General features: G+C 40.3%; 5 protein-coding genes, 3 long non-coding RNA genes, 3 other non-coding genes and 2 pseudogenes across 27 annotated transcripts; 10 read left to right on the forward strand and 3 right to left on the reverse strand.

Annotated features, from left to right (window-relative positions):
* The first annotated feature begins 14,748 nt into the window (after window positions 1-14,748).
* On the forward strand, window positions 14,749-80,080 carry GPRIN3 (GPRIN family member 3). 2 transcript variants are annotated; one of them, XM_036411489.2, is made up of 3 exons: window positions 14,749-15,199; window positions 32,021-32,260; window positions 77,264-80,080. In XM_036411489.2, the coding sequence occupies exon 3, from the start codon at window positions 77,378-77,380 to the stop codon at window positions 79,655-79,657; it is 2,280 nt and encodes a 759-aa protein (XP_036267382.1). In that variant the 5' UTR covers window positions 14,749-15,199; window positions 32,021-32,260; window positions 77,264-77,377; the 3' UTR covers window positions 79,658-80,080. The 2 variants fall into 2 exon arrangements, with proteins under 2 accessions (XP_036267382.1, XP_045426741.1); XM_045570785.1 differs by lacking the exon at window positions 32,021-32,260.
* LOC118710633 lies at window positions 21,108-21,239 on the reverse strand. Its single transcript, XR_004985466.1, has one exon. It is a non-coding gene; the product is annotated as a small nucleolar RNA SNORA51 (small nucleolar RNA).
* Window positions 80,081-80,215: 135 nt separating the features above from the next.
* On the forward strand, window positions 80,216-87,875 carry LOC118704143. The gene is made up of 2 exons (XR_004983308.2): window positions 80,216-82,343; window positions 82,570-87,875. It is a non-coding gene; the product is annotated as an uncharacterized LOC118704143 (long non-coding RNA).
* Window positions 87,876-156,102: 68,227 nt separating this feature from the next.
* Window positions 156,103-156,751, forward strand: LOC118708346 (annotated as a pseudogene).
* Window positions 156,752-174,702: 17,951 nt separating this feature from the next.
* TIGD2 (tigger transposable element derived 2) lies at window positions 174,703-177,909 on the reverse strand. 2 transcript variants are annotated; one of them, XM_045570790.1, is made up of 3 exons: window positions 177,598-177,909; window positions 176,616-177,433; window positions 174,703-176,585 (listed from the first exon to the last, which is right to left on the reverse strand). In XM_045570790.1, exon 3 carries the CDS (start codon window positions 176,511-176,513, stop codon window positions 174,933-174,935), a length of 1,581 nt encoding a protein of 526 aa, XP_045426746.1. In that variant the 5' UTR covers window positions 176,514-176,585; window positions 176,616-177,433; window positions 177,598-177,909; the 3' UTR covers window positions 174,703-174,932. The 2 variants fall into 2 exon arrangements, with proteins under 2 accessions (XP_045426746.1, XP_036267433.1); XM_036411540.2 differs by having other exon boundaries at window positions 174,703-177,433.
* Window positions 177,910-178,386: 477 nt separating this feature from the next.
* LOC123651108 lies at window positions 178,387-188,043 on the forward strand. Of its 2 annotated transcripts, XR_006739591.1 has the most exons (3): window positions 178,387-178,729; window positions 183,625-183,783; window positions 187,134-188,043. It is a non-coding gene; the product is annotated as an uncharacterized LOC123651108 (long non-coding RNA). The 2 variants fall into 2 exon arrangements; XR_006739593.1 differs by lacking the exon at window positions 178,387-178,729 and having other exon boundaries at window positions 183,295-183,783.
* Window positions 188,044-203,768: 15,725 nt separating this feature from the next.
* On the forward strand, window positions 203,769-436,904 carry FAM13A (family with sequence similarity 13 member A). Of its 7 annotated transcripts, XM_036453731.2 has the most exons (25): window positions 203,769-203,982; window positions 214,376-214,565; window positions 228,383-228,592; window positions 237,388-237,565; window positions 268,681-268,834; window positions 292,936-293,019; window positions 313,652-313,804; window positions 336,120-336,128; window positions 363,351-363,394; window positions 374,497-374,538; window positions 378,384-378,563; window positions 383,619-383,805; window positions 396,673-396,749; window positions 397,138-397,180; window positions 407,344-407,491; window positions 415,364-415,577; window positions 416,045-416,183; window positions 417,276-417,357; window positions 418,680-418,900; window positions 419,642-419,725; window positions 426,547-426,642; window positions 428,378-428,461; window positions 433,111-433,307; window positions 433,918-434,019; window positions 436,766-436,904. In XM_036453731.2, exons 1-25 carry the CDS (start codon window positions 203,956-203,958, stop codon window positions 436,890-436,892), a joined length of 3,072 nt encoding a protein of 1,023 aa, XP_036309624.1. In that variant the 5' UTR covers window positions 203,769-203,955; the 3' UTR covers window positions 436,893-436,904. The 7 variants fall into 7 exon arrangements, with proteins under 7 accessions (XP_036309624.1, XP_045426770.1, XP_045426772.1 ...); XM_045570814.1 differs by lacking the exon at window positions 336,120-336,128 and having other exon boundaries at window positions 313,652-313,812; window positions 363,353-363,394; XM_045570816.1 differs by lacking the exons at window positions 336,120-336,128; window positions 363,351-363,394 and having other exon boundaries at window positions 203,770-203,982; window positions 313,652-313,812.
* On the forward strand, window positions 232,071-232,177 carry LOC118709883. The gene has a single exon (XR_004985180.1). It is a non-coding gene; the product is annotated as a U6 spliceosomal RNA (small nuclear RNA).
* LOC118710248 lies at window positions 361,493-361,596 on the forward strand. The gene has a single exon (XR_004985348.1). It is a non-coding gene; the product is annotated as a U6 spliceosomal RNA (small nuclear RNA).
* On the forward strand, window positions 420,926-424,436 carry LOC123651110. The gene is made up of 2 exons (XR_006739599.1): window positions 420,926-422,293; window positions 422,546-424,436. It is a non-coding gene; the product is annotated as an uncharacterized LOC123651110 (long non-coding RNA).
* An 11,983-nt stretch (window positions 436,905-448,887) lies between the features above and the next one.
* Window positions 448,888-540,885, reverse strand: HERC3 (HECT and RLD domain containing E3 ubiquitin protein ligase 3). Of its 8 annotated transcripts, XM_036452893.2 has the most exons (26): window positions 540,740-540,883; window positions 538,296-538,356; window positions 533,440-533,694; window positions 511,852-512,011; window positions 507,650-507,726; window positions 506,557-506,778; window positions 505,523-505,614; window positions 503,755-503,885; window positions 502,780-502,940; window positions 500,574-500,650; window positions 494,189-494,313; window positions 492,565-492,624; window positions 489,609-489,720; window positions 488,821-489,010; window positions 486,642-486,805; window positions 486,403-486,516; window positions 478,475-478,498; window positions 478,297-478,386; window positions 476,920-477,090; window positions 475,093-475,236; window positions 473,302-473,468; window positions 470,307-470,373; window positions 469,821-469,903; window positions 451,827-452,010; window positions 451,534-451,636; window positions 448,888-450,561 (listed from the first exon to the last, which is right to left on the reverse strand). In XM_036452893.2, the coding sequence occupies exons 3-26, from the start codon at window positions 533,663-533,665 to the stop codon at window positions 450,353-450,355; spliced, it is 3,153 nt and encodes a 1,050-aa protein (XP_036308786.1). In that variant the 5' UTR covers window positions 533,666-533,694; window positions 538,296-538,356; window positions 540,740-540,883; the 3' UTR covers window positions 448,888-450,352. The 8 variants fall into 8 exon arrangements, 7 of the variants coding, with proteins under 7 accessions (XP_036308786.1, XP_036308888.1, XP_036309047.1 ...); XM_036452995.2 differs by lacking the exons at window positions 533,440-533,694; window positions 538,296-538,356; window positions 540,740-540,883 and adding an exon at window positions 525,652-525,673; XM_036453087.2 differs by lacking the exons at window positions 448,888-450,561; window positions 451,534-451,636; window positions 451,827-452,010 and adding an exon at window positions 469,139-469,554 and having other exon boundaries at window positions 469,787-469,903; window positions 540,740-540,884.
* Window positions 460,392-461,219, forward strand: NAP1L5 (nucleosome assembly protein 1 like 5). Its single transcript, XM_036457460.2, has 2 exons — window positions 460,392-460,480; window positions 460,652-461,219. Exons 1-2 carry the CDS (start codon window positions 460,392-460,394, stop codon window positions 461,217-461,219), a joined length of 657 nt encoding a protein of 218 aa, XP_036313353.2.
* A 24,203-nt stretch (window positions 540,886-565,088) lies between the features above and the next one.
* LOC118729751 lies at window positions 565,089-566,247 on the forward strand (annotated as a pseudogene).
* The last annotated feature ends 10,469 nt before the right edge of the window (window positions 566,248-576,716 follow it).

Below are 576,716 nucleotides of genomic sequence, written 5' to 3' on the forward strand. Positions count from 1 at the left end.
AAGATGCAGCATGGGCCTCTGGGCCACCCAGCAGCACTCCATGGAAGCTGGTGAGCAGCGTGCGTTCTCCCGGCCCGCCTCACAGACTGGCTCCTGCACAAACCTATGGGGAGCCCACACAGCCCTGTGTCCTGGCAGCTGTAGCCTGGTGCTCAGCACCTGAGCGGGGAGGGGGGGGGGGGCTTCCCCAGCACATGAGCCCTGGTATCCTGGGGGAGGGTAGCAAGGGAAGTGAGACCCTAACCAGTTTGATTTGGTGCTCACAGAATAATAGAGGTCTTTTTTTTTTTTCCTTGCTCCATTAGTGGAGATTTTCTAGGAGCTGCAGGGTATCTTCCCTTTAATTTTTCCTTGACAATGTGACTTTACTTATGTCTCTTACCTTTGCTTTTCCTCCATCCCCCACATGCAACAGTAACCTGCTCCAGGCTCACTTTGCTCTAGTGTCTAGGTCCTAGGAGATCCCACAATATGTCTGCCACCAGAACTACGATTCCCAGCATTCCTTGTGCTCCCTGCATTCTTGGTTTCCACTTCCAGTCCAGGGACTGCACAAACCAAAAGGACAGCGAAGTCCAGCCGCCCCCAGGCTGGGCTGACAGGACCAGACACTCCAGTGGCATCCCCAGGACCCTGGTTACTTGATGCTGGCCACAGGCTCAAAGCAGACAGGGTCCTGGGGACACCCACCCTACTCTGCATCAGCCCCTGGAAGCCTGCATGCGTAGGCCCAGAGTGGCTGGGGGATGGGAACACCCACGGCATCACCACTGTGACAAGACATCCCCTGGGCACTTGGCTCCTGTGCACGTGGGCACTGCCTACATACCTGCCACTTTTGTTGCGTTAATTTGCGTACTCACTCCTGATTGGCTGTGGGCATCATGGAGATGTGGTCAAGTTACATATTTGTCTATTATTAGTATAGATAATTCTGCTATAAACATTTGTGTACATGTTTTTGTGTAAATATATGTTTTAATTTCTCTTGGGTATACTTTTAGGGTGAAATTGCTTAGGGTTACATGGTTACTCTATACTTAACCTTTTGGAGACCTTCCAAACTTTTTTTCCAAAAGAGCTGTACCATATTTTATTCCCATCCACAATTATGAATTTTCTAATTTCTCCATATTCTTACCATCACTTATTATTTTCTGGTTTTTTTTTGTTTGTTTGTTTTGTTTGTTTTTGTTTTATAGCAGATATCCTAATGGATGTGAGGTGACATTGCATTGTGGTTTTCACTTGAATCTCTCTATAGCTAATTAGTTGAACATATTTTCATGTGCTTATTGGCCATTTGGATAACTCTTTTGGAGAAATATCTATTTAAATTTTCTTTACCCATTATTTAAAAAATTGGAGCATGTATCAGTATCTTCTTTTTATTACTAAATAATATTATGTTGTATGGACATACCAATTTTATTTATCTCTTAATTGGTTGATGGGCAATGTGAGATATTTCTTTTGTATTTTTATGGAGAATGTTGGTGATATAAGCAGGATGGAAAAGGGGGGACATTTGCACTAAGGAAACTACATAGTTCATGGGCCTGAATTAGGGGAAAATAATAGTGTCTGAAAGAATGGGGCAAATTTTATTTCATAAATTATCATCTTATTTAAGGTAATGGGGGGAGGTGGAACAGTCTTAGAAGTAAATGAAGCAGGACAGTCAATCTCTAGGTAGTGTTTATACTTGAAGCCATGTGCTAGTTGCATTCTCTTTCCAAGAGGTCCATCCAATTTAGAGTTGGACTTCACCCAATCACTGGAGAAAGTTGCATCTAGACATCATCAGTCCACTGCCCCTGGAAAAAAGGGTTGGCAAAAGCTAAGAAGGGTCGGATTTCTCAAACAAACTGGCTGGAGTACCAGCAGAAAATATTATTGGGAAACAAGAAAAAAGTGGGAACAGATGGACCAAGAAAACTTGGGTGAGAACAGAGAGGTTGATTATCACTGCAGATGTGTTGGTTCAGGGCCCACCTCAGTCATTCCATGTTCAGTTGGGAAATTCAGTGAGATTAGTTCCATATCCCACCAATAGGAGGGCATGAGTCGATTGCCTGGCCAGACCTGGTTTGTGTACTGACAAGTTTGAAGTAAAAAGCCTGAGATCTATAATGACAGAGCTAGAAGAAGGCAGGGACTTTCAAACCTCTCTAGTCAAAAGATACATTCCATACTAGGATATCTGTCTATCTCTCATTTGTCTATTTTTCTCATTAGAAGCAAGTACCAACTCCTCCACTGGACCCTTTCTTCCAGAATTGTAACAAGTCCCTGAACCTTTTGTCAAATACCAAGGGAGGTGGGTTGATTTGTGTCTAGGGGCCATATTCTATGGGAGGGGAAAGTACCTTTAAACACCAGAACTATCCCCTGTTGTCAAGAGGTTCCTGCTATAAAAGTTTTAGTTTTTATCCCAAGTTAACCCTGGATGAAACACTAAATCATGGAATGTCATGCTAAAATCCCCTATGTAGCAATTGTCATTTCTCTATTTCTCTCACTTACCCCTCCCCAGTTCTGTGTATTTATATGGACACTAGAGGCCCGATGCATGAAATTCATACAAGAGTAGGCCTTCTTGTCCCTGGCTGCCAGCATGGGCTTCCCTCTGGTACCAGAGACCTGGGCTTCCCTCACAGCCCTGGTTTCATCTAGAATGCATCCAGTAGGACATCCAGTCTAATTAGCATATTATGCTTTTAACATATAAGTTAAATGTACATACCAGCTTCCACCACTCTACACAGTTTTCTTTCCATTACAGTGGTGCCTCGCATAAAGAACGCCTCGCACAGCGAACGCTGCATACAACGAACTTCATTTCATGATTCATACAACGAACTTCGTTTCACACAACGAAGTCGCCCGAGCTTCCACGACTGCTTCGCCCGAGCTTCCACGATCGCTGCCGATGTATTGCATCCTTCCGTGCAGGCACTGCAGGCAGTCGTTAGTCACTGCGCTTAACTTAAGCACGTATCGCGGCAATCGTTCTTCATTACGAATTAAATCACGTATCATGGCAGTCGTCCTTTTAAGTTAAACTCAATATTTTTTTTATATCATGGCTTCTAAAAAAAAGCAGGAAGGTGATTTCTGTTGAAATGAAACAGGAAATAATTAGAAGGAGTGAATGTGGGGTAAAACAGTGTGACCTCGTCAAAGAGTTTGGCCTCAGCAAGACCACCATTTTCACCATTTTGACAAATAAGGATGCAATCAAATCAGCCAAAGTAGCCAAAGGAGTATCAAAACTATTTCATGAAAAACATAGGTCTTCAATCCACGAGGAAATGGAGAGGCTATTAGCGATTTGGATTAAGGACAGGCAGGTGAAAGGTGACGTAACAACCCAAGATATTATCTGTCACAAAGCCAAGAGAATTTATGACGATCTAAAGAAAAACGTCCCTGGAAGTAGCAGCAATCAAGATAATGAAGAAGAATTCAAAGCCAGCAGGGGGTGGTTTTTTAGATTTAAGAAAAGGTGTGGAATCCACAGCATTACTATGCATGGTGAGGCTGGCAGTGCTGACAAGAAAGAAGCAGAAAAGTTCTCTATTAACTTTCAAAAATGTATTAAGGATGAAGGATACTGGCCACAACAAGTGTTCAATGCCGATGAAACGGGTCTTTTCTGGAAAAGAATGCCGAGCAGAACCTTCATTACAAAAGAGGAGAAGAAATTGCCAGGACACAAAGCCATGAAGGACAGACTTACCCTTATGTTTTCGTCTAATGCCAGCGGAGACCTCAAGATCAAACCTCTATTGGTTTATCACTCTGAAAATCCAAGAATTTTCAAGAAAAATAACGTTATTAAGTCCAAACTGCCCGTCCATTGGAAGTCCAATCAAAAAGTCTGGGTGACCCAAGTTATCTTCAACGAATGGATTCTGGAAACCTTTGCTCCTGCCGTGAAGAAATTCTTGCTGGAAAAAGAACTGCCGCTCAAAGCCCTTCTGATACTTGACAATGCCCCTTCTCACCCAAAAGACCTAGAGGAAATATTGCAGGAAAATTATCCTTTTATCAAGGTGCAGTATTTGCCACCAAACACCACATCCATTCTTCAGCCAATGGATCAGCAAGTTATTGCGAACTTTAAAAAACTCTACACTAGAGCCCTCTTTAATAAGGTGTTTGAAGAATGCGAGTTTGGTGGAGACAATATGACTGTCCGAAAGTTTTGGAAGGAGAAATTTGATGTCCTTATGGCAATACGACTTATACAGAAGGCCTGGAAAGAAGTGTCACAAAGGACCCTCATTTCTGCTTGGAAGATGCTTGTGCCTTCGTGGACCCAGGAAGAAGCAGTAGTTGATGACGCAGAAGTGGTGAAGGACATCATCACAGTGGCCCAAAGGTTGGAATTAGAGGTAGAGGAAGAGGATGTAGAGGAGCTTATTGAGGAACACGAAGAAGAGCTGACAACTGAAGAGCTCCAAGCACTTTTGGTCCAGCAACAGGACAATGCTCAAAGGGAAGCGTCATCTGATAACGAGGAGCAACAATCAAACAATCAACCAATCCCAACTGCTGACATCAAGAACATCCTGGTCAAATGGAAAGCAGTTCAGGAGTTTACCAATGCCCACTATCCGGATTCAGCTGAAGCAAACAGGATCAACGATCTTTACTCCGATACTCTTGTCTGTTATTTCCGGCAGATGTTGGAGAAAAGAGAAAAACAAACGACTTTGGACAGGTTTTTCATGAAACCATCGGCCAAAAAGCAGAAAATGGATGAAGATGTGCAAGATTCGGTAGACTCTACTTAGTCTGTCTTAAAATTAAAAAAATGTGTGTTTTTTTTTTTTAAATTATGTTTTTAGATGTATCTAAATAAAAATAATAACAAAAAATTTATCTTTTTTTATGTCATCTTAGCATATTTTATGCTACAGAACGAATTATTTTTTTAACATGTATTGTTATGGGAAAACGCATTTCACATAACGAACTTTTCGCATAACAAACTTGCTCCTGGAACGAATTAAGTTCGTTGTGTGAGGCACCACTGTAGTTATATTCTCGTCCTTTTTCCCTGAGTACATACCCTGAATATGTGGAGTGAACAAATTCTGGAAAAACCCTTCTTGTTTTGGTCAATGGCATTTTTGATAGAAACAAAGAGTATACCCTAATCTCAGTGGGAACTATGGTACTATTATATTCAATAATTAACAAATATCAGGGGGTTGTTTTTTTTTGGTTTTTTTTTTTTTTTTTTTTTTTTTTTTTTTTTTTTTTTTTTTTTTTTTTTTTTTTTTAGTATTCACTGTATGCTAGGTACTATGCCATATGCTAAAAATAAACCAAGAAAAAAAAAAAATCCTGTCCTCAAAGAAATTACACTCTAGGAGTGGTGGGGAAGCAGCAGACAAGTAGGTAGGTAATGAAATACCAAGTGATGAACAGGTAGGTGCTTTAGGAACGCAAATGGAGAAAGTACTTAACCCAATCCCAGAGTCTCGAATAGCATTTCCAGAGGAAATGGCTTTACCCAAGGCTAAAAAATCATGCAGGCATTAGCCAAATGAAGGCGTCACTAGCGGGGGAGGAAATTATGCCTGAGGGGACAACTTGAAAGAAAGTACTTGATACAGTTAAGGGAATATACTCAGCAGTCGAGGAAGTATATCAAACAGCCAGTCAGATGGTCTTTCTTGGGAAGTTTAAATTCAAGTTATTCAGAAAAGAAGATTCAAGTAGTAGTGTTATAAGCAGAGAAATGAAAAGAAGCACCGTTAAAAGGTCCTTCAGAGGCTTCAGAAAAAGAAGCAACAGCAGATGGCTGCTTCTAAAGGGGCAGTGTGACCACGTCATCATAGAGCTTCTCATTGAATCCTAAGCATCACTTCTGGTTGCTGGATCCTAAGAGATATCTGAAGTCTTCCTATGCAGCTGTTATAAGAGCCTATAAGAAATCTTCAGTCGCAGGAGACTAACCCAACTTGAAAAAATGATTAAACAATGTAAAGTTCCATGGCAGAGCTTGAGTTCAGCGAAGACTGACTGTACTTGTTTAAATTATATCTCTAGGAAAAGAGCTCCATTTCTTCTCCACCACCTGCCAGCTCTGCCTTTGTTTCCTTTGTCTTTGTGTCTTCCTCCAAGTGGTCCCCACGAGCAGTTCCAGTTTTACTTTTACTAAGTGGAGGACCCCATCTTCCTCAAGAGTTCCAGCAATAGTGAGGGTGTTACTTCCATCAGGAACCACTCACTGTGGCCATGGACTGGTGGTTCTCCTATTGCTTTGTCTTAGATCACACATTCAGCCCTGAGCCGGGGTCAACCCCACTTAATCACATGGTCTGAGGTGTGGTTCCTCAATGGAAAATTGAGATGCAGTCATCAAATAGGGAAGATGGAAGCTGAGAAGGCAGAAACTCTAGCTGCCTTCCTTACATGGCTACTGTGTGTCTTTACTTTCCTGTATCCTTTATACATATCCTAAATAGCTGAGTACATGTTGTGCTCCTCATAGCCTAAAAGTCTCTAGCAAAAAGGATCATTTTAAAAGGTCTTGTATGAAATAGATTTTCTACATTCATGATATCCAACTTTTGAATAGTAGGCAATGGTTATCTACAAGTGTAGGCAGCTAAAGTGGCCAAATGTAACTTTAATGTGAGTCTTCACTCTTTCTATACTGATTCTCCATGAAAAGAGATGATCCGAGAACCCACCTTTCTTCTCTTCTTCACTTCACTAACATTGCATTCCTATGAAGACATCATAGATACAACCACCATTTTCAGAGCTTAACACAAATTAGGACTCCATTCTCTTAAAGTTAGCTGAATGTCTTTTGTTATAAAATAATCACTCCATCTTCTCTCATTTTAATTAAATCTAGTTATATATTTTTAAATGCTTTCACAACAACTGGAGCTGAGTAAGTCCTTTAAAAATTGAGTTTGCCTACATTTTAAAAATGTTAACAAGGAAGGGACCATGTGCCAAGTTTAAAAATAATATAATACAAAGATTTGGTTCTCATGGAACTCAAAGTTTATTAAAGGAGACAAATAAATAAAAACACAAATTATGGCACAGTGTTTTAACTATAACAGAAATCACTACCAAATATAGATGTATCACAGAGGGAGAAGTAATCAAGTATGGGGATGGATTGTGTGGGCAAGGATTACTGGAGGAAGTGATAGCTAAACTGGATTTTGACAGATGAATAAAAATTTTATAAGTATCTATAAGGAAAGGGCATTTTAGGCAAAAGATAGAGGAGGTCTCAAATGAAAGCAAAGTCATGGTGTTGTGGGACAATATATTAATGTGTCATAGAAATTATTATTGTAAGAATGGGAAGTGCAAATTTAGGGAGTAATAAAAGATGGCATGAGTAGGAGAAGCAGCAAATTGAAGGTCTCTTATCTAATCAATTGAACAAGCCAACTTCAAAAGTATTTCAGAAGGGAAGAATGTAAGTATTTGACATTAGGGCATTGATTAAGTACCTACAGAATATTAAATATGACAAAATAATGATGATACAGAAGATTATGTAGTGTGAGGAAAGAGGGAAGGGGAAAGGAGGAGGAAGGAAAGGAAGAAAGAAAGAAAAGAGGCAGGGAAGGAGAGAGGAAGAGAGAAGAGGAGGGTGGAAAGTACATAGAAACCTAATATGTACTTGCTATGGTCTTCCAGAAATCCAGATGCAGTGGGGGAAAAAAAAGTCAAAATGGAATCTTAATGTGAGTCTTCACTCTTTCTATACTGATTCTCCATGAAAAGAGATGAGTGTAGAGCCTACCTTTCTTCTCTCTTATTAATAGAATCTCCGTCTTGATTGGGGCATCAAGATGTCTAGCCTAGAAAAACCATGGTGAGTCCATTTTTCCTTGGTAGGTGCTTACGTTCACAGCCTCCCTGGGTGATTTGGTGACCAAATTCTGGCCAATTACTTAGAAATAGAAGAGTGAATTCTGGGAAATGTTTTGTTTTTGTTTTTTTCTTTCATGAACAGCAACAACAACAAAAATAGAGATTCCCTTTTACACTGGAATTATCTTGTTCCTATTGTAGAGCATAAACAAACAAACAAAAACCTTTTCCCTCTCCCTTCCTAGGTTACTGATCAGGGCATAACAAATTAGACAAAAGACAGGATAACAAGAGAAAAGGCAACAGTTTATTAACTTGTGCAGCCTGCCTAGATGCAGCAGAAACTAATGAGTAATTCAAAAGGGTGGTCAGAACTTGGGCTTACATAGCATCTTAACAAAGAACAGTAAACTTGTAGAGAAGTGATAAGATGAAGGAGAGGAGGTATAGACTTTGAGGGTTGGCAAATTGTGGGAGCAAGATTTCCTTCTAGACCCCTCTTCATGATGACTTTCCATCTTCCCTGGAAGAAAGGATTGTGGCTGGCCTGTTTTTCTCAGAAGTTCCTGCAGATAAGGGAAGCTCTAAGAAGGCATCCTTCTGCATCTGTTAAATCTCATTTGCCTCCATCTCAAAATAATCATTATGCCAAGGTGACATATTTTGTGATAGCATATTTGGATTTCCTATACTGTCTTGATTGTGGTTTGTGCTTGTAAAGGCGTGATTTTTAGAGAGATGACCACCATCTTGTAACTATGCCCAGATTGTCTCTTTAGAGTCCAGTATTAGGCAGAATGCAGGGATATAAAAGAAATTGAAGTTATGGTTGCTGAGTCCAAAAGTCCTATAATACAGAGTGTCACACAACAAAATAACTGGAGAACAATTACAAAAAAACAACAACACTTACTCAGTGCCAACTAACGTAGAACTGATGGCGGCCCTCCAGAATCTCCTATTGGTAACTCCATGCTGCCAATGATTCTCGCCAATGTAGCTAAACTGATGAAGCTTTCAGAAAAGAAATGACATTTAGAGCAGATTCTAGTCTCAAATTCTTACCTTTATAAAACACACCTCTGCCCTTGCTTAAACAAGATTTCACTCAGAAAGGAAACAGTATCAAAAAGGCATTGGGTTTTAGTCTTGGGAAAAGCCCTTAACAGCTGTAGGACATAGCGGTGGTCATTTAAACATCTGGCATTTTGGTTCCTGATTTGTAAAATGGAGATAATGGTTCATTCAACAAATATTTACTGAGCACTTAACAAGTGTTGGGCACTGCTTTAGACAATGGTATATAAAAGTGAACCAAATCTGTCCTTATAGACAATAGACATACAATAAACATATATTCTATCAAGAGATAGTAGTAAATCCAGTGGGAAAAATGGAAAGTGGGATAAGAAAGATAGAAGGAATAGCAGGTAAGTGGGGAGGAGATTTGCTATTTTACAGGTAGTGGTCAAGACAATCCCTTTGTGAAGTGCCTTGCACGTCATTCCCCATGTATTTGTACTTGCCTGCTTGTCTGTCGGCAGAAGAGAGGAAATCAAATGACTGAAATACTATGTAGAAAGTATTTGTTTGTTTGTTTTTAATCTTTATTGTTAGATTATTACTGATGCCCCTCTTCCCCCCCCCCCCCCACATAGCTCCCCTCCACCCAGTTCCCACCCCACTCCAGGCCCTCACCACCCCACTTTCCACATCCATAGGTACTGCCTACATGCATATAAGATCTTTGTCCAATCTCTTTGCACACCCCCACACCTCCTTCCCCCTGAGAACTGTCAGTCTGCTCCATTTCCATGCCTCTGATTTTATTATATTTACCAGTTTATTCTGTTCATCAGATACTTTATTCATTTGATTTTTATATTTTTTATTGATTTTATACAGAGAGGAAGGGGGAGAGATAGAGAGCCAGAAACATCAATGAGAGAGAGCCATCGATCAGCTGCCTCTTGCACACCCCCTACTGGGGATATGCCTGCAATCAAGGTATATACCCTTGACCAGAATCGAACCCAGGACCTTTCAGTCCCCAAGCTGACGCTCTATCCATTGAGCCAAACTGGTCCCGGCATCATTTGATTTTTAGTTTCATTTGTTGATAGATATGTATCTGTTGTCACTCTGTTGTTCATAATTTTTTATCTTTATCTTTTTCTTCTTCTCCTTCCTCTTCTTAAAGAATACCCTTCAGCGTTTCATATAATACTGGTTTGGTTGTGATGATCTCCTTTGGCTTTTTCTTGTGTATGAAGCTCTTTATCTGACCTTCAATTCTGAATGATAGCTTTGCTGGGTAGAGTAATCTTGGTTGTGGGTTCTTGCTATTCACCACTTTGAATATTTCTTGCCACTTCCTTTTGGCCTGCATAGTTTCTATTGAGTATTCAGCTGACAGTAGTATGGGTACTCCCTTGTAGTAACTAACTGTTTTTCTTTTGCTGCTTTTAATATTCTCTCTTTGTCTTTTGTCCTTGGCATTTTAATTATGATGTGTCTTGGTCTGGTCATATTTGGATTTCTCTTGTTTGGGGTTCTCTGTACTTCCTGGACACTTGTAAGTCTATTTCTTTCATCAGGTAGGGGAAGTTTTCTACCATTATTTCTTTAACTAGATTTTCAGTGTCTTGTTCTCTCTCTTCTTCTGGCATCTCCATAATTTGGATGTCGGTATGCTTGAAGTTGTCCCGGAGGCTCCTTACACTATCTTCATATTTTTGGATTACTTTTTTCTTTTTGTTTTTCCAGCTGGATGTTTTTTTGCTTCCTCATATTTCAAATCTTTGACTTGATTCTTGGGATCCTCTATCTACTGTTGAATCTCTGTATATTATTCTTTATTTCAGTCAGTGTATATTTAATTTCTGACTGGTCCTTTCTCATGTTTGGGAAATTCTCACTAAGATCTTGGAGGTCTCACTAAGTTCCTCAGAGGTTTCTAGAAGATTCTTGGGTAACCTTATAACTGTGGTTTTGAGCTCTATATCCAGTAGTTTGCTTTCTTCCATTTCTTTTATTTGCAACATGTTTCTTTGTCTCCACATTTTGGCTGCTTCCTTGTGTTTGTTTCTATGTATTGGGTAGCTGCTAAGTTTTCTTGAGTGATAGAGAGGCCTTGTGTAGTAGGTGTCCTATAGGGCCTAGTGGCTCAGCTTCCCAAATCACATGAGGTGGACATTCTTGGTGCACCCCTTTGTGGGTTTTTTGCACAGTCTTGTTGCACAGTTTAGCCTTGATTGTTGTTGGTATTACTGGGAGGATTTGACCTCCAGGCCATTTGGCTGTGAGGACCAGCTGTGTTTACAATGGAAGAACTCCTTGCGCAGGAGACACCCTTATGGGGCAGGACTTGCTTCATTGGGGCTTTGGTGCTCACTGAGTCTGCCCCTTAAATGTGTCACTTATGAATGTGAAGAGTTGTAATCTGGTATGGTCTCACACTGACCACTGGGTACACTGGCTCTTGGATCTCCAAGGAGGTGCAAAGTCAGCACTGCCTGTGGCCACCCAGCAGGAGCTACAGAGAGATCTTCAGATTCCTCCTCTTTGTATCAGGTTTGGAAATGCCCAGTCGAGGCCCAGCTGTGCAGCAAAGCAGGCTGCCGATGGTGCATGTCTTGGGCCTTCTTCAGGTTTGGAAATGCCCAGTCGAGGCCCAGCTGTGCAGCAAAGCAGGCTGCCGATGGTGCATGTCTTGGCCTTCTTTTGATAGCTTTGGGGCTCCCTGACCCAGCTGCAGCTTGTTTGACAGCTTTTAGGCTGAGAAAGCACAGACCATTCATATACAAAAGCCACTTCACACAGCTTGGGTGGGGTTGTAAATTGGGTAGGGTGGGGTCTCAGGGAATCTCTAGGATGGAGTAACTGCCAGTCAGCCCTGCACTGGGGGTGTCACAGCACAGGAACAATGACCGTTGTGAGCACCTCCATCTGGAAGAAAGCTGCCCCCACATTCCTGCCCCAATGCCAGACAGTCCAGTTTCTCCCTCTGTGTCTGGGTCCCCCAGAGTCTTGCCCGGAACTGGAGCTCAAAGCAAGTGGCAGCGTGTATATCTCCCCCAATTAAAAAAAATGGCACACCTGGGTGCCAGCCCATTCCGTGCCTCAGCACCTCCTACCAGTCTCAATGTATTTTCTAATTTACCTCTCTAGTTGTAGTACTTCCTCTCAGCCAGCTTTCCCACAGTTCTGGATGATCATTGTTATGTATTTTAGTTGTAATTTTGATATATTGTGGGAGGCAGCAAAGACAGGTTTTTACCTATGCTGCCATCTTGATTCTAGAAAGCGCTTGTCAAATTATTCACCACTATGTAAACCTAAGGTATCATCATCATTATTATTGAGAATTAAGTCTAAATTTCTTAGCTTGACATTTAAGATGCTTCATAACATGATCTTTCAACCTATATTTTCAATTTTATCCCCATTCCCTCATATAAATTTAACTTGCAAATAACATTTTCACTTTATATAATTCACTTGGCAATAAATCCTGTACCATCCCATGTTGCTTCTCCTATTGTTTCTTCTCTTTCAATCCTGCATGATTTCATTTTTCACAAATCTGTGTCCCCAGTGAACAGATAAACTTCTGAATGACAGAGTTCATAAGTACCTTGAGCATCAAGGCTGTTTAATAATGTTGATTGGTTTTGTTTGACACACTGGCTTAGGTTCATCTTCACTTTGGAAACTCTCACTCTGGAATTTGGTGTCATAGTCAATTTTGCATGAATTTTGAATTGCTTTGCATAATTATCATGAAGCTATGTAATCTTTGAGAAGCAAAATTTTGAAAAATTATGTATTGCTAACAAACACCTTTAACTGTGGTTGGGACTCAGTGTCAAACAGACCAACAAGCAGCTCCTAATCCTATGTGCCCTTTTCAGAACTATGATCCCATGCATCCTGATGGCCTTTTTATGACCTTGGGAGTATTTTTTATCAGTGTACATTTGTTGTTATCGCTTGAATGATATTCAAGTAAATTTTTTCCATTGAAATAAATTCCCAGAAGTCTGAGAAATCAAGCAGAAGAGAAGAATATGTAAGGCACAGTAGAAACTATAGGGTAAATCTAAGAGAGGTTTTGGAAAGCATAATAATTACCTTGCAAAAATAGCTACATTCTAGTCACTGGGACTTATGGAGATGAGATGATAAAAATAGAGGTTAGAGTGATGAAGTGATGGAGTCACAAGCCAAGGAGTGCAGGCTACCTCTAGAAGCTGGGAAGAAACACACACACACACACACACACACACACACACACATATACACATAAAGAAGAAACAGATTCTTCCCTCAAAGCCTCCAGAAGGAGTGCATGGCCTTGCTGACTCTGATTTTAGTCCTGTAAGACCTATTTTCAGGGTTTGAAACTCCAGAATAGTAAGATAATAAGTTTATGTTATATTAAGTCACTAGATGGGTGGTAATTTGTTGCAGCATCAGTAGGAAATGAATACAGTGGTAAAATAAAAACAACCCTGAACTAGAGATCTGTCACAATCTGGCTTCTGCTGCATGCATAGTAATTGTGTTATCTCAGCAAAACCACTCTACTTCAATTTCCTTTCCTGTAAAGTGAAATTAGACCTGCCTTACAGTGTTGTTATGAAGTTATCATTACTCATGTGAGCACTTTGTAAAGTGTCTTGTGTTATACAACTGTTAGGTGTACTTTGACTAAGTCAAAGTACAGTTAAGTCAAAGGGGAAGAACAGGAATGAAGACGTTTGTCTTTAGTGTATTAATACCTTAAATTTACACTCTAACCTATTCTGTAACAACCATGCTGTGTTCCAAGTGGCCTCCTGCAGGGATGGACATCCAGCACACTTGTCTGAGCCTTCCCCCCATCAACCAAAGTGAACATGGCTAATTGGTTGCAGAATCCTTTGCCCAAGAGTCAAGACTCAGCCTTAGAGACCTTCTTAACCCACCTGCAGGAGGTTGCTATCAACGAACTAGAGCTGGCAGGCAAGAAGAAACTTAGCAAGTTTGGTCCCTTGGCCAGCAGCATGGACATCACCTGAGAGCTCCATGGAAATGCAGATCCTCAGGCCCGTCCTGGAGCTACTGACTCAGAATCTGTATCTTGACACGATCTCTGGGTGTGTCCCTTGTACTTGTTGAGAGGATATATTCTGGGGTGGTTTGAACTCCAGCTGTATAAGTTATTATTGTGTGGCCTCAAGCAGTGTCTAGAGCATCAAAACCTGTTTTCCCATCAATACAGTGGAGAATAATACCCACCACGTTGGTTTGTTATGAGAATTAGAGAGGCTGCACATGTAAGGCATTCTGCACAGTGCCTGCCAACAAATGCTCAGTTAATAATAGTTCTTTTCATTGTACGGTTTTGCACCCTCTACAGCTGCTAACCAGACTACACATTCATTCAGCATTGCTTGAGCCTCACCACAGGGTGGATTTCCAAAGCCCACAGAGGCAGGAGGGGTGTGTGTGTGTGTGTGTGTGTGTCAGAAACATGGTCAGAAATGCCTGTCCCAGATAACCAGGACACTGTACTTTTTGCAACACGTATCCAATGCCAGGTGGTCTCTTCGCTGCACTTGGCTTTAGCAGAAACCTACTAGAGTCTAGACAGCCATGGAGACTGATGACCCGTGGGAGAGACAGAGCAAGGGCCAGCATTCATGCTGAGTGGCTCTGGGCCCATGCCTCTACCTTCATTTCCTTCTGAACTTTGGTTTCCATGCAGCAGAGCCTTCATCAGGGAGCCCCTGCTCAGCTGCCCCCTGGCGCGCAGCTGCAGCAGCGGCGGTGGCAATCCCTTCCCCGGGTCTGGGGGGCCGAGGGGCTGGGCGGAGGTGCGGGGGGCGGAGCTCGGCGTCCTGCTGCTGCTGCCTCCGCTGCCGCCGGCGAAGCTGCCGCCCCTGGCTCGGATGCTCAGGCCCCGCTGCACTGCCCTGCGTGGACAGACGGGTGCACGCCGGGCCTGACGGATGAGCAGCCTGGCCCCCGAACTGCCACCTCCCCATCTGGCTCCGTGCCCGGCGGTCCGGCGGTGGGGGCGGCCCCGCCGTCTCTCTGCAGGCTCCTGCGCGGTCTCCCCGCCGGCTTCTGCGCGCCGCCTCTGCTCTTTACATAGTAATTTCAGTTCCTGCAAGCGCCCTGCTCGCTCCGGCTCCCGGAACAGGTCTCAGAAGAGCCGCCGCTCCGAGCACACCGGGGCCATCCGTGCGGCGCGGAGAGCCGCTGCTTGGGCGATGCGACGGGAGCCCCCACCGCAGCCCCGGCAGTGGCCCCGCCGCGCCGAGAAGAGCGGGGCGACAGGCAGGTAAGGCGACCGACCCGGGCCCTCAGGGGAAGGCGACGCCCCAGCCTGTACCCCCGCCGCCCAGTGTCCAACCCCGGGGACCGGAGCAGAGTTGTGCCTGGTACTGATGGGGGATTGATTCGGCCCCACGTTACCTGGTGATCTGTTGCCTGTTGCTCTTGTCTCCATCCCATTCTGCGCTCCTGGAGGGGCTGTCTTGCTCCCAGGTGATGAATTTCTCTGCAAGGTCATTGCTCCCTTAGGCTCTGACTCTGAAGGTAAATGGGAAAAGACGCTGCAGTTCTTGTTCTTGGGCAGGAGGGATTTATAATCAATGGATCTGCACACTGTGAATATCCCAATAGGCAGATGTGGTGTGTGTGTGTGTGTGTGTGTGTGTGTGTGTGTGTGTATGAATGCTACACTGGCATGTTTCTTATTTCCCTGTGCTTATTCTTATTCTCTTTAAGGTCAAGACACTATTGTTGTACATAAAATATATGCGTTTGTGTGTGAGTGTATGCAGACACCTTTACATGTATACAGTCTCTCTTAGATAGGCGGAGTGGGAAGGAGAAGGGCGGGCAGAGGTTGATCAAGGGAAATCACTGTAGAGACCTGTTCGGTGTCTAGAGGTGAACTTTGGAACCAGATTAAATCAGGGCTGAGGTTACAGGCTATAAATGGTTCTTGGGGAGATGGACATTAGAAAAAACAGCTAAAGAACAACTGTCAGCAGTCCACACCGCAGATCTTCGTGTTATCCAGGCAGATCTGAAAGACACTGCCAACAATGGACAGGGAAAGGGGAAGGGGGGGAGGAAGGGGGTCCTTAGACACTGGAAAGTGAATTTCGTTTGGGGGGGTGGGAAGGCAGCAAGTCCCTGGCAGGTTTAAAGGGCCTTCTGGAGGGAAACTAGGAGAAATCTCTGCTCGGAACGTAGGCACTTCAAGGTTAGGATGATGAGAATGTCCAGCAAGCGGCAGAGGCAGTGGGGAAGAGACGAGGGTTTGGAGGAGGAGGAGGAGGAGGGGAAGCAAAGCTCTGAGAGTCACCTAGAAGCAACCACCATTTATGAAGGCATCTCTCTCTTTTCAGATTAAATCAATACCTTGGCTATGCTCCATCTAAAGATGTTTCACAAGACATGGAAGATCCCTAGGTCCATGCTTGCATTTTGTTTTTGCAAGGAATCTGGGTCATGGTGGGACTGGAAGTCACTGAAGTGTTTACAGCACCAGCAAGATTTGGAGAGAGAGTTGATTAAGGCTTAGCTTCATGAAATATTTACACATCTCTTACGTGGGCTTTTGTTTGCTCTTGTTGGTGCTGCTGCATATTTTGCTTAATGATTGGAGCGGACTTCTCCCAATGTGCTTGTTTTCCAGTTATAAACTATTGTTTCTTTTCCATTGTGTTCACCATTGGCCTGCCCTGAGTAACAACTGTGGGAATAGAGATACATGAGTCACAGCAGACAGGCAGAAAATATTTTCTGCTGCTATCTGCGAATGGCAATCGTTTGTATGATAGGATGTTCTTTTGAAGGAGAATCATGAAGAACATTGTTTTAAGGCTTTGTGGGTTCTTAGGAGGGGGGGAATAGGTTGTTGATTCATAAGCAGAAAAATAAGTAGCAAGTGCCATTGCACATCTAGATGTTATTTCATTGGAATTTATTTTGGAAACAGCACAGAGGAAGTCGTAGAGACTCAGGTAGAGTGTGTTGTGGTGTGGTGAGGCTTTACCTAATCACTAACTAGCCTTTCATAAAAATGACAAGGACAGGCATCTGAGGTGCACAGCTTCATAGGGGAAGTGTAGGGTTGAAGAAAGATATGAGTCAGGTCAATTGGTGATGGAGGTCAGCAGTTTCCAACAAACTGCTTTGAAAACTTGGGTATTTTTTTAATTGCCTCAATATACTTACCCATTGCACTTAATTATTTGTCCCTGCAACATTTCTTTGATTGTGCCTCAAAAATACATATAAAAGGATATATCAGACACACCTATCCTTTACTGTATGGATTTTTGGTCATGAAAATCCCCTGCAGCTTATGGGGAATATTGTTCATGGAATCACAAAATCACAAAAAGAATGGCCTCAGAGAGGCCAGACATGCAATTCCAGTCCCAGCTCACACTCGAGCTCCTTCAGTGGCAGCTGTCTCTACCTTTTATATGCTCATTCACTGATTCATTCATGCATTCAACAAATATTTCTCCTGAACGAAACATGGTCCTAAATTGTGGGATTGAAGAGGGAAAAAGACACAGTGTCAGGCAGGAAGCCTTTGGAGAGAGGGAGTGAAGCTGGTTCAGTGCTGTGTCAGGGCGAGCACAGGGTGCTTGGGAGCAGGTGGTGGAGGTGGAGAGGACAAGGACAGTTCCCAAAGACCTGAAGAATCAGAGGAGCTAGTCTGGTCAAGAGGAGAGAGAAGGGCAGTCCTGGTGCAGTGACCAAATATGCAGAACCCCAGAAGAACAGGTAGCTCTAAGTAGTTGAAAAGCTGTGAGTAGATAAACATGGGAAGATGCAGACAGAGAAGGGAGCAGATCCATCTTCAGGGTGAAGTCCAGAAGAGCCGCTAACTCATCTGTTCAGCCAATCATTTGACCTGGAGAAGTTAGGTAAATGCATTCATATCAAGGCTCTATGTTGTTCACATTACCCAAGTTCATATGCTTCAAATGTCTTGGAACTATATTTACCTTAATTTATAAAAGTCTGATTAAAAGGGGGAATGTGTCCTTAAGAAAATCGCATTTTTTTCGTCTTATAAAATGTGAAAATGAAAAAATGAGAGAATGGAGCTTTGATTTTTAAAAAAGTGAGTTTTATAGAAATGCAGGGGATTTTATTTTTATAACAGCAGTGCTCAGGGCAAACGGATAAAAAAAAAATCTGTATATCCCAACCATTTCATTGTCCCAGATGATTCCAAAAGAGAAACTGAATGAAGAAAAATGTAACTTAGAATCAGAGGCAAAAGAAAGCCCAAAGGCCACATGCAATTTAAAGTTATTTTTTTAAGTGAGGGAAACATGTACAGTACTCCCATAGTAATCAATAAGTGCCCTTCTAGACATAGTCACAACCCATTGTGAAGTCAGTTTACTGTGTATAATAGCATTTTATTTTCAAAAAATAAAGTAAAACAGAATAGAAGGATAAAATTCACTGGATATTTCAATTAAATATTTATATGTATGAGCACACTAGACCATGATGCAAAAAAAGTATATTTTATTATGCATCATGTTGCCAAAAATCTAAAAGCTACTGCTTTCAGTGAATTAGAAAACAAATGCTTCCAGTTTTCAAGACTCCAAGAGTCAACTAGAAGATTAAATACATAAGCATTTATACAAAATTCTGAATAGAATTATCGGGAGAAAGGCAAGACATTATGATTTACCAATAAATTCATGGCAGTAAGGTTAAAGGAGACTGCGAACCTCGGGGACTGAATTAGCCTACAGAGCTTCAAAGAGAAGGTATAACTTGAGCTAGTTTATGGAAGATGGACAGATCTGAGTGGATAGTGAGGAAGAGTTGATGATATAGAAGGAAGTAAAGAATGAGGTGGCATAATGTGAAGCTTGTTTAAGACTCATCTAGGGCCATGGCCAGGTAGCTCAGTTGGGTAGAGAGTTGTCTGGATACACCAATATCGCAGGTTCGATTTCTGGTCAGGGTGATAGAAGAATCAAGCAATGAATGCATAAGTAAGTGGAACAACAAATCAATGTCTCTCTCTAAATTTTTTTTAAAAAATCATTTAGAAAATAAATTTAGAAAATATTTTTAAAAATCATTTAGAAAATAAAAAAATGAATATCAAATTATGGGGAGAGAATTGCAGCAGAATTTTTGTTCAGATGAAAATATTACTCAAGAGCTGCTATTTATTTTATATCTAAGATTTCTTTTCCTAATACATCTACTCTAAGAAAATCTGGACAGAGTGGCCAAAGCATCATAAATTTGTCATTTCCTGCCATCTTTTTATTTCTTTCACAATAATTTCCAGGCTTGGCCTGTTTCAACTGAATTTAACGGTTGAGCTACTGAAATTACGTGATGCGCATATTGTAGCATGATTAGTTCATTTCTTAGAACACAAGCACAATCTTTAGCACAGGAGGTAAGGGTGATCAAGTTTTAAACTGAGTGAATCCTTCAACAAGTCTCCATTTTTTTGTGAAAGTCATTTTTTTTTTCAAACCTTAAAGGTATTTCTTTTTTTCAATTCAATTGGGCATGCTTTTCTTTTTTTTAATTTAAATTTAAATTCTTTGTTGTTTAAAGTATTACATATGTTTCCTTTTCTTCCCATTGACCTCTCCCTGGCTATTCCCATGCCCCAGCACATGCCTCACCCTGCTACTGTCTGTGTCCATGGGTTATGCTTATATGCATCTATACAAGTCCTTTGGTTGATCTCTTACCCCCACTTCCCCTGCTTCCCTCTGAAGTTGGATGATTTGTTAGGATGCTTCTCTGTCTCTGGATCTGTTTTTGTTCATCAGTTTATGTTGTTTATTATATTCCACAAAAGAGCGAGATCATGTGATATTTATCTTTCTCTGACTGGCTTATTTCACTTAGCATAATGCTCTCCAGGTCCATCCATGCTGTTGCAAATGGTAGGAGTTCCTTTTTACAGCAGTGTAGTATTCCATTGTATAGATGTACCACAAATTTTTTTAATCCAATTATCTGCTGATGGGCACCTAAGCTGTTTCCAAATCTTAGCTATGGGAAATTGTGCTGCTATGAACATAGGGGTGCATATATCCTTTTTGATGGTGTTTTTAGTTTTTTGGAATATATTCCTAGAAGTGGGATCACTGGGTCAAATGGGAGTTCCATTTTTAGGTTTTTGAGGAAATGCCGTACTGTTCTCCACAGAGGTGCACCAAACCGCATTCCCACCAGCAGTGCACGAGGGTTCCCTTTTCTCCACATCCTCACCAGCACTTGTCATTTGTCGATTTGTTGATGGAATCTCCTTTTTTTGAGTGCCTCTCCAGTGCAAAGCCCAGTGCTAGGCACTCAGTGCCTTCTTAAGATGAACCAGACCACTTCGGACCCATAATAACAAGAGGAACACCAGATGGTGTTGAATTTTCTCTTTCGGGTTGTTTGTGCTGCTAGTCCATCATTTTAGTTAAGGACAAATGGTCCCGTCTTTCAATGATTTGACTTATGATTTTTCTACTTTAGGATGGTGCAAACACCAGATGCATTCAGTAGAAACTATACTTGGAATTTTGGTCATTTCTTAGACTCTTATTGCACAGTGTGCTACTCTCTCATGACGCTGGGAGGTGACAGTGAGCTCAGCTCCCAGATCACAAAGGTAAACTCCGGGTACTCTACAATGGATTCATTGTGTTAGAGGATTTTGCCCAACTGTAAGCTGATGTGAGTGTCCTGAGCATGTTGAAGGTAGGCTGGGCTAAGCTATGATGTTTCATGGGTAAGGTATATTAAATGCATTTTCAACTTACTATGGGTTTATCTGGATGTAACCCCATCTTAAATCGAGCAACATGTGTATTTAAATTAGTGTGTATGCATTTTTAGAGAATAGCATCAGTGTTTTGCAGTAGCCTAACAGATATTTTGAAGAGACCAAATCAGAGAAGAATGGCTTTACCTGTGTTTTTTAAAACCTTTGCTGAGCCTCTTTCAGTGCTTCTGTCTCTCCTATGAAATAAAATGTTATGATATTTATATACTTTTAAATAAAGCTATACCTTTACTGAAAAACAGTGCCAGTTAAAATAGAAACTCACATGCTTAAATTAGTTGATTTGGAGTGCAGTCAAATATGGTATTTTTTTTTTTTTTTTTTTTTTTAATTTTTTTTTTTTTTTTTTTTTTTTTTTTTTTTTTTTTTTTTTTTTTTTTTTACTCAATGTCTCCCCATTCACAATTCAGACCAGACAAAGAGCCTGAGCTGAGGTGTATATGGGGTAGGTTTACTCTTCCTCCTATTTCTGTACAGTCAGTGTAAGCACACAGCCTGTGGTAAGCACCAGGAGGCCGAAATTCACTTTTTAATGAAGATGTTCCGGATTTACCTTTCATCTTCCTTCTCCACATCTGAATGTTTGGATTAGTGATAATCTAAGTTTTCTGCATAAGAATTCTTACTGAAATAATAAAAACATCTCCAGACTGCATTTGAATTTAAAAGACATTCCTTAATTTCATGGGGAAAATGTAAATGCTTTACATTTTAGATTACTTACTGTCTTGAATGCCAGTGAGGAAATTTTTCTCAGAGTTTTGTAGCCAGGTATATTGAAGTTGGCAACATAGTAACAGCTTTCTAACTTTTCTAGGTCTGTAGTTAGATTGTTGGTTTTATTTTGAAGCTAGCCACACAATTGGGGCCTGAATTATTGTTGACAAGCAATAATAACTGACCTTCGCTGGAAGGTTAAGTGTTATGACCTATTAAATACAAGACCAAATCTGGAAAGTGGGGCTTAAACATACCATGTATATATATATATATATTTCTAAATATATTTTATTGATTTTTTACAGAGAGGAAGGTAGAGGGATAGCTAGAAAAATCGATGAGAGAGAAACATCAATCAGCTGCCTTCTGCACACACACCCCCCCCATCAGCTGTCTCCTGCACAGCCCCCTCTGGGGACGTGCCCACAACCAAGGTACATGTCCTTGACCGGAATCAAACCTGGGAACTTTCAGTCTGCAGGCCGACGCTCTATCCACTGAGCCAAACCGGTTTCGGCTAAAACATCTATATTTTGCAATGATCCCAAAAGCATCGCGATAATCAGATATGGATATCACTATTTAGTCCTGCCTTTATTTACAAAGGAATAAAAAGGTAAGAGATGCATCCCAGGCACATTAATTAACTTGTCCTAAATAACCGTTAGAGCTGGGGCTAAAATCCAGACCTCTTAGCTGATCATCAGCTCAGGGAAAGAGGAGCGGGACCTGCAGAGAGGTGGACATCTCGTGCCTGATAGGGGAAGGAAATCAAAAGGTTCCTGCAGCCCTTCTTCCAAAACTGAGGGTAAATGCAGTGAGTCTTTCTAAATGACAATGCAGTGATCTCTGTCCCTGAGGTCTGATGTGGCAGAAAAATTGTGGGGATCAGCTGTGTGATCTGAGGCAAAGAGCTTTCTCGGCTTTACACGCCGATTCCATTTTAAAATGGTAATTCTTGGGTCCTAAACCCAGTGACTACCCAAGTCTGCCCTAGGAAGATGGATTTAGTAAGCAGTCATGGCCTGTGACACTTGCAGAACTAAGCAAACCCGGGGGAGAGAACGGACAAACTCAAGGTGAGACACAGTGAAAATCTAGTCACAGGCACCTCCAGGGACCTCAATGTCATTGCTAATTCAGTGGACAGCTGGACAGAGAGCTCTAGAGCTCCTTAAAAGAAATCACATTTGCATCTACTGATTTCTGGGGAGAAAGGAGTTGCAGAGAATCTTTTTTTTTTTTTTTTTTTTTTTAAATCCTGAGTTACAAATGGTTTAGCAAAGTGGGAAATCTAGTTGAGGGGGGAATCATCAAGATGTTTTCTGTGGGTAGATTCTTGATTGCTTTTTCAGGATGTTGATTTTTAAATGGCCTAAAATTAAAACAACCATTACTATATCTATGGGACACTCTTCTCAGTCTTTATAATGTAAAACTTAGGGTAAATAAAATTCTTGAGGGAGTTCAATGTCTGTGTTCACTATATTTTCCAAGTAATCAGAGCATCTTTTTTTGTTTCAATTCGTGTCATCAATTTTCCTAAAATGTAATAGCCTGTGCCTATGTGTCTGCCTTAATAAGTATAACATGGCAGATATCATTAGGGTTTAGAATTTTGCATTGCCTCCGGGTTTTTATTCTGAATTATTTCTGTGTAGGACAGGGCTGCTGAATGTAATATAGGATTTTTAAATTGTTTTTCTTCTATTTTACACTGATCTGAATATGCCTTCTTATGATACACTTCGCAAAAAGTGTGCTGGTGTTAAAAAAAAAAATGCAAAGGACATTTGATCCATTGAGGGTTCCACTCTGTTGACTTTGGTCTTTGCCTTTGCCATTGTGTCATTTCAGAATGCTCATTTCTTTACTCTACTTTCTCAAACCTCTCCAAACATGGTTTAAAGCTCAATTATTTCAGTAAACCTTCTGAGACTCTTACAAGCTGTTTCCAACTACTGTTTTATATATAGTATGAATTTTTAATGCATACTTAATTATATTGTTCTCTAAGCATGCTTTCTTTAAATCCTATAAATTATTTCTCCTGGAAACGATGCAGGTAAAAATGTAGCAGCTAGAATTTCTATGCTAACAAGAGTTTTAATCAGAGTGGGGGTTAATAAATGGATGTACACTTTCCCTGCATTCTTGAATGAGTGAAAATGGCTTGTGACAAATGAGTGTGGAGGATTGGTCTTGTTTTCATGTTGACATATTCTGAAAGCAGCCAGAGAACAGAAATCTGTCAATGTCAGGTCAGGGGCTAAACTCTGATTAAGGGAGTGAAAAATGCCTGTGCAATGTCCTTTCACATTGGGGATGATTTCTTGAATATATATATATATATATATATATATATATATATATATATATATTGTATATATATTCTCAGAGCAGAAGAGTAGAAGAGGCTTTGCTATGAGCATCTCAGAGGCCTGGTGCACTTTACTTAACCTGCCAAGATCTCAAGTTTGAGGATGTAGGTATGAGATCAGAAATTGCAAACTGGCAGTCTATAAGCCCAGCAGGAAGATTGTGTTTTATTTGGCCTGCAGATATTTATTTTTAATCAAGACAATAGTTAAAAATCAGAGTATCTGTTATTAAAAGAAATGAAACACCAGCCCATGTTCTTTAGGCCAGAGATGAATAACAGTGTGTGCTACCTCTTTACTCCATGACAGTCTCCACTACTCCCTGCTGTCCCTCTGACCCTGAGGCTTCATGTAAGTCACTGGTACCCAACAGCTTCACTTGCTGGTGTCAGCTACCTGGGACCCATGGGTATTGAATGCCTGAATCAGAACTAATGCTTTCTCAGTTCCATTGAGCTCTACAGTGCTCTGACTGTGTTCATGAAATTGACCTTACTGTACAAAGTAGAGAGTTCGTTGTACTGAATGTCGCTAACTCCCATAAACTATGGTGAGAGTCTAAAACTTTCCATCATCCAAATGATATAGATTCTATGAAAGGTTAAATGAATACAAACTGAGTTGACCTGGCCTATTAGAAGGAGAATGGTGGGATGTTCTGTGTGTTTGCATGCTTGCTTACATGTGGCCAAATAAATAAGTAAATAAATAAATAAAGGCAGAACAGTTTTAACAATAATTATTCTTTAATTTGACCAATGACTATGATTTTACATTGGACTACTTTATGAATCTGTTGCTGTTTATTGTTGTTTTGTGAATTTTTAAGTGCACCGTGTCTTTATTTTATGTACAACTCTTCAGGTATACATCAAGCTTACAATTGCCTCCTGAGAACCCAAAGCATACCTCAGTCTTCCCAGTAATGGTGCGTTCTATTTGACAGGCCTGGCCGTTGAGACAAACCTGTCAGACGTAGTGTTGATTCCCGTCCCAGACTGTAGCTGTGTCCATACAGCTGAGAAATGCACATCTAAGGATGGGTCTGTGCTTTCAACCCATCACTGAAGCTTATCACATCACTGTGCCCCACCATCCAGCCTATTGTGTAGAACCGTTCGAAGGGTCAAAAGCGAGGTGACTGGGTCAGGGCCGAGTTACCCATGTTGTAAATCAAGGCAGATGCCCTTCGGAGAGAACAAGTTGGGAAACTCAGGCAGGTCTCCAAAGTAAAGTCTTCGTAGCTCTCTGAAATCTCTCCTTCTTTCTCAACTTCTGCTGCCACTTACTTTCCTCTTCATGCGCCCTTCGCTGCACACCACCCCCACATTGTACCGCCTACTTTACTTCTAAAAACATCTTCACATCTAATTATTAATCCCAAGGTGTCGCTGCGTCAGCAGCTTCACTCCAAAAAAGACAGTCCTGAGAGCAGCGTCAGGGAGGCCAACAGAGGACACAGTGCCCCCTCCTTCAGACAGAGCGCGTTCCCCCAGGATGCCCAGGTCTTTAAGTCAAGTCAGGTCCCCTGAGATGGATTGATAATATATATAAAACACTATAGTTGTTAAAAAAAAATCCTTTAGGGATAAAGCAAATGTTTTCTTAGTGATTTTAAACGACACGCCTCTAGTTAGTTACACTGCAACTTTCATGCTTTCTTCTGAAGGCACTGTTCTCCTATTCCCCTGGGCGTTACTCTGATGGTTAGAATCACAGTGGTGGGTTTCTAAAAGACCGTCCCTCTGGGGTTTGTGGCTTTTGTGAGCAGTGAGTCTAAGTCTCGTGAAGGGACGATTAAAGTTAATAACCCAAGCTGGATTGAGAGTCCATCAGTATTTCTGCTTTGCAGATCAAAGAAGAGCATTCCTCACCGAAACCAGGTTCGATCCCAGTCAAGGGCATGTACCTTGGTTGCGGGCACATCCCCAGTGGGGGGTCTGCAGGAGGCAGCTAATCAATGTATCTCTCCCATTGATGTTTCTAACTCTCTATCCCCCTCTCTTCCTCTCTGTAAAAGAAATCAATAAAATACCAAAAAATAAAAAGCATTCCTCAAAATGGAAGTAGACATTTACTTAGGAGAGGAAGTAAGGGGTGTGAAAGGTAGTTGGCAGAAGGCCCTGATGTAGGGAAGATGGGTGCCTGGATCATGGACTAAATTTGTGGGTGCTTTGAGTACTTGATATACAGGGGTGGGCAAAAGGAGTTCACCGTTGTGAATACACAAAACACAGAGTTTACTCTTACATTGTTATTTGTTAATTATTGTGTCATTTGTCAGATGAACAACTGAAAACCTACTTTTGCCCCACCTTGTATATGTTTAGACCCTGCACTATGCCAGGGATTTCAGGTTGAAAAAAGTTATTTGAGAGTCTGACCTCTCCAGTAATTCCCAGACACAGTACTAGGTGTGGTTATGAGTAAATATAGTGCAGCCATGGAGTGGGCTCCTTTACCGGCCGGATCCTCAGGAATTCCCCTGGCGGCCTAAGCACCAGACTCCTCTCTGGCCCCAACCAGGCACCCCTGCGCCTTTCCCTTCCTTCCTGGAGGCTCGAGCAGTTCAGCGTAATTTCAGTTTCTCTTCACAGCTTCGCCACCTGCTCGCCACACCTGGGTTCCTTCCTCCCGGCCAGGCCACCTGGAAAAGGAGAGAAGCCTTTCTCACACTACGTTTCCTTCCTGGCATTGAAATGAAAATGTGGACACATGTATTTTCTACTTCATTATGCTAAAAACAACTAAGAAGCAGAGGGTAGTAAAAATTACCCAAGATGGGGCAGATTTCAGATTAAAAAGTCTTCTAAGTTTCTGCTGATGGGTTCGTTATTTACTATAGGAAATTTTCACCCCAGGCATATACCAGATTGTCAGTGTAACTTCATCCCTCCTCCTTTTTCTTTCTTTCTTTCTTTTTTTTCTTTTTTTTTTTTTTTTAATTTTTTTTTGGGTTTTTTTTTTTTTTTGTTTTTTTTTTTTTTTTTTTACAGAGAGGAAGAGAGAGGGATAGAGAATTAAAAACATCAATGAGAGAGAAACATCAATCAGCTGCCTCGTGCACACCCCCTACTGGGGATGTGCCCACAACCAAGGTACATGCCCTTGACCGGAATGGAACCTGGGACCTTTAAGCAGTGCGCAGGCCGACGCTCTAGCCACTGAGCCAAACCGGTTTTGGCCCTCCTCCTTTTTCTATTCAAGGAAAACATCTACCAGTATAAGTGCAGTGAATGAGGGCAACATTATTATAGAAATCACTTTCTGATCAAGATTAGCATAATCGATAGAGAAACTGCTCTACATTACTATCTTAATAAATCACTTGTCATTGGTACTTTATCATTGCTCATATTTGCTTTGTGACACACTAGTGTATTTGAAGATGGTTTAAAAGCTACTTTTAGATTATTGCTTAGATTCTCAGGGATCACCTCCAACCTTGAGAGATAATCATTATTGAGTAATGTACCCATTTCAAAGTACTGAAAATACTCAGCTGTTTTCATAGATACTCAGTAAAATATTCCAAGCCCTCATGCTATCTTTTCTAAGGTGGTTCTCAACACTTTTTCCTAGACTTCCTCTCCAGGATTAGGGCCCTCAAAGTTCAAGTGGTAATCCGGGTCTATGGAATGACTGGTGAATGATTGCATCTCTATGTATTTATTCCAACTCAGAGGTGAACTTCCTTGCCTTGCTGCCCAGAATGTAGCAGCACATGGGAAATGTGAGAACATAAGGATATTTAGATTACAGAACTAATGATGATGAGTAGAAATGAACAAATGACAACCGAACACGTGGAGAACGAGGAAGTAAAGTGGAGTAAAGGGTGACATGAAATAAAGGAGCCAATCATGGTACTTTGCCATCCGGGTTCTAAGGCACGAGAGAACCAGAATACATTTATCTTTATACATCTGCCTTCCATTGTAAGGAAATGGGTTATGGAGAGACAGTAGGTCTATAGAGTTAACAATCTCCACTTTTAAAAACTTCATTCTTTAGACTTCTCTTCCAATGGCTTCATACTAAAACAAGTCGTGTCCCTGTTAACAAATCTATGTGGTTTGTGCTATTATTTTCCCAATATTAGAGATTAGGAAGCATATTAAATAACTTGGCCCAGGCCCCAAACATAGTAATTGTCAAAGCTGGGCAAATTCAGAGTTGGCCAACTTGAAAGGCCACATGCTTCACCATTGTACTATAGTACACTATTATTAAAATTAGTTCTATGGCCCTGGCTGAGTAGCTCAGTTGGTTAGAGCATAGACCTGATACACCGTGGTTGTAGGTTTGATCCCCAGCCAGTGCATGTACAAGAATCAACCAATGAATGCATAAATAAGTGGAACAACAAATCTCTCTCTCTCTCTCTCTCTCTCTCTCTCTCTCTCTCTCTCTCTCTCTTTCTCATTCTCTCACTCTCACTCAAAATCAATCAATAAATAAAAATTTTAAATTCTATGAACACTGGATCAAAATATGAGAAATAGGCAGGATTTTATAGACTGATTTACCCTATCTTGGATTTCATATTGTGTTGCTTAAAAACCAAATGTGAAAGCTTCTGATTCAGTGACAAGTCATTTTTTAAACAAACAGGGTAAGTTCAAGGACAATTTAGGTTAAAACTTTATAAATAATTGTATAGGCAGTGCAATTGAAAACAAAACAGTTTATCAAACTATCCAGATGAGCCAAAACCGGTTTGGCTCAGTGGTAGAGTGTCGGTCTGCGGACTGAAAGGTCCCAGGTTCGATTCCGGTCAAGGGCATGTACGTTGGTTGCAGACACATCCCTGGTAGGGGGTGTGCAAGAGGCAGCTGGTCGATGTTTCTCTCTCATCGACGTTTCTAGCTCTCTATCTCTCTCCCTTCCTCTCTGTAAAAAGTCAATAAAATATATTTTTAAAAAATATCCAGATGACACATATGTTCAGCCAAAAATATTTCTTTCTCAAAAGAGAAACCAACTACATATCACAAAGTCACGTGCACTTACACATATGCACATACACATATAACAAGAAAAACCAGGCATGACTCTGTGTTTAACCTGTGGACTTTGGACTTAGAAACTATTTATAGAGCCAGTGTTTCCGGATTGATGTTTTAATCATAGACTTTCATTTACTTATGAAAGTTGAGCAATTCCTTATTATAGCTCACAGCTAAGTGTCCTAGTTACAAATAGAAGGCAAGGTAAAAGGTAATCTATGTAGAGGAGGCCCGTTTGGATCACATTCCTTCTTAAAACTAGTTTCTAATAAACTAATGGTACTTGGAAGGATGATGAATATACATAGCTCTGTCCATTTTGAAAATGAAAATCCACTAATTGTTTTTTAAAGCATGACTTCTGCCTTGATTTTTTTTTTAGTTCCTTGATAAGCAATTGCTTTTATTCTAGAAAAAAAAAGACAAAAGAAGCACTAATCTTATTTTTTTTAATACATTTTTTTAATTGATTTCAGAGAGGAAGGGACAAGGAGTGAGAGATAGAAACATCAATGATGAGAAAGAATCATTGACCGGCTGCCTCCTGCCTGCCTCCCGCTGGGGATCAAACCCACAACCTGGGCTTGACCAGAATCAAATCCAGGACCTTTCATTCCCCAGGTCAACGCTTTATCCACTGAGCCAAACTGGCTAGGGCACGAGTCTCATTACTGGACTCCTGTCATCAATCTGGAATGTTTTTACCTCTTCGTCTTGTTCCACAATCTGAACTCTTTGTTCCAGGGGGTGGCACAGTAGAATTCACTGCTTTTCAAAAATGTAGGGGATTCTCATCAGTGATCTGTGAGATGATTTTAGTATATAGATTTATTTTTTATTTTAATAGTTATGATTTTATTTTAATATAACGTAAGAATAAATTTGAAAGTCTATTTAAAAATATTCTTTATAAAAAATATATTACTGGCACATCAAACCTAATTTTACAGATAACATTTCTTAAGACGAGGCTAGCATTTTTAACTAGCGTACCAGTTACAGTCAATTGAATGAAAAACATTAAGTAAAAGATGGTTTAGATAAGAAGCACATTAGGCAAAAATCATGAAAGAGGTACACAATGTCACAATCTGGATGTGGCACAGGAAATTATGTCATTGCCCTAGGCACCTCAGCTTCTCTAGAAATGAACGGGTTAGTCCAAAAATCCCTCAGATCAATTCTAGCTCTAATGTTCAAAAATTTTTTAACAGTTCTGCATTTTATTCCTTCTATCATAGGCCTTTTTTCTGAATTAGGTCTCTTCAGCCTTTTCCTAACTTAGAGAGAACCTTCTTATCTCCTCTTTATCTTCATCACTGCCAAGCATTTATGCATTAATTCATTCACACATGTACTCATGACACAAGCATCCTATGTTGAACTTATATACCAAGAAAGATGGGCATGCAGGAAAGATTACAGAGTTTTTTAACTCTGATTTCTGTGTTAAATGAGTTTAAATGTCTGTGATTCTCATTGAAGCTAAAGCCTTTGAAAGCCCTGGACTTCTGCCATAATCTTTTCTTTGTACTTCCTGAATGACTAAGAGATCTCCAATGGAAAGTCCCTCCATTGATAAAAACACATTCAAGGCTTATATTACAAATTTAAAACATATGTGGTACAAATCCTGAATGGGATTATACATGAGAATGGACAAAGGGGTTTCTATGTTTCCTAACTAGAAAGGTCTAATTCTTGGGCCATTTTGAATACAAAGGGGGACAAATTAGCACTGTCATTATTTTTTAATAGAGGGTAATACCTTTGTGGGTTAATTAGAAGCTTTAATAGGTCTGAGTCAAATGGGGAATTTTAACACTTAACCAGGGTTTTAAAAATCAGTTACATTGAAGGAGGAATTAAATTTCAATGGCCTTTGTTGTTTTTTATGTAATTTACTGCCCACAGGTAATTAAGGTATAACTATTATTATGAATATTTTTCCTTGGGAATTTGTCCTTTAGAAACAGCAAAAATTTTGTAAAGCGACTGAGTGTGGTAAGTATGAACTGTCACAATCATCTATGTAATGTTAATAGAGCTGTCTTATGCTTGCCAGTAATTCATAATAATTCTCTATAGCAGTAAAAAGGATATAGCTGTGGTTTCCTGCTGGAGTTTCCATACAACAGTGAGAAAAGCATCAGAGGATGCAGTTGGTTGTGGTTGTTTGCTCACACACTGCTGTTCTTTTCTCTTTTGTAAAAAACAGGAAGCTGAAATTTGTTCTTTACTTAGCTCAATTGATGTTTAATAAGGACATATCTGTGTGTCACTATGGGAGGATATAAAGATGAAAAGATGTATCCTTGATTTTTAAAGACCATAAAATCTTTATATTAAGAAGCATTAAAGAGGTGTAAGCACTCATGGCAGAATTTATCTATTTTCAATGTACATACATTATGATAAAAATTTATTAACTGAAATTGTTTTCAAAATTTTAATGTCTGTGTTTTTCCATGAGTAGATAGAACTTTCTAAGCGTCACATTCAAACATTTTGAAAAAAAAACAGCTAGTTAGCTCTGGGGGTTTTGAGCTCTAGTAATTGCACCAAAGTTCAAATTAGTTTGTTAGTTTTTCTCTAATTATGGACCAAACTCCTAATTTCCCAGCCCACTAGTTATGAGAATTGGGCAAAAGAGCATATTCCAAATCCCTTTCTCAAAAAAAAAAAAAAAAAAAAAAGGTAAAGTAAAATGACACACTTGGGCTTAATAAATCAGTACTATTACATTTGAGACTATCGTTTTTTGTTTTTTTTTTCAAAAAGAAAGCCATGCACACAAAAAATATTTATAACCAAGTACATATTCTGATCATAGACTTATGCAAAAGACTTAATGTAAGCTGTATCAGTTTGGAAACAGAACCACTATGATTTACAGAGTTGCAGTCTGAGACCCTTTGGGGGATTCCGACTGAGGGTTTCTGGCTGAGCAGTACTCACCCTGTGGAAGCACACTGACCACCAGGGGGCAGCTCCTGCATTGAATGTCTTCCCCCTGGTGGTCAGTGCCCGTCATAGCAACTGGCCATTCCACCATTAGGGTCAATTTGCATATTACCCTTTTATTATATAGGATAAGTTTCAAACTTCTCACAATTGTGGGGGCTTGTAAAGAAGTCTATGGAAAGCAGTTGCTTTTGTATCTAATGTTGGGCCTGACATTATCGTAGGTTAGCAGAGCTGGCAATGGGAAGAAAAGCTGAATGTGCAGGGACTAACGGAACCTGCAAGACAAACCAGAGCCTGTGCTGGATTCCTACCTCCTCCAACCCTAGTAGTGACCTGGGAGAACCATAGAAGGAGCTGGCACTATTCACGGGAACACTATTCATGCACCAGGCCAGTAGCTGGAGATGGGGATCTGGTGAGAGGCAAAGGCCATAGCCTGACTGTCATCTGACATCACCAAGGTGAGCTGATAGCACACAGCACCTGCTGCACCACACTACCCCTCTGAGCCTAGTAACACAGCTTCTTCCTCTGCCTTCTACATCTCACACAAATTGCCCTGGTAGCAAACTATAATGAAGAACCATCTAAGGATGGTTTTGGGAATGGGTTTCCACCCGAGATAAATTGACACCCAGTACAAAATCACCACAAAAACTAGCCAATAGAAAGAGAAATGTCTAAGGCCAGAAAGTCCCTTGTTTTGGAATTCTGCAAGATTCCTTTCTGCCACAGGACTCGGAATCCAGTCTGCCTATCGGTTATGTTTAAGACATTTTCTTCTATAGATTTACACAGGTTTCCTGTACACAACTTTCAGTTGTCTGTTCACTTACATTTCATAACTAAAAACTCAGAAGAAATATCTATTTTGGAAAGTTCCAAGATTCATGGAATTTAAGCCACTTAACTCATCTCTTCAAAATATATATATCTCATCTTGAGATATAAAAATTAATCAGATTAACTCAGCTCAGGGCTGGGTGTTGTAGCGATGAACATATTTTCTACCACAATGGATTCCAAACTCCATTTTTAGATTTCTGTAGGTGCTACAGAAGGTTCATATGATGTTAGAGAAAAGCAAAGGCTCAGTTAGAAAGCAGCTACCTTCCCAGTGTTTCTTTTGTTTATTTTGTTTTGAGACTCTTGCCTACAAGGATGTATGCAGTGGTCCTGTATGTACTGGTGAGCTTCCAGGGCTGAGCAACCAGCTGTTGTAGCCAGAAGTCCTGCAGTGCTGGGAGGCTGGCTGACAGAGCCTCGAGAACTCCTTTCATTTATTCTCTGAGTCTTTATCAGTGACGCTCAGCCTCTTTTTTGCCCCAGCTCACTTGATAAATGGTGTTTACAGGAGGATCCCCCTGTAATTCCAACTTCCTGTCTCTTACCTAAATAGCATATTGAAATGCAAGTAAGTGGCAAAAAAACACACAAACAATTCCATTTTAAAACTAGTCAGAAGAATTGAATAGACATTTTCCCAAAGAAGACATACAGGTAGCCAGAAGGTACACGAAAATGTGTTCAATTGCACTAGTCATAAGGGAAATGAAAATCAAAACCATAAAGAGATACCATTTCATACCTATTGGAATGGCTATTATCAAAAGAGAGAGAGAGACAGAGAGGGAAAGAGAGAGAGAGAGAGAGAGAGAGAGAGAGAGAGAGAGAGAGAGAGAGAGAGCGCGCGCTAACAAGTGTTGACAAGCATGTGAAGGGTACCCTGGTTGTTATAAATATAAATTGGTGCATCTACTATGGAAATAGCATGGAGGTTCTTCAAGAAATTTTTAATAGAACTATATGATTCAGTAAGTCTATTTCTGGGCATTAATCTGAAGGACACAAAAACACTAACTCAAAAAGATACCTACATTCCCAAATGCACTACAGCATGATTTACTGTAGCATCCTAAGTGTCTATCAATGTATGAATTAATAAATAAAATGTATGAATTAATAAATAAATTAATAAATATATTGGAATATTATTCAGCCACAAAAAAAGAAGGAAGTCTTGCCATTTGTGACAACAGTGATAGGCCTTGAGCGCATTATGCTGAAAAAAATAAATCAGGTAAAGAAAGACAAACACTGCATGATCTCATTTACATGTGGAATCTAAAAATAAAATAAAAAATAAAATAAATAAAAAGCTCATAGATAAAGAGAACCAGATTGGTGATTTACCAGAATGTTTGGGGTGCAAAATGGGTGAAGAGGGTTGAAAGGTACAAACTTCCAAATATAAAATAAGTCCTGGAAGTGTAATGTACAGCATGGTTAATATAGTTCATAATATTCTATTGCATATTTGAAAGTTGCTAAGAAAGTAGATCTTAAAAGTTCTCATGATCCTATCTAATAAAGAGGGAATGTGTTAATTGACTGCCACGTCATCAAAGATGGCAGTGCCCACAGCCACAAGTTGGTGGCGCCCAGTTCCTTCAGCCCCGCTGGGATGGCAGGCACACGGTCATTCCTTGTGCCTGCCTCCAGAGTCCCCCAGTCCGCTTTGCCTCCCAACCGCCCAGGGCTGGCCCAAGGCGACTGCCCAGCCAATGCCCGAGGTGCAGGCAAGCCTCAGATGGCAGCTGCCTAGCCACCGAGGGCCGCTGAAGGCCCAGGTAACCAGGGCTGGCCGAGGCTTGCGATGCCAGCAGTGGCAGCAACAGGTGTGATGGGGCATCACCTTGCCCTGATCGCTTGGTCGCCTCCCACCCCTGAGGGGTCCCGAACCGTGAGAGGGGGCAGGCTGGGCTGAAGGAACCTCCTCCAGAATTTTCATGCACTGTGCCTCTAGTATAAAAATAATGTGTAACTCTGTGTGGTTACAAATGTTAATTGTACTTACTGTTGAGATCATTTTGGAGTATAACTATCAAATAAATCACTGTTGTTTACCTGAAACTAATAAACATTATATGTTATTTATAGCTCAATAAAAAATACAAGTTAGTATTCTAATTTTTAAAATAAATAAGTTATAGTCTCTTACTCAAGTACTAATAAGAAAAAAATATTATCTTTCATATAAGCACAAAAAAATCTGGAACTCAAATTTTTCAACATCCAAACTATTTTTATAATTTACTTCTTAGTAAAGGAAGAACCGACAAATCTACAATTTAAATAGCCACAAAAGCAAATAAAAATGGAAATATCCCTGAAAATGAGGAAAGTACATAGTTTTATTAAAATTCATTTGATACACAACAATTGATACAACTAGGCAATGCTCTATTACGTTTTGGATGCATTAGTGTCAAGTGCAGAAGCATTGATTCCAGTTAAGTGTATTATTTGCCTGTTACAAATTTCTGCACTTGGGGTGGGATGGCAATGTATCTATACATACAAAGATGGCAAAGATTTCTTTCCTTGTCACGAATGACTCTGTAATCTAGTAGGAAAGATAATACAAAGACCCAAGTGGTTGAAAAAAAAAAAAAAACAACAGGAGGAGGAAGTGTGGAGTGGGCTTAATGTGGGAATGAAAATGGTTCTGAAAAATAAAGTTTCAAAATTCTATCCTACACTGCATATCTAGAATGTCAAAAACAAAAACAAAACAAAACAAAAATAGTAGTTTTTTTTTTTTTTTAAACTGACAATATCAAGTGTTGGCAAGGATATGAAGCAACTGGAGTTCTCATGTATTAGTAGTAGGGATACAAAATGGAATAGCCATCATGGAAAATATTTTGGTAGTTTCTTATAAAGTTAAAAATTCACTTACCAGGTATCCTGGCAATTCCACTTCTGTTTGCCTGAATAAAATAGAAACCTATGGTAACACAAAAACCTATGTATGGCAGCTTTAATCATAATGGCCAAAAACAGGAAATACTCCCGATGTTCCTCAAATAGGAGATGAATAAACAATGACACATTTATGCATGGAATACTACCCATCTAGAAAAAGGAATATACTATTGACACATACAAAAACACTCTCATATGACTCTCATATACATTATACATTATACTAACTAAAGAAGCCAGGCTGAACAACTATGCACTTCCATATTTATAGGACATTCCAGAAAAAGTAAAACTACAGGTGAAAAGCAAATGACTGATTAAGAATGGGGGAGAATATGACTGCAAAAGAATAGTCAAAGGGAATTGCTTTGGGGGGTGATTGGATTGTTCTATTATCGTGGTTGTGATTCTACAACCATGCATTTGTCAAACTCATACAACTGTATACCAAAAAGAGTAAATATAACTGTTCATAAATTTTCTTAATTCTTAAAAAAAAAAAAATCAACCTAGCCTAGATTCATGGTCCAGAGTTTAGCATCCTCCTGGTTCTGGGGTCAGAAAAGCAGGCCATATGGAGAATATGCTAATTCTATTCCCTGTTTATTGACACATGAAAAATGTGCAAATTGAACAGATTTGTACTCTGATGTCCAGAGATCTTGGGCTAGTTTTGACCTTGAAACTCTTCAAATGGACGAAGGCAAATATCAGGGGACCCTGAATATAAGCTGAGAGTTCCGTTGCCTAAAATAATGCTATGTTAACCATTTGGTGTGTGTGTGTGAGTGTGTGTAGTATGTGCTCCCTTTGTCCTCCACTCTCTGTGGGTGAAAGGGGGTGGGGGGAGAGAAACATGCTTCTCTCTCTCACCTCAATCTCATATTCACAGACTCTGAGAGAAATTGTTTATTTCAATATTATTTATTGAGGTCTTATTATATGAGAGGTATGGTACATAGAACTGTGAGGGCTAAATATTGAAATATTTAGACTCTCTACCAAAAATAGATATTACAACCTAGGGTGCGAGATAAGACATGTGACTCAGTAACTATAATTCAATCACGTTCTGATGACTTCTGCAACAGAGGTTTCTCACTGTGCTGTGGCTGTTGAGAGAAGGGAGTTTCTCTTTCTACAGGGAAGGCTTATTGTGCAGAGTGTGGCCTTTTTTCCTGGCCGTTAAGAATCCAGTAGGTCCTAAGCTTTGAGAGATGGATCCTTTCTGTCTTTATTCACTGATTTTCCCCAGATCTAGCCCAGTTCCCAACACACTTTTTGCTATATTAATGTTTTGAAATTAATTAATGAAAGGAAGAAAGCACAGATGGCACTTTCAAAGGCAGAGCAGAGGAATGCAGGCAAATGTTTGAGACACAACTGAGTGAGGACAGTGCACTTTGGCTGGAGTTTCGGAGTGTTGTGGGGAGCAATGTTCCAAAACTGTAGAAACCAAACTGGAGGAGGTCTTCAGAGCCAGGCTAAGTAATTGGAAAATTTTCATTGTGGAAAGGAAGCCACTGAAGGATCTGGAGTTGACAGTGATGTGATCAGATCTGTGTTTTAAAACAAAGTCAGTTTGACAGTGATTATGAAACAGTGCCTATCAGGGATTTTATGAGCGGTATTGGAGCAAAGTAGACTGTGCCCAGAGCACCGTGCCAGCTCCAGCATGACTTGGAAATGACAGTTGGTGGAATATTGCACGTGGAAGACAGGAGTCAGAAACCCTGGGATCACGTCCTAATTCTGCTTCTAAACTGGGATGAATCACTTAAGTTTCTAAAGCCTCAGTCTTTTGTCAATGAGGTTAATGTGGAAATTATAAGAAACTAGAGACCCGATGCACAAAATTCATGCACAGGGGAGTTGTGGGGGTGGGGCCCTGAGCCTGGCCTGCACCCTCTCATAATCCAGGACCCCTTGTGGGATGTCTGACTGCCAGTTTAGGCCCAACCAGGCATAAACTGACAGTCTGACATCCCTCTCACAATCCAAGACCTCTCACTCCTAACTGCCTGTCTGCTCACTCCTTACTGCTTGGCTCACTGCTCCTTAGTGCTGCCACAGAGGCGTGAGAGGCTCCTGCCACTGCCGCTGTGCTCACCAGCCGTGAGCCTGGCTTCTGGCTGAGCTGCGCTCCTGCTGAGGGAGCGCACTGATCACCAGGGGGCAGCTCCTGCACTGAGCACCTGCCCCCTGGTGGCCAGTGTGCATCATAGCTCCTGGTTATTCTGGTGGTTCCGCCTAAGGGTCGCTGGGCTTTTATATATATATATAGATAGATAGACTAGGGGCCCAGTGCATGAACTCGTGCACCTTGAAACAAGCTATGGTCCGAGAGGCTGCAGTGGGCACAGGGGTGGGTCTCAGCCCATCCTCTGTGACCCTTTCCAGACCCTCCCGCCACAGCCTCCCCCTTCTCTTCCCTCCCCCCGGTTCTCATCTGCTGGCAGCCCCGCTCCCACACGCTAATGGTGCCATCCCAATCATACCCACTGATGGCGCAGGCACCAACACGAGGTGTGAACGGGCCAGTGGCATCAGTGGGTGCAAGTGGCAGCTGCTGCCCCGATTGCCCCTCAGGAGTAAGGAGAGGTGGAGAAGCCCTCAGGGGCGATTAGGGCCAGCAGCCACTGCTCACACCCGCTGATGGCACCAGGTCATCAGGATCAGCTCTGGGCACCTGCGGCAGGTGCGAGTGGCAGCAGCTTCAGCACCGGCTGCAGATGTGAGCAAGGCTGTCACCCGCAGTGAATGCAAAAGGCAGCTGCCTGCCCTGATCACTCCTCAGAAGCAGGGGGAGGTAGAGAAGCCCTGAGGGGTGATCAGGGCCAGCATTGGGCACTAGCAGTGGGTGCAAGTGGTGGACGGGACCACAGTGCCTGGGAGCAAAGAATTTTCAGTAACCACTAGAGGTTCGCTCTGATTACAGTGACCAGTGCCCCACCTTGGTCTGGTGCCCCCACTCACCTGCTCCACCATCTCACTGCAGCTAACAGCTGCCACGTTCTGTGCTCTGCCGCCTTCTACCAAAGCCCACTATGTACTGCACACACACCCTGGTGGTCAGCGCACATCATAGCGACCAGTTGTTTGCTTGTTCGGTTTTTCTGCAATTCGGTCTATTTGCATATTAGGGTTTTATATAGAGAGATGGTATTTGCAGGAGCTTTTTATGTTTTAAAGAGCTACATAAATGTAAGAGGTATTGTCATTTGAGTCCTGGTTATTGAAAAGGAAATTGCAAATATTTCTGGCATAGGTGTGACAGGAATTGGTGACTGCATGATTATAGGGGCAAGGGAGCCAAAGCTGTCAAATCAATCCCAGGATATTAAGTCAGACCCGACTGGCAGAGTGTTGGTGCCATGAGCAGAAGTGGGGATGTCAGGAGGGAAAGTTTGTTTTGGCAGAATGAGGTTGAATCTTGGACTGGACACTGAGTTTGGGATCCTGGCATGATACCCAGGTCAGACATGGGGCCTGCAGTTACAACATGGAGCAGGACGGGAATATGGGGACAAGAGATCTCCAAGAACAGGAAAGGAGAAAACCAAGAGGAGAATGCCTGGTAAAACCCGTATGTAGGGATCAGAAAATAAAGAAATTTGATCTAAGGCTACACAGGGACCAACCAAAAGCAGAAATTTCTCTGTATCTTTTCCTCTCAGCAGAAGAGGAGAAGGGATCAACGGTGAAAACAGTGCCAGGCATTCAAGGTGGATAAGGAATGAAATTCAGTTTCCTCATTTTAAAATTGAGATCATTACAGTATGCCTCCTTTCTGGCTTGCTGTGGAGAGTAACGAAGAGACAGCACTTAGTGCAATATTTTATACATAGCCAGTTAAAAATAGGAGCCATTGCCCAGCAGGTGTGGCTTAGTAGTTGAGGGTCTTCCTATGAACCATGAGGTCTCTGTTCAGTTCCCTGTCAGGGCACATGCCCAGGGTTACAGGCTCAATCCCCAGGAGGGTGCGTGCAAGAGGCAGCCGATGGATGATTCTCTCTCATCATTGATGTTACTACTGTATCTCTCTCTTCCCCTCTGAAATCCATAAAAATAATTTTTAAATAGGAGTTATTATTCATATTGTTGAAAATTCTCATTTTAAATTGTAACCCAGACCTTGTAAGTTTTGGATGCGTGTGATGTTGCCTTTTTAAAAGATAAATAATGGGCTCGATTTGCTGCATAATAACATCTCCTGACCTTTAAAGGGTAAAATGCATTTCCACCCCGGTTTTAGATCTCCATACTGTTCTGACAGAACCTTATTATTATTATTTTTTTGTAACTCCCATGAGGCTTCCCTGTGTGGAAAAACAAATTTTTCCCATCTAGTCCACAGCTGAATGATAGCAAGGTATACGGGATAGGAACTTGCTCATCTGCTTCCCTCTGCTCTCCTGTGGAATGTATCAGTTAATGGGATTAGTGCTCAAGCTCAGTCCCGAAGGTGGCAGGGAAAGCTTGGCGGACCCAGAAAATCATTCGTTAAGGGAAAAGGAACTTAAAAGAACATGGGTTTGTATGCCCCCCCTTTTCACTCTCTGATGACTAAGTGACCAAGACACCATAGAACAATCACCAAATCTACTTGTGTCACGCTGGTTATTTTTAAGTATTTTATCTAAGAGGCTGAGCATCTCTGCTTGGACCCAGGTAACAGCCAGTTTGCTTTTCAAAGAGGAAAAGGAAAAACAACCTCCCTTCCAGGATCACATCTTGTGTTTCATCTCAAGCTGGCCACCTTGAAAATGTTTGCAGTGAAGGACACAGTGGAAAGGCGAAAGGCTAGGGGTACCTGCAGTTACTCTGGGGGAAACTACCCAAAGCAAGGGGCAGGTTCATGGTCTTGTGGCTCTAAAATTTGATGACACATTATTCCAAGTGTTTAAATGATTTACCAAATCATGTGGGCCCCAGCTGGTTTTGCTCAGTGGATAGAGCATTGGCCTGCAGACCAAAGAGTCCCAGGTTTGATTCCGGTCAAGGGCATGTACCTTGATCACAGGCTCCTCCCAGGGTTTGACCCTGGTCAGGGCTCCTGCAGGAGGCAGCCAATCAATGTGTTTCTCTCAGGTTGAAGTTTCTCTGTATCTTTTCCTCTCTCTTCTTCTCTCTAAAAATCAATGCAAAAATATCCTTGGGTGAGTATTAACAAAACAAACAAACAAAAAATGTGTGGGAACGTCCAAAGAAAGTTATAAACTTTTTTGTCATCATGTGATATAAGCTTGCCGGCTCAACACGGAAACCAGAACAGATTTTCTTCTGTATTTGCAGCAATTGGTAAAAATCAAAATTATCATGGGAGCAGCCAAGTAATCCCTCTTAACTTTAGAATTTAGTATAGTTTTCTTAGTATTAAAAAAAAAATGCTTCTAAACATACATTTGTACTCTTTCATTCTATGTTTCAGTTAATAAAGTCCTTCATCACTTTTATGCAATAAAATTCAATTTCTGAACCTGACATTGAAGTCTATTCATAATAGACTTGGGTCTAGAAACAGGTTTCCCAATGAGTATCCCACCCCACACCCCACTCACACCCCACTCCCAGCTCTCTCCCTTTAAGTAATCTCCTGTCTTTGAACCTTTGATTGGGCTCTTCCCTCTGCCACAAAGGCTCAGCTTTTTTTGTTTTGTTTAAAGGATTACACATAGTAGTACATATGTCTCCTTTTTCCCCCATTGACCTTCCCCCTACCTCCTGGCACATGCCCTCACTCGCCTCAGTGTCTCTGTCCATTGGTTATGCTTATATGCATGCATACAAGTCCTTCAGTTGATCTTTTACTGCTCCCACCCCCATGTCTTCCCTCTGCAGTCTGTTCGATGCTTCTTTGTCTCTGTATCTATATTTGTTCATCAGTTTATAATGTTCTTTATATTCCACAATGAGTGAGATCGTATGGTATTTAGCTTTCACGGACTGACTTATTTCACTTAGCATAATGCTCTCCATTGTGATACATCTATGCAATGGAACATTACGCTGCTGTAAAAAAGAAGGCATTCTTACCATTTGCAAAGGCTCAGCTTTTAAAACACAACTCAAATTTTGACCCTGCACTAGGAAATAGCACCCAGCCTAATTTAGTTACTTTAGATGTATTAGCCACAGCAAACTAACCTCTAATAACCTGTAGTCCTAAAATTTCAATAGCTGAAATAAATAAAATTATATGTTTATATTTTTAAAAACCTTTATCTCTGAAAAGCCACTTAAGGTCCCTCTAGTGTTCACTGCATATTTACCCTCTTGGACTCTCAGAGCACTTTCCTGTATGTGTCTAGTATGAGAACTGTTTTCAGGGGTGAAACTTCCCTAAATATTCAATTTTGGCCCAGCTACTGTGGCTCAGTAGTTGAGCCTTGAACTATGAACTAGGAGTTACCGTTCAATTCCTGATCAGGGTACATGCCCAGGTTTTGGGCTCCATCCCCAGTAGGGGGCATGCAGGAGGCATCTTATCAATGATTCTCTCTCACCATTGATGTTTCACTCTTTCCCTCTCCCATTCTCTCTGAAATCAATAAAAATACTATATATTTTTAAATTTTTTCTAAATGACCAATTTTGGAGTATATCAACCAGCTTTTATTTATCTTCATATTATATAGTCCCCCTTCCCAAAATAACTTAGCACAATGCACAATACATAGGAATTCTAAATAAGTGTTTACTGCACGTAGTTCAATTTCCCATTGAATTCAATACTTAATTCTTTAAGAAACTGAGACTAGAGAAAAAAATTTTTTAAATTTATTTTATAAGTATTTTTGTGGTTCTATCTTCCAAATCTTTGTGAGATTAACAGTTAGGATTATGTGTGTGTGTGTGTGTGTGTGTGTGTGTGTGTGTATGCGCGTGCGCGTCTGTATTGTATCTAAGGTGCTTATTGTATTTAACATAAGAGAAAGCACTTATCTTCCATCTCAGTCCTTGGTGATATTTTTGTTTCCTAATCATTTCAAAAGTCAAAAAGTTCCTGGAACAAATAACAAGGAATAAAAGAAAAATGGGAAATTGATGTTTAAAAAGGAGATGTACAGACAAAATGGAAGATATTGAAAATGGAGTCTCATTTTGAGACTAAAGACAGAAGAATAAAGACAGAAGAACTATAGCTTTTGAATACGGGGTGGATACACAGATAAAAAGAAAGTATTTCTGATGTAATAATGACAGGATACAGGAAAGTACCCATAAAAGGTGAGTTTGGCTGAAAGGAAAATATCAAAGCTGTTCTGATGCAAACCCCAGACAGAGAAAAAGAAAATCAAACAGCTGAGTACAGATTTGGCGGACATCATTGCAGTGGCTATAATGAGCATCACTCACCTGACACTATCATCTGCACAGCCTTAACAAGATGATCAGCAAAAACCACAGTTTCGTTGAAGCAAGGTGGGCTTTTGAAATGAACATTTTCATATTTTGTATATGGGTGCTCCCTCTGACTTCTCTTCCCTTTCACAGCGCTTGTTAAAAGATACAGAGAATGTAACTACTTGAGCATCCTGTCCTCTTTAATTTTTATGTAAAGATAAGGTGTCCCAAAAAATGTGTGCACACTTTGAAAAATTGTTCATTCCAGTGGGTTAAATCTGAAAAGAAAGAAACATCAATTGAACTGTTGGGGGAAAAAGTGTGTATATATTTTTTGGCACACCTGTATACATGAGGAAAACATACTCCTTCTATTAAAAAAAATTAGTGTGAATGAGAAGAAAAGAAAATGTCGCCAAAACCGGTTTGGCTCAGTGGTAAAGTGTCAGTCTACGGACTGAAAGGTCCTGGGTTCAATTCCGGCCAAGAACATGTACATTGGTTGTGGGCACATCCCTGGTAGGGGGTGTGCAAGAGGCAGCTGGTCAATGTTTCTCTCTCATTGACGTTTCTAGCTCTCTTTCTCTCTCCCTTCCTCTCTGTAAAATATCAATAAAATATATTTTAAAAAAAGAAAAGCAAATGTCAAAAAGTTAAGGAAAGATATGTGTTCTGCCTAAGAAAAAGGGATAGAGTTGAGGCTATAAGCAGCTAATGAAGTCAAACTAAAAAGTGATTAATGTAAGTGAAAAACTCATATATGCCTTCTTTCTCTACTGAAGATAAATGAAGCAGCTGTAGCAGTGGATTGTAGATTTAGACAAAGACTGGACATTCTAACAAGCTCTTTGTCCCTGGCGATTCTGTCCTAAACACCAGTTCATCCACCATTCTTCTTGGATAGACAGATTTATTTTATTTTTAAAATTTATTTTTATTATTTTTTCTGTAATTTAATTATAGTTGATATTCAATATTATATTAGTTTTGGGTGTACAAAGGATAATGTTTAGATATTTATGTAATTTATGAAGTAATTCCCCCTGTAACTCTAATACCCACCTGGCACCATGCATAATTATTACAATATTATTGACTACCGGTATATTCCCTATGCTTTACTTTACATCTCCTGACTATACTGTAACTACCAATTTGTAATTAATCTCTTCATCTTTGTCACCTAATGCCCCCACCCCGTCCCCTCTGGCAACCATCAGTTTGTTCTCTGAATCTGAGCTTGTTTCTGTTTTTTTCCACATATATGTGGAATCATATGGCATTTGTATTTCTCTGACTTATTTCACTTAGCATAATTACACTGATTTACTTTATATACTTTCCCCATCAGTGTCAGTTTTGGTTTATGTACAGGTGGGCCATTAGTAATTTCTTTTAGGAATACTTATAGAAAAAGGACATAGTAAGAAACATAAGGACATTTGTGAAAATAAAAAGTGATGGATAACATTAGAGAATTGAGTGGTTTTTGTTTGTTTGTTTTTTGTGTGTGTTTGTTGTTTGTTTGTTTTTGTGTTGTGTTGTTTTTTTTGCAGTGAGTTCTGAGATTTCCAACACATTTCCAGAATTAAAATGTCAAATTATGGACCAGGATCCCGTTTATTCTGTGATTACGGAGTGGGTGGGTGAGGAAAAGACACTAGGGAATGGGCAGTGTTCTTGAGTAGAGAATACATCTAGTGGTAAGTTTGTATTAGTGAGAAAGCCCAAGTAATTCGGCTATCACTATCACTAATATACTGCTGTGGCTAACTCTATGTGCCAAGCTATTTTCCAAGAATCCACTGCAATCCTATGAGGTTGATGCTATGTTCATCCCTGTATTACAAGTGTTGTAAGTCCCAGGAAGTAAGGAATTAAGTAATTTACCTGAGGCTGCACAGCTCTAAGTGACCAGTTGGGTTTGAGTCCAAATCTGACCTCAGAAGCACACTCTTACCACCATGCTCATACAGCCTCTCCTGCAAACAAGTGTTTTCGGAAGGTAAGGGACATGGTCATCCTGAATGGCTAGTGTGTACTCGAATGCGTTGTTTTCACCCTCCTTCCTCTGCCATTCTGTTCCCCTTGTCTTCATGGTCTCATTCCACATGGCTAACTCTTCATCCTTCAGGCCTCAGCCCCGACGGGGTCATCCTGCTCTGCACAGCTTTCCAGAACCTTCCTCAAGGGGTGGGGTCCTTCTTGTCACAGCTTTGCTTCACTTCCACTCAGAGGCCCTGGGTGACCCCTCTCTTGGATGCATCAACAGTGTGCTCTCATAAAGCCTGCACCTCACTCTCCAAGGGGCTCACCACCTTGTCTTCTAATCATTCTTTTATGACTCTGCCTCACCCCCTAGATCAGTGGTTCTCAACCTTTCTAATGCCATGATACTTTAATACAGTTCCTCATGTTGTGGTGACCCCCAACCATAAAATTATTTTCCTTGCTACTTCATAACTATAATTTTGCTACTGTTATGAATTATAATGTAAATATCTGTATTTTCTGGTGGTCTTAGGCGACCCTCAGGTTGAGAACCATTGTCCTAAATAGAAACTTCCTGATGGTGAGGACTAGTATATTCACCATGATATTCTCAGTGTCTCAGACATGGCAACTACTCAAATGTTTGATGAATGAATTAATGAGTAAATATCCATGTTAAAATGTCATGTATATAAGAATGTTATTTCCACTTCTCAGGCCTGATGCTTTACAGTCTCTCCTTCCCCCTGACCCCTCATTAAGCTTGGAGCTGTTCCTGAAGCCCACCTTGCATGTACCAATATCTGTGAAATTACTTACACACCGTTCCTGATGCTTTTTCTTTCCCAGTATTGTACCAGATCTCTACTATCTCCAGGAAGGCTTCCCAGATTGCACAAGTGGAATGAGTCTTTCTCCTGCGTCACTGTTAAAATCTCTGGCACTGAAATTGTCTTTCTCCCCCAAAGATGCCAGATGCTGAAGGCAAGGACTGAGCCATGCTCATTTTTGTGGTTCTCTGGAAACTACCATAGGCCTGACTTTAGTATAAGCTTAACAATTTGGGATAGCCAAAAAATAATATGTTGCATGTATAGTACTTCAGGTCCTTTATTTAATAGTTGCAAAAGAGTTGAGTGACTAAGAAAAATAATTACTGTGGTGGACCTGCTTTAATCTCATCTCATAGCCTTCATTTAAGCACGAGGTTTTATAATCAAAACACCAAAGTCCTTAGCTAGTCTGAACATATGTAGATGATGTTCTTATCACTATTAGAGAAAAAATCCCCCATTACCATCTGAGGGTAATATAGTTGCATGTGTGGCAAAGAATCAGATTAATGAATTCTTAAAAGTAAACAAGTCCAGCTTGTTATATCTTTATTGGGTGAATTTCCAAGGACTTGGGAGGACTTTAACATAAACTCTGAGACCGATTCATAATTCCCATGATAACAACATGGAACCAGCCCCCTAAGCCACTTCAGGCCGCAAGGAGATCATTTCTAGTGAGTAAAGTGCTGATACTTCTGTCAAGTGACTTCTCAGGCTAACATTCTACACACTTAGGATTGATCCTTTTTTAATGAGCTCTTGTAAACCTGTGGGTGTGGTGTATAAAGGATTCAGACCACTAAAGCAAGTGAGAAATCACAGCTGCTCCATGGTCAGGTTAACAAGCCATGATGTAAGCTTTCCTGACTTCCAGTTATTTTATATGGTATATTTTATTACTAATAGATTCATATAATGTTTACTTCTGTTATAAACTGCTAGTCAAAGCAGTAAAAAAAACAAAACAAAGCAAACAGTTCAAGATTTGAAATAACATGAACACAATTCTCTTCATTGCTAGTGAATAAAATGAACTTCAGTAATGGAAACATCTTTTATGTTAAAGTAATTTTGTTGGCAATGCCTTGCGCATTATTGGTCTAATGTGAGATCTTATTTTCCCATTAACTTATATTCACTCTACTTGATGATTTTCAGTACTGCATTCGAAGGAAATAAAAATCACACTCCTTTTGAGGCATGTTAACATTCACCAAATGTTAACTGCACATCTTTTTTTTTCTTGCCATTTTTGTGCAGGATACGGGGTTGTCAGGTAGGCACTCATTCTACTCTCTTGAAGCTTACCATCTAAGAAAGAAAAAACAATGATGACAGCATTGCGATGCATTATAATAGAGATATGCAGTCAGAATGCAAGAGGCATCTGAATTAGAGGTTAGGAAAGGCAAGGCATGGGAGTGGAAAAGCATAAGGAAGGTTTCCCAGAGGAGATGCTGAGGAGCTGAATTGAGGTTAGCAAGGGAATAAAGAGAGGCGGGGTAGCCGAAACCCATTTGGCTCAGTGGATAGAGCATCAGTCTGCGGACTGAAAGGTCCCAGGTTTGATTCTGGTCAAGGGCATGTACCTTGGTTGTGGGCACAACCCAGTAGGGGGTGTGCAAGAGGCAGCTGATCGATGATTTTCTCTCATCGATGTTTCTAACTCTCTATCTCTCTCTCTTCCTCTCTGTAAAAAATCAATAAAATATATTAAAGAGAGAGAGAGAGAGAGAGAGAGAGAGAGAGAGAGAGAAGGGGGGAAGGGTACATTAGTTTCCTAGATCTGCCTTAATAAAATACACAAACTGGGTGGCTTACCACAACAATAATTTACTTTCTCATTGTTCTATAGGCTGGAAGTTTAAGATCAAGGTGTTGGCAGGGTTGGTTTCTCCCAGTGGTTCTGAGGGAGAATCTGGTCCATGTCCTTCTGCTAGCTTTGAAAGGCTGCCAGCAACCCTTGGTGTTAATTGGTTTGTAGATGTCATTCCAGTCTCTGCTTCTGTCTTCACGGGACCTTTCCCCCTATCTGTGTCTATGTCTAAATTTTTCTCTTCTTATACCAGTCATATTGAATGTAGGACCCACCTTAACTCAATCTGCACTTGATTATACCTACAAAGACCCTATTGGCAGGTAAGCTCAGACAGACAGGTAAGCTCATAGGTTCCGGATGGGCCTGAATTTTAGGGAACAGTATATAACCAGTACAGAGGGCATTCAAGGAACAGGAAGCATCCTGGATGAAGGTGGAGCAACCACAGGTCCTTCTCAGTGGTTAGATTGAGAGGCAATGGGGATCCAAAAATGTTTGGAGGCTTAAGAGCTAACAGGAGCCTTATCACAAAAAGCTTGTGTGCCAAGCTCAGGAATTTGAGCTTCCTCAGGAAATCTGTGGGTGTTACTGAAGGATTTTGATTCTGAGCGTTCCATGATCATATTTGCATTTTAGAAAAGCCTCCAACAGCAGTGTGGAGAATTGAAGAAGGTACAGATTGGAGGCAGAGAGATTATATAGAAAGTTCTTGAAATAATTACGGCAAGAAATGGTAAGTACCCATATTATATCAGCAATAGGAAGACTAGAGAGGAGGTGGTAGATGAATATATTAAAAAAGAAAGATGTAGCCCTAGCCGGATTGACTCAGTGGATAGAGCCTTGGCCTGTGGACCAAAGGGTCCCAGATTTGGTTCTGATCAAAGACACGTACCTTGGTTGCAGGCTTCTCCCTGGCCCTGGCCCTGGTTGAGGCACATACAGAAGGCAACCAATCAATGTGTTTCTCTCACATCAATGTTTCTCTCTGCCTTTCCCTCTCTCTTCCACTCTCTAAAAGATCAATGGAAAAATATCCTCAGGTGAGGATTAACAAAAATAAAAGATAAAAAAGTAAAAAGGAAAGATATTTAAGACTTGGTAGTTAGTTAGGTATTAGGAATTGGAAGAGAGGAAAAAGTGGCTTTGAGGTTTCTGGCTTATGTGAGTGTATGGAGGTGACAGGCTCTGAGATTACGAAGAAAGGACACGTTTAGAGGAAAGTGGGTGAGTTTTTGGACACATTTAATGTGAGGTATCACTAACACATAAGCGGGAAGCTGCTATTTTGAAGACTGATAGACAGTTCTGGCTGGAGATGGATTTCAAATTCACGACGTACAGTTGTATTCCCCAGGATGAGTATAAAGTGAGAGGAACAAGTCTGAAAAATGTCAATGTTTAGGAAGTGATCTGAGGAAAAAGAACCAAAGTAAGGCAATAAGGGGGAGACTTTTGTTGAGAAAAGGGGAAAACCAAGTGAGAGCACATCAGAGATAAGAGAACTTCCCCAAAGAGAGTGTTCAAAATGTCAAATGCTGGAGAAAAAGTCAACATATATGAGAAGAGGAAAGTGTTTATAATCATGTACTAGTACCACTTCACAATGGGGATATGGTCTGAGAAATAGGATGATTTTATTGTTATAGAACAGTGGTCAGCAAACTGTGGCTTGTGAGCCACATGGGGCTCTTTGGCCCCTTAAGTGTGGCTCTTCCACAAAATGCCACATGCGGGCGTGCACGTACAGTGTGATTAAAACTTCGTGGCCCATGTACAGAAGTTGGTTTTCTACTCTCCATTTCACTGTCAAAGCCATTGAGGAGGGCATCTTGGAAGAGGAGCTGAGTCACCCATGACTACTTATTGCTTCTGTAAAATACTGGCTTAATGGGGTTCTCCCGGTGTCAGATCACAAGGTTTTCCATTTGTAGCCTGCAACATTGCCCCCACTTAAGACTTAATCTGTTTTTAAATGCCTTGAAACCTAGCACTGACTTGGTCTTGTTATGGGTGGAAGCCCTTCCAGGCATCCATTTCCAGAATAGAGAGGTTTCATCCATATAGAATATTTGCTCTGGCAAGTAATTTTCCTCCATAATCAACTTACCTAGAGTTTTCTAAAATTCTTCAGCTGCCTTCACATCAGCACTTGGGTACTCAACACTCACTTTCACTTTATGTAATGAATAGCAATTCTGGGAATAATTTAAATCACGCAGAGCTAGCAGTAAATTTAACATCATAATTGAGTGCAGTCTTTTAACATTGCAAACAAACTTTTGCTTTGACGATGATCATCATGGTGCTAAAAGAGAGAAACTTTTGTGTCTGGTCTTCAGTCCAGAAGTTTCTTCACATCTCATATAGGCCCTTCTTAAATTTCTATTATTCTTGTTACCTTCAATGAAGTAGATCCTTTAACAGCCTTTATCACTTTGTTCTCTTTCTATAAGATCAAAGCTATGGTGAAAAGGGACATGTTTGATAGACAAGCAATAACCATCACTGATTTTCCATCTCTGTAGTCCTAATCACTGTTAATTTCATTTCCAGGTTAAATACTCAATTTATCCACTTACGGGCAACATTAGCAGTGAATTTTGTACATTTAGGAGTCATGATGAACAATACAACACAAGTATAAATCAACCGTGAAAGAAAATGATGCAAGCAAGAGATGCAATAAACACAAGATGTATAAGGCTCCTGCCAGCATAAAATCGCATACCATTTTACAGTAACCTTTTTTAATAAGTAAAAGAGTACACTCTAATGTAACTATTTAAAGTATAGCATAGTAAACACATAAAACATTAACATAGTCATTTATCATTATATGTAGTGTACAGAATTAATGGACTATCCTTTTATACAACTGATAGCACAGTAGGTTTGTTTACACTATTACCACAAACATGCGAGTCATGCATTGTACTATGACATTTTGATGGCTTTGACTAGGCAGTAGGAACTTTTCAGCTCCATTATAATCTTACGAACTTAGTGTTGTATATGTGGTTCATTGTTGACTAAAACGCCGTTATGTAATGCATGACTTTATTTGTTTTGGCAAAATCCAATCATCAATGACTATAGCAAAGTCAGTTAGTAGAATGGCAGGAAGGACAGAGGAAGAAGCAAGGTAATAATAGATTTGGGAATGACTGTACAGGAAAGAAGGGGTATAAGGAATGTAGATTATCTTTCTAGGAAGATGGATTGTGAGGCAAATCAGAGATAGGTAGGAATCAATAGCTACATGATGAGAGATTTGAGCATGCTGTGAGCCAACACAAGTGGGAAACATGGGCTCTTCATAGTGGCCTTGGGGTAGGGTATAGGAAGGAGGAAAGAAGTAGGGACACGTCTTCCAAATAAAGGAGTCCACTGAGAACATATTCTTAAGGCAGTTAAGGGATTTTTCACAGTTGCCATTGTGAATTTTTTGAAATATGAATAAAAATAAGGACACATATGTAATACCTTAATCAATACAGAAAAAAACATATTTTCTTCATGCTTTATGCAATGGGCATTGTTTTTGTTGCCCACCCTTTCCATTTTCATTCCCTTCCTTTTACAACAGCACTTTTATCTCCTCTTGGAAAACTGATTCTTCCCCTCAGTGTGCAGCCTTAGTAGAATTCTCAGTCAAGGTGTCCTGTCCAACTAGGCCTCTCTCCCAAGATACTAAATCTGAAGACTTTAACTGTTACTGTGGTTTCAGAATAGTGTGGGGTTATTAGAGTTAATTTATCCCAGTGGCAGTTCTCTTCTATGCCCTGCTTCTATAACCTACCCCTCAATTCTACGGCAACCCATACTCTTGGCTGGGGTATCTTGTTGTTTTTTGTGTGTTTTTTTAAAATGTAATTTATTGATTTTTTACAGAGAGGTATCTTACAGTAGATTCTAGGACCACAAAACTTGGGTTCAAATTTAAGTTTGGACACATACTAACTGTGTAATCTGGAGCAAGTTAATTAACTTTCGTGTTCTTGGTTTCCATATTTGTAAAATGTGACTTGTAACAGTGCCTACATATAGTCATTTGACACATGACAACATTTGAGTCAATTACAGACTACATAAAAAAAACTAAATAAATGAGAGATACTCCATATTCATGGATAGGAAGACTCAACATTGTCAATATTCTCAAGACTCAAAGTTCATCCCAATTTTATCTATAGACACAGTACAATACCAATCAAAACCCCAGCAAGTTATTCTGTGGGTATCAACAGATTCCAACCAACATGATATTAAAGGGCAACAAAGTTGGACAATTGATGTTACTCAAGTTCAAGAGTTCAAGAATTATTATAAAACTACAATACTCAAGAGTCTTATATTGGTGAAAGAATAGACAAATAGATCAATGGGAATTTTATATGTCATCAGAGTCTGGAAATAAGCCCACATAAATACAATCAACTGTACTTGACAAAAGAGCAGAGGCAATGCAAGGAAGCAAAGATAGTCTTTTCAAAAAATAGTGCTGGAACAACTGGACATCCACATGCCAAAAAAAAAAAAAAAAAAAATTTAGACACTGACCTTACACATTTCACAAAATGTAGTTAAGAATGCAATAAAGCTGAAACCGGTTTGGCTCAGTGGATAGAGCATCGGTCTGTGGACTGGAAGGTCCCGGGTTCAATTCCAGTCAAGGGCATATACCTTGGTTGTGGGCACATCCCAGGTAGGGGGTGTGCAAGAGGCAGCTGGTCGATGTTACTCTCTCATCGACGTTTCTAGCTCTCTATCTCTCTCCCTTCCTCTCTGTAAAAAATCAATAAAATATATATTTTTAAAAAGAATGCAATAAAGACCTAAATATAAAATGCAAAACTATTAAACTCCAAGAAGATAAGGTAGAAGAAAGCCTAGATGACCTGTAGTATGACAAGGATCTTTTAGATACAACACCAAAGACATAATCCATCAAGTAAAGAATCAATAAGCTTGACTTCATTAAAATTTAAAACTTCGGCTGTCAAAAGAATTTGAAGACAAGCCACAGACTAGGAGAAAAATATTTTCAAAAGACATATCTACTAAAAGGCTATACTATACTATACATATCTACTAAAAGGCTATATATACTATTCATAGTATACAAAAAAACCCCACAAACTCTCAACGCTATGAAAACAAGCAAACCAAGGGAAATAAAAATTCTAGGCAATAATGGAAGTGTCTACTGCTATAATAAATAATGAAAGGAATCTATAATTAAGAATAGGTTGCATTAAAATATGAATTACACTATCAATAGCAAAACCTATAATAATCTAATCAAAATAAATATTCTAAAAGGAATCTAAAGATCAATATAGAGAACATCAGTAGAATAAACAAAAACAGAAGCTGTATAAAATACAATTATTCATGATCATACCTGGTACATAGAAAGTGATCAATGAATTTTGTGAAAGATGAATGGTATATTCAAAAGGTTTTTTTAGTATTAAAAAAAATACCTGATACTTATTTGCTGTGAGGCAGAAAGACAAAATAGCTCTGAGCTCCAAGACAAGTCAGGCTGTTTATCTCTTTTCTACTAATTTAAGCAAGAATTTCCTGGAATGCAATTCTCCTCAGACAGGTTCAGCTCTCAGAATCGTCTCTGAAAACAGTCTGCCTGGCCTGGCTCAACTGTGGACATTATTCATTATGAACCAGAGAGCTCCACCTAAGAGTGAGCCACTGCTAAGATCAGAAAGGCAGATTGAGGTCTTGTTTTTCTTTATGAAATGTGTCAGCAAATATTAACCAGTCTGATTAGGATCCCAGATTGCATTACAGTGACGATATCACAGTTCGTCATTACTGGTGACGTGAACAGGAGGCACACCAAGGTCTGTCTCACTAAGGAAGGAATAAAGAACAACCGAGAAAAGGGTTGCCCAGTCATTTTTCCTGCCACTCCGTGCTAGGCTGATAGGAAATGAGTGAGGAGGCAGGAGATTGGCATTCTGCTCCTCCTCCAAGAATGGATGCAATTTATTATTGTGTTGCCAGGGCACAGACTTGCCAGAGCAAATCTTATCCAACTGTCAGGGAGGAAAACTATCTTTTTGTCTTTTGCCTCTGTTTTTATTCCTATCTTTCTACAGATTCTAAAACACTCAACTACAACCGAAGGTCAAAGAATGAGTTAATTTTGTCTAGCATTTAGTGACTGCTGGCTCTAGGCAGGATGCTATTATTTTATGATTGACTAGAGGCCCTGCACATGAAACTCATGCATGTGCTATCAGGGCCATCTTCCCCAGCTGCTCACAGCCAGCCCTGCCCCCGCCACCACCCAGCCCTGTCGGGTGATTGGTGCCTGACAGCCAGGGGAAAGGACCGAGGGGTTGACTGTTCTTGCCCGCTCTCCAGCCCCACCCCCACCATGGGTGGCCATCAGGCAATCAGAGCCTGCCAACTGGGGAAAGGGACCAAGAGGGGGTCAGTGTGCCTCATAGTGACTGGTCCAGCGGTCGTTCTGCCTTTAGGATAAATTTGCATATTACCCTTTTATTATATAGGATAGAGGCCTGGTGCAACTGGCCTGCCCAGAAGGAGGCCCCAGATCAGGATGGAGGGTCCCAACTGGAGGGCAGGGCCATCTGGGGTGAGGGGCTGCGGGCAGCTTTGTCAGGAAGGACGTCCTGAATGATGTGCGGTGTACATGGTCTAATTAGCATATTACCCTTTTATCCTACCTAATAAAAGAATAATATGCAAAATAATCATCACTCCACTATACCCACAAGCCACGCCCACCAGCCAATCAGAGTGACTATGCAAATAAACCCAACCAAGATGGCTACCAGGGGGGAGGCTTGGGTTTCCCTGGTAATGGAGGAAGCCAAGCATTCCACACACCCTGGCTGGCCCAGGCCTCCACTCAAGGCTACAAAGTTTCAATTGTAGAAGATAAATAAACCCCAGATACCAGAGCCTCTGCTTGGGTCACCAGGGGACGTGGCTGGCCTGAAAGACACGTGGCTGGCCTGAAAGACACCACAGGCCCCTCACTCAGGCTGCCCCACACCCCAAGGGAACTCCACCCTGATTCGGGACACCCTTGAGGACAAACCAGCCGGCCCCTACCCATGAACCAGGCCTCTATCCTATCTAATAAAAGACTAATATGCAGATTGACCATCACTCCAACACACAATATGGCTGCCCCCATGTGGTCAAAGTTCCTGCCCCCATGTGGACACAAGATGATCACCACAAGATGGCCAGCAGGGGAGGGCAGTTGGGAGGGACCAGGCCTGCAAGGGAGGGCAGTTGGAGGTGATCAACCATGCAGGGGAGGGCATATAGGGGTGACCAGGCTGGCAGAGGAGCAATTAGACATCAGTCAGGCTGGCATGGGAGTGGTTAGGGAGTGATTAGGCTGGCAGGCAGAAGCAGATAGGGGCAATCAGGAAGGCAGGCAGGTGAGCAGATGGGAGCCAGCAGTCCTCGATTGTGGGAAGGCAGTCAACACCCCCCCAACATAGTATCCTTGAAGAACTTCGAACTAGACAATCACCTTCCTAGCTGTTATCCCACACCTTAGTAAGAAGAGTAGCATCTCTTTCTCTGGGTCTGTTTTTGTTCATCAGTTTATGTTGTTCATTATTTCCTCTAGGTGTGTGGGATCATGAGATCCAAGAAATACCCTTGAAAGAACCTAAACTGCAACAGGCAATAATGGTTATGCCGAGAGGCAAATGAATCAGTCTGTAGAAAGAGAAGCAGGGATCAGACTCTCAAACCTCAGAGGGAAAGTAGGGGAGGGTGGGGGTAAGGGGAAGAGATCAACCAAAGGACTTGTGTGCATGCATATGGGCCTGGCCAGTGGCCATGGACAACAGGGGGGTGGGGGCATATGTAGGGAGGGGGTTGGGATGGAAATGGGGGCATAAGGACAATTATGTGAGACCATAATCAATAAAATAAATTATTAAAATAAAAAAATAAAATAAAATAAAAAAAGAAGAGCATCATCAATAAGCAAAAGTAAACATGCATTGTCCTAGCCGGTGTGCTCAGTTGGTTAAGCATCACAATCAATATATCTCACATAGATGTTTCTCTCTTCCTCTACTTTCCTCTCACTCTAAAAATAAAAAAAAAAATTAAAAAACATTTTTTTAAAAATAAGTGAAATTAAAATAAAACATGCTTCATTTTAATATTCAAAAAGAATGGAGAGTTTGTTTTAAAAAATGCTTCTATAATCACTAGGCTCATTTTTTAAATTAATATATATTCTGACCATTATAGCTCTGTTGTTATAAGTCTATTTTACTCTCAATTAACTTTTCTCGTAACTCGCTAAAATTCTCTAAATCACTGTAATATTCTGGTTAGATATGAATATGACGTTCTGGAGATTTAAGTCCTAATTTATAGTAATTATTGGATTAATGCTACAATGGGAATTATCCATTAACTTGAATTTGGAACTTGGGAACAAATTTACTAAATTGATAGATTGCCGCATAATAACTTTACTGAATCATTTTTAAATTAAGAAAAATAAGTGATTTATCAAAAGATGTGATTTTTCTCCCATTTTCTTGTTTTCAGCATTTCCAAAGCTCCATGTGCTAGAGTCTATATTGGGTACCAGAGGACCCAAGGTGAATACATGGTTACCTTATATCTGGAGCTCCGAGGCAAGCTCCCTCTATTTCAATCTGTGAGACACTATGGTTATTAATTTGGTAGACTTCAGTCACCATTTTTAAATGGAATGAATGGAACAGAAAATATAGGGGATAAGAATTGTTTTAGTAACATTTTATTTTAGTGGACTAAACAGTTGGATATGAGTGGTGTGTACTAGGTTACAATTTTTGCACATTGAATTGTGTCCAAAGTTCTTGAAATTCACTGGTTTCGATATGATATTGACAGAGAAAATTTGTGATATATTAAATATTTCATAGAAGCAAAAATCCCATGAATCGTAATTGTTTAAAACCGATTAAAAACATAACATCAGAAAAGTACCAACAAAATGGGGGGAAATGGAAGTTTGAGTTGAATACCCAAAGAGCAGATGAGAATGTGAAAAGAAAATTTTATTTTCATAAACTTTAATATGATAAAAATACTGTGATAATCATGATTGCCATAATGGTATGAGTAACCTTGAAATTCCCAATGGAAATCCTTATGGGATTAGCTGAGGTGTGTGTGGTATGATACATTGTGACCCATCTCAATAACTGAGACCAGCAATTGCCATCTATGACTATGCCTCCTCCTTTCTACCCACCTCCCTTAGTCTTTCGTTAAAAACCAAATTTTTACAGCCTTCTCACCAAAATAGACTTTGTTTTCTCCATCTTCTTCCCTAACCAGTTAAAATCCAAGTCTTAGTAATTCTTTTATCAAAAACTATATTGCAACCTTGTCTTTCTACTGCCCTTCTCACTGCTTGTCTAGACTATTACTTTAAACACCTGTCCATCTCTGTTACTTTGCTCTCCCTACATAACCATGTATCTCATGTACTGCCAGCTGGTCTTTGATGCTGCCATTCCTATCCTGTGCATTTCATTTCTATCCTAGTTCTTTCCAAACAGAAAGATTTTGAAGTCAACTTTATTATTAGTTATTGACTTTGGGCAAATGAAATATTCTGAGCTCCTGTTTTATCAACTATGAAATGTGAATTAAATGAGGATTACCCCATAGAGTTATCGTGGGTTTTAAATAAGATAATATATAAGAAATCCTAGGACATAAGAATACGTAGAGCTTAGTAAATGCTCAATAAAATGTTTCTACATCATAACACATCATTAACCTCTTCAAGACACTATTTAATTTTCCTTAGTCTAAACTACTATATTTGTAATATTAGTCAAAGACTTCTGATTCACAGCCTGAGCCATCCCTAAGCATTGTAGCCTCTGAAATGTGTGTCCTCTCCCTCAGTTGCTACTTCTATAATGCATACTCATCCTTTTTGGCCGTCTCAAATTCCAACTTCTACATTGCACTTCTTATCTTCTTTCATTCACTCAGCCCTTCACAATATATGTGATGATTGTTCCTCCTATGTGTATTTTTGTTGCATGAAATTTATAGGAGAGATACCATAGCAAACATAAAAGTATAAGTGCCAAATACAGCACAATACATATAGGAAAATATATTTGAAATAATAAGAAAGAAGTGACCCATTGCTGTTTCCAGATTCAGTGAGGAACTGTGTTTGGCAATTTTTATAAGTTAATTTGATTCTAGGTAACTGACCTTTGTTTTCTTAGCATAAAAGTAAAAAGCAGGAAGACTCTTAATAACTGGATTTTATGTGGACTTGAGAGTTATCAGTGTTAATCCTTCTTCATCCCTGAGAGGCTGTGCGACCACCGCCAGATAAATGGGAGCCCTTCGTCTCTGTTTTTCTCACACTTTTTATCTTTTTTTATGGTAAATAAAATTACCACATTTCTCCCCTTACTTCCTTTATACTTATTTTTTTGTCACTTTGTATTCTGTTTCGGTGACCTTAAAATGGTAATTAAATCAACACATGTGAAATATTTTCTACCTAAATGAGAATTGAAGTTACTCAAACTAAGTGAATGAGTATGCAAGATTTACATGCTATTTAGTAAATTAATCCAACATTTCTAAAATAAATTTTAAATGAAAGGGACATTTATTCCCTTACTTGCTCAAATATTTGACTTAAGGCTGGGTACAATGGCACTCTGTTACTACAGAAAAATACTCCTGTCTTTCTGCAAACATTTTTGAGCACCAATTATATGTTGAGAGACTGGATTCTCCTGTAATGCCTATAATTTTCTTGAGGATAAAAAGGGAATCCCCATTAAATAATCTACAGTATTTTGTTTTGCCCAACACTGGAATAGGCTTGAAGAACTGTGTTTTGTCCTCTATGGGAGAGTATGGTCCTAAATAATGGGTATCTTAATCATCTTAATCTGACCAAAATGTTATTTAGGCATAATTATCTCTTGTATCCTGCCTGCTCTGGTTAACAACTTTTGAAATATATTTCACCATTTGGGTATTAAACCTTAGAGATGATTCATTATGAAAAGAATGAATACAAACCACACTAGCTTTTTGGAGAAAAAGGAGAAAGACCGGGCAGATGGAGTTGTTGCGGGGCAGGAGGGGGTGGGAGGGACGACACGCGGGGTTAGACATTTTAACACAGACCTAGGTCTAGACAGGTGCCCTGGAAGAGAAGGTTAGTGATGTACTATTGAGGTGCTTTCTAGCTCTTTAATAGCTGCTCCACACATTCAGCACACTAGCCTGAAAAAAAAAAAAAAGTCATAGTTGAAGTGCTAATCTAATTTGTAGAGGAAATCCAACAGAACTATTATAACAGGAGAAATGAGAAGCAAGAACCACTTACGACTGTCATCTTTGAAAAATGTAATTTGTACCCGAGTATGCAATATTGTTTTGAAAATCAGAAGAAATGTTTCCCTTGAGGAACCAGTGACTAACCTAGAAATTTTTAGAGATCCCTTCAGGGTGGGAATAAATCCTGCCATTACATTTTTTGTGAACCTTGATGGCCATGTATATATACATATTAAGCAGACCTCAAAATCATATGTGCTTTTCCTTTTTCTCCTTCTAACTGAGAGTCTTAAACTTTACCTTATGATCATTTAAGGGTTTAAACAACATCACTATTTTTCTTACATTAATAGCCAATTTTTCAAAAGAGGTATAAATATTTAAAAACTGACTTTCTGGGAGAACAACATCTGACTTTGCCAATTTCTGTGGTGTAAATATTCCCACCAAGGCCAATTGCAAGTTACTTATATGATGTTACTGATTACAGACTTGGAAGATCACAATCAGCTGTGTGAGCCAGCTCCAGCACACTACTGGTTGTAGGCATGCTATTCCCTATCTTTCGCCATGTATGATCCTTAGAAGTGGCTCCAGAATGTCGATATAAAAGGGAGTTAGCAGTGATAGAAGTAGCTGCAGCTCCCAGGCCCATGCCATTCAGCCACCCATTAGAATCCTCTAGTTCAGCCTTGTTCACTGATTTTGAGTCATTTTGGAAATGTCCCCAGCATTCTCTGAATCACTGTGATTTGAAACATTGGAATCATCCTCGACTCCTTCCCTAACCTTGCTTTTTATGTGCCACCAGTCATTAAATGCTGCCAATGCCACCACTGCCATGGTTTTTATATCCCTTTCCTTTTTATATTCTTAATCTAACAGCACTGAAGGATTCTTCCCTACCTATGGATTTTCCCTGCTAGTCAGTGATCTTTGAGATCTACTTCTTTTATAAACTTCCTGATTGTTTCATTGGCCTGTGACTTCTTACTGCCTAACAAAAAGGCCCAACTTTTACACAAAGCCATTAAGGCTTTTCTGTTTCACCCAATCTAACATCTCAGCTTTTAACTTCTGTAACTACATGCCAATATCAGTTATTGTATCGTACAAATAGCATTGAGTCTGAAAAGTTAGGCACATACGGAATGTACTACATGTTAAGTATTTCTAATGACTTAATTTTAAAATGTTTTCATGCTCATGAGTACACTATGTTTAAATTTTCAGGACACCCCTCCCTTCCCTGAATAAGTGTTATGTTCCACTCCCACTGCACCATTCTCTCTGTGGATTCCAGAGAACTCTCATCCTGTGCTCTTGAAATCATTCCTATTATTCAGGGTTGGCTTCAAATGCATGTAGCACTTATAGACATTAAACACCAGCAAGAAGAGATAATACTTCTTAAAACCAGAAGTAAAAAGAGAAGCGACCAGCATCTAAATGGTTCAAACCAGAAGCCAGAGATGGACTGGGGCCCCAGGAGGAAAGTATGTCAGGGACCAAAGAGGAGCAATGATACACAACTCCTAGGAAAGGCATGTGAATGCATTGAACCAGTGCCGTCTCCCAGCTCAAAGTCGGGTTTGTTGTTGTTATAAAGTATAAACCTTCTAAAGTGGGTTAAGTACTCTAGAGCAGCAACACAAAAGACTACCTCAGCTGGGCAGGATTAACCCCAGATATCTTCCCAGACATCTAGAGAGGTCTAACTGTATGCTGGGGACTCACATGCAGAACTGGTTTAGACAATGTAAAGAGCTAATATAATATCTGAAAACTCAGAGGGTGCATTAAGATAAAACAAGATCTGAAAGTGCAGCTTCAGAGAGGAACACCATTCCCATTTTTACAATCTGTATATTCTTAGCAATGGGAAGTGCAAGGTTTTAACATCTTCCTATCTAATAAAAGAGTATTATGCAAATTAACCATCACTCCAGGACAAAAATGGCAGTGTCAATAGACACAAGATGGTGGCACCCAGTTTCTTAGGCCCAGGAAGGGCTGCCGCTGAGAGCAGGCAGTTTGAGGCCCCAGCGGGAGGCCTGGGAGGCGCTTTAGCACCCCCTGCTTGATCAGTTCCCAGTTGCCACCTGGAAAGTAGCCTGGGAGGTGGCCTCACACCCCAGGTGCGATCAGCTCCCAGCTGCAACCTGGGCCATAACCTGAGAGGCACCGGGCCCCTAGTGGATTATAAAATGGAAAATCTCGGGTCTCTAAGGTTCAATTTGGTAGGAACCTTGTTTCTCCATTCTTACTTTTCTTTATGTGTTAGGTGTTTTGTTTTGGTTTTGCCCTATTTTGCACAGTTGAAATAAAACTGTTTACTGAGTTTTTAAAAATTCAAAGAAATAAAGTTTTAAAAATCATCCATAATCCCACCATATATTAACTCACCAATATTTTAGTATATTTCCTTCTAATATGTTTCTACACACATATTTTTCCTACATATTATTTCAGATGAATATTTCTCGCAGCCCATGGCATCACAACTCATTGATACAATTTATAAAAAATTAGAGAAAAATAAGGAATTATAAAAATTATACATATATTCCTAAGATTCTTCTTTCAACTTAAAATATTTGTATTTGCATTATTCGCTAGCCTTTCTTGAGACTAGAACCACTGGTTGACATTTAACATTCCCTTTCTTTCATAAACTCATAATGGACTCTCAATATTTTTCTGCTTGTGTTTTTTTGTTTTTTTTTTTAACAGTGAAACAAAGCATTCCTAATTAAGAATTAAACTGTCAAGTGTTTATAATTATTTTCCCCTTCTACAGCTGTCTGACTTACTCCTAATACAATAGCTACATTTTTTTTTAGCGACCCATTTTTGTCAAGTCTTAACAAAACATTCAAAGTAGTTTAAAGCAATAAAATCATGTTTCCCTTGTTTCATCCTTTGTAGGTAATGGAGTTGTAGTCAAATTGTGTGGTCATAAGAACAAGGACAACTGGCATGAACAAGTTCAGCAAGAGCCACTGACTCTTGGTCTCCATACAACATAAGTGGTAGGAGCAGAACCTGGCAGGCCTATCTGAGAGGGAGCTGCCTGACACCAAGTCCTGGGACTCAGCAATAGATCTTCCATTGGGAATGGAAAGCTCAGTAGTCATGTGGAAGTTACTTAGAGAGTGTCTGCTGTATAACCTTAGGATGAACTTTATTGTTCACAAACCTACCAGTTATTTTGTTTACTTCCTTAGGCTCAATTCCCAGAAGTAGAATTATTGGTTCAAAGGCTATAGGTATTTGTAATGTTCTGGAATTTTTATCGATTTGTGCTCCCATAAACAAGCCTGAGGATGCCATTTTCACTCCAACCTTGCAACTGTTGAACATTATTTTTAATCTTTGCCAATTAAGTAAGCAAAAATCTGGTGTTTTGTGTTAATACACCTGAATATGGTATTATATAATAGGGTGGTTTTCAACTCTGCAGGCTTGTCAGTTTCACCTGGGGAGATTCTTAAAAATTGTTGTATCTTATAATTTTAGCTAAAAAGTATATTACAAAAACATGGCATTGATTTGTATTCTTGCTTTATACTCTTATTACAAAATATTGATAAATGATATTAGGCCTATACCAACAAAAATATGTGGGAGGAGGAAGGGGAAAAGAGAAAGAGGGAGAAAAGGGAAGGAAGAAAGCAAGGTAAGTCCAACAATATCATAGAAAATAAGCATTAGCTGAAATGCTATTGGGAACATTTTAAGGTTTTGCCTTATACGAAATTATAGCAAACTGAAATTTTAGTCTCAGCATAATTTCCTAGTCACTATTATTATTTATACATATAATAATGGATATATGTTATTTTTATATATTAGTTATATATTTACTTATATAGTTATATATATATTAATATAACCAAATATTTAATTAAATAGAGGAAAATATAAGAATATTATTGTGGGAATATAACTCAGTATTTGAAGGGGCTTTTTATTGGTTTCTGTTGTTTTCTTTTCATTTATCTTTATTGTTGAAAGTATTCCTACTGACCCCCATGACCCTGAGCCTTCCCCTCCCAGGCCTTCACCACACTATCTGTGTCCATGGACTATGGCTATCCTATATAATAAAAGTCTAATATGCAAATTGTCCCTATGGGCCGGAGTTCAACCTACAGGGATTTAGATTGTGCTGACCACCAGGGGGCGGTGCTGAACACGGCAGGCATCAGTGATGTGGTGCTGGAAGTGGGTGGCAGCGGAGGTGCTGCCAGCCTGGATGGGCCCCAACGACAGTGGGACCACAGTGGGATGGTGGAGCAGATGAGTGGATGGCACCAAGCCAAGGCAGGTTTGAGCAGGGGCCTCAATTGCCCTGATGGTCTCCCCACAGATTGACCTTGATCACCTGTCATACCTAGGGACCCTACTCATGCATGAATTTCATGCAACAGGCCTCTAGTATGCATAAGTTCCCCAGTTAATCTCTCCCCACCCACCCACCCACCTACCCACCTTCTCATGCCTTCCCTCTCAAATTCATCAGTCTGTTCCATGCTTCTATGTTTCTGGATCTACTTTGTTCATCAGTTTATTTTATTCATTAGATTCCACATATGAGGGAGATCATGATACTGATCTTTCTCAGACTGGCTTATTTATATATAACTCAATATTTTGAACTACACTTATCCATAAAACTTCCAGAATATACAGTTTACCTTGCCTGTACAAGTCCTCAAAGAAAAACCTATCCTTAAATGCAATCAGTAAAAGCTAAATGAAATCATAGAAACCATGGCATACTGTGAAAGCAGGCTAAAATAAATAAGGCAATATTCAGCACAGGTTCCTGAGAGCTTACTTAGTATGAGCCATTCAGTCGCTAGGTACTTCCTGTACATCAATGAGCACAAGTAGACAAATGCTGCCCTCTCGTAGCCTGCCTGCCAGCAGGGGATGACGTCAATGTACAATACTCACAGTAAGTAGGTAAATGTTTTGGTATTTTAGAAGCTGATTAGTGTTATGAAAAAGAAGTGACAGAGAGTGAAGTCAGAGGACGTCCAATGTAATAGCAGCTTGATCTGGAAGGTCCTCATTGAGGAGGTGACACGAGAGCGAAGGCCTACAGAAGCCCTGTGAGATGCCGGCACTGTATTTCTCTACCCTCCCCCGCTGCTCAGCTCCTGCTGCCATGCTGAACTCTTCACTCTGCCCACGTTCCTGCCTTTGCTCTCTTCCTGGAGAACAAAGCATAGGGCAAAATGTGAGAGCACCCTGATGTTGGTAAAACAATTAAAAACAAAAACACTGCTATTGGAGATGAGAGATAGGACAATTGCTTGTTGTTAATGTAAACAGAAAAGCTGAGGGAGGAATTCTCTTTCAAAATGTTTTTCAGAGTAACCCCACTTGTTGGCTTGTCTTTTATCTGCCTACATCATGAATTCCTTTTAACCTCCCATTCTGTCCTCTTGGAAGCAGTAGAGTTTGGGAATCAGGCTCCCCTGGTTTTGAATTTCAACTCCGTCACTTTGCATGTGCTACTTTGGCAAACTGGATTTCTTTGAGCCTCGGTTTTCTCATCTATAAAACAAGACAGTAGTTCTTCTTTGAAGCCTGTTGTAAGAAAAAACAGTAACATACAAGATCAGGCAAATGACAATGAGAGAGGATACCAGTCTTGAAAAATAAATGGATCAGATAGTGCAAAACATTTTTAGACCATGCTAAGGAGAATGTAATGGAGAACTGTAACAATAATTTTGCACAGATAAGGGACATATTTATGTGTTTTAAAAAGATGACATCAGCAACAACTCTTCAGAATTGACCTTGCGAGACCAACTGGTATGATATTGCCGTGTTATGATCAATTCAGTTAAGCTTGGTAGTGACAGAAAGGATATATTTGATAACTAGCAATTAAAATATTTTTCTAAACTTTACATCTAGACATTCAGTCAATTCTCAAAATATATACAAAATAAATCAATTATTCTTATCATTTTTATTGATGTCTTACCCCAATTTCATAGAGCTTGACTTTTCCTTAGATGTACTAGTTGAGGGGTGTATGATTTGAGGACCAACTGCTAGAATTGCCAAGAATAGAGAAGGGGGGAGAGAAATCAACTGATAAACAAGAGTCAGAGAGACAAGGAAAAAGAAACTTAAGTAAACTATTTTGTGGCCCAACAGATATCACTTTAAAAAGAATTTCTTAGCTGTTGACTATGAAAAATAATTGCAGTGCCTAGCTTTTATCTTGTAGATCACCTAGGCAGATAAGAAAATCGTGGTTCCCTTTTACTAGTCGAATGGCTAGGCTGACCTCTTCGCATAGCAAAGAGCAGATGAGACGGGTGTGGAAGGAGAAACCAGCATAAATCCATCATCACTGACAGAAGAGTTCAAAGATGTACACATGTTCAGTTTTGTCAGAGTGAGGACCACCAGCTTTTAAATTTTTATTATTTTTGAATTGGCAATATATTCATATAGTTTAACATTCCAAAAGCACAAAAAGATGTAGAGATTAGAGATAAAAGTCTTCCATGTGTCCTATCCCCCACACTGCCAGTTCCCCTCCTCTGATAGCAATTTCTTATTTATCCTTCAGAGATATTTTATGTGTATACAAGCAAAAGATATTCACTTTTCCCTCTTTAATATAAATGGTAACCTATTAAACAAACTGCTTTGTATCTTAGGATTTTTTTTTTTAATCATTATCATTGGTTTTTGTGGTGTGTGTGTGTGTGTGTGTGTGTGTGTGTGTGTGTGTTGTTATTTTTTTAGTTGTTGTTTTTACTTAGTATATTTTAGAGATTGTTACATATCAATACATAAAGAGTTTCCTCATTATTAAAAACAGCTGCTTAGTATATTACTAGTATTTTTGGCAGTAACAAACCCCTCCATATTAATAGGCTTTGCACTTTTGTAGCGAACCCTCTCCCTATTAATATACATTTAGAATGCTTCTAACATCTTGTTATTTTATACAATGAATAGTCTTAAATAGAATTGCTGAGCCAAGCTGTGTGTGGCCATGTATCTGACAAATACTGCCAAATTGTTCTCTATAAAAGCTGTATTAATTTGCATTCTCACATATAGAGTATGAAGAGCACTATCTTTGAATTGAAAGCTGAAAACTGTATCATCAGTTGCTATCTAGGTGGAGTAAGTTCAAACTCTCTTACATCAACTCACAAGTTGTCATTCTAAGGGTTTTTCTTTCTAGCAAAGGTGCATATACTCATCTCCTCCATCAATTGTCGCCTGGGGACAGTTTTGTCTCCCAGGAGATATGTGGCAATGTTAGGAGACATTTTACTTTCTTTTTTTCAAGTCTTTATTATTGAAAGTATTACATATGTTTCCTTCCCCCCACCCTTGACCTCTCCCAGCCTACCCTCACCGCCCACCCCAGGCCTTCACCACTCTATTGTCTGTGTCCATGGGTTATGCATATATGCATAGAAGTTCATTGGTTGATCTCTTCCCTCCCACCCCCCCCCCCCCCCCCCCCCACCCCCGTCCCTGCCAGCCCTCTGAGTTTTGACAGTCTGTTCGGAGACATCTTCTGTTGTCACACCTGGGGTGGACATCTAGTGGGCAGGGGCCATGGGTGCTGTGACATGTCCTGCAGTGTACAGGACAGTACGCCCCTCTTTCTCTCCACAAAGCATTATCTGGTCCAAATGTCAGTAGTGTGGAGGTGAGAAATCTGCCCTAGAAAACCTCTGCTTCCTCTTGATCCCATTCAACAACATCTTACAAAGCTTAAGATTCTCAAGTAAAATAACAAGTCCTCTCTCTGTGTTTTATAGCACATTTGAGTTTTGTTTCTTTTACCACATTTATATTGTACTGAAATTAAATATTTGCAGGAACTCCAAAACATGAATGCATCTTAATTTATATTTGTATCCTGAATATCTAGCACAAAGAATGCACTTAATTATTAAATTAATGAATAGAGGTTAACATTGCTTTGTAAGTGTCTCAGTGTGACGACTTAGGGTATTTATTTATTTTTTAATCAAAGATTATTCTTTTGGAAATGTCAAGTGAATAAGAAATATTTACACTTCTAAATTAAACTGTGATTTATTACACAGTATCCGTCACTTAATTGTATGCTATCTTGCTCATGGGGAGCTTTAGATTGAATTTGTCTTGCCTCAGCCAATGGCTTGCAATCTCCTTACAGGCAAAAATCAAAACTTTTAAGTATTTCCTGATGACTTAGTGTTTTACTGACTATAAAGCAAGGAGTGATAGGCTGTTTCATTCTCTGTCTTTTCGTTTCTTTTTTAAATCACAGTTCATAGGCCAAACCTAAATAAAGATCTGGACCGCACAAAGGAACTATTCATTCTTAAGAGGAGAGAGCCCTCCCTAATTTTCTCTCATACACACAGGTCCTCCTTACAAGGAGCAAAATAGTAACCCCGCAGGGGGTCCAGACCAAGCCCGATAAATCTATCTGCTTCATAACCTGGCCTTCTCTAGGTTTCCCCCAAATTCTCTCGAAGTAAAAGAACCCCAACTGACAAGCTCCGTGCCCAGCTCCCTGTGTATTTATATCCATGACATCCATCACTGCAAGTACTGCCACCAGACACCTTCCCAGCATTCAACACGATTAAGGACCCAAGTGTGGGACCCGGGGCCAGGCAGCAGGTGTCTCAGCTTAGGCGCTCACCTCTCCTCTTCGGAGCCACCTTTGCCGGAAGGAAGGCAGGTGGAGCGGAGACCTAATTTTGCCGAGAGCCCCATGGTTGGGGGTGGGATGGAGGGAGGGAGGAGTGTGGCAGCCAGGGAAAAGAGCAGCAGATCAGCAAGGTCAGGGAGGAATGAAGCAAGGTCCAGAATACTTTTTCTAAGGCTGAGTGGCACTAACTATATTCTGCAGAAAATTGGGATGCAGGGCAGCTTTGATCATATTGAACACAGGGCTGTAAAATGCAAATGCAAAAAAAATTTGCCAGTGTAGAACTGCTTAGTCCATTTCTAATGGCTTTTTAAATCACTGGTTAGCTCTAAGGTCCTTGTGCATTTCTTTGCAATTAGGATAAGCTTACAGTTGTCCTCCAAGCCTCAGTTGCAAAAGAAGGAAAACATTCTAATATCTGTCAGGCAGACCAGGTAATTGATAAGAGCCAGCTTGATTAGAGAAGGTTAAAAATAACAAAACTATATTAATCATTTCTTCTCTAGAAGAGTTCAAATTTTTTAAGAAAAATAACTTACTTAGGCACTTTTAAATGGCAACTTTGATACTTAGCCATGAATTATCTACACAAGTAGGCAAATGGAGCTATTGAGGGGTTATTTTGTTACTAAAACCTGAGTCTTTATTTTGCTGAGAGAAAAAAAAAATCCACCTGAGGGCTAAATGCTGCTGTCAGATGGCTGGAGACGCCTAGGTGCCTGTAACTCTTGCACATCACTAAACACTTCCCACCTGATCCAAAATAAACAGAGCTCATTATTGTGTTAATCTTCAAGTTAGCTAAAAGTTTCTTCTGTCTTCTAAAAGATAGTCTTTAGGTGTCTTTAGGTCTGCGTTTCTAGAAAGAAGGTTCATAGTTTCCATCAGCTTCTCAGGAGCATCTGGGACGCTTAAAACATCCACACAGGATTCATCATTATGAAGAGCAGCCACTTCTGTTTGGATTGCCTCTATTAGCTTGAATTCCTAAAGGCAAGGCTATGTGTTTTTTTTAGTTTTTTGTTGTTTTCCTTATTATCTGATTATGCTTCTTGCCCAGGTCATGAAGCTTCTCTCTCTCTCTCATTCTCTCTCTCTCTCATTCTCTCTCTCTCTCATTCTCTCTCTTATTCTCTCTCTCTTATTCTCTCTCTCTTATTCTCTCTTATTCTCTCTTATTCTCTCTCTCTCTCTCACTCTCTCTCTCATTCTCTCTCTTATTCTCTCTCTCTTATTCTCTTATTCTCTCTTATTCTCTCTCTCTCTCATTTTCTCATTCTCTCTCTCTCTTATTCTCTCTTATTCTCTCTCTCTCTCTCTCTCTCTCTCTCTCTCTCTCTCTCTCTCTCTCACACACACACACACACACACACACACACACACACACAAATGCTCCTGCCTCTCCCTTGTGTTAAATTGGTTAATAATATAGATCTGGAGCCAGAGTATCTGGTCTCTACCACTTCCTGCTTGTGTGACCCACCTCGGTTTTCAGGTCTGCCAAGTGGAACTCAGGGAGGTACATCCGCATCGAGTTATTCTGAGGATTAAATAAGTTTACATGGACAACAGCGTCTGGAAGTTAGAAAGCAATAAATAAGTGCTTGCTGTACCATATGATTCCAATCTGCTGTGAATGTAGAAGCCGTCTGCTCAGTTTGACAAAAGAGGGAGGATATATTTGAGGTCTTCGTGCTTCTCACAGCCTTTTTTTTTTATTTCTTGGTTTTTGTCCAGTCCTGCTTACAATGGAATTCAATGAGATAACAGGCCATGCATTCATTTCTCTAGAACAGTGCTGAACAAAAGGACAGCAAAGGGAGGGGGATGCCGATCCTGTCTCATGAGCCCTCATTAAAGTAGCCATTATAACGGAATGTCCACAGGACACTGTTCCTGGACTCAGCAAAGCAGCCTTCTTTTCTCTCCGGCCATTCTGATTTGCGTTAGACTCCGTTTGAAAGGAGGAACCAATTTTCCTGCTAATATCTTTGAAAAGTGCATTTGAGGCCACTATCGGTGTGAGGGTATGATTTTTTTTAAGAAAGTAGGAACTGCTTTTTGAAGCCTGTGGGTGCTTCCTAGGATTGGATCGCCTCTCCTTAAAACTACACTGCCAGGACCTGCCGGGTGCAGAGTGCAAATGATCTAGGCCAGTTCCCAGTTAAAGGGAGCAAATAAAATAGAATGGAACGGGATGGCAGACAACATTTTTTAATAGTCTCTTCTCTCACCTCACTGTTCTCTCAGGGTCTTTGCACCATCCATCTGAGGGCTAAACACTGCTATCAGATGGCTGGAGACGCCTAGGTGCCTGTAACTCTTGCACATCACTAAAGAATACGGTGACATCTGGGAGCCCTTGTCCCAGCAAGGTGGCAGTCCGGAAGTGGGCACAGGACCACTGCCATGACCTGCAGGGACCAGCATCCTGCCAGTCCCGGACTGCCACGCCTCTCTCCAGCCCTTTGGCCACTGCTCTCCTCACCAGAGCAGCTTTGGTGCAAGTCCAAAGGGATGAAATTCCCCGCTGCCTGTCTTATGAAGCGAGGGTGTCTTTATGAAAACAGGCAGCACGGCATAGTCGTGGATCCCACTGTTTTCAGAATGAGCCCTCGGGGTGTCAGCCATGTACAAGCCGGGCCTCATAAGAGACCAGTTGTGAATGTCATCATAGTCTGTGTTAATGCCATCCAGGCTGCCCTGCATGCACACACACACACACACACACACACACACACACAGGCAAAAGTAGGTTTACAGGTGTTCATATGGAAAATATTTTAATAATAAATAATATTACAAGAATAACATTAGTAATTAATAATAAAAAAGTTTGCATACTTGGAACTGAAAGCCTACTTTTACCCACCATGTATTTTTTGTTTTGTTAGTCCTCACCCAAGGATATTTCTTCCAATGATTTTTAAAAGAGTGAAAAGGAGGGAGGGTGGGAGAGGAAGAGAGAGAGAGAGAGAGAGAGAGAGAGAGAGAGAGAGAGAGAGAAGCATTGATGTGAGAGAGACACGTCAATTGGTTGCCTCCCACACATACCCTGACCAGGGCCAGGGAATGAACCTGCAACTCAGATATGTGCCCTTGACTGGGAATCAAACCCGCCATCCTTTGGTGTGTGTGGGGGGGGGGGGGGGGGGGGGGGGGGGGGGGGGGGGGGGGGGGGGAGGAGTAGGTTAGGGTTATACTGTGCATTAGATATGTGGGATTATTTACTACTCATTGCAAGTTTGTACCCATAAACATCATCTCTCTTATCCCCCCAAGTCCTCCCATCCCATATAACTACCATTTTACTGTTTTCATGAGCTTGGCATTTTAGATTCCACATGTAAGTGATGTTATACAGTATTTGTCCTTGTTTGACTTATCTCACCTAGCATAATGCTTTCAAGATTGATCCATGTTGTAAAAAATAGCAGATTTTCCTTCCTTTTCATGGCTGAATAATATCCCATTGTGTGGATATGTCATCTATCCATTCATCTGTTGATGGGCACAGAGATTGTTTCTATAGCTTGGCTATTGTATATAAGACTGTAATGAACATTTTCGTTTCTTTATCTATTTGATATACTATTCAAAACAGTTTAAATATCTGATAAATTTAAAATAAATACATATGCCTTAGTACAACAGTTCCATTATGAGGATATAAAGTCGTGAAATTGTAGTCCGCCATAAAATGAAATACTTAACATATTCACCTCCCGAGACCATCTTGGCACCTATCGCATTAGTCCTAACTAAAGTCTTCCTTACCATTTTAACAAGTGTCGGAATCAATCTTTAACACAATCTTAAATATTGAGACTTTTAAGGAGACTAACACTTATCAGGTGCTTAATATGCCAACACGCTATTTGTTCTAAATGCTAAACCTGTCCCCTACAACAGCTCAGTGAGGCAATTCTATGACTGTTATCCCCAATTTATAGATTGAACTGAGGCTCTGAGAGGTTAGTTGCCAAAATACATAGAGATGGAGTTAGGGACTGGAACCGATACTCTAACCCAGGGATTCTCACCCCTGCTTCCATGTTCTTAAATGCAATGCCAAACTGCCTTCAGAGGACTAGAGGTTAGGTTGGGAATTCTACTCTGTCAGTGCTTTTGGAGCAAAGCTCTCAAACTCAGCTGTCCACAGAAGCCCAGGTAAGTCATGTGAAGGAGTGAATGGGCCTTCCAGGTGAACAGCCCTTATCAACGCCATCTAGTGTTACTTTCTGGAAATACATACGTTCTAGGTTTTTAAAGAGAGAATTCTGGATTTTTATGAAAGCTCTCTTCAATTCAAAAAGTCAAAGAAATAAAAAAAAAAGGGGGGGGGGGAATGGAAGTTAAAACCATGGAGGACACTCCCCTACACACACACACAGACACACACACACACACACACACACACTCAGACACCTGCAGGAGGAATTCAGTCAGTATGTGAGCCACCTGTTTACAACATCTAAATTTTTATGTTAAATCTTAAATTAGAATCTGGTTGATATTTTTTACTCTGAGTAATTTTAAGACAGATTCTCATTCTAAACTTCTGAGTAATTACACCTTTTAAATGTCTTATATGTCTAATCTATTGGAAACTAAAGATTTCTGCTATCAATATTTGGTGGGTGAGAGGTTGGGGCAAGGAGGGGGAGAGTTGTAGAGGGAAGATTGTCTCAAAATGTGGGCAGTCTCTCCCAAGCACATGGAGATGCTGTGAAAATTACACCACCGTCTGTGTAATCCAGTGGTGTTGACTTCTTATCTGCTCATAAATCAGATTCTTAATTACAGGTGTTAATGGGCTTTCCATCTTTATTCCTTAAATGATAAATTAACCTCAACTAACAAAGCAACCAAAGAAAAACAACCTTTTCAAGTTAAATGAGTACTATTAGCTATCTGTAGGATAATGGTAGTAAGTTCAAGGACTGAGTTTTATGAAATCCCTCATCTTTTTCTAAATCTTTCACCTTTCGGTTGCTGAACTTTGAGCATTTCAAAATTTATAGTCCTCTTGGCAAACCAGGTTTCTTGGCTCTGGGTCAAGGTCTGATATAGGAGGCATTCTGTACTCCTGGTTTTATGATACCTTCCAGCTTTTTTAGCAAGTGCCCAATGCACTTATCTTTAATTGTCTAAAACTGAATTGCAGATACATAAAATTTAATAAATAAGATACAACTATTTTCTTACTTCCAAACACAGCACTCTTTTTTATTGTGTTTTCATTTCTATTTCATGCCATAGATTTAAATTTCTTATTATTTTGAAGTTTGGTAGGACATTAATAGTAGCTATTTTGGAAAGAAATGGGATCAATTAATACCCCTTTAAAATATATTTCTATTTATTTCAAAGAGAGGAAGGGAGAGGGAGAGAGAGAGAAACATCAGTGATGAGAGAGAATAATTGTTTGGCTACCTCCTGCATACCCCCTACTGGGGATCAAGTCTATAACCCTGCAACCCGGGCATGTGCCCTGACCCGGAACTGAAATGCAACCTCCTGGTTCATGAGTTGACACTCAACCACTGAGCCACACCAGCTGGATCAATTAATACCTTTTTATGCACAAGATCCTGCAGTGTCCTGTGAATGAAAAATAATCAATAAGCTTGTCCCGTTCCCTTCTGAGGCTTAAAGTACTTTGGGATAAATAAGGCATTTATACAAGGAACAACAGTACAAAAACTGCATTAAAAGCTTAATACAAAGGACACAGATTAACCTAGCTATGGGCTTTTTAAAAGAGAGAGATACTTGACCTGGCTGGCATGCCTCAATATCCTGTTTCCCCAAAAATAAGACAGTGTCTTATATTAATTTTTTCACCCGAAGTTGTGGTGCTAGGTCTTATTTTCAGGTGATGTCTTATCTTTCCATGTGCTAGGTCTTATTTTTGGAGGATGTCTTATTTTCAGGGAAACACGGTAGTTAGAGTGTCAGCCTATGCACCTATGAGTTCAATTCCTGATCAAGGGCATGTACCTACCTTGCAAGTTGATCCCCACTCTGATCCCCCCCACCCACCTCCCTGTTGAGTTGGATGCAGTAGGCAACCAATCTGTGTGTCTCTGTCACATCAATGTTTCTTTCTCTCTCTCTCTCTCTCTCTCTCTCTCTCTCTCTCTCTCTCTCTCTCTCTCTCTCTCCTCTCTTCCTCCCATCCACTCTCTCTGAAAAATCAATGGGAAAAAAAATCCTCTGGTGAGGATTAACAACAAAAAATAGAGAGACTTGATGATTTGAAGGTTTTAGAGGCCTTCAAAAAGTAAACTAAGTGGGATTTAAATGGGACCATAAAGAATAAATAAGCTTTTTCAGGAGAGGGAGAGCAGAGAGTGGAAGGAAGAGTATAATAAAGACAGATACAAAAGAAGGAGAGGGCACAGCAAGTGAACAGAGAATTGCAGTAAGGAAGAAATGGAATATAAACCTCAGGTGGGGGGGGTGGGGAGGGGACTGGCATACTTTCAACAAAAGATACATTTAAAATATAAATAAAACAAATAAATGAACAAAAACTGAAGACATGGTCTGAATGAGCAGGAAGTAGTAAAAACCAAAGATGGGGAAATATTCAACCCATTATCTTTAATAATGTTAGCAGGAAGAGCTGATTTAGAGGAGAAGATAAGTTGGATTCACTGCTAGATTTCATATGATTATTTTTTAAAAATATATTTTATTGATTTTACACAGAGAGGAATTGAGAGGGATAGAGAGTTAGAAACGTCGATGAGAGAGAAACATCGACCAGCTGCCTCCTGCACACCCCCCACTGGGGATGTGCCCACAACCAATGTACATGCCCTTGACCGGAATTGAACCCAGGACCCTTCAGTCCCCAGGCTGACGCTCTTCCACTGAGCCAAACCGGCTTCGGCTTCATATGATTATTGATCAAACAAATAACATTAAACTAAGAGATAAAATTATGTATTTTCAAAATCTGGGCCCAAGCAAATTTGCCTTTGCCTTATTTTGACCCCTATAGCAGTGGTTCTCAACCTTTCTAATGCCGCAACCCTTTAATACAGTTTCTCATGTTGTGGTGATGCCCAACCATAACATTATTTTCATTGCTACTTCAATGATCCACAGGTTGAGAACCGCTAACAGGGTCACCTAAGACCATTGGAAAACACAGATATCTACATTATGAATCATAACAGTAGCGAAATTACAGTTATGAAGCAGCAATGAAAATAATTTTATGGTTGGAGGTCACCACAACATCAGGAACTGTATTAAAGGGTCATGGCATTAGAAAGGTTGAGAACCACTGCTTTATAGTATGAGTCAAGAGTGTGCTATTTGATTTATAATCCATCACATACAAATATGTAAGGTTCTTGAATTTCGATACAACAGAGGTCCTCTGAAATAATATAATTTATTTTTCCAATGAGTTAATTGGGAGTCCAGAAAGATTAAGTGATTAGCATGAGGTCATAGACTCTATGAGAAATAGAGGTAATAGCAAAACATAGTCATCCACTAGTTTCTGAAACATTGCTTTATTCACATTACCTGGTTATCTTTTCCTTAAATAAAAAAAGCGTTCATGCATAAAGGCACACAAATAAATTTTTAGATACACTTTTTAAAATTTTTTTAAATTTCCTACCTTTGGGTATCTCCAACTCTCTCTGTCTCCAACTCATCACACTCCTTCTATTTAATACCTAATATGTCTTCTTCTGAATATCTTTAAAATTAATATAATCACATACAAACATATCTGTACACACACACACACAAATAGCACATACCTAGGTAGTGTTTTATGCCACTGCTTTACAAAAATAAAAACTTAAATAGTCTTCTCTGTACCTTGTTTTTCTCATTCAACCATACTTGGGGAAATCTCAAGTGAAAAGTTATAGCCTAATTAATATTTTTGTGGGTGGAGGAGTGGAGAGGCGGTTACCTTTATTTTTATTTTTTTAAATCTCCATTCGAGGGTGTGTTTTTATTGATTTTAGGGAGAGGAAAATAGAGGAGAAAGAGAGAAACATTGATGTGAGAGTGAAACATTGATCGGTTGCCTGCTGTACACACCCTGACTGGAGATTGAACCCACAATCTGGGTATCTGCCCTGACCAAACCCAAACTTTTTGGTATAAAGGACAAGGCTCCGACCCATTGAACTACACCAGCCAGGGCAATCATTTCTTTTAATGGTTGCATAATGTTCTACAGTAGATATATGCCTTGATTATTTTTGCTATTCCCCCAATTCATGGAGATCAACTTGTTTCTAGTTTTGCCTCCACAAATAGTACTTTAGTAAACATACTTGTACCTAAACATACATATATACATATATATATATATATATATATATATATATATATATATATAGTGTGTGTGTGTGTGTGTATATATATATATATATATATATATATATATATATATATGTATGTATATATATATATGTCTCCTGGTATTTTGTTTCAATTGGAATCACTGGGTCAATGACATGTTTATTTTTAGTCATAAACATTAAACTGTTTTCCTAAGAAAGCTGTAACAATACACATTCATATCTATGGTTAATAAAAATACTTTCTTTAGCAAGATGTCTCCCCAGGCTATAGTGTTATAACTGTCTTTTAAAGTTTTTTTTTAAGAGCAGTTGCTACAAAGTAAAATCTAATTGTCACTTTTTTGCATTTCTTTGACTACACATGAATATGATCATCTTTTCATAAGCTTGTTGGTTGTTGGACTTTCGATTTTGCAGATTGTATTTTCATATTCTTTACCCATTTTTTCAATGAGCTATTTTGTCTCCTTGAGCTACAAGCATTTCCCCCCAAAATCTACTGTATTTATTAATGGTATCTTTGCCACGCAAAATTTTTTTACTTTATTTAGATAACTATGCTTATATTTTTCTTATAGCTGATGTATTTTCTGCCTTCCAAAGGAAGTTTATCATCCCTGACCCTAAATTATTTTATGGTTCCTATTTTCTCTTACAGGACAGTTCTTGATTGATTAATCTATCTTTTTGGTTTTTGTTTATTTTATATTTTAACCTTTAATCCATTTAGGATTTCTTTTTGGAATTGGTGTAAGATAAAGACCTAGTTTTCTTTTCTTTCAGATGAATAAATAGTTTGATAGTCCCTTATCTTAAGTAATGCATCCTTTTACCACTAAATTGGAATGCCTCTCCAGTTCTACATCGAATCCTCATTTATATGTGGATCAATTTCTGGATATTCTATTTAACAAGTTTGTTTGGGTCCTATATTCAATACTTATTGGTTTGATCAAAGTAGCTTACAGGATTTTCAGAATTTCTGATATCTGGTAAATCAGATTACACAAATGATTTTAAGGTAGTTATCAAATGCTTAGGCAAATACATTAAAAACCTATTTGCTAGACTGAAGTGGAATGCAAAATCAAACTAATATGTCAAAATAACACGTGTATAGTTTTAAAAAATTCCAAAATCTACTTTCCATGATCTGTGTATTTTTATACAAACAGATTTGGAGAGGAAAGATTTTTTAATGCACGTATGAGCCGTTATACAAGGAATAGGTGTGTCTTCAATCCTTAAATGCTCCGTCATATTAATAGCTCTGTTTCCTTGATTCACAGATCGGTCCTTCAGAGGAGTCATCCCTGATCATGTCTTCGCTCTGACCTACAACAGCTTCCCAGTGGGACTACTGCTCGGGGGAGAGCTCTGAGGTTTCCCTGAAGAGAAACTCCATGGGGACTGTACCTGATCCTCTAATAATCACTAAGACTTCCCTGATCACAGCTTCTGAAAAAGACGACGACCTAGGAGAGGTACTGGCTGCCTCCCTTCCGCCTCAACCAGCCCTCCAGAGTAAGAACACAGATGGCCTTTCCAGCAAGCCTCCGGGAGCAGCCCTCAGCCCCAGGGCAGCTTCTGAGGCCCTGATGCAGGCCTGTGAGCATGAGGCCACACGGCCAGACATGTCTTCTCCTGGCATCTTCAATGAGGTGGAGAAAGCACCTCCCGCACTCAACTCCCCTGGCAATACCCGGCGGCCAGGAGACAGCGAGCCCACAGCCCCAACCCCGTGTTCTGCAGCAGCGAGGGATCTCGTACACACAGCCTGTACCATGCCAGCCACCCAGCACACCCACCAGGCCATCCCAGGGGACCAGCCTAATGCCAGCGCCGCCTCAGGATCTGAAGACACCCTGGGGAAATCACAGGGAACCTCGGATGGAGAGCAATCCGAGACGCCGGGTTGTCCTGTGGGAGGCACTTGTCTCAGCAGCCAAGATCAAGTGCCCTGTGATTTTCCTTCTCAAGACACAATCCCGGGAATGGTGCAGACGGCAAACACAGCGCCTGGGGTGCCCAGTCACGCCTCCCCTCCTGCAGGGGAAGGGCAGGGAGCCATTTCCGACTCCAAGACGAGGGCCTGTGACTCTCCAGCTCGAGAAGACGGATGTTCAGGGAATACACAGCCCTCTGCCGCCACCTCAGACACCCAGGCCGCAAGCTCTGTGACACCTCAACCACCCCACCTCCCTGGCAAAGGTTCGGCGTTTCCTCCGGAGCCAGAGGAGACGCTGCTGGCACCACGGTTCAGAGAAGCAAGCACGATGACCCATCAGGCTGAAAACGAGACCAAGGACGTCCCCAGCAGGGCTCAGCAAGATGCGGGGGTGCAGGCCGTGACGAGTGTGGAGAGCAGGTCGGTCTCCACCAGCCCCAGCATCCTCACTGCGTTCCTAAAGGGAAGCCCTGCTCCCGAGCATTCGGAACAAGAGCAGCTGCGTGTCCTGTGCCATGGCAGCGGGAGCCACGCGCTGGAGCTGTCCGTCCACAAGCTGCCCCCCCAGGGGTCAGGGCAGTGCCCCGGCCTCATGCCAGAGGTACGCATCCAGGCAGCTGCAGCTGTTTCCACCGAGGTCCAAGGGGGTAGCAGATTGGTGAGCTTGCCAGGGGAGGTCCTCCAGACCTCATCCATCAGCGAGGCATCCAGTAATGCCCAGGACACCTGTACTGAGGATGGGAGGTCAGCGGGGATGACCCCAGGGATGACCTCCAAACAGCTTCCTGCTCATTCTAGTTCCCTGAAAGCTAGCCTCACAGACCAGGTTTCCACCAGCACAGGAAGTCAAAGTGAAACTAGTCACGCCTTGGGGACATTGGACACAAGGCCATCGGAGCTGGCAGCGAAAACCACAAGTGACCACAACTCAGACCCTGATTGCAAACTCAATGCCTCCTGTGGCCCTGCCGGCCACACTGGCCCGTCGGGGGGCTTGGACCCCACGGATCAAGGAGATGCAAGAGGGAAGAAGCCTGAACCTCTCCCGACAGGAACAGAACAAGGACCTAAAGGCACGGATCTCCTGGAGGGGAAAGCCAGGGCAGAGGCCACCACCCTCCTGCTCCATCCTAAATCTCAAGGAAGCGGAGGCTCGGGGTCAGCTGCCAGTCCCATACCCTCCCCGGTAAGGAATCCCCTGGAGGGCGCCAAGCCGGCCACCAGCCTGAGCCTGCCGTCCGAGTCCATGGGTGGGGACTCCAGCCCCAGTTCGGGCAAGAAGACTCCTTCGCGCTCGGTCAAGGCCAGCCCGCGCCGGGCCAGCCGGGTGAGCGAGTTCCTCAAGGAGCTCAACGTGACCGCGCAGGCGGGGCTCACCCCGGGGGAGAAGAAGAAGCAGCTGGGCGCCGAGGCCAAGCTGCAGCTGAAGCAGTCCAAGCGGGTCCGGGACGTGGTGTGGGACGAGCAGGGCATGACGTGGGAGGTGTATGGCGCCTCCCTGGACCCGGAGTCGCTGGGCGTCGCCATCCAGAACCATTTGCAGAGGCAGATCCGGGAGCACGAGAAGTCCATCAAAGCGCAGAGCGGCCAGGCCCGGAGGTCCATCTCCTCGGACACTTCTTCTTCCCATAAGAAGCTCAAGGGCAGGCAGCACGGCGTGTTCCAGGCCATGCTGCAGAACTTCCGGCGCCCCAACTGCTGCGTGCGCCCCGCCCCATCCTCTGTGCTAGACTGACAGCGTGTGGGAGCCCCTGTGCCCCTGCAGGGCCTTCCCAAGGGTCCCTCCAGGTCAGAGCGCACCTGGTCCCCCCCATCTCCCCAACCCTCATCCCCCCCAAACCAAGCAGAGAAAGGGAGTATCAACTACAGGAAATTGCTACCAAGAATTGTTGGGTCCTCTGATTGGAGCTCTGCGAAATAAAATACTTTTTTCAGCTGGGGATCACACAAGGGAAATGAAGGCATTTCCCTCTGCAAGAAAGAACAAAGCAAGCTCCGCTGAAAGTGCTCCACCTCCATCAGGAGGAAATAAAATTCGCTGGGTTTTGCATATGTTGCTGCTTAGAGAACCAGCACTGTCATTACACGTGTGTCATTTTGTGTCCCTGTCTCAATGGAGCACACTCCGGTATTTCCATTAGAACCCGGCGTTGTGTTAGAAATACCAGAAACGCTATGAGCAAAGCCCCCGTTACACTTTCTAGTCCTATTGCAACAAGGATGCTGTTACCGTGCAAAATTGAAGTAGCTGATAAGAAACCATCACGGGAAAAAAAAAAAAAAAAAAAAAAAAAAAAAAAAAAAAAAAAAAAAAAAAAAAAGTGAAACAAAATTTGACTCATTCCTAGGCCAGAGGACATGAAGTAAAAGCATTTAAATGCATAAGCTACCAAATATGAATTGATATTTGTAAACATCTCCAGAGTCATTTTTGTGAACCTTGTTATACATCTTCATAAATGTAAGGAAGTTAAGATAGGGAAATTAGTTATGCTTTTGAATATGAATACTGCCCACATAACACATGAATTAATAGATACAGATTTTTCCAGCACCAAAGGCAAGACGCATCTCTGTGATTCAGACTAGATTAAATTCCCATTTCCTTACCCCAGAGGAAGTACATGGGCTGAATTCTTGAAAAAAAGTCATCAAGTTATTGGTAATACTAAATTTTATGTTGTGCAGATGTCCTCCAAAAACATTCTACTGAAATGTTAAAGTTCTGGTAAGGAATAATAAATAACCAGTGAACACTCTTCTCTCCATGTTGAAAAAAAAAAAAAACAGGAAAATTTCCTGAGTAACAAAAACAGTGGGTTTCATTTAGACTGCAGTAAACAGGACGCAGTTTGTGTGTTTCTTTTGATCTGGTTCAGTAACTTCCAATAGAAAATGTAGTCCACAGCAAATAGAACACAAGCTCCCTTACCGCTTTGGGGTGTAGACTAATATCATGTCATTGCTTATGTTTCTAACCTATAGCAATAAGGTGACCTCTGCAAATGTTGATTTTAAGAGCAATGCCATCATATCTCATCCTTTAAACCCAATAAAAGAGAGGCTCTTCCTAAAACACAGTTTGAGCTTTGGTCCTGGAGAACATGGGCACCTGTTTGAGCTCAGCCCCCTCCTGCTTCCAGAAATGGCCCTGTCCATGGGATCCGTGAGTGTCTTGCAGGCACTGGACTAGGTTGACCAGCCGTGGCTTGAGAAGTGGGTAGTGAGGAAGAGGGGAAGGAGCTAGAGCTCCTGGACTCGTTGTAGGGAGATCTCTGTTCACCACCTTGCATTGAGAAAATCAGATTGTTAGATGTTGAAGAAGCACTGCTTGCCTTCACTAAACTCACTCTCCTAGAGGAGACAGATGGCCATGAATTCCCTCTCCGGATACTCGTAAAGGCCATTTTTGCACGGACTCAAAGTCCTGTTTTGGCATTTTTTAAAAATTCTTTTTGGCATATGCTGAACATATTGGAGGAAATCATACTTGAACTTTAACACAAGCTACGCTGGACACAACCTGAATTAATAATAGCCATGGATTTCTTTCAAAAACGATTGGACTGTATACAGGGCCTGCATAGTAGACCACAATCACAGCATTCTCAGAGCCTGAGAATGGTACTTAAAGGAGGTTGTATTTGGAATTTATAATGAATTTTTTCATGATATAATTTTTAGTTTCCTTAACAGTTGGCCTCTATTAAGAATGCTGTCTAAAGTAGAAATCACCATCAAATTAGCAATCACATTATTATTTAATGATTAGAGATTTTGTCTAAAATCTCTTTTGGCCTTAAATATCAATTTGTAATTATGTTCATGTCACTGCTGTCAGAGATGCCTTTTCCAGGATGTAATCTCACTCCTATCTCTCGCTCCCCTTGTCGTCTCCCTCACACGTTGTCACACGTGCTGTGTACACACAGAGAACACCCTGTGTACACAGTGGCAGCTGTCAGCAGCACCCACTGCAGCTGGGTGGGCCCCAGGTAATCCTCTGTGCAAAGTGGCTAGAACAGGCTGTTCCTGCATTAACATAGGAGAAAAGGAAGAATTTAGTATCTGGTAATAATATTTATTTTCATGTGTTTGAAGTAACCACATGACTTATACATAGTTAAATGAGGCAGAGGCCTCAAAGAGTTGTCGGCATTTGTTTCACATTAAATCAATTTAAAATTAAATTAATTAGAACTAAACTTGGAGGTGTAGTTGTGCCTCTCGGTAAAACTTAATGTTTGAGAGAGTAACTTTTACTGGTTTTCCTTGGTGCTGGTACTAACCCTGACTTCTTTATTACTTATCTTTACTTCTGCCACACTGTAGAAATTGTCAGAAAATATATTTCAAAAGCTTTCTTGTTTTGTTGTTTATTGAATCTTATAGAAGGAAAAGCTTTTAAAAACAGTAACAGAGTTTGACCGGTGTGGCTTAGCAGTTGAGCATCAATGTATGAACCAGGAGGCCACAGTTTCATTCCTGGACAGGGCATATGCCCAGGTTTCAGGCTTAATTCCCAGTGGGGGGCGTGCAGGAGGCAGCCAATCAATGATTCTCTCTCATTACTGATGTTTCTATGTCTCTCTTCCTTTCCCTCTTCTCTGCAATCACTAAATATATATATTTAAAAAAAAATAACAGAAATAGATCATCAAATGGATAAATAAGATAGGAGCCTATTCAAAACAACCATGTTTTTACATTATGATACCCTGTGTACTCTCACAGTGAAACCTTGATTTGAAATGTTGCCTTCACTTTGTGACACAGCATAAACATTCACTATGTCATTCATGACTCCTTAGGTTCACTCAATAAATGGGGTTGCAAAACAACTTGAATGGCAGACTCTGAGAACTTGTTTGGCTATTCCTTACCTGCAAAACACACATTGGGTTGAAAGTTGTTTGTTTTTGTCCTTAATTTCTTTGGTTATGGTTTGATTCTTCTTAATGCATTTTAGTTGTTGAAATAAATTAAGCAAGTGTTTTATTAAGTAAATAAATATGAAATGTTTCTTGAACCAGCAGTAAAAGAAAGATGAGCTATAACAGAGAATCTGGAAGGAAATGAAACATTTGAAATGTTAAGAGGCCAAGCAGCTTTCTCAGTACACAATAGATGTTTTCATTTAAATCATGATTTTCCTATTTTTATGATGACAAGAAAACGCAGATCCTTTCAACTGTCATATAATTATCTTTAATGCTTTTCTAATTTTGTCTTTCTTGGTTAATGGTTTTAATGCACAGACCAATTACTTCACATATAGTAAGCTCCTAATCAGCCTCTGTGTGTTTTGGATCTGTGGCATGAGTTGAATATTTTATTAGGTTAAAGCTAACCAGAAACCTTTTTGTTTGCATCCAAAATAATATATTTATACCCTATCTGAGAATTATTTTCTACCTTAGTATGTATAGACACATTGAATATTATTTGATTTTTTTATGTCTTTTTAATCTTTAGAATTATCTGATACTCATTATTTCAGATATCAGTGTTCTCCATGCTATAGATTAAATATCAAAATTTAAATGAGTTTGACTGAATATGCATGTATAACACATAACCTGGAGCTTGAATTTTGAAACTGAATCTTAATAGGATTGAGCTGTGGTCTTAAAATAGAAAGCCAGAAAGAAGTTCCTATCATTCTGGAATACCTGTATATACCACATGAAAAATATATTATGACATGACTTTAAAATGTGTTTACAGGGGATCTATATAAGTATGCTATTAATGTAAATTGTTTGGCCTTGGCTGTATCTGCTCTGTTTTACTACCTAAATGTGAAAATGTTCCTCCTACATATTGTACATGTGTTAAAAGATTTGTCCACTTCTAGTACCATCTAACTCACCACATCCCTTGTCTACTTTTTAAAAATCAATATAAAGAAAAACAGTACATTAGCATAAGCTTTGCATATATGTACATGTGTTTTTACTGAAAATTAGGAGCTTGTAGCCTTTCGTAGACCTCTACCTGTCTGATTGATCAATTGTCTACAATGCTGCCATGGAGACGATGCTGTTTATTCTCTCCTGCTTTGTCCTAACTGGTGTTTGAGAAATGAGGCCTGTGAATTTCCCTTTGTGATAACTATACAGTGAACTCAGCAGTCTCTTGACGAATGAGCTGACCATCTTGTCCCCTCCCTTGTTTTTTCTATACAGTAAATCAGAAATCTTGTCCACGTTTGCTTCAGTATTTACTATTTTATATTCATATCTGAGCATTTGTTTCCTGTTAGCAATGCTTCGTGTGTGAAGCCCTTTTGGTTGAATTGCTCCAAATGCTGGTCAGCTGCTGCCACTTGGCAAATGACAGGTGACTGCAGAATCTCCTGCCCATCCTTCCTAATGAAATTCTGCAACTGGCTGAGTAATTATAAATGTCATCTGTGCAGACACATGGACTCAGGATGGCTACATAATTTTAGACATTTTTTCAAAAAAGGAAAAAATGGTCTTGTAAATATTGAAACAGATGCTTATGAACTTTATCCTACTCTTGGGGGGGGGCAAACTCTCCTTGGCAACAGAAATCAAATAAACTTGATTTGCAATGACCAAGGACCTAGACGGAGTGGATGAAGGTGAGAAAATTCTGTCTCACAAATAACCAGAGGTCATGACAACTACTTTTAACTGTGAACACTCACCAGCTAACCTACTCACTTGCCACAACCAAAAAACCTCTCTAAGTAAATCCAATACATCTGTATATATGTGTAGGTAGAAATAACAAAATAGCCTAAAAAATTACTCTTAGGTAATCAAAGTGGTGATCATTTTAAAGGACATTTAAATAACCATGGGCCTTGCTGAAATGACTGTGGAGGCCAGAATGGTGCAACAAGGTGTTATTTACAAGTTTGGTATGTGTGTGTGTTTTTTAAGTCCCAGATATCTCAGAAACTAATCATGAGAATAAAGACTGTTGAATATGAAATCAAAGCCAAGCAATAATGTGCCAAAAAGAGGCAGTTATACCAGCAAGTGCAAGTACTATGGGCACACCACTCTATAGTCATGGTCTGCTCCGAGAAGACTTTAACCCACAGGATAAAAGATGTAACGGCTCATTTCTCCTTTCTTACTGGAGAAGCTTGATTATGAGATTATTAAAGAGATACAACACCCGTGAGCATTACTAGGGATATGGTTAGCAGCCCATACAGAAAAGGAGTCAGAAAGCCTTGCTAGCTTAAAACTCAAGACAGCTCCACCTGGAAACTTGGAGAAATGGGGAAATTAAACATATGGTAATTACTCTTCCAGGACACTTGACATGTAAAGCAATTGGATTAATTCCGCCTGGAGGACTGCCCACCTTTGCTACGAAAACATAGTTTTCCAAATGTAAAGTAACTAAAACATGAGTACTTATATCAAAAAGGGCCTCAAATAATGCCTTACAGAAAGAAAAGGATGTTCCCGATGGGCATTCCTAAGTACTACTTCTTCATCAAGTATCTTGTTGAGTTCAAGCTCAACTCCACTGGCTGCAAAACAGTCGGAATGAAAGTCACATAATTTGCACTTCAGTAAAAGGTACTGATGATCAGCCAGGGTGCTGATAATTATGATGATACACCAGTGGTTTAAGTGTGTTAAGGAGAATTACATGGGAGAGAAACGCAGACTTCTCTTTTGATTTCTTAAGATGTGGGTATGTCATTCGCTTATTTCTGGGGTGAAAATTATAGCTTGCTTTTTGACATTGCTGCTAGCATTACTCTTTATTACTTTCAAAATTAAATTGTCTATTCTTTAGAAAAACTTTTAAGCAGTTACAGAATTTTTTTCTGGTTCTTATCAATGCTTTTAATACCAAGTAAAGACTATGTATAGAGTAAATATATTAAATGAGTAAAAAAGCTTATCCAGGTTTATCAGTAAATTTTAATGATTTTTTTATTAGATTCCTTAATGTTCATTTTAACTGCATTTTTTGAGTAAAATTATTTTTCATAATGTTTTCCATCATATCTTAAAGTGATATTGATAAATCAGGAGATTGCAGTATTATAGTCATACTCCTGAATCCCTACAGGAGAGGAGAGACTAATTCTTGTTTTAAGGGTATCTTGAGATACCTTAACTGAGGTTGAGAAAGGTCAATGGGGCCTGAAAACTCAAGAATACTTACTAACAATTACTAAATGTCTAAATGTATTTATCTCTGCTGTATTAATATGTTGTGAACAATATGTTGTGCATAATACTGTAGCTGGTCGTGGAATGTCAATACATTCTGTAGATGTGTATGGTCTGCCAGTGGTTGGTTTTCTATTTTTATGTGTAGAAAAAATTACATGCCATATCCCATTTTAAGGCCAAGTTCGGTCATAAGGTAGGCACATATACAAAAATGAATAAAGCCAACAAAAGTGTGCATGTGTATTCAGTAACAGTCCTTTCCTTTTTGGAGGTCAGAAAGGGCTGTTGGTTTTTTTAATCATCTTCAAAAGTAGATTACATAATTATCACAAAGACTGAATATAGTAATCAGTACATTGGCATGTTACTAAACATGCCAGGGCTAATTAACCATGCCATTAGTCACAGGTAAGGTCAGTTCTTTGACCACTGGGATGATTTACATTCCTCACACATCCTCTCCATGTTAAGTGTGTGACTAGGATATACATACTATGGGTGTGATTGTGTACATACCTCGTATGAATTATCTAAATCCTCAAAGCAGCTATGGGAAAGCAGGAAGAAGAAACCGCTGTTCAAAAGCCTCAAAAGGGCTAACCAATGTGTATTTTTATTTTCTACACATAAAAATGTGTACACCACATACTGTAAATAGCTTGCAGACATAAATGCATTTTATTCATACTAGTATATTTAAGTAAATCACAAAACAACTCATTGAAAACTGCATCTTTCTATGGCTGTTCTGTTTTACACATACTAGTATTAGTATCAGGTCAGATTCTCCATTAAATGGTATTACTCTCTGGTAGCAGATTTGGAAAATTAGGAAAGCTCCACTGGGCCACAGAAATCTACTTAGCATCTTACTGAGGCACACCCTGTTCCAGAGCAGCTACAAAGGTTTAATACTGTTTCTTTAAGCACCTAATTTTATATCTGAAAATGACAAATACTGGGGAAAACCAATTATGTTTTGTAGACTCTGTTTGTACATTTATTAGTGTATTTATTTGCATAGGCTGATAAAAGCCCTACATTTTTTTTAAAGGATATATCCCTAGATTTCAAGAGTGTAATAATCATATGAAGTGAAAAATTATTGTACACATTCTTTTTTTTTTCTTTAAGATTAGTCAAACAATGTTTAGCAACACCAAAGAGAAGTTTAGAGAAAAAAATTTGTTTTAATTATAGATGATGTTGGTAGGACAATTGAATATGAACAATTGTGAGTTCTTTAAGATGGATTCAAATAAATTACTATTATTAATAATAGGTGATACTGTGTGGACTTGATAACAAGATTATAGTCATTAACTAGCAAATGTCAACACTGGACAATATTTTTCAATTTGTCACAATTCCAATCTGTGAACTGATGTTGTTTGAGTTTCTCTCATTTCTTCTGAAAGGAAATACACTATTAAAATAAAAAAGTCTGATCTGGTCCCTAAAACCTAATATGATTTGACCCCAATTCCTTGACATTAAAACTTATGTTGACTAAGTATTTGGTTTAAGATATGAGGGGGAAATATCAGAATTTTCCATTAACAGAGAATTCTGCATGGTAAAGTACAAATATAACCACTTCTCACTAGAAAGTAAATGATGCCATTTAATATGTATTTGTATTTTAGAGAATGAATGTGCCATCATTATATGTAAGATAAAAATAAAAGGTTAACCAACCACAAGAACACTATAGTTACAACTACAGCTGGCTCTGTTTTTTAACTAATAAAAACATACTTGTTTATAAGAACAGCATACCCGAATTCTTGATTTTTTTGTCAATATTTACTGTTGCTTAGAAGATAAATTTATGTAATTATTTTGGAAGATGTGTTTTCATTCAAGTGCCACCCCAAAAAAAAAAATAGCTATCAATGTGAGAATCATTCATGTTTGTAAATACTCAGCTGAGAAAAACCAAAAGTGTAGTGTAGGTTAAATCACTGAAGATATAGGAATACCAAAAGAAAATTCCATTTATGAATGTGCCAATATTAATATCTAAAGTTGCCTCCTCATCCTAGCTGGTTTGGCTCAGTGCATAGAGCATCAGCCTTTGGACTGAAAAGTCCCAGGTTTGATTCCAGTCAAGGGCATATGCCCAGGTTGCAGGCTCAACACCCAGGGGCCTCTCTCTCTCTCTCTCTCTCTCTCTCTCTCTCTCTCTCTCTCTCTCTCTCTCTCTCTCTCCTCTCTCTTTCTCTCTCTCTCTCTCTCTATCCCTTCCTCTCTGAAATCAACAAATATATTTAATTACTTCCTCATGATGTCTATATACAAGATCATAAAATGGTTTATTCGAGAAAGTCCCCATCCTCCAGAAATTGACCTACCAATTAAATTTTATTTCCTAGAAAAAAGATGAAATATTAGATTTATAGATCAAGATTTTGAAATTATATACTCTTCTTCCTTCATTTTGAATTTGATTTTTGAATGGATGAATGAATGAAATTCAACTGATGACTTAGTTTTACCTTTAAAATTTTCAAATATTTTTTGCATTTCATTTTCCATAATAAATGTAACAGATGAAAATTTACTGTGCTTTTTGTCATTATTGTTACTGATTTTGCCACTGCTGTTGAAATTGCCCTTTGAGCCCTTAGGTGTTTATAACCAATTAATTTTCAATGTGACACATTTCTCCTAGGAACCTACATTTCTACTAGGAACCTACAGTGGAGTTGAATTTCCATCGAATCAACAATACATACCTGCAGTCATCAGAAGCAGTGGATTTTCCTGCTCCTGATGGCACAGTCGTGTGTGTCTGTGTGTGTGTGTGTGTGTGTGTGTGTGTTTGTGTGCGAGCGCACGTACATTTGCTCTTGTTTGGTGAGAATAGTGAGAGGTTGACATGCATGAAAATACTGGAAGGGGTTTAAATGACAAGGCCCATCCACTCTTACAGTGGCATGGACCATCTGTATTCAAGCTTATATTGTCTCATGTCTGGGCTTAGCTGCCTCTTTTCCAGGACCATTCAGATATGTGCTGTGGATATACAGCCTCTCTGACTACTCCTCGGCAAAGTCAGGGTCCTGCTATCTAGATTCTAGGAGATGGAAAGCCAAGCCATGCCTTCCAATCTAGCGTACCTATTAATAAAACTAAGACTTTAATTGGACCCCTTTTTCCTGCATGAGTCTGATTTCAATTCATCAAAGAACTGTAGAGCAGGGTGGTTACAAGATTTATGAACCCCAAATCCCAAAAAATGATTTAGTGAATTTTCTGTTAACTTTCAACAGTAGTTGTTTTAAAACTTCCAAGGGCCATACACTCCCTCAATTACTCCCTCAATTAGTATAAGTACACACTGTTTAGACTAAAAGAGTGTCTTAGGGCTGCCATTATCCAAATCATATACTTAGACGTCGATTCTTGGCAAAATTCAACCTCAAATGTTTCCAAAGATATGAATGCTATTCATGGAGAAGTTAGATCAAGCAGGAGTCTTCATGGGGGCTGAGATTATTTGTCTTAGGCTGGTGGCTGATTGTGTCCCACCAGCAGATGTGTTTTCCCATTAGGTGCTATTTCCAGCCAACTGTTCTTACTCATCCACATCTTTCCTGTTGAGTAGTAAACATGAGAAGTGCCTATTTAGCATAACTGGGTTTCACCGGACTTACTGTGCACTCAAAATACTTCTTGTTTCTTGTGAAGTTTCTGCCTCTTGTGACCCACACAAGATCTCTTTCAATCTACCACACATCCTTAATGAACCCAAGAGTACAACATTCTTTAATCTTTCTCAAGACCATCCACGACTGTCAGTGAGCTAAATTACAGAATTTTAAAATCTTTAGACCCTTGGAATGATCCAAATGTTCTGCAGCCAGTTTTTCTAAATATATTACCGAGGAGTCACATAGTCAAAATTCAATTTGTCAGAATAGAAGCTGAAAGTGCTCAGAGAGATTTATGATGGGAGTATAGACATTTCAGAGATATTTCCTACATTTATTTTTTATTCCTCTTGACACCTCTCAATCAAACTGCATAAGAACATTGGCCTGCTATTCAGAACAGAAAGAAAAAAAAACTAAGCAGAATGTTATTGTTAAAGATATTATAGGTGTTTAAAAGCAGGATACATTTCTTAAAAATCTGGAAAGTATTTGCTTGTTATCTATGCTCTTTTTGTTCAAAGTCAATACAAAGAATAATGGCTATATGCCAGATGTTCTGCTGGGCACTTCCACATATGTCTCAACCTTGGCAGGTATTGTATATAAATCCAATCCATATGAATTAGATGTTCAAAGAAATATATTAGTAAATACTCAGGCTTAGAACAAAACAAACAAACACTGAATTCAAATTTCAACTTTAAATATATTTTTATTGATTTCAGAGAGGAAGGGAGAGTGAGTGAGAGATAGAAACATCAATGATGGAAGAGAATCATAGATTGGGTGCCTCCTGCATGCCCCACACTGGGGATTAAGCCACAACCCAGCCATGTGCCCTATCTAGGAATCAAACCATGACCTCCTGATTGATGTCAAACCACTGAGTCATGCCAGCCACACTCAAATTTCAACTTTAAAGTTAAATACATTGGCAAAATTATTTAATGTTTTTGACCCTCAGTGCAGTCATCTGTAAATCTCAGATAACAATACATACATTGCAAAATTGAGTGGTTTAATGACAGGTCCTCCCCCTTCTGCTTTGAGTTTTGCTTTTTGCTTGATCTACTAGAGGCCTGGTGCACACATTCGTACACAGGTGGGATCTGGCCACTCACCCCATTGTGGGCTGATTTGGGCTGGGCAGGCAGGAGCAAGGGGCCACAGGCAGTTGGCCAGCCATCCCTGCCCCTAGTCAGGATGGGAGAGTCAATCAGGGGTAGGCCGGTAGGGGAGAGGGGTGAAGAGAGGTTGGGGGGCCAACTAAGGCCAGTCATAGAGACTGATCATTCCAGGCATTTGGCTTTCATATATATAGATTGTAAATACACTGGCATTCTGCCATTTCCTTCCATTTTGTAACCTTTTTTTATAAATCTAAGTAAATACTAAGAAAGGTTTTAAATATGACTATGAGATACCTAAACTGTGACTTTAAATGCATTTCCCTTTTTGATAAAGCATGAAGATAATATATTCAAGCATTTGAAGTTGTCAGATCATCAAGAAGTAAAGACTTTTATGAAGTTTAATTTGTCACACCAAATATGATTTTTAAAACATATAGTTAAATGCTAATAAATTATTACTAATTCAAAAAAAAAAGAAAACAATTGGTAACTTTACACTAACATTTAAAATGTACATATGATAAAAGGTTCCATATGCAAATAGAAGTCATATAACTGTCAAAATAATAGAATCTAGAAAACTAGTAAGAACACTTACAAATCAGTGACAGAAAGATGAGCAATACAACAGAGATTTGACAAACTGTATAAGCAAGTATCATGAATGTATGAAAACATGCTCCACTTCAGTCACAAACGTTTATCCCTCATAGTTGAATCCTGTGGGAGGAGAGAACTTCTGGATTCATGAGGCTGCGTTAGCAGCTTTATGTCCAAGAGCTGGGAGAGAGAACCTCACCTACATTAAGAGATCTGCAAGTAGAAGATACTGGTGGTGGTGGTGGTGGTGGTGAGTGTGTGTGTATGTGTGTGTGTGTGTGTGTGTGTGTGTGAGAGAGAGAGAGAGAGAGAGAGAGAGAGAGAGAGAGAGAGAGAGAGAGAGAGAACCTCCACACATGTCCATGAGCAGCACACATGCACATCTAAGGGAGAAGGAAGAGCTGTGGGAAGAGGGTTCTGTAAAGAATCTACAGAAAGCCCGGGAGAGCAGGTTAGATGTGAACACCTGCCACCGGTTCCCTGTTCCTCCCCATTATCTTCAGCCAGTTAGTTGGCAGAAACAGAACCTCTAAGAAGTGGAAAGAAACAAAAATGCAAACCTGACATTTTATCATTTTCTTCCATTTACTAAAGTTTTTATGGATCTAGGTAAATACTAAACCTGCTCCCACTATGTATGTTTGTGGGGCTGATCAGGAAAGCACTTTTATTTATGAGTAATTGACTTATGATTATTACAGGACATTAGGCATTTTCATTTTAAATAGTGAGACTGCGTTTGCAATTTTGAAGGACTTGTGCCTGTTGAATCCAGGGGGGAGGCTCCCCAAACTGAAATAGATGATGTCACTAATGATGACTTTGCCACCTGACATAAAGCTTTGTGTGGACAGAAAGTAATGGAAGTTCTTAAGACTGAGCCATGCTTCCTGCTTTGCCCCTGAAGGCTTCTGCATTTGCAGTTCCTGCTAGAGACTCCGAAGTTACCTTGGGGCTTAGAAGTCAGCAACATCAGACGTTCCCGAGGTTGTGAAGGGCGAGCCCCAGGTGATTTCACCGTGGTAGGCAGAATTCCTAGGTGGCCCTCAAGATTCCAAGTCCCTGCTGCACACACACCTTCCACCGGTTATTCAATCAGCCACTGCTGTGAGGTGATTTTGCAGGTGTAGTCATTCAGATCTCGAATCAGTTAACCTCAAGACAGAGAGATTATCTGTATGGCCCAGACCTAATCACGTGAGCCCTTCAAAAGCTAGTTTTCTCCAGCTGGCCCCAGAAGAAGTCTGAGAGATGCCCTCCAGCCAGGCGGGAAATAAGCAAGCATCCATTCTGTGAACTTCAAGTGGAGGCTGCCCAGCAAGGAATTGCTCACACCCTCTAGAATCTGAGAGAAATCTCCATCTGATAACTAGAAGAACAAAAGCAACTCAGCTCTCTGACCTCAAAGAAATGAATTTGGCCAACAACCAGTGAGCTTGGAAGAGGAGCCCCAAACTCAGGTAAGAACTGTAGCCCTTGATAGACACATTGATTTTAGCAACTCAGATCCCAGAGCAAAGAATCCAGATACACTGAAACCATACTTCTGACTGACAGAAATTGTATTGCGTTAAGTTGCTAAGTTTCTGTAATTTGTTGCCTAGTAGCAATGGAAAACTACTACAGCATTCAATTATGGGTCTGAAATGGCCAAGGATCAATTTTGCAGGCAAGGACTTGTTTATTTTTATGCTACCCAAACCAGGACACAGGAACCCTCAGCAAACCCATTTTCCTGAAACATCTGATGGTAGTTTTCATGGGCAGGCACTTAAATCACTTTAATCTGAAAGCAAATACAAATTTATAGTTGCTCTTGTCTGTCCACTCTTCCTCATTCTGCCCGGTGCCCATGGAGGCTGACTGGTACAGGCAAACTCCACAGGCTCCCTGCCAGGCTGCTGCCCATGGCTTTCAGTCTCTCTGAGATGCAGTGAGGAGAGTGACTTTGGAGCATTTATTTCAGGACCCCCCACCCCCGCACCGGAGTACCATGTGTTGGCTGTGTCACACTCAGCAAAGCCGAAGCCGCTACCAGGCAGACCATTAGAATGGGTCCTGGTCACCCCTTTCCTACAATCCTCAGGCCTCTACGTTATACCCTTCACCCCAACTTGTCACTAGACACATGGTACTGTACTGATACTTTGTGATTGCCCTAAAGCTGTGGTCAGCAAACGGCGGCTCGCGAGCCATATGCAGCTCTTTGGCCTCTTGTGTGTGGCTCTTCCACAAAATACCACCACCTGGGTGAGTCTATTTTGAAGAAGTGGCATTAGAAGAAGTTTAAGTTTAAAAAATTGGGCTCTCAAAAGAAATTTCAATCGTTGTCTGTTGATATCAATATTTGGCTCTGTTGACTAATGAGTTTGCTGACCACTGCCCTAAAGCCCACCTACACCCTTATAAATCATCTCTTTATAACATTCTCAACTACCAAGTTTGAAAATACCAACAGTTTCCTACAAGAATCTGACTGATAGAGAAGTCAACAGACAGATTTACCATCTTTAAATGATACAGCATGAGACTTCAGGTAGACTTCTCTCATTTGGCTGGCTTCTTCCAACTCTGCTCCTTTACCTTCCAGTATTATTAGTGTATCATTCTCACCTACCTTTGGAAATAATGCTGTATAAAATTTGAAAAGTATTGTATGGTGTAAATTATGTAAATAATATGCACATAAAATTTTCTTTAATACATGATAGTGTCATTTTTAGTAAAGGAGAAACCTTCTGGTGTGAAATAGTCACTAGGTTGTTAAAGATATCTTCAGGTATAGCCAAAACCGGTTTGACTCAGTAGTAGAGAGTCAGTCTGCGGACTGAAAGGTCCTGGGTTCGATTCCGGTTAAGGGCATGTATGTTGGTTGCGGGCACATCCCCGGTGGGGGGTGTGCAGGAGGTGGCTGGTTGATGTTTCTCTCTCATCGACGTTTCTGGCTCTCTATCTCTCTCCCTTCCTCTCTGTAAAAAAGCAATAAAATATATATTTTTTAAAAAGATATCTTCAGGTATAGTGCTTATATTAGATTTCTTAGGATAAACATTTAATAAAAGTATATGCCTCAATTTCCCCATTTACAAAATGGGACAATTGGTATTACTTGTCCCTTGCTCATAATTAAACTTATATATGAATGATTATACTTAGATAATTTTTTCTAGACATTGTTACTATTAATAATAGTGAAGGTATAGTGAATATTTAGTATAAACTAGACATTATTCTAAGTTTCTTATATACATTACTAGAGGCTCAATGCACGAAATTCATGCAAGGGCCTTGGCCCTCACAGCCCCAGCTTCGTCCAGAAGGTCATCCAGAAGGACGTCCAGAAGGATGTACGGGAGGTCATTCAGTTTTCTGGTCTAATTAGCATATTAAACTTTTATTATTATAGATTTTACTACTCTTCACAATAACCCTATCATATATTATCATTATCCTGCCCATTTTACAGATGAAAACTGAAATGCAGAGAGAATAAGTGCATGTAGCTAGTTAGTGATGGTACCAAGACTCAATAAAACTCACTCAAGTCTGGGGTCATCATCTTACCTAACTACAATAGTTCACTATGGCGGCCTTACTTGACGAGAAATGCCAATGACAAAAAAAGGGGGATTATCAGGATGGCAGATACTACTTCAGTAAAACCTAATGGTTTTCTCATTATGACCAAACTTATTCTCCTATTAACCCTTACAAAGTTTTATTAACTCAGGCTACTAGAGTATTATTTTGATGCATCACTAATAAAGTCACAATTCTTCCCAAATCAAGGGTGGAATATAAAAAAAGGGGGGATTAATTCTAGAAAAAAAATGACACTCTAATATATTTTCTCTAGTGTGTATAATGGAAGGAAAAAATAAACAGGTGAAGATATCAAAATGTCCATTCATACTCTATGCAAATCTCCTACTTATAATAATAATTAATTTTATGCAAAAAGATAGAGTAATTCTTACTGAAACTATATGGAATTACTTGCCCTTTTCTAGGAAAAGGAGGGGAAAAAGATATGAGTGTCTGAAGGCATTATTTTATGTGCAATCAGAAGTAGAGTTGCATAAATCGACTCGAAGCAATTTTTTGTCTCATAGCAAATGAGATTGTTTTTTACCCCCACAGAATTTTAATAATTAAATTAAACTTTTATGAACTTTATGAATGTAACTCATAAAATATATGAACAAGCATTGAAAATATTTTTAAATAATTAATAAAATTATTGGAAGGTATGAATTTTTCATTGTAGTCTCCTTTATGAAATAATCAAGACCTGGTATAACTTCTCTTTTCCTTGGATGGTAAAATGCTTATCTAAAGATACTAACTCTAGTAACATTGGCCAAATTATGAATCAACACCTTTGAAGTAATTAAGAATTTATAAGTGATGTAATCATTTCATTTTGAGAAGGTTTTTTTTTAAATTTATTTCCAAAGAGATATATTGCAACAGAGCAGGAATCATCAACATGCTTGATGTAGATAAAGAATGAAAGAAAGCTACAAACACTTTGTATTAATATTTCCTGTCTGAAAAAAAAATAGAAAATACTTAAGAAATAAGCATAGATTCATGATTTGGCAGATAACTTCTCAGTTTTAAAAAAAAAAAGCACAAGAAGATCATATCTCATTCTAAGAACTTTCCAGCTTCACCTATAATTGGGAGAAATTTTTCTACACTAGGTCAAATGTCAACCAGAACCTTATTCTAAGGACTTAAAATAGTTTTCAGCAAAATGACACCAAAAGAACCATTCTTTCATTCTGTAGATGAAAATTAAACACCTGTACTAAGCATATGTGTGACAAACAAGTATTCAAAATATGAATGACCCACAACTCTTCCACTTCAGAAGTTTCAGGATATGTAAACCACAAAACAGCAATATCAGAAGGGCCACAACAGAATGATTATCAGTTACTATAGGAGCCCAAAAGATGAAGCGCTGATCCCTGCCTATAGCATTCAATCAAGAAGATAAAAAAATGGAACTAGGGAAGCAAATTGCAGAGAATTTCAGGTTATAAATTTGCACTCCTGTGTGCATTTATATTCTGAACTATATTGGTAAATTTTAATGTATTTTTAGCCACATATTAATTGTGAGATTGATCGTTTTAGCTGCTGCTAGTAGCATGAAAAATCATTCTGTGAATGTATACTGAAAAGGAAAATAGTATAATATATTATACTAGGGGCCCAGTGCATGAAATCATGCACCTTGAAAGGGACTGTGGGCAGCGAGGCTGCAGTAGGCACAGGGGCGGGTCTCAGCCCATCTTCCTTGCCCCTGCCTGGCCCCTTCCACCATGGCCCCCAACCCCCTGACTGCCAGCAACCCCACTCCCACAGCCGCTGCTCCCACACACTGATGGCACTGGCCTCGCTCGCACCTACTGCTTGCTGCCCCAATCGCCCCTCAGGAGCAGGGGGGAGGTGGAGAAGCCCTCAGGGGCAATCAGGCCTGCAGCCATCACTCACACCCACTGATTGCCAAGCAATTGGGACTGGCACCGGGCACCAGCAGTGGGTGCAAGCAGCAGCTCCAGTGCCAGCTTCAGGTGCAAGTGGGGCCAGGCTGGCAGTGGGTGTTAGCACTAGGCAGGACCATGGCACGAGGGAGCAAAGAATTTTCAGTAACCACCAGAGGCTCGCCCCAATGACACTGACCAGCCTTGGTCTTGCATTCCCACTCACCTGCTCCACCATCCTGCCATGCCCAATGCCCACCATGTTCTGTGCACGCCCCATTGTGGTCAGTGCACGTCATAGCGAACAGTTGTTCGGTTGTCCCAGTTGTTCCCCATTCAGTCTATTTGCATATTAGCCTTTTATTATATAGGATTATAAAGGATAAAATATTTATATATAAAATATGAGGAAATGATATATGGTGAGATATTGAAAGAGAGATAAACCTTCTTTATCTTAAACCTCTAAATCATGTTTAAAACCTGTAGTTGAAGAAGGTATATCTGATCCAAAATAATTTTAAGTACTTTTTTTTCTATAAAACATATGGGATCCATTGTTTCCTTTCACTTTTATGTATTGTGTTTTGTGATCTATGAAACATCAGAATAGCAAAGAATGCCAGATATCACTGCACGGTTTAAAAAAAATGGCCTACCACTTCTAGTATGTTTATTAATACAAAAACAATAAATTGCATGATATTCTTGAGTGGAGAAGTCATGTGGGCCAGCACCAACTGTGTGAAACAGGAGTGTTTACTACTTATTATGCTCAGGATGGGCTTCTCTACTGTAATTCAGCTCAGACCTGGAGGTGAAACCACAGGTTACCTGAGAAAAAAACAAGCTGTGACTGCCCTCTGTTGGAAAGGCCTGGATGACCAGCCTCTCTGAGATTCTTGGGTAGGACCCAGATGCCAGTTCCTCTCCAACTCTCCCTCTAGCCAACTAAGGCCATAAATATTCTCTCTCGACTAGACTAGTTGCTATAACCTCTACTCTACCAGCCCCAACTTGCCACTACGATGGTTCTTTCTTCTGCGTTCTGTATTGTGGCTTCTTAAGTAGCGTTAAGTAAGTAAGCCTTGAATTTTTTACTTTCCCTATGTATTAGCCAAGGTGACATCCTACTACAAGCTTGCAACATCTCTCTCTCAATTCTACCCAAAACATCAAAGAACTTCATCTTTGGAGTGTAGATGAGTGAACTGGGCTATAGTTCCCTAATTGCTGTTTACATATGCAGAATTACCTTCTTGTAATACACAGCTATGGACAATTGGTATTAAAAATGGCCAGAAGGATGAGTACAAAAAAAGAAAAACTCTGGATTAAAAAAAAATGTTTAGTTCTAACACTAGCTTTATCATGCTGCGACTCATTTATCTATATCTGAATGAAAAGAGATGCACTATATTATTATTGCCACTTTAAGGTCCTTAGACCTCCAGAAATTCTAACATGTGCTAAAAAGAATCTATAAACTACAAGGGATCTATGCACAGATGGCAATGCATCTGCTAACGATAGCATCATTATTTCTAAAGACTTTAATTCTAATGAATTATTGTAAAAAATATATATAATTATTATTGGCCTAAATTAATATTTGTTTTATTAAATTTTAGATTATTACTTACATACCATACTTCAAAAATCTTGGAACCTCATTTTTTTGTTGATTTAATGACTTTACATTATCACTTAAGCCAAAATTCATCTGACTCATCATCTTCATCACTACAACTATCAGGTACTTCCTTAATCCTCTCTCCCACAGTTACTTCTGAGAATACCTGGGGAATTATACAAGTGCCCACAAACCAGTGAAATTCTATTCTTGTCCTCCTGTCAACTATATAATGTCTTCGGTCTGTAAATCCATCTAAGGCTGTAAATATCACTAAACAAGTGGTTGTAGAGACCTTCTAGGGATGTCTGCCAAGCCTATGAGTTGTCTCCTTGATAATCCAGAGCTGCAAAACCCTTGAGTTGCTGCTGACAAGCTCATGTGCCCTGTAGTATTTACTGCTCTTAGGCTAAGCCAGATTCAGCACAGATGGAGGGAGAATGGCTTCTCCATATTAAGTTCAGATACAGCCATTGACACTTGCCAAGTGGAGAGTCCACATGCTCTCAATCTGTCTTATAATCGTGGAACCCTCACCCCATCTCCTCTTCATTCTTTGAAGAGGGAAAGGGGAAAACTATTCTCCTCTCCAAACTCTGTCCTCTAAATGAATTTGTTCATTCACTGGCACATCAGATCTCTTGGAGAACAGATTGGCTCAGTGGATCAATGGTGGAAAAGGTAACAAAAGAAAATCTTCATTGGTGATAAAATTTGAGGAGTGGTGCTTAAGACCCCTTTCAAGACTTTCTTGATTGCACAGCCCTCTGGCACCAACTTGTCCCTACCAGGAATGTTCTAGTTTTTCTTATCTGGTTTTCCTAAAAAATTTCTTCCTTATCACCATTCCTACTACCACCTCCCACCAAGCCAATACTTATTTCCAATCCTTTCCTCTCTTGTCCTAACAAGCATCACATATGTTATCTATGAAGTATGATCTTTATTGTCTATATTTTCCTACTATCAGATGTCACCAAAGAGCAGTTTAGAGATTAATATTGATCTCTTTATCTAGATTAGGGGTGTCGAACTCAATCAGAGAAGGGGCCAAAATCTAAAATCCAGCCTAAATCGCGGGCCGAATGGTTTACTGACAGTCATAAACTGTCATTGTGATGGAAATGCAGTGGAGTGCAGTGATGACAGCGCGGTGCGGGCCACATTGCAAGGCCTGGCGGGACGGATTTGGCCCGCGGGCCTTGTGTTTCACACATGTGATCTAGATATATAAAAGCCTAAGCAACCTTTATGACCAGTCAACCCAATGGCCAGTCAACTGGCACTATGATGCACACTGACCACCAGAGGGCAGACGTTCAACACAGGAACTGCCCCCTGGTTGTCAGTGCACTCCCACAGCCAACCTCCCGCAGTCCCTTTCCCCCTCTACCGGCCAGCCAGCTTTCCATGGTTCCTCCCCTGTCCCCTGCCACCTGGCCCCTAACAGCCCCTCTCCCCCTACCAACCAGCAGCCCCGATCATCCCAATAGGGACTGGGCAAGATGGTCCCCATCAGCCCCAATTGCTGATCAGGCTGAGGGACCCTATCCTTGCACGAATTCATGCACCAGGCCTCTAGTATATTATAAAACAATACTATCCACAAATTTATTGAGTACCTATAATACATGCTTTAGAGATATCTTTTTTTATGTCATACTGTGATAAACACAGTCCTGTTCCTACTTAGAGAATAAGGAAACTAGAGTCATTTATTCATAGCCAATAAAATGGCAGAGTACAGATTCAAAACCAAATCTGTCTGTCTGCAAACCGAAACTCTAAATCTGCTCAGAAACAAACTAAGAAAAGGAAAAACAAAAAGAGGCCTCTGCAACCGAAATAAATTTTATATCATTCATGCACTGAAGCTTATTAACTCATCTCCACAGGAATCCCTCAGGCTCTTAATCAGAGCCTAAATATTCTTTCTAAAATAATAATAATTCTAGATGATCTGTTTTCTAAGTCTGTTAGATAGGAAATAGCACATTGAAAGCAGTGAGAAGAATAAAAGATGTCATCGACAGATTCAGGAAAAAAAAACATAACAGACTATAAAATTCTCACAAAAATTTCCAGCAGGATGGGATAATTTAGAAGCAAATAACTCTACATTCCTATATCAGATTAGTACAAAGTTGATGTTTATAAATTCAGGGGAATCTTTTTGTCACCCTTATATCCCACTTATAATAACTCCATTAAACCTCCCAAAAGATAAGAATCAGAAGCTAAATGCTCTTATATACTTTTTAAACTTAAATACAACTTTCTGCATTAACTATTCTAATACACAGTTGAAAAATAGTTGGTTTTACCCAACATAAGAACTGAATTTATGAAGCCATTAGAGATTCATTGGTAAAAACTGTACACAATATAAATTTATTTTTGCAAGGCTCAAGAAGCAACACAAAAAGTGCATTGTTTAGGAATACATAAGATTATTTTTTAAATGCAATCTATAATAATAAAAACATAATATACTAATTAGACCAGACAACCTTCCAGATGAAGCCGGGGCTGCAAGGAAAGCCCAGGTTCTAGATACCAGAGGAAAGTCGGTGCTGGCAGCCGAGGGAAGGAAGGCCTACTCTTGCACAAATTTCATGCATTGGGCCTTTGGTACATTATAAAAAACTATTTTTAAATGCAATGGAATAATGGTTCTAAAATTTAAGATAGTGCTCTCCAGGAGGAGACAGAGATGAATAAGCAAATAATTTTAAAATGGACAAAGGGTTTGAAGAGACATTTAACCAAAGAAGCTATACCAATAAACTGTACCAATTAGCCATTAGGAGTGTGAAAAGATGCTCAACATCATTACTCATTAGGGAAATGCATCTCAAAACCACATTTTTCACTCACTAAGATGGGTAAGTAAAAAAGATAATGATAAATGTTCAAGGATATAGAAACTGGAGCCCTCATACCCTGCTGGTGAGAATGTACTAGTAAAATGATGTAGTTACTTTAGAAAACAGCTTGGCAGTTTTGTTTTGTTTTTAAAAAAAAGTTAAACAGACTTCTAATATGACCTTGTATTCCACTATTGGATGTCTACCCAAGAGAAATAAAACCACATGTCCACACAAAAATATGTACACAAATATTCATAGCAACATTATGCACAAAAGCCAAAAAGTTGAACTAACTCAAATGCCTGTAATTAGGTAAACCAAGCATGGTATATCCAGAGGGTAGATAACTATTCAGCAATGAAAAGGAATGAAGTAATGATACATGCTACACCATGAAGGAACCTCTAACCCATGCTCAGTATATGAAATGTCCTAGAAAGGCAAATATATAGAGAAAGAAAGTAAGTTAGTGATTGACGGAGGCTGGAAGTGAGAATAGAGCATGACCAAATGGACACAAAAATTTTTTAGAGTGATGGAAATGCTCTAAAATTAGATTCTGGTAGATAATTGTACAACTCTGAAAACATACTAAAATTCATTGAATTGTACATTTAAAATGGGTGACTTTTATAATACATAAATTATATCTCAGTAAAACTCTTCTTTGAAACACAACAGATTTCAACTTTTTCCTCTGTAACATTTTAATAGACTACCCACATTATTCAAAGTCATGAATTTTTTCTTAATTGAAGCAACACCTAACTATGCTGCTCATATTCTTGTTCCTATAACTGTCAGGTGGAAAAAGAGAGGCTTAATTACCCACAAATTACTCTCATTATCGTTCCTTCCAATTTGAACAACCATCGTGTGGTTATGAGTCATGTCACTAAAAATGTGCCAGTTTGCAGTCCCACCAACAACAGGAAGTATTGACAACTGGTGACCTTTGAATCATTGTCTGTGATAACAGTGCCGTTCTAGCTTGCAGCCTCACCTCTGCATTGGGTCATGCCAGGATTTGTCATGTTTTATGTTAGTTGCAGAAAGGAAGTTGACAGTGGCTCTTTGATTTAAAAAAATATCAAATGTTCTTGATTCAACATTAAATTATGTATATTATATATATATATATAATCTCTATCCACAGAGCAAGATGGCTAAGTAGATGAATATGGCTGAAAAGCATCAAATCTGATAAGAAAAAAGAAAATGAAGTTAGGGACCTATTTGCTCTTCCGCTGAGAAAGGACTCTTGGTTCCTCCCACAGAACTTGGCAAGGTTCAAGATTTCCTGTCATTTGTATTTCTCCAGAGACTCGGGTAAATGTTTCTGTCATCGTTGTTTTTAATGGAGATCTACTCTTTACATTTATGTCGAGTGTATTATTGCTCTGGAGGGTTTGTGGGGGTTGTTTTTTGATTTTGATTTTTTAATATGGCTGTTCTGAAAGCCTTTTAGAAGACCTACGATGAACTTTAATGGCTTTGTTTATCCTTCTTTGCAGAGTAGGTTCTCTCCATCCTGCAAAATGAAAAGTTATTTGAGGAAACACAGCACAGACTGGCATATTTTTCTCAGCTCTATGTGGTATGTTGCGATGAGGCCAGAACTGTCAGACCAAGACAGAAAAGCCATTGAGAGTGCATTAGCACTGCAGTGCGCACAGCCTAATTTTCTATTACTGGTGATGCCGAAGGGAAATAACAGCAGTGCAGCAAGGGAACAACCCGCATTACCTCCCTCTTTAGTTATCACTTTCTGTTCAACCAGACAGAGCTGACTAGCAGGAAGGGAAACAGCAATGGAGAATTTCCCATTTGTTAATAATTTAGGCTTAATAAAGGCTAATGATCATCTTAGAAGTGCCCTGGGATGTATTAGTTTTCATTGTTAGGGGACTTTCCTTTTCCTGGAATGTCTTCCTCTTCTGTCTTCTGATAAAATTCTATTCCTTGGAGTCTGGAACAGAAAAAGAACATTAATGAGAAAAGTGGGAAAATCTGAATAGACTCTGTAGTTTACTGAAGAGTATCGTAACAATGTTGATATCCTACTTTTGATCATTGTACCAAGGGTATGTAAGAGGTTGACACGAGGGGAAATGGAGTGAAGGATAAAGGAACATCTTCTGTACCGTCTTGGAAACGCATCCGTAAATTCAAATATATTTTACAATAAAACTACTAAAGAAAAAAAATCTCTTGGAAAGGTTGCAAAACTTTGAACAATATAACTCCCAATATCTTCCCCATGATGTTTGCACTTATCCCCCACAGTGAGAAGTGAAACGTTATAATATATATTCTTGTGGCCTTTTGTTTACTTACAGCACATATAACGTTCTAACTTTTATCATTGATGCACATGTTTAACTTATTCTTTTGTGAAAACAGAATGTGTTATAACCAAATATATATATATATATATATATATATATATATATATATATATATATATGTGTGTGTGTGTGTGTGTGTGTGTGTGTGTGTGTGTGTGTGTGTGTTTAAATCCTAGTTCAACCAACCGTGGACAGATGACTTAAAATCCCTGAACCTTAGTTTCTTCATCTAAAAAGGCTCAGTGGTTGAGGGTCAACCTGTAAACCAGGAGGTCACAGTTCGATTCTTGGTCAGGGCATATGCCGGTAGTAGGCTCTATCTACAGCGTGGGGCATGCAGGAGGCAGCTGACCAATGATTCCTTCTGATCATTGATGCTTCTATCTCTCTCTCCCTCTCCTTTCCCCTCTGAAACCAATAAAACTATTTTTAAAGAAAAATACATAAGTAAAATAATAGAAATTAAAAGGTGAGAATAATAAGTTAACCATTGATGAGTTTCTACTAGATGCATAAAAATCTGTGGACAAAACTTAGCACATAGCAGATACCCATTACCATTGCTGTTAGACTAAATATCCTGGCATCAATGACCTTCTTATTCACAGAAGCCTGAAATGTGGATGCTCAACAATGGATCAGTGACTTTAAGAGGTATCAGAATATAATTTTTCAGGTTGATATGTTTGTCTAACATTCTCATTTTACTCCATATTCTGCTTTAAATTATAATTGTCCTCTTTATAATGCTTTTAATTCTCAGACATACACATTCTATTACTGGAGACCAGGTGCACAGATTTGTGCACCGATGGGGTCCCTCTGCCTGGCTTGTGGAGATTGGGCCAAAACTAGCTCTCCAACATCCCTTGAGGTATCCCAAATTGCAAGAGGGTGGGTCTCAGGTGACACACCCCAGAATCAGGCTCCCTCCTCTCTGGTTCCAAGTGCATTACCCAAGAACCACAGCTGCCAAGTCACTGCAGCCCGGCAGCTCCTGCATTGAGTGTCTGCCCCCTGGTGGTCAGTGTACATCATAGCTACCAATCAGCCAGTCACTTAGGCATATATATACTAGAGGCCTGGTGCACAAAATTCTTGCATGGGGGTAATGTCCCTCAGGCTGGCCTGCACCCTCTCCAATCTGGGACCTCTCAGAATCCCTCTCACAATCTGGGACTGCTGGCTCCTAAACACTCACCTGCCTGCCTGCATAATCACCCTTAACCCCTCTGCTTGCCTGTCTAATGCCCCTAACTGCTCCCCTGCCTACCTGATCGCCCCTAACCACTCTGACTGCCTGCCTGATTGCCTCTAACCTGTCTGCCTGCCTGATTGTCTCTAACTATTCTGCCTTCCTGTCTGATTGCCCCTAACCACTGGTCTGCCTGCCTGATCACCCCTAACTGCTTTCTGGGGGGTGGGGCCAGCCCAGCAAGGGGCCATGGTGGTTCTGGTCTAATGGTCATTATGGTTGTGATGCTGTGATGGTCTCTGGCCTTTTATTATATAGGATAGATATCTAGCCCAACCCTTTGAAGTTTCTTATCAAATTACATGAAATAGAAGAAAATATGGTTTTTTTTCCCCCCAACAAAGTGATTGAGTAAACCCTAATGTTTCCCTTTTCTATTTTTCTTTTTGAAGCCAGACTATACCTCTCACAACCAACTCAATAGCCAATGTCACATTCTTGGGCCTCTCAGTACCCTTTGAGGGACCCTGCTCAAAATCTTCAGTGCATTTACTGTTTTTTAATGTCTTCATTACAAAGCACAAAGCAGACTTTATGTACTCTAACTTTACTCACACCTATGTGCTCTGGGACTTTAAAAAAATAAATAGTGTTAAAGTAAATATAGATGCCATTTTTACTTACTTTTCTTATGAATATTTGAAAATGTTAATTGACATAAGTTTAGTTATTGTCTCATTTCTCCTTTCTTTCATAAAGGGTGATTGATTGTTTAATACCTTCTGGGCACTATGCTAAATACTGAAAATACAAATTTAGAAGAAGAAAAAAGAAAGAAAACACAGTTCCTACCCTAAAGGAGCTCATGTTCTCTGGAAAGTAAACTTATAAACAACTCATTTTACAATAATGCATTCTGTAATGTGCAATAATAGAGATGTGACAGAACATTATGGCATTGTAAAAGAGCATTCCATCTGGGGAGAAAAGGAGCATTCATGACTCTAAACAGTATTCAGAACCTTAGCTGTCACGGAAATCCCCCAGGGAGCTTTGAAAGGACTGATTCCTGGGAGCCACTCACATAAATCCTGTTGCAATTGGCCTGAGGTGTTTTCCAGGCATCAGGCCTCCTGTCCTAAAGAAAGAATAAGAAACTAGCAGGCTGAGGACAGGGAGGGCGGGGCGGGGCGTGGAGAGAATGCATGTGAAGCAAAGAACAGCACGAGCAAAGGCACTGAGGCCGGAAAGAGCTTGGTGTGTGATGGTTCAGACAGGTTTTTGAGAGGGCCCTGTTGTCAGAATGCTTCCCTGGTTGTGGGAGCAGTGGTGGGGAAGGAAGTAAGAGAAGTGAGCAAGGGGGCCATGTGCTGCTTCCAGGATAATAGATTTGGGGCAAAGAAATGACATGATCAGATTTACATTGTAGATCGCTTTCTCTGCTAGCTGAGTAGACAAGACTGGAGGCAGGGAGGTGATTCAGGAGATCTAAAAGAGACATGACTGAGGCCAGAAACTTGAAACTGCATTAGGAAAAGATTACTAAAAGCTGTTTAGGAAGTTGCATTAGCTGGTCTCAGATATTGTTTGGACGTGGTGGGAGAGGCAGAAGGAAAAATATGGTGAACAGGTGGATGGAGATTAATACCTACTGAGACAAAGAGGAGAGTAATGGTAGTAGGTTTCGGAGGAACTATAATATGCTCAGTTGGAGCACAGTACATTTGAGATGCCTGTGGAGTGTTCAGGAGGAGATATTGTGCTAAGCCACCTGGTCCAGGTTTAAGGATGGGTGAGAATATTGAGTTGGACTCATTCAAGATTGCTGCTCTTGAGAATATGCTTGTCCCAGCCGCATCTGTAGCTTATTTTTTAGTAAATGTACAATATATATCCAATGAATGCTATTAAACTAATAATAAAAATCATATCTAATAAAGAGGGAATATGTTAATTGACCCTCATGCAATCGCAAAGATGGCAGCACCCACAGCCAATAAGGAGGGAATGTGCTAATTGACTGCCATGCCCTCAAAGATGGCAGCACCCACAGCCACAAGATGGTGGTGCCCAGTTCCCTCAGACCCTCTGCGTGGTAGGCATGAAGCAAGGCCAGGCATGCCTCCCTCCAGGTGGGCTTGGTCACTCCACATGCCTGCCTCCAGAGTCCCTCAGTCCCCTCAGGCCCCAGCCACCCAGGGTCGCCAGAGGCTCAGGTAACCAGCAGTGGCAGCAGCAGAGGTGTGATGGGAGCATTAACTTCCCCTGATCATTGGGTCACCTCCTACATCTGAGGGCTCCTGGACTATGAGAGGGGGCAGGCCAGGCTGAGAAGCCTCCCTCCAATGCATGAATTTTCATGTACCAGGCCTCTAGTAGTATATATAATATTAGATTGTTGCCTGTCTGTGTCATTCATTTAAGTTACAAAATTGGCACTCCTTTGCATGACTTTGATTAGCTCAGTCCCCCAATTCCTTTGGGAGGGAAATTAAATTAGCAGCAAGCATGATTTTCCACCATTGTGAAGATGAAACAAAATGACCAACAACAAAGCAACTTCCAAGGACAATAGTGACAGGAACTACTGCAGTGCTCAGAGTCTGAAATTTATAACATCCTTAGCTAATGATCACAGTGTGTGCTTGGCAGACTTTTCCTCTTCTCCTTGACCAGAGGGCAGAAAAAACAATTGACCTTAATTCTTTCTAAAGAAAAGCTCTGTGTGCTAAATATGCTACCAAAAAAAAATGTAATTTAAAAAAATTTATAATATGGCCCTAGCCAGTTTGGCTCAATGGATAGAACATTAGCCTGTGGACTGAAGGGTCCCAGGTTTGATTCCAGTCAAGGGCACATGCCCGGGTTGCAGGCTTGATCCCCAGTGGGGGATGTGCAGGAGGCAGCTGATCAATGATTTCCTCTCATCATGGATGTTTCTATCTTCCTCTCCCTCTACCTTTTTCTCTGAAATCAATAAAAACATATTTTTTAAAAATTTATAATATGGACATCATTGGTGAGCTTTATACACAGCAGTATATGAGTGCCTACAAGTTATATTCTTGCTCAGCACCTAGTCAGAATATTATTCCCAAATTGGGTTTATTATAATCAAAGTTTGTGTGAAGAAGCATCAAAAATACTCAAGAACCAAGAGAGAATATATAAACAAAGAAATAATGCCACGGACTGCCATTTACCAGTTATCTTGCTGTTTTGCCTGGTAAGTTTGTTGCATATTGAGGCTATTGTTTGTCAAGTGTGAGCAAAACCTAAATAGAAGGATCCATTACTTAAAGTGTGCTTAAAACAAATATGCATAAGTACTTTCATTTCATTATTAGCAAATATGCATCAAGAACTCATATTTTAGCTTATGAGAGGGCAGGGCAGGGTGAGGATAAACTCCTGACTCCACTGTGGGGCAGGGCGGAGTTATCCTCCATTTTGTGTAACTGGACCCTAGTCCAATCAGGGGCAGCCAAAGCAGTGACATCACCATGCTGTCGGCATGAGTGGGATAGAGCCCATGCTAGCATGGAAGAGGCTCTTTTGTATATTGCATTGGACTCGGCTCCCTGATGGTCCTTGGGGATCATGAAGTCTGGGCGTAACACTTGGCCTGAGTGGCTCAGTTGGTTGAGCATCTGTCTTACTGAACACCAAAAGATCCCTGGTTTGATTCCTGGTCAGGACACATACCTGGGTTGTGGGTTCAATTCCCAGTCAGGGTATCTATGGAAGGCAATAGACTGAAGTCTTTTTCTCCTTCCTTTCTTCTCTCTCCCTTCCTCTCTCTAAGTATGTCCTTGGGTGAGGAGTTAAAAAAAATAATTTATATTTTAATAACAACATTGTAAACCATAGTAACCCAGATTTCTGCATCTAAAAATGCATAAAAGGGTAGATGGCACAGAGTGCTTGATAAAATAGTTGCCTTGTCAAAGACTCCTTTTATTCTCTTTTCATATGCACAGACATCCATTTTATATTTACTTTTCAGCAGGAGCAGATACTGTGGTAACTGTTTGCCTTCGGGCCAAGTAACTTGTCTAATGAGACAAACATCTTCTTGGAAGATCATCAAAGGTCACATCAGCTTAGCCATATTGCAAGAATCCTTTTTCTTACAAACAGAATTTCCTCTTGCTAGGAAAAGATGTAAGCAAATACATAGCAGGGTCAGAAGAAAACACTTTTTTCCCCCCTACAGATAACACTCTTAGTAGCCTAAGGCAGTGGTCAGCAAACCTTGGCTCTTGAGCCACATGCGGCTCTTTGGCCCCTTGAGTGTGGCTTTTCCACAAAATACCACATCCTGGGCAAGTCTATTGTTGAAGAAGTGGCATTAGAAGAAGTTAAAGTTTTAAAAATGTGGTTCTCAAAAGAAATGTCAATCGTGGTACTGTTGATATTTGGCTCTGTTGACTAATGTAATGTGTTTGCCGACCACTGGCCTAAGGCAATGCAAAAAAACACACCCTCTTTACCTCAATCTATTTGCCATCCAATCCATGGTTTCTTTGGAAAGAGGGGAGAAAGCAGGTGCCCTACTTCTCATTTGTGTGCAGGAGTGTTTTTCCATGAGGGGAGGAAATGAGGAAGCTGTTTCTCTTTGAGTTTTAAGTTTAAAAACTACTTCTATATAAAAGGTATCAAGATAAAAGAGGAGAAAATGTTTTCATCAACCCTCTTCAGGTCTCGGGCTGGGTCTGAAAATTAAACTAACCAAGACAGATGGGCAGGAGTTAAGCACACAAACTGATTTTATAGAGTTTTACATGGCACTGTTACAGAGCTCCCAAACAATCAAACAACGCAAGAGGAGAGTTTGGAGAGACTCACTTTATTCATCACGCAATGGGCCTAGAGAAAATGAATTCAAATTCTAAGCAAAGGTACAAGCAGAGCTTCCCTTTTTATTAAGGAGCCAGCTCTCTTTGCAATTAGTGGTTATCTCGCTGTTGTCCTTGAAAACAAACACAGCTAAATTTATGGGCATACCTAGTCTTGACCTACAAGGTCAGACAGCTAATTTTGTTATCCTCAATTTACAAGCAGGCTAACGGAGCCTAGAAAGCAAAGATTTGTTTAGAATAAGACGCCATCTAATAAAAACAGCAGAAAATTCCAAACAGCAGGTTTTTTGTTTTGTTTTTTTACAAAATAGAGGTTTTCCTTCTCAGTACAGGAGGCTTTATGAGGAAAGTGTAGCCAATTGGAGGAAACTTTTGTTTGCATTCTCCTTGGAGTCCCTTTTTCTCCTTTTCTCGGGGTACAGGGAGGGGACCTCTCTCTGGAGAATTTCATGACTTATTTCAGGAAGGAGGGTGAGAAGGAAGGTCAGAGTGGCCTTCCTGCTGCTGGAGTTTCTCAAACTCCAGCTGAAAATATGTCAATAGGCCACGGTGCCATATTTTGGGGTAGCATGTCCTGAACCCCAGCATCATAAAAGGAAATTGTCTTCATACCAATTTCACCAATGGGGAATTTCTTATTCAGGTTACCTTGGAGAGGGAGAAGAAGAGGAAAGGAGAAAGGGAAGGGAGGTGAGAGAAGGAAAGAGGGGAAGGAAGGATGGAAATGAAACAGTAATAGGGCCATTTTTTTTATTTCTTTATTGATTAAGGTATTACATATGTGTTCTTATTCTCCCCTTACCTCCTCCCCCCCCACACCCCACTCATGCCCTCACGCCCCTGTTGTCTGTGTCCATTGGCTAGGCTTATATGCATGCATACAAATCCTTTGGTTGATCTCTCGCCCTTACCCCCACCCTCGCCTACCTTCCCTCTGAGGTTTTATGGTCTGATTCAGTCATTGGCAAACAGCATCTCGAGAGCCACATGCAGCTCTTTGACCCCTTGAGTGTGGCTTGGCGTTAGAACCTCTTCTTCAAAATAGACTCGCCCAGGCCGAAAGCCAACTTTTGCGCATGGGCCACGAAGCTTCAATCACACTGTACATGCGCACCTGCACATGGTATTTTGTGGAAGAGCCACACTCAAGGGGCTAAAGAACCGCATGTGGCTCATGAGCCACAGTTTGTTGACCACTGGTCTGATCAATGTTTCTCTGTCTTTGTTCATCAGTTTATATTGTTTATTATATTCCATAAATGAGTAAGATCATGTGATCTTATCTTTCTCTGACAGACTTATTTCACTTATCATAATAACAGGACCATCCTTGCTTATTTCTATTAAATGAGGAAAATAAAATATTTGTATGCCCATATATCATCTCACTTAAGCCTCACAATAACCCTATGAGAGAGGTATGATTTTATTCTCACTTAACAAATGAGGAAACATGCTTAAACAGTTTACTTGTCCTGCTCAAGGACATATGACTGGTAAGTGAAGCCTGAGTGACTCTAGAACCCATATTATTAACTATCACAAATACAGTCTCTTTAACAGAAACATCACATCATTCTTTAAGGTCATGGTGTATCTAACAACATATCCAGCTCATGAAAGGAACTGAAAACAAAGATTTACCAATTCAGTGACAAGTAAGCAATCGTTTCTTAACACAATCATATTTTTCCTAAAAATATCTGTCCTCAATATGACTCCCAAATAGGTATACCCAAAATAATACTTTGTCAAAGACAACCTGACAACCTTTCCAATGGATATGGAGTTCTTGCAGTGTCGTGAGGAAAAGCATTTCCAGGGACCCATTTCTAGGGATGATTTATTCGGGAAGCAAAATTAAAGGAGTTCCCCAATGTCTTACCAAGAAAATCAGGGAAAGGAATAGCCTCAATGTCCTAAGAGTCTGTGCCATATTAAAGCTTAGTTCAGTCCGACATCTGGCTAGCTTAGCTTGTGTTCCCGGTTGCAATCAGCTGCTCTTCTGCTACTGTACTCATGCTCTAATCTGTAAAGACTACATACTATGTGATTGCAGCTGTAAGATATTCTGAAAAAGACAGAACTAAGGGAATAGTATAAATATCAATGGTAGTCAGAAGGCAAGAAGGATAAATAGGTGCAACACAGGATTTTTTAGGGCAGCAAAGCTACTCTGTATGATATACGATAATGATATATGAATCAAGTTTCATTGATTGTAACAATTGTACCACTCTAGTAGGAAAAACATTGATAGTGGGGGACCCTGTGCATGTGTGGGTACAGAGATCTATTTATGTCCATATTTGATCCAGCTATAGACAGGGAAGCAGATCCAGATGCAGATACTGATATATAAACATGGTGTGTGTGTGTGTGTGTGTGAAACTGTTCTTCAGGGGATGATTATTTTCTTGCATTTCTCTGATGGCATTTTCTTAAAGTTTAATTTATCGACCCTACTTCTAAAGGTGTTTGATTTCCTTTTCTGAAATAGTCATGTTTTGACTATTCCCTGGAAATTCTCATTCTTTAGCTTTCTCTCCTTCAGCTGTGATGAAATTATAAGGGGCCTAATTTGGGAGAGTAAGAATTGTCCAAACACCCAAGAATTATGCCTGTTACCCAAAATCATGGAGTCTAAACTATGTTATTAAGAAGTTAGATGGCTTGGTTTTTCTTAACTATTGTACATTCACTTCTGTAGGCTGCATATGTGAACATATAGTTAATAGTTATTACTGAAGAAAAAAAGTAGGATTTATTTCATTTCCCTTTCTGCATATTGTGACTCTGCTGACAATTTTTCTCCCAATTCTGAGATAATGGTAAAATTGGGGGATTCACTAAATGTGGTTTATATAAAGTGTTAAAGAAACAAGTATAAGAAAAGTGGCAGTGGTTGATTTTCACTCCAATAGTTAAAATCCCATTGCCAAAGTTCTTGTGAGGTATTTCATTTTCTAAACACAACTTATTAAACAATTCTGTTCACATTCTCCATACATGGTGCCAAGCACCGTCCTTGGGGCTTGGAAAAGAAAGACAACTAAGACTTGGTTCATTTCCTCAAGGAGATGAGAATCTAACTAAAGAGAAAACACATAATTAACTCATCTTAGAAAAATTAATGTGTGAGAGAGTATTCAATACAAGTAGGGGTTGTATTTTATTAAGCATGATCATATTTATAAAATTAAAATAACTTGTGGTTCGGAGGATCCAAGATGGCTGCTCAGGTAAACACCTAACCGCAGCTGCACACAACAATTTCAATAAAATATCGAATACAACTAAAATATAAAATGGATATTACCCAGAACTACAGGAAAGTCGACTGACTGGAAATTCTACAACGAGAAGCAAGGAGAAAACCAGAAGGAAGAGCAGAGGAGCTGTAAAAGCCTAAGGTACAGAGACATGAGGCGTGTGCGGAGAGGACGGAGTGGGAGAGGAGGGGCGGCTGAGTGCCCGGCTGGCGTTCCCTAGCGGGAAGGAGATAAAAGCTCCTACTGTGCTGAACCCTAGACCCGACAGTGCTGAACCCCAGTTCTAGGCCAGACCCTGGGGACCCAGGCTCAAACAGAGGGAGCCTGAGCTGTGAGGTGGAATCCCAGGGGAGCAATGAAAGGCAGAGCCCCCGGAGGTGCGCACATTGCGTGCAGAGAAGGGACGGTTGGCTCTGTCACAGGATTGCCCTGGCCAGAAGGAGACAAAAGCTCCAGATTGCTCTGAACCCACTTCCAATCCCACTTCCAACTGAACTGAACCCCAGTTCTGGGCTCATTGGGGAAGAAACTAGACTGTTTGGTAGCAGGCAAAACTTGAGAGCACCTCACTCTCAGAGGTGCTTGCAGTGAGTACTGAAGGACCCTGAGGAATACTGAGACTCAGGAGCCTCATAGGGCGTGGCTGACAGAAGCCAAGGCTGTAGGCTCCACCCTGAAACTCCGCCCCATCAGGGAAGCTGTGAAAATGCTGAGACAGCCGAAACTGGTTTGGCTCAGTGGTAGAGTGTTGGTCTGAGGAACCCCAGGTTCAATTCTGGTCAAGGGCATGTACATTGGTTGTGGGCATATGCCCAGTAGGGGATGTGCAAGAGGCGGCTAGTCGATGTTTCTCTCTCATCGACGTTTCTAGCTCTCTAGCTCTCTCCCTTCCTCTCTATAAAAAATCAATATAGAGTTCAAAACCACACTTATAAGGTTGTTCAAGAATCTCCTAGAAAAGGCTGATAAAATAAATGAGACCTATGAGGATATGAAAAGGGATCAACTAGAAATAATAAGGGAGCAACAAGAAATAATAAGGGATCAACAAGAAATAATAAGGGATCAACAAGAAATAAAGAATACATTCTCTGAAATAAAAAAATATTATACAGAGTCCTAAAAACAAAATGGAAGATAGCAAGAATCAAGTCAAAGATTTGGAACATAAAGAGCCAGAACACTCCTCCACAGAAGCAAGAAGGCAAGAGAATCCAGAAAGTTGAAGATAATGTAAGAAACCTCTGGGACAACTTCAAGCGAACCAACATCAGAATTATGGGGGTCCCAGAAGATGAGAGAGAGCAAGATATCGAAAACATACTGAAAGAAATAGTCACAGAAAACTTCACCCACCTGGTGAAAGAATTAGACTTACAAGTCCAGGAAGTGCACAGAACTCCAAACAAAAGGAATCCAAAGAAGACCACACCAAGACAAATCATAATTAAAATTCCAAGAGCAAAAGACAAAGAGAGAATATTAAAAGCAGCAAGAGCAAAGCGGGTAGTTACCTATAAAGGAGCACCTACGATTGTCAGCTGATTTCTCAACAGAAACCATGCAGGCCAGACGGGAATAGCAAGAAATATTCAAGGTGATGAATAGTAAGAATCTATAGCCAAAAATAATCTACCCAGCAAAGCTATCACTCAGAATCGAAGGCCAGATAAAGAGCTTCACCAATAAAAAAAAAAAGCTAAAGGAGTTCATCACCACCAAACCAGAATTATATGAATTGCTGAAAGGGGTTCTTTTGGAAAAGAAAATAAATAAAGATAAAAACTATGAACAACAAATACGTAACTATCAACAAGTGAATCTAAAAACCAAAAATTTTTTTTTAAATCTGATGAACAATATTAACTGTTGAATATTATAGAATCAGAGGTATGGAAGGGGAGTGAACTGACAATTCTCAGGGAAAAGGGAAGATGGGGATGTGGGAAGAGACTGAACATAAACTGTGCACCTATGGATGAGGACAATGATGGGTGGGGAAAGGGCAGAGGGTTGGGTGGGAACCTGGTGGAGGGGAGCAACAGAAGGGGGAGGGGGGATAGGAACATCTGTAATAATATGAACAATAAAGATTAAAAAAAAAGTAAATATGTTCAAGACAAAAAAAAAATAACTTGTTTTCAGTTTCTTCAAGGTTTTGTCAAATGAGGCCTATACTGACCACTCTATTCAAAAACTGCAATCCGCATGACCCCTTATTCTGTCCACTTTTCCTTTTATTTAATAATATTTGTTGCCTTCTAACATATTACATGACTTAGTTCTTGATTATGCTTGTTGTTCACTGTCTCCATCTGCTGGAATGCAAGCTCCACTAGGCAAGGATTTTAAATTGTTCACTGACACATCCCAAGAGCCTACAACATTCCCCACAGATTATAGGTGTTCAACAAAGGTTTGTTGAATGATTGACTGAGTGAATACTTTGTAATTTAGATCTATTAGACTGTGTTATTTGTATACTAGAGGCCCAATGCACAAAATTCATGCACTCGGGAGTCCCTCAGCATGGCCTACACCCTCTCGCAGTCTGGGAACCCTCAGGGGATGTCTGAGTAATGGCTTAGGCCCACTCCCTGTGGGAGAGGTTCCCACCTCTGCCATCACTGCACTCGCCAGCCAAGAGTCTGGCTCAGAATTTCTGGCCGAGTGGCACTCCCCCATGAGAACTCACTGCACACCCAGGCCAGCCCCATCCCCCTCGGGGACCCCCACCATGATTGGGAGCAGAGCCAGCCTGAAAACCCTATGGACCCTCGCCCCGGTCAGCCCCACCCTCCAGCAAAGACCCCCTCCCCCACCCCCACTCCAATCCGGGGCCCCCTTCATTGCAGGCCAGCCAGCCCCCACTCATGCACCAGGCCTCTAGCCTATATATAAAAAAAGGGAAATATGCAAATTGACCCTAACAGCAGAACAACCAGAACAACCATTGGACCAGTTACTATGAGGTGCACTCACCACATCTTGGTCCCTTTCCCCAGCCAGCAGGCCCTGATCACCTGATGGCCACCCATGGCAGGGGCAGGGCCTATGAACAGGTGGGAACAGCTGACCTCTCAGTCCCTTCCCCCGGCCATCAGGCACTGATCACCTGATGGCAAATGAAGAACCGGGGGTGGGTAGCAGCTGGGGAAGATGGTCCTGATCGCAAGTCAGGCCTAGGGACCATATCCATGCACAAATTTTGTGCGCTAGGCCTCTAGTTTGGTATAAAAACTAACATTGGGTAAAGCACTAACATTATGTGATGTGGGTGTTCAATAAGACAGAGGCAGAATGATACAGATGAAGTACCATTGAGATCAAAGTAACTGACTATGATTGAGTTCTTCCCTCCCGAAAACACACTGAGAACATACATTAGCAAAGTGAGTCTTCACACATTTATTACCATCAGAGTGACATCTTCTTCTTGGCCATAAGTCAGGAATTTCCCAGGTACTCCTGTAATTTAAGAAATGATGCCTTATTTCATCGTCCATTAATGAAAACGATTTCGCAGCAGTCTGACATCACTTTCTACAACTTTCTATGATTAAGTCACAAAATCCATTTTTAATCAGTATTATGAATTTCCATCTCTGAAATCCCAGCTGTTAAAAAAAAAATTCTATTTTGTTTCACTAATCAGTGACACATAAATGTAACGTTCTTCCCCAGAAGTCTTATTTTGTACCAAATAGAACTAACTCATTGTTCTAACTCAGCCATGAGATGGGATAAGCTAATGAGGTAAAGAGCGCTGTTGGCTTGTGTGAGTCATGGGCACTTTCAAGTAAAGGGAAAACCAAGAGCCTCTCTGAAGACATGCTGGAGGAAAGGGGAAGAAGTTCGTGTTAAAGGCCCTGAGCCCAAAGACTGTATGTAAAACGTTACAAAATTCATTCAATTTAATATTCTACTTAGTATTTTTGTAACACAAAGGCAGCTAAATTTCATCTCTTGGCTTCTAATGTCATGCCCACAAGAGTACATACACATCAAAGATAAAATGCGCCAGCCAGGAGTTTAGAGCCAGTTACCTCTGCCTGGCACAGAGGCACAGATCCTTGTCCTGCCCCGCAATCCTAGTGCCATCTTATTGCTATGTAAAAGACAATTTCTTATCAGAAAGGTTTTAAGCAGAAGGTAACTAAAGTAAATATATTTTATGCTGCTAATGTTCTTTAAAATTTTTGTTTGTTTGTTTACATATATTCTAGGCTTCAACCTCTAATTAAAAGATGATCTGGGACCAGCTAGTGTTACTCAGTGGTTGAACGTCAACCTATGAACCAGAAGGTCATGGTTCAATTCCTGGCCAGGCCACATGCTCAGGTTGTGGGCTCAGTCCCCAGTGTGGGGCATGCAGGAGGCAGCTGATCAATGATTCCCTCTGATCACTGATGTGTCTCTCCCTCTTTGAAATCAATAAAAATACGTTTAAAAAACAAATAAATAAAAGATGATCTGAGTATTTTATTTAATAACATTTCCTCTGAGCCTGACACTGTTCTGTTTTAATATTAACTTTACACCTTACAAACAACTCAATTTGGTAAATATTGCTATCCTAATTCCCAATTTACAATGAATAAATCAACCACTGAGAATTTAAGTTATCTGCCGAGGCCACATAGCTAAGAAATAACACGGGATAATTTGAACCCAAGAAGTCTGGCTCCAGAACACAGAGCCATGCACTGAGTTATGCTCTGCTGACTCTCTCAGACATACAATTTGTGTATTATAGATGCAGCATATAGTTTATATCATTCACTGTGTGCTCCCTGGGTGTCAGGTGCTGTGCTAAACTCTTTATGTCATTTTCTTCCTATCAACCCTATGAGATAAGTACTACATTGAACTGATGAGGAAACAGGCTCGGGAAGGCACAGCCCTTTGTTCATTCTCACACTACTGGTGGGTGGCAGGGGTGAGACCTAGCCCAGGTCCAGCTAGGTCCATAGCCCATAATATAACCACTCCTCTGGAGAGTTTGGCTACTAATCGTTAAGAACAGGGTCAATGAATACCTTGATGAAATATGAAGGGACAGGCCTAACGTCCAAACGTTAGACTAATTGTGCTTTTATGATGCTTTTTCTAAAAATCTTGACAGTGAAGTAATTCTAGAGTGCCTTTACTGGATCAATGCCCAGCCCCTCCTTTTATTAATGAGGATGTGAGACCCAGAGAAATTCAGGAACTCTCTCAAAATCATGGATAGGCAAAGCCTGAACCATTCCTGCTCAAGCTTTTTTCCAGAATTCCAATGTACTTTAGGGCACAGTGCATCCTGACTCACACAGCAATTTGTATTATGAGTGGATATAATTATATCTGTTTCTAAAATTTGTTTGTTATCTGTGTGGAGCTCAGCAAGTCTCTCTCCTTGGCTGAGATGATCTTTTGGGCTGTATGATGATAGCTTAGAGGTCACTTTATTGAGCTTGCTGAAACATATTTAATGAGTACACAAAAATACTTATGTTTACGCGGTTTCCTGCTTTGTAATGTATCCTGCAGTCCTATTCATCTTTAAAGAGACTATTACACAAAACAAAAACAAAAAGACACACTCCTCAAACAAAAGCCTATAAATCCTCCCTACTTTTAGTTGTGATTCAATAAGTCACAAAAAGAGCTTTTATTTTGCCCTAGCCGGTTTGGCTCCGTGGATGGAGAGAGCATCAGCCCATGGACTGAAGGGACTGGCTTCGATTTCAGTCAAGGGCACTCACTACCTTGGTTGCAGGCTTATCCCTAACCCTGGTCAGGGCATGTGTGAGAGGCAACCAATCTATGTTTCTCTAACATAGATGTTTCTCTCTGTGTGTCTTTCACCTTCCACTCACTCTAAAAATCAATGGAAAAATAGATGAGGGTAAGGATTAACAAAACAAAACAAGAGCTTTTATTTTGAGACAATTATCCCTTTTCCCCCCATTCGTGTGACCCAAGTTCATTTCTATGCCAATTTCCCACAGCCTCTCAAGTCTCTATTTCCTCCATGTATACTTTGTGATTCTGAGGTTGTTGCCTTCCTGTTCTCAATCATCTCTGGGCCATCTGCCATGTTCTGCTGTACCTTGACCCAGTGTTCTGGCCTAGGTGGGGAGAGTGGATGCAGGAGCGTCCATGCTCAGCATGGAGATTTCTGTAATCCTTCAGCAGTCAACAAAGATGGGAGACAAAACAAAGGCAAATCTACAGAGAGAGACAGAATTCTCCCAGGTCAGCTACTTAATTTTCTTTCTTTAGGTTTAAGAACATGGCAGTTTGGTTTGTTGTGACTGGGACAATGGAGTTCATATTTATAGCTTTGGGGAATCACAGTTTGAGCCTTGGTGGTGTTTTACCATTTGAATTTCCAGGTGTCAAAATGACAGAGAGATTATTGATTTATGATTCAGATTGTAGCAGGAGGTGAGGCTGGGGGGAAAAGGGTAGACAGGTAAGCAGGAGGAATTTCTCAAAGCAAAGGACTGACTTATTAAGACCTCCAAACATTTTGTGGAGAGATGGTGGTAGATGGAAAAGAAAAAAAATGAAGTTGATGGCCGGGCTAGTGTGGCTCAGTGGTTGAGCATCGACCTATGAACCAGGAGTCACAGTTCAATTCCCAGTCAGGGCACATGCTTGGGTTCGGGCTCGATCCCCGACATGGGGCATGAAGGAGACAGCTGGTCAATGATTCTCTCTCATCATTAATGTTTGTATCCTTCTCTTCCTTTCCCTTGCTCTCTGAAATCATGTTTGTTGTTTTTCAATGAAGTGGTTGCTCAAGAAGAAGAAGGCAGGGCAAGGATAGAAGGCATCAGCATCTCTCCTTGAGGCTAATGAAGATTCCATTAGCCTCTGTGTCTGGAAACTATTGGGGTTCTTGCTGTTCCCCCTTTCGGTCCCCTAGCACCGGGCCAGTGTCAGTGTGGAGACATTTCTCCCCTGAGCCTCTTACAGTATGGCGGGGGGGGGGGGGGGGGGGGGGGGGGGGGGGGGGGAGTTGGAGGACAAGAGAGATTCTCTTCCTTTTCGTATTTTATAAGTGAACTTGTATTGGGGTGATTCTGTCTTCAGTATATCTCTGACTGCCTAAAGTGGGATGGGCGGCTCCATCAATCAGATGGCATTTGTCAGAGTCACAAATTACCAGCACAGTGCTTCACCAGGGGCGTGCCTCGTGTTCCCTCTGCAGAGGTGTCCCTGTTTAGGAAATGTGAACTGAAGTAACCTTGAAAGATGAAGCTCTCACATATAACAGATATTTGCTCCTTTGCTGCTTTAAAAAAAAAAAAAAAAAACTTCAGAGAATTTTTCCCCTTTCACACGTTCTTACTTATTACTAAGGAATCAAGACTCTTAAAATGTCATTGTCAGCATTTTCAGGCTATGATTTTCCTGTCTGATTAACAAAGGCCTCTTCTTGTACTTTCCGCTTTTAGAAAGGTGCATGCACTTGATTTCTTCTTGTTGTTCCCATGTAGCTTCCAACCTTAACTTCCCACGACTGACTTTCTGAACTTGACTTTGGGATGGTCTAGAAATTGAATGCGTCTAGATAAGCTGGTGGTAAGGGCCCTTTTGTTGTGTATGCAGAGTATACTCATACAAGAAGAATCATTTTTTCTCCACCTCTAATTTCTTATTTTAAACGAATCTCTCCCTCACCTTTCAGAACTAGCACATAGGATTCACCGAATGGTCTTCTTGCTTTAGTTTGGAGCTAATGCACTGGCCAAGATGAGCCAAGTGGAAATTTTGACTCAAACTAAAATCCTGAATACTTTAGGGTAATAATATTATAGCTCCCTTTCTTGAGTATGTGGACAAAAGGGGCCACATGCTGACCTGACAAGCTCAGGGGAGGCCTGCATAGTGGTCTTGCAAACTCAGAGACCTAAAGTCACCACAAAGGATGGTCTGAAATTAAACTTTAACTAAAAGCAGTTATGGTGGGCAGTTACGTCCTAGGCCAGTATCTTCACTGACAAGGTCAACCTTTGCCTTAACTGAGCCTATCTGTTTTTTTGCATCTATAATAGCTCACCCTTGAAATGTCTTGGTAACTTGTAACTTCCCTTTTTCTGGAGTCCCTGGGGCACAGCCAAATGTGCTGGGCGCCAGGACAGATACCACAAATTCCTTCATTATCATGTTACTTGTTCCTGCACCCACCTAAGTATGTGCCCATCATTTTACTTTTTATCCAATCCCAGGGGTTCCCCCCGCATTGCTTTATCCTTAATCTATGGATGTAACTCTCCATTCTCTGGAGCAGTATCTCAATTCGTTAAGGTTCTGCTTCCCAGTACATGTCGACAGTTTGGCTCAAATAAACTCACAAAAATTCTTTACAGGATTCAATGTTGTTGATTTTACATTAACAAGTACTTACTGTGTCAAGTCAATGAGATGAACGTTTTACATATTTTATCTCCTTTAATCCTTACAGCACCATGAGGTAGATAGCCAATTTTTCAGATAATAAAAAACAAGGCTCAGAGATTGTCTTCTGTTCACAGTGGTCACACAGGTAATATGTGAAGGAACAGGATTTAAATACACAACTGTTTGATTCTGAAGCATTTCACTCCAGAAAGTGTGATTCTGCCTAACATATAATGCGGTTAGGTAACATGTTAGGACAATCAAAAGGGATTTCAGAAGTAAAATGCATTTTTTTCCTCACACAGCAATACCCTATTTTAGAGGAGAGAATGAATTGGCAAGATTTCACAATTTGCTAAGACTATCAGATTAAAGAACTAGATAAAATAGTGTTGAAAGCTCGGTCTCTTGGTATTATATGGGTATTCTAGAGAAACTTCAAAAGCCCTGGGTGCTAAAGGCTTTTCTGTTTCATTAAAAGCTTTCTCTTTCTACCCTGTTTGACTGAGCCTGTTTAGAAAATGCCAGAGCTTAAGTGACATCATTGGCACCACATTGGCACCCTTTTTTTTTTGCCAAGTCCCCTGGCTTCTGATAACACTTGTGTGTGTGTGTGTTGAGTATGAGTGTGTCTGTTGATTGTGAGTGTGTCTGTTGAATATGAGGGTGTCTGTTGAGTGAGTGTGTCAGTTGAGTGTGAATGTGTCTGTTGAGTGTGAGTGTGTCTATTGAGTATGAATGTGTCAGTTGAGTGTGTGTCAGCTGAGTGTATGTCTGTTGAGTGTGAGTGTGTCTGTTGAGTGTGAGTGTCTATTGAGTGTGAGTGTGTCTGTTGAGTGTGAATGTGTCTGTTGAGTGTGGATGTGTCTGTTGAGTGTGAGTGTGTCTGTTGAGTGTGAATGTGTCTGTTGAGTGTGAGTGTCTATTGAGTGTGAGTGTGTCTGTTGCGTGTGGATGTGTCTATTGAGTGTGAGTGTGTCTATTGAGTGTGAGTGTGTCTGTTGAGTGTGAGTGTCTATTGAGTGTGAGTGTGTCTGTTGCGTGTGGATGTGTCTATTGAGTGTGAATGCGTCAGTTGAGTGTGAGTGTGTCTGTTGAGTGTGGATGTGTCTGTTGAGTGTGAGTGTGTCTGTTGAGTGTGGATGTGTCTGTTGAGTGTGAGTGTGTCTGTTGAGTGTGAATGTGTCAGTTGAGTGTGAGTGTCTATTGAGTGTGAGTGTGTCTATTGAGTGTGAGTGTGTCTGTTGAGTGTGAGTGTGTCTGTTGTGTGTGGATGTGTCTATTGAGTGTGAGTGTGTCTATTGAGTGTGAGTGTGTCTATTGAGTGTGAGTGTGTCTGTTGCGTGTGGATGGGTCTATTGTGAGTGTGCTGCTGAGGTGGGAGGAGAAAGGACAAGTTGGGTTCATTAGCATCTACCAGGTACTGGGCACTGTGTTTTTTCATGTTCTCTCACTTAAATGCCACATCACTTAAGTGACACACAAATGGATTGAGTGATGTTATCCTATTTTATAGTTGAGGCTAGGAGAAGTCAGGTAGCCCCTAAGTGGCAGAAATGGAACTCAAACCTAGGATTATCTGTACTTGATAAATCAGTGTGAGATGTCGTTCATAAAATAAGATTTTAGGTTAGTATTTTCACACTTTTTTCAAAATGCAAAATTCATATCAGGCAAGATTTTATTATTTGGTATGAGGAGGCATACTTAACGGATTTTTAAAAATTCATTACAGTACTCCCCCTTATCCACAGTTTCACTTTCCTTGGTTTCCATTATCTTCAGTCAACCACAGAATGAAAATATTAAATGGGGAATTCCAGAAACAAATAATTCATATTTTAAAATGCATACCCTTCTGAGTAGCATGATGGAATCTTGAGCCATCACACTCCCTCCAGCCTGGGAAGCAAATCATCTGTTTGTATCCACACTGTACTCACTCCTTACCCGTGAGACACTTAGTAGCCCTCTCCATTATCAGATGACTGTTGTGCTATCGCAGTGCTTGGGTTCAAGTAACCCTTCTACTACTTACTAATGGGTCCAAAGTGCAAGGTGCTAGCAATTATCCCAATTTTCAAGTGATGCTGGCCATTTGGATGTGCCAAAGAGGAGTCATAAAGTGCTTCCTTTGAGTGAAAAGATGAGCACAGTACAAGGAATTTGAGAGAGAGACAGTACATTCATATGACTTTTATGACAGTGTATTGTTATAATCTTTCTTTCTTTCTTTTTTTGAGAATAGTTTACTGATTTTTTTAGAGAGAAAGGAAAGGAGAGGAAGTGAGAGAAACATCGGTGTGAGGGTGCAACATCGATCAGCCTCCTCTTGCACATTCCCTAGAGGGGTTCAAGCCTGTAGCCCGGGCATGTGCCCTGACTGGGAATCCAACCAGCCACCTCCTGCTGCGTGGATGACACTCAACCAACTGAGCCACACCAGCGAGGGCCCATTTTATTTTTAGTAAGTGTTGTTAATCTCTTACTGTGCCTACTTTCTAAATCAATGTTTGTCATAAGTATGTTTGTAGAGGAAAAACAGTATGTGTAGGGTTTGGTGCCATCTGTGATTTCAGGCATCCGCTGGGGGTCATGGAACTTGTCCCCTCACATGAGGGAGGACCACTGTACCTTGTTTTCGAACATAATGCTTTGCTTTTAAAGCTCTAGGACTCTTGTTTAGGCTTTAATTCAACAGTTTACTTGAAGCATGAGCATAATACTTGGAGCTTGGCACTGACTATTACAAATTTAAACACTAACAAATGTGTTATTATAAACCTGGCTGATTAGGGGAGCTGTGGACATTTATAAACCACTTGCTCATAAAAAGAAACACCACTTTATGTGACAACACTGAAATATGTGCCGCAGAGAGTTCCACTCTTGCTGCCTATTTCCAATAAACGAAGGCCTCTGCTCATTCATGTTGCTCTTGATAGTTGTAAAAAAATCATTCCCCTCCAAGCCTCGAGCGCACAGGGACAAAATAATTGGCAGTTTCGAGAACAAAAGAACAGTTTGAAACCATGTGTCTGAGAGTGGACTTGCAATGTCAAAGAGTTCCTCCTGGACAAATTTGAGATGGGACAAAGGCACTGGAAGGAGAAAGAACATGTGTATTTATGCTACCACGTCATTCCAGAATTTGTCATTAAACCTCCGAAGGAAACAAAAACTGATTTTTCTGTCCCAATTTTACATTATCTGTGCTCTCTCATAAAAGGAAGCAATTTTGCCGTTTCGAGGGCTATTTCTTTTGAAAGCTCCTCAACTATATTGTACACAAATTTCAGAGTAAATGTGGCAAGAGAAGGAGGCTCAGGCCTGAAGGCATAAGGACAGAGTTATAATCCTAATTCCCTGTGAAAGGTCAAATGTAAGCTATGGTTGTGGCCCTTGGGTGTCACAGACCTGACCATCACACACACCTCCTTCCCTAGCATCTTCTAGCTTCCTTCTCCATCCAGGGGAGTAAGCCTCTACGGCAAAACGTGTCAAACTCGCAGCCCGCAGGCAGCTTGTGGCCCACAATGAATATTTTTGCGGCCCAGACAATATAACAGTATGTAAGAAACATTTGAATAAAAATTTGATAACTTGATTTTTACAGTATCCTGTTATACATAATTATTAATAACGAACTACAATGTTCACTAATGACTGATTACTATAATCGTGTTGCATTCATTTCCCTTATGTGCCTTATGCGCAGGCTCACCATTTCTCTCACTAATGCTAGCAGCAGATATTTTAGCAGCCGATTGGCAAGTCATTAGTCTTGGACTGACTTGTTTGGGATGCACAACAGGAAATATTTCACATTTGGACAAGAAAAATAGGTTTATTTGCATTGTGCTTATTAATCTATACAGTTATTCAGTGCCTTTGTAGTCAGCATGTCTCTATTGAAACAAACCTACGTTTCTATGAAAATTGAAGCTTCTGTTTTTTTGTGGCCCACATAAACTTAATCCTTGCTTATTTGGCCCTGTTTAGCCTTTGGGTTTGACATGCTTGCTCTAGGGATCTAGCTCCATGTGTTAAGCCTGTGGATGTTTACATCAGAAGCCCTGCCTTAACCCAAGGAGTGATTCCGAGAAGCAGAGTTACTAACTAGTAGTCTTTTTCATGAGAGTTTCTTGCTGAATGGATATCTATACTATTACTCCTGTCCCATTAATTCCACGGAGTCTATAAGATCCAACTAAAGGTTACATCTTGGAAGAACATTAAGAAATCAGTTCTTGGTCTGTCAAAATGCTTTCTATTTTGGACGCAGCGTTGGGGCCATTGGACTCGAGGCAGCCCATTCCTCCCCATATCAAAAGCGTCAAAGTTCTCAATGGGAGAGGAATAGAAGCACCCGTTGGCCAAATCATAGCTTGTTTTTGAGGCGGGTGTTAGCAGAGATGATGTATGTGAACATCTGTACGCCACATTGATCTGCTATTACCATTTTAGAGGAGATCTCTCAACCTAATGGCAAAGAGTCCGTTTGGCCAATATCTCATAGCGGACAGATATGAATTTTTTACAATGCCACCGGACTTATACTTACAACTTCTCCATCAGAAGCCACCTTGCCTGCATCATCTGTCACCAAATGAGAGAGCAACCTCAGAAGTACATACATGCATTGATGTTTCAGTCAACAACAGACCACATATATGCCAGTGATACACAAATAGACTAGGTGTGTAGTAGGCTATAGCACTGGTCGGCAAACCGCAGCTTACAAGCCACATGCAGCTCTTTGGCCCCTTGAGTGTTGCTCTTTCACAAAATGCCATGGCCTGGGTGAGTCTATTTTGAAGAAGTAGCATTAGAAGAAGTTTAAAAAATTGGGCTCTCAAAAGAAATTTCAATCATTGTACTGTTGATATTTGGCTCTGTTAACTAATGAGTTTGCCGACCACTGAGCTATACCATCTCTGTGCTGTTTGCAAAACTATCAGATCACCTCACAGACACATTTCTCAGAACGCATTCCTATCGTTAAGTGGCACATGACTGTCTATCTTCCAGCTCAAGGCAGGCCTGCAGTGATTCCAGCCCTTCATCCTTTGAGTCCTCCAGCTGAGGTCTGGACATGGCAGGACAGAGAGCAGCCATGCCAACTGTGTCTCCTCTAAATTCCTGCCCCATAGCAACCATGTGATAATAAAAGCAGGTTTTCCCTGCTACCCAAAATTAGAGTGCTCCTATGAAATGATGTAAAGACATCATTACCACCAACTTATATGGGGAAAAGGAGCATTCACAGACCCCACAAAACAACCTATCAAATTTTACCAAATAACACATAAAACCTAAAATAACACTGGCGTGCAGTAAAATCAGGAATGACATTATAACTACATACTATGTTCTATACACCCATCAATCCACTCAAGTAGACTTACCATTTTATCCATTGCAGGATGCTGACTAAAAAGACCACTCTGCTACTAGTTAAACCAATGGTAACTTTGGCAGATCTCAAAATTCTTTCGCAATGCATGCAAATACTAATACAACTGGTGGGTGCAGGCAAGCTCAATGCACTCACCACGTCTTTATTTCATTTGCCATGATAGAAACAATGACATCCTGTTTTACTCTAAGAATAACATAACAGCCTCAGGAGCTCTCTTAGGCTTCTTTGATACGTTCATTCGTACATATCTTGCTAACAACTGCACAACATAAATTGAGTTGACGCGAAGATACTCACAGACGCAGTTCAGATCTGTGGGGCTGGATGCTGAGATGCTGAGCGTAGCTCCTGAGGAAAGAGCTCGCAGGACCACTCTCCCTGAGGGGTGCCCCTGCCGCTTAAAAGCTCCCTGAAAAACAAAAACAGAATGCCATTTTATTGTCTTGTTGTAAAGGTAGAAATTCCTTTCAGAGTTCTGTCTGTTAGGAAAAACAGGTACTAATGAAGTTCTTTCACAAAGCAAAGTGGAGTAAAACCAACTTCTGAAAAGCAGGTGGGGAATACCTATATTGTTGTCTTAAACAACTTAGTTTTGAGTGATTTATTGAGTAATAATAGGTAACTAGACAAATGTATGGACTATTTAGTGTCTTCTAATTGCATTTTTTTTTAAATGCTTTTTCATGTCCATGTAAGTATATTAGTACCTTTTGAAAAATGTTGACTTAGATGTGCAAACAGCTATTTCCACGCTCCATTTCCTCTGACCAGACTCTGTTGATACCGTGTAGGGTGGATATCAGAGAGAATCTGTAACAACAGCGACGTGTTGCAGCATAAGCGGGTAATTGTGATGTGCAGCCGCCTGAGTGCTTGGTAGAAAGGAGCTTACATAATGTCTTGAAATGGGGGTGAGGACATCCCTTTAATCTGTGCATCCGCCTCTCATCCTTCCTCTCCTGCTTCCTGTCCTAGCTGCCTCAGCTGTGGAGGCATCGGAGACTAGTGTAACTAGAGGAAACTGTTCTCTTACACAGCCAGTTCCCAGTCTCCCCACTTAAGGCATCACCTCCACCTCAGTCTGGCTGAGGTGGAGGTGATGCCTAAAGTGGGGAGCCAGGACAGGAAGCAGGATAGGAACGATGAGAGGCGGATACACAGATTAAAGGGATGTCCTCACCCCCATTTCAAGTGGGGGGCCTGTGCTGGTGCTGCTGACCTGTTGAATCTTTGCCATATTATCAGGTCACTCTGCAGCCTCATGACAGCATCCACTCTCTCCCTAAAAATAGGGACCCTCTCTCAGGCACAGCGGCTCTCAGTCCTCAGCCCTTCCTCCCACATCTCAGTGGGATGGACATTGTCTGGCTTCTCTTCTGCATGCTCTGGGGCTGGGGGGCTCTTGTGGGGTGGGGGCCAATGGGCTCTGTGAGTCTTCTCCAGCTAGTCAGAGTGCTGCACAATTTTATAAAACCTACTTGTTTATCCAAAGACAGTAGCAACTCATTCTCTATCCAGGAAGAAGCCTGGGGAAAACTCTTTTTTCAGATTTCAGATGTCCTTTGTAGCTAATAATGGGAGGCTTAGTCATCATCAAGTTAATCTTCCACCTTGTAGCTACACGTAATAATGTGAGCAATTTGTAAATTTATCCTGTGTGTATTCAATATGCAGCAATGCTTTCCAATGCCTTTAAATACCTTCTTATCCATGCAGGCCTACAAGCATACATAGAATTCTGTTTTATTATAGTAAAGCATGCCTATTTATATCTTCAACAGAACAGCATGCCATACATGGCAGTTGTACCATGGACCAGACCACACAGCATGTAGTATGAAGTCATAATCATGTTTCTACCCAAAGCCAGCCCTCATGGAAGGGCAAAGGGAAGAATCCCAGACGTCCTGAAAAAGCTTAGCAATTTAATTTATGAAAACAATAAAAGAAAGAATGAAGAAAATAGTTAAGAGTCCTTGCAGATCTTCATAGCCAGGGTCTCACACTGAATTGGGCCTCCAGGGACTCTCCGGCTTGGAGGATATCCCTCAGGAATAAACTCTCAGTCCGGGAAAGCTGCTCTGAGACACAGCGGCAGTCCTGATCACTAGCACTGAGCTCCCCACATAAGTCATCTCCTCCCTCTATTCTCCCCCTGTCTGCGTCTGCCACTGCTCATCCTTCTTGGCAGAATAAAGTACGGTGAAGAGCACAGTTTCCAGACGTCTTTGATTCAGATGCCCCGGCTCAGCCACTTACTAGCCATGAGATCTTGGTCACGCACTCTGCCTTTCTTGGTCTTAGTTTCCTCATCGGTAAATAAAATGAATTTGCTATTAATAGGATCTATCTCCCTGGGTTGATATAGGGTTATAAATAAAATTAAATTTGTTAAATCTTTAGAATGCTGGGACAGGATAATTGTTAGATATTATTTTTTCATTATTCTGCCTCTCCATTCTGCACTTGTCAATTTGGGCCGCCATAGCAAAATACTACAGACTGTGATTACACAATAAGGATTTCTTTCTCACCGTTCTGGGAAGTACAAGGTCAAGGTGCCAAGAAGGTGGGTTTTATCTGAGGCCTCTGCTGCTTCTAGGGGTCTATGGCCTTGCTGCGAGCTCACATGACCTCTTTGTAGGCAGGGGGGAAGTGTCGAGAGCAAGTACAAATACTCACACTGGTGTCTATTCTTATGGAGACATTATTCCTGTCAGGGGCCACCCTTATGGCCTTATTTAACCTTAATTACCTTAGAGGCCCCATCTCTAAGTATAGCCTACACTGGGGATTGGGGCTTCACCATGTAGATTTTTGGGGAAAAGACAAACATTTATCTATAACATATTCCTCCCCATACCCATACTTAATTTCTCTTTTAACCTCACTTCCTATATCCAAAGTCAAAACTAGATTGACTAGAAACATTCAGTACATGTCACATGAGCCAACGTATCTTAGGCAATGGATGATGTCAATGGGGACAGGTACCTCACAGTTCCTACCTTTTGTTAAAAGATTGGCCAAGCGTTTGTGTGTAGTAAAAAATATTAGTTAGTAACAAAGATTAGTTTGTAACAGTTACTTAGTCTGTAATCAGTGCTGCATAAAGCACTTCCCCAAAACTCAGTGGCTGAAAATAGCAAGCGTTCGTTGCTCACACAACTGGAGTCGGGCAGAGGTCCGAGGCTTAGGCGCATGATTCTTCTGGCCTCCATGGCCCCTCTCCTTTGGCAGGGATAGACTGGCTGTTGGTGAGGCCTCATGCTTTCTGGGGTTTATCTGGCCGGGGCAATTCAGCTATCCTCCCCAGGTCTATACTATATGACTCTCCCTTCCTTCCAGCAGACTGGCAGGGTGTGCTCTCTGAGACAGAGCAGATGTGAAAGAGCCAGTTCCTAGTGCTGGAAGCAGACAGGGAAAGAAGCCCTCAAGGTGTCCTACAGCTGAGGGTCAGAAGCTTCTGCCATTGTCCTGGCCAAAGCAAGTCACGAGCACAGGTCCTGCTCAAGAGATGGAGAACCGGACGGTGTCTTCATGGGAGGAATGAGAGATTAGAGACGTTTTACATTCTACTCTACCATCTTGTCACTTCCACCTCCCCTTCCTTCTTTTTTCACTCAAAAAAAATTTTTTAACAAATTTAAATTAGAGCAACCATGCGTTTATAAATGGAGCAAGTTTTATGTAATTCATCATCAATTCCCCTTTGGGCACATAGACCATACTTGCATAAATGAGACCACTATGCCTACAGCAGGAAAAGCCTTTTTTTTCTTCATACGGGTGGTTTGTTTGGGGAGAGTTTTTTGGATTTTGTTTGTGTGTGTGTTTGTTTTATTTTTATTGTTGACATTGTTACAGATGTACTTTGTTTTCCTCCCTCTTTACCCTCTCCTCCTATCTCCCCCAAGTAATTTAATTTCTTATATTTCTCCAACTGAGAAACATTTTTATCTGTGCTATATATCTCAAAAAAAAAAAAAAGAGCATACCCTATGAACCAGACGCTGAGAAGTGTCCACAGCAATTTTTGAAAATGCATTACATTCTTAATTATATTATAATTTACACTTAGCATCTAGATATGGCCAGGAATGATGGAGTTTGATTTGGGGAAATTGAACTATGATGTGCTGCCACCTTGTGTACTATGCCTGTAAGTACCATTATTTCCCATTAGCATCTCTGGAATACTAATCAGAAAAAAATACTCTAATGAAGGGAGACATTTTGTAGAAGGCAGGGTTTCTTAATCCTCTTGGTGTCCATGGCACTCTCTGGCAACCTATGGACTTCTTTTCATAATGATGGTCTTTAATGCATAAAATAAAATAATAAGCCTAGAAAGGAAAGTATACTGAAATACAATTACCAAAACACCATTTAAAATGGCAAATGTGTTTCCTAATGAAAAAAATCTATTGGAAAGTCTAATAATTACTACAATCTTAAATTAGTAAATACTAGAAAGATATTTTGCAATATTGGCAACACTACTAATTTGATATGAAAATGTGTGTTACAGGCTAATGCCATTGTGTTTTATGGCCTATAGTCTTAATTGAAGAAAATGCTAGAAATTAGTAGAAAATGTTGTTATTTCTTCAGTTTATAGACCACTGATTTCTAGCCATGAGCTCCTGGGTAAACAAAGGCTATAAATTAATCATTTATGCCCCCCAATGTAGTTTATATTTTGATCACTAAACAAAGAAATAATAGACATCAAAATTTCAAAAATATATCTTCAAGAACTTACAAATACATGAAAATGTTCACTGAATAAGGTATTTTTTAAGAACAAAATACTCGTTTTTCCCTCACAAGTACTGCTTTTCTATATCATGCTGTAATGAACATTTTCTGATATAAAAATATTTCTAATAATTTTATAATCATGAATTACCAAGGATAGGCCTACAAAATACATGTATGGTTTTATTTTATTTCTAAAGGAACCAATGAGATAACCTGGATTCTAGTCCAAGATTTGTTTTGCCTCGATTCAGTGACCTTGTACATTTCTCTTCTTCATCTCTCTCTCTGTCTCTTCCTTCTTTCCTCCCTTTCTTTCTTTCCTTTGATCTTCCTTCCTTCCTCTTTCTTCCCTATCTCCATTTCTTCCCCTCCTTCTTCTTCACTCTCTCTCCTCCCTCATTTATTTTATTCATCCTTCAGCAAACATTTACTAAGAGGTGAGTATGTGCTAATAACTGGGCTGAGGAGTGTGGGTAGTGATCTCAGGGACCACTTAGTTGGTCATAATAAAGCATGATCTGGAGAAAGATTTACCCTGTATCTAAAAAAAATCCCAAGCTTCTGTATACTTTCTTTTTGTGGTCTCTAGGAGACTTAACAATGGTTTCACATGTTTAAATGGTTTTGTAAAATGTACAAACTGAGAAAATTAAACCACAACCAGTTAAGACCACTGTCTCTTTCAATTCCTGCTTCCCCTCATGTTCATCACGTTCAGGGTACTTAGGCATGTTGAGATCCTGCCAAACAGAAGTTGAATAAGGAATACACTTAGTTTGGGTTTCATAAGATCTATTTATGTGCATATTTATTTCCATGCATAGAGGAGTTTCTCAATCTTGTGGGTACACATCAATACATATTTAAGAATTTTATTTAGTCATTTTTAAATATGCTTTTAAATTAATTTTTGTTTGTTTAGAGAGAGAGGAAGGAAGAGGGATAGAAAGATGGAAGCATCGATGAGAGAGAGACATGGATCAGCTGCCTCCTGCATGCCCCTTACAAGGGATTGAGCCTGAAACCCAAGGCATGTGCCCTGACTGGGAATCAAACCCGGGACCTCTTGGTTCAACACTCAACCACTGAGCCACACCAGCTGGGCTATTTAATCATATTTTGTTTTGCATATTTATTAAGAAATCCACATCAGATTTGTGATTTTAACTTCCAAGAAGGTGGTAGTCAGGGCTATGTGGCTATGAAAGTTCATTACATAGGCCTTTCCTCACCCAGATAAAATTCTTTTTTTTTAATGTATTTTTTATTGATTTTTTACAGAGAGAAAGGGAGAGGGCTAGAGAGTTAGAAACATTGATCAGCTGCCTTCTACACAACCCCCACTGGGGATGTGCCCGCAACCAAGGTACATGCCCTTGATCAGAATCGAACCTGGGACCTTTCAGTTCGCAGGCCAACACTCCATCCAGTTTCGGCCAGACAGAATTCTTTTAAGTGATGCTTGTCTGGTTTTGCCCTCTTGGGACACCAGACTCTTATCTAGACTGGTCAGAATCCACTCCATTGAGGTATCTCTTTATGTAAATACCTAACACTGTCTTTGGTCGTTTTATCATGTGGCTATATGAAGTTAACAAAATTTGTTGCATATGACAGAAACATCATTCTGCAAGGAGACTGTTTTGGCTTTGCCATGTGTCCCTTGGCTAGGCTGACCTCCATTCCTAAGAACTTTCTTTCCTGTATGTTTCAGGTTGGGTGAGCCCCCAGAGAGATTCTCGTGTGAGATTTAAGAGCCAAGATGCAGCAGCAGCCATTCCATTACTCACACACATTGTCTTTCATTTCTTTCTCTCCTCTTGGGTGAGAAGCAGCTGCCAAACCTGCTCCTGCTTTACCTTCTTCAGGACCCTCCTTCAGCTCCTCCAAATCCTGGGATTGCTTGTGTGCTTGGCTCCATGCTAACAGGTCCCAGTTTCTGCAAGACACCCATACCCTCAAGGTCAGAGACAGACCTGACACGGGTTTCAGTCTCTGTTTGTGGGCTCCTGCTCATGCTTACGATTCCTTCCATCTTCTCTTCCCTCCTACCCTATGGACTTAAAAAAAATTATTTTATTTTATTTTATTTTATTTTATTGATTTGAGAGAGAGACAGTTCTAGAAAAACATCAACTTGTTTCACTTATTTATGCATTCATTGGTTTCTTCTCATATGTACCCTGACCAGAGCTCGAACTCACAACCTTGGCGTATCAGCATGATGCTCTAACTAACTGAGCTACATGGTCAGGGGTACCCTGTGGACTTTAAACTCTAGTATCAAACATGAGGATGGCAATTTTACAGATACTGTTTTCCAGCTCCCACAAATGTAGCAAATCTCTGATTGTTATAGATACATACCCTCATGGATTTGCTTCTCTAATTGAATCCTAATGAGCTTATACATATTTATATACACGAGACTACAGTGTCCGTATAATTAATTTCCAATCTTTCTCACTTGAGGAAGGAATGATTGGGCTTAACCAGTATAGTTAAAGGATAGTCTCTGTTTGGATCCTGTCTGCAACCCCCAGCCACAGTCCAGGACTCCATGTACCCTGTCTCTTCTGTCCCATAACATCCATGCTGGAAGGTCTTCAGAGACAGAAGCCCTCAGTGTCCTCCACTTGAGCCTTTCACTCTCTTATTCTCCTAGTTCCGCATGCTCTTGGGCATTCGGCATCTTCCTCAAGCTGTGGGTATCAGGAGGGTCATTAAAAACCTTAGTCTTGCCAAAACCAGTTTGGCTCAGTGGATAGAGTGTCGGCCTGCAGACTGAAAGGTCCCAGGTTCGATTCTGGTCAAGGTCTTGTACCTTGGTTGTGGGCACATCCCCAGTGGGGGGTGTGCAAGAGGCAGCTAATGTTTCTCTCTCATCGATGTTTCTAGCTCTCTATCCCTCTCTCTTCTTCTCTGTAAAAAAAAATCAATAAAAATGTATTTTAAAAAATAAAAATAAAAACTTCAGTCATCCTGAGGATGAAGGTGCCCACTCTGCAGCTCTGAGACATTCTCCATGTTACACCATCAATCATGGTCTGGCAGCAGAAGCTCAGGAGTGCCCATGCTCCTCACTGTTTCATCACTTCCTGCTTGTTATACTGTGGGTTACAGCAGCTCCCATTGTTAGTCCAGTATTTCCAAAAAAATAGATACACTAGGCCAAGTTATACCCATAAAATACGGTATATATCTTTAGAATAATATTAAGTAGACATATATTTCCAGGGCATGCTATACAATGTTACTGGGTTGTACTGACTCAGTACACCAAACTTACTTATACAGATATCAGCAAAGACAGAGCCTTTTATTTCCTATTTCAATTGCATGACCTTAAAAAAAATAGCTTTGTTAATGTAATAACTCAACTATCATCTCCTATTGAGGTCTTCCTCAATTTCTCCAGAGCTAATTTCTTTTTTTTTAATATATATTTTATTGATTTTTCACAGAGAGGAAGAGAGAGGGATAGAGAGTTAGAAACATCGATGAGAGAGAATCATCGATCAGCTGCCTCTTGCACACCCCCTACTGGGGATGTGCCCGCAACCAAGGAACATGCCCTTGACCGGAATCTAACCCGGGACCTTTCAGTCCGCAGGCTGATGCTCTATCCACTGAGCCAAACCAGTCCCAGCCTAATGTCTTTTTTATTTAGTACATAATCCTATCTAATAAAAGAGTAATATGCAAATTAACCATTCTACTACACCCACTAGCCATGCCTACCAGCCAATCAGAGGAAGAATGCAGATTAACCCCAACCAAGATGGCTGGAGTCACAGAGCTCACAAGAGGGAGGCTTGGGTTTCCCCGGCAATGAAGGCCTCCACTCAAGGGTACAAAGTTTTAATTATAGAATATAAATAAATTCCAACAGAAATGGCGGCAGCCATGGAGCTGCAGAGAGCAGGAGGCTTGAGTTGCCTCCGGCAATGGAGGAAGCCAGGCTTTCCACACACCCTGGCTGGCCCAGGCCTCTGCTTAAGGCTACAAAGTTTCAATTGTAGAAGATAAATAAATTTCAGATACCAGGGCTTCCACTTGGGTCACTGGGGGGTGTAGCTGGCTTGCAAACCATAATAGGCCCCTTGCCCAGGCCACCCCATGCCCCAAGAAAACCCCCACCCTCATCTGGGACACCCTTCAGGGCAAACCAGCTGGCCCCCACCCATGCCCCAGGCCTCTATCCTATCTATTGTAATAAATGAGTAATATGCAAATTGACCAGCACTCCAACACACAAGATGGCTGCCCCCATGTGGTAAAAGATTCTGCCCCCATGTGGACACAAAATGGCCACCACTAGATAGCCAGCAGGGGAGGGCAGTTGGGAGGAACCAGGCTTGCAAGGGAGGGAAGTTGGGGGCAATCAAACCTGCAGGGGAGGGTAGTTAGGGATGACCAGGCTACTGGGGAGGGAAGTTAGGGGTGACCAGGCCTGCAGGGAAGGGCAGTGAGGGGCAAACAGGCTGGCAGGGGAGCAATTAGGCATCAATGAGGCTGGCAGGGAAGTGGTTAGGGGGTGATCAGGCTGGCAAGCAGAAGCAGTTAGGGGCAATCAGGAAGGCAGGCAGGCGAGCAGTTGGGACCAGCAGTCCTGGATTGTGAGAGGGATGTCCAACTGCCAATTTGGGTATCCCAGATTGGACAAGATGCAGGCTGGGCTGAGGGTCCCCCCCCCCCCCCAATACACTAATTTTGTGCACCGGGCTTCTAGTATCATTATAACAAAACAATAGTGTATGGTGATTGGATATTTATCCAACCCATCTACAAGACTATCATCGCCTCAAGGTCAAAAAATCATACTTTATTCATCTTTACCTAGCTGATGCCTAGCATGGTGATGAACTTCAATCAACATTTGTTGAATTAATTTTTAAGTTATTTTTATCTTCTCTAAATTTGCCATGCTTGGGAAAAATGACTCGTAGTTACTTTTATATGTTACCAAATATCTGGTTGGATATTGAAATCTATCTAACAATTAAAATATTTACTGTCATTTCTGACCCTCTGGATCAGTGCTATCAGAATTTATTGCAGTGGTGGTTATTATGAACTTGAAATGTGGTCAGCACAACTCTGGATGTTGGCAAATATGTAAACATTCCACAGAGGTAACCTGTATTATGACTTTGAGTCTTAAAAATGCCACACGCTCTAGCCAATTTTCTCAGTAGTTAGAGCACCAGGCCTCTGACTGAAGAGTCTCAGGTTCGATTCTAGTCAAGGGAACATACCTCAGTTACAGGCTTGATCCCCACCTTGGTCAAGACGCATGTGGGAGGCAATCAATCAAAGTGTCTTTCTCACACCAATGTTTCTCTTTCATTGTCTCTCCACCTCCTTCTCTCTCCCTTCAACCCTGTCTAAAAATCAATTGAAAAAATATTATAAACTTTACCAGGTGAAACTTTCTTTTCACAGTTAAATTTTTGTGTGGGTTTTTTGTTGTTTTTCAAGCGAGGATTAGCAAGACAAATCATGCTACAGACAAAGCTTTATCAGTTCATCTCTCTGAAAGTCAGCTTTTTGAATCTGAACTGACTAAAGACATAGAAGAAAAATACATCAAGAACGGATATTGATAAGATCATCTTTTTGCAAAATAAAAAAGAAGGTTCAGTAGCATCATTGCTCTTTGGTTGTTTTTAACAACCTTTACAATGTTCCCAATTACTTATTTTATGTTCTGTTCTATTTTAAAACATTTTCCAAAAAATTCCTTTAGAAGATCTAATAAAATGGGATAAAAGATAAGGCTATTAGACCAATGTCACCTTTTTAACAAGTTCATAAAAGTTTTTCAGGGAAGTTTATAAATATGAGTGGGCAGATATTTTATGCAGTATGATGTATCTTTATTATAAAATGAACGTGCTATTGTTGATAAATAATCTTCATTTTAACTTCTCATTAGAAAGAATTTTTCTGAGAGCCAGTCTGTTAAAATAACTAGAGACAGTTTAGAAAACACATTTATACACAACTATTAGATGTAAAATCAATACCTGTTTTTTTCTCTTGGGGAAGGGAGGTTATGGGGGAGGGACATTTTGTTCTTTTCCACCAAAAGAGAAAACAAATCTCTATAGAAATAATTAGTTTATTCAGGATGCTTGATGTCTTTTAAGGATTTAATTCTTGCAAAAAAACAAACAAACAAACAAACAAACAAAAAAATAAAAACATTTAACTATGGAAAGGAGGTTTCACCTGGTAAAGTTTATAAGAGGAGGATTGGAAAGTTGATGGTATAACTTCAGTTTTATCATACTTTATGTTATTGAGGGATCCAGATGACTGTTGGCAAATTTTTTAAAGAATTTAAATTTAAAGATGCTAATTTTAACATCAAAAGAATTAGCTAGTGGAGAAACCAAGATGGCAGCACAGATAAACACCTGAACTTGCTGCCTGGCACAACAACTGCAAAACTACAACTAAAAGACAAAACGGACACCATCCAGAACCACAAAAAGGCTGGCTAAGTGGAAATTCTACAACTGGAATGGAAGAGAAAAGCACACTGAGATCTAGAGGAGCTGCAGAAATAAAGTGCAGAGGTACAGTGGTATGCATGCGGAGAGGGCTGACAACTGAGTATGCAGCTGGCTTTTCCAAGCTGGAGGGAGACACAAGCTCCTGACTGCTCTAAACTCCAATTCCAAATGAGACTCCGGGGACCTAGAATCATATGGGGAGAAACTGAACTATCTGGCAGTGAGCGGAACTCAAGGGCAACTTTCTCTCAGAGGTACTTGCAGTGATTACCAAAGGACACTGAGACACAGGGGCCTCTTAGGGCAGGACTGATGGGAAGCCATTACTGTTTGCTCCGCCCTGAGACTCTGCCCCATCCAAGCTGTGCACAGAGGCTTTTGCATAGGAATGGCCTGATCCTTTAAAATCTAAAATTACCTAACAAACTACAGCTGAGTCAGAGACCCAGACATCCAAAAGAACATCCACAGCAGCTTGCATTGCTTCACAGCTGGGCCTCATCTGGGCACTTCCAAACCCCAAACAAAAAAGAAGAATCTGCAGATCTATCCATAGCTCCTGTTGGGTGGCCTCAGGCAGAGGCTAAATTAACACCTCCTTAAAGATCCAAGAGCCAGTGTACCCAGGGGTCAGAGTAGGACCATCCAGATTACAGCTCCTCAGATCCATAAGGGACACACTCAGGGGGCAAACTCAGTGAGCACCAAAGCCCCACCGAAGCAAGTCTTGCCTCATAAGTGTGTCTCCAGCGCAGAACTTCTCCCATTGTAGACACAGCTGATCCTCACAGCCAATTGGTCTGGAGGTCAATTCTTCCCAGCGATACCAACAATAATCAAGGCTTAACTACAATAAGACTGTGCACACAGCCCACAAAGGGGTGCACCAAGAGTGTCCACCTCAGGTAACTGGGGAGGCTGAGCCACTGGGCCCTACAGGACACCTAGCACACAAAGTCACTCTGTCAACTCAGGGAAGCAGCCAAAATGCGGAGACAAAGAAACAGGTCACAAATGAAAGAAATGGAGGAAAGCAAACTACAGGATATAGAGTTCAAAACCACGGTTATAAGGTTTTTCAAGAATTTTATAGAAAAGGCCTAAAAATTTAGTGAGACCCTCAAGGATATGAAAAAGGACCAACTAAAATTAAGCATACACTGACTGAAATAAAAAATAATGTACAGAGATCAAACAGCAGACTAGAGGATCGCAAGAATCAAGTCAAAGATTTGAAATACAAAGAAGCAAAAAACACCCAACTGGAAAAGCAAAAGGAAAAAAGAATCCAAAAATATGAAGATAGTGTAAAGAGCCTCTGGGACAATTTCAAGTGTACCAACATCAGAATTATGAGGGTGCCAGAAGAAGAGAGAGCAAGATACTGGAAACCTATCTGAAGAAATAATGATAGAAAACTTCCCCCACCTGGTGAAAGAAATAGACTTACAAGTCCAGGAAGCACACATAAACCCAAACAAAAGGAATCCAAAGAGGACTACACCAAGACACATCATAATTAAAATGCCAAGAACAAAAGACAGAGAATCTTATAAGCAGCAAGAGAAAAACAGTTAGTTACCTACAAGGGAGTACCTATGTGACTGTCAGCTGATTTTTCAAAGAAACTATGCAGGCCAGAAGGGAGTGGCAAGAAATATTCAAAGTGATGAGCAGCAAGAACCTACAACCAAGATTACCCAGCAAAGCTATCATTCAGAATTGAAGGGCAGATAAAGAGCTTCATAGATAAGAAAATGCTAAAGGAGTTCATCACCACCAAACCAGTATTATATGAAATGCTGAAAGATGTTCTTTAAGAAGAGGAAGAAGAAGAAAAAGGGAAAGATAAAATTATAAACAACAAAGTGACAACAAATACAAAGCTATTAACAAGTGAATCTAAAAATCAAGTGAATAAAAAAATCTGATGAACATAATAAGTTGGTAAATATAATAGAATCAGGGGCATAGAAAAGGAGTAGTTTGACAATTCTTGGGGGGAAAGGGAAGTAGGGGGTGCGGGAAGAGACTGGACAAAAATCATACACCTATGGAGGAGGATGGGGGGGTGCGGGTAAGGGCAGAGGGTGGGGTGGGAACCAGCTGGAGGGGAACTATGGGGGGGTGGAGGAACAATCTGAACAATAAAGATTTATTTATTTTTTTTTAAAGAATTAGCTAGCCAACTAGCCTCACAGTGAGTACATTTTAAAATTCACATTTACAGAGCATTTTCTTGATTATTTAACTGTAGACTTTTTGAGTAAATTGAGATCCATTTTTCAAAGGCATAAAGCAATATTACAAATGTGAAGACACATTAAAATTCAAGGGAAGTGAAGGATAAAAATATAGAAAATGGGCCAAAACCAGTATGGCTCAGTGGATAGTGTCGGCCTGCAGTCTGAAAGGTCCCAGGTTTGATTCCCATCAAGGGCACGTACCTTGGTTGCGGGCACATTCCCAATGGGGGGTGTGCAGGAGGCAGCTGGTTGATCTTTCTCTCTCATTAACGTTTCTAACTCTCTATCCCTCTCAATTTCTCTATATAAAAAATCAATAAAATATATATATATTTTAAATATATATATATAGAAAATGGAATTTGTTCTTTACTTGCGAGTCATGATTTGGACCTATATATTACATTTGCTAGAAGTCGATTAATGCATCTGTTCTTACAAACCTGGGTTTGGTTTTGCTTTGTTGTTTGTTTGTTTGTTTTAAATATATTTTTTATTGATTTCAGAGAGGAAGGGAGAGGGAGAGATAGAAACATCAATGATGAGAGATAATCATTTATTGGCTACCTTCTGCACTCCCCCTACTGGAGATCAAGAGGCTCCTTACACAGCCTGTGCCCTTGACCGGAATCAAACCTGGGACCTTTTGGTCCACAAGCTGATGCTCTATCCACTGAGCCAAACCAACTAGTGCCAGTCCTTGGTTTGAACCTTGGTCCAACACTTACTAGATAGTATTCATGGACACATTCTGTGCTTTAATTTCTCTATCAGTAAAATGTATTCATCATTACTTTTTATATAGAAAGTATTTAGAACATTACAAACTCAATAAATTTACTAATATTCAGGTCTTTCTCTTTTAGTTTATTTCCTAAAATGTAAATCTTGATATATGTGATCTTCAATAGTATATTTTATTGTTTTGCACATATAAGTTATAGCAAGATAAATCAGGACAGTTGCAAGCCTGCAGAAAGGACAATTTTAAGAAATTTCTATTATGAGTCAAACTAAAATTTTATTCATTGCCATAAAAGTGTCTAAGAACATACTCAAAAATAATTAGGAACAATAAATTTAACAATAATAGCAAAGTAACCATTTACTAGTAGAGCATAATAACAATTGTTAATATTATATTATAACTTAAAGTTGCTAGTGAAATTTACATTAAAAATTGGAAGTTTTTTGTTTTGTTTTTTTTCATTACAAATAACAGGGAGAGGAGAAGAGAGAATCTGTATTCTACTCCAGAATTCTTATAGAAGATGAATCACAGGATGGAGAATCGGTAGTGACAGCTGGAAAAAAGAAAAGCAAGCAGACCAAATCTGTAGGGCTGCAGGAAGAAGGGAATATATGAAAAGCTGACCCCAGATAAAGAGAATGACCCAAATGCTTAATCAGCAGGAGGGCCCATATGTGACCTGCCAGGGAGATAAAGAAGATGCCCAATCAGAAATCCTAGCAATGCTAGGATTAGACAATAAATGGAAATGCCCATTGAAGTTAAATAAATCTAAGTTTGTCTTGGCCCTACTATCTGCTCACAATTCAACATTAGGCAAGTTTATAAACTCTCTAAACTTCATTTTCATTACTGCAAAATAATAACAATAATTATAGTTTCTTACAGGTATTTTTGTTTTTGCATTAAAAAGGACAACATCTGTAAAGTGCTTAGCACAATTTCTGGCTGAAAGTAAATCATCCTATATAATAAAAGCCTAATATGCTAAGTGGCCAACTGTTTGACCAGTTGCTATGATGCTCACTGACCACCAGGGGGCAGAGGTTCCAACCAGCAGGTTAGCTTGCTGCTGGGGTCTGGACAATCTGGACAGGGCAAGACAAGCCAGACATGCCCTAGAGCCTTCCCATGGTCCTTCCTCGACTCCAATCACTCACTACTGGGATCTTTTGGCTTGGTCTGCACCCTCTCACAAATCCCAGACCCCTCAGGGGATGTCGGAAAGCTGGTTTGGGCCTGATCTCCACAGACCAGGCTGAGGGACCCCACCAGTGCACCAATCTGTGCATTGAGCCTCTAGTACACATGTGTCAAACACAAGGCCCGCGGGCCAAATCCATCCCGCCAGGCCTTGCAATGTGGCCCACACCGCGCTGTCATCACTGCACTCCGCTGCGTTTCCATCACAATGACAGTTTATGACTGTTCAGTAAACCATTCGGCCCGCGATTTAGGCTGGATTTTAGATTTTGGCCCCTTCTCTGATTGAGTTCGACACCCCTACTAGTATATAATAAAAGTGTAATATGCAATTCGACCAAGCGGCAGAACGACAGTTGCTATGATGCACACTGATCACCAAGGAGGCAGAAGCTCAACACAGGAGCTGCCCCTGGTGGTCAGTGCGCTCCCACAGGGGGAGCTCTGCTCAGCCAGAAGCCAGACTCACAGCTGGCAAGTGCAGCGGTGATGGCGGGAGCATCTCCTGCCTCCGTTGCAGGCGGGCATTAAGGAGGGGTCCTGAACTGTGAGACCCCAGACTAAGAGGGATGTCTGAAGGGATCGGGCCTAAGCCAGCAGACAGATGTCTCCTGAGTGGTCCCAGACTATGAGAGGGCACAGGCTGGGCTGAGGGACCCCGCCTCCCCCACATGCACTGGGCCTCTAGTTTGATAATATTTATTTGAAGAAACATCTTTAATTACTGTAGATAAATAAATATTAATTAAACTATTAATTACCAGGGAGAATCTGCAAGCTAATTGCTCTAGACAAAGTCATTTATTAAAGATGTTATGCCTTCTCTCTGTTTTTAAATCTTGGTGGTTTTTCTTAGATTCTCTTTTTATTTTGGTTTGTTGATCTTTCTCATGACCTCCTCACCCCAAACTTCCAAAGTCAACTATGGTAGGAAATGAGGTTGTACTAAAAATGTCAATGTGCCTCTAAAACTCAGGGGCAGTCTCCACTTAATGTCTCATTTAAAAATATCCCGTCTGCCTTAGCCACCCTAATGAAAGCTTCTGCTTTGGAAAACAGTATAGACTTCACGTGCCCTGGATGGAAGATGACATGCTGATAGCAAGAAGGGTAAGTCCTATATACAACCACAGTCAAGGTCACTGGAAAGTAAGCATCTTTCCCAATGAAGTCATCACTTTCGTGGGCCACTACTAGGATGCTGCTTGTTATGAAAAGGACATTAAAAAGATCCCGAAAAGCTGATATTTTAAGTGTGAGTTAAATTGTGTTTAAATCCCTGATGATGTGATGCAGAAAGGAAGGCTGTAATAAATACAACCGTGAGACTGTGCCTTGGAAGTCTAAGTCCCTTAACCTCTCCTGACCTCTCAGTTTCCTCCTCTGAGAAAATATCGTAGTTGAATGACCTGACCTGTTAACTCCATGCTAAAACCACCACTGTGTGCTTCTATGACTGTGGGGGGCACTTACGCAGCTAAAGACAGCTTAATTTAGAAGTGCATTCATTTATCAGAATATAAAAATAGATGATTTTAGAAAACAGCAGTGGTGGTTTAAAAAAAAAAGATATTAACATATACTTGAAAAGTATATTAAAAAGAAGATATAGAATGGGGGGGGGCGGTAATTAAGCCCTAACACCTTGTTGTGACCTTGGTAAGTCTCCCATCAGCTACTTTTTCATTCACTGATTAAAAATAATTTTATCCACTCATTTACACCTAGAAATGAAGCATTCATTTCTTCAAGTCCATAGTGTATGATCTTCCAGAAAAAATAAGGAGGGAGAAATGATTCACCTGTTGCCTCCTCAGTTTTTAGTTTGACGCCAGGAACAGTAATCAGAAAGTGGATAAATCTATATGATACTGTATGCATTTCCGAGGGGTTCTCTAACAAAGCACCAAGAGCTCAGTCATCTTAAACCAATGGAAGTTTATTGTCTCACTGTCCTGGAAGCTAGACGGTGGAAATCAGCTATGGATTTCCAGGGCCAGAATCTTTCCTTACCTCTTCTGGCTTCTCGTGTTTCCCAGCTATCCTTGGCATCTCTTGGCTTACAGATGCATCAATCCAGTCAAATGGCCTTCTTCACAACTTCTTCCTTCTGTGTTTCTGTGGCCCAGATTTCTCCTTTTCATAAGTCATATTGGATCAGGGTCCACTGTCATGAACTCTTCTTAACCTCATTAAACCTCAAAGACCCTACTTCCAATTAAGGTAAATCTCTGAGATACGGAGGGGGAGGGGGCAGTTAGAATTTTAATGCATCTTTTTGGGGGAACAGAATGCAGCTCCTGATAATATATCTCCCCCTGCAAAGTTTTGTCAGGGACCAGGAAGTGAAAGAAATGTCAGACAGGGCTGTCATCACTTGTATAAACAAGATACAGCTAATCAGAACATCAGGAAATTTAGAAATACTGATTAAGATGGATTTTTCCTAAGCAGGCTGAGTTAGTATCTTGGCAATAAAATGTTGTAGTAATAAATATTCATATTCATGATAGCTTGAATTTATTTTAGATTTTACTAGTTTCTGGACACTGTTCTAAATGTCTGACCTGTACTGATACAAGTAATCCCTTCCATAACTATGCAAAGTAAAAATTATCATCCCCATTTTTTAGTTGAGAGAACTGAGGCACAAAGAGATTAAGGAACTTGATCAAAACCATACAACTATTAAGTGACAAAACTAGGATTTGAACGCAGGGAGTCTGGCTGCAAAAGCTGTGCTGCTTGTTGATCACTATGAATGGTCACTGTTTTTATACCTTAGTAGTGAAGGAAGACGTATCTCCATGAAGTGACTGAAAAACAAATATATAGTCTTGCTGGGCCAGTTGCTCAATGGTTAGAGCATCCTTCTGTACACTGAAGGGTCACAGGTTCAATTATTGGTCAAGGGCTCATACCTGGGTTGCAGGTTCAATCCCTGGCTCCAGTCAGGGCTTGTGTTGGAGGCAACCAATTGACATGTTTCTCTCACATCTCTCTCTCTTCCTCTCTCTCTGTCTCTCCCTCCACTTCCTCCCTCCCTTTCTCCCTTCCACTTTCTCTTTCTCCCTTCCACTCTTTCTAAAAAATCAATGGAAGAAATATCCTTGGGTGAGGATTAACAACAACAAAAAACAAACAAAAAAAATAGTCTTTTGTGCACATTAGAGATAAAAAATGTGAAATAAAAAAAGTTGAAGGACTGAATAAAAAGTTATTTTTAAGGCTATATTGGCACATTTAGTAATAGATTTTATTCCTTATGGCTCTTTGAGCAAATCTTATTAAGAAAATGTCTGACCAGCTATTTTATATTAAAGATATTAAAAGATAATTCTTATAAAGGATGTCAAATAGAAATATGCATGTCCAACACCTAAGAATTAGATCATCAAGTTACTGGTATGTTAATATAGGTTATTTGATAGATAATTTTCATAGAATCTCTAATCATAAATATACACTATATTTTTCAATTAGAAAACAACAAGATGTATATGTTACAACGATGAAGAAATGTGTTTCCTAAAAATACTAAGTGGGTTTTGTTTCTACAGGATTTTTATTATCCTAGAGAACGCAGTCCGTTTGGCCAAAAGTTTCTATCTAGTACTCTTGGTAAAATAAAATTATCTTTTAAATCATTATATATTTTTAACATACAAGCATTACTGTTTATTGATTTAAATATTCCTTTTAAGTGGTCTTAAAAATGGGTGTATCAGTATAGCCTCAATACTTTAAAAAATGTATCCTATCTTAAAATTGCAATTACAGCTCTGTTGAGCTTTTAGCTTGTTTAAGAGTTTTGATTGGGCCATTGTTTTAAAACTAAACAAAAATACATTAGGTTATAAAAAGCCTTCATGCTGATCATGTTAAAGTCAGTTTTTAGCCAGTGTGCCCAAAGGTTGTAACCGCGACTGGAACTGAGAGTCCCCGATGTGCTGAGTTGCATGTCTTCTTGTAATCAGCAGTTTGTGTCTGGTTCCTGTGTTTTGTACACGGATGCACTGCCAAACTGCTGTGTTGTCATTTAAGACAAGCTCGGGTTAAATTTAACTTTACTAATCTTTTAACTTCATTGTTGTTCCTGTGGTCAATGGTATATCACTTTCCACTGTAATACTATGATTATTCGTTCAGACATGCTTTATAAGCCACTGTAATTAATTCATGTTTGAAAAAAAACGACCCTTGCTTCTTGGCCTGTTGACTAAGATCGAGTGTAGAAAGTAATGCCAGGCGGAAGGCAGTGAAGTTTTGCATGCAGGGTCCGTGCCACAGGCACAGAGGGAGACCTCTCCATGAGCATTGCTGTGAAGGCTGGACATTGATGACAGAGATCAGTTTTAGAAACTGGAACATGTCAACCTCATGAAGATGGTCACAATATTTTTCTAGTTTAATGCACATAATAAGAGATATTTTTAGATAAGCCATATTTTAAACCCACAGGTGCTTTCTAAATTATATTCTACACTGATCATAGCCAAAAGGCCTAGAAGCAATGAATTATATTTTAAAGGAAATACTTAATGTTGTGCTCTGTTTATTTTTATAGCTCATTATAAGTATTTTATTATTTTATTGCTGACTGTTTTAAACATGTAGACCTATTAAGAAAGTATTATAAAATGTATTGTAACATGAATACATTTCTAGGTAAGTCAGTTAGTGATTTCCTGAGTGAAATAGCTTTATTATTTAATCCCAAAGAAATACCATTTTGTTCTATATCAGGAAAAAACTTTCTATTTCATTAATGTTGAGGCATGAAGTAAACACATTAAAGGCTTATTATGTAAGTCTTTATGTAGATAAAATATTTTTTTTGATAAATGATGCCTTTGTTCATAAAAGAGTTTTCTGACAATTAGAAATAAAGGCCAGCATATAAAAATGTGTTCATAAGATAGAATAAGTGGTCCAGAAATCATTTAAGGTTTTGAGTCTTACTTTTCTCTGACTGGTAGCAGACATAGTCTAAAAATATAAACTGAAGTATATCTTAAAGTAATGTTGGATCAGAAGGTGTAACAGGGAGGAGGAATGTTTTTTTAAATGGGAAATACAATTATGATTAAACTAGAGGCCTGGTGCATAAATTTGTGCATCAGCCTGGCCTGTGGGATCAGACCAAAATTGACTCTCTGACATTCCCCAAGAGATCCCAGATTGCCAGAGGGCACATGCCAGGCCAAGGGACCTCACTGGTGCACAATCAGTGCCAGGGAGGGACCCGGGAACTTGGCCAGCTGGGAAGGACTGTGGGAGGACTCCAGGGCATGTCCAGTCTATCTCATTCAGTTCCAATCAGCCTGATCCCAGCAGCAAGCTAACCCACTGGTCAGAGTGTCTGCCCCTGGTGATCAGTGCATGTCATAGCAACTGGTTGACTGGTCAATTGTCTGCTCCTTGGTGGTCAGTGTCCATCATAGTGAGTGGTTGAGCAGCTTTAGCATTTCATTAACATATTACACTTTGATTGGTTGAACAGACAACTGGACTACTGGACACTTAGCATATTAGGTTTTTATTATTTAGGACTAGGGGCTCAGTGCACGAATTCATGCACCTTAAAAGGAACTGTGGGCCACAAGGCCATGGTAGGCACAGGGGCAGGTCTCAACCCATCCTCCGCTCCTCCACTTGGCCCCTCCTGCTGCAGCCCCCAGTCCCCTGTCTGCTAGCAGCCCTGCTCCTGCCACCACCATTCCCACGTGCTGAAGGCACCAGCTCCATTTGTACTCCCTGAAGGCGCTAGCCATGGGTGCAAGTGGGGCTGGTGCCATCAGCAGGTGCAAGCAGCAGCTGCTGCTCTGATCGCCCCTCAGGAGCAGGGGGAGGTGGAAAAGCCCTCAGGGGCAAATGGGGTTGGCACCAGGCACTGGCAGTGGGTGCAAGTGGGGTTGTGCTGGCAGCAGGTGCAAACACCATGTGAGACTGTGGAGCATGGGAGAAAGAATTTTCAGTAACCACCAGAGGCTTGCCCCAATGACAGCAATTGGTGCCCTGCCTTGGTCTGGTGCCCCCACTCACCTGCTCACCACAGCCAAGACCTGCCAAGTTCCATGCACACCCCTTGGTGGTCAACGCATGTCATAGCAACAGGTTGTTTGGTTGTTTGGTTGTTCTGGTTGTTCCGCCATTCGGTCTATTTGCATAGTAGTCTTTTATATAAAGGATTACTATCATTGGTAGATTTAGCATTTTTAGATAAGTAGGCTTATAATAGATTGCCAGTACTATACAGAAAGATTTTCATTAGCATGGATAAATCTGTGGCATTATAAAGTTGAAATAAAACTGAGCACTGTTGCCTGGCTGTTGTGGCTCAGTGGCTGAGTGTTGACCTATGAACCAGGAGGTCATGGTTCTATACCCTGTCAGGGCACATGTCTGTTTGTAGGCTTGTTCCCCAGTTGGGGGCTTGCAGAAGGCAACCAGTGGATGATTCTCTCTTATCACTGATGTTTCTATCCCTCTCTTTTCTTCTCTGAAATCAATAAAGATATTTAAAAACAACAACAACAACAAAAACTAGGCACTATTTTTAAAAATTCTAAGAACTATTTCTCTAAGTCTCTATCAAGTAAACAGCAATGTTAGACCAGTGTGATTCTTGAGTCCATATATTTTTGTAATTAAGTTTATTAGGTGACATTGGTTAATAGGATCATCTAGGTTTCAGGTATGGATTTCTATGTTACAACATCTGTGCATTGCACCGTGTGCCCACCACCCAAAGTCCAATCATCTTCCATCACCAAATATTAGGCCAGACATGCTTTGACAAACATTTTTACCTACATGTCCAGAAAACGTTGTGAGTTGACTGTCGGCATAATCATCTATTTTGGATGACTCAGTAGCAAGTTCAAAATATTATTTCCAATTCCTCACCTGATGGCCCCTAACATTTTGTCTGTTCTAAAAGTTATGAACTTTATTTTAGAAGCAATGCAGAGCTATTTAATGGTTGGCCATTGTGATCATATTCTGTTAAGCATTTGAGTTAAATAAGCAGTGATCCCCTCCACCCCCCTGCCTCAGAGTTCAGAGGTGAAAAAAAATCACCAAGTCCTGTCCCTCCGCTATAAAACCTGAAGAAGTTATTCAGCCCCTATAAGCCCTAATTTACTCATCAGTAAAATTAGGATAATAACAATGCCTATGTTATTGAATTATTGTAATGATAAATGAGGCCAAAAAAAACCTGAATTAATCAAAGCATTATGCAATACATTACCTCATTTTAAGTGTTATTTTTTGAATGATGTGAATCAAAATACCTTGTGTACCTGTAGGCTCGGCAGTAGAGGCTCCAACTACTTCAGAAGGGCAGGGTCTGAAAATGGGGGGCTGGCTGAAAGATTGTATCCAAAATGTTTGGTTGTTGCCCTGCTGGTGTGGCTCAGTGGTTGAGCATCAACCTATGAACCAGGAGGTCAGAGCTCGATTCATGATCAGTGCACATGCCCAGGTTGCAGGCTTAATCCCCAGTGAGGTGCGTGCAGGAGGCAGCCAGTCAGTAATTCTCATCCTTTTTTTTTCTTAATATATTTTATTGATTTTATAACAGAGAGGAAGGGAGAAGGATAGAGAGCTAGAAACATCGATGAGAGAACCATCGACCAGCTGTCTCCTGCACACCCCCTACTGGGGATGTGCCCGCAACCTATGTACATGCCCTTGACCGGAATCGAACCTGGGACCTTCCAGTCTGCAGACCGACGCTCTAGCCACTGAGCCAAAGCAGTTTTGGCTCTCTCTCATCTTTGATGTTTCTTTCTCTTTCCTTTCCCTTTCTCTCTGAAATTAATAAGATATATTAACAACATGTTTGGATGGCCAGGGCTCCTCTCCTACCCAGTCAAGGAAGCAGAGGAGAAGAGGAATGCAGGAGCTCAGGCTTAAGGGCACCATGGAGAGCTGCCGTGAAAGAGGGACTTCAAGCAGGGGCATTAAATGACAATGTACGTGGTCTTCAACACAGGTGACAGTATGGCGGAAGGGAGCTGAGGGATGGTGAAGGGGGCTGAGTGGAGGTGAAGGGGGCTGGGGGTGGTGAAGGAGGCTGAGGGGAGGTCAAGGGGGCTGAGGGGAAGTGGAAGGGGCTGAGGGGTGATGAAGGGGGCTGGGGGTGGTGAAGGGAGCTGAGGGATGGTGAAGAGTAGAGGAAGCGGGTATAGGGTGAAGGAAGGAGATTTGACTTTGGATGGTGAGCACACAATGCAATATACAGAGGATAGATCCTAGAATTAAAACCTATATAATTTTATTAACCAATGACACCCCAATGTTTTAATAAAAATACATAAATAATAAAACAGAAGAAGAAAATGTGCATGCTAAACTGTGGTAGCTTCAGCAACTTGATTTTTTTTCATAGTTTCCCATATTTCTTTGCTAGCAATACAAATTAATTTTCTAAAAAGAATTTATCTCAGTGCAAGATGCAAAATGGCTTTATATAATACCACTGAGATGAAAATCACATCAACTCATCTTTCCTAATGGTTAGAACTACATTTTATTGAGTGATAACACCATCAGGCACAGTAGTGAGCACTTTCTTGCATTTAATTCTTCTAAGCAGGTATTACTATTTCTGTGTTCACAGATAAATAAACTGAGGGATAATGTGGCTTGCCAGACTCCATACAGTGATCAGGCAGATTTATTCCAATGCAGAATATTCTTAAATATAATGCTTTGCTTCTTCCTGGTCCTGATGTTGACTGCCAGTTATAGCAAGGATTATTTTTCCCCATGTTTAAAACCCAAATATTTTTTTTTCTAAGTCTGTGAACAGTAGTCCTATATTATCCTATTCACAAATGTTTTCTTAATAACTTTGTAAAAATTGATAATCCCTCTGGGATTATAATGTAGTCTTTTAACTCTGCAGGGCAGCTAGACTCTCATGAATCATATAAAAGGGGAGGTAGACGGAAACAGACAGGAAATAGCTTTTAGGATGGGCTTCTGTGTTGGCAAGAATTAAACTCAGCTACTTTTAGCTGCAAAGAGGGAGCAGAATATTTCTGATTCAACACAAAATATAATACCCAGAGGATCAAGAAATGAAATAGGTTCAGTTGAAGCACTTCAGAAGTAGTCTAGCATATTCATTTGCAATCTTTTTACCCCAGAGGGAGTTTTGAAATGATTTTCAAGTCTCAGGGAACCCCCACATAAATATTCTTATATCTACAAGTGGCAAAATGTTAATGTGATGGGTAAACTACAGATATAACAATGCAACAGCTGTCAGTAATTGTCACAGAAGTAGGAATGATCTTTTTCCGTGACTTTTATGAATAACTTGTTTACCTATAAGTAAAAGGCCAAAGTGAGAGGCAACAAGCACTTATTTTAGTTAAGAAGAAGAAGAAAAAGAAGAAGGAGGAGGAGGAGGAGGAAGAGGAGGAGGAGGAGGAGGAGGAGGAGGAGGAGGAGGAGGAGGAGGAGGAGGAAAACAGCTATTCAGGAAGCCCTGACACAGGCAGAAACGCAAATAGTGTTCCAAGCAGAAGAAAGGGAAGGACAACAATGACATCAACAGAAGGAAGGCATTGCTATTGGTGCAGATAAGCTAGCAGAGTGATACTAATTGTAATCGATGTTTTTATTTTGTAGTCTGTAATCAGCAGTCCCGCAGTCATAATATCTGCTTCCTTGTTCTCCGTGCACACAGTGCTTTGGGACACAGTGTTGCTTTAGGCTCAGTCCAAAGGTTATCTCGCCCTGCTTAATCATTCCAGAGGTTTGCGGCATTAAATGTGCATTAAAGGTGGTTTCTCTGGGATGGCAGCTCCAACCCTGTTGTAGAGTATTTCCATTTATTATTAAAATTATTTTTTTTACAAATGTATTGGCCTAGTTTTTGGATATGGCCCTCTCTGCCCACAAAAGACACTAACAGTCACTAAGTTGGTAGTGTAGGCAGAGGAAACTTAGCCTTTTTAAATTTTTTATTTCCTATTTGATTTTTAAACCATATCTAAATGTGTGAGTCCAAGTCCTTCCAAGACACCAACACGGGTTTAAACAAGCAAGGATTTTATTACAGAATCATCTTTGAAAGATATGGGCAAGGAGGCTGAGAAGACTTGGAAAGCCATCAGACCAGGAAGCACCAATAACCCATGTCAAGAAGAGAAGAAGGGAGGTTGGGTGGAAGTGGTTTAGATTCCCTTATGTCCAAGGAGGGGTCAGCAAGGCTATCAGAGCCTTTGAACACAAAATTGGCCCACAGACGGGTTTGCTGACACCAGGTGTGGGTTTGCCTCAGTCTACCTGCTGCACTCAGTCACCAGCAGGGAACACATTGTGGGAAGAGCGGCCTTAGCACCAACACGGTGATCGGTTCAGAGCACAACAGCTGGGGCGTTTGCTCAGTTAAGTTCCCTGTGGTTGGAGGTCTGCAAGGCACATTCTCAGAGCCACCACATCCAAGACCAAAGCGTCCATAATAAACATGGACTTCACAAGTAGTTAATAATATAAATATGGTTTTCCCCCCCTTATTTAAAACTAAAATGACTTCTTATTCCAACTTTCTTGAAAAAAAGAAGTTAGGTTTAGCTTACTTTTCTTAAAAACAGTATCTTACTTCCTCTTTCAAACATTATAACTATGTAACATGTATAATTTCATAGATTATGAATATATGTGGCAAACCTTAAATTTTTCTGTTAAACTTATGTGATTTAATTTTTCTTAAGCTAGGTTTTGTTGATTTAATTTAAATAAAATTTCTAGGTTGATTTAAAGGCTCATTACATACATAGGAACAGAATATAGATGGCATATTTAAACATGAAAATTATTGACAATTCAATTAGTAAATCTACTAACCATATGCCAAAAGCAGATGAATAAAAAAATATCTTAAGATAAATTTTAATAGAGAACCCAGAAATTGACCCAAACCACTATGCCCAATTAATGTTTGACAAAGGAGGCATGAACAAACAATGGAATCAAGACAGTCTCTTCAATAAATGGTGTTAGGAAAATTGGACAGGTACATGCAAAAAAATGAAACTAGACCACCAACTTACACCATACACAAAAATGGACTCAACATGGATAAAGGACTTAAACATAAGATGGGAAATCATAAAAAAATACTAGAGGAATCCACAGGCAGCAAAATCTCAGACATATGCCAAGAAAGACCACCACATGAAAGAACATATTTGCCAATGTTATCACTGATAAGGGTTTAATCTCCAACATTTACAGGGAACTCAACAAAAAGAAGATAAACAATCCAATCAAGAAATGGGCAGGGGACCTAAATAGAAACTTTTCAAAAGAAAACAGAAGAAAAGCCAAGAGACACATGAAAATATGCTCAAAGTCACTAATCATTTGAGAGATGCAAATCAAAATGACAATGAGGTACCATCTCACACCTGTCAGATTGGCTATCATCAACAAATCAATAAAGGACAAATGTTGGTGAGGATGCAGAGAAAAAGGAAACCTGGTGCACTGCTGGTGGGAATGCAGACTGGTGCAGCCACTGTAGAGGACAGTATGGAGTTTCCTCAAAAAACTGAAAATGGAACTCTCATTTGTCCCAGTAATACCACTTCTAGGAATATATCCCAAGAAGCTAGAAACACCAATCAGGACATATGCACCCCTATGTTCATAGCACACCATTTACCATAGCTAAAATTTGGAAACAGCCTAATTGCCCATCAGCAGATGAGTGGATTGAAAAACTGTGGTACATCTACACAATGGAATACTAAGCTGCACTAAAAAAGAAGGAATTCCTACCATTTGCAACAACATGGATGGAACTGGAGAGCATTATGCTAAGTCAGTGGTTGGCAAACTGTGACTGGTGAGCCACATGGGACTTGTGAGCCGCGGTTTGCCTCTCTGTTGACTAATGAGTTTGCTGACTATTGACTTAGACACTCGATTCCAATAATTATAGGCTGTTGTTGTTCCTTGTGATTAAGCTCCTATCCCAGTGGTCGGCAAACTCACTAGTCAACAAAGTGGCAAACCTTGGCTCAGGAGCCGCATATGGCTCGACCACTGTGCTAAATGAAATAAGCCAATCAAAGAAAGATAAATATCACATGATCTCACTCATCTATAGAAAATAATGAACTACATAAACTAATGAACAAAAACAGATCCAGAGACAGGGAAGCATCAATTAGAGTTAGACTGTCAAACCTCAGAGTGAAGGTGGGGGGAGGGTGGGTAGGAGGGAGAGATCAACCAAAGGACTTGTATGCATGCATGTAAGCCTAACCAGTGGACACAAACAACAGGGGGGTGAGGGCATGAGTGGGAGGAAGGGGGATGAGGACAAATATGTAATACCTTAACCAATGAAGAAATTAAAATGAAAAGAAGATAGATTTTAATACAAAACCTTGAAAAAGTAAATTTTTTCCTGAGTAACATGCTCAGACCCAAGTATAGTCCTATAGGGATAGCAATTATAAAGTTATGGACAAATACTGAATTTTGCACAGGTGATGTGGCTTAGTGGTTGAGTGTCAACTATGGAATAGGAGATCACAGTTTGATTTCTGGTCAGGGCACATGCCCAGGATGCAGGCTCCATCCCAAGTGTGGGGCATGCAGGAGGCAGCCAATCAATGATTCTCTCTTGTCATTGATGTTTCTACCTCTCTCTCCCTCTCTCTTCCTCTCTGAAGTCAATATATATATATATATATATATATATATATATATATATATATATATATATAATTTTTTTCCAAAAAAAAAGAATGACAAGACATTCCTGTTATTTAAAAAAAAAAAAAAAAACCTGACTTTTAAAATTCTCTTTTATATACGTACTAGAGGCCCGGTGCATGAAAATTCATGCACTGGATGGGGTGGGGAGGCTTCAACCCGACCTGCACCCTCTCTCAGTCCAGGACCCCTCAGGGGAAGTCCATCTGTGCCCTCTGGAAGCCCAGAAGCCCTTGGGGGACCACCAGTTGGACATCCTTCACGATGCGAAGAAGGTGAGAGAGGCTCCTGTCACCAGCGCTGCACTCACAGCCATCAGCCTGGCTTGTGACTACGCGGAGCTCCCCCTGTGGGAGCACACTCACCATCAGGGACAGCTCCTGTGTTAGCATCTGCCCCTCGTGGTCAGTGTGCGTCATAGCAACCGGTTGTTCCTGGTCCTTCTGCCATTAGAGTCAATTTGCATACAGGCAGTCCTTGGGTTACGTCGTTCTCACCGTACATTGTTTCCTGGTTAGTCCGCATCTCCCATTTATTTATTAAAAAAAAAAAGTTCTGTCATTTCAACATATGTACATATGTACTTTGTGTTTTTTATTATTTATTTACCACAAGTAAAGGTCAGGAATTGTTACCTTTCTTTAAAATTTTATCTACTGTTTTACTTCATTACTGCTGTGTATGCGCTCCATGTGAGTGACGGAGGTGCTTTCTGACTAATGGCAAAAATCACATTACATCAAGCTGTAGGAACAGATCTCCAATGTAACCAGAGGACCCACTGTATTGCTCTTTCATTATATAATATTTATGTGTACATTTTTTTTTTTTTTTGAAACTAGAAATAAAGGATAAAATAGCTTGATTTTTCACTTCCTTCATTGGTTTCCCACCAACAGCCAATCTCCATCTGCAATTATGGTGGAAGTGATGGAGTTGCCCAAATCATGCATCAACACCAGCATGCTAGCTCAGGCCACCGACTGGCCTGTCTGCCTCATAGGGAGGCTGGGAAGAATTCATCCCATGGGGGGAAATGTTCATTCTTTCAGATGGAGAAGGAAAAGTGCAACCACTGAGTTGAGAGAGCTCCCTGATGAAGAAATCTCTAGGATCATGGAAGTAGTTGAAAGAGTAACAGCTCATCTCATGTCCAGTTTAAAGAAGATAACCATCCTTTTGATCCTGGACTTTACAATGAAGCTGTGAAAATTATCCATGAGTTCCATCTGTTTTTTACTTTGAGGGTTGTGCAATATGATTGATCTTGATTGCAAATAAGCTACATTGAAGGAGGTCCCTGATATTTGAGGGATAGATTCTTCCTATTTTAATATTTAATTTGTTCTCTTTTTTATTTCATTTACCAATATTTATTAGATATTCCAGTATTCCATTTTCAATGGAACTGATATATTGACAGCTCTCTCCTACCTCCTCCTAAAGAATCATTTCACTGGCATGTAGTCAGATCAGATGCAAAAACAATGCAGTTGTCTGACTTTAGTTTTCCGTTTCATTAATAAAAGTTTAAATAAAATAGCTTGAAACTCATGCTTGTTTTTCTCCTGCACAGTTACCTAATTCTGGATCAAACTTGAGATAAACACAAATGTATTTCATTTTCAACCAAAATGAGATAATTTTCACCCTTTTTCTCATGATGATTGTTAAACAAGTCAAAGCTTGCTCAGATTTGTAATGAGTGGAAAACTGCAGTGCAATGTTTGCTGCTCTCCTATGAAAGGCAACATACTCTTCCCTCACAGAAACCCACAAGATAACACAGTTTTAAAACAAAAGTCTGGAGTAAACTTGTAGTTATTTAATAAAGTTAATCATTTTGAAGCACCATTTATTTTAGAACTTTTTTAATTTTATCTATAAGAGTTTTTGACACCAGCACCTCTCTCTGAAGAAAACAGTATGTTTTAATAACTTTAAATACAAGGAGCTCAACAAAACCCAAGCACAAGAAGCATGAACAAAATTATATCAAGGCACATTATAACCAAACTTCTCCAAACCTGTGATAAAGAGAGGATCCGACCAACCGGAAGAAAAGGCTCATTACATACAGAGGAACAAATGTATAGATGATCATCAGAAACAATGAAAGTGAGAAGAGAGTACAGCAAAATCTTAAGGTAGTAAAAGAAAAAAAAAATGTCAACTTAAAATATCATAGCTCCCAAAATATCTTTCAAAAATGAAGGCAACACAGTTTTCAGACATACAAAAGCCAAACTATTTCATTAGTCACAGGCCCCATATCACAAGTAATGATAAAGGGTGTTCTTTGGGCCCAGCCAGTGTGGCTCCATGGTTGAGCATCAACCCATGCACCCAGAGGTCACAGGTTTGAATCCCAGTCAGGGCACATGCCCAGGTGCGGCTCAGTCCCCAGTAGGGAGCATGCAGGACGCAGCTGATCAGTGATTCTCTCTCATCATGGATGTTTCTATCCCTTTCTCTCTACTTTTCTCTGAAATCAATAAAAAATTACTTTAAAAAAAAAAAAGATGAACTTTTGTCAGAGAGAAAATGATACCAGATAAAAATATAAATCTATACAAAGGAATAAAGAGTACTAGAAATGGTAAATTCATAGTTAAACATGTAATGTTTTTCTTTAAAAATTGTACTATAAAATCTGTAATTAAACAAAACTAATGACAATGTAGCATGTGGTTTAGAACATATGCGAAAGTAAAATATGTTACAACAATAAGTGCAAAGGTAGAAAAGGAGGAAATGGAAGTAAACTCTTGAAATGTTCTTAGATTATACGTACATGAAGTGTTATAGCATCATTTGAAGATAGACTGTGGTAAGTTAAAAATGTCTAATTAATAAAAGCCTATGTGGCCCTTGCACATGATGTCATCACAAGATGGCCACCACAAGATGGCCACACACACAGTGGAGGTGGGTCCCGGTGGAGCAGGTGGGTCACGATGGGGGAGGGCAGTTGGGGGCAATCAGGCTGGTAGGGGAGGGCAGATGGGGCAATCTGGCCAGTAGGGGAGGGCAGTTGGGAAAAATTGGGCCAGCAGGGCAGGGCAGTTGGGGGTGATCAGGCTGGCAGGGAAATAGGCATCAATCAGGCCAGCAGGTGAACAGTTAGGGGCAATCAGGCTGGCCGGCAGAAGCTGTTAGGGGTAATCAGGCAGGCAGGCAGGCAGGTGAGTGATTAGGAGCCAGTGGTCCCAGATTTTGAGAGGGATGTCCGGCAATTAGACATCCCCTGAGGAGTCCCAGATTGGAGAGGGTGCAAGCCAGGCTGAGAGACACCTCCATGCACGAATTTCATGCACAAGGCCACTAGTATACCATATAAACAACTAAAACTAAAAACTAAAGAACTATAGATAATTAACAATCAATGATATGAAACAGATTCAGAAATTATATAATCTCCAAAAAGTCAGCAAAAGCAAAAATAGCAAAACTTTATATATATATATATATATATATATATATATATATATACAAATACTTAGATAATGGAAATTATCTAAGTAACCCAATTAAAAGACAGAGATGGTCAGATTGAATTAAAAATGAGATCCAATTATGATATAAATAAGAAACCCACTTCAGATATAAATACATAATTAAATAAAAAGTAAAAGTATGGGAAAAGAAATTCTATAACAACACTAATCAAAAGAAAGTTGGAGTATATTAATATCAGAGAAAGCAAATTCAGAAGCAGAAAATAATATCAGAGACAAATGTCATTTCCTGTGGACAATGGGGTTAATTCGTCAAGATCACATAACAATCCTAAACACTTATGTACCTAATAACGGAACTTCAATACACATGAAGCAAACAGATAGAACTGGAAAGATACACTTAAAAAATCCAGAATTATTGTTGTGGATTTTAGTATGCCTCTCAATTATTGCTTGAACAGTAGACAGAAAACCAGTAAAGGTATAGAAAATATGAACAATACTGTCATACGATTTAATTAAGATTTTAAAGCATTCCACCCAACAGCAGGATATACATTATTTTCAAGTACACACAGAATGTTTACCAAGATAGTGCCAGCACCGGCACCCGGGACCCAGGCTTCCCTCGCAGCCCAGCTTTGTCCTGAAGGTCATCCAGAAGGACATCTGGTTTAATTAGCATATTACACTTTTATTATTATAGATACCAAAACATTAGCTAAGATATAAAGAGGCTATAATAGATACTTTTCTTAATTTTTACCTTTATTATTAGCCGAAGTTTTATAACAGAGAAACAGTTTAAAATTGAAAAATTAATTGCTTTTTAAAACTATAATTATGTTTTCAACATGAATTCAGTTTATAATATAAATGAACAGCCACATGTTCATATCTGTCATATAAAAATACTTTAAAAGCTGAGGTACCAGCATACTACTAGATTGTGTTTTTGTTTCCTGAGGGAAAATTTTAAAAATAAAACAATTTCATTTTTCAAGATAAAGATGACTGATAGTATATTATCAATAACTATTGCTATGACAAATACAATTATTTAGAATTTAGAATTCTTCAAGATTTATGAAGAAGTGACATTTTATTTCAAATAAAAATAATTCATTTTCCTACAAGATAAACACAACAAATGAAAAGCCCTCCCATGTATCCTTTTATCTTTTATGGTAAGTGTATATTTAAAACATAACATGAATAAAAAGAGCCACTGGAGGTTGAAGAAATGATTTTACTTATTTTAATTCATTTGCCACAAAAGTTGACCTCGTCGTTGTGATCAGGAGCTCAATAATTTAAAGAGGTTTTTTTTTTTTTTTCTAGAAATCTATTTTAGATCTGAAGTTTGCCAATTTTTATTCAGTAATGGCTTTTATGCAATTTATTCTGGGTCACAAAATGAACTGCAAAGTAGGGCAGAGGATTGAATCTGTCAGAACGGATTGGACGCCCGTGTGCAGAACACTTACAGTACCTCTCTGGACTCAGATGAATAAAACATTTTTGCAAGGAACCTGGTCTCAGAAGCATACATGAACTCGTTTTTCACATAGGAACTTTCATGATACTGACAACAGACTGCTTTTATTAAGAGAAAAAAATATTATATAGGAAATTGTTCATCACTGAATAGGTTATACTGGATTTCTTTCTTATTACTTTTACATCAATATTTAATAAATACTTATATAGAATAAGAGTCTAATTATACAATAAAAAATTAGTAGTTTTATAATAAAAAAAAAGAACTAAGGTTTAGGTTCTCACAATGTAAGTGTACAAGTTATGCTATACATCAGTTAACCCTTTATGAGAAGTTACAAATTTTACATAACAATTCCAGGCAAGTTACAGTTATTAGTATGTTCGGGACACAAGTAGTAAAATAGATCAACTCTAAATATAGTCAATATTTGCTGATAAATTTTTATATAAAAGTGTACTTTCACTTTTAAAAATATATATTTTTTTATTGATTTCAAAAGGAAGGCAGAGAGAGATAGAAACATCAATGATGACAGAAAATAATTGATCAGCTGCCTCCTGCACGGTCCACACTGGGATAGAGCTCACAAGCGGGGCATGTGCCCTGACTGGGAATCAAACCAGATCTCCTGATTCTTAGATCAATGCTCAACCACTGAGCCACACCAGCCAAGCTACTTGCACTTTTTTATATAATATATAAATTATATTTTATATAATATAAGTAGCTTGTTTGGCTCAGTGGATAGAATGTCAGCCCACAGACTGAAGGGTCCTGGGTTCAATTCCAGTCAAGGGCACAGTTGCAGGTTTGTACAGGAGGCAACCAACCCACATTTCTCCCTCACATTGATATTTTCTCTCGCTTACTGTCCCTCTCCCTTCCACTCTCTCTAAAAATCAATGGGAAATTATTCTCAGGTGAGGATTAAAAAAAGGACACAAAAAACTAAACATTGGAATATTACAGGACAATATTTGCACAGATGTGGCTTCAAATGGATTGACATCATGTCATCCTGTCAACTGGAAATATTGCTGAAAAGTTAAGTTACTGTTAAACAAGAAACCAAAGCAATTAACTTTAGACTTTTAAGTCAAAGAAATCGTGGTGAAAGGGACTTCTAACATTATATTTACCAGAGGAAACATACCCAGAATGGTTCCGGGACTCCCACAAGGTCATGCAGACAATGGAGAGTTAAACCTGGGCCACAACATAGGGTCTCCTTTGTCCCAGGCCAGAGTTGTTTCTCTTAGAGAATTCTTTGTGATCATCCATGCAGGAAGACCAGGTGCTATTTTGAGCGTTTCCATTTTTTTTTTTTTTTTATTATTATTCTGCAGGAATCTCCCACTGTTTGCAAGACATTTAGCATTTCTATTCCAAGCCTATTATATGCCAGTAGCGCCTGCACATTCTTTCCCCCCGCCCAGCTTTATTGAAATGTAACTAGCAAATAACTGTGTAAGTTTAAATTATCTGCACATTCTTAAATGTAATCTAGAATGACAGCATTGCCCTGGTTAAGAAATGCCACATGCTTCCGAAGTTTGTGTTTCTGGCCATGAAGGACAGAGTCCCAAGTGTCTCATGACATTCTTCTGCTTCCGTTCAGCAATTTCCTAAGTATGCTGGATCATCCCTTGGAGCTACGTGGAAGCACTTCTTTGTGTTCTCTGTGTTCCTATTGCCAAGGTGTGTTTAGAAGTAAAAAATGAACACTACTGGAGAGTGGTCACCAGAAATAAGACCTTTTATTCCCTTTTATTTTTATGCTACTTGTGGATTCTTATACCCTTTGTAGATTTATTGAGGAATACACACAAATATGACATTCTAAAATATATACTATTAAATACAAGTACACCGAATGATTCTGACAGGCATTTTACATGGAAAAGTTAGGAAGTTCACTTGTATGTTAGCTATCCAGTCGTATCCTTTAAATTTTAATAGTCCTCAGTAAAAAAGCTAAGTCAAATAATAAAATATTATTTTATAGTTATATAACCCCAGTTTGACTGTATACTGTGAAAAATTACTGTGTGTGTGTGTGTGTGTGTGTGTGTGTGTGTGTGTGTATTTAACCAAACACACACTATATACTATGACCCAGACATTGTTCTAAGCACTTATATTTATCCAGTTAATGCTCATACCAATCCTTGAGGTAGGTCATATTTTATCCTCATTTCATAGATGAGGAAACAGACATGGAGAGTAAGATCATACAGCTAGCATATGGCAGAGCAGAAATTCAAAACCAGGCAGGCAGAATCCTTTGTCCATATTCTTCAAAATCTTGTTCTGCCTCTCTGCAGCACAAGGATTATGTGAAGCCAGAATAATGTGAAATGTTTAGGATTCTGGCCAATCATAAGAAAACCCAAAGTGGCCACTTGCCAATCAATGTTGTCTTGCTATATCTGACGCAAACTCTTCTAGACATCTTCTCATAGGAATTTCATTGATATCTAGTTTTCTCAGGACCTGATTCTATAGCCTCAAATATCCAAAGGGGTGAAAAATAAATTAACCAAAAGAACTATATATCCGTCTTCTCATTTGTATTAAATATAAGATGGTTTCACATATGTGAATTTTTATTTTTAGCAGTTGAGCTTGAACAATATATAATAGCAGGGTTAGAATTCTCTTTCCCTTAAATTACAAACCTGTTCAGCATTTTAGGAAACTCTTTGGATGCTCCACAACCTCTTTATACCAACTAGTGGTTTGAGCAATCTCCACTAAGGGAAAAGGTTGATGATGAAGAAAACCTTGAGCACAATTCTAGGTCCAAACAGAGAAACTGTCCTTTCAGATTGAGATTTAATGCGTCTAAATAAAATTAGTTCTTTCTCATGGAAGCCTGAATATTATCCTTGCTACATAAAAATAATTTTATATTCATTTACATACATATGGTTCCTCTTTAATTATAATCCATCCAAACAACATTATTTCTATTGTGATATATAATTGAAATTCCATTATGAGTGACATAATAAAGCATTGATCTTATATTCACATGTCCTAAAAATGTGTCTGGAATATAAGAGGTACTCAATAATTCCTGAGTAAATAACAGGAAAATAGCAAACAAAAGGGAGAAATTGCCCATGTGTCTTGATCAAAATACACAAGTAAACAGTAAATTATGCTTCCATACTTTTAGTATATTTGTCACCTTTTAAACTTGTTTATGTAAAAATAAAATTCTGGTTAATGACATTAGATTTCAAATATCTATTTTCTATTTTAAGGGACAAGAATGAGCATGAAAAGATCATATAAATCTGTAATTGATGAGTAATGAAAATTTTCTTGTTTTCTAACACTTTCTATTGAGTAATATTTTTTACTTCAATTTTTGTTACTCTACCTACACCTTTACATTAAAGAAATGCTATTTTCTTCTAAAATTTAAGGGTCAATATAAACTGACATAATGTGAAAACCCAATTCTTAGTGCTTATTGATTTTTCACTGACTGGCAATATGTTAGCCATTGTAGATGGAAGCCAAATATACATTAGCAATGACCCTTGCTTTATAAACTGTAGGTTATGCATAAGTAAAATATAAACTGAAAATGAGAAGAAAGGGTGTGAAAATGGAGGATCTAAAAATGAAGAAAAATGCCAAATTTTACCCTTCAATATTTTTTCCTAGAGCTAACATTGACCAATTCTTGCCCAAACCATCTTTTTTTTTTTGCCAATAAGCAGCCTTCTTCCTCCTAAAATACGAGGGAATGGTAGCTAAGTTTTATTTGAAAGCCACCCCTCTCCCATTCTCAACATGTGGTTTAGAAAGAACAATCCTGTTCAAGTCTTGGGAGCTGTGGGCCCTGACTGAGTTCAGCCAGGCAGTGGGACCCAGCCCACTGGCCACATTCTGGCCTCTAGACAAACAGAAGTTATCAGAACCAATAAGGGATGAGAAGACAGTTACTGGGGGTGGATTTGATGGTCTGAGTGCATGGGACTTAGAGCTCCACAATAAGTTTCTGTGATGAGAGGAGCCAGCCTGGGCCTAAAGCTGACTACAGGGAATGCTGATTCCAAAGACAGATCCTAGGAACATGGTTAGTCTTTGACACAAGCTACACCTAAAGCCAGGCTTCCCCGTCTAAACTCTTGATTCTAGTAAACTCTTGATTCTAGTACTCAATAAACTACCACACACCTGCATTTATTTATTTATTTAATGTTTTTATTGATTTTTATAGAGAGAGAAAGGGAGAGGGGGGAGAGAGAGAGAGAGAGAGAGAGAATCAATGTTTGAGAAAAACATCTATTGGTTGCTTGGTTGCCTCCTGCACCCACCCCAACCTGGGATCAAACTCCCAACCTGTGTATGTGCCCTGATTTGGAATAGAACTGGCCACGCTTTGGTCCAAGGGATGACACTTAACCAACTGAGTTACACCAGCCACTACTGGCTGGAATACGACACCTGTATTATAAAGACTCAATGAATATAACATCGCAAGTGAGGCCAATTTTCAAGCAGAAGCATGATGTACAGAAAATGTGATAGTCATTCTAAAGTACTCTATAAAATAAGATGAGAGAACAATCAGTAGAAGTGAGAAACATAATTAGACTGTTTATTTGAAAATGTTCTGACTTCCTAATTTGAAGAGCTAAAATGGACATACCTACCTGTTTTGTCTAAAAATTGCACTGTGCTTTTTCAACATTACCTGACTGTGAACTACTTCAAAGTAGTGGATAGAGAATAGATGGTTAACTCTTTGCACTACAAACTAAAAAGATGAATTAAGTTTCTACAGATCTATGAACTCCAACAGTGGGCTTCATCCCCTTCCCCTGGCTCTCTGAGGGGCCTACACTATGTGTTGTTGTTTTTTGAGGAAAAATAATTCAAGCTGAAAACTGAATGTCCTACTTTACACTTTTTTATTTTTAAGACGAAGTGACGTTTGAAGTTTGCAAAATGAAGCTTGACACGTTTGGTTCGATTCAAATCCAGTTCCCCTAGTTGAATATGAAGTTAGGATTAGGTTATTGTTAAAATTTTTGTAAGTAAAATGCTCAGTAAAAAAAATTGTCTTAGTATAGTGTTACTTTTCAAGGTGATTGGTTAGAATGTGCTGCACATGCTCTCCATTTCTCCTTTTTTCTCCATTTCTCCATTACACCTTTTTTCTCCATTGCCATGACATGCTGCTCAGGGACAAGGGGATCATGAGGTGGAACCATTTGGGTTTTCCTTCCCTCCTTACCTCCCTTCAGTTCTGCTTTGTTCTTATTCCTATTCTTTTCCCCTCATCTTCCAACTCTGCCTCCCTTTCTGCCATCTCCCCTTTTCCTTTAGTCCAAGAGAAAGAAATGGAAATGTATCTGGGAATAATGAAATGCACTGATGGGAAAAGGGATTCCCGCTTTTTCTTTATCAGCATCACTGTAGTTACTACTGAAAGCTTTCAGAAATAGTCTGCTCTTACCATTCTTATTTTTTCACTTCACATTATCTTCTATTAAATATTTTAAAATGGTAAACTATCACCTGAATACAGAAAAGCACATAAAAATACATACTGTCACTCCTGTCCCACAATTTATTTATTGCCATTAATTCTTCAATTGTTTGGATTCTGACCCCATCCTTCCAATCACACTGCTCTGAAAAGGGTCACAGTGACTTAATTGCAATGACTATATTGATCACTCTATTTTATTTTTCCAAGTTCTACCTCGCTCCTTTTCTAATCTGTTTGATTTTTTTTGTTATTGTTGTTGTTTCCTGTCCCTTGTTCCTCTTTTAAAGCCTTTCTTTATGTAAACCAAATCTCGCTAGGTTTGCAATCTATACCAATAATTTCAGTAAGTAGAGTCTGAGTACATCTAATACTGCTTCAGTTGTTTCTGCTGGCTGCCACTCATGGTGCCTTGTGAGCTCGCTCTTTGCACCTTCATCCATGGACATTTGTTGAGTCCTGTGTTGAAGTTGCAGTCCTTCAGGGAGGATTTGGGTATACCCCTACTAATCTCTTGCAAGCCCAACCACCTTAAATTAAATTCTCAGTTTGATGGTCTGGGGACCACACAGAGTAAATTCATACTGCAAACCTATGTGAAGTCAGTTCATGCTACAAATTCTCAGGAAAAATATTTCTATTCCGCCCACCCAATGCCATGGTCAAGGCAGGAAAGTTTTCTCACTGTCCCTCTGGTCCTACACGTTTATTTCTAATTCCCTGTCAATGATGATACAGTCTTTTGTGGTTCTAACGGTATGGAAATTTTCTCCTAGCTCTCTGATTTTATTCAACAATATTTACTGCAATTACTATAAATGATGCTCTCCCACTCCTTTATTGTAAAATTCCTGAAAATAACATTTTTTATCTTAATTAACTATATACTGCTCAGTATGGTATTGATTCATTCCGTCAGCCAATATTTATTGAGCTCATTTGAGTCTGGGCTATTCAGAATCTGGATATATAAAAATTGCCACAGCATTTAAGGTCCCTGCTGACCTGGAGTTCACTTGTTAGGGTACAGTTATAAGTATTCAAAAAAAGTATTTGTGAAACAACGAACCATTCAAGTAGCAAGAGGAAAGAAGAAAAGGAAACTGTCAGCCACAAAAGAAGGTGTGGTCACATTTACTGAAATAGCAGCAAAAAAGGACAGAGATAGTTAAAATGAGCCTCCAACAAGAGCCTTCTAGAACCAAATCTCAGTTCAGAGTGTCCGGTAGTGCCCAAGATAAGAATAAACTGGTTTAACTGGAGAACAGAAGCCAAAAAACAGGAAGCCAAACAATCTCCCAACAACCCCGGCAGTGTTTTTGAACAACTTGCTTTTATCACACACAGCTCTGCTAGGTGGGCCAACATCACTTAAGAGTGTTAACAGCCGAAGCCTGTTTGGCTCAGTGGTAGAGTGTCAGTCTGCAGACTGAAAGGTCCCAGGTTCGATACCGGTCAGGGACATGTATGTTGGTTGTGGGTACATCCCGGTAGGGGGTGTGCAAGAGGCAGCTGGTCGATGTTTCTCTCTCATCGACGTTTCTAGCTCTCTATCTCTCTCCCTTCCTCTCTGTAAAATATCAATAAAATATATTAAAAAAAAAAAAAAAAAAAAAGACTGTTAACAAATAAGGTAAAGATGATGACAATCACTCTAAGGGGTACATCCTCCTTCAAGATGCTCCCTCACAGGACAGGGACCTGCTCATCTCTTTCTTCATTTCCATTCCCCGCTTCCTCTTCTATTCTTACTTCTTTAAACATTTACACTTTTACTTCTCCCTTTCGATGTCTTCTTACTCTCCATTTGTTTTCCTCTAGGTCAGTGCGGCAAACTCATTAGTCAACAGAGCCAAATATCAGCAGTACAACGATTGAAATTTCTTTTGAGAGACAAATTTTTTAAACTTATACTTCTTCTAACGCCACTTCTTCAAAATAGACTTGCCCAGGCCATGGTATTTTGTGGAAGAGCCACACTCAAGGGGCCAAAGAGCCTCAGGTGGCTCCAGGGCCGCAGTTGATTGACCACTGCTCTAGGCTACACTGGAATTTGCTGAGTGATAAGGGTGATAATTGTTCTAATGAGATAACTCTTGTTGGGCTCCTTCAGGCAAGAGCTGACTGCTTTGATCAGAAGCTTGGAACTTAGAGAGGGTAGAGGGGTTGGAGATTAATCATCAAGGACAAAATGATTCCAATAATTGTACCTACAGGATGAAACTTCCCTTATAAAAGCCTAAACCCTGGGGTTCAGGGAGCTTCCAAGTTGGCAAACACATCCATGTGCCAGGAAGGTGGCACACCCAACTCCATGAGGATAGTGTTCTTGTGCTCAGGGCCCTTCTGGGACCTGGGTGAGGGGCACGCTGTCTTTATCCAAAAACTGCCTACCATCATGGAAAGATGAAGAACCTTGTTGCTGAGACAAGAGAGTCTGGAAGTGCTACCCTTTGCATTGCCTGTAATCTGTAACCATTATACCCATTCTTATTACTTTTGGCTATTTCCCCATGCCTGTAACACCCATTTTTATTCCATAGAGCAGGTTTTTGTGGATGATCTGCTGCTCTCCCATACTGCCAGCAATATTGGAAAAGAAAAAACTCATATATCGAATACAATTCAAACCTGTTTCTGCTTAATTGGCTCAAGTAGCAACAGGCACCCTGGACCTATTCGTAGTCTGGTTTCAAATTCAACTTTTAAGTTTATTTTTGAAGCCAAACTGAATTTTTAAAAATCTGGGTTCTCTGTCATTTTAAGTTAACACATCAAGCTTATGTGCATAACCACAGATACTTCTTATTAAGAAACAAAGAAGTATCTTTATATAAAACTTTGTTCTATTATATAACTTTCAAAAAATTAATTGCTTCAGTAGATGAGAAAAACTGCCTTCAGTTCACTTGGTCTTGTTTTAGGTTCAAAAGTAATTGTGTTTTCTTTGTAAATAAGTTCCAGAAGATCAACATATCCTGAAATATAGGAAAGAATTAGGTATCATTTCTATTCGTCTCGGAAGAAATTAGATGTGATTTTATTACAAATATAGCTGTGAAGATTTCCCTTGAAAAAAAAAAAAAAGTACTTTTGTCAGAGGTTACTTTATAGGTTAATGAGACTGAGTCTTGCAGTCAATATTTCTTTTTGACTTAAAAAACACACAGGTTGAATGTTACAAAAATCTCACTGATGTCTTTAATTATATAGTAACTCTAATTCATCATATCCCCCTGAGATTTTATTAGTCACAATTAAAATCCCCAAAGATCAATGTTCAGAGTTCTAGGGATATTCATAAATCACAACCTTATACATTTCATTATGCATTAATAACACTTTTTGTTTCTGTTTTTTCAAATTATACTACACAAATATGTTCCTGGCATGGGGCTGTAAGCCAGGCAGGCTTGGAGCTTGGGGCAATCTGGATGAGGAGAAACAGGGAAAAGCTGGGACGCTGGCACTATGCCCAACACCCCTGCCCCCACTACACACACACACACACACACACACACACACACACACACAAACACACACACACAGATTTCTCTTTTCACCTGAGGATATTTTCCCATTGATTTAAGAGAGAGCGGCAGAGGAAGAGGTGGAGAGAAACATTGATATGAGAGATATCAATTGATAGCCTCCCAACACATTCCCAGCCAGGGCTAGAAGCCTGCAACTGAGGCATGTGCCTGTGACTAGAATCCAACCCGGGACCCTTCAGTCCACAGGCCAACGCTCTATCAACTGAGCCAAACCGGCTAGGACAAGCAGAGAGATTTATATGAGGAAAAGATATTGGCTGCTCTCATGATCTGTGGAGACACAGCTAGATCCACCCTTCTGCCCCAGGCCTTCATGACTGTGCCTGTCAGTTGCACGGAGCTTCATTCAAGGATTTTCGGAGCCTGATTTATGGTGATAATTAGCTGCCTGGGGAATAACACTAGTAGATGCAATCTCTGGAATTATAGCCAGCACATTTCTGGATGCTAAAAGTGATTTTAAGGAAGGCCTTGGCTAAGTGCCTCATGGACTCCTGCAGCCAGGCCCACAGCTCCCTGCAAGGGTTGAGATCTCTGTCCTTGTCTCAGACAGGAATGTTCGGTTGAGTCTCTGCCGGCTCCGTTGGGGGGCTCCCGCTGAAATGGGTGAAGTACTGTAGGTCACAGGATTGGTGTTGGGGATCACCAACAGACATTGATTTGTGGAACACCCACGATGATGCCTGGCATGCAGCCAATAGTCAGCACATGAACTGGGAGCAATCCTTGTCCTCTTAGAGACAGGATTTCAATAAGGGACTCCCCACCTGGTTTGAGGGGGCAGGTGCCAGGCTCTAGGATGAAGATGGATCAAGACTGCATTCTTGCCGAAACCGGTTTGGCTCAGTGGATAGAGCATTGGCCTGTTGACTGAAAGGTCCCAGGTTCGATTCTGGTCAAGGGCATGTACCTTGGTTATGGGCACATTCCCTGTAGTGGGTGGCAAGAGGCAGCTGATCGATGATTCTCTCATTGATGTTTCTAACTCTATCCTCTCTGTAAAAAAAAAAACAATAAAATACATTAAAAAAAAAAAAAAAAAAAGATTGCATTCTAGCCCTGGGAGGCTCAGTGTCTGAAGGGAGCCATGCCCTCGGTCAGTGGCCCCAGTGTCTGGAGCTGGGAGAAGCAAATTTGACTCCCTTCTTGGCCCCTGATGACTGTATGACCTTGAGCAGATCCAACCCCTGCTCTGGGTCACGGGTAGCAAAACCATCTAATTGCTTGTCCACGTGTCCCAGTTTGGACAAGCAATTAGATTCCCAGTTTGGAGTCTGTGCCTCCATTTACCCACTGCATTTGCACAGGCGGTCTGCATTTCTGCTTCAGGGATATGAACACAAGTGGGCCTTCAGCTGCTTGGAAGAACCCCCTTCTCTTGGAGCCCAAAGAGAAACTGCAGCTAGAGGAGGCCCCATCTGTTTTTTGTTTTGTTTTGTTTTTATGGAGGGACCAGTGTTGATTGACAACATACACTGTAGCCCTAGGAACCTGGGGGACTCGAAACTGCCCTCCCATGTATACAGACACTCCAGCCAACATTTCCAGTGATGAAGCAATGCCCCAGACCTCAGCAAGGGTGCCCGAGGCCCCTGGAGGTCTGCTCAGAGTCACTGGTAGAGAGGGCTGTGACACATTTTCCAGGCCAAGCCTGGAGACCAAGGGTTCTCGTTGAATGGGGTTGCTTAATAGTTGGTGTTTATAAGTGCTTGGAGTGTGTCTATTTAATCTGCAACCCTTTTATATTTAAAGGACCTGAGATTCAGAGCAGTCCAGAAACCTGCCGAGGTTATCTAGGGAGAAAGCAGAGAAGCTGGTGTTCGCATGCCAGTGTTTTAGCCTTCAACAACCTTACTCCTGCTTGTGTTTCTCAAAGCATGCCAATGAGGTGGGCAAGGTGATTTTAGTTTACAGATAGTCAAGTTGAACAAGAACAAAACCACAATTGGCACAAAGAGCTGTGATGTTGAAGATATCATAGCTTAGAATGTAAAGTGTACTGTATATTTAAATGAGAGAAGGCCAACTTTGTGAAAATACTAAGGTGATAGGTGGACACAGCCCATCTTGAGGAGGGCTAAATTTGGAGAGCAGGTCCTAGCTTTGACTTGTAATACTTTGGATTGGGTTCAGAGTGCCTCTGAGCCCGTGACCGAAGTAGCAGTGTCCTGTTTCATGTCATCTGTGCCTTTTAGCCCACCATGGTCCTCCCAGAACAAGGGCACCAGTGTTATAATCTGCTTGGATTGACTGAGATTACTGATCTGGATCCTGCCAACTCTATTATATTTATTGAGCACTCAAAGTTTCCAAGCCAACTCCTGTATTACTCTGAGATTTTAACATGAAATAGTAAATATCATGCTATGTTTGTTTGTTTGTTTTTTTCAAGTGTATTCAGTTGCCAAACACTTTCCATTTGGTCTGAGATCTGCTCATCTTTCAAATACTAAAAAATAAAAATAAAAAAATACGCACTTAGAGTAATGGTTCCCCCAGGACATGAGGACCTGTCCTTGGAGAATTCTGGATTATTTCTCACCCCCTTGGCTGCTCAGGAGGCATTCCTGCAGGTGGGGGCTCATAGATCATGATTCTAATCCTGTTTGACCCTCTAGACACCTCAGGGTCCCGGAGGCAGGACCTGGATCCTGGGATCTTAGAGAAGCAGTCATACTAGTGATGGGGTTGGGAACAGAGACGGGGCCATAATCATCTGACAAGCCAGCAAGCGGCTGCAACGCAAGCGACAGGAAATCCGCTGAAGTCAGCCCCTTTCTGGGGGTCAAAGCAGGATGCCTAGCAGCACCTGGCCCCTTCCCCTCTCTGGGCGGAGTGCTTGCTCCCCAGAGCCAGAGTCTGCCCAGCAACAGCCCCATCCCACTTGCCTTAACACTGGAGAGAGGAATCTCATATTTCCACTTAGCAAAGGATTTTAAAGTTTAAAAAGAAAAGGTGCATGGCCTGTCACTTTGTATAAAAATAGCAAAAATGATTACTAAATGTTTTTTGTACTTTCTGGAAGTAAAAAAACACATAAAACAATCCTGTTTTAACTACTGTGTAAAAAGCCTCTATCATATATACCTTGGATTTTTGTAAATAAAAGTTTGTGCGCGCTGAAAAAAAAAATGCATTTTTATAAATGGTAACCAATTACCAGAATCTGTGGTAATCATCTTTAAGGTGCACAAAGTTAAATGAGAGCACATTATTTCTGTGCTTCTCAAACTAAGATACATATAAGGAGCATGAGGTAACCTAAGATAGCATGATTCACTTTCCTAGAGGATATGAGTTGTATACTTGTATAATACAATACCTGGAAGAGGAAAAATTCTTGCATTACAATTATTTATGGAACTAGAACACAACGCTTGTGATAAAACACAGCATCCAATCCCTTCAATGACATGATTGAAGTGAGTTTTTTAAAAAAGCAGGAAGTTCTGTGAAAAGCACAGCTGTATTTATACAGACATACCTCATTTTACTGCGCTTCATAGATGTTGCTTGTGTTTTTTTGTTTTTTACAAACTAAAGGAAGAACCCTCCACTAGCAAAAACATTATAACTTACTTTATTGGGGTGGTCTGGAACTAAACCCCCAGTATCTCCAAGTTGTGCCTATATGGCTGGGCCTAATTACTATGACATTTCTTTTTATCTCATTTTCTACTGATTGTGTTACTTTAGTTTGATGAAATATTTCAAGTGTCCTGCTTACTGCTATCTTATCTAAAGGTATTTTATTACTTAAGTGAATTATGCCAATATTAGTAACATAGACTTTAAGAACAAAATTGATATATATTTTATTAGCAGGAGCAAAGAAATTACAATTCTATTCTTATTTTCTTTTAAAATTCAACTGAAGATTTATTATATGTACCTGCATACCTTATTGTGTCTAGCAGCATATGGTCAGAAAGTGATTTCTAAATTGGACTAACATTTCATTTTTCACTGAAATAAATATTATTGTATTTCAACAGTTACTTGAATCTCTTTGATCTCACTTCCCCATCTGAAGACTTTTCCCAAGGCAACAACATCACGGTTGAGACACACACTAGATCTGTTCAGCATATTTCTGAAACTCCTAATTTCTGCAACTCAATAACAGTAGCCAACACTCAGCGTCGACTTATTCTGAGTCATGACCTGATCTAAGCCCAGATATTAACTCATTTACTCCTCCCAAAAACTCTCCAGGGAAGGTATTTCCCCTGTTTTACAGAGATTAAGTAACTTGCCATGATCACCCAGCAGCAGATGCTGTTCTACAGTGCCTTTCACATGTTCCATCTAATGTCAGTCCATTGTTCATGGGGTGGGTCCACAAATTATGAGGCTTATATTCTCAGTATTTCTCACAAATAAAACAGGCTCTATGAAAGAAAATGGCATACTTTGTAAGCTTAAAAGTGTTACATAAATATCCAATAGCTTATTAAAAACTATTGAGATATCTATACTAAGGAAAGATAAAAATGACAGATGGTAAAATGTAACCCTTACCTCTTCTCATCATATGGTTTGGAAATTGAAATCTATTTTTTTCTACTATGAAGAAATTCTCCCTACTGTCAGTGGAATAAAAGTGCAGTGCAAACTGTGGGGACATCTTAACCTACTTCTTCTTCCTTCGTTATTCTCAGAAACGGCCAATCTGGATTGTTAGGTGCCCACGTACTGTTGGTTTAGAATGTCATACTAAAGGCTTTAGACTATTTTTCCTTTAGTTTTCTGCTTTCACTGTGAAACACTGCAAGCATAATCTTTGATGAGTTTTAAAATTCTTAGCAGGTTGGAAAATCATAGAAATGGAAAGTTACCCCTAACGTATTTCTTTTAGTATTTTTAAAAGTATTTTTTCATTGATTTCAGAAAGGAAAGGAAATGGAGAGAGAGACTGAAACATCAGTGATGAGAGACTCATTGATCGGCTGCCTCCTGCATGACCCCAATGGAGATCGAGCCTGCAACCTGGGCTTGTGCCCTGACGGGAATCAAGCCCTGACCTCCTGTTTTGTAGATCAAACAATATTCAACCACCGAGACACATCAGCTGGGTACATATTTCAATTTGGAAACTGAAGTTCATAGAAAGTCATAAAAATTGATTTTAAGTCAGATTTATTGCCTATAATGTGCATGGTCCTCATTAGACACAACGAAATTCAGGCACAAAAGTCACAAGATCCCTGGCCTCAGGAACCTTATGATCTAATTTAGTGGTCGGCAAACTCATTGGTCAACAGAGCCAAATACCAACAGCACAACGATTGAAATTTCTTTTGAGAGCCAAATTTTTCACACTTAAACTTCTTCTAACGCCACTTCTTCAAAACAGACTCGCCCAGGTTCCTGGTATTTTGTGGAAGAGCCACACTCAAGGGGCCAAAGAGCCGCATGTGGCTCACGAGCCGCAGTTTGCCGACCACCTATCTAATTAGAACACAGATTAGAAATAAAAGACAGACAAGTTACGTGTCAATGCTCACTTGCTAGAATGGACGTTAAAGAGCAGTAATTTAAGTAAATCCAAAATGGCATCTAATCCTAAAATCATTTATAAAATGTATTTGGCCTTCAAGTCCACAGCACTTCAAGCATGATAATTAAGTCCCACTGCAGATAAAGTCACAAAGATGCAAATACTCCAAAACCCTTCAGAGCATTTATTGACGACTCTTGTGATGGTGGATCTTCTGCTTTCTCCTTATTATCGTTCGCAGCCTCCGTAACACCAGCTTGTCAGACAGAAGCATGTCATCTTGTTGTTCTAGATAATCCAGTAAATTTTCAGTCCATTCAAGTGCAGCTTTATGGCTAATGTGCTTTTCTGGATGCACGTCTGTCTTCCTGGTCTTGCTGGGAGGCTTTTGCTCAGCAGGCTTGGACTGGTCCTCCACACCTTCACTGTCACTTAGCACCCGGCAGCTGGAGTCACTACTCTGAGAGTCAAACCACTGGTCAATATTCTCAATGTCAACGTGTTCACAGTCTTCTGTGTTCTGTAAAACCGTTGCTAAATTAGCTGCGAAAATGGCTCCTTCATCCATGCTCAGGCCCGAATTCTCTTCATTGCCAGGTAAAAGCTTTTTCCAAGCCCTGGCTATGGTGCTTGACTTCACCATGTTCCAAGCTCTGGATACTTCATAAATTGCATCCAACACTGTCAAGTTCTTCCAAAACATTTTTGGATCAGTTCCTTCATCCATGTATTTCTGGAGAAGCCCTGCTCGGTAGTATCTTTTTACCATGGCTAGAACTCCCTGGTTCATCGGTTGAATTAGACTGGTGACGTTCGGTGGCAGATACTTCACAGTTATTCTGCCATCATCGGAGCTCAGCGATTCTTCCTGTGGATGTGCTGGAGGAAAATCCAAAAGCAGCACTGCTTTTTCCAGAAGCCCTTTGGATTTCAAATGCTTCTGCACCTGCGGCACAAAGTATTTTTCAAACCACTGCCTGAACACTGAATGTTCTATCCACGCGCTTTTCTGACTGAAGTAAGTGACAGGAAAGTTGGAAAGGTCAGCTCCTTTGAATGCACGGGGTCTTTTTGCTTTCCCCACAACACAAAGATTCAGTTTGTGTAAACCTGTGGCATTTGCACAACACATAATAATGATCCTCTCTCTGCTTGACCTATAACCAGAAGTATTTTGTTTAGTTTCAAGAACTAATGTCCTGGATGGTAAACATTTCCAGAATAGCCCCGTTTGGTCAGCACCATAAATCTGCTCTGGTTGTAGATTCTCTCTTTCAATAAATTCCTGAAAGTTGCCGCAAAATTCGCTGGCAGCCGTTTCATCTCCTTTCAGTTTTGTTCCTTGACTAGCAGCCTTGGGAATACCATGGCGCTGCTTAAACCGAGTTAGCCAGCCAGACGATGCACTGAAATCACCTTCCATCCCTAACGCATCAAAAAAGAACTTGGCTTGTTTTGCACAAATTGCTCCAGACACTGGAATCCCATCTGTTTTCTGTTGGTTAAACCACTCTATCATAACTCTATCAAGTTCCTCGTATGTGGATGACTTCATAGATTTACGTCTGGATACCCCGCTTGTAGGATCTGAGTTGCTTGCATAGCTTATTATTCTATCCTTATTCTTTTTAATATCGCGAACAGTGGATTCACCAATTCCATACACCACAGAGAGTTTTTTGAAAGAGATGCCTTCCTCAAGTTTCTTAATAATGTCAAGCTTGTCCTTAATTGTCAACACCACACGCTTACGTTTCCCCAACATTTTAATGTCTAATGTATTAGGCAATTACTAGAACAAGATATTTACCGACCTTGACTTGAACAAAATGAGACTAGAAAATTGGGCTTTAAAAATCCCTGTCCGGTCTCCCTCAGACCTAGACGGATAAGTGTGCTGGCCAATTTCTAGGCAAGGCCTATATGACTCCCTTTGCTCTTTTAAAACTTAGAAAATCCCTCAACAAGGACTAGCTCCAATGAACCCTAGCTTCTTTCTTTCCCCTCATCTAGTTTAAGGTTTTTGTTTTTTTGTTTTTCATAGACTACAGTCTCGAAGGAGATTACAACCAATGCTGTATCAGCAAGTTCTCTCACAGTCCTATTGCGTAGTCAGTTCTTCTTGCCATCATTACAGCTGAGGTTATTACAAAAGACTAAGGCTCAGGTGGGTTATTTTGGGAAATGTGCTGGCGAAGAAATAGTTTCAGAGAGGACTTGCATACTTGACCCATGGGAAAATGTAATGGGAACACTCATGCCCTGACTGTTCTTTCTCAAGCAGCACGCTGTATGGAATGCTGCCTCTTCCAGGCAAGGACTGTTACAGGTTATGCAAGTGAGAGGTTATGGAAATCATAAGCAAGCATGGTAAGGCAGGCTGGGCAGAAGTGAGCAGCGCAAATAAGGCAAAGGTAGATAGGCAGAAAACTGTACATTATGAGGACACAAACTTATACCTAATGTATTGAACAACCAGAAAGGGAAAAGGGTAAGACAATAGGTGGCGTCACATGATTACAGAAATAATCAAAAAACTTCGCCGGTGGAAACCAGGACTCATGGTAGAGGGTATGGGGCGGAAGGCTCGGTGATGATGTTATACAATGATCCTGGTGTAGAATTTTCTTCGGTGGGCCAACAGAAGTACTGCCGTTCTGTAGAGGTATTCGGAGCCTCAGAAACCTAAAGGAAAATACCAAAAAAAACATTTTGTTTCCAACATCAGGGTCTGTAGAATTATCCTGAAACTATGTTGAAAAAATTAGCGTCTCTCACTAATGTGATGGCTAATAATGCTTTAAAAGGCGTTATCTAAAGTGACGGAGAGCCGGACCTGAATTGCCTACCTCCTGAAATTAAGAGGTCAGCGTGCAGCGGTGCAGGCGCGGGCGTCCGTCCGCAGGGCGAGCTGGTGCGCGGGACGTCTCTGCTCGGCGGAGGGAGCCGGGGTCCGCGCGTGGCCGCCGGCGAGCGGGTGTCACCGCCGCAGCCCGCGGGCGAGCGGGCGGCTGCTCGGCCCGGGGGACGCCCGTCCTCGCGCAGGGGGCATCGCTCCCCGCCGCCTGCGCAGCGCCGAGAGCAAATGGAGTCTCTGAAGGGAGATGGACACGGGTGGCGCGGCGGCGGCGGCGGCGGCGGCGGCGGCGGCGGCGGTGGCGGCGGCAACGGCGGCGGCGGCGGCAGCCCGGAGCGAGTGTCGCCGGAGCCGGAAGGCGGGGGATTAGGGTGCACGCGCGCGCCCCCCGCAGGAACGTTGTGTCGCCGAGCGGGCGGGGCCTGGGCGGGCAAGCGCGCCGGTCGCTAGCAGTGGGCGGGGCAGGGGCGGGGCCGGGGCGGGGACAGGGGGTGCGGTCGCTGACAGCGGGCGGGGGCGGGGCGGGGCCAGGGGCGGGGCCGGGGCTGGGGCGGAGTCTCTATCCGCGGGCGGGGGCGGGAGAGGGGAGTGGCCTGGGGGGCGGGGCCGGGCCAGGGGCGGAGTCTCTGGCAGCGGGCGGGGGCAGAAAGGGGCGGGGCTTGGGCCGAGGGCGTGGCCTGGGTGGTGTCGCCGACAGCGGGGGGGTGAGGCGGGGGCGGGGCGGGGGCGGGGGCGGGGGTGGGGCTTGGGGTAAGGTCGCTGACGAGCGCGCTGGGCCGGGGGCCCGGCCGGCGGCTGCAGCGACTCTGGGTGCTGCCTGGGTTCCGATGGTGGCCCGGCTCCTCCAGCCTGCCAAGTGCCTTGCGGACCAGCAGGCGGCGGTAGAGGCTCACCGTACTTCGGCCCTCCTCCCAGGGGGCCGGCTCGAAAAGCCAGGCTTCCTCCACGTTCAGGTGGAAGCCGGTTTGCACCCTCGGCGGGCTCGCGAGAAAGCCGAGCATCCTCCTCAGGCGCCCGGAGCCGGATGCGGACGGGGCAGGGCGAGCGCACGTGGAGCGTGTTTACAAACAGAGGCCGAGGCGCCGGGGCCGCAGAACGAGCTGGAGCGAAGGTCGTGAGGCCAGGTAGGAACGCGGGGCGGGGGTGCAGGGAGGCTGGCTCCCGGTGGGGAGCGGGGGGACTGGTTCGGAAGAGGAGCTGGAGCTTACACTCTGCACCACCCACCCGACCAGTCCTGGGTGGCTGGGGCGCTGCGAGGGTGTGGGGGACGGTCGAGCTGGCCGTGAGCCTCTACGCTGGCGGGATGCTCCAGGGTTGAAGCCGTGGAAGAGGACCTTGTGCATAACGCACTGCACCTGGGAGGCTTGTCAGCTACTCCCTGGTGACTTTCCTGCCTCCCAGTTCACTCCACTTGCTTCTCAGTAGTAATTAGGGGGTTCGGTTTGACAAAGAGTCCCTGGGTTTGTTTGGAACATGTGAAGCTGCCACACGTTTTCATTTTGGCATTTTAAATGGAGCGAATGCCAAGCAGGCACCTGTGCACTAGTCATCCCAACAGCGAGCGCCTCCTTCTCCGTTCTCAGGGACGCAGTTGCCTGCGGGGCCCTCTGAGCCTTCCCGGGAGAAGGGAGCGGCTGCCCCCTCGTCCCGTGGCACCGTTTACCCAAGAACCACGGTGAGCCTCTCCTTTTCCTCTTTTTTTTTTTTTTTTTTTTTTTTTTTGAAGAGGTGGAAAAGTTTCACCCAAGTTTCTCTAGCATCGGAACATAAAGGACTAACCGTTGTAGTTAACACAGCACAGTAATTTCGTCATTTATCTGCGAAGACCAAATTGAATGTTTCAAAGGGAAACTGACAGGAGCATTCTATACTGCAGAAAAGAGATGTTGATTCTAAGCCTGGTAACTAACTCTCCCGCCCAAATTGCTCAATTGCCTTCCTCAAAATCACAACTTTCTCTGATTAGGCATTTTGGAAAATTCTCTGATCGCCTAGCTATGCTGTGAAGTGGGTTTTGACAAATGCCTGTTTTATGGTTGTTTTTTTTTTGGGGGGGGGGTGTTTGTTTGTTTGTTTCTGGTTAAATTTCCTCTCCCGCCTCCCCATATACTCCAGTTTCTGCAGCCTTAGTTGACTATTTTGGGTAAAATACAACTTCATGCTATCTTTATATCACTTTTTGAAGTGTGCCTCTGCCTTGATATTTGTAAGAAACCTGAAAACAGTGGTATCTAATGCAATCAATGTATCTCCTCCATAAGGGAAGGGAGCTGTTGACTGACTACCCACCAAAGGCCAGTAACCAGATGTTAGCAGCCTGTCTTTCTGCCCTCCCCTTCCAGCCTACTGAGGTCACTCTGGCCCATGATATATAAATAAAATAACCCTGCTTCTTATCTCTGTTTCCCAATATCTTTGAGGTTTCATTTTCTTCCAGATATCACTTGCGTTGTTTCTCTGTTTTTGCTGGATTTCCCAGCCTGCTGGTGTCTTGTCTCTTATCGCCCTTCCCTTACCTCACCCTGCAAAAGTTCCAGTTTGGAGCACAGCCCACCTTTCTTGATTCCTCAAAATACCATTTCATGCGAGGCAGTTGTGTTACCAAACATTTAACAAGACTTTACCCAAGACAGCTGTGTCTTCACACAAGGTAGTTTTAGCCAACAAACTTCCCTTTCTGTTGGAGAGCAGGGCTGGGGTCGCAATGTGGCAAATTTCTATTAGGGTACAAGATTGGGGGGGGGGTGTTGAACTAGAATTTGGGGGCATCTTTGTTTTAAGAAGAGGCTGGCTAGCCACAGAGAGCTTCTTTCTCTTTAGGTGATGGTCTTTCCTTTCTCCCAGCATTCTATTGTATATCAGGTCTCCTTCCTCCTTCCTTCTCTCAGCTGCTTGTGCATCTTAAGATTCTTTTTCTTGTGCAGAGCAATTTGTATTCTTTATGTTTCTTCTAACTGCCCCCTTATCATTTGCTTTGGTCTATTCTCTAATCAAAAGACATTTCACTCCTTGGGCAATTCAGCCACCAGTATTTCTTTCTTTTTAATCCTTGCAACAGTGCTATGAGGTAGATGATACCTCTATTTATGTACAAGAAGACAAAGCCTTTAAAAAAAAAAAAAGTATATGAATTGATCAAATGGAGGTGGGAGAATGAGATTGAACCAAGTCCATGAGGCTTTAAAGCACCATGCTCTGCCTACATGATCATAATCAAAGTATTTTTGGCATTAACCTACCAAAGAGGCTTTCCAGTAGTGAGAGCACGTTAAGTCTGAAACAGCATTTATCAGGCTGAGCGTTTAGTTAATTGAAATGTGGGTTTCCTGAAAACTACTCCCAATCAACTGAAAATAACTTATGTTTCTCATGATTACAATATCCAAATTCCCCTTTCTGCTAAGAAAATGTCAATATAAATACATTATGTAGCCTCACTTTTAGTATCATTCTTTATTCACAATAGTTTTGTAATAGAATAGGACATCTCTAAATTCTTAATTTTAAATTCTTAATTGTTTTTTGTTTTGTTTTGGGGGTTCCATTTACTTGAAAAATGAATGATTTTCACACACACACAAAAAAAAATACAAAAAAAAACAACACACAACAACCTGACACCAACATACAATACATTTGTTTTCACCTGCATTTAAAGAACATAAAAAATGTAAGGGGCATTTTCCACTAAAATACTTAGATTTGGGGGGGGATGTAGGTGGGTATATTTTAGGGAAAACAGGATGTGTTTTTTAGGGCAAGCAGCTGACATCAACATAATGAAAGCTTGTTCTTAAAAATCTCCTTTAATGAAAAGGAGACAGTTACTTTGTGCATTGCAGACAAGAGTACCAACTATTCATTTTTTAATATTAAAAAAATACCTTTTAAATTGGTTAAAGTTAGAAACTGTTATCCACTTAAAAATTCCTACAGACAATTGAAAGATAAGATCATTGGAAAATCCCTTAATTTTCTAAAATGTTAACAGGATATTGGAAGATAGTGATTGAAGTCTTATACACTTGAGTCATGTAGGTGCCCAAAAGGGGACTTTTAAACTTGTTTTCTGTGTTTCTTTGGTGGCTGGCAGTAGGTTTTCAATTGACTGGCAGCATAAACAAAGATAAAAGGAGTTCTTTAGAGAATAGAAAAGACTTAAAAGGGTTGAAAAAATAAAAATCGCTGTTGGAAATGTTTAAGAAAAAGTTAAACTTAGTTCCTAAAAAACGGTGTGGAAGAATCCACTTTGTTCCTGATAGATGTCAGCAGTGCAGGTGGGAAACTTGAATGAAATGTAGACACCTGCCTTACCTTTCCGAACCTGCCAAGTTCCCAGCTGTTCTCTAAAGCAGCCCTCAGCCCATCAGTTTGGTCAACTCCGGCTTCCTGGGAGCCCGCTGTGCGTCAGAACCACTTGCTGTCCCAGTGCCCAGCACCTGCGGCATCATGCTTGTAGGCTCTTCGTGCTTTCCTGTTAGCCTGGAAAGTCCTCTCCTTCCTCTCTTAGCCTGTACATTCTTCAAGTTCCAGTTTGTCCAAGAAGCTGCATTTCTCAAGGTTGCTCCTCAAACTTTATGGGTCAGAGTTATCTGGAGTCCAACATAGAAATTCCGGAGTGCACTCAAGGGATGAAACCCAGGAATCTTTTTAGTGAGTGTCCCAATGGATTCTAACATGCTAAAGTTTGAAAACCTTATTATTTGACTACTATTTTGAATAAGATTCTTTACGCATAATATATTCTTTGGGGAGGGAGTTTTTCTTCTCCCTCCTCTCCCCTTCTTAAATTATATACAATATTTGAAGAAAAATATAAAGTGCAGAAAAGGAAAATAATACCAACATTCAGAGACAACTACTGTTTTGGTGTGTATCCACTGTCTTTTTTGTAGCAGAGTAATTATAATTTGTGTGTATGTGTGCAAATATACACCAAGTGGCCAGGTTATTATGACCTCTGAACACATAATAATCTGGCCACTCAGTGTATTTGTATCTCAAAGTGGTACCAAAAGTATTCTAGGCTTTTGCTGGAGATCAACCACCTACTTGCCCTGAGCCTTCTATCAGCCAGTGCAAAGGGGAAAACTGATCAGGTGCACAATTTATAGTATCTTTGATATAAAATAAATGAGTTACTTAAGAGAAGTACACTGAGTGGCCAGATTATTAAGCATTCAGAGATCATAATAATTTGGCCACTCTGTGTATATATATTGAGAATGTGAAGTCAAAATATACATAATTTTATACATGCTCTTATTAAAAACAGTATAAATATTTTGTGATATCGTTTATTCCCATGAGTCAAATACCACCAGGAACACACATGTTGCCAAAATTGGGATTATTATTGCAGCAGGGGATAGCTTTCCCTTGGAAAATCATGGAGTGTCTCAAAAAAAGAGGGCATCAGGTGGAGCTTATTAAAGATTTGGGTAAAGTGATTTTAGAGAGGTTTAAAGAAAATGAGGAATCTATTCTGTGTGCATTCCTAAAGGTGCTGTCAGAAAGCAGGGACAATTTGGCTTTTGGGCAACTTAATTTTTAACCTGTTTTTTATTGACTTTTGGAGAGTAAGGAAGAGAGAGGGATGATAGAAACATCACCCATCAGCTACCTCCTGCATGACCCCTACTGGGGATTGAGCCCACAACCCCTGCTGGAAGCTAAAACTAATAGTAACTAGCATATTATGCAAAATGACCCATTGGAAGGCCAATGGACTTTGATATTCAGCAGGGCTGAAAATCAGCATAATATTGCCCTGCTGTGGGCTCCATGGCTGGAGGCAATCCCCTAACCTGATAATCCTTTTACTGTTTACCAAACTTTACCTTTGATACACCTGTGTGCATTCCTAAAGGGCAAATATGTATTCAAGTGAATAAAAGCTGACAGGTCCAGGGTTTGAGTGAGCTTCTCCTCTAGAGAGAGGTTTCCACCTAGCTCCCCATGCCTTCTAAATTAATTTTTCTTGTCTAGAGTTTTTATTTGTGCGCAGCCGCTTCTTCAGATCCTGAACCTTAGCTGTGCTGGATGCGGCATTCTGGTGCCCGAATAGGACTCTGGAGAACAAGATTTGCCTGAGTGAAAAAGGAAAAGTAGGAATTCATCAGAAAGGTGGAAAAGTTCACTGTGCACAAAACCTGTACCAGCTTTGGAGTTGCGAACTGTAAGTGGACGGGGACCATCTTTCATTTCAGCCAGGTTATAATGGGGAAGAGTAAAAGGCAAAAACATCATTGTAAATTTTTAGCTCAAGGATAAAGGAATTAAAGTTTCAAAAGGTACTCTCTTAAATCAGACTCAAGGAAAGCAAGTGCCTTTGTCATCTTTAACTATGTGGTCTCTTGTTAGAAGTGCATTATGCCCACTTAATATTGGGGATCAAAAGTCTGTAACATCTGCCAAAGCCGGTTTGGCTCAGTGGTAGAGTATCGGCCTACAGACTGAAAGGTCCCAGGTTCGATTCCGGTCAAGGGCATGTACATTGGTTGCAGGCACATCCCCGTAGGGGGTGTGCAGGAGGCAGCTGGTGGATGTTTCTCTCTCATTGACGTTTCTAGCTCTCTATCTCTCTCCTTTCCTCTCTGTAAAAAATCAATAAAATATATATATTTTTTAAAAGTCTGTAACATCTAAGACCCCAGATCCTCTGCCTCTAGTGTGGGAAGGTTCAACAGCTAGAGAAAATGGGGCTAAAAGTTCTTTTACAAAAGGACTTATTAATACTTCCTCTGGAAATTACCATATGATGCCTTGTGACAGGCAGATTTTAACTAAAATGACTTTAGTTGCCAGTCAATGGTATGGAGAGCAGAATATGATAAGATCTGTGAACAACAGGCTTAGAACTAGGCTGCATTCTGGCTATAAGTCCCAGGAAATATAAAACATTTGAAAGATCCATGAAAAGAACTCTGACTAATTAAGTTTTGTCTATGTGTTATGGGTGCTCGTCTGTTGATTGTTGTTTTATCTGTCTTTGTTGTTTGGTTTAATCTATTTATTGTTAGTCTATTAAGCATGCCTTTAATTTAATTAAGTAGAAAAAAACAGTAGATGGCCAGGCTATTACTAAATTTCCCCAGAGCAAACAGAATGTGTGGGTGGGGAGAGAGAGAATATGAGCAATACACATGGCTGATAACACAGTTTCTAGGAAAATTCCCTAGACAAATGGAAGTAACCATAAAAGGCCCCAGCCCATGAATTACTAGATCTTTTGGTGATCCTGTAAAATGGACACCCACTCCCAGGAGTGTTATTAAAATCCTCATTTTCGCCATGATTTTATTTCTCAGTCTGTCATTTGAAATTTGGATAGATGAGATACTTCTCACAATTTAGGGATGCGTCTGGGATTTCTATATCCATGAAGAGAAAAAGGCTAGCTTAAGAGAAAGTGTTCCCTGCCAGATTTTGGGTGGCCTCTCGGCCTAAGCCCCATCTGTTCTTGAATGTTATAGAATAAACCCCAAACTATTTTTCTTTAAAAGATGCCAAAAATGACATAAAGAAAACATACAGGCTGTGTTTGAGCAACAAGATTAGTGTTCCCATAATAATGGGTAGTTCTTGAATAATAATGGACCACAATCCAAGGTTAATAAGGATGCCACTGAAAGTCAGTAACTTATCTCTGTTACAGAATTTGCCAAATAAAATGCCTTGCATAATAATAATTGGCTTTAAAGTCTCAAAGTTGTTAAGGCAAAATATACATAATTAAAATGAAAGGTATATGGTAAATCTTTTTCAGTAGTAATTATATATGACTACACAAGTTTCCAAAGTCTTTGGTAACTTAAAATTTTTGAATTTACTAAATTAAATAATAAAACTATTAAATATCTAGATATTTTAAAATGACAAAATAGTGAAATATTAATCTGTTTGCCTCATATGAAAAATCTAGAGAATAGATTTGAATCTATTAATTGAATATGTCTTGTGTTTTATTTGAAATATATTCTTAAAAATGTAAGTATATTACTAATCTGAGAAATGCTAAGTATTTAACATACCACCTAAAATTTGAGGCTTCTAAGAGTTTAAAGTTCAAATTAAGTTGGGAGAAATTATGTGGTTGTGATAACAAAATGCATAAAGTATAGAAATTCATTTTGAGAAAATAATTCTCGTATTTTCCCTGGAGAAATTAGAAGTTCAAAATCTATTGTAGTCCTTATGTGTACTATGTGTGGTAAAATTTCAACCTAGGATATAATATTTTATTGGCCTGATTAAAAAGGAGGATTAATTCTTTGTTCTGAACCAAATTTGTAATATAAAAACCAGTTTAAATTTAATTGATGTCTTTTAGAATAATTACAAAAAGTGTGTCAATAAATGTCAATCTAAAAAATGCTGCCTGTTTACTTTTAATTATCACTAGGAAGTTAAGGTTTAAATATTGTATGGTTTTAATAATAGAAGGCAGGACATACATTTTAAGGAAAAGGAGGATAAAGGTCTATACAAGTTGCTGAAGTTATATGCAAGTTAATGACAAAAAAGAATATTAGAGTAGAAGTACTTAATAGAAGTTCTAAGGCAGGGTTATGTATTTTTGAAGCACATAGAAGGTTTGAAGGCTAATTTTGAAGTATGAAATTTGTGAAGGTTATGTATGTGATGAGAAGGAAAAAAGTTTGCCTCCATAAACAAAGCTTATGTCTATATACTCAAAAAGACTGATAGCAGAAATCCAATTAGTGTCATTTACTGTCAACACCCAAGGACAAACCAAGTTAGAAAATAAACGTTATTTCAGACTGATTTAAACTGGCAAATTGAAATAAGTGACTATGACAACTAAGTCACCCAGGGAATTTAGTCGTCACCTACTGAAAAACAAATTACTACAAGTTTTTATATTACACCCCTATTATTATACCAAAGAATACTAAGCAGAAACTTATTCCGAGAGCATTAACTGTTTTTACTTATGGTAAAGCTGCTTATCATGCAATAAATTTCCACTGAGTTATCCAGACCAGTCACATTTCTGTGCAAATAATTGAATTAGAAGCTATCAAGGCTGCATTGCAGGATTTCCAAAAGCCTCTTAATATTACTGATTTTGCCTATGCTGCTGGCCTGGTAACTAGAAGTGAGACTACTTTATTAAAATGACTCAGTGACCAGAGTGTATTTATACTATTTAAGCAGGTGTTATTTCCAAAAATTTTGTAAAAAGTGGAAAATTCAGCACATTACAGGAATACCATACAATTCCCAAGGACAGGCAATTATAGAACACAACATCAGTGGCTCAATTTCCAACTGCAAAACAAAAAGGGGGAATAGTGTAGAAATATCCTGTAAGTAAACTACACCAAGCTTTAATTACTTTAAAATTTTTTAATTACTTTAAATGCTGATGGCAAGACACCCATGAAATTACACTGGTGTCAGAATAAGCCAAAGGAAAATGGTCTGGTTAAATGGAAAGATCTCGAGTCTGGCTTATGGAAGGGCCCCAACCATTTTGTCAAGGATATGCTTGTGTATTTCCAGAAAACTCCTCCAAGCCTGTGTGGATTCCTGCAACATGAATCTGAGAGAGGACCTTGCACATGGAGCCTAAAACTGTACCTGCAACTGCAGACAATCGACTACTTCAGCCATAGATAGCAGTAGCCACAAGCAATGTGCTGAAGATAACAGTCCAGGATGGTAAAGAAGCCTTGCCATGCTAGCAGTGATCAGTTGTGCAATGGTGCAGGTTGCCCTGGAAAAGCCAAAGAAGGTCAGACCTGCATTGTCATTGCCTACCATTTGTCCACCATCCAGAACTCAAATATCATTGCTGTAATGTCACAGGGAACATGATTGGGATGAGAACCCATAAAGAACTGATGGCCCAGAAAGAAGCCTACTACAAATTAGTTCCTTAAATGCCTGGCAGTGATTTAAAAAGGACATAAGAGAACTCAATTCTTTTCACTGAATCTCCCTACAGTTGCTTTTTAGCATAACCACTATTGTCTTTCTCATTCTTGTTCTTGCATTTTTAATTCTAGTTTGCAGATGTAGAATGAAAAGTCTTAAAAGAACTCAAGACCTGCAAACAGCATTCACCTTTCTAGATTTATTAAGAAAATAAACAGGGGGAAATGCTGGAGGCTAAAACCAACAGTAATTAGCATATCATGCAAAAAGACCCATTGGAAGGCCAATGGACTTTGATATTCAGCAGGGCTGAAAATCAGCATAATATTGCCCTGCTGTGGGCTCCATGGCTGGAGGCAATCCCCTAACCTGATAATCCTTTTACTGTTTACCAAACTTTACCTTTGATACACCTGTGTGCATTCCTAAAGGGCAAATGTGTATTCAAGTGAATAAAAGCTGACAGGTCCAGGGTTTGAGTGAGCTTCTCCTCTAGAGAGAGGTTTCCACCTGGCTCCCATGCCTTCTAAATTCATATTTTTTGTCTAGTGTTTTCATTTGTGCATGGCCCCTTCTTCAGTTCCTGAACCCTAGCCATGCTGGTTACAGCAACCCATGCATGTAGTACGAACAGGAATTGAACCCGTGACCTCTTGGTTCATGGGTGGAAACTCAGCACACCGACTAAACTAGAGTGACCTCATTTTTATCTTCACGGAAAACCTCCTCTAATGCCTATGAAATTATTTAAATTCCTCAAGATATCTTGACTATCTTGTTCTGAGCTTTCAACACTTTCTCAAAGGACTAAGGATTCAAAAAAGTTTAAATAATCGTTGATAGATTAGCTCATTCAGCCTTGAAGTGATTGATTGATCCCTAAGTTATCTGGGTAGATAAATCATGATGCAATTCTGCCTTAGTGAGACTCATTTATGCTTAAAGAAGAGTTATTAACACCTGGCTTCAATCCTTCTAGGTTAAAAAGTCCACACAGTATTTCTCAAGCTCAGCTTTGATCAATTTTAGAACTTTTCACCTTCAAAAAAAAAAAAAAAAATCCCATATTATCCCACTCCCCATTCCCTATTCCCAATTCCCCACTTCCCACAAACCTCTTTCCTGTTTTCCACCTCTTGGCAACTGACTCTATAGATTTGCCTATTCTAGTTATTTCATATAAATGAAATCATAGAGTATGTGACTTTATGACCAGCTTCTTTTACTTAATATAATGTTTTCATGGTTCATCAATTTGTAGCATGTATCAGTATATCATTTCCTGTCATTGCTGAGTAATATTATTATACTAGAAGCCCAGTGCATGAATTTGTGCATGGGTGGGGTACAGTTGGCCGATTGGGCCAGGCCACCAGGCCAAGGAGGCACAGGAAATTGACTGTCTGGCCCCGCCCCTGATTGGGGTGGGGGGCCAATCAGGAGTGGAGCCAGCCAAGAGGAGGTGCCATGGGCCAGTCCCGCCCCCTGGTTGAACTCCTGGTTGAGGGGACAATTTGCATATTAGTCTTTTATTATATAGGATGGATACCTCACATTTTATATATTCAGCAGTTGATGTTGAATCAGCATTTAGGGTTTATTTATTGATTGCCTATCCTATCTAATAAAAGAGTAATATGCAAATTGACTTTAACTCCAACACACAAGATGGCTGCCCCCATGTGGTCAAAGATCCTACCTCCATGTGGACACAAGATGGCCGGCAGGGGAGGGTAGTTGTGGATGATCAGGCCAGCAGAGGAGGGCAGTTAGGGGTAACCAGACCTGCAGGGGAGAGCAGTTGGACACAACCAGGCCTGCAGGGGAGGGCAGTTGGGGGGGACCAGGCCTGCAGGGGAGGACAGTTAGGAGTGATCAGGCCTGCAGGGGAAGACAGTTAGAGGCGACCAGGCTGGCAAGGGAGGGCAGTTAGGGATTACTGGGCCAGCAGGGGAGGGCAGTTGGGGATGACCAGGCTTGCAGGGGAGGACAGTTAGGGGTGACCAGTCCAGCAAGGGAGGGCAGTTAAAGGCAATTGGGCCGGTTGCAGAGCAGTTAGGCATCAATCAAGCTGGCAGGGGAGTGGTTAGGGGGTGATCAGGCTGGCAAGCAGAAGCAGTTAAGGGCAATCAGGCAGGCAGCAGCCCTACGTCATAAGAGGGATGTCCTACTACCCCATCTTAGATGGGGCCTAAATGGTTAGTTAGACATCCCTCAAGGGGTCCCAGATTGGACAGGGTGCAACATACCTCAGTTGCAGGTGTGTGGGAGGCTGCCATTCAGTGTGTCTTCCTACATTGATGTTTCTTTTTGTCTCTCCCTCTCCCTTCCACTTTCTCTAGAAATCAGTGGGGAAAAATATCCCCAGGTGAAAGTTAAAAATAACAACAAAAAGAAATAACCATCTAAGAAGTATCTGTGTTTATTCCAACTGATGTTGAAAATGCTGCTTAGGATATATTATCACTTAAGGATTCATGTGATAAATTCTGGCTATCTTTAATGATAAAGAAAAATTATGATCAGGTGCAAATTTAGCTTCCTTTTATCTGACAGAAGAACTGAATATGGCCATTTTATTATTGACTTTGTGCTTCATTGCTATATACCTAATTCATTTTGAATTTCAGTACTTTTTTTATCCAATGATGGTATTCTTTTAAAAATTTTAATGTTTTAATAACTCTCTTTCTTATATAGTAGTTATTGTTTTGAAACCATGTAAAAAGAAAACAGCATAGTTATTGCTTTGGTAGCATGTAAACAATAAGACTTAGGTACATCTTAGAGATAAACCTTATGGGTTCTGGAGACACAATCTCAGGTTTGCACTTATGACTCCACCTACCAACCATAGAATTTCTGGCTAGTTATATAAATCTTTCACATATGGAAAGTGGGAATAAAAATTATACTGATTTTGATGTTGTTGTAAGGATGAACCAAATAGTATATATAAATTGCTTTGCAGGGTACCAGATAACTCTGCACTAAGCACTAAGTAAAAACTAGCTTATGACTTTCTTATTTCCTACTATTTTTATTAGATGGAAACAACTTGTATTCTCTTAGCCTCCTAAAATTGGAGGCTTTGAAAGGAGACATAGATAGCTAAAAGACAACTGTGGTGGGAAAGGCTGGATCAATTCATACACATTTAATGATGTATAGTTTTTGAAAGAGTGTATGATAAACCTGTTTTTTGTAATTATAAGGAGATTCACCTTAGGATTGTCTATTCAGAATTCTCAATCAACCCAGAACAGATGCACACAGTCTTTCTTTCCTTTAATCCTAACCACAACATATCCCATATACTATTTCTGGCAGCCTTTTAGCCCCATCATAAGTATCTGAAGGGGAAGGTAGAGGTATAAATGGGAATTTAATGCAAAAGATAGTCTTCAAATAATCATCCTTTTGGAAATATGTCTAAAATATGTTTTAGTTTCTCCTTGTTCTCTTTTATTAAATGTAAAAAACACAAAGGTTGGAGAGGGTGGTTTGCCCTTCTGTTATTTCTATTTATTGTATCTCTCAACCTAAACCCTGACATCTTAATTTTGAAAGATGGTAGTAGTTAAGTATCTCCTTTTCCTTGGATTTTCATATTTTTCTCTTTTGCTTTGAGATAGGTAGGTACCCATGCCCCCTCCCCCACATACACACACACAATGCTTGCAGTATTAACAGTTTTGTTTTTCCCCTCTCCCTTGTCTTCTACCCCATTCTTTTCCTTTGGGGCTGTACTGGTGGAACTAGCCAACAATTGGCAAGTCCCTGTCAACTGTGTACTGAAATTGATGTGCAATTGTATGGGTGTTTGGTAAGGGTGAATTGATAGGATTATTAAATCCATCATTTTGAAGCTGACTGGACTTTTAAAACTTTCTTACTTCAATTGGTAGCTTGTTTCCAATAATGTTAGAAAAAAAGAAAAATCTGGTTTATTTAACAATAGTATCTCTTACTATAACATGGGAGTTAATTATACACTGACCTTTTTTATTTATATTCTTCTTTTTTTAACCAGTTGGTTATTTTAGTTCATTTATTACTGTTATAGTCACAGAAAAGAGTTTTCTGATATATCTTTCACATGAAGTATTAGGACTCTAACCTTCCATTTTTAAATTTTTAAACTTTTTTTGAGATGAAGGATTCTCTCCTCCTTGCATAGTTTGAGACTCTGATGTAAATGACTAGGAACTTGATTTACCTCAGCTTGCAGTAGTTAATTGCTTGGCCAGGAAATTTCATACCCCAGTGAAAGGCAACAAACATTGTTACATATAAAATAGACATTTAACAGCAATTTATGCCTAAATATTAAACTATTTAGGTTTACTATTACTATGCAGCTATAGTAATGTTATTACAATGCACAGCAATCCTATAGCAATGCCCCCTCCATCTTTCCTAACAGTCCATGGTAGCCTAGTATATTGCAACTCATGAGTTTTAAGGCTTTTAGGATTATAAATCATATCCATTTTTAAAAGTCTACTGGAGAGGAACATGGTGTTGTGTATAAATGGTAATGTATTCTCTTAGTAAATGTTTGATTGCTAATCAGTGAAGTTTTGAGTTTCTATTCTGTTTGTTCATCTATCCAGCTGTGTGTAATTTAGCAAGTAATTTGATTTCTCTGAGTTTTACATGTTTTCTCATAAAATGGGAATGATGACATATCCTAGCTTTTTTAATGTTGATTGAATGAGTTAATAAAGATAAAAGTGCTTCATAATTAATATTTTTTAAATATGCTCTTGTGTTACCTCTTTTGCTCTAGTAATATTTTTTTTTAACTGGAATGTTGATTTACTATTTACACCTTGTAATTGACAGTGATGTTCATAACATGTCCTTACAGTTAGCCTAGTCACAATTGGAAATCAGGTGTGTTTCAAACTGATCTTAATTTAATGCATTTGTGAAAACACAGGTCTCAGAGAAGCAGGGGTGTGAAACCTAGCTTTGTCCGTTATTGGCTGTGTAAGTCTGAATATCTCTTGGGCCTCACTCAGGGGTGATGTGTACATGGGGGAGTTGTTGTGATAACTAAATGAAAACCTGTGCGAAAGCCTGGATAATAAACAGATGTTAGTGACTGCTCCTGTACACCTTCACAATGTGGGTTTGGAAGGTTAGGTTTACAAACATCTCTTAATGCTAGTTCTCAGAATTATTATTCAGTTAATAAAAATATTTCCTTATTTGCTGATGACCTTTTTTTTTTTAAGGTTGTTTCACTTTTCCTTTCTGAATTTTTTAAAGAGTGTAAACCATATTATTTATCACAGTCAAGTACTGTGCCAGGGGGAAAAAAATTGTTTGTAGATGCTAAAAAGTAAAAAAAAAATTTAATGGGCGAAATTCTTATTTTAAAATATCAAACATAATTGCTTTACCAATTTTAACTTAACCTTTATTCAGCAATAATATTAGAAGAAATTTGGTGGAACCTTCCTGATAAAGAGTTTGAAAATAAAAGATTCAGGTATTAAGGACCATAAATCTCCAATGAGCACTGTTTACAATAATCTTTTTTACTAATTTCTCTTTATATTTGTTTTTTTTCCTTCCCGTTTTATTGAAATATATTTGATGTACAATGTTGTACAAGTTTAAGGTATATACATAATGATACGTTATATGTCATACTGTGAAATGATTACCACAGTAAATCTAGTTATAACATCCATCACCTCCCATAGTTACAGATTGTTTATATATATATATTTCAGTATTGTTGACTAAGATCACCATTCTGTACATTACATCCCAGGACTTATTAATCTTAAAACTGGAAATTAGCACCTTGCAACCATGTTTCCCAGTTTTTATTTTATGTTTACCCCACATTTATCATTCTGATTCTTTTTTCTTTTCCAAGTCTCTGGACTTTTTTTCTCTGAAATCCCTTAGAAAGCATATCCATGCTTATCCTTTTCAACTTTTTCTGATGCCACTCATATAACCCTTATTTCTTGTCCTAACTTTTAAGTGAGTCTCAAAGTGCTTCCAGGAGCAACCCAAGGCTTATCACCACACATTTAATGCATTAGTTGTACAGAGACTGTGTAATGAAGCTTGCAAGGATGTAGAATAAGATATTGCCCTGTCCCTCAAGGAGTTCCCAATCTGGAAATACAGATTTGCAAATAACAATGCCATGAGTAAATGTTATGCTGGTGGTTTAAATGAGGCATTTGTACACACAGCAGAGTGATGTTAGTTAGGAATGCTAGTGGCATTGGTGCTCAGCATTCAAGTATATTTGTGAATTCCCCAAGTAGAAAAAGGAGATGATATTTCTGCTCAAGATCATAAGCAAAGGTTCTGAAATGGGAAAATGCATACCTTATTTAATTTGTGGAACAAAAATGTATTAGTCTTTCATTGCTGTTGTAATGAATTACCAGAAACTGATTTAAAACAATATAATGTTATTAACTTACTGTTCTGGAGTTCAGAAGTCTGAAATCCATTTTACTGGGCTAAAATCAAGGCTTTTCTTAATGCTTTGGGGGAGTACTGCTTTTTCCAGCCTCTAGAGGGCACCTTTATTCTTTGGTTTATCCCCTCTTCCTCTGTCTTCATCTCTCACAGGCCTCTGAACTCTGACCTCTGATCTCCTGCCTTCTTATCAGGAGCCATGTGATGATATTGGGTCCAGATAATCCAAGATGATCTCCGCATCTGATATTTGTTTAATTTAATCACATATGTAAATTCCTTTTTGTCATTGCAAGGTAAAATATTTACAAGTTCTGGGGATTAGGACGTGGACATTTTTGAGGGAGCATTATCCAGGCTGCCATGAGAATGGTGGCTATAATTTAAGGTATATATGTAGGGAAAGCTAATACAGAATTAGGTTTTGAAAAATCTTGAAACATGCTAGGGAGTTTGGAATTTAGTCTACAGGCCAGCAGTGTTTATTTAAAGAAAAGATTTATAAAGCCCTAGCTGGTTTGGCCCATGGACTGAAGGGATATGGGTTCAAATCCAGTCAAGGGCTCATACCTAGATTGCAGGCTCAATTCCCTGCCCTAGTCCGAGTGTGCCAATTGATGTGTCTCTCTCCCCCTGCCTTCCTCTCTCTCTAAAAAGCAATGGGGAAAATATTCTTGGGTGAGGATTAGCAGCAACAACAGGAAAGGTAGATGCTCACTTCAGTGTGCATATACTCAGAATTCAAATACAAGTACATGAATGACCATTGATCTCTCAAAACCCATCTATGTAGCCTATAGACCTACTGAGAAAGAGAATAATCAGGAAAGTAACATCATCATATCTGTTTCAGAAATGTGGTGGTATAGATGTACCTAAGGACTGCTGATGAGGTCCAGCATTTAAAGTGTGTGTGTGTGTGTTTAATTTTAAAAATGGCTATGGGAACAGGGAGGAAATTGATTTGAAAAGCTCTTTAGAGGTAGAATAAATAGGCTGTGGTAATTAAAGAAGCCCAGGGAAACTGAAGCCACCTTTGAGGTGTACATGAAATGATCCGTATGTACACGCACTACTGAAATGTTCTCCCATTGTGACTGATTTCTAGTGTGTGCCTAAAACCAAGTGCAACTTTCTGCTCAAATATGTTCTATTGACCAACTAATTAATTTCTATTAACCAAGTAACCATATAATACATAGTCCAACCTGGGATAATGCTTTCTTTTTAATCCTCAATCAAGGATATGTTCTTATTAATTTTTACAGAGAGAGGGGAGAGAAAAGGGCGTGTGAGAGAGAAACATTCATCAGTTGCCTCCTACCAGGAATTGAGCCTGCAACCTTTTGGTGCACTTATAATGACACTCCAATCAACTGAGCCAACTGGCTAAGATTGGGACAATTATTTTTACAATCATTTAAAAAATACTTAAATCAAATTTACTAAGAAAATACAAATCTAAAAATTATAGTTCTTGAAAGCTTCCTTTGACAAAGGCAAAATCATTTAAGTAATACAATTTTATGAATGAAAAATGAAAAGAGAAAAAGCCTCGTATTTCTAATGGTTCTGGATTTATGCAGCATTTTTCCCCCCCTTCATGACTGAATCACTAATGAAGGCATCTCAATGTTGTTGTCCAAATGTTGGGATCATGGAAGAAAGTTCAGCACATAACAGAGATAGACAAAAACTCCCTTGGTAGATAGACATTTCCTGGTACAACTTAAGGATGTGATTGGTGCTCCAGAAAAGTCGCTGGGGGAGGGAGTGCTTTGGGATGGTTTCTCAAGTCCTCCTCTCATGACCCCACAGAACCCTGCATGGAGGTAGAGGTGGAGGAATAAAGCCTGGGTTCTGGCAAGGAGCAGAGGGGAATAAAAAGATCTTTCCAATGAATATGTACTTTCTGCTGATCTTGGGTGTTTAGGATCCTGATGAAGAGAGTCCTTCTGATACTCTGACAGTAGTCTTTGCTGGTGTACCTTCTTTAGACTCAGCTTTCCAGAACACTTAAGAGTGAAAGCGGACACTGTTAATAATTACATTAAGTTGGCAAGCATAAATCAGAAGTTTCCCAGGCAGACTGTAGTTTAAAGTTTCCTGTTTACTAGGTACCACATCAGTGACCTGGAAAATAAACTTTAGAATCATCCTTGACACTTCTCTTACCTTGACTAGGATGGCACCTCATTTGCCTCTTATTTAAAGTCAGTTATCAGCCGAAACTGGTTTGGCTCAGTGGATAGAGCGTCAGCCTGGGGACTGAAAGGTCCCAGGTTCGGTTCTGGTCAAGGACATGTACCTTGGTTGCGGGCACATCCCCAGGGGGGAATGTGTAGGATGCAGCCAATCAATGTTTCTCTCTCATCTATATTTCTAACTCTATCTCTTTCTCTCTGTTAAAAAAAAAAATCAATAAAATATATATTAAAAAAATAAAATAAAGTCAGTTATCAGTCTTGAGTTCTTTTCTATAAAATTTATGTGATGTGTCTTTCGCTCTCTAAATTCAAAGACATCTTCATCTCAGCTGGCTTATTGTAAACAGGGTCCACTCATCTGTAATAAGGCTCCTTCCCATTCTAGTCAGACTTCCAGGTTAATTTGTCACTAGTTTTATTAAGCTGTTCATTCCACTTAGGAACCTGCAGTCCTTCCTGACTTCTTTATTTTGCCGTTGAGAGCCCCTTGCTATTAGTGCAGATGTCTGTCTCTGTGCTCATCATGCAGACCTGCACTAGAATGCCCTCTCTTTCCTCTCCATCCTAACCCATGACTCCTAAGTCAGCTCAACACTTGCCCTCTTGCAGCTCTAGCTCCAGCCACTTCCACTCATCACGTTTGTTCCTGCCTTTGAATTTTCAAGTGCTAATGACACACATTTCAAACTTGATTATTCAGTTTAGTGTATTATATTTGCTAATGGAAAGATTAAGGCTCTAGTGCTTTCAGGGCCCAGGAGGTAATCATAAACTGTGAATAGGTATTACAGTGTTTGTGTTGATTGCTGAGCAATAGTCATTCCAACCTAGTTAAGTGGCCTTTCAAATCACTATGCAAACGAGACAAAATGGCCAAACAATACCTTCACAAAATTTTCAAATTGTGTCTGAGTTTTTTTTGTTTTACATGTACTTCATAGCTCAAGTAAAACATCCTTCTCCCAACACCCTCCTAAGCCATAAGTCTTAGAACTTTAACATTGTGCATTGTATGAGTGCTTGTGAAATTAAAAAATTAAATGATGGCCTTAGCAAACTTATTGGGAAAATAGCTAAAGTTGTTTTCAAAAGAAAAGGCAGCTGTTCTCTGTTTCCCAGGCCTGAGCTTAGGGTGATCATCACATCACAGATAGAGTACTTCCTATCCAAAATCATCCCTCTTCCCCAGTTCTTAGGATCCTGGGATTCTCTCCTTCTGCTAAGACTGGCATAGTGGATATCCCCGGCTTTGGCTTCCAAGGGAAGATAGGCATTGGAATTGAGCAGTCCAGTCTCAGCCAAGGCCATGCTGAGACTTAAGATGGGGCCAGAAATAGCCAGTTAGTGAGGAAGTAATAGTAATATAGGTCAAACAAGGGGCTTAAATACCCATAGAATTGGGGTGTGTAACTATAGGTTATGTCAAAGAATAATGAGACCATTAGTACCTGGAGTAAAGAAGACAAAGCGGAATTTACTGACCATTATAGTAAGGAAAGCTCTGCTAGTCAGGCACGGTCTTTCCGAGCAGAGCAGACTGCTGTGTTCATAGGTCTTTGGGAAGTGGGACGCTTGAGTTGACAGGCTTTCAGAAGTATTGACATCTGAAGGAGAGAGATGGCTATTGATAGATTGGCACTCAGATACAAGTTCATTGCAGTGAGCACATTCTTCTTTTAAAATCTATTTTTATTGATTTCAGAGAGAATGAGATAGAAACATCAACGATGAGAATCATTGATTGGCTGCCTCCTTACCCCCCCCTCCCCCCACTGGGGATCAAGCTCTGACCGTAATTGAACCATGACCTCCTGGTTCATAGGTGAAGGTTCGACCACTGAGCTATGCTAGCCAGGCGCAGTAAGCACATTCTTGATTGGCCAGATTTGATGTATTGTTACAATGGACTGACTTACAAAACCAATTGGCTTATTAAGGCAAGTTGCTGACTGACCAGGTTTCAAAATGAGTTATGCTGGCTATTTGTTTCCATGGCTACAGAACAATCGATCTTCTCCTAAGAGTGAGGTAATTTTTCCTGCTTAAGTGGGATGGGAATGCATCTATCAATAGAATTCAGAACAGAGATGGGCTCATGAGATTTAAACTGGTCCTTTTAGGGAACTCTTTCAGAAAATAATTAGGAGAAAGTAAAAATAGCCCCAATCCCAGGCAATGGGGCAATTCTAACAAAACAGATTAACCAACCCAAGAATGACCTATTTTTTTCTATTTTTCCAAGGAACCAAAACACATAGACTAGTCTTCAACTCTCATGCCCAGTAATGTTACTGAGTAGCCTAGATCCATGGTCTGAAAACGTTCTCCATAAAGGCTCAGATGGTGAGTATTTCTCAGGCTTTGCAGGCCATATGTTCCATCTTTGCAGCTACTGAACTCAGCTACTGTAGTGCCAAAGCAGCCATACACATTATGTAAACAAATGGTGCGACCAACAGTAGCAGGTTACGGCCTGTGATGATCAGATTTGGCATATAGCTGTAGTTTGCTGACCAATGGCCTAGAGCAGTGGTCGGCAAACGGCGGCTCACGAGCCACATGCAGCTCTTTGGCCCCTTGAGTGTGGCTCTTCCATAAAATACCATGGCCTGGGCGAGTCTATTTTGAAGAAGTGGCATTAGAAGAAGTTTAAGTTTAAAAAATTTGGCTCTCAAAAAGAAATTTAAGTCATTGTACTGTTGATATTTGGCTCTGTTGACTAGTGAGTTTGCTGACCACTGGCCTAGAGCAAGTAATCTCTCAATTGCATTTACTATCAGTGATTCAAAACCCAAAATATCTGGACTCCCTGACAGGTCAAGAAAGCGTATTTATACACACTAAGTAGTTGCTGACTAACTGACTTCTGATATCCTCTCTGGTTGGATGTTATTTATTCTGGGACAGGCTGGGGTTCTCATTGAAAAATAGTTCAACCAAAGGACTTGTATGCATGCATGTAAGCCTGGCCAATGGACACAAACACCAGGGGGGTGAGGAGACAAAGGGGGATAAGGGCACATATGTAATACCTTAATCAATAAAGAAAAAAAAATTTCTGGGATAGGTAAGGCTAGAGCTGGAGTAGAGACTGAGTTTGGAAGAAAAAGCCTCCAGGGTCCCATTCCCAGTAGCAGGCTATGATAGTAGTGGATCTCACTCAGGTGGTTCATGTTGTTGCCTCTCCACCCCCATGATACTTTCTGGTCCCTGCTATTATACATGGCTAACTGAAATATATCTGTAGGCTCTTGCTCTTTTTTTCTTCTAATTTTCATAGTAGCTACTCCAGCTAAGGAGAATTTGTCTTTTGCAAACTTGTAGCTCTGCCAACTAATATCAGAGGAATTGACTTTGAAGTATTTTTTTTTTTTGGAGGCTAGAGGATAACCTGGCTCTTTCTCCTCCTCCATAAGGCTTCCCAGGTCAGAGGGTGATTTAAATGACAGCATCTCAGGGGCCTGACCATCAGTTGGGAAGTCACCTTGACACCTTCTTCCAGGGTGCCCAGGGGTTTTCTTGAAAATAGGACATCCCTTGTCCTACCATGGTATTGAAGCATTTCTGGGAGTAGTCATGGAATTAGCCCCCCATAGTGGGCTTTCAGAAAAGTACTTTTAAAATTTTCCTTTTTTCCTTCTGAGGGAAAAGCAATAGCTAATAGTACATTTCTTGACTGTGGCTTTCACATGTTAAGATTCTTTGTAAGTCATTATTCAGGAATATCTATACTAATAAAAGGGTAATATGCTAATTAGACCACATTGACTGGACATCCAACTTCCTTCTGGACAAAACCACATGGTGGGAGCCGAGGCAGAGGTGCTTAGGAGCGATCAGGCCAGCAGGGGAGCAAGCAGTTAAGGGGCAATCAGGCCAGCAGTGGAGGGCAGTTGGGGGTGATCAGGCCGGCAGGCAAAGGCAGTTAGGGGTGATCAGGCAGGTAGGCAGGTGAGTAGTTAAGAGCAAGCAGTCCTGGTTTGTGAGAAGGATGTCCGACTGCCAGTTTAGGCCCAAATCCTGTGGGATCACTCTATTCCTTTATGATTGTTCCTAAGCCAGCAGCCATACATCCCCTGAGGGGTCCCAGATTGGAGAGGGTGCAGGCTAGGCTGAGGGCCACAGTCCTCCCATGCACGAATTTCATGCACTGGACCTCTAGTATACATGTAATAGCTCAGAGACCTTTCTGGGATTAATTGGACTCCAATATCCCTTGCATTTATTCTGGGGTCAGGAAAAGATTTGATAACTCTAATTTCAGGTGTATTCCATGGAGAAATAAACATTGTTTGAAGTAAACAGTATCTTTTAGTAATCTTTATGAAATAGTCTACTCAAGGTTTTTTTTGCAAGTGAAATCTAGCCATCACAGAGAAGAATAACTAAGGATAAACATTGGTTAGGCACAGTATTAATTTTATTTTCTAATAGTATATAATAAATTATGAAAATTAGAACTAGATTTTTCCTCCTTATGTCATACTTGTGTAGTAATAATATACAAAACAAAAATAAGATGTACATATACCTTTTGGAACAATAGCAAGAGGTATAATTTTTGGTGTTCTAACTTGTTCTAACATTACTGAATGTTTTTGAAATTTATCATGAAGAATTGATTGGAAAGAATAGCAGTAACATTGAAAAGATGGGTAATGAGAGGTTATCTTTATCAGATATTTAAGTTAATTGTAAACATATAGTTATTCAAATATTATGGTAGTGATATAAAACTGGGGGTGGGGGAAAGCAAAATAGGATATATTAGCCTGAAAAATACCCTGGTGTGTACATATATAATATGTATGTATGTATGTAAGTGTGTGTATATTAATTTATTAGATGGTATAGATAGTATAACAAATGAGTAGGAAATGAAAAATTTGCTTTACAAATAGGATAAAGACAAACTTGGTTTATACAGGTGCACACTCAAATAAAGTAGCAAATCGAGCTTTATTTCCTTTCCATGGAAACGTTCAGCTGGTCTAGGCTTGTAAGGCAGCTGTATTCTACAAGGTCATTCAGAGATTTAACTCCCTTCCACATGGTTACTTCATCATTCCCTGGGACACTGCCCTTCTTCTCTAAGGTGGAAGCTAGGCTTTTACTTTTCATCGTGAACTGGCAAACTATATAAAACCCTAAGCAACTGTTCAATTGGTCGCTATGACATGCACTGACCACCAGGGAGCAGATGCTCAATGCAGGAGCTGCCCCCTGGTGGTCAGTGTGCTCCCAGAGCAGAAGCGCTTCTCAGCTGACTGACAGGCCCAGAGGCTGGGCTCATGGCTGGCCAGCGCAGCTGGGGCGGTGGCGCCAGGGTGAGTGGGAACAGCGCCTGGCCTGGGCTTGGGCTCTCCCCAGCCACCTGCCACTTTGCTCTCTACTACATCCCTCAGGGGATGTTGGACTGCTGGTTTTGAACTGATCCCAGCAGGGGTGTGTGTGTGCGTGGGGGGGGAGGGGTGTCCCAGATTGTAAGAGGGTGCAGACCAAGCTGAGTGACCTTCCTGTGCACAAAATCCCTGCACCAGGCTGCTAGTATTTATATAATCAGAAAAGGAAGACAAAATTTTAAAGTATTAGAAAAAGTTTGTTTTATGATCATTTTCTTTAGTAATCAGCCTGATTTTTTAATGGGTGAATAGGAAACAGAAGTGATAAAATTCGTATTAAGGATGAAGTAGAAAAAATTTTTACATTTTTTCTTTTTAATTTTATTTTGTTCACCACCATTTATCCCCCTACTACTACTACTTCCACCTCCACCCACCCCATACTTTTTTAAAGAAAATATGTTTTGCCGAAACCGGTTTGGCTCAGTGGATAGAGTGTCGCCTGCGGACTGAAAGGTCCCAGGTTCGATTCCGGTCAAGGGCAGTACGTTGGTTGTGGGCACATTCCCAGTAGGGGGTGTGCAAGAGGCAGCTGATTGATGATTCTCTCTCATTGATGTTTTTAACTCTCTATCCCTCTCTCTTCCTCTCTGTAAAAAATCAATAAAATATATATATTTTTTAAAAATATGTTTTTACTAATCTTGAGAGAGAGAGGAAGGGAGAGGGAGAGACATGGAGAAATATCGATGAAAGAGAGAAACATCCATGGATTGCCTTCTACTCCCACTACCATCACCACCATTGGGGATTGAGCCTGCAACCTGGGCATGAGCCCTGACCAGGAATCGAACCGGCAACCTTTCAGTGCACTGGGGACATTCAACCAACTGAGCCACATTGGCCGGAGCCACCCCCTACTTGTTTTGCTGTTGTTACTTTTCACCTGAGAATATTTTTCCATTGATTTAATTTTTTAAAATTTTTTTTAGAGAAGTGGAAGGGAGAGGGAGAGACAGAGAGACACATATTTATCAATAGATAGGTTGCCATCTGCCACAGCCTGGGCCTGCAGTCGAGGTACATGCCCCTGACCGGAATTGAACCTGAGATCCTTCAGGGTTCAGGCCAGCACTCTATCCACTGAGCCAAACTGGCTAGGGCACTCCCCTACTTTTTTTTAATGGAGAAGAAGACGTCCATTCGTATGGCCTTGGGATTGTGTCTTTCGACCTTGTGGAAGCAGAGCCTGAGAATATTTTGTGTGTACGTAGAGAAATAAAATGGACTTGTGTTCCCTGGCTTGCTCAACACAATTTGCTCTCTTGGCTCTGCTGTAGGCTGTGTTGGTTGGCTAGAGAAACGTGAGGAATATTAGATTTGAAGAGAAGTATTTAAGTGGGAGCCAACTTTGGTTTTCCCTTTTCCTTCCACTGCCTGCCCTTAAAAAACAAATTTATTACGTCTTTGTTATTGTGGCAATTTAAGTCTTTTAAAGTTGGGTCAAGTGAAAATTCACATGTGCTATTGGTTAGCACAAATAGTCTTAAGTGTGCCAGCAAAAAAAAAGGCTTAGACAGGAAAGTAGCAAAAAAGTATATAAAAATAGAACAGTTTCTTTCTGGCTTATATGAAATGGATATTTTAGCTACTAGTTCAAATATTTAGAACTTAAAAATCTGTCGTATTTTCTATGACACAGCTTGTGGAGGAGGAAGTTCCTGAAAGAAGCCAGTTTTCCAGCCAAAATCACATATGTGGAATTATGGGTGTCTGGAAGCATGTTGTTTTATGCTTATCACCAGTGATTGTATGTGAATAAGACAATTTGAAACTAATTAGAAGCAGTCAAGTAAGAGCTACACAAAATAGAACATTTTCACGTAGGACACGTCTTACAGAATAGAGTGGAGGGAAGTGAAATCTGCCTCCAAAAAGGAAGGAATATGCCTGCAGATGGAAACCTGAGTGTAAATGTGTGGATTTTTCTTAGAAACGAGTCTCGACAAGGAAGCAAGTTGGTGCTTTCCGCTGTCTGCAATTGTTAGTTCTATTAATGAATACCACTAGCTAATCAGCATTTTACAAAGGGAAGAAGCCTGCCTGGGTGGCATCTAGCAAGTCAGGTTTAAGAAAAGATGTCAGGACTTAAGACCCAGTCACATGACTCTCTCTCCTTGCCAATGCTAGAGGCTGTGGATCAAATTTCAACTTGCAGGCGGTCCTCCCTCCCAGCCATGTGGGTTTAACTGAAAGAGAAGCAAAACCACACTTCCGAAAATGTCAGGAGCTGCTCTGCGCTCACGGCGGGGCCTCCGGATTGGGAGCCGGTTTTCAAATCAAAGCATGCCCACTGGATGGAATTTCAGTATTTTTTTGCTCTCATTTTGATGTTCGCATCTGGGCTTCGTCTGTCCTACAAGAGACACTTCTGCAAGGATGGGGGCCGGAGCTCTCGCCATCTGTGTGAGTACTGGCCGCCCCTGTCTCCGCTGGACCCGCTGGGCTCCAGGAGCTGGAGAGGCCCTGCCCTCCTGGTTCTGTTGAGGTGTTTGTGTGACTCTGTTCTCCTTCCTCGGAGGTGGGGGCAGAGTGGTTGCTTCAGTTCCTATCTGTTAAGCAGTATTTGGGGCATTCAGCATTCTCGTCCTTTTTCCCTTTCCTAAAAAGGTGAAGGAAATCGCACGCTGAGTTTTATTCGGTTAAGTCAGCTTGATGGCAAGGCAGAGAACTCTCAAGCGTCTTAGGCTGTTTTGTTCTGAAAGAGTTCAATCTGAATTTTTCTCAGTTGTAGTTACGGGGAACGTCTTGTGTCTAGATTGAGAAAGAATTAAAATAAACACTAACTTATTCCCTCTGAGGATGTGTGCGACATCTTAGAATTCCCTTTCTTGTTTTCATTTAGTAATTCTGGGATTTCTGTTTCAGCATGGTTGCTGAAAGTGGTGGTGAGAAAACTTAGTTGAGTAAATGTGACTCTGTAGTCAACTGGGAAACTTCTAGTTGCTATAATACAGTAGCATCAACAAGTATCCCTGATTAAAAAAAAATCCATGGGGGGCGGGAAATGGTATATTTCTATGGCTGAAATGCATGAATCCCCAATGCATTTCTCTTGGTGTATACACACAATTTTTTGCAGTAACCACGTAGTGTTAATTATGATTTACAGAGTTCTATTGTTAAATTTTTTATTTGGATAGGTGAAAAGTGCATAAATAGTTGTATTTATATTTTAAGTTTGTGGTGTTTGGGAGAGGGGCATTTTATTCCTTAGAGATACTCACTATGTGAGAAATACTCTTTATTGTCACTTTAACTGCTACCTGTGTATCGTCACAATTAGGTCAAATCTTTTTTTTTTTTTTAATTTTCAGAAAGACCTGCAAATTGTTGTAGGTTGTGATGGCATCCTAAAATATCCAGAAATATCCTGGCAAATTTTGACACCTAGTCCCTGAATAGTCACCAGATGGTGCACCAGCCCCACAGATTGAATTTTCTCAGTAAACTGCTGGGTGACTCCTTCATGCTTAGAACTTTTCAGACTTCCCTTTTGCTCTGAGGCTTTTAGTACCCAGATGGTCATCTCTATATCACTTCAAAGAGTTCCCTTCAAAATCTGTTGTTTGAGTATATGGGTAAAGTAACTGAGCTTTAACTACGGACACTGGTCTGCGTTTTTCCAGCTTTGTAAAAGAAACACTAAGGGCCAGAAAAGTGCAGAATGAGGCAGCAGATTGGCGTCTTGTCACGAGGTCATCAGTCGTTTCTGATTGTCTCATTGGATCCTTCCTTCTTGCCCTGCTGCATACGTTGATCTTTCCTGGACTGTAATCACACTGACCCATGCATGAAACTCCATATATCCCTTCATTTCTATCCAACGCATGTGCAAGATTTCACTTAAGGTTGACATAAAAATCATATTGTTCAAAAGATTATCCACTCTGATGTGATTTATATGAGTGTTTTACTGTAGGAGGAATTGTAACAGTATTTCCACAATAAAGATAGATGATAAAAAAATCTTTTCAGAAAGTCTGTGGCAGAAAAGTGAGAAGTCGCATGTATAAATGCATGCATATGGGCTCATACATTTGTCGTAGTTTGTGACTTTTTACTTGGTAAACATATCTTATGTGTAGCAGCTTCTCTGGTATCCTGCTGCTGAAGATAGTCTCAGACAAAAGAGTAGAGCACCAACTATGTGTGGAGTGTGTACGTGTATGTACATGTATGTGTGTGTATACATATTTAAAGTGGGACACAGACAGGTTTAAAGATACTCATTTCCTGTATCCATCCACTAACCAACTTTCTCTTCCTCGTTTGTTTCCCTCAATATACATTGGTAGTGCTGTTAGTGAAACTAGAGTGTGTCACCAACTTTACTTACTTTGCTACTCAGATGTATAATACAAAGAAAGAGGTAGGTTCTTTACCAGGAAACATCTTTTGTCTCTAGGAACTTGACCACATTCTGAGGAAATCGACAGTCATATCTCATTCTATTGCGCTTCGCTTCAATGTGCTTCACAGATGTGGCTTTTTTTTTTTTTTTTTTTTTTTTTTTTTTTTTTTTTTTTAATGGAAGGCAAGACCCTCCACCCTCAAAGAGACGACGACTTGCTTTATTGTGGTGGTTGCTGCGAACAGTACCCGCAGCATCCCTGAGGCCTGCCTGTATTTCATCTTTGGAAGTGACTGTTACTTCTTTGTTATCTGTCTTAAAATCCGTCTCCAGATAACCACCATTCTCTTTCTGGTCATGTCCTCTGATCCATGTGGCAGCTCTTCTAAAATCTAGAAGCATTTCATTGCTTTCTGTGGTGGGTTGGCTTTCGATTCCACACATTCCTGGTTAGACTTAGGAGTTCTAGCCCAGTTCCAACGCATTTTAAAGCACGCACTGAATTTACCCAGCCGTGTAATCTGATTGTCCTTCGAAGTACGTTAAATTCGTGGTACTTACAGTGAGTTCTTGGAGGATTGCCTTCAGGAAACACAGACCATTGGTGTCAGTCGTGTAAAATGGATCTTGTGTCGGGCTGTGCAGACAGAGCTGCACGTCGCGCTGTGCCCCGGGGGCCCTCCCAGAACCACCAATGCTGAAGGCGCGGGAAATGCTAGGGTATGTCATGGCTGAGAGGCACTGGAGCCAGAGCGCCAAGGGCTACATTCTAGCTCTAGAAATTTCTAGTCCTGTCAACGTAGGCAAGTTTTCTTTTCTTGGCTCCTTTGCTTTCCTGTCCAACTGAGAATAGTAAGTGTGTCTACTGATAAGGTTGTTTGAAGATTTAGATATGATAAATTTAAAGCTCTTGATACAGTCTGGCACAAAGTCAGCATTCAGTGAATGTTAGCTGTTATAAAACTTCCAGGCTTCTGCAATCCACTCTGTTTATTGGATGGATAGAAGTGTCCTCTTTTCGGGATCGAGTATCAGAAATCTTGAAATATAATGCATTTTAAATTAATTTTTTAATATATTTTATTGATTTTTATACAGAGAGGAAGGGAGAGAGATAGAGAGTTAGAAACATCCATGAGAGAGAGTCATTGATCAGCTGCCTCTTGCACAACCCCTACTGGGGATATGCCCGCAACCAAGGTACATGCCCTTGACTGGAATCGAACCCGGGACCCTTCAGTCCCCAAGCCGACGCTCTATCCATTGAGCCAAACCAGTCCCGGCGATATATAATGCATTTTAAAGGAGACCAAGAAACATGTAAATAACCTTCCTTCTCTACAAGAGGAGGAAGTTTCTCAGTTCTAGCAAGCACACTGGACTCTCCAGCACGTGCTTTTGAATTCTGCACACTCACACACCCTCCCACCCACCAAGCCCCTTCCTGCTTGGAGCAAGGGCCTCTGCCCTCAGATTGCCTGCCAGTGACTCCTGGCTATACCACATCCTTGCTGCAACCTGGAGCACATTTCCTGGCTCCTCTGTGCCTTTGTAAAATGGGCATCACAAAAGTACCTTCCCTTGCAGTGTTTCTTTATTAGGATCTAATGAGTGAAAGCATCTGAAGCTGTGAATGACATAGTCAGTAAACACTCCATAAAAGTCAGCCATTGCTGCCATTCTGATTTTCTTTTTTCTAAAGCTCTGGATTTTTATCTGCTTGATTATTCTTTATTAAAAAACAAACAAATAACTACTTTAGATCCAAAACTGATGAGCAGGAATATTTCCCGGCGTCTTGTCTCATGGAATCCAAGAATGAAGCCTGGAACCAGAGGCATTCAAACAAGCAGGAGTTTATTGCAAACAAACATGGGCTCCCACTCAGGGGGCAGAGTCCGATGGGTTGCCCCCAAGAGCATTCTGCTCCCCTTATACCAGCTAACGGCCCGTTCTTGGTCTGTCTGCTGGGCCGTTCTCTGATTGGTTCCTGGCCTTTTTGCAACATTTTGTTTTGCACTTACAAGAAAAACATCCTTATTTCAAAACACCCTGTTTTTCTGCTATCCATCCTGTTTTTCCTGCCTCTCCTCTTTGATGCAAAGCACATTTTTTGTTTGTTTCAGCTAGCTCCAGCATTCTTCCTTCTTCCACCCCTTTCCCTACCTACCTAATTCAATTGCCTTTTAACTCCTTTCACTTTTATCAATTGGTGGTGGTTAGGTGGTGGTGGTGGTAGTGCTAGTGCTAGTGATGGTGTATGTGTGTGTGGTGTGTGTTATTGAACAGAAATAGAGTGGATTGCCACTGGAAGCACAGCTGGAGAACCAGGGTCAGAAAGGGCAGCTAAAAGACTAAATAGCATCACCAGGGATTTAAGTGGCAAGAGTTAATCTAATGCTTAATGTACCCATCCTGTGGGCACTGTAGTTGGAGTTAGTTAGCTCCAACCAGTTTTCTGGCCTTGTGATAGTCCACTCAAGATTCAGTGGCCTTGCCCGGCTGGTGTGGTTCAGTGGTTGAGCTTCCACCCATGAACCAAGAGGTTCCTGGTTCGATTCCCAGCCAGGGCACATGTCCTGGTTGCAGTCTTGATCCCCAGCTGAGGGCTTGCAGGAGGCAGCCGATCAATGTGTCTCTGTCATTGATGTTTCTATCTCATTCTATAAAATCAATAAAGATATTTAAAAAAAAAAAAAAGATTCAGTGGCCTGCAGGAGAAAGGGGTCTGTGTGATTAGCCTGATGGAAACCCCGAGCCCAACCGTTGCTAAAGGCAGGATGGTCGTTTTGAGTGGCAATCTCATCAAAGCTGCTCACGACCATGGTGCAGTCAATCCCAAAAAAGCAGTCAGGATTTATTACTGGAAAAAGAGTGGCATGGAGCGTGGGTGGTCCCAAATCATCAAATACTTGTACAGTCATAGTACATGCATTATCTTAGCTTTCTAAATGATTTTGATTAAAATAAATAAATAAATAAAGGCATGAGTGAGATCGTCTGATATTTATCTTTCTCCTGGCTTTTTTCACTTAGCATAATGCTCTCCAAGTCCATCCATGCTGTTGCAAATGGTAGGAGTTCCTTCCTTTTTATAGCAACAATAGAGGCCCAGTGCACAAAATTCGTGCATGGAGGGGGGGAGGGTATGCCCTTCAGCCCAGCCTGCACCCTCTCTAATCTAGGAATCGTCCAGGGATGTCCAACTGCCCGTTTAGGCCTGATCCTGGTATGATCAGGCCTAAACGGGCAGATCAGGCTTCTCACAATCCAAGACTGCAGGCTCCCAACTGCTTACCTGCCTGCCTTCCTGATTGCCCCTAACCTCTTCTGCCTGCCAGCCTGATCACCCCCTAACCACTCTCCTGCCAGCCTGATTAATGCCTAACTGCTCCCCTGCCAGCCTATTTGCCCCTAATTGCCCTCCCCTTCAGGCCTGATCACCCCTAACTGCCCTCCCCTGCAGGCTTGGTTCCTCCCAACTGCCTTCCCCTGCTGGCCATCTTGTGGTGGCCATCTTGTGTCCACATGGGGGCAGCCATCTTGTGTGTTGGAGTGATGGTCAATCTGCATATTACTCTTTTATTACAATAGATAGGATAGAAGCCTGGTGTACGGGTGGAGGCCAGCTGGTTTGCCCTGAAGGGTGTCCCGGATCAGAGTGAGGGTTCCCTTGGGGCGTAGAGCGCGCCCTGAGCGAGAAATCTGTGGTGGTTTGCAGGCCAGCCACGCTCCCTGGCAACCCAAGCAGAGACCCTGGTATCTAGAATTATTTACCTTCTACAATTGAAACTTTGTAGTCTGGAGCAAAGCCAAGCCTTCTGCTTGCTCCATGGCAGCAGCTGCTTCTGTTTGGATATGTTTACCTTCTATAATTGAAATTTTGCAACCTTGATTGGAGGCTTAGGCTGGCTAGGGCAGGCGGAAAGCTTTGCTTCCTCCATTGCCTGGGAAACCCAAGCCTCCCTCCTGCTCTCTGTGGCTATAGCCATCTTGGATGGGTTTATTTGCATACTTGCTCTAATTGGCTGGTGGACATGGTTGGTGGGCGTGGCTTGTGAGTATAACGGAGTGATGGTTAATTTGCATATTATTCTTTTCTTAGGTAGGATAATATTCCATTGTGTATATGTACCACAGATTTTTAATCCACTCATCTGCTGATGGGCACTTAGGGTCTTTCCAAATCTTAGCTACTGTAAATTGTGCTGCTATGAACATAGGGGTGCATATATCCTTTCTGATTGGTATTTCTAGTTTCTTGGGATATATTTCTATAAGTGGAATCACTGGATCAAATGGGAGTTCCATTTTTAGTTTTTTAAGGAAACTCCACACTGTTCTCCACAGTGGCTGCACCAGTCTGCATTCCCACCAGCAGGGCACCAGGGTTCCTTTTTCTCCACATCCTCACCAGCACTTGTTGTTTGTTGATTTGTTGATGTTGGCCATTCTGACAGGTGTGAGATGATACCTCATTGTTGTTTTATTTTGCATCTCTTGGATGATTAGTGACTTTGAGCATGTTTTCATATGTCTGTTGCCTTCCTTATGTTCTCTTTCAAAAAGTATCTATTTAGATCTGTTGCCCATTTTTTGATTGGGTTGTTTATCTTCCTTTTATTAAGTTGTATGAGTTCCCTGTAAATGTTGGAGATTAAACCCTTATGGGAGATAACATTGGCATATGTTCTCCCATACAATGTACTTTCTTGTTGGTTTTTTGATGGTTTCTTTGCTGTGCAGAAGCTTTTTATTTTGATGTAGTCCCATTTATTTATTTTCTCTTTAGTTTCCATTGCCCTAGGAGTTGTATAGGTAAAGATATTTATTTAACATATGTCTGATATTTTGCTGTCTGTGGATTCCTCTAGTATTTTCATGGTTTCCCATCATATGTTTAAGTCCTTTATCCAGTTTGAGATTGTTTTTGTGTATGGTGTAAGTTGGTGGTCTAGTTTCATTTTTTTGCATTTATCTGTCCAATTTTATTGAAGAGACTGTCTTGACTGCATTGTATGCTCTTGCATCTTTTGTCAAATATTAATTGAGCATAGTGGTTTGGGTTGAGTTCTGGGTTCTCTATTCTATTCCATTGGTCTATATATCTGTTCTTGTGCCAGTACCAGCCAGTTTTGAGAACAGTGGCTTTGTATCTGGTATTGAGATCCCACCTACTTTGTTCTTGTTTCTCAGGATTGCTGCAGCTACTCGGGCTCTGGCTCTTTTTTTATTCTAGAAGAATTTTTGGAGAGTTCATTCTAGATCTGTGAAATAAGCATTGAATTTTAATGGGGAGTGCATTGAATCTATAGATTGCTTTGGGTAGTATGAACATTTTAATGATGTTGATTTTACCAATTCATGAACACAGTATGTTCTTACATCTGTTTCTGTTTTCCTCTATTTCTTTTTTCAGTGTCCTGGAATTTTCCAAGTTCAAGTATTTTACCTCCTTAGTTAAGTTTATTCCTAGTATCTTAATTTTTAGGTGCAATGGTAAATGGGATTGTATGTGTTTTTTAACCTCTCTTTCTGTAAGTTCACTATTGGTGTATAAAAGTGCCATAGATTTCTTGGCGTTAACTTTGTACCCTGCTACATTGCCAAATTCATTTATTAAGTCTAATAATTTTTTGATGGAGTCTTTAGGGTTTTCTGTGTACAGTATCATGTCATCTATGAATAATGACAGTTTTATGTCTTCTTTTCTAATTTGGATACCTTTTATTTCCCTTTTTTGTCTAATTGCAATGGCTAATACTTCCAGTACTATGTCGAACAAGAGTGATGAAAGTGGGCATCCCAGTCTTGTTCCTGTTCTTAGGTGAAGTGGTTTTAGTTTTGCCTATTGAGTATGATGTTGGCTGTAGGTTTGTCCTATAAGGCTTTTATTATATTGAGATATGCTCCCTCTATTCCCACTTTGCTGAGGGTTTTTATCAAGAAAGAGTGATGGATTTTTTTCAAATGCTTTTTCTGCATCAATTGATATGACTGTGATTTTTATCTCTCAATTAGTTTATGTGATGTATCACATTTATTAATTTGCAGATATTGTACCATCCTTGCATCCCCAGGATAAATGCTACTTGGTCATGGTCTATGATCTTTCTGATGTACTGCTGGATCCGATTTGCTAGAATTTTGTTGAGGATTTTGGCATCTATGTTCATGAGGGAACTTGACCTGTAATTCTCTTTCTTTTTTGAGCGAGTAGAAGAAGTGGAGAGACACATTTATGTGTGACATTGATTGGTTGCCTCTGCATGTAATTCCCAAGCAGGGCCGGGATCATGCCTGCAATGGAGGTGAATTCCCTTGACTAGAATCAAATCCTGGATCCTCAGTCCTTGGGCCCATACTCTATCCACTGAACCATAACAGCTACGGCTGTTAGCTGTTTTTAATTCTACATTTGAGACTAATATTCAAAGTTTCAGTAATACTGATTACTTTTTGGCTGCTTACTCACCAGATATACCTGATCGACTGAAAATTTTTGTGTGGTCAGTTGAGGGAGATTAACATATTTTTAAACCCACAAGAAAAAATATTGCTAGCTGTTACAAATTTGGCTTGATTAATAAATGCGTAATTTCCTTGATAACTGAGAAAATAGTTCTCACTCTACTACTGCTCTATTGTAGCTAACACTATCCCATATTTATAATATTAATATATACTAAGTGAATATTATAACTTTATATTTGTTTAATTTTCACAAGGGAAATCTGGCTTTCAAATATGACCTCTTAAAAGATTTAGATATTTCAAGGAAAGTTGGTCTGGTCCTTCAGAGTATAAGATTCAAAATCAAATTGAGATTACAGTGAGCCAACTCAAAATCAGGGTTGTAGAATTAACTTTGTGTAATGGTCTTGGGTCATATACAGCATTTATTGTATTATCTATACTAATAATAGAGAAATATGAAAATTGTCCAGGATGCCATCACAGTAACAGTAATAACCACCAGGCTGTGTGGGGCGACCAGGCCAGCAGGGGAGGGGTGACTGGGCTGGTAGGGGAGGGCATTTGGGGGTGACCAGGCCAAAAGGGGGCAGTGGTGGCGATCAGGTCACAGGCGGAGGCAGTTAGGGGCAATCAGGCTGGCAGGCAGAGGTGGTTAGGAGTGATCAGGCTGGCAGGCAGGTGAGCAGTTATGAAGCAGTGGTCCTGGATTGTTAGAGTGATGTCCAACTGCCAGATATCCGACTGGCAGTCAGATATCTCCCAAGGGGTCCCATATCGAAGAGGGTGCAGGCTGGCCTGAAGGGACCCTCCTTCCCAATGCACAAATTTCATGCACCAGGCCTCTAGAGTTATTATAATTATACACCAACTGCCCTATAACATTAATGTAACTCTAAATTAGGGAGAGGAACATGGACTTAGAATAGGATGAAACTCTTACTATTTCTGTGACTTTTACCAAATTACTTAACACTCTGATCTTTGCTTCTTCAACTCTAAAATGGAAGTAATATTTCTACTTTTAGAATCTCATAGCTACAGAATCTTGCCCTTATAATACTTTCATTAGTTTCTACCATTCATTCTTAAAAAGTGAGTTTCCTCCAATTTGCTATCTGTCCCCAAATAAAATTGTTTGCATTTTGCCATCTTTTTTTTTTTCAATGTGTAGAGTTATGGTTGCACATGCTTTTAAAGATCACTTAATTATATTAAGTCATGTTAAAATTTATCTCTACTAAAAGGAAAAAAATACATTTGTATGAATTTTTTTTTGTTGTGTTGGTAACTTGAATTAAATGTAACTTGCATTTTATATCTATAATATGAACAATTTTGCTGGAATTTTAAAAATTGTGACTACCTAAAATGATACTGTTTCGGAGACATGGCATTTTGAACCTCAAAGAGAATTGAGTTGATTTTATATGACAAAATATTGCTGAGAACTTCACAGATATAATCAAGTCAGAGAAATAAACGTTTACTCCATATTTTTATATACATATATATCCTAACATTGCAAATTAAAGCTACCTTAAATGACATCTAGATAAATTTTTATCTTTAGAAACCTTTTATTGTTTCAGGATCTGCATAAAGTTTCAGTCTTCGTGCATGTTTTATTTGCCTTTTAACCAGTCACAACCCTGGGTTACTGTAGTATTATACATATCTTAGCTACTGCCCTGTATTGCTCCCTCCCTTAACTACAGTTACGTTGTGGCTTTAGGTTTCTCATTATTTGTCACTCCTTTTAACCGTGATGTCGGTGGTAACACTGAGCCATTTGTAACACTGAGCGACACATGAGAGATGTTAGAGATTTTGAGTTGGAGTAAAAATAAATGAAGACTACTGCTATCTGTTTGCAAACGCTTACAATTTAATTCAGGTGTTTGTGTTGTAACCATGCAACCTCCTGTGGTAAAAATGACTGACTGCTCTTTTTTCTTACGCTCTTTTAAGCAAAGTAAAGCCACAGTTCGGCTGAAAGAAGACATGAAAAAGATAGTGGCAGTGCCACTAAGTGAGCAGAAGAATTCTACCTATAAAAAGTTATTTGGTGTCAGCCTCCAAGACCTTCAACAGCAGGGACTCACTGAGAATGGCATTCCAGCGATAGTGGGGAATATCGTGGAGTACTTGACAAAGAATGGTAAGTCAAGTCTTATTTTCACGATGGTTTCCACAGTTTTCATATACAGCATTAAGTAATTACTATGAGCAATCACTTTAATTATTGAGGTTTCTAGTGTGGAATGATATCTAGTTTTAAGTGCTGAAACACACTCTTTTGATAATAATAGTTCAATTGATAGTCAATACATTTTAAAAGAAGAGAGAACTCGCTTTGGTTCTGTCAACTGAGGTCAATCATGAATTCATTGGATACCTTGATTGCCTTCCTAAGCTCAGTGGAAATAGCAAAGATAAATAAATAATAGAAGTAGTATGTGTAGCCTATTATGGGGTGTTAACTACTTTTGAAGTGATAAAATTAAGCATGTAAAACCATTGAAGAGTAACATATTAGATTGCATGATAAAAAGATAAATTATAGCTCTTCATTTTTGAGAGCTATCATATATTGCCTTATAGTTATAATTTTATGCAAAGCCTGGATAATTTGAAAAAAAAATTACTTTATATTCCCTACATTCATGCTTTCAAACTACAGCAGTATGATAAGAGAATGGCAAACTATATAATAAATATCAATACACTCTAAAAGATTTGGGAGGGAAATATTCCAAGGGAGAACTTGGGATTTTCATCATTTTCTATACTGAAAAAGCCTTTCTGTACCTAAAACAAGATGAGTTACAAAATAGAGTGTAAAGTTTGTGAGGAGTTTTAAAAGTTAAACTTGAAAGTTCAAAGAAATTCTGTACTTTTGCAGTTTGCTTCGGCCCCCATATCTTCCCATGATTACAAGGCCACTCCCCCTGCAAAGAAGAGTCCTTCATTGCAAATGCTTGAGAAGCACCTTGCATTTGTTCCTCTATAGCAGTGGTTCTTAACCACTAATGCTGCGACCCTTTAATACAGTTCCTCATGTTGTGGTGACCCCCAACCATAAAATTATTTTTGTTGCTACTTCATAACTGTAATTTTGCTACTGTGAATGAATCGTAACGTAAATATCTGTGTTTTCTGATGGTCTTAGGCTCTACAACAGTGGCTCTCAATCTGTGGGTCGCGACTCTTGCTTTCTAATTTTTTTCTCCAATTGCTGTTCATATTGGGTGTGATTTTATTTTGTCCTTTCTTCTAATTCACTAATTTAGTCCTTCACTTCTTCTAGTCTACAGTTGAAATCTTCCATTTTGTTTTTATTATTGTAGCTGTATTGCTTTTCCCCCCCTCTTTATTCTTACATAAGTTGTTGGTTTTCTCATCGTCTGCTTTATGAACTGTATGGCCCTTATTTTGAATTCTTTTTTTGACGTATTGCATTACTCTATTTCATTTAGTTCCTTTTTAAAAAAGCGATGCCTCCTTTTCTTTCCTTTGGGGGTTGTTTCTTTGTCTCCCCATTTTGCTGCTCTTTCTGGCCCCGGGCTCCCTGCTTGGGATCTGAAGGGTTGAAGCCCCTAACAGTCCAATGGTCGTGGACTTTCTATTATAATACCAGGGGCTGGGTCTGCCTTGAGTTTCACACCTTTATTGCCTCACCTCTGAATTGTTCCCCCTTCTCACACGGTTCTGGTCCCTCCATTATCTGTTTCTCAGGGTTGGCAAAGACGGTGTACAGTTTCTCTGGTGTATGACTCTATGAGGCCCCAGAGCCCCCTGGCATGCATTTTGTTGTGCAGATCCAGCTGCTAAGGCTGGATGTACCCTAGGTCCCCCTGGCAGTGCTCTTGCAGTGTGGTCCTGTGACCTCTGGCAAAGCACACCAAGTTGCACCAGCAGTTCTGACCCCAGCTGGGGGTTAGGGTATTGCCAGGTGACAGCTCTGCTTGTGATGGGTGCAGAATACACACAGACCACACATAGACCAAAGGTCCTGTCTGGGCTGGGGCATAGCACACACTGGGCTGTGGCTGTGGCTGTGGGGGGTGCAGGGTGAGTACCAGCCAGAGGGTCTGTCTGTGCCGAGGGCAGGATGCTTGCCGGGCAAGGGCTCTGTCTGGGCAGGGGTGTAATATGCACCCGGCTGTGGTTCTGTATTGGGATCAGGCATGCAGTGGGGAGTAGGGAGTGGGGTTCCTGTGGCTTGCACTCACAGCATGGGGACCTGAGGCACAGGATCCTGGAACACTGGGTCTGGGCTCTGGCTAGGAGGCACAGCTCGGCGATCTCTCTAGTGTGCTCTCACTGCAGACAACTAAGACCCATGTCTTGGTACTATGCTGCTCACTGCTAGGGCACCATGGTGATTCCACGTGGGTTATGGCTGGCAAGAAGCTCCTTGCTCAGGTCCATAGGTGCTGTCCTCGGTCGGTCTGGGTGTTGGTGTTGCAGTACTCCTGGCCTCCGTTGCTCCCCTCTTCAAGATGGTGTGGGTTCTCTGCCAAAGCCAAGCTCTAGGGGTGCTCACGGCATAGCTGGGATTCCCCTTCTTTGACAGCTGATCTGCCTGTCCCTGCGACTCCTGAGATATCTGTCCCTCACTCACCCACACACAAACTACACACATCCACTGACACCTCTTTCACTGCTTTACTGTGTCACACTCTCTTCCTCCCTGCAGCCCTGTGGGCCGCCATGTTTGGGCACTGATTCTTGCCAGTCTTTTGCTGTCTACAAAGATTCAGTGACTTAAAAAAATTGTTTTTGCATATATGGAAATTTCTTTACACTTACATTTCATTATTTTCTTTAGCTATGTGCTTTATTCTTTTTTAAGTGTGTCATTTCAAGCACTGTGAGTATACTCATAGACTAACTTTCTAGAAGTGGACTTCTGAGTCAAAGGATATGTGCATTTATAATTAATACTAGAAGATTTGATCCAGTTTATATTCCCATCATCAAAATAAGAAAATTTGGGTAAAATTTGAATTAGAGATTTGTTTTCTTCTTTCCCTTAGCATGTCCTTAGTTACTCTCTAATAGGGTATATTCAGGTAATTCAAACTAAATGTTTTAGTGGGCAAAATCAGTCATTCTTAACTAGGGATATGAAGTAGAATCACTACTGGTATCTCTTGCAAGTTTGGTACCTCTGGTCTACTGAATCAGAATCTTGACTGGGCCAGCTAGGAGAGGTTATCTACCCAATCATTTCGAAAGGTTGTATAGTTCACTAATATTTAGACAACCAGGAATCTTTATTGCATTTAAATTATCATGTTAATAAACCAAAAAGCCTATGTAAGTTTGAAGGGTGGTATATGTTTAAGGGCATGGTACTTTTTATTTATTTTGTAGCCTTTTTTAAGTCAACAAATATTCATTTTACAGCGGTGAGTAGATACTCTATATCAGGTATGAGATATAAGGAGATTAGTCATGATAATTTAACCAATGGTATATACTGTGGTCATAGTTTGTTGTTTAATTAGATGCAGACATTTAACAACTTGACATGAGGGGAACTCTTACTATAAAGGAATTTGGGACAGAAGAGGTTTATTAAGGCCTATATCAAACACACTTTTTTACTTTAAAAAACACATTTTTCTTTTCTTTTTTTTTTATAATAGATTCAAAGGAAAATCTTATAAGTAATAAGGTATATCATCTTTAAACTATTTTAAAATAACTTGTTTTGCTTACAGTGTTACTAGATGCCTTCCCTTTAGCATGAAGATACTGTGTGATGTCATTTTAAGTAGTGTATGATTCTGCACTCACCACCAGATGTCAGAATATGCTTACATATTGTTATATTGCTTCCTGGGCCAAAGTGTTCCAATTAGGCAAATTCTGACTTCTGGCATATTTAGTTTCTAATGATGATATGTTCACACTATTTTATAATAAATATTGCAGTTGTACAAAAAAGTAGTTGTCAATGGTGTATATAGATGTTAATTAGGTTGTATGATCATTATTAAATTGATGTTCCATGATGCTTAATCCATATCTCCTGAAATAAAATTTAATAAAATTTCAGAAATGTATGAGAATAACTCCACTAAGTCTTCCAGTTATCTCCTTCTTCTGAACATTTAAGTTGTAATTATCATTTCCTAAAAATTTAGAGTAGGAAAATTTAGAGATTATTTAGTCTGGTAAGCCTCATATGGGCATTAGATATAAGTTCAAAAATATAAGTTTTGTCTGTTCCCTTCTCTCCCCTTCCAGAGTGGATATAGACATGACCAGAGATAAACTTCTCCTGCTTGAAAATTATTAAGTATTCTAAAAAAAGTTGTTTGGGTGAGAGATGTTCCTGAGGGACAAGTTGTGCAGATAAATAGAGACAGAAACGAATGGTTGAGAATCATTTTAACTTAGATTCCTTCCATTTATAACTTGTCTTCATTAGTAATATCTAGTGGGATCAGAAACCTTGAAAACCAAAGCCAGGTCTTAGAACTGATGGTTATTTTGGACTAACTGGAAGTATATTTATCTGAGGGAAGGGTCACAAAACCTTGTTGGAAGTGAAATCTGTGAAATCTGACCCAGGGGGCATTCGCTAGACCAAAAATAAGCCCAGGAGCTGAGGAAATACAGGAATATGATGCAGAATTCTAAATTTTCAGGATTTGGGCCTTGAATAGGAATAGTATTCTCCTTTATTAGAGTGCTCTGCTTGGTGCCAGTATACATTTTTGTGTTACAGATGAAGCTTTGTGGAGTAGAGGAAACAGACCTGGAATGCTTTCAAAATGACATGCTAAAGTCTTCCAATAGTAACTGATATTTTGCAGCATTAACTAATATGATATGCCATTCCTTTTGTCTGATACTGAATAATAGATTATCCCCAAATGTAGCAGAGTAAAATAATAATGTTTATTGACTCACAGGATTCCAGCACAACTGTTTCTTTTGTCTTAGGGTTTCTTCTAAGAGTTGTGATGTTGGCTGCAGCTACAGGCCTATCAGGACTTGACTGGGGAAATGTTCACTTCCAAGCTTATTCACATGGCTGTTGGCAGGATTTAGTTCCTTGTGGGCTATAGACCTGAGGTTTTCAGGTCCTCCTCGCAGGCTGTTGTCCAGAAAATGCCCTCAGTTCTTTGCCACGTGGACCTCTCCATAAGGCAGCTATCAGAATAAATAGCAGCAATTTATCAGAGTGAGCAAGTAAGAGAAGCCAGAGAGAGAGAGAAAGAGAGAGAGAGAGAGGAGAAACACAAGCAAGTCTTTTATAACCTAAATTTAGAAATGAGATTAGAACCCAATTACATTGCTTTGCTACATTGTTTTGGTTAAAAGCAAATTACTAGGTTCAGCCCACACTCAAGAGGTGGAGATTACATATGGATGTGGATACCAAGTGGTGGCGATCATTGGGGCCCTTTGAGAAGCTGCCTACCACACAGAGTGACTGGTATCTCCTCTGATTATGCCCTAGCCTTACTAGTTGTTAAGTATTTTTAACATCCTCTCTGGTTTCACAAATTTTTGTCAAATTTGGAGCTAAACTTTATGTCATCTTTTGATATTTACGTTCTTCAGAGCAAAATAATATGTATGTAAATACAAAAATATAAACATCTCACTAGACTTCAAATTCCATAAAGATAATGGTAGTGTTTTCTCTTTCTCAGAGTGGATTTCTTTAGTACCTAACCTAGTGCAAAGTATTCATTAATATTTGTTGACATAAAGGGTTCAGAAAATGTGTTATCAAATTACAAAGAAATTAGCATCCTTTTTCTCCCTCCTCCTTTTCTCCCCTCCATTGTGTTTTGTTTTTTATTTTTGTAACACAAAGGGAGAACGGCAAAGGAAAAAGACCTAACCACATCCCACAGCAGCTTCTGAGGTTCATATGGAATTGTTTTAAAAAGACAATTTCAGGTCTATTTCAGGAAAACTAAGTACAACGACCTTAAAATGAAAACTTCCCATCTGTTTGTCACAAAGGGATCCAACCAGAGATACAAAATAATCCAGTTTAGAAAATTCCCCGTTAACACAAGGGTTCGAGCTCTAAAGATCCTTTTTCTTTAGAAAGGGTAAGACAGAAAAAAAATTTATTAGAGGCAGGGAAGATGGCAGCTGGCAGGACAGCAGTGAGGAAGAGAGTATTAGTGAGTGAGGGAGCAAAAGAGGAGTGTGTGGATGTGGTGTGTGTGTGTGTGTGTGTGTGTAAGAGAGAGAGAGAGAGAGAGAGAGAGAGAGAGAGAGACAGACAGACAGACAGACAGACAGCTAGATCCTGCAGGACTTTGGGGGGCTGGCTGAGATAACACCCTGGGGAGCCAGCTCTGGCAGAAATGATGCCATCTTGAAGAGGCCCAGCCTCACTACCACCCAGACTCTTCTTAGACACCACCCTGGACCCTACAGGCACTCTGTCTAAAGACCTGCTACCTCAGCTGCAGATCCACAGACACCAGGACTCCATCCTCCCTGGACATGGGCTCCTATGTGTCTCAGAACGTGTCCTCCCCCCGCCAGACCACTGTGTAGTTCCTGGGCACTGTGTGTCCCACTGGCCAGCCTCACTACCTGCCAAGCCTGCAACATCGGCCCCAGCCACTGCATGCTTTGGTGCTTGGACCTTCTGTGAGAGCAAAAATGAGGAGATAAAGAAAGAGCCCCCAAATGAAAGGAGTTTGTGAGAAAAATGAACGAAATGAAACAGAGGCATGTAACATGTCAGAAAAAGAATTCATAGTAAGGGTCACAGTTTCTGAACAGGCTGGATGAGAAAACCAATAACATGTAAGAATCAAGAGGAAATAAAAAGCAATACAGCTACAACAAAACCATGATGGAAGGTTTAAACAGTAGACTATAAGAAGCAGAGTTAGTGAATTAGAAGATAGGGCAAAAAAACACACCCAATTTAAGCAGCAGTTGGGGGGGGGGGGGAGGGAAATAGAAACAGGAGAAGAGCCTAAGGGAGCTTTGGGACAATATGAAGCAAAGTAACATATGGATAATGTGGGTGCCAGAATGACAAGAAGAGGAGCAAGGACTAGAAAACCTATTTGAAGAAATAATGACAGAAAACATCCCTGATCTGGAGAAGAAAAAAGTCACACAAGCAGAGTCTCAAACAAGATGAATCCACAAAGACACACACTAAGACACATCTTAATTACAATGGCAAACATTAACAACGGAGAATCTTAAAGGCTGCAAGAGAGAAACAGAAAGTTATTACAAAGGACCTCCCATTAGATTATCAAATGATTTCTCAACAGAAACACAACAGGCCAGAAGGGAATGGAATGAAGTATTCAAAGTGATGCAAGGCAAGGGACTGAATTCAAGAATACTCTATTCAGCAAGGCTATCATTCAAAATTGAAGGGGAAATCAGGAGTTTCTCTGACAAAAAACAAAACAAAACAAAAATCTAAGGCAGTTTATGACTACCAATTCAGCAATGCAATAAATGTTAAATTGTCTACTATAAAAAGAAGAAATAGGAAGTGAAGAAGGAACACAGGCATAATGAATAAAAATAGCTACAAACAAGTAGCTATCAATAATAACCTCAAATGTAAATGGACTAAATGCTCCAATCAAAAGACAGAGTGGCTGAATGGCCCATATATATGCTATCTACAAGAGACCCACCTCAGAACAAGGGACTCACAGAGACAAAAATGAAGGGATTGAAAAATATTTTCTAGGCAAATGGAAATGATAAAAAGCTGGGTAGCAACATTCATATCTGACAAAATAGACCTCAAAGTGAAGGCCGTAACAAAAAATAAGGAAGGCCACTTCATAATACTAAAGAATTGATACAACAAGAGGATATAACTCTGGTAAACATATAGGCACCCAAATCAGAAGCAACCAAATATATGAAAAACTTCTGGACTATATCAAGGGAGAGATCAACAACAATACAATCATGGTAGGGGACTTTGTAGACAAAAAAATCAGCAAAGAAACAGCAATCCTAACTGGATCAGATGGACTTAATGGACATCTGCAAAACATTTCACCCCCAAATATATAGAATATATATTCTTCTCAAGTGCACATGGGACATTCTCAAAGTTAGATCACATATTAAAACACAGACAAAGTCTCTCCAAATTCAGGAATATTGAAATCATATTAAGCAATTCTCAGATCATAATGACATAATATTAGAAATCAACTACAATGAAAACAAATAAATTCATGCAGTTGGAGACTAAAGAGCATGCTGATAAACAATGATTGGGTTACTGAAAGAGATCAAAGAATAAATTTTAAACATCCTGGAAACAAATGACAATAAAAACACAATAATTCAAAATCTATGAGACACAGTGAAAGCAATCCTGAGAGAGAAGTTCATATCATTACAGCCCATCCTTAAAAAACAAACAAAACAACAATAGCAACAAAAACACAAGACAAACTTGTAATAAATTATGTAACTTTACAACTCAAAGAATTAGAAAGCAGCAAGAAAAGCCCAGAGTGAGCAGAAGGAAGAAAATAATAAAGATCAGAGCAGAAATAAATGGCATAGAGACAAAATAAAAAAATCAAACCAAGAGCTGGTTCTTTGAAAGGATAAATAAGATTGATGAACCTCCTCTAACCAGGCTCACCAAGAAGCAAAGAGAGGGGTTCCAAATATTGATAAAATCAGAAATGAAAGTCGAAATAACAACAGACCCCACAGAAATACAAAGGATGGTAAAAAAAAAAAAAAATACTATTAACAACTTTATTCAAAAAAACTGGTTAACCTAAAAGAAAGGGACATATTCCTAGAAAAATATGACCTTCCAAAACTCAATCTGTAAAAATAAAAATAAAAAATCTGAATAGGTTGATAACTATGGAGGAAAGTGAATCAGTAATCAAAAATCTTCTAGCAAACAAAAGCCCTAGGCCAGACTGCTTCACAGGGGAGTTTTTCCAAACATTCAAAGAAGAAATAAAACCTATTCTCCTCAGACTATTCCAAAGTATTCAAGAGGAAGGAACATTTCCAAGCTCTTTGTGAAGCCAGCATTACCTTAATCCCAAAACCAGATAAAGACACACCACAAAGAAAGGAAATTATAGGCCAATATCTCTGATAAATATAGAAGCTAAAATCCTCAACAAAATTCTAGCAAGTTGGATCGAGCATTACATTAGAGAGACCATACACCATGACCAAGTGGGATTTATTCCGGGAATGCAAGTAAGCTTTAATATCTGCAAATTAATAAATGTAATATACCACATAAATAAACTCAGAGATAAAAATTACATAGTCATCAATTAATGCAGAAAAAACATTTGACAAAATCCAACACCCTTTCTTGTTAAAAACTCTGCAAAGTGGGATTAGAGGGATCATATCTCAACATAATAAAAGCTTTATATTACAAACCTACAGCCAACATCTTATTCAATGGGCAAAGATTGGGTTGCCCTTTCTCACCACTACTATTCGACATAGTACTGGAAGTGCTAGCTATAGCAATTAGAAAAAAAGAAGAAATAAAAGGCATCCAAATTGGAAAAGAAGAAGTAAAATTGTCATTATTTGCACATTACATGATACAAAGAAAACCCTAAAGACTCCATCAAAAACACTATTAGAGTTAATAAATGAATTGGCAATGTAGCAGGATATACAATTAATACCCAGAAATCTATGGCTTTTTTACACACCAATAATGAATTCACAGAAAGAGAAACAAAAACAATCCCATTTACCATTGCACCAAAAAGAAGAAGAAGAAAAAAAAGTTACCTAGGAATAAACTTAACTAAGAAGGTAAAAGATCTGTCCTCAGAAAACTATAAGACATTGAAAAAAGAGATAGAGGAAGACATAAAGAAATGGAAAAATATGCCATGTTCATGGATTGGTATTGTAGAATCAACATCATTAAAATGATCATACTACTCAAAGCAATCTATAGATTTATTGTAATCCCGATTAAGTTACCAATGGCCTAGAACAAATTCTCCAAAAATTCATATAAAATTAAAAAGACTCCAAATAGCTGCAACAATCTTGAGAAAAAAGAAAAAAGTAGGAGGGATCATAATTCCAGATGTCAAGCCATATTACAAAGCCACTGTCCTCGAAACTGCCTGGTACTGGAACAAGAACAGACATATAGACCAATGGAACAGATCAGAGAACCCAGAAATTGATCCAAGTCGTTATGCTCAATTAATATTTGACAAAGAAGGCAAGAGCATACAATGGAGTCAAGACAGTCTCTTTAATAAATGGTGTTTGAAAAATTGGACCATTACATGCAAAAGAAATGAAGCTAGACCACCAGCTTACATCATACAAAAAAATAAACTCAAAATGGATAAAGGACTTAAACATAAGGAAAAACCATAAAAATCTTAGAGGAAGCCACAGACAGCAAAGTATCAGACATATGTCTTAGCAATATCTTCGCCGATACAGTTCCTAGGACAAAGGAGACTAAGGAGAAAATGAACAAATGGCACAGTATCAAAATAAAAAGCTTCTGAACAGCAAAGAAACCATCAACAAAACAATAAGAAAGCCTACTGCATGGGAGAACATATATGCCAGTATTATTTCTGACAAGGGTTTAATCTCCACAATTTATTGGGAAGTCATACAACTTACAAAAGGAAGTTAAACAACCCAATCAAAAAATGGGCGAAGGATTTAAATAGACCCTTCCCCAAAGTGGACATACAGAAGGCCAAGGGACATATGAAAACATGCTCAAAGTCACTAATCATCTGAGATATGCAAATAAAAATAATAATGAGGTACCATCTCACACCTGTCAGAATGCCTATCATCAATAAATCAACAAATGACAAGTGCTGTCAAAGATGCGAAGGAAAAGGAATCCTCCTGCACTGCTGGTGGGAATGAAGACTCGTGCAGCCACTGTGGGAAACAGAATGGAGTTTCCTCAAAAAACTAAAAATGGAACTCCCATTTGACCCAGTGATCCCACTTCTAGGAATCTATTCCAAGAAATAAGAAACACCAATCAGAAAGGAAAAATGCACCCTATGTTCATAGCAGCACAATTTGCAATAGCTACGATTTGGAAACAGCCTAAGTGCCCATCAACAGATGAGTGGATTAGAAGGCTATGGTACATCTACACAATGGAATACTACGCTGCTGTAAAAAAGAAGGAACTCTTACCATTTGCAACAGCATGGATTGACCTGGAGATCATTATGCTAAGCGAAATAAGCCAGTCAGAGAAAGATAAATATCACATGATCTCACTCATTTGTGGAATATTGTGAACAACATAAACTGATAAACAAAAATGGATCCAGAGACAGAGAAGCATAAAACTAACTGTCAAGCCTCAGGGGGGCGGGTAAGAGATCAATCAAATCACTTGTATGCATCCATATAAGCACTGCCAGTGGACACAGACACTAGGGGGGTAAGGTCATGTGCTGGGAAATGGAGATAGGGAGAGGTCAATGGAAAAAAGGAGACATGTAATAATTTAATCAAAAAAGAATTTATTAAAATATATAAGTAAATAATATTATAATAGCTATGTAAGGGCCAGTGGAGTATTTGAAATATCAGGGGAACTGCTCTGTAAAGTATATGATTGTATAACCACTATGTTGTACACCTGAAACTAATACAGAATAATATTGAATGTGAAGAATAATTGGGAAAAAAGATGGGAAAATTGTATGTTATATGTTTTTCATCACAATAAAAAAAATTTTTTTAATTAATAAGCCCAGCTGCTCTGATTTAGTGATTGAGTGTCAGCCTTTGAACCAGGAGGTCACAGTTCAATTCCAGATCAGGGCTCATGCTGAAGTTATAGACTTGACCCCCACTGTGGGGACGTGCAGGAGGCTGCTGGTGGATGATTCTCTCTCATGTCTCATGTTTCTATCTCTCCCTCTCTCTTTCTCTGAAATCAATAAAATATATTTTAACAACAATAAAAAAGAAAGAGCAAGACAATTTAGCAGGTAAGAGAAAGAAGTAAGGGCTGATATAAACAAGCCCTTCGATCTTAATAATTCCAATAGGAGTCAATGCTATGTCATTGCTAAAGTTCACGATTGGGTTCTCAAAGAAGAGTAGCAAGTCCTTGGGTTACTCTTTCTTAGAATGATTGTTTCTGACATTTCTCACATTCCTTCATGGTCTGGCTCACTTGCTTATGTGCTGAGTCATCTCCTCAAACGCAGTACACTGAGCTGAAAGTCATTCTGCCTAAACTAGCCATCACCCTTTACCCCACTTCACCTTATTCTTGACAGTGTTTTTTCCCCCTGGATTTCTTGTTTTCAAACCTTACCTTTCAACTCTTACTCTTCCCTTACTTCCCTTTTGTACTAAGTTACTAATCACCTTTATACTCTCCTTTTCACTTCCTTCCCACCATAAGTTCTGTCTGATTGCCTGACAGTTGAATATAGTTTCCAGAAGGCAAGTTCTCTGCCCTCTGCATTCCCTACTTGTTAGCTAGTATATTGTGTTCCCCTCTGTGCTCCCCCCCCCCACCCCACCCCCACTTCAAAATGTGCTCCAGTGATAAAAGTCTGCAGTCTTGAACTTGGCATTCATGGCCCTATCCCGTTTTTTCCATTTATTACCCCATCACTGTTTGACCTAAACATTCCACATTTTTATCTGCCTACCTTTCTTTATTCTGTCTTGTCTCTGCTTCCTAATTCATATAGTTGTTCTTTTTGTCAGGGATAAATCAAGGTTTTGTGTGTTGTGGCTTAATTCTTTTGGGACCCCCTTAAGAAAAATAATACAAAATTAGGACCCAAACAAAGGAGGGGCCATAAAACTTAAACTGCATTAGTTTCACATATATCAGCCCCAGAGCTTTCACCTCCTTTGTATGCAAAGGAGCCAAAGGTTTCCTCCATGAAACATTCGCTTAACCCTAGCCAAGACTAATATTGCCAGTTAGCTAAAGGCAAGATCTTGTCTTATACTACTTTATAGTCTCATAGAGTCTTATACCTTAAATTTAGTGATTACTAAAGAAATACTACTTCTTAATCTGTTAACCTTTTTAATTGAAAGAGTATAAATATATATTTATACTCTTAAAAATAAATATATATTTTTTGAAACAAAACTTTCACTTTTTAAGTGAAAGAGTATGTGCCCATTACAGGTTGCGTAATTAAAAAGGGAGTTCCCTTTTTAATTACACAACCTGTAATGGGCACATACTCTTTCACTAGGACATGTCAGTACGTCACGCCTGGAGGACGTAATTTCATATTATTATTATTTTTATTTATACTTAATTAAAATAAATGATATATATATTTTTCGTTTATTTATATATAAAGCACAAAGGAAAATATAAAATTACAAAAAAATAGAAAAGAATACCAACAAAAAAATGGAAACATCGAATTAAAAAATTATAAATTTTACAAACAATTATAAAGATTACAAAAAATATATACCGTCCCTCTCAGGGCCCAACATATATTTCCAGGACGTATTCATACGTCCTACCCGTTCCTGATATTGTTTATATTTGATGTATTTATAGGTCCCGCTCGGTTAATAGGTTAATGAAATTATTACAAAATAATCAGAGTTGCAAAGTTTCTTACATACATGTTTTGTTTTGTTTTAAATAATTCTCAAAATGCTAAGCCATTATTGGGGCCCAGGGTTAGTTTCTGTTATGTACTCTATAAGATTTCTTTGTAGAACCGTTTGTGTTCTGTGGTTATATATGTCCTAGCATCATTTTTAGAGGTCAGCTTTTATAACAGTTACGTATGCTCTTTTTGTTGATATGTTGTAAACAGAGAATGTATTATTTTAGGAAAACATTTTTTTACAAAATATGGAACTTGGTTATTATATAGTATTCAAAGGATCCTGTCCTGAGAGTTATTTGTTTTTGTTGTTATGGACCTATAGAGCTTGTTTATTTCCTGTGTGTCCGCCTCACCGCTGCAGGGCTCACCCAGGAAGGCCTTTTCAGGGTGAACGGCAACATGAAGGTGGTGGAGCAGCTGCGCCTCAAGTTCGAGAGCGGCGCCCCGGTGGAGCTGCGGGAGGACGGCGACGTGTGCGCGGCGGCCAGTCTGCTGAAGCTCTTCCTGCGGGAGCTGCCCGAGAGCGTGATCCCCGCCGCCTTGCGGCCTCGGTTCCTTCAGCTCTTCCAGGGTCAGTGCAGTAAATCCTTCCATGAATTAAACAACTCCACTTTCCACTTAAAACTAAACTTTTAGCACTGGCCGATTTGGCTCAGAGGGTAAGATCTTTGGCCTGCGGACTGAAGGGCCCCGAGTTCGATTCTGGTCAAGGACACATGCTTGGGTTGCTGGCTTAATCCCCAGGGGGGGGAGAGGGGACAGGAGGGAGGTGTGTGTGCAGAAGGCAGCCTATCAATGATTCTCTCTTATTGATGTTTCTCTCTCTCTCTCTCTCTCTCTCTCTCTCTCTCTCTCTCTCTCTCTCTCTCCTTCTCCCTTCCTTTCTGGAATCAATAAAAATATATATTTTTGGAAACAAAACTTTTAAATATTAAATATTTTAATTTTAAATAGTTAAACTGGAAATATTAAAATGAGCTTTTACATACTTGTCATCTCTCTATAATCACCATCTTGCTATTTTACTCTAGGCCCCCATCTTCTACCCTAAAATAATACTAAACTGACCATGAATACCACTACTAAGTGGAATTCCTAACACTGTTGGTATAGGAATAATAAGTAATTATTATTCCTATACCAATAATAATAATATAATAATAAGAAGCCCTTATGCTTTGGGGCCAAAGAATTCTTTTCTGACTAACGATTGCTATAGGAGTGAGAATGCGGCATCTACCTCCCATACTTGCTCCAACCCACAGCCAGGCATGTGCCCTGACTGGGTTCGAACTGGCACTAATGACGCCCAGCCAACTGAGCCACACCGGCCAGGGCATAATTTTTTATTTTACTAGTATTCTCTCATTCCTTGAAAACCTCTGGGGCTAAACCTGAGATGCTTCATAAAGAAAGATCATACACCATGACCAAGTAGGATTTATCCCAGGAATGCAAGGATGGCACAATATCCACAAATCAGTAAACATAACACATCACTTAAATAAGTGAAAGATAAAAACCACAGATCAATTGATGCAGAAAAAGCATTTCACAAAATCCAAACCCTTCCTTGATAAAAAACACAACAAAACAACTCTCAACAAGGTGGGAATAGAAAGACCATACCTCAATATAATAAAAGCCATGTATGATTAACCCACAGCTAATATTATACTCAATGGGCAAAAACTAAAACCATTTCCCCTAAGAACAGGAACAAGACAGGGATGCCCACTCTTACCACTTCTGTTGGACATAGTACTGGAAGTATTAGCCATTATAATTAGACAAGAAGAAGAAATAAAAGGCATCCAAATTGGAAAAGAAGTAAAGCATGACATGATATTGTACATTAAAAAAAAAGACTCCATAAAAAAAACTAATAGACTTAATAAATGAATTCAGCAATGTAATAGGATACAAAATTAATGCCAAGAAATCAATGACATTTCTATTCACCAATAATTAACTTGCAGGAAGAGAAACTAAAAAAAGCCACTGTGAACAAAAACTAAAAATGGAATTCCCATTTGTCCCAGTGATCCCACCTCTAGGAATATATTCCAAGAAAACAGAAACACCAATCAGAAAGGATATATGCACCCCTATGTTCATAGCAGCACAATTCACAATAGCTAAGATTTGGAAACTGCCTAAATGTGCATCAGCAGATGACTGGATCAGAAAACTATGGTACATCTACACAATGGAATACTACACTGCTATAAAAAAGAAGGAATTCTTACCATTTGCAGCAGCATGATGGACCTAGAGACCATTATGTTAAGTGAAATAAGCCAGGCAATGAAAGAAAAATAACACATGATCTCACTCATTTATGGAAAATAAAGAACACTATAACCTGATGAATAAAAAGATAGATACAGAGGCACTAAAGCACTGAACAGACTGTCAAATTACAGCAGGAAGGCTGGGGAGTGTTGTGGGGGGAGGGAGGGAGGGAGGGAAATAGATCAACCAAAGGACTTGTATGCATGCATATAAGCACACCAAGGGTCACAAGACACTGTGGGGGTCGGATGAGGACATGCGACAGGGGGTAGGGGAGGATGGGGGAAGGTCAATGGGGAGACACGTGTCCTTTCCACGTGACAGGAAAAACCTTATTTGTGTTTATGATACTCTGTGATCTCTAAGATTGTAAATCCTGGTAACTAGATGATCTTTTCTGTACAGAGCACATACATAAATCTTTTTTTTTTTCCTTTGATGCTGTGAGGTAGTTATAAGTAATGAGTGGGCTTATGCAAATCCTGAAAGAGAAGCATGGCTAAGCAAAGTTCTGCATTAGAGCTGGTCTTAAAGTGTGTGTGTGTGTGCATGTGTGCATGTAAATTTGTTGAAGTCTTTCATTTACTGTCCTCTTTTTAGTTCTCTTTATTCTTGACAGATTATATCTTTTAAAATATTTTATTGTCATTTCAGTGATTTATTAGGAGAAAAGTAGATAAACTTATCTTTAGCTGTAACTTCTCTGACTTTTTTCCCCTATACCTGATTTTAAAGCAAACAGAATTTCCTTTTAAGAGGTTTATTGAGATGTAATTCACACATCATAAAGTTGCCCCTTTTAAAAGTGTATGATTTAGTGATTCTTAGCATATTCACAGAGTGCAACTATCTCCATATCTGGTTTTAGAATATTTTTATCACTTCATAAACAAACTGGAAGTGTATTAGCAGACACTCCCCATTCCTTCCTCCTTCTCCCCTCCACCCCTCCACTTTCCCCAGCCCTGCGCAATCTGTCTATCTAGGTTGCCTATTATGGACGTTTCCTATAAATGGAATCACATGCCATGTGGTTTTCTTGTGACTGGATTCTTTCACTTAGTATAAGTTACAAGGTCCATTCTTGTTGGAACAATATCAGCACTTCCTTCCTTTTTATGGCTGGTTAATATTCCCTTGCATGACTGTACCACACTTTAGTTATCCATTCATTCATTGATAGACTTTGGGCCTCTTTCATCTTTTGGCTATTATGAATAATGCTGTCATAAACATGTATTTACATGGTCTTATATGGACATAACCTTTTGACTAGCTGTGCTGTTCTGAACACTGACCTACAAATTCTTATGTGGATATGTGCTTTCATTTCTCTTGAGTAACTGCCTAAGGGTGGATTTGCTAGGTCAAATGGTAACTTTATGTTTAACATTTAAGGAACAATTTTCCAAAGTAATTGAACTATTTTACATTGCCATTAATAATGAATGAGAGTTTTAATTTCTCTACATCCAGCCAACACCTGTTCTTATCTGTGTTTTGTATTTTAGGCAATAGAACTTTGTAATAGCAAGAAGATTATGGGCCTGCAGAGGAAAAGAGAGGAGAACAAACCCCTTCAAGGCCAAGAGATAGGTCTATTAGGGAAGTTAGCAATTAATTATTATGAACTGAGTGAAATCCTCAGTAAAGTTTGCACTTTTCATTCATGCTTTTATGTGAGGAGTATCTTCTTTGGATTGAGCTGGAAGAGAGTACAGGCAACAAATGGATTATTTAAAAATATGCAACTTGTGCTCGCTTTGGCAGCACATACACTAAAATTGGAAGGATATAGAGAAGATTAGCATGGACCCTGTGCAAGGATGACATGCAAATTTGTGAAGCATTCTATATTTAAAAAAAAAAAAAAAGGGTGTATCCAAGTTGTATTAATAGATCAACTCACTTAAAAGAAATATTGAAAATTTGCTTTAAAAATATCAAATTGAACGTATGTCAAATAATTAGTTTGCTAACCTCCCATAAATCTGTCCTAATTCCATTCAGCTGTATTGTAAACACCTACTTTTCTGAACCCATGGACATAACCAATTTTTGCATTGAGTCCCTAAACAAATTTGAAGACTTAATGGAGAAAGAAGAGACCTTCAAAATAGACTTAAATAACTCTGGGCTTCATGGTTTAACAGTTAAACTTTAACTCAAAGGACACCAAATCAGTCCACTTACAGCTTGAGCAATGTCAGCTGAATCTTGGGGAAGGATAAGTGGTAACATGTTTTCCCTGTTAACTACTCAGTAAGATGTGTGTTATTTCCCCCCCATTTAATATAGCGCTAGATTCCTAGGGAAAGCCAAGCAGCTAAATTTTATTTAGCTGGGATGGTGCCTTATTGTTCAAGATTAGCGTGTTATATATTCAGAGGCTCCCCTTTCTGTGTGCTGTGATTGTGTTTCCTGTTCTCCTGTGTACTAGCATCCCACATAAGCACGTTCTTCAGCTGTTAAATGCTTGTTTAACAGCTAACCTAGATTTGATCTTCCAGTTTGGAGATTTAGATAGACCATTTAATCTGTTTCTTATATTTTTATCTGTACCAACTGTTTCCTCTGACAAGCATTCAGCACTAAGGAAATGCCCTCAGAACAGATTTAGCTGACCTACTATCTATGTATCATCAGGAGTTAGTTTTTGTTACTGGACTGAAATGTAAAGCCTCACTGATTCTCTGTTCGGCCTGCAGGCCTTTGCCTACAAGTTACTTTGAGCAAATACTAATTGTGTGGGTCAGCATGTAGATTCATTCTGGGAGCAGGAGTTGAGTGTGGGTACCGGCTAATTTAGCAATACACATACTTCTGCATCTTACAGAATCTAATCGGAATGATAAGATTGGTAGTTTCATTAATAGTGTCTAAGAAAAGACTGTAATTAATTTTTATTAGTCACTTTATCATCTCGCCCTTTGAGAAATTTGTGTGAGGCCTCTGAGAAAGAACTTTGTCATGGGCAAGGGTTGCGAGAGAGCTATAAAAACCTGAAAAAGTACAAATTCCATTAGTTTTACACGGAAAAGTACAATTAGTTGTAAGACCTGATTATTAAGCTTCTCGTTACTCTAAAGCACATGTGTCAAACACAAGGCCCGCGGGCCAAATCCGTCCCGCCAGGCCTTGCAATGTGGCCCACACTGCGCTGTCATCACTGCACTCCGCTGCGTTTCCACCACAATGACAGTTTATGACTGTTCAGTAAACCATTCGGCCCGCGATTTAGGCTGGATTTTAGATTTTGGCCCCTTCTCTGATTGAGTTCGACACCCCTACGTCTAAAGAAGTGATTTTACTTCTGGAGAATGAAATGCAGAAGCAGTTTGTGATTGTTTTTCCCCATTCTCCTGCGAATGCATATTTAGAAAGAAATGTAATTCACATTTTTATTCTCACACTGGAGGCCCAGCGCGCAATTGAAATCTCGTGAGGAGACTCCCACGTGAGGGGGCAGCCTGCTGGGGGCCGGGACCCGCGCCTGACCAGGGCAGCGCTGGCCGCCGTGTTGTGTCCACTGGGGTGGGGACAGGCGCTCCTGTGTGTTGTGTCTCCACTCTGGCCTGCCTCCAGCTCCAGCCTCCCCACTGCCCCTGGGGCTGCAGGCAGCATGCAGTCCCCTCCCGCCCATCGCCCATCTGCACTTGCAGCTCCTCCTGAGCAGTTATGATGCCCAGCTAATTAGCATATTCTCTGTTCATATACATATATATGTATATATTGTAGAAAACATTTTTTGCCCAACATTCTTGTAGGCGTTTATTAAAATGTTGTTCCCCACAACCTAAGAAGCTATAATGAATTAGGATTCCTACCCATTATTCATCAATTTTGCTTATTTATTTGTCAATTCAGAAAACATCTTAAAAATATTGACATGTATAAAACAGTGAATTCTGTCAGAGTACATTGATTAACTCGTGTGCTCTGCGGTCAGATTGCCCGGATTTGAACTGCAGTTGAGCTCTGTGGTGGTTGTGTGGACATGGACAAGTTTTCATCTCTGTTTCAGTCTCGTCTCTAAGTGGGGTGTATTAAATTCCTGTCACCACTTTACCACATTCTTAGTGACTTAAAACAGCAAGCAGACATTTATTATCCCACTAGTGTGAAGGCTCAGCTAGTTTCTCTGTTCCAGGTCTCACACGACTAAAACTAAGATGTATGTCAGCCTGAGTTCTTACCGGACAGGCTCATTAAGGCCTTAGCAGTCTTCAGTGCCATGTGGTTGTAGGACTGAGATCCCTGTGTCCTTGCTGGCGTCTCCTTAGTTTCTTGGGGCTATCCACATCCTTGGGCTTATGCACTCTCTTTATCTCTCAAGTCAACAACAGCTCATTGTTCTGTCTAATCGATTAGCAAGTTTTCATAAGTCCTTTGGTGAGGCTTAATGAGGAAATAAAAGGCTACTTCAATAAATCTGGCGCCATGAGGCTAAGTATTTTGCTGCTTTTCATGACTGACCTTCTCATGGCTTTGAGATATATAATGGTAGAGATTAACATTCAGTTTTGTTTTGTTTTTCTCCTTCAAGCTAAAATTGTAAGTACAGTGTGACTTCGTGGCCAGTGAAAAGTCAAAGCACGTGACAAGCTCTAGGATAAATGTCCAGATTAGAGTTAGGTGTCGTCATGTGATGTGGGTCCAGCATTACTGATTATGCTTATAATCTCTCTTAACGAGAGCAAATACTTGTCACAGGGTTGACTGGTTGCTGCTTATTCTGGAACAGAAGTTCTTATGATACAGTCCTCTTTACATGCTGACTAATTTTCTCTGTGTACTGTGTATGTGCTGCTAGTTGGATGTTTGTGTCTTTGCTTGAGAAATGGGTCAAATTTAGCCAAGAATGAATGAAATCTTTCAAGAAAACTTGAATAGTTTGAAGTGGCACTTTTCCCTAAAAGTGGTAGTTAGTGCTTGTCCTAGGTAAAGGTTGATGTTAAGGAAAATGATGGCTATTTTGATTATTAACAATTATTCCGTCTGCAAAGTTTTCTTAAACTTTCCAGATCCATGAATTAAAACATTGTAATTTTTATTCCAATTCCAAATATACAATCACAGTGGAAGCAGGAAAATGATGAGCAAGGAAGTCAGGATGGTGTAAACCACAGTTTTAAACAGAGAAAACACACCCATGAAAACATTGAGACTCACTTTGGACTCATCACTGTAAAAAAAAGGGGGGGGGGGCAAAATAGAACTACATTTTCTCTTCATAGTTATTTATCGCTCTAATATACAGGTATGAGAAATGGTTAGTCCTTAATTAGTTTTTAATCACCTCCAAACTTAATTATTTCCCTTTCTTGCTGCTAGTCAAGTAAATCTTGACTACAAGTCAAGATCTTTGTGCAGTGGGAAAGAATGTGATGAAAGCAATGGATTATCAAAGTATTTAAATATGATTTCATTTTTAAAATTAAATTAAGCTAATATGAAAAGCCTCTAATATCAATAAATGTATTTCACCCTAAAAATTAGTTTATTGGACTATATTGTTTGTGGTCAGTAAGAAATAATAATAATAATTCTGGTTGTAAATAGAATGTTCTCCAAAACGGTTCTAACAAAGATGGAAATCTACACATTCCTGGCATTGCTCTTCAGTAGCATCACTTATTCTCACATTCATAAAGATGAAATGGGCTCCTATTAAAGGCATTTCATTTCAACCTCAGTGCAGTCATAAAAACCACACCTCAAGAGAGGTTAAATAAAAGGAGTTATTAATACTTATAGCATTTAGATGCATCAGTCACTTTTAAGTACTTTACAAGTATCATTTCATTTAATCCCCATCACAACCCTATAAGATGGTTAATATTACCATTTGCAAATAAGAAAACAGAATCTAGTAAACTCTAAAGTCACATAGGTACAGCAGTTTAGTCTCCCCATTTTCGAGGAGGATACATTCAACCCTCCCTCCTCCCCAGTGGATTCCTGAAACCTGCAGATAGTACCAAACCCTATACAACTATGCTTTTCCTTATACATGCATACCTATGGTAAATTTATAAATAAGGCACAGTAAGATACTAACAACAGTAATAAATAATAAAATAGGCCAATCATAATGCTATACTGTAATGAAAGTTCTGTGAATTTGGCCTCTCTCTCTCTTTCTCCAGTAATTTTTGTATTTTTCAGTCCAGACTCATTTCTGTGTAATGTTTCCTTTCTTTCAGAAATGGCTTAGTGCTACTCATTACAGGGATGGCCCCCCCCGCTAAAGTCTGTAGGCTCAATGCTTTCTGGTGCAGCACTGTTGTTGTTGTCCACTGGGACATGTTTTCTGTTCATGTCTTCTACCCTGAAGACATTTAATGCTTTCCCATCTTAGCTAAGCACTTAATGTACTATGGCCATCACGTTTGGGGTCTGAGGTGCAAGGTAATACTAGCATGAATTCCTTTTCACTTCTTCACAATTTCAGGAATACAAGATTTGTTCTTACTCTACCAGTAGATCTTAGCAACCTCAGCATACGATTTTTCTTCTTATGTCAAGAGCTTGCATCTTTTCACTTAAAGGAGCCCATTTTATGCATTGACTAAAACTCTTGGTTTTCAGCATGTCTTGAATAAGTTAGGAATTTTTTAACATTACAAAAAGTTAAACGCTTAAGGAGTATAGGAAAAGCAAACGTGAGTGCCCTATTTTTAAATTTTGTTTTGCTAGTCCTCACCCAAGGATTCCATTGATTGTAGGGAAAAGTAGAAGAGAGGGGAAGACAGAGAGAAACACATGTGAGAGAAACACATGGTGATTGGTTGCTTCCTGCAAGAGCCCCTACCAGGGCCCTGGCTGGGGAGGAACCTGCAGCCAAGGTACATGCCCTTGGTCAGAATCGAATCCGGGACTTTGGTCCACAGGCCGACGCTCTATCCACTGAGCCAAACCGGCTAAGGCCAACAGTGCCCTTTTTGAGGGCCTATCTCAGTCTTTAGGATTTTTTTTTTTTTAATAAAGTGTTAGAATTTAAAAACATGTGTGTTTTTGTTATTGTCACTGTGAAATATGCCTGAGTACACTTTTTGTTTTTATTTTCAGATGGCAGAGATGATGCTCAGGAGAATAGCTTAAGAGCCTTAATAAAAGAGCTGCCAGACACGCACTACTGCCTCCTCAAGTACCTCTGCCAGTTCTTGACAAAGGTCGCCCAGCACCATGTGCAGAATCGCATGAACGTCCACAATCTCGCCACTGTGTTTGGGCCCAATTGCTTTCAGTAAGTTAGTGGAGTTTTGCTTTAAATATTATCACATATCCCTTTTCTTTTAGCCTTGCCTAAAATGACTGGAATGTACACGCATACGATTTCAAACCAGAAAGTCAACCAACTTCTGTTGGAGAAGTTCGATCTTGCTATTGGGCATTTCAGCCTCATTGTTTGCACCAATTTTTAAGGAAGCAGATAATACCCTCTATGAAATGATCATTTGTAATACTTCAACCAGCCTTCTTTAAAATTCTGTAAATAAGCTTTACTTTCACTAAAAAAGGGCATTTAAAAAAAAATCTAATCTGAAACACTGATTAGCAGAAAGGGAAGGAAAACGATGTAGTGCATAATTTCTTGAATAGTGATAAAGTTCAAAATGTTGCTAATGGATGGAAAATTACAAGCAGAATATGTCCGAGAAAGAAAAATGTAACCTCAGCTACATGTATTTATTTTCTCGGAATAAGCTAGCCTAGAAATAAACTAGTTTCTGTGGTGGGTGCTACATCACTAGCCATGAGACGTTTTGTAAAGCTTTATATTTTATTTTCCCTCTTATTCCTTAAATCTCTTTAAAGTATGAAACATGATTTTACAATCCAGGGACTTGATTTTCACTCGCCTATTAATCCCTGCTGATATAAAACACATTCCTTCTAGTTATAAGGAGAGAGAAAGAAAGGTCACTTCTCACATTTTAAAAGCTCTCAGAAATTCTCAGGAAGTTTTTGTTTTTTTCTTAATAGTGTATCTGCTTATCCACTCCATTAGTCTGTAGAACCATTCAGCTGCCCAGAACTAGTAATTTTACATCTGGAGAACCACTGTCTAAATATAAACTCTGGCTCAGGTCCTAGTGGCTGCAGGCTTCAGGACCTATGCAGCCTACCAGAGGGGAGAGTTCTGCCTTAATAATGATCCCCTTTGTAACCTTAGATATTTAAATTTTAAATAACAGCATTTCATAGGATATGTTAGAGTCTCGCACATAAATGTCTCAAACACAGGCTCCACTAATTCTTATCTTACTCAGGAGCTCTATGGTAGTAAAAAAGAAAGTATATTTCTTTTTACGTTTATCTGCAGAGTAAAATTTGGTGACTTGCATCTAAGAAATAAAGGTAAGTAGAAAATAATACTCAGCAATTTTTGAAACCCTAGGTTCTAGAAGAGGTGAAAGCAAATTGTAAATAAAATAGAATGCTTATTTAATAACACACAGATGCACATATCATTACTGGCTTACTGAATTGGGCTTGATCTGGAATTTCTGATAATCTGCTTCAGTTAGTCAAAATATCAAATAAGTGATGAGTTTTTATTGGAGAGTCTACTAATGATTATAGCTTAATTTTTTTTTATTTTTTTTTTATTTTTATTTTTTTTCCTCTAGCCAGTTTGGCTCAGTGGATAGCCTGTGGACTTAAGGGTCCCAGGTTCAATTCCAGCCAAGGGCACATGCCTGGGTTGTGGGCTCGATCCCCAGTAGAGGGCATGCAGGAGGCAGCCAATCAATGATTCTCTCTCATCATTGATGTTTCTCTCTCTCTATCCTTCTCCCTTCCTATGTGAAATCAATAAAATGTATTTTTTTAAAAACTTTTTTTTCCTTGTGATAAAATGTACACAACAGGTTAGAATATCAGCTCATGCACCGAAGCATCGTTGTATAGATTCCCAGTCAAAGGCACATCTCTGGGTTTCAGGTTTGATCCCCATTCCTTGTAGGATGCAACTAGGAGGCAACCAATCGATGTGCCTCTTTCACATCATAGTTTCTCTCTCTTCCATCCCTTCCACTCTCTCTAAAATTCAGTGGGAAGAATATCCTAGGATGAGGATTAAAGCACACACACATACATATACTGTATAACAAAATTTACCATTTTAACCATTTTTAAATATACATTAAGTATATTCTTATTGCTCTGATCTATTAATTGGTATGTATTTCTAAACTTACAGGTGTAGATGTCACTACCAGGTCCTTTTCTCATTGAAATAGGCTATAATAATTATAACAGATAGTGTTTATTGAGCACTTAGAAAGTACTCTACTGTCTCATTTATCTAATTGATCCTAAAGAGGTAGAAGTGGTTTTTTTTTTTCTTTCTTGAAGTTCCTCTAACTACATTAAGGAAAAGTAGCCACTTCAACTCTAGTGACCACAGTTAGTCCGTATACAGTATGTTATAAAGATGGTCAGTAGAAAGCTGCTGTTCAAGGACAAGTCTCACCGTGAATCACTAACAGACAAATGATTCTTTTCTTAATAACTAATGTGAATACATTGTCTAGTCAATAGATGAGGAAGATTTATTTCTAATAGATATGGGAACATCCTCATAAAATAATTTGTAAAAGAATATAGCATTTTAGATACAAAATAATGTCTATGAAATATATGACCATATAAATGAAAGGAAATACACAAACAATATATGATTGTTTGGTATTCTGGATTCCAGGCTTCTAGATGACTCTTCTTCTTTTAAAAATATTTATTAAATTTAATTTTTAAATTTTTATTGATTTATGAGAGAGAGTGAGTGATAGAAATATCTATGATGAGAGAGAATCATTGATTGGCTACCTTCTGCACCACCTCCCCCATTGGGGACCGAGCCAGCAACCTGGGCATGTGCCCTGACTGGGAATTGAACCATGACTTCCTGGATCATAGATTGATGCTCAACCACTGAAACACACTGGCTGGGCTCTAGGTGGCTCTTAATTATGAGGGTTTCAACATGTATATCCAGTTAAAGGTTTATTAAATTTATATGATTGGGTAATATCATTTTAAAATATTCAAACAATAGAAAGTTATGTAGAATAAAAATAAAATATCCTCCATCAGTCCCTCCCATTCCAACCTCCTCCCTAGAAATAAAATCAGTAACCATTATAGATATATATCCTTCCATCCTTCTTTCTGAACACAGCGATAATCTATTTTTAAATATAAATTAGATCCTGGTGCATAGGTTGTGAAACTTGATTGTTTTTATGGTAGAACTTGAACTTTTAATATCAATATAATTTATACTTCATTCTTTTAAAAATATTAAATAGTGTGAAATTTGCTCTAGTTTATTTAACTATTGATGAGCACTGAGGTTACTGTCATTAAAAAAAAAAAATAGGTACTCTATATAGTGCCAGGTGGGTATTGGAAATACAGGGAGAACACTTTATAAAGTATATGATTGTCTAACCACTATGCTGTATGCCTGAAACCAATACAAAATAATATAAAAAGTAAACTATAATTGAAAAACAAAACAATTTAACCATCAATTAAAAAATGGAGAAAAACAAACCAGTTGCAGTGAACCTCTTGAGTGTGACTCTACGTATACATGCAGCTATTTCTTTAGAATAGTGGTTTTCAATCTATTGCTGCAACCCTTTAATATAGTTCCTCATGTTGTGGTGACCCCTGACCATAAAATTATTTTTGTTTCTACTTCATAGCTCTAATTTTGCTGCTGATAATGAATCATAATGTAAATATCTTTGTTTTCCTATTGTCTTAGGCTCTACAGCAGCGGTTCTTGACCTGTGGGTTGCGACATGGTAAGACTATAAAAGACAGCAACCTGCTGCTGTAGAGCCTAAGGCCATTGGCATTAGAAAGGTTGAGAACCACTGATTTAGAATGATGTCCTAGAGGTGGACCTGCACCACGGAGGAATTTACACTTTTTATAATATATTATGGCAACAGTATAATGATGTTTTTATAGTATAAAATAATAATATAATGATGTTTTATAGTGTAAAATAATAATATAATGATGTTTTTGTAGTATCTGCTGTGGCATAGTAATAAGTATTTTTCTACAAAAAATTCATCAAACTTTAGACTGTAAACTATATATTTTCTATATCATTTTATTCTAAAGAATTTTGTAATATCTCAGTTTCTGTTTTTGTATGTATGTGTGTGTTTTTGTTTTGTTTTGTTTTTGTTGTTGTTGTTAATCCTCGAGGATATTTTCCTCATTGATTTTTAGGGACAGTGGAAGAGAGAGGAAAACACAGAGAGAAACATCAGTGTGAGAGAAACACATTGATTGGTTGCCTCCTTCACTAGATCTAACCAGGGTCAGGGCCAGGGCCAGGGAGGAGCCTGTAACCAACTTCCTCAACTTAGTACTTGTAACAGAAGCATATGTATGACTTCCTAAAATTTCCCTGGAATCACCTACCTCTCAGACTCATGTGCTACCAGGAACTGAACTTCCACCTGCCTTGGGAATGCTGGCTCCTTCTCCTTGGCTGCTGCCTTGCAGCTGAGTCAACCAGCCACCTGACCAGAGTTTCTGGCTTCCCCAGTGACTTTGGACACCATACTAGGATCTCAATTCCTGACAGGCTTCCAGAGGGGCTAGATATGCAACCTAGATGGGAGAGCAGTTAAATCCCTCTGGTGAAGGGAAACAGGAGTCAAGGGAACGTAGGGAACGTAGGCGTATCTCTTCTCTCTCCGCCTGTGGCGTCCATCTGCTCAGTTCCAGGCTGCCAAACCAGACAGCTGTCAAGCAGACTGATGTGTGTCATTGGGTTCTTTTGTGAAATCGCTATTCTGCATCCTACCTGCCTCCTTTCCTCACCCATGCTGCCCAATATTCCTCCTCCCACAATAATACCGAGCACTCCCGCCTCTGGAGTTCCTCAGTCCCTTCAGCTCCCCAGTTGCCCAGGGCCAGCCCAAGGTGCAGGCAAGCCTTGGAAGGCAGCTGCCCAGCCACCCAGGGCCACCTGAGGCTCAGGTAACCAGGGCTGGCCGAGGCTTGTGCTGCTGGCAGTGGCAACAGCAGAGGTATGATGGGGTGTTGCCTTCCCCTGATCACCAGGTCACCTTTCACCCCTGAGGGCTCCCAGACTGTGAGAGAGGGCAGGCCGGGCTGAGAGACCCCTCCCTCCAATGCATGAATTTTCATTCACTGGGCCTCTAGTATATTTATAATCTGTTAACAAATCTATTCATAAAATACAGGTTGTTCATTTAATTTTTAACACAATTGTTTTTATACTGTCATCCTCCATAACATATTTCTGGCATATTAAAGAACTAGAGACCCTGTGCACAAATTCATGCATCAGTGGGTTCCCTTGGTCTGGCCTGCGGGATCAGGCTGAAACCAGCTCTCCACCATCCCCTGACAGCTCTTGGATTGCAACAGGGCAAAGACCAAGCTGAGGGACCCCACTAGTGCATGATCAGGGCTGGGGAAGGATACAGGAGGTTGCCCAGCCAGGGAGAGACCACAGTAGGGCTCCAGGGCATGTCTGGCCCATCTCACTCAGTCCCGATTGGCTGGACCCCATCAGCAAGCTCACCTACTGGTTGGAGCGTCATTCCCCTGGTGGTCAGTGTATGTCATAGCAAGTTGTTGAGCAGCCTTAGCATATCATTAGCATATTACACCTTGATTGGTTGAATGGATGATCAGGCATTTAGCATATAAGGCTTTTATTATATAGGATGAGTGATCTGAAAGTTTGGCCTTTTCTCTGTTGAAACCTATGCCAGCCCTTTCCAGTGGTTACTTAATCTCCTGTGCTCTGTGTTATCAATTCCCCTGTCACTGGTAACTATGATAATTGATTTTTCAATTGCCCTTTAAAAAAATTCCATATTAAGTTTATTACAAAAGTAACATGTTCATTGTAAAAAAAAAAAAAAAAAAAAAAAAAAAAAAAATTCAAAGCAAAAAGCACAAGAATAAAGATGAAAATGAAAATCATTACCCTAGCTGGTTTGGCTCAGTGGATAGAGCATCAGCTTGCAGACTGTAGGGTTCCGGGTTCGATTCCAGTCTAGGTCACATTGCCAGGGTTGCAGGCTCAATCCCCAGTAGGAGGCCTGCAGGAGGCAGCTGATCAATGATTCTTCCACATTATTGATGTTTCCATCTCTCTCCTTTCCTCTCTGAAATCAATAAAAATATATTAGAATAAAAAAAATCATCCATAATTTTATTACCTAGATTCAGTTACTATTCACACTTTAAGTTTATGTGCTTCCATATTCTTTTCACTGTGTGGCCACATATATATTTATATTTGATTAAAGATGGGGCTATAAAGTAATACTGCATCATTACCTTGATTTTAAAACTTAATGTCATCTATTATGGCATTTTTCCATAGTATAATTCTATGTCATTATTTCTAGTGACAGCATAGCATTGTGATCTTTTGATCAATATTCTTTATTTAAGCTATCCCCCATAAATGGCATTTCTTTTGTGTGTATTTTTTTCTCAGCAGTAATAATAGGTAATATTTATTGAGGGCTTATTAGATTCTGGGCAATGTTCTAAGTGCTTTTCATTTCTTTTCTCTGCACAAGAAGAAGCTGAAGCACAGAAAGTTTAACTTGCTCACAGTCATGTGGCAAGGAAAAGGTTAGGGCCAGCATTCTGAATCCAGACAGCCTGGCTCCTCCGCTTCAAGCTCTTAATCACCACTCTTATCCCTATAAACAGCTTTGCAGTAACTGTTTTTGGACATACATTTTTCACCCTTCACTAATTCTTTTCTTTGGATGTACTTTTAGAAGTAGACTTGCTTAGTCAAAGAATATTCATACCGTCAGATTTTTCCTTCATGGAAAAGTGACACCAGTTTGTAAGCAGCAATCTGAGTATGTGTCCCCTTTCCCACACCTCCTCCAGTGCTGGCAATACTATTTTTCCTATTTGTCAATATAATAAGCAAATTTAATTCTTTCCCCTTATTTGATTACTGTGAGGTTTATCATATTTTAAAGCCTATTTTCCCATATAGTTTTTCTTTTGTAAATTGCCTTTTCTATTCTCAGTTTTTCTAAGATGGTGCTGTTTTTTTGTTGTTGCTTTTTTTTGTAATGAATTATTGAGAGTTCTTTTTATTATACATTGAAAATATTTCTCACAGCTTATCATTTAAATTTAAACTTGTAATTCATACTTTTTGTCACAAAAGTTTAAAGATTTTATTAATTCTGTGTATAATTTATGTTGTTTGGGTTTAATATTACCCTTAAAAAGCCTTCTTCCACAAGGGTTTGAGAATAATATTTATTTATATTATCTACTTATTTTTGCAGTTTCATATTTTCATATTTAAATATTGAAAATATATGAAAATTATTTAGTAAAGGTAGATATGGGATCTAAAAGTTATTACATAGTCTCTTATATTTCATCTCATATTTAAATTTTTGAATATCGATAGTTAGGTAATGAATTCTAGTGAAATTTACTTTGGAATAAGATATGAAAGATATTATTTAAAGATGTAATTTTTTACTGAAATAATTAGCTTGATAACCAAACAAAGTAATTCATACTTTGCCAAGTGGCTCAAAATGTCACTTTATCATCACATCAAATTCTTAAATATATTTTAGTCTTCTCTGAGCTCTATTCTACCATACTGATCTATTTGCTTGTCTGGTGCTAGTATCATACTCTTTTCTTTCTTTCTTTTTTTAAATATGTTTTTATTATTGATTTAAGAGAGAGACGAAAGAAGAGGAAGAGAGAAACATCAGTAGGAGAGGATAATATCAATCGGCTGCCTCCTGATGCCCCCTACTGGGGATAGAGTGCACATCTGGCATGTGCACTGCCCGGGCGTTGAACCAGTGACCTCATGGTGTATGGGATGATGCCACACCAAGCAGGGCAATACCCTTTTTATTTTAATGTCATGAGCTATATTCTTCCATTTAACTCTTCTTTTTCAGGATTTTCCTGGATAATTATGTGCATATATTATCTCAGAACTTCAGATATTTTTCTAAATATAAAAATTCCCATTAGATTTTAGGTTTGTCAGGTATAGTTAAAACACTTAATATTGAGCCATTTGTTTAGTAAAATGACAAAGCATCCCATTTTTCCAGTTTTTGCTTATGTATTTTTGTTTCTTAAAATTGTCGGAGCTTGAAAAAACATGAAAGATTGTGTAGAGTGAAAAATCATCCATTAATTCTATAACTTAGAAATAATTATTTTAAATTTTTATTTCCTTCATCTTTTCCCATGTATATATTCTCTTTTTTTTAAATATATTTTATTGATTTTTTTACAGAGATGAAGAGAGAGGAACAGAGAGTTAGAAACATCGACGAGAGAGAAACATCGATCAGCTGCCTCCTGCACATCCCCTATTGGGGATGTGTCCTCAACCAAGGTACATGCCCTTGACCGGAATTGAACCTGGGACCTTTCAGTCCGCAGGCCGACGCTCTATCCACTGAGTCAAAGTGGATTCGGCTATATTCTTTATTAAAATGTTATCAATATCATGTTTTATGTAACTTTTTAATCCTACATTCTTATAAAACACTAGAGGCCCAGCATGTGAGGAGGCTACCTGTGGGCAGCCACAGGAGTCAGGCTGGATCACCACCCTGGGCGGCCGGGACCTGCGCCTGATTTCCACCCTAAGGCCCCCTGCCCCCCTGCCTGTGTCTGCTCTGCACCTGACTTCTGCCCGAGGCTCCGCTTGGCCCCATGCCTGTGTCTGGCATGGCGGCTCTGCCAGCCCCAGGCACCCCTCTCCCCCACCTCAGCTCCCCTGCCTGTGTCCACTCTGGGCCGCCTGAACTGCCATGCCAGTTCAGGCAGGACCCCTATCTCTGTCTCTGTCACCACTCTGGGCCTCACCTGCGCGAGCAACCGCGCAACCTCCTCCTGTACGGTCGTCCCATTACGACATCCCAGCCTAGTTTACGTATTACCTCTTTATATATTAAGATTCTAGAAATGTTTTTTGTTAGTTTACATCATGTTTTATTTGTACCTTTACATCCTTTAGTTTATATCATTTTTTATTTCCTCCCTAGAGGCCCAGTGCACAAAATTCATGCACGAGAGTGTGTGTCCCTCAGCCCAGCCTGCACCCTCTCCAATTTGGGACTCCTCAAGGGATGTCCGACTGCCCGTTTAGGCCGGATCTCAGTAGGATCAGGCAGTCGAACATCCCTCTCACAATCCCATTTAGGCCTGATCCCAATAGGATCGTGCAGTCAAACATCCTTCTCACAATCCAGGACTGCTGGCTCCCAACTGCTCATCTGCGTGCCTTCCTGATTGCCTCTAACCGCTTCTGCCTGCCAGCCTGATCACCCCCTAACCACTCCCCTGACAGCCTGATTGATGCCTAACTGCTCCCTTGCCAGCCTATTTGCCCCTAACTACTCTCCTCTGCAGGTCTGGTTATCCTTAACTGCCATCCCCTACAGGCCTAAGTCCCCCCCAACTTCCCTTCCCTGTAGGCCCCGTTGCCCCCAACTTCCTTCCTCTACCAGCCTGGTCATGCCTAACAGCCCTCCCCTTCAGGATTGATTGCCCCAACTGCCCTCCCTTGCAGGCCTGGTCCCTCCGAACAGCCCTCCTCTGCTTGCCTGATTGCCCACAACTGCCCTCCCTTGCAAGCTTGGTCCCTCCCAACTGCCTTCCCCTGCTGGCCATCTTGTGGTGTCCATCTTGTGTCCACATGGGGCAGCCATCGTGTGTGTTGAAGTGATGGTCAATTTGAATATTATTTTTTTACTAGATAGGATAGCCAGGACTTTTTACTGTGGATATTAAATTCTGTGTGTATATAAAAAATGTATTATTCAATCATCTATTTCTCATGGTGAATACATAAGAATAGTTGGTTCTTTCATACTTTTATAGGTAAAAAAAACAAAAACTAAAGTGTGTAAAGCATGAGTTTTTAGGATTACAGAGCTAGAATAGAACTGATAACATTTATTTTGGTCTGTTTCAATTGAAACTTTGAACCAAGCAAGAGAACAAACCATTGCTTTTAGAGAATAAAAAAGATTAGTGCAAGAAAATTTCTGCATTGTCATTGACCCTTGGTCAGATGGATAAAAATATTAGCTGAAACCATATAAAACTGCCATTCTTTTTAGTTCAAAGTGGCCAAATATTGTGATTTTATATAGTTCAATATTATAGTAAACTCAAGTACATCATCAGCTAAGAACATAAGTTTGAAATTGAATGTACAAGATGATACAACAAATTCTTCATTGGATATCTATTTTTTCCCCCTGTAATTATGATGATTTATAATTTTATATGAATAATACATAGAGTTCCTCTCAATATTTTGTGGGCAGAGTAAATCTATTATTCTGACTAATGGTAACAATGATGGCTCAAGCATTGGTTTTTTCAAACAAAAATAATCAGAATGTTTTTTGATCTTGGTTTCACTTAAGAGGTGGCAATAGATCTTCAAATGGTTCCTCAGCAAAGCAATTGATTATTTGTAATATATGAAATTAGTAACTAATAGTATTTAAAATGTACAGTGTAATTTATATATATTTCTTATGTGAATACTTTATTTTATTGCATGGAGCAGTGGTTTTTTTCCCTAGTAACCTTAGGTCAGTACGTTTTAGGTCAGGGTTCGTGTGAGTAAGGACCAAGTGTGGATATTTTGCAGGTCTCTTACCCTATCAGTGTGAGGCAATGTTATTAAAGTGTGTGAACTCTTCTCTAGAATATACCTCTCGAGAGAATAACCAGGCTTAGTAGTTGAGCATTTCTGATGGAGGCCAGAGTCAAAGATTTCTTATACTTTGAAAAATAATCCCTGTACTCCTTCAGTCTCTGCGGGAATGCAATAATTAAGCAATAGCATCTTCCTGGCAACTAATGGTCATCTGGAGAAATATACAGTGCAGCATAAATTCAGGGTTCTTTAAGTCAGTCTAATATTTATTAAAGAGAAACGCCTAAACAGAGGACATCAACACTTGTCTATTAAGTAATGCTTTAACAATGAAATTGCATGTTTCCCTTCAAACATACATTCATGATCTTGTTTATTCTATACTAGAGGCCCAGTGCACAAAATTCATGCATGGGGGAGAAGGTGTCCCTCAGCACAGCCTGCACCCTCTCCAATCTGGGACACCTAGAGGGATGTCTGATTAACAGTTTAGGCCCGATCTCACAATCCAGGACTACTAGCTTCCAACTGCTCACCTGCCTGCCTGCCTTCCTGATTGCCCCTAACCGCTTCTGCCTGCCATTCTGATCACCACCAATCCACTCCCCTGCCAGCCTGATTAATGCCTAACTGCTCTCATGCCAACCTGATTGCCCCTAACTGTCTTCCCCTGCAGGCCTGGTCACCCCCAACTGCCCTCCCTTGCCAGCCTGATCACCCCTAACTGCCCTCCCCTGGTAGCCTGGTTGCCCCCATCTGCCCTCCCTGCAGGCCTAGTCACCCCTAAGTGCCCTCCCCCGTAGGCCTGGTGTCCCCCCCCCCCAGCTGCCCTTCCCTGTAGGCCTGGTCCCCCCAACTGTGCTCCTCCGCGGGCCTGATTTCCCCCAACTGCCCTCCCTTGCAGACTTGGTCCCTCCCAATTGCCCTTTCCTGCTGTCCTGATCGCCCACAACTGCCCTCCCCTGCCAGCCCCCATGTCCACATGGAGGCAGCTATCTTTGACCACATGAGGCAGCCATCTTGTATGTTGGAGTGATGGTCAATTTGCATATTACTCTTTTATTAAATAGGAAGAGAGAAATCTCCTGAGGTGACTGGTGGGTGGGTGGGTGTCAGTGATTGGCCATGAGGTACATCACCAGTAAGCAGGAAGACTAAGACTAAAACTAGGGTGTCTTTTTTTTATTTTTTATTTCAGAGAGGAAGGGAGAAGGATAGAGATAGAAACATCGATAATGAGAGAATCATTGATCAGTTTCCTCCTGCATGCCCCACACTGGGGACTGAGCCTGCAGCTTGGGCAATGCCTTGACCAGGAATCAAACCGTGGCCTCTGGTTCATAGGTCGATGCTCAACCAATGAGCCATGCCAGCCAGGCAGGATGTCTTCTGACTCTTGTTCTGCTGTGTTTCCACAGGATCACAATTTTCTAAGATGTTGTTATATACTGCATTTACTCTATCTCTTCAGTCAAGGGTTAGTTGTGGGATTAATCTATGCATGCATAGTTCATTTTAATTATAAATTTTAAAAATTTAAGAAAACATTTAAAATGAATACTACTTCTCTTTAGGGGTGAAAGAAAAAGCACATGCAAATTCTGATGATTCTGCTTTTCTCATTTTCCATGCCTCTGAAAGAAAATTCAAGTGAAAGCAAAATCAGTTTACTAATGCAAAATGATTGCTATCTATAAAATTTCAACATAAGAAGTAGTGCCTCATTTAAGCATAAACTTGAAAATAGCTATTGGCCTTTTAAACTCTCTGCATCATCATCCAGTAATGACAATAGAAAACTTAGACATATCTACAAAATATATATATATATATATATATATATATATATATATATATATATATAAATATATACATTGAGGCATGTGGCTTAGCTGTTGACAAAATCCAGTGGCAAATTTATATTTTTAACATTGTGGGAGTGTATATATATACTTATATAATCTCCAGAATTATCTTACACCCCTATATCTGCCTTCTCTATTTTCTCCCAGGAGGTTACTATAGAGACTGAGTCTTGCAGAAGCATAATTCCACTCCCTCCTCTGTTATTTACCAACTTTGTGTACTTTAAGCAAGTCCCTTAATTTTTCTAATCATCTATTTGCTATTAGATAATATATGAATTTCTTTTCAGCATTAATATTTTTATGTGACTTTAGTTTTCTATCATTTGTATTTATTCCTTTATTGGGTACATCCTATATTCCAGCAGGCAGTGTGCCAGATGTTGACCAAACAACATGGTTCATACCTTTAGGGAGCGCATACTCTTTGAGATAAGAGGAAAATTCCTTAAAAATTACTGAATTACAATTGTGATAACTTGCAATGGGGTTTATCGTAGAGATCCTAATCACGTGACTATTTGAGGGTGTATGCCTGTGAGGTGGCTTGTGCTTCATTCACACTTAGCTAACATGGAGCACTCTTTTTCCTTTTTTTTTTTTAATGTATTTTATTTTATTTATTTTATTTTATTTTATTTTTTTACAGAGAGGAAGAGAGAGGGGTAGAGAGTTAGAAACATTGATGAGAGAGAAACATCGATCAGCTATCTCCTGCACAACCCCTACTGGGGATGTGCCTGCAGTCACTTTACATGCCGAACCTGGGACCTTTCAGTCTGCAGGCCAATGGTCTATCCACTGAGCCAAACCGGTTTCAGCTCTTTTTCCATTTTAATGCACTCTATTACCACCTGCCCATGTTCTCTGTATCTCTTCTTTGGCTGATTTTGATAACTTCTTAACTAGTTTTCTCTTTTATTCACTTCAATCTAAATTCTCATTATTACTAGAATTACCTGTTTAAAACAGATCATGTCTGTCTTTGCTTCCGACATCTATATCCAAGGATACTGCTTTCAGTGATTTGGCGTATAATTTCTCCTGTAGCCTCAGCTAGTCTTCCCCAGAACTATTCCTCAGGGCTGTGGAAATAGACAACCATAATAAGATTAGAGGAAAACCTGGGGGCTGAGCTAGAGTTTAAAAGTCATTCATTCTGATTTACTTTTTAAAAAATATTTTTTTTATGGATAGTATTACAGGTATCTCCCATTTTCTCCCCCTTCTCCTCTCCCTCCTAATCCCTACCCATTCCACCCAAGGTCTGATTTCCTTTTTGAAGACAAAATAGGCAAACTCTCCAAGGACAGTGACATCCTGGGGAGCATCTGTAGCTAAGTGATGGGAATAGACAGCTGGAAAGATCAGAGGAGTGAAACTAATGTAGCATCACCAAAGCCAAAGAAAATGGAATTTCAGGAAGGGGTGGACTGTGGAGAGGGATCAAGGAGAAAAAGGTCTGAGAAAAGTATCCTGGATTTGGGGAAGTAGAGATCATTTGAATAATAACTACAGACACATAATGACACTTTACTCTGCTTCCAGAAGAACAGTCTTCTGAATAATACCCATTAAGAAAATATTATGAAAAGCATATTATATGGGAAAAATAACTACCTCTGGGATTAGAAAAGAAACATCTGTTTCTAGAATTAGTACTCATTCTTCGATATATTAATATAAATTATGGCTGACTTCACTTGTTAAAGTTTCTCATCTTTTTACCATCACATACAGCCATTGTTACATTTGTCATACCTCCAAGTTTTCCATTAGAGAACAGAAGGGAGGAAATGCAGGTATGTTAGTTTGTAAACTTACAGTCCTGGGGCTTCACGTTAGTGACAGTATTGCAACAGCAAATTGTCCTTAAAATAGGAAACAAGCATATGCCTTGGAAGACAGACGTTCAGGGACATTTATTAGGTTAGGTGTTACTTCCTAGATATAATATACTAGAGGCCTGGTGATTGAAATTCGTGCATGGGGGAGGGGCGGGGCGGGGCGGGGTGTCTTTCAGCTCAGTCTGCACCCTCCCTAATCTGGGACCCCTCTCACAATCCAGCCTTCCTGACTGCCCCTAACTGCTTCTGCTTGTCAGCCTGATCACCCCCTAACCACTCCTATGCCAGCCTGATTGATGCCTAACTGCTCCCATGCCAAACTGTTTGCCCCCAACTTCCCTCCTCTGCCAGCCTAGTCACCCCTAACTGTCCTCCCCTTCAGGATTGATCGCCTCCAACTGCCCTCCCTTGCAGGCCTGGTGCCTTCCAACTGCCCTCCCCTGCTGGCCATCTTGTGGTGGCCAACTTGTATCCACATAGGGGCAGGATCTTTGACCACATGGGGGCAGCTATCTTGATCTTGTGTGTTGGAGTGATGGTCAATCTACATATTACTCTTTTATTAGATAGGCTAGAGGCCTGGTGCATGGGTGGGGGCTAGCTGGTTTGCCCTAAAGGGTGTCCCAGATCAGGTTGGGGGTTCTCTTGGGGTGTGGGGCAGCCTGACCAAGGGTCCTGTGGTAGTTTGCAGGCTGGCCATGCCTCCCAGCGACCCAATTGGAGGCCCTGGTATCTGGAATTTATTTACCTTCTATAATTGAAACTTTGTAGCCTGGAATGGAGGCCTGGGCCAGCCAGGGTGTGTGAAAAGCTTGGCTCCTCCATTGCCGGAGACAACCCTAGCCTCCCGCTCTTTCCAGCATAATGACTAACCCATTTCTGTTTGGATTTGTTTACATTCTATCATTGAAACTTTGTAGCCTTGAGTGGAGGCCTAGGCCAGCAAGGGCAGGCAGAAAGCTTTGCTTCCTCCATTGCTTGGGAAACCCAAGCCTCCCTCCTGGTCTCTGTGGCTGTAGCCATCTTAGTTGGGTTTGTTTGCATACTCACTCTGATTGGCTAGTGGGCATGGCTGGTGGGTGTAGCAGAGTGATGGTTAATTTGCATATTACTCTTTTATTAGATAGGATGATATTCATTCCTAATATAAAACAATGTAATTTCCATGAGCCATGAATTAATTTTGTTGATAGATGTATTTTTAAATAGAAACAACAGCCGAGACCGGTTTGGCTCAATGGATAGAGCGTCGGCTTGGGGACTGAAGGGTCCCGGGTTCGATTCCGGTCAAGGGCATGTACCTTGGTTGCGGGCACATCCCCAGTGGGGGGTGTGCAAGAGGCAGCTGATCGATGACTCTCTCTCGTCGATGTTTCTAACTCTCTATCTCTCTCCCTTCCTCTCTGTACAAAATCAATAATATATATATATATTTAAAAAAAATAATAAAAAAAATAAATAAATAGAAACAAAAAATATACTTTGGATTTATTTAAGTGTATTGCTTTTTCTAGATCATTTTTTTTTATCTTCCCAAAGACTTTCCTCTTAAATTCTCTTGCTTTTGACTGTCTCATACCATATCACATCAAATGTTAAAATACAACCACACACCATACTAATTACAATTTATTTTAAAAACTGATTTCTGTTCAGTTATAATTGGATAATTGACATAAACATGTATTTACCAATTTTTAATTTTGCAGTGTTTGGGTTGTTTTTGTGTTTTGGAGTTTTGAGATCTTAAGCAATTTCATTGTCTCATGAAAAGTCATCGGCCCTAGGCTATCCTTCATCTGTTTAACGGATAAAATGGCTCTATTGCAAATAAAATTATCTTAGAGAAGCCAAGGTGGCGCAGTTAGATGGTAGTTCATCTTTAGCTCTGTGATGACTTCGCCCCTTAATGCTGTAGGTTCAGTCAGGTGCATATCCTAGTTCTCTCCAGATAAGCACAGCTTTGCCCAAAGAAATGAAAGGCGGCCATGCTTTCCTTCTTAGGAGAGTTCCTGTGCACCCTAAGGCATGGTGGGGTCATATTCAGGTAGATGAATGTACTGATAACCTTGGATGTACAAAGCCTGGTAGATAATGTGTAGCTTGAGCTTTGCTTAGTTATACCATACAGTCTAGAATCAGGGGTCCTCAAACTTTTTAAAGTGGGGGCCAGATCATGGTCCCTCAGAGAGCTGGAGGGCCGGACTATATGAACTACTAATTCCTACTGTGACACCTCGGCTGCACTCACTGCCCAAAAAACCTGGCGGGCCGGATCAGACTCCTCTGCGGGCCGCATGTGGCCCGCGGGCCGTAGTTTGAAGATGCCTGGTAGATGATGGGAAAATTGGGTAAGCTATGAATTTAAAGATTGTTATTTATTTTAAGTTAGATTAATATTATAGTAGAGAAACAAAAATTATAATTTGTTTGCAACTTAGCAACCTTTCCTTTTTGAAAATGACCTTAAAGAGGAATAAAATACTAGTAAACTCCTTATCCCTTTTAGCCATTCAGTCATTTACTATGTTATCCATCCACTCAAATGCATAACCCTATACCGAAAATGAGCAGTTTTTCTGTATTCATAAGTTTTAGTTTCATATTTTTTCCCTTAATTATGCATAAAATGTGGTTCCTGTCATCAAAATTTGATTAAAAACACACTGTTGAAAGTTCCTCAAAGTCGGGGGCAAAATATATGAACAGATAGACAGCTGGCTGTCAGGAGCACTGGCCCCAAGTCCTCGCTTTCCCACTGCCTGTCTGGTTCCTTCAGGGACCTCACTGTCTCCCCACTAGGCCTCGTCAGGTATAAAAATGTTTGAAATAAAGTATTTTGAGGGTACCTTACAGTTCCAAAATTATAGTAATCATGACAAACTTTTTTAAATCCTCATGCATTCCACAAATACTTATTATTAAGTGCCCGCCCAGTGAAAGGCACCGTTTCTCGGCTGGGGACAGAGTGCCCGAATGATGACTTTGCCTTAAGCCTTTCTGTAGAGGTGACATTGACATTGAGATCTCAAGTACAGGAAGTCAGCCCAGTCAAGAGCAGCAGAAGCATAAGTTAGGTAAGAAGATGCTTCAGACCAGACTGGCGCTGGATGGCCGTGGTTCAGATTCCAGCTCTGCCACTTGCTGGCTGTGATGCCATGGAGATGGTTCTCTTAGCCTTTCTGAGTCTCTTCTTCTGTAAATCGGGCTTAGTAGTAGTATTTACCTCACAGAGATGGGAGTCTTAGGTACGTTAAGACATGTAAAACACTTGTACAGGATAAGTACTCAGTAAGTGTTACTTTTTACTTAATTTTTTCCCCCAGGTAGAGGAAAAACCTCCTGCAAAGCCTCAAAGATGACGTATGTCCCAGAAACAAGAGAATAGGTCTGTGTTTCTGGAAAATGGGAAGGAATGATGATGTAAAGGGAGGCTGGGCCAAATTATATAGAACGTTGTCAACTGGAGTGAAAAGCTTAGACATAGTTCTCAGCAAAATGGAAGGTAGCTGGGAGGTTTTAAGCAAGAGAATGGCATTGTCCAAAAGCTCATTTCTTTTTATTGTTTGAAGGATTACAAATAGTAGTACATATGTCTCCTTTTTTCCCCCTTGGCCTCCCCTCAGCCTCCCCTTCCCCCCCCCCCCCCCCCCCCCCCCCCCCCCCCGCGCATATGCCTTTACACACACACACACACACACACACACACACACACACACACCATTTCTTGTATCCATTGGTCAATTCACATTTCTTGACATTTCAAAACTATGCCACCTGGGGAAATCATGTAAGGCTTCTGATTCACAATTTCCCATATTTAACATGCAAATTATGAAAAGTACCAGAGATTTGCTGTAAGGATAAAAATCTAATGAGCTAATGTGGAATGATGTGTCTTTGAATGTTAGTTATTACTGTCACTAGTAATTAACAGCAAACAGTTATGTGACCTCCTTGGCACCCCTTTTGTATTGATGACATTATTATTTTATTTCCTCACAAATATTTCATGTCCCCATAGTTAAAATGTTTGCTCCTTTGATGGAAGAGTATAGTCCTAGTTTTTTATGTGAACCCAAAGTCCGTAATAGTATCATAGGGGTTTCTATTAAATAAATAAATAATAGATAGATGATGCAGAGGTAACATAAACACCACTTGATTCTTTGGGGGGGGGGGGTGAGGGAATTAAGGCAATTATTTAGCTCTTATATTCTGGAGTGTAAATACCCATTATGCTCAGTAAGGTGAAAAGGACAGGAATGTGAAGTAAGAGATGTGATGAAAAGAAGTGGAAGAAAGGTTAGAAATCTCAAAAATAGTCTTGGAGATTGAGTCAGTGATTCCCTTGCTATTAAAAAAAGAACAGTGTATACCCCCATGCTGATAGGACAGAAAAAAAGGTTGAGGACAACTGCCAAGTGTCCTAAACTCAAAACATGTTTTGTTTTGGAGTGACTGTTGAATCCTTACTGTATCAAAACTTGGTTCTTGGCCGGGGCCAAGAGAAAATTGGGAGAGCTTTTTTTTTTTTTTTTTTTTTTTTTTTTTAAGATCCGAGTTTACCTTGCTACCGATGCTAGTAGTTTTATACTTGTTATGTTGGGAAACAGTGGTTGTCCGCCCCCAACCCCTAATTGCTCAGAACATAAGTGGTGCAAAGTTGAAACTGTAGAAAGGTATGTTCTGTATGTGCATTGTGTCAGAGATAATGCAAATACTCAGTTTACATTATCCACCCTTCTTGGCCATTGTGCCCAGACAGCCTCCCACTTTGAGTCAGCAAACCCTTCATAAGCACGGGCATGATGGCAGGTCCTCTGTGAGAAGGAATAAACAGGGAGAGTAAGTATGCAGTGGACTGTCATTGTGAAAAGTAAACACCACAGTGACCTTGGTCACTCACTTTGGTCCGTGTGGCAGCACTAGGCACTGTTTAGGGTCAGGATTCCAGAAAAAACAAACAAAAAACAACAACGTATAAACTCCTGCTAACAACCAACTATCAACCGATGTACAGTCTCCAAACGAATTTTTCTTCCCTTTCTCCCCAATGACTCACCTCTTTCCGTGGGAATAACTGGACTTTAATTGGATTTTCTTTGTTGTTTTTTTTCTAAAATTATAATGGTGCAGTGCTTTTCCCACTAATTTTTCTTCCCACTGTTCTTTGCCATGTTTCAAGGCGGATGTAAATGTCTCTCATTTCTTTGATGAGCCAAAGTAAGACAGACCACTTAGACATCATCCCACAAAGATGATCGCGTATGATATGTGTTGGAGAAAGCTCCCATAAAGGTAATTGCTGAAGAGTACGATTTTGGAAGGGAATGAGAGTGCTCCTTATTGAGTACATCCTGTGTCCCTGTACTGTGCACACTGGGTGAACCAGAGGGACAGGGCGCCTGCCCTCACTGTTACAGAGGAGGAACGTTCAGGGGTTAGAAGCAAACCCAGACTCCATCAGGATCACCTTGTTGTTCGTGAATAACTCACAGAGGTCTTTCCTTTTTATGTGTGTCTCTCACTGAAAATCACTTTTCTTACTGTTACCAGCCTTGGGGTTCTTGGGTTCCCCAAGAAGGAAATCAATAGGAAACCTCAGAGAAGTTTCCAGGCAGATTTTATTAAACTTATGCTCGAGCACAAAGGAGCCAGCACAGAGGACAGGAAAGTCCTCTGAACCTGCTTGGGGGCTGGCTCGGCTTGGCTGCTTTCGTAAGTTGGGGGAAGTGGTCGGCAAACTCATTAGTCAACAGAGCCAAATATCAACAGTACTACGATGGGAATTCCTTTTGAGAGCCAAATTTTTTAAACTTAAACTTCTTCTAACACCACTTCAAAATAGACTCACCCAGGCCGTGGTATTTTGTGGAAGAGCCACACTCAAGGGGCCAAAGAGCTGCATGTGGCTTGCAAGCCGCAGTTTGCCAACCATGGAACTGCGGGAAGTGGGCTCGCACGAAAAGGTTGGCTTTTTGAAAAAAGCAGGCTTGTCGAATTGTCCATATCAGGGTAGGAAAAACAGGTGGTTAGTAGAGAGATAAAATTCTGCTTTTTTTTTTTTTTTTTTTTTTTTTTTTTTCCTCTGAGCACAGAGTAGAGCACATGTGTCAAACACAAGGTCCGCGGGCCAAATCCGTCCCGCCAGACCTTGCAATGTGGCCCGCACCGCGCTGTCATCACTGCACTCCGCTGCGTTTCCATCACAATGACAGTTTATGACTGTTCAGTAAACCATTCGGCCCGCGATTTAGGCTGGATTTTAGATTTTGGCCCCTTTTCTGATTGAGTTCGACACCCCTAGAGTAGAGGCATGGTGACATTTCTTGTGGTCAGCTTATCCAACATTCTACCTGGTGGTATTTTTCCATTTTCAGGTCCAAGTCCCTATACTGTCTCATTCCACTGAAGGCTCATCACATGGGAGACCTGGAATGTGACAGCTGCTTACATTGTAGCATTTGCTATGTAAGGCAAAAGTCTAAAATATCCTAAGTAGTGCCTGTTCAATTATAAAAGAAAAAGATGTGAAGGATGTAGAGTTGAGCTGTATGTTTTCCCATTATATGTCAGAAGAGGGTGTAAGAACGCAAATACACTGAGTGGCCAGTGTATGATGATGTCTGAACCCACAGAGGGTTCAGCCATCATCATAATAGAGGCCGGGTGCACGAATTTTGTGCACGGGGCGTGTGTCTCAAAGCCCAGCCTGCACCCTCTCCAATCTGGGACCCCTCCAGGTAGGATCAGACCTAAACGGGCAGTCAGTCCCTCTCACAATCCAGGACTGCTGGCTCCAAAACTGCTCACCTGCCTGACTTCCTGATTGCCCCTAACTGCTTCTGCCTGCCCACCTGATCACCCCCTAACCACTCCCCGGCCAGCCTGATTGATACCTAACTGCTCCCCTGCCAACCTGTTTGTCCCCAACTTCCCTCCTCTGCCAGCCTGGTCACCCCTAACTGCCCTCCCCTGCAGGCTTGATTGCCCCCAACTGCCCTGCCTTGCAGGCCTGGTCCCCCCCAACTGCCCTCCCTTGCAGGTCTGGTGTCTCCCAACTGCCCTCCCCTGCTGACCATCTTGTGGTGGCCATCTTGTGCTCACATGGGGGCAGGATCTTTGACCACATGAGGGCAGCTATTGTGTGTTGGAGTGATGGTCAACCTGCATATTACTCTTTTATTAGATAGGATAGAGGCCTGGTGCACAGGTGGGGGCAGGCTGGTTTGCCCTAAAGGGTGTCCTGGAACAGGTTGGGGATTCTCTTGGGGTGTGGGGTGCCCTGAGCTAGGGGCCTGTGGTGCTTTGCAGGCCGGCCATGCCCCCTGGAGACCCAAGCGGAGGCCCTGGTATCTGGAATTTATTTACCTTCTACAATTGAAACTTTGTAGCCTGGAGTGAAGTCAAGCCTTCTGCTCACTTGGTGGCAGCAGCTATTTCGGTTGGGGTTTATTCACCTTCTATAATTGAAACTTTGTAGCCTGAAGTGGAGGCCTAGGCCTGCCTGAGCAGGTGGAAAGCTTGGCTTCCTCTGTCAACAGGGGCAACCCTAGCCTGTTCTCTCCAGCTCCATGGCTGCTGCCATTTTTCTTGGGGTTTATCTTCTATAATTGAAACTTTGTACCCTTGAGTGGAGGCCTGGGCCCACCAGGGTGTGTGGAAAGCTTGGCTTCCTCCATTGCCGGGGAAACCCAAGCCTCTCTCTTGCTCTCTGTGGTGGCAGCCATCTTGTTTGGGGTTAATTTGCATACTCGCTCTGATTGGTTGGTGGGCATGGCATATTAGTTTTTTGTTAGGTAGGACATATATAGGCCCAGTGCATGAATTCATCCATGGGTGGGGTCTGGCCAGCCTGGTCAGGGGGAGGGGACATGGGCAGTTGGCTAGCCTACCTGCGGGTTGAACTCCTGGTGGAGGGGACAATTTGCATATTAGCCTTTTTATTATATAGGATATACACTGAGTGGCTATTCTGTGAAATATTTTGTTGAAAGAGCAGAATGCATGTTCATTTCATGATTCACAACCAGTAGGTTGGTCTGCTCTGTGAAGAGATTGTATTACCGAGTCTTTAAGTCTTGTATCAAATACCTTCTGTAAGAAACCTTTCCTAATAATAATAATAATAATAATATATTTTAAGCATCCAAACAGAAGGCTAACTCCCCTTCCCCCCAAAAAACATACATAATTCTTACCTCTTTTGACCTATCTTAAACTAGTCTGTACCTTTATTATGGTATATTCTATTAGTTATGATATTATATAATTTTCTTTTTCTTCACCCCATTACATAAATTCCTTTAGGGCAGGGACTCTCCTGCCCTTAGTCTTGGTATTTTCAGAAGCACTTCCCACCAGCAAAGAAAAGAAGTGCTTAGTAAATATTTGTTGGATCAGTAACAGTTTACATATTCATTAAATTAGCTATTCTGGTTGTTTTCAGTCATATGAAAGATATGCAAATTCACTCTCTCACTCTATCCTGTTGCCCAACCTCGGTAGGCAGATTGCAACTACTTTAATTCCTTCTTGACTGTTCAAGGAAGTTTTTATTTGTGTTGAATGGAAGTCAAACCTCTTGAGTTTTCTGGCACACTGAGTGTTGTTTACAGCTGCTTTTTCATTGGTGTTATTGTTCAATGGTACCTGCCTGAGGAGTGTACTGCACACCAAACAGTTTATACTAAGCATTCATTTATTCATTAGCTCACCCATCAGATGACTCATTTACCACTTGTACCTATTAAATAAATGTGGATGTTTGCAAGCTTGAAATACCCTTGATGTTTGTATGGTATGTTTCAAATGATGTAAGTATCTTACCATATTTATAACTTTTAGGACCAACTAAGAGACTCTGTAGTTCCTTAAACATATAAACAAGAAGCTATAAAATATGTATTTTTCAAAAACATTGGATATGAGACCCTGGGCTCATTATTATTCTAGGAAAATTGAAACCAATTTATAGAGGTAGAAAGAATGCACTCACACATCAGCATTACATAATAGAGACATATTTGATTAAGATTAGCCATATATGTAACAAAATTTTAGCATAAAATTAATTTTCAGTGCTATCAGGGAACTGGTTTTAATTTAGTTGACCTAAGAGTATACAGAGCAAATATTTTCCAAAATAGTCACACGTATGAGGGTCATTTATTACTCACAAGTAGAAGGAGCTTTCTTACCTTTCACATAGTATCGTTTTGTTTACTTCTCATACAAATTACTTATGTGATGCATACAGTTTGATGTTTAGTGATGTCTTTTTACTAATGAAAATTGTTTTGCTAGAGGTAACACTGAGGTGAAATTATCTCATCTTTACTAAGAAGGTTTCAAATGAAACTGCTCATGTACTAGTAATCTCCCTGCGGGTGGCCAACGTGTTGCTAGAACAAGTGAGCATCTTATTAAAAGTTGTTTGTTTGGTCTGGGTGAGGTAATGTTCTATTATCAGATTAAGCTTCTTAGAAGCATATACTTTCATCACTTCAAGAAATTTCCAAGTAACATTATTTGTTTCATTAATAATAAGCCCTTGCTCCTTGTAAGTAAAATAATACCAAACGGGCAGAAATACAAAATAAAATTTACCCAGTGACCCTTGCCATTCATATTTTTCTGAATATTGCTTTAGAAATGTACACAAAAGAAATATTTTTACTTGCTATTCTGTTACTAACTTTATCATTTAAATTACATATTATGAATATCTTTCTATGTTAGCAAATATTAATCTGTGTACCAGTGTAATTAATATTCCTTTATCTATCATAATAAAAGCGTAATATGCTAATTAGACCAGACAGCCGAATGACCTTCCAGAGGATGTCATTCTGGACATCCTTACGGACAAAGCCAGGATGGTGGGGGCTGAGGCAGAGGTGGTTAGGGGCAATCAGGCAGGCAGGCAAGTGAGCAGTTAGGGGCGATCAGACAGGTAGAGTGGTTAGGGGCCATGAAGCAGGCAGGAGAGTGGTTAGAGGCTATGAGGCAGGCAGGCAGAGTGATTAGGGGCAATGAGGCAGGCAGGCAGGCAAGCAGTTAGGAGCCAGCAGTCCTGAATTGCGAGTGGGATGTCCGACTGCTGGTGGGATCGGGCCTAAACCGGCAATCGGATATCCCCCGAGGGGTTCCAGATTGCAAGAGGATGCAGGCTGGGTTGAGGGACTCTTCCTCTCTTCCCCTCCCCGCCATCACAAATGTCGTGCACCAGGCCTCTAGTGGTTTATAATTTCTCTTGATGAACATTTAGGTTCTTTTTAGTTTGGGAATATTATCCATTCACATTTCAATGAACAGAAAGATTGGTGTCTACTCTGAGTGAATGGTGCATACCTGATAAATATTTCACTGACTTCTGATTATGTCATAAAATAAAAATTTGCACAATTAGCTGACTTTTATAATTGATATATCTCTACACATATATATGAATGCATACACACTCAAATAGCAGCAACTCCTTGGTGATACACCCAGGAAACCCTTGCTTCCACCACTCTGGAGCCTCCCTACAGCAGCCCACTATTTACTTAGATTGCAGTTAAATCCCTGATGTTGGGGGCTCTCTGATTCCAGGTTTTTCCCCACATCTTCTGTTTTCCCTCCAGACAATGGTACAAATGCTGAATTCTTCCTCTTATCCTTCCATTTTTCATAGCCCATCTTTTTGTTCTCCTTTAGAAAATTCTTTATCATAAAAATTCTTTTTCAGAAAATTACAATAAAGATATCCTAATCTTCATGTTCTTAAGTATATCAATTTCTATCTGATTTTTATCGTTGCAGGTTTAATTACTACTGTTAAGAATAATAATCCATTATTTTTCACAATTTTGGTTGAAACCATGTATCTAAAATACATTGGAACATATCCAATTATTCAATGTGAATTTTTTTAAAAATATGTATTTTATTGACTTTTTTACAGAGAGGAAAGGAAAGGGATAGAGAGTTAGAAACATCTATGAGAGAGAAACAACGACCACCTGCCTCCTACCGGGGATGTGCCTGCAACCAACTTACATGCCCCTGACCGAAATCAAACCTGGGACCTTTCAGTCCATAGACTGACGCTCTACCACTGAGCCAAACCGGTTTTGGCCCAATGTGAATTTTTTGTAATCACTTATTCATCCAATTGACAACTTGATGTCAAATATTTGGATATTTTAAAAAATATCAAAATTATGTAAAAATTTTCTGTGTGTCCAGAATATTGATTATTATATAGAAATGGTTGGGTAATTGTTGGGTAATCTGGAAGCTTCATTTAAGAAGTTTTATCTTCTACTGGTACTTTTGAGGGGAACATACCAACTCATCACTTGGATTAATTAGTGGCAATATTTATAAAAGCCACAATGTGAGGGGGGGAGGAGTGAAACCTAACATACATAATATAAATTGAATACTTGGAAACACCACCGTTGGTAGTTCTTAAGAAGGAAAACATTGCCTACGGTGCAGCCAGATACATAAACAATTCTGGAAATTTTTGTTTCTACCGCCCCACATTAATTCCAAGAAACATTAGGAGCTTTTAAAAATAAATCTTCCAGCTTTTCATCTATACTAAATTTTTATTTATAACATATAAATGAATATAGGTCGATCACTGTAGACTCAGAGGTAGGCAGTATATATTTGGCAACATTTACCTTTTAAAATGGTTATTCAGTCTGAACTCCAGTGATTGGTTTCAATAATAGATTTTAATTTTGCAAAAAACAACCTAAGGGAGTTTGTTTCAACATGTCTGCATTTTTTAATTGCAAAATAATAAGAAGTTAAGGACATAATATTTGCATGGAATGAATGTGGACAAGATTGGGCAATGTGATCTTATGCAAAGTGATAATGCAATTAGGTACATTCAATCCTACAATCATATTCTGATTATATTGAACCAAATGATGACAGTACAAAGAGAGGTCACAAGTGAAGAACCTCATCATTTTTTACCTATGTAAGCCTTTTGTTAATGACTTAGATTAAGACATAGAAGACTTTGTGTATATAAAATAGTAAAAAAAAAAAAAAAAAAGCTGAGAAGATTATGTTGACTAGCAAAGTTAGAAATAAAAGATTGAAGAAGACTACAGAGATGTTATTTCTTTTTAACATATCATAGGTATAAAAAATGGCAGAAAATTTAGCTAATTGATATTTACAGTAAATTAATGCTTAGTCTTAAACTGATTCTCAAGAGAGATAAGGACTAGAAAGACATAGCAACTATCAATAGAAAGATTAGCAGCTTTTGTGAAAATAACTAGAGCATTTTAGCCAATTGAAAATTCTAGATAGACCAGCATTGTTACCTTTAAATGCTTACTCTATAAAAAACTTGGTATGCATATTTACTAGTATAGTTTGAAAGCACTTCTTTTTTTTTTTTTTAAGTTGTGTTTCTTTTTAAAAAATATATTTTCATTGATTTCAGAGAGGAAGGAGAGTAAGAGAGAGGTAGAAACATCTGTGATGAGAGAGAATCATCGATTGGCTGCTTTCTGCATGCCTCCTACTGGGGATCGAGCACATAACCTGGGCATGTGCTCTGACCGGGAATTAAACCAGTAACCTCTTGGTTCATGGGTCAGTGAGCCACACTTGTTAGGCCAGATTTCATTCTTTTTTTTTATAGCAAAGTAATATTCTGTTCTGTATATGTACCACAACATTTTTAAAATATATATATTTTATTGATTTTTTTTACAGAGAGGAAGGGAGAGATATAGAGAGCTAGAAATGTCGATGAGAGAGAAACATTGACCAGCTGCCTCTTGCACACCCCCTACTGGGGATGTGCCCACAACTCAGGTACATGCCCTTGACTGGAATCGAACCCAGGACCCTTCAGTCTGCAGACCGACGCTCTACCACTGAGCCAAACCGGTTTCAGCATGTACCACAACATTTTTAACACTCATCTACTGATGGGCACTTGAGTCAATTCCATATGTTGGTTATTTTACAATAAATAACGCTGCAATAAATATAAGGGTACTTATATTCTTTCAAATTAGTGGTTTGGGTTTCTTTGGATATATATATACCCAGAAGTGGAATCACTGGGTCATAAGGCAATTCCATATTTAATTTTTTGAGGAGCCTCCATGTTGTTTTTTATTTTAAATATTTTTTAACAACAGCACCCCACTTCCAGGAACCAAACTCTGTATTAGTTTTCAATTATTGTGAAGAAATCAATACAAATTTAATGGCTTAAAATAATAAACATTTGCTATGTCACATACCATTTAGCTGCGTCATCTGCTCTTGGTCTCACAGTGCTGAAAGTAAAGTATTAGCTGGACTGAGTTTTCAATGGAGGCTTGATTTGGGGGAAGAATCTGCCTTCAGGCTCATTCACTTGTTAACGTAAAAAATATCCAAGCCTGTAATGAGTTGTTGGTGAGTTTATTTGAGCCAAACTATTGACAATTGGCAGGAAGCAATATCTCACTGGATTGGGATAGTGCTCCAGGGAATGGCAGTTTCTCATCTAGTTTTACACATTGCAATCAAAGGAAGGGATGTAGGGGTTACATGAAATCCACTGGTGATAAAATAGAGAGGTAGGAGAAAACAAAGTGGGAAACCCCTAAGATTGGATAAAAAGTAAAATGATAGACAAATACTTAGGTGGATGCAGGAAAAATTAACATGATAACAATGAAGGAATTTGTGGTAACTGTCCTAGTGCCCAGGCACATTAGGTTGTGCCCCAAGGGGTCCGGAAAAAGGAAAGTTATAAGTTACCCAGACATTCCAAGGCTATGTTATTACTAGAGGCCCAGTGCATGAAATTTGCGCACAGGGAGTGAAGAGGTGGGGGGTTCTCTCAGCCCAGCCTGTACCCTCTCCAATCCAGGACCCCTCAGGGGATGCCCAATCCCCTAAACCAGCAGTCAGACATACCTCTCACAATCTGGGACCATTGGTTCCTAACTGCTTACTTGCCTGCCTGCCTGACTGATGGCCCCCTAACTTCTCTCCTCCCCCCCCTCCCCCTGTTTGCCCCTCACTGCCCACCCCTGCTGGCCTGGTCACCCCTAATTGCCCCCCACACTAGCCTGATCGCCCCCTGTTGCCCCCTCCTGCTGGCCTGGTCACCCCTCACTGCCCACCTGCTGGCCTGGTCACTCCCAACTGCCCTCCCCTCCCCTCCCACCGCTGGTTGCCCCACACAGCCTGCTGTTCAGTCGTTTGGTCATCCCATACTAACACCCTGTCAGCTTGGCCGCCCCATGCAGCTTGCTGTTCTGTCATCCATCCAGTTGTTTTGGTGGTGACAGCCCCTGGCTTTTTATATACTAGGATAGCTGCAAAAGGAGAGATAGGCTCAGTTGAGATAAAAGTTGACCTTGTCAGGGAAGATACTGGCTTGGAATGTAACTACCCACCATAGCTGCTTTTAATTTAAGACCATCCATTGTGGTTACTTTAGGTCTCTGAGTTTGCAAGACTGCTATGCAGGCCTTCCCTGAGCTTATCAGGTTAGTGTGTGGCCTCTTTTGTCCACACAGGTTGTTAGTAAAACTCATTTTCTTGCAGCTGCATTAATTAAGGATCCAATCTTCTACCTGGCTGTGAGGTAGAGACCTCAGGTCTACATTAGTTCCTTGCCATATGGATCTCTCACAGTCTTTTTCTGAACATAGTTTATTTCTTTAAGGCTAGTAGCAGAATCCCATCAAGTTTGCTAAGACTGAGTCTTGTATGAGATAACGTAATCATGGGAGTGACATCCTGTCACCTTTGCCATATTCTGTTGATCAGAATCAAGTCACATCGGCCAGCGTGACTCAGTGATTGAGTGCTGACCAGGAGGTCATAGTTGGATTTTGGGTCAGGACACATGCCTGGGCTGTGGGCTCTGTCCCCAGTAAGGGGCTGGCAGAAGGCAGCCGATCAATGGTTCTGTCTCACCATTGATGTTTCTATCTGCCCCTTCCTCTCTGAAATCAGTAAAAAGTAAATTTTTTAAAGAAGCAAGTCACAGATTCTGTCCACAACTGAGGGAGGTACAAGATTGTGACCTTAATATAAGGTACCTTAGTATAAGGTACCTAAAAGGTATTACAGGAGGGTAGATCAAGTCCCCCAGAGTAATCAAGTGATAGTCCTTGGAAACTGTAGATGTTACCCTTACCTGTAAAAGGGGGGAACTTTACAATTATATTTAAGATAAGGTGATTATCTGAGTGGGCACTAATTGCAATTACTACATGTATCCTTATAAGAAGGAGGTAGAGAGCCCTGGCCAGTGTTTCTTAATGCTTAGAGCAGCAGCCCATGTACTGAAAGGTTCTCAGATTCGATTCCTGGTCCAAAGCTCCCCGCCCCCCACTCGGAGTTGTGTGGGAGGCAACCAGTTGGTAAGTCTTTGACATTGATCTCTCTCCCTCTCCCTCTCCCTCTCCCTCTCCCTCTCCTCTCCCTCTCCCTCTCCCTCTCCCTCTCCCTCTCCCTCTCCCTCTCCCTCTCCCTCTCCCTCTCCCTCTCTCTCTCCCTCTCTCCCCCCCCCTTCCTTTTCTCCCTTCCACACTTTCTGAAAAAGCAAAGGGAAAAAATGTCTTCAGGTAAGGATTAAAAATAAGAATAAGAAAAGAAGAAGATAGAGGGAGATTAGATACATGCACATAGAGAATGGCCTTGTGAAGACTGAGCTGAGACTGAAGATTAAAATGATGCAATCACATTCGGGGGGGGGGGGGGGGGGGGGAGGATGCTGCCAGCCCACTAGAAGCTGGGAACAGATTCTCCCCCAGGGCCTGCTCACACTTTATTTTCTGCCAGTAATACTGGTTTTGCTCTTCTGCCTCCAGAACTGTGAAAAACTAAACTTCTGTTGTTTGAAGCCACCAAATTTGTGATAATTTGTTATAGCAGCCACACCAAACTAATACATATGGGTATTAAATGATACTTCGGTTTTGCTTTGTAAACTCATTTTACTGGTTACTCAGTGAGGTTAAATATCATTTCATAAGATTATTGACTGTCCAGTTATTTTCTTCTATAAGTTTTTCAACTCATGTTTTTGTTTCTTTTTTAAAATTTCTTATTGAAATTCTTTACTTATTCTAACTACTAATCTTACTGAAGAGATGTTTATCTTAGGTATATATATATTTTTAAAATATATTTTATATTGATTTTGTACAGAGAGGAAGGGAGAGAGATAGAGAGTTAGAAACATCGATGAGAGAGAGTCATTGATCAGTTGCCTCTTGCACACCCCCTACTGGGGATATGCCCGCAACCAAGGTACATGCCCTTGACCAGAATCGAACCCGGGACCCTTCAGTCCCCAAGCCGATGCTCTATCCATTGAGCCAAACCAGCTTCAGCTGTTTATCTTATGTATATTATGATGTCTTCTTCATTTAGAGGTTTTCTTTTTCACCTCATTTTAAAGTACGAAATTTTTTTAAATACCCAAATGAAGACAGCATATTTTCCTTTCATTTTTTGTACATTATCTAAGAAATCCTTAAAGATTGTGTTGCTGTTATTTGTGTGGCTGACTATTATTGCCATGATAAAATACCCATCCTTTTTGTTATAACACTTGTTCTTTGTTGCTTTTACTTTTAGATAAATCTTACCTTATACCAATTTCTAGCATATACAAAGCATTATTGCACCCATGTTAACCTATACCTTCTTTCCAAACAACTGGTACTTTTCTTATTCAGCACAAGCTATTGATTCAGATCTTGGTAATCAGCAAGTGTCATAACATCTTATGTGGCCCTATTTAGCTTTCTGAAAATCCCAGGTGTCCTTATAAAGCTGCTCAATCATTGAAGAGATGTCAACATATAAGCCTCAGTCAGCTGTGCTGGCGTTTTTTGTGTTTCCATAGTAATTCCTCTCAAAACTTTTCCCTTATTTTCAGTGTGCCAGCTGGGCTTGAATGCATGAAAGAACAAGATCTCTGCAACAAAATAATGGCTACAATACTAGAAAATTACAATACCCTGTTTGAAGTAGAGCACACAGGAAGTGATAACCAGAGTTGTGAAAACCCAACAAAGCTTATCATCGTAAAAGTAAGTTAGATATTTAGTTTTTCAGATTGCTATATGTTGAGTGGAAGACATTTTATTTACATCATTGTTTTTCATGAAAATTCCATTTGGATATAACTTCAGGTTATTATTCCTATGTTTATTTCATTCTTATGAAACCTATTTTCTGTATGAAGTGTTTGTTAAGTAACATCTATTCTTCTAAGATTGAAGAATAATTGTGAATTGATGTTTCTTTGATGCTATAAAATCATCTCAAAAGCACTTATGTGAGCCCAGTTCTGGGATTGATTGAGTGTACTTCCTTTTTATGGAAGTTACAGGGAAGATATGATTCATGCTATGTCTGTGTTCAGGAGTACTAGCTTACTGAGTAAATTGCAAAATCCATTCAGACAGTATTTTTATCTCATTTTGTCACTCTTATGTCTGGCACACTTTCAAGTTCAACCTTAGATTTTAACTCCCATATATGTAGTCCTTGGTAATTATCATCAGTAAAGGAGTGTATTTTGAAAACCTAAAAAGAAGTACTACCAAAATGTTTTTATACATTGGCTGATAATTTATAGCATATTCTTTACACTTTAGGTAAATGCATGTAGGTCATTAAGATTTACAACTGAGAGTCAGAGAATAAACATTCAAACCAAATTTTCCGGATGAGGGAAAGGAAGGAAAGCACTGCATTTCTTTTTCATGATAGAAATGATCATGGAAGATTCCCTCAGGAGGTTTCCTGAAACTTATCAAATTTACAGACCTATTCTATTCTGGTTGATTCAATGAGAAGGAATGATTAAGAGGTAATTGGTGTGGGTGTTTTCATCTCTTCTTCCATTTGAGGCATGACTTTGAAGAAGAAATAAAAGGTAATGGGTATCAGATAGAACCCTATCACAGTGGTAGGCAACTGCTCTATCAAAACAGCACGAGAAGACTAAAACTAGGTTTTCTTAACTGGGGCTTATGCTATTAATACAACAGACTCCCTGTAACAGATAGAGTACATCTGAGAGAAATGCATTTAGTAGGAATCTTGCCAACCTAATCAAGAGAACTTTAAGCTGAAATTTGAGGGAAGGGAAGAACAATGCTCAGATAAAACGAAATACTTAGGAGAATATCAGGTGTAACCTAAGGTGGAGGTAATATGGAAGCTGAGAAAATGTCAGTGATTCAGAAGAAAAAGCTGTAGTTATATCACTTCTACAAAAAGAAAGAAAGAAAGAAAATTATTTTTTAGATAGAAAATAATTTACCTTAAATTTGTTCTTTCGTTTCCTGTAGTACTTAGCAAAGGGTCTCTTTTTAAAATGTTAAAAAGTAATTGACTTTCTTCCAGCTATAACTTGATGCTTTTTCATATTCATACCTTTTTAATAGGGCTGATAAAATAATAAGATAATCTTTAAATATAATGAAAATAGATAAGCAACAGAAGCTTGCTGAGATATAGATAATCTCTGGACTGTGTTAACAGGAGATTATATATTGAGATACATGGAAGAGTGCCCTTGCTTGGAAATCCCTGAGTTTGTAGTTTTAAGCATGGTGGAGAACTTAGCTTGAGAGTACAGATTAAGATGCATAAACTGATATACTCTGGGAGCCAAATACCTTAGGTTGATGAATATGACTGCTCCTCTCCTGATGCAAATTCAGATCTGGTCTAGAGGCAGACAGATGTCACGATTAGAAACGACATGTCTATATTCTGGAAGCATCATTCTGCTAAGGAAGAACATTTGATACTTTTTAATTTAATTTAATTTTATTTTTAAAATATATTTTATTGATTTTGTACAGAGAGGAAGGGGGAGAGATAGAGAGTTAGAAACATCAATGAGAGAGAGTCATCGATCAGCTGCCTCTTGCACACCCCCTACCGGGGATGTGCCTGCAACCAAGGTACATGCCCATGACCAGAATCAAACCCGGGAGCTTTCAGTCCCCAAGCCGACGCTCTATCCATTGAGCCAAACCAGTTTCAGCCTTTTTAATTTTATTTTAACTGATCTTGCTCAGAGTCTTGTTTCTGAAGGGGTGGATAACGCAACAGGGGAATGAGATCTTATGGATTGAATTGTAGCCAATAAGGATGAAATACAAGTTATGGGAATTATTTTAATAGGATGTGCCAGTGCTGTTTTAGGGCCCCTACAAATGAAGACTATGCTAGCCACAGCTTGCTGTGTAAAACTGGCCAGTGTTTAGAAAGCAGGATTTTTAATTTCCTAAGATCATAGTGAAACCAAAACATGGGATGTGGAGTTTGAGTTCGTTTGTTGTTTAGAGAAAGCAGAGAAGGAAGTCACAGACAAAAACAGCGGATCGATGTTTATTGAGAGAAGCAGTCCTGGGAAAGGTGCAGCTGGGGCTCCAGGAGCAGGCCAGTGTCCAGAGCTTCCTTTCCATGTGACAGTTGGGAGTAGTTCAGCATCCAAGATAATGAAAACCTGTTATAGCCGAAACCAGTTTGGCTCAGTGGATAGTGTTGGCCTGCGGACTGAAAGGTCCCAGGTTCGATTCCAGTTAAGGGCTTGTACAATACCTTGGTTTCAGACACATCCCCAGTGGGGGTGGGGGGTGGGGGGGTGCAAGAGGCAGCTGATTCTCTCTCATCGATGTTTTTAACTCTCTATCCCTCTCTCTTCCTCTCTGTAAAAAATCAATATCAATAAAATATATATTTAAAAAAGAAAGAATGAAAGAAAGAAAGAAAGAAAGAAAGAAAGAAAGAAAGAAAGAAAGAAAGCCAGTTATAGTCCATGCATGGAAGCATGCACGCCTTTTTGTATATATGCTTCTTAGTTCCTGATTGGTCCTTTCATAGATTTTAAAACTCCTGCCCTCCCTTCCCAGCCCAGGTGGGTTCCGCCCCTATCTACCTAGCTGCTTCTGTTTCCTCGGTAGCAACATATTATATGTAAACCAAGAGAGGCTAGATGAAAAAGGAATTGGGAGGCTCCCAATGAAATCATTAACAGACTGAAAAGTAATAAAAATGAAAGGGCAACTAAAAATGTTGTTATTTTGATCATTCTCATGAGTTCAGCTTTTAGAGAATGTATACCAAAAAAATAAAACAGGAACAAAGCAAGTGAAAAAAAATATACAAAAGTGACAGAGATAAATGTTGGAGCTCAGACTGAGCTATAAAATGGGGAAAAGTATTTTTTATGGGAAAAGTACTAAGAGTGCCCCCTGACACACCTTTGTTTAACCCCAGGACAGGAAACAGAGGCAGTGTTGAATGACATTTTTCATGATATTTTTTGTGGGCTAAATGGAGATTTGGGGCACAGACAAGTATAAATTGGATTGTATTTGGACTTGGATCGAGAACTTTGACCACAGCATTGGAATGTGGGTCGGTATTAACTTCAGGGAGGGTTTCTACATTTGTTTGTGTCATCAGTACTTTAATCATTGACTTAAATGAACACATTTGCACGTGCAATAAAGCTAGCATGGCGGGAGTGGGGTTGAGGGGGTCAATAGGAGGAAAAAGGGGGTACATCTGTAATACTTTCAACAATAAGGATACTTTAAAAAAAAAGTTGGAAGAATAGAAGTCAGATGTTGGATGTCTACATGTATTGAGTAACAACATGGGATGTGTGTGGTGCATGTGTTTGCGCACACACCTACCGCTATTTCCCTCTAGCTTAAAAACACACACACAACACCGTTTTATTTGAAGCTATTTGGACCTCTGACCCAAGGGATGGATGAATCATAAATGGTCTAAAAAGGGTGGTATTATAATCACTCTCTAGTCACTGATTGACTAAAGGTCAGAAGAGACATTGTACCTTATATCCAAGAGGTAGCTTTAAGGTAAAGTGTGCTGGGGCAGAGGGCCTTTGGGGAAATTTTTCATCTTTGATAACAAAACAAAACAAAACACAAGAATGGTTTATGAGATAAGAGCTGTAGTTGCCTCTGGGTGGAGTTAGGGGTGGTGGCAGTGGTGATGATTAACCAGCCAAGTGCTCTAGGGAACTCTCTGTGGTTACAAAAAATGTTCTACCGGTATTTATCTCAATAGGGATGTGTGCTATGAGGGTGTATGCATTTGTCAAAACTCATTCAACTGTGCACTTAAGATTTATATGTTTTACTGTACATAAAGTAATTTTAATTTAGGAAAGAGAGAAGAGAATAGGTCCCTGAATCAGAATGCCCACCTCTCCCATCTGCTTTTGGATGTTCTCATGCTTGGGGCTGCTGCCACCACCTTTTGTCTTGGAGGAATGAATGCATCAGGATACAGAGGTTGGCAACTAAATAAGGGGAAAGTCTGGGTCCTTGTCACTGCTCATCTGCTGAACCAACCCTGACCACACATACCTCTGGACTTTTCACTACATGAGGGAAAGAAATGTCCTCATTGTATAAGCTAACTTTAGTGTAGTACTTTGCGTCTTGCACTGAAAGCCTGCAGCAGTCATAATTGGAAAGTAGTGTACTTAGGTTTGTAAAATGATTTGCACCAATAGAGCCAAGAAGAGACCCAAATAATAATAGCTAAACCGAGAATCATCCACGGATTTTAGTTAACTTTTAGCAGAGTATGAACTGTCAGTGTGATGTGATTGCCAAAAATGACTGCAGGTTCATTCACTGAATATAACGGTAATATCCAGAACAAAGAATATATGTGTCACTGCACTGGGTGTGGGTACAACCAATATCTTCAGTGTTACGTCTGATTTTGAGTACCACACTCTAACTCTCCTGACAGTCCTGACAATCTCCTGGTCCTCATTTATCCTAATTAAATGTATATTTGTCTGGTTGACTGTTGTACTTGAGTTTTTCTACAGCTGATGACTTCTAAATCATAATTCTAGGCCCAATTTAGCAGGAGAGCAATTCAGCCATTTTCCCCCCCATTACCTATAAAAAGCTATACCCTGGCCTGAGGGCTGTGTGGTGGTCATGGGTTTTATTCACAGTCAAGGGCATGTACCTGGGTGTAGGTTTGATCCCCAGCCCCAGGAGGGTGTGTGGGTGGGAGAGGCAACCAATTGATGTGTCTCTCTCACATCGATATTCTCTCTCCACCCCGCTCCCGACCACTCTCCCTTCCACCCTCCCTAAAAATCAATGGAAAAAAATCTCCTCGAGTGAGGATTAACAAAGTAAAAAAATAATTATTTTTTTGAAAGCTATGTTGGTCACTCAAATTTTTCATACCAAAAACATCTCCCAAATTTTGGGTGTTCTCCTTTCTCTAACCTTTGTTTGCCAGCCCTGGCTTACCAAGCTATAATCTTTACTTTTATCCTTAATTTCTGTCCTTTCTCTTTCCCATTGGGACTCATATTCTACGTTACACTTATCTCTGGAAGTTAGTGTCTTGTGTCCATCTACTCCCATTAGGCCCTTTTCATAGCCACACAATTTCACACTGTTTTCCCACTTCTATGTTTATCCCTTCCCACCTTCTTTCTACCAGTGATAGAATTATGTTCCTAAAAAACAAGTCTGATCATAACGTATTCCTGACTTAAGTAAGCAAATCTTTTGCTATTGTTGTTTTGCTTCCCACCCTTTTGCTGACAATTGCAATTAGACTCCTTTACTTGGAATTCAGGCCCTTTACCTGTCATGTATAGTGAATGGTTCTTGTCTCTTTCTGCTTCTCTCATCTGTCTTTAGTCTCCTTTGAGGACTTTTTCTTCTCAGAATTAAACATTGTTATTTCCTAGGCTCTTCCTAGATCTTTAATCCAGAACTCTCCCTGGCAGATTATACATATGTACCTAACTGCCTAACCATCACTTGCACCTTCCCGTCCTATGGATTGTCTCATCTTCTCTCTTCTGCTGCCTGAGTTATTGCTTATGGAGATATGAACATGTCACTTCCCATATCAAAATTATTCAGCAGTTCTTGATCTTCACCTATCCCTATATTATAAAATCTGAATCTTAGCATGACAGGCAAGGCTTTTCATGATTGGAACCACCCTGCTTATTCACACTTCTTTCCTACCACTACCACCCATACATTTGATATACTAGCAGTCATTGATTGATGTAATTGTAGAAACCATGTATTATAACTTCAGTCTCATGTTTGTCAATCTAGTTAGTACAGTGCTTGGCATAAAAAATTCCATGAAATCAATGACTGGATTTTATTAATCTTATTAACAATAATGTCTATGATCATGGTTGGTACAAGCATGAAAGCAATATTAATGAATGTTTTTAAAGTAATTTCATGAAATTAGAAACATGATAGTTCACTGACTACTTCCTGATTGCCATACTTAAGAACAGGTATTAAATACTTCTAAAGTCTTTAACAGTTCTACAAAGAGCACTAATATTAGGATAAGAAGGCTTATGTTTGTGTAATGTGCTCTTAGCAGTATGACTGGATAATTTATAATATCTCTGTTTTTCTTTTCTGTTATCTAAAACTAGAGGCCCAGTGCATGAAATTTTTGCACAGGTGGGGTCCCTAGGCCTGGCCGGTGATCAGGGCTGATCTGTGGGGCCACCATTGGGGCAATCAGGGGCCACTGGCAGGCACCTGTGACCAGTGCTTAACTTGCAGCCCTGGCTTCGTCTGGAAGGATGTCTAGCCTAATTAGCATATTATGCTTTTATTATTATAGATCACATGTGTCAAACACAAGGCCCTCGGGCCAAACCCGTCCCGCCAGGCCTTGCAATGTGGCCCGCACCACACTGTCATCACTGCACTCCGCTGCGTTTCCATCACAATGACAGTTTATGACTGTTCAGTAAACCATTCGGCCCGAGATTTAGGCTGGATTTTAGATTTTGGCCCCTTCTCTGATTGAGTTCGACACCCCTATTATAGATGGTGAAAATCCTATAGAGTTACTGTGAGATTTAAACTGTTCATTGTAGTAAGAAGATTTTCAAAGCCAATTAAGTACTCTAGAAATATAAAAGCATTTTTTTGTTTTTTTGCCTGTTAATATTGGTTGAAGAGTAACTAATGAAGTCATTGACTTATTTGAAATGATCTGGTCAAAGATACTTCAGTAGTTATATAAATAAGTTTTAGAGCACAGAGGTCTGAACTCCATCTGGAAATTGGCAGATTGGGTTAGAACTTCCAATTTGTGTAACTCTGGGCAAAATACTTAATTTCTCCTTTACCTTTGATTTCCTTGTCTGTAAAAGAAGGAAAGTATCAGTAACTAATTTAACTATTTCTGTTACATTTAAAAGAAATAATAGCGAGTCTTCAATAAATTTTTAACATAAATCAATCATTAGGGTCACATCACCTTTATATTTCCGTATGACATCTTACTTCTCTTTACCTTAAACATCAGGCTTGATTACAGAAAAAAGACAGAGAATCAAAAGCAGAAAAATAAAATTGACAATGAGTTGTATTACTCATGACAGAAAAGTTTCTGCTTCCAGACATTTTTTGCCATTTAGATTCTAGTTTTCAGATTAGATTAATTATCCTTTTAAGCATTGGAAAAAATGTGCATTCTCAATAGACAGAAGAATGTGATCTTAGTATTTAATGTCTATCTAAATCTGCTTTTAGAAAATGAACCATTAATAAAAAACACACAAAACACCTTTACGTGAAATTTTTATGAAAGAATGGGATATTTCAGTGACTCTGAAATAAATCACTAGGATTTCAGTAAGTTGCTGAGGATAAAAGCAAGCAATAGACAAAAGTCTGCCCTTATGAAGCGTATATTCTAATGAGGATACAATAAGCAATAGGCAGTAAATAATTAAGAATATATGTAATAAGTCAGATGGTGAAATATTCTGTGGAGAAAAAGCAGGGAAGGAGAGAAACAGTATTGGTAAGGTACTAGGGGAACAGCATTTGCCCATTTAAAGAGGATGATTCAAATGCTTCATTGACAAGAGGACATTTGAGCAGAGACTTCAAGGAGGTGACAGAGCAAGCCATGAAGACACTTAGGAGGAGAGCACTCAGGCAGGGAGAACAGTGTAAAGGCCTTGAGATAGGAGTGTCCTTGGTTTCTTTGATGAGCAGAGTTGAAGGCCAGTGTGGTTGAATTACAGTGATCAAGAGAGAAATTTAAGAGATATGAGGTCACAGAGGCAACAAGATCAGATCACATATAGTCTTAAAAGTCATTGGAAGGCCGAAACTGGTTTGGCTCAGCGGTAGAGCGACGGTCTGCAGACTGAAAGGTCCCAGATTCGATTCCGGTCAAGGGCATGTACATTGGTTGTGGGCACATCCCCGGTAGGGGGTGTGCAAGAGGCAGCTGGTCGATGTTTCTCTCTCTTCGACGTTTCTAGCTCTCTATCTCTCTCCCTTCCTCTCTGTAAAAAGTCAATAAAATATATTTTTTTAAAAAGTCATTGGTAGGACTTTAACTTTTATTCTGATTGTATTTTAAATATATTTTATTGATTTTTTTACAGAGAAGAAGAGAGAGGGATAGAGAGTTAAAAACATCGATGAGCGAGAATCATCGATCAGCTGCCTCTTGCACACCCCCTACTGGGGATGTGCCCGCAACCAAGGTACATGCCCTTGATCGGAATCGAACCCGGGACCTTTCAGTCTGTAGGCAGATGCTCTATCCACTGAGCCAAATCAGTTTAAGCTATTCTGGTTGTATTTTAAAAGACAGTATGGAAAAGAAGAGTGCCAAGATCTGACTTGTGTATTAAAAGGATTACGCAAACTGCTGGACAGAGACTAGACAGTTGAGCCAGGGGAGTGATAGGAAAATTGGTTAGAAGAACTGAGGGTAAGTTAGGATATGGAAGAGCAACACAATAGGAGGTTGTAGAGACCCCACTTAGGTTAGAGAATGTTTAAAAAGGGAGTAGATGAGCAAGCAAGTTAAAAAAGTAGGAGGCTATGAACAGAGATGGGATGCTTTCATCAGGGATTCGTGATGTGGAGTGACGAGAGTTAGGTTGTGTTTATGAGAATGAATGACTGACTGGAAGAGAAGAGAAAATCATTGGAAAGGAGATGGTTAAGGTAACTTACAGTGCACAACACACAGGATCAGTGAGAGAACAGAGGGACAGAGAGAGGGGAAGCTTTATGCCAGATATTGTGCTTTCTTCTATGCACTTTCCCTCATTTCTCATAGTAACTCAAGGACGTAGGTGATCTAAATCCACTTTGCAGTTGAGGAAATTTAAGGAGTATATTCTTCAGGGTCAACAGCTGTAAATAGCAGAGCTAGTTTTTGAACTCAGAGTACTAATTAGGCTAATTAAGTATAGAAATAATCAAAATCTTAGCTTTAAAATATTTGTGCTATGAGCATTTATACATTTCTTCATTCAGTATGTATTTTTGTTTTTAGTTTTTATTTTATTTTTTCCCATTTATAATTTTTTTCACATTTTTAAATTAAATTATTATCTGTGTACATATTTTAACCCTAACCCTAACCCCCCCCATACATACCCTCCCTCCCCAGAGTTTTGTGTCCATTGGTTGTACTTATATGCATGTCCGTATGTATTTTTGAAATTTAGTGTCAAGGAAGTACTTGAGTTGTGTTCTTCTGACTCTAATCCTGTATACTTTCACTACCCCCAACCCTTTCTATAGCCCCTCAAGAATATTCCAAACTCAATAACAGTGGAGTCATACTAGGAGTCATAAAAATGTTTGAGTTTTTATGTCATTGTTTGATACTTTGTGATTTGGCTGCATTGTCTCTTTGTGTGTATGGGGACTTAAATGGGTGAATAACTGACTCCTGCCCACCGAAATCTACGTATTTTTATTTTGAAATCTAGGAACACAGAGGTCATGCTAAATTGAAATTTACTTGCTTATTATTTCATATCAGACCTTTCTTTGGATAGTGAGGTATGCTTTTTAGATTAGTTCTGAGTTTGAAGGTTAAAAAATATTAAATGATAAGAAAAATAAAGATAAAATAGCATGATAGAATGTCATTTGCTTGCATAGGTATTTTTTAATAATGGAAACTGATAAGATTACCAGTAAGTAATAAAAGTAGTATTAAAGGTTATTACCTTAGGTGGTAAACACACAATACAATATACAGATGATGTATTATAGAATTGTGTGCCTAAAACCTGTACAATTTTACTGACCAATGTCATCCCCCCAAAATTAAATAAAAATAAACAAAGATTATCACTTAACTTGGAGCACTTTTATGGTCCAAATTTTAGATCACACCCACATATTTATAATTCAGATTGCTGTTAATTTCTTTTCCCCAGATGTTTTTGTTTTATAGAGTGTTTGCAGATAAACACTAGGAAGTTATATCTGCTCAGGAACCATTGGAATAGATATATCTGTCAGGTGTTAATTTCCTCCTTTTCTGTTTCGGGAAATATGTAACAGAAGACAGACTAAATTGCTCTAGTTATGAAAACATCATTATGCTACTTAGCTTTAAAATGTTTACAATGAGATGACAGTACTTTGACACTCACACCTCAGAGCTTGCCTACTTGAAATCATTAGTGCATGTATTTGGCAAATAGAGATACTAAGTAAATAACTAAATATTTAGGATTTTCAAAGATCTCTGGTAGTTGCTTTAGAACTGAATTTCTGCTATTTCCTTCATTTGGCCTCCTAAGAATAAAAGTTATGCTTCTGTGGACCAGATGTACCTGGAAAGAATAGGGTATACATTCCCAGCTTTGTTATTCATTGGTTAAAACAATCCTGGGGTGGTTCCGTTTCAGGAGCACTCCCAGCACATTCTCACTCTCCCTTTTCTTCTCCCCTCTGCCTTTCCCTCTCCTAAGCACCAGGGACCTTCTTTTGCTTCTGTAACTTCTTTCCTAAGCCTATGCAGCCCAACTAGCTCATTTCTACTACTTGTGTGATTTTCTCTTATAATTTTTTTTGGGGGGGGAAGTAATAATAATTCTGGGTGTGTGCTTTATATTATTTTCCAGAACTTTACCCCAAGTGGATGCTTCAGAATCACTGCAAAAGTTCTAGTAACTTAATAATGAGACCACTTCTTGTCTATGACTCCCTCAGGATTATTACCAATTCCCCTGATGATCACCCAGATAAACTACTGTCCTCATTCTCTGCTTTAGGGTCTACTACTGGTTGAGGTTCTATTAGGTCTAGTAATAATTAATGTCGTTTTCTAATACTTTTTTAAATCGAATTTATTTAAACAATACAACAAAATTTAATCAACAATATAGTTGCCGTTGTTTTCTACTACTTGTGCCAATGCTCAGGAAGCATTTTAATCCCTCTGTTGTAAAATTCTTGTGATTTTGTTGCAAAAAATTCGGTCAATGCATTTTTGAAGCATTCTTCATTATTAAATTTTTTTCCCAAGAAGAAAGTTTTGCAAAGAACGAAACAAATGGTAATTGGAAGGGGCAATATCAGGAGAATATGCAGGTTGAGGGAGAACTTCCCATTCCAACTGGCGCAGTTTTTCAGCAGTGATTCTTGCAGTATGCGGTCGTGCGTTATCGTGGTGAAGAATTACACCCTTCCGATTAATCAGCGCGGGTTCTTTTTCTCTTAAAGCTTGGGCTAACCTTTCCAATTGGGCACTATACACTGCACTTGTAATGGTTTGGTTAGATGGTAAAAGTTCATAATGAAGAATTCCTTTAAAATTCCACCAAACACACAACATCACTTTTTTCGCATGCAAGTCAGGTTTTGGCGTGGGCTGCGGAGCCTCATTTTTGTCCAACCATTGAGGCCGCCTTTTCAAATTAACATACAGCACCCATTTTTCATCTCCGATAACAATTTGCTCTAAAAACGGCAAACGGTTTTGACGAGAGAGGAGCGAACTGCAAATTGTGACTCTTTGATTACGGTTGTTGTCGGTCAACTCATGAGGAACCCATTTTCCAAACTTTTGGACTTTGCCAAGTGCACGCAATTGATTGGAAATTGTTTTTTGTGAACAATTTAAAGTTGACACAAGCTCTTGTTGGGTAATTTGAGGATTTTGCACCAAAAGAGCTTGAAGAGCTTCTTGATCAAAATTGGACACAGCCTCGACCACTCTTGTCATCTAACGAAAAATTTACCTCGCGAAATTTCTCAAACCAACGCTGGCATTTTCTGGTGCTAACTGCATCTTGACCAAGAGCACTACAGATGTTTTTTGAAGCCTCACTTGCTTTTCTTCCTAATTGGAACTCGTAAAGCATGCAGTGCCGAATATGCTCTTCATCCGCCATCTTCTTAGCCCTAGTTTTGCAACAAAAACCAAACCAAACACAAACTTTTTCAAGCAAAACTTGTTAATTGCACTTCACACATTCTGTAGATACCACGTGTTTGAAGGTTATGTCAATACAAGTCAAGGCCAAGCAAGATTTTAAACGAATGTTTAAAAACGACATTAATTATTACTAGACCCGATATTTAGGACATCTCAAATCCTTCTCCCTTTATGAGCCCTCTCTCATTCTCCAGGTACCGTTAATCTCAGTCTCCTGCTCTTAGAGGTGCTTTCTTTCTCCTTCTGTTAGAGCTTGCTTTACATTTTGCCTTGGGTGAGTTACTTTAGTTTTCTATTGTATTGAACAATATCTCATATTTACTTAAACATTGGGTTTTCTCTAAAAGTTGTGGAAGTAACATACATTTTTGCACCTTCTAACACATTTATTCTAGTTCCTTATATTTATTCAAAAATGTCCATTGAATTATACCATGCGTGTGTAAATAAAAGGTAACTCTGTAACTTATTTTAGGAAAGTCATAGTAATTTTGTCTCATAACAACTCTCAAAACAGGTATTTTTAAATCTTCTGAGTAAAAGCAAAATATTAAAATAGACTTCCCTGGTGATTAGTTGTAGGGACATGCTCATCCATCCATATATGGCAAGTTTGATCACAGAGTTCAGCCTTATTTCTGTAGAGTAAAATTCATTTACCATATAAACTATTATATCACATTTAAAAAATGTAACAGAACCCCACCTAACTATTATAATATGCCAATTCTCTTCTTTTCATGTAAAGCATACTGACTGCTGTTTATGGCAACTCTGAACGCTTGTGACTAATAGGCTATTCTCATGTACTTGTTCATTATCAGTTTTACTGTATGCTCACGAAGAGTCAATTATGTTTCTTTCCAAAACTATTTGTCATTTTTAATGGTACCTATATAATTTAATTAAAGAAACGCAGTGTGAATACAACATTATAGTTATTTCTAGGAAAATGGTGCCAAACTAATTAATAGAAGTTTCTGTAACAGGCGCTGATATCTTAATGGCTTAGCACAATCAAAATTTATTTCTCATTTACTTCACAGTCCAATGGGTTGAGGAGCCGTATTCTGTTTTTTCCCCAACCATCCTACAAGATTGCCTCAACAGGAAAAAAGGGGGGCTTGAGAATAAATGTGGGATATTTCTGTGATTATATCTGCAAGTGGCTTATAAAACTTCTACTCGCATTCTAATGAGAAGATTCAATAATATGACTCCTAACCCAACTGTAAGGGAGCTGGAAATGTAGTTTCCCTGGTACCTAGGGAGAGGACACAGAAGACTTTAGACATGGTATAGTGTATGGAAAGAATGATCTCTGTTACCAAAGCTATGTTGCATAGATTGGAAGGACTCAATAAAGGTTGAAGTCTTCAAATTTTCACTCCTAATAAATGATATATTATGATTGTGGTTTATACAAAGAAAAAAGTATGGAATTCATGGCCATTCCCAAACAGAGGCCCACATCAAAAGACTAGGAAATAAATGAACATTTGAGGATTTTACTGTAAAAACAATTTTGAGTCGTTGTCATATATATGTATCACTAGAGGCCTGTGCATAAAATTTGTGCATGGGGGAGTCCCCTCAGCCCAACCTGCACTCACTCCAATCCGGGACCTCTCGGGGTATATCCGATAGCCATCAGACATCCCTCTCACAACCCAGGACTGCTGGCTTCTAACTGCTCACCTGCCTGCCTGCCTGCCTGATCACCCCTAACTGGCCTCTGGCCAGCCTAGTCGCCCCCAACAACCCCTCTGGCCAGCCTGGTCGCCCCCAACTGCCCCCCTGCTGGCCTGGTCACCCTTAACTGCTCCTCTGCCAGTCTGGTCGCCCCTCACTGCCCCCTGCTGCCAGCCTGTTCACCCTTCACTGCCCCCTCTGCCTACCTGGTCACCCCTCACTCCCCCTCCCCTGCCAGCCTGGTCGCCTCATACAACCTGCTGTTCAGTCATTTGGTCATTCCTCACTAACCCCCCTGCCTGCCTAGTCACCCCATGCAGCCTGCTGTTTGGTTGTTACTGTGAGGGCATCCTGACCAATTTGCATATTGCCCTTTTATTAGTATAGATTTTTTTAAAATTACTTCCTGTTTTAGTTTACTTTACAGCTCATCTAACCTACAATATGGAAGGTTAGATGTTCTAATTCATGATCTAATTAACTAGGAAGGATTCTTCTAGAAAGATGTTATTTTGTTAAGAGCAAGTTTCTGGAGGTAGACTATCTATCTGGTTTCAAGTTCCAGCTCTGACATTTATTGGGTGTGTCACCTTGGACAAGCTGCTTGTACTTTCTGTACCTCAGTTTTTATAAATGAGAAATTTATATAGTGAAAGTACATATTGTATAGGGCTATTGGGAGGATCAAATGGATAAAGGTATAATAAGCACTCAAAAAATACCACACATGTAATAAGTGCTATATAAGTGATATCCAGTATTATTAGTTGTATTATCAATATCATTATTAATATTAGATTTAACCCCATAGTTTTCTACTGAGTGACCACACTGTAGGTGACACTATAATAAATATTTATGTAACTTATTTTTACTTCGGTCGAAAATAAAAAGCAATCGTGGCTAAAATTAAACTAACTAGAAAGAAAAGAAAAGTAAAATAATTTTTTGAAAGGATTTGGGGCCTGGCCAGTATGGTTCCATGGTTTAGCATCAACCTGTGAACCAGGAGGTTATGGTTTGACTCTCGGTCAGAGCTCATGCCTAAGTTGCAGGCTCGATCCCCAGTGTGGGACGTGCAGGAGACAGCCAATCAGTGATTCTCTCTCATCATTGATGTTTCTATCTCTTTCTCCCTCTCCCTTTTCCTCTTGAGATAAATAAAAGTATATATTTTAGAAAGAGAAGGGACACTAGGTAGTTCACAGAGTATAAAGCAAATCTAAACACATCAGCAAGATGGCAGGCTAGGAGGCCCCAACCCTTTCTCCCCCCGCCCCTCGCCCCCCTGAAAACGAGTCGACAATCATTAATGGATGCAAATAGCTCTGGGAAAGCTCCAGAGTACATTAATGAGCTCCAGCAACCCAGTGGAGCACAAAAGCCAATGAAGGCCACATTGATAAGTATAGGAAGCATTGTGCCTGCATTACCCCATTCCCCAGGCCAGCACAGCTTGGCCCCAAAAAGATCCCCATGGCTGTGACTTCCCCTGTGGTGGTGAAGGAGAGCAAAAGGACCCTAGCAGCCCTCACTGCCACTGTGGACTCCCACAACCTTCACCACTGAAGATCACCATAGTGTTTGCTGATCCTTACAACAATTGAGTGCAAACATCAGTGCAAGGCAACAAGTGGCATCACCAAAGAAACATGAAGCATTTTTAGTGATTGCCCCTCAAACAAATGGAAATCTATGAATTGCCTGACAAATAATTCAAATTAATTTTTAAGAAGATCAGCAAGCTACAAGATATAAAACAATTTAACAAAGTTGGGAAAACAATACATGAACAAAATCAGAAGTTCAACAGAGATATAAATCATAAAAAAGATCTACATAAATTCTGAAGCTAAATAATATAATAAATGAAATGGAAAAAAGTGTAATAGAGAGCATTTTTTGTGCCACATGACCTTGGAGAAGTAGACAAGAGCTCAATCATACAGAACTGTGTAAGTCATCTAAGGAATTTGGATTTCATTTCATGAATTAATTGATAGAAGATTGATGTCATCTGTGACATGTACAAAACTTGCAGGCAGCAGGAAAATTAAAGCAATTTAGGTGAACAATGTTGGTTATTAATGAGTTAGCCAGTAATAATGAAGGAATGAATTCCAGTTTATTTGGGAGAGTGCTGACTGGGTTTGATGATGGGAAAGGGAGGAATTAGGTAGACACCTAAAACATTGGCTTTAGCCACTGGGTGCCCTCTGGTAATCTGGGGATGAAATTCAAGGACTGGCAGAAGTGTTGCTGGTAAATCAAAAGCTCAGGTTTGGACATACTAAATTTAGGTGCTGATCAGACCAAGTGGAGTCGACAAGTAAGCAATTAAATATAAGTAGCTCAGAAGAAATGTCAGGGATAGGGACACAAATTTGGGAGTCATCACCATACTGAATGTATTTAAAAGCCATGGAAGTGCAATGAGATCATTGTGTCATTTGGGAAAAAGACTTCTCTCTATCAACCCTTGTGTCACTCCAACTTCATTTCATTCATTTACTCCACAGTTTACTGAGCTCCTTCTACACAACAGGCAGTCTTCTCTGGCATTGTAGTTATAGTAGTAAAGAAAGGAGATCAACTGTTTGCCTTCATAGCACTTGTATTTAGTAGAGGATAAAGAAAATTCACCAGTAACCAAGGATGCTATGTGCAGTTGGTCAATGAGGTAGGCAATCCCCTCCTCACCCCCCCACCAGTGGTGGTGTAGCAAGCTAACAGAAATGAGAGTAGTTCAAATTTGAGGAGTCACGTGGGTTAAATGTTGCTGAAAACCCAAGTTAGATGGTGACTAAGCTGTGACTGTTTCCAGCACTTTCTGTGGAATAATAACAACAACAAAGAGTTTGCTATACAGAAAAGCAAAAAAGTGGGACCATAACTAGTGAGAGAAGTGAAATGAAAAAAAGTTCTGTTTAAAAATAAACAAAAAAGAAATAATTACAGAGCATTGTGGTTGAAAGGGGCCACATGCTGACCTGACAAGCTCAGGGAAGACCTGCATGGTGGTCTTGCAAACTCAGAGACCTAAAGTAACCACAAAGGACGGTCTGAAATTAAACTTCAACTAAAAGCAGTTACAGTGGGCAGTTATATCCTAGGCCAGTATCTATACTGACAAGGTCAACCTTTACCTTAACTGACCCTATCTGTCTTTTTGCATCTATGATAACACACCCTTGAAATGTCTGGGTGACTTGTAACTTCCCCTTTTCTGGCACAACCTAATGTGCCTGGGTGCCAGGACAGAGAACACAAATTATCATGTTCATTGTTCCTGTACCCATCTAAGCATCTGGTTTTGTGTGTATCATTTTGTTTTTTATCCAATCCCAGGAGTTTCCCCGCTTTCTCCTGCCTCTCTAGTCTATCACCAATGGATTTCCTGTAACCCACCTACGTCCCTTCCTTTGATAGCAATGTAGAAATATAGAGGTAACCCACCATTCTCCGGAGCATTATCTCAATCCATTGAGGTTCTGCTCTCTGGCAATTGTCAACAGTTTGGCTCAAATAAACTTACCAACAACTCTTTATAGGTTTGAATGTTTCTATGTTAACAGCATGCTCGTGGTTAATGGGAATGATGTAGTGGAGAGGGAGTGGGAGGAGATCATGGAAGGGGTGAACTTCTTGAGCAGGTAAGAGGAGATACAATCCGGGATGATCAGGCAGGAGATGGCTGTTTGATAGGATCAGATTCTTACCTTTCACTCTAACAGAGAGAAGGCAGAGAGGATGCAGTGGTTGCAATGAGGTTGTATATTTGGTGGGGGGACAGTGAGTGGATTGAATGCTTCTGTTTTTCCAGTGACTGTATGAAGTGAGAATGGAAGAAAAAGGGGTTTGAGGAAAGAGAAGACATGAAATGCCATCTGGGAGAGTGGCATGTCAAGTTACTAAAGAACTGTAGCAGGATTCCCCACTGCCCACTCCTCCTCACTATACACTCCCTGTGATAGAGGTTTCATTCAATCAAATTCATGATAAATACAACATGAAACATTCAACCACTTCTATAATTTTTTTTTTCCCAGCCACTTTCAGCTGCTTCGTTCCCAGCTCAGAGAAGGCATATATAGCTGGATTGAAGGTTATACTTTAGCAAAATGAATGTAATGGTAGAGGAAGGAAATTAAGGGTATTAACAAAGGAATAAAGGATCACGACATGTAAGCTGATTAAGGAAGGAAGTAAAAGCAGGAATGCAGAGGGGATTGTGAAAGGTTAGAAAAGAGATATTATTCATTCAGTTGGTTTACTCATTCACTGTAACAATCAAACTCCTAGTACGTGCCAAAGCTGTACATGAGCAGGACTGACCAAATCCTCTGAGAGTAGGCTGAGATGAACAATAAAGAATTAAAACCAGTAAGTATTAAAGCCAGATATTGCCGAAGGCTATGAAAATATATATATTTTTTTAAATATATTTTTTATTGATTTTTTACAGAGAGGAAGAGAGAGGGATAGAGAGTTAGAAACATTGATGAAAGAGAATCATCCCCTACTGGGGATGTGCCCGCAACCAAGGTACATGCCTCTGACTGGAATCGAACCCGGAACCTTTCAGTCCATAGGTCGACGCTCTATCCACTGAGCCAAACTGGTTTCGGCTGAAAAAATATTTTAAAATGTAGGGAGGTGGAGAGCATCAAATGGGAGGGGGGAGCAGTGGCGATTTAAGTAACTTGTTCCAGGAGGGAGCTTTCTCTAGTAAAACTGGACAGAAACTGGGATGAAGTGAGGGAACCAACCTCTGAATACCTGTGGGAGCCAAGAGCTAGGCTACGGGAACAGAGGGCTTTTCTATTTTTTTTTTTTTTTAATGTCATTAGTGGTTGATTAGTAAGGCCAACAATGCCACAATGAACAAGGTATTTTTCCTTCCCTATTGTGTTTTTTAATTGTGTTTTCATATTGAAGTAACACAGCTGGTTTAAGCAATTGATTGCTGCATGAAAGTCATTAGAGCGAGCAATCCGTCAAAGTCTCATTTGAGTGAACCAAATGCTTAACTATGAATATGATATATTCATGTCTGATTTGTTCAGCATTCCATTCTCCAATGACCAGTATTGGAATGCCACATGTAATAGGGCTCAGTTAATACCTAAGTCAGTTTTCATGTCCATAAATAACATAATGATTACAAATGCAAAACACTCCCCCTTTATGCTTCTTAGTTCTTCTAAGGCAGTGATTTTTCAACTGGCATGCCACAAAAAAAATTTAAAACACAAAATACCTGACTATGTAGTCAGGGCGCTGACTTTTTTCCCTTAGATTGTCAAAAAAAAAAAAAAAAAAAAAATGACAACAGCTAACACAACAATAGCTGTCCGGTGTAAATAAATCAAAATTATACCTTTCTTTTTTTGTCGGGTTGGCAAAAAACATTATTTTTTGGTGTGCATTATACTTTTAGTAATTATGTGTGCCATGAGATGAAAAAAGTTGAAAATCCCTGTTCTAAGGGAAGAGTTCAAACCCAAAGTCTCTTTTCTTTGCCCTGGGAGTAGAGGGACTTGCTTTAAATGGCTTTTTAAATGCTTAGATATAATTCACATACCAAAGAATTCAGCTGTTTGCAGCAGTCACCAACCTTTCGGACCTCACCTCATGGACCACCAGTGGCCCATGGACCACCAATTGGTGACCACTGGTACAGTGTACAATTTATTGGTGCTTCCTATGTTCACAAAGTTATACAACCATTATCATTACCTATCTACAAAACATTTTTATCATCACCAAACCACCCCCTCCCCCCAAAAAAATACCCATACAGCCCTAACCGGTTTGGCTCAGTGAATAGAGCATCGGCCTGTGGACTTGGGTCCCAGGTTCAATTCCGGTCAAGGGCATGTACCTTGGTTTCGGGCACATCCCCAGTGGGGGATGTGCAGCATGTTTCTCTCTCATAGATGTTTCTAACTCTATCCCTTTCCCTTCCTCTCTAAAAAATCAATAAAATATATTTTTTTAAAATACCCATACAGACGGGAGCCTTCAGTCACTCTCCAGTGGAATCACTCACACTCACCACGCCTCCTGGCCCATGGTAGCCACTGACCTACTCCCTGTTCCTATTTGCCTGTTCTGGAGATTTTATACAAGTGGAATCACACATTTTGTGTCCTTTTGTATTTGATTAGCAGATATCAGTACTCCATTCCTTTTTATAGCTTAATATCACTTCATTATGTGGATATACAATATTTTGCTGATCCATTCATCTTTTGATGGACATTTGGGTTGTTTCACTTTTTTTTTTTTTGGTTATTATAAATAATGCTGCTATGAGCACTTATGTAGAAGTTTTTGTGTGGACATACGTTTTTAATTATCTTAGGCATATACCTTTAAGTGGCTTTTTAAAGACCCAGCCTTAAAGTTTTATCTTAAAAATATTTCTCACTTCATAATATATCTGTTTTGAAAGAGTACATTGTTATTACCAGTTTCTTATTAAACTACTAGTTGAGTTATTTTTCTCCAGAAATCCGAGTAACAGTGGCCCTGCAGGAAAACGTTCCCCCTGCCTGTGGCTCTGGTCCCCTGCCCACTGCTCAGTGCACAGATTCAGGCCAGTATTTCAGCAGCCCTGGGGGTTACCTTTTTACCAACAAATGTTGCTTCTCCCCAGGAGAATCATAGAATCCTGAAACTGAAGGACTAGAAAGGATTCTTGGAGCTCATCTAACCAATCCCATCCCTTTGTTTTATGGATCTGGGAAGTGAGGGAGAGGTCCAAGAGGTTACGATGCTTGCCTGATTTCCCACAGCTGGTTAGTTAGAGATCTTGGATAAGAAGCCAGATCTCTTGACCCCTAGTTAATCCTCTAACTACTAAACTTCACTTTGTCTCTGTTGTCTGAATTTAAAGTCATAAAACAAGAAATAAAACATTGATGTAGGTGGCACTCTCAGATAAAAGTTTACAGAAAAAGCTTTCAGAGTGTTAGGGAATAGCGGACTATCAGCCTTATACTTTTTAATTCACAGGGACAAGGAGGGGAAATGGGAGTATTAAAGAAATACTACCACTTTTAGTTTGTGTGAAGGAAGAAAGAATTATAGGTGTTTGTAAACACTCATTCATAAACAAAGGTCAGCTATTCCTATTAATTTCCCATAAGAGTCATCTTTTCTTCCTTCTCATGACATTCTAAGATTTACATACTAGTCGCTTTAAAAGCGGGTAGAAGATTAAGTGTAATTATATTGTTCAAGTGTCGTCAAATTATGCAATGGATTGTGCAGTTAATCACTTTGATCTTCTAAATGTCATGCTGGATGTTGTTTATCTTTCTCACAGTGAGTCAGACTGGGAATGGGTTCATTCACTATTTCCAGTAAGTAGCTCTCCACCAGCAGGTGTTGTGACTGGTGGGAAAGGGTAGGACTGGAATGCACACTTATTTGGAGATCTCACAAGTGTTCCCTTGGGTTGTACGTGAGGTCACAGGCGGTAGAGAGTGTTGGCAGCACCACAGCTACCCGCCAGCAGAACAGGTTCTTGAATCCCCACTGGGTCTGGGAATATTGTTCCCTGGCACGGAGCTGAGAACAGGTGCTGTGTACAGCTATGTGGCCCAGGCCTGCTGCTCAGCTCCAGCACTGTCTGCGTGAGCCTGGGCACATCGCCTCAGGATCCAAGTCCCTCATCTGTAAAATTGGGAAGAGGGTGGGGTTGACCACATTTTAATCTTTAACAATTGTTTTGGCTTTAAAATGCTATAGCTCTACAACCTGTTGACTTAAGAGTCAGGTGTATTGGATGAGAAGGCACATATTAAGATGAGAGCTTAGATCTTAAAAGTTATACAGAACCATCTCTGTGATGATTGGCAAGTTACTTAATTTCTGTAAGCATTCATTGTGTTATATTTAAAAGGGCAATGATAATAATAGTACCTAACTCATAAGGCTATTGGGGGAAATGACATTATGAATTAAGTCTTTAGGACAGTGCCTGATATACCCTATGATTCAGTAAATATTTGTTAGTAGTAAGTAGTATTTTTTATTTTCATTAGGAACATTTTATCCTAATGATATACTCCCTTTATAAATAAATAAATATAATTCCAGCAAGTTTTAGTAATATATAAAGTATGTAGACTACAATTAAAAATATAACCTAGCCCTAGCTGGTGGGTAGAACATCAGCATGTGGACTGAAGGGTCCTAGGTTTGATTCTGGTCAAGGGCACATGCCTGAGCTGTGGCCTGGATCCCAGTAGGGGTTATGCAGGAAGCAGCCAATCAATCATTCTCTCTCTCTCTCATCATTAATGTTTCTCTCTTTCCCTTTCCCTTCCTCTCTGAAATCAATTTTAAAGAATTATACACATACACACACACACACACACACACACCCCGTATTTTCCAGTGTATAAGACGACCCCCTAATTTTACAGTTAAAACGTAGGTTTAGGCCTATATTCGCTGTATAAGACTACCCCTACTTCAAAGAAAAGACTTACTTTGCCATCAAGATCTGCAGGTAATTTTTGTGCAATTTTGGTCTTTTGCCCCCGATTTTCAGTTGACTTTTTTTCGTTTCAAAAGTCGTCTTATACGCCGGAAAATACAGTGTGTGGGTGTGTGTGGGTGTGTGTATGTGTATTCTATTAACTCGAAAGTAAACCAAAATGAAAACACATAATTTAGATGATTGAATTATAGGTATGATTGGGGAAGATATGGGAGACAGGTGAAAATTATAAAGTGAAAGAAGTTTGACTTATTGTCTCCTTTGTTTTATAATTGTATGTAATCTTTTATGTATTTAGAATCATCCAGGGGAAACATATCCAAGTTAATTACTCTTCAAGCTTTTATATTACTATTTGATAAGAAAATAACATTATTGCCGAAACTGGTTAGGCTCAGTAGTAGAGCGTCAGTCTGCGGACTGAAGGGTCCCAGGTTCGATTCCGGTCAAGAGCATGTACATTAGTTGCGGGCACATCCCCGTGGGGGATGTTCAAGAGGCAGCTGGTCGATGTTTCTCTCTCATCAATATTTCTAGCTCTCTATCTCTCTCCCTTCCTCTTTGTAAAGAATCAATAAAATATATTAAAAAACAAACAAAAAAAGAAAATAACATTATTGTTTTATCTTGTAGAAATAAATAGTAAACCTATCCAACACCAAGTAGGCTGCCTCCTTGTAATTTCTGCTGTTATTTTTTAAGGTACTATTTTGGTGTGAACTAAGGACTCAAAGGTGTCATAATTTTGGAAACAAATACTCAGTTATTCCTCAATTAGTATATTGCTATGAAACTATCACCCTTCAATAATAGTTTGCTGAACTATCTGAAGATATTTGCTTAAGATAAATATTTACAGAAACAGAACCAATTCATGAAATACTGTGGGAAAAGTTGGCAACTCTAAGTTTGGTGGTTATGTTGGAGAATTAACTATCCAGTTCTCTAAAGAAGAGTAAACTATCGATGGATGTGTGACATGATAGTATAGATGTGATTATTTAAAAAAAAAAAAAAAAAAAGATTTTTTTAGCCCTAGCTGGTTTGGCTCAGAGAAACATAGAGCACTGGCCTGTGGATCAAAGAGTCCCAGGTCAAGGGCACGTGTTCAGGTTGCAGGCTCCATCCCCAGTAGGGGGTGTGCAAGAGGCAGCCGATCAATGATTCTCTCTCATCATTGGATGCTTTTATTTTTCTCTCTCCCTCTCCCTTCCTTTTTGAAATCAATAATATATTTTTTTAATTAATTTTTAGAGAGAAACATCCCTGTAACATCTATCAGTTGCCTCCTGCATGCACACACACTGGTAATTGAGCCCATAACCGGAGCATGTGCCCTGACTGGGATTTGAACTGGCAACCTTTCAGTAAGTGGTATTACACCCAACTAACTGAACCATACCGGCCAGGACAAGATGAGATTTTTAATGGACAACTCTGAATATGTATGTCCTGTATGTACTACAGCTACTCCATCATCATCTTCACAGTTGTATGTGACAAATAAGAAAGGAAACATTTTTTACTCCTCACTACAATCTCCTTAGCTTCTGATGTGAACAACTGAACCCAGAATGCCTTCTGTTTTCCTGAAAAGTTATTTTTTACTGCATTGTAATTCCTGGTTTGGGTAATGTTCTTTGGTCTCTAGTGTTTCTTTTTATGCTTCTTTTATAGGAGGCCAGTTGTAAGAACTCCATACCCATCCTTCTACCAAAAGACTTAAAAAGAGATGTGCAAAAACCATCTCCAAAAACCAAGGTAAGTTATGTCTGATCATTAGGCTTCCACATGAACCGTTTGGCACGGCTCTGTGTGTTCTTGTGTTTCTCTGATGTGTTACTTGTACTTCCCCTCAGCCTTTTTTTTTTTTTTTTGGACCTGGTGGTATAAAAAGTACTTTTTATTTAGATCATTTAGATCGAAGGTTATATTCATCCAAAAATTATCCCGACACTCCAGTTATTTAACAGAAAGTGATTTTTCGTTCATTTGTTTGTTGTTAATCCTCACTCTATGAAATTTTTCCATTGATCTTTTGGAGAGAGTGGGAGACAGAGGGAAAGACAGAGGGAAACATCAATGTAAAACACATAAATTGGTTGCCTCCTGCACATGCCCCGGCCAGGGCCCTGGCCAGGGAGGAGCTTGCAACCAAGGTGGTATGTGCCTTTGACCGGAATCAAACCGGGACACTCTGGTCCACAGACCAACGCTCTATTTACAGAGCCAAACTGGCTAGGGCCAGAACGTGATACTCTTACTAGTGTATTATTTCTGCTCAAGCAGTATTGTTTCCAGCTTACAGCATAGGAAATGGTTAAGTGAAGTAACTCTGTCCTAGGTTATTATAAGGAGTAAAATAAGATGTCTAACTATAATTTTTCTTTTTTCTCAAAATAGAAACTCCTTCAATGATTTTTTTTTGTCATTATAAAATACAATTTTTTACTTAAAATTTATCATAATTTATTAAATAATTTACTATAATTACTGACAACTGTAGGGGGGAGGAATGGATACAAGAAGGTGAAGTGATTAGCCAAAAAAACATATATATGTAACACATAGACACAGACTACGGTGTGTGATAGCTAGAGGGAAAGTATGTTGGGGCTAGGTAGAGATGGGCAAAGCGGGGGTGGTGGGTGGGATGGCGACATTTGTAACAATAGTACCAACAATAAAAATAAACTTAAAAAGTAATATATTTTCAAAATTATAAATACAACACGTGATCAATGGAAGTATTTCAGTCCATTTTAACAAGAAAAAACAAGAACTATCATCATATGACAGAATGAAGGCTCCAGTGTATAAAATTTTTTCCTTAAGAAAAATCCAAAATGCTCATAATTGTTTTTACCAGTGAAAAGAAAAACTCCTTTAACACATAATATGTTATGAGAATGTGATCATTTGTTTGTCCAATCAGAAAAGTGATTGCATTTATTTGAGAGCCCCTTTCCAATCTTTAATCTTCTCTTTGGATTAGAACTTCTCCTATTTACTAGCTGCATTTAATATTCCTATCTGGCCCTGTGACACTTATGGAACTATTTTTTTTTTCTAATTCTAAGACAAATGTTTTCCAAACTTTCTTGAGTTTGTTATAAGCAAAATTTAAAAGAGTTCTAGTCTCCGAGTTTAATCACTAGTTACTATAAGAATAGTTATGGCTTTTTTGTAAAAACAAGTCAAGTGAAGTGCTGAGTCATTGCATAAGTGTCTTTTGGTAAGAGTTTACAGTTTATTTTTAAAATAAATAAAACATCTTTCCTTTTGAAACCTATCCCACCTTGAGTTTTTCTGGAAAATTATTTTAACTATCATGCTTTCCTTTCCTTCCAACTATTTTTTGTATTTTTTTCAATGAAATATTTGTATGTGCAAACTTAAATCTTGTTAATTCACATGTATAGTAGAAATTTTTACTGTGTAATTAATATAAATCAGTGTCAAGAATATACTCATCAGCCAAAAAGCTGGTCGATGTTTCTCTCTCATTGACATTTCTAGCTCTCTATCCCTCTTCCTTGCTCTCTGTGAAAATTCAAAAAAATATATTTTAAAAATATATATACTCATCAAATAAATGCATTGAAATAAAATGAAGGATTTGAGGAAAATTTTTAGGTAACATTTGCTTATTAGCTCCTTTTGCATTGGTATAACTATTTTTAGGTAAAGAGACCCTAAGCGAATTACTTCTTAAATAAAAGGCACTCTTGAAACCTATCATTAAAATTGTCTGAAGGAATTTATTACTTTTGTGAAGTTAATGCCATTTGGAGTATTTCAAGCATATACAAAATCAATAATTAGTATGCATTTATTGATCTCTGTCAGTCTTGCTTTATGGCTCATAACCAAACATTCAATAGAAAAATTACTTCATTGGTTACGCCTTGGTTTATAACTTTAGGTTCTTTGTGGCCTTATATGAACAAGTTTAAGTTTACATAAGCAAACTAGGCTCTGCTTCCAACTATTTGGAATAATAATAATGCTATTTATAATAATTCTACCATTATCAGTTTAGTGGTGATTAAATTTTTGTAATTTTAAATCCCAGAAATGAGGCAAACACAGAGCGTATGAGCTACAAGAGATTATAAGGCACTAACTCTTTCACCAAGATTTTCTCTCAAGAGCTTTTTCTCTCCAGTTGATCTTTGAAAGCTAATGCTGAGAACACCTTTACAATCTACTTGGTGAATCCTTTCTAGAGTGACTTGGGGAGCTATGAAAATGATGTGTGTCCTTGGTATCAGTGTGACTCCATTGGACCTTCCTGGCTGTCTTTCTCGGACATCTGTAGTTATAACTGTATTTGCCTTCAGCAGCTAAGTATTTCTGATTCCTACATGGCTAGAAATGTAAACGGGAAATCCAGAGATGGCCTATGTCCATTGGCTCTGGCAGTGTTTCTCTTGTCTAAGTCATCTGTCCCCATGTGTGTTCCCTCTCCCATCTGTTGTCTCTGCTCTTGGGCAATGGAAAGGATTATATTTCCCTTCCTTAGATTGGAAAGCCTCTTCTTGATTCAGGCACTAGCTGAAAAAAAGTGATAATTCCATTACACAGTGCCATGACACTTTTTACAAGAGATTATAAGGCAATAATCACCAGTCCTGCTAGCTCAAGGGCATAGTCATGCACCATTTCATACCCAATACGTTGTAGACTGCATATGCAGAAAATAATTGGAATAGATGATACTGAAGAGAACATAAAATAGATGTCTAAAGAGGTCTGGAACATAAACACCTTGAGCCTAACTTAATGATGTCTACCACGGATCTAATTTCTTACCATGTATTTGAATCCCATAGTGCCAGCTTCATGTTAGGGCCACATTATCAAGATGGCTGCCCGTAGGCTCCCAGGGCTGTGTGCTAATGACTGAGAACTGTAAAGGGTCTGAAATTTTACCCTATTTGCAAGCTGACAAGTTAATCTGCCACAGATTCATGTGTTATAGCCAAAGACATGAGACTCTTGGGTCTGAGACAAAGAACACTTGATTAGTTACAGCAGTAACAACAGCCAGTATTTTCTTAAAAAGATAATACAGAGCAAAGGCACTCAATTTCTCTGTTTGCAAGACATACAGAAACATAGGAGACCTGTAGAGAATTCTCTTCCAGAGCGACCACCTTCATTAGAACAAGAGAGAACCTTTGTGCTATCATTCCCAGGAAAGTTCCTCAGATTGACTTGTGGCTAGAACATAGCAGTACACACTAATTAGCCTGGTCAAGATCACGTGATTTGCCCCTTAGGGTCCTGAAAGGAGTTACCTTGTTGGGAACACAATGGCACTGAAAAAGGAGGACTATAAGCTCTGGAAGGCAATCAAAATTGTCCGTTACTCAAGCTCCAGTGAATGAATATCAAAGTGAGAAGATGAAAAAAATATTAATTTAATCTCGGGCATATATAGTGTGTCCCCCCCAAAAAATGTATACACACACTGAATAAATATAAACGCAGGGTTTATTAAAAGACATTTCATTTTCAAAATTGAGCTATCAGTTGTTAAAGTGCATATACATTTTGGGGGGGGACACCCAGTATTATTGATAAAGATCCGTGTTTGAGGGAGTTTTAGTCAAAAACATATTCATGTCACCCTAGTCTTTCCCCCAAACCATGGCCAGAATGATAATTATAAAATACTTTGTTCCCCCATTGAATACTGAGCAAAGGTCAAACCCTTTAGCACAGTACACATTGCCCTTAACAGTCTGGCCCCAACCCAACCCTCCAACCTGATCTCTTGGCTACTTCCTCTCTGTTCCCCTCCAGGCCCGATCATTCCAGGTTTCTTGTTTTTTACTTTTGCTCCTTTTCTCATTATCTGGAAGGCCTTTCCTCTTCACCTTTATCTCCCTCTGGTAGGATTAATTGTGTGGCTTATGTATATTCTTCAGTAACACTGCATACATTATACATTTCTTACTTACAATCTTCCTAACATTTATGATAGTTCATTTGTATATAGTCATGTAGTTATAGAATTAATATTTGTCTTCCTCACTAGACTACAGGCTCCAGAGTACAGAAATCAGGTGTGATTTATTCTCCACTGTATTCTTAGTGCCTCATAGGTGCTAAGTGCTCAATAAACATTTGTTGCTATTGAATGTTTTAAAAATATATAAGAGGCAGTGTAGTATAATAAATGTTAAGGTTGCTAGTTTCTGGGTAGGATTGCCAGAAATTCAAATCCTCAACTCATTACATACTAGTTGGGTGACCTTGAGAAATTTTCCTAAATACTGTTTCTCTGCTCTCTCATCTGTAAAATAGAAATAATAAGTACCTATTTAATAGGGCTGCTTTTAACTGAAAATGAGAAAAAAAGTATACAGTAGTTAAATGTTATGCCTACCAGACTGGAGATAGAAGTCCATGTGTCTGTCTCCCTGCTAGACCAGAGGTCGGCAAACTCATTAGTCGACAGAGCCAAATATCAACAGTACAATGATTGAAATTTCTTTTGAGAGCCAAATTTTTTAAACTTAAACTTCTTCTAATTCCACTTCTTCAAAATAGACTCGCCCAGACCATGGAATTTTGTGGAAGAGCCACACTCAAGGGGCCAAAGAGCCCCATGTGGCTCTCGAGCCGCAGTTTGCCGACCACGGTGCTAGACCATCACTTCTTTAAAACTTTAGACCATTCCGAGGCCCAGCATGTCGTATTTGTTCAACAAATCCTTATTGAATTGCACTGTCACATTTGAAGAACGCTATTTAAGATTAAGCCACTTGGTTAGTTTGGAGGAGTGACATATCTTTCCAAGCTTTGAAGTCCTTTATTATTTTTATTAATTATTAAAACTAACGGCTCTCACTTCTATTATTTGTTATGTCCTTATTCTATTCCAAGAACTAATGGAACAAGAATGATCTCATTTAACTCCCATCACGTCTTATATAAGGCGTAGGTTTTTAATTATACAGATGAGGCATGTGAGCCTTAGAAAAATTAAGGGAATTTCCCAACATTATAATGCTGGCAACAGGGAGAAATTGAGTTCAAAGCCAGTTGCTTCCCCATAAATATGCTGCAAAATAAAATACTTGCTTCGATTTGTAACAAAGGAAATGATTCTTAATCCATTGAGAATGTGTATTTTACTAAAGTCAAGGAATTAGTAGTAACACCTCTGCTTTGTTAATCGAGTAGCATCCTAGCAGGGGAGATCCCTTTCAACGTGGAAGAGGCCTCACAGACGCCAAGGCCTTATGATTTCCAGGCAGCTTTGCGGAGAGGGCTCATTAGTTCGAGTTTGGCAAAAGCAATGCAAACCATTTCATCAGTTTTTCTTGTTTATAGTAAGGACTACATCTAAAAAAAAAACAACTTGGATTATAAATAGCATTTATTTTATCCCTCTAATCATTTTTTGGCAGCCATGCTCAAAACACACATTGAGAAATACATGCAGATACAAATGTGCTGTCCTGCTCACCAAAACATTCCCTTTATCTTTTAGTGCAGTATTCCTTCACTGTTACTGATGTGGGAGGGGCCCCCACCCCAAAAATGGTACTTTGCTTATGGATTTATCATAGATATGCAAACATAATAGTGATAATTACTATTCGCAGTCACAGAAGAATGATTTCTAGAAGTTTTCCAGAAGAAAACTATTGCTGAACAATATAGAATCTTGCAAAGTAAACTTTCACTTTTGGAGAAACCTAGGCTGCATTAGTCCCTCCCCCATATTTATGCTTAGAAAAATCAGATAATTTTTAAGAGCCCATGAATGACATTATCAAAACATATTTTGCCAAAACCGGTTTGCCTCAGGAGTGGATAGAGCATCGGCCTGCAGACTGAAAGGTCCCCAGTTCGATTCCTGTCAAGGGCATGTACCTTGGTTGCGGGCACAACTCCAGTAGGGGGTGTGCAAGAGACAGCTGATCAATGACTCTCTCTCATCAATGTTTCTAACTCTCTATTCCTTTCTCTTCCTCTCTGTAAAAAAAAAATCAATAAAATATATTAAAAACAAACATGTTTTCATGTCTTATAGGAACTTTGAGGAACCCACTTGATTAGTGCTTAGAAAAAGGAATATATTTTGATGTATTGTTGAATTCAATTTGCTAATATTTTTGCATGTATGTTTGCCAGGGATATTAGCCTTTTTTTTTTTTTTTTTTTTTTGTAGTGTCTTTGCCTGGTTTTGATATCAGGGTTTTATGGCCTTATGAATTTGGAAGTGATCTATCTTCTGTTTATTTTGGAAGAATTGAATTGGTATTCATTCTTCTTTACACATTTGGTAGAAGACACCAAAGTCTGGACTTTTGTTGTGAGGATTTTGATTACAGTTTCAATCTCCTTACTAGTAATTGGTCTGTCCAGATTTTCTATTTATGATTCAATTTGGTAGGTTGCATGTTTCTAGGAATTTATCCACTTCTTGATTGTCCAATTTGTTGGTGTGTTATTGTTCCTAGTAGTCTCTTATGGTCCTTTGTTTTCTATAGTATCAGTTGAAATGTCTCCTTTTTCATTTTAGATTTTGTTTATTTAAGTCCTCTCTTTTTTCATCTGGGTCTAGTTAAAAGTTTTTATTTCCCTATTTTATTTATCTTTTAAAAAAAACTAGTTATTCATTTCATTGATACTTTCTATTGATTTTTATTCTCGGTTTCTGTGAATAAAAATCACCTGACCTTTGTTATTTCCTCCTACCACTAACTTTGGACTTGATGTCTAAGTCTACATGATTACTGATCTCAAATGGGCCTTCATATTGCTGGCAGTCTGATATCCCAATCCTTTCATTCTTCCTCTCTTTCAAACTTTCTCCTTGATCCTCGCCTTCCAACATCCCCCTTTTCACCCTTCACTCTCAGTAACGATCTTACTTTCTATTTCACTGAGCATCAGGAGAGAACGTCCATCTGTTCCCGCCTTGGCATCCATCCACTGCCTGCCCCCACGTCATATCCTCAACTTCCTTCCAGTCATAGGAGAGGTGCTGTGCTGGCTCCTGTCCAAGATCAGGCGTCTACAGTGCACCAGCTCCCATAGTTCTGACCCCCTCAGGAACTCTGCTCCCTCTCCTGCCATCAGCTTTTCATCTGTCTACTGAATCACTTCCATTAGCAAGGAAATATGCTATAATATTTCTTATCTTATTTCCAAAATTTAAAAAAAAAACTCTCCTGTGACTTCACAGCCCCCTTCAGTAATCACCCATTTCCTCTGTTATTCCTTACAACAATACTCCTCAAAAGAATTATATAAACTTGCTGTTTTCACATCCTCTTCTCTGTTCTCTCTGGAACCCACTCTAACCAATTCCACGACAGAATAAAAAAAGCTCTTGTGAAGTGTCACCATGTTACCAGATTCAGTATATTTGTGTATTCTGAGCATTTCATAGAAGTGGAATAACACAGTATGTTTCTTTTTGTGTCTGCCTTCTTTCACATAGCATAATATTTCCAAGATTCAGCTATTTTATTTTTTTAATTGAACTCTTGATTTTATTTTTTTTAATATGCTTTTATTGATTTCAGAGAGGAAGGGAGAGATAGAAACATCAATGATGAGAGAGAATCATTGACCTGCTGCCTCCTGCATGCCCCCTACGGGGGATCGAGCCCACAACCCGGGCATGTGTCCTTGATCAGAATCAAACCCTGGACCCTTCAATCCGCAGGCAGACGCTCTATCCACTGAGCCAAACTGGCTAGGGCAGATTCATCTATTTTATAGCATATTTTAAAACTTTATTCCTATTTGCTTACCCATGAATCAGTTGATAGATATCTGAGTTGTTGCTGCTTTTTGGCTATAATAAATAATGCTGCTATACACATTTATGTACAAATGTCCTGTGGGCATATGTTTTATAATTGCTGGGTTATATGGTAACTGCATTCATTCCTTCTTGTTGGAATTCTTTCCCCTTGCTTTTCAAGACACTGTCTGGGTTTTCCCTCTACCTCTCTGTCCACTCCTCAGTGTCTCTGAGTCTTCTCCCTCTAACTGTGGAGTACCCCGGGGTTCAGTGCTTAGTCCCCTTTCCTTCTCTATCTAGATTTACTCACTAGATGATCTCTCCTAATTGCTTGGCTTGTAAATACCATCTACATATAGATGACTCCCAAATTTGTATTTTCAGTTCAAGCCTCTGAGTGCCGACTCCAATATCCACCTGCCTGTGTTCCATCTTCACTTGTCCATTATGTACATCTCAAGGTTAGCATGTCCAAGCCAGTAATTCCCGATTCACCCACCAAAATCTATCTCCTGTTATTTTTTTTCTAACCTCATGATGGCAGTTCCATACTTTCCATGTGCAGGCCAAAAACTTTAGAGTCATTCTTGATTATCTTATTTTTTTATTTTATTTTTCATCCTTACCTGAAGGTATTTTTCCCATTGATTTTTAGAGAGAGTGAAAGGGAGAGAGGGGAGAGAGAAAGAGAGAGAGAGAGAGAGAGAGAGAGAGAGAGAGAGAGAGAGAGAGAGAGAGAGAGAGAGAAATATCTATATGAGAGACACATCTATTGGTTGCCTCCCGCATGCACCAAAGCTGGGGTGGGGGATCAAACCTAAGACCCCTCAGTCCATAGTCGGTGGCTCTAACCACTGAGATGACCAACCAGAGCTAGAGTCATTCTTGACTCCCACCTGCTGCAAACCTCAGCAAATTTTGTTGATTTTACCTTCAAAATATATCCAAAATGTGATCTCACAATCTCCGTGCTCCAAGCCACAAGCGTCTCAATGAGGTCTCCTAATTGGTCTCCTTACATCACTCTGACCTTTCTACAATCTTCTCTCGATGCAGCAGCAAAGATCCTTTTAAAATGAAAAATATGTTACTTCTTTGCTCAACATTTTCCAGAAGTTTTCTGTTTTCCTCGGGGTAAAGTCCAAAGCCTTTAAAATGCCTGCACGTCTACGTGACCTGGGCCCTCTGCTCCTTCTCTGGCCTCATCTCCTGCCACTGTGTTTCTCACTCTCTTGGTTCCACCCACAGTGGCCTCCTTGCTGCTTATCAGACTTGCAAGTCATGCCTCCCCCTCAGGACCTCTGCTGTGCTCTTCTCTCTGTCTGGAACATCCTCCCCACACATCCTTTCAGACATTCTTCATTTCCGTTAGGTCTATGATCAAGACTGCTGGTGGCTTCCCAATATCTAGTCTCCTTCTCTTCCTTGTCTGAGTACACTGATGCACAGACATTAGGCCACTTTCCCTACTTTCCCTGGCAGCTGTGTGTCACCATGTGTCTATATTTTGCTCCATAAAAATAAGCTGTTGGATTTTCTTTTAAGGGTGTGGCAGGCCCTTCCTTGGTCCTCCCTCCATCTTACCACGTTTGTAACACACACCAAAGTTCCTGCCCTCATGGGCCTTATATCTGTTTTGAGGGAAAAGACTACAAATAAAGAAGCGTAAGTAAATATACAGTGTGTCCGATGATACTCGGTATACTGTGGATAAATAAAACAAGATCAAGCAAACGGGGAGTGGTGCATAGGGGAGAATATTGCTGTTGGTGATAGTGTCAGAGAAGACTCACTGATAAGTAGCAGTATTTGGACAAAATCTTGTATCAGTTTGGGTTAGGTTTTCCTGCATTATAAATAACCCCCAAACAACATTGGCTTACACAGGTAGAAATACATCTCTCTCAAATAAAGCCTGCATATCAGGCCAGCGCAGGAAATGAGGCTGTACGAGATTACTGGAGACCCAGGATCCTTCAGTTTACAACTCCACACAACCGAATAGTGGCTCTCCTGGCCCGACGTGTCCCCATCTGCTTTCCTTCAGGGCTACAGGGATTACGTTGCCTCCCTAAACGACACTAGTCATTTCCTTTGCTCTGGATTCTATAGTTCATTATACTTCACTTCTCACTTTCACGTTGGTCCCAGAAAGATGGTGGTATGGGAAAACTCACATCCACAGTAAAATTACAACTTAACTACAGAACAACCATCATTCAGAATCGCCTGAAATCTAGATGAACAGAAGTCCTACAACTAAGGACATAAAGAAGAAGCAACATGGAGACTGGTAATGAGGGGTAGAGATGCAGAATGGCTCACACCCACATGTCTAAAAATCGGAAGGGATATCTCAGCAGCAGACGTCATCTCTGGGGAGCAAGGGGCCCCTCTTAGCCACAGTCGCCACTGGTTTTTACAGCCTGAAGTTATAGGGACTTCTCTTCCTGGCACTGGCACCCTAGTAGCTGGGTGGGCTGGTGTGGGGCTGGGGCCACCATCTTTCTGGGAAGCCCTTATTGTGCTTCTGACTTGCATTTCTCTGATGCGTCATGACACTGACATCTTTCCAAGTGTCTATTGGCCATATGTATGTCCTCTTTGGAGAAGTGTCCTATTCATGTCCTCTGCCCGTTTTTAACCAGATTTTTTTTTTGGTGTTGTTTAGTTGTTGTTGTTATTTTGGTATTTATAAGTTCTGTATGACTTTTGCATATCCCCCTATCAGATGTATCATTGTTGAATATGTTCTCCAATTTAGTGGGTTGTCCTTTCATTTTGTTGATTGTTTCCTTTGCTATGCAAAAAAATTAATTTGATCTAATCCCATTTGTTTATTTTTTTTCTTTTGTTTCCCTTGCCAAAAGAGACATTTCAGAAGAAATATTGCTAAAAGAAATGTCAGAGAGTTTGCTGTCTGTGTTTTCTTTTAAGAGTGCTATAGATTTGAGTCTTACATTTAATTATTTAATCAATTTTTAGTGTATTTTTGTATATGGTATAAGAAGCTGGTCTAATTTCATTTTTTTCATATATCTGTCCAGTTTTCCCAGCACCATTTATTGAATAGACTGCCTTTACCTCATTGTATATTCTTGCTAAGAAGTGATTCACAGTTGGTATGGTAGCTGTCTGAGCTGGGTGTGTGTGGGAGGGGCCCAGCGGCATATCAATGCTGGCTCCCACCAGTTCCAGGCTTGGGGCAGGTCATCAAGAGCCCCAAGGCACCCTAAGACCCACTGCCAACTGCCAGTTGCCTTTTAGGTTCAGCCACTAAAACAGCCTCTAGCAGTAGGTGAGTTGCATGACTCAGGGTCTCAGGGAGTCACCACCTAGAGGCAATAGAGATTCAAACTCATTGTCAGTGCTGGGTTTGAGGCCATTTGACAAAACTCTCAGGATACACTGAGTCCAGCCAGTAACTCTCAGGGGCTTGTGAATCTTTGCGGGGGTAGGGAGTGGGTGGCAGGATCTCAGGGAATCTTAAGATTCGGTCGTATGGAGGGAGAGCAGAGCATAGGAACTGTGGTGCCCACATGGAGTGCAGGAAACAGCCTTCACCCTAAACTTAAACAACTTAGTCTCTTTGTGTGTGCCTGGCACCCTCCTGAACTTGCCTGGCATTCCTGGGAAGTTTTTTTAAGAAAGACTGCAACAGCCGGAGCTGGTTAGGCTCAATGGATAGAGCATTGGCCTTCCAACTGAAGGGCCCCAAGTTCTATTCCGCTCAAGGACACATGCCCCGTTTATGGGCTCAGTCCCCAGTAGGGGCATGCAGGAGGAAGCCGATCAATTATTCTCTCTCATCATTGATGTTTCTATTCTCTCTCTCTCTCCCTTCCTCTCTGAAATCAATAAAAATATATATTTAAAAAAATAGTTTTAAAATAAAGAAAGACTGCAACAACATGGGCTCAAGTTGACCAGCACCAGCAGAGCCCTGAGCCATTCCAGGTAGGTAGGGCTGGACACTAGAGATGCTAGTGTGGACCTAGTGCAGCCCCAGGCTATTGCTGCAGGCCCACCACAGGAGCAGTGGTGCTGGTGCGGCACGTAGAGAAAATAGCCCTCATCCCAAAGCCACACAACTCAGTCTCTCCCTGTGTGTCTCTGGCACCGCCAAGGTTGCCTGGAATTCCTCAAGAGTTTTTTTAGAAAGTCTGCAATGCAGGCCCAGGCTGGTTGGCTCTGGCAGAGTTTAAGCCCAGCCACGTGCAAGTTGGGTAGGGCAGGGCCTCAGAGAGTCATCGCAGCCAGGCTAGTGTAGCTCTCGGGGCTAATGTTTTGTGGGTTAAGGTAGTGCTCAACCCAGGAAAGAGGGCATCCCTGCGTGGCCCAGCAGAAGTCAATACAGTGGATATTGGAGGCTGTCCCTCAAGCCGGTTCCCCAAAGCCACAACCTCCCAGCTGCTGTCCCTCTGTTGGAACCCAGGGTGGGGTGCCTGCAATGAGACTTTGTGCATTGCCCTCTTAGAGGGTTTCTGGGCTTGCAGCAGCCTTCCTTCTTACCAGGGCAGATAGAATCCCTGCAGATTTTCCAACCAGATACTACGTGGGCCCCTCTTCTTGGCACTGGTCCTCCAAGCTGGGAAACCTGGCATAGGGTTGAAACCCCTTGGTCCTCCTCAGGGGAGGAAGGGGTGTGTTTCTGTAGCTGAGCTATCCCTCTGGATTCTCAACCACCACATGTGGGTGCAGGGCCAGCCAGTTTTGCATCTCTGCCCCTCCTACCAGTCTCGATGTGGCTTCTTCCATATATCCTTAGTCATAGGACTTCTGTTCAGCTAGTCTTCAGATGGTTATCCAGGCTCATGGTTCTATAATTTAGTTGTAATTTTGTTATGGTCATGGGAGGAGGTGAATGCAGCCTCTACCTACTCCATCATCTTTGAGGAAAAAAAATAGAAAGAAAACTTGTGAAAGTTTTATTTCTAAATTCCTAAACTGCTCAGTTTACACAATGACTTTTTGCCTGAATTGTTTTCTGAAGTCAGGGACTCAAATGCATAACTGTAAAATAGCAGTTGGAACTGTGTGGATATTAACATAACAGGCCTCACCTCACTGCCATGTACAGATTTATTGCTGAACATCTTTTAAAAGGTGAGACTTTCTTGAGCCCAAGTCCCAGAACAGATGGCTCTACTTGGGACTGCATGGTCCTATAAATGTCATTTCTTGTACCTACTTTTGCATTAATAATTCCTATACTCTTTTGGGGAGGGGTTTGGGATAGGAATGGGGGGATGAAGACAATTATTTGATACTATAATCAATAAAACTAAAAAATAATAATAATTCCTATACTCTTTAGCTTTAGCCAGTTTGGCTCAGTGGATAGCACATTGGCCTGCAGATTGAAGAGTCCTGGGTTCGATCCAGTCAAGGGCACATGCTCGAGTTGCAGGCTTGATCCCCAGTAGATGGCATGCAGGAGGCAGCTGAGCAATGATTCTCTCCCATCACTGATGTTATGATCTCTCTCTCTCTCTCCCTTCCTCTCTGAAATCAATAAAAATATATTTAAAAAAAATAATTCCTATGCTCTTTAAATTTAGATTCTTTCCATTTCTGTACCATAGCTACTTTTCAGACGGACTTACACATTCTACAACTGAATATTGAAAAAGTTCTAAAATAAAAATAATACACATAGAATCAATTTTTTTATGGTATCAATTGATAATTTATTAACATTTCAGTCTTTCCGCGAGGAAGGTAGATGATATCATTTAGTTCTGTCATTTAATCATTCATTATACGAATGTTTAATGGTTCGCCTGTGTTTGCTAGGTGCTGTTCTAGAATGCAGGGCCACAGCAATTAACAAAACAGATAAAAATTTCTGCCGTGCTGGCACCCACTTTTGTAGAGGATGTAGGAAGGAAAGAGAGGAGAAAAACCAAATGCTGAGGGGCCTGTTGGTTGCTTGGGCTACACTGTGAACCTGTATTGGTTTCATAGCTTACCAGTGTATTTCAAGATGAACTTTTTTTAAATTGCGAATTTTCTTTCTTTTCACATATGAGTAATTTTTCTAGCAGACTAAGTTACCAGTAAACTGACTTTATGCTAACATACAGATTCACTCTCACTTAGGTTAAGATGAGATCTCAGCCTTAACCGGTTTGGCTCAATGGATAGAGTGTCAGCCTGCGGACTGAAGGGTCCCAGGTTTGATTCCGGTCAAGGGCATGTATCTTGGTTGCAGCTGATCAGTGTTTATCTCACATTGATGATTTTAACTATCCTTCTTCCTTCCTCTCTGTAAAAAATCAATAAAATACATTTTTTTAAAAAGATAAGATATTAGTAAGTTATAACTTTAACATTGATCCATTTTTATAAGAAAAAAAAAGAATAAGAGTGAGAGAAAGGGATGTGCAAAAAACTAATTCCAAAATTCCCCAAATCATGTTAATAATTTTCTTAGAAAAACAAAACAAAACCTGGAGCATTGAGTAGCACTGTCATTAGCACATATAGATAGGTCAAATTATTTATTTCAGAAAGGGAGAGGAAAGAGAGATAGAAATATCAATGATGAGAGAGAATCATTGATCAGGAATCAAACTGTGACCTCCTAGTTCATAGGTCCATGCTCAACCACTGAGCCATGCTGTCTGAGTTAGAGGGTTTTTTAAAGTTTTAAGCTGGAAAGGCCTAACTTTAAAAATCTATGAGAGCTAAATCTCTCTCTTTTGGTGCTTTGTTATTTCACCATTTCTTCTTTGAATATTCTGAGTTTAATGAGTATGAAGGGAAGCAAGAGGCTTTATCCTCTTCCATACAAATGACAAGAGGAGGAGAGAAAAGGTCAAGTAAATGAGGGCGTCTAATAAACTTTATTTAGAAAGTCTAAATGTTAAAAATTAACGTCTCTGCTTTCTTCTTTCTATCACAATCTTTCTTTAGCATATGAGCCCTGAATATAAATTTTTGCCCTATTCTAATCATCTCTCAAGGTATTTCAATGATGAAAAGAGTAGATTTTGTCATTTCAAAATGCAAGCACAGTAACTGACCAGTGTTTAAGGTGATTTCTAAGACCAAAACATTAGGTTGTTATTTGTAAGCTTTTAAAATTGTCCTAATTATAATAATCTTTAAAAAATATTATTTACTATTTTATAATAGCATGGTAAATTATTATAATAATTTCCTGCAGTTGATCCATGTGCACATTACTTTTCTGGGAAGAAACGTAATACGTGGGAAACCCAGCTCACCTACACAAAGGAAAGAGAGCCACAAATTGCAGGTCCCCGGCCAGAAAACCGCCCCTCCTGCCTCGGATGCACCTGTCACTCCCGTGTTCTATGCTGCAGGGCAGACGGCTCCTGCCTGCACCCACGCAGGAGACAGAGGGCCTGCAGCCAAGGCTTACTGTTGTGCCCTCATGTGACGGGCTTATATGGATAAAGATGAAGTCAGGGCATGTAATTTCTTATGACTTTTTAAAATTTTTAGTCACATTCAGGTATCGGGGAAAATGAGAGCCTCCTATCACCAATATATTTTTCAGGGACTGGATTCTTTGTTCGATTTTTAAAGATGAGACCATCTGAAAACATTGATAGTGTTGACCATAACAGAATTTGGGTGTTGGCCTTTGAAATTTATTTGAATTTAGCAATAAAAATGGGGATGTTAGCAATAAAAATGCATACAGCTAGCTATATTCCTTCAATATAATTCGGATCATCCCCATTCTTCTTTGAATATTCTGAGTTTAATGAGTATGAAGGGAAGCAAGAGGCTTTATCCTCTTCCATACAAATGACAAGAGGAGGAGAATGGGGATGATCCGAATTATATTGAAGGAATATAGCTAGCTGTATGCATTTTTATTGCTAACTGAGCTCAAACCATATTATATGTCTTGGCAAAATGATTTCACAGTCTCCTTAAAAACCTTATAGACATTTTAATGGCTGAACAATCCTTCATCATATAGAGGTGCCAGAATTACCCATTGTGGTAATTTGGCTATTTACAATGCTTACGTTTTTGCCTATTACTAATAAAAGTATGATAAACACACTTTCCATATAATTTTCACCTCATATCCTATTTCCACCTCAGATTATTTTACTAGAATGGTTTAGCAGACACCAGAGAAACAAATTTAAGGAAAATTTTAACTATTAATGCAAACAAAAAGAGAGAATGCAGAAAATGGGTTGCATTATGGCTGTAATGTGACTTTTATCCGAAATTGTATTTTCTTCTTGCAATTCTAATACTTAACCTGAAACCAAATATAGAGACTAGTGTAAGCACAGGTACTGAGGGTTGGTTATCTGGATTGTAATTGTAACTCTTGCCACTTACTCCCTGGGACAAATAACTCAAACTCTTTATCTCTCGGTTTTCTCATCTGTGAAATGATAGGTAATAATAATACTCCCTGTCTCTTTGGGTTGCTATGAGAATTCATCTATGTAAAACTCTTGAAAACATGCCTAGCACAGAGTAAATGCTCCCTAAATGTTTGTTTATTACAGCATCTAAGAGAATATTTCCTGATTTTATATTCTCAAAAGTTACTCTTTTGTTTCCATTCCCATGGCATCTCAAATACTAGGATCACTGAATTTCTCAGTCAGACTATTCCATACCTGCAAAGACATGCATGGAATGCACTCTTTTTAAGTTTCTGGAATTGTTAGTATTTTAGTTGTACACATAAATTACACAGGGAGAATGTGCTTAGATCCTTATCTCAAATAGCCAGTGCAGAATTCTTCTGAGCAAAATGTTTTTCATAGGTGGTTTGGGGGCTTTTATAGTTTTCACCCTCAGGTATCCAAGTTATCGTGAAGAAATCGCTAAAATAAGAAGCCAAATGTTGTGTGAATAAGGGAAAGAGGGAGCTGGCCACCGAGTCAGAATCCCAAACTGGTGGCCATTTTCCTGCTGCAGCTGCACAGTATGAGACGGCTGCAGGTGGCCTCTCCAGACACACTCACTCAGTTCATCTCAGTCAGACTTTTAGCCATAGTTGGAGTCCCCGCCCATTGGAGCTCAGCGGAACCTCATGATGCACGAGTCACACTCGCCTACACAAGGCAGGCCTTCGTGCCTTGCGTGACCCTTTGCTGCTAAAGTTGATCTTGACCCATGACATCTTAACATGCCAATGGCAAGGAAAGACAGATGGAACGAGAAGAAAAGTATGACAAGGGAGGAGTGGCCTCGATACAGGTTTTGTCTTACCATTTCCTCTAAAGCAGGGTTTTTTCCACTTTAGCTCTACTGACATTTTAGACCAAATAACTTCTTTTCCTGGTAAGCTGGCCTGTGCATTGTAGGATATTTAGTCACATCCCTGGCCTCCGCCCACTGGATTCCAATAGCACACACCCTCACTCCAGTCATGAGGACCAAAAACATCTACACACAAAATTGCCTGCAAGTAAGAACCACTGCTGAAAGCCACACTAATAACAGGTTCCCTGTCCCCTGGGGCTTGGCTGCCTGGTGTCCTGCTCCTCCTCCTCCTCAGAGAGTTCTGTGGTGAAAGGGGCCTTGAGCTCAACTGTATACAATCTGAAATGCACACCCAGGAGCATAGAAATAAAACTATCCCCGCCGCCTGCTTTCTAAGGCCAAGGCTAAGATCACGCGTTCCTGAAAAGCTCAATTCCACATACAGTAAAATAAGTGATCTCTTACTTTTTCTCAAAGTTAACCCATTTGTACTCAAATTAATTACATCAGAAAAACAGCAGGTTTTAAAATCACTGTTCACTTTCTCTATAGTAATATCTATAGTGAAAGTGTATAGTCTTCAAGGTACCTCTTCAAGAATATTTCATTAGTTACCTTTAAAAATGTACAGTTCCTTAAAAATATATGTATATATATCCCACACTTCTAATAGTCTCAAAGTTTCTGAGCTTTTTTTTTCCTAACAAATTTCAAAAATTCCAATATAAGCTTCATGTGATATTTTCAGGTTCTGTGCATAAACTTAATTCTTTGTACTACTTTGGTATATATATATATATATATATATATATATATATATATATATAGTGAGTTTATATTGTAAATTCATGGTTAATAATAATGACTTCTATGTTATTTTTATAGAAATTCAGTTTTCAGCTCTAGCCAGTTTGGTTCAGTGGATAGAACGTTGGGCCATGGACTGAAAGGTCAGGTTTTATTCCAGTCAAGGGCACATACCAACTAATCAATGTGTCTCTCTCACATCTATGTTTCTTTTTCTCCCTCTCCTTTCCATTTCTCTCTAAAAGTCAATGGAAACAATATCCTCAGGAGATGATTAACAAAACAAAAGAAATCATCACAGAAATACCCTCAGACTGCTGTAAACTGACATAATGAAATCAGCTGCTTGTTACCTTTTTTTTACTTTAGAATATTTTTCCTTGCCCTAGCTGGTTTGGCTCAGTGGATAGAGGGTTGACCTGTGGACTGAGGAGTTTTGGGTTCTATTCTGGTCAAGGGCACATGCCCTGGTTGTGGGCTTAATCCCCAGTGGGCAGGACCGGGGGGTGGGGGCTTTTGCGGAGGTAGACAATCAATGATTCTCTCACATCATTGATGTTTCTATCTCTCTCTCCCCTCTCCCTTCCTCTCTGAAATCAATAAAAATATATTTTAAAAAAATAGTTTTCTTTTACATAAATTGTTGAATTAAGTTTAGAACCCAGAAGTTTTCATCGAACCTAAAATGTCAAGTCCTTATTTTAATACTATGAAATGTAGCCAAACAACTGCTGAACTGTTTGTTTTAATATTGAGAAAACAGTCTGGAGGTGAATTTTTTTAGCTACACAATTTTGAAATTATACTGCTTTTTTGGTATTTTAATTAATTTTGCATGTCTATTCTTATGAAAAATAATCACAGCAAAAGTAGTCCCTTTATAAACTACATAATAGCATATATTTATACTTTTCACATTCTCTTGCTGTTAATATTTCCTTTAGAAGTAATCTTGGCAAATGTCTCTAAGAACAATATAGTTTATAATTTCTAAAAAATAATGTACTTTCTTTTGTTGGTTTTCATGAGTTATGAATACCCTGTAGAGCTATTCAACCAAACTATTAATTGGTAATCATCAGATTTTGGGTAGAGTTTATGTGACAACAATATTAATGAAAACTAGCTTTTACTGCGTATTTGCTTTATGTTAAATGTAAGTCTTTGCTGAATTATTTTTTAATAGATTTTAGAGGGGGAGGAGTGAGAAAGAAACATTAATGGGAGAAAGATACATTAATCAGTTGCCTCTCACACCTGCAACCTAGGTATGTACCCTGACCTGGAATCAACCCACAACCTTCTGGTGCATGGGTTGATGCTCCAACTGAGTCACACAGACCAGCGTGCTAAATTATTTTTATGTAATCCTCTTAGAGATAGGAATTTTCATATACTTATGTACATAATTGTCTCAGCCTCTTGGCCAGTGAGTGATTTGGGAATAGCTTGTAATTGAAATATGTGTTGTCTGAGAATAAGTATTAGTGGGTTCAAAACATTGCTATACTTTATGGTAAAAATGTTTTTAAAAAAATAACACAGAGAAGAGGAAGAGGGGAAAAAGGGATGGAAGAAGAGAAATAGGAAGAACATGAGGATCTGGCTTAGGTAATATAATCTAGAAATGTTAGGCAGCATAATTATGAACTAAACTTAAGGTATCAGATGACATGTAATCAAGTGTAGATAGGGCTGCAGGAATTCAGAGTTGGGAAAGCTGGTTAAGACCTGAGGTTGTTGAAGAAGCTTTTTGGGTAGTGGATTCTTATCTCAACTTCAAGGGAACTTAGGGTTTGGTTTGATCTTACACAGTTGATGAGTGGCCAGTGATGAATTGATAGCATTGCAGGTGGAAAAACCAGCATAAGAAAAGTTCTAGGTATGAGGAGAAGTTTCCAGTGTAACAAATAAAGTTGATCCAAGGGTTTGAAATATTCCTGAAATTCTGACATGATTTATATACATTTTTAGGAAAAGAATATTGGTTGTATTCACTTTCTTTACAGTTTAGAATAAGAGAGCTTGAGGTTGGAGGAAGCATATAACTTCAGCTATGAAAAGTCAGTACACCAAATATTTGGTGCGTGTGTTAAGAGAATTCCAATAGAAATAATTAACAAACTGGTGTGAAGCTTGTTGTTGATAGTAAATATTTCTAGATACCTTTCTGACATTGGCATTCTTTATTTCAGTGATTTTTCAGCCTTTTATTTTTCTGCCTCTTTCTTTTTGTTATTTTCTTCACTCCAGGTTGCAGTCTGATATACTCTTAAAATCTTCATTACATAGAATGGTTATTCTAAGGAGTGTTAGGCCTGAGGAAGATTTGTATCAGAATCCAGGAGAGAGGGGTCTGGCCATATATGGTTCAGACATTCCCCTTCACTGTGCCCACAGCTATATAAGAATTTTTAAATGTATTTTTAATTCCATACCTAGGTTTATAAAATCCATATCTAGGTTGGAGTGTTAATGCATGTGATTATTAATAAATTATAATAAATATTCTGCAGTAACTTAATTTGAAGGTTCTTTTTATTTTTTTATTTTTAATTCCCCTCTCTCTCTCTTTTAAATTTTATTTTCTAGATCCCAAAGTCCAAGAGTGAGGGATCTCTTCAGGTCCACAGGGTGCCATGGCCAGAGCGACATGATGGTGTTGCTGAGGTCACCCTGCGGCTAAGTCCGAGAAACCCCGGCTGGGGTGACATGAATTCAGCAGAGGACACTTGTGGGGCCAAGACAACCAGGTTGGCATGTCTCTTTTACTTACATGCTACATATTGCATTCTCTGCTCTGAGTATAGGTATGTTTGTATTTATCTACCACTGGGGTCAGCAAGATGCAGATCAGTAAAACTATTTGAAATTGACTTGAAGTTTTGAGAATATTCTAATAGTATTGATTATAATATTAAAACAAATTATGTAATCAACTGAAGCCATCTTGGGCTCACAGTTAAAAGGTGGAAGAGTTACTTTTGGGATGCCTTTTCATGGCATGGTCAGTCATTATTATCTTCAGTTAAAGTGGACATCAGAATTGTTACTAGAACCAACTCTCACAAATTTTGAATGTTTCCTTTTAACCATTACGTTGCACAAAGCAAACTTCTTTGGTATACTTAAAACCAAAAGCATGCAATTTAAAATAATTAAATAAATTGGACTTTGAATCTTATTTACTCATAGCATAAAGAATATTTCCTTTTAAGGATGTTTTTATTATAACTTAAAACCTATTTCTGAAATTAAAAAAAATCATTATAAGACAGCTCTAAAGAATTAAAAGATATTTAAGGCATTAAATAGATGAGTGATATAGTCAAAGAGATTACCACTTTGTTGGTTTTTCTAAATATATTTTTACTGATTTCAGAGGGGATGGGAGAGGGAAAGAGAGCTAGAAACATCAATGATGAGAGAGAATCATTGATCGGTTGCCTCTGAGTCCACAACCTGGGCATGTGCCCTGACTGGGAATCGAACCGTGACCTCCTGGGTCATAGTTCGACGCTTAATCACTGAGCCTCATCAGCCGGGTGAGGTTACCACTTTGGACTGCCTTATAGAAGAGGTGGAGTTTTAGCTTGATTTAAAAGCGGAAGATAATTTAAATTGGAAGAAAATGAAGATAAGGATCTTATAGATGGGCCTAGTTAGGAGGCACAGTGAGTGTTTGGGAAAATAAGGCTGGGACAGTAGAGTGAGGCCAAACCATCGGAGACCTTGAATGCTCGTTGGAATTACTTTTACATTCAGTCTTTCCTTCCTTGAACAATGTTTAGCACTTAACCTTCTGGTTCTAGGACAGGGGATGAAGCAGTGAACTAAGTCAACCAGGCCTTTGTGTTTATGGCCCTTACATTCTATTCCTTAAGAATTTTTTCCCCCATATGAATTTTTGGACAGTTTGTTCTAGATCTGTGAAATATTCTGCTGGTATCTTAATGGGAATTGCATTGAATCTATAGATTGCTTTGGGTAGTATGGACATTTTAATGATGTTGATTCTACCAATCCATGAACACACTATATCAGTATTCTTCCATTTGTTTATGTCTTCTTCTATCTCTTTTTTCAATATCCTGTAGTTTTCCAAGTACAGGTCTTTTACCTCCTTAGTTACCAGTAAGTTTATTCCTAGGTATCTTAAAATTTTTTGTTGCACTGGTAAATGGGATTTTTTTTTATTCTTTATTGTTAAAGTATTACATTAGTCTCCTGTTTTTCCCCATTGACCTCTCCTCCAAGCACAAGCCCTCACCCCCCTACTGTCTGTATTCATTGGTTGTACTCATTGCATGCATACAAGTCCTTTGGTTGATCTCTAACCCCCTTACCCCCTGCTTTCCCTCATAGGTTGTACAGTCTGTTCAATGCTTCTATGTCTCCAGATCTATTTTTGTTCATCAGTTTATGTTGTTCATTATATTCCAGAAATAAGTGAGATCACGTGGTATTTATCTTTCTCTGACTGGCTTATTTTGCTTAGCATAATGCTCTCTAGTTCCATCTGTGCTGTTGCAAATGGTAAGAATTCCTTCTTTTTTACAACAACGTAGTATTCCATTGTGTAGATATAACACAGTTTTCTAATCCACTTGTCTTCTGATGGGCACTTAGGCTATTTCCAAATCTTAGCTATGGTGAATTGTGCTGCTGTGAACATAGAGGTGCATATAGCCTTTCTGATTGGTGTTTCTGGTTTCTTGGGATATATTCCCAGAAGTGGGATTACTGGGTCAAATGAGAGTTCCATTTTCAGTTTTTTGAGGAAACTCCACACTGTTCTCCACAGTGGCTGCACCAGTCTGCATTCCCACCAGCAGTGCACGAGGGTTTCTTTTTCTCCACATCCTCACCAGCACTTGATGCTTGTTGATTTGTTGATCATAGCCATTCTGACAGGTGTGAAATGGTACCTCGTTGTCATTTTGATTTCATCTCTCGGATGATTAGTGGCTTTGAGCATGTTTTCATATGTCTCTTGGTCTTCTGTATGTGCTCTTTCAAAAAGTGTCTATTTAGGTTCTTTGCCCATTTTTTGATTGGATTGTTTATATTCCTTTTGTAAAGTTGTGTGAGCTCCCTATAAAGTTTGTAGAGTAAACCTTTATCTGAAATAGCATTGGTAAATATGTTTTCCCATGCAGTGGCTTTCTTGTTGTTTTGTTAATGGTTTCTTTTCTTTCTTTTTTTTCTTTCTTTCTATTTAATATATTTTATTGATTTTTACAGAGATGAAGATAGAAGGATAGAGAGTTAGAAACATCGATGAGAGAGAATCATCGATCAGCTGCCTCTTGCACACCCCCCACTGAGAATGTGCCCACAACCAAGGAACATGCCCTTGACCGGAATTAAACCCAGGACCTTTCAGTCTGCAGGCTGACGCTCTATCCACTGAGCCAAACCAGTTTCGGCTTGTTGATGGTTTCTTTTGCTGTGCAGAAGCTTTTTATTTTGATGTGGTCCCATTTGTTTATTTTCTCCTTAGTTTCCATTGCCCTAGGAACTGTATCAGTTGAGTTTTTTTTTTTTTAATTTCTCTTTCTGTAAGTTCATTATTAATGTATTTTTAAAAAGTCATAGATTTCTGGGTGTTAATTTTGTATCCTGCCACATTGCCGAATTCATTTATTAAGTATTAACAGTTTTTTTATGTAGTCTTGGCCCTTACATTCTAGTGAGGGAGGCAATAGCAAGACATTAGGGGGGGGAAAAAATAGGAAAATGCCCATGAAGAAGGACATTTTAGCTTTAATATATGGGGGCACTGAGAAACTAAATCAGGTTCATGGCTCAAGGACAATTTTAGTTTGAGTAGGTAGGAAAGGCCTGAATTAAGATAAGAAGTGGGAGGAGGAGAGAATCTGTGAAGATCAAAGAAAGACTATTTCTACCCAGAAGAAGGACGGTAGGAAAACTTGGCTTCATCCTACAGGTCATAGGATGCCACTGAGAGTTTTAGCTGGGGAGGGATCCCTGATGGAAACCTTGGTAAGCTGGTAGATCAGGAAAAGTAATCTTGCAACCACATGCAGAGCTGGTGGAAGAGCGAGAGTTTGGAGGTAGTTATCCTGTTGGTTCCTTCAACAGTTGTTTATCTTTGTTGAGATCTAGTTATGTAGTACTTGCTAGATGCTACCTGGGGATTCAGCGAATAGAAGACATAAATACTGCATTTATGGGGATGGAGGACAAGTGAAGAAAAATTAAATAATTAAATAATTAAATAATACACATTTACTGTGTCTGTTGTGTACTAAGCACTGGGAAATATGGTTCTGGTGCTCTTCTTAAGAAGCTTCAACTATAGTTCACAGGGCCTGTGTGAGGACAGAGGAAGGAGAGAGACCATCTGGGGAGATGAGGATCAGAGAAGGTTTCTGAAAGAAGAGGACTTTGAAGTAAGGTTATGTAGAAGTTTAGTGGGCAGGGAAATCAAGATAAGGGTGCTCCTGGAGAGGAAAAAAAAAAAAAAAACATACAAAGACACGTGCAAGGACATGCAGGGCAGTGAGGAGGACGTTCAGGAGAGCAGCAGGTTCAGCAGTGGATTTGGAACGTTTGAATGCAGAATGAAGGAGAAGCTAAGGGTGGTTTAAGAGACGAAGCTAAACAGGTAACATCATGTACCCCTTATTAAGAAGTTTATATTTTTCTCTTGAAAATGATGGGGAGTGATTGCAGGAATGTAAATGGAAAGATGATAGAGACAGAATTGTATTTTATGAAAGATCCTGTGGCAAGCTGTGCAGAAGGAAAAATCAAAGAGAAGAGTAAGAGGTGCTGGGAGAGCCGCAAAGAGGCATGTGACAATCCAGGGAAACAGCCTCCAGGAAGGTATTATCATCACTGAGGACAAGGACACTCAGCTTATGTGTGCGCCTTTTGTGAGGGAGGGGAAGGAAAGGCTGTTGTTTAGAGAAGTGGACTCCATCCAGAAAGGATTCGGTTTTCCTTGGTTTTGCTTCATTTGGGGTATTATAATATGTTATTTTTTTTTAATATAGTTTATTGATTTTTTACGGAGAGTAAGGGAGAGGGATAGAGAGTTAGAAACATCAATCAGCTGCCTTCTACACACGCCCTACTGGAAATGTGCCCGCAACCAAGGTACATGCCCTTGAACGGAATCGAACCTGGAACCCTTCAGTCCACAGGCCAACGCTCTATCCACTGAGCCAAACCGATCAGGGCCTGAGGTATTATAATATTTTAATGAACGAAATGTTCGCACATCAGTAAGCATAGCAAGTTGAGTTTATGGAGAGATGGAAGCTGATGATACAGGCTAGGAGATAACACAACAAGGACCTCTAGGACAGAATCCAGAGACCAGGTAGTGACCCCTGCGGAAGGCAGGTGGGCACCTTGTGCACAATGAGGTGTGTCCCACATGGTAGCCTCTGTGAATGAGCAGGCTCCCACCTGGTGTTGTAGAGTGAAGTCTAGGGACTAGCCCTGGGGTCCGCAAACGGGCTGGCGAGCCACATGTGGCTCTTTGGCCCCTTGAGTGTGGCTCTTCCACAAAATACCAAGGCCTGGGCGAGTCTATTTTGAAGAAGTGGTGTTAGAAGAAGTTTAAGTTTGAGAAATTGGGCTCTCAAAAGAAATTTCAATCGTTGTACTGTTGATATTTGGCTCTGTTGACTAATGAGTTTGCCAACCACTGGTCCAGCTGTTCCCAGAAGGAAGGGCGTGATCAGTAGAGCTAGCTGGGGTCAGTGAGGAACACTTGAGAAAAGAAGGGGGGGCACCGGTACAAAACACTGTGCATTTTTAACTTTTCCTTCTCTGGTTTAAGAGCCAGGGTCAAGTGGCTGGCTAACAGGAGCTGGTGTAGATGTTATCTTCCCAAATTAGTTTGTAAAGAATTATGCTAAGAATGCCTGAAGTCAAATAATGAAAGAAAAATTCAAATTTGTTGTTTGTATCAGTTATTTTTATTCATCGAGTCAGAAAAAAATAAACACTTTTCCTGCTTCTAAAAGTAACAAGAGAAGAATGCCATGGTTAGAGAATGAATTCGTACTTGTGAGATAACTCAAGTGAGATTATGGAGAGACGGCCCAGCTAACGTTGCTCTAACCACACTTTGTTCCTCTGGTCAGCATATCCCAGTTAAAACAAATGCTTACGAGCACATATGAATTTCTTGTACAATTTCCAAGTTTTTTTAAAGGACAGCCTTGAAGGACTGACTCCTTCACACTCCTCAGCCTTACAGGTTTAAATGGAACAATGTGGTCCTTGTCAAAACCTGCCACCGGCCATTAAGCAGGCATGCCTTCAACTTCCTGTCTCTATTCACATCTGTAGTATCCGTTCAGAGATTTTCACTTCTTGTATACCTAGAATAGAATGTGAGGCAAATTGTCAAAAGACAAGTGGAGATAATTAAATGTAACTGAAAATGTTTTAAATCCTTTATATATTTTTGACGTAACAGAATAGCTATTAAGCACTTCATTTCAAAAATGAGCATTCAAAGGTATTTTCATTTGCAGTTATTTTCTGGAATAAGTTATTGGTTAATTTATAAATTTTAAATAGATAAAAATAGTGTATGTTTTCCGCGTGCACACACACACACACACCTTTCTCTCAATCTTTTCTTTACAGAAGCTGCCACTTTTCTCTTTAGCAGTGTATTAGTTTTCCTCGTCTTAAAAACAAAGGGGGCAATGTTAAAATATGTACACAGATAATAATTTAATAAATAAAAAAATTTAAAAGCAAAAACAAAAACAAAAAACAAAGGCTGGCAGTGTGTACTGAGTCTATTGTCATGCCCCTGTTCTCTAATACAATATTTACTTTGGCTTACCAACTTTTTTCAAGGAATTGTCAAGAAGCAGTAAGCTGGGCTTTTCCTAAAAAAATAACAAAACACAACTCAGCAAAATCTACTAGTTTTTTTTGTTTGACCTATGATCGTGTAAGTTTGATTGACTTTATAAAACAAAAAATAACATTCTGTTTGTACTTATTAAAATTAGTATGACACATTCACAGGGAACATTTTGGTTTTCAGCAGTTACCATATCAGTTAACAACAGAGATAAAACAAAGAAAGAACCATTGGTACTGAGATTTCCAGAGTGATGAAATATCCTATGACTTTTCAAAAACAGGTTAAAAGATTGATTTCTAGGGCTTTTCGGAAGTGGTTTTTGCCTGTGTTTTTGATAACTTAGAATTTTTAGAGTTTAGATCTTGTTCAGTATTTCCTCTCAGACTGAATCACTTTGATTTTTTTCTTCTTAGTTTCAATTCTTACACATAGTTCCATTGCTTCCTGAAATGTAATAGAATTATAAATTGTTATCAGCAAGTGCTTATTATTTTTCTGCTCTTCAGATAGTGGCAGTAAAAACAAAAAATAGAGGAGTAACACATTTTCAAATGTGATGTTTTGAGAGGCTAAAGAGGAGCTAAGTATCACTTATTGCTTATTGGCTAATTTATATCTTGAGGTATTATTTATTTAGATGAATAATATTTTTCCTATGTTTCTGTAATTGTTTAAAACTAGCACCGAAGACATAATTATATTAAAAATAATTTTTCTACTCTTCATAGAATCTCTTACGGTTAGAGTGGCTTCATGAGAAAAGCTTAAGGATAATGTCTTTTGATTTTGGTAGAGCTTAGTGATCTATTTTATACTAAATTCTGAACCAAAGACAGAGTACTTAGTGATATGTCCATTCATCAAAAGCATTAGCTAATCCATATGCATCATCTAAAACTGACAACAGCAATTTCTAAAATACTGCTAAGAATTATTTTCTGAAATTAAGATGTGTTCTTACTAAAATTCACCAGAGGCTGAAAAGCATAAATTCTCATCACGCATGCCTACTTTAAAGGAGTAACCCTTGCTCTTCTCCAAGGTGTAAGGACCATGTACAGGTCTGGTGGGTCCGAGGCTCTCACAGAGATGAGGTTGTTGGACAGGTGCATCCCATAAGCAAGGCTGGTCCAGTCCCTCTTGTTACACATGATGTGCTTATGTTTTTCCTTGTAAAAATACGGAAGAAGGAAATAATATAAAAGCAATAGGTATTAACTAGTATGTTAACCAACAGGCCATTTAAAGTTTTTTCTTGAAGGGAAAGTTACATTTCATCCTAAATGAGTGAAAGGACAAGCTTTGTGTTATATGTGAAGTGCAACATATTAAAATAATTTGAAACTTCAGAGGTGGCTCTCTTATTTTCTGTTTCAACATGTGAAAAAGATCAATCATCATTCTTTTCATGTTTTTAGCACTGTAACATAATATTGCTTTTAGAATTTCTAAATGTTAGAACTTAAAGAGAGAACAGGGTTAATATTCTTAGTCCTTTAGATGTTAAACAGTATTTATTGTAATGTTTAATTTGAAAGGTAAATATTTCCTTCAGTGTGTGATTTTCTTAAAGCCAAAGGGAAACTTCTAGTTTTGTTCTCTAAAGTCAGATTCGAGATTGAGAAACTATATATTACACACAATTCCACTTTATACGAAATGTCTAGAAAAGGCAAATTTATAGAAACAGAGTGTGATAGGCTGGGGGTGGGGGCCAGGGAGGGACAGAGATTAACTGTAAATATTCTGAAGGACCTTATTGGGGTCAGGAAAAATGTTCTGAACCCGATTCATGGTGATAGTTATACGACTAGTAAAGTTACTAAAAAAATCATCATACTGTACACTTGAAAAGTTAAATTTTGTGATATGCAAAATACCCCTCAATAACATTGTTTAAAAATTTACCAAAAAAGTTTGGGTAAGAAGAAATAGATATGCTTTAGCAAGACATCGCTTGATTGAAATTGCTAAAGCACAACCATTGTTATAAGTAAATGCTATTTGCAGAAAACATTGTGTTTGTTACATTTAAGAGAATTTGTTCCTTCTTTTCATCGAATGTACCAGTAACAGAACATGGTGGCAGAAATAAAGGCCAGGCCCTGAAGAAAGATGATTCATAGGAGAGAGAAGAAGAGGGGGAAGAACTCTCGGTTTTGTCATCCTGGAAAGATTCCAAGTTGTGGTTTACTGTCCTGTCATTTAAAGTTAAGAAGTGATCGGTATTTAAGGGAGTCATAGATACAGAAAAATCTCCCAACAGCTTGGGAGTGTCACCTAAAAGTCAGAGGTCCATTATTCATAAGTGAAAAACTTATCTAGCATGTTTCTGTTTCCACCCAAGTTCATGGTCTCCTTTCCTACAGATGAGTGTCCTATAGGCATACTAACAATGGAAGTTTGTATTTGGCTCCTACATAAAAACATAAAGCAATTAAGAGTGATTAAAATGCTTTTACTTTCTGTAATAAAGCTGAATAAATAGCTGAACCTATGATAATTATTTACCTAAAATAATATGATGAAGAATATAGAGTTAAAATATCTTTGCTTATGTTGCAGAAGTGTTCTTAATTGGTTAGGTAGGTGAGGGAAACTACAATAAATCACTTTCCAGTGTGCATTAGAGACAAATCTTTTCCTGGAAGAGCATGTTCTGCCTGAAAGTGAAAGGGTTGTTCTATCCTAACAGTGCTTTCTTGTCCATTTGTTCCATTTTTTAGTACTTTTGAATTACATAGGGAATACATGCTCCTTAGAAAAATTTAAAGCATTCCTGAAGTGGAACTTCAGTCTCTTGCTCTACAATTCTAATTCGTTCCTCTCTCCTCTAGAGGTAACTGTTATTGTAGGTTTGGTTATATATTTGTCCAGACTTCTTTCAATGTATTTGCATAGGGATATATTTTGTAAACTTTTTCACTTTTGAAAGAACAATTTTCATCATCATGAATGTATTATGGTGCTTCGTGCATTCCGGAAAATTTTCCGTTTCCTGTATTGTTTCTTTCTATTGTGGTGTTCCTTTCCTTTCCCCCTCTAAATCCAGTGACCTCCAAGTCTCCTTCCTTGATCTCTGGCTCCCCCTCTGTCAGCTGTCCCTTCCACAGCTAATCTAGTTTCAGAAGGATGATTTTCAAATCACTGTCTCAGTGAAACCACCTGAACTGGGTTCTGAGTTTCTGGTTCCTGCTACTCATCTCTACGTTAGCCTTTGCCATAAAGTCACCGCGCCCAAACACAACTCATTTTCTCACCTTTCCCTCTCAACTTGGCTAAGCTTCATTCTGTCAACCACTACACTCAAACCTTTTAGATAATCAGTTACTAAATCTTGTCACTATTTCCTTTTCAGTATCTCCAACATTCCCGTCTCCTCCCCCACCCCCAGCAATGATGGCAACCCCAATTTAGGCCTCCATCACCTCGTGATTAGATAACTGCTACATTTTATGCACTCCACTAACCTACTGGATTCATTTTCCTCACATGAGTTGGCTCTGAATCTTCACACAAGCTGGGACCAAGATATAGGAACAACTTTAACTCCTAATTCTAGAAATAAACCCATGCATATACAGTCAACTGATCTTTGGCAAGGACACCAAGAATGCACAGTGGAGAAAGAATAGTCTCTTCAATAAATGGTGAAAAAACTGGATTTCCACACACAAAAGAATGAAACTGGACCCCTATCTTAAATCATACTCAAAAATTAGCTCAAAATGGATTAAAGACCTACAGTACACATAAGACCGGAAGCTGTACCACTCCTAGAGGAAAACGTTTGGGAAAAGCTCCTCAACATTGGTCTTGGCAATGATTTTTTTTTTTATTTGACACGAAATCACTGGCAAAAAAACCCACAAAAATCAACAAGTGGGGAGGGACTACAAGGTTCCGTGCAGCAGAAGAAACCATCATCAAATTGAAAAGGAAGTTTATGGAATAAGAAAATACTTGCAATCTATATACCTTATAAGGGGTTAATATACAAAATATATAAGAAATTCATATAATTCAATAGCCAAAGGCAATATTCCAGTTCAATAATAGTTGGCAAAGGGCCTGAATAGATATTTTTTCATAGAAGACATGGGGATCTCCAGCATGCATATGAATACATGCTCAACATCTCTATTCATCAGGGAAGTCCAAATTGAAACCTCAAAGAGGTGTCATCTCACCCCTGTTAAGGATGGTGGTTTTCAAAAAAGCAAGAGTTAAGGGTTGGTGAAGATGTGGAGAAAAAAGGACCCTTGAACATGGTTGGTGGGAATGTAATTTGGTACAGGCATTATGGAAATCAGTGTAGAGTTTACTCAAAAAAGTTAAAATAGAACTACCATGTGTTCTAGCAATTTCACTTCTATGTCAATATGTATAAAGGAAATGAAATCAGTGTCTTAAAGGGATATCTACACCCTCATGTTCACTGCTGCATTGTTTGTAATAGCCAAGGTATGGAACCATTTAAGGATCTGTCAATGAATGAGTGAAAGGATAAAGAAAATGTGGTGTAAATAATATTCCATTGTGGTGTATATTGTGTGTATATGTATATATTTCTTGTATATATAATATGTATACATATACACAACCATATATATATAATATATATTTCTTGTATATATAATATAATGTATACATAACACACCACCATATGGTGGACATTATGCTAAGTGAAGTAAGCCTTACACAGAAAGATAAATACCATATGATCATATATGTGGTATCTAAAAATGTTGAACTTATTAAAGCAGAGTGGTTGCCAGGGATAGTGGGATCAAGGGAAAAGGTATTGGTCAAAGAGTGCAAATTTTCAGTTATAAGATGAATAACTTCTGGGGTTCTAATGTACAAAGTGATGACTACAGTTAACAATACTGCATTTTATACTTGAAATTTGCTAAGAGAATAGATCTTAATGTTCTCACCACACACACACACAAAAAAATTGTAACTATGTGAGGTGATGAATGTGTTAATTTGCCTGATTGTGGTAATCATTTCACAGTATAAACATAGATCATATGTACAATTTGTATTTGTCAATTATATCTTGATAATACTAGAAAAAATTATAATAGTTTCACATGTAACATTTTTTTGTCTGTATCATAGTTTTGTCAGATAGCCCTATGAAAAAAATTCAGATCTGAAAAGTAACCTTGGGTAAAGAAACCTTGACTCTGAAAAGGTTATTCGTTTCACAAATAGTTACTGAGTTAGATGAATTATTCAAGGTTGCATATTTAGTTGACAGGCTAAAATTAATATATGCCTTTCTGTTTATTTTACAATTATTTCCTGTCTGTCTTCTACCTTGAGTTACTTCATCCTTTTGTATGTTTATGTTTCTCTCTTCAGCCTGTGACTTCCTAAAGAAGAGAGGGACTGTGTGTGCTTTTTTGATGTTTTTTTCCTCATTTTTGTTGGTTTGTTTATTTTTGAATTCACAATAATACTTAGGAGGCCTATACTTTGCTGCTGTTGCCATAGTCATTATTGTTGTGATATTATTAGTTGTGCTAAATTTGGGTTTAAAGTCTATTATAGGAGAGATCCAAGATGGCTGCGCCCAGGTGAACACCTAGCCACAGCTGCACACAACAATTTCAATAAAATACAACTAAAATATAAAACGGACATTGCCCAGAACTACAGGAAGGTTGACTGACTGGAAATTCTACAGCGAGAAGCAAGGAGAAAACCAGAAGGAGGCGCAGAGGAGCTGGAAAAGCCCAAGAGGCGCCTGCAGCGAGCACTGAAGGACTCGCATAGGGCGGGGCTGACAGAAGCCAAAGCTGCAGGCTCCACCCTGAAACCCCGTCCCATCTGTAACTGCGAAATGCGACAACAAAATAGATCACAAACGAAAGAAATGGAGGACAAAAAGCGTATGGATATAGAGTTCAAATCTACGCTTATAAGGTTTTTCAAGAATTTCCTAGAAAAGATGGATAAGGCCTATGAGGATATGAAAAGAGATCAACTAGAATTAATAAGGAGACAACAAGAAATGATAAGGGATCAACAAGAAATAAAGAATACATTGTCTGAAATAAAAAATATTTTACAGAGTCCTAAAAACAGAAGGGAAGATCGCAAGAATCAAGTCAAAGATTTGGAACATAAAGAGCCAGAAGACACTCCTCCACAGAAGCTAGAAGGCAAGAGAATCCAGAAAATTGAAGATAATGTAAGAAACCTCTGGGACAACTTCAAGCAAACCAACATCAGAATTATGGGGGTCCCAGAAGATGAGAGAGAGCAAGATATCGAAAACATACTGAAAGAAATAGTGACAGAAAACTTCTCCCACCTGGTGAAAGAATTAGACTTACAAGTCCAGGAAGCACACAGAACTCCAAACAAAAGGAATCCAAAGAGGACCACACCGAGACACATCATTATTAAAATTCCAAGAGCAAAAGACAAAGAGAGAATATCAAAAGAAGCAAGAGCAAAGAAGGTAGTAACCTATAAAGGAGTACCTATACGATTGTCAGCTGACTTCTCAACAGAAACCATGCAGGCCAGAAGGGAATGGCAAGAATTATTCAATGTGATGAATAGCAAGTACCTACAGCCAAAAATAATCTACCCAGCAAAGCTATCACTCAGAATCGAAGGCCAGATAAAGAGCTTCACCAATAAAATAAAAAAAGCTAAAGGAGTTCATCACCACCAAACCAGAATTATATGAATTGCTGAAGGGGGTTCTTTCAGAAGAGAAAGTAAACAAAGATAAAAACTATGAACAACAAATACGTAACTATCAACAAGTGAATCTAAAAACCAAGGAAATTAAAAAAATCTGATGAACAATATTAACTGTTGAATATAATAGAATCAGAGGTATGGAAGAGGAGTGAACTGACGATTCTTGGGGAAAAGGGGAGAGGGGGATGTGGGAAGAGACTGAACATAAACTGTGCACCTATGGATGAGGACAATGGGGAGAGGGGAAAGGGCAGAGGGTGGGGTGGGAACCTGGTGGAGGAGAGCAATGGGGGGGGGGGGGAGAGGAACATTTGTAATAATATGAACAATAAAAACTTATTTAAAAAAAATTAAAAAATAAAGTCTATTATATTTATCTAGCTGACCTAGATCTCTCAGAGGTTGAAGTCTGATTCTAAAATTATATTTATCTATCTATTTATTTATTTAATTTAGAGAGAGAGAGGAAGAGGGGGAGAGGAAAAAAGAAGGCGGGGGAAAGAGAGAGGGAGGGAGGGAAGAAGGGAGGGAGGAAGAGAGAGAGAGAGAGAAGAGAGATCAATTTGTTGTTCCACTTATGCCTTGATTGGTTGAGTTTTGTAAGTGCCCTGACCAGAGATTGAACCCGAAATCTTGGTGTTATCAGGATAACCTCTAACTAGCTTAACATTTTTAAATTTCATGTATCACTTTTCTCTTTTGTGGTCCTTGGAAAGTGCCCATGTAAGTAAACCCTGTGCTGTCCACCCTTAGAGGTGCCACAGAAGTCAGGACAGCTCTGCCCTCTGATAGTCTCCACTTACTCTCTCTGTTCCATCTCTCCGGAGGGGTTCTGACCTTTCCGCTACAGTCCAATCGGTAACATGCTGCTTATTTACAGAGGAGAAACATATTGTTTTATGAGGCTCATAACATCTCTGTACGACTCTATGCCCATGGCAGAAAGTGTCTGTCCTGTGATGTGTGCCAAACAACACTTCATATTTTAGCCACATATTACAACAGTATTATGATACAAGATTCAGGCTTTCAATTATGTTAATAGAGAAGCAGTATTCAGCAATATTAACTGTACCCATTGTCCTTCAAGCTATCTAATCTATTAACTCCTGCAACTAAATGACTTTCTTCATTTCTGAAGTCCTGCCAGCAAGAGAAAGTAGTCGGAACTATCCTGTGTTTGCACTTCACCAAGAGCACTCCAATTACTTCCTGAACATGGCTTTTGTTTGTTCCCTCTAGTGTTTCACGCTCTGCTGCTTGGAGCCAAGTTTCACCATTTTTAACTGACTTGGGAAGCTGAAATACAATTAGGATTCTTAGCTACAAGACAATTAACTAATATAACTGGGAAAATTACCAAGTATTATAAATGTGCTGCTGACACTGTAGAGTTTACTGCACTAACTCCCAGATGAGAAAAAGAATTTAAAACTGCCTCATGAAAAAATTAGTGGTAAGCCTCACCACACGGTTCCCTTACAGAGCTACTGTTTTCTGAAGTGTTCCCACTGTATGACCTTCATCATAAAGATTTATAGAAAATTAAAAGGTTTGAAAAGGCCCCAAGGCCCCTGACTGGATTAGAAAAAATATCTAACTCTATCTCTATAGATAGTTTTCTAATCTCTTCTTAACCACCACTGCCTCCCATCATAAATACCCCAAGGTCTTTTTAGAGAAAGTATTTTATGTAAGCTGAATATTTATTAAAATGATTATTTTTTTTTTTTTAGTATTTCACTTCAGGCTCCTTTGATTCTTGCATTTTAAAGTGAAAGTCTCTTAATTCTTTCAAGTATTTTGATCAACAAAGAACAAATAGTTCTTTGCCCTTTCTACCAAAATCTACCACACAATACAATTGCTCTAACACTATTCAAATTATACTAGGATTCAAACTTCAATTATTATTTTAAAATTTTATTGTACTGATTTTTAGAACAAAAGAAGGAGAGAGCAAAACATCAATTTGTTGTTCCACTTATTTATGCATTCATTGGTTGCTTCTTTTATGTGCCTTGACTGGGGATCAAACCTAGAATCTTGGCATATCGGGATGATGCTCTAACCAACTGAACTACCCAGCCAGGGTTCCAAACTTTTATTTAAAAAAACAAATTTTTTAAGTCTCGTTGCAGCATCAGGTTCAAGAGAGAGAAGGTCAGTAAGGGTAAGGAAGTTTATTATCATACTTGCAGGTCATTTCTAGTAGATTACCAGCATCTCCCTGGATTCTGGTCTTAATTGAATTTATTTTAGTAATTCAAAGTCAACAAACTCCTAGTGGGCACTTTCTATGTATGACACATTTTGCACTGGGCTCTGAGAAGCCAGAGTAAATTAAGGCATAATTTCTAATCATTGGAGATCTCCCTGTCCATTAAATGAGACAGATTTATAGATAGTTAACAAAAATATGTAGTACAGAAGTTTTAAAAGCATAATAGAATTGCTGTAAAAGCAAAGAGGATTTCTCATTGAATAGATTTCAGAAGATTCAAGCCTATAGAAATTACCCCAATCTATCTCCCTGACTTACTCTTCTGTGGTTCTTTATCCTATACCCAGGCTACCTCACAACCACTTTATTTCAAATATATCCCAGAAGTTTCATCCCTCTGTATCCTTACTAATGTTGATCCCTTTATCTGAGTGCCCTTGTCCCACTTTGTCAATGGCCAGTTAATTTCATTTTGTCTATGAAGATATCTCTAGTGTCATCCATACTAATAAAAGGGTAATGTGCTAATTAGAGACAGTGTCTTCCAGAGGCCCTCCGAACAAAGCTGCAGCAGCTGCCTGAGGCTCAGGCAAGCCGCCGTGGCTGTGAGGGCTGAAGCTCAGGCAGCTGCGGAAGCCAGCAGTGGCAGCCGCAGAGGTGTGATGGGGCGTCACCTTCCCCTGATCAGCCGGGTCTGTGGGAGAGGGAGGCCAGAGGCAGCAGCAGCGAGGGGGTGATGGGGACAGGAGCCTTCCCCTGATTGGCCAGTCGCTCCCTGCAGCCAGTAGGACATCCCCTGAGGGCTCCCAGTCTGAGAGGGGGCAGGCCGTGCTGAGGGGACCCCCCTCCAGTGCACAAATTTTTGTGCACCAGGCCTATAGTTTCATATAAATATAAATATGCAATACATCCTTGTGTGTTTGTTTGCCTTCTTTCATTTAGCATTTGTCTTAAAGGTTCATCCATGTTAAAGTCTATAATGGTATCATTATTTTTTATGGCTGAATATTATTCTCGTGTGTGTGTGTGTGTGTGTGTGTGTGTGTGTGTTTTAGAGGCCCAGTGCATGAATATGTGCATGGGTGGGGTCCTGCGAGAGAGAGAGAGAGAGAGAGAGAGAGAGAGAGAGAGAGAGAGAGAGAGAGAGAAAGAGAGAGAGAGAGTGTGTGTGTGTGTGTGTTTTAGAGACCCTGGTGCATGAATTTGTGCATAGGTAGGGTCAGGCCAGCCTGGCCAGGGGGAGGGGACATGGGCTGTTGGCCAGCCTGCCTGCTTGTCGAACTCTTGGTTGAGGGGACAATTTGCATATTAGCCTTTTATTATATAGGTTATACACTTAATGGCCAGATTATTATGCATTCAGAGATCATAATAATCTGGCCATTCAGTGTATATTCTAAATACTAACCCTTATCAGAAATATGATTTTCTAATATTTTCTCATATCCTACAGGTTGTTTTCACTTTTTTAATATCCTCTAAAACACAAAAGTTTTTAATTTTGATGAAGTCAGTTCATCTATTTTTAGTTGTTTATGATTTTGATGTTCTAAGAGCCATTGCCTAATCCAAGGTCATGAAGATTTACAACTGGTATTTTTTTTTCTAAGAGTTTTACAGTTTTGTTCTTAAATTTAGGTATCTGGTCCATTTTGAGTTACTTTTTATATGTGGCTATGAGGTACAGGTTCGACATTCTTATTTTGCATGTGGATATCTGGTTGTCACAGCCACATTTTCTTAAAAAAACAATGCTTTTCACATTGAATTGTCTTTTTGGTCCCCTTATAAAAAATCTGAGCCAGATTTTAGAAAAGCAAAAACAAAAGTAAGTTAGCATCCTAGCTCTTCTCTTCTCTCACCCCCTTTGTTTTCTGAAAAGATGAATTTCAGTTTAATAGAGAAATGAACATGACTTAGATCTATAAATTATCACTGCAATCAAAAGATTTTATCTTATTTTACAACAGAAAAAAGCACAAACAAACCCTGCTGTTATCCTTCTACCTCTCAAATACCTCCCAAATCTATCATCATGCCCATATCTGTAGTTTTACATTCTTCCTTCTCCCCTATTACAATAGATGAACTAAATCTGTACCTCTCTGGGGTCAACCCTTGTGCTCCTGCTATGAATCCCATTACCTCTCACACATTCAAGGATTACGTTTCAGTAATTACCTCCCTCCTTCATGACATCAATTTCTCCCTTCTAGTTCCTGCCTATCAGTTAGAATCATGCTATATAGCTCTCAGTATTAAAATAAATAAATAAATAAATAAATAAATAAATCCTTCCTTAGAAACAATAGCCCTCTTTTCCTTTAGAGAAGAATCTCTGGTAAAGAATTATATATACTTGCTGGCCTCCTATCCTTTTTCTTCCATTCTTTCTTTAAAGCACACACCATTGAAATTGTTCTTGTTAAGGACATCAGCTATCTCCCATCTTACCAAATCCAAAGGTCCATATCTGCTGTTCTCATCTTTCTCTCTCTCAGCAGCATTTCACCCAAATGATTATCCCTTTTGAAAGGACTTCCAAGTCAGTGTGGCTCAGTGGAGCGTCAGCCTATGAACCAGGAGGTCACGGTTCTATTCCCGGTTGGGCCACATGCCCAGGTGGTGGGCTCTCTCCCCAGGGGAAGGAGGCAGCCGATCAGTGATTCTCTCTCATCATTGATATTTCTGTATCTCTCTCCCTCTCCTTTCCTCCCTGAGATGAATAAAGCTATTATATATATAATGTATATATTATATATATATATAATGTGTGTATACACACACACATACATAAATATGTGTATGTGTATATGTATATAAATACATCTGGAGTCTAAATTTTCAGTCTTAAATTATCTCACAGATAATTTTTTATTACAAAGAGAAAAGATCCTTTAACAATGGAGAATTTAGACAGTCACAACTTGAACCAAATGACTTATTATCATGGATAAAAATATAAGACAAGAACAAAAAAATATTTTTGAGAAATGGAAATGTCATAGAAATTTACTTGTTATTAAATGAAAAGAAAATGTTATAAAATTGTACATGCTGCATAATCCCATATTTTTTATTGTGGTAAAATATACATAGCATATTTTAAATACATTGAATTTTTAAAAATATATATTTTTGTTTTCTGAGAGGAAGGGAAAGGGAGAGAGAGAGATAGAAACATCAATGATGAGAGGGAATCATTGATTGGCTGCCTTCTGCATGTCCCTCATTGGGGATCGAGCCCGAAACCCAGGCATGTGCCTGGAGCAGGAATCTAACTGGTGGCCTCTTGGTCCATGGGTTGATGCTCAACCACTGAGCCACAACGGCTGGGCTCAAAGATTGGATTTTTAAGGATTTTTTTGGGAAATTCATATAACTTAAAACCCACTAGTTATATTGACACTTCAAGGCATTGCTACTGAGATTTTCTTTTTTCTTCAGAAAACAAACCATTTATTGTCTTACAGTTCTGGAGGTCAAATGTCCGAAAGGGGACTTATAGGACTAAAATCAGGATGTCTGCTCCAGGGAAACCCCCCTTTCCTTAATCTGACCCAGTTTCCAGGTCTGCCTGTATTTGATGGGTCCTAGTCTCTTGCTCCATATTCAAAGTGCATCACAACAGCTCTGCTTCCACTGCCCATCTCCTGTCTTAGACCTTCTGGCTTCCTTCTTATTGGGACACTTGTGATAGCGATAGCATTGGGTGGGCTGGGGTAATCACGGATAATCTCCTCATCACGAAATCCATAATTTAATCACACTGCAGTCCCTTTTCCCAGGTGAGATAAGGTACACATGGGGATTGGAATGTGAACTTTGAGTCTCTGTTTGATCTCCACTTTTGGTCCTCAGGTATCAGGGTTCTTTCCTGCAAGTTATTCCACTGATCATTCAGGAAGTTTTTCTGTATTTTAGTAGTAATTCCAGTTTGTTCCTTGGGGGCATGTCCCTGCAGCATCCACTTACTCTGCTGCCATTTTTAATCCCCTGATGTGTTTTTGTTTGTTTGTTTGTTTGTTTGTTTTTTGTTTTGTTTTTTTATTGTGACCTATTGATCGCACAATCACTGCTTCCTTTTATTTTGCTTTTAAATATGTTTTCACTTATTCTAATATTGGGTTGCTTTAAAGCAAAGCTTTCAGCCTTGTGTTGAAGTAAATCAATTCTACCAGACAATGTGTTGATATTGATTTTGTGCTCATGCTTACTATTTCATGTCTCAGAAATATAAAGCTTATTTCCTGTTTTATGGATACGGAAACAGCCAGTCAGTTACCATATCACACTAAACAATTCTGACATTTCTCTAAGGAAGCCCACTGAAGCCTGCTTCTCCTCTGCCAGAAAATAGCATTAAGAGGGTGAAAAGTCACTGGGACAGTTTAAGGCAGCTGATGTCAGGTGTGGCAGCAGCTGTTGTACGGGACATAACTTGTTTTATGAGAACAGAAACACCATTATCTGGCTCCCGAGGGAGATTTGGAGAAAGTCATGCCCGGGGAGTCCCATTCCAGGAAAATGTGCTCGAGCACTTACTCTTTGGCAGTGATCACGGACTGAGATTCCATCTGGCAAAATGATGGATTTTCGCTGGCCCAGAAAGTTGGGGAACAATTATGTAAGTTGTCTCAAAGAATTTATTTTTAACCTTTTTTTTTTTTTATGGAGAAGTAAGTCACAATTGTTATAAGAAATTTTCTTTATAAAAAGACAGCCTCTGCATGAATATCTATATAACTGTGCCTTCACATACCATAAGTTATAATTACTAGTTGTTTGATTTGAAACCATGACTCAGTCTTTGCGGTGACTGTTATGAATCTCATTTTCTATATTGGAAGTGTTGGAACCGGTTAGTGAAATCGAAGCCGTCAGTGGGGTGAGGAAGGGAACCCTGAGAGATGCATCCCCAGCTGTCCAGGCCCTTAACCTTGACTCGCTGTCAGCAGCGGTCTCCTCTGTCCTCTCTGGCAGCTCTTCAGGGTTTTAGAATCTGAATAAATGCACCCTGTGAGCCATTCAAGAGTCCAGGAAGGCTAGTCAGATAGAGTTTACTGAAATAAGCCCACACACAGTTTTAAAAGTGAGAGCCACCATCAGAATTAAAGAAGTGTTTCTCGCCGAAGCCGGTTTGGCTCAGTGGTAGAGCGTCGGTCTGCGGACTGACAGGTCCCGGATTCGATTCCGGTCAAGGGCATGTACATTGTTTGCGGGCACATCCTCGGTGGGGGTTGTGCAGGAGGCAGCTGGTCGATGTTTCTCTCTCATTAACGTTTCTAGCTCTCTATCCTTCTCCCTTCCTCTCTGTAAAAAATTAATTAAAAAAATATATTTATAAAAAAAAGAAGTGTTTCTCTGGAAAAAATGATTATATAATTTCTATCTTCATGAGAGTGTATTCAGCAATCTTCTAATATATATGAGAAGCCTAATTAATAACGGAGGAAATGTTTTAATTAAGTTGATCTTATTAGGTTGTTGTTTTTTTTGTTTTGTTTTGTTTTGTTTTGGTCTTAAATGAAACCAGCATATTTATTTTGCTGTTACTGAAGAGATGTATCTAACTAGAAATTTCTTATTCCTGTTAATATGAGCCTATTCTGAATATCACTGTTCTACTTTCTAAGACAAATTCTTTTAAAAATATATATTTTATTGATTTTTTACAGAGAGGAAGGAAGAGAGAGATTTAGAAACATCGATGAGGGAGAAACATCAATCAGCTGCCTCTTGCACACCTCCTACTGGGGATGTGCCTGCAACCCAGGTACATGCCCTTGACCAGGTTAGAACCTGGGACCTTTCAGTCCACAGGTCGACGCTCTATCCACTGAGCCAAACCAATTAGGGCAAAGACAATTCATTATAAGGTTTTATAATTATTCTTTAAGATATACTATATGGGTGGTTTTTTTGTTTTTGTTTTTTAACATTATAAACACGGCTTACCTGCCATTTTTATGCATTAATTTCTTAATAAGAGAAATATGATTAATAATACAGCTTAAAAGTTGTTTTCCATCTTTTTTTTCGCTCCACCTTCCTCTTTCCCTTAATACCTTATCCCAGCTACTTCCTTCCTCTGCTGCAACTATAACTGTCTTCTACCACTGCACACATGCATGCACACACACATGTGGTCTCAGAATAGCAAAGTAGTTTGTTCTGGTCCAGTATATGTCTTTGGTTCAGACAGCCCATTATAAGACTGTATGGAGTTTATTTAACATATACTAGTATACACTCATCTTACTATAAATCTCAGACCAAAAGAAAGGACTCTTATTTCCAATAGAAAATGTATATATGTGTTATCAATGGATAAGAATAGTATTTATCTTTAAAAACTTTTCTATGGTGGCAACTTAATGGCATTTCAGATGCTGACTTCATGTCAGCCTTTTACTAGCTGAATGCTCAAGTTAATTAACTCTTCATTTTCACATCTATTTAAATGAGCACAGATTCTCAATAAATGCTAGTTGCCTTCCATATACCCTCCCATTCATTTGCCCTTTGTTGTTGTTGTTGTTGTTTTTTGTTTTGATATTTGTTGTTTCGGATGATGTTGATGATGTCTAACAATGAACCCTAAAGTCCACTAAGGTTTGATCAGGAGCCTTATAGCAGCACCAGAGTTTCTAGATTATATGCACCACACAGACCTTGGCTTCATGATTATAAAAATGTCATCTCGGATTTAGTTATTGCCATTTATGAATACCCTGTATCTTATGGAACGCATTGCTCCTTCGCGTATTTACAAAGATTGACAAAAATCGCAAGGAAGAAATCTTGCACGAGAAGTACCTTCTCATCAAACAAAAAAGAAATAATTTTAATATATTGTTTTGACTTAGGAAAGACATCGACCTGATTATAAAACAATATATGAAAACAAATTAATGTGGCCAAGAAATGATCTGATTTCATCGGTTGCTTCAAATCGATGTTGAAATTAAAATCGATGTGGCCAAAGCATTTTTGGAGCTGTTGCTCTTGATAGCACAAGGTCAGGCACACAATGTTACCAAACACTTGGAATCTGCTGCAGAAGTTATGTAAGAAAATTAGAAATCTGTAAGCCTGCTGTAGCGTAGAAAAGGAAACAGGCAACTTAGCAGAAAGTGGATGATGTAAACACTTGAACGATTTTAAAATGTTTTGGAAAGAACCCTACTATTTTACATATCAGTGGTTTCACATCAGTAGTTTATTTCTTTAGGCGATTATTGGTATCCTTCATTTGAATCTACACGAGGCATCTACTTTATCATAATGTAGGCTTACAATGGGAAATGTTTAAAAGTGGGTAGAAATATTGCTTGATAAACTCAAGTCTAATCAAGAGTTATGCCTGGATCTCTGAAAGAGTGGTTGATTTATAAGTTAACTCATTCAGCACTTACTGAGTGTCTGTTCATTGTAATGGCTGCAGAAAAGATACAGTTCTTGTCCTGGAGAACTTACATTCCAATAGCGATGACATATAGGTTCATATAATGAAACTGTGGGGAAAATAGATAAATATCACAAGAGATGCAAAGGATTTTATAAGTTAAAAGGAGAAAAAGCTTTCTTCCGACTGGCCTAAACCTGAGTTATGCATAGAATTTTGCCAAGAGGAAATGTAATGGGAAAATATTCCAGACAGAGTGAACAGCATGAACAAAATGTTTGGGTAGAAAAGTTCAGAGTGGGTTTGAAATAATGTACAGGTATGCCTGGAGTGGTTTCCGTAGGAGATAGAAGCAACTGAACTGGAGGATAAATAGGGGTTAATTGATGGAGGGGATTAATTAATCATCATATAACAAAGAATTGGGGTGCACTTTAGAAACAGTTGGGAACTATTGAAGTTTTTAAGCAAAGGAGTGAGTGACCATATTATTGTATAATCGCAGTAGGTAAATTTACTCTCATAGTGAAATGTATGTATTGGAGATAGGGTGAGTAGAGGGAGAAAGATCATTTGAAGGTTATCATAATATTGGAGCTGACTAAGGCCGACTGATTAAAGACACATGACAGGACAGCCCACAGATTTGCTTAAGGAGAGAAGAGGAAAGAGGAAAGGTGACTCATGCGATGAATCTGATTCATAAAGAGAATAACATTATTTAACAAGAAGGGTCAGAAGGAGGAGAAATTTGGGGATTAGATAATATGAGTCTTTGACCGTGTTGATTAGGGTCATAATACTAATAATTATTGCGCACTGATTTACTGGGCACCATTTTACATGTTTCACATGCTTGATCTCATTTATTTCCCAGAACAATTTCAGAGCTTCTCATACAGCCTGCCCACATTTATCCTGCCTGTGGCAGGAGCAGGATGCAACCCCCAGGAGCCTAATTAGAGCTTTTATTGAACTTTAATATTGAGCTTTAATAGAGTGCCTATATTGAATTTACTGAGCTTTAATAGAGTGCCTATATTGAATGGGTGGAAGGTGAGGCAGGGAGGGGGTAAAAGGAAGACAAATGAAATAAAAGGAGAGTGGAGCGATCAGGGGCGTTTAGGGAGTTTCCAGGGAAGATCACAGGGCCAAAGACTCTCAGAAAACAGAAGGTGGGTGTTTCTGAAAAAGTAAGAGTAGAAGGCAGGCTAAGAAAAGACCTAAAAGTTTCAGACAAGTGGTGAAGGCTAAAGTTTGTCGGCATGGGGTAGAAGAGTCAGTAATTTATGAGGAAGTGGGAACAGCAAAGGTAGGCTTTCGGGAAGTCTAGTACTGAATTCACTCGTCAATAGAATAGATATTATGATCTGTAATCATGATTCTCTAACTCAAGCAGTTAATAAAGTATTAAGAAGTAAAGGCATTTTGAAAAAAATAATAATAAGGTAAGCAGCTATACAGAACTGAGTTATTGTTGCTGGCAGGAGAGGGAAATAGTGCTTCATCGCCCAAGAATAAGGAAACTTTATAAGGCTGAGGGCCACTTCTTTGGATGGCTATCAGAGGGGGGACATGTTAAGATGTAGTAGATACCAGGCTTCTTCCAAAGCAAGGAGAAAATGATGAGATCTAGCGCATGCTGCTTACCTTAACCAGGCGTCCTCAAACTTTTTAAAGTGGGGGCCAGATCACGGTCCCTCAGAGAGCTGGAGGGCCGGACTATATGAACTACTAATTCCTACTGTAACACCTCGGCTGCGCTCACTGCCCAAAAAACCTGGCGGGCCGAATCAGACTCCTCTGCAGGCCGCATGTGGCCCACGGGCCGTAGTTTGAAGATGCCTGAAAACAGCCAGGGCTTTTCCCAGCAAAATGGGTTTATCGGGGAACAACAAAGAATTGTCATTCGGGACATTTCATCTCATTGCAGCCAAGTGCAAGTCCCAAGAACAAAGGAGAGGAGACTTGTTTCCTAGAGGAATGAATGAGAGAGGTCAGAGGTAAAGAACCCATTGGACGAAACTGGGAGTTTGAAGTGTGATGGCTTTTCATTGGCTGAATTGTAACACCCTTTCCTGAACTGAATGGTTGTGCGGAGAAGAACCCCCTTCCTGGTGGAGTCGTAGAATTTATAAAAAAAAAAAAAAAAAAAAAAAAAAAAAGTCTTATCCCTGGCCATGGTAGCTCAGTTGGTTAGAACATTGTCCTGATAACAACCAAGGTGTAGTGGGTTCAATCCCAGTCAGAGCACTTGCTAGAATCGACCAGTGAATGTAAAAACAAGTAGAACAATAACTCTCTACCTACCAGTATCCCTTCTTCCCTTTCCCTCTCCCTTTCTCTCTAAAATCAATAAAAATTCAATAAAAATAAATTTTTAAAAATGTCCCAGATGAAGATGGAAAATACTTCTGTTAAGGGGTGAGAGCCCTCCCTACAGACACTCCCAACTCCCAATTAAATGTGGTTTCTGTTTATTAATTTTCACAGTAGATAAAAGGTTTGGGTCTTATGAGTGAGGACCTTTCCTCCTAGACTAGAAAGAAGTAAAAAAGATGAGGCAAGATGTGTGTGTGTGTGTGTGTGTGTGTGTGTGTGTGTGTGTAGGTTTAGGGGGTACATTTAAACCCCTAACTGTAGCCAAGGAGAGCAGGGGCACTCACTCTTATTTTGTGATCTGGCCTTTTTCAGTAAATGTAGGAGGTGAGGTGATCAGTGACTGAGAGAGAGGTTTAGTTTAGCACCACTGAGGAAGATTTGCAGCGGTTTGTGTGGGAATGCACTGAAAAAAAAAAAAGAAAAAAAAAAAAAAACGAAAAAAAAAACACAATGGTTAAAGATAACTAAAAAGGTTGCTACACAGTATTGAGTTCATGACGAGGTTAAACAGCCTGCATTTTCAGTCTAATGAGTTACCAGGGTTATGTGACTTCCTTCTACAATGTTCAGCTGCCTGGTGGTGGAGAAACCAGTTGGCCGCTTTACGGAGGGTGAAGCAGCGGAGGATGCGAGTGCACCCATTTTAGGAATAACTAAATGCTGAGGAGGCCAGGATATGCCTTTTTTAAAGCTGCATGCCAGTTGGTGTGGGTGTAGGTTACCTCTGCAGATGTAGAGAACAGTTGAGCTGCAAAGGGTGCTAAGGCGGAGGAGCTAAGGGAAAAGGGGGAGGCAGAAGTAAGAGGGAGGCACGGGAAGGGGCTTAGTGCCCAGGAAATGCAGGGAGAGTATCAGTGTTTGAGCAGGTAGAGCTGGCATGGTTCAGGGAATGGTGCTCTTGCTACCTGACTCTGAGGAACTGATGTGAGGATTTTAGAAATAATAAAGGTATTTAAGTGATCAAGGCAGTGGGCACAGCAGAAAGGAGAAGCCAAAATCCAGGTACAAATTCATAAATGATCATCAAGCAATGCCCATAACATAGACAAGAGAGCGAGTAAAGAGAGAGAAATTATCTAGAATGATAAAAGCATAATATGCTAATTAGACCAGACAACCAAACGACCTTCTGGACGTCCTTCCGGCGACCTTCTGGACGAAGCCAGGCAGAGGCAGTTGGGGGCGATCAGGCAGGCAGGCAAGTGGTTAGGAGGCGATCAGGCAAGCAGGGGAATGGTTAGGGATGATGAAGCAGGCAGGCAGGCAAATGGTTAGGAATCAATGGTCCTGGATTGCAAAAGGGACAGGGCCTAAACCAGCAGTTGGACATCCCCTGTGGAGACAAGATTGTGAGAAGGTTCAGGCCAGGCTAAGGGACACACACACACACACACCCTTGAATGAATTTCATGAACTAGGCCTCTAGTTATAAATAAACCAGAGAGACTTGAAAAGGCAGGTAATTCCTGAGTTGTAGTATTAGGTGATTTAAAAAAAAAATAACCTTTGACATCTCACTGATAATATGGCATGTTAGAGGAATGTGGACAGGAAGACTTAATTTTTCAGGTAATGTATATGTAATCAGGTGTGAACATTGGAATGCTCCTGCTCATCGATAGTTCACCTCAATATATATTAAATATGAATTGTAGTTCAATTTAACACTTTTTAAAAATGCTGGGTCCTATATTGTTGAACTCATATTTTAGCCATATAGTATGGAGGTGTTTTCAAAAAAAAAAAAATCAGAAAAGATAAAGCATTATCTCTGGCATTTGAATTTTAATTATTTCTAAAACTATCTAAATTTGAACTATTTCTAAAAGTCCTATAGATGCATAGCAGAACCCGAGAATGTCTGAACCCAGTTTCTATTCTGCCACTAATTTTTTATGTGATTTTGACAAATGACTTAATATGCTAATACATATCAGATTTGCTCATCAATAGAATAGATATAGTGATTTTCTTTTTTGAAATCTTTGTGTGTTTTTTTAATTCTTCAATTACAGTTGACATTCAGTATTATATTAGTTTCAGGTATACAGCATAGTGGTTATACATTTATATACCTTACTAAGTGATCCCCCCATAAGTATAGTACCCAAACTGGCACCAGATATAGGTACAACAGTAATAGTGACTATTTCCCCGATGCTGTACTTTACATCCTCATGTTTCATAACTGCCAATTGTAATTCTAAATCCCTTCACCTTTTCCACCCAGCCCACCCACTCTTTTCCCTCTAGCAGAACTGAGTTATTCATGAGTTTATTCTTGGTACCAGTAGTCTGTTTCTGTTGTGTTTATTTATTTTGTTTTTAGATTCTACATAAAAGTGAAATCAAGGTATATATATATTTTTCTGTCTGACTTATTGCAGAGAGCATAATACCCTCTAGGTCCATCCATGTTGTTTTAATGGTAAAATTGCATTCCTTTTTATTGCTGAATAATATTCTGTTATGTATTACATATATGCTGTATATATTATGTATTACATATATGCTGTGTGTATGTATGTGTGTATATATATATATATATATATATATATATATATATAGTCTTTATCCAATCATCTTATCAGTGAACACTTAGGTTGCTTCCATATCTTGGCTATTATAAATAATGCTACAGTGAACATAGTAATATATGTATCTTTTAGAATTAGTGTTTTGAATTTCTTCAGATAAATACTAAGAAATGGAATTTCTAATGGCAGTTCCATTTTTAATTTTTTGAGGACCCTCCTGTTTTCCATAGTGGCTTCACCCATTTGCAATCCCACAAGCAGTGCACAAGGGTTCCCTTTTCTCCACATCCTGGCCAAAGTTTATTGTTATTTAATTTATTGATGATAGCCATTGTGACAGTTGTGATGTGATATCTCATTGTAATTTTAATTTGCATTTCTGTGATGATTAGTAAATTGAGCAGCTTCTTTTTATATGTCTGTTGGCCATCTATATGTCCTATTTGGAGAAAGGTCTATTCCAGTCCTCTGTCCATTTTTAATTGGATTATTGGGATTTATTTGATGTGTTTTTTTGTTTCTTTGTGTTTGTTTGTTTGTTTTTGGTGTTAAGCTCTATGAGTTCATATATATTTGTATATTAACCCTTTATTAAATGTATGATTAGTGAATATCTTCTCCCATTCAGTAAGTTGTCTTTTTGTTTTGTTGATAGTTTCCTTTGCCATGCAAAAACTTTTTAGTTTAATATAGTCCCATTTGTTTATTTTTTCCTGTTGATGCCCTTGCCTGAGGATACATTAAAAAAAAAGAAAGAAAGAAAAGAAAAGTAAAGAAAAGAGAAAAGAAAAAAAGGAAAGGAAAGGAAAGGAAAGGAAAGGAAAGGAAAGGAAAGGAAAGGAAAGGAAAGGAAAGGAAAGGAAAGGAAAGGAAAGGAAAGAAAAAAGAATTACTAAAAGCAGTGTCAAAGAGTTTACTGCCTATGTTTGCTTCTAGGAGTTTTGTGGTTCCTGATCTTACATATAAGTCTTTAATCCATTTTGAGTTTATTATTGTATACTAGAGGCCTGGTGCATGAAATTCGTGCATGGGGGGGGGGGGGGCCCTCAGCCCGGCCTGCACCCTCTCCAATCCAGAACCCATCAGGGGATGTCCAACTGCCAATTTAGGCCCAATCCCTGTGGATATCCCTCTCACAATCCGGGACCACTGGTTCCTAACCACTTGCCTACCTGCCTGATCACCCCTAACCACCTCTGCCTGCTGACCTGATGCCCCTAACTGCTCTCCTGCCAGCCTGATTGCCCCTAACCATCTCTGCCTGCCAACCTGATCACCCCTAACTGCCTCTGCCTACCTGCCTGATCACCCCTAACCACCTCTGCCTGCCAACCTGATGCCCCTAACTGCTCCCCTGCCAGCCTGATCACCCCTAACGACCTCTGCCTACCAGTCTGTTTAGTTTTCCCAACACCATTTATTAAAGAGACTGTCTTTACCCCATTGTATGTTCTTGCCTCCTGTGTCATAAATTAATTTACCATATAGTCATTTATTTATGAATTCTCTATTCTGTCCTGTTAATCTGTATGTCTGTTTTTATGCCAGTACCATGCTGTTTTGATCAGTATAATGTCATAGTATAGTTTGATGTCAGGTAGCATGGGATTTTTTTGTGGTTTATATCAATTTTAGGATTATTTCTTTTAGTTCTGTGAAAAATGCCATTGGTATTTTGATTGGTATTGAATTTAATCTATACACTACTTTGGATTGTATGAACATTTAAACAATGCTTATTTCTTCCTTTCCATGAGCATTGTATATGTTTCCATTTATTTATATCTTCTTGAATTTCTTTCTTCAGTGTTTTATAATTTTCTGAGCATAGATGTTTTATCTCCTGGTTACATTTATTCCTAGGTATTTTTTATGCAGTTGTAAATGGTATCTCATTATTGGTGAATAAAATGCAACTAATTTCTTAATATTAATTTTGAATCCTACTACTTCACTTATTTGATTTATCAGTTTTAATAGTTCTTTGGTAAAATATATAGTATCATGTCATCTGCAAATAATGATACTTTTACTTCTTTCCTTTCTATTTGTATGCCTTTTATTTGTCTAATTGTTATGGCTAGGACTTATAGGACTATTTTGAATTGAGGATGAAAGTGGATATCCTTGTCTTGTTCCTGATCTTAAGGAAAACACTTTTAATTTTTCACCATTGAGTATTATACTAACTGCGTGTTTGTCACATATGGCCTATATTGTTTTGAGATATATTCTCTCTAATCTGACTTTGCTGAGAGGTTTGTTTTTTTGTTTTTTGTTTTAATCTTAGATGAATGATGGACTTTGTCAGATGCATTTTCTGCCTCTATTGATATGGTCATATGATTTTTATCCTTCATTTCGTATATGTGGTATATCATATTACTTGATTTGTGGATATTGAATTAACCTTGCATCCCAGAATAAATCCCACTTGATCATGGTATATATCTTTTTAAGGTATTGCTGGATTCAGTTTGCTAATATTTTATTGAAGACTTTTGCATCTATGTTCATCAGGGATATTACCCTATAATTTATTTATTTTTTATTATTTTTTATTATTTTTTGTAATGTCTTTGTCTGGTTTTGAAATCAAAGTAATACTGGCCTCATAAGATGAGCTAGGAAGCCTTTTCTCCTCTTCAACTTTTTATAATAGTTTGAGAAGGATTAAATCTTTTGAATTTTCAGTAAAATTCACCTATGAAACCATCTGGTCCAGGACTTTTGTTTGTTGTGAATTGTTGTTGTTTTTTTTTTAATTATGATTCTATTTTGTTAGTAGTTATGTCTTTCAGATTTTCTGTTTTCTTCTTGATTCTGTTGTGGAAGATATAATAGTGATTTTCTAACTCTAGCAGTTACTTCAAGTGTTAAGTTGTAAAGGCATTATGAAAAATAAGACACTTAAGCAGATATACAGAGCTAAGTTATTGTTACTGGATAATCAAATTAGAATTTCCAAATCAAGAATTTTTTTTAAAAAAAGACTCTATTTACAATTTCAATTAAAATAAGTCCTGTATTTAATTCAACTTCCATTGTTTTAAAAGCATTGTTTTAGTTACTGATATTCTATCGAAACGTGAACATGTATAGCAAAGGAAAGTAGACACCTCCAATGGGACTGTGTGTTCTAAATTCAGAATTATGAGTGGTCTTAAAAAACCTGGGGAAAACTACAGGGGAGGAGGATATCTTTTTGGACCACAAGCCCCCACCGTTTCTGAACACCATGGGCTCTGGCTCTCTGTCCATTCTCCTAACGGCGATGCTCTGGGCTTTCTGTAACTCCTTGCAGTTCTCATGATTTGAAAGAAATCTCCTTAGAACGTGTTGCTATTATTGTTCTTGCATTGTTTGAAATCTGTGGATTAGCAGTTGTGTTGCTAAAAATATAACACTTTACTATTCCATGCTATAAGGACAGCTGGATAATTAACAAGCATTTGGGAGATCTTATAGAAAAATTGATTTGGTGTTACTATATTGATAGGTAGATAGATAAATAGAGAAAGAAAATAGATAACCAAAAAAGCCTGTTGTTCTTAGAGGAAAATGACTGTGTAAATAAACACATTGATTTTTAAAAGGATAAAATGCAGAAATAAGTTTAAATAACTTCCATGGAAGTAGAGGCTTTGATCCTTTGAGAATGTGGGCAGCCTTAGGACATACATTTTCCCCAGGAGCGAGGACTACGTGACTTGGGTGATGTCACCAGTGACTACTAGCCACCACAGTGTAAACAAACATCAGCAGGAAATAAATGTGGGCAGGGCAAGGATCTAAAAGCATGCCTTTCTTCTAGAAAAGTATCATGCATCCGATGTTAGTGGTTTGTTTGTTTTTTGTTGGTTTTTCTTCCTAAGGGAAGAAAGGGGATGGAGCATAGCTGTTGCCTTCTGTCACAGAAACCTTTTGTTACAGAGGCAGTGTCTGTCCTTGACAAATGGATTTCCTTGTTGGCAGTCTCTGTAACATCGAGAAGTAAGGAACTCTTGCTGCAGTTATTGGTTGCTAGCCCCAAAACGACAAGCTTGTCTGTGGAACTGCTAAGGAGAAAGTTTCAAGTTACCAGAATTAAGCAAGCCCACTGAGGAGCAGGAGCAGCGGCTGGAGGAGGAGGAAGGGGCAGAGAAGGAGGTGGAGGAGAAGTTCGAGGAGAAAGAGGAGGAGGAGGAGGAGGAGGTAAGGGAGAAGGAGGAGGAGGAGCAACAGCAGCCGCAAAAGCAGCAGATTAAGCATTGCAGCAGCTGCTCCTCTGATTGGCTGGATGGTTCAGCTGCTTCCTTGGAACAAAAGGTCAAAGTGGACTGCAGTGTAAATGTAGAGAGGCAGTCGATAAAATAGCATTGCTTGGAGAAGTTTGGAGGCTGAGAGCAGCAGTATTCTCGCTGGCTGCAGAGCAAGTTGCTTCAGCTGTGAGGCGCAGCCTCCCGCCCAGGCCCAGCCTGGCCACTGTGAGAAGACGTTCCCTGGACAGACGACCACACTTGGCATACTGGCGTGGAAGAGACACTTGTGAGGGCCCCTCGCAAACCTATGTACAAGAATGGCTTGTGAAATCATGCCTCTGCAAAGGTAGTATTCTTTCCTGTTTGTTTGTTTCATTCTATTCTGTGTTTTCTGAGTGGAAGCCAACCATATAACTTTGCCAACACTTGACATCTTCTAGTAACATGCTGCAAACTGTGTGGAGTCCATGGTACATACTGTTCTTCTTTAAGTCCAGAAAAGAATAAATATTATCCTGCTTCTTTTACTGACACTTATGCCCAATTTATTATCTTTTTCACTTGATTATTAATGGTCAGGTTATTTTTTTTCCCTTGAATAAAAGTAAATGTGAGAATATATCTATGAAATGTAAAGAAAAACTGAAGAATATATTGAGCAGGTTTGTAAGAAAACGGAATCAGCTTCTTAGCAATGTTGTGAAGCTGTGGTAAGAACCAAGCTCATTTTAAAGGCTACAAATCTTTCTAAAAATGCATCTTAGAACCCCTCTCTTCTGGAGTTCAGGTCTAGGCAAGGATTTTCTATCAATAAGTAGAATATGATACATGAATGTAAGTGTTAAGGATAATATTTCCCTGTGAATAATTATAGATTTAGTACACAAATGACATCTTTTAAAAAATTACTACTTAAGAACATTTGAGCACAAGACTGTTTTGTTCGTTAATGATTGTAAGGAATTATGGAGGTTGGGGTGGAGCAAAGAAATGTAGATTTAAACCCAGGGGTTTGTAAGAAAGAAAACTGCTGGTGAACCAGTAAGTGAATGATGTCCTAGAATGTTAGTTAGAGCTGGAAGTCACCGGTGTGATGTCGGGGTCTAATCCTTCAGTTTCACAAGAAAACTGAGGCATGGAGGAAGCCCAAGGTCACATTTCATAATTTTTAAAATGACTTCTGCCAGTCATATTATCATATCTCAACTTCAACTGCTTTTCCTGCAGTGGTCATCAATCCCATCTAAATACTTCCTTTAAGAAAACTATAGTGGGTTGTTGTTGTTTTTTTAATGAAAATGATTTTTTTGAATCAAGTAATAAACCCAGTTTACAAGATTGAAAAAAATCAGGACAAAAGTGAATTTCATTTTAAAAACCACACCATCAATATTTTACTAAATGTTCATGTGGTTTTGTTATTGTTATAATCCTCACCGAGGACATTTTTTTCTGTCAATTTTCAGAGAGAGTGGAAGGGAGGGGTGGAGACAGAGATATGAGGGAGACATAGGTTTGTTGCCTCCTGCATGTGCCCGACAAGGGCTGGGGATCGAGCTGGTAACCGAGATATGTGCCTTTGACTGGAATCATACCCAAGACCCTTCAGTCTATGGGTTGGATGTTCCAACCACTGAGCCAAACCGGCTATGGCAGAATGTTCATGTTTTAATCATTAAAATAAGGTAAACAAAAATTGTGTTTATTTACAGAATGGGTCCTGCCAATGTATGCCGTGAGATAAACTTGTGTTCTTGTTTCTCTTCCCCTGTAATGACAGGTGAACTGTAACGGGAACTTAATGGAGGGGTCCCCAAAATTCCTTCTCTACAAAAATTAACCTAAAAAGGCATGAAGTGGTTTATAGATAGATCGGAATTTTTCCCATATTAACCCACATACTTGAAGCCCGCAAGAGACTAAAACTAATGTACACTTTTTTGGACTCTTGATTTGGTTTCCAACTTTAAAGTTTGGGGATAACGTCAGTTCTTAAGGGTCTTAAGCAAGTCATATTCTAGGCAAGAATATTGGCTATTATGGAACGCTGTGATAAGCTATTTGATGATATAATAACAGTTAATAAGGTGACCAGATGTCCTGCTTTTGGTGGGACAGTCCCGATTTTTAACAATTTGTCCCGTGTCCGCGGCATTTTAAAAAAGTCCCAATTTTTGGAAAGAATGCATGACAAGCTAGGGAACGGCTCCATATAGACCAAATTTTTAATCAAGAACTCCCTTCCCCCAAGACAGTGGTGTCCTGCTTTACCAATGTTAAAATCTGGTCATCTTAGTTAAGAAAGAAATAGATCTTTATACTGCTAAAACACTGTTTAAGGAGCTAAGATGATAAAAGCTAAAATGGAATTCTCTCCAAAGTTATTTTGCATTGTTAGTTCTTATCAATCAACCCATGCCAGAGGCATAATTTGAATCTGCATTCCAAAATGGTGACCAGCACATTCTCTGTTTGCCTAATCTGAGAGGTTAATTGGATTGATTACCCTGCAATGTTCATTTCTGGCCTCCGCCTGCCTTTGATTATGAACCTCCTGAAGGCAAGGACCTGATGTGTGTGGTTCTCTTCGATAAGGATCTCTTGAGAACTTAAGCACTGATGCAGAAAGCATTCCTGCTCCTGGTTCAGTGTCTTTGGCTAAGGGTCTCGGTGACTCTCTGGTAATGATTGTTGCCAGCCGCCCCCACGGGTACACCGCCTGAAGCCTGCAGGTTGCAGAGCCTTTTGGTGTGCTTGCTGGCTGCTGGGAGATCTCAGCTCTGTTCTGTGTAAGAGCCTAAATGGGAGGCAGAAACCAGTTTGGCTCAGGGGATAGAGCATCGGTCTGCGGACTGAAGGGTCCCAGGTTCGATTTCGGTCAAGGGCATGTACCTTGGTTGCGGGCACATCCCCAGTGTGGGGTGTGCAAGAGGCAGCTGGTCGTAGACTCTCTCTCGTTGATGTTTCTAACTCTTTATTTCTCTCCCTTCCTCTCTGTAAAAAATCAATAAAGTATTTTTTTTTTAAAAAGAGCCTAAATGGGGAAAACCTGGATTAAAAGTGGACAAGTGGACGAGTGAAAGGATAGCGTTAGATACCAGCTAAGAAAATTTATGCTCACTATTTATATTGAGTAGACAGGCCAATGCCTCTCACACTTCAGGCGCATGAAAATCGCTGGAGTAACTTATTTTTAAAATTAACTTGGTCCTGCTGCCCTCCTTCCCTGGGTTCACTGTATCCGAATCTGGGTGTGGCGGGGAAGTTATCTACATTTCAACAAGCTTCCCAAAAGCAAATCTGACCAAAATGGCCCCCACATTCAGAGCAACACTGATCTAAACTCTGGTTAATGATCAGAGTTGGTATAAAAACAAACCATTGACAGCAGGTATATATAACAATCTAACAGTGAACTACTCAACATACCCAAATAGCATACTGCGTATCATTACCTTATGTGAGGTGTTTTGTTTTGTTTTCATAATTGGTGCTTTCATTTTACTAGATGGTGAGTGTTACCTATTAAAGGGAAGCATCCTGAGAATGCTGTTTAACATTTTTCTCTATGACCAAACACTACTCTGTGCTAACGGTGATGCTAAGGTAATTAAGACAGAAGCTCTGCCTAGCTGGGTTGGCTCAATGGATAGAGCGTCGGCCTGCAGACTGAAGGGTCCTGGGGTTCCATTCTAGTCAAGGACACATGCCCGGTTTGCAGGCTCAATCCCCAGTAAGGGGCATGCAGGAGGCAGCCAATCAATGATTCTCATCATTGATGTTTCTAATTCTTCCTCTCCCTTCCTCTCTGAAATCAATAAAAATGTATTTTAAAAAAAAAGAAACAAAGGACAAAAGCTCTGCTTCAAAGAGGTCACATGCTGGTCAGAATGCAGACACATTACCAGACAATTACAATACATGTGGTGGACAGTACGATTAGCATAATAATAGAGATGTGCCTACATGGATAACGTTGCCCTATATTTTGTTTAACCTCATATAAGTATGATCTTAGTGGAGGGCATGTTTGTACCCTAATGCCTACTTAGCTTGCAATTTCCAAGAGTGACTTTTTTAGCCTTTCTTAGCATATTGTGAAAGTACGTAGAAGACAAATTTGTTACTGCTAATCTGTAACTGAGATTAGAATAACAGATGAGGTTGAAAGCTCAGAATGAAAGGCAATACTTTGGTTCCCCCTTTAGTGTATTTTGCTGTCTGTTTATTAACGTAATTTGCAGACTTTTTAGGATGAAGTTGACTCTTTAGAAACTCATGATCTTTAGAAAAAACAGCAGAAGCTGAATATTTAGAATGTGACTCCAGTAAAGAATTCAGTTGTTACATTTCACTTCAAATGGCTTCAATTAAAGATGGGATCTTATTCGATACTAGAGGCCCCATGCACAAAATGCATGCAAGTGCAGGCCTTCCTTCCCCCCGGCTGCTACTTCCCTCCCAGCCCCAGCTTTGTCCAGAACAACATTCGGTCTAATTAGCATATTACACTTTTATTATTATAGATCACCGAGATGGTGAAATTATCCCAATTATTTCTCTCTCTCTCTTTTTAAAATACATTTTTATTTATTTCAAAGAGGAAAGGAGACGAAGAGAGAGAGAAAAACATCAATGATGAGAAGGAATCATTGATTGGCTGCCTCATGCACACACACACACACACACCCCCACTGGGGATCGAGCCCACAACCCAGGCATGTGCCTGACTGGAATTGAATCTGGGACCCTTTAGTCCACAGGCCAACACTATATTCACTGAGCCAAACCAGCTAGGGCTACACATATTTCCTATACTTAATTTTAAAACTCAACACATTGAGATGGATATTCTTGCCATCAAAAAAAAGCACTACAAAAGAAATAAAATAATACAGAAGTAAGTGGAGAAACGATATTAAGAATTGAAATAAAAGTTTTTTATTTCTTTAGGTGACTAAATAGACCTTTTGTCATTAATGAGATAGCATGTTTTATCAGATTCCAGACTTTACTTATACTCAGGCTCCTTCTATGATTCATATTCGTTGGATTACTTTCCTTAGATATTGTGGATCTGTAGGTAAGGATCTCTAATTTACTTATCACTAGACTTCAGTAGACTAACAAAGTCTTAACTCTTTGTCTTTGACTATGACAAAACACTCAACGTTCACAAGAGTAATTTGATTTGCTAGATCAACTTTCCAATACCTGTTAACTCAATTTCTATCCACAAAGAGTAATGGTGGAGGATGGAGTTAAGAGCACTGATGGTTAATTTGGATTCCTTTGGTTTTATTGCATTATCATCTACTTTCATGTGTCACTGTCCGCTTCTTTCCTTGGCTTACTTATCATCGTGGGAAACTTACATTAATAATCTCTATGTAATTCTCTTTTTTTATTGCTTCCTCCAGACAATGATGATATTTAACATGTTAATGAATGTTTATTTTATGATGGTGAAATTCATGTAATTCTGAATTGCAGTGGCTCTTTTAAGAAGACGGTCAGCAATGGGGTTAATTACATGTGTTATTGATCCAGCATAGGAATATTCTACTAACATTTGTTACAGCAGAATTCATCTGGTCTTTCTAAGTATTGGTCTTTAGCATATCCTTTTGCAAACCAGGTAAGCATTGATTACCTGGGGATGATGTGGAAGTTAACTAGGGAACAAGCCAGGTGGTAATGGTCCTGTTCCTGTGTCTTCTGTGCGGTTAGAGAGCCCTCTGCTGCTTGTGGTGGTGGCACCTTCCATTTGTCTGTAAACTCATGGTATTCATAACTTGTTGCCATTTTGATACCACTCCCTGCACTCCGCCCTCTCCCTCCACAAACACAGTCTGAGTGGGAGTTAAAACCTGCTTCACTTCAAACCGGGGCTAATTTACGGGGTTGTGTAACTTAGACTTTATCATCTACTGTCTATGGCCAGTGTTTGGTAGTAACAGGCATTCATTGAGAACAAATAAGATCTTTGTGAGCTCTATTCTCATATTGTGGTTGCAGTTTCTCTGGAGTTTAGATGTTTCCTCAATACTCAAAAAAAAAAAAAAAAAAAAAGATGGTAGTTTGAACTGAATAAAGTGGGGATATTTTTCGGTTTTATGGAGATCCCCCTGTTTAAACTATTGGAAAAGTAGAGGTGTTGGACGTTCAGCACCAAACAGCGGGGAAAGCAACAGGAAGGTAGTAAACTTGCCACTAAAAACCATATCCAGACACTGCCTCCCACTTGAATTTGGGCAGATCATTTTCTTTATCGGTAAAATGGGATGATAATTCCCGACATAGTTACTTATGGAGGAAACTTCGTTGTTAAAGAATAAGATAGCTCTTTGTAAAAAATAAAACTACTCAGATGTAGAGTAGTATGTTGACTTACTTTTGATTTTGTTATTTTTACACTTGTTTTTGTTTTTTTACAATATACAAAATAAATCTATTACCAGATTATAGATACAAAATAATTAGCCATTTACATGCAATAAACATTAATATTCCAAGAAAAACTATTTTAAATAAAATAATATTACATGCAATAAACATTAATATTTCAAGAAAAAATACTTTAAATATAATAATATTACCAGACCTATACTAAAATAGTATAATATCAAAAAAGTTGTAGGAAATATTAAAAACCTGCAAATAATAGGATGACTTCTATTATTGGGATAGGGCCTAAACCAGCAGTTGGACATCCCTTTCACAATCCAGGACTGCTGGCTCCTAACTGCTCACCTGCCTGCATGCCTGATTGCCCCCAACTGCTGGCCTGGTTGCCCCTTACTGCCCCCTCCTAATGGCCTGGTCTTCCCCAACTGTCCCCCTCTGCCAGCCTAGTAGCACCTAACTTCTCATCCCCTGCCAGCCTGGTTGCTCCTCACTGCCCCCCATGCTAGCTTGGTCACCCCCAACTGTTCCCCCTGCCAGCCTGGTCACCCCCAACTTACCCCCTGCCGGCCTTGTCGCCCCACACAGCCTGCTGTTCAGTCATTTGGTCATCCTTTACTAACTCCTTTGCCGGCCTTGTCACCCCATGCAGCCTGCAGTTCGGTCATCCATCCAGTTGTTTCGGTTGTGACAGTCCCTGGCTTTTTATATATTAGGAAGTATTTTTTTCCTCTGGATCTATTTTTGTTCATCAGTTTATGTTGTTCATTATGTTCCACAAATGAGTGAAGCTCACAGAGCCGGAGTGCAGGTACGTCAAGCCTTCATACCGTCACCAGTGGCTCTTCATCCTAAAAACCAGCACAGAATCAATGTAGAAACAAGTCCCTGAGTCATTTTTCTGTGCAGAGCCCTCCACTGGCAGCAGGCAGATTGCTAGGGGGAAGATGATAGGGTAATTTTCATTGCTTTCTATGCAGTTTATTGCTTTCAAAAAAATCCACATTCAGAGTTAATAGTTTGGGAAATTTTTCTGATAATAAAAGCTATATTAGCAATTCATTAAAAACATGATTGCCTAGCTGGTGTTGCTCAGTGGCTGAGCATCAACCTATGAACCAGGAGGTTACAGTAAGATTCCCCGTCAGGACATAGGCCTGTGTTGTGAGCTCGATCCCCAGTAAGGGGCATGCAGGAGACAGCCTATCAATGATTCCCTTCCATCATTGATGTTTCTATCTCTTTCTCGCTCTCCCTTCCTCTCTGAAATAAATAAAAAACATTTTAAAAATATATTATAATTAAGGTAATTATTAAAAGAAATTAGTAAAAACAATTTACTCTTCTTCCCTTCTGTAGGTATCCCCAGTTCTTTGAATTTTTGTTTCAGTAACTAAAGACTAGAAACTATTTTAACTTATTTACTAATATTCTAAAAGTATTTTCTCATCAACTAATATCAATCCCCTCTAAAAGGAAGTTATTGTAATGTACATTTCAAAATATTGCCTCCCTATGGCAATCTTTATATGACTATAATAAGGATAAACATCACTTTTCTGAACAAGCATCTCATTGACAGATGAAAGATTTCAGCTGCCTTGATAATAGTTTTGTAACTAAACCAAAAATTTCTTTGAGCCCCATGCAACCTTTGGGTTTGCAGTGAGGTGAAATAATTTTCTGTCTCTGCTCTCAAGCCAGAACAAACAAATACAGTTTGTGGCAAGCACATAGTCAAACATTACTTTGTCTGAACATATCCTTTTCTGGGTTCACTGTTCACCCCAGAAAGTACAGTGTCTACATTGTTGGCATAATGGAAGAACTCACACCTCTAATTGTACAAGTGAAGAAAAGACATTATCTTTTTAACATTTTATTTATTAGCCTGAGAGAGAGAGAGATACTGATTTGTTGCTCCACTTATTTATGCAATTATTGGTTGGTTCTTGTATGTGCCCTGATGGGGAATCAAACATACAACCTTGGTGCATCTGGATGATGCTCCAATCAACTGAACACCCAGCCAGGGCTATTTATTGTCTTCCTTCCTTCCTTTCTTCTTTCTTTCCTTCCTTCCTTCCTTCCTTCCTTTTTTCTTCTTTCTTTCTTAAGGAAGATTGGAGAAAACCCATGGCACAGTTGAAATTTCATTGTTCTGAATAGAAAGGAACAAGGTGACTTAAAATAATTAACACGCGGATATGTGAGAATGCTTCTACTGGAAAAATTAATTTCATAAATTATAAAGTGTGTTTTCAAACTATTTAGTCAAACACTAGTGTTAACACTCAGCAAAGTCTTGACGACTCTGATTTTATTCAACAGCCATTTATTGAGCACCTGGGGTGTTCTGGGTACTTTGCTAGGTGCGGGTTGTACAAAGAGAAAGACAAAACCAGGCAGGGAGGTGAGCCTCTGAACTCAGGAATTTCTGTGTCACGTGCTCAGCACTGGCTCACTGTGTCAGAGCCTGGCGGAACAGTGGCCCCTCCGCAGGGTCCCGGAGACGGCTTCCTGGATTAGGTGACTTGAAAACTAAGAGATAAGTATTTATCAGGTGGAGGAAGCATTTTAGAGAGAGGGAGCAGCGTGCACACATCGGGAGAGTTAACAAAATGCACTGAGAGATCTAGAGAGTTATGTGGGGCTTAAATTGGGGGGTACCTTGTATGCTAGGTTTAGACATTTGGACTTTACCCCAATGGGGAAGCAGGACTGACTCTTCCTAGTAAGTATGAAGGATGAATCCCATGAGCGTATTAAAGATAAACTGCTGTGGGTAGTAGGGAAAGAGAGAGTGTTGACCCTATGAAAGACTAAGATAGTGGAAATGGGAAGGAAAGGTCCAATTCCAGTGACTTGTCTTTTTTTGAGATAAAATCAGTACAACTTGGTGGTTTACCAGAGGTGGGGGGAAGAGATAAACTTCCTTAAGGAGGGCAGTTGGTTCATCACTGTGACTCAGAGGTGACAGGAATGAAAATTCTGTTCCTTGACTCTAAACATGTCTTCAGCCAGGGTCCCCTGTGAAGAGTGATCCCCTGGTGAACCTCTTGGGTGTGTCCTGTAATCAGTAGGTGGTTATGGTTCCCTTGATAAAGCGTCTGTCCCCTCCCTGCTTACAGACCCTCTTCCCCCCATGCACACACATACCCTCAACCCCCTCCGATTTCTCAGCGTTCAGGCTGTCAATCAGAAGGTCATCAAAGATGGAATTTATCTGGGTGGATGAGATTGAAATAGAATGAGATGTTCCTGTGAATCTAAAAAATAGAGTGCAGGTAATAGGGTGCCACTGTCGTACAGTAAGGAGGAGCCCAAAGAGAGCGTTCGTTTGTCCCTGTGTCTCCTTGACACCATCCCTTCTTACAACCAGGATAAGAATAGTTAAAAGCTGCTGAAACCGGTTTGGCTCAGTGGATAGAGTGTCAGCCTGTGGACTGAAGGGTCCCTGGTTCGATTCCGGTCAAGGGCATATACCTTGGTTGCGGGCATATCCCCAATAGGGGGTGTGCAAGAGGCAGCTGATTGGTGATTCTCTCTCATCAATGTTTCTGACTATCCCTCTTTCTTCCTCTCTGTAAAAAAAAAAATCAATAAAATATATTATAAAAAAAGAATAGTTAAAAGCGACTGTTAGCTCCCCATGGCCGTCCAGAACTCCATCCCCATGTGCACTACTGAGCGTATCTGGGCCCACCTCTTCTCTGTGCTTTTCTCTGCCATCCACACTCAACAAAATCTGTCCTTCCTGGGCCCAGAGCTGATTCTGGAAGTGGAGCAGAAAAGGAAAAGGTGTTTTCTCTCTGTCCTGTGGGATCTCGATTTAAAAATATTCTGAGTGTGCATTCTATGCATCAAGCAGGGAGAAGAGTGTGTGACATAGTGTTTTAGACATGTTTTTCAGTGTGGGTCGTGACCTATTAATGGTCATAAAACTAGTTTAGCAGGTTGTGACCCATATTTTATATAATTTTACATAAAAAAATAACAAAACATAAATGTATCCAAACAAAGTAAGAATAATTTTATGAACTGTATGTCCACTTTAAGTTTATTTGTAATCTCCTGAGATAAAATGTTTTGGGTCATGGCCAAAAGTCTTTAAAAATGTAGTATCTGGACTACTTATGGAGGATAGAGCATTAGAATGAGAGGATAATTTAGGCCTGGAAATCAAACCCCTATGTCAGTCTGGGAACTTGATCCTAGCCATAACATTCCTATAAATGCATTTTCAGAGCACAACCTTTGTTAGGCAGATTCTTATTTCTGAATTTAGAAAAATAATTAGCAGATGTATTGGTTTCCCAGGGCTGCTGTCACAGGTATCACAAACCAGGACGTAGAACAATAGGAAGTTGTCTGTATGCCCCCCCCTCCCCCGCCCGTCCAGAAGTCCCAAGTCAATGTGTTGACACGGCCTCTCTCCAGCATGGCGTGTGGTGGCATAAGTCCCATCTTCACGTGAGGTTCTCCCTGTGTGCCTGTCTCTGTGTCCACATTGCCCCTCTAATAACTTCATTTTAACTTAATCACTTCTGTAAACATCCTATCTCCAAATGCGGTCACTTTCTGACATATGGGTTAGGGGTTCAGCATATCTTTTTGAAGGGACACAAGTGAACTCTAATAATATGTTTCAAATTTCCACTAGGCATTTAAGAAGGTAGCATGGAAAAAAAGAAAGTCGTAAAAACTTTTTTCTATATAATCGGGGGAGGGGGCATTCTAAATTTTTGGAATTCTTATTTTGTCTGTTTTGCCTCTGAGATAATACCTCTTAGTGTTGGCTAAAATGCCTGTCCTGTGAATAATAACAGCTTCAGCTCTTCACACTTACCCTTTAGTCAGGAAAATCCATTTGCTCTTGAACTTCAGTAGTTTGTTTTTCTTCCTACTGGCTCAGTGTTGCAATTTTAGTCACAATATACAAATAATAAAATGGTAAACAAAACTGCTTGGATTTACAATAAGGAAGTATATATATGAAAATATTCCCCAATAGTACAGCAGCAAACTCTTAGCTACCTACCAATCTGAAAACTTTTACATTTGTTTAAAAAAAAAAAAACACAAAAAAACACAGAGATTCTTTTTTTCCATGCTCCTAAATGGGGCCAAACCAAAAACCTGTAGCAGAACATCCTGCTACATCACTCCCCAGCTGTAGTGGGGCATGGCCTTGTCTGAGACTGTGCATACATAAAAAATGCTCTGGTAAGCACTAGCCGGTTTGGCTCAGTGGATAGAGCAGTGGCCTGCAGACTGAAAGGTCCCAGGTTCGATTCTGGCTCAATCTCCAGTAGAGGGCATGCAGAAGGCAGCCAATGAGTGATTCTCTCTGATTATTGATGTTTCTATCTCTCTCTCTCTCCCTTTCTCTTTGAAATAAATAAAAACATATTTTTTAAAAATGCTCCAGTAAGTGTGGCACTTGGTGTTTTGCAAAAGAGAGAGAGGGAGGAAAGAAAATGTGCTAATTAACTTCACTCACCTGATCATTCTCTAAGAAAATTCTTAGCACATTCTGTTGCAACATAAAAAAAAACAAACAAAAAAACGGAATTCCATAAAAATGTTTACTTAGTACTGTTAATTTTATCCTTTCAGGTGTCCTTCATTTCCTCTCTCCCGTTTTGCTCTTTGTTTTTCTTTTAAGCCCCCATAGATGGTTTTCCTAGTTTTTTTTCAATGAATAGAATCGAATCCTTAGCAGTTATTTATTTTTCTGTTCTCGAGGAACACAAACTATTTCTTGCAGATCAAATCACTTGAAAACGTGAAGTGTGTAACTAAATATGCAGATTATGTTAATTATTTTGGTAGCTAGCCACATTAACCAGTTAGAAAGTTGGACTAATTGAAATGTTTCAAAAGGGAACTGAATGGAATGGTGCTTTTGACCCAGTAACTGAAAGTCCAGTCCTAACACCTCACTCTGAGAATTCTCCCAACATTATTTGGTTTTCCTTAGGCATAGAAAAACATCATGATTTTCATGATTTCAGATAGCTGCTGTGTAATTAAACCGATAGGCATTGCCTTCTGTGGCTTCCATCTAGAAATTATTCCAGCTCGTGAAGAGTCGTCTATGTGTCATTCATTTCTCTGCACTTACCAGTGTTGTGCCCAGTTGAAAAACAAGTTAGATAGGACCCTACTGAAACCCCAATATCTGCGTTATCATCATCCTCTTTAGTAGCTTCTTAGATTTGGACTATTACTTGGATGGGTTTGATAAATGTCCTTTTCACCGGCAGTTGTTTGGAGAGAGTGTAATACCACAGTCTGAGGACAGTAAGCACCTGCGTGCCTGACATACATGAGTTGATTGCCCACATCTCTCGGTATATGTTTGAAAAAAATTTTTTTAAATAAAAGCAAGCGAATTAGCTACTTAAGCTGGGCCCTTTTTCAGAGTCAGCAAACAGGAAACGATTAAAATATGGGGTTCATACTAGCAACCAGAGGAAATTGAATGAATTCCAAGTTGTTACAGTTTATCACTGGCTTAATTTCATGACACACATTCCTTCTTTCCTCTACATTACATGCACTTTAAAAAAAAATTAAAAGTAAATTAGAATTAATTCTCAATTTAAAATTTAGGCAAAAATAGGACTGATTTCATATAATTGGGCATGCCTGGGAGAGTAACACAAAACCATAAACAGACATGAATAATCTCCATAATAGATGTCTGGGGCCTGTAATAATAGCACTACACCCATTTTGCACAGACATAGAAATGGTGTTCATGTCAGATGTTTTGCATTCTCATATGTAAGTTTTGGGGGAAAGCTTATTTTCTCAAACCTATTTGGAAGAGTCGCCCTTGGTCATTTTTCCTTAAAATTGCTTTTTAAATAAATCAGTGTTTTACAATTAATTGATTTAATTCATTTGAAATCGATGCTTTCGTTGTTTCAGAATTTATGCGTTTATCAAGATTACATTACTAAACTTCAGACATGAGTACTTTTATGAGAGGGGAAAGAGGACTATGCCAATTAACTGTAAGAATTGGTTACTTATCCTCATTTTCTTAATTTTTTAAAAATAAAAATTTTTATTGATTTTAGAGAGGAAGGGAGAGGGAGAGAGAGCTAGAAACATCAATGATGAGAGAGAAGGTTGATTGTCTGCCTCCTGTGCACCCCACTCTGGGGATTGAGCCTGTAACCTGGGCATGTATGTGCCCTAACCGGAATTTGAACCATGACCTCCTGGTTCATAGGTCAACTATCAACCACTGAGCCATGCCAGCTGGGCTCTTTGTTTTTTAAATATATATATATTTGTTGTTGTTGTTGTTGTTGTTGATGATGATGATGATTTTAGAGAGGAAGGGAAAAGGAGACAGAGATAGAAACATCAATGAGAATCATTGATGGGCTGACTCCTGCAAGCCCCACTCCCGGGATCAAGCCCGTAATCTGAGCATGTATCCTGTCTGGGAATCGGACCACAACCTCCTGGTTCATAGGTCAGCCAAGCCAGCTATGCCATCCTCATTTCTTTTCAAATTATATTGTTCTTGGCGTGGATTGGTGCCTTGTTGACTGCTGCTGATTGAGGGGGAGAAGGTGTGAAGGAAGAAAGGATTGACTGATTTTGATTGTCTTTGTTTGCTACAAAGAAATTTAGCCAAAACACATGAACAGCTGTGTTCAGAATGCTGCATCATCTCACTGTAAGTCATCTACCAAAAGCACTTCTAAATTCTAAGCAAGCCAACCATATTGATAATTAAATGTTCACCAAAGTACCCGTGTTAATTTTCATTATAATTTGACATGTGTTAGAGTTAATGATCTGTTCTGGGCAAAGACATACTAAATACGGTGTCCATTTTATAACACATGGAGGCAATTTTTCTCAAAATCATTACAGGTTTTTAGTTGCAGCCTTTTTGCATCCTGTTGGTTATAATTAGTACTTTAAAAAAAAAAAAAAAAATATATATATATATATATATATATATATATATATATATATATATATTATTGAATTTTTTACAGAGAGGAAGGGAGAGAGCTAGAGAGCTAGAAACATCAATGAGAGAGAAACATCAACCAGCTGCTTCTTGCACACCCCCTACTGGGGATGTGCCCACAACCAATGTACATGCCCTTGACCAGAATCGAACCTGGGATCTTTCAGTCCACAGACCGACGCTCTACCACTGAGCCAAACCGGCTTCAGCATAATTAGTACTTTTTGACACCGAATCCTTGATTACGAAATAAACTTAATTCTAATATGTTTATAATTAATTTTAAGTACTTTCAAGGAATATTTTTTTTCTCTCACTTTTTTATTAAGGTATTATATGTGTACATATCTCACCATCCCCCCCACTCCCATACATGCCCTCCCTCCCCAGAGTTTTGCATCCATTGGTTATGCTTATATGCATGCATACAAGTCCTTCGGTTGATCTCTTATCTCCCCCATATCTCCTTATCCTCCCCGCTGTAATTTGATAGTCTGTTGCTTTACTGTCTGTATCTATCTTTTTGTTCATCAGTTTGTAATGTCCCTTATTATCCATAAGTGAGTGAGATCATGTGGTGTTTTTCTTTCATTGACTGGCTTATTTCACTCAGCATGATGTTCTCCACTTCCATCCAGGTTGTTGCAAATGATAAGAATTCCTTCTTTTTTTCAAGGAATATTTTAAAGTCAAATGTGTAAGCTTCTTGTATCAGTTTGGCTTACCACTTCCTGTGATAGCACTGCTCCTGGGGGTTTCTTCCCAAAACACCTGCACACACCTCAGGTGGAGTTGCCTCTATCTTTCCAGCTCTGCAACTTCATTCTACAAGCCCGTCCACATTAGAGTTGATAGTAAGGCGACTCACCCTTTACCCTCCCCCTGGGAAGAATTGGCACAATCGCTTACAAACATTAAAATCTTTGGCAACATAAACATTAGAACAGCTAAGTGATATTGAAATTGGATACCAAAATCTCAAGAGAATGAAAAATAGTATTTCATGCTTTGTGCCATCTTCCAACTAAAATGTTAAGCCCCAGCCAGTTTGGCTCAGTGGATGGATAGAGCCTCAGCCTGCGGACTGAAGGGTTCCGTCAGAGTCACATGCCTGGGTTGTGGGCTCAATCCCCAGTGTGGGGTGTGTAGGAGGCAGTCTATCAATGATTCTCTCTCATCATTGATATTTCTCTCTCTCCCCCTCTCTCCCTTCCTTTCTGAAATCAGTAAAATTATATTAAAAGAAATAAAATGTTAAGACATTTCCAGCTTTTAGGGTGGTGTGTGTGTGTGTGTGTGTGTGTGTGTGAATAGCTTTGTCATAAGATTTTGGTGATTGCCAGTGTAATGTTACCAATTGAAGCAAACTTCCCTTTTCATTAATGATGCTTAAACATATTTAAAAATAGGCGAGAGAGAGAAAGAGAAAACAAAAGTTAAGTAGTTGTCTCCCCAAAGGTAGTCTACACCCCAAGTGGTGTATAAGATTTCACAATAGGGGTACAAGAAAAAATATTAGAGCTTCTAATTAGTTATTTTTAGCTAATACTTTACATTTCTACTTTTTCTTTGCTTAATGATGTACATAATACTCAGTTATATATTGAGGGGAGTGGCTGCTTAAAAACTAACTTTAGTGCTCCCTTCGGCAGCACATGTACTACAATTGGCACAACACAGAGAAGCTGAGCGTGTCCCTGCTCAAGGGTGAAACAAGCTTGTGAAGCCTTAAGAAAAGCAAACCTGCCCGTAGGGCGTGGCTCCATGGTTGAGCATCTACCTGTGAGCCAGGAGGTCAAGGTTTGATTACCATCAGGCACCTGCCCAGGTTGAAGACTCCATCTCCAGGGTGGGGCGTGCAGGAGGCAGCCGATCAGTGATTCTCTTTCATCATTGATGTTTCTATTTCTCTCTCCCTCTCCCTTCCTCTCTGAAGTAAAAAAAAAATACACATTTTTTAAAAAGAAAAGCAAACCTAATTTTATATGAGTGCATTCTCAAAAAAGCTGGAAGACTACTCCAGGAGACACTGCAGGGCACAGAGACTCATCCTTTGTTTTGAGGTCATTTCTCAGAAAGAAGAAAATCGTGTTAAAGAAAGGGAAAAAAAGTAATTTTATTATGGTATCTAGTTTGCATTTTAAAAATTGAATACTCTATATTAAGCTTCATATTGCTTCTCTGTTGTTTGGGAAACTTAAACTTTTTATGATTTCATTATGTTCTCTCATATTATCTACACATGTTAATACTTAGAGCAATATGAAGAAGACAGAGAGCAGGAGTGCTTTTGCTGCTGCGCTTTTCATTACTGGGGCATCACTTTTTGAAGTGGCTTGCACCTTAACAGGAATATTTTTGAGAGCTGACTCTTTCATCATCATGTTACTGAGCTATAACTAGCTTTATTTTTTTTAATATATTTTTTATTAATTTTATACAGAGAGGAAGGGAGAGAGAGAGTTAGAAACATCGATGAGAGAGAGTCATCGATCAGCTGCCTCTTGCACACCCCCTACTGGGGATATGCCCGCAACCAAGGTACATGCCCTTGACCGGAATCGAACCCGGGACCCTTCAGTCCCCAAGCTGACGCTCTATCCATTGAGCCAAACCGGTCCCGGCCTATAACTAGCTTTATTTAGATAACTAAGTTATCATTTAAGAATTTAGATACAATATATGAATACTTGGATTGGGGTTGTAGAATAAGGTTATAAAAAGCTTCCTCTTTTTTTAAAAAGTTCTTTATTGTTTAAAGTATTACATAAGTCTCCATTTCCCCCCATTGACTTCTCCCCGTCACCCCCTCTCTACCCCCCATTTCTCCCCCATCTGTGCCCATTGGTTATGCTAATATGCATGCATACAAGCCCTTTGGTTGACCTCTTACCCTCCCCCTCTCCTGCCTTCCCTCATAGATTGGACAGTCTATTCGATGCTTCTATAACTCTGATTCAGTTTTTGTTCATCAGTGCATGTTGTTCGTTATATTCCACAAAGAGTGAGACCGTGTGATATTTATCTTTCTCTGACCGGCTTATCTTCCTCTTGAAAGTTCCATGTTGAATCATTTTGCCTTCAGCTAATTTTTAAAGAAACCTCCCTTGATGGTCTCCCATGAAGAAGTCATTGACTTTGGTTAGGTCCAAGGCAAAGTGTCTTTTACTCACTTCGGCGCATCTTGAGTTTAGCTCTAAGGCAGTGGTGGGGAACCTTTCTCTGCCAAGAGCCATTGGGATATTTATAAGAGCCTTCAAGGGCCACACAAAATTACCAACCTGAAAATTGGCCTGCTGAATTTGATTAAACATTTAATGAACTCACCCAGACCAAATGATTTTGAGGGCCTTACACAGCTCATGGGCTGTACGTTCCCCACCCCTGCTCTGATGTGTCAAAACAAAATTTGTGACAGGACAGAGTTTTAAGTAAAGTCGATATAATATAAAATATTAATAGAAATTACATTAATTCAAAACGTATTTTCTTTTAGTTCACAGGAGGATGAAAGACCCATGTCACCTTTCTATTTGAGGTACTTATTTGATTTTTGTTGGTCTATTACAGGGGATGGAGGAGGGTTGAGGCTTCTTTGGGTCTCTTTGTCCATTTTCATTCTTTTCCATAGAATATTCTACATTGTGGCCAGACTGAGCTTTTTGGAACTTCTTGCCATGTTGTTCATGCTCTGGTTTTCCCCTCTTTGGTTTAACAAATTTTAATATAGTTGAAAACACTAAAATAAGATATTTTGTTTTGCATGCAGAAATGTTAAAGTAGCCATTTTAACTTCAAAAACTGCCTGATAATTAGACGGTAACCTAAATTTAAAATTTTTTTCTTCTGAACATGGAGTCTGGGAGGAGTGGGAGCACAAAGCTTACTTGCTGAAGAAGCTTTAGGTTATGTTAAATCATTTCCTGTGTAGGCAGTGGCATGAGGAAGTAAATATTCAGTAAGGTTATGGAATTCGGGATCATTTTCTAAAGCTTTTAATGCTAAAATATCACCGTTTAAAGCAGGTAAGTTTACAGAATGTTGGGGTGGATCACATCTCTCCAGACAAAAAACGTTTGTTTTGCATATTCATGTGATTTTTAGTGAATAATTCAACTTGGGTATAGCCTAGAGCCAAGTTTTTCTTACTGCATTTCTTTCCTCACGACCTATCTACTTCAGAGGCTTAGAAAATATATTTGAAAATAATATTATCATATTAATTAAAGTTAATTGCTAAAGTTTTGCCCTGACCAGTTTGGCTCAGTGGATAGAGCGTTGGCCTGCAGACTAAAAGATCCCAGGTTTGATTCGAGTCATGGGCATGTGCTTTGGTTTCAGGTACATCCCCAGTGGGAGGTGTATAGGAGGCAGCTGATCATTGTTTCCCTCTCATCAATGTTTAAACTCTCTATTCCTCTCTGTAAAAAAAAAAATCAATAACATATATATTTTTTAAATTGCTAGAGTTTTTAAAAAAATGTTCTCTCTTTTTTTTTTTAAGAACTGTTCAGTATATGTGGTACATAGTTTGTATATTTGTTTTTTAATCTGATTGTGGCAATCATTAGATTTAGACGTTAATTCAAGCACCAATAGTTCCGAAATATGTCTTAGGACTTCAGGCTTAGCCTGGTGTTCTGGCGTTTACTGACTTGAAGCTTACTGTGTAATCACTTTGTGGCAAGAGAGGGGACATTTGAGGTTTCTGTCTGAGACAACATGGTGGTCCATTTGATTCCTCCTGGTTTCCTGCCAACCAAGTCAGCATATTCTAGTTCATAATCTATCTCAACTGTGCAGTTACTGTCAACACACGAGATGATGTTGCTGAGCACATGGTGACGCTGGTATTCATTATGTAAATACAGTAATATCAAACATGATTATCGTATATTAATGAAAATTAAGTTTTACATAATACAGAAGATTAAAACACAGGATCTTGCCAACTAATGAGAACTACCCCAATATTTGTTCTCTGACTGTCTTGTATTTATTACTCTAGGTAACATCAACCTATGTTTTACATAGTCTTAAATTTTATTTTTTTAACCACTATTGTAAAAAGCAGATGGGAGAAATGGGCTTATAACTCATAAATCCTCAAAGACAGAGAATTGTGTCTTATAATGTGATAATTTTTGTAATTACCTAGACTAACAGAGCAGTCTTGAAAAAGAAATTCTATACTAGCAAAATGAAGGTAAAAGAGTGTAGAGAAAATTAATATTGTTAAGAGTCATAAAGACTAAAATATGATAAAAATTAGGAAAAAGAATGAATATGTATAATAACCCACTTTTACAGTAGAGGTCAAGTTGGAAAAAACAAACAAACAAAAAAACAGGAAGTTACCAGCAGGAATTCTTTTCACATGAGGAAAATTTAAACTTAGTGGAGCTATTTTATAAGTGCAAAAATCATAATTATTTGTCTTGAAGTTAAAATTTCACATGCAATTTTTCTGAATAACAGTGTAATAGTCTTAGAAATTATGTCAGAATTAGATTTGTACAGGTTAATTTAGCTTTTGTTTATTATGCACTTGACATGAAGCTGGAAGAACATATTAGTAAAACAAAAAACCCTTTCCCCCCCCTAAATTATTTGCATGGCTGGTTAGAGATTAATTTTTCTAACAGAAAGAATTCAAGTAGAAAAAAGAAAACATGATTGTTAATTATGATTAAGTACTTCTAGAATTTTGGACTAGAAACATAACTTGTCCACTGATAATTTAATTTATAAATTAGTGTGCTTTTGTACTACCTCTCATAAGAGCAAATGAATGCTTAACAACAAGACAGAATCTGTTTTGGGGTAAGGATTTTAACCTTTGTCATCTCATGCCACACAAACTAATTATTAATACTATAATTCTGTAGCATACCAAAAAAAAATATTTTTTTGCTGATCTAACAAAAGAAAAGGTATAATTTTTTATTCATTCACATCGGACAGCTATTGTTGTGTTGACTATTGTCATTTTTTTTTTTTTTTTTTACAATCTAAGGGATTGTAAAACAATCAGATATTTCATGTTTTAAAAATTCTTGTGGCACAGCAGTTGAAAATGGCCAGGCTGGAGGATCGAGCTGGAAGCATGCAGTGAGTGTACTAGCGGAAGCTCCTGTGGCTAGGAGAGGGGGTGGGATGCAGGACAGGGAGCCAGAGAGGAGTTTCAGTCGTTACCTTGCTCTACTTTTCACCTTATAGAATTTCACTTTCGTGATTGCAGTTCTCTTTTAACAGTCATGGCTGAACCACATGTTAGTCTACTGCACACTTAAGTTGCCTTTAATCTTTTCTTTCTTTCATTCTTTCTCTTCTCCCCCTCCTCCTCCCCCTCCCCCTCCTCCTCCCCCTCCCCCTCCTCCTCCCCTTCCCCCCCCCCTCCCCCTCCTCCCCTTCCCCTCTCCCCTCCCCTCCACTTCCCCTCCCCTCCCCCTCCTTCTCCTTCTTTCTCCTCATCTGAGGATATGTTTCCATTGACTTTTAGGGAGAGTGGAAGAGAGAAGGAAAGACCGAGAGAAACATCGATGTGAGAGAAACACGTCAGTTGGTTGCCTCCTGCACACACCCCGACCAGGGCCATGGCTGGGGAGGAGCCTGAAACCAAGGTACATGCCCTTGACCGTAATCAAACCCTAGACCCTATGATCTGCAGGCTGACGCTCTATCCATTGAATCAAACTGGCTTAGAGCACTTTTTTTCTTTTCCATAGTAAGGCAGGGCTGTTATAAATAGACATATCTCCTTATTGTGGAATAAATATCTTCTATGTTAAGAACTGTGTGTTCTCTAATTTCAGTACTTCCCAACCTTACCTAACTCACCACTGAGCCATTTGTTCTTTTTTAAAGGAAAGAAATAGTAGCCACAAATGTACACCTGCCGCTGTCCCATGTGGCAAGTGTATTGCAGCTACAGTAGCTTAAACAGTAGCTGTCATTGTTCCCCAGATGCTCATTAGAGATTACCCGCCCTGTTGAGGTTATTAAGGAAATGAAAGGGAAGGACGGGTTATGCCAAATCCTTAGTGAGATTGCCACAAAATAAATATGAACAGGCCAACTTAAGGTGAGGAGCGTTCTTGGCTAGGATGTCCACACCTGGCCTCTTTCATAGTCTAGGCTGGAATCCCAGAAAAGGAGCCCCTACATCAATTGCTCAGATTGGCATCAACGCAACTTTTGCTGTAGGTGTTCTGTGCATGTTCAGCCTGTTATGGTCTGATTTATTTTGCCTGGCATGCAGTCAGATCTAGCTGGGATCCATTGCTAGTCTTCAGTGTCTACAAACCCAGGTTTTGATTTCAGTGGTTATTCCCACTGGATTCTTAATCTCCACTTTCTATTTCTCCCATCTCTGCCTGCTCCCACCTCACCTACACTATCTTCATGTTTCTTATGGGCAGGGTCAGACCCTATCCTTATCCCATCCCATCAGAATTCGACCATTGAATTCCTTCTTTCCAATTTCTTGGCTTATATGTATAGCCTGTACACCTCCAACCTGACTTTCCTGTGCTTTATCAAAATCCTACAGATGTGCTTCAGGGACTACCTTCCTATAACCAGTCGGGTCCACTGGGCTCTAACCAGCTCACCTGGCCTTAGATGGTGCCTCCTTGCTTACCTAATACCCATCTTCTAGCAACTATCTTCCTCTGCTTTCCTTTTCTCATTCTGTTCTCCACTGAAACCTTAAAACTGAGAGCCTTTATAAAATTCAGTCAGGTTTTAAGATGGTACTAATTGAAGCCAAATTACTATTTTAGCAGATTTGGAGTTTCTTAGGATCATTTTCATTATTTTATGTTTTCTAATTTTTCTGAATCTGGAACATCAAATCAATCTATTTCTAAATTAGTTGTTTGGCATACAAACCCATTCTTTAGAATTGTGTTAATTTTTATTCCTAGAATCTAGCAATCATCAATTTTATGAAGGTCTTTTAAGGGTAGGATTTCTGTTGAAGGAATAAATTCAGATTAAGATATTACCTGACAGTTGATGAAATCTAGGAGTTATATCATACCACTCCTACTTTGACATATGGGAAAAAAATTTTTAGATTATTTTTAGGTAGTTTTTTTGGGGATTTCCTTTCCAAACAACTTGTGCTAGAGTTTATAGGTTTATGATTTTTTTTGTCATACTTTAGTAAATTTTAATGGCTTATTTTTCTTCTTAAGCATGCTCTGTATTTTATGAATTATCATTTATGAACTATCATTTTAAGATGGGGTATTTTGGGAAAACATAGCATATCAGACAAAATCATATCTAATCAAAGAGTAGTATGCAAATTGACCATCACTCCAACACACATGATGGCCACCACAAGATGACCAGCAGGGAAGGACAGTTGGGAGGGACAAGGCCTGCAATGGAGGACAGTTGGGGGTGATCAAGCCTGAAGGGAAGGGAACTTAAGGGTGACCAGGCTGGCAGAGGAGGGAAGTTGGGAGTGACCAGGCCTGCAGGGACTGGTAGTTGTGGGGGAAGCCAGGCTGGCAGGGGAGAGCAGTTGGGGGGGGGGGACCAGGCCTGCAGGGGAGGGCAGTTAGAGGCAAACAGTCTGGCAGGGGAGCTGTTAGGCATCAATCAGGCTGGTATGAGAGTGGTTAGGGGGTGATCAGGCTGGCAAGCAGAAGCAGTTAAAGGCAATCAGGAAGGCAGGCAGGTAAGCAGTTTGGAGCCAACAGTCCTGGATTGTGAGAAGGATCCCAGATTGGAGATGGTGCAGGCTGGGCTGAGGAACACATCCCCCATGCACGAATTTTGTGCACCGGGCCTCTAGTTTGTTTATAAGCGTGTTTGGAGCTCCTGACTAACAAGCAGAACAAACAAGCAGGCTATATACTTATCTTCTTGCTTCCCCCCCCCCCCCAAGATGATAAAGTCAGCTAGATATGTGGATGTCTTTAGAAACAAATAACTGTATATTTAAAATATTTGTTTTTCTTGTCCTTTTTTATTAGCTCAGTGTTTCTAAACCAAGGAGGCACATCACTGCTGTCTGTGAGCTTCTTTCTCCTCCTTCTTCTTTTTTTTGTGATAAAATAAACACATTTAATTTATAATTAAATTTCTTTTAATTATAGCTCTTTATGGTATGAAGTATGTGGAGCTCTTTAAAGGCATATAGGTTTTACTGGCCAAGATTCTGAGTCTCCTAAGGGGTGGGGGTGTGTATTTTCAAAAATTGCCATAGGATAGTCTTTCGAACAAATAGTGCTGAGAAAACTGGGTATCCATATGCAAAGGCATGAAGTTGGACCCTTAGCCAGTACCATCTGCAAAAAAATTAACTCAAATTGCATCAAAGACCTAAATGTAAGAGTGAAAACTCTTAGAAGAAAACAATGGGCAAAAGAATCAGTGATTCTCTTTCATCATTGATGTCTCCATCTCTCTTTCCCTCTCCCTTCCTCTCTGAAGTCAATAATAAAGATATATTTATAAAGATATACTTTTAAAAATAATACTAAAAATAGTGTATTCTATTATATAGGCAAATTAAGAGTTGTCATTTTGATGATGAGTTAACAAGGTCTTTATCCTGAAGCTTAATCAAATAATTGTATTTTAAATTCTTGCTCATTATAAAAAAATCTCATAAGCCCTGGTCAGTGTGTCTCAATTGGTTGGAGCGTGGTCCTGTGCACTGAAGGGTCATGGGTTTGATTCCCAGTCAGGGCACATATCCAGGTTTCAGGTTCCATTCCTGGTCGGGCCATGTGAGAGGCAACCAATCAATGTTTTTCTTTCTCTCTCTCTTCCTCTTCCTTCCTGCCTCTCTCTATAATCAATGAAAAACATGTTATTGTGTGAGATTTTTAAAAAATGAAAATAAATTAATAGATAAAATTGAGTAATTGTAGACACTATTTTCTAGAGAAAAAGGATAATTCTGTTAGACCTAATGGTTCCTATTAAAACAATTTTTTAGCTGAAACCAGTTTGGCTCAATGGATAGAGTGTCAGCTTGGGGACTGAAAGGACCCGGGTTCGATTCTGGTCAAGGGCGTGTACCTTGGTTGCGGGCACATCCCCAGTAGGGGGTGTGCAAGAGGCAGCTGATCGATGACTCTCATCGATGTTTCTAGCTCTCTATCTCTTTCCCTTCCTCTCTGTACAAAATTAATAAAATATATTTTAAAAAACAATTTTTTATTACGGGTAGGGTTTTATACACATATAAAAGAGTAAACATAGAATAAAAAGAACACATGCTGTTTTATGTCTGGTTTCAGTAGATTTGAAACTTTTTTCTTTTTATATGTAAATGTCTTTATTTCAAGTCAAGAGATCTAATTTTAAAGAATCACTTGTCAGCAGCATCTGTGCATTTTATCACATGCAAATTTTACATATCAGTATTATTGAGCATAATCAGCTCATAGAAATGCAGTTTGGGTTTTGCTAATAGAGATAAAGCCTAAATATATTTCATAAAATATATTTCAGAGTAGGCTTAGAATCTATTTTAAATGATCATAGCAATAGAAAATTCAGTTGCATCACTTACAGCAGGCTTGGGTAATGAAAATGACCATAATACTGAAGTCTGCACATAAGCTTATTTCTTTCAGTTTTGAATACTTGCTTTATCAACATTAAGAAATGAACTCTTCCATATTTAAGTGTTTCCTATTGCATAAGTAAGAACTTTTTTTAGTAAATGAGTCAAGGGCTCTGGAAAAATATATTCTTAGCTGATTGCAGAGGATTAAAAAACAAACTACATGCATGTAGATGAAGGAAACCTCTACCTTTCATGTAGCTAACTTGCTTATCACCTTTTTGTTGGTATTTTAGAATTACCTCCAGAAGCCAGTTGTAGCTATGGAAATAGACCCTATTTCTGACATTAAATATTCTTAGAAATCTTATGGTGAAATGTTAAACACATCCCACAGGAACTACAGAGGGAGCAGTAATTGTAAATGCTATTTGCAATCTTGGTCTCCCTAACCAAAGCCATTTTGGTATCCCTTTTGTAATGATTTAAATGATAGGGCAATAAACTTTTCAAACTGAAAGAAAACCTCAGAGACCGGTAGCCAACCCTCACTTTTTCTGTATGGAGAAACAAATTCAGTGCAGCCAAGCTAACCAGTATTCTATTATTTCAGCTATTTAATGCAAAACTAAGACCAGAACTTCTCTTTACCGATTCTCAATGGAAAATGTTCTCAGAGTACTTTCTTTAGAGAAATTCTATTAGAAAAATATGAAACTATGGACATATTAAGTATGCAGAAATTCCAAAAGACTATTAAAGAAATAATCAAAGTTTTCATAAATTTGATTTAATAATGTTATGCTAGTAAAAATGAATTATTTTATTATTGATTTACCCATTCATTTTGCATTCTGATAAAGGCTTTAAACAGTTTTTTAATCTATATTTTTATTGATTTCAGAGAGGAAGAGAGAGGGGGAGAGAGAGATAGAAACATCCATGATGAGAATCATTGATCAGCTGTCTTCTGCACGCCCCCTATTGGGGATCTAGGCCACAACCCAGGCATGTGCCCTTGATTTAGAATCAAACCAGGACCTCCTGGTTCAAAGGTTGACACTCAACCACTATGCCACACTGGCTGGGCTGATACAAGCTTTTTGAGATTTATTTAGATGGTTCAGGTAGTTTTCATAAAGCTGTGAGGGGAATTTTATGTGTTGCCTTTTATTCACTCAGCTTAGCATAAGTTTTCCAAACCATACCTTCATTACTTAGATTAGAATGTTTAAAAGTAGCTATTGTGGTATCTAAGGAATTGAAATTTTGAAGAATTTTTAGTTGAGGCATTTAGATCCTTGCTAATCAATGTATTTCATAAATCAAGAGCATCAGAATCATGGGGGAATTGGTTAGAAATGCAGAATCTCGGCTTTCCCTTCTCCACACCTGGACCTACTGAACCGAAATCTGTATGAACAAGATCCCAGGTGATTCTGATACACATTAGAGTTTGAGAAGCACTTACTTAGAGAGTTAGTAACCTCAGAACCATGTCCTGCTTGTTACCATCTTATTATCCCTTTCTCCATTGCCTTTCTTTTTTTGTGCCCCCATTCCCAAAGAAACACAAAAATAATCAGTGTGTGCTTTAATAAACAAAAATAAGTTCAGGTCAAAAGTGTGTAGAAGGAAAGAGAGGAGATCTACCTCTTCCTTCTGAGATGGCGTGGGGGGGGGGGGGTTGTCCTCTAATTGGCTAATTATACCTGTATGTGTTGGGGATGTTTTGAGCATCTAGCAGGTCTACATTCTTTCTCCTCTCAGTATTTACATTGGTCCCTGCTCCCAAAACCAAGGTTGTATAACTGCACTGAAAAGTGGAGTACAGGAGTTAATTATACAGTGTTGAATTTGCAGAGTGTAAGCCACAAAGCATCAAAAGCAGGAATGTCTGTTCCAGTTAAGGACAGACCAGCAAAGGATTTGTTGCTGGTTATATAACCTGGAAGCCACAGTGAATAACAGGCATTGTGAGGCAGAGAGAGAATGGTTGTGATGAAAAGCAAAGTAAAATACCTGAACGCAAGGCTCCATATACAAGGATGACTCTGGTGAGTTTCTCTCCTAGTAAGTGAGTGATTAAAAGTCTGCTGTAGCGATTAAGAGCTCAGACTCTGAGCTAACAGTTTTCTTGGTTCAAATCCCAAATAATTTACTTCTTAACTCATGACTGTGGGCAAATTACTTAGCCTTTCTAACCTCTTCACCTGAAAATATGGGAAAGAAAACAATAGAACGTACCTCATAGGGTTATTGTAAAGAAAAAATGAGAAAATCTTTGTAAAACTACTTAGCACAGTGTCTGAAACAGTAAATACTGATAGTTAAGGTGTATGTATTTATATGTTTGTTCATTGATTCATTTATTAATTAAGATTCTTCTCATCAGTTTCCCATGTGCACAATAGATTGTTTTAGGTGGATTTTCTGGGATTTGATTATGGTCTGTGGCCATGACAAAGAGCTGCAGCTTTAACCAAAGGAAATTCTCTAGCTAGAGTGGGTGTCTGTTGATTACCTCTGAGATAATGAGTTCTATGCTAGGTGTGCAGGAGGCAGCTGCTGGTGGTGGTGGTGGTAGGGAGTCTAATGAAAGAAAATGAGAAACATCATAAAGTCCATCGAAGCACTTAGATTATGAGTCACAGGAGATGAGCTCTACACAAATCTTTTACACGAAGAAATATACACATTTCTTTACATGAAGAAAACCTCAAAAGATGTTTCCAAAGCGGCATGTTCATAAGTTGAAAATCATACCCTAAAAATTAGCGTGTTTGGAGTGCTTGAAAGGCAACCGTCAATATTGATCATTCACACCTTTTATTTTCTCCAGATGTCTTCTACAAGGAAGGAAGAAAATGAGAAGAGATTAGGCAAAAACTGTAGTTCGACGTGCACTAAATATTTATTCTGACCTCTCTCTCTCTCTCTCTCTCTCTCTCTCTCTCTCTCTCTCTCTCTCTCTCTCTCTCTCTCTTTTTAAGCATTGATACTTTCGAATATTGACTTAGAATAGGGGTGTCGAACTCTATCAGAGAAGGGGCCAAAATCTAACATCCAGCCTAAATCGAGGGCCGAATGGTTTACTGAACAGTCATAAACTGTCATTGTGATGGAAACGCAGCGGAGTGCAGTGATGACAGCGCGGTGCGGGCCACATTGCAAGGCCTGGCGGGACGGATTTGGCCCTCGGGCCTTGTGTTTGACACATGTGACTTAGAAGCTAGCTAAGCCCTAGAGGGCAGAATGTGAATGTGTTGATATGGATATGGTTAAAATAGGTGCCGGCCCCGCCTCACTCTGGTTATGTGAACACAGAGTGCAGGCAGGAGGGCGAAGTTAGGAATGTGCTAATCAGATAGTGTTCTTCACTGGTCATTTCACCTCCCACTTTACAGTGACTACTTTTTAAGACTTTTAAAGGAGATTGGGCTTTAGAGAAAATAGGAAAGTAGAGGAAGTTTGGAAATGTTCCACCGAAGAGCTGTAAATTGGGTGAAACATTAGAAAGCTTGATTCATTGTCTATCTTGAGGAATTCAGGAAGGGAAGGTGGCTTAGAAAAAATGGTTTGGAAACAGACTTCTGGTTCCTTGTCTTCTGTTCCCCAGGGTGCCTGCTGCTCTCTGCATGTTCAGAGCCGTTTTAGAAAGATGCTTCTGCCTTCAGGTCTGGAAGAGATGGACAAGGAAGGGAAGATTTGGGCTGGGGAGACAGAGAATGGGTAGCGTTAGTAAGCAGAAAGGCAGTCAGCAACAATTGCATTAATATTGGGCTGGGGGGAATAAAAAGACCATGGACTAAGACCGTGGCAGTGGGGTGAGAGAGTTTTCAAAGGTCACTTGTGAAATTGTCTTGTCATGGACATCTTTAAAATGGAGAGAGGAAGAAAGAAAAAAAACACTTCAGGATAGATACCCAGGGCCATCTCTAATTTAGAAACAAGTAAAAATCGGCATCCATCAGGGGATGGTAAACATTGTGCGAGGATCCCTCAGGGCCTGGCTCACACGTTAAGCCTGAGATCCCCTTCGGATATTTGGTTCCCAGTCTCTGGTCCTCCATCTAACCTGACTTTCTCTTTGCTTCCTTCCACAGTGCCCGTGTACCCCAAGTCAGCAGTGTTTCGGCAACAGGAGAGTAAGTTCCTGGAATTGGGTGCTACCCCTCCCTGCGCCTACCCCGCTTACCTCTTATTAAACAGGGAAAAAGGAAATTCTAATGTTGGATAGTATTGGAAGATTAATATAGAAAATACGGTAATTAGCAAGCAAATGATTTTGAAAACTACACAGAGGACACTAAGTAAGAAGTGTCGTTATTTGAGCTCCTGTGTGGATATGTGACTAGAGACAGCTCTACCATTACAACATGGGAGACTTATATTTATTTCAGTCTAAGTAATGTCACATCAATATTTGCAAGGCAATCAATTTGCTTTGGGAGATATCTTGCAAGAGAGGATGCCAGTAAACCGTGCCTTTACTTCTTCCTTCATTAATTTTAGTCGGCCCACATTTGTTGCGTGTCTGCAATAAGCCAAGCACAGTGTTAGGTGCGTAAAGTCAAGTGAGCCTTGGGCTCAGACTCCCAGAGACATAGAAAATAAAGCAAATTAGTGAAAACACGTCCTTTTCCACAGGACGGCAGTGCCCTGTTCCTTTTACCCACCACGTGTCTTTTTCCTCCTAAGGCTACCAATTGCATGTAACTGAAATCTAAACTCCTGTTACCTGCCTTCTGCCTACGTGTCCAGCCGCATTGTTCATTACGCTCCCAGCACATGACCTTCTGTTTCTGGAATGGACCAAGCATATAGCTGCCTCAGAGCCCTTGCGCTGGCTGTCCTCAGCCTGGCCATGTGCTTCTTATCATTCACCTCTTTGTTCAAATGTCATCCTATTCTAGAAGTCATCCCTGCCCTAACTGGTTTGGCTCAGTGTATAGAGCATTTGGCCTGTGGACTGAGGGGTCCCACGTTTGATTCCGGTCAAGGGCATGTACCTTGGTTGCGGGCACATCCCCAGTGGAGGGGTGGGAGGGGGTGAAGGAGTCAGCTGATCAATGTTTCTAACTTTCTATCCCTCTCCTTTCCTCTCTGTGAAAAAAAATCAATAAAATACTTTTTTTTTTTTTAAAGAAGTCATCCCTGTCACTCTCCAACCCTGTCCTCTATTGTAGAAGACTCATCACTATTTGAAATTTCATGATCTGCTTATTATCTGTCTTACCTCGGATTGTGGCTGTATTCCTATCACCTAGAAAGATACCTGGCATATGTTAATCACTAAATATTTGTAAATAGTCCCTTGCCCAAAGATTTTCCATTGCACTCACCTCTTTCTTCCTTACTGGGACATGAGTGGGCCTTTTTGGAGCATCTTCCATCAGCAGGCGTCAGGTGGAGGAAGAAAGGAAGATGTGATGTGATAAGGAGGGAGAGAGAAGAATTAGAAGTACCCTGTTTCCCCAAAAATAAGACCTAGCGCATCTTTGGGAGCAAATAATTTTTGCTCCCAAAGATGCGCTAGGTCTTATTTTCAGGGGATGTCTTATTTTTCCATGAAGAAGAATACAGTACACATTTATTGTTAAATGAAAATAAAGGAAGTTTATTACTGTATACGGTACTGTAGTATGGTAGTTGTCAAGACAAACCGGACAAACTGAATCCTACAGTATCAAGAATTTACTCATCTATTCAATGACAATCATGTCATCATCTTCTGGAACATCATCATCATAACAATCCAATTCCTGAATTTCCTGGTGAATTTCTTGTGACTCCATTTCTTTCAGAATCAGTGGACCAAATCTCTCATGTTTAGCTTAGGGGGGCCTTATTTTTGGGGGGATGCCTTATATTTCAATCAGAAGGAAACCTGTAAGTAGGTCTTATTTTCGGAGGATGTCTTATTTTCGGGGAAACACGGTATTAACTGGTATGAATTTAGACTTAATGGGATGAATTTGGATTTTTTTTCTTTTTTGTTAGGTAAGAGAGCAATCAAATCAAAGGGCAAGATTAACCTTTCTTACCTTTGTGAAGTCTAAAGAGATTCCAGAGTTATCCTAAAATTGACTTTTTTTTTCCTTTTTGTTTCCTGATACCCTTTATTCCTTGTATGTCTTGTATAGATTGGAAAGGTGTGGGGGTTGGTCTATAGGAATATTCAGGGTGTCCCAAAAAACTGTGTGTACACTTTAACAGCTGATCACTCAATTTTGAAAATGAAATCTATTTTGATAAACACTACCTTTATAATTATTCAAAGTGTGTGTATTCATTTTTCTGGGATACCCTATATTAATGTGCTTACATTCCTATGTATTGCTATTAGGTAATCTTGAATCATTGGGAAGTGGAGTTCTAAATATAAAAATTCTGATGTCCAAGTTAAACTATACTTGCTCATTGTCTTCAAATAGTTTTAAAGAAATTTCTATGAGACTATTATAAAACTATACATGGAAAATCTAAAATTCTTAAAATCCATTTTATTAGAATGAATGTAAAGTTTTCAAAATCCATTAGAATGAATGTATGTCTCAATCTGAACATTCAAAAAATATATATGGTTCTTTTAAAAATTTTTAACAGCTTTATTGAGATATTATTGATATCCAAAACTACACATGTGTTGCTGAAACCGGTTTGGCTCAGTGGTAGAGCGTCGGTCTGCGGACTGAAAGGTCCCAGGTTCGATTCCGGTCAAGGGCATGAACATTGGTTGCGGGCACGTTCCCAGTAGGGGGTGTGCAAGAGGCAGCTGGTCGATGACTCTCTCATCGACATTTCTAGCTCTCTATCTCTCTCCCTTCTTCTCTGTAAAAAATCAATAAAATATATTTAAAAAAAAAAAAAACTACACATGTGTAATGTGTACAGTTTGATGAGTTTGGATGTGATTCTTTTCTCCAAGTGAAGAAAAACATGTTTTGAGGACCATAAGTTTAGAATTTTTAATGTCAGCTTATTCAGAATGAGTGTGATGATGAAAAGTTTAGACACATTCAGAGATTACGTAGTAGCTTTAAAAATGATGCCTTATCTTATCAGATGCTCTTTTCAGCCCCTGTGCTTCACTGTCTTTCTCAGGTTGAACAAAAGAAATCTATTCTGTCTTCAGTTCTACTCGGGTGTTTGTATAAATACAGCTTCAATTATATACCTCATAGTTGATTAGAGATTCAGAAAGATTTTGCTGTTCTGTTATGAGTAATTGTTGTCACAGTGAGGTATTCTTTTTTCTTTTAATAGCATTGCTTCATATATAATTTTACCTCAAAGGAATTTCAAGTAAATAACAGACAAAATTATTTGTGCCAGTATTGCTTTGTAAATCATCTTCTCTTCCTCTGAAAAACTGGTATGAAATCTGGAAGAAACTCAACTGTGTAAGAATAGTTCCATTATTCTATGAGGAAGAAAAAAACATTTCCTCATTCTGTCTTATATTAAATGACCCTTATTTCCTGGATGCCTCTGTTACTAGACTTGCTGTGAGCATTTCAGGAATCCTGGACTCAAAAATGAGAGACACAGTTACCTAATTGGGGGAATTTGTTCAGTGTAGTTCTTAACTCACAACGCAAATATTCATGGGATGAATGCCTCACACATGTTGCTGCTTATGAACTTGTAGTAGCTCTTCCATTGGAATACCAATATTTTCATGTTTATGGCCACATATTTTTTAAACTATATTTTCATTGATTTCAGAGAGGAAGGGATCAGGAGAGAAGAGATAGAAGCATCAATTAATCAGTTGCCTCCTGCACTCCCCACATCAGGGATCGAACCCAAAACCAGGGCATGTGCCCTGACTGGGAATCAAACAGTAACCTCCTGGTTCATAGGCCACTGAGCCATATGCTACACCAGCTGGGCTGGGCACATATTTTTAAAGGCAACTATTGATAAACTTGATTGCTTGAATCACTGTATTCTTATTTTTTCTTTTCTTTTTTCTTTCCCCCACCAGACTCTTAGAAAGAACTATCCGGTCAGCTGTGGAGCAGCATCTTTTTGATGTTAGTAGCTCTGGGGGCCAAGGTTCAGAGGACTCAGAGCCTGGAGCATCCCCAGCCCCTTCCACCTCATCCGCCAGGCAGCGCCGCCGCCAGTCCAGGGAGCAGGATGAAGTTCGGCGCGGCAGAGACATGTGAGTTGTCCTTGCTGATTCTTGTTTGTGTTTTCTGTTCTTTTAAAAATAAACACCCGAGTTAGTCGCTGTGTCATAGTCATTCCCATTTCAATATTTACGTTAAAACTTTAAGAAGTTTTTGCCTTGACCCTTCTAAGCTGAGCTAACATTTGGGAATTTAGAGGTGCTTGAAAAAACATTTCAGTTTAGTCTCCATGTTTGATATGTTGTAGGAAGCCACCTCTGTCTAAATACATTTCACGGTTTCCTCGCGAATATCTTATTTTAAGGGATCCTCAAGAGTTGGAGGTGTAAATTGCTATATGTGGTGTTTTCTTGTTAGACATGCAGTTGGCTGTTAGATTACCTTATGAACCAACAGATTTTTCTACTATATTGACCTATTAAATACTAAACTATTTTTCTCGTACTCTGACAGTTGATTATGTTTTAGTATAAGGTTGAGCTTAAGTCTAATCAAAAGTGGAAATGCTTGAGGTTTTTATTATTATAATGACTAATTTTAAGGCATTCTCACAGCATGAATTAAAAGAATAGTATTACAAGAAACGTTATTCTCCGTTAATAGGTTTGATAAATAGGTTTGAACAGTCATTGAATAATCATGAATCTTTCTGATGGATATATGGAAGTTCAGTGTGATAGTTTATTTTTCTATATGTTTGAAATTTTCATAATAAATATTTTTCGAAAGCAAAGCATTACTTAAGTGAAAACAGTTTTAATCTAAAACACAAATAATGCCCTAACCAGTTTGGCTCAGTGAATAAAGCATCAGCCTGTGGACTCAAGGATCCCAGGTTTGATTCCGGTAAAGGGCATGTACCTTGGTTGCAGGCACATTCCCAGTAGGGAGTGTGCAGGAGGCAACTGATCGATGATTCTTTCTCATCAATGTTTCTAACTCTCTATCTCTCTCCCTTACTTTCTGTAAAAAAATCAAAAATATATTTAAAAAAATAAAAATAAAACACAAATGAACTGTAAAATTTTTTATTATATAAATATTAAATTTCTACTGCAAATTAAAAATCATGTTATATTAGGGAAGTAATGTGCTCAGTATTGCTAGTACATTAAATGTGTGCATAAGGGTAAGAAGAAAACTCTGAACAAGAACAAAACAAAACAAACAAACAAACAAACAAAAAACCCACAAGAAATAAGATCTAGATAGTGAAAGTGAGAGGCCACAGAGATCTAATTCAAGTCAAAAGTAAGTGATGTTCCAGTGGGGGGTGTGCAAGAGGCAGCTAATCAATCTCATCGATGTTTCTAACTCTGTATCTCTCTCCCTTCCTCTCTGTACAAAAATCAATAAAATATATATTTAAAAAAAAAAAAAAAAGTAAGTGACGTCCAGCATGGTTGAAGTCTGTCCATATTGTGGCCGGAAGGAGTTGTGCACCGTGCTCCTCACACTCACACAGGTCCTGTGGGGAGAGGCGTTGACTCACCTCAGCGAAGACTTTGCCTTGAGGAGAGCAGGAATTCCACAGGAGCACAACTGCACAATCAGATTTTCATGTATTTATTTAGATAGGATTTATTCCAGCCATTCATTCACTATTCAAAAGCTTATAAAATAAACCTTGTCTTTTTAATTTCTAAAGATAATTTTCATCTTTGGTATTAGTCAGCTAGGGCTACCAGACTGTGGGGCTTAAACAACAGAAGTTTAGCTTCTCACAGTTCTGAGAGTCCGAGATCAAGGTGCTGACAGGGCTGCTTCGGGTGAGACCTCTCCCCTTGACTTGCAGACGGTGCCCTCTCACTGTGTCCTCACACAGACTCTCCTCCATGTGGGTGCTCTCCTGATGACTCTCCCTCTTCTTCTAAGGACACCTGTTCTGGTTAAGCCCCCACCTTTGCACCCTTATGTAACCTTAATGACCTCCTTAAGGATCCTATCTCCACATACAGCCCCTTTGGGGATTAAGGTTTCAACATAGGAATTCGGGGAATGTAGTTTAGTTAGTCGATAACATCTTTAAAACATATCACTCCTGTCCCCCCCGTTAAAAAGTTATAACTGGATGTTTATCCCAGGAGTTTAAGGAAAGCATTAAGAATGGCAAGAAGAGCCCCAGCCGTTTTGCCTCAGCAGACCCAAGAATCCTGGGTTCAGTTCCGATTAAGGGTGTTTCTCTCACATTGATATTTCTCTCTGTCTCTCCCTCTCTCTTCCACTCTTTCTAAAAATCAATGGAGCCAAAACTGGTTTGGCTCAGTGGATAGAGCCTTGGTCTGCGGACTGAAAGGTCCCAGGTTTGATTCCGGTCAAGGGCATGTACTTTGGTTGCTGGCACATCCCCAGTGGGGGGTGTGCAAGAGGCAGCTGATCGATGTTTCTCTCTCATCAATGTTCCTGGCTCTCTAACTCTCTCCCTGCCTCTCTGTAAAAAATCAATAAAATATTTAAAATAATAATAATAATAATAATAATTAAAATCAGTGGAAAAATATCCTCAGGTGAGGATTTTTTTTTTAATGACAAGACAGAATTTATTGGTACAATGAACAGTTTTGAATTTTAAAACAAACTCATCCAGCCATCCATAGAAGGCCCTGCTCTCAGAGCATGGAGGGGAGAGACTTGAAGAATGTTTGTGTAAGTTTATGTGCCGGCATGTTAGTCTCTATTGATACTTGGAATGGCAAGCTCGAACTCTCATTGTGGGTTCTTGTCCTACGAAGTTTGAAGAATAAAATTCGTGGACTAAAAGATTTTAAGGGGCAGGGGTCCCCAAATGGAGAACACCTGCTCCCCCTCACTCCAAAATGGGAAAAAACAGTCTTCTGAGTCTCTTTGTCTACTGGATTATAAATGCAGAAGCTCTTTGTTCATCCCATTTTCTTATTAGCTCCTTCCTTATTTTATGTCCCCCATGCTTTCCTAATTGTCTGCTGCCTCCTTATTCCTCATGGTATCAGTTCAAAGCCCAACCGTACCTCCTCCTCCTCCTCCTCTTCCCCTTATCTTGTAACATTCTTATAAACAATCTGGAGCCTCTCCCATGAAACCCCCCCCCCCCCCATTTTCCTAAAACTGTCTTTTCTGTCTCAAAACTCCTTTCACTCTCAGCTTTTCCTGATGTCTTCAATTATTTCATATGAGGATTTTTCCTATAAAGGTTGCACATAACTTTTATATGATTTTACTAATTCTATACATCTTTACATGAAAAGTATAAAATAAGAATAAATTAAATATGGAATATTAAAAAAATCACCAAAGATAGTATAACCTTGAAAATATTATGATTATATTAATTCATAATTTTGTTCCATTATATACCATCTAAGACAGATAGGAATTTAGAGTGCAAAATAGATATTTAATGTTATCTTTAATTTTTGGATATGATTGAACTGATAGTAAAATATGGTCATGTATTTTTACTCTTTAAAGCTCATTTATTTTAAGATGTAGCTTTAGGTGTTTAGGGGATTACTTTTAGGGTCATTCTTAAAATCTCATTCATTTGTATCTTATCAAAGCATGGTGCTACATGGATGGTTTAATTTGTTTTGTGATGTAATAAAAGACAAACATTTTGCTAAGTAATTTAATTTTGTGAAAACCTCTTACAAGTGAGTGTTTGAAATTATTAAAATAATTTCAAGAACATTAAATGAATTAAATTCTGTAATTATGGCATTCATTCGTATATACATCTACAGCTAAGTCATGAAGGACCTCCAGTTACAAGCTTACATTCTGGAATTCCTTGCACTGGGATGTAATAAATTTATATTTCAATTAAAAACTATTTAACCTTAACCGGTTTGGCTCAGTAAATAGAGCATTGGCCTGCGGACTCAAGGGTCTCAGGTTTAATTCCAGTCAAGGAATTAAATTAGTTGTGGGCATATCCCTAGTAGGGGGTGTGCAGTTGATTGATGTTTCTCTCTTATCGATGTTTCTAATTCTCCTTCCCTTTCCCTTCCTCTCTGTAGAAAATCAAATATATATATATATATATATTATATATATATATATATATATATTATATATATATAATATATATATATAATATATATATATTTTAAGTTATTTGTACTCAAGCCAAAGTGATCCTCAGTAGATGAGTGCATAATACTGTGCAGCTGTGAAAAAGAAGGATTTCGTACCCTTTGAGACAGCATGGGGGGACCTGGAGAGTATTGTGCTAAGTAAAATAAGTCAGAGAAAGACAAGTATCACATGATCTCACTCATATGTGGAATCTAATGAACAAAATAAACTAATGAATAAAATAGGTCCAGAGACATGGAAGTATGCAACAGACTGATGAATCTCAGAGGGAAGGGTGGTGGGGGGAAGAGATTAACCAAAGAAATGATATGCATAGCCATAGACACAGACAATAGTGCTGTAAAGGCCTGCTGGGGAGGAGCCAGGAGCAGGGTAGAGGGAGTTAATGAAGGGGGAAAGGAGGACATCTGTATACTTTCAACAATAAAAATATATTATTTTTTAAATTATCTGTATTTCATAGTTTCTATTTTGCTATTTCTACCAAGATTATCTAACATGGTCAGATTTATATATTAATACATTTTACTCCTCTAAAATGTCTTTATCATTTGGGAAAACCATCATGTCCCATTCTAGAGAAACACATATTTCCCTTTCAGATTTTTTTTTCATACATTGTATCAATGTGTAAGAGATGTGTGTGTGAGAGAGTGTGTGTGTGTGTGTGTATGTATATGTATACATACATATGGGAGGGGGGGCAGAATTATTTTGTTAGCTTACACTAATCTTCCTGTTGGAATACAAATCACTTTTGGTACAAATACAAAAGTTGTTCATTTGCTAGAAACACAGCTCTTGCCAATCGCCTCTAGGAATAATTTCTCTCTTAATGTGATTTATTTGGCACCAAGAGGTTTCAGTAGTGGCACTCTGCTCAGGTTTTGATCAAAGATGCAAACTGGAATCTCTAGCACTCTTCTGACTCCTGTGTGAGGCAGTGGCAGTGTCATTAAAATGCCCCTTTCTCCCTTTGAGATACAATTAAGATAATTTTCTTTCAATTCTAGGGGACTCCTCAACAAAGAAAATATTCCTTCTGGGCTCAGCAACCTTGATGATTGTATTTTGAATGCTCAGGAAGTGGAAAATTTACATGAAAATACTTCTGGTTCTATTGGAGAAAGGAGCAAACTCAAACGTCAGAAATCCAGTTCCAGACTTTCTGATCTCAATGAAAATCAAGACATTCTTGTGGTAAGTGAATAATTTTACACAATTTTTACTTGCAGCCAATATCACATCTCTTTTCCTTGCTTTGTAATAAATGAATAATAATTTCAATCTTGAATTTTACTAAATTATGAGTTCTGAAAGAGACCTTAGAGCTAACCTGCTATGCACACTTGCATTTCATTTTTGTAAATATAAAAAGGCTGGGAAAGATTTTATTTTGCTAAAGGAACCAGAGAGAACGAATTTGAGTCTCATTTTATTCAAATTGATCCAGCCTTTGTCTTATTCTTTTGAGCATTTTTAACTTTTCTTTTGGGGACAGGATTGTCAGCAGTTTGCATTTGTCCTTGTTTTCCCCATTCTGTTTGTTGTTGTCCATGTGAATATGTAAAAAACAAGTTTTAATGAATGAACTTAAAGCCAGGTGAAAGGAAAAAACAAAGGGAAAGAAGATCAACTTTCTTCATGTTCAGAAATATATTTGCAAATCTATATTCTGTCAAGTATTTTCTTCCAAATTAATCAACCCCCCAAAAAAGAAATTAATCTCCTGCACAGTTTTCTCAGACCTGAACCTTTAGTTCAGTCAATAACTAAAACATTATATGGTTTAGCAATGAATATATATCATTCTTTTTTGTGTATTCAGTTTCTCTGGAAAGTGAGAACCAAAAGTCTATCTTCTAATTCTCTTTATTTAAAACAAATTTTTCAAAAAGATATAAAGTGAAGATAGATTTTATAGCATAGCATGAACTGGTGTCTAATAAAAATAGGTAAAGTACATCCCCACCATTCAGTATGTAAATCCTCCTGGTCTCCTCTATGTCTGCCCAGCTGTTAGCTCTGTGATGGGTATACACATCTAGAAACACTTATGGGCCACCTATTTTTTTCATTGTCAGTTTCTGCACATGCTCACAGAAGATTCCAAATTTTGCCCTAAGTAAAATATACATAAATGCAAATCCAGGGAAAGCATGTTTATTTTATTTTCTCCCAAAATGTCTTGATACTATATTTCTAGAAATAAACTGATCAGCTGGAAAGGACAGAGAGCATTCATTTACCTCAGACCTCATAAACACGGTTCTTCAAATAACAAGTATAAGCCCTGGAACCATTCATGACTCAGTAAATGTTACTGAGTATTGACTTAATTCATATTTGGGGGAACAGTAAAATATTTTTTAAATCATACTAACTTCATTAGCTCTTTATTTGCTTATCTTCCAAAGAGAATGACAGTGACTAAAAGTCTGATTCTTGACTTCTTTGAAAAGCATATAATTCTCTGAATCCCTTTTCACTGAACTGAACCCATCAATAATCTTCTTTTCACTAGAGATAGTGTCTTAAATTATCTAGGTTGTAATAGCTAATAAAAGTGGAAAAATACATTTATTCCTTTGAATATGTATTTGATTGATAAAAACTATGGACATAGTCTTTGTTTAAAGACATTTGGATGGAAAAACCTAATTTCATGTTGGTCTTATTTATGTTCCCACCTTAGTTGCCAGTTTCCACATTCCAGAATTGTGCCTGTCACATAAGTGAGCAAAGTGGACCGTGTCTTTGTTGCAATGAATAACTTAAAACACCCATGCAACTTAGAAAAATTTTCCTCATCTATAAAGAGGGGATATTCTCTAAGATCTTTCCTAATTCTCATATTCTGTAAATTTTTAAATCTCATCTTCACAGGTAACCACAAAACTAAGAGCCAGAGAATATAACAGTGACCAGTACAAGTATTTAGACCACATCCTAAAAGTTAGGTTGTGATCTAAACTTCCCTCTATTTTTAATCTTCTAATTTTACTTTATCCAACCCTCCTTCACAGTCCTTTTCTACTCCATGTCAAGTTCTTTTCACCCTGACTAAACACTTGTTTCCATAGATGGGGAGGAAATATTGTGTGTAATTATATGCCTTCCATGTGCCAGGAAGTATCCTGGGGATACAACAGTGAGAGAAATGGGCAAAAATTGCTGCCCTTATCGACCCCAACCTTCTAATAGGGGAAACAGACAATAATTAAGAAACAAGTAAGACATAAGCTATGTTAGATAGTGATAACTACTGGGAAGAAAAATAAAGCAGGAAATGGGGATAGGAATTGTGAGGGGGCAAGGAGTGCAGTTTTAAATACCATGGTCAATTAGATATCCCAAGAATTTGAACCTTATATAATAAAGAGGTAATATGAAAATTAATCATCATGCCATCACAAGATGGCTGTGCCTACAGCGGAGATGGGGTTCCCATAGTAACACAAGATGACTGCACCCACAGTGGAGGCAAGGTTCCCATAATGAGCAATCAGCAGAGACCTGAGGCTACACTCCCCCCGCCCACCACACACACACACACACACACACACACACACACACACACTGGCGGGGCTTGACAGGGGTGGAGTTGGTCAGGTCTGGATCTTGCCCAATGTGGGTGGGGCCAGCTGGGTCTGGGTCTCATGTGATTTTGAGATATGAGTGGGTGGGCAGGGACTTGACTCTGTGTCCCACGGTGCGCCCCAGACTCTAACAGTAGGAAGATTTTCATATACATTTTACTAACTTTCTTTCATCTCTGACACTTCTATTATAGAGAAAGGGCAAATTGCAATATTAAAACATTTCCTCTAATTAATTCCTTTTTAACATGCATGAATTTCGTGCACTGGGCCACTAGTTTGAGTATGAAGACCTAGAGGAAGTGAGGACGCAAGCCTTAGAAGGATGTATTATAATGGCAGGTGGCAAAGGCCCCGAGGCAGTACTGCATCCAGAATGTTCAAGAAACCACAAAGACACCATCATGGCTGAAAGAGAGTGAGCCAAGTGAGAGAGGTACCAGGAAAGAGGGCAGACGAAGTAAGGCCTCAGAGATCATTGCAAAACTCTGCCTTTACTCTGGGTGAGGCAAGAATCCACTGAGGGCCTCGGTGGAATAGTGATCGGACTCACTGACATTTGATGTGACTACTACCTTGAGAATAGACAATAAGTGGGCAAAAGCAGAGTAACCATGGCAGGAAGGTTTGAGGTGATTGTGGCCTCAACACAGGTGATACCAGAGCCGGCACGTATAACCTGCAGGCCGTACAGTACAGTGCAATACTCCCGAGGGCACTGTTCACATTAACTAAACCGTGAGTGGTCCCTCCTGAAGTGCTGCACTGCAGGAGGCATGAAGTAGGAGATGGGTTCTGGATACATTTTGAAGGTACAATTGACATTACCTGTGGGGTATGAAAGTAACAGAGGTCAAAGAGGCTCCAGTGTTTTGGGCTTGAACAACCAGAAGATCTGTGTTGCCAGTCTACTGAAATGAGAAGACAGAGTTTGGGGGATAATCCAGGGCTCAATTTTGGACATGTTAGGATTGAACTGCCCATCAGATATCTCAGAGGCAGGAGGCAACTGGGTTTCTGGGCCTTAGTTGAGGGAGGATATCCTGGCAGGAGATACAGTGTGGGTGGGAGTCATTAGCAGATAGAGACTATTTAAAGCCAGTATCCTGAGTGAGCAACCAAGGGAGCAGTGTGGACAGAAAAGAGAAGTGGCCTCGGGGACTGTGAGCCTGAGGCGTACCAACATTGAGAGGTACATGGAGAGATAAAAAGATACCGGCAGAGAAGACTTAAAAAGGAGCTATCAGCAAAGGAGAAGAAAAACTAGGTGATTCGTTGTCTAGGAAGCTAAGTGAAAAGAGGGTCAGATGATGGATCAAATAGAAGGCTGAATAGGACCATTATTAGAATTAGCAAACTGGAGAGCACTTAATAAAAGAGCAATTTTCGTGGAGAGATTGGAGCAAAAGCTATTTTCCAAAGAAAATGAGAGGAGAGTAACTGAAGCCTGTGAGTCATCATTTCACAGTGATCTCACAGCCCACTCCACAGCCAAAGAGGACAATATGCTGTAACCTAAAAAAAAGGCATCTTGCAGATTTGGAATCTGAAGTGGGAACAGTCCGGGCACTTTCTCCTTTGTCCTTTCACCTTCCAAGGCTGCCGGGGGCTGCAGAGAACAGAGCCCACAGACATTGCAGAGCTCGAAAGTTAGTGGCCCTGAATGACATCAAAGTGCTCTGCCTTATCGCTTTTGCCACAGTCTCAACCTTTTTCTCTCCTTAACCCCTAACTCATGCCTGTGTCCTTCAATCTCTCTTGGAAACTTGTCTCCTGGTTTACCTTGAAGAGTTAAGACAGCTGGCTAGTGTTTCAGCAAGTTTCCTCCCTCCTGCTCCAGACTTTCTCTACATTTTCACTCATTTTATACTCTTACCTGACCAGATGATAAAGTGGTCTTTCTAAATTCTAAAGTTAAGAAGTATGTTTAGAAATTCTGTTTTCTACATCCATCTCTGCACCTCACCCCCATGTATGTGTACACACACACACACACACACACACACACACACACACACTTCATTGCTTTCTTCTTTGGCTCATTTCTGTTGGCCTAGTAACAGTTTGAATCAAAAGCCATAACTCAGTCATGCATTTTATTCAATAATCCTACCTCTGCTGCTTTGTTTCTCATGTACAAGTGAATGTGCTACTCAGTTATTTAGTTCCCTCATCTGTAAAATCGGGGATATTAATATTCTCGTTGTATGGTTTTTAAATGCAATGAAATATGGGCAAAACAAAGAGGAAAAACTGAAAACAGTACATATTTAAGTTCCTTTCTGTTTCCTTGGCTCTGATCTCCAATCTCATTTCTTCATTTTACCATCAAATATTTTGAACAGTCCATACTTGTTATTTTCAGTTCTTTTCACACTTTCAAGCCCTGTAGTCAGGATTCTACTCCCTTCTCTGAGGAAATTGCTTTCTTGGGCCGATCTGCGGTTGGAGCTGGCCTTTTCACACTTTTGTGCTGTGACATATGCTTGACCTTGGCCTCCCTAAGGCCTGTGGTGCTTTTGACACTTTGTCCCTTGTTCTCAGAACTCTCTTTCCCTTGGCCTCTGTGATGGTGACCTTGCTTTGTCCTCTTACCACAATGACTGGTTTCTTCTCTGCTGTATCCTTCACTGGCTAATGCCCCACAAAGCAGAAGTGGATGTAAACGTTACCCAGATTTCTGTCTCTTATCTCTCTTCCATCAGCATTTTATCTGAGAGCTGCTCCACTTCCATGGTGCCAAATGTCACCTTTTACAAATGACTTTCAAATCAACATTTTTCACCCAAAATGAACATTTTTTTTTTTAATTATTGATTTTAGAGAGGAAGGAAGGGAGGCAGAAAGAGAGAAACATCAATGGGAGAGAGATACAACGATCAGTTGCCTCCTGGACACACCCCAACCGAGGGTCAAACCGCAACCTAGACATGTGTCCTGACTGGGAATCGACCCAGGACCTCACTGCATGGAAGGATGTTCCAACCAACTGAGCCACACCGGCCAGGGCCCAAATCAACATTTAACTGATGCTCTCTGCAGTTCACCCTAGAAAGTACTTCAGAGTCAACATGTTAAAACCAAACTTGTCTTTTTCTCTCTTTGATCTCTTTTCACTCAAGATACCCATCTGAGTTTATCAGATCATCATCCTTAGTCTTTTTGAAGTCCTTTCCTTTTCCTTATTTTTAATCCTTCCAACTTTTCAATCATTTGTCAAATATTGTTGACTGTACTATAAAAATGTGATGCATGTCACCCTTTTCTTTTTGTATTGCCATTACATAGCCGAAGCCCTAATTATAATTAGCCTAGAACCTCAAAACAGCCACCAGTATATCTCCAAGCTTCCAGTCTGTGCCTTCTCCCATTTTCAAACCACTTTACCTGCTACTGCAAACAATCATCTACCAAATGCAGAAACTCTCAACTCTTGTCTTCAGTGCAGCACAGCTCAGCAAGAACTCCTGTCAAAACTACATGGCTGCCCTGGCCAGTGTTTCTAAGTAGTTAGAGCATCAGCCATGCTGATAGAACCAAAGGGTCACAGGTTCTATTCCTGGTCAAGGGCACGTACCTGGGTTGCAGTTTCATCCAGTCAGGGCGTGTGCTGGAGGCAACCAATCAATATGTTGTCTCTCTGTCTCTCTGTCCCTGTCCCTCCCTGCCTCCCTCCACACTTTCTAAAAATCAATAGGAAAAAATCTCAGGTGAGAATTAACAAAAAACAAAAACAAAAACAAACTACAGGACAGTGATTCTCTGGTGTCAACTTAATGTAAAGAAGCCAGAATTATGAACCAGACTTAAAATTATTCATTCCTTCAAGCATACAACACAAAGCTATTTGACAAGCAAAATCTAGGTGATCAAAGAGACACACTTTCTGCTCTCCTGAAGTTGGCGTTTTCAAAGGATGAGATGGAGAAGAAACAAGGAAATAGTCAGAAGGCAATACATGCTATGGGGAGAAACGAAGTTGAATAATAAAGTAGGAAGGGTGGGAGATAAGGATTTGTGTTGTGTGGATTAAGGTCCTCAGGTCAGGCTTCCCTGAGAATCATACTGGTGCAGGGACCTGAAGGAGGTGAGGGAGTTTGCCATCAGGATAGAGAGAGACTACCCAGACAGACGGGGCAATAAGGCTTATCCTTTTGAGGATAAGCAAGAGGCTGCGATGGTTGGAGCAGAGTTGAGGGAGAAGCATTATAGGAGATGAAATCAGAGACAAAGCATGACCACTTAGGCTTGACAGACATTTTTAGGTCTTTGGCGTTTACCTGGAGTGAGATGAGGAACAATTACAGGGAGGAAAGTTATTTTCTGATGTACCTTTTGAAAGAATAGCCCAGAGGTGCTGAAAGATGGACAAGAACTAAAGCAGAATGATTGGCATCATCGAAGGAAGAGATAATACTCAGTTTTTGCCAGGATGACCGCAATGGAGGTAGTAAGAACTGATGCTCTAACTACTTAGAAACACTGGCCAGTAAGAATATATATTGGAGTAGAACCAAGAGCATTATCTAATGGGTTGTATTTGGATGTGAAGAAGCAGGGAGGGGTGCAAGATGACTCTAAGACTTTTGGAGTAGCTAGAAGGATGGAGTGCCATTTTTTAAGATAGAGAAACTATTGGAAGGTAAATGAGGGGGGGCAACAATAATTCCATTTAGATATGTTGACCTTGTGATGTCTATTAATAAATCAGTCAAGTAGGCAGTTACATACATGAATCTGGAGTTTAGGGGAGGAATAAAATAAGTTTGGAAGTCTTTGGCACATAGTTGGTTTTTAAAGCTTTGAGATAACCCTAGCTGGCCCCTAGGGAATGAGCAAAGAGAAGGGTCCAAGGACTGTGCCCTGAGACCTACCAATGTGTAGAGGATCGGTGGAGGAGAAGATACAAGCAAAAGAGTTTAAGAGGAAGCAGCTAGCAATTCCAGTGCAGTATGGGGGCAGGAGCCTTATAAATTTGAGTCAAGAAAAAATCAGAAGAGAGATTTTGGAATAGCAGGTGCATGATAATTTCACATATAACATCCAACTAACATACATCTGCCTTGCTGGGAGCTATTTTGGTTGGAAAAGGGAGGAAGAGCCTGGGTTCACGACAGTGTGGGAGGAAATGAAGAAAATTAATGCAGTTGCTGGAAACAATACAAGACAGATATGATTTCCTTCTTTTTCATGGCCATGTTGTATTCCATTGCATAAGTGTACCACAGCTTCTAACTTTTTAATCTTATCATGTTTACACACACATCTAGGATTCATTTTCTTTGTCAGTTAGTAATTTACATTTGTATTCAGGTAGAACCTATTACAGAAATCAAGGTAATATAAACAATGTTAACAAGCTACAATAGGAGCAGTAACCAAAATATACTGTATTTTTTCCGGCGTATAAGACGACCCCCTAATTTTACAGTTAAAACATAGGTTTAGGCCTATATTCGCTGTATAAGACTACCCCCCACTTCAAAGAAAAGACTTACTTTGCCGTCAAGATCTGCAGGTAATTTTTGTGCAATTTTGGTCTTTTGCCCCTGATTTTCGGTTGACTTTTTTTTTGTTTCAAAAGTCATCTTCTATGCCGGAAAATACGGTAAGTGTCGTGGTGACAAGGCTAGTGTCTGACTGGCTCAGCATTGCGCCCCCATGCCCAGATGGTTAGATACTCACTAAAAATGTGCTGGGGGGAAGAGTGAGTGAATGGTTGCCATATGGTTTAAGGTAACTTGTATAACAGAAAGACCCAAAACACGATGTCGTGGACTTAGTACAAGCTATGTCTCCTGTGGAAGTCTAGAGCAGGTGTGGAGGGCTTGCTCCATACAGTTTTTAGGGCCACAGGCCAACTCCCTATCTGCCTTCTTCAGCAGGTAGCTTCCCTTCCCGGCACTCTGGTGGTTTTCATCTCCATTCCAGCTCACAGGGAATGTTAAGGCTTATACCTGGTGGGTTAGTTTAAGGACCACATCTGGGAGCCACACACATTGCTTCTCATACCGTGCTGGAGGCCAGTCGGTCACGTGGCCATTCCCCACTGTGGAGGAGCCAGAGGATGTGTTCTTACCGGGCATGTGGCTGTGCAGTCCTGTGGACAAAACGGGTGGAGTCAAAACCGGTTTGACTCAGTGGATAGAGCGTCGGCCTGCAGACTGAAGGGTCCCAGGTTTCATTCCGGTCAAGGGCATGTACATTGGTTGCGGGCACATCCCCAGTAGGGGGTGTGCAGGAAGCAGCTGGTCCATGTTTCTCTCTCATCGATGTTTCTAGCTTTCTATCCTTCTCCATTCCTCTCTATAAAAATTCAATAAAATATATATTTTATTTTTTTTAAAAAAAAGGTGAAATTGGGTAGACAGCTGGCAAGCTCTTCCAGAGGCATCTCTTTCAGTGCCAGTAGTTATTTTTTAATATGGGTTAATTTGTACAGTTTTAAGTAATAAAGTGTACAGAAGGGTACACAAAGAGATTCAAATCTGCCATTAATGAGAAAAAATCAAATATTCTCCTCATTGAGCTCAAGGTTAGAATAATGAACCTGTTTTGACTAGCAGCATTCCATGCAGCCTTCAGACTGAGCTGTTTGTATATTGAGAAAAGGCTTTCTTTTTTTTTTTTCTTGGTGTCCTCTATAAAGGCTTTGTCAGCATTTTACAGTTTTAGAAGACAAATTTGTTTTTGCTCCAAGTGGTTTCATGTGCTTCAGTGGTCAAACAGGTTTTGAGCCTTAGCTTCAATGCCAAAACAGAACTGGGGGTAAGAATTGAAAATAAAGTCCACAGCCTAAAGCTGTGTTAGAGGCTCTTGCTCTTTTTAAATTTGGGGTTCTATTATAATTTAAAAGTGTAGTTCTTAAATAACACTTCCTTCTGACACTCAAAAATTGTCCATATAAATTATGTCATAGCAAATGTGTGTGTTCTGAAAGTCACTCCTAGGACTTAGATGAGGCAAAATTTTCGGCTTTGTAAGTGAGGCTTTACCTGACTTAAAAAAAAATATACAACTCAAGAAGCAGTTTCATTATAATTATAAAGTCATACTCTGTTCTTTGCTATTTCTTAAAAGATTACAACTTTAGAAGGAATATTTAAAGTTAATGCAATAAAACATTTTTTGTAAAAATTCTATTAACTTTAATAAATGAAAATATTAATGAACTAGTCTCATCACACCTAGAGAAGTTTTATACATAAGACAGTTCAACACCTTCAAAAGGCATTGAGCCAGTATTTTCTCATAAAACAAGTACTAATAACAACAGAACATTTGAAAGTCTTGTAGTGTATTTCTCATACAAGGAAAACATTCTATATTTCAGCCTTTATTTTGACGTGTACAATACTTTCTTCCCTTTCCCCACCTCAAGGAAGTGGAGGAATTGCAAGATTATCTCTTATCTTAATTTGACCTCCCTAAATCCTAGGCAAGAATGGAAGTCAGAATTTATAAAACATTTTGCTCCCAGGGAAATAGGTATTCTCGTTAATGCATTCATAGATCTTTACTACCCTTGTTTGTTTCCTTCTGGAAAAAAAAAAAAAAAAAGAAAAACAAACTGAGGTAGTTGTAATACATTCTTCACATGTTCCTGTTTCCAAAAGGTATAGGAGGGCAATCCAACCACCTTAGCAAAGGAACACTGTGTACTTGCATGCTGCTTTGTAAAAGCAGACCATGAATATTCAACAGTCTCAAATGTGCGGAGGATGGCATGAAAGCTGGAATTCTTATAAAGCTTTAGAGGGAGGATTACTGAACAATATGGAAAGTCACCATTTGTCAGTTACATCTATAAAAACTCAGGTCCTTGGGGAGTTCTTAAACATTTGGACCAAACACTTTAAAAAGTGGAGAGGGGGAGGGAGCTGAAGAAGTTACTACTTGTTTTATCCCTAGAGATCAGCTAAACTTTCTCACATTTTCAACTGCTTTTTGTAAAGCTTCCTATTGTATAACACACCTATCTATACTTTCATAGATAGATAGATAGATAGATAGATAGATAGATAGATTGATTTTGAGAAATATATATATATTTCTCAAAATCTATTCAAAATCTTGGTTCTTTCTGTATATTATCTTTGTAGGAAAAAAATCAATCTTCTGACATCATCTAATGGAAGTATCTTTATATTTATGTAATGTTATTATGGTTTATCTCCTGTTCTCCCTTTCTGAATATTTCTTAGCCTTAACCTAATGATTTGTATGTCTTTGGAAATAGTCATTTGCATATCATTATAAATGTATGTCATTAACACTTTCTAAAATGATCTGGTTATGCTTTCTCTAAGAATTCATGTTTCAGAACTTTAGGAAAACCTAATACTATTGCACTAGATCTTACACTAAAGATTTTGATAATCTATTAAAGATTACCTATGAGAATGAACAAAGATTCTTTGTCATAGATACATCACTCTTTATCAGGAAGATCACATCCAGGTAAGAAGAGCAATTCTGCTTTGGTTAAATGAGAGCCATTTTAAAGAGGCTTCTTATAACCTAAACTACTTAAGCTTTAGAGGTATAAAAATGGGAATATAATTGTTGTCATCATTTTTTTACAGTTCTCAGATTTATTCTAAAATTATCTAACGATGTCAGTTATCTAAGCATGTAAATCCTTGTTCAGTAGCAAACACAAACACTATGTCTTTTCAGTTCCTGGGACATCTTCTTAACTGTGGACAAATAGTAGTAAAATATTGTCCTTGGGGATTTCATAGTTTAAGAAAGAATAATAATATCATCAAGAACAACAACTAATATTCATTAAGTATATTAGGTATTATTCCAGCACTTTAACTGTATTATATCATTTAATCTCCTGGCCACCCCTGTGTTGAGTAAGGTTACATCTCCATTTTCCAGATGGGCAAATTGAGGGTCAAGTAAGGTCATATATTTGGTAAATGATAAAGCTAGGCTTCAAACCCAAACATTCTGACTCAGAGCCACCATTATAACTATTATATTATGCTGTTTTCCTTTGTTTTTATTCTTTGATGAAGCCTACGATTTTAAACTTTAAGAATTAAAAACAAGCTGGCCAAATCAACATAAAAGGAAAATAATTCATCCATTTACCAAGTCAAATATTCATTTTCTATCCTAATTATATGTTGTTATTGTTTTGGAGATTTTCAATATAGTCAGTTTCATGGGATTATTGTAATCTTTAATCACATTTACTTTGTAAAGAATTTTTCATAATGGAAGGTTATCAATACGTAGGTGAATATATGTTGCTTTAATACATGTGTTGATTGTTTCAATGACACAGAATAGGTGAATTATGCTTCATGACCTTCATTTCAGATAAGAATCTTTGAGTTTAGTGGTATTCGAATCCATGTCTCTAAGGCAGCTATTTTTTTAATATATATATATATATATACACACACACACACACACACACACACACACATATATGTATGTGTGTGTGTGTATATATATATATTTTTTTTTTATTTTTTTTTTTTTACAGAGAGGAAGTGAGAGGAATAGAGAGCTAGAAGCATCCATGAGAGAGAAACATCGATCAGTGCCTCCTGCATACCTCCCACTGGGGATGGGCCCACAACCAATGTGCCCTTGACTGGAATAGAGCCTGGGACCTTTCAGTCCACACAGGCTGATGCTCTATCCACTGAGCCAAACCGGTTTTGGCAGCAGCTATGTTTTTGAGTCTGCTAAATGTATACGTGCTCGTTTGCTTATTTATATTCTTCCTTCATGGGGAATGCTTACTTATTCTGTGCTCAGTCATCCGAATTGTTTGTAGAAAGCATTGGCTGGTATTCACAGAGGCAGTCAAAAAATCTTGCAGATATCCTTCCTGATAAGCATTAAGCCCTCCTGGTCAGCATGAAATACTACATGCCATTCAAAGGAAGTTTCCCATTTGTATTTGTTATCTTAGCAGATATAAAGATTAACATTAAACATTGCAGAAAGGTTCTTAAGATAACCTCATTTCTTTTTATGGTTATTTTACAACATAGGTATATATTACCCTATTGGCAATATGTGTGATAAAGTTGTTAAATAAAGAGTGAGTGTTCCATCAGTTTCTGATCAGTTTCAAGGTCAGATTCCTCTATTCTAGTTCTAATGCCATCCTCATATTCTGACAACCTGGTTTTGCTATGTTTAGTTATAAAATGTGGAGAGTACCTAACAAGCACGTTATAGGGCAAAATGTCCATTCCTATGATGCTGTCAGATATCTTTGTTAAAGAAATGATAAAATTTAATATGCACTTTTATGCAAGCAGTGTATAATAATAAACTGTCATAATTTTACTAGTTTTAACAAAGATAGAAATGCAAGGGCAAGAATTAGTTATATCTACATATTATGTACTACTCTTCTTTAAAACAGAAAGATTATGCTGCTGTATATTTCTTACCATTTCTACTGGGCAACCAATGATTTGTTTTGTTACAGAATATGGAAAGCCTCAACTCCAAACCATCTCATGAGAGGGCTAGACCTGATAATATTGAACTGATGTCCGATGACAGGTAATTTTAGAATTTTCTGCTCATATTTTTATGAGTTTGAATAGGTGTTTTGTTTTGTTTTTACTTAATGCAATGTGCATTGTAAGAACTAAAATGAATAGAATTAATAGACTGTATGTTTACCAACAGTATTTTAAAGCAATGGAAATACTTAGAATAAAAAAATCTGCCCTGCTGCTATTAAAACCAAATGCCATATTCATGTTTGTATTTCTACTTTTGTTTTATTTTTATTACTTTGTTGTTTTCTTTTGGGTCTGAATTTTATAGGAATTGTATTTAGAGCTACTCAGCCTACTTTTAAAGTAAATTATAATTTCAGTAGGTGAAAAAACATTGTTATAAAACAGATTGAGACTTCATGACACTTTTTTGTTATTGCTTTTAGCAAAGAAAATGAAAAAGATAGTGGCCACAACCAGCATTTTGAGGTGAGTAGCTAACAAGTGAGACTGTGACTATGACGAACTGTTCGTATATTCCTGAGAGTACAGGGAAGCGTTGTTAGCCTGTCAGTAAGGGGTAATAAGATTAAGGGACAGAACTGTGATTGGTTAGAAAGATAAATGAGGACATAAATATTACTTGAGAAAACGTAAGAGCGCCATTCTTTCACTTTTTTCAGTTCTTTGATTTTTACTTGCACAATAAACTTCAATATTGGAGATTTCTCTTTAGGTTTTTTCTTAAAAATAAAATAAAACATTGCCTGGCTGGCATGGCTCAGTGGTTGAGCATTGACCCGTGAACTGGGAGGTCCCAGTTCGGTTCCCAGTCTGGGCACATGCCCAGGTTGTGGGCTCTATCCCTGTGAGGAGTGTGCAGGAGGCAGTCGATCCATGATTTTCTCTCATCATTAATGTTTCTATTTCTCTCTCCCTCTCCCTTCCTCTCTGAAATCAATAAAAAATATATATATATTAAAAATAAAACAAAACATCAACGCTACTGGTTGGGTTTTCCATGATTTTATGCATTGTTGCGTGATTGAAATAGCCAGTGAGTTTTAGTGGCTCTCTCACGGGGATTATGTCGTTAATTTTCAGATTAACACAAAATCAGTTTGAGTTATTCATTTTCTGAGTTTTGTGTCTTATTTTAAGTAAACAAGATGGAAAAAATATCTCACTCCATATGTTGTCTATGTCTTAAAGTTTTGGTGACTTGCCTGGCTTCCCTGCTGTCCTCGGAGGGCATCGCCAGGCCGGCCTGAGTATGTGGTTCCCTTGCTCCCAACTCTGGCCTTCATTCCATGTGCTCAGCTTCATTTTTCATTTGTGTGTGTATGCTGTCTGCTACTGCCTCGTGCTTCCAACTCCACCTTCCTTCTTACTGTGTTTTCTTTTTGGCCAGAGTTAAAGCTTTTCCAACCTGGAATCTACCCTTGATATATTAATTATACATAGAACTCTCTCTCTAACCCAATGATTCCTAATCTTTGTTGGGCACGGACCTAATTCGGTGATGAGTTTATTCAAGAACTTATATGAAGCCCTACTATGTGCAGGTGCTGGGCTAAGAGCTGAGATTCAATAGCAGCTGCAGCCCCTGCCTCCATAGAGTTTTATAATCTAGCAGATTACAAATCTAAAAGCTGTGGACCCTTCATAGAAAAATGCACATTCCTGTAAAAGTTGCCATAAAAATGCTGGAAACTAATGGCTGTGGGCTTCTCATATTCCTCTAGTTGTTCTTGTCATGGGTACTTCTAAATTAACCCAGTCCACTAAGAGTAGGGGAATGCTTCCTCTTTCTGACTTCACAAATGGCCTCTTTCTGTGCCATCTCTTTCATCTCTTCTTTCCAGCTGCCTTCCTTGGGACCCACGCAACAAGCTGACATTCTTTTCTTGTCCCTAAGTACCTTTTTTCAGAGCATAGTTTCCCCAGAATATCGTTGTTTTGTTTTCTTCTGGGTTTATCCTTCCTCTGCTCTTTTCCTCTGATCACAGCAAGCACCTACTTATCATGCCAGTGAACGTTATTTTAAAGAAAATTGCTTTGCAAGCCTCCTGGAGAGGTCTTCTCAGTTCTTCCCTCGTGTGCCTGTTATTCTTTTTGCGCTCAAAGGGTTCAGGGCCATCACACGTCAACATTTATGGATGTCAACTTCATAACATTAACTCGTAAATCCCAACTGGCACGCAAACTTAACTCACCCTGGACTCCGTTTGCCTTGGCATTTCTGTGGCTGGCTCCTGTGGCCGTGGCTGCATCATGGGGAGAGAATCTCAAATCCTTTTTTACATGCCAGGACCTATTTTTATATGTGCCACCCATGTGCAGTTAGTAATCAACACTTAGCCCACTGTTGGCACTCCTTAAGCATTCACTATTAATAATCATGCTCATCATCATAATTTAGCTAGGAGATAAAAGTATGCAGTGAGTTAAAATCTAGATTAAGCTCTTGTGTCACCTTTCACAAATAACCAGAGGAGGAAAAAAGACATCACCCCACAAGATGTGGGATTGTCATTCTACCCATGGAGGCACATGCCTCTTGCACTGACGGAAATACATCATTATTGAAGGACTGTGAAAGCTCCATCTTCCATTTTAAAACCTCTTTCTCTTGTTTGTAATGTAATCGTTTACTTTCTAATATATGTGACACTTTCTAGAACATTATACAGCTGAAATAGTTAATGTAGTTTTCTGGTGATACCATAATAATTTCTAAATTTCAGCGATGAAAAATAAATCTAGACTTTGGTAAATGCTCCTCAAATTCTGTTGAGCCAATATTTTATTTCAGGTCTCCTGTAGTATCAGATTGAGATGCCAAAATAGAGATAACAGTGTTTCCAGTTTAATTTTCCATTAAGGCAAAAAATAGGTTTTGTTGATTTGTGTGTGTGTGAGAGAGAGAGAGAGTGAGAGAAACATCAATGTGAGAGGAAAACATCAATCAGTTGCCTTGTACGTACACTGACAGAGAATTGGACCAGCAACCTTTAGGTGCATGGGATGACTCTCAACAAACTGAGCCACACCAGCCAGGGCCATTAAGGCAAATTTGTCTTCGTTAATACTATTATCTATTAAGTTCACCTTGTAAACTCTCACTTTCATGCAAGATAAAGCAAGTGACACCTGTTAGGGAAAGGTGGTTTGTCTCTTGTTTTGACCGGTATTTATTTCCATTAGAATGAGGAGCCCTAACCTTCAGCCTCATTTGCTCTATAAAGAGAGGCTTGTCTCAGAGTCTGCTTCTCCAAGGCAAATGCAGATGCAACTGCAACTATATTTTTTAAGTAATCATTTTGCAGCCTTAAATGTGGTTTTGTTTGAACGAATGTGTTGAAAAGTAAAAATGGGCTGATCCTTATATTTTTTTTCTTTTCAATTTCTTAGTTATGCTACTAATCTTATGCAGAAAGAGACTGCTGCAATCTCAAATGGTGAATGAGAGTTATATATTTATTATATTAATAAAATTTTCTATTTCATCTGAGTTTCTTCTTTTTAAAAATTTTATTGATTGATTTTAGAGGGAGAGAGATGAGAGAGAGAGAAAGGGAAACATCAATTTGTTGCTCCACTTATTTATGCATGCATTGGTTGCTGCTTGTATGTTCTTTCACCAGGGATCGAACCCACAACCTTGGTGTGTTGGGACAAGGCTCTAACCAAATGAGCTACCCAGTTTCTTAAATGGTTTGTACTAAAATCTGTTTAGAGACATATTGATAATGAAACACAAAGTTGAGTCATTTCAAAATGCCAACACTGTAAGTATGACTTATTTGGGTATGTTCTTTTGTTTCTTATTTTATTTTATAATTTTTTAAAATATATTTTTATTGATTTTTTTTTTTTACAGAGAGGAAGGGAGAGGGATAAATAGCTAGAAACATCGATGAGAGAGAAACATTGATCAGCTGCCTTCTGCACACCTACTACTGAGGATGTACCCACAACCAAGGTACATGCCCTTGACTGGAATCAAACCTGGGACCTTTCGGTCCACAGGCCGACTCTGAGCCAAACTGGTTTTGGCTATTTTATATATTTTTTTATTGTTGACAGTATTACAGATGTCCTCTTCCCCTCCCTTCTTTTTGCCTCCCTCCACCGAGCCCCTGCCCCACCCCAGGCCTTCATCACATTATTGTCTTTCATTTTTAAACTAAATTAACCACTGAAAGAATCTAGGAAAGAAGTCATCCTTAAAACTAGCAAATTCTGGGTTCTAAAAATTATCCCTGAAAATACAGATTTTCAGACTTCTGTTTAAATGGAGTTTATACCTTACTCTTCTATTTGATGCCTTCCGGTAAGTTATTTTCTATTGTGGAAACATATTATGCTTCAGTACAAAATCCATAATAGTAAAACTATAAATTTATACTTAAGTCACTTTGTCAAAAAGCAAACTATGTAAGAATTATTAACTACATGGAAGGACATTACATTATCTAGGGGAGGTATTATGTTAGTAGTATAAGGTTAATGAAGATTAAATTATTCAAAGATACTTTTACATTCTTCATGCATTCTAAGCCTACTGCTTAGGAAAGCTTAGGAGCATACCTTCTATAACAAACAAGACATTCATAATAAATAATCCTGCTTCAAAAAAAAATGAAGCATAAAGAAGAGAGGAGAGGGGAAAAAGGAGAGAAGGCAAGGCTGAGAATTAATATTGATCACACGATCTTAAGTGCAGACTTCATTTTTCCCCGAGAAAGTCTGAGATAGATTCTGAAATAGGCCCATTTAACAAGTATTTATGAAATGGACAGCTCTGTTATTTCAACTTCACTGTATTTTGTGGAAGCTTTAGGATTTTGTTATTGGTTATAATACTAGAACCAGAAAAACTGAGAGGCTTTATTTGTTTAGATTTATTTCTGGTTCCATCCAGTCTTGAAAGATGACTGAAACGGCTCACATGGATTTTGAAAATTTGTTATGTCCATTTTCCTCTCTTGTCAGGCCAAACAGTAAATATTTATGGTTCCATGTGGTCCTTCTATTAACAGTGTGTGGTGCCTTCCTGTGCAAACTGCATTATTCAGTGCACTCCCTGACCTCGTCGTTCCTGGCTCTGCTAAGCTCTCACTTAGGCTTCTTATCCGTGTCCTGTGCAAGGAGGGAGGGGGGAGCGGAGGGGGATTTTCCAACTGTTTGAAGCCAGAGAAGGGGCAGGATCAATAAAGTTCGGGGATAGAAAAAGCCCAGCCCAGCCAGACAGACAGACATAGTCAGTGGTTCCTGGACCCTTATGAGGAATGGTACTGAGGCCCCAGCAAGGTGAGCTCTCTCATTATTTGTTTGTTAGCATTCTGGGTACTATTTCTCTTAGCACATGCATGATTCTTGGCACTTATGTGTCCAATCTCTGCCTTCCATGCTAAATTCTAATATCAGATCTTTAAGCTGAGGTATAATTACCATTTAACATTATATTAGTTTCAGGTCTGCAATATGCTTTGACATTTGTATACATTGTGAGATAATCCCCACAGTATGTGTAGTTAATATCCATCACCACATTGTTACAATTTTTTTTTTATTCCTGTGACCATTATCTTGTTAGTTCTTGTCATCCCTGTGCCTAGGACATAGTATGTGTTCAATAAACACGTGCCAAATGAATGAATGCAAAAGGAAGATAGTGTATAAATGCAAATAACATTTATTTTACAGTTACTCTGGGATGACTGTTTTTATACATTTTTCTTTATTTAATCATCACAACAACTTGACGAAGTCTTCTTCCTATAGTAGAGAAAAGAAGCTAAAGTACAAAGAGGTTTACCCACTAAAGATCTTACAGGTCCTAAGCTGGTATTTAAACTCGCTTCTCTGACTCTAAAACCTATTCCCTATCTGCCAAACTGCCTCTCCTAAGAGCCAGTTTGTTTATTTAAGTACATGAATACTCAGTGTGTTTTCATGTGGCACAACATTTTGACAAGGGTTTAATGTGTGACATCTCAGTTGATAATTGTGAAATTGACTTTATGCACTCCCTCATTTAACTGAGACTATAGGACGTATAGAGAACAAAAGTTGAAATTAAAAAAATGTTTTGGTACTTGAGAATGTGCCTAACATTTTAACATTAATTATCTGGTAGGAGAAACAGACAAGCAAGTGGACAAGTGCAGGATGCATTGTAAGGCTAGCGGAGTGGAACAGTCTGGCGAGGTGCCTCCCCCAGCTGAGGCTGACTATCGTCTGAAGGGAGAGTCGCTTTCTGCTAGTCTATTGCTGCAGAGCCCAGCTTCCCCGGGGCAGCCCCCGAGCAGCATTGCTGGTCCCTTGTGCATAAGCCCCGCACCCACACCAGGAGTCCACTCTGCAGCCGCTGGCCATACAGCCGGGGCAGGTTCAGAGACTAGTGGAGCCAGAACCTGGGAATCGGGACTCTGCGGGCAACAGGCAAGTGAAAGAGCGGCCTCAGGGGTGGTCAGAGCACGGCAGGACAGGCTGAGCATGCGCGTGTGCTGGTGAGTGAGTGCCGGGCCAAGTGTACCCATGGCTGGGGGGCTGGCGCAGGGCTGTGCAGGAGGGACCTTTCCCCTGGTGTGTAGGAAATCAGCCGGGAAGTCCAAAAGCTCCTGTAAGTTGACATAGGTCTCCACTAGGAATGATATCCCATTACATGTGGTACAGGGCACATACTACATGCGCAAATGGGGTGACCCTGATTCCAGGTATAATGACTTCTTTGCTAGTCCTCAAAGGCTACAAAACGATCATGCCTCGGGACCTTTGCACTTGCTATCCCTCTTCCTGGAGTGCTCTTTCCATAGATGGCATGCTCACTTGTTTCCTTGGTCTCTGCTCATATTGGAAAGGACTTCCCTAGCCACACAATCCTATGTGATAAAAGCCCAGGGATCAAAAGGCGGAATGACCAGAACAATGGTCAACCAGTCGTTATGACGCTCACTGACCACCAGGGGGCAGACACTCAATTCAGGAGCTGCCCCCTGGTGGTCAGTGTGCTACCATAGTGGGAGCACCGCTCAGCTGACTGGGATGAGTGGTGCTCCCATAGCAGGCTGATCCCCGCAGGCCACACCTCCTTCCCTCCCTCTCCCAACCCCCCCCCCTTCCTGTACATGAGTCCTGTGCACTTGGCCACTAATATAAAATAACAGACCTTGACCCCTCTCTCCAGCTTTCTTACCCTGCTTTATTTTTCTCCATAGTCCGTATCGCTACCTGACTTTTTTTTTTTTTTCCTGATCAGCTGTCCTGTATGGTTCATTAGGACAGAGGTCTTATTTTGTCCACTAAAGTTTAGCACATATTAGGTACTATCTAGCACACAGTAGGTTCTCAAAAATTATTTCTTAAATGAATGAGTAAATAAATTTTCTTCGTATGCAGCTGACATGTAATGCACAGCCCTGGCATACATATGTAGTTTGTGACATATAGTATTATTGAATAGAGTAATACAATTTTGATGTGGTTCCTTTGTTAGAAGAGTAGAATCTTACAGAGGTTATCAATTCTAGCATCCCACCCTGGGTGGTACTCACTCCCTCTCCCACATGCCTGACTCTCAGGCTGTATTTGAACTCTAAAGGGCGGGCAGCTCACTAGTTCACAAGGTGGTCCGTTAGTGTATTACATCAAAATTGCCTGCACGTACTTGAACCTGTTCCCCTGAATGCCAGCTCTCTCAGAGCAGGAAGCTTGCATGTCTTACACAGGGCCCAGCCTAGAGTGGGTGCCCCAAACCATGCTGCTGAAAGGAATGAATAAAAATTCATATGTTTTTGGAAAAAGAAAATAAAGAAAAATCTTTTAATTTTCTTACTTTTAATTTGGTGCTAATCAGGTGTAGCAATCATAAAAAGATGCATTTTCACATTAATGTGTATATGAGTGGAATCTCAGGATTTTGCTTGTATCATGTCAAGCATGACAGTGCCCTGTGGGGAGCAGAGCCAGGGACTCGTTCGGGGACGGAACCCTGGTGGCCTGCACAGCCCCGCTCACAGCTCACAGGCCTGTACCCTCCCACCAGCATCTGTTCCCATCCGCAGAGCAGCACACATTCTGCCACTATTACTCTGTGTTTAAAATCCTTCGATGGCTCTCCATTATCTCCGACAGTATAAAACCCAAACGTAGCCTGGTATACACGCCTTTCTCAGTCCACCCTCTGCTCACCCAACACCTTCAGCATCTGCCGTCCCCCTTTGATCCCCAGGGCTGGCCACCAGGAACCTCTTTGGTTGTGACCACAGGTTTACCCTGCTGCCCCGCCTGCCTTTGTGCCTGCCCCTCCTTCCCAGTCCCTCCTGGTGCTGACACCTGGCGGGGACACAAGTGGTTCTGTTCTCTAATTTTTTGAAAGTGCACCTAAAATTCTGCTCCCCTTTCTTGTAGCACCTGTCATCTCAGAGCATGAGGTGTAGGCTCTTCCCCAGCTCCTGTCTCTGGCACTCAGAGACGTGCCAATGTTTTACTCCTCCTCCTCCTCCTTCATTACTACAGGGTGCCCAGTAGTAAAGAAGAATGATGGCTCCCACTGGTGTGTCTTGTGCTCCCAGCTCCCTGCTGGAGGCCTGTCAGACCTCCTCTCAGACCTGAAAAGGAGCCTGGCCAGACTGGGGTGACGGCCAGGTTGCAGAGATCAGGAAATGGAGGCTCCGGGAAGTGAGGTGGCCCTGCCAGGCACCAAGCCAGTGGCCGGCTGTCACCCGCAAACCCAGGTCTGCTGAGAGCAGAGCCCCAGTCCGTTCCCTGCTGCCCAGCGGGGGGCTCGGTCACTGTGCATGTGAAGAAAATGCCAGACTTCCAGCATGGAATCGCACTTCCTGTAGTCCTACCTTTTTATGACTCTAAGTGCAGCAGCTGTCATAAATCTTAAATCAGGAAAATATTTATTTGCTGTGTGCAGATTCTAACACGCACACCACACAGTTGGTGGCCCTGTAACTTCAGAAAAGCTGAACACCAGATTAGTCACTCAGCCCTGGTTACTTAGGATGCAGCTCAAGGAACAAGTAATTCTTGTAGTATTAATGCATAATCTGGGTTCTCTTCCCCCCTCCCCCCCCATCACCACCACACACACACTAGACAGTCAGTATTTTTGAAGTGTCTTTAAGTCCAAGGTTCACTTGGCACTTCTATCGGACTTCAGTAGCTCACCATAAAGTGAGCGATGAGATTTCATTTTATCCCAAATGTGAAGAGAACGCCGGTCCTTTGAGCATCATTCCATGGTCGTTGTAAAAGCTTCTGGCTATTCCCCTGATGGTATTAAAGTAGGTTGAATAGCTATTAAAAGGAGCTGGAAATGTTAGTGGTACTTTATTTTAAGCATAAGAACATTTCTCATTATGGAATCATTTATGACTTCCAGATGTTTTGTTGTTGTTTTGTGGGGTTTTTTTTTGTCTTTTTCATATAATGATGGTATATTCGCTAAAGTAAATTTCCAGTTTTTTGCCAAGAAAATATTCAGTACAGGTTAAGTGCTACTTGAGACCTATGTTAGTGGGTAAACACTTCTGTTTATAATTTTATGAAAGAGAGGAGAGGGACACTGTTTGGGCTTGCAAGATACCCAAAGATCAGGGTAAAAAATAAAAAGAATTCATTTCAGTGCAATTTTCAGGACATAAAATCACTTAGCTGAAATAGCAGCCTCTGGGGGAGGGTGTCCCTTCCCCCAGATATTCCAGCCTGGTACAGTTGCTTTCCAGTAAGCAGAGCCAAGGGTAGCCGAGTACTTAATACTCAGAGTAGATTAATAGAAGGAAAACAAGTGGCAGCTACATATTTGTCAGCTATAAATTATGCATCATCGCTGGCTTGGCCAGCTCTTGGCTTTTTGCTAAAAAAAAAAAAAAAAAAAAAAAAGTTGTGCTCCCTGAATAATTCTGGCTCCTTTCCAGAGTCCATATTCCTCACTGCTCGCTGAGATAAGGTGCCAAACCTCTGTGCTGTTTGCCTTTGCGCAACGATTCTTTACTACCCGGAGCTCCTCCATAAATAGTCTGCCCTCCTCACACTCGCAGAGAAAACAGCCGCAGGAAACCTGGGGATATGCTTGCCGCGCGCCCCGCTGACCCGATCTGAGCCCGCGGGGCGGGCCGTGTCCACAGCCTGGCTGCCTCCGCCTCTCGGGACTGCTGACCCGCAGGGGCAAAGAAGCCTGCCGGCAGAAGCCACCATGCAGCTCCCTCAGCCTTTGCAGCTGCTGCGGTAGGGGGTGGTTGTTTACAGTCTGCAGAGCCGTGCTGCTTTAAGGAAATACAAACTCCTCACCCTGGTTTCTGGCCCCAATCCGTGATCCTCCAGACAGCCAGCCGTGCCTGCAGTTGTCAGGAGGAGCAGCCCCGGGAGAGGAGCTCGTCTCTCCCGCAGAAGAAAAGTTGCAGGAGCGCAGGCAGGTGGACGGCTGCTTTGTGCTCGCGAGGGACCAGCTAACACCCCCCAGGGGCACCCGGCTGTGATGTTGGTCTCTGCGCCAGGTGCCTCGTCAGCGGCAGCAGCAGCAGCAGCAGCGGTGGCCTGGGAGGTTCCCTCCGGACTCAGTGGGATGGCTGCAGCGGGCGTTGCTGGGTCGTGGTGAGCCGAAGGGACTGAGGGACGCTGTGTTGTTGTTGCAGAGCCCCGCCATGAAGATCCAGGAGCACCCCAGCATCCCCGACACCAAGCTGCAGAGGGCTCCTGACGCCGACGCCCCGCAGGAGAGCTTCGCCTTGGAAGGGCCCCAGCTGGACCTGACCGCCTTGTGTGAGGACAAGAGCTGGGCAGGTAGGTCGCTGCGGGACGCCTGGGTGATTCAAGGAGGGAAAAGCACACGGAATTAGTGCACACCGGAGGCTCGTGTGGGGCGGAGGGACAGCGCGGCGTGGAGAAGTAAGTGGCTCCATGTCTCAAGGACTGGAACATCCTTTTCCTGGCATAGGATGTGTGGGGTTGGGTGCTGCCGAGAGTCGCTGCACTCTAAGGAGGAAAATGTGCTTGCCCTTTATCACAGTGTCACCCCGCAGCCCTTATGTTTTTCTTTCCCGCTCCCGGGAGTGCTGCTGTGTGGGCGGTCTTCCCTCTGAGAGTCCCACGCAGAGCCCCAAGGAGCCGGTAGGCATTTAGGATTTCATCTCGGGGTCACCCTTTGTCACACACACACACACACACACACACACACACACACACACCCCGCCCACACTGCTTGCCAGCCATCCACCTTCTTCTTGCAATCTCCTTCCCGTTCTGCAGGGCTGTTTTGGTTTGCTTTGTTGCGTTTGTGAGCTGGTTATTCTAGACGTCTTAAAATCCAGATTAGCAAATCTAAAAACTTATCAGTGTTCCAAATTAGAACAACTGAATAAAAGCGTTCCTTATTGAATGCCTCTCGTACAGTGTTTCCGACGGTTTTCTCTAGAGGTTTTTGATGAGAACGTTGGAGATGTACTCGTAAGGAAGGAGAGGGTGTCCTCGCCGCGTCAAAGCCATATTTCAGGAAGGATGCTGGCACAGTTCCAAGCTGCAGCTCTGTCTCGCTCTCCATGTGTTCGCAGCCAAACACAGATCCGTGCGTGTCGGGAACAGATGCCCCTCTGCCTCGGAAGGCATGCGTGTGAGGCTGCAGAGGGGGAAGTCAGGCTGCTACGCGCAGGGCAGCACATGCCTTCCCGCAGTGACCTAGCAGAGAAGCAGGGCTGTGGGGAAGCGATCTTTTTAAAAGTGCTGGGGTTTCCTTGTTTCTTCTCCTCCTCCCCTCCTTTTTTTATTTTATTTCGGTTTTTTAACCAAAAAGTACTCCTTGTGGTAATGATCTCAGATGAGCTACCAAATGGTGAGCTTAAAAAGGCCACAAGGTGAACAATAGCAGTTCCACTATGCTCCTGGCACCCGGGGCTAAATGAAGCAAAAACTGTTTTTTATTCTAGTTTTCCCTCTTTTTCAATCTAAGAAACACATTCTAGTTGTTTGCACATAGTTAGGCTGTAGGACCGAGATTTCTTGTGAGTTCTTCCCAGCTCATGATACATTCACTGGTGCGGAAATTTCGAAATGCAGGATTTCTGTTTTGTTTTTAAGTGATACATTCCTGGTAGTATTTTGTTGTTCTTCTTTTGTTTTGTGTGGTTTGAAATAACCTGGTATGTTTTTAATTCAGACATTGTAAACACCACTCTTCTCTCCTCCACCCCGCCCCCAAATAGTACCATAATAGCCACTTTTGCCCAAATAAAAGAAAAAAGCAGTAGTCAAAACAAATGCTGTATTTGGGTTTCAGTAATATGGTCTTCCCATAACATTAACATAAAGCTCTAATAAGAACTAGTATTTTGCTCAGAATTCAAATTAACAACATTGTCTCGATGATTTACTCAATAAAGAAGCAGGTAAGTTCTTCCTCTTCCTCCTAAAATGGGCTGTTTGATTATTTCTATCTTGGTTAATCATAAATTTATAATCTCTTCCAACATAGTTTAAGAGGCAAATAAAAAGCTGAAAATGTTCCCCAGAGTGGTTAAAAGTTAACTTATAGTTTCCTCAAAATTATTTCACAACTTAATATTAAGAACTTTGTTCCAAATAAACAATAGTACTATGAAGGCCCCAACATTTTTATTGTATTTTGTATTGGAAAACTAAATAAAATAAAGAAAAAGCTTATTGGGGAAAATATATTTTTAATAGGCTTAGGAATGTAAATTGTGTTCTTCATTAGTTTATGAGATGACATGCTTTAACGTTTTAAAAGAAATCATTTCCTGCATTTGTCATTGAACTTGCATATCTTAAAAATCTACATAGGCTCATTTCAAGGCTGTTTTGACCATTTGGTAACAGCTTTCAGTGGCCACTTTAATCATATATTTATTTTAAATTTCAAATTATATTGTAATGGTAACATAGTTATAAGTACTATAGTTAAAGCAAAGGATTTTTTTTCATGAAGTATAGTTAAGATGAGAGCAGTAAGTTCAATCACTAAAATATCATCTTTCTTATAGCTTTAATAAGAAACAAACAAAATGGTGATTTTCCAGTAAGGAATAAACTTTGCACTAATTTTAACCATGAATGTGAAATCAAGGCAACAAAATTATGGAAGTGGAAGTAATAGCTACCAAAATCAGATAAGCCAACATCCATCCATCAGTCTCCACCACCAGCCTCAAGCCTTCCTTGGAGTAACCCCTCTGTTTGGTTTGCTTGTTTCCCATCCCCACACCATAACTCACACTCTCTCATCCGTGTAGAATTGTAGACTATCAAGGGAGACAGGGCTTAATGACCGGCCCATGGCATTAACTAGGGAATGGCGTGCTCTAATATCTGGGATACACTGTACCAGGAAAACAAAAAGTGAAAGGAAACCAATAAATATATTCTATAGGCTACCTGTGTGGGCACTTAGAAAGCACTATCTGAATGTTAGCTGATGTCATTACTGTCTTTCATAAACATTTCCAAGTTCAATTTCAGGAAAAAGCAGCTAAACTTTGCCCTCTTTGAAACCAGAGCCCATTTCTACATAGTAATCATGGATGGCTCTGAACACAGAAGTCAGTAATTACTAGGTCCCTCACAGATTTACCAGGGACAAATCATGTCACACCAACTTCCTTCCTTCCTTCCTTCCTTCCTTCCTTCCTTCCTTCCTTCCTTCCTTCCTTCCTTCCTCCTTTCTTCCATCCTTCCTTCCTTGTTCGTTCTTTCCTTCCTTTCTTCCTTTCTTCCTTCTTCCTTCCTTTCTTCCTTCCTTCTTCCTTCCTTCCTTCCTTCCTTCCTCCCTCCCTCCCTCCCTCCCTCCCTCCCTCCTTCCTTCCTTTCTTTTTATTTCTTTTTCTTTCTATCTTCCTTTCTTCCTTTCTTTCCCATCCTTCCTTCCTTCCTTTCTTTCTTCCTTTTTCTGTATTAGGGCAATGGGGCATTTGAAGAGCCTCTGTTGGTCCTTTCTTTAACTGGGACTAGTGGCAGCCTTGTCAGACATGTGGAAGGGACAGAAGACAGTCAGGGAGAATAGACAATTAGTAACTGGTAAAGCAACTCTGCTTAAATGTGCAGATGGATGAATCAAAGTCAGTAAGTCCTCAGCGCACACATTCATTAATGACTTAAATGAAGCTATTGCAGGCCTGCTTATTAAATTAGCAAATAGGAGCAATGTAGATATATGAAGTTGAAGAATTAACTTTGGATTGATAAAGTTGATGACTAAGGTTCCTTTTAACTCTGATAGTTTGCTAGATTGTTTGAACTATTAAATAGAATTACCAGTGTTCGAAGATTAAATTTTGAAATGCCAAGGAAAACTTCCCCCAGTAAAGATTCCCCTCCATTGGGGCTGACCTCTCTCTGTGTCTGGGATGTGCAAGACCTTCTAGCATGTGAAAGCTACATGGTAACGCTATGCCAAGTAGTAATGACTCCAAATACAGTAATACAGCTTTGGAAATTAGATGTGGAGAACGGCAGCTCCTTAATTCTATGCAGATTTCTTAGAAGTAAATCATCTCAGTTTTCTTTATTATCATAAGTGAATCTAGCCAGCTACACTGGGAGGAGCTATGCCTCAATGGACACATTAGGTTAGCACTCAGTTTCCTCTCTGGGCACTGGGTTTCCTCTATTTCCACGTGTGCTGTGGTGTCTGAATTGGGATTTCCTCAGGAGCCTGTCTTTCTTACCACTTAGCTAGTAAGCATACAGCTCTTCCCTCCTTAATCTCTGACCCGCCGTGATGTCAGCTGACCTGGTGGATTAATTTTTAATAGAGTTACACGCGATACTTATGTCCAGAGTTCTTTGCGACAAGACACACGGCTGAAATAAAAACCACTGCCCCACATGGGTAGGAAAGCATGTTTATTTGTTTTCTGCGGTCCTTCGGGAGGAACTTCCAATTTGAAGCCTGAAAACTTTTCTGTTTTCTCCCTGAACCATTTTCTTGCAATATTTCTTACAATATCTTTGTCTGCGTTGTTGCTCTCAAACTACTGGTTAAGATGCAAAACATTTCCCAAACCAGCAATTGGGAGTCCTCAGGACCAAATCTCTCATGTGCCACACTGTTCCGTTTTTGTTTTGTTTTTTTTCTTTCTCATTTTTATATGTGAGTACTAACGATCAAAACATGGGATAGCCTTGTATTTTGAGATCATTTCAAAATAAAACAGGAACAGTTGGTTTTATAGATTCTTTCATTATATTGAATGTGTTGTACTGTATATTACCTGTAATTATATAACTTTTGAATAGGAGCCTTAAATTATAAGACTGTATAGAATAAAAGTAAAGAGAGAAAAAGGAGATATATAAACATAGGTGAGAAACTTCACCCCTGTTCTATATGCAGACGAGTGATTAAAAATCCCTTTTTTATTTTGTAAGGATGAAACTCATAATGGTTTTTTCATTTCTCATTTTGAAATAAATGAATTCTTCTACCCTAACTGTATGCTTTAAGAGAAAATGTCATCCATAAGTTAGAATTTCTTCAGCTGTGAATTTCATATATACCACTGTTGGCACTAGGAAAATAACACATTTGGTTTTCTTGTTAGTGAGGTGGGTTGGTCAAGAATGGAGCCACAGCCCTAGCCAGTTTGGCTCAGTGCATAGAGCATCAGCCTGGAGACCAAAGGGTCCTGGGTTCGATTCTAGTCAAGGGCACATACCTCAGTTGCAGGCTCCTTCCCAACTCAGGCCCTGGTCAGGGCTCATGCAGGAGGCAATCAATGGATATGTTTCTCTCACATCAATGTTTCTCTGTCTTTTACTCTCTCTCTCCTACTCTCCCTAAAAATCAATAGAAAAAAATGTCCTCCAGTGAGGATAAACAAGCAAAATAAATAAATAAAATAAACACTAATTAAAAAAAAAAAGAAAGAAAGAATGGAGCCAGAAAACTCAGCCATGCTAACCAAAAGGAAATAAGATATGTGGCTCCATGTGAGCCACAAAGCATCAGATAAGCATAATTACATTCCATGATTAGTAATTTATAGTTAATTCAGCATCACAATATATCTCTTACTGGAGACATGTTTGGTTAATGGTTTACACACACTCATTTTGCAAACAGAGACCGCACAGCTGAAAACTTAAATCAAAAATTAGCTAGAACACTTTTTAAGAGATACTCTGTTAAGATTCAGACAGTTTAAAAGGCTTCGGGATCTTAGCCTTTTCAAACTACTCATAAGTGTTGCTGAGTAGAAATGTCAAACCAGCCAGCACACCCCTACGCCAATATCAACAGCAGACTTTGTTTGCCGCCACCCTCTGTCCGGCTAAGCCACCTTGCCCTCCCCCTGGCGGTTTTGCTCCTTGGCCTTTCTGAAGAGAGGTTATTGTCTGCTTCGTTGCTGTTCCAACCATCTTAACTCTTTCCCTGTCCCAGCTCCATCAGTTTTAGGCCTTGCAGATATTACTGCTGTTTATGACCTATCATGAAAGAAAAGATGCAGTCTGGTCAGCTTAATAGTTCCATTTTCCTTAATACTACATTTTTATTGTTTTTTAGGGATTACTTTCCACGCTCCCTCTCCCCCTCTGACCTCTCAGTCCATTTTTTACTTTGACGTTGGCAGCTCTGAGCTGCTCTCATCTGAGCCCTGCCACTGAAGAGGAGCCAGCTGATAGCTTTAGTACAAATGGTGAAACCACGTCTGTGTGTCTCAGCTTCAGCCAAGCAAATGTACCAATAGATCCTCTGCCACCTTTCAAGACTCACTAGGCAAAAGTCTGTCTTCAACACTTGCATTTCCCCCCCAAATATTTATATTATCATCTGAGTTCCCAGATAAGTTGGGTCTCTTTAAATCTTGATAAAACTAGGGACCTCATTCCACATGAGGTTAATATTTTTTTTTTTTTCGTTAACTTGCTTATCTCTCTTACGACACAGTAGGGTCTTCAACAGTTTCATGCAGGCATCCTTGTTATTGAAGCACCTGGCACGTTCTAAATTGAAGCACTGTCCTAGAGTCAGGAGATATAGTTTCTAGTCCCAGCTGTTATCATTGATTAGGTATTTGCTCTTAACCTCTGTGGGTTTCAGTTTCCTTATCTGTAATCTGTTGGGTTGAATCAGTGGTTCTCAAAACTGACTGCATTTGGTGTCACTTGTGCAGCTTTTAAGTGTGTGTGTGTGTGTGTGTGTGTGTGTGTGTCTTACATATCATCTAAAAATTGTTTAATTGTGTGGTGTGAGGACCTGTATGTTAGGAGTTAACTTCTACCACCCTGTGTGCCCCTAATGTGTAGCCAGTTGAATAATCTCTAGAGTAGATATGGATGAAGTTTCAACAAGCTGTAATGTTCTATGATTATAATATGATCTTTCCAAATAAAATGCTGAGTAGCACTTGTTGAAGATAATTTTGTAGATGTTATAAATACTTTGATAGCTGAAGGAGCAATTGTTCCATGAGTCAGACTGTGGGAATCCATTCTGTGCCAGAATCTAAAATCATGGCCAAATCCTAGCCTTGTGTAAATCACAGTGATCCACAGATGTATTTAAAGCGTAACTTTTTTTAATGCCTAGAGTATTAGAAACGAAATACCCCACATCATCTGAGATCTACCTTTAACATATGTTAGATAGGATTTTTTTTTTTTAATAAGGAAAGAAATATATTGAGGTGGATCTTGCAGTTAAGTACAAATGAATGTCACCCTGTTCACTCCCAAAATCGTAAATCGGGATTTTTGTACTGAGTATGTCTTGTCCTTAAAGATCATCTAAGATAATTTGTACAGATTTGTCCTTTGTAAAGCATTCATCTTTTCTCTCCTTTTAAAAAAAATTAATTTGTATATCCTACTTTAACTATTGATATATTCTTGAGCTGCTTCTGAAATTTTGACTGAAAAGCAGTTGAAACATGCATCTTAAACATGCTAACCCCAACCATAAAGCAGAAGCACACGAAACAGCTTACCTAAACCTCAGTGGAAGGCACAAGCTCTTAAATCACGGGCTCGCTTACAATCACTGTGGCGCCTTGGCTGGACATTAATGAAAGACGATAGCCAAGATGCCAAAGCTCTTCCTCTCCGATGCATTTCTTTCCTGTAAGAACGTGTGGAAAGTTCCCGCCAGTGACTTGCAGCGGGGAGTTGGGACAGACACCATTGCTCCTCTAAGGCTTATCCCTAAGGGGAGCCCTAGCAAATTCTCTTTGCAAAGCAAGGAGGGAATGGAGATAATAGTCTGGATGGCTCTCAGACTATTGGGTGATTCCGGTTGGGATATAGTGTGTCTAGTCAGAACCTTAAACCTAAAATGAGAAACCATTCCGTGCCTCCTAACTTCATTGCCTCCTAATGCTTTCAGAAACTTGGCAAACAGTTGTGCTTTAAAGAATGATTTGGGCCCAGCTGGCTTGGCTCAGTGATTGAGTATCGACCTATGAATCTAGAGCTCATGGTTCGATTCCCGGTCGGGGCACATGCCTGGGTTGTGGGCTTGATCCCCATGGAGGGTGTGCAGGAGGCAGCTGACCAATGATTCTCTCATCACTGATGTTTCTATATCTCTCCCTCTCTCTTCCTCTCTGAAATCAATAAAAATGTGTGTGTGTGTGTGTGTGTGTGTGTGTATTTATTTATTTATTTTTTAAGAATGATTTTGACCTCTTAACCCTCCTCATTTTCCAGATCCCATGCCTGCTTTGTCCTCCTGGCAGCAGGAGAACGGGGACTCTGACGATGCGCCCCTCTCCCCACCCGCCGGCCGTCTCATTCGTCAGCTTCTGGACGAAGATAGCGACCCCATGATCTCTCCCCGGTTCTACAATTATGGGCAGAGTAGGGAATACCTGGACGACACGGAAGTGCCTCCTTCTCCCCCAAACTCCCACTCTTTCATGAGGTAGGTTTCCTTTTGTTAACCGGCAAACGCATCATCATTAGGATGGTCATGGCGGATGGGCAGTAATCTCTCTTCATTACGTTGTTAAGTCTGCGAAGGGATATATTTAACATTCTCCCTCCCGGGACACAGGCTTCATCGTGGTTTCTCAGTTGAACTGTGGCCCAGCTGCAACACCGCATACTGAATTTCCGCTGGCCCCTCCTTTCCAAAGCTCTCTCAAATTTAACTTGGAAGTCCTAACATTGCTAATTATTAATGTGAATCAGAGCAGTTTAGACCCATTTAATAGGTGGGACATAGAGAGCCCAAAGTCAAAACATAAATTCGTAGCCCAGTTTATTTTATCAGAGAGCACGGAGACGGCTCACACCCCCCCCCCCCTCCATGCCCCCTCCTCACCCTCCAGCTCTTCCCAGCAGGCAGTGACTCACTGCTGGGGAGCTGACCCAAGGTGCCCCTCACAGGCAACGGAGCTGCTCCCTGGGGTCCTACAATGACGAGCACGAGGACCTGACACCTGCCCAGCTCACGCGAAGGATTCAGAGCCTTAAAAAGAAGATCCGGAAGTTTGAGGACAGATTCGAAGAAGAGAGGAAGTACAGAGTAAGTGCCTCCTCTCTCTGATGTGACATGCCAACGTGTCAGCAGTGCAGGGAAGTGGTAAAGGTTAAGCGAGACATCTATGGAGTCTCAAAGCAAAAAGGCAACAGAGACTAGCTAGTGAGCTCTCAGACACCTCAAACTTCATGTATCAGTATTTTCGTCACACAAATGTATTCTTATAAACTGGAGGCCCGATGCACGAAAATTTGTGCACGAAGGGGGTCTCTCAGCCCAGCCTGCGCCCTCTCACAGTCCAGGACCCCTAGAGAGACGTCCACCTGCCAGTGTAGGCCTGCTCCCCAGGGGAACAGGCCTAAGTTGGCAGTCAGCCATCCCTATCGCTGCCGCTGAGGTGGGAGAGGCTCCCACCACGGCCTCTGTGCTCACAGCTGTTAGCACAGCTTCTGGCTGAGCAGCAGCGCTCCCCTGTGGGAGCACACTGACCACCAGGGGGCAGCTCCTGCGTTGAGCATCTGTCCCCTGGTGATCAGTTGGAGTCATAGGGACCAGTCGTTCTGGTCATCCTGCCATTAGGGTCAATTTGCGTATTACTTTTTTACTGTATAGGATAACTTGAACCCTTCAGTTTACGTTCTGTAAACTTACCAGTGAGCCAGAATGGGAAAAATCATTAAATGGTGTCTTTTGTTTGGCTACAACTTAATTCAAGATTACCTTCTAAAATTTCATTAGTACTTTCCTCATTCTACTCTAAGCTCTTGTTATTTCCCCCAAGAAGATCAAAAAGGCATTTTTCAAAGTGGTTGCAGGGTAAAATATCATACACTCCTTTGCTTTCTTTCTGTTAGCCTATAAGTGATGGAAACAGAGCCATCCATGGGCCTTATACAAGTCTGTGACCATAAATATTCAGCATTTGACCTCTGAGGAATTCTTTAAAAGCATCAAAAATAACCAATTGTAAAGAAGGATGCTGGAATTAAGCTTGTGAAGTTTGCCCTGCTTGGTCCTGGTTAATTTCTTATTCCAATGAGACTCATGTTTCCTTCCTGCTTAAAACAAACTGATCATCAAACACTTCTTTTTCCTGCTCCAATTCCAAGACCTTCACCATAGTTTTCCTTTTCTCAGCCATCCCACAGCGACAAAGCAGCAAATCCTGAGGTTCTGAAGTGGACAAACGACCTTGCCAAATTCCGGAAACAACTAAAAGGTAGGTAAAGCTCTAGACCTATGGCATGATTTCTATAAAGCAAGCCAGGTACAGAACCTCATGCCTACTGCCACTGCTAAATATGCCAGAAAGAGACCTAACTTGTTTGGCTCAGTGGCTAGAGCATCGGCCTGCGGACTGAAGGGTTCCAGGTTCGATTGTTGTCAAGGGCCCGGATTGCAGGCTTGATCCCCAGTAGGCGGCTGCTGATCAACGATTCTCTCTCATTATTGATGTTTCTATCTCTCTCCCCCTCTCTCTTCCTCTCTGAAATCAATTAAAAAAAAAATTTTTTTTAATAAAATATGCCAGAAAGACTAGTTCCTTAGGCTGCTTCCCAGTGCTCTCAGAAATCAGGAGACACCGCCCTAGCTAGTTTGGCTTAGTGGATAGAGCGTTGGCCTGCGGACTGAAGGGTCACAGGTTTGATTCTGGTCAAGGGCATATACCTTGGTTGTGGGCACATCCCCAGTGGGGGGTGTGCAGGACACAGCTGATCAGTGTTTCTAACTCTATCCCTCTCCCTTCCTCTCTATAAAAAATGAATAATATATATATATATATATATATATATATATATATATATATATATATTTATTTATTTTTTTTTTTTTTAAGAAAGAAATTAGGAGACACCTTCTCCATGTCTTCCCATGGTCTTAATCACAGGGTATCCCAGATTTGCTAAGATGCAAATTCTGTAGCATTTCTTCATTTTCCCAAATCGCTAATAAAACGATGGTTTCAATTCAATACTCATTAAGTATCTGTTTAATCCAAGGCTTTATTTGCTGTGGTATTAGAAGACGTAGACACAGAAATGAGTATGAAAAGGATGGCCTCTGTCCCTTAAGGAATTTGGTGTCTTTAGGAGACAGACATATAACAACTAAATACAATACAAAATAAAAAAATAATTCCAGAATGAGGGACATGAGTCACACACAAAAAGTTGGCCAGCGGTTGGGCACTGGATCCGGAAGCACCTTTAAGCACTAAGGCAGCAGTGTAGGAGAGCACCTGCCCCATTCCGAGAACAGCAGCAGGTTGGTGCAGCTAAAGCACAGATATTCGATAGAAGACCTAGCGCTTCCTCAGGAATGAAGGTTAGGGAAGCTTTCCAGATCGCCCAGTAAGACATCATCCTTTTCTCGGGTTGTATATAATAACCTTGGGGTTTCAACTAAAGTTATAATTATATACTTTCTGGCCGGGGTGTGTGGGGGGAGAGGAGAGAGAGAGAGAGAGACGGGGCTAAGTAGTTATTAACATCACAGACATCAAATCTCATATGTCTCCACGCCCAATTTTTTTTCAACCAGAGTCAAAACTGAAGATATCTGAAGAGGACCTAACCCCCAGGCTGCGGCAGCGAAGCAACACACTCCCCAGGAGTTTCGGTTCCCAACTGGAGAGAGAAGATGAGAAGAAGCAAGAGGTGATAGAGAAAGCCATCAAGCCCAACGTGGAAGCCACGCTGGACTCCATCCAGCGGAAGCTGCAGGAGAAGCGGGCGGAGAGCAGCCGTCCTGAGGACATTAAGGTGCAGTGATTCGGGGAAGGCCCCGAGCTGACTGCTCACCCTAAGCAGTTAGGGGGCGACCAGGCCTTCGGGGCGGCCATCGGGGGGCAATCAGGCCAGCAAGCTGTTCCAGTCAGCATGGTAGAGGCATAGGACAGGCCACACAGAGCCCAGGGGAAGAGTGGTGGAGGGACACCTTTTGAAACCTCCCACCCCCTCGTCTTCCACACTCTTAGATGTTTAGAGAAGCTGATGACACAACTGCGAGTGCTTTAACTGTAGCTGATTTGGTTTTTGACTTCAAATTAGAAGCAGAAAGCTCCACTGTACAAGTGGTGGAATGAGCTTATTTAGGTTCCTACACCATTTGGTGACCCTGAGGTAGAAGAACTTCAGAAGCATCTGAGGCATCATCACCCCTTTGGGCGTGTGTCGTCTGTCACTGTAGACATCGCCTGGGCCATTCCGTGAAGCCTCGTGTGCCTCACCGCCTTGCTTGGTTCAGGACTCAACATGCCTCTGCTGCCACAAGGAAGTTGATGGCGTTTCTGTTGTGTTATCTTACTTCTATCAAGAGATCAGGAATAGCTAATTCCTAAGTGAGCTTGGATAGAGCAAGGAGGAGCTGTTGTATGAGGATTCTTTTTTCTCCTCCTTTTTTAATTGTTTTATTGTTGAACTGAAGAAGAAGAAGAAGAAGAAGAAGTTGGAATGCTCACACACGTTTCCCCTGCTCATTGACCTCTCCTTGTGTTTGAACAGGACATGACCAAAGACCAGATTGCCAATGAGAAAGTGGCCCTGCAGAAAGCTCTGCTGCATTATGAAAGCATTCACGGCCGGCCGGTATGTGTGTGCACAGACTTCTCTTTCTGGCCGGGCTAGATCCTCTGGCTTTAGACACGGATCTTCTGTGCTTGGTCTTTTGCAAATGAGGTTCCCTGCCGTTGAGGTTCCCTCTGTTTTCACCGGAACCAAACTTTCCGAAGGCTAAACCTGTGATAAGAGTTTCACTGCCTTGTAGATGCTGAATTTAATTGCGTTCCGAAGAAAAATTAGTTTGCAACTCAAACGTAGTCCATGGCGTCCTGCTTCAAGAGGAGAAGGTGGGGAGGTGAGGGGAGGTATGAACTGGTGCACAGAGCCCTGGGGTGAGGAAGCTTCACTGTCCCGGGTCTGCCTCCAGGAGCTGGTACTGGCTCCGGGCATTCTTATCCATAAATCAGTGGGCTAAACTGGAATCATCTGCCCTCAAAGTTGATCTCTCAGCAAAGCAGTTGCAACCAGGGTTTGTCCATGGAGAAGTTGCAGCTGCCACCCAGGACCAAAAAGTGTGAGGCATCCAAAGCACGGCTCTGCCTTTTCGTAACAAGGAGCATGTGGGGCCTTGTGTTCTTCAGCGCGAGTTCACGTTAGTCGGAAGACAGGAGTGTGCTAGGCTTCTCTCTTCCTTAGGGAACCTGTGGTCAGGTGTCCATGTCAGTTACTCTTAGTAACCTGTTCAGTATGTCATCAAGAACCCAGTAAAATCAACTCTTATTTGAAAAAGCATCTATACTAATAAAAGAGTAATATGCTAATTAGACCAAGTCGACCAGACATCTTCCAGAAGTCCGACTTCCTTCTGGATAATTAGGGGGTGACCAGCCAACAGGAGAGTACTTAGGGAGGGGACCAGGCTGGCAGGGGGAAGTTAGGGTCAACCAGGCCAGCAGGGGAACATTTATGGGGGGAGGGGTTGTCAGGCTAGCAGGGAAGCAGTTAGGGGGTAACCAGGCCAACAGGGGGGCAATTAGTGGTGACCAGGCCCACAGGGGGGTGGGGCAGTTAGGGACAACCAGGCTGGTAGGATGCTAGTTAGGGGGCGACCAGTCCCTCAGGGGGGCAGTTGGGGAGCAATCAGGCCAGCAAGCAGAGGCAATTAGTGGTGATCAGGTAGCCAAATAGAGTGGTTAAGAGCAATCAGGCAGGCCGGCAGAAGGCGGGGAGGGGCACTTAGGGGGTGACCAGGCAGGGAAGGGGGCAATTAGGGGGCAATCAGGCTGGCAGGGGGGCAGTTAGAAGTGACCAGGCCGGCAAGAAGAGGCAGGGGTGATCAAGCTGGCAGGTAGAGTGGTTAGGGGCGATCAGGCAGGTGAGTGGTTAGTAGGTTGCAGTCCCGGATTGAGAGAGTGATGTCCAATTGGCAGTTTAAACTGCAATCAGACATCCCTCGGAGGGCTCCAGGATTGGAGAGGGTGCAGGCTCAGCTGAGGGACCCTCCCCTGCACAAATTTCATGCACCGGGTCTCTAGTGAATTTTATGTTCACAGAAGGCTTTTTATATAGCCAAAAAGCATGCATCTCTTTCCCAGTTTCAGCATAGCTATATAATGGAGTCAGTCTTTTCACCTGAGATAAGTTCTTTTAAGAAAAGAAGCTTCTAGAATAATGCAGTAGAGGTCCGTGAGGGCCAGGACTCAGGGTTTTGTGAAGCCAATCCTCAGCCAGTAGCACAAGCCCTGCCACAGCGTTGCCCAATAAGCTGTCTGTAAAATGCATCTGCCGTGGTATTTAGGTTCCGAATTTATCGGGTTTAGGTTTGGAAAAGAAGCTGGGCTGCTGGTGATTGATTTTGCTGGCCTGCCCTGCCGTGGAAAAATACTGGCGCTCTGGGATGACGGTCATGTTTCCAGCCAGGTTGTGTGTGTGTGTTTTTTCCAAGCCAAGTTTTGTTTTGGATCTTTAAAAGCCACTGAGCCAAGTAGTACCTGCACCGGAGCTCACATACATGGTGAATCTTTGTCTTTCTCTTCTGGAGTATTCAGAAACTGAACCGCTAGCGATAGGCTCAAACCTCTGAGTGCCTTGTCCTGGCTACCAGGCAGGCCCTAGGCGAAGGAGGCAAGACTTGTGTGTGTTTTACTTCTTTTCATTGCATGGACTCATGTTGTGACATGGACTAAAGACTTCCTCCCTGGGCCCCTGAGATCTCTCTGCTGCATTCTAAACTTAACCTTCAGCCAGTTTCGGAGGTTGGAGTTGGGGGTGGGCGGACGTGGCACCTGTTGCTGAGTTGCTCTGAGGCTCAGCAGACCTAGATTCAGAGTCCAGCCCCGCTGAGACCAGCTCTGTGACTTCAGGCTACAGAGGTAACTTCTCAGAGCCTCGGGGCCCTGTCTGTGCAGCAGGCTGTCTGCAGACAAAGGGACGTGACAGGCACACATTTACCTGTAGGGCATCTGGCCTTGAGGAAGTTGGGCAGAGTGGCTCTGCTGGGGGGAGAGGGCCTTGCCCAGTAAAAGGTAGCTTTCACTTCTGTTACAATTACATGCTCCGCATCCGCAGCCTACTTCTTAGTGACTGAGTGAGGAGAAAGGAGAAAGAGTACACATTTTTAGCACTCTTATATTAATTGGCAATGTGAACTATTAGGTTTTTTTGTTTTTATTTTATTTTGTTTTTTTGTTTTTTAATATATTTTATTAATTTTTTTTTTTTTTTTATAGAGAGGAAGAGAGGGATAGAGAGTTAGAAACATCGACCAGCTGCCTCCTGCACACCCCCTACTGGGGATGTGCCTGCAACCAAGGTACATGCCCTTGACAGGAATCGAACCTGGGACCTTTTAGTCTACAGGCCGACACTCTGTCCACTGAGCCAAACTGGTTTCGGCTGAAATACTAGTGTTTGGCCCTGTCTTTCTGTTTCCCTTTCTTTCATCATTCTCTCTGATGAAGGAAGAACACCGTTCTGGGTCACATTCTAGCATCTCCTGAGGCAGGAGGCTGTGCTCAGGGAGTTTGTCACTCCTGGTCCAGGGTCCGACTCTCCGCCTCGCTCTGGAACACGATGCTCCGACCTCAGGGGAGGCAGAGTCCATTTGATGCCTGGCCAGTCCACAAATCAGAGGGAACTTTTCATTCTCAGATCCGTGTGTTGCCATGGACCCTGAACTGTAAATAACATTTGGGCAATGCTCTTAAAAAAAAAAAAAAAAAAAAAAAAAAAAAAAGCATGTACTCCCAGTGCTGAACTATCATTCCAAACTCTAGGATTTTTTAGAAAAGCAGGTGCTTCTAGTTCATGGCTGTTTGCTGAGTCTGCTGATTCTGATTTACTAGTAAAGGGGCACTAACTCCAAGTCACAGGCCAAAATAATTACCTGCCAATTCTATACATTGTAAAGAAGGCTGTTTGCTTAAACGGGGCATTCTGTAGGCTGACAGACATGTAACAAAACACACTCGTTCACCCACTGACACCATATTCCCTACAAATTATTACGAAAGTGGCCCTTTCAGTATTGAAGGATCTCAGGTAGGCGATGTCACAGAAGGAAGCAGGGCAGATGGCTGCAGCTCCTTGCTCTGCCTTATTCGTAGACCCCTGCGTGGGGACAGGGCACAGGGAGAGAACCGGTCACTTGCCCAGAGCTCCTGGGTTCTGGAGTCTCTTCCTCATCAGTGTATGTTAATCTTATATTTTAAAACCTTGGGACACCAAACATCATGTTCAAAATTAAATGCACATTCTAAAGCTATATATTTGCACTCTCCTTTGCTGTTTGGGTTTATCTGATCTTTGCACAATTCGCCTACTGTCTTCACCTGACGGTGAAGAAGAGAGAGTTGTCATTTTCCAATCCATGGGCCAAGAATGCAGCAGTCATAAGAATCCAACTCGTGTCTTCTCCTGCTCTCAGCTTTATGACTCAGAAATACCCATGCACTCATTCAGAGGCCTATTCTTGGTCAGTAGGGGAATCCCTGATGACTGATGACTCAAGAGTAAGAGTGTCGGTCTTCGAATGGTTTTCCCATGGTCCACTTCACATCCGCCTGGCCTTTATTGTCAGTCCAGCCAAAGCCCTGCTTTGTTTATCTGACTCTTGGTTGGCTTTGGCTCTGCTCACAAATCCAGCACAGACAATCGCATGTGACAGGTGAAAGCTGCATTAACTTTTAGTATGAACAGCCCTGTGGCTTCAGGTATATACTCTGAAAGTAATTCTGGTGTAATTCAAGTTGTATTTATGTTTTCTACACCTCAAACTTCAAGATTTTTATGTTTTTGATGGTCAGATACTTTTATCATGTACCAGTATTAACTTTGGTAGAGTCATGATGAGTTTCAGCTTTCCATAGTCAAAAATTGAATTATATTAGATCACTTATAGGTATTAGTTCCTGAGGGTCATTAATTCTAAATATGAGCAATTCATAGAAAATCTAAATGTCAGCATCATGAGCCAAAGCATTGGGTTGGTGAGCCTCTTCATCTACTAAACTAGGAAATTTGGATTTTGAACAAAGAATTAGAACAAAAATTGGCCTTGGTGCAATTTGCTCTCTCTGTCTGATTTTACCAGCTAAGCCTTATTCTATAAATCAGAGATGTTTCTGCCAGCAGCTAGTCCACAATGGGAACCTGCTGGCTTCTTTTTATATTCAGTGTGTCTTTTGGTCACTAAGCCATCTATTGTTTATCTTGCACATTAGATCACACCACATCATGTGTTGACAGTGAAGATAAGCCTTAACTTACATGCAACACATTAAATGGATACATCTCGTATCAAGAAAACAACAAAAAACATGGTTTCATGTGGTCCAGTCCTAAATTTTGTCATCTTGCAAGTGAAATTTATACTAGTCACTCCATTTCTGTTCTTCAGGCTTCCTTGTGGCTGTTATTTAAGTTCCCTTGAAGGATAACATAAATACAGAAACGAGCCCAGATTATGTGTCTTGATGTAAACAAATCCGGGTGACCAGCATCCAGATTAAGACACAATATGTTACCAACCTCCCATTAGCTCTCCCTGGTGTTCCTTCCCGTCCATAGCCTGCTTTCCTGCCCGAGGAAAACCACTCTCTTGACTTTTAACTCTGTAGATTGTATTCACTTGTTTTTGAACTTCATAGAAGTGGGAGCTGACAGTATGTAGTCTTTGGTGTCTGACTTATTTTACTCAGTTTTATTTTTGTGAGGTTAATCCAAGATGTTGCATATAGCTGTGGTTCATTTATCCATACTGCTGTGTGGTATTCAATTTTGAAAACATACCTTATTTGTTCTTCTGTTGTTGGACATATGAATGATTTCCAGTGTGGGGGTTACAATAAGTGGTGCATACGGGTTTTCATCTCACTTGTCTGAGTGTCTTTTGGTGAACTTATGGCCGTATGTCTTTAGTATGTACTTAGAATGGAATTGGGTCATATGTGCAGCTTCAGTAGATACTGCCAAATGGTTCCCCAAAGTGTCCTACCCTTTCCAGTTGTCCAGCATTCTCGCTGGCGCTTGACACTGTCTTTTCATTCTAGCCATTGGTGGGCGTATAGTGGTAGTAAAACCTGTTGTTTGATCCTCAGATTTTTAATGTGTGGTTGTTTTCTTTTTTACAAAATAACTTCTGCATTTCCTTCTACTTTTGACAGTCCTTGTAAAAAATTAAATAGCAATTTAAAAACTTCTTTTGCCGAATCTGGTTTGGCTCAGTGGATAGAGCGTCAGCCTGCGGACTGAAGGGTCTTTCCTGGTTTGATTCCGGTCAAGGGCATGTACCTTGATTGCGGGCATATCCCCAGTAGGGGGTGTGCAGAAGGCAGCTGATCGATGATTCTCTCTCATCGATGTTTCTAGCTCTGTCCCTTTCTCTTCCTCTCTGTAAAAAAATCAATAAAATATATTTTTTTAAAAATAAAAATAAAAACTTATTTTAATATGGTTGAAGCAGGAAAATGCCATCATCTCAACTTAATGCTGTGATAATAGAAACAGATAAAATAATTTGTTGCTGATGATAGAAAATAAATCCATAAAATGCTATTGCATACTGATAGGATCCTATCCTACTTGTGAAGTTTATCCAAAGTTCACTTATTGTTGATTACTTTGAAGAAGACAAATAAGAAAAATAAGGAAGGATAATTCACTTATGCATAATCCAGAGTTACCTTCAAAGCTGAAGGGCCAAAAGGCCAATAAAAGAAATGGTCAAAGCTAATACGACTTGCCTTTCTTTACCTCTCTGACTCTTGTCCTTATTATGTGTGCAATGGAAATAAAACACAGAAGACAAATAGCAATCTTGAAACAAAGATACTTCATCTCATTCACCATTTAAGTAAACAGGGGAAATGCATGCATATCAATGAATTGGGCTTACTAATTATGTTTGGAATATTTGTTCACTCATTCTGCAATATTTATGGACTATTTCTATTATGACATACACTGAAATAGTTGTCAGGGACAGAAAACACAAGCTCCTGCTCTCAAGGAGCTTGTAGTTTAAAGAAGAAACAGAAATGTCAATAAACTATAGTTATTATCTTACATAATAAAAGCCTAATATGCTAAGTGAATGGTTGACTGGTCAGCTGTTCGACCAGTCAAAACATAGCTAAGGCTGCTTAACAGCTCGCTATGATGTGCACTGACCACCAGAGGGCAGGCGTTTCAACCAGTGATTTCCAGAGTGATCTGTAGCTAAAGTGGTTATTTTAAACACCAACTGAATAATGTTGTCAGTTTAAATAACTTTTGTGAGAGGAGGTGGCTCTTGATCTGAGTTCTGCCAAACCAACTGTACTGTGAGTCATCTGTACTTTCTCCAGGCCCAGAGCGTGCTGGGACAGCTGGTAGCCTGGCTTCTCAGCGCTCTTGTTCTTGCTCTCCAGGTCACCAAGAACGAGCGTCAGGTCATGAAGCCTCTCTACGACAGATACCGGCTGGTCAAACAGATCCTGTCCCGAGCCAACACCGTGCCCATCATGGTGAGTCCACCCACCATGGTGTGGGTGACCTGGTTGGACAGGCCCTGGCTAATCGGAGGGCCCTAGCCTGCCTATTAAAGAATAGGCTTTAAGGGTTGAACGTGCCATTCATATCAGTGGCCTGTAAGCTTGAGAAATGAAGAATTTGTCAAAGACTTCTGAGACTACATTGGTAAAAAAGTAAAAAATTAGAAAAAAAAGAGCAAACCTGAAGATGATAGATTTTTTTTCCTTTTGAGAGTCATGATTTGGCCAGGAATATCCCCACAACATGTGCTGGGCCAACACCCCCCCACACACACACACACCCTACCCGAGACTGAGCACCAGGGGGACAGGGCTGTGCTTTCTCAGGCCGCTCCGCACCCGAGTGCCTCTGGTCCCAGGGCCGTCTGTGAACAGCCTGCTCTGCTCTCTCAGAGGATACCGGGCTCCTGCCCAGGAGAAGTCTGCTGAGGAACTCCGCACAGCGGCCTTCTCTCTGAGGACTCCCTCGTGAAGAAGTGTGAGGCGGGAAGGGGGCGAGGCCAGTGACTGCATGTGCTCTCAGACGCCACTATCCGTGGACTTGGCCGCTTTGGGCTCTGAGTTTTGGTTTTGTCTGGAGCGGGAGCAGCAGCTCTGGGAGAGCCTTTCGGACTGGCCAGCCCCCCACCCCCCCACCCCGCAGTCTGGGCTTTCCCCCTCCCCCTCTGAGTGCCCCGTGAACCCATGTCCCCCTCCTGGGGACTCGGTTGCCTCTGTTTCAGTTGCCTCTGTCCAGGCACCTGAAGGCTTCCTCTGCCGTCTTCTGGGCTTTTGAATAAGCAGACACCGCCTCCTGGTGTGGAAATGCATAATCCCCAGCCGCTGTGCTCCCATTCCTGCCGCAGCCTCCAGGCCCCCGCTGGGGTCTTCGTGCCTTTTCACAGGGCACCTGCTCCCGGGAGTGAGGGCGGGGCCAGAGGCTGGTGTGTTTACCGGAAGCGCCTTTTCTAGCAATGTCCTGCAGAATGATTTACTAGCTCACCAACCCAGGGATCAAATCTAAGGAACCGGTTTCATTCTTCAGTTAGGAACCCTCAGTGTCTGAACAGGGTGAGTGGGCAGTGGGGATGGCAGAGGACCTTTGTATCACGTCAGGAGCTGACGCTATTCTAGGTGAAGCTGCTAAGTGCAGGTGGGATGGGGAGGGACGGGGGGGGGGGGGGGAGGCAGGGGGGTGGTCTGCTCAGGTTTCCTCTGAGCCTTTGGTTAAGGTACTTGAGTGCTGTTCTTGCTCTCTTGGGAGCTCCTGTGTTGGGGGGGGGGGGGGGGGGGGGAGCCTCTGGAGTGAAGAAGCAACTTGGAAAGAATGTTGGTTGTTGCTGGGTTTCCGGGGGATTTTTGGTGGGAAGGAGTTAGAGCACATCATTTAAAGGCAGCAATGATGTTCTCCAATTCCATCCAGGTCACTGCAAATGATACGGATTCCTTCTTTTTTATGGCAGCATAGTATTCCATTGTGTAGATGTACCATAGTTTTTTGATCCAATCATCATGCATATAAGTATAACCAATGGACACAAAACTCTGGGGAGGGAGGGCATGTATGGGAGTGGGGGGGGGGAGCAATGGTAAGATTTGTACACCTATAATAATTTAATTAAAAAAAAAAAAAAGGCAGCAATGAATCCTGGTGAGGCAGAGGAGGTGGAGAGCTGGCGGGAAAGGGAAGGGGTTCGCAATGTAACCTCCTTGTCAACGCCTGTCGCAGGGTTCCCCTTCCAGCAAGCGGAGGAGCCCTTTGCTGCAGCCAATCATCGAGGGCGAAACTGCTTTCTTCTTCAAGGAGTCAAAGGTGAGGACCTCCAACTGCTAACCTCCTGCCAAACCCGCCTCTGCTCCCTCCCTGTCTCCTGCGAATGAATGGAAGGGGTTGTGGTTGGGCCTCTGGTGATGGGTTCCGGTGGCATTCCCTCAGCATCTGCACAGAGCCCACTTGGAGCAATCCTTTTCTCCTTTGTATCCTGTAATAGCCGATTTCCTTAGTTTCATTTCATTCCCCCACTTTTTATTGATGTTTTGTTTGTTGTTGTGTTTTCAGGGATGATGCTTTCGTTTGCACGTTGTTTTTTTATTTTGGGTTTTCCCCCTACTTGGAGAATAGTTTTTCTATATTTCAAAATCGTATTACGTTAGCTCGGTGCATAACTTTCTTTAAAATCTCATTTACTGAGTTTATAGAAAAAACAAAATTAGCGAAGACAGTATGTGTAGCACACAATAAAAAAATGAGCATTTTATAGGCGAATATCACAGTTGCCGATGGCAGATTCGCTGGTTCAGTTCCACCCACTCTTTCTCCCTCTCCCCTCTCCCCCGGCACACTGTGTCCTCGGGCCTAATTTTATAATCTCTCCCTAATCAGGGAATGTCGTGCTGGGGCCAGCAGTCGCTAGGACATATGTTCAGATTTTCTTCCCCAGTAATTATGGATTTGGACAAATAATCCTTGTTCTCAGGGGCTCCCTTTGAGGAATGGGAGGTCCCATCTGTGCTGAGACCGGTGTCCCTGTAAGGACCTCAGTGGCCCGCATCCGGATCAGCCTCTTGCATGTCCTTGTTTCTAGATAAGTGAACACACCGGGTGGCCTTATATAGGGATCTAGAGATGAAAAGTCAATGCCAACCTTTTTCTTTTTTTTAATCAGTGAATGTTAAAGTTGGAAGGGGAAATAAAACCCAAAGCAGAAGTGAGTTTTAAGTGTTTCACTTGTCCTGTTTCTATCAAAGTTCCCAGCCCGGGGTGGTCATGTATTTACTGTCCTTAGGAATTATTATTTCAGAATATGGGGCCCCGTTCCCACAAAGGATGCCAATTCAGAGCAGCTCCCTTCTCTGCCCTGATTCTCACCTTTATAAGCCGAGGTAAGGTACCAGCTACATGAGTCTCCCTGTTTCTTTTCTTACCTTTTAAGGGTCTTAAATGCTTCACACACCTCATGAGGCAATGATTGTGCTGACTGTTCATATTATTTTAGACATAATGTGTTTTATGAAAATTCTCTGTGAAATTTAGGTGACTATGCTCCATTGTGTTTTAAAAATTAGACTATTTTCTTACAACAAGACTAGAAAGAAGACACATTTGGTCTAGTTGGTAATTTCACACAAGAATCAAGTCATTATCATTGAAGAAATTTGGACAATTACATGTGTGAAAATTAATGTATTTCTCTGAGAATCATGTGATAGAACTGTTACTAGATTAAAATGTGTTCTTCAACACATCCAAACTATGACAGGTAATAATTGCCTCGTTAAACAATTGGAAGTCATACTAATGATGCTCTTCTTAAAAAGAGGACATTCTTTCAGATCTTACTCTTTATCTTGGTTAATTTTTTTCACAAGTATATTTTGGCCATGGCTCTTCTGCCGGACCACATGGTGGTCAGAATTTCAGATAATTTCGCAATGATTGCATTGCTTTTGTAAATAGTGCTGTCTTTTGTTCCAACTTGCCAGGCTTGTTAGCATGTATCCGGATTGTACTAATTCTTGACAATTCTGAAACAATTTAGAATTGGGTATGTGTACCGATAAGAAGATTATATGTAAGCGTTGTTGTTTTTTAAACCATCCCTTGTTTTCATGTTTCCGGGAGGAAACCAATGTGTATGAAATAGAGCCAGCTCAAGCTCTGAGGCTCTAAGCCTTCCAGCCCCAAATTCTAGAGGCCATCTCATCAGTTCTCCTGTCCAACACAAAACTCTCCTCTAAAACTTAGCTGACAGAATGGAGACACTGGCCCTGAGCAGAGACTCCTCCCAGCCTGGCAAGCTTGCAGCAGCAGGGAGAGGAAGCTCACTCATTGCTGGGCTAAACATCAATAGTAACTGAAACTTGTCCTGTTTTATAATTATTTATAAAATATAAATAATAGATAATTTTAGGATGTACCAAAAGCTTAATAATTATGCTTATGGTACATAAGTATTACACAGTTAGTGACTATAATAGGAAGTTGCCTCCATAGTTATTATAGATGTGTCACTTTCTACTTAGGAGGCACGGTTGTGCCCTCTGGAACGACATGGAGAATGCACGGCACTTCTTTTGTGAGAGCACATCCTAGTTAGCCACCTCCCTGCCCTCTCCCACCCACACCTGTGAACATTTCTCCACGGCTTCTTACTGTTTCTCATATGACGTGGGTGCCAGACCTGCTGGCAGCCTGGTGGCTCTGCTCTATACACACATTAGTCTATCTGTCTCCTTCACACACACATCAATCTGTCTCCTTTACACACACATCAGTCTGTCTCCTTCACACACACATCAGTCTATATGTATCCTTCACACACACATCAGTCTATTTGTATCCTTCCTAAAAGCTGATGCCCAGGGCTATACACCCTTCTAGAAATGGTTTAACCAGCAAGGCAGAGGGTGCAGGACTAGCCCAGACCTCCGTGGGGATGACCTCCATGGGCCCTTCGGTTCCACACGTCTGTGACGGTGTGACTGTCACCGTATCAGGAAAGTACTGTAATAGCAGGCTGTCTTGACTTCAGCACTGGACACATTTGGGGCCAGATAACCTTGTGTGGGGGGCCTCCTCACTAAACGCCAATAGTGCACTACAAACCCCCCCGCCCCCCGCCCCCATACCCGTCCCCGTCCCCATGTGATCACCATAAATGTCTCCAGACGTTTCCAAGGGCCCCTAGGGGGTAAGATCAGCCCAATAGAGAGGCCCCGGGGGAGGCCTGCCTTGCGGTTGATTTATGCAATCCCAGCTTCCTTCCCACCGACTGCACATTGTCCGTGTGTCCAGCTTTTTCCCCTCACCTGATTGCAGGATCTTGAATTTTTCCAATTAGCTACTTTTGGCCTTCTATTCCAGCCTTACGAAATGGACTATAGAGTTTGTATTCCAACATACCAGATGTCCCCACCTGCCTTGCGTTACCTACACATTTTGTAAATAGCCTTTTGGGTCTTTATCCCGGAATGGGAAATGCTGAGTCAGGCAGAGTCAGGTAAAGAGCCTGCTCCAGGCCCTCTCTCCAGAATCACGTCACCACTGTGTCATCACTCTCCACACTTGCACAACCAGCTCACTTCGTTCTTCACTGAAATCCAGACATTACACCAATCCCATCAAGTAAGGGGAGATGGTTAGTTCCCATGATTTGTTTGTAAGGGGCCAGTGCTAATCACTGTCAATCTCTGCCTATCTATTGCTCATAGATTACCTGGGTATTGATTCCTTCTAACTGCTCCTGCCTCCTGAGGTAGATTTTCTGCTTTAACTGGAACAACTGATATACTTCCTTTTGTTCATGAAGCTGTACTCCTAACCCAGTGGTCGGCAAAGTCATTAGTCAACAAAGCCAAATATCAACAGTACGATTTTAATTTCTTTTGAGAGCCAAATTTTTTCAACTTAAACTTCTTCTAATGCCACTTCAAAATAGACTTGCCCAGGCCGTGGTATTTTGTGGAAGAGCCACACTCAAGAGGCCAAAGAGCCACAAGTGGCTTGCGAGCCGCAGTTTGCCGACCACAGTCCTAACCAATTATTTCCTTTTTTAAGATGTTAGGATGTTTTCTCCTGGTCTGATTGTAGATTTTGGCAGAAAATTACTTCTTTTAAAAATCTTTCTTTCACTGTGCTATACACCTGAAACTAATACAAAATAATATTTGAATGTAAACTGTAATTTTTAAAAAAAATTTGTCTTTTTTTTCAGATTATGATAAATTTCATACCTATACTTAACATAGCTTTAAAATTGACACTAAGAAATGCTAATATGACTGTATTGTTTTTCTAAGTGCGTTATCATCATTATCAGACAAAGAATATGATACTTTTCTTAGAATCTTGGATGCCGAAAAATACAGTCATGATTCTTGGACATGCCTTGAAAGAACTTAGGAGGTTTAGGATTCAAATCGTGGAAGATAAATGTTTTGATCTCAAACGCACCCTAAGATTTTGTGTACCAGGCAACCACAAATACATTATAATCTCAGTCTTTAAACAGAAAGGCTATATTGTTCTATTTCTAAGAATGTTCATCGCTTAATAAACAATATGTCCTGAGATATGCAAGCAATAGAATTCTGAAAACTGGTTGCCAGTGGTGGGCTTTATCCTATACTGTCTTAGAATCTTCAGATTATTTTGCTTCATTTGATTGAGGATATAAGGTATGATGGTTGTTCCTTCCTACCTCAGCCTTAAAATGTTAAATGTGGTGTACACTCATTTTTATAGTGTTTTTTTCCCTATCGAGTGGCTGTGTTTAGTTTGTTACTGGCCGTGTACATATAGCTGTTTGATAACACATACGTAAGGGTATGTAGGTGCTACTGAAGGTAGATATAGAGGAAACCTTATGGTGTCTGGATAGGTCAGGCTGGTCAGTGATGCTTGTGATGAACGAGTGCTGGGAAAAGTAACCAGGCTTTGGCTGGGTTGCTGTGTGTCTCCAGGAGGAAGAGGAAGGTTCAGAAGATGACGCCAACGCCAAGCCAGACTTCACGGTCACTCTGAACACCGAGTTCAGCGCTCATTGCTTCCTCGACCAGTTTGAAGAAGGCGCTGATGGGTTTATTTCCCCGATGGATGACAAAATGCCATCAAAATGCAGCCAGGACTCCGGGCTTTCAAACCTGCATGCTGCTTCGATGTATGTCATTGATTTTTGTTTTTTTTGGTTTTTTTTTGGGGGGGGGGGGAGTGGTAAGACATTTGGGTGAAGATAATTTTCCTAAATATTATTCTAGTCTTTATACTGACATCGGAACACAAGTGACTCACCTGAGGGCGGGAAACGGGGGGTCTGTGTGGCTAAAACAGTGGCTTTTTATTTTTAATTTCTGGCTCCATTTCTGCAGATGCTTTATCCTGTGTTATTTGAGCGAGCATCTGAGATCTTACTTACACAACCGGGCAGGCTCTCTAAACAGCACTGTGTAGCTCTGTCCTCCCCAGCCCATCCTGCGCGCTCACTGCGCACAGATGTCCTCTCCCTCTCTCAAACCCAAATGTGACAAAGCACCCTGGGGTTTTATAAGTAGCAGGAGCCAGAGCTGAGGCCCGTGTTTCAGGGCATAGAAAGCAGCCATTCCCACTGACCCTCTGCTCCCTCAACAGTGTTTGTGCTATGTGCTTCCCACCGTGTCCACAACGCCCCGCCCCACCCACCCCCTGCCGCACCGAGTTGCACATTCATTACATTTATGACAATTTAGATTCAACTCGATTTTCTTAAATTCCCCCCACCCCCACCCTCTCAGACCAGAACTCTTGGAACAGCTTCAGGAAATGAGAGAAGAAAAGAAGAGGATCCGAAAGAAACTTCGAGAATTTGAGGACAATTTCTTCAGACAGAATGGAAGGTAGCGCATGTGCTTCCCTCCCCACCCCCTGCCCAGGCGTCCTCTTCCTTTCCTGTCGGGCGGGCGGGCATCTCCGCATCTGTCTCCCTGTAGCCCAGTCCCGGGGAGGGGTGTGCCCAGGCCCCTTGGGGGTCGGCTGGGGGGATGGTGAGGTTCGCCTGGTCCTTAAGAAAGCAGTGGTCCTTGGGGAGAGCCCATGCTCCCGCAGCCAGAGCAAACCTGTCCCATCACACAGTCATCTAACCCGAGCCGCTGGGAGCCACGTTTCCAGTTGGCAGCACTGGCTTATTTTTGTGTTTTGTTCTTAAGAAACTAGAAGGAGCCGAAACCGGTTTGGCTCAGTGGTAGAGCGTCAGTCTGCGGACCGAAAGGTCCCAGGTTTGATTCCAGTCAGGGGCATGTACATTGGTTGCGGGCACATCCCCGGTAGGGGGTGTGCAAGAGGCAGCTGGTTGACGTTTCTCTCTCATTGACATTTCTAGCTCTCTATCTCTCTCCCTTCCTCTCTGTAAAAAATCAATAAAATATATTTAAAGAAAAAAGAAACTAGAAGGAGGAATAAGGAACGGAGGATTGGCGGGCTTAAAGCACATTTTAAAAGTAAAATGGGAAGGAAAAATATCCAAGGAGCAGTTCACCCGCCTGATCGACAGGGCGCTTCTCTCCAGCGAGTTTCAGCCAGTGGGATCCGTAGGTGGCGGCGAGCTGAGCCGCCATCCGTCCTCCCTGGGCCAGTGACCGCGCACAGAGGGTCCGGCTCCGGCTCCGGCCACGGCGGGCGGCAGGGCCAGGCAGGGGAGGGATCGCGTCTCTGACACTGGAGTGAAGCTTCATCCTTTGGAATTGATTTTATTTTCATCCAGATTATCTGAACAGTGTAGATGGAGTTTCTCATTTAAGACCCTTTTCGTGCTTCTCAAAAGTGTTGGGAAATGAAAGGACCACAAAAATGAGCTCTGGCCTTTAGGACGTGTTGTGTTCTGTCTATTTCAGTCACTGGATACATTTATGTTCAGGATTTGCCCTGTAATGACTTTCTTGAGATTTATCAATTTTATACCTAAATATTTGCTTTTCTTCCTCCGTGTGTTGCAGGGTATTTAGGAAATATAGGTGAGCAGATTAAAGAAACCATCTCCAAAGTAATACTAATACCCAAAGACAAGCCAGGATTAATGTTCTGATTTGTTTCTTTCCAATCTTCTTTCTAGGCACATTTTTGGTTTGTCTGTTTCCCTTTCCCCCCTCCCCCCCATATAATTGCAGTCACATTTTGTGCAGATATCCATGAGGCACTAACTACATATAATTGTGTAAACTTCCCAAGTAACCAGAAAGTATAATTGATGAGAACTAGCAATCACCGTGGAAGTTTAGAACTCTCAGGGACTTCCGATGTCATAAAATCTGGTGCCTCCTTTTGTGTCTGAGGAGATGGAAGCCCCTCAGAGGGCCCAGCGGCCGGGGCTCTGCCCACACCCTGTTCCGTCACCGCCCTGTGCCATGACGCCATCTAGAGTCATTTCCCAGATCAAGGCGGGCCAGCGATGAGTACGTTTATTTTTAGTCCGTTGAACAAAGTAAAATAAGGTCCATGCCACTGCCTTTCCCGTGTTCTCTAATAAAAAGAAAAGGAAGCCTGGTGTTTGAACGCCTGGCACGTGCATTCCCAGGTGAACTGAGAAGCGGGCGGCACCGCCCGGGGCTGGGGGCTGTGGCTGTGCCGGGACCGACTCCCCCGCCCGCGCTCAGCCTGTGTGCCATGTGGGTGAGGGCCCGCACTGCTGCCCTCCTGCGGGTTATATCACACCCTGGAGGCAGAGCCCCTCAGCACAGGCCTGACCCTGCAAATACGCTCTCCGGGAACACTTGTGCGCATGAGAGAATGCATACAGAATTACTCGTCAACGGTAAAGGCTTTTTAGTATTACATGACTCAATTGTTGAATTCCAAGACTTAACCTATAATAATAAAAGCCTCATATGCTAATTAGACTGAACAGCTGAACATGCTTCTGGGCCACCTTCCAAAGACTGGGGCAGCCGCCATGGCTGCAAAGGCCAAGCCCCTTGCATGAATTGCGTGCATCGGGCCTCTAGTATTAAAATAATTAGTTAAAAATAAACGCATAAATTATAGATGTACCAATTGCTAATTGGGAATGTAATGGTTTATTCGATGAACTATATAAAAGTGAGAAAGCATTACATAGAAATAAAAAATTTCAGTGTATGGATACCATACATAATACCAGCAGCAGAAGAGAGGAGATTTCTTAGTCCTTCGTATCACCCTACAAAATGCCAGATTCTTTTTTTTTTTTTAATATATTTTATTGATTTTTTTTTTTTTACAGAGAAGAAGAGAGAGGGATAGAGAGCTAGAAACAACCATGAGAGAGAAACATCGACCAGCTGCCTCCTGCACACCCCCTACTGGGGATGTGCCCACAACCAATGTACATGCCCTTAACCGGATTCGAACCCAGGACCTTTCAACCTTTCAGTCCTCAGACGGATGCTCTGTCCACTGAGCCAAACCGGTTTCGGCAAAATACCAGATTCTTGTCCTTCTCTGCTTGTCTAAGCCCAACCCCAGGCTTGATCCCGGGTGACCTTGGCCACGCCGATTCCGGGGGCGGGTGGATAGTCTGCACGTTTCCACCTGCTGACGCTGCACCTGCCAAACAGCGCCCTCCAGGGGTCAGCCCCGGGTCCTCAGCCCCCTTTCGTTTGTTCCCATTAGAAGCGTCCAGAAGGAAGACCGCACTCCTATGGCCGAAGAGTACAGCGAGTATAAGCACATCAAGGCGAAACTGAGGCTCTTGGAGGTGCTCATCAGCAAGAGAGACGCCGACTCCAAGTCCCTGTGAGGGGGCAGCCCCCTGGAGCCGCGGGGCTGGCGGGGCCGGTGGGCCTGCCTCCCCGTCAGGGTCAGGAGCAGCTCTGCAGACACTGGGAGGCCCGGCCGCCTCGGAGCTGGACCCGCACAGCACGGAGCCCTTCGCCCCAGGCCCCGGGATGGGCTCCGGTCTCCATCGCAGGCCTCGGAAGCCACCCGCCGGAAGAAGGCCGCGCTGGTCCTGCCGTGGGGCTTCTGGGGGGGAAAGTCAGGATCCTGCATCCACGAGCCCGCGGACACCGTGGCGGGAGCTTTTCCCACAGGAGCGCCGGGATGCATCCCCACCTGGAGGCACCCTCATCCGCAGAGGAGGCGCCCTGTCCTTCCATGGACGACAAAACGAACTCTCACTGGGACGCCACCCAGCGCAGAACTCGCTGGGCAGCCCCCTGTGCTCCCCGGACCCTGAAAGTGGGCACCGTGCACGGGCGCCCTCGCTGCTCCTGTGAACTGTTCTCCGCGCTCAGGCAGAGGGAAGCGGCGTCTGCAGAGCAGACCTCCCTGGCCGTGGGCTTCGAGGCGTCCCCCGCGGCCCAGTCAGGGACTGGGTCATCGCCGAGTTCCGAGGGAGGAGAGCCCGTTTTAAATCCGGTCACAGGGTGACGAGCCTAGAGGAGCCTTGCCTGAACAGTGACTGCACTCACCCGTCTCCAGTGGGAGCCTCGGAGACGAAGCGAGGCCAGCGTGCTGTATGGGGCTCCCTTGTGGGGCTCGGTATCTGTGGGCGTCATCCAAATGCAGAGGGCCTTGTTTCATTCTTAGCTGCAGTGCATGAGGATGGAGAGAGAGAGAGAGAGAGAGAGAGAGAGAGAGAGAGAGAGAGAGAGAGAGAGAGAGCGCGCGCGCGCGCGAGCGCGCATCCCCCCCCCCCCCCCCCCCCCCCCCGTGTTCTCAGCCACCTGAGTACTTAACAGTTTAAGTAAACCTGCACTAAAATCCCCTCCCTCGGGGGTAAATGTAACCCTTGGACCTCAGCCCACGGCAGACTCTGAATCACACTATTTCAAGATCATGTCTGTCGAGAACAGGTTACAATGATCATGTTTTTCAGACTGTGTCACAAAGCTGTCTATATTAGACGTCACGGAGGGACCGGGGGCTGCAGACACCCAGTCATTCATCTCTCCAGTGTGCTGACACCCCCGATGGTTTGTTGTTTCTCTTTACGCTTTCCTGTCCGCACCGGGGAAAGTGGGTTCTGGTTCTGTGCGTCCTGGGTCCGCTCTGTGCGCGGCAGTGGGGGGCGGGGGTCCGCACACAGCCGCTGCCGCTGGTCGCCGGGAGGGGGCGCTCCAGCAGCTCTGCCTTTTGAAGACAATGGTACGGGTTGAACAGGACCACGGGACGCTCACTTCTGTGTGGTACCATCGTGTGTGTGGTGTGTGTTTTTAAAAAGAAGAAATCATAAAACTCCATTGGCCACTTGTCAGTTTCAGAAAATGGGTTCTTGAGAAACTGGTCTGATTAGATTTATAGCGTGAGCAATGTGTCTCATCCGCACCCTTAAAGACGGTACCTAACCCTGTAAATGTAAATGCAAATGAAAGTATAGTTTGGTATTCTCCGCTCTACTGTTTACATCGCAGATTGCTGTAATTTCAAGGAGTTATATTATAAATAAAATGACGTACTTTAGGACGTTTTCTATTTTTGAAATCAGAAAATGAATCACTCACATGACCAAAAATAGTATTTTTAAGAGAAATACATGAACATATGCCTAGTCCGCCCTTTGTAAATGACTGTCTTCTTAAATAAGCTATGATGCAAATCACATCGTGGCCAGCTGAGTGTTAAAGCACATCTGTTTAAGAGTATTGTTTTTGAAAATACTAGCGTGCAAAGGAATTTATAAAGAGGAAATGTTATATAAGTGAGAAGCTTGTAAATGTATCAAAATCTATTGTTTCTGCCAAAGGTAAATTATGTGAAAGATTTATTCAGGAAATCCCATTCAGATTTGTATGATTCAATAAAAAAAAAAACACCACCAAGTTATAGTAAAATAAATTGTGTGTGGAATGGCGTGTTTTCCTTTGAAAATTCCAATCATCTATATCCTTTGTGGAATGGCACCCAGAATAAAGGGGAGGAGGGAGGGATTGAGCCCTGTTTGCACTAGATCCTGTCTGAAGTCCTGTCAGTAGGTTCCAGCTGCCAGGGATGCTGAGGCGAACCTTGTTTCCACAGCAACCACTTCTGCAGCCCCGGGCCTCAGGGCCCTGGAGGCAGCATCTTAATTGGCTCCACACAGGCTACCTGGGGCCATGTTTTTTCTCTTTGCTCTCCTGGGAGTGTGTGTGCTTAGCCCTGCGTGCCCACAAAACAAATGTCAAGGGTTACTTATTAACAGCGAGCGAAGGTGAAGCATGAGTAAACTTGATTGCGCAGTTGTAAGAATCAGAGATAGAAGAGGCTTGTAATTTTCACAAGCCTTTGCTTTCATTGGGCTTAGCCTGGAGTAAACACCGAGATGGGTGTTTACGGGAAGTACGGCATCATTACTGCGTTTCATCTTTGACTCGCTCAGTTCAGATTGCACGCGTCCGTCATGTACGCGCAAGGTTCAGTCTGAAGGGCCTGCTGAGGCGGTGTCGGGGCAGCCGGGACCATGTCTTCTTGAGCTGGCAGAAAGCCGTCCGCGTCTGTGATCTCGGATCCAGAGGGGAATTGTCGTTAGGAGGTGGCACTCGGGGTTAGCAGGGCCGGGGCAGGGCTCAGCAGCGTCCCAGTCTCTGCAGCCTTTTGCTTTGCCTCATCCTGTGCGCCGGGGCGCAGGGCAGAGCCTGTGGCCGGGGCGGCTGCTCCCGGTGAGGCGGTCAGAGCCCAGGACGGACGGACGGACGGACGGACGCCGGGGGCTGTGCTCGCTCAGACTTGTGGCACCAAGGGGTCCCGAGGCCGGCATCGTGGAGCCCGCGAGGGCTGAGCGTTTGTCCCTGTGGTTGAATATCAGGAGGTGAACATTAAGTTTTGTTTTTTATCAGAATCCAAGGGTGGCCCCGGGGCCCATTACTTTGGTTCCTTCTCAGTAGACAGAATTGGGCCCAAAAACTAGACCTACTCACAGATTTACAAGGAAAATCTAATTTTTAAATGTGTTGCTACATTTCTTAGTGCTTCTTAATCTGACAGTGAAGATGCCATTTTTCGGAAGGGTTACTCCTTCCTGCTTCTGATGCTGTGTTAATACCTGAGTGCCCTAAACTGACCTGCTCTGTGAGAGGCTGGTTGTGGTCTAAATTCTGTGTGCCTCCAATAGGGGTCTCCCTGGCCCTCGGCCTCCTGGTGCCCCCTCCCGCCACAACCCCCCATCGCCCCATTCTCCCAGGTGGGAGCGGCGGCTTCTGCACCAAGATCCACAGGCACTTCCTCCCTGTTCTTTTCCAGGATCCGTTTGGTAAGTCAATAGGGAGGGGCAGAGCTGTGCTAACATGCTGGAGCAGTGTTTCCTCTGAAGCCCAGGTGCTTCCCTCCCCTTTTACTCCCCGCCTGCCTCGTTTCCCCCACTTGCCCCTCAAACACACTGAAGAACATATTCTGTCAGGTCCTGCGTCACAGGGGACATGCAGGTAGAAAGCGCTGGAAATCGGAATTGTCCTTTTTGAAAATGGAAGCTGGATGGAAATGTTAGGTACGCTTTTGTACATAACTGTATTTTGTATGAACTTAAATAAAATATTTTGAACTGTGAACGTTCTGGCGTTTCCGACGGCCTCTGGAACAGGTGACACACAGCCCCGTGGGGTCTGACCTTCCCCTTCGGGGAGGGATCGAGCTGCGCCTGTGAGCTCCTCAGAACCCTCCCGAGGAGTCTCTGTTCTGTCTCCTGCGAGGGCAGCAGAAGGCGAGGCAGGCTGGGTACAGGCGGGGCACGCCTGTAGCCGTAGGTCGGAAAATGGGCTGTGGCATCTGCTCAGCTGCCTTTAGAAGAACTCACAGGCCCTGGCCAGTTTGGCTCAGTGGATAGAGTGTCAGCCTGCAACCGAAGGGTCCCTGGTTCGATTCTGGTCAAGGGCACATGCCTGGGTTGTGGGCTCAATTCCCAGTCGGGACATGCAGGAGGCAGCCAATCAATGATTCTGTCTCATCATTGATGTTTCTCTCTCTCCCTTCCTTTCTGAAATCAATTAATAGAGTTGGAAAAAAAATTTCATGGACGGGGCTGAAGAGGTGCAGAAACCCAGGTAGTAAGGGGGGGAAATGTGTAAGGACATTTGCACCGTCTATTTTTATTTGTGGGTTTGTTTTTTTTTTTTTAAATATACTTTATTGATTTTTCACAGAGAGGAAGAGAGGGATAGAGTTAGAAACACCGATGAGAGAGAAACATTGATCAGCAGCCTCTTGCACGCCCCCTACTGGGGATGTGCCCACAACCAAGATACATGCCCTTGACGGGAATCGAACCTGGGACCTTTCAGTCCATAGGCCGATGCTCAATCCACTGAGCCAAACCGGTTTTGGCATTATTTGTGTTTTAAATCCTTATTATTGAAAGTATTGTACGTGTCCCCCCACTTCCCCATTGGCCCCCTTCTAGCTCACCCCCAACCCCAGGCCTTCAGCACCCTGTTGTCCGTGGTTATGCATATATGCGTGCAAGTGCTTTGTGTGTGCTCTGTTCTGCCATCAGGTGTGAGTCATTAGCCTTCGCTGCTCTGACACCATGAGGTCGCCGGACCAGGCACTCGGGAGAAACGGCACCTGGCAGGTGTGAGGCGGGAGCACTCCACTCACCGTTAGCGTCAGCTGTCCAGGCCCGGCTCCCTCGGGAGAGCCTGGAGCAGCCGAAGCTCCACCCACCTCACCCGAGGCTCTGCCCCTCCATGGCAGGCAGGCCTGCAGGCGTTCCTTACACTGCACATGTTATCTATGCTGTAGGTGACACAAGTAAGTGTTAGGAATACGTTTGAAAGGGTTGGACTAAGGACCTCGTGCTCACTGCCACCAGGACCCACACGGATGCCTGACTTCAGAGTACAGGAATCAGGGGTGCGAATGATGGCACAACTCAGGGCCGTCCTGCCGCATCTGAGAGACTTCGCTCTTGAAACACTGGGTCCAGAGGAATGAAATGTAGGCAGAAGTGGCAGCCACCCTATCACGACCCTCCGTTTTCATAGATAGTCATTGCTCCTGCTCCTGGGAGGGTCCTCACGACGCCCCACAGCCCAGGGGACAAAGCCAGGGAGCCCCGGAGCCCCCGACTCAGGCTCTGCTGCTGATTCTAATCGTCTGTGACTGCGGACTCCCTGGTGGGAGTTTCAGAACGGGGCCTGCTCAGGGGAGGGGGAGAAGAGGCAGTGCTTTTCATTACGTTCAAGGGGCTCATGATAACCACTTCTAATGGATTCTGAATCTTGTCAGAATATATCCGTTATCCCCACGCTGGGTCAGCTTAACAAGGCTCTGTATGCATGGTGGGATTTCATATTCAGCAAAAGTCAGAAGCCAAAATTCCCAAATGCCTTTTTAGAACCCTGGTTGGCAGGCCGAGAAACAGGGTTTGGCAGGCGCTGGGGCTGTTGACAGTTGGTTCTCGCGTTTCCAGCAACAAGGCTGCTCCCCGGGGTGACACTGCATTTGCAGCACCTGCCGTGGGCGGTGCGGCCCTGAGTGAAGCCCTCTGGGCAGCCCCCAGGACTGAGTCTCCAACTGCTCAGCCCTCTGCGTCTCCGTGGGGCCCCTGCGACGTGTGTCATCACATCTGACTATGGATTTCGAAAATCAAAATATTGTATGTTTACATTTTCATTTAATATCTCAAAAGCCGTTCAAAGATGCCGGGAGTCCTTGTCGTGCCGCTGGTTCAACAGCACTGGGTGCCCCGGGAAGACATGCTGATTGTTTGGTGATTGCTACTCCTTAAACAGTTTTTAAATTACTGGACAAGATTAGACAAAGGGAGGGAAGGGAGGGGAAGAGAGGGTGAAGGCTGTATTCCTGTCTGGTAGCAAATAGCTGTGAATGGCTAGGGGGCTGGGCACGGGGGCCCTTGGGGCTAAGCGGCTGGCAGTCTTCTTCCTGCTGGTCAAGGACCTCACACCCAGTAGACAGTGCAGACTGAATCCTGGGTATCTGTGGGAATGAGCTTCTCTCCAGTCCTGAATTACCAGAGGCCCACAGAACACCAACAGAGGCCAAATACTGGTGATGCCTAAGTCCAGCCTGCAGTCAGATGGCTAAGTTCTACCTTACTTCCTCTAACTCTCCGTTTATCTGAAAAAATGGAAGCAATGATAGTCCCTACCTTATGGGGTTATTACTTGGATGAGCATAAAGTGAGCACAGAATAAGTCAATAAATGATAGTAGTCGGGTTAGTATCTGTTTTTAAGACAAAGATTCTTTCTATACCCGAGTCCAACAAGCCATTTTGAATGACTGCAGAAAAGGAAGTGTTTTTGCTGAGAACCAATTCCAGCATGTATTAATTACAAGAGTCTCACCAAGAGGTTGGTGAAGCTTGGGGGCTCAACTGTGGCTGAGCCACACGTATGTAGTTTACCTGTTGGAAACGGCACTTCCCCCAAACCTGAATAGGACTGTCAGCTGCCAGACAGCTCAGGGCATTTTATTGACTCCTGTTGGCCAAACACCTGAACAGCTGTAGGCTGTTCCCCAAACTGATAATGCTTCTGTATTCTGCCTTGGATACCTTACCCTCTGGAGTGTATATTTCCACCTTGCCTTAGGATAAATCATGTGAATAAAAGCAGGGTGCTGAGTGAAGGAGGAGAGTCTTCATTTTCTTTTAGCTGAAGCTCCTCTGACCCCCAGTGCCTTTCAATCATCAGCTGAAACCGGTTTGGCTCAGTGGATAGAGCATTGGCCTGCAGACTGAAAGGTCCCAGGTTCGATTCCCGTCAAGAGCAAGTACCTTGGTTGCGGGCACATCCCCAGTAGGGGGTGTGCAAGAGGCAGCTAATCAATGATTCTCGTTCATCATCGATGTTTCTAACTCTCTGTCCCTCTTTCTTCCCCTCTGTAAAAAAATCAATAAAATACTACATTAAAAAAAAAAAAAAAAGAAATCATCTACCTGCAGCCCCTTTCTCCAGAATGCTGAACCCTTTGTTTCCCTCACCATCACCTTTCAATTCTTTGTGTAAGTCAGAATGCACCTCTCACATTTTAAGAACAAATTAGTGCTAACAGGGTAAGCAAGGTTTTATGAGATCACTGACCCATTCTCTCCAGGGAGTGGGGGGTGGGTAGCGAAATGGTGACTATTAATAGTAATGGTTGCATCAAAACCTGTGTGTAGCTTTCTCAGAAAGACCTCTGCTTCTCCCCAAAAGCATCGTGGGAGGTCCAGATCTGCTCGCACCCGTAACAAGAACGAGCTACCGGCACCCGCCGCTGAGGCCCTGTGGGAATGCCTGTGTTCTGGGGAGTGAGGGAACAGAATAACCTCTGAGCTGATTTCTGGGTCACTTGGTGTCCTGAAATTTCTGTCTCGGGTTATATTTTTAAGCAACTAAAAACAAGGCTTACCCTAGGGAGGAGAGCTTTGCTCTGCTTTTGCAAAGCTCCTAATTAGCATGCCAAAGCACATCAAGTTTGTGGGCAAGGCTGAGACTGGGAGAGTACCCGGGGTCCCTCGTTAGTCCCCTTCTCCCCTCCCTTCCCCCCAGGGTTGGGGAAGGAGAAGGAACAGGGACTAAAGGTATCACTGCTTAGGCCAGCTACTGGGCAAGCTTCAGGTTCCAATGACTTGAGTCTCCTTGAATGAGGCCCTGCCCCCTTCCTTGGAAATTCTGAAATCCCACGTCTCCTCTCCAGTCTGCCAGGGACTTGAACTTGAGAGTCCTTGAGCCTGCTGCACAAACATCTGAGCTGTGCGGGTGCCCAGGCACGAAAGGTCAGGAAACCCGTTTTTAACAACAAGAAGCCTCTGGCAATGTCACAGTGTCCTGCTGGGACCAGGAGCCAGTCCCTAGTTGGCACTTGCTGTTGACCTTTGCCCGCAAGAGCCCTGGCCTCTCAGGACCCCAGGAGGAGGTTATTGCTGGGGGTGTCATCTGGCTTTCTTTTCCTTCTAACCCTAAAGAGAAGGGGAGAGGCTAGTCTGTTGGTGTTCGCCTCCATCTGAGCAGTGTGTCTGTGTTTTAATTCTTACATTTCTCAGGAAGCTCAACACCACCAGTGGGATCGGAATCAGTAAATAGCATAGACTGCATCCAACTCCCCTGGAATTAGGCACCGGGAGATCAGCTTCCGAAGACCATGTGACTGTGCACCCAGCCAAGCATCCAGCCACATACGAACGAAAAAAATAAAAGGTGATGTCTGGACTAATTTTCTCTGCACCAGCCACAGATTCAGGAGGGCATGCTCCATTACTTATGGGAGGATTAGCTAACCGGGAGGACAAGCTGTTATTAATGCAGATCCAAAGAGTCTGCCCTCAATGGGGCAGCCCCCCTCCTCTAGTTGCTCTTCAGTTGCATATTCTGGGCACAGGCAAATGGCAGCCGAGATGGAAACACCAGCCCACACCTGACTCAGGTCCTGCCTACGTTTGAGCCAGCCTGGGTTAGCATCCCAAAGCAGAGGCTTGTGGTCCAAAACCAACAGTTGCCACATCTTTCACAAGGCTCTGCTCTCGTGCCGTTAACTAACCCCTCTTTACCAAAAGCCCGGTCACTTCTATGTCACTGCCCTCCGAGAACTCCTCCATCTAATCCCCGGGAGAATTTTCCTCTTTTCTGAAGACACGCGAGCCTACTCTCTTCCTCCTGATGACCAGCTCCTCTCGGCTTTGTGCCTTTTATACTCAAATCTCTCCCAGGTTTGAGATGTTCTCAGCCATTATGTATTTAGATAAGCTTTCTAGCCCTTTCTGCTTGCTTCTCTGTGACTCCAATGATCTCCTCATTGTTTTTCTTAATGGTGTCCCATAAGTCCTGTTGGTCTTTTTTATTCCTTTTCATTTTCTTTTCCACTCCAAGTGGATAATTTCAAGTGATCTATCTTAAAGTTCACAGATTCTTTTGCTTGTTCAAGTCTTGTGGTGAAGCTCTCCATTGAATTTTCCCATCATTGTATTCTTTTTAACACAAACTAGAGGTTTTTAATTTTATTTTAAGGTATACTTCTATTGATTTCAGAGAGGTAGGGGGAGAGCGATGAGAATTATTGTCTGCCTTCCACAGGCCCCCACCTGGAATCAAGCCTGCACCTGGAGCATGTGCTCTGGCCGGGAACGGAACCAGGACCTCCTGGTTCCTGGGTCAAAGCTCAACCATTGAGACACAAGGGCCGGCTCAGTCATTGTATTCTTTGGCTCCAAAGTTTGCATCTCTTTTGTGTTTTTATTTATTTATTTATTTATTTATTTATTTATTTATTTATTTTTTGTATTTCTCATTTTGTTCTTGTATTATTTTCCAGGTACTATTAAATTGTTTGTATTCTCTACTAGTTCTCTGATCATCTTTAGAACAATTATTTTGAATTATTGTCAGAAAATTCCTGGATCTCCATCTCTTTGGAGCCAAGTCCTGGAGATTCCCTTTATTCCGTGGGTGGGAATGTTTCTCTGATTCTTCATGATTCCTGTACACGGTGCTAAGTGTCTGTGCATTTGAAGGGGTCACCTCACTAGGCTCTATGAACTGACTTTGGTAAAGGAAGACTATCACTGCTCCCTGGGACCCCGGACCTAGTGGTGAACGGCACCAAGTGAAGGAACGTATGGTAGCAATGGGGCCAGGACCGGGGTGGGAGGGATGTCATCACTGATTCAGGTCGCTGGAGGGTACAACATCAACTGTGTGATCCTTGATAAGCACTGTGAGGAGTCCTTAGAGGCTGCACTAGCTGTTGGGGTCCTTAACAGCACTTCCAGGCCCAGCAGCTAGGGACCAGAATGGAGAAGGGGTGGCTGACCAGAGCCAGTGACGTGCACACACTTAGCCGTGGGGCCAGCTACAGGTGCCTATGAAGTAGCAACATCCAGTAGCAGAGACACATGCAGTAGTGGACAGCAGTGCAGGGCTGAGGCCGACTGTGGGCCCCTGGCAGCTGCAGGGGCTCTGGCTGTTGGCGTGCACCACCGTGGCTGCCGGGTGTGGCCACAGGCATTTGGGAGTTGGGGCTGGTAATGGGGATCAGGCGAGGGGTGAGCGGGAAGGACTAGCTGTGGGTAAGCACAAAGTTACAGGCCAGTGACAGAAGACAGGGCCTGATCCCGATCCAAAAGCAGGTACAGGGCTCCCTCCCATTGCTACACAGTCTCCTCAGGGGCTGTGCATGGCAATGGAGGCCAGTAGCAGGTGTGAGGTTGGTGGCATGCGATACCTAGCTGAGGGACAGCCCCACGGGCATGCCTGGCAGTGGGGGCCAGCGTGGGAATCTAGGCTGATATCTTCTAACACATGCGTAGCTGCAGAAGTCTGGACTGGCTGGCGGTGCAGTTCCTGATATCCAGCAGGAGCCAGAGGGGGCTGAGGTGGGAAGGGAGACTCAGGCGGTCAATGGCCGTGAACACTAACAGCTGTGGGGTGGAAGCTGGTGAGATCTGTGGTGTCCACAGCGGCTGTGCTGCCTGTTGGTTTTGTCACATATCCATCCTTTTTATGTATGTATTTTAATTAATAATTCTTATTGTTGTAAGTATTACATATGCCCCCCCTCCTATAACCCCCTTTAGCCCACCCTTGCCCTTGACCCTACCCTTCCTTTAAAAAAAAAAAAGGTCAACCCTTTAAATAATGTTAAACTATAGCTTATGGGCTATAGTTTTCCAACCCCTTATCTCCAGGTTTCATAGAGAAGCAGTGTGTCATGAGAAGGTTTCATGGGGAGTAGATGCAGTGATGAGAATTTACTGAACTGCCTAGGTTACACGTTCAGTTGCCAAGCAGTTTCATTAAATTAGTAGATGACTGAAACAGTGAAGAAACGCCAAAACATTTGCAGAGGGAAGGAAGGTGGGCAAGTGAATCCAGTTATGATGACAAGTCTTCTAAAACAGTAGATGATGAAGGAAAAAGAGAAAATACCCCAGGAAAATCAGTGTTTTGGAAGCAGCACAGAACATCACTCACGCCACAGATGTTCAGGATTGTTTGTTTATTGGGCATCTCTGTGAGCAGGCACTGTTCTCCGGGTTGTAAATGTAGAGCTCAAAGGGACCTTAGAAATTATCAGGTCCAATCCCCTTACTTCACGTTTGAGGATTCCAAGGCCCAGAAACTTAAAATAACTTGGCTAGTTCCATTCAAAATTAAATGCATCCGGCTTTTTGTGCCCCTCAAAATTAGCATTTACTTATACTATTACATGTTTGTTGAATGGAACTTAATAATGAGAACCTACTATTCTTTTGACCACCTCTTTAAACCATCTCTTAAATCTGGCAAAATGATACAGTAGAATTGGTTTTTAAATCTAAATCTACCGAACATCCCCATTTCTTTTGTTTGCACGGCCGCCACCTTCACTGCTCTCAGGTGCTCTTTCTGTCCTGCTCTTCCCACTCCATTTCCTAACTGTCTCTCATGCCACATCTTTCTTCTTAAAATCAAGCTCAAGTCAGGTCACTGCCTCCAGCCTCACCCCAGGGTTATGAACAGTTTAACAAATCCTACTTTACTGTCAACTAACGCTCCAGTGTTTAGCCCTGTTCCTTGACCTCGAACATACCTTCTTTCTCCCCAGTCTTCCTTCCCGTTGTTTTCCTGTTTCCTCTGATGCTGTCTCCAGGTTATTCCTGTGCTTCCCTAGACACGGCCCCATGCGCAAGCCTTTGCACAGGTCTTCCCCCGCATGGGGAGAGCTCTCATCCCTCCCAGCCCTCAGAACTGCTATTCGCCCTCCGCGTCCTCTGCCCACCACCCCCACCAGCACTGCTTTTTTCTCCATTTCTCTGGCGCCTGCTATTAGATCATTTGGGTAGATGACTTAGTGTTTCTACTGAAAGCAAGCTACCCATTCTGCAAGTACAATAAGAAATAGTTTTAAGTTAAAACACCAAATTTATTGCATAATATTGAACTATATGCACACACATAGAAAATAAACATTTCATATAACTGTATATCTTCTTTTTAACCTTGTATTATAAAGACTGAAAAAACTACCAATTTAGCAATTGGAATACATTTTAAAAACAGAAAAACAAAATCAAAAATCTACAATCCTTCATTGAGATTTGATGCTATATCAAGATTCATAAATACTTCATTTTATATAAATAAGTCTTTCTCTAGTGACTAGGCATTTAAAATCAGGTTCACATGGATTCTTTGACCATGTAGAATTTTCCTATCCCACACGGAAGAAGGTTGAACATGTCATGATGTTTGAGATACATATATCTGCTTTCAACGCAATCGTCCCCCCAATCCCACTGTAAACAAACATTTCAAATGCAATAAACAAAAGTTCCAGCATAAAGAACATCCTTAAGTCTTAGCAATTAGGGAAGAGGGGGGGAAATCTGAATAGAAATTTTGCAATTTAAATAGGAATAAAAAAATAGACCACAGGCATCCATTAGGAGAGGGGAGGAAGGGAGCATAAGTCGGGTAACAGAATGAGATGAAGTGAAAGAAAAAGTAGTAAGGGAAGGGTAGGAAAGGGAAAAAGACAGGAGGGAGGAAACAGACAGTGGTAGAGGACAGAACAAGAAATTCATTATTTTTACTTTTCTTAGAGAAGAAACTCTAAAAAAAACTTAATCACCTCACCTTCCTGTCAGAAGGAATTTGGCTGAGCAACAAAATAAATTAAGCTCAGCTGCCACTCTAAGCTACTCTGCACTTCTTTAAGGACAGGGAGAGCCAGAAGGAGTTTGCTAATCCCTCAAAACTTTTTTTTTTTTTTAAGCAAAATGTGTTCATAAAGGCTCCCTTGAATTCTCAAGAGTTCAGCCAAGTAATGGACCCGCACTCAGTGAGCTGGAAGTGGGAGTTTCTGAAGTAGCCCTTTCCTCCTAGTCCTTAGAATAGGGCTGCGACAAGCCAGGGAGAGGAGACAGTCTGTGTGTGCCAGTAGGAAAGGACAGATCAGTTAAAACCACTCGTGCGAAGGAATGAGATGTTAAGAGAAGGAAGAGGAAGCACTGTAAGGAAAGACCAGAGCTGAGAGAGACATTTGGGGAATGAGAATTTAAGAACCGCTGCCATTGCATCCAGCGGAGTGCAACATATTCACGAGTGCAAGGAGCACTCCGTCATTTGGTTTAAAAACAAAAACACCCTCTTATACAACAGCCAATTTTTCACCCATCCCCCGACCCCCGACTTCTCAAGAAGGTTTCTGACTGCATACAACCCCAGAAACACATCAACCAGGTTCAGGATTCAAAAGTCCCCACACACGTATGCAATAAAAAAATAGAGCTCACTCCCCATGATTTTCTGTATAGGCCTCCATGTGCACACCGAGGAAGGAGGGGGATCTGGGGCAAGCCGGGGCCTCAGGCCAAACTGAAGCCCTCGTAGTTGTCCAAGGCCTGGGTCAGCCGCGCCCTCAGGATCTCTTTGCTGCTGTATTTGGGGAGATCGAGGAGGTTATAGCAAGTGTGGGCCACAGGCAAGTACTCCTCCCCGCTGGCCGTGGACTGGATGACAATCTGCAGGCTCGCCATGCCATAGATGGGGATCCGATCGCTGCCCGTCAGGAACACTGCGGAGAAAGGGAACCGGCATGACTAGCTCTGCCAACGGGGAGCCGCTCTCGGCCGTCCTCCAGGGAACAGGGAGGAAAGTGTGACACCCTGTGGCTCGGGGGAGAAGTACCACTGCTTTTATGTGCCAATGTGCACATCACTAATATTAACAAATGCTCATGCATGTAAAGGAAAAGAAAGGACCTTTCAAACCCTCCTTTTTGGTTTTCTATGAGTAAGAATTCTATGCTATTCACTGGCTAATTTCTGTCCTTGATTATACACTGACGCAAAGATGTCAAGTATTTTTTAAAGGCTGCGTTTGTTCACGTAAACCAGAGCTCATGTTCCTTTCCAAATGTATTCCCCTTCTCCAGGGTCAGCCAGGCAGTCAGAGAGGACCATAGGCTGTATCATTCCCTTTACATGAGATGTCCAGAAAAGGCACCTCCACAGACAGGAGACAGATGGCTGAGGTGGCGGGGGGGGGGGGGGGGGAGGAGGAAATGGGGGACGATTGCTACTGAGCGTGGGTTCCTCCTTGCAGTGACGAACATGTTCTAAAATGGATCGTTTCACAACCCAGTGAACACACTGAAGAACCATTGAGTTGTATACTTTACATGGGTGAACTGTATGGTATGTGAATTATACCACGATTGAAAAGCTAATATACATCACACCTCCCGAGTTACAAAGGCAATAGACATTTTGTAATATTTTCAAAAGGCTAGACAGATACGGCAAATTAATCCAAATGATTCGATTTCACCAACATGATACTTAAAGGAATAACTAATATAAGAAAAGTAAATGTTTTCAGAGCAACAACTAGGAATTAATATATTGTGCCTGAGATATCAAGACAAAAGTATAAACATTTATTAACTGTTTGCCCCTTGAAAGAGAATCTTATTTGTGGAGTATGTCCTACACCACACCCAAAACTAATACCTGATGAGTACCATACTGAGAACCCTGATACTTACAGAGAAACTTCTTCTTCTTTTCCAGTGGAAACTCATGAAATGTTTCCCAAAATAGTTTCACAGTGGGATGTGTGGCTGAGTAATCTCCCTTGTAGATGGCAGTCTGCCCCAAAAGACAAGAAGGAAAAACTGTATCTTAGAGAAAAGAAGGTTGTGGTGGGCACTGTATGTACCACATGCATTTAGGAGTAAGAACTAATCTCTAAGACGCAGGACACGTCCAAACCCTGCCCCTGGAAGAAGACCGAGCTCTGGGCACAGTCCCCCAGGCCACTGGAGAGGAAAACGCTTACCTCCTCCAGCTCCTCCCAGTTGTAGTTGCTGTTCCCCACCATCATGGCTCTTAGTTCCGAAGGCTGGAAGAGCTCAAGCACTTTGCCACCACACACCTTGAGGAAGCCACTGGAAAACGCTGTGTACCATTCGTGAACGGAGAGCTGGAAGATGTAGTTCACGTAAGCATCCACAAATTCCTGCCTGCCAGAAAGCCACAGAAACAGCACGTGTCAGCCCAAAGTCTGTAGGATTTACCCAGTTCCCCTTTCACACTGAGGTGGGGAGTGATGAAAACGGAGTTCCTCTCGATTCTCACAGCAGCAGGCTCCTAAGGAAGGTTAGTGTCCAGCCCCAGGGTTCCGCCCAAGTGTCAGGTGACCTGGTGGTAGGACATGCAGGTGGAGCCATACTCCAGTTTTCACCTTGTTTATGGTGAAAATTTATTTTAGAAAATTTGTTTATGCTTAAAATTTATTTTAGGGAAAAAAAAGACTTTTTCTGCTAAAAGAAAAAAATCTAGGATGATGGTTCTCACTCCTTCCCCTCTTCAAAAACAAAGCTAAACTGTCCGATATTTGTATCCTCTTATATCTTAAAGGTAGTGTCATAACTCTCTTTTTTCCTTCACAGACGTATATAAAATGCCCCCAGAAATTTCTCTTCTCACTCCTTCCCCTTTTCAAAAACAAAGCTAAACTGTCTGATATTTGTATCCTCTTATATCTTAAAGGTAGTGTCATAACTCTCTTTTTTCCTTCACAGACGTATATAAAATGCCCCCAGAAATCTCTCTTCTCACTTTTACTATACACAAGAAGCTCACAGATGAGATCGTAACTCCTTTCTGTAAATCTCTTCATCATCCCTGCAAAGAGCTTGTCATACAGTGACTCCATCTCACTAATAACAGCCAGTCAAACGAAAAAACAACAGTGAATTCCCATTTCACCCACTGGACCGGCATAAGCTGAAAAGACAGAGAATATGGCTGTGATGGGTAAAGATGTGGGGAAACAGGAACCTCATACACAGCTAGTGGGAAGAAGAGGTATGAAATAACAATGGGAAGCACATAGAAATAAACAAAAAATCGTGAAAAGCCAAGGCAGTTTATTCAGAAGTTGCTATAGCAAAGGAGTCATTTATGTTTTGGCAGAGACTCAAAAGCAGGCCGAAGGTGGGAGAGCTTCAGAGTGGAAAAAGAGGAGGCTTCAGCTGTGCCCTGGCCGGAGGCTGCTGGCATGGAGAGGCTGTGCTGGGCTAACTAGAAGCGGGCATCCCATGTGATCGGTCAGAGAAGCATGTGCTGCTGCTTCTCTGTTATGGGGAAGAGGGGTGTTAAGGTATAATCAACATTTAACTTTAGCTTCAGATATACAACAGGATGATTCCATAATCATTCTAGATAATATCCACTGCCATACATAGTTACAAATTGTTTCTCCCCTTGGGATAAGAAATTTGTAAGATCTACTCTCTCAGTGACGTTTTGCTTTTTTTCTGATTGGTCCTAAGTTGGAAGGAGCTGCCCAGTGCTGGCCATTTGGGGCTGACTGTTCCAGGAGTTACTGAGAGACGGCAAGCTGGCTGCTAATGCAGACTAGGGGCTGGCTTTCCTGAGCAGGCAGTGGCAGGTGAGAGTTCTTTCCTTCTCTCCCTAGTGAGAATGTACACTGTGAAATGAGGCCTCTAAACACCTAGGAGAAAAAGTGGCCAATAGCCCAAATAAGTTAAAACATAAACATCTGACTACCCTTGAAAAATGGCGGAAGAATAGATGGGCGGATTCTGAGCCTTGTCCCGAAGCAGAAAGAGCGAGCAGCTGAAGGTCCCGTTCTGTGAGTGTTTATTAGCAAGCCAAGAGACAGCTGACACCAGAAGAAACTGGGGGTCTGCTGATCAGGATGCCCCTGACAGGGAAGCACCCATGGCGGGGCTGGGTGCCCTCCAGGAGCTACCTAGGGGCTTGGACGGGGGAAATCTCGCCATCTTGAAGGGAAATTGGATCGTGTCAGAGGCCTGGATATCCACAGCCGCAGCGACCACCAAGCAGCTGTGAGCCACAGAACACTGATCCCGGGCAGCAGGAACACTTGGACTCACAAGAGCGCCCCACCGCACGGCGAAAAGGTCAGACTTCACGGGGAGAGGGTGAGTGCTCCCGAAGAAGACAGAAGCCCGCGAACGGAAACTGGAGGACAGGTGCGGCGTTTACAAGTAGAAGGCTTTAGAGCCCTGGAAGTCAACCCAGAAACACTGCCACCCAGAGGCTAAATCACAAATTGACCCTAGTGTAATAAAAAAAATCAAAGCAAGACCTGCTTAAAAATCAGGACCGGCCTACAACACTGAGGAGCAGTGAAATGCAGGGAACTGCAATACTGCCCGGACTGGGAAACAGGTGTGCCAAACAGAACGATAGAGGAAGTGAATGACCTTCATTACTGCAAATTTTATTTAATTTTTTATTTTTATTTTTTAATTGTTTAATTTTTGTTTTCTATTTTTTCTTCCTTTTTTCCTCACTTGATTTTACCTTTTTAATTATTACATTTTATATGTAATCAACATTATTACTACTACTATTTTACATTTTTTATCTTATTTTCTTTTGTTTTGTTTTTTAAGTGTCATATTATTTGCTTTTTTTTTTTTTAACTTCAGGATTAGTGTTCTACAGTCTATATTTATCTTTCCTTCTCCAACACTTTATTCTATCTCAACCCTACCTTCATGCCATCACTCTCTTCCTAACCTTTTCCCTTTGGTGTCTTTATTATCTTAACCCTTTCCTGCTCTAGATTTTCCTTATTCTTTCTGTTTACCTCCTCCTAAAATTTCACCCTACTTGTGTATATCTAAATTCCAACCCCCTGCTCCAAGCCCATTCACACCTCCCTTGTCGCTGTCCTAAAAAAAACGAACAAAAACCAGTCTCTCTCTATTCCTTTGTAGTTGAATGTTGAAGTTTTATGCTTTTTTTGTTAGATTGGTTTGCTTATTCTTTTTGTTTGATTGTATGTTTTTGTTAGCTGGGTTCTAGTCACCTTTATTGGAGGTTATTAATATCACAAACACATTTCTGTTCAGTGCCTTGTGTGTTGTACCTGGTTGTGTTTTATTTTGTATCTTTAAATCAAAGCAGAAGAGAGAGAACTACATAACTAGACATCCTGAAAAGAGAGATCATGGGGAGACAAAGAAACAGCCCGCATATGAAAGAAAAGCAGGCATCACCAGAAAAGGAAGTAAATGAGTTAGAAGCAAGCAACCTAGAGAGCAAAAATTTAGAGTAATGATCATAAGATGGCTAAAAAGAATGGAAGACAAATTTGACAATATGAGTAAGAACAAAGAGGAAATGAAGAACCAAGAAGAACTGAAAATGACATCACTACTGTAAAGAACTCAATAGAAAGCATCAAGAGTAGACTAGAAGAAGCAGAGGACCGCATCAGTGAGCTAGAAGACAAGATGGAAAAAAATACCCAATTAGAGCAGCTTCTGGGGAAAAAAATTAAAAAGCAGGAGGAGAGCCTAAGGGAACTTTGGGACAATACAAAACAAAACAATATTAGAATAATAGGGGTTCCAGATGAAAGGAAACTGAGGAACACATGGAAAACGTATTTCAAGAAATAATGACAGAAAACTTTCCTGAGATAGAGAAGAAAAACCCACACAAATCCAAGATGCTCACAGAGTCCCAAGCAAAATGAATCCCAAAAGAGCGACGCCAAGGGACATCATAATTAAATTGGCAGACATCAACAACAAAGTAAGAATCTTAAAAGCAGCCAGAGAGAGATAGAAAGTTACATATAAAGGAATCCCCATCAGACTAGCAACTGATTTCTCAACAAAAACTCATCAGGTCAAGAGAATGGGATGAAATATACAAAGTCATGCAAAGGAAGGGTCTGAATCCAAGAATACTGTACCCAGCAAGGCTATCAATCAAAATTAAAGATGAAATCAGGAGCTTCACAGACAAAAAAAGACTAAAGGAATTTATCTCCACCAAACCAACAATGCAAGAAATGTTAAAGGGTCTACTGTAAAAATAAAGAAATAGGAAGCGAAGAAGGAACACAGGGATATAGAATAAAAATGGCGTCAAATGAGTACCTATCAATAATAACTTTAAATGTAAATGCATTAAATACTCCAATCAAAAGACATAGGGTAACAGATTGGATAAGAAAACAAGACCCATATATCTGCTGTCTACAAGAAACCCACTTGTAGACACACACAGATTGAGGGTGAAGGGGTGGGAAAAGGTTTTCCAGGCGAATGGAAATGAAAAAAAAGCTGGGGTAGCAATACTGATATCTGACAAATTATATCTCAGAATGAAGAACATAACAAGAGATAATGAAGGCCACCTCATAATATTAAAGGGAGCAATCCAACAAGAAGAAATAACCCTGGAAAATATATATGCACTCAATACGGGAGCACTCAAATACATAAAAAAAACTGCTGGAGGACATTAAGGGAGAGATTAATAGCAATACAATCATATTAGGAGATTTTAATACCCCACTATCACCTTTGGACAAATCATCTAAACAAAAAATCAGCAAAGAAATCAATCCTAAATGACTCACTAGACCAGATGGAATTAATCGACATCTTCAGAACATTCCATTCCAAAGCCACAGAATATACATTCTTCTCAAGTGCACATGGGTCATTTTCAAAGATAGACCACATGTTGGGACATAGGCAAAGTCTCTTCAAATTCAAGAAGATAGAAATCATATCAAACATCTTCTCAGATCATAGTGGCATAAAACTGGAAATTAACTACAATAAAAATAATCTAAAGAAATCAAACACATGGAGACTACACAGCATGCTATTAAACAAAGACTGGGTTATCAGAGAAATCAAGGAAGAAATTAAAAACATCCTGGAAACAAATGGCAATGAAAACACAACAATTCAAAATCTATGGGACACAGCAAAAGCAGTTTTGAGAGGGAAGTTCATATCCCTACAAGCTTATGGCAAAAAAAAACAAAGCAAAACAAGAAAAGATGGTAACAAATTATCTAACTCGACAATTTAAAGATTTAGAAAAAGAGCAACAAGAAAAGCCCAGTGTAAGCAGAAGGAAGGAAATAATAAAAATCAGAGCAGAGATAAACAACATAGAGACCAAAGAAACAATACATAAGATCAACAAAACCAAGAGCTAGTTCTTTGAAAGGATAAACAAGATTGATGAACCTCTAGCCAGGCTAACCAAGAAACAAAGAGAGAGGACTCAAATAAACAAAATCATAAATGAAAGAGGTGAAATAACAACAGACCCTGCCGAAATACAAAGGATTGTTACAAAATACTACGAACAACTCTATTCCAACAAACTGAACAACCTGGAGGAAATGGACATATTCCTAGAAAAATACAACCTTCCAAAACTCAATCAGGAAGAATCTAAAAATCTCAATAGACCAGTGACTTGGGAAGAAATTGAAACAGTCATCAAAAAGCTTCCAGCAAACAAAAGCCCAGGACCAGATGGCTTCACAGGAGAGTTTTACCAAACATTCAAGGAAGAATTAAAACCTATCCTGAAAAATTAAAGAGGAAGGAACACTTCCAAACTCCTTCTATGAAGCCAGTATCACCCTAATACCAAAACCAGATAAAGACAACTCAACGAAAGAGAATTACAGGCCAATATCCCTCATGAAAATAGATGCCAAAACCCTCAACAAAATTCTAGCAAATCGGCTCCAGCAGAACATCAGAAAGATCATACACCATGACCAAGTAGGATTTATTCCAGGAATGCAAGGATGGTACAATATCCGCAAATCAATAAAACGTGATACATCACATAAACAAACTGAAAGATAAAAGTCACAGTCATATCAATTGATGCAGAAAAAGCATATGATAAAATCCAACACCCTTTCCTGATAAAAACTCTCAACAAGGTGGGAGTACAAGGATCATACCTCAACATAATAAAAGCTATATATGATAAGCCCACAGCCAACATCATACTCAATGGGCAAAAACTAAAACCGTTCCCTCTAAGAACAGGAACAAGACAGGGATGCCCACTCTCACCACTCCTGTTTGACATAGTACTGGAAGTACTAGCCATTGCAATTAGACAAGAGGAGGAAATAAAAGGCATCCAAATTGGAAAAGAAGAAGTAAAGTTATCTTTATTTGCAGATGACATGATATTGTACATAAAAAAAACCAAAAGACTCCATCAAAAAACTAATTGGCTTAATAAATGAATTTGGCAATGTAGCAGGATACAAAATTAATGCCAAAAAATCTATGGCATTTCTATACACCAACAGTGAACTTACAGAAACAGAGACTAAAAAATCAATCCCTATTACCATCGCACCAAAAAAATTAAGATACCTAGGAATAAACTTAACTAAGGAAGTAAAGGACCTATATGCAGAAAACTACATGACACTGAAAAAAGAGATAGAGGAAGATGTAAACAGATGGAAGAACATACCATGTTCATGGATTGGTAGAATCAACATCATCAAAATGTCCATACTTCCCAAAGCAATCTATAGGTTCAATGCACTCCCCATTAAAATACCAACGGCATATTTCACTGACCTAGAAAGAATTCTCCAAAAGTTCATTTGGAACAATAAAAGACCCCGAATAGCCACAGCTATCCTGAGAAAGAATTGTAAAGTAGGAGGGTTCTCAATACCAGATTTCAAGCTGTATTACAAAGCCACTGTTTTCAAAACAGCCTGATACTGGCACAAGAACAGACATATAGATCAATGGAATAGAATCGAGAACCCAGATATCAACCCAAATCACTATGCTCAATTAATATTTGACAAAGGAAGCACGAATATACAATGGAGTCAAGATAGTCTCTTCAATAAATGGTGTTGGGAAAATTGGACAGATACATGCAAAAGAATGAAACTAGATCACCAACTTACATCATACACAAAAATAAACTCAAACTGGATACAGGACTTAAACATAAGAAGGGAAACCATTAAAATACTAGAGGCATCCAAAGGAAGCAAAATCTCAGACATATGCCAAAAGAACTTCTTCACTGATACTGCCCCTTGGCAATGGAAGCTAAAGAGAAAATAAACAAATGGGACTACCACAAAATAAAAAGCTTTTTTACAGCAAAAGAAACCATCAACAAAAACAACAAGAAAGCCCCACTGTATGGGAAAACATATTTGCAAATGTTACCACTGATAAAGGTTTAATCTCCAACATCTACAGACAGCTTATACAACTTAATAAAAGGAAGATAAATGACCCCATTAAAAAATGGGCAATGGACCTAAATAGAATATTTTCAAAAGAAGACAGAAGGAAGGCCAAGAGGCACATGAAAACATGCTCAAAGTCACTAATTACCCAAGAGATGCAAATCAAAACAACAATGCGGTACCATCTCACACCTGTCAGAATGGCCAACATCAACAAATCAACAAATGACAAGTGTTGGCGAGGTTGCAGAGAAAAAGGAACCCTCGTGCACTGCTGGTGGGAATGCAGACTGGTGCAACCACTGTGGAGAACAGTATAGAGTTTCCTCAAAAAATTGAAAATGGAACTCCCATTTGAACCAGTAATCCCACTCCCAGGAATATATCCCAAGAATCTATTATAGAAACACCAATCTGAAAGGATATATGCACCCCTATGTTCATAGCAGCACAATCTACAATAGCTAGGATTTGGAAACAGCCTAGGTGCCCATCAGCAGATGATTGGATCAAAAAACTATGGTACATTTACACAATGGAATACTATGCTGCCATAAAAAAGAAGAAATTCTCATCATTTGCAGCAACCTGGATGGAATTGGAGAACATCATTCTGAGTGAAATAAGCCAGTCAATGAAAGAGAAACACCACATGACCTCACTCATTTGTGGATAATAAAGAGCATTATAAATTGATGAACCAAAAGATATAGAGACAGTAAAGCAACAAGCATACTGTCAAATTACAGCGGGGAGAGGAAGGAGGTCTGGGGGAGATAAGAGATCAACCAAAGGACTTGTATACATGCATATAAGTACAACCAATGGACACAAAACTCTGGGGAGAGAGGGTATGTATGGGGGGATTGGGGGCGCAATGGTAAGATATGTACACAGATAATAATTTAATTTAAAAAAAATAAGGGAAGAAAACAAAACCAAAAACATAAACATCCTTTGACCCAGGCAGGTGACACAAAAAGATTCTCACATGCATACACAAGAAGACGAGTACTGTGATGTGGTTTGTTTTTTAAATTAAGTTTATTGGGGTGACACTGGTCAATATGATCGTATAGGTTTCAGGTATGAGTTTCCATGTTACAAGATCTGTATGTCTCGCTGTGTGCTCACCAAAGTCAAATCTTGTCACAATTTATTAGGACCCCCTTCTCCCCCCCATCCCACCCCCTTTCTCTGGCAGCAGTGTGGTTTTTTTGGTCTTTTGTTTTTAAATATATTTTTATTCATTTTGGAGAAGGAGAGAGGGTGAGAGAGAAACAACAATAAGAATCACTGATCTGCTGCCCCTCACGCCCCCAACTAGGGATGAAGCCTGCAACCCCAATCAAAGCCGACTCCATGAGTAAGCCAAGAGAAGCTACAAGGCAGACCCACACCAACCACAGGGAGATCAGGCAAGCCCAAGACAACATATTGACAGACTGAGGGATTTGAGAGCGACTGAGATGCAAACTGCGGGGACAGGGTAACCAGGTAACGGGATCTGACGTCAGTTTTAACACCAGGGAGAAGACAGAATAGCGTTGGCAACAGGAAAAAGCTGTCGCAGAACGTTGGGGGAGGAGGGACGACCATCAGCTGACGCCAGGGAGCCAGTCCAGGGCTCCACGCTGTGCGGACGGCGGGGCTGCGGCTGGAGGACCCGGCGGCGCGGCAAGGGGGGCGGCTGCGTGCCGCGGAGTCATGGCCAAGTGCGGTGCGGAGGGGCCGGGGACCCCTGCACAGAATGCGCCAAAGCCTACACATGCTTCTCTGGAGAACCTGCCTAACGCGGTGAAATGCAGAGTCCTGGCCCTCAAAAAACTGCAGAAGCGCTGCGATAAGATAAAGGCCAGATTTGATAAGGAATCCCAGGCCCTGGAACAAAAGTATAAGGAAATGTACAAGCCTGTGCTTGCCGAGATCCAAGAGCTCTGTGGTGAGCTGGAGGGCTATGCATGGACTGTGGAGGGTGAGGCGGCGAGGGAGGAGGAGGAGGAGGAGGAGGTGGCGGCGTCCGAGGAGGAGGAGGAGGAGCAGGAGGAGGAGAAGCAGCCCCCTATGGAGGCCAAAAATGAGGCTCCCAACTCCAGGGTGCCTCATGACGCCCAGGAACAGGCGGAGGCACCAATGGAAGAGGAGAATGACAGCTAAAGAAATCCTGATTTTTTTTTCTTTGGAATATTGGTGAACTTGGAAAGGCTCAGGTTTTGGGACCAAAATACAATATGAATCAATTCTGACATTCCGAAAACTAAATTAAATTGAAACAATCTGGTCCTGTCCAGCCCGCTTCAAATTTGATTTTCATTTTGAACCCAATAAATGACTCAAAAGGCATTGGAGAAAACGAGATCAATTAAAAATTTTTCTTCTCATGATCTCTTTTGTGAGGGCGGGAACTAAAGGCTTATGGAGGGTGTCAAGTGGATGTGAAGAACCACTGGGAAACCCCCAGTCATCACGCCCTTCATCACACTCCACATGGGATTCCTGGCCAAGAGGGAACGGTCCTCAGGACTCAATTCTCCCATCTCCTTAGTCCTGAAATCCTCCACTGCAGAAAAAAGCAGAATCCAAGGAAAACACTCATCCACAAGACTTTGCTTTTGTAACCCAGACCTCAGCTGTCCACGTCAGAAAGGAGGGATGGTATCCAGGAAGCCTGTGGCGGAGACCAGTGATGGCACTGCCAATGAGGCCTGGGAACAGCCACTTCACATTTGAAAGAGGTTCGGAATGTTTGGATTTAGGGAAATAAATCGTTCTGAGAAGGCGACTGTATAACCTGTATGTAATACTGCCAACATGTGTTCATTACTTGCATTCTCATGTTTATGTGCTCCTTCAGTAAGGAACACATAAACATGATAATGTCTATTTATAAACAGATAATGTCTATTTACAATGGTGTAAAAAATGTTTTAAGTACTATTAAATCCTCTACCTAGTATTTCAGAAATATTTACTTGAAGAAATGCAGAATGTAGCAAATTCTGTAAAGCACATGCATATAGTGTTACATAGTTTGATCCTTGTGAAATCTTTTTGTCATGTAGCTTTTATTTATTTATTTTAATATTTTTGTTGATTTCAGGGAGGGAGAGGGAGAGATTGAACGCAGGCATGTGCCCTTTATCAGAATCGAACCTGGGGCCCTTCAATCCGCAGGCCAATGCTCCATTCACTGAGCCAAACCAGCTAGGGCTGTCATGTAGCTTTTAAAATGTAGCTTTTAGAACTCTTCAATGAAGCTGATGTTTGGGAAAACATACATACTTCAAGTACCGATCTAAATGTGTGTCCCCACCCTCAGCTCAAAAGCAGAAAAGTTCATTTGCTTATATTAGCTGTGCCTTCATTATTTTGTATGTAAATCTGACATATGAAATATAAAATGGTGCAAAATCAAAGTTTACTGCTTGAGGATAGAGTGCATTCAGAAGGACACATTTAATGTAAAGACTCTTAGCTTCTTTTGTGATTTTGAATTGTGTGTATTTGAATTTATGCATAAAGTTGTTTACCACTGTGATGTTAATAAAACAGTATTTTCAAACAAGAAAAGGATTTGGTACTCTGAATGCCTGCCATCAAATCCCAGCTCTGCGTCCTTTTAGCAATGAACCTTGGGCAATTCATTTAATCTGTGTTCATTTTCTTCTCATCTATAAAAGAGGATAGCAATACTCCCCCTCTTCATGGTTATTATGGACAACAATGAGTTAATACATACAAACCCCACAGACCAGTGTCTGAAAGTACCCAAGATATATCAATTATTATTATATAAAAGACAGAGACGTGATTATAAATTCAATCCTCATTCTCTCCCCAGTTACAGAAGGAGAGGAAATAAGCACCATTACATTCTTGTTTATGATTCCTTATTGTTAGAAAACAAGGTTAGTCTTTAATACAGAAACACAGGAAATCCAATACAAGTTTGGTTTCAATATAAAATCAGGGTTTGATTGCTTCCCAAAAAGGATAAAAGACTGTGACATCTATTTATATATGTAAAACCCTAATATGCAAATAGACCAAACCGCAGAACAACCGAACAACCAGTCACTATGACCGATTGCTCACTGACCACCAAGGGGCAAGTGTGAAACATGGTGGGAATTGGCAGCAGCGGGATGGTAGAGCAGGGGGAGTGGGGGCACCAGATCAAGGCGGGATACCAGTCACTGCCATCAGGGAGAGCCTTTGGTAGTTACTGAAAATTCTTTGCTCTCACGTGCCCGTCCCACCCGACACTCACACCTGATGCCAATGCCAGCCCCACTTGCACCCGCTGCCAGCGCCGGAGCTGCCACTAGCACCTGCTGACATCAGCGGGTGCGAGTGGGGGCTGCCAGGCCCTGATTGCCCCTCAGGGCTTCTCCATCTCCCCCTCCTCCTGAGGGGCTATCAGGGCTGGCAGTCGCCTCTCGCACCCACTTGCCAGCAATGGCCCCACTCACACCTGCAGCCGGCACCAGAGCTGCTGTTTGTGCCCACTTGGTGCCATCTGGGGGTGTGAGCAGCAGCTGCTGGCCCCAATCATCCCTGAGGCCTTCTCCACCACACCCCCTGCTCCTAAGGGGCAATTGGGACAGCAGTCACCGCTCACACACACTGACAGCGCCAGCTCTGCTTGCACCCGCTGCTGGGGCCATTCCAAATCGCTCTGAACTGTTAGCGGGTATGAGCAGCTGCAGCAGGAGCAGAGCTGCAGGCAGACAGGGGACCAGGGGCTACGGTGGGAGGGGCCGAGTGTTGGCACAGAGGATGGGTGAGACCCGCCTCTTTGCCCACTGCAGATTCATAGCCCACAGTTCCTTTCAAGGTGCACAAATTTGTGCACTAGGCCCCTAGTGAATATATAAAAAAGGTATTTCAACATTCTGAATGAAGTAAAACTAATTTAAAGCCTTACAAAAATTTTTATAACTCAAGATGCATTTTCTGCCATATCCCATAAAGGATAAAATTACACAGAAGCAAAATTTGACTGCTTTACCTTAGAGAATGGGAGGCAGCTCTGACCTGTTACTAATGGCAATAGTTGAGTAAAACCTTAAGGCAATATTTATCTCCTTTAGGGCCAGTCCAAGCGAGCAGGGGTGGGGGGAGGGGGGTATTGTGTGTGTGTGTGTGTGTGTGTGTGTGTGTGTGTGTGTATGTGTGTAAGTCTGATCAGTTACCAGATAAATATACAAAAATCAATAACTATTTCTAGGCACTAATCTCAAAATATATAGAAAAGGCTTTCTTTCACAATAGAATAAGAAATCAAATATTTATAAAAACCTCTAATAAAAATATGTATAACCTATATGAAAAGAAAAAAAAACCAGAATGGGCCTTTTTGTTATTGTTATTCCTCACCTGAGAATATTTTTTCCATTACTTTTTAGAAGTATGGAAAAGAGGGGGAAGAGATACAGGGAGAGACACATTGATTAGTTTCCTCCTGCATGCGCCCTGACCTGGGCTGGGGATCGAGCCCACAGCCTAGGTACATGCCTTGACCAGAACTGAATGCATGACATTCAGTCCTCTAACCACTGAGCAAAACCAGCTAGGATCAGAATATGCCTCAGGATGGTAAGATTAAATATCACAGAAGTGTCCATTCTTCCCAAATTAACTTTTAATTTATCACACTTCAAATGAAAACCCAAACTAGATTTGCAAATTAATATAATTACCTTAATGTTCACCTGTAAGAACAGCTAAGAAAACTAGCAATATGGATACAATTCAGGTTTTGCCTTAGAATATAAATTCAAACAAATTTTTAATTGAGTAAATTACATTAGTATTTTATCAGTTTCTAGACAGGGAAAGAAAGACTTCACGACACAAAAATTAATAAATTATAAAGACTTGAAAACAACACATTTTCAAAAGCAAACAACAAACAGGAAATAACATCTGCAATAAATATGGCTAACAAAGACTTTAATAGTCTTAATATAATAGAGTTCATACGAATCAATGAAAATCATTTTGTCTCAATCGCAAATGCATAAAGAACATAGCGGACTACTTTAGAAAGGGGAAATTCTGCAACCCGGTTTGGGGCAGAAAAACGTGTCCTAAAAGGGCAGCACTAAGTGAAGAAGGCTCCAGTGAGGTCGAGTACTCGGACTCCCAGCTGCGTGCTCTGGGCAGCAATCTTTCTTCCACTTACAGGACTTCAGCTGTAGGGTTTTCTAACTACCAAACATGAATACTGCTGGCCACTTTCCCCAGGACACAGGCATGTTTATAATCCCCTTTACTCAGGCAGAAATTTTCACCACTTCCTAACTGGGTTGATCTTTACCCTCTGTTTCCTGCAGTGCCTATTGAATAGTTCCTCAGAAAGCCATAAAGCATGCATGATAGCATCTAGCAGGATACCCTCCTTTCAAGGCAGGTCAAACACTACCATACGTCAACCCTTTTTAATCTACTATAGGCTGAAATTAGTAAACAACACTCAAAATAACTGGCAGAAAGACAGTGTGCATCACACATTTAACTCGGGCTCTAAGAGAATTCTGCAGAAAACGGTAGCATGCCGATGCTCACGTCCTAATGGGGCACAGCAGCTCTCCCTGCCTGAGAGTTTACATTCAAGGTGTACACAGATGCATTTACTCATTCACACACGTGGACACTTTTTTCTTATTAAGGTAGAAATTCACAAAAGGTAATTAACTGTTTGAAATAAACAATTCAGTGGCATTCATATATTCACAATGTTGTATAATCATCACTTCCATCTAATTCAGTTTTTTCACACAAAAATATTTTAGAGGTAAATATCAATAAAGTGGATCAGTGCTGTGTAAATAGGTAAAGTAACTTCTATATAGCAGCAATATAAAATTTTACAAATGATATCAAATTTTTTTTTTAGAAAATAATCAGAGCTTTTAAGGATTAGTGAGATGGGTACTCACATATACGAATGATAATGAATAAGCTGATATAATTTGTTAGAAAAATTAATTTAGCAAAGATACCTATCAACAGATTCAAAATGATATATCCTAATTCAGTTTCACCCTTGGAACCTAATCATTAAAAAGCAATCTGAAAGGCAAAAAAAAAACACAAAAAAACTTTTAAACACAAAAGGTGCCGAGACTGGTTTGGCTCAATGGATAGAGCGTCGGCTTGGGGACTGAAGGGACCTGGGTTCGGTTCCGGTCAGGGGCATGTACCTTGGTTGCGGGCATATCCCCGGTAGGGGGTGTGCAAGAGGCAGCTGATCGATGACTCTCTCTCATCGATGTTTCTGGCTTTCTATCTCTCTCCCTTCCTCTCTGTACAAAATCAATAATATATATATATATATATATATATATATATATATATATATATATATATATATAGAGAGATAAACAAAAGGTGTTTGATAGTCTTACTAAAATGAAGAAGGAACAAAAATGGTCTGTTATATAAGGCTTTTATTATATATTGAGGCATGATCCATCCCTCTATTCCCACTTTGCAGAGAGTTTTTATCAAATATGGGTGCTGGATTTGCCAAGTGCTTTTTCTGCATCTATTGATACAATCATGTGATTTTTGTCTTTCAATCTGTTTATGTGATGTATCACATTTATTGATTTGTGAATATTGTACCAGCCTTGCATCCCTGGAATAAATCCCATTTGATCATGGTGTCTGATCTTTTTAATATATTCCTGGGTCTGATTTGCTAATATTTTATTGAGGAGTATAGTGTCTATGTTTATCAGGGATATTGGCCTGTAATTCTCTTTCTTCGTAGTGTCTTTATCTGGCTTTGAGATTAGGATAACTCTGGCCTGGAAAAAAAAAAAAAAGAGGTTGGAAGTGTTCCTTCCTCTTGGATTCTTTTGAATTGTTTGAAGAAGATGGGTGTTAATTCTTTGATAATGTTTGGTAAAACTCCCTTGTGAAGCCATCCAGTTCAGGGCTTTTATTTACTGGGTTTTTTTATTACTACTTCAATTTCATCAGTTATTGGCCTGTTTAGATTTTCTGATTCTTCCTGATTCAGTTTTGGGAAACTGTATTTTTCTAGGAATTTATCCATTTCATCCACATTGTCCAGCTTGTTGGCATATAGTTGTTTATAGTATTTGCTTACAATCCTTTGTATTTTTCTGGTGTCAGTTGTTACTTCAACCTTTTCACTTCTGATTCTATTTAATTGGGTCTTCTCTCTTTGTTTCTTGATGAGTCTGGCTAAAGGTTCATCAATCTTATTTATCTTTTCAAAGAACCAGCTCTTGGTTTTATTGATCTTTTGTATTATTTTTTTAGTCTCTATGTCATTTATTTCTGCTCTAATCTTTATTTCCTTCCTTCCTCTTACTCTGGGCTTTTCTTATTCCCTAAGTATAAGGATAAGTAATTTATTAATAATTTTTCTTGCCCTAAATGGTTTGGCTCAGTGGATAGAGCATCGGCAAGACTGAAAGGTCCCAGGTTCAATCTCGGTCAAGGGCATCCATCTACCGTGGTTGCAGGCACATCCCTAGTAGGAGGCGTGCTGGAGGCAGCTGATTGATGTTTCTCTCTCATTGATGTTTCTCTCTATCCCTCTCCCTTCCTATCTGTAAAAAAATCAATGAAATAATATATTTTTTTAAATAGATAATTTTTCTTGTGTGAGTGTGATTTTTTGTTGTTGTTGTTTTGTGTGTGTGTTTTTTTTTGTGTGTGTGTGTGTGTTTAGTAGGCCTATAGTGTTTTGAACTTCACTCTCAGAACTGCTTTTGCTGTGTCCCATAGATTTTGGGTTGTTGTGTATTCATTTTGTTTCCAGGAAGTTTTTTTAATATATTTTATTGATTTTTTTTACAGAGAGGAAGGGAGAGAGATAGAGAGCTAGAAACATCGATGAGAGAGAAACATCGACCAGCTGCCAAGGTACATGCCCTTGACTGGAATCAAACCTGGGACCCTTGAGTCCACAGGCCGACGCTCTATCCACTGAGCCAAACTAGTTTCGGCTTTCCAGGAAGTTTTTATTTATTTTTCTTGATCTCATAGATAACCCATTCATTGTTTGATAACATGCTATTTAGCCTCCATGTGCTTGAATGTTTTTGATTGTTCTTACTATAGTCGATTTCTAGTTTCATGCCACTGTGATCCAAGAAGATACTTTATATTATTTCTATGTTCTTAAACTTGTAGCGACTTGTTTTGTGTTCTAACATGTGGTCTACCTTTGAGAATGACCCATGTGCACTTGAGAAGAACTGGATTGTGAGAGGGGTCCCAGATTGGACACCCTCCCCCCTCTTGCACAAATTTCATGCACTGGGTCTCTAGTCCATATATAATCAGACACAAGCTCCTGGTGATTACATAACCAGCACATAGCTGACTCTGTCCTCCGGGTACCTTCACTCTGGCCCTCATTACCCCTTACCTGAGCTACCTCAACAGCCTCTTCATGGGTCTCCCTATATGTGATCTATTTCAATATGATCAGTTATCTTCCTAAAGCTGACCAACCATGTCCCAGTCCAAATTCCTAATCTATTACAGCACCCACTCTCCATCCACACAATAAGATCCCATCCACTACGTAAGTTCTCATCATTCTCTACCATGTGTCAAACTTGAGTCCTGACTCACATTATTCCCTATGCCTAAAATATTTCCCCCACTCACATTCTTCAACGTTTAATGTAAATGTTGTAGCCTCTCCCCCCGCTTCGGTGACACGTGGCCTATTACCCGATCACATGCACAGTAATCTACTGCCATCTTTCACTAACATTGACCCTCCTTGACTGATCTTGAACTTCTCAAAGATAAAAGTTACTTATTTCCCATACCCACCAACATACCTGGCATACAGTAGAGTTTGTAAACTACATTAATATGCAAACTGCCAGTGACCTCACTCATAATCTAATACAAACCAAATTGAGAATTTTCTCCTTGAAAGAGATAACACAGAGATGGTAAGTCATCCAGAAAAATAATGTTATGTACTTTAATTAATTATTATAAGGGGGGAAATTAATTAACTTAAAATCTATAATATAAATTCTTCAGCAATAAAACAACAGTAACAGTAAGCATCTCCTTAACATTCATTTATTCAATACACATTTTTCAAGCATTTTTGTGCGTGCCCAGCACTGCTGAATACTGGAACCCTGCGCTAGATGCCGAGAGCTCCTTCATTCCAAAATGTTTTCCTATCAATTAGCTCACTTTAGCCTCACAAGCATCCCATGATAGGAGGGGCAGTTATTATAACTCTATTTTTCAGATGAGAAACTATAATAAGATCAAACAGTTCATATGATTTGTTTAAGGTCAAAGCTAGTAAGATGGAGATCTAGAATTGAAACAGGTATCTCCTGAATTCAGATCCTGTGCTTCCTCTATTATTAAAAATTCATTAACATCTGCAATTTTTTGCTCTCTCCCCTTCTTCTAAAAAAAGGGATTAAACTTTACTTCAATCTTGGTCTTAAAAGTGCAGAAAAGCCACCGGAACCGGTTTGGCTCAGTGGATAGAGCATCTGCGGACTGAAAGGTCCAGGTTTGATTCTGGTCAAGGGCATGTACCTTGGTTGCGGGCACAACCTCAGTAGGAGGTGTGCAGGAGGCAGCTGGTCGATGTTTCTCTCTCATCGATGTTTCTAGCTCTCTATCCCTTTCCCTTCCTCTCTGTAAAAAATCAATAAAATAATTTTTTTTCAAGTGCAGAAAAGAAAAGCAGCAACGTCTGCAGAGGTCACAGGTGGAACTTACCTGTTATCCTTGCACACAGTCACTTTGTCTCCCTCAGGTATCAGCTTCTTCTGTTCAATCACTCCATAGCTTTCTCGACAAATCTGTATTTAAGGAACAAATGTAGCTTAGTGACTACTTTTTACCACAGAAAATTCTTGGGGGAGAGAGAACCTAAGTCAGAAAACACTGGCACCTTAAAAGGTCTCTTTTAAGACGTGGAGTTGCCAATAAATGCAATAAAAGAGAAATGATATGAACTCTAGAAAAGAAATATATCTGAAATAAAGAGGATTAATGCTTCAGTTATTTTCTTAAGGACAGAGATTTAATTATTCATTCATTTATTTAAGACATTTACTGAAATTAAGATACTATGACTAAATAATTTGGTACAGAGAACTCCCTGAACTGTTATTTGATTTGGAGGAAAATCTAATGTTAGTTATGATGTATAAGCATGATGAAAGAGACAGACACACTCATAAGTAAGCTGGAGATCCTTACTGTAAAGTTGAGGCAGAAAGTCTCCTCAATATCTTCCCCAGGGTAATCTAAAAGTTCTTGAAGACTCCTAATCAGAACAATAGAGAAAAATCAATAGAGAAAAAAGTCAATAGAGGAAAATCAGACAAGGCAATAGTGTTTTTATCTCAATCACATGTGAAGACTGTTTGTAAGAAAAAACTATAAAAGAAGATTCTAGAATAAACATAAATCTAGACCAACAGAAAATCATGTTACCATATCTTGAAAGAATTATGGCAATAGACCTGTAAAACATTAATTGTTCTCTTTTCCTACTGACAAATACTACTCGATTAATGAAGAAATGCAAATGAATTCTATCTGACACTTGTGTAGGTTCTTTTAACCCTGATATTGCTTGGAAGTAGAGACTGGGGGAGATGGTGCTGAGTGGTCCCTTCGACCACATTCTTTAGCAGAGTAATCCTTCTTAAATTTTCTTAAATAGCTGCAAAGTCACCTCATCCATTAGGAATCTCAATGTCTTACTTGTTAATGCAAGGAGCTCTGTATGGTAAACACTCTGCTATCTGCCACTAAAGCACACTCAAATATGCATAAAAATACATTTACACCAACAATGGTCATATCCTAGTTTTCAAGAGAATACATTCTTGTAGCTAAAACTCATTCACACTTTCTTCTTTAGTGGGCTCTGAGTCTGGCAGTTCCATGAAGAGTTGCCAGGAAGAAAATTCCCAGCATTTGGTATAGATCAGGGCACACAGTTCTATCACTCTCTAGCCTTCTCTTTCAGTCACTAAAAATTAACCCTGCCTTGGTCTCCTCTGTCATTTTTTCATATTCCTCCCAAAGTTTCTTTTCCACTCTCTGTGGCCTATACTGAGAATCCACCCCTGCCATCGGTTATGGATTCTCATTATTGGTATCCTGGACCGGTGGTACGACAGTCTCATTTCAGAGGGGTACCTCAGAGACTGCCTTCTCCCATCTCCATCTTCAAGTCGGTTCTCTTTCTCTGTAGAAGGGGTGCTCCTTCCTGATAATGCCAGAAGGACTGCACTGCTTACAGAAAGCTAAGGCTATGGTGTTGTTTTATATACTTAACTGTACACTACCTAAAATTAACAGAGAAACTTGGAATAAAGGAGTTTTAACAGCCAGAAAGAAAAGAACATAAAACATGGCTCCGCTACTTTAGAAACTGTCTGGCAGTTCCTCAAAGAGCTAAACACAGAGCTGCCTTGTGACTCAACAATTCAACTCCTAGCTATATACCTGAGAAATAAAAACTTATATCTACATAAAAACTTGGACAAGAATGTCCAAAGCAGCATTATCCAAAATATTGCAAAAATAGAAATAAGCCAAATGTCTCATAAACTGAATAAACAAAATTAGTATATTCACACAATGAAATATTATTTGGCAATGAAAAGAAATGAAACACTGATATACTACAATATGGATGAACCCTGAAAACATACTGTATGAAAAAAAGCCAGAACAAAGAACCATAAATTATATGATTCCATTTATATGAAATATCCAGAATAGGCAAACCTACAGAAATAGAAAGATTAGCATTGTCTCGAAGGAGGAGACTGGAGATGATGATGACTAAGAAGTAGAAGTTGTTTTTTTTTAGGTGATGAAAATATTCTACAATTGTGGTGACAGTCACTGGATTGTATACTCTAAGTGAGTGAATTATATGGCATGTGAATTATATCTCAAACTTTTTTAAAGGTTCCAGGAGATAATCTTACTAATAAAAGAGTGATATACAAATTGACCATCACTCCAACATACAAAGGTGGCTGCCCCCATGTGGTCAAAGATGGCTGCCTCCATCTGGACACAAGATGGCCACCACAAGATGGCCACCACCAGCAGGGGAGGGTAGTTGGCGGTGAGTAGGCCAGCAGGGGAGGGCAGTTAGGGAAATCGCTATCAGGGTCACCTAAGACCATAGGAAAACACAGATATTTACATTATGATTCATAGCAGTAGCAAAATTACAGTTGTGAGGTAGCAACAAAAATAATGTTATGGTTGGGGGTCACCACAACATGAAGAACTGTATTAAAGGGTCGTGGCATTAGAAAGGTTGAGAATCACTGCCTTAACCTGTGGGATCTGACATTATCCCCACGTAAACTGTAGGACACCCAGCTGGTGTCATGGAGAACTGTTCGGTGGTGTGGAGGAAAAACCCCACCTATGGGGTGACCAGTAGTGTGAGAGTAAAGGAGACACATAGGAAAGAGAAACCCATGGCGGGAGGAACTGCAGGTTTTTAAAAAATTTTTCCCTTTGCCCATAGAGTGATAGACGGTAAGCAAGTAGCTGTGTAGCTAAACCTTAAGACAAAGGACACACAACCATATACCGTGTTTCCTCAAAAATAAGACATCCTCCGAAAATAAGACCTACTTACAGGTTTCCTTCTGAGCGAAATATAAGGCATCCCCCAAAAATAAGCCCCCCCCCCCCCCCCGGCCAGGCTCTGTCTCGGAATGATATTGCTAAACATGAGAGATTTGGTCCACTGATTCTGAAAGAAATGGAGTCACAAGAAATTCACCAGGAAATTCAGGAATTGGATTGTTATGATGATGTTCCAGAAGATGATGACATGATTGTCATTGAATAAATGAGTAAATTCTTGATACTGTAGGATTCACAGTTTGTCTGGTTTGTGTTGGACAACTACCGTACTACCGTACCGTATACAGGTAATAAATTTCCTTTATTTCCATTTAACAATAAATGTGTACCATATTCTTCTTCATGGAAAAATAAGACATCCCCTGAAAATAAGACCTAGCGCATCTTTGGGAGCAAAAATTAATATAAGACACTGTCTTATTTTCGGGGAAACAGGGTAGTTCCACACACTTACACTTGTGCCACCTGTGGTATTTTCAACCTTTAGTCCACACTACCAGAGGCAACCAGAGGCAGCCAGAGCAGTTTCCTACACCAATCTGTCTGTCTTTTAGCTCTGTACCTTCCTTCAGTGGGTGAAAGCTCCTTTAAGTCCTCCAAGCCAGGATTTACATTCAGTAGCTTCTTATAGAGAGCCAGTGGGAAGTGGAGATCGACCACGGTGGAGTTATAGATGGCTAGTCCGCAGGTTATGCCAATCAGGTGAAACCAGTTGTGCTCTACAAAACACTTTCAGAATATATGCAAATGTTAACAAGAAATTCAGTGTTTTCAGCCCTCAAAACAATCTGCTATTTGCAAAATATTTTCAGTATAAAAGAATAAAGGCTTTCTTAATATTTAGTTATCTTTTAGAGCAGAGAAAACTCCCCTGACAAAAATTTGATTATCCCCAAAAGATACGATGTAAACAAAGGTAAGTATTTACAGCTCATCTGGAGATAGAACAGCTTATACATCCTTCGCCACTTAATGATGGAGATTCATTCTGAGAAATGCCTCAGGTGATGCTGTCCTTGTGCGGACACCACAGCGTGCACTTACACAAACCTAGAAGGCAGAGCCTCGTACACATCTGGGCTACAATACAAGCCTGTACAGCCAATTACTATACAAAACAACCTGAAATTAAATCAATCACAAGAGAAAATAATGTGCAATCAAGAAACACAGTAAATGAGATGTATGAATCTGCTGCCTGAAGAACACAGCATACTGTTTTGCTGCAAATTTTTTTATAAGTAGAAAGAGTACATTCTAAAATAATGATAAAATGTACAGTGCAGGAACTACATAAACCAATAACATGATCTTTTATTATTGTTACCAAGTAATATGCACTGTACATGATTGTATGTGCTATTCTTTTATAGGGTTTGCAGCGCAGGTGTGCTCACCCCAGCATCACCACAAATGCAAGCAATGTGTTGTACTACACTACAATGGCTATGATGTCACTAGACAATAGGAATTTTTTAGCTTCATTATAATCTTAGGGGGCCACTGTCACATATGTGATCCATCACTGACAGAAATGTCATTATGCAGCGCATCACTATACTCGCTTAGAGCAATTCTGTGCAACAGTACTTTTTGTAACGATAAAAAGTGTTTATTCTGTACTGTCCAATGTGGTAGCCACTGGAAATGTGGCTATTCCAACTGAGAAAATGAATCTCTGGTACTATTTAATTTTAATTAAATAAAATTTAAATTTCAATGGCCACATGTGGCTAATAGCTACTTTTTAAGACAGTGCAGATCCAGGGAGAAAACTGGTAGAAAAAGAACTCAATTACAGCCTGGTTGAAATTAAAATGCTCCTTAAAACTTACCTCTTCTACTGAATTTTCAAATTAAAGTGTGTGTGTGTGTGTGTGTGTGTGTGAGTGTGTGTGTTTGTGCGTGTGTGTGTGTGTGTGTGTGTGTGTGTGAGAGAGAGAGAGAGTGTATCTACGTGTATTAGTATTCATACACATACTATCACTGTTATTAAAATAAGACACATTTGGCTCAACCAGAGTGGCTCAGCAGCTGAGCATCGGGCCAGTTTGATTCCTAGTCAGGGCACATGCCCACGTGACAGACTCAATCCCCAGTGGGGGGATGTGCAGAAGGCAACCGATTGATGATGTTCCTCTCTCATCGATGATTCTCTCTTTATCACTCTCCCTCTCTCTCTAAAAACTAGAAATGAAAATAGGGCCAATGTGTAAAAAAATAAAGACTAAATACATTATTTAGACATTTTAAATTATTTTGTCATGCTTCCCTTTTTAATCGGAACTGGTCTCACAACTAAAATAAACATTTAATTACATCCTTCTGTTTAACTATAATATCACTAACTTACTGTATCTGAAAACCACAAGAGTTTTGAATCTTGATAGTAGGTAAACATTCCATAGATGGGATTCAAAAGTTCTTTTAACAGTAAAAGAAAGAACTCCTTTGTGACACCACCAGCATCCACTGCTTCTTCACCATCAAAGATTACCTTAAAACAATGAAAGCAGATTAATACTTAAAAGAATCTTTGGTATTCTACTTTTCTTTTATTTTCTTCCTTTTCTTTCTTTCTTTTCTTTTCTTTTTCTTTTTTTTTTTTTTTTTTTTTTTTTTTTTTTTTTTTAGCAAATTCTTTCCAAAGTCAGGACAAAGGAAGGAAGATATAACTCAGAATACAATGATGCAATGAAAACTGCAAGGTGTATCTGCTGATTATTCACAAGGCACTTGCAGACACACAGAAAGAATTTTTACTAGGTACTTCAAGGAATACAAAAAAGGTTAGAAGTTCACCATATGTCCACAGAAAGTTTACCATCTATTTAGGGAAGTAAGGCAAACATAAAAGAATCCATTATAGAATATACTTTATTTTCAAAGAGTAAAATACATTGAGAGGTAAATGTTCTGGCACATAGAGAAAAGCAATGATTAACCTGAGCAAAAGAAGCTGAATATGGAAAGGAGAAGGGCATTCATTCTAAGTGGTACAGAACTGAGTTCTGTGAGGGTCTACAAACAGGCCCACTTGGGAGATGCTGAACCCATAATGGTCATCATAGTAACAACTACAGCAAACTGGTGAGCGAGAGTTATTGCGAGTTACCATATGCCAGCACTTAAACTCTATGAACCTAATCCGCAGAACAGTCTTATGCATCAGTATTACTATTATCATCACCATTTTATAGGTAAGGGCTCAGGCACAGAACCAAAACAGCATTTGAGAAAGCTTATCCTGTAGTTGTCTTCAAGGTTGCCTACAACAGGACAAGAGTAAAGGTGGGGACAGATGGCAGCAGAAGACAACTCAAGCATACTACAGAGCAAGAAGTGTCTTATCTGAACTACTGATGGGAAACAGTGGGCAAAAAGAAGCTCCTGATGGGTCAAAAATCTAACCCAGAAGTTCTAGAACTCCCAGTCAAATGGATGGGACAGATACTATTCACTGGACATTTTGGAAAGGGTGACAATATCATGAAGACCGTGAGTTTCTTCCTTACTGTGTTTCAAAAACTGGGAGTTTACAAGAGGATTGTTAATAGAGACAGGGAAGTCTTCTGAAGGGAAGGACAAATTACTTAGAATTTCAAATGATTTTCTAAATACTTAATAACACAAATTATGTACCAAACACTATGCTAAGCCCTGGGAATACAGTAAGTACTAACACCAACATGCACAGTCTTTGAGGAGAGACATTTCCTTAATTCAGTAATATTAGGGTCCTAACAGTGCCTATAATAGGCCAACAGCTTCCCAGATGATTTCACCACCTTTCCATACTCTCCTTTTTACCTTCTTTCTCTTAAATCCTTGATACCCACAGACTGCCTACATGCTGGCTTGATCGTTTTATACCTAGCTAAAGCTTTTTTAGTTTTGCTGTTGTTTGCTTGTTTTTAGTAGAGCTGGAACAGGTACACTGAAGTCAGCAGACAAATAAAGCCTTACAACCTCTCAAGTAATCCACTGGCATTTTTATCTGATGTTACGCTGATATGTGCTATGTGGTGACTTGACAGGAAATGATTAAATTCTTGTAAAATAAACGAAAGAAATAATGAATGGCTACAGTCCACAATTTTAATAGTAAGACCATTGCTACTTCAGCACTGTTGAAAGAAAAATTAGGAAGGTATTTAGAGAAATACATTGAAGGGCTCACTTTGAGAGGCTTTTTCAGATCGATGTCAGAATGAATGCTCAGCTCTCTCAGGGCATCGCCAACGAGGTTGTTCCTGCGAACGTGAAGAACCAGGAAGGGGCTTCTGGCCAGCAGAGGCTCCAAGGTGAGAAGCATGAAGACATTCTGCAGGTTGGCTCCATTGACTGCCACCTGGAATGGCACATCGAGAACACAGCCAGCTGTGCCTTTCTGTCCGGAGTAGGTGGGAAGCATGCTGACTGCATCTCCATTTGTTCTTTTTTACTTTCCTCTTACTAACTTTTCCAGTTAAATTGTCTAGGTTACTATGTTTATAAAACACACGTATCTTTCTAATCTGAACCCAAAAAGGTTAACTGAAACAGTTTAATCCGTACCCAGTCCCAGGAAAATGATTTAGGCCTAAATAAGACTGAAATTATACGTAATAAAAGAAACATGATGGAGAGTGGGTAAAAACTATGACTTTCAGAATGGCAGAACAAGAAACCTAGTAACCACTTTTAAATGGTTTTTATTCTTTGAAAAAATGTCCATTTTCTCTGGAAAACCTTTTAACTGTGGAAGGAAGGAAGGAAGGAAGGAAGGAAGGAAGGAAGGAAGGAAGGAAGGAAGGAAGGAAGGAAGGAAGGAAGGAAGGAGAAAAAATAAGGTTAGAAGAGAAACAGACAGAAAGACTGAGAGACGAAGGGAGAGATGAGTGAAGTTAGATATCTACTGACAAGTAGAAACTGGTAGATTTGAATTTCTAATTTGCAAATAACAACTTGGTAGGCATGTCAAAACCAATTATATTTTATAATAAATATGTGTACTTGAAAATTAATTATCTATCTCTATCAGGGGTCAGTGGACGACTGGACCAAATCCAGCCTGCCGCCTGTTTTTGAGAAGCTCTTGAGCTCATAGTGGTTTCTACATTTTTAAATTCTGAAAAAAAGATCTGAAGAATACTTCACCACATGTGAAAATTATACAAATTTTAAGTTTCAGTGTACATGAAGTTCTACTGGAATACCGCCATACTCATTCATTCACATAGTGTCTATTACTTTTTGTTCTGTAACGGAACTCAATAGTGTCTATTACTTTTGTTCTGTGACAGAGCTGAGATAGAAAATATGGTCTATAAAGATCAAAAATTTAATTTACTATGTGGTCCTTTATGAAAACACTTGTAAATCCCTGATCTATGTAAATGTGTACTCACTTATATGTGTTGTATTCAAAATAAAATTCCAAAAAAAATTCCAATAGCGCTAAAAGTTAGAATAGAACGCATCCAAATATACTTTCTCCTATTAGTAAAAATTTCAACAGAATGTGTAGGGTGAAAGAAACACATAATAAGAGGAAATAATCTTTAACATATGATACCTGCATCTGTAGTTCAGCATCTGTTTGTAACATTTTGGTCTTGGCTTGGGCATCAAAGATGAAAGGGTAGGAACAAAGTGTTACAGCATCCTAAATGAAACATTATTGACAAAACTGTAGTATCCACAGAGAATGCTGCTGGAAAAATATACAAGTAAATTTAAAAAGAATCATTTACCTGTATTACAGATGGTCTAGCCTTCTGTGTAAAGAAAAATAAAAAGACTCACTTGAAATGCAAAATCTGAACTTTTTGCCCCCTACAAATGTGAAATACAAATAACAAAACATATAAACTATCTGACTATTTGACCATGGGACTAACCCCATTTGAATGGCTGACTGGATTTTAATAGAACAGACCAAATGTTTTGATGGACACAAACTGAGAAACTAAAAACAATCTTTACAATTTTTTAAAGGACCATTTCAGGCCATTTCACTAACTCCATAATTCACAGCATTAATAGAATTTTCTTTCATAAAATAAATCTAATTTTAAAACCTTGATATCAGAGGTTACTTTTACTGGGTAAAGTTAATGCAAATTTCATTTATTTGTAAGCATGTTACATCTCTTCCTTACACACACACACACACACACACACACACACACAACCTGTTACTCTGAAAAGTAACCAAATATTTAAAGCTGTCCCTGACTCGGCACTTAAACTGATGCTTGGCCTACAGAAGACACTCCATCAATAGGTAAATAAAATTTTAATAAGCTTTTGAGCAGGGGAATAACAATAAACTTAAACACACAAACATATCTAAGAGGTATGCTAGTTTATTAATGGGGGGCAGGCATCTCTTATGGAAATTTTTGTTAGGTTATATGACAAACATTATTCATAAACTTAACTGAAACAAACAAAAGTATCAACAATATCGATCATGTTGACCTGTAGTATTTCTCAAACGGGAAACTATAGATTTATTCTCAGAGATCTGAGAATGCCATATGGATTTTTAAATTTTTGTAGTTTTTTTTGTAAATAATATCCTAAACAAAATCAATGAAAACACATTCTTAATGACTTCTTTAGATTGGTGTGTCACCATATAATTTACATTTATTTTAATGATTGCATTGGTGCAATGTTATTCTTAACTGTCCAAGAATAATAAGAAAGAAGAAAAGCAGTCTTCCTTGGTAAGTTATTCATTTGCACCCAGGAAAGTGCTGGAGCCTCCCTGGCTCTCTGGGTGGATGAAGGTTTAATAGCGGCTAAAAGGAAGACAGAGGGATGAGTCACCCCAGGGTGAATGGGACACATCTCAGAACTCAAGCACCAACAACTGAGTTGGGGGGTGGTTTCAGTTAGACTACCCACGTTTTATTTATTTTAGAGTTTGTTTGTATTTAATTCGTCATAAATTTGATTAGGTTTTATTTAAATGCTATATGAGCAAGAAGTGTATACCTACTTCCTTTTGTGTTTGTGTATATTCCAATTAAATCATTTAAAAGCAATTTTAATTAAAATCCATCCTGTTTATCCTTTAGAAACAGGTCCCTTAATGACTCTTGGAACACTTCCCTAGACCGAGGAACACTAATCGAAGAGACAATTCGTACCAGTGAGACAGGTATGAAAGTATGCATACATAATCCAGGCCAACTGACTCACTCTCGTGCCTACATATCTAATTACTCTGAATTTAGGAACTGAAATCACTAAAATAAAACACACACACACAATAAAACTGCACCCTAAAAAATTACTCTAAGTACCTATGAAAAGTATAAGTATCCAGGGAAGCAGATTTTAAACTGGTGCCAATAACCCTGTCCAGTTTGGCTCAGTGGATAGAGCATCAGCCTAGGGACTTAGGGTCCCAGGTTTGATTCCGGTCGAGGGCATGTACGTTGATTGCAGGCACATACCCAATAGGGAGTGTGCAGGAGGCAGCTGACCGATGTTTCTAACTCTCTATCCCTCTCCCTTCCTCTCTGTAAAAAAATCAATAAAAAAATATATTTTAAAAATAATAATAATAAAATAAAGTAAAATAAAATAAATTGATGCCAATATTCAGAATTTTGGAATCTTTATCTCAGAAAGATTATTTTATTCTAAGTGTTAATCAGGAAGTCAGACCTGAGCAGCTGGGGTGGGGCCTGCCCTGGGGTCCAGCCATACTGCCTGTCCATGGGTGGCCCAGCAGCCAGCCAGCAGGAAGGTTCAGAGCCAGTCAGCTCCTGGCACAAGCTCAGAAACCAACATGACCTCAATGCAGCCTTACTAGGGTCCTGGACTAATTATAATCAATTCTGCATTTCAGTTTTGACCCCACACCCCCATGAGTTTTTCTGTACGAATTATGGATAAGGACAGGTCCAGAAGAAATATAGTTTCTGTCAACCATTCCTGAATGCAAATGGAAGTCTCCACTCAGAAAATCCCTCTTTTAACCCAGGAGTTTGGGGCCATTCGCTCTCTTGACTGGCCTGCTCCTGTTATCTTCAATAAACCCCATTTTGCTTTACTTTCATTTTCATTAAAATCTTTTCTGCGTTGACGAAAAGAACAGAGGTCCCAACTAGTAACCCCAATTGGTAACAGAAACATGATTTGCTTATTCAAAAAAGAAAGGAAGGCTTTTAATGTGTGTTTATCTATAAAACAAGATGAAGTTTTGAACACTTCAAATGTAAAAGTGACTATGGGAGAAGCAACAGTAGCAACCGTAGAAACAGTTGTTGGTATTAAAGCACCCCAGTATACCCAGTATTTTTAAAAACTAGTGCAATATACTAGTGCAAAAAACTAGTGGGACAACAATAGGTTTACAGTTATGAGTACATGAAACACAGTTCATTATTGTTATATTATTTATTATTTTCCATACAAAATGTAAACCTACCTTTGCCCCCACTCAGTTTCATCAATCAACAGCTTTGTCTTTATTTCTTGTCTCTCTAGTCCCACTCCAGTTCTCTGACTCTGTACCACTCCCTCCCTGCAAGCCCCACCACAAGCCCCTGCTTCTGCAGCTCTTATTACCTCCCTTCACTTCTTGCCTGACCCCTCCCCACCCCCTGACAGAGCCCAGATTTGGAAGGAGGCTGATCTCTGTTCTGGAGAAGGGCAGGGTCACCACGCTCTCAGTTGAGTGGGTCTGCTGAAAATAAACCCAACACTCCCTCAGTTAGGAACCAGAGCTAAGGCCATGGAGTGGTTCAGAAGACCCTCCCGCAGGAGAGGACCACAGTGCCAGCTCTCAGGAAGGTGAAGAAGGCAAGGCTATTCTGTCTATATAAGCACCAGCCCTATATTAAGGTCTATTATACATCTACTAGCTTTTTATAAGTCTATAAGTTTTAGTATATGCAATATAATAATTTCACATGTGAATGCCGAATATTTTAGAAATGGTATTAGTGCTGTTATTTCCATATGACATGAAGTAAATACTGAAACAGCCATTTTAGGATTTAACTTCAAGGCTACTTTCCCTAATTTAGAAGGATACATATGAACTGACATGTGACCCCCTCTGAGGGGTTGCCTGCCCTAGACTGTCTACTCCCCCAAAATGATCCTCGCAGACCTGAAAAACTAGCAAAGTACCAGCGAATCACATTTCAAGTATTTAAACTTGAAATGGGGTTGCATTGTGACCTTTTACAAGTATATGAAATAGGAGCAATGAACAAGTATATGGTACAGAACTGAAGAACTGGGAATATCTTTTTCTTTTATTTTCTTAAATTCCAAGCCAACATTTCCCAAATGTGACTGTGACTGGGGACAGGAGACATTGCACAAACACCTGTTGTGCCAAAACGGAAACACAGGAGCCTGTGCTGTGAGGTCTACCTGCAACACAGGTTCCATACCCACCGTGGGCAAATCTGGCGCCCTGCCACCACTGATGCCGAGGTGAAAACATCTGCCTTGTCTGACCATGCATAATACCGGTACTCAGAGACAAACACTGCTTCCTTGTAACACATATGGCAAGATGTCAAGTTGACTCTAGTTTTATTTTTGAAGCATTTACTTCGTATCACTACTTTTCTCACCTGTGCTGCCTCTTTGGGTGCCACAAAGTCACTCATTCTGTGGTACTTACTTTTCAAGTGGATGATGGCAGTTTATTAATGGAAATAAACAAGCCACTACCAACTCTTATTTTAAAATGAACAAAAATCAGACACTTCAGAATGTCCACTTGTGCACATGTGTTATACATCCCTCTGTAATCCCTTTTTCACCGTTGCCTCTGGACTGAACATCCATAGAGGCAGCTACCACGTCCTGTACATCTCTCCCTCCCCGGTGACTAGCAAGCACACTGTATACTGTAGGTGCCAAGAACAGCTTACCAAAAAATAGTTGAGGGCCAAGTAAAGCACTGCCAAATAAGGCTTTTCCATGCATGCTTTCCTCCATTTAAGTCTCACAATACCGTTATAATTCTCATTACAAATGAGGATGCTAGGCCTATAGAAATTAAATAACGTGCCTAAGGTCGCATAAGTAATGGGCCAGAGTGGAGACTAGAACCCATCTGTTTTCGACCGAAGTATGTCCTCTAAACTACATGCTCTACTGCCTCAGCTACTACTAAGCTGAAAAAATTTAACACACACACAAAAATATTTATTGTGTATATATACAATGGATTATTATTCCCCCATTAAAAACAAACAAACAAACAAAAACAAAAAAACACAAGGAAATCTTGGCATTTGTAGCAACATGAGTGAACCTGAAGGGCATTATGCTAAGTGAAATAAGCCAGAGAAAGACAAATACTATATGGTATCACTTGTATGAGGAATTAAAAAAAAAATAGCCAATCTCATAGAAAAAGAAGGGTGGTTTCCAGGGGCTAAGGATTGGGGAGATGAGAGATATAGGTCAAACGGTATAAGTTCTGAGGAGCTAATGTATAGCCTGTTGACTTACATAATACTACTACTATACTACACATTTTAAAGTTGCTAAAATGGTAAATCTTAAAAGTTTTCATCACAAGAAAAAAACATCTGTAACTGTGCATGGTAACAGACGGTAACTAGATTTATTATGGTCATAATTTCATAGTGTATACACACAATGAACCATTATGTTGTACACCTCAACTAATGTAATACCATATGTCAATTACATACCAAAACAGTGGTTAAAAAAAAAACATGTAACTTTATATATAAAACTAGAGGCCAGGTACACGAAATTCGTACAGGGGTAGTATCCCCAAGCCTGGCTGGTGACCAGGGCCGATCTGCAGGGCGACTGGTGGGGCGATTGGGAAGGCCCCAATGGCACCCATCTTGGCTGACTTGGTGCCGCCTGCTTGTCGGCCCAGTCACTTCCCTCTGGAGGGCAACTGGGTGGGATGATCAGGGGGGCTCCCCTGCTGGCACCCACCTTGGCTGGCCTGCCGTCGCCCACTTGCTGACCCCACCCCCTGCCACCACTGCTGGTGGTCAGTATGTATCATAGCAACCGGTCATTATGCCCATCATTCTGCTGGTCAGTCAATCTGCATAGTAGGCTTTTATTATATAGGATGGCTTTAGCAATTCAGGTTAAAACTCAAGATATAAAAGAATTTGCCGGGACCGGTTTGGCTCAATGGATAGAGCGTCAGCTTGGGGACTGAAGGGACCCGGGTTCGATTCCGGTCAAGGGCATGTACCTTGGTTGCGGGCATATCCCGAGTAGGGGGTGTGCAAGAGGCAGCTGATTGATGACTCTCTCTCATCGATGTTTCTAACTCTCTATCTCTCTCCCTTCCTCTCTGTATAAAATCAATAAAATATATATATATAAAAAAAGATATAAAAGAATTTAAACTTCAATTTCTAAAACTATTGCACTTTATACAGCTTTCTTAAATTCCACAAAAGTTCACATAGTAATTTCACCTTATTTTCTACTCAAGACTATATTTGCTTATTAAATGTTAAGAGAAAAAACTATTAAAAAGTTATAAAGTTGCTCATTTAACTTCCATTCAGAGATCACAATCATGATAATCTAGAATTTAACAGCAGTAACTTTTTTTTCAGTGGCAAAAAAAATCAGGGTTCTTTAGAATTATCCTATTCAGCATTAAGTCAAGAAAGGGTACAGATTAGAAGTGAGAAGAATTGGCTTTTATGGCTAATTAAATTGGTGGGAAAATTGTTTTAACGCTCAGGAGTCTCCATTTCCTCACCTAAAAACAAAGCAGTTGATCTAAATAATTCATAAGGCTTATTTCAGCTCTTAACATTCCATTTTAAATGAATAATAACTTGATACAGATGGATGAAACAAAAAATTTAACCCTTTTACAATTTCTAAATTGGTGAAAGCAGAGCTCATTGTTAGCCTCCCTGTTAAAGTTCTTTTGTAAACCTATTTAGGATACTCTACTCCACTGTTATTGAAAAGTATTTTTAAGGTAATTATAAAATCTTATTAAAAATATATATTATGTGTAACATTCATCATCTATTATTTGATAAAGAAAATAATCTTGCTTAGTAAATTAAACCTACTTAAATACCTTGCTTTTGGAGGCCATTATTGACCTCCAAAAACCCTACCAGGAAAATATTGCCTACATGTTGGTGATAAATCTGTTAAACTAGCAAGAACTCACCTCAGATGTATCTGCTGTGCAGGGCTTCACTAAATATTATAACTAAATTATCATTCTGTTTTCTGACATAACTCAAATTTACACATACACCACAGATGGGGGATCTAAAAAGCCTTGCATATACCTCAAAACATTACATTCAAACTCAGCAGTTCTTGCCGAAACCAGTTTGGCTCAGTGGATAGAGCGTCGGTCTGCAGACTGAAAGGTCCCAGGTTCAATTCTGGTCAAGGGCATGTACATTGGTTGCGGTCACATCCCCGGTAGAGGGTGTGCAGGAGGCAGCTGGTCGATATTTCTCTCTCGTCAGTTCTAGTTCTAGTTCTCTATCCCTCTCCCTTCCACTCTGTAAAAAATCAATAAAATATATTAAAAAGAAAACACACACAAAAAAAACTCAGCAGTTCTTGCCACGTCAAGGGTGGCAGGTAGGAACCTGCACGAAGTTCCTTGGGTGGCATGTCTAACATATGGTGAGCACTGGGTCAGGGATATGTGACCTTTTCATTCACATAATCCTAAATCAGAGTGGCCTATAGGGTCCAAGCAGCTGAGTAAGATGACAGAAGTAGGATAGCTATTAGAAGATGATAATTAGCAAATGTCCTTTACTCAATGTCAAAGCCAAGCTGCAGTGGGGATTGTGGCACACAGAAGCCTCGTCTAAAGAACCACTATTGAACGCCAGCCAATTAGTGCCATCTGGGAAGAAGGTCATGTTGCCAGATCTTCTGAGTTCCAAGAAAAGCTAAAAATTCATTTAATATTTCTTGACATTTTTAAATTGTGATATATATATACAACAAAGTTTACTGTGTCATTTTAAAATATACAGTTCAGTAATATTAATTATATTTGCATTATTGAGCAATGATCTCCAAAATGCTTTCAACTTGCAAAACAGAAACTTTATACCCATTATAATACAACTACCCACTTCCCTTCCCCACAATTCTCCTTTCTGATCCTATGAGTCTGACTACTTTAGACACCTTGATATATTTTTTCATGTTGACAACTAGTTAAAATTTATAGCATTTCGTCGAAACCGGTTTGGCTCAAAGGATAGAGCGTCGGCTTGGGAACTGAAGGGTCCCGGGTTCGATTCCGGTCAAGGGCATGTACCTTAGTTGCGGGCATATCCCCAGTAGGGGGTGTGCAAGAGGCAGCTGATCGATGACTCTCTCTCATCGATGTTTCTAACTCTCTATCTCTCTCCCTTCCTCTCTGTACAAAATCAATAAAATATATTTTTTAAAAAAATTTATACCATTTCTGTGTGACTACCCATAAAGAGTTATCTTTATGATCATTTGAGATTACTCAAAGGACTTCAAACTTTCAAGAATGCAAAAGTCAGTGGATAAAACACAGATATGACACGAACACCAAAGTCAAGGACACATTTAAAGGGCTCAGGTGTGCTTTCATTAGCCTTATTTGTACTCCGAGAAAAGACTAAAGCTGTAAGATATGCTTTACATGAATTCTTACCGTGCCTGCTTGATGCAAGAACCACATGAGGTAGTCTTCCTGAATGTCCACAAGACTGGAAATCTCAGGAATGTAAAATGCATCATATTCCACATGCTTCACTTTAAGGTTTACCTGACGTAGAACAAAATAAAGACAACTAACACCAAGACAAGTGGACAATGGCTTCCCACCGAACATCTCAGTAGGACATTTGACCCTCCCATGTATTCAGCCTTATCCCCACGCTCAATATTTACCTTATATAACTTTTCCAAGAGCTTGAGAGCTGCTGTAATATAACTGTTAAACAGTACAGGAATTAAGAATGTCTTTCTTCCTTGAAGTAGATAAACAACTGCATCTTTATAGAGGTTTACCAGCTTCTTGAAATATTTCGGGCATACCTGAGACCACCAGTTATCTTTAGAAAGAAAGAAAAAACATATTTCAACATATAATCTTGATATTTATGTCTTAAGTGTTTACATCTTCTGCCTACTAGCTAAAAACCACTCCAGCTAGAAAGGGGACGTCATTCTAAAATACAGTTTCCTAAAACTGACTTTAAAAGTATCCATTAGTCATCACTGGTGTGACTCAGTTGGTTGAGCGTCAGCCCATATACCAAGAGGTCACCAATTCAAATCCCAGTCAGGGCACAAGACTGTGTTTCTGGCTCAATTTCCAGTAGAGGGCATGCAAGAGGCTGCCGATCAAGGTTTCTCTCTCATAAATGTTTCTCTCTACCTCTTCCTTCCTCTCTCTCTAAAATCAATAAAAACATGTGGTTTGTGTAGGGTTTTTTTAGGAACCCACTAAAGCACTTCTAGAATGAGCAGCAGCTATGCAAGAATCCTTAGAGCCTTTTTTGTAAAGCTTGATCTGATTTTTTCCCCCTCAGAAACTCATTTAGAAGGCTAATCGAAAATTTCACTCCCAAGGGTACATGTGGACAGGATGCTAAGGTACATATTTTGGGCAGGAGCAGTCATCTATCTTAGTCCTTTCAACCCCCTTCTCATCCACCACATCTAAATCCTGAATCAGGGATGCCAATGACCACACATCCCAGGATAGCATCAATATGACAACCATTCCTTCCCTTCAAGAGGCATAATTAGTTGAAAAACTACAATTTCTGCTTCTCACCAAACAATGCTCTCATAACCTGACAAGAAAATGATATCAGTAACTTCTATTTTGTCAGTAATAAATTCAGCCATACTGAAATATGTATAAGATTAAATAATATGATATCTGAGACTTAAAAATAATACTCCAGCAAAAAATATAAAGGTTGTGGTAGGGGAATAGATAAAACAAAATGGGCAAAATGCTGATAATCACTAATTGATGATTTCCTGTAGCATTCTCTCTACTTTAGGGTATTTTTTTTTAAGTTTAAATTTCTATAAGTAGAAGTTAAAAACAAATTCAGTGTAAAACTGAATGATTTCAATCGCTTTGTGCCATCCTACCTGGAAAAAATAAAATTAAAAGCCTTCAAAATTTAAAAGTCAGGTACTATACTCCTTCACAAGATGCCATCTCTCTACACATCTGAGAAATGCACCCCAAAAGGCTTTTGATCTTAAAAAATAACTAAGGGCTAACCTATTACTACTAGTGCTTTCATGATTTCTGTTTTTATCTTCTGCAAAGGTGGAAGCAATATACGCCAGTACTCCACCCCGAGGAACACAGGTCTCCTTACTCATGGGGAAATCACCCTCAAGTAACATCCTATTTCTCAGGGAACGCAGAAGTTACTGAGCTGCAGTGAACACCTGAAAAAATTTACCAGGGGAAATAAAAAGGAAAAAGCCAGTAGACAGACTTTCTGCACTTGATTAATAATAAAAACATCTCAGGTGCTACTCCCATGAGAGACACTCTCCAATTCACTGAGGAACGGAAGGTTCTTATCTCAGCAAAGTGTCCGTAGCCTGCAAAAATCAGTGAGGACTCAACTGCCCTAAAAAAGAAAAACAAAACAAACATTTGGTAAGTCTCCACTAGGTCATTTTCTTCCTCTCCTTTTCTGGAGACCTGTGAATCACCAAAACTGTTCATTTCACGCCCACCCCCTGAGTTCAATGGGAGTAAAAGCAATGGTAGACATTAAATGTTGAGGCACTACTAACTACTAGCAAGAACAGGATAAGGAAAAATAAAGCTGGATAATCTAACTTTCTGGATATCTAAAAGTCAATATTAGTGTGGTGTGGATTATTTCAAATATCCAAATTAATGGTTCAATTTGTTCAAACAGCCAATACGGCTGGTTAGAAATTAACAGCAAAGGAAAAAGGTTAAAATATTAAGGATGTTAAATGGCAACAGATAGCTTCTTGGATCTCAGTCCACCGAGAGCCAGTGGTCACACCAATAAAATAAAAAGCACAAAACCATTAGTATTGAATATAGCAAATTCACCTAATACTTTGCTAGGGTTTGTATCCAGCCTCAGAATGGCCATAGCCAAGGGAATAGTCAACGTTATATAATACTTGGAATCCTGGAGCAGGGGGAACTCAGGTAGTATTAAATAGATTCGCATGGCTTCAACATCTGGTGGTGAACTTGACAACTGGGGAATCAGGCAACTTTCAAAGCTGTTTAAGATCTGTACGAGAGAAAAGAACTTTGAGCAATTCAAGCATACATGAGATCTAGTTACCAGATTCATATGCTATTTAATAAATTCTCAACTCTCACGCACTGTATCACGGAGGGCCTCCTACGAGCCAGCACTGATCTAGGTGTTCAGAATATATCAGTGAAAAGAAAAGCCGAAGAGTCTGCCCATGCAGACCTTACACTCTGGAGGGGCATTTCCTTAGGAAGGTTTAGGCCAGTGGTCGGCAAACTCATTAGTCAACAGAGCCAAATATCAACAGAACGATTGAAATTTCTTTTGAGAGCCAAATTTTTTAAACTTAAACTTCTTCTAACGCTACTTCTTCAAAATAGACTTGCCCAGGCTGTGGAATCTTGTGGAAGAGCCACACTCAAGGGACCAAGGAGCTGCATGAGGCTCTCTAGCCGAAGTTTGCCAACCACGGGCTTAGGCCAAAAAGAAAGTGGACGGTAGGTCAAAATCCCAAACTGAATATTTTAGAATTAAGGTTTATACACGACCTTTGCCTGTTCATCTTTTTCTTGAAAATTAAAATATTGCAACGAGAAAAAAAAGAGTGCATTTTTAAACGTAAAGAACATACCTGTTCTAGAATCACAGAATGTTGCGAGTTCATTAACTTCTCAAATAATACCCTCGTTGAGTTCAGGTCAATCCCAGGGATTTTTGGACTTGTTTTAAAATGTTCATCAATTCTAAACAAACAAAAACAAAAGAGGGTGTAAGCAACACAAAGCAAACACTCTGACAGGAATTATAAATAGGTAAACAAATAGTTTATCAATACTGATCACATTTAATTTGACCTGGCAGACAATATAGTAAAGTCAGACAGAATAAACCTCTCTGGAATCCCTTTTTCAAGATATTCTTAAAATTGGCGAGCCTTTTTTCCTTCCAGTCTAAGCACAAGGATCATCATTTCAATTTGAGACTGTCTCAGAGTTTATGAGCTGTGTTATTTCCCTGATTAACTCTTGTGTTTTTGCCTTTTTCTGTAACTGGTGCACTGAACAAGCTGTGGATGCTGTGCCCAATGCAAAAAAAGTCCCCTCCGCAAACTGGCCCACTCATCAACGAGTGGCAAGTAATAACCTCCTTGTTTAAAGCCTTTCTTAAAATCAGACCTACAACAAATACAACACTAATGTTTCTATTAGTTAACAAAAGAGATACAATTACAGGTTGGCCAGAGTGGCTCAGTGGATTCAGCACTGTCCCATATACCAAGAGGTCACCAGTTGGATTCTTGGTTAGGGCACATGACCAGATTGCTGAGGCTCAATCCCTAGTAGGGGGCGTGCAGGAGGCAACCTCGTAATGTTTCTCTCTCACTGATGTTTTTCTCTCTCTCCCTCTAAAATCAATGAAAACATGTTTTTCAAAAAGAGAAAGATACAATTACATTCACCCAGGGACTAAATTTCACTGCTACTCTTTTTAACTTCCCAGCAACTAATCTTTTTTCCAACCTTAAATAAAGAGCATTTTAAAGGAGCCTGAATAAAGTTTTCGGTCTTTTAGACTTAAAGAATGTCTCTATTAAATGTCCACTCATGAACATTCCACATCTATGAGTCACAAAAAGACTAGCTATTTGCCAAACAGGCTTCTGTTTATGAGTAATGGACACATTCAGAAAGTCTTAACATCCTCTTGACAGCAATGTTTTAATTTATAAAAACATAAGCAGAGTTTCTCACCTTTGTTTTTAAACCATAGTTATATGTGTTAGAACCTAAACTGTCAAATCAAGAGGAGATGGTTGGGCTTTGTTGGGGCTTTTGTTGGTGTTCGAAAAAACAAAAACCTGCCCAAACCATAGAAATTCATTCTGGTGTTGCATATGTCACTTTCCACATGCTTAGATGTAATTTTGCTACACTGTTAAGCAAAAAAATTAAAAATAAATTAAATATATATATATATATATATACACACACACACAAAAGATTTTACATATATGCTTTGTAAAACTGATCTTCATTTTAATTGTCCCCATCACCACTCTGTATTAAGCTGTAGGAGCAGGACTCCTGAAACGGCACTGCTGTCAGTTAAAAAGAAAAGCTTCACCCAGAACCTGATGGAACCCATGATATGAAGGATGGATATCCTGACAAATCTGTCTGAGAGCCATTCCTAACCTTCATAGGGCTGTCCTTCTAGAACAAGGTTTCTCAGCCTTGATACTATTGACTTTAGAAAAGTTTTCGTTGAGAGGATGGGATTGTGAGCTACTCAGCAGCACTCCTGGCCTTTGCCTACTGGGTGCCAGTAGAATACTAGTACCTACCCCATCATAACAAAAAATGTCACCAGACATCGCCAGATACCCCAGGGAAGCAAAATCAGCCTGGTTGAGAACCACTGTCCTAAAAAAGACCAAAATCATCACAATCCAGAATACTTTTCCCTGGAGGAAAAGGCTAAGAATTGAGTCTGAAATGAATTGGATTAGCTCTCTCTAACTGCCTTAATGATACAAGTATATCATTTAGCAATTTCTAATTCACTGAAGAGTTTCTGAAGTGACCTCTTGTAACCCAGTTGGCTCATAATTTGAGTGGGATGGGGGAGTGGGATTCACACACAGAAAATTATGTCAAAGTCTTCCTGAGATTCTCATTGGCAAAAGCACGAAGAGATGGAAAGGGTTTGGGATCACCAAAAATCGAAATCCATGACAAACCCTTCTGCTGCATCAGGTTCCTAAAGGGAATATCTGCAGAAGGGATATGACAAAAAAAAAAAAGGAAAAAAACAAAAACAAAAAACAACCAACAACAAAAAACACAAAAAACAAAACCCACACTCTATTTACTACCTGAGGGTGCAGCCCAAATGTAATTTCCTGGTGAGCTGGGCTGGACCTGAGTCCACAAAGCCCAGAAGTCTCCTTGGACCTTTCCCTAAGCTCACTCTTGATAAGGAAAAAGAAAATAAATCATATGGGATATGAAATCAAGATTACTTAGAGAATTAAGAATTCCAGAATAAATGTTGTACACATGTAATTCAAGAATAAATGTAATCCTCATTCAAGGAATGAGGGTATTTTTTCCACTGATTTTTAGAACATGCGGAAGGTGGAGGGAGGGGGAAGAAAGTGAGAGAAAGGAAGGAGAGAGGAAATCACTGATGTGAGAGAGACACATTGATTGGTTGCCTCCTGCTCTGCAACCAAGGTATATGACCTTGACCTGGAATCAAACTTGCAACCCTTCAGACCACAGGCCAACACCCTAACCACTGAGCCAAACAGGTCAGGCCAAAATCTTACTTTTGATTACATCAACTCTTTCTGAGACACAACCTCTCTCTTTGGTAATCGGCCTCTTTGCCAACCAGGCATGAGTCAGCATTGCCTTTCCTTCATTACCACAGCATTCCAGTTTCTGCATAAATCATTAACTTATCCACTGAATTAAGACCAACCACTATCAAAGAGAACAGAAGTGTTTCACAGCCTTTGCTGTGTAAGTACCTTTATCACATGTGGGAATTTTTCTTTTTAAGACTCTAAGTCACTCACTTACTTTTTTTCAAGAAAACTTCCATTCCAACAGGCTGCAGAAGATAATATCTGAACAACACCACTGTTCAGAGAGAAAAAGAGAGGAAAGCCTTTAATAATTACAAAAAGGTGGTTATTTAAGCATCAGCAATAGATTAGACATATAGCTTTTTCTAGAGTTTCAGGTGAAGCCTTGGAAAATGTACATACAATTTGCTTAAAAAACAACATTGCGTCACATCTAAAAACAAAAAAGAGCTTAAGTTTTCCATAAGTCATCTATATATATAAAAGACTAAGCGCATGGACGACTGAACAAGCTGCATGGGATGACCAGCAGGGGGCTTAGTGAGGGATGACCAAACAACCAAGCAGTAGGCTATGTGGGGCAACCAGGCCCGTGGGGGGCAGAGGGGAGCATTAGGGGCAACCAGGCCAGTGGGAGGAAGTTAGGGGTGACCAGGCCAGCGGGGTGGGGGCAGTTAGGGGCCACCAGGCTAGTAGGGGGGGACAGTAAGGGGAAACCAGGCTGGCGGGGGGGGGGGGGCAGTTAGGGGCCATCAGGCAGGCAGGTGAGTAGCTAGGAGCCAGTGGTCCCAGATTTTGAGAGGATAGGACCTAAAATGGCAGTTGGACATCCCCCGACGGGTCCCGGATTGGAGGGTGCAGGCTGGGCTGAGGGGACTTCCTCCCCCTGTGCCCGAATTTCTTGCACCAAGCCTCTAGTATTAAAATTAAAACAAAGCAACAAATTAAAAAAAAAAAAAAAAAAAAAAACTTATTGTACCTGGTAATGATCTGAAAACTAGAAAAGTATCATGGTTCCAGCCAAGTGAGGCTACAGTCCCCCCACCCAGCCCTTCAACAGTGAATCTAGTCCCGTTTCCCCTGCTACCTTCCAGCCTGAACTCCTCGATTCTGAGGACAGCCAAGAACCGCCCTAGGGCATGCCCACTGACCCCACAGGGTGCCCTAAGTTCAGACCCTGGTCATCTGCTCCACTACAATCCATGGCATAAAGCCAGGTGTAAGAAGACACATTTCCGGGAATGACCACTGCTTAGTACAGCAAATGTGATTCATTCTTTCCCAAGAAGAGTCTCTGCAAAAAAATAGAAATGCTAAAGAAAACCGATGAAAAATGTATAAAAATGTTCACTAAAATAATCCTCCTTTAAGAATAAGATAAACTTGACAAAAGGCCTCAATACTTTTTACTATATTTTTTCCCTACTTGACACTGAATTACCAGCTTTGTGAATCTTTGTGAATCCTAGAATATTCAGATGAGGTAAGGCAGCTGTATTAGACTTAGGATGCTTTGAAACATGCATATGAAGAAACTCGTGGTGTCAAACAATAAATTTTCTTAACAAAAAGGCCAACTCAGACCTTTATCAGGATTTTGTAAGATCTGTACAAGGCAGGTTGAAGAATACAATCTCTGAAAGAATGAAGAAGGAACAACCTAGTATGTTATTTGGGGTAAGAACACAAATCCTGAATAAATATGTGCAAAACTGGTTCCCTAAAATGTAAAACACCATTTATATTCACAATCTCAATATGGAAGTGGGGAAAATCACTAAGATAGAAGATTCCACCACACGTTGGAAAAAATAAAATGAGGAGAAACAATCACATACTTGATTGTATTTGCATTGTTGTGTTCTGAGAGTTTTTGTTTCCAAGCTGCTATGGTTTCATCGTTTATTAAACTGGTATAATGTGCTTGATTCATAATCCTGAAGTCAACAGCAGGAGAAGAATTCTGGAGGATGAAATATAACAGTAAAAATGAGAAATTATGTAGGATGGATCTTTTCCCTTCTGCTTCTCCTGACATTTTCTCCATTCTGTGTTTCACTTACTACAGGAGCTGGGGTGCACTGCCCAGATGTCCCCCACCCTTCAGAATGGGGGAACTCACTCCCCCCAGCTGCTGAGGGTAAGCTCCTGACAGCTGTCAGCTGGGCTGCTCTCCAGAAATTGCTTCACTCCTTTCCCATCTGGTGGCAGTTAGAGGTGTGACAGCAAGGTCCAGCCCCTGTGCCTCAACTCAGGAATGGCTGAAGGGCCACCCCAACCTCAGAGCTCCCCAAGGATTGGCCAGGGACTCAGTTATACTGATGGCAGTTCAACTTCTCCCTCTGCCCAATCCTGACTCCTTCATCCAAGTAAATGTTGTTCTATAGTGCACTCCCCCAAACAACTTTCTGAACATAAATCTCAGCCTCAGAGTTTGTTTCCCAGAGAAATTAAAACAGGTTTTTCAGACTTCTTGCCCCTTGGCTTTGAATCACTGTAATATCAAGGTTTTTAAGGTATAACTCATGTGCCATAACTATTCACTGAACTCCAACATAATACATTATAAAAAGTTCTTACAATGTATATTGCAAATAATCTATAAAGAATGCCTCTTAATTTCTTGCTCCAAGTTTATAGCTATAAATTTATAAAGGTGGCAAAAGGATATGTCAATAGTGGACTTAAAAATTCCAAATGTTGCCCAGGACTGTACATCCTTTATTCAGTGAGGGTTTTTTTTTGTTGTTGTTTGTTTGTTTATTTTTAAAAAAGCAGTTTTATTTTAAAAAATTTCCCCTTTTCAACTAATTTTCCCCAAATCCTGTTCTTGATGTAGAACTATGAAAAAGTTGAAAGTGCTTTAGGCCTCCTATACTTGTCAGTAAAAATAACAAAAAGTGCCCTAGCTGATTTGGCTCAGTGGATAGAGTGTTGGCCTGCAGACTGAAGGGTCCTGCATTTGACTCGGGTCAAGGGCACCTGGGGTTGTGGGCTTGATCTCCAGTGGGGGCGTGCAGGAGGCAGCCAATCAATGATTCTCTCTCATCATTGATGTTTCTATCTCTTCCTCTCCCTTCCTCTCTGAAATTAATAAACTACATAGATTTTTTAAAAAGAGCAAAAAATAATATTAGAACATTCATCCACCAATTCATAAAATGATCATTTTTTTTCTAGTTTGCATCTACACATAAAAATACAAATTTCAAAGTAAATTTTCTTGTTTTTTCCCATAATTATGAGTTAAGATACTATTAAAAGGGAAAAAGAGAAGGTCATGTAACGAATCAGAGATGCCTGCCGAAGTTTTTGATCATCTGGTTCTTGATAATTATTTTACTAAAATGGCCACAGACAAGTCTTCTTGAATTATATAGAGAAAAATCCTAAGACAAAGTAGACATTTGAGCACATACACACTCTGATTTTAAACTACTGATGTTATGTAAATTTTAATTACTTCCCCCACCGAAGGGTGAAGCTGAACACATACTTATACATAAAATATAGATATGGAATTATTTTCTCATTCTTTCCTACATGTCCACCCAATAAACTACAGATGCCTTAAATAAAGTACAATTTCAGAATTACCTAAAGATCTAAGAAAAAGCATCAATTTTCTTCTAATCAATGTCTTCTAATTACATACAGGCCAAAATGAAAAAGTTGGTCTAGGACAGTGTTTCTCAACTTTGGCTACTCTTGGGTCACCAGAGCAATTACAAATCCTGGCGGCCAAGTCACATTACACCAATTCAATCAGATCCCTAGAGGCATCAGCATGTATTTTTTAAGGCCCCAGGTGATTTCAATGAGTAACTTAGGTTGAGATTAACTCTTCTAAGAAAAGAGGATTATGTCAAACTAGAGGCCCATTGCACGAAATTCGTGCATTTCGGGGTGGGAAGGGGGAGCGGGGGAGGATCCCTCAGCCCAGAGCAGTCAGACATCCTTAGCACTACTGCAGAGGTAGGAGAGTCTCCCTCCACCACCATTGTGGTCTTCAGCCGTGAGCCCAGCGTCTGGCTGAGCGATGGGAGCACACTGACCATCAGGATGCAACTCCTGTGCTGAGCATCTGCCCCCTGGTGGTCAGTGCACGTCATAGTGACCAGTAGCTCTGCTGTTCAGTCGATTTGCATATTAGCATTTTATTATATAGGACAGCAGGCTTTTAGACAGACAGACAAATACACACACACACACACACACACACACACACGCACAAAACACAATCCCAACGACATTCCCTCTCCAATCCTATCCGGGGAACAAGATGAGAGGAAAAATGACTATGGTTTACACTCACTAAATTGCCAAGACCTAGAATCAAATAAAAAAACTCCTCCCCTCCCTTCTTCCTCCTCAGGCCTGGTATAAATGAATGAGTCAGCATTTCACAAAAATGGAGCCTGTTACTACACAGATGCTTTTTATTGGTTCTTTAAGTGATTCTTCATGTGATAATGGTAGCAAGATAAACACGATTTGATCAGTTTCCATTTCTAAAAAAGAAATCTACGGTTAATGGCTTAAAAGTGTACAGGTTTCAGGTTGTAAAAAAGATCAACACCTTAACCAAGTGATACTCTATTTTTATTTTCTTTTTTTCCTTGCAATCTTACATTTTTAATGCATACCACTCTTAACAAGTGTTTACACTTTAACCTTCCCTGTTTCTTTAACACTAGCCTACTTCAAAGCACTAGCCTACTTCACTTCCTTCTCGTCCATGTTTTCTTTGCTAGCCACATCAGTGTTAATTACAGTAAATTTAAAATTCAACTACAGCTTTTTTTCCTCTTTGGCTGCTTAAGGATAGGCTGCCATCACGAACATCCCAGTAACTATCCACACCAGGAAGTTGCTGGAAACAAATGGTCATCGACATCCCTAGAAGGGAACAGTACCAAAGATAGAAATTCAAGGAAAACTAACCAAAATGTATAAGACCAGCAGATGTGATCTCTACATTTGGATTCAGAACCCATTTTGGTGGTGGTGAGACAACTGGCTTTGGCAGGATTTATGATTCCTTGAATTAGGCAAAGAAAAATAAACCTAAACATAAGATTTGCAAGACCTGGTCTGTAGGAGAAAACCTGAAGCAAATAGCAAAAGAACACAGAACAGAATAAAGAAAGGGGACTGTAAAGGCCAATGTTGGTACTGGCATAAGTGAACTGGAGACTGGACAACAGAAGGAGCAAAGATTCTTCAGGGACATTACAGGGTGGGGCAAAAGCATGTTTACAGTAGTGAGTACTTGAAACACAGTTTATTCTTGTATTATTAATTTTAATTAACTTATTAATTTACTAGAGGAGGTACAATGCACAAAATTTGTGCAAGGAAGGGGCTCAGCCCTTGCAGCCCTAGCAGCCTTGGCTTCATCTGGAAGGACATTCAGAAGGTCGTTTGTCTGTTCGGTCTAATTAGCATATTAGCTCTTTATTATATAGGATTATATTATTTTATTTTCTCTTTATCTTTATTATTGAAAAATAAATGTCCTCCTTTCTTTCCCCAATGACCCCCTTCACCTCACTCTTTCTTCCTCCCTAGGCCTTCACCAAACAACTGTAGACCTACTTTCGCCCCACCGTGTTATGTAAGACTAGAGGCCCGGTGCATGAAAGTTGTTCACAAGGGGCAGATGTTCCTAAGCCCAGCCTGCAACCTCTCCAATCTGGGACCCCTCTCACAATCCAGGACTGCTGGCTTCCAACCACTCGCCTGTCTGCCAGCCTGATCACCCCCTAACCCCTCCTCTGCCAGCCTGATCAATGCCTAACTGCTCCACTGCCAGCCCAATTGCCCCTAACTGCCTTCCCCTGCTGACCTGGTTGCCCCTAACTGTCCTCCATCAGGCCTGATCACTTCCAACTGTCCTGGTCACTCCTAACTGTCCTCCCCTGCAGGCCTGGTCGCCCCCAACTGCCCTCCCCTGCAGGCCTCATCACCCACAACTGCCCTCACTTGCAGGACTGATCACCCACAATTGCCCTCCACTGCTGGCTATCTTGTGGTGGCCATCCTGTGTGTTGGAGTGATGGTCAACTTGCATATTACCTCTTTATTATATAGGATTCTATCCTATATAATAAATTGACCATCATTCCAAGACACAATATGATCGCCCCCATGTGGTCAAAGATGGCTGCCCCCATGTGGACACAAGATGGCTACCACAAGATGGCCAGCAGGAAAGGGCAGTTGTGGGCAGTTGGGGATGACCAGGCCGTCAGAAGAGGGCAGTTGGGGGAGACCAGGCCAGCAAGGGAGGACAGTTTGGGGGCACTAGGCCAGCAGGACAGTTGGGGGGGACCCAGGCCTGCAGGGGAGGGCAGTTGGGGGGGCAGGCCAGAAGGGGAGGGCAGTTGGGGGGGACCAGGCCTGCAGGGGAAGGCAGTTGGGAGGGACCAGGTTTGCAGGGGAGGGCAGTTAGGGATGACCAGGCCAGCAGGGGAGGACAGTTAGGGGCAATCGGGCTGGCTAGGGAGCAGTTAGGCATTGATCAGGCTGGCAGTGGAGTGGTTAGGGGGTGATCAGGCTGGCAGTAGAAGCGGTTAGAGGCAATCAGGCAGATCCCACCGGGATCAGGCCTAAATGGGCAGTCGGACATCCCTCCATGGGTCCCAGATTGGACAGGGTGCAGGCTGGGCTGAGGGACCACAACCCCCAGTGAATGAATTTTGTGCATCAGGCCTCTAGTAACATTTATAAAAGAAGGAAACTAAGCTTTATGTTGAATTGCACAGGAAAACTATTTTTGAATATTTCGAATAATATTATTCAAGTCAATTTCTTTGAGATATGAGTACTTTGAACTCTACTTGTGGATAAAAAGTTATTAATCTGCAGAGATTCAGTGTTTTTTCATACTTCACTTTATTGGCATCTTGAAGACACAGAATAATTTCATCTTTGCTCAACATTTCTCTGTGAAGCACTGAAGCTGGGTCTAAAATATGTCTAAAGTCAGAGTTCCCAATCACCCCAGATGGTGCCACTAAACCCAACCTTCTTCAGGCTGCTGACCTGGAAAATGTCTAATTATCAGTTTTAACTACCCAACCAGCAGCCTCGGGCTCCACCACAACCTTTTCTACTTAAAGCATAGAATTATACTAATTAGAAGGTAAGAACATTTCATATTTATAGACGGCAAAATATCAGACCAATGGGGAAAATTTCCAATTTGGAATCCTTTATCTTCACCAATGCCCCTTCCTTGCTCCTCTAGGACAGGAAAAGGATCAATGCAGGGTGGGCAAGAGAGAGGAGAGGAGAGAAAGCACAAGAGTAGAAGAGAGGATGGAAGGCAATTCTCTGGTGCTGGTTGCAGAATGATTTTCCTCATCCAGGAAGAGGGCAATGAATTAAAGCACTGTTGCAGATACCTAGGCCTGTGGTTGGGAAACTGTGGCTCGCAAGCCACATGCAGCTCTTTGGCCTCTTGAGTGTGGCTCTTCCACAAAATACCACGGCCAGGGCAAGTCTATTTTGAAGAACTGGCGTTAGAAGTTTAAGTTTAAAAAATCTGGCTCTCGAAATTTCAATCGTTGTACTGTTGATATTTGGCTCTGTTGACTAATGAGTTTGCCGACTACTGCCTTAGGCCATATTCTCCTACCTTCAACCACGAAAGATACTGGAACCTCCTTCTTCCTGACTTACACACAAATGTGATGCAGGAGACAATATGAGGAAAATTTGAGTGTGGTGCAATAAGCAGATCATAAATGAGAAAGGATAGTTAAATACTGGGGTCTCTCTTCTATATTTAGTATATATTCAATCATGTAAAAAAGAGAAAAAAAAGAAACCCACTAAGTTCTCAAACACCTAATATAATATTTTCACTACTTCAGGGGGAAGCAAAGAAACAGGAACTCTATTAATGCCAAAGTAAGTATGAACTATCTAGGTATCCTTAAATCTCCTTTGGAACAGATATAGATACAAATTATTTTAAATTATAAATTAGAACTCTATGATTAAAATACCCGAAAAAAATATTGGCACTTCAAGGAAGCAAAATGAAGCTAACCTCTTCAGGGTTTAGTCTGCTTATTTTAATAAGATAAACTGGTAGAAACAAAGAGAAACATTGTTCTTGTATAATTATTTATTTTTCCATTTAATTATTTATTAAAATAAATACTGGTTCACCACCATTCAACCCCCAAAGTAATAGTCAAAAGAAAATTTTACCTCATATTTGGAGCAAAGTACAAAAGTTTGGTCTCCTCCAGAGAAGATCTGCTTAACAATATGATATTTAAAGCGATCTGTCAAAAAAATTTTCAACAGCATATTTTTCAATAATTAAAGTTTTTCCTTGATCCCTTTTCTAATATTCCAAAATATCCTTCACAATGGTTTCCTATCCAGTTTAATTATGTCAGAGAAGTGAAAAAAAAACTGTCTCCTGGCTCTCTGCCCAGGACTGTTTCTACTTCCATTAAAAATAAATATATCAAATGGTAGCCTCCACCTCTAACCCTGTCTCCATCCCCTCCCCAAGTGCCAGCTAATGCTGACCTCGTTTCTACTGTTCATTCTAATTCTGTCATGCCACTGACCTGCAACTTAAAACGGTCAGGACTATGAACAGTAACATCTGCCTAACAAATAATTCAGCGTCTGTGGTGCTCCCAGCCCCTTCAGGATGAAGCTTGCCATGTAAGAACCTAGATGCCCTACTCCCTGCTTTGTATCTCATCACACTGTGTCTGCGGTCAATCTCTAATGCCATCACGCTGCTTTTATTTCTCATACAGTACCACTCCATGCCTTTTCCTTTTGCTGCCACCAGCACACACTCTGTTTCCACGAATGGTGACTTCTAGAGCATAATCGGAACAGTGCTCCTGAAACTGTGCCATTCCGGTACGCAGCACCCACTTCCTCACAGTCCCCCACCTGGCTAACTCCAAACCATCCTATAAGACATAGCTCAAGCCAAGATATAGCTCAAGCCAAAGGTTTGGCTCAGTGGAGATAGAGCATCAGTCTGTGGACTGAAAGGCCCCAGGTTCGATTCCAGTCAAGGGCATGTATATTGGTTGCAGGCACATCCCCAGTAGAGGGTGTGCAGGAGGCAGCTGGTCGATGTTTCTCTCTCATAAATGTTTCTAGTTCTCTATCCCTCTCCCTTCCTCTCTGTAAAAAATCAATAAAATAAAAAATAAAATAAAATAAAATAAAATAAAATAAAATAAAATAAAATAAAAGACACAGCTCAAACTTCCTCTAACTGGAATACTCCTCGATGCCTTTCTCTGTGTTCCCACATTACCATGAAAGTAAAACCACAGCATTTACCTAAAACCACAGCATTTACCATAATAAGTTGAAATGTACCTACTTATGTTATGTTATAAAATCATTTTGGCAAACATCATAACACAAATTTATGATCTCATAAGGAAAAGGCACCTAAGTTAGTTGTAATTAAAGTTCAAGACTATAGGTTTCAAACTATAAAACTCTTGAGTATTTAAAGTTAGTATATTTTTTAAACATACATTCCTAGCATAATAAGTACAATATTTTGAGAAAAAGACATTTACAAATGACAAAAAGGACACTAAGCCATTCTTTCACTTTTTGGAACATTGGGGGGGGGGGTGGGAATCTTGTTTATTTTATATTTTAAGTTCTACATTTTTAGACACTCATATTCATCCCACAAATATTTACTGAGTGAGAAGTTTGAGCCAGGTTTACAAAGAGGACAAGATTCAGTCCCTGTCCTGAAAGATTCCGATAATCCTGAAAGTGTCACTTTAGTCTTCAAAATTAATTATTAAATTATGCTGCTTGTAATGACTCTCCAGCTCCATTGCAGCCTCTGAATTTATTCACACTGACTGCCTGCCTTATTCTGGACACTATGCTATTTAACTTTTTTTAAGGAAAGGAGACAATAACATAAAAGAAACTGTGTCATTTTATGACCAAAATAATAAAGGAAAGTAACAAAATGCAAGTATTAAGAGCAAAAGCTTTAGAATGAGGCAGAGCTGAATTTAAATCCTGCCCCAGAATCTCTGTTACTTAACTTCCTTAAGAGTCGGTCTCTTCGTCACTGGCATGAGGATAACAACCACTAGTTTTTAAAGTTATCCCAAGTGCTTAGCATGGTAATGGAACTTGGTTAAGCATTCAATAAACATTAACTTTCATAATTAAAATGTTTACCAAGGTTCTTGGGGCCAAAAGAACATTTTCTGCTTTATTCTTCAGGGTCTCACCTATATAGTTAGTACTCAAATACTTGTTGATTGATATTAAAAGAAAAAAACCTCATATTCATTCCTTCAAAAGATCTCAAGGAAAAAAATAGAAACATGTTCTCTAAAAAATTGTTTTTATCATTTAAATATCATTAAATTCTAATGAAAATCACTCTTACCAGCAGTGGCTGAAAGCTGACCACTATGGGCGGCCCAGTAACCCTTCACAGGAGACGGGCACTTCACATTACAAGTGTGTCCAGTTCCTAGTTGACCTCTTGCTCCACAACCAAATGCATAGATGAGTCCAGAAGAAGGCACAAAGGCAAGGGTGTGTTGTCTGGGGAAACAGAATTAAATTAAAAATAATTACTGAATACGGATATATTGTACATTCAGACTCTGACTTTGAACGTCCACATGTTGAGTACAGCAATTCCTAGGCATGCCCCTAGAAAGCCTCCCCATATTTCTAGGTGGCTCTTTTCACAGTGGCTGGCTTCCCATACTCCTATCCTTCTGATGCTCGTGGCCACAGGGAAGATGGCAAGTCTTGGAAAGAGCTGGGTGTCCTGCTGCATTTGGCCTTTAGAATGAGAGGGAAGAAGGTGGGTAGATCAGGCAAAATTTCCTATAAGTCCTCTGAGACTCTCACTTTCCTTTCTTCATGTCTTCCCCACATCCTGCTACTCTTTATTCCAAAAGAACCCTAATGTCCCCAAGTTGCTCTGCTTATCTAAAGCCCTTCCTTACCACACCCTGCTTAGAACCAACTCTCCAAACTTTCACCATTAGGTGTGCAGCAGCTACGACTTCTTAAAATAATAGTGATTAGGTCTAACCACATTCTCCATCACTACAAGACAAGATCCATTTCTGGGTTTAAATAGCTACTATGGCTCTAGCTGGTCTGGCTCAGTGGATAGAGTGTTGGCCTATGGACTGAAGGGTCCCAGGTTCCATTCTGGTCAAGGACACATGCCCAGGTTGCAGGCTTGATTCTCAGTAGGGAGCATGCAGGAGGCAACGGATTAGTGGTTCTCTCTCATCATTGATGTTTTTCTCTCTCTCTCTCCCTCTCTGAAATCAAGAAAAATATATTTACATAAATAGATGGGATAGATAGTAGGAAGCTCTTGGGAGCGAGCACTCACCTGCCACAAGCAATCTGAGTTACTTCACTGCCCATCAGCTCTAGAACTCTTCTTGGATTAACCTCATCATTCATGGAATCATGTCCAAGTTGCCCGCAGGAACCAGCACCAAAGGTAAACACACCTCCACTCTAACGAGGAACAAACATCACATGACTGCACTGCACTGCTGAGTTTGAGCACACTCCTCTCAAACCCTCTGCATACAAAATTCATATCACAAATGGCCTGAACAAAACCACTATGCTCACTTTATAGTGGGCCAAGATCACTTCTATGGGACGTTCATTAAATAAAATAATAATAAAGGAACTTAAGATATCTTTATGGAACAAAGACAGCACTGCTCAAGGGAATGTATACCAATTGTAAACTCTAAAAATTGTTTAAAACTACAATGATGTGTTAGGAAGCAAAACAAAAAAAGAGAGAAACAAATAAAAAGATGAAATGAAATGAATGCATGATCCTTCATGTATAAAAAAATTAAATGCTCTACAAACCCCATGGTAAGTAAGGAGTTACCAAATATTTTAAAAGATACACTTAAACAATTGCTAAGGTATTTTATTGAAGTGACTCTAAATTGTGTTTATCCAATATGAAAATAGTTTTCACTCTCTCTAGATGTGATTGTTTTAAAAGCAAAAGAAATAGGTTGATAATTTTCAAATGTTAATTACATTGCTCTTCTCTAGATATAGGGTAGAACAAAAGTAGGTTTACAGTTGTGAATAGCCAAAATAGAGTTTACTCTTGTATCATTATTTATTACTAGTGGCCCAGTGCACAGATTCATGCACATTGAAAGGAAATTAATTAGAAGGAGGCTGGTGGGGAAGTTCTGGGTGAGACAGCTGGACACGCCTTAGAGCCAACCTCCCCTGGTCCCTCCCAGGAAGGCTGCACCTGGGCCAGCACCAAGGCTCGAAGGGAGTCTGCGGTCACCACAGCTCGGCAGTAAACCAGATCTGGGCCAGCAGTGTTCCAGCAACAACATAACCCACGGTCAAAGGTGTAATTGTGTGGCCCTACGAGGAATCCGGCTCCCTCCTCTCTGGTTCCGGGGTGCGTCACGCGAGAACCACCACTGCCAAGTCACCACAGCTCTGCAACTCCTGCATTGAACATCTGCCCCTGGTGGTCAGTGAACATCATACCTACCGGCTAATCGAACAGTTGGACGGTAGCATGATCGCTTAAACTTTTATATAGAGAGATTGTACTATTTGCCATATGAACAACTGTAAACCTACTCTTACCCACCCTGTATTTAAATAACTTATTTTAAAAAAACACAGAATGTTGCTACATATACTATATTTTAAGTTTATTTACATAAAACTATTTTAAGCACCATCACCATTCTCTCTAAACACTTTAAAAAACAATTTAAAAAAATTTAATCAGCCCTGGCCAGTTGCTTAGTGGTTAGAGCGTTGGCCTATGGACTGAAAGGTCTCAAGCTCAGTTTCCAGTCAAGGGCACGCACCTCAGCTGCAGGATCCCCAGACCCATTAGGAACTCCTGTGGGGGACAATTAATTGATGAATCTCTCTCCTGTCAATGTTTCTCTCTCTCATGTCAATGTTTCTCTCTCTCTCTCTCCCTTCTTTCCCTCCCTCCTCCCGCCTTTCCACTCTCTCTAGAAATAAATGGGAAAAATATCCTTGGGTAAGGATAAAAAATAATAAAATAATTAATCAGTGATAATCATCCATGTCATACCCAGTACCACATTATTCCAGAATACTCCAGAGTCCCTTACTTTTGTGAGGACTGCTGTGTGTTCTTCTCCACAACTAATATAGACAACTTTTTGCGTTCGTAAAAGTTTCACATGGCAAGGGGACTCTCGATCTGGAGCAAGATAAACATCAGAATGTCACTGCCATTTGCCCTTGAGATGAAATATATTGATACATCCTATCTTAGTATGAATTTTGGGTCCCCTGGATGTCTGACTCACATATTTATCTTCCTGCCTGCATTTTCGTTTGAATGTCCAACAGGCATCTCATGTTTAATATATCTAAAATGCAATTCACAGTTTCCCCACACTCCCCAACTCTGCCTGCCCACCTCCTGCCCATACCCCACCACACACAGAGGTTTCCTCTTTTCATAAATGGTAACTTTATCCTTCCAACCTTTCCTTTCTTTATTTAAAACCATACACCCAACTGGTCCCATCTTCAAAGTAGATACAAAATCTGACTTTTCTCCCACTACCTCCATACTGCTCTTCCAGCTTTCCCCAGGGGGCCACGATAGCCAGAGTCAAGACAAATCACTCCTCTCCTCAAAACCCTCACTGAGAGAAGCCAAAATCCTGAACCTGCCCTGTCAGGCCCTACGTGACTGACCTACACTGTCCATCTGACCTCCAGCTCTGCTATTCTTCCCCAGCTCACTCTCTTGGAGCTTACCACGTATTTTTCCTGCATCACAGCCTTTGCTCATCCTGTTCCCTTCCACAGGAGCATTCCTTGCCCAGATAGCCATATGCCACTTTTCTTACTGACTTCCTACAGGGCTCTGCTCCAACATCCTCTCACCAGAGACATCCTCCCTGACCACCAAAGTAAAACAGGACATTTCCCTCTCACATCCCTGACATGCTATGTACTTACTGGTTTGTGCCCGCCCAGTACATGTAATCTTCACTAAGCCAAGGTCTTATCTGCTTTGTTCACTACCCTTAGTACCTAACATGGGTTCAGCACACTATAGATCCCCAGGACACACGTGTTAAACAAATGTGTTTTTGAGCAAAGAGGTGTTTATGAAGAGTTTACCTACCTTCTTCATCACTGAGCCCTAGTTGCCCTGCATTATTCATCCCCCAGCCAAAAACGGCTCCTGAGAGAGACAGGGCAAAGCTGTGGGCCCCTCCTGCAGCCACCTGAGCCAGCGGGATCCCCTCCAGGGACCGCACCCTCTGCGGGCTGGCCTGGGAGGGAAACTCCTTCCCCAGGCCCAGCTGCCCATGGCTGTTCTTTCCCCAGGTGAAGAACTGACCATCTGAAATAAGAACAGGATAACTAGTATTACCAGAAATGATACAAGTTCCATCCACAAAAAAAAAAAAAAAAAAAAAAAAAAATCTCATTAGAACAATACAGTTGCACACTAGGATCATTTGTTAGTTGATCCCATACATACATCAAACTTGCCCAAGAGCAAGAGAGCAGAGTCACTTCATGATGTCAGGCTGTCCTAATCAAAACTCCCACTTGTCTTAACCACAGAGAGATAAGCTAAGCCTTATTCTTCAAAGGCTATTAACATTTATGCAAATAAATTATCAAATGTTTAAGACAATTCAGTTTTGAATAGGTAGGCCAATTACCAGGCTTAAAGCCACTAAGCAAGATGAACTACATCTGATCACCCCAAGACCACGAGACCCAGGATTCCAAGAGGTTCGGCATGAACTGAACTACACCACAGAGTATCAGAACAGGACATGTTACTGTAGACTTCCTTCAAATTTATTCTAATAGAGAATACAGTATTATTTGCTGGCTTAGGTTTCTCTAACTTTTTCTTCTTCATTTATTGGGGTACCAATAGTGGAACAGAGCTTAAGAGTGAGGCGAAGCTAAGAAAAACCCAAGTTCTGTAGGCTCATATGCTCAAGAACACTTGGGTACAATCCTGTCTGCTGCTTCTCTTCCCCTGGAGAGACCTGGGGCAGCTGTGATGACCGCCTTTTTCATCATTCTCACCTAGGAAAAGTAAGGGTGCCTGAGAATGGCCACCGTCCAACAGGAACACATAAACACTAACCAGCTGATTAAAGGGTTCCAGTTAGATACCATCACACAAAAATGCAAGGAGAATTGGTCGCAAACATAACTTAACATGAGCATATATTTCAATGTTACATTACCAGCTGCAAGAGCCAAGCAATGCCAATTGCCACAGGAAACTTGTAAGATTGTCTGCTGGTTCAGCTTTTGTATTAACCTAAAACAGAAAAGACTTCATTTTTAAGAAGGACATCCACAAACAATATCCCCACCTTAAAAAAAAATAGCTTTAATAAATAACATCATCTTTCCTAAAAGACTTTTAAAAATCAAATATATGATCTTGCATGATATAATTCTATTAGGTCTTTCACTTATCTCCTGCCTCAAAACACACACACACACACACACACACACACACACACACACACACAAAAACACCTCCTGCACATAAACCCATTACCACACCCTCTGTTAATTCCAACCTGCCATCTCCAATTCAGGGACTACAAAATGGAGTAAAGCTACAGAGCGAATTCCCTAAGAAATATGGTTAGTGTCTGAATGACTTTCAAAATGAGGGCAATGCCATGATCCAGCAATCCCACTTGTGAGTAAGTAGCCAAAAGAATCTAAAGCAGGGTCCCAAAGATATGTTTGTACACCCGCGCTCACAGTAGCATTTTTACAATGGCCAAAAAAGGTAGAAGCAACTCAAGTGTCCATAAACAGATGAATGAATAAACAAAATATGGCATATAAATGGAATATTAACCAGCCTTAAAAAGAAAAAAAAAAATTCTGACACATGCTACAACATGGATGAAACTTGAAGACATATGCTAACTTACATAATAAGCCAGTCACAAAAAGACAAATACTGTATAATGTGATTCCACTTATGAGGCACCTTATGCAGCCACGTTCATAGAAACAAAGTAAAATGGTGGTTGCCAGAGGCTCAGGGGAGGAGAAATGAGGAATTGTTGTTGAATGGGTACAGAGCTTAATTTTTGCAAGATAAAGTTCTGGAGATTGGCCACATGTGAATATACTTAACACTACTGAACTACAGTACATTAAAAGTGGTGAAGACGGGAAATTTTATGTTGTGTTTTTTTTTACCACAATTTTTAAAAAATAATAAGGACAATGCCTCCAAAACCCTGATTTCATATGGTTACTTTTCAAATCGCATTCCTCTGCTTGCTTGTGACAGATAAGAACAGTACCTGTTTTACAGGGGTAAGAATTAAATGGGGGGAAAAACAAAACCATGTAAGGTACCTTGCACTGCCAAGAGAGTTGGGAAGCCTGGGAATATCTCCTGCTCTCTATTTTAATGTTCACAAGTTGCCACACTCCTCTTCATTAAGTGATGCCATAGAAATAAAAGTCAGATGGACATGCCTTTGGGAGTGGGGTATTTTAGGAAATAGATAGGGGCGGATATTAGTTTGGTAGCTATCAATTTTGTTAATGTTTTATTTTTTCAGATATAAAGAAGTTAAAATAGAGTTCACATATGCATTTAGTAGCAAATAGTACCCAACTATTTTTTATACTGAGTTAATTGTAGATTCACATGCAGTGATAATAATAGAGAGATCCCTTATATACTTGTCTAGCTTTCCCCAATGGTGGCATTTTACAAAACTGTCATTATCAGAATACTGGGATTAATACAATCTACCAATCTTATTCAAATTGCCCCAGTTTTACTTGTACTCATTTCTGAGGGTGTATTAATTTTATCACCTGTGTATGTTCATGTATCCACCACCATAGTCAAAATACTGAACAGTCCCAACACCTCAAGGATTCTCTGATGATGTACTTTTATAACGACTCCTTCCCTCCCCCATTCTTAGATCCTGGCAACCACTAATCTATCCTCCATCTCTAAAATTTAGTCATTCCAAGAATATTACATAAATAGAATCATACACTGGGTAACCCTCTGGGATTGGTTTTTCTTCCACTCAGAATAATTCCCTGGACACTCATCTAAATTGCTGCATGTGTCAATAGTTGTTATACAATAACTCCACTATTTTTTAAAAAACTGGAGCATTAGTTACTGACTAGGAGACCAATGTTTCAGAAATTTATACAGCAATAGTCCCTTTTCTGACCAGTTTCCATTCAAATTCTCAACAATTCTTCCTTTATGGATCAACATTTCCCTTGTCACAAGCATAGTTACAGAAGGGAAGCAGATCAAAGGACAAAAATAAATAGGGAAATTATATCCTTAAGGTAGAGAGCAGAGGACATATATAAAGAGAGAGAGACAGAAACGTCAATGGTAAGAAAGAATATTGATTGGCTGTCTCCTGCACACCACCCATAGGAAATCGAGCCCGCAAGCCAGGCATGTCCTGACTGGGAATCGAACCATGACCTCCTGGTTCACAGGTCAACACTCAACCACTAAGCAATGCTGGCCGGGCTATTGTGTTTTATCTACTCATCTCATCTATCCTCCTAATAAATCTGTAAAGGTTCACAATACCTAACTACATTTAAGAAATTGAAGCTTAGGAAAGTTGATTTGCCAAGGTCATTCCTCTAATAAATAATAGAGCCAGTATTAGTATCTGAGGCTATTTGACTTCAAAGCTATGTTACTTTCCACAATACTGTTATTAATAAATTTATTTTACTTGAGTTATAAAGCCTTTGATTCTTTATCATCAACAAATGAAATACTTTTGTTATTAATGTTGTCTTTTCCACAACTTCATTAAAATATAGCACCCTTTTTTTCTTATATCACTCTCCCTCTTCCTCCAAAATTAAATTAATTTTTGGAAGTAATGAATCTGTGACATTACCTATTCTAAATCAGGAAGTGAATCAAATCATTCTTACCTCCATGTTCCTCTTTTCCTTAAAACAGCTTTTGATTAAAAAGACAAAAATCTAAAAGGGGCAAAAAGAAAGAAGGAATATGTTGTCCTTTAAAGGGGGCAATAACTGGGCAAGGTCCGAAGAGAGGCCATTTATTAAAGAGTTTTGTGCTGAGCAATGGAGGTGCTAGGCACCCGTGAGAAAAGTGGTGCTTGCCAAAACCGGTTTGGCTCAGTGGATAGAGCATCGGCCTGCAGACTGAAAGGTCCCGGGTTCGATTCCGGTGAAGGGCATGTACCTTGGTTGCGGGCACATCCCCAGTGGGGATGTGCAAGAGGCAGCTGATTGATGATTCTCTCTCATCAATGTTTCTAACTATCCCTCTCCCTTTCTCTCTGAAAAAAAAATCAATAAAATATATTAATAAAAAAATAATTAAATAAAAAAGTAAAGGTGGTGCTAAAGTGACACTCCAGGTCTCCTGCCATCAAGAGCTCCCAGTTTTGTAATAGAAATAGTCATTGAATAAATAATTACAAAGAACCTGACAAGTACTCCAAAAGGGGTATGTGTACATTTGTATAAAGGAACCGGAATTAAATGGTGGACATAAACTGGTGGCCTCTTTGATCATTAAGAACCCTCAACAGCCCGGCCGGTGTGGCTCAGTGGTTGAGCTTCGACCCATGTACCAACAGGTCACTAGTTTAATTCCCAGTGAGGACACATGCCCAGGTTGCAGGCTCAATCCCTAGCAGAAGGCAGCCGATGATTGTTGATGCATTGATGTTTCTAACTCTTTCTCCCTCTCCTTTTCTCTCTCTCTAAAGTCAATAAAAACATATTTTAAAAAAAAACAAAAAACCCTCAACGAGCCAGCATATCACCCATAAAAAGTCCACTTGAAAGTAACTTCAATATTTTGTATTATTTTTTAGTGGTGAAATGTCTGTTAGATATTTAGCTAAATCATCTAAGATTTAGAAGTAAATATTTAAGAGACTCAAAACCACTGTATTAATATAATTGTATTAAACAGCTTATACATATTTAGTATTTTAGCTGTTCTTAATGCTTGGGTAATTTGGCCTATTATTAGATTAACAGGTCAGCCTTGTGACTCTAGCTTAAGGTGCTTAATTGAGTATTTGATTTGCAATATTATGTGAAAAGTTACTTGAAAAGATGCTTTTTTTAAATTCAAAAAATGTATCGAGTTCCAAGCACTGTTAGCAATTAGGCTACTAGAATAAATAGAGTACATTCCCAACTACTCACATTTTTTAACCTGAGATACACACTTCTGTAAATAATTACAATTTTTATGACAAGTTCTATAACAATATAAGGTACAGCAGTGGCACGAGGGAGAAGCAATTAAATGAAGAAAGCAGAAACTAAAACAAGATGTCTAACAAAGCAACTCCGGAAATACTATTCACAACAATTGACATTTGAAAACTCAGGTTCCTTTCCATGACGTTCTTACCTGGGCACTGCCACTGAGTCCTCAGTAGTCATGAGTCCCAGCTGACCATCACTCCCTGCACCCCAAGAAAACAGCTGGCCCCGGTCACTGAGAGCCAGGCTGTGGGACTCGCCACATGCCACATGGACAATATGCTGATCTGCCAACGCTCCAATTTGCTCTGAAAGAGACCAAACCAAAGGAGGAAAATGTACAGCCCAGAAACAAGAATTAGGTTTTAAAAAATATAAATACAGGCATGGATACATGGAACAAACTGATAGCTGTCAGAGGGGAGGGGGCACTGGATGAAAGGTAAAGGGATTGGGGGGAGGGAAATTAGCTATATAATAAAGAGCTAATATGTAAATGGCATCTTGCGGTCACTCCCTAATGACTCAGACACTCAACACTGGGGAGAGAGGACTGGGGACCAGCCAGGCTGTGGCCCGGGAGAGAGACAAGCTGCCTGCCCCACGGTCCCAGGCACCAGCACCTGTGGCTGTGGCCCAGGCAAAGCGGCCCCTCCACGGTCCCCTGCAGCCGGCCAGAGGGAGGAAAGCCCAGGTTCCGGGTGCCTGTGACTGGCCTGAGGGGGGAATTCTGGGTTCTGGGTGTGGGGCAAGGCAGGCAGAGGCAGTTAGGGACAATCAGGCCAGCAAGGGAATAGTTAGAGGCAATCAGGCTGGTAGGGGAGCACTTAGGGATGATCAGGCAGGCAGGCAGAGGTGGTTAGGGGCCATCAGGCAGGCAGAGGTGGTCAGGGGCCATCAGGCAGGCAGAGGTGGTTAGGGCCCATCAGGCAGGCAGAGGTGGTCAGGGGCCATCAGGCAGGCAGAGGTGGTTAGGGGCCATCAGGCAGGCAGAGGTGGTCAGGGGCCATCAGGCAGGCAGGCGGGCAAGAAGTTAGGAGCTAGTAGTCCCGGATTGTGAGAGGCAGTCGGACATCCCCCGAGGGGTTCCGGATTGGAGAGGGTGCAGGCCAGGCTGAGGGACTCTCCCCGCTCCCCATGCAAGAATTTCGTGCACCGGACCTCTAGGATATAATAGACACAGACAACAGTGTGGCGATAGCCACAGGGAAAGGAGGGTGGGGACTAGGTGGAGGTGGACAAAGAAGGGGAAAATGGGACAGAAAGAGATCTTGCTTGGGGCAGTGGGCACACCATGCAGTGTGCAGATGGTGTTTTATTGAGTTGTACACTTGAAATCTGCATGGTTTGCAAACCAATGTCACCTCAATAAATTCAACTTAAAAAAAAAAAAGAATTTTACACAGGCGAGGTAAAGATCATTTCCAAGATAGCTATGTAGCATACCTATGAGGCAGAGTTGGAGAATATCTCGCAAGGTGAAAAAGGAAACACAATCTTATGAGTTTTATATTAAGTTTTACAATTCTGTCAGGCAATATAGATGTTACTACTATGCTGGGGGGATCAATTCCAGAAAACACTAAATGTTTTATAGGAAGCAAAAACAATCATGGAGAAATCAGAAACATCAACAAGAAAGGATACATGCACCCCTATGTTCATAGCAGCACAATCTACAATAACTAAGATTTGGAAACAGCCTACGTGCCCATCAGCAGATGAGTGGATTAAAAACTGTGGTACATCTACACAATGGAATACTATGCCACTATAATAAAATAAAAAAAATAAAAAAAAGAAGGAACTTTTACCATTTGCAACAGCATAAATGGACCTGGAGAGCATTATGCTAAGCGAAATAAGCTAGTTGGAGAAAAATAAGTGTCAAGTGATTTCACTCATTTGTGGAATATAATGAACAACATAAACTGGTGAACAAAAATAGACCCAGAGACAGAGAAACACGGAACAGACCATCAAACCTCGGAGGAAAGGCAGGGGAGGATGGGTAAGAAATCAATCAAAGGACTTGTATGCGTGCATATGACCATAACCAATGGACACGGACACTGAGGCTGTGGGGGCTTGTCCTGGGGGGTAGGCGTGGTTGGAGAGGGGTCGATGGGGGGAAAAAGAGACATATGTAATACTTTAAACAATAATAATAATAATAAAAAAAGTAGGAATCATGGTACATGAAGGCATAACCAAATAAATATAATTTACATTATATAATGTAAAAACTTAATTGATTTTAAAAACGCAACTATTTGAAAACAAAGAAGCATCCATGGATGAGGGAAGAGGAAAAGTTGGGTTGAAAATATAAGAGAATGCTAATCTTCCCCAGGAGAAAGACTCCAGATTATGTCTAACATTGGAAAAAATATAAAAAATTACATTATAAGCATGTTATTTAGAAATATAAAGTTAAATGTCAAAGTAATACCTTCTGTGAGTGAGACTCAAGGGTGAGGATAATGAAATAGGCAGCTGCTATGTGACGTAGGCATAGTTTGTATAAATATATTACTTGAAAAAAAATACCTTTAAAAAAATATGCTCATGTCAGAAAACTCTCCTGAAAAATGCTGAAACTCCTGTTGTTCCCATTGCCCATCCTCTTTCACCTCTTTCTGGTATTAGAATCTTCCTCTCATCTCAGCCTTGCCCTATGCTCTAAGAACAGTCCTGCCTTTACCTTGGAAAAATATAAGATACGCCTACTGAAGTAGCTCAAGTGATTCTGACTCTAGTCCTCTAACCACATTTCCACCTCGTACCACAGTTCCAGGACTTGGGCAGTTTGTATGGCCTCCCAGGCCTGGGTGACACCTCGGCCATGACTGAGGACTGCCCTACAACCTGATCTCCTATGCCAACCATGAGCCTTTCCTGCCTGGACATTAGCAAACAGATAACATGACAACCTGGCAGAACACTCTATCTGATCTAACATCTATTTCCTTGCCTCAAAATCAATCAGTAGCATCCCTCTTGATCTTGTTTATCATACTTAAGCTAAGCAACCTTAAAAGGGCATGTCTACATTCATGTACCATTTTTTCCCAGTATGGTCAAGCCATATGCAAACCAATACTGTTTTATCATCACGATCAGCCACCAGAAGAGACATCAAACCACCATCACAACAAAACCTGCAGTCCCAAGGCAGAGAAACTGTTCAGTAGTGCAAAGCTTTGTGGAAATTTTTAAAACACTGGTTGTACTATGTTTAACTTATTTTTCCTAGCCAAAAACCAGAGCTCATCTATTTCAGACTGGGGATCTGTTACAGTGAAATTATAATCCCTCTTCTGGAATCTACTCCGTAAACCAGGCCACTGTGCCACTGAATGCTTCATTCAACCTCTCACTGATTACACCTCTGCCCCAGTTAGGAACATTCAGGCTGAGATGTACATTTTCACATGCAGTGTCTTCTGATTCATTATGCCAAAACTATACACTATATTTTGCAGATCATGACAGAACTTCAACCCACACATTAAACACACAAGAAATAACTGGCAATTTTTGAGAATAAAAGCAGATTTTCTCTCTCGTCCTCTCAAAGCAACATTTTAGTCTTTGGAAGTCTTTAGCAATGTTATCGACTCTGGCTGAGCCATGGTAACAGAGCAGAAGAGTGACAAATATGAAATACTGCATAGAGCAGGTCAGCAGTTCAATCAGACTTGTATTATTAGGATTATTTCTATTTCGCTTTTGAACCATAATTTTTAATGTATTTTCAAATTAGTAGTAAACTAAAGTGTGGTAATAGAGAAGGACAATATAGGCTAGAAGGTAGATGGATGATGCCAATATTTACTTAATCCTTGCAACAACCCTGTGAGGGAAGGGCTCTATAAGCCCCAGCTCAGAAAAGTATGTAACTTGGCCAAGGTTCACAACTAATGTGCTAGGAATGGATCCAGGACTCTGGCTTCAAAGCCCATTTGCCCACTAGGCTATATCATCTTCCCTCCTGAAAATGGACTAAGCATATTTTAAATTGATGAAAGTATGAATTGAATAGTCTAATTATGGATAATGGGAAATTGACTCTTTCCCCCTATCAACTATTCAGATAAGAATGATATATAGCCAATAGTTTGCAAATATCAATATGAGCAGTTCGGTGGAAAGTATACAAGGATATACAAAATCAGTGATCAATATTTAGTATTAAATTTTTTAATTAATAAAACTGTAACAGCCCAGCTGTTGTGGCTCAGCTGTTGAGTGTCAACTCATGAACCAGGAGGTCACAGTTTGATTCACAGTCAGGGGTTGTGGGCTCGATCCCCAGTAGGGAGCATGCAGGAGACAGCAGATAGATAATTCCATCTCATCATTGATGTTTCTATCTCTCCCTTTCCTTCTCTCTGAAATCAATAAAAACATATTTTTAATAAAAAAAACTCTAACAAAATAAATTGAATTTCAACAGCTGGCTTGACAAAAGGGATTACTTTCCTCACTTAGATGTCTCCTTTCTGAGTTTCCCCAAATTGTCTACTCTAAAGATTACACTTTTCTTTAATAGTAGAACACAGAAGACAGAGCCATACTGTGGGAAATCCAGCACTTTCCCCTGCTATTCTGTGGATTCTAAGTCCTCGCATTCACCTCACCCTGCTTTCTGTTGTCCACTGAACTCTCACGCTAGTGCACATCTTGCCTCCTGCTATTACACTCTGCTCTCCCTTGGCAATTTTCCTCCAAAGTACCTTTCAACCCAGACTGAGGGGTACAGCTTTGGGGTGATGAAAATAAACTATCTCAGCAAACCATTCAAACAGATTACAACCAAGTTCCCTTGCAGATCCCAACAAAGAATTTCTGAGTGTCTGGCCTTCCTCCTGGGGTCCCCTGGTCTACAACTAGCTCTCGCTCTCACTCCCTCATTTTCTTTGCTTCTATATCTGAAGGGTCCTGTTCTTAAGAATATTTTAGCCGAGACCAGTTTGGCTCAATGGATAGAGCATCGGCTTGGGGACTGAGGGGTCCCGGGTTTGATTCTGGTCAAGGGCATGTACCTTGGTTGCGGGCATATCCCCAGTGGGAGGCGTGCAAGAGGCAGCTGATCGATGACTCTCATCGATGTTTCTAACTCTCTATCTCTCTCCCTTCCTCTCTGTATAAAATCAATAAAATATATATATATATTTTTTAAAGAATATTTTAACTGCTTTCTTATTTTTGTCTACATGTTTTGGAGGATCTGGGCTATGGTTGGTGAGGTCTCAACTTTGTAACAACTCACACTTTAAAGTGACCCCTTCTCCCATCCCAATTAAAGAGTTCTCTCTGTCAGAGGAATCCAATCTTGCTCCTGTGCCAAGGAAGTCAAACCAGAATCAGCTTTCTAAAAACATTTTATTTATCCTACAGTCAATTTACTCTATGAATGTAAGCACAAGTAACCATTGCCACCATCAGATACAGAACAGTGCCTTCTCCCTAAAAAGTCTCCTCATCCCTAACTCCTGGTGACCACTAATTTGTTTTCTATCACGATAATTTTGTACTTTCAATACTGTTACATAAATGGAATCTAACCTTTCGAGACTAGATTCTTTCACTTAAATTCAGATTCATCAAATTTGTTGCATGTATCAATAACTTATTTCTTTGTATTCCATCGTATTATGGATGTACCACAGAGTATTGCTTCTAGCAATTATAGAGATTCAATAAACATTTGTGTATAGATTATTGTGTGAGAATAAGTTTTCATTTCTCTGGAGTAAATATCCAGGTGTGGGTATTTTAACTTTTCTATATTATTATTGAAGTCAGTTTCTTATACACACCATATGTCTGGGTTATTTTTTTAAATCTAATATGATAATCTCTGTATTTTGATGATTGTTTAGACTATGTTTAATGTAATTATTGGTGTGTTTGAGTTTTTACTTATCTTTTTATTATGTTACCTGTTCCATTGTTCTTCTCCTCATTCCTACCTTCTGCAATAACTAAACATTTACTAGTATTTCCGTTTAATTTATTGTTGTTTTACTATATCTTTTTATATACTTAAGTGATTGCTCTAGGAATTACAATCTAAATATTTATATTTTCAGAGTCTACTTAGAATCAATACTTTACCACTTCAACTAAGATGTAGAAACCTTACCACCATATAGATCCATATAGATCTCTTTACCCTTCCCCCTTTAAGTTATAGTGATCTTAAATATTACATCTATATACATTGTAAACTCCATATCAATGATATAATTTTTGCTTTCAATGAGAGATGTATTTTAAAGAACTCAAGAAGAGAATAGTCTATTATAATATTTACCCAGACTTCTACTATTTCCACTGCTCTTCCTTCATTCCTGATGTTCCAATATAGTCCTTCTAGTATCATTTTTCTTCTGTCCAAAGAACTTCCTTTTGCTATTGTTTAGAATAAATTTGTTGGCTATGAATTTTCTAGCTTTTTCTTCACCTGGGAATGTCTTTATTTCACACACATTCATGAAAGCTAATGTTTGCTTGATACAGAATTCTGCGTTGACTACTTTTTTTAGCAATTTAAAAATGCTGTACCACTGCCCTAGCTGATTTGGCTCAGTGGACAGCGCATCGGCCCTTGGACTGAAGGGTCCCAGGTTCAATTCTGGTCAAGGGCATGTACCTTGGTAGTATGTTTCCCCGGCCCTGGTTGGGGTTTGTGCAGGAGGCAACCCATCGATGTCTCTCTCTCACATCAATGTTTCTCTCTATCTCTCCTCTCCCTTCCACTCTCTCTAAAAAAATCAATGGGAAAATACCCTGGGGTGAGGATTAACAAATATATATATATATATATATATATATATATATATATATATATATATATATATATATATATGCTGTACCACTTATGGCCTCCATAGTTTCTGGAATGGAATTCACAGTCATTTCAATAATCATCCCCCTTGTAGGTAAATATGTGGGGGTTTTTTTCTGGCTTTCAAATATTTTCTTTGTCTTTAATTTTCAAGTTTGATTTTAACCTGTCTGGGTAGGGATTTCTTTGTCCTTATCTTGCTTGGGTTTACTGGACTTCTTGAATCTATAGGTTTATGTCTTTTGCCAAATTTGAAAATGTTTCAGTCATTATTATTTTCAGCATCACATTCTTTCTCTTCTGCTGCTGGGGCTCCAATTATATGAATATTCTTGTCCCAAAGATTCCTAAAATCCTGTATAGGATATTTTATTCTTCAAGTCATAAGTCTAAACTTACCATGTATGCTTTTAGATGCAAGAAACCAAATATACTGAATTAGAACATATGGAGGCCTGTCACAGGCAATGGGAGGGAAGAAGTATCTGTGTGTTTTTTGAGTCATTAGCATGCCACTAGTCAGAATAAAACCAGATGCGGTGACTCAGTTATTTTCAGGAACTCAGATTTGCCAACCATGAATAGTCTGATGCCTTAAAAGGATTTTAAAAGAGAAAGACTGTAAATTAGGAAACTACCTGACACCTCTGGTACAGGGAATCCTAAGAGCAGAAGGGGCCTCTGTGGTGGGGATACAGTGGTATATATAAGTTTAAATAGCAAATGCCCTCCAGTTGATAATTCAAAACACTTCCAATAAGACTGAAATCTTAATGCTCAGGCAGAAAACACTACCTCAAAGGTCAGCTCAGACGTTACCATAGCTGCTTCATCCTTCACAGAACTTTCCTTTCCTATACAATGACAGCACCAGAGTGCTTGGTCTTCCTGGTGACCAGCCCCCATCTAGGAGCCCACCCAACCACCTCATTAGATCAAAAGATGCTTTTAGTGCTCTTATCACTTAGGAATTTACAAGTTTTTTTAGGAAATTGTGCCAGGACTGAGGTAAAAAAATATATATATTAGAACAAGAGATAGCGTGTATAGTGCTCTTATCGCTTAGCAAATTATGAGGGTTTTTATGGAGCTCTGTGCCAGAACTAGGAGCAGAGACCAATTTATATATGTTTACCTCATAACCACTTGTTCTCATCCAGAATAAAAACCAAACCCTCCCAATTTTTACCACATACTACAGTTAACCAATAGCACTATTCTACTTCCTTAGAGCTCAGATATTTTTAACTTCGGCCTCCTTGGAAGGCAGCCAAAACCCATGGACTGACCCAAAAGATAATAAAAAGTTCTCTATACCAAATCACAAAATATATACTGGAAGCTGATGTGCAATCACAACAAAATACTTGCTAATCCACTTCTTTTCAAAGAGGCTGTGTAAAAAGTCCCTACTTTTGATTAACCATTTAAATTAGGGGTGTCGAACTCAATCAGAGAAGGGGCCAAAATCTAAAATCCAGTCTAAATCGCGGGATGAATGGTTTACTGAACAGTCATAAACTGTCATTGTGATGGAAACGCAGCGGAGTGCAGTGATGACAGCGAGGTGCGGGCCACATTGCAAGGCCTGGCGGGACGGATTTGGCCCGCGGGCCTTGTGTTTGACACATGTGATTTAAACTGTGGTAAATGGGGGGGAAATTGTTTTTTATTAAACGAAAGGATAGAAAGATAACACATTTGTTAGCTTTTAAGTAAAAATGAAGGACTGAAAAATTAAAATTATGATACGAATCCTACCTTTACCTTCTAACAAAATAACTAGTAGACACCTAATGTTAGCATAATACCCATCAGTTAAACTTTAAGGCAGACATTTCTACAATATTCCATAAGCTTTAGAGTTTTGCGTGGTCTTTGATACAACAGTTGAATTTCAACAAATGTATCATAAAGAAATACTGTACATTGCACTGCTATTAACAGGGGGAAAAATAGAAACTGGGATTATACACTACAAGTTGTAATATGCAGTATTTTAAAAAGCTAATATAGCTCAGTATGAATATGATCATCATAGAAAAATATTCATGGGATATTAAAAGGAAATAAATGTTACAAAGAAGTATTATAATATTATCTCATTTTTAAAATTAAAATGCAACCAAGGTATGTGCCCCTGAAGGGAATCGAACCTAGGACCCTTCAGTCTCCAGGCCGACTCTCCATCCACTAAACCAAACCAGCTAGCATGGAAATACCTCATTATCATATGCCTGACTCACCTGGGCAGCCATGCAATCTTGACCAGAAATAAGTTCTGCATAAGAGCCTAAGAAAAGTCAAAGTGCCCTAGTATTTTATATAAATATGCAAATTACACAGAGCAAAATTCAGAGTCAAGAATGCATTAAGGAGAATAACAGTAAAAGTGAAAGAAACCCAAAGCATGGCTTCTTCTTGACTAGTGGGTCTGGCCTTCTTGGCCAGTCCTAAACAAGGGACAGAGAGTAGCCACTTAAACTAAAACAGTAAAGGATTCATTATATTGAAGTTTTTTGCTCCCTCCAGCCTTTCCTATCACAGAGCTTTGTTTCAGTTCCAGGCAGTAAAGCCTAAAGCTCTCCTGGCTGGACACTCGTGATCAATCCTCCCTTTGGCTGGAACACTGCCAAACTGAATGGTTCATTTAAATTGAACAAACTTGAAACAGTGGGCTGACCCAAAATACCTAAATCAAGGCAATTAAATGGTAATCCATAAAGTGACTTAGCTAAGGGATGGCAGTGAAATTTACTTTGTTTCTTAAGTTCATAAAAAGATAAGGAAAAGAAATTATGTATAGGTCTAGTGACCCTGCCCAACCATGGGTGAAATGTACTAGCACCCTCCCCACATTCAACCTAGATCTGCACAGGTGAGAGAGAGAGAAGGAGGGGGCAAAGAAAGAGAAATATCACTCATTGCTCTCTGGGCACTGGTCTACCCCTTCCCATTCTTAATCACATTTTGTTAGTTTAGAAATATAAAAAGCAGCTATTTACAAAACCTAAAAAAACAAACACCCTACCATATGAGAGGGTAGCAGATGCTTTATAACAAATTTATAACAAAATTTGTGCATGGGTGGGGTCCCCAGGTCTGGCTGGTGATCAGGGCCTATCAGGTTCCCCACCTCCCCACCGCCTCCTCCTTCCCACGCCATCCATCCCAGTTCCCTGTTCAGGGGGAGGGAGGGAAGGATATGGGAAGTTGGCTGCCAGCCCTGAGGAGGGAGCCAGCCCTTACTCTGCCCTCCCCTCCCCAGGGAAGGGGTGGGGGAGGGGGGTGTGTGCAACCCCCAATCAGGCAATCGGGATCTGCCAGGTGAGGGGTGGGGGTGGGAGGGGACTGGGGGGTTGGTCGGCAGGCCCCATCAGCGAGCCGGGGGCAGCTCCTGTGTTGAGCATCTGCCCCCTGGTGGTCAGTGCACATCAGAGCAACCGGTTGTTCCAGTCATTCCGCCTTAATGGTCACTTAGGCTTTTAGATGTATAGATTAGAATAGTAAGAAAGAAAACAGGCATCTTGTCAATCTAAGTTTTACCCTCAGTGACCAATGGGAGAGCATGAAATAACCAGAATGGCTATAGTATATTCATTGTTCACCACTAACGTTGCTGTATTACAAATACTAAAGTTATTCATTAAAGCTTTTCTGCTTCAAAAGATACTCTTGGTGAAGAATAAAGAACAGAAAGATAAGTAAAGCATGGGCTAACACCCATGAAGACATCACAGAAGACTTCCAACCTCTCATTCATGACCAGCTGGTTTGAGGTACCCCTGTCATCTGCTCCCTGACAATAAATAAAAACACTCCATAATCACTGCACTCTTCTTTCCTGCATAGGAAGGAGAAAGGACATGTAAGGTGTGCCTCATGGTGAGCTCAGCATGACTACTGTATTTTTCGGACCATAAGACGCACTTTTGTCCCCCCAGAAGTGGGGGGGAAAAGTCCCTGTGTCTTATGGTCCAAATATAGCCTACACATATACTGTAAAAAAAAAAGTTTTTTTACTTGCCCGGCTCTGTGTGGTCTCTGTGTGCTTGCCCGGCTCTAAAATGGTTCTAAATGCTGCTGTTTACTTTATAGGGTTGATTACATGTGTTTATGACTGTGATGTTGGGTTTTAATGCACATAAAATATTTTAGACACTATTTGTTTCAGAATCTTTTTTTCTTCATTTCCCTTCTCTAAAAACTGGTGCGTCTTATGGTCCAGTGCGTCTTATGGTCCGAAAAATACGGTATCTCCACTTTTCCTATCTTTCCTTTCTCTCCTAGTTCCCAACATTCTTGTTTCCAGCTGGCCTGGAGGAGATAGGTGTTGCCTACACCTCCTTGGAGAAAAACCAGGGGACTTGCTGCCTCAGGGAATAATGGTCTCCGCCTCCCCACCTCCCCCAACACCCCCCCCACCTTCCTGCACTCGCTATTTTAACTTTATGCCCAAATAGTCTCTGAGTTCTGTATAGACAGAAGGTAGAGCTGCTTTATCAGTACAACCTATTTAACCATGACCGGTGCTATTCATACAGCACTAGACCAATTCCAAATCAATAAAAGATTCCTTTCACATGATAAAGTATGCAGATTAAAGGATCTAAAGTGGGAAACAGGGTTTTCTGCAAGCTCCCCTCTGAAAAGAGGGGAAAAAAGAGCCTTAAACTCTTCCTTGCCTTATAAATAAGCCCTCCCACCCCCCACAAAAAAAAAAAAGTTAAAAGGCTGAGATGCTATTGTGACTAGACCTCATGGAAAGTTCTCAAATTTTAATGAGGTCAATCATATTCCTTTTGTAATCTCTGAGTCCAATGTTTCCATTTCAATAGCTGACAGTAGCAAAAGAAAAAATAAAGCTTTTTTCTTTTTTAATTTTTTATTTGATTGCTTGATTTGAGAGATAGGAGGGGAGGGAGAGAGAGAAGAGGGAGGGAGGGAGGGAGGGAGAGAGGGAGGGAGGGAGGAAGGGAGAGAGAGAGAGCGCACTGATTTGTTGTTCCACTTGTTCAAGCATCCATTGGCTGGCCAGGGATCTAACCTGCAGCCTTGGTGTATATGAGGATGATGCTCTAACCAACTGAGTTTACCTGGCCAGCACTAAAACTTTCAATACAGCAAGCTGATTCTGGCATCAAAAAAACCAACACAGCATAATGGCTTTACCTTGTTGGGAAAGCACTTGGGGAACATAAGCAGGGTTTAAATGGGGCCCAGAAAAATCTTACAACTATATATCAATGAGCTAGAGAATTGGCAAGAAGAATAAATCTCCACATCACTATAAAATTCCACTCCTATCCATCCATCACGGCCTCAAACATAATTCATACCCACATTCTGCAAAAACATTAAGTCTCCTATCATTGGAAGGTATCTGTATCAATCATATTAAAAAATATATATAGAAAGAAAGAAACGGATATTCACATTCGCCTGGAAATATACTGAGGAAAGGTGTGGTAGTAAGGGATGAGAGGTACTGTAAAGGGTATACTTTATAGTCTGCTTCATTTTATGATTTTAAGATTGATAGTTAAATGACCAGGGGAAGAGGGCAGGGGGAGAGAGGAGGGCGGACCACTAATAATAAATGACTGACTAATGGATAAGGTGATACCACTTGTTAAAGAAAATGTTTTCAGGCAACTCATGATTTTTGCAATCTTTCTAAATATGGGTAAAACTAATGACAGAATTTACTGAACTGAAGTTGCTGAGTCTACCAGAGCTCTCTTTGGAGAAGTTCTGCTGCATGACACCAAATCCACTCTGTGAAGCCTGATAAATGGCAATTTTTACCATTCAAGTCACTCTTTTATTCTCCATCCTTAAAATTCAGCAATTTTTAAAAACATCAAATCACTCTGATCTGTGTTTACCCAACCCAAGCCATCTCCCAAACTCATACAGAACATGGCAAAGTAACAAAATAATAAAAACTGTGAGACCTTTTATTTATGTAGCGCATCTGTACACTATGTACCTTCCACATTGTACTTAAAACTAAGATATACACATGAGTACCGTATTTTTCGGACCATAAGACGCTCCGGACCATAAGACGCACCAGTTTTTAGAGAAGGGAAATGAAGAAAAAAAGATTCTGAAACAAATAGTGTCCTAAAATATTTTATGTGCATTAAAACCCAACATCACAGTCATAAACACATGTAATCAACCCTGTAAAGTAAACAGCAGCATTTAGAACCATTTTAGAGCCGGGCAAGCACACAGAGACCACACAGAGCTGGGCAAGTAAAAAAACTTTTTTTTTACAGTATATGTGTAGGCTATATTTGGACCATAAGACGCAGGGACTTTTCCCCCCCACTTCTGGGGGGGAAAAAGTGTGTCTTATGGTCCGAAAAATACGGTAATTCACTAACTCTTAGGAAATACACAATTTGACATCATGTATCATATAATAAGCACTAGAGAAAGTCATTGCCTCACAATAACAGCCATTGGTTTTGTTTTAAAAGCAGATGTGAAGATGTCGAATTCATACAATAAACTAAAGATCATAGCATGGAACAAAAATAAGACTCCATAATTCCACTTGAAGGTGTCAAAGACCCAAATTTGCACACAATTACAAACTCGGTCTTGGGGAAGACACTATGCATTGCTTGCCCATCAGCTCTCGCCCACTTCTGCCTCGCACCAGAACCGTCAGGGGTGCTGGGCCCCTTCCCAAACCTAGTAGACAAGACAATCAGATCATTCTTATTTCACTTATTCTTATTTCACTTACGCATGGAAGTGAATGCTCTCTGTTGGCCTGTAACCCAGACCTGGCCACTGAGACAAAAGAGGATGTATGCTGGGGGTTCCTGGGAAAAATTTCCCCCATTTTGAAGCTCCCCTTTCTGTCTGCCTGTGTGAGGATGCGAGGACTGAAGCCGTGACAGTTACCTGGTATCCGGGAGGGGACAAACCCAAGGAAATGAAGATGGCAGAACAGAAAGATAGGAAGCCCCTGGGTGCATGATGTGCCCCTGATTTAACCAGTCCTAGAAATGTCTCTCTCTAGGCCTCTTATATCAGGTCCTAAGTTGTACTCATTATTTATTCCATATTTACCTTAGCACTATATTCTGTTACTTGCTCCCGATAGCATCCTAACTGATACAGGCCCATTTAGAAACAAAAAAAATCAGGTTCAGATTTCAGAGTGAGCTCTTCTTAAGCAACTGCAAAATGCAAGAAGGGAAAACCTTCTTTCAGGTTATTTATATCTCTGTCCAAAGATTCACCCATCAGCGCTAACTGGAAGCCTGAAATGACTGTTCACAGAATTCAGGTGGGATCAGATTGCACTCCATGTTCTGGACTACGGCAAGCTCAAATCACCTAACTGTTGCTGAACCACTTCAAGTCCACCAGGAGCGTCACAGAGTAGCCTGTAGTGCACATACTATGACATTTTTCTCTCCCATCTTTGCGATTTGGGTCCAGAATGCTGGAGGCAATGTTACTATGGCGCTGAGATAAGATATATGTATACGTGTCTTACAGGGATAATCCGTTTTTCCAAAGTGCCCAATATATATAAGTTACTTTGCTTGGGACCAATAAAGTAAAGAACTAAAAAATTCTATTAATTCTGCTGATCAACCTGAGGTTAAAAATATGTCTGTGGGCATAATTCTAGAATTTTAAAACCAAACTGTCAGTACCCAAGCAAGACTAAAATTCAACTCCTTTTCCTTTTCTCCTTACCTAAATCTAGGGTAATAATACTGACGTATTTTACAGGGCTATCATAAGGATTAATTGGCTTAAAAATGCTAAGCACATTTGTAATAGTGTCAACAATAAAGAAAAAAAGCTAAGCACATTAAGACAAAGTTTATAATATGTATAGGCAGTTAACCACATTTACAATTAACAAATGTATCACAATACATTTGTTAATTACTTAAAATACTGCAAATTTTTTAAAGTACAAACAATACCTCACATTGGAGTTGTTCATTAGTAAGTATTTACTTTCTAATATCTTTAGAGAAATAGGCTGAGTACCATATATAGAATTCCTTATAACTCTTGATTAAGCATACCAGAAAATAAAATTATTAAATGACATTTGCTTCTGATCCCCAGGCCTCCGGACCAGAAAGCTGTCCACTCAGCTATCGAAAAAGCCAACCAGTTTGATTCCCACCATTATTATCATTATCAGAAAGGGTATACAATCTCCAAGCCACTTGCCACTCCTAATGAAGAAGGAACAGGGCCCCTAACAAGTGTAGTGTTGAGATCTGAACACTTCTTATGGCACCTTCTGCCTTTCATATCAGAGTTACGGAAATAAGCACTTCAATAACAGGAAGTCATTATAGAATTCCTTCTATTTCCTTTCAGCTCAGCTAGCTTGCTTTTTGGCAGAAAGCTGATTAACATAATAAAGTTACTGAGTCCTTCAGTGACAGGAGAGCAAACTGATAAGCTAGTTCAAAGTATTACTTCTACCAGGGTTAGCAGCAAACACAGCTCTGAGAATTAAGGCTTTTGAGATGTTCTGCTTTATACACTCACTTATCAAAACTGCAGAAGAGCTGTTACATAGGGTGATGGGCATTATGGAAATGATTAGACTGACTGCAAAATGTGAATGTGAATTGGATTAAAGTACCTGAAGACAGAAACTAACTCAGGAGAAAGTAAAAGGAACCAATCATAGATATGAATCCAACAGGGTTAACACAGAAATGTTAGTCTACTTATAATTTGGGGTTTGTTAGGAAAAAGCTTCCTGGGATGTCTATGCAAAATTTTTTTAAATTTAACATAGTCAAATTAGGTTAAACTAAATAATTGCAGCTACTACACTGCTTGTCTACTCAAGATAGGACGAAAGGTTAGGAGGTTTATAATAATTCAGAGGATTAGTTTATGCTAATCCCAATATTAAAAATCTATATATAAAAGGCTAATATGCAGTGTCCCCTTGGGAGTTTTTGTACACTATGTAAAATGTGTACATTTTGACTGGGAGAACAGGAGTTGATTGCTTGCTTTGATGTATGCTAACCACCAGGACAGCATATAACATGGCAGGCAACCAGTGGTGGCAGCAGGACATTGAGGGAGTGAGGGAAGGAGAAGGTGGGGAGTTGGAGAACCTGATCGGCCCTGATTGCAGCCAGCCAGTCCTAGGGACCTATCTATGCATTAATTTCGTGCACCAGGCCTCTAGTTGAGTAAATATTGGGAAAGAAAAACTGTCCATTTAGCTGAAAACTAGTACTGACAACGTGGCTGGGTGGGAATAAGGGAAGCACAGTAAACTGAGGTAGAAGTTTTCAATTTTCTCTTTAGGCAACCAGTTCCTATTTTAGTTTAATAAAATATTCCAAGATAGATTAATCACTTATAAAATGTCATCATTTAGGGGGAAAAATCACATTTTGTTTGCAAGCTTTATTTTAAAAAGAAGGCACATAAGTCTTCCTATAATGCAACTCTGTAAGTATATGTTTTAGGAAGTTATTAGGTGAATCATGAGCAAAAGTATAAAGAAATTAGAAATAATCACACAATGTCCTAATCACTGAAACCATCCCTGATTTTGGAAGGAGGGTTAAGAATGTATCACAACACAAGGGAGAGCATAAAGGGAGAAAAGTCATGTGGAAGAAGAATATTCAAAACAATTATAATCCAACACTTTTTTTTTTAAGCTGGACATTGAGTGTAAACGGGGTTTGGCATTCTGCCCACAAAAAATGTTTCTGGGAATTACAGGCATCTTTGCCCTTTGCCAAAGCACAAATGAATGAGTCATGGAGACACCTCAGCAAGAACCGTAAGTGGCCTGACACAATGGAAAAATATATGTGCCTGCATAACCAGGAGTTTTAGTATTGGACATGCCCTTAAAACGCCTTCTCTCCTCCACACAGGGAAGCTGGTCACCTAGGGGCAGTAGTGAGGAGAGAAATGAGAGTACAAGGAAAGCACAGCTGCCTCAGGAGCAATAAAAGCAATTGGAAACTATTACATGTTTTCAAGGAGAAAAAAAAAGAAGACAACCATACAAGCACTGTGGAGTGCTTTGTATCACTGCTCTGTCACAGGTACAGGATGCCTCCAAAAAACGAATTTGTGTACCTTGCAACTGTGCCAGTTAAACACACATATAAAATGTCGGTATAGCCCTAGCTGGTTTTGCTCAGTGAATAGAGCATCAGCCTGCAGACTGAAAGGTACCAAGTTCAATTCCAGTCAAGGGCACAAGCCCAGTTTGCAGGCTCAATCCCCAGTAGGGGGCATGCAAGAGACAGCTAATCAATGATTCTCTCTCATCATTGATGTTTTTATCTCCCTCTCCCTTCCTCTCTGAAATCAATAAAAATATATTAAAAGTTAAAATGTAAGTATAAACTCATACGTGACTGTTGGCAGGACTGAGTCAAGACACATGCTCAAATAGAAGAATTCCGTCCTGGTACATTGCCTATAGCATCACTTTCCTTCCCCTCACTCTTTTTATCCTTCATACTGCAGAGTGCTTCAGTCTGGGCAATGATGTCAACTTGAAATCTCAGACTTGCCCACTATCCCCAGAAACATGCCCTCTTCGGAGGTGGCCTTCTACCAAGTTCCCTCCCCAAACACCACAGTGGTTACCTGGGGGCAGCATTTCTGTGGGCCAGGGCCAGCGCAGGCTACCTGAAACAGGGTCTCTGTCTGTCACCACCTTCCCGCCTAGCAGCTTTCCAGGTCACACTTCTCAATAAGCACATATAGAACACAAGCTTTCTCTTCTCCCACTCATTAAAAATAAACCCAAATGGTACCCAGATTTAGAACATACCTACCAATGAAAAAGTCAGAAGAGAGGGCCCTAACCAGTTTGGCTCAGTGGCTAGAGTGTCGGCCTGTAGACTGAAGGTTCTATTATTACCTGGGTTCAATTCCGGTCAAGGCCACATGGATGGGTTGTGGGCTCGATCCCCAGTGGGGGACATGCAGGAGGTAGCCACTCCATGATTCTCTCTCATCATTGCTGTTTCACTCTCTCCCCCTCTCCCTTCCCCTCTGAAATCAATAAAAAATATATTTTTTTAAAAAGAGCATGGGGGGAGTGCTCACCCACATCATCTTTCCATTCAAAGAGGAACTATTCTGAAGCTGCAGTGGAGTTTATAATTAACAGGCAAACTTTGCCAACGACAGAAATTTCTGGGATCTATTGTAATGGACACTAGAAACTTATTTGAAATTTATATTACAAACATTGGCTGGATTCTTTGGTCGAATCCAAAAGCCTTCTTGTCATACCTCTTGCTCAAGTCTCTTGCAATCACTCAGCCTTCACTGCAGAGAGAACTGGCCTGACCCAACGTAAGGGCAGAAGCAGAGTGGCTGCTCCTCACTCCCGGAGGCCCACGAACCACCCACCACTCGCTCCATGAAGCAGGTGGCAGAAGGCTCCTCTGGCAGAATGCCACATTGCACTCAGATGTATTCTCCACAGCGCCTTCCACAGATCTTTGCCATGGTGGGGTTACCAGGATTTTGTGTCCTTTCTCACCTGCCATCCCAAGCTGAACCTTCTCACCCCAGGCTCTAAGGCAAATGTGTGCCATGAGTCATCCTGAGCGACCAGCTCTGCTGGGATGCGGCCCGACAGGAGGCACGGTCACAGAGAAAACAGGCAGGAGGGCAGACTTCACAGGCCACAGTTAGCTTTGTGGATCTTCTTTTATCATGTGAAACTACTTCAAGAGCTACACTAGAACCCAGTCTCCCCTTTTTATAGGAAAGGGAATTGAGGCTCTAAAATACAGAATCAGAACCCGGTAATGCCTCCACCAGGTCTGTCTGACTCCAGAATTCACCCTCATCTTGCTGTCTCTATAGGAGTAATGGAAAGATCTCCTCCCGGTCCCAAAACGCTCCCTTCAAAGGCTGGTCAGGGTGAACACAAGTCCTTCAGGGGTGGCTGATGTGAAATGGGCCGAAAGGATCTCTAAGCCCTGAGGGAATGTAGATATTCCCAAAGGAAGGAGCATGATGTTGGGCTGTGACCTGCCACTGACCCCTCTGTAAGCATGAGCTGTTAAGACCCTGACTCTCCCCTGGCAGGAGATTACGGTAAGACATCGGAGAGTTTTAACAGGAGAGAAAGATGGCCTTGGCATTTACTCCCTTCTAATACGAAAAACATTTTTAAAAGTAAAAAACCTCCCTGCCACCTCCATAATAATTCTACATTACAGTTCAGTATTATTTTAATTGGTATAACAAAATGAATAGGAATTATTAACTCAATTTATGAATTGGTGACACTGTTAAATGAATTTTTATTTCAGTTAAAAACAAGATGTACTCACATTTGAAAAACTGTAGTATCAGGTGCACTGTATATATAAAATTCTACATATGGACCACGCTACAAATCACTTCCTGGAAATCCCAAAAGCCCAAGGGCCACCAGTCCAGAAACCACTGTTTAGGACACTGGGTGCTGCTGCAGGTGAGCAGGCCTGATAGTGCATGGCAGGGAGGGTTCCCAAGAGGGAACCTAGAGGCAAAAATGGGGGGAAAGCCCGTAAATCATACTTCACATATTTAATGATTCTACCCAAGGGCAGCCCTGCGGCCCTTTAGCCAGTGGGCAGCATGAAACTGATGAAATGTTAACACTGACATTTGGGCAGTGCAACTGCAGAATGTAGCCACTTGTTATGGGAGGAAATAAATATGAGAGAAGGGGGAGTCAGTGTCACAGAAAACATTAGCTCATCCTGACACTAAAATGACTTGCCTAAATAAACATAAAAGAGTAAAATCATCTAGAAAAAAAAACAGTAAGACTATCCTTTAGTGAAGCTTCAGTATCTTCATTTGATTTGGAGTAAGTAAAAAAATCAGCAAGTAACAAAGAAAATGACACATGCCATGCTAATATGAATAATATAGCATGGTCATAATTTAAGACTCTATCTTACAATTTCTCACCAAAAGGAGACTCATTCACGTATCACCACTCCTCTAAATGCAGCTGAAATCCAAGACTAAGAAAGTACCTTATAGACAGAGCTATGCTATAAGCACACGCTGAAGGTCAAACTTAGATCCTTTAGACAGAAAAAGTGGAAGGAGAAAGGACTTCAAATACACACAGCACCTGTTATCATTACATGAAAGACCTTTAAACTTAAGGAATCTAATCAGCCCTCTACCTTCCCAACTTCTCCTCTCTCACCCTCCACCAACTGTCTCACCAAACTACTCAACATTCCCTGAACAAGGACTGCACCCTCATACCCATGCCGTTAATCACTGGGTACACCCAGGTGTGTGCAACAAACATACACACACTTGCTGAAGTCCTACTCCTGCTTCCTATTTGATTGACCTACGAAGGCGAAATGAATCCCTCTCCTTTAATCCCCCCAGCATGTTCTCCAGCTTACCTCACACATTCTTCCTGGAGCCAAATCATTACTCTCTCATTCACTTTCTACTCACAACACCAAGCACAGCGCTTAGCCCAAATTGCTTAACAAAAACATGTTGCAGAAATAAATAAAGGAATAGGCACTTTGGAGGAAAAATTAGAGGGAAATGCTTCTGATATTGATTGTATGAGGATTACCTATTCACAAAACAATCACAGTGTGTTAGCATTCAATTATGGGAGAAAAACCTATTTCTCTAACTCTAAATGAACTAGTCTACTTCCTCCCCTGGTAACTGAAACAACATGTGTTGTCTAATAAGATGAAAAGGGGCCCTAGCTGGTTTGGCTCAGGGGTAGAGTGTCAGCCAGCAGACTGAAGGATCCCGGGTTTGATCCCAGTCAAGGACACATACCTATTGCAACTAGATCCTGGGCCCTAGTCAGGGCACATGCAGGAGGCAACCAATCAATGTTATCTTTTCACATTGATGTTTCTCTCTCTGTCTCTTCCTTTCCCCTTCCACTCTCTCTAAAAATCCATGGAAAAATATCCTCGGGTGAGGATTAACATCAACAACAAAAAGACGAAAAGGAAATGTCTGGTTTTCCATCAAAAGGCTTGAATTAGACACAAAAGTTCCACACAGAAAATCCTACACCAGTGGTCAGCAAACGCATTAGTCAACAGAGCCACATATCAACAGTACAATGATTGAAATTTCTTTGAGAGCCAAATTTTTTAAACTTAAACTTCTTCTATCGCCACTTCTTCAAAATAGACTCACCCAGACCGTGGTATTTTGTAGAAGAGCCACACTACAGTGTTTCCCCGAAAATAAGACATCCTCTGAAAATAAGACCTACTTACAGGTTTCCTTCTGAGTGAAATATAAGGCATCCCCCCGAAAATAAGACCCCCCCAGGCTAAACACGAGAAATTTGGTCCACTGATTCTGAAAGAAATGGAGTCACAAGAAATTCACCAGGAAATTCAGGAATTGGATTGTTATGATGATGTCCCAGAAGATGATGACATGATTGTCATTGAATAAATGAGTAAATTCTTGATACTGTAGGATTCACAGTTTGTCTGGTTTGTGTTGACAAACTGTGAATCCTACAGTATCACTGTACTACCGTACCGTATACAGGTAATAAATTTCCTTTATTTCCATTTAACAATAAATGTGTACCATATTCTTTATGGAAAAATAAGACATCCCCTGAAAATAAGACCTAGCGCATCTTTGGGAGCAAAAATTAATATAAGACACTGTCTTATTTTCGGGGAAACAGGGTAAAGGGGCCAAAGAGCCGCATGTGGCTTCTTGAGAGCCGCAGTTTGCCGACAACGGACCTACACCATTCAGAGAGCCTCCCTGAGAATCTCCCACCAGCACGTTCCCATTTCCAGCCTTCCTCGCCAGCCATCACGGCAGACAAGGCGCACTCACCTGGCTTATTCCCTTCCCTCTCGTGGCCCAGCTGCCCCTTGGTGTTCAGGCCGCAGGTGTACACCTCCCCGTCCTCCAGCAGGAACACGGAGTGGTTTCCTCCACAGGCCACCTCCTTGACACTTCTGTCCGATATAAACCCGCACACCTGCGGCTCGGCCACAATGCCTTGTAGGTTAGTGCTGATTCCAGGCTGGCCCAGAGACCAATATCCCCAACATAACATTGTTCTTATCCTTCAGGGACTCATGTAGCCTAGAAAAAATTTTGTAAAAAAGGTTTTAGAAAATAGGTCAGAGGAAATCGCATTGAGTAACAGATGTAATCAATTTTTAAAAATAACCTCTAATATTCTTCAGATACCTTGCATTTCAGAAGAGCAGTTACTAATAGTGTTAAAAATAGTCATGTTATAATAATAATAATAATAATAATAATAATGCTATTTTTGTGTTTCAGTAAAAAAATTTTTTTAATATATTTTATTGATTTTTTACAGAGAGGAAGGGAGAGGGATAGAGAGTCAGAAACATCGATGAGAGAGAAACATCGATCAGCTGCCTCCTGCACACCCCCTACTGGGGATGTTTTGTGCACTGGGCCTCTAGTAGTTATATAAGTAACATCACAGTACTTACTATACATCATTCACTGTACTAATAAGCATATTATTTCATTATCTAATTTCACCTTCACACCAACCCTGTGCCATAAGTACTATTTTTAGCCTCATTTTCAGAGAAAGCCAGGTTCAGAGAGATTAACAAGCATGCCTAAGGTCACACAGCCGAAAGGAGCTAGAACCAGGCTATGAATCTTAAGCCAATGTCCACAATCTTATCCAGTGGGCTACAATGCCACCCAAGTAGATTTATATGTCACCTACAGGAGCAAAGACCACAAAAATACTTGCAGAATGACTAAATTATAGTCAGTATACAATATAGGATGTTCTGGAAACCTGAAAATAAAGTTACCCTCTAAGAAGGAAACCAACCAGAACTAGGAGATAACAAATGAGATTAGGCAGCATACCATGAGGCCATCCCCTTAACCAGCCAAGTACAATGTGTCTAAAAATATGGTATTAAGAAGCTATGATTATTTGTCTACACAAAAATCTATAAACAGCCCTACCCAGGAGTGGCTTAGTTGGTTGGAGTGTGGTCCCATACTCCAAAAGGTGTTGGGTTCATTCCCAGGCTTTGGTCGATCATCAGTTGAAAAACATGCAGGAGACAACCAATCATGTTTCTCTCATATCAATGTCTATCTGTCTCTCTCCCTTCCTCTCTAAAAATCAATAATATAAAAATCTATAGCCCTTGCTGGTTTGGCTCAGTGGATGGAGTGTTAGCCTGCGAACTGAAGGTTCCTAGTTTGATTCCGGTCAAGGGCACATCCCTGGATTGTGGGCTCGATCCCCAGTGGGGGACTTGCGGGAGGCATCCGATCCATGATTCTCTCTCATCATGGATGTTTCCATCTCTCTCTCCCTCTTCCTTCCTCTCTGAAGTCATTAAAAAATGTATTTTTTTTTAAATCTATAAACAATGCTCACAGCAGCTTTATTCATACTAAACAAAAATGTCCAGCACCACCTCCTTCACTTGCTCTAAGTACAGTTATTCTTCATTATTTGCAATCCCATGCTTGTGAATTTGCCTACTCACTAAAATTGGTTTGTAACCCCAAAATCCGTGCTCAGAACATTTTTGCAATCATTCCCAGACATGTGCAAAGAGATGAAAAATTTCAGTCATCCTGTGCACATGTTCCCAGTTGAAGTCAAATAAGATAATGCTCAGCCTTCTTGTTCTGACTCTCAAAAGTGGTCTTTTTGCCTGCCACATTTTTATATTTTTTGCTGATAACTTTGCTGTATAAAATGTACCCCAAGCACAGAACTGAAGTACTATAGTCATTAAATTCACCTCACCACTTGCCTTGCTTAGATTCCATGAGTAATTAAGCAACATTAAATAACTTGTTTTCCAAGGCAGATCCTACTCTGTAAAAAGAACACCGTCACCAGATGACCACAGCATCTCAGGCTTCTTGGAATTTCTACTTCTTATAATTAATTCAACATCCTGGATCTATCAGCTTCTTATAAATTTGTTCAGCATGAATCAGCCCTTGAGGATCAGCTACACTCTGAAAGCTTTGGACAATTGCAAGCCTGAAGTATGGCCTCATCTTTAACTGACTAATGGAAACCACTTATGACAAAAGACAAATAGGACTATTGTTCAAAATCCTTCCCACCTGAGTTACAGTAAGGGAATCGTCAAGCAGTCAAATAAAAATTGCTTACTAAGAGAAGTAGCTAAACGACAACCACAAATAAGCTGTATTCCTACGAATGGATTATTAATTCTAATAGAATATCTGGTCTAGGTCATTGAGACACTTTGCCAAAACTACAGCAGAAGGCAAGAAAATCATCCTTCAGGAGAAGAGTTCAGTGCACCGAAGAGAAACCAGCCAGTAACACAGCTTTCACCTAAAAGTACCCTCTGATAGAAACCCCCATATCTAGTAGCTAATGGTGTCCATAAATTTAAAAATCCAATTTTAGCAATGTTCTTCACCTGGCATTTGCTATCCTGGGTATTCCCATCCATGTTTTTCTCATTCACTTTTATTCATTTCTCTATCCCTAAAGACTAGAATAGAGCCTACTAAGCATATATTAAGAGCTCAATAAACAGTTGCTGAATAAAGAAAAATATCTATTATTACTGCAAGCCTACTGTTCATCTAAGTCTGTGCTAAAAACTTTACACAGATTACTTAATTTACCCTTTACCATAACCTCAAGACTTAGCAAGGTTAGGTCACTTGCCCAAGAACATGTAAACAAGTAGTTAAGAGACAAAAGTAGGATTCCAACTTATAGGTAACTAGACCTAAGCTAGCCAGAGATGGAAAGGGTAACTGAAGCAATCTCAACAGAGTTAGCCAGGCTTTTTTCCGTGTCTACCCTGACTTATAATAAAACTAGTTCACGCCTGGCCAGAGTGGCTCAGTGATTGAGCGTTGACCTATGAACCAGGAGGTCACACTTCAATTCCCAGTCAGGCCATATGCCCGGGTTGTGAGCTCAATCTCCAGTGTGGGGCATGCAGGAAGCAGCTAGTCAACGATTCTCTCTCATCATTCTCTCTCCCTCTCCCTTCCTCTCTGAAATCAATAAGAATATATTTTAAACAAAAAACTAGTTCACTTACTGGTTCACACACAAAAACATATATCCCTGACACCAGCAAGTTCCATTTCTAAATGTAGAACATGCCTAAAAAGGGCAGAGGGATAGCATCAAAGAGATCACCTTCTTAAGGATACCTTAAGTGTCCACTTAACCTTACCTTTAAGTAAGAAACTTACATTCCGAGCTTTATTTTAATGGCAGCTGGGGCTTCCATGGCCAAGTAACCTTGGTCCTCTGAGAAATAAGTGGATGAAGAAGAGACTAGAAACTAGGTCTCCTACCTCCTGGACTCACCCAGTTCTCTTCACCACATCACAGCAAAAGAAAGTCATTAAGGATTTATTAAGGTCCCTCTCTAGGCAACTTTAGTAACTCTAGTTCTTTATATAAATTACTAGAGGCCTGGTGCACCAAATTCATGCACGGGAGGTCTGGGGGTGTCCCTTAGCACAGCCTGCACCCTCTCCAATCTGGGACCACTTGAGGGATGTCCGACTGCCTGTTTAGGCCCGATCCTGCTGAAATTGGACCTAAACGGGCAGTCGGATATCACTCTCACAATCCAGGACTGTTGGATCCCAGCCACTCACCTGCCTGCCTGCCTGCCTGCTGCCCCTAATGGCTTCTGCCTGCCAGCCTGATCACCCCCTAACCACTCCCCTGCCAGCCTGATTGACGTCTAACTGCTCCCCTGCTGGGCCAATTGCCCCTAACTGCTCTTCCCTACGGACCTGGTTACCCCCAACTGTCCTCCCCTGCCAGCCTGGTTGCCCCCAACTGCCCTCCCCTGAAGGCCTGGTCCCCCCAACTGCCTCCCCTGCAGATCTGGTCCCCCCCCCAACTTCTCTCCCCTGCAGACTTGGTTGCCCTAACTTCCCTCCCCTGCCAACCTGGTTCCCCTTAACTACCCTTCTCTGCCGGTCTGGTCACCTCCAACTGCCCTCCCTTGCAGGCCTGGTCCCTTCCAACTGTCCTCCCCTGCCAGCCTGGTCACCCTCAACTGCCCTCCCCAGCAGGCTTGGTCCCCCACAACTGCCTCCCTACAGGCTTGGTTGACCTAACTGCCCTCCCTGACAACCTGGTCATCCCCAACTGCCCACCCCGGTAGGCCTGGTCCCTACCAACTGCCCTCCCCTGCAGGCCTGGTCCCCCAACTTCCCTTTCCTATAGACCTGGTCCCCCAGGCTGCCCTCCCCTATAGGCCTGGTCCCCCCCCCCCCCTCAACTTCCCTCCCCTGTAGGCCTGGTCCTCCCCCAACTACCCTCCCCTATAGGCCTGGTCCCCCCCCAACTGCTCTTCTATGCCAGTCTGGTCCCCCCAACTGCCCTCCCCTGTAGGCCTGGTCACCCCAACTACCCTTTTCTGCTAGCCCTATCACTTCTAACTGCCCTCCCTTGAAGGTCTGGGTCCCTCCCAACTGCCCTCCCCTGCTGGCCTGATCATCCACAACTGCCCGCCCCTGCCAGCCATCTTGTGTCCACATGGGGGCAGCCATCTTTGTGTGTTGGAGTGGTGGTCAATTTGCATATTACTTTTATTATATAAGGATCTTTTTGAATCCTCTTATTAATTCTATAAAGTAGATATTATCTCAATGTACAAGATGAGGAAACTGAGGGTCAGAGGAATCAAGTAACTCACCACAGGTCACACACTTGGCATTTGGACAAGGAGCCAGATGGTTACCCCTCACCCTGCAGATCTGCAAGTTAAGGAAATAAAAAGCATTAGTATGAAACTTTACAAAAATACCTTCATGTTATTGAAAACAAATATTCCCCATGGTACCTCAAGACTGTTAAATACCAACAAAAGCCTTATGAAGCTATCATCTCTAAAAGTGAACTAGAGACATAAGTAGCACCTTTAAAAATTCCTGGCAGTTGTAGCAGATACTAAAATAAAAATGAAATTATTTTTAAATCTCCCATTTAGGTTAAAAAGAGAAATTTTGAAACTACAATTCAATTTTGTCTATTTTCTCCCATGGTTTCCATGTACCACACACATTATAGCTTATTTTGCCACAACTGGTTTTGAAGACTTTCTGGTATCTTCCCTTCCTTCCAACAACGTTTCCTCCATCACAGAAAACAAGATGAGTCTGGGGGGCACCTTTAGTCTCTCAAAAGAAAAAGTCCCTCATGATTTTAAGATCCTGTCATCATAATTTTATTTCTATCTTAAGTAGAAAATTCCATTCCCTTTGGAGAATATTACTTTTATTGCTTAAACTGATGCAAAACTATCTTATATCTCCAGTGGGGGTGCAACCCTATGTATTAAAAATTTTAAATTATTATGCAAATCTTAAGAAGTCTGTTTCTCAGAATGAAATGCCATAACCAGTGGTTCCAAGCACATCATTTGGAACATTTTAGATTGTGTTTGTTTAAAAAAAAAAAAAAAATACAAGCCCAACTGCATACTTTTTGAATAAGCAAAAACTGCATGTTAATCAATCCGGTTTTTCTCCAAGCCAAAAGAGGTATTTTTCCAAAGACGTTTCAAACCTTCCTCCCTGATTTCTGAACTTTCCTGCAGAAGATTCCTATCTCAATGTGTTCAAACAACGATGTGTAATTAATCTATTTTGCTTTAAGGGGGCGGGAGTGTCTAGATTACTCCCCTTTTCTTATTTTAATGACATTCCCCAGCACTCCAGCCCCAGAGTAAAGGAAAGTACTAAAAGAGAGGGACACAGTAGTCTGATTGCTAAAACAAGATCCCTATCTAGTCACTTCATTATAAAAGACTGTTAATCCTCATTTTGTTTCATTTTTCTTCCTTCTCCGTCTGGAGTTAAAAATCAGCTCACTTGATGTTATCAAATCACCAAATGAAAGGTTCCGGAAATAGCTTCCTATTTGTGGAAAGAGCCAGAAAACACACACACACACACACACACACACACACACACACACACACACAATGCAAGAGCTCTTGAATCGTCTTTCCGAAAGCGTTTCAGGTGGAACGATTGCAAGCAGAACCCTGGGAGGCTTTGCTCCGAATTCAAGGGGCTTCTTCACCGGAGCTGATCTCAAAGCTACAGTAGCATGAAAATCAGGAGACAGCCAGAAACGGCGAGCTGCCGAAAGCCACGTTCAAATGCATATTCCTCAGGGCACACAGTGCATTGACTCCAAACCAAGGCACAGATGCTGTGGGTGCCCGGGTGCCGTCCCCACTACACCCCCGGGCTCCTCGGGTTCGGGGCTACCGCCGCTCTGCGTCCGGGTGCGCCCACTCCGCATCACATCGGCCCATAACTCGGAGCGCCCCCCGCCCCCGACCTCCCGGCTCCCACACCCCGCACACGTACGTGTCCACACACACCCTCCCGCGCGCACGTGTCCACACACACACCCGCGCCCAACACCCCGCACACGTACGTGTCCACACACACACACACACACACCCGCGCCCAACACCTCGCACACGTACATGTCCACACACACACACACACACACACACACACCCGCGCCCAACCCCGCCCCGGAGGCGGGCACGGACAGACGCGCGGGCACGGCCCCCGCGAGGTGGGAGGTGCCGGGCGGGCGCCGCGGCCTCACGGGCGCTGTCACCGCGGACGCCGAGCCCCGCGTCCCCGGCGCCAGCTCCTCGCTGCCGCGGGGGTTCCCTCCTCCGGCGCGGAGGCCTCCCCCGCTGCCATCGGGCCGGGCAGCGTCCTTCTCCCGAGCCCCGGAATTTAAATCGGGGGGACAGGCGAGGAGGAAGGGGAGGATCCTCCTCTTGGACTCGCCGCGTCGCAATGCCTCCCAGACCCGCGAACAGTCGGGGCCGGGTTGGGGGCGCTCCCGGTTCTAAGCGCGCAGCTTCCGGCCTCGCGGGGCGCGGGGGTTCTTTGGATCAGAGGGCGAGGGGGCGCCCCGCGGGCACTGCAGACGCCCGGCCCCTCCGCCCGCGCGCCCGGCCGGCCTCGGGTGGCGAGGGAAGCGCCGCCGCCGCCGCCGCCGCCGCAGCCCCGCCGGGCGCCGCGCGCTGACAGACGCGCCCCGTGGAACGCGGGGGCGGCGGCGCGGGGCCCTCCTCCCGGGAACCCCGGCCCCCGCCCCGCGCACCTTGGCAGGCGCTGCACCGCCGCTCGGGGATTCCGACTGTGACAGTCCCTCCGGCCGGACTCCGGGTGTCTCCGCTCCCGGCGTCACAATAATAAGGAAGTTTCCCCGCGAGCCAGCGGGTGGCGGAATGCGCTGGGTGAGTGGCTTCCCTCCTGACCAATGGGCGCCCTCGGGGCGGGGGCCGCCACCAATGGCGACCGCGGACGCGGAGCCGAGGGCGGGGCGGGACGCTCCGAGGGCGGGACGGGCGGAGGGCGGGGAAGAGGCCCAGACCCTGGTGGGAGGAGGCGGGGCGGGGCGGTCCGAGGTGACAGGACCGGTGAGCCCGCTTGGGGGACCGCGGCGTGGGTCGGCGGAGACGCGATGGCTGGACGCACAGCTTTGGCGCGGGAACAGGATTGCATGTCAGTGGAGGGGAACGAGCGGGCTGATCAGCGGTGTTTTTTGTTTTTTTTTAGATCTGCGGTCCGTATCTCGTTGGTGCAGAGGTGGGCGCGGGGAAAGCTAAGTGGCAGCCGCTGAGTTAGTATTGTATTCAGCGGGGCAGCAGGCTGCTGTTTCACTGGCCTTCGGGGGCCTTTAGGAAGCGCGCAGCCCAAGCGCCGAGTTGAGCTGTGGAAGGCTGCAAGGAGGTCGCGAGCAGCCTCGGGGGCCCTCCGGGAGGGTTGCGGGTCCGAGAGGAGAGACGTGCTGCAGAAACAAGGAGGGATCTGGGAGGGAGGGGTGGAGAGTGGCCGCTGGGGAGCACAAAAGAAGTCACTGAGTACATCTTAAATAAAGACACCAATGTGGCCTAAAACCCACTCATTATAGAAGTTTGCCCTTCCTGGCACTGAATTTCAGAGCTAGCTTTGCGTCCTGAAACCTAGGGGGATCCCCTGCCACAGAAACCCTTTTTTTTTGGGGGGGGGGGGGCAAGGGGGTGAGACTCTCACCAAGGTGATGTGTCTGCTGATCCTCCGCAACCATTCCATTTGAAACGCAGAAGCAGAACACTGGACAAGCACTACTTTAGCCCCAAGGAATGACTTTTCTTAATGGAAGAATTTCTGTAACCTGGCTTTTGAACCGGATCCTTTGAGGCCAGACTCTTCACAAAGATATTCAAATCAGGTCAGGTCAGCAGTCACCTGCTCTGAGAATCTAATTGGCTTTGAGCAGAAAAAGGTTTTAAGGAATGGTGTATCTTGGGGATGGAGCACTGTTGGCTGGCATATGAACTCTCAATGATATAAAGTTACCAAATGCTCCTGAGGTAAGGAAGATGAGAGAGCAAAATCTGTCATCATGTAGCTAAGGTCATCTAAGAAAATAATTACAGCTTTTGAAGTTTTAAACACATTAGACACCTTTATAAACACTGGGGACGAGATTCCACAATTCCTTATACTCCAGAAAGGTGGCAGTTTCACAAGACCCAGGTCTCTCACACAGGCATGTGGATCCTCAGAAGAAAGATTCTTGCGATGTGAACTAATGGGACTCCTCATGGTCACCTGAGGGTCCACATTTTATGAGTAAGAGTCTAGCCATTTACTAACACAGGCTCCTCACCCTGTGGGAAGATCTTCATACTGAACTCTATGCTTCTCACAATATATTCTGGTCCTGTACCCTGAGTCAACCACTGTAGATAAACCCCGGTTTCCTCTTTATATCAATGGGTTAAGACCTGCTTCATCTAAACAGAACAACTAGTATACAAATGGTTTTCTTGGTGACAGCTATACCAACCAGTCAGAACTGCACAAGTTGGAAGTCTTATTTGCATAAAATTGGGACCTTGGGCAGAAACTTTGTAATAGACTAGAGGCCCAATGCACGAAATCCATGCACTGGTGGAGTCCGTAGGCCTGGCCAGAGATCTAAGCACAAGCACCTGGCATGAAAGGGCAGGTCCCAGTTGACCTCTGGGCCTGGGTAGAACCTGGGCCCCCACGTGCCCCCCTCCACCTGAGTCATCAGGCTCCCTGCCCAGATCCCTCGGTGCCTCCGAGCCAGGTGATGGCCCCGCCCCCTACCACCTGCCACTGGTCACCATCTGCAGGGCCATCAAAGGGGCTATGGGCCCCGCTCACACTCACCCACCTTGGCTTGGCGCCACCCACCCTTCTGTTCCACCATCCTGCTGTGGTCCCGCTCTCATCGGGGTCCATCAAGGCTGGCAGTGCCTCCACTGATGCCCGCTGCCAGCGCTGCGTAGCCAATACCCACCATCTTCACTGGTGGTCAGCACACATCGTAGTGAGCAGTAGAACTCCTGGTCAAGGGGACAATTTGCATATTAGGTCTTTATTATATAGGATGGCCTCCCCTTTGTCTCAGTGGAACACAATTTAGGTTGCTGTCTGAACCTGTGTCTTCCGGGCTGCATCTCCTTTTGCTCAAATAAATGCTTTGTACTCATTACATTCTAAAATTAATTTCGGATTCCTTTTGTTTGGAGTTCTGTGTGCTTCCTGGACTTGTAAGTCTAATTCTTTCACCAGGTGGGGGAAGTTTTCTGTCACTATTTCTTTCAGTATGTTTTCGATATCTTGCTCTCTCTCTTCTTCTGGCACCCCCATAATTCAGATGGTGGTTCGTTTGAAGTTGTCCCAGAGGTTTCTTACATTATCTTCAACTTTCTGGATTCTTTTGTCTTCTTGCTTCTGTGGAGGAGTGTCTTCTGGCTCTTTATGTTCCAAATCTTTGACTTGATTCTTGCGATATTCTATTCTGTTTTTAGGACTCTGTATAATATTTTTTATTTCAGACCATGTATTCTTTATTTCTTGTTGATCCCTTATTATTTCTTGTTGATCCCTTATTATTTCTAGTTGATCGCTTTTCATACCCTCAGAGGTCTTATCGACCTTTTCTAGGAAATTCTTGAAAAACCTTATAAGTGTGGCTTTGAACTCTATATCCAGTCACTTCTTTTCCTCCATTTCTTTTATTTATGATCTGTTTCCTTGTCTCAGCATTTTCACAGCTTCCTTTAGTTGGTAGGGTGGCTTTGTGTCCCGACCAGCGGGAGATCAACGTGGGGGTGAGGAGGCACCTAGAAGGGAATGATAGAGGACAGGAGATGCGAAGAAATGGAGGCAAGACAGGGTTCTGATCAAGCCTCGAATTTTATTGTTGAAGCTGCAATATATATATATATATACACAAACTGTAGGGGGAGGTTGCCACGGGGACATTCCAAGGCCGGGCAAACTATGGGAGGAAGGGTCAGGGAGGGGACATTATAGAGATCTTCAGGAGCAGGATGTGTCGTTAAGCGATAAGTTATCTTTAGCTTCTGGCCAAACCGCAGGGCACCACATGATCTCTGGTGACTGTGAGTTGTAAGAGGAGTTGGAAACTTAACTCCCAAGATGGAGTTGTATTTTCTAAGATGGAGTTGCTTGTATCAACTCTGATGGCTCCCAACAGCTTTGTGGGCTAAGGTGTCCTATATGGTTCAGTGAGTTAGCCTCCCAGTTACCTGAGGTGGACAGTCTTGGTGTAGCCCTTTGTGGGTTGCGTGTGCAGTCTTGTTGTTAAGCCTTGCTTGTTGTTGGTATCACTGGGAAGCGTTGATCTCCAAGCCAATTGGCTGTGAGGATCAGCAGTGTCTCAGCTAGGAGGGTTTCTGTATTCTGCATGAATGGGGTGGAGTCTCGGGGTGGCACAGACAAGCTTTGTTGAATCCTGCACAATTGGTTGCAGGCACGCGCATCTCTTTGTATAGGTGCAGACAAGTTTTAGATTCCTGTCTGTCACTCCCTAGGAGAGTCCCATTCACTACGAACAAGAAAACTAGCCACTGGAAGGGCTTCTGTGCTCCGCTTGGATGGGGCGGGGTCTCCGGGTGGTGCAGACAAGCTTTATTCAGCCCCTCCCTACGAGGGTCTGGTTTCTGAGTCCCATAATAATGGCCTCTGGCTTCACACACCTCTGAGAGCTCTCTGCCCACTGCCTGACAGTCTGGCCTCTCCCTGTATGGGGCCATCTATCAGTGCAATAGGGTGGTTCTGTTTTCCTCCTGAACAAGAAAGCCAGCCGCGCATTAGCTGTCCGCCCTCAAAGAAGACCACAGCAAGACAAATCATAAATAAAATTCCAAGAGCAAAAAACAAAGAGAGAATATTAAAAGCAGCAAGAGAAAAGCAGGTAGTTACCTATAAAGGAGCACCCATACGATTGTCAGCTGATTTCTCAACAGAAACCTTGCAGGCCAGATGGGAATGGCAAGAAATATTCAAGGTGATGAATAGCAAGAACCTACAGCCAAAAATAATCTACCCAGCAAAGCTATCACTCAGAATCAAAGGACAGATAAAGAGCTTCACTAATAAAATAAAATAAAATAAAAAGCTAAAGGAGTTCATCACCGCCAAACCAGAATTATATGAATTGCTGAAGGGAGTTCTTTCAGAAGAGACAGTAAATAAAGATTAAAAACTAGGAACAACAAATACGTAACTATCAACAAGTGAATCTAAAAGCCAAGGGAATTAAAAAAAATCTGATGAACAATATTAACTGGTGAATGTAATAGAATCAGAGGTATGGAAGGGGAGTGAACTGACGATTCTTGGGGAGAAGGGGAGAGGGGGGTGCAGGAAGAGACTGAACATAAACTGTGCACCTATGGATGAGGACAATGGGGTGAGAACCTCGTGGAGGGGAACAATGGAGGGGGTGGGGAATGAGGAACATTTGTAATAATATGAACAATAAAGATTTATTTTTAAGAATAAATAAATAAAATTAATTTTGGTTTACAGACATATTTCCAATTTAAAGCTGGTATCACCCACACATCTCCAGGATCAACATTTTAAGTAGAAATGGAGTCTCATCCCTGGAATCATCGAATCTTAGGACTGGACAAAGCATTTTGCAAATCATCTTGCTCCCAGACTCAATTTTACACCGGATAAAGCATAAACCAACTCCAGTAGATAGAAATCTACCCAGAGTACAGTTGTATGACTACTTCCCTGAATGTACTTTAATAATAAACAGTTGTAACTGATGGGAAATAGATAGATAGATAGATAGATAGATAGATAATAGATAGACAGATAGATAGATAGATAGATAGATAAAGCTGTTATCACCAAAAAGATCTGGAGGAATAGCCAAAGAGGAGTCTTGGTAGGAAGAAGGAACTTGAGAAGGAGAAAAATAGATTCTATTTTCATGTGTCCAATATGAGGTTTGTAATCAATCAGCATTTGGGTAAACATATCTGACCCATAGATCAGGTGTTTCTCAAATGAAATTTCACCTTGAGGAAAAGGATGGTTATCAAAGGTGCAAGCCCAGAGATAGGTGAGGTAAGAATGATGTCTAAATTACAAAGTCGGGTTCCGTAAGCTTCCTTACCAAACAACCAAAACCCTGGGAAGTTGCTTATATTTTATCAGTGAAGATACCTACAGTACTTTATTTTTTTACTTGAGCCAACATAACATGGCAATTTCCTCAGCAACATATCCTGCTCCATTTACTAAAAACGTTTTAAACGGCCTCAGCACCAATACTAGTCATAATAGCAAAGACTTTAACTATTTTGAAAATGCCATGGTTTACTTTTTCTTTCCATTTCTATAGTACTGTCTTTCATCCATTTTTTTCTGACTTTTCCTGTGTTCCCTAACAAATACACTACATATTAACCATCTGTTATAATGCCAGGACTTGCGAATACATTGGTGAGCAAAACACAGTTCCTGTTACCTTGAAGGGGGAGGGAAGCATTAACCAAATAATCATACCAAAGACTTGATAGTTGCTAATTATGACAAATTTTATGAAATAAAAACATGCATTCTATATAATAAAAGCATAATATGCAAATCGACCAAACAGCTGAACAGATGGTCATCCAGATAACCATCAGGGACCACCCTATGACACCCACTGGTGCCAGGCCAGAAAGGGTGGGTGCAATGCAATTGGTTGGGGCCCAGCCATCGCCTCATGATTGCCCCACAGAGAGAGGCTCAGGCCACTGACCTGTGGACTGCACTGTGTGGGAGGGGCCTCCCTCTGCAAGGGAAGCCCAGGTCCCAGGTGCCAGAGGGAAGCCAGCTTCTGTCTCTCAGGTGTACTTTTCAATCAGTGTCCTCAGCTCTAGGAAGGGAAAACACTGATTACTTGGCAGATAACATGTGTGCACCCTGTGAAGCTATGTATTGACAAAGCTGTTTCTTGGTCACTCCTGAACCCACCCCCCAAACTAAACATTCACTTTGTCAGTCTAGTCAGTACTCAAGGGAAAAATTGGTTGTATCAAATAAAACATTTTTTTCACATTTTTCTGTATGTTTGGTTGTTTAATACAGTTTATCCAAGAGACCTATATATACCCAGGCTAAATGACATAAGATTATTGAAAACTCTCCTATAGTACACACCATTAACTTAATAATGAGAACATACCTTGGAAAAAAGATGTGGTAAATCAATATTGCCATCAATAAACTGACCATTAAGTATTTACTGAATGTCTCCTATATGTAGTGTTGCTGGACAAGAAGCATCATTCCTGACTGTAAAGAGCTAACAGTTATTCTGACTATTCCTTTGTTTTTCTTGAAACTATTCATTGTTTGTTTGCTTTTTTTTTCTTTCAAGCCATTTGACTGAAGCACAAGTGCTTATGTATAAGAAACTCACTAGAATAATATAAGTTAAAATTAATTCATGTTAATAGGATTGGATGATTGGGCATTTCTTAAGAAAGCCTTTAGCGTGAGCATTGGTTTGTCCCTGAAGAATGCAAACAATAAAGCCTTGGGAAGTGACATCTTTCATGAAACTTCCTCTTTTCACAAGGTCCCAAAACTTACACTCTTGTAAATAGCGTCCAACCTATCACTGTGACTGTACTGACAACAATGCTCAGGGAATGCAGCAAAGAGCATGTCTGCTTCTGTGTAGCTGCACAGCACGCCCGTATTTTAACTGCCAAAAATCAAGCAGTGATTTTTCCTTTCTAGGTGTAAAAAAGACCAAATTCTTTAGTTTACTTGTGTCAAATCAAAATAAAATCATAATGAAAAATAAACCCTTTTTTTGAAGTTTGATTAAGTCTGGGTCAAATGAAATTTAAGGAATCTATAATAATAAAAGGGTAATACACTAATTAGACCAGATGTACTTCCAATAGACCTTCCAGACGAAGGCCAAGGCAAGCCACCACAGATGCGAGGGCTGAGTCTCTTGCACGAATTTCTTGCATCAGGCCTCTAGTTTTATTATAACATAGAAAAACTAAAGTGAGCCTATGGAGTTTCAAAAGGGCATACATGCCCTGGCCGGATTTCACAAGCCCATGTACTGAAGAGTCTTGGGATATATTCCCAATCAAGGGTATATACCTGAGTTTCTGAGTTGTAGGTTCGATCCCCAGCCCGATTTGGGGCACATGCAGGAGGCAATCAATTGATGTGTGTCTCTCATATTGATTTTTCTCTCGCTCTCCTTCCCTCCCTTTCACTCTCTCTAAAATAATTTAATGAAAAAATATCCTTTGGTGAGGATTAAAATAACAAAAACACACCCACACAAAAAGGCATACATATAACAATATTAGACAGCTTTATAGGTTGGTCATAAATTCTAGAAAAACATGCATGATAAATGGTTTATTGTTTTAACACTGCAATAGATATGTTGGATGACATTATATTAGTTAAATGTGTTTTCCCTTGTAGCAATGCATAGTTCATGTTGCAATGTGTGGTACATTAATATACCATTTCCTTTAATTCTAGTAGAAGCCTTTTTATTATGCTGCCTTGGTTGGTTTCTTCCTCTCACTTTTACTAAATCTGTACCTTGTTGATGTAAGAAACAGCCAAACTTATAGAGAATTTTTATGAGCTTGTCTTTTCCCCTTTTTATTGAATTTATTGGGGTGACACTGGCTCACAAAATTATACAGATTTCAGGTGCACAATTCTACAACAGATCATCCATACACTGTATTGTGTGTTCATCACCCCAATTATAAGAGCTTATTTTAATCAAACAGAGGATATGCTTGGAAGCAAAATCTCAACGGACTGAGAAAGTGCGTTGGAGAATAACAGTTTGCAGTTTCTTGTATGCATTTGAAATTAGGGAGGGACTGTAAGAAAAAAATAAATGAAGGTTTGAGAAAGTGAGCAGTGATCAATTACATCTTGCACACTTGAAGGAGGAATCTGAAAGGGCAGTCAGGAATTTGCAGGAGGAATCTAAAAGGGGGCATTTCAATGGTGTGCTAATCTAGGGGCACAAAAACAATGACCGGGCTGGTTAGGGTAAAGATAAGCCTTTTAGTAAAGAAGTTATATGCCTGGAGCGTGACTATCCACCCTGACCTGCCCAGCTAGGACTTTACGATCAGATTACCCTGGGAGGTTATTTCCATAGGACCTTTTTATTTTCCATCCACAATCTTCAGCATACTCCAGAAGAAGTAAGTAGTCAAGGGGGTTCTATCTGTAAAGTTGATATAGAATGGAACATAAATTACTTAATATAAATCTGTAAAAAAAATAAAATATTATTGTTTGTATTTCCAAACTTTATGGCTACCATTTATATAAAGGGAAAGTAATTGGTATTTAACTTCGTTGGCTTTCAGTATTTTGTTTTCATCCTCTTCACAGGTAAAAGCCTAGTGATATTGGCCATTTTATTGACCAACATGTTGTTTTTATCTTATAGATACTTGAGATACTACAGTGTCTTATCTTATAGATACCATTGCTGATTCTGTTTCCCTCTTTCCATTGGCTTTTTTAAAATCTTTATTGTTGAGAATATGATATGCTTAGAGTAAAATGTATGTCCCATCTGTACAGAATCTTTCTGCATGCCTTTTGAGAAGTAACCTCATTTCAAAGTTAATTTTCATTTTCCTATCATTTTTCCATTATACTCATTTTCTTACCTACTTAAAAAAAAAACATGTTTCTCTTTGCAAACATAATAAATATACACTACATTAAAAGAATAAAATACGTAGAACTACCGTATTTTCCAGCTTATAAGACGACCCCCTAATTTTACAGTTAAAACATAGGTTTAGGCCTATATTCGCTGTATAAGACTACCCCCCACTTCCGAGGCAACACCAGTTCTTTTTTTAATAGACCGCCTCTCTGACTCTGGCCAATCTGAGCAGGCCTTTTACTAGAACACAGTGTAGCTTCGGGTACAGAACGTGTATAATTTGCATGCATAAAAAGCCTGCTTGGATTGGCCGAGTTAGAGAGGTTTACAGTATTAAAAAAAGAACTGGTGTTGCCTCGGAAGTGGGGGGTAGTCTTATACAGCGAATATAGGCCTAAGTCTATATTTTAACTGTAAAATTAGGGGGTCGTCTTATATGCCCTGTCGTCTTATACACTGGAAAATACAGTAAAAAAGAAAAATGACCTGTTCTTTCACCACCCTTTTTTAGTTTTTAATATTTTGGCCCTACCCATTGCATGTCTATGCATTTCCAAAGATGGCTCATTTTATACATAGTATTTTTACACAAAGCTTTCAGGATTTAGCAATATGTAAAACATCTTCAATAGAATTAAATACTGTACTACATCATTTTAAGCAATTGCATGTACCCACAAAATGAGTATATAATACTATAATCTAAGCAATTCTCCCACTATAGCATGGTCAGATTATTTCCATTCTTTCAATTATAAACAATAATGCAACAAAGCTACACATAATGAACATAGCTAAATATTTTCCCTCACCCTTGATTATTGCCTTAAGATAAATTCCCAACACTGGAATAGCTTGGTCAGGCCAAATGCAGACTCTTAAAGCTTTGTGATGGGTTGCCAGTTTTCCTTAACAAAAGATGGCACCAGTTAAATATACACACCATCCCCTTAATGGGATTGTATTAAGTATTTCTCTCTGGACTGCAACCACTGCGACTGGAGAGCAGACATGAGTCAGGAGTAGGGGCAATGGGGGGTTGAGAAAATGAAAGAGACAGGCACAGAAACATTAGGAAAAGCTAGGACTGGGTGGGATAGCTGTCCTCTGATGGAGAGACGGTGACCCAAAGCCGGTGCAGCGTGCTTATTTTATACAGTATAATTCCAGGAAGTTTTACTAGAGTTTAAAACAAAGGAAATTATGAGAAATCATGGTGAAAGATCAAGCTATAGTCATGGTTAAAGATCAAGCTGTAATTTTTCATTCTTGTGGCTTCTTTGTAATCATCACTCCTGGCTAAGGCCAGATAATTGCGTCCATTTCTTGCACCTGGCTGAACTCAGATAATGAAACCCTCCCCCTGGCACCTGAACTAAGGGTCAGGCTGACAATGTGCCTGCCTCTGGCACGGTGCATTTCCAAGACATGGCTCTGACAATGCCACTGGACTCAGATGATAATAATTAAAGAAATGCTCAATGTGCCTTCCCAGGCACTCTCTACAAGGTCGTTTTATTTTAGTTTTCATTTTTCTTTTTTACTGTTGCTTAATTTTGTAAGCCAACTTAAATCATGACTAGATCATGTGGGATATAAACAAAAATGAAACAACAACAAAAAAATCTAGTAAAATAAAAAACCCTGGGGCACACATCTAAAAATTAGTCCTAGGTAAGATGTTTCTAAATATTCACATCAAAAAATATCTAAGTGAGTAAAAATGCATGATTTGGGTTGTTGGTTCTTTGCTGAAGCTCTGTTTGATGTCATGTGTTTCCCCAGTCCTCCCACACACCTGCCAAAAATAAAGTTTCAGAAAGGAAGTTCTGTACAAACTGAAACTGTTGTTAATCATATTCATCTTCAGTACATATGCATAGCCAATAACAATGAGTTGATAGTTCACCAAGTTCTTTAGCAAAATAAAAAGCAGACAGAGTATCAGAATGTGTGTCATCCAGCCATGGCCAGTTTGGCTCAGTGACGAGAGCATCAACCCTTGGACCAAAAGGTCATAGGTTTGATTCCTGGTCAAGGGCATCTCATTCGGGGTGTGTGCAGGAGACAACCAGTGTATCTATCTCTTTCACATTGATGTTTCTTTCTCTCTTTCCCTCTATCTCTCCAGTATCTCTAAAAAATCGGGTAAGGAATAACAAAGAAGAAGGAGGAGGAGGAGAGGCACACACTTTGAGTTCTCTTGTATGGTTTTATTTGAAATAGGGTCTTTATAGATATAGATTCATTAAGATGAGGTCATACTGGACTAGGAGGGCCCTAATTTGAGCAACTTGTATCTTTATAAGAAAGCCATGTGAATACATAGAGACAAACAGAGGAAATGCCTTTTGAAGACAGAAGCAGAGATTGGAGTGATGTATCTACAAGCCATGGAGTACCAAGCAACCACCAGGAGCAAAGAGAGGCCAAGAGAATATCTTCTCTCTCAGAGCCTCCAGAAGAAACTAAACTGCAAAATAGTTGCTGCTAATAAAGGCTACTTAAGTTTCCTAGGTCTCATCTAGTCTTTGAAAAGAGATTACTGATGATAAGTATTTACTGAGTTGTTTTAATATCTACTTTGTGGGGATATTAGTATTTGTAATATTTAGAAAAATCCTTTAAGAAATGTAGATGAAATATAAATAAATATAAATAAAACACCAAAACAAAATCTTTTAGAGAACACAATGTCAGCAAATAAAATAAATCTCCACCAGAACGAACTCTGCAGCATCTTTGCAGACTGGTTCTGAAAACAGAAGAAGCTCTGAAATGGATCCAGTAAAAGAAAAGAGAAGCAGGAATTAGCAGCACTGAGCTGCAGCAAAATAATGGCAGTGGAGTTTCCATGTGTTACTCTTCTTGCTACCTCTTGTCCTTTGCTTTTTCTCTTCCACACTCAGATACCTCCATGCCATTTGGGCATAATTCTTAACTTTCTCTTATAATTGTCTATCCTTTTGAGAATCTGGCCAAAGCTATACGTTGTCTCCACAAAAATGGAGCATGTACTCACATAAGTCTGAATACAAGTCTTAGCAGACATGAACTCTTTCACCCAGGGATGAACCTCTGCACGCCTCCCCCTCTTTATTATGAATTTTTGTCTCAAACACTTACCAAATCTAAGAATTTAATGGCATTTTTATACACCAATAATGAATTCTCAGAAAGAGAACTTAAACAACCCCATTTACCACTGCAACAAAGAATTAAAATACCTATGAATAAACTTAACCAAGAAGGTTAAAAACCTGTACTCAGGAAACTACAGGGTGTTCAAAAAAGAGATAGAGGAAGATCTAATCAATATGGGTTGATTAACATCATTAAAATGTCCATACTTTCCAAATCAATCTATAGGTTCAATGCAATCCCTATTAAAATACCAATGGCATATTTCACAGAACTAGATCAAACACTCTAAAAATGTATATGGAACTAATAAAAATCTCTGCCGTAATAGCTGCAGCAATCTTAAAAAAGAACAAAGTTGGAGGGATCACAATGCCAGACATCAAGTTATACTACAAAGCCATGTAATCAAAACAGCCGGGTACTGGCACAAGAACAGGCATATAGATAAATGGAACAGAACACAAACCCCAGAAATTGACCCAAGTCCTTATGCTCAATTAATATTTGACAGAGCAGGCAAGAGCATACAATGGAGTCAAGGAAGTATCTTCAATAGTCTTGGGAAAATTGGACAGGTACATGCAAAAAAAAAAAAATGAAATTAGGCCACCAATTTATACCATGCACAATAATAAACTCAAAATGGATAAAAGACTTAAATGTAAATTGTGAAAACACAAAAATCCTAGGAGAAATCATAGGCAGCAAAATCTCAGACATCTCTCATAGCAAAATGTTTGCCAAAACATCTAGAGCAAAGTAGAAAATAAACAATTTTGACTACATCAAAATAAAAACCTTCTACACAGTAAAAGAAAACATAAACAAAACAAAAAGAGAGCCCACTGTATGGAAGAACATCTTTGGCAATGATACATCTGATAAGGGGTTAATTTCCAAACTATACAAGGAACTCACAGAAATTAACCAAATGAAGACAAACAATTCAATTAAAAAATGGGCCAACTACCTAAATAGACACTTCTCCAAAGTGGACATACTGATGGCCAAGAGACATGAAAATATGCTCAAAGTCGCTAATTTTCAGAAAAATGCAAATTAAAATGACAGTGAGGTATCACCTCACATCTGTCAGAATGGTTATAATCAACACATTAACAAATGACAAGTGCTGGCGAGAATGTGGAAAAAATGGAATCCTACTACACTGCTGGTGGGAATCCAGACTGGTGCAACCATTATGAAAAACAGTGGAGTTTCCTCAAAAAAGTAAACATGGAACTGCCATTTAACCCAGTGACCCACTTCTAGGAACATATCCTAAGAAACCTGAATCACAATCAGAAAGAATATATGCACACCTATGTTCATAGCAGCACAATTTACAATAGCTAAGATCTGGAAACAGCCCAAGTGCCCATAGATGAATGGGTAAAAAAGCTGTGATACATTTACACCATGAAATACTATGAAGCAGTAACAAAGAAGGATCTCTTACCCTTTAAGACAGGATGGAGGGACCTGGGGAGTATTATGTTAAGAAAAATAAACCAATCAGAGAAAGACAAGTACCATATGGTCTTACTCATATTTGGAATATAATGGACAAAATAAATTGATGAACAAAATAGATCCAAAGGCATAGAGGCATGGAACACATTGATGAATCTCAGAGGGAAGGCAGAGGTGGGTGGGTAGGGAGACATTAACCAGGGAACTTATACCATTATATGCATAACCCATGGATGCAGACAATAGTATAGTAGCTTGGGGTGGGAGGGGGCACAGCCACAGATGCAGGGTGGACATGATCAATTGGGGTTAAGGACATCTGTAATATTTTCAACAATAAAGATAAATTTTAAAAATTAAAGATTTGGTATAAGATGATCTTAAAAACACAAAGCCTTGCCAAAACCAGTTTGACTCTGGATAGAGCATTGGACTGTGGACTGAAAGATCCCGGGTTCGATTCCAGTCAAAGGCATGTACCTTGGTTATGGGCATATCCCCAGTAGGAGGTATGCAAGAGGCAGCTGATTGATGATTCTCTCTCATCGATGTTTCTAACTCTCTATCCCTCTCTCTTCCTCCCTGTAAAAAATCAATAAAATATAAAATATGTAAAAAAAAAAAAAAAAAAAAAAAAACCACACAAAACCACAAAGCCTTTCTTTAAAAAGATTGAAATTGTATTATTAAGCTTTTAATCATTTAAAATAGTAGATTGTCTTCTATTCATTTTCAATAGGGTGAGGCAATGTTAAAACAAGATCATTCCATCGGAGAACCTTGATTATTTCCTTAGTGTTCAATTATGTACATGATTGGTGACACAAATACATGTTTAAGTGGTTGCAAATTTAAAACATCAGTATTCTCAAATAACTAAAATTATGTCCAATCATAAGTAACAAATTAATTCACCTGCATATTTTGATCTATAATTTACCCTGTGAACACATTTTATAAAAAAGAAGTATCTTTTCACATCAACTTGTGTTCATTACGGGCACATCCCCAGTATATAATTCAAATATAATTCAAATTAAACACAAAGAGAAGGAACTCAGAACTATTTGTTGCTCTTTTCTTTCACAGATGATCTGATGTAAGATGTGGACTTCTATGTTGCACTAAACCTACAGCAATCAGGACCTACTGTTCTCAAGGGAGTCTTAACTTATGCGGGAATGCAATGGTGTGCTCTGTAAGGAACGCGGAAAACAGCGTATCTCACTACTGTGCAGTACACAACAATTATGACTGAACTGTTTAAATTATATTCAGTTTGACAAATGTCTACAAGCATCTTCATTCTACTAAATATTTTCTCTAACACAAGGCAATCACATAACCAGACAATGCCATGTTAACTGCTTGTTGGTTGAACCCTGGTTTTCATAGCATCTAGAGGTAAAAACCTGCATATTGGCATCTTACAAAGCATGCCGACAATTGCCCTGTCACAGCATGCAAGCCAGGCCTGCTCAAAGGCAGCACACTACAAGTTTTCTTTCCCAGTTTGCATTACCCCAAGCTTTCCTATATAATAAAACCCTAATATGCAAATCTACCAAGTGGCAGAACAACCTGTCGCTATGATACATACTGACCACCAGGGGGCGGATGCTCAATGCAGGAGTTGCCCCCTGGTGGTCAGTACACTCCCACAGGAGGAGTACCACTCAGTCAGAAGATGGGCTCATGGCTGAGGAGCGCAGTAGTGATGGTGGAGAGCCTCTCTCACTTCCACTACAGGCAGGCAGTAAGGAGCAAGGGATCCTGGACTGCAAGAGAAATGTCTGACTGCCGGCTTAGGCCCGCTCCCTGTGGGAAGCGGACCTAAGCTGACAGGCAGACATCCCCCAAGGGTCCCAGCTGAGAGAGGGCACAGGTCAGGCTGAGGGACCCTCCTCGCCCGCCCACAGTGCATGAAATTTTATGCACTGGGCCTCTAGTTTACTAATATCCATTTACTGGTATTGGGATTGATCTAGCTCAGTGTAAAATTCACATCTAGTGAGACTTTGCTTTTCCTGTGGAGTGAAATTTTTTAATAAATGGGAGTATGGCAATTAATTTAGAAATGTATTACTGTATGTACTATAAAAAATATATTAAAGTTTAATAGAGAATCTGTCTAAAATTTAATGCACAGTTTTTTAAGAGTCTCATGCTCTACCGACTGAGCTAGCCGGGCACCTAATGCACAGTTTTTTAAAGAGCCAAACAGTTTTACTAGTATGTGAGCAATTCTTCAGTTGACTTTCTAGTCTTTTCTGAACCTAGTTAATTATAATTTGGAGAGGACAGATAGCATTCAAAATTCAGGTGGAACATTTGAGATCTTGCTCCCTGGCTCAAATAAACTTACAATTTTTTTTAAATTAAGTAATTTACTTGTAAATATGTTTTAATCATGCCCTAGTCATTTCTTTATGTACATGCTATAACTTAAAGACATGCATTTCTACAATAACTATAATTTAATTAAATATTTGTATGGTATACACTGAAATTATAGTCTAGAGAGCAGTGTGAATCAGTTTCTCTCCACCCCGGAGAGATAATATACTTAATGGTGATAAATTACTATGTATTACATAAGATCAACAAAACCAAGAACTGATTCTTTGAAAGGATAAACAAGATAGATGGACCTCTAGCCAGGCTAACCAAGAAACAAAGAGAGAGGACCCAAATAAACAAAATCAGAAATGAAAGAGGTGAAATAACAACAGACCCCAACGAAATACAACGGATTGTTACAAAATACTATGAACAACTCTATGCCAACAAACTGAACAACCTGGAGGAAATGGACATATTCCTAGAAAAATACAAACTTCCAAAACTCAGTCAGGAAGAATCTAAAAATCTCAATACACCAGTGACTTGGGAAGAAATTGAAATAGTCATAAAAAAGCTTCCAGCAAACAAAAGCCCAGGGCCAGATGGCTTTACAGGAGAGTTTTTACCAAACATTCAAGGAAGAACTAAAACCTATCCTCCTCAGACTATTCCAAAAAATCCAAGAGGAAGGAACACTTCCAAACTCCTTCTATGAAGCCAGCATCACCCTAATACCAAAACCAGATAAAGACAACTCAGTGAAAGAGAATTACAGGCCAATATCCCTCATGAACATAGATGCCAAAATTCTCAACAAAATTCTAGCAAATCGACTCCAGAAGAACATCACAAAGATCATACACCATGACCAAGTAGGATTTATTCCAGGAATGCAAGGATGGTACAATATCCGCAAATCAATAAAGATAAAAATCAAATAGTCATATCAATTGATGTAGAAAAAGCATTTGATAAAATCCAACACCCTTTCCTGATAAAAACTCTTAACAAGGTGGGAGTACAAGGATCATACCTCAACATAATAAAAGCTATATATGATAAACCCACAGCCAACATTATACTCAATGGGCAAAAACTAAAACCATTCCCTCTAAGAACAGGAACAAGACAGGGATGCCCACTCTCGCCACTCCTGTTTGACATAGTACTGGAAGTACTAGCCATTGCAATTAGACAAGAGGAGGAAATAAAAGGCATCCAAATTGGAAAAGAAGAAGTAAAGTTATCTTTATTTGCAGATGACATGATATTGTACATAAAAAAAACCAAAAGACTCCATCAAAAAACTAATTGGCTTAATAAATGAATTTGGCAATGTAGCAGGATACAAAATTAATGCCAAGAAATCCATGGCATTTCTATACACCAACAGTGAAACTACAGAAACAGAGACTAAAAAAGCAATTCCATTTACCATCGCACCAAAAAAATTAAGATACCTAGGAATAAATTTAACTAAGGAAGTAAAGGACCTATTTGTGGAAAACTACACAACACTGAAAAAAGAGATAGAGGAAGATGTAAGGAGATAGAAGAACATACCATGTTCATGGATTGGTAGAATCAACATCATCAAAATGTCCATACTTCCCAAAGCAATCTATAGGTTCAATGCACTCCCCATTAAAATACCAACGACATATTTCACTGACCTAGAAAGAACTCTTCAAAAGTTCATTTGGAACAATAAAAGACCCCGAATAGCCACAGCTATCCTGAGAAAGAAGAGTAAAGTAGGAGGGATCTCAATACCAGACTTCAAACTATATTACAAAGCCACTGTTCTCAAAACAGCCTGGTACTGGCACAAGAACAGACATATAGATCAATGGAATAGAATAGAGAACCCAGATATCAATCCAAATCACTATGCTCAATTAATATTTGACAAAGGAGGCACAAATATACAATGGAGTCAAGACAGTTGCTTCAATAAATGGTGTTGGGAAAATTGGACAGATACATGCAAAAGAATGAAACTACAGTAGATCACCAACTTACACCATTCACAAAAATAAACTCAAAATGGATACAGGACTTAAACATCAGACGGGAAACCATAAAAATAATAGAAGCATCCACAGGCAGCAAAATCTCAGATGTATGCCAAAAGAACTTCTTCACTGATACTGCCCCTAGGGCAATGGAAGCTAAAGAGAAAATAAACAAATGGGACTACATCAAAATAAAAAGCTTTTTTACAGCAAAAGAAACCATCAACAAAAACAACAAGAAAGCCCACGGTGTGGGAGAACATATTTGCAAATGTTACCACTGATAAAGGTTTAATCTCCAACATTTACAGACAGCTTATACAACTAAATAAAAGGAAGATAAATGACCCCATTAAAAAATGGGCAATGGACCTAAATAGAATATTTTCAAAAGAAGATAGAAGGAAGGCCAAAAGGCACATGAAAACATGCTCAAAGTCACTAATTGTCCGAGAGGTGCAAATCAAAACAGCAATGCAGTACCATCTCACACCTGTCAGAATGGCCAACATCAACAAATCAACAAACGACAAGTGTTGGCGAGGTTGTGGAGAAAAAGGAACCCTCGTGCACTGCTGGTGGGAATGCAGACTGGTGCAACCACTGTGGAGAACAGTGTGGAGTTTCCTCAAAAAACTGAAAATGGAACTCCCATTTGACCCAGTAATTCCACTTCTAGTAATATATCCCAAGAAACTAGAAACACCAACCAGGAAGGATATATGCACCCCTATGTTCATAGCAGCACAATCTACAATAGCCAGAATTTGCAAACAGCCTAGGTGCCCATCAGCAGATGATTGGATCAAAAAACTATGGTACATCTACACAATGGAATACTATGCTGCCATAAAAAAGAAGGAATTCTCATCATTTGCAGCAACCTGGATGGAATTGGAGAACATCATTCTGAGTGAAATAAGCCAATCAATGAAAGAGAAACACCACATGACCTCACTCATTGGTGGATGATAATGAACATTATAAACTGATGAACCAAGAGACAGATATAGAGACAGTAAAGCAACAGGCAGACTGTCAAATTATAGTGGGGAGTGGAGGAAGATCTGGGGGAGATAATAGATCAACCGAAGGACTTGTGTACATGCATATAAGTACAACCAATGGACATAAAACTCTGGGGAGGGAGGGTATCTATGGGAGGAAGGAAGGGGGGCAAAAAAAAGATCAATAAAATATATTAAAAAGAAAGAAAGAAAGAAAGAAAGAAAGAAAGAAAGAAAGAAAGAAAGAAAGAAAGAAGGAAGGAAGGAAGGAAGGAAGGAAGGAAGGAAGGAAGGAAGGAAGGAAGGAAGGAAAGAAAGAAAGAAAGAAAGAAAGAAAGAAAGAAAGAAAGAAAGAAAGAAAGAAAGAAAGAAAGCAAGCAAGCAAGCTTGAAATATGGGGGGGGAAATTACTGTGTATTAGAAAAGAAAAAAAGGAAAATTTAACCTCAACTGAGAACTAAGATTAAGGCATAGGTACACACAGGTACTCACTACTGCCCATAACCACATCAAAATTACAACTAAAATACAGAACAATCATTCAGAACTGCCTGAAACCTGGCTGAATGGAAGTCCTACAACCAGATAAGTAAGAAGAGAGGATATCAAGACTGGTAGGAGGGGCAGAGGCATGGGAATAGGCTGGTCCGACACCCATGTGTGGCCTGTTTTTCAGTCAGGAGGGATACCTTGGTTTCAGAGGTCTCCTGTGAGAACCAAAGGGTCCCAGCCTGACCAACCAGTCCCTAGTCTTGGGTTCCAGTACTGGGGAAAAAAAGTCCCCATAACTTCAGGCTGTATAAACCAGTGGGGGACATATGTAATACTTTCAACAATAAAGAATTTAAAAACAAACAAACAGTGAATGACATAGAGGCTGCTGGAGCCCCAGGCAGTTCTTACATGGTCCCACTTCCTGTGAGCTCCAGCATGAAGCAGCAGCTTTGGGAGGCCCAGCACATGTCATAGTGAGCAATTGCACTGGTCTCCCGGTAGAATTCCTGAAAGTGTTTATATATAAAACACTTTCCCAATATTGCTCTTATATCATATCTCATTTATCTTCCTCCTTAGAACTGCATAGGCTTATTTTAAGTAGTTGAAAAATGTGTAATAAACTACAGAGTTTATTAAGAGTAGAGGTGCTCTGGCTAATGCTCAAAATGGTATCTCCAGAGGTAAAGCAAGTATTAAATATGAATGTAATCTTTATCAACACAACTTGAACCTTTTTTTTTTTCCAATAAAAAAAGCTACTTCCAATGTATGGTCTCATTCTATGAGGATATATCATTTCAAAAATCACAGTGAAAGGAACTTGAATAATTTACCAATTTTTTCTTCTATGTGTCTTGGATATACCTCACTAAAAACTGGAATTGGACACAACAAAATGACATTTGCAGAATGTAATATTGTAGTGACAGTACTGGAATTGATTGTTACAAACTTTGAGTATTAAATGATGACATCCTAATTATATAGGACATTCAATAACAAAATAGAGAACAGCAGCTAGGGGTTTATCTCATTCAGTGTTGAAAGATAAGTTAATCATTCTTTTCATTTATTGTCCTCAGATAAGTCCCCTTTTTATAGTAAAGTCTGTTGGCAATTAAATTCAGGTATTTTCCCAAGCTACTGTAAGATGAGGATGCCATCACTGTACAGCATGCTGCAGCATAAGGCTCTCCCATTCACCAATTCTGACATACTTTCAAAATATACCCAACAATCCAGTTTTATTTCTGTCCAGGAGGCTGGGTGCCAAGGATCAGATATAAGCACAGGTACATATAAGCAGCAAAATTACAGTCAACAGCCTCTGAGAATTAAAAACGGCAGACATAGTAAGGCCTGTGAAAACCCAGCCACATCACCCTTCTGGGCACAGGGCAGAAAAAAAAAAAAAAAAAAACCCTGGTGATTTATCTCTTATAAAAGGATATTCAGCCCTACCCAGTTTGGCTCGGTGGATAGAACATTGGCCTGCAAACTAAAGGGTCCCAGGTTTGATTCCAGTCAAGGGCACATGCCTGGATTTCGGGCTCGATCCCCAGTGGGAGTCATGCAGGAGGCAGCCAATCAATGATTCTCTCTCATCATTGATGTTTCTATCTCTCTCTCCCTCTTCCTTCCTCTCTGAAATCAATAAAAATATTTTTTAAAAAGGATATTCAGTAATTTAAATGATGTATTAAACAGATGGAAGATATAGTTAAAAGATTCACACTTCAAATTTATGCTTAAGGTGACAGTGATAAGTTAATGTCTCCTACACATATGAGACTTATATAAAACAAAGAACTGTTTTACTGAATGTCTAATGTAAAGAATGTTTGGTGCTGTAAATTGGTACTCCAGGAAGGAGAAGTTGTAAGATGTTCACATAAATAGAAGTTCTTCGCTATTGCTTAAGGCTCCTAAATTCTATTGTTTTGGAGAATTGACACTTAAGGGCACTGAAGCTTTGCAACACTGGCTTTTAGTAGGCAGGGGAGCAAACGAGAGAGCAAATGACATCATCTGGGTGTCAGCTGTTGATGCTCGTCAGATCTAACAAGCTCAGGAGCAGCCCTCAAATGCCATTGAGACCAAATCAGTATTCAGCTTTTAAACTTGGTGGCAACATGGTTTTTAGCATACTCACATTGTTATTTGCATGCCCAACTCTACTAGAATATGGATTAATTAGTGTGCAACAAGGAGAAATCCTATACAGAAGAAATACAAAAGTATATTTTCATTGGTGTTCTGCCAAAAAGTATCTAGACTTCACTATCTTTCAGGTAAATGGCACCAGTGTCCTTACCATTGCAATAAAGGCTTTTCAAAATTTGATACTAGCTATCATTGTAAATCAGATTTGATCAGAAAGACTTCAAACTCAGTTAAATGTACAGCCAAGCTGAAGTTTTATATCTTGTCCAACTGAGATCTAAAACTAAATCAAGCCAACAAATAAAAAGTCTATTGGATAGCCAAGCAAAACATTTTTTAAAATATGATTTAAGTATCAAAAATAATTATTCCATATGATCCAGCTATTCCACTTCTTGGTATATTCCCAAAAGAATGAGAGCAGTCTCAAAAAGACATGCATACATTCCTGTTCTTAGCACACTATGTACAATAGCAAAAGGTAGAAGTAACCCAAGTGTTCCTCTGATGAATGGATAGATTAAATGTGGGTTATATGTATAATGGAATATTATTATTCAGCCTTAAAAATGAAGGAAATTCTAACACATGCTATAACATGGATTAACTTTGAACACATTTATATTAAGTGAAATAAGACAGTTAAAAAAGACAATTATTATATGATCCCACTTATATATTATAAAATACCTACAGTAGTCAAATTCATAAGACTACAAGTAGAATGGTGATTGCCAGGGGCTGCACAGGGGGAAAATGGGGAGTTAGTGTTTAGTTGGCACAGTTTGTTTGGGAAGATGAAAAATTCTGGCGATAGATGGTGGTGATGGTTGCACAACAATGTAAAATATATTTAATGCCATTGAGCTGTACATTTTTAAATGGTTAATTTTATTTTGTGTATTTTGCCACAATTTTAAAATAATAATTAATTTTAAGTAGTAAGTGGTCTGCCATATGAGCAATATTATAATAATCTGTCAGGATAAGACATTGAAGAGTGAAGTCCTTTCACAACACTAACTTCTGAATGTCTGGCACAATCGGTTTTAGTTAATAAACTAGAGGCTTGGTGCACAAAATTTGTGCACTGGGGAAGGAGGGGTTCCTCAGTCCAGATTGCAAGAGGTATAGCAGGCTGAGGAACTCCACTGGTGCATGATCAGGGCTGGGGAGGGACGCAGAAGGTTGACCAGCTGGAGAGGGATCACAGGAGGGCTCCAGGGCATATCTGGCATGTCTCTCTCAGTCCCGATCTCAGCTGCTGGACCCAGCAGCAAGCTAACCAGCAGTCAGAGCATCTGCCCCCTGGTGGTCAGTGCATATCATAGCAAGTGTTGAGCAGCCTTAGCATATCATTAACATATTATGCTTTGATTGGTTGAATGGATGACCAGACACTTAGCATATTAGACTTTTATTATATAGGATAGTAAGGTCAATTTGAGACAATGGAGTGATGAATGTGGTCTCCTAAAAGCAAATGGAGTTTTAATGTCCTATAGAATTACTTTATCTACAGTAGAATGAGGAAAGAGTAATCCACCTCTCTTCTCTTCTGACCATACCACATTGAGTTCAATTCAGCCAAAGGAAATCCTTTCAGGGAACTATAAACAAATTGAAATGGTTTCAGAGAGGAGTAATCAGAAGAAGAAAGGGATCTGAGAAATTGTTTATGAGAAGTAACTGAAAGATGACACACTGACTATAAGGAAAAGGAGTAATTGGTTCTTTATAGCTGGGAAGAATAGAATTGAGGCCAAATTTTAGAAGCTACACGGTAAGACAGGTTTTGGGTCAGTAGAAGGAAGAAGTTTCTGACAGTTTCCATAGCACTTTATCAGTATCTCTCTCGTAAAACTTTCCACTTTCTATCTTTAACTTAGTTACTCCAAGAAATTACCTCCATATCCACTTAGCACCTGCTGGCACATATATTACACCCTGAAATACTTGTTTAATGAATTAAAAAATGCGAGAACTATTAAATAAGTGACTGTTAAAACTAGCCAACGATGAAACCGATTTGTTCTGTGAGGGAAGGCAGTCAAACACAGGCTAGGAGCTACTTGCCCGCGATGTGATGGAGGAGATCCAAGTTCCATGTACTTGGTCGGATTAGGTGACTTTTAAAGGCCTTTCAAGGCCTAAAGATCTCTGGTTTCATGACGTAGGTTTAAGTACTCACATTGTCACTTATTAGTGCTGTGGCATTAAGTTATTTAGCTACTTTGCTCAAATCGGATTATATGTATCACACTTCCCACATAAATTATTGGGAAGATCAAAATAACACTTTAAAATGACAAAAACAAAACAAGAAGGTAGGTGGAAGGGACCGGAGGAACCGGCTGTGTTACAGGGCTCTCCCTCGAGGGTAAGGCAGTATTAACCCCAAACACTGTGTACCAAGAGGCATAACAATTTCAGGCTTGCCGCGAGCCAGAGTTCTAGATATGGCAGGTGGTCCTACAAGAGGGACACTATCAGACATCGCAAGGGGGCACAGGGATTAGAAAGTAACCACAGGGCAGGTGTTCCTAGTTTGATCAAGATCTCAGCCAAGCCAAAACAGGTTTGGCTCAGTGGATAGAGCGTCAGCCTGCGGACTGAAGGGTCCCAGGTTCAATTCTGGTCAAGGGCATGTACCTTGGTTGCAGGCACATCCCCAGTAGGTAGCTGATCGATGATTCTTTCTCATCAATGTTTCTAACTCTCTATTCCTCTCTGTAAAAAAAAAAATCAAATAAAAAATATATTAAAAAAAAAAAAGATCTCAGCCAAGATTCTCCCTGCAGCCCCAATCTCCTGCCCACCCGACGCTCCCCACAGCCTCCACCACCCTTCACAATGGCCAACAGGGGACCCGCCCACGGCCTGAGCCGGGAGGTGCAGCAGAAGACTGAGAAGCAGAACGATGCAGACCTGGAGCAGATCCCGATCCAGTGGATCACCACCCAGAGCCGCCAGGATGTGGTGGGAGAAATTTCAGAACTGGCTCAGGAGGGCACGGTGCTGTGTGAGCTCATTCATGGGCTGTACCCAGAGGGGCAGGCCCCGGTGAAGAAGATCCAGGCCTCCACCATGGCCTTCAAGCAGATGGAGCAGGTCTCTCCGTTCCTGCAAGCAGCGGGGCATCAATACCACCGACGTCTTCCAGACGGTGGGCCTCTAGGAAGGAAAGAGCATGGCCTGCGCCCAGTGGACCTGGGTGGTGGGCTGGCAGTAGTCCAGGACGATGGCCTTTTCTCTGGGGATCCCAACTGGTTTCCTAAGAAATCCAAGGAGAACCCCCGGAGCTTCTCAGACAAGTAGCCGCAAGAGGATAGGAACGTGGTTGGGTTGCAGATGGGCACCAGCCGTGGGGCGTCTTAGGCTAGCATGACCGGCTATGGGATGCCATGCCAGATCCTCTGATCCGCTCCCAGCCCTGCACCTGCCCTTCCTTGGATGGTTAATATATATATAAATTAAATTCCCAAGAGCCCCTGCAGTCCTCAGGCTCCTCTCTGCCAGGGGGAGGGCCTGGCCTGGCGTATCTCCTCTGGGGGTGCCCAATGTGCTTACTAATACATTCCCTTCTCCAAACACACAGAAACCGAACCAACTGGCCTCTTCTTTCCCCCCAGGACCAACATGTAGGGCGTCTTCCTCCTCCTTCATACCTCTCCTGCCCTGACCTCTCAATCCATTCTATGGCTGGGGTCAGCGATGCTCTCTTTGGGCCTTCCTTCCACAGATATGTCTCCCACAGCTGTGGCTGCAGAGACTTAACTTATAGGGAGGGGTCCGTGGCAGCTGCCACCCTGCCACAGCTGGACTGGGCTCACCACACACTGTAGGCAGCCTGCCCTGGCAGAGGCCCTCATGGCTTCTCATTTTCCATTCCCCTCGCTCTGGCTAAGGGGTGGGACAAGGGGGGAGGGGATGGAGGGCTGGCCCCTCTGGGGGGAAGAATGTGAGTGCTGATTTTGAATAAAGAATCCCCCCCCCTTTTTTTTTTTAGTAAAAAAGATCTCAGCCAAATGGATGCGATTCAGGTTATCCAAAAACACTTAAGAAGAAAATGGCTCAATGGTTGAGCATCACCTTATGAACCAGAAGTTGAGATTCAATTCCTGGTCAGGGCACATTGCCCAGGCTAAATCCCCAATGTGGGGTGTTCAGGAGGCAGCCCATCAATGATTCTTTCTCATCATTGATGTTTTTCTGGCTCTCCCTCTTCCTTCCTCTCTGAAATCAATAAAAATATTTTTTAAACAAAGGAAATGAGGCAGAAGCCAGGGGTATAGGCCAATGTGAAGGGAGGTAAAGGAAGGCTGTGGTTCAACTTAGTTATTTTTATATTCTAGCCTGGAAGCATTAAATGAACGCCAGGCCTCAGCTGATAAGTCTGGTGCTGCAGTGCACTGTCTGCTTTGGTCAAAATGGACTTGTCACCTGCCTGGGGCTAAACATGTAGAAGAAAGCATCATGGGATATAGGCGAATCAGGATGAAAGGCACAATGAACTTGGGAAAGTGCCCTGCAATTTATAGATGTCTACAGAAGTGTACAAGTTTATTGCTTAACGGTTAGAAAGCAGCCTCTGGAGTTAGATTTTTCTGGAATTGAATCAGATTTTATTTAATTTGCCTTCATAGTGGGCCCCTGTCTTACCTTTCTGTCTCCATGTCTTCAACTGTAAAATGGAGACCATAATAGTACCTACTTCACAGGGTGGTCTGAGGTTAAATGAGATAATGCGGTGAAGCACTTAGAACAGTATCTGGCATATAATGAGCTTGCAATAAATGTCGGTGATTACAGATTTTCCTAGAGCTCAGTGATTCATTTTGATCTATATACTTAGTCATTTTTCTCTGTTCTACAATCTCTTCTTCAGACTGGATGAGCATCGACCTATGAACCAGGAGGTCAGGGTTAAATTCCCAGTGTGGGGCATGCAGGAGGTAGTCAATGATTCTGTCTCATTGTTATTTCTATCTCTCTCTGCCTCTCCCTTCCTCTCTGAAATCAATAAAAACAAAAACAACAGCATTCTATTCAACTATGGCTTGATTGTCTTCTTCCAATGGTTCTCAATCAGGAGTGATTTTGGCCTGAGGGACATTTGCTTTATCCTGAGAGACATTTTTGATGGTCGCAAACAACTTGAGGGGAGGGGGCCTCCCAGCATCTAATACAATAAGTAGTTATCAGAGAAGCTACAAAACTTCCTGAGTAACAGAGATGCTGCTAAACAAACATGCCAGAAACCCACAACGAAGAATTACCTGACCCCAAATGTCAATAATGCCGAGGTTCAGAAATCCTGACTTGGACTCCTTTCTAAGCAACCAGAAGAATTTCATCTATAGCAACTCTGAAGGAATAATATGGTATGTTCTCTTTCTCTCAGTTTCCGGAGCCCTAAGAGTCTGAAAAGATGTAATGTCCATAAAGCTGCAGCCCTCAGCGGGCACTGCCACAAGGACCCTTGTTATTCTTGTCCCTTCTTCTTACTGAGCTCTGGAGTTGGAGGTGTGGTAGGATTTAGACAGGGTGAGGACACATATGTCTACAGTTGTTTACATGGAAAATAATACAATAATAAATAATACCAGAATAAACTGTGTTTCTCATACAACTGGAAACCTACTTTTATCCACTCTGCACATCCCAGAATGCAATGGACCACTTTGGTTCCTTCTGAGATCCTACCCAGTGACTTTAAGGGAATTTCAATCCTCAGGTAGACATTGATTGATTTGGGTGGGTAGAGGCGGGCAGGGATAGGGAAATCTGTAACCTGGCTCCTCAGAAAGTAGTGCCTGTGCATTCTGACATGGCAGAGAAGGAAGATGAAAGATCTTTATTCCTACTTTGTTAGGAAGTATTCTGTTTCTGAAAACATGATATATAGGTGGTCTATCAACTATTTTCATTTTATTTTCTTTTTTAAAAATATACTTTTATTGATTTGGGGGAGAGGAAGGGAGAGGGAGAAAGAGCTAGAAACATCAATGATGAGAATTATTGATCAGTTGCCTCCTGCATACCCCCTACTGGGGATTGAGCTGCAACCCAGGCATGTGCCCTTGAGTGGAATTGAACCAGGGACCCTTAAGTTCACAGGCTCTATCCCCTGAGCCAAACCGGCTAAGGCTATTTTCATTTTCTAATTGTATTTTCTTGTTTCATAGGTGGTGGAAATTTCATTTTAGATCCTGGTGGTAGACTCAGAAATCCTACTATTTTTTGATGGGGAGTTTGAGGTTTTTGTCTTTTCTAGAACATCATAGGTCTTTTCACTGGCAGCTAGAAAAGGCTGTTAGGGCAGCAAATCAGGTGTCCTTTAAAATCATTACTTTCTCCTTATTCCTGCCGATTTGTTTTGGAAAGGGCACATCAAGGCATGACAACTTCCTTTGGGGTTATCAATGAACCTGGTGTGAGGATTTTCCTTTTCTCAAATTCTCAGACTTGTTACGTTTCAAATCAATGCAAAGATATGGGGGTGAATGATAGCTCTAATTTATTTGGGTCGCCACCCTATCATCATATCCCAGAATTCCAGGATTTCAGAAGTCAGAGTAGGCACATGCCCTTGGTTTATGGCTTCCCAGACACTGTCTGGCAGCAGCATGAATAAGTGGTTACATTGCGCAACTTTCTAATTTTAGGCTTAAAATATCCAACTAAAACTGTCATCTAATCAAGAGATTAAGCTTTATAAAAACTGGAAGTGCCTGGATTATAAACCTGATGAATTTATTTTCCACTAGAGGCCCAGTGTACAAAATTCATGCACTGGAAGAGGTGGGGGGGTTGTGTCCCTCAGCCTGGCCTGTGCACTCTTGCAGTCCGGGACCCCTTGGGGAATGTCCACCTGCTTGCTTGCTGTTCCTGACTGCTCATCTCACTTCTTAGTGCTGCCGCGAGTCAGGAGAGGCTCCTGCTACCTGCACTTGCCAGCCATTAGCCCAATCAGCTAAGCAGCGCCCCCACTGTGGGAGCACACTGACCACCAGGGGGCAGCTCCTGCATTGAGTGTTTGCCCTCTGATGGTCAGTGTGCATCATAGGGACCAGTTCTGCTGTTACAGTCGCTTAGGCTTTTATTATATATTAGATGTGCACATAAAGAATGTTTTTAATGACTGGTAAGCTAAATTTTCATTTTCTTCTCCAACTGGCCATGGATTTTCTTTTTCTCAGTGAATACTGACTCGAATACATGAAAATGCTAAAGCCCAGCTGTTTCTCTCTGTGAGCAAAAGGCAGTCTTAATTAGTTTTTATAACATACACATTTCTTTCACTCCAGTAGAGTGCAACACTCAACAAATAACATTTTAATTACAATCCACTGAATACTCTTTATCTGTTCTTTTTCTCTATATATAATATTTTCCCATACTTTTTGCATCTGATACCCAAGGAGAAGTATCACCAAAATATAATTTTTCAGATAACAGAATCAAATTACCAACTTTATTTTGAATAACGGGTTTATGATTAAAATTTTCCCTCTTATGTAACTTAGTTATAGGCTTCATGAAGGAAAAGAATATAATTATAACAATTTTACATATTGACAAACCAATTTTTAGTTAGACAATGGCTTAAGGCCACATACACTTCACTAACTGCCACCAACTGAATAAGGGCCATAACCCTCAATTTCTGAGTTCTTATTCCTTTGTAGAATATAATTGATATTATCAGGAAAGCTACATTGTCAAAATAGATCATTTTGGAGGATTTCTTCTTTGGTGCTGTATGATATTATCTAAATCAAGTGTATCCAATTGGAAATTCCTTTAGCACATATTTTGAAGCCAATTGTATTAGGGCTGCCATAACAAAATACTGAAGATCAAGTAGCCTAAATAACAGATATTTATTTTCTTACAATTCTGGAGGTTAGAAGTATGAGATCAAGGTGTTGGGGAGATTGGTTTCTTCTGAGGCTGTAGATGGCTGTCTTCTCCCTGTTTCTTCACATTGTCCTCACTCAGTACGTGCTTCTGACCTAATTTCTTCTTGTAAAAATTCCATTCACATTGGATTAGTGCCCATTCTAATGACCTAATTTTAACTTAATTGTCTCTTTAATCCTACTTCCAAATATAGTCACATCTAGAGGTATTATGGGTTAAGTCTTCAACATATGAATTTTGGAGGGACACAATTCAACTCATAACAGTGTCAAAAACCCAGAAATAGTAAAATCAAAACCATCATCCCAGCCAGTGAGGATGAGTGATTGAGCATGAACCTAAGAAAGAGGAGGTCATGGTTCAATTCCCAGTCAGGGCACAGGCCTGGGTTTCAGGCTCTATCACCAGTGTGGGGCATGCAGGAGGCAGCCAATCAATGATTCTCTCTCACCAGTGATGTTTCTGTTTCTCTCTTCCTATCCCTTCTACTCTGAAATCATTTATATATACTAGAAGCCCAGTGCATAAATTCATGCGCGGGTGGGGTCCAGCTGGCCCAGCCCCAATCGGGGTGGATCAGAGCTGGGCCTGTCAGGAGGAGGAGATGGCAGGAAGTTGGCCTGCTGGCCTACCCCAATAAGGGCCCAATCAGTGCCAGGCCAGCTGCTGGGAGGGGTTGTGGGCAATTGGCTGGTAGCCCCTGCCCCTGATTGGTGTGGAGAGGCTGATTGGGGTGGGGTCAGGTGTGGGGAAGGGCTGTGGGCCTATCATGGTGGGGCTGGCTGATCCAGGGCATGGGAGAGTCCAATCAGGACTGGGCTGGCTGTGGGGGAGGGGCCATGGGAGGTTAGCCCTGCCTCACCCCCTGACCGGGCATTTTGCTGGCCCTAGTGGGCATTATAGCAACCAATCATTATGGTCGTTTTGGCATTACAATAACTGGCTTTTTATATACATATATTATATACATATTTTTAAATAAAAACCATCATATCAGTGCATTTTAAAACATTTTATAAGATATATAGCCCTATGACTTTAAGAGATTGTTTCATCCGAAGCCGGTTTGGCTCAATAGATGGAGCATCGGCCTGCAGACTGAAGGTCCCAGGTTCGATTCTGGTCAAGGGCATGTGCATTGGTTGCGGGCACGTCCCCAGTGAGGGGTGTGCAGGAGGCAGCTGATGGATGATTCTCTCTCATCGATGTTTCCAGCTCTCTATCCCTCTCTCTTCTTCTCTGTAAAAATATCAATAAAATATATTTAAAAAAAAAAAAAAAAAAAGATTGTTTCATCCAAAGCCAGTTTGGCTCAATAGATGGAGCATAGGCCTGTGGACTGAAAGGTCCCGGGTTCGATTCCGGTCAAGGGCATGTACCTTGGCTGTGGGGACATCCCCTTTGGGGGGTGTGCAAGGGGCAACTGATCAATGATTCTCTGTCATTGATGTTTCTAACTTTCTATCCCTCTCTTTTCCTCTCTGTTAAAAAATCAATAAAATATATATATATATTTTTTTAAAAAGAGATTGTTTCATTACTAAGAAAATTAGTTTTTCTTCCACAAGGTCATGAAACTCTTCACTCAAATCCACATTTGTCAGGCTGTTTTTCAGAGTTGTTTTTTGTCTGGAGAAAACAAAAAATAACTCTGCATACAATTCTACCATAAATACATGAAACCTGAAACTGATTATTTCTCTATCCACTTCCCACACTATGCATGCCCGTGAAACACTTTAGGAATGCCAGTGGCTGGAAGAGAAAAGAAGCCATAATGGTTCGCAACCACCTGCCCAGGCTTCGGTTTTGCCTTCTTTCCCCTGCCTACCAGCTGCTCTAGAAAGGTGTGATTGTAGAGAAGGAAGTGTTAAAAACAACATCTACAAAATAAGGAGAAGTGGGAACTGTATTGGACACAGACACGTTCCCTTCTACTCAGAATGAAATTGGGGATGTAGCAAGAATACCCACAGAGGAACCAAAGAAAACACAAGAAAAAGAAAACCCTTCCTCCCTACCTTGCCCTTTGCCTCCTCTTGCAGTCCTGGACTCATGCACAGTCCTGCTTGATCGGGAGCTGTCCAATCCCCAAAGGCAAGTGTGGTTTTGGCATAGGTATATATTATACATGTAGATCAATGAAGTAGAATTGAGAGTCCAGAAAAAAAACAAAACCCTCACATTTATAATCAATTGACTTCCAACTAGGATTTCAAGACAGTTCCATGTGGGTAAATGATAGTCTTTTCAACAAATGGTATTGGAACAACCATATATTCAATTGCAAAGGAATGAAGTTGGACGCCATATAAAAAATTTAACTAAAATTATTCCAAGACTTAAACGTAAGAGCTAAAACTATGAAACTCAACAGAAAACATAGATGTAAGTTTTTGTGAACATGGATTAGGTGATAGTTTCTTATTATGAGACCAAAAACATAAGCAACCAAAGAAGAAAATAGAAGAAATTTCATTCTCCAAAGCATATTATTTAAAACTGAAAAGACATGCCCTAACTGGTTTGGCTCAGTGGATAGAGCATTGACCTGCAGACTGAAAGGTCTCAGTTTTAAATCTGGTCAAGGGCATGTACCTTGGTTATGAGCACATACCCAGTAGGGGATGTGCAGGAGGCAGCTGATCTGTTTCTTTCTCATCCATGTTTCTAACTTTATTCCTCTTCTTCCCTCTCTGTAAAAAAAAAAAAAAAAAAAAAAATCAATAAAGTATATATCGTTTTTAAAAAGTGAAAAGACAACCCATAGAAAGAGAAAATATTTGCAAATCACATATCTTCTATTAATATTAAAAGTGTAATATGTAAATAGACCGAAGGCCCGAACCGGGAAACAATAATCTGGACGACCATACTATGACACCCACTGGTGCCAGGCAAACCAAGGCAGGTCCATGTCCCCCTGCCATGGCTCCATGATTGCTCTGGAGAAGGAGGCCCAGGCCACTGACTAGTAGGCTACGGTGGGTGGGCGGGGTCTCCCCCTGCAGGGCTGTCAATCATGAGGCTCCCAGACTGCAAGAGGATGTAGGCCAGGCTGATGACCCCCCAACCCCCACATCCTGCCCCCAGTGCCTGAATTTTGTGCACTGGGCCTCTAATATATCCAGAATATTAAAAAACAAAAACAAACAAACAAAAAAAACACCTCTACAACTCAATAATAAAAATACAAAAGAACCCAATTTAAAGATGTCCCAAAAATCTAAACAGATAGTTCTCCAAAGAAGATTACACAATGAATACATGACAAAAAGATGCTCAACATCATTAGTTATGAGGAAAATGCAAATCAAACATGGAAATACCACATCACACTCACTAGGATGTCTATAACCAAAGAGAAAGATAATAAAGGAAGTGGGAAAATGGAAACCCTCATACACTGCTGGTGGGATTTTAAAAGGGCAGAACAGCTTTAGAAAAAATGTGAAAGTTCCTCAAAGGTTAAACATAGAGGTACCATATGACAGACCAATTCTATTTCTAGGTACATACCCAAGCTAAATAAAAACATATGTGCAGGTATATAAAATTTTAACACAATTGTTTATGAGAAATTATTCATAATAGCCCAAACTTGAAAACAATCCCATGTCTATCAACTGCTGAATGCTTAAATATACATGGTATACCCATCCATTACTGGAGAAATTAGTGGGCCACATTTCCCCATTGCTCGAGGGAGTGAAGTACTTGAGTCCCCGCTTGCTGGCATTGTCCCACTAATTGAGAGATGTGGACAGGGAATCTGGAAGGCTGGTCAATCTTAAATGCTCTGAAGGCTGGAGCTAATCACTCATTGTTTAGTTGAGACATTGGTAGCTGAAGCAGCATCCATCTGTTAGTCTTATGTAAATTCTTGCTGATTGGCTATTATTGGAATTTCCTGCCTAAAGGATATGGGTGCATCCCATAGTCTTAATAAAAGGGATAGCAAGGCCAGTGTGGGGTGTAGTCCTCCCACTAGAGGTGGGCTCCCAATATTTCCAAATTAATACTTTTCTAGTCTCTTTCATTTGTGTGTGACTTTCTCCAGAACCCGAACCCTGAACCATGAGGGACCACTGACCTAAGCATTTTCAGAAGCCCCCATAGGAGCTGAGATGTGATAAAATACTTTGTTTGCATGGAGTTACAGTCCTCAGATTGTGAAGTTCCATATTCCTTAATCCAGTCCTGAGAAAGGTGCAGCTGGGGTTCCAGTCTCATTCCCTGTTGCAGCCGAGTCATTTTATACACTTTAAATATATGCAATTTTTTGTTGTTAACCCTCATCTGAGGATATTTTTCCATTGATTTTTAGAGAGAGTGGAAAGGAAAGGGAGAGACAGAGAGAAACATTGATGTGAGAGAGACACATCGATTGCCTTCTGTATGGGTCCCAACTAGGGCCTGCAACCGAAGTACATGCCCTTGACCATAATTGAACCCAGGTTGCAGTCTGACACTCTATCCACTGAGCCAAACCTGTGAGGGCAACATATGTCATTTTTATTTGTCAACTATACCTCAGTAAAGAAAAAGAAAAAAGGCAATTAAGCTAAAAAAATCTGCATTATTCCTTTACTATGACATAGAACCATTTGAAAGAATAGTTTTAAAACATTCTATTTACTGGGCTAGGTTTATAACTCCAGAAAAAAAAATAAACATGCATAAAACCACCTGTACAATTTCAGCACAGTTCTCTCTTAAAGCATATGTGATTGAAGGAAGAGACTGGAAATTAGGACTCATCGCTTTAACCCAAACATAAACCTGTTCTTTCGATTGTAAAGTATGACTAATAGCATAGGATATTACCTTCCTGTCAGAGGGTTTTTGAAGAATGATCCAACAGTGAGCATCATAACAACCGTTCTGATGTTATTCAAGCTTCCTCCCTCTGAGGAACTGCTGAATTAAGACCTCCCATTTGCTTGAATATTTAGAGTTACATCTTGTTTTCATTAATAACTTTGCAGCTAAAGCACTAGTTTTTTATATGTAATCTCTAGGAAAGTCAAAAAGCAGAGCTAAACAGTTTCCCTTTAGATCACTTGCTCTCTCTTTTGTTTAGCCTTAAATATAACCTCAGACCCATGCAATATTTATTATTTACATAGAGAAAAATAGAGGTTTACAATGGTGACAACTTGCAGGCACCACATTAATAAAATGTTTAGAGCTATCATCACCAGTAATTCTTCTTGGTATGATGCACTGAGAAGGACACAACAACACTCTGATATTCCTAGCAAAAATGCATAACCTGGATTTTTTTCATGAGGAAACATTAGACAGTGAAACAGAGTGATGAACTTGCTGTGATGTAACTGGCCTGTATGCATTAAAAAAAACAACAAAAAAAAACCCCACTCATATTAAAAGAGACAAATGAGACATGACAACTATAAACAATGTTGGATCCTGGTTGAATCCTGGAGAAGAAACACTTTTTCTTTTGCCACATTAATGGATGGAAGAAGAGGAGGCTTGGGGTGGTGAGTACACAAGGAGTATACAGATGTTGTATTATAAATGTGTACACCTGAAATATGTGTAACGTTATTAACAAATTACCCCCATAAATTGAATTTTAAAATGAAAGGCAAAAGGAAAAAAGAACATTAATGGAACAACTGATAAAATTTAAATCTGTAGATTATACAATAACATTGCAGCAATATTAACTTCCTGATTTTGACAATTGTACAATGGTAATATAATACCATTTTTTTGTTTCGTTTTGAAGTTCTTAAACCTAATGTCTGCAATTTACTTGCAAACAGTTTGTTTGTTTTTTTAATATTTTTTAATTGATTTCAGAGAGGAAGGGAGAGAGGGAGAGAGAGATGGAAACATCCATGATGAGAATCATTGATCTGCTGCCTCCTGCCTGCCCTCTACTAGAGATCTAGTCCACAATCTGGGCATGTGCCCCTGACAAGAATCAAACCTGGGATAGAGTGTCAGTCTACAGGCTGACCCTCTATCCACTGAGCCAAACCAGCTAGGGCACAAACAGTTATTTTTAAGTCTAGCTATAGAAAACTGTCAACTTAGGGAATCTAGATAAGAATCATTCTTTGTTCTATTTTTATAATTTTATATCAGTTTAAAATATAAATTTATACAAAAAAGGAATTTAGAAGACAGATCTAAATCAGCACCTCCATCCTAACCTATTATGCTAAAAATGATAATCAGACCGGAAAATAGTTTGAGTTTTGAATTTCTTTAAATTCAAGACGAAACCAGAACAGAATGAATCGCAGGGCTGTGCCCCAGTGCTGGCAGGCCAGGTAGTGCTTGGTAGGAAGTTCAATGTTGAGCTATGAAGTAGCCAAAGATGCCGAACAGGCTGTGACAATTAGGAAAAAACAGACTTTCAAAAACTCAGAATTGTGACCACAGCTTAAATAAAAATATTTAGGCCTTCGTTTCATTTCCTTTTATTTAACCATGATTCTGGTAAAA

Source organism: Pipistrellus kuhlii, unplaced genomic scaffold (assembly GCF_014108245.1).
Source record: "Pipistrellus kuhlii isolate mPipKuh1 unplaced genomic scaffold, mPipKuh1.p scaffold_m20_p_1, whole genome shotgun sequence".
In the NCBI taxonomy this organism is placed as follows: Eukaryota; Metazoa; Chordata; class Mammalia; order Chiroptera; family Vespertilionidae; genus Pipistrellus; species Pipistrellus kuhlii.

Coding starts and splice junctions, on each gene's coding strand:
- GPRIN3 (XM_036411489.2), top strand. CDS start 77,378: ATGGGGACTGTACCTGATCCTCTAATAATCACTAAGACTTCCCTGATC.
- TIGD2 (XM_045570790.1), bottom strand. CDS start 176,513: ATGTTGGGGAAACGTAAGCGTGTGGTGTTGACAATTAAGGACAAGCTT.
- FAM13A (XM_036453731.2), top strand. CDS start 203,956: ATGGGGGCCGGAGCTCTCGCCATCTGT. Junction 416,184..417,275: donor AAGAAGAGAGGAAGTACAGA/GTAAGTGCCTCC, acceptor TCCTTTTCTCAG/CCATCCCACAGCGACAAAGC. Junction 418,901..419,641: donor GCCGTCCTGAGGACATTAAG/GTGCAGTGATTC, acceptor GTGTTTGAACAG/GACATGACCAAAGACCAGAT.
- NAP1L5 (XM_036457460.2), top strand. CDS start 460,392: ATGAAGCCTGCAACCCCAATCAAAGCCGACTCCATGAGTAAGCCAAGA. Junction 460,481..460,651: donor ACCAACCACAGGGAGATCAG/GCAAGCCCAAGA, acceptor TTGGGGGAGGAG/GGACGACCATCAGCTGACGC.
- HERC3 (XM_036452893.2), bottom strand. CDS start 533,665: ATGTTATGTTGGGGATATTGGTCTCTGGGCCAGCCTGGAATCAGCACT. Junction 500,651..502,779: donor TCAGCTTTCAGCCACTGCTG/GTAAGAGTGATT, acceptor TTTTTTTGACAG/ATCGCTTTAAATATCATATT. Junction 489,721..492,564: donor GGAAGTTTTCTTGAAAAAAA/GTAAGTGAGTGA, acceptor TTGTTTGTTTAG/AATTGATGAACATTTTAAAA.